Below are 576,716 nucleotides of genomic sequence, written 5' to 3'. Positions count from 1 at the left end.
TGCTGTACCAGACACTCTGCTCATGAGTTCTCTTCTCCCTGGCCTGACACATTTTTCCCCCTGCTGCCTTCTTAACACACCCATTGCTATAGCCAGAACTTACATTTTGAAAAGTAAAGCTAAGGCAAGCTCTGGCTGTTTTGTCCCACCCACTGACAAAATTTTGTCTTCCCAGGTAAATTTCGCAAAAGGCAAGTCCTGTTAATGTGCTGTAGCAAAATAAAACTACCTTCCTTTTTTCCCCTCAATTCTTTCTCACTGTTCTCCTCCCCTTAAGTGAACAAGTCCCCTTAATTTACAGTTACAGTTCTTTGAGGGGGTTACAGTTCTTTGAGGGAGTGAACAAACATGTGGACAAAGGGGACCCAATAGATGTTGTTTACCTTGACTTCCAGAAAGCTTTTGATAAAGTTCCTCATCAAAGGCTCCTTAGTAAGCTCGAGAGTCATGGAGTAAAAGGACAGGTCCTCTTGTGGATCAAAAACTGGCTGAGTAATAGGAAGCAGAGAGTGAGTATAAATGGGCAGTCTTCGCAGTGGAGGACGATAAGCAGTGGGGTGCCAAAGTGCTCAGTACTGGGTCCCATGCTCTTTAACTTGTTCATTAATGATTTGGAGTTGGGAGTAAGCAGTGAAGTCGCCAAGTTTGCAGATGACACTAAATTGTTCAGGGTGGTGAGAACCAGAGAGGATTGTGAGGCACTCCAAAGGGATCTGTTGAGGCTGGGTGAGTAGGCATCAACATGACCGATGAGGTTCAATGTGGCCAAGTGCAAAGTAATGCACATTGAGGCCAAGAATCCCAGCTACAAATACAAGTTGATGGGTTGTGAACTGGCAGAGACTGACCAAGAGAGAGATCTTGGGGTCGTGGTAGATCTCACTGAAAATGTCAAGACAGTGTGCGATTGCAATAAAAAAGGCTAACGCCATGCTGGAAATTATTAGGAAGGGAACTGAAAACAAATCAGCCAGTATCATAATGCCCCTGTATAAATGGACGGTGCGGTCTCATTTGGAATACTGTGTGCAATTCTGGTCAACGCACCTCAAAAAAGATATTATAGCACTGGGAAAAGTGCAGAAAAGGGCAACTGGAATAATTAAAGGTTTGGAACACTTTCCCTATGAAGAAAGGTTTAAACGCTTGGGGCTCTTTAGCTTGGGGAAGCGTCGACTGCGAGGTGACATGATAGAGGTTTACAAGATTATGCATGGGATGGAGAAAGCAGTGAAAAAAGTCCTTTTCTCCCTTTCTCACAATACAAGAACTCATGGGCATTCAATGAAATTGCTGAGCAGTCAGGTTAAAATGGATAAAAGGAAGTACTTCTTCACCCAAAGGGTGATTAACATGTGGAATTCACTGCCACAGGAGGTGGTGGTGGCTACAAGCATAGCCAGTTTCAAGAAGGGATTGGATAAAAATATGGAGCAGAGGTCCATCAGTGGCTATTAGCCACAGTATGTGTGTGTGTGTGTGTGTGTGTATTGGCCACTGTGTGACACAGACTGGATGGGCCATTGGCCTGATCCAACATGGCTTCTCTTATGTTCTTAATTTCCTAAACTAGTAAAAGAATCCTCCCCCACCCTTCCACCCTTTACATGTATGGTAATGAAATGTTCATCTGTTTTAGTGGAACAGGAGTTAGAATCTCTTTTCTCCCCATTATTAGGAGTAATTTAATTATATTTTGAATACTGTTCAAGGAATGGGCTGCTGTTGTTATTACAGTATTGGTGGAATAGCTAATATCCCTTTGTAAATCTTACTTTGCTATAACAAATGACACAACCTTTTTTCTTTTTTTAAAAAAAAACCTATGCCAGCGAAATCAATCCCAATAATCCCATTCCTTTTCATCCAGTGCCACTGCATAACCCATTTTGCCTGTGTTTATAAATTATCTTTATAATGACTATCACAACTCACCTTTCTCCCCAGTGGGGTCCTAAGCTGGTTCCTCCCATCCTCCATTTTATCCTCACAACAACCTGTGAGGATGGAATGGCTAAGAGTGTATGACTGGCAGACTGGAAATCTGAACCTTAGAGACATTAGATTTAAAAGCTGTCTTTTTACTGGTGCGTGCCTGGTATGGAGATGACCTAGTCCAGGAGATTTCGAGACCCTCCAGCTTTGGCATGGCAGCTCCCATCATCATCCTGAGGTTGATAGTGAATTTTTAAACACCTAGCTGTATTTTCTGAGGAGTTATGCGTGACATAGCCAGAAGACCTTACATTCCATTGCAAATAGCATTCAGGGGTTCTGGAAGTAACCTGGGCCAGGATATTCTTTAATTTCCTTAATTTTTTGGCACTCACACAATCACTCTAGAGTTGGCAGCCAATTTTTAGATTCTTAGCTTTATTTTCTGATGAATTCTCACAGATGGACAGTCATACAGATGTGAGGATTCTTGTATTATTGATTATAGCAAGCCAGGTGATTTGTTTTATTATAGCATTTTGTTTTGATTACCGTCATATGGGGGCTCCCAGATTGATTCTTTGTCTGGGGTTTCATGGTGGCTTTCAGGAGCTCTGGGAACATCAATTAAATGTTGGAATTACTGATGTGTTCTTCTTATACTATTTTGCTCAGCTTACTTTACAGTCTTAAATTGAAAAGTGTAAAAGGTTGAGGTAAAGGTAGTCCCCTGTGCAAGCACTGGGTTGTTACCAACCCATAGGGTGACATCACAGTAGAAAGTTTTCTTGGCAAACTTTTATAGGTTGGATTGCCATTATTTATTTATTTATTTATTTTAATTCAATTTATATCCTACCCCTCCCACTGAGGCAGCCTCAGGGCAGCTCACATGGTCATGCGTATGCATGAATATACACATACAATAAAACAGTAAAACAATAAAAACAATTTAAAACTTAGAAATTAACATTTCATTGCCTTCCCCAGTCATCTACACTTTACCTCCAGCAAGCTGGGTACTCATTTTACCAACCTCAGAAAGATGGAACACTGAGTCAACCTTGAGCCAGCTACCTGAGCCCAGCTTCCTCTGGGATCGAACTCAGGTCATGAGCAGAGAGCTCAGACTGCAGTACTGTAGCTTACCACTTTACTCCACAGATTTTATGAAAAGTGTACCATTATTGAAATCATTAATAAATCTTTAAAAGGAATCAGTTCCTTTTTCTGTTTCCCAAGCTCAAGTGGTATCAGCACACCTGGACATACCATGTAGTACACAGGGATCACATTCAGGCTGTTTAGTAACCAAGTCGGTAAGTGTATTCTACCTAATGGAATCCAAAGCAGAAAATAGCAAAGTTGGCCTACCATCCAGTTTCCTGGAAGATTGTTGTATCATATGACACTAGGCTAGATGATGCAGCAGAGACTGATAACGGTAGGCAAAGAAACAAACAAACAAAAAAAACTGAAATAAATCTCCTTTTGTTTTTAGTATTTTTGAATTATATTTAACAAGCTTTCAAGGTGCGGCTTTGCAGAATGATGCACTGCTTTACAAACCAATAGGTCTCAATCCATCTAATATGACCAAGACTATTGAAACCAGGTTATATCTTAATTATATCCAGGTGGGCAGCCATGTTGGTCTGAAGCAGCAGAACAACGTTAAAGTTAAAGGTGCCACTGAACTCTAACTTTGTTCTATATATCTTAGTTGTATCTAGGGATGTCAGGCCCTTCAGCAGGGGCAGGGGTCAACTGGTTTCAGGCACTGCTCTCCACCACTGCCCAACTGGCTGTCAGGGGGAATTACCCCCCCCCACCCAACAGCAAGAAGCTGGAAATAAATATGACATGCCTTCATTACCTGAAAGTGATGTAGGCATATTGGTGATGTGGGGAGACCACTCTAGTTTTGGGGCAAAACTCTATGACTGAAGCTAATTCTACAATAGGGATTTTGCCTACAAACCAGAGCATCATCCTTAACATCCCTGATATGCCTATGTGACTTCTGATTGATGTAGGCAGATCATATTTATTTCCAGCTTCTTACCTCCCCACTCCCGGTAAGTTCACCCCCATTCCCCACCAGCTAGTCTGACAGGCTTGGCAACCTTATATGTTTTATTTATTTATTTATTTATTATTGAGATCCAGTTCTCAAAATCTGCTAACAATCCCTGGGACAAGAGAGGCCAGACTGAGGACTACCAGGGAGCAAGCCTTCTCCGTAATGGCCCCTCGATGGTGGAACCATCTTCCAGAGATGGTGCGAGCCCTGCGGGACCTGAACCAATTCCGCAGGGCTTGCAAAACATTTCTTTTCCAGCTTGCCTTTGAAACAGAACCCGGCTAAACTGACGTGTAGTTACCTAGCCATCTTGTGGATATTATAACTTATAGTATTTATAGCACCTATTTTATCTATTTTATCTATTTTATTTAATTATTTATGTAACTGATTAGATTTAAATTGTTGTGTATATTGTTTTATTTGAATCATGGAATGCCATGTCTTTAAGCCGCCCTGAGCCCGCCTTTGGCGGGGGAGGGCGGGATATAAAAATAAACTTATTATTATTGTTGTTGTTGTTGTTGTTATTATTATTATTATTATTATTATTATTATTATTATTATTATTATTATTATTATTATTATTATTATTATTTTCCAACAAGGTTAAATAAAGCTGAGTCATAACTAACTTCTGCTGTATTTGGACAATTGTTGTTATTTCTGGAGAGCCAGTTTGGTGTAGTGGTTAAGTGTGCGGACTCTTATCTGGGAGAACCAGGTTTGATTCCCCACTTCTCCACTTGCACCTGCTGGCATAGCCTTGGGTCAGCCATAGCTCTGGCAGAGGTTGTCCTTGAAAGGGCAGCTGCTGTGAGAGCCCTCTCCAGCCCCACCCACCTCACAGGGTGTCTGTTGTGGGGGAGGAAGGTAAAGGAGATTGTAGGCTACTCTGAGCCTCTGTCCTTGAAAGGGCAGCTGCTGTGAGAGCCCTCTCCAGCCCCACCCACCTCACAGGGTGTCTGTTGTGGGGGAGGAAGGTAAAGGAGATTGTGAGCTGCTCTGAGACTCTTCGGAGTGGAGGGCAGGATATAAATCCAATATCTTCTATCTTCTTCTGTATATTTTAATCGTATTTACCAACACACCAATTCATATTTCATTAAATGTATATCGTTCATGCTTCTTTTTATTAATCCAGCAACCTTTATTCCCATATTTGCTTTGTTTTCCTCATTCCCTGTCGGTAGTTCATGATATCATTTTTAGAAGTAAATAGTAAAATCAATTCTGTTATAACTAAGGTAACCTAATTCAGGACTAACATACAGCTCTAATCTTTATGTTTAAAAGTGTTACCTTGGATCTAAAGATCCATGGTTGCAGACTTTTCTACAAAAAAAGCCCAAGAAGACTTTTCTTAGACCAAGAAAGTTCATTCCCAGGGTTGTGGGAGCCACATGACTTGAAGAGGCTGCAGTGGGCGAAGAAAGGGAACAAAACAATTCCTTTCTTTTTTCTTCCATCAATGGAGCTGTGCTGATAGATGAAGCAGGACAGGCAGCTTTCCCTCTCTTCCTCCCCAGTACAGCCTCCCAACCCAAATGTAGATCCCATGATAACATCAGGAATAAACTTTCCTGACTTGAAAAGAACTGCTGGAGGGAGGACTGCATGGGTAAGACCCATGATTTTGAACAGTGTCCTGTACTTAATACTCCAGCCTTAATCCAGAGACTTGACAAGGAATTCTTTTGTGGTTTTCTTTTACTGTTTTAAACTTGCTTCCATCCTCTGTCTTGCATTATATCTGTTCCCCAAAAGTAAATAGTCACTTGATCCTAAAGACATAGGAGAGCAGGACAGAAATGGCTGTTGGTCAGAAAGACGGCCCTTTTACAATTGTGTGAGGTTCTTATCACAAGAAATGAGACTTGCTAGATGAACACACGAAACTGCCTTATATTGTATCAAACCATTGGTCCTTCAAGACCAGTACTGTCTATTCATGGTCTAAGGCAGAATGTTTCTCATCACCCACCATGTGATCCTTTTAGCTGAAGATGCCGGGAATTGAACCTTGAACATTTTGCATGCCTAGCAAATGCTCTTCCAGTTAGCCACAGCCTATGAATGATAGGATCACACAGATAATGTTAATGCAGGAGGAAAACAAGTGATGGCTTATTGTGTATGTGTAATAGAATGGGAAATTATTAAAATATCATTAACAATTAGGCTTAGCTCCATCTATCACATCTATTGAAGTACACATTCCAGCAACAAACTATTTGGAAAGCTGGGGAGAATGCATCTTCTATACTGCTTGCACAAAATGCCTTGAGAGTAAACTCATGAATTCATTTTCACTGAATTCTCTTGAATTTCTCAGATAGTAATTGGAGTTTGGGTTCTTCTAGTGCTAGCCCTTAACAAAAATTGCACTTCAGAGAAGACTGGAATCCTAGCTGTAGCACTTCACTTGGAAATAAACTTCCTTAAAATGACTTATAACTCTGTGTCCTAAAAACTACTATAGTACATAAAAAAACAAAAATAGAAAGCAAAAAATAGGCTGAATATTATCATCAGGTTAATATGAAAAATGTAAAAATTGCAATAATAACATATAGGTTCCATAAATCATTTTACACTTCACTGAATCAGTATCCAACAGAATAAGAACTGCAGTATAAAGATGAAAAAAAGTGATCTTTTCCTTTGAGGAGTCATCTCTCTGTCCATGTTGCTAGCTCCAGATGAGGGAAAACATGAAGTGGGCATCTGGAATGTTTTCAGGTCCCACAGACAACATAAACAGACTGATTTAATAAGATCTTTCATGTATACTATTGCAATGAACTGTAGATGTTAAAAGGAATAAACAGTAACCTTAACACATATTCTTAAAATATAATCAATATTTAATTTTATTTAACTGAAACTTTTGTGTATATATATATTTAAAAGACTTTTTACCATTGCTATGGATTTTTGCTTCCTCCCTACCATCCCAAATGTAAAAAGGCACCGCTGGCCATTTCCATGAGGAAAAGAGAATGTCTGCCAAAAATAAAGGTGGATTATTATTCACCTTCTGAGAGGATATTTAAAACTGCTGATGCAGACAGTTTATGAATATCAAAAATAACTGGGGACCAATAGGTTGCCAAGACTGGTTTGAAGGGGAGCAAAAGAAAGGACAATTTGCAGCTATCTTGGGAACATAGCTCTATTAGCTCATTCATCCCTGGTTTCTGGCCAGATCTAGTGCTAATCTTAGCAGGGCATTTGATATTGAACTAGATGAACTGTTGTTCTTAACCTGTTTGTCAACATTTGTGTTCCAAGACAATGAGATTCGCCAAAGCATAAAGCAATAAAATATTGCAATAAATGAACAAGAGGCTCCAATAAGGAATTGTTTTTAAAATATGTTTGCCCAGTATGTATTTCTTTTTCCTTCCAGTTAAAATAAAATATTTGATGCCATGCAGTGGTGAGCTACCACCAAGACATGGTGGTGCAAGGTGCTGTCAAGTTATAGCTGACTTCTGGTGATCTTGTAGGGTTTTCCAGGCAAGAGACAAACAGAAGTGGTTTGCCATTGCCTGCTTTTGTGTAGCAACCCTGGATGTCCTTGGTGATCTCCCATCTAACCAGGGCTGACCCTGCGTAGCTTTTGCGATTTGACAAGATCAGGCTTGCATGGTCCATCTGGGTCAGGGCACCCAAGAGTGCCCATGATAATTTCTTCAGTAATATAGATAAGCATGAACCTGCAATGATTTGTGGGGGACACCTCATTTCCCCTTCTTCCACTACTTACTCTTTCCCTTCCCTAAGAGTCCCCCATAATCTCTCCTCTTTTCCTGCTTCCTTCTGTCCTTCCCACCGAGCAGCCAACCTACCTTTATCTGCCCATATCTTCAGCTCTGCCCCCCAGTAGCCTCTGCCTCAGAAAACTATGGCTCAGTTGTGTGCTGCTGGCTGCTGGGCTAGGCTCACTTGCATAGTAGTGAACCCTCAAGGACTTGTGGGGTGACAAATCCCTTTCCCCTGTATCCCCCTCTCCACACTAATCCCCTCTTTCCCTCCTCCTGGCAACCTCATATGCTCTCACCTTTCCCTACCTCATTCTCTCCTTCTCAGCCATTCACCAACCTATATTTTATTTGCCTCCTATCTTCAGCTGTATTTATCATATTTTTACTTCATTCATACCCCTCCTTTTTCCACAGTGGGGGCCAAAGCAGCATATATTCTTTTCCTCTTCTCCTTTTTATCACCAGAATAACCCTATGAGTTAATGTAGGCTGAAAGTATGTGATTAGCCTAGCATCACTTACTGAGCTTCTACTGCAGATTGGTGATTTGAACTTGGATCTCCCAGACCCTATTCTGAAGCTTTAACTGCTACACCAGACTGGCTTTCATAGACAGGGTCCAGACTGGCAGCTCAGGGTGGCAGACTCCTGTCCCAGGAGAAATCCAGCAGAAGGGAAAATGCCCTGGAGGTGGTCAGACCATGTGTGGCCCACTGTCAGAACAGGGACAGGTTGTGTGCACTTTGGAGAAGTGGTCAGACTTCTCAAGCAGCCCTTCAGATGGCCAGGAAAGGGGGCAGGAAAGTGCTGTGGAGATTTGCTACCACTTAGGAAGGGCTAGCTTTTTAAGCTACTTTAAAGACACTGGAGGACGGGGTAAGTATGGAGGATGGGGAGCAGGATGGTTGCCAGATGTGCACATTTGAATGTTCTTTTTAAATCTGTCTGGGGGCCATCCCTGAGTTGCCTCAAATTGGCCATATGGACCCAACCATAGAGTGGCTGCTATTCAACAGTACCAAGCAGCCAGGCCTAGGTGAATCATGAGGCAAGTGGTATCAAATCACCCAATGGCTGCTGCCAGGCTTGGCCCCTCGAAGTCCAAAACTGTCCTGAAAAGGGTCCTGCCCGTTATCTCTGCCTTTTACTGGCAGAAAGCAAGCCTAGAATACTGTGATTGCCTAGCAAAGGCCAATAAGGTCTTCCATTTCTTAAAGTTACAGGATCTTTTATTGTTTTTTAGAGGGGTTTTTTTAATGCTCCCAATGCATTCTTTTAGAGTTCAGATTTTTCTGCACATCTGGGACACTTTTTACATTTGTAGAAAGATCTGTCTTGTCCAGTATGGCTCAATAATGGAGTTTAAGTATCCTCAGATCTGGCCAATTTGATATTAGAATATAAAAGTGGGAGACTCACAAGGACTTGCAAGGGGCATCTTATTTTCCACTCCCTTACTACAACCTCTTTCCCTTGCCTGAAAGCCCCCATAGCCTCTCCCCTTTTCCTGCTTCATTCTTTCCTTAACTATCCATCAGCCAAGCTACCTTTATCTGCTCCTCTGTTTTCAGCTTTCCTTCCTTCTCTCTCCTGGCAATCTCTCCCAGGGAAAATTATTGTCCAGTTGCATGGTGCCAGCTGAGCTGGAACAATTGCATTGGGGGAGGGACCTAGCAGGCTTGTGGGGGGGCAACTTGTTTTATCGCACAGGTGGCCAAACTGCATCTTAGGAGCCACATGTGGCTCTTTCACACATATTGTGTGGCTCTCAAAGCCCCCGCTGCTCTGTTGGCCGGCTTGAAAAGGGCATTTCTCTCTTTAAATCACTTATCCAAGCCAAGCCAGTCAGTGGCTTGGGGAATGCATTTAAAGTTGTTTTTCACCTCTCCCTCCCCTCATCTATTTTCCGTCCTTCCTCCCTTCCTTCTCTCAAACAACAGATGTTTATTCTATGTGGCTCTTACATAAGCAAGTTTGGCCACCCCTGTTTTATCCAGTATCGCCTCCCCACAGTATTTCCTCTTTCTCTCATCCTAGCAGCTCCTTTATTCTCACTTTTCTTGGCTTCCTTCTGTCCTTCACACTCACCCACCAATCAAACTTTTAACTACTTCCTCCCATCTCATTTATTTACTTAATTTATATGCTTCCTTTTCTTCACAATGGGGACGCATTGCAGCTTACATCATTCTCCTCTCCTCCATTTTATCCTCACAACAACCCAGTGAGGTAGGTTAGGCTGAGAATATGCAGCTGGCCTAAGGTCAGCCTGTGAGTTTCCATAGGAGAATGGGGATTTGAGGTGCTGATCTGAAACTCTACAACTACACTGTTTTTCTGGGTGGCTGCTGTTACACAGTAGCAAGCAGCCATGCTCAGTGAGTCATGTAGTTCAGGTGGTATCAGATTTCTTGGTGGTTGCTGCCAGCCCTGGCCCAATGAATCCTCCCTCAAAGGCCAAAGCAGCCCTGGAAAGGGCCTGCATGCCCACCAATTACTGAAAAAAACCAAGCCTAGAATGCTGGCTAACTGTTGCCTAGCAACAGCCACTTAAGGCATCTGTTCATTAAAGCTACAGGCACTCCTTTTTGTCGTTTGGGGAGTTTTAACCTCCTCCTCCTTTTGTGTGTGTTTGGTTTCAGATTTTTCTGCAAATCTGAGGCATTTTTCAGGTTTTCAAAAGATACCCTTACTGTGGTTTTCAAGAACTGAGGAACCCCCCCCCCCCCCACACACACACTTACTTTTCTGTTTGAATTTCTGTAAACCTGGGGAATCCCTCAATTTTGTGTGTGTGTGGGGGGGAATCTTCTTTCCATGTGAATGGGTTCAATATGCCAATTTAAATATTCACAGATTGGGCTCCCCTCACTATTAAATATATAGTTATTGTCACATTCAGGGCAGGATCTGGTGGTGTTATTTCTTTTTTTTTTCCATTTTATAATGTTTATTGTTTTAAACTACAAAAGAAAGAAGCATTGCAGAGAATACATAAAAAGAGGGAGAAAAGGGGGGGAGGGCATTAACAGAGTGAGGAAAACAGAAACCAGTACAAATATATCAATTATAATTCTATCTCCTAATAAAATACTCAAATCATTCTACCTACAAGTATAAAAATCTCCATAAATTTTACCTTCCTTTCTTCCATTACCAGGAAACAAAAAACATAAAAACTTATTTTAATAAACTAGTAATAGCAATGTAAATCTAAACGTTTCTTCTTAAACACAAATAGGTATAACAAATTAAAAAGGACAAAAAAAATTTCAAATCTCTCTCAACGCCAAATTTTATCTAATTTACCTTAAGCCTATTATAAACACAAATTAGATTATTGGTTTAACAAGATCCTTATTAAAACAAGCACATAGGAATCATTTCTTTATTCTTAGTAAATTTCATAAGATACAACTAAATAATTTGTCTATCTCAGTCTATAACATTTCTCCAAATAAGATATTAAAAACAAATCTACCAAGTTACCAAACCTACCAGATTACACAGCAATTATGCTATCTGCCTTTTCAACACTTAATCCAACTCTTACACCATTATAAGCAATTTCACTAAGTAGGCATAGATCTTTTTCACACAGCCTAAGTATTCCGGTATGCCAGCTGGTCAGTTACTGAACAGTAACGGGTTTCTGCTGGCATTTCAGACAGACCCGATTCAGTAACTGGCTGCTACCGGAATACTCTCACCTTTTCACACAGTCCCGCGGCTGTCCCGGTAGTGAGGCATGCCTGAGTCGTTACTAACAAAGAGCAGCTTCTTCCACTTTTCAACCCCTTCTTCCGGGTTGAAATCGCTATGGGGTGCTGTGTGAAATGTCCAGTATCTAACCCGGGAGCAGTTTTCGCGCCCTTTTTCGCCCGCCGGCGCGCGCGATCGGCAGCTTTTTTTTTTAATGTCTGTCTAAGATCGCTATAGCGCTATAGCGACGTATCACAACAGCATCACCATAGGGATGCCTGGGCTCCATTAAGATGCCAGATATCGCCGTCGCTGAAACCTGGTAACTTATCTCAATAGAGCCTAGCCATCTCTATAGTGTTGCTGTTATGATACGTCGCTATAGCGCTATAGCACTATAGCAATCTTTGCCCGATGTTCCCCCCCCAAAATAAGCTGGAGATCGCGAGCAGACAAGCAAAAATGGCTGGCGCTGGTGGAAGCGAGATAAGAGCGGAACAGTGTGAAATGGCTCGCTTCAATCACGGAACCCTACCGGGGAAAAAAAATGTGTCTGAAAACTCCCATCCCTGTCTCGGATTACTGCAAGGCAGCACAATACCGACTCCCTTCCGGCTTCCACTGGTAAGTGTGAAAAGGGCCATACTGTAAATACATCTATTATATAGAGAAATATGTTATCTGCACTTATTAACATTAATCCCAAATGACTATATATTTAATTACAATTTTACCAACTCTCTACTTCTTCAAAATCTCCCATGTTCTTTTAAAATTGAACATATGTTCATTAGTAATGATTACATGTTTATTTATCCACCAGGAAAAAAAGAAACCTTTTTCTGAAAAGCTTTCCATATCTTGATTTGTTGATTGGAGTGCAACCTTTCTCTTCTCAACATGGCCTGCCCCTTCAACCACGGGAGGAAGAATTCAACACCATTTTTCCCTCTCAGCCTAATTCCACTGGGTCTTGATTTCCGACAGGGTTTTAAAACTGCGACACAGGAGACCATCTTGATTTTCCTTTGTTTATTTCTAATCGTATCACTTTCCCCTTCCAATTTCCGAGCCATCAGTACACTCTCTTTAGCATTCAGCCCCTGTAGATTTGCAATTTCATTAGCTGTCAGCATAAAAACACTCATTTGGTTTTAAAGGAGCTTCATAAATGAGACAAGATCTTATTTCAGAGAAACGAGATTTGAACAGATATCTTTTCCATGAGACATTTCACTAGGCAGTTCCATTTTTCTCTGATAACAAAACTCAGTCTCTTAGATCAGCTTGTAAAATAGCTTCAAGCTCCTGCTAATCCACATTCCACGACAGCTCCATCTGAAGCTTTAAATGCCATTCTTTCAAATACAGTCAGGCGATAGAGAGAGATCTCTCTAAAATATATCTCCTTTGTGTTCAGATTGTATTGCGACCTCTTAATAACCTCTTTAGTATGTGTCCAATTATAATCCGGGTTGATTTTAGTAAATGTATTCAATCCAATTTAAATAGTTAAGACTGCTCATGGCATTCCGAGGCCTCTTGTTCTTCTTTTGAGCTAGTCTCTCGTTGTTATATAGAATGACCCATCAGGGAGTAGAATTAGAAAAACACCTACTTGTTAAGTAGAATTATTGCTTTAGGAGTAGAAGAATGCTACTTCAAAGACGTACTGGAGGAAACGAAAGCAAGAAAATGGTTGGGCATTCTTCTTTTTCTGCTGACATGCCAGCTTTCATGGCCACAGAGCTTCAGGACATACAGGGAACACAGAGGCAGCTGCCGCTGAGCCCCTCTCTCCCCATGAAAAACCCATGCCTAAGAAAAAGCCTCTCCGGGCTTTTTCTATGGAGGCATCACTTCTGTGACACCCCTCCAACAGTCAGACTCAGAGTTGCCGCAGAGAGACAATGTGCAAGCCGCTCTGAAGCCAAGATGATGGAGCCCAGAAGTCTGGTGTTGTTACTTCACATGAGGTTTCCAAAATGCATAAAGACAATTATAATCAATCACTGCAAATGTCCAGTTCAGGGCTAAGCCTGATGCTTTTACTCTACCCCATGTCTCCAGCAGGCACAAACACAATCACTATCAATCAGGGCAAGAGATAAGAGCAAGGTCAACAAGCAAGCACAGAATCAGGGAACTGAAGGTTCAGTATACAGGTCAGAGGGAAGGTCTGGAGTCCAAGGTTCAAAGCTTGGAAGCCAAGGCAGGGGATGGGGTCTGGGTTTCTAGCTAGAAAAGCAAGCACAAGTTAGCAGGACAGGCAGTTATCTGTTTGCTGAGTAGGTCAGCTCACAGAGGAGGTGGCAATCAAGGTAGCTTCTACATCAAGCCTTGTTCAACATGTTTCTTTTATCTGCCTCACTAGCTGACTCATCCCTCAAAGCCCAGGTGTTGCTACTTACCAGCTTGTCAATCCTGCTCCTGTAATGACTCTGTTCCAGGCATTAGCACTGATCACTTTTGTGCTATTCTTCACCTCTCTTGGTCTGTGAATCACTCTCTCTGTCTTCTACACTCTGCTGGCTCAGAAGAAGCTAGTGGTGACTGACTGTCTAAGCTCTGTCCTATTTCTTTTGTCTACTGCCGAAGTGAGTGACTCTCACTTCCTGATGCTTTTTTCACTGGATCAGCTTTTTAACTCAGATGCTCAGGCAGGCATTCCATTGGTGCAGGGCCTGGTTCTTACATTTTCTCAGAGGAGGAGGCAGCTGACTGACCCATGACAATTATTTTATATGACTATAGGAACCAAGAGAAAATTTGTTTCTGCTACCATATTGAAGACTACTTCTAATGTCTGACAGATGAATTTTGCATCCATAGCTGTTGCCAGAATTGTGACCAGCTTTGGTACTGGCAATCCAATCTTAGGTACACTTAACCCCTAGAGAAAGCCTCTTTGAATATAGAGGGAATTATTTCTCAATAATCCTGCATATGATTGTGCTGTTAGTACCTTGACGTACCGTTTGAAATTAGCATGTAAAATCAAGGAATGAGGAATCATGTGTTAAGAAAGTCAGTGGCAATGCAGTGAAAAGCTTAAATAATTTCCATCTCAGATTGTTTATCCAATGATTAACCTCTTTCTCAAGCTTCTTAATTTTACTATCATACTAAATTGAAGGCATGCTGCTGTTAACACTTCAGACATTTTTCTACACACAGTCACGTGCTTTTGCCCCCATTAATCATCTCAGTGTATATATTCTTTAATGTTACAATACCTGTCATCTGCCAACACAACAGATGGCTTTGTGTTTTGTAACCATATCATGAAGATGTAGAGATGCTGTCATATACTCAGTAGCCTTGCCCATTGCTTTTTAAAATGCGTTCAGTGCCCAGTGAGTAATTAAAACAAAGTGGAGGATTATTTTGCTAATTAAAACAAAGTTTTAATAGCAAAACAAAATTATTTTGCTAATTAAAACAAAGTTTGAATAGCAAAATAATCCTCCAAAAATCATAAGTTACCAAAAAAAAATGCAAAGCCACCATATGCAGTATATTTCTGGAGACTACAACTCTGCTTGAAAGGGTCTTCCAATGTTTTTAGTGTGGTTTGTTCTAGTGTGGTGTTTTGACAATCCTCAGGATATCAGGGTTGCCAATTTTGGATTAGGAAATATCTGTATATTTCAGGGTGGAGCTGGGGAGGAGAGGGATCGCAGTGGATATAATGCCATAGAGGCCACCCTCCAAAGCAGCCATTTTCTCCATGGGAATTGATCTCTGTAGTCTGGAGACCAGTTGTAATTCTAGGAGATTTCCTGTCCCCACCTGGAAAATCACAAATTGGCAGGGCTTTTTTTGTAGAAAAAGTCCAGCAGGAACTCATTTACCTGTTAGGTTACACCCCTGATGTTAGCATTGTTTCACATGGGACTTTTTGGGTAGAAAAAGCCCAGCAGGAATTTGTTTGCATATTAGGCCATGCCCCCTGACACCAAGCCAGCTGGAATTGTGTTCTTGCACATTCCTGCTCAAAAAAAGCCCTGCAAATCGATATCCAAACTACATGGATCTGTCAAGGTTCCATTGAAATGAGTTCATAGTATTTTTCTTCCCTGATCTTCACAATTCCATAAGCACTGTCTGCTTTGTAGGATTTGTGTGTGTGTGTGTGTGTGTACATATCTGTTTTCTGTGGTTTATATAGAGTGTTTGTGTTCTAGGCAGGATGCCACTCTCTGAAATCAGAAAGGTCTGACTTTTATGTAAGCACTGGGCAATGACAAATAGAGGAATGCTGCCAATTACAAGGGTGATGAATATGATCAGATGTTTCATTTGTCACACCTGGCCTTTTAATAGAAGTCCCACAGATTTCAGTGCAGCTTGCCATGATGTGATGTTTTGAATCCTGAAATGGTTGTCTCACTGGAAGTTCACAAAGTCTATCTTTAGAAATATTTATGCAAGTTAACATGTAGTGACAATATCTAAACAGCTCCTGTCAAGATAGCTCGAACAGAACCATTCTTCTGTGCTGTATGTACAACTATTTTTGATGCTGAATTAACATATTTCAGCCATGTAGACTCAGTTCTAGCCCTGACCTGGGCTACCCCAAACTTGTCAGTTTTCACTCACTAATCAGTGTTGGCCCTGGTCAGTATTTGGAAGAGACACCACCAAGGAATACCAAGGTTCATGGAGGCAAGCAATGGCAAACCATCTCTGAACATCTCTTGCCTTGAAAACCCCACAGGAGCACCATAAATCAGCTGTGACTTGGAAGAAGAAAAGTCATAGTTCAGTTACACTGAGGGAATTCATGAATAATATTCTTCTTGTTGATTCATTGAAATTCAGAGGAACTGATACTGGTACCCTTCCAGTAGAACTGAGAATAGTTCACTGTGTCAAGGCAAGCATTGAGAGACCTAAAGAGAAAAGTAGTTTGCTCTAAGGGCACCATAAGCTTGTTGTAGCCTGGGATTGTGCTGGGGGGGATATGAAAACAGCAATAAATCCCTACATGTGGTCATGGCAAAGAGATTAAAAAGTGCCAGCTATGCAATCAGGATTTGCAAATGGTGTCCAGGGAAGAGATGGGGCTCTATATGTCTGTGAGGAACCAGTCAGATTCAGCTTGGGAGGGTGTCCACTATGAATTTTTCCTGTCACCTCCACCCAGTACCTCAGGCACATCAAAGAAAACTGTCAGAAAAATAAACTAGTCACCAAACATTTTTAAATTTAAAACCAAAAGATATTTATTGGATCACAAAAAGGCAAGGAAGAGAGTAAAATAATATTAATTGGTTATAACCATATCAGTTAGCAGGCAGGAGTTCAACTGAAAAGACAATCTCCAAACACCAGAGATCTGGCAGGCTGAGATAGTTTAGAAATATAAACACTGGCAGTCTTAATAAAATCCCTCAGAACCTTGAAAAGGCAGACAGTGCTTACTTGGCGCTAGAAACACAATGCAGAGATGGAATTATCCCCTAAGCATGGGCTTCTTAAATCATAAAAATAATAAATGGTCACACACTCTTTGCCATACACACTGAGGACTTCTGACTTGGGCCAGATAAATATTCCCTCACAGACTCACTCAGTAGCATATAGGACTCACACCTTTTGAGTGCTATTACCAGCCCCTCAATTCTGTATGTCACATCCAGCTAGAATCCTAGTCTGACTCTTGGGAGTCCTTCCTAACCACAAGAATCCAGTCTTTCTTTCAGTGTGTTTTAAATTAAATTAAATAAGTAGTTCTAAATTGGACCAGTAGTTCTAAATTGCGGAATGCTGGCCTGGATGAAGCAGAAGCCGGAATTAAGATTGCCAGGAAAAACATCAACAACCTCAGATATGCAGTTACCACTCTAATGGCAGAAAGTGAGGAGGACAGAGGGTGAAAGAGGAGAGCACAAAAGTAAACTTGAAACTCAACATCAAAAAAACTAAGATCATGGTATCCGGCCCCATCACATCATGGCAAATAGAAGGGGAAGACATGGAAGTAGTGACAGACTTCACATTTCTGGGATCCAAGATCACTGCAGATGGTGACTGTAGCCATGAAATTAAAAGACGTTTGCTCCTTGGGAGGACAGCTATGGTGAACGTGGGCAGTATAAGAAAAAGTAGAGACATCACCCTGCCAACAAAAGTCCATATAGTTAAAGTGACGGTATTCCCAGTAGTAATGTATGACTGTGAGAGCTGGACCAAAAGGAATGCCAAGCGCAGAAGAATAGATGCTTTTGGGATGTGGTGCTGGAAAAGAATCTTGAGAGTCCCTTGGACTGCGAAGATCAAATCAGTCAGTCCTAAGGGAAATCAACTCAGACTGTTCCCTGGAAGGTCGGATTCTGAAGCTGAAGTTCAAATACTCTGGCCACCAAATGAGAAGGGAGCACTCACTGGAGAAGATCCTGATGCTAGGAAAGACAGAAGACAAAAGAAGGGGACGGCAAAAGGTGAAATGGCTGGGCAGCGTTACTGATGTAACAAACACGAATTTTGGAGAATGGTGGAAGACAGGAGGGCCTGGCGTGACTTTGTCCATGGGGTCACAAAGAGTCGGACTTGACCGTGCGACTGAACAACAACAAATTGGACCAGGAGTCTGCCCTGATGTGCTGACATAAGAACATAAGAGAAGCCATGTTGGATCAGGCCAATGGCCCATCCAGTCCAATACTCTGTGTCACACAGTGGCCAAAAAAAAGGAGGTTCACAAGTGGGGCTAGAAGCCCTTCCACTTTGCCCCCCCCCCCAAGCACCAAGAATACAGAACATCACTGCCCCAGACAGTTCCAATAATATGCTGTTGCTTATAGCCACGGATGGACCTCTGCTCCATATTTTTATCCAAACCCCTCTTGAAGCTGGCTATGCTTGTAGCCGCCACCATGTCCTGTGGCAGTGAATTCCACATGTTAATCACCCTTTGGGTGAAGAAGTACTTGCTTTTATCCGTTCTAACCCTACTGCTCAGCTAGTTCTTCTATTGTGAGAAAGGGAGAAAAGTACTTCTTTCTTTACTTTCTCCATCCCATGAATAATCTTGTAAACCGCTATCATGTCACCTTGCAGTCAACGTTTCTCCAAGCTAAAGAGTCCCAAGCGTTTTAACCTTTCTTCATAGGGAAAGTGTTCCAAACCATTAATCATTCTAGTTGCCCTTTTCTGGAATTTTTCCAATGCTATAATATCCTTTTTGAGGTGCGGTGACCAGAATTGTACACAGTATTCCAAATGAGACCGTGCCATCGATTTATCTGCTCAGAGAGTTTTTACTCACAGAAGGTGCCTGGTTTTGCCCCCTTCTTCCAAATAACTCTCTAACAGACAGAAACTTTAGCTCCATTCTGTCTCCCAAGGAACTCAGCCCACAGGCTGTTCTCTGCTCCTTCCCAGTTGCTCTCACAACTGAACAGCTTTAGTACCAAGACTGAACTCCAGCATTCAGAATGAACTCCTCCAGTACTCAGACTGAACTGAACTGCTCCAATACTAAAGCCCAACTGAATAAGGCATTTTTCCCCTGCAAGCCTTTTTGCAATTCGATACATTCTCATAACCATGGCTGCAGCCTAGCCAATTGGTTCAACGTTCCCAGCTTCTAGGCTAACTGCCTGAGTCCATTACATCTATAACACAAGGCCTTATAAAAAGGTTCATATTTATTGTCATGGAAGCCAGTTGCAAGGTGAATGGGATTAAGTCACAGCTTCTTTGTTAGGGCCCCATTGTTAAGATAGGTTAATAATCAGCATCATAAATAGGTTTAGCTGTTCAAGGATAACTGGGAGCCACTGAAGGATGGAGAAAATGGAGAAGACTCACCTCTGGAAATCATTTATATTTGCATAATGTCTGACCCTTATGTTTGGCCAGCAGAAGGGGACTTACACATGTGGATGAGGAATGATTTCTGCCAGTGCCCCCTTTTTACTTCATATCCTCCACTAGGCTGCTGTGGCTTGTTGGGGTCTCCAGAACTCTGTGTGGCTGCATTTTAGGGAATGCACATGGCTGCAATAAAGGGAAGAAGGAGAAAAGCCATTCTATGAGTGCAGTTTTACTTGTAACAATTTGGACTCAATTCAGAGAAATCCTAAGCTATCAAATGCTGAACAAAGAAAAGTTGTAGTAGACATTCTTCTCACTCTGGGGAATAAATCCTTTGAGAGGGTTCTGGCCCCAGTTCATTTCTGATGACAGCAGGTGTAACTCATCATGGATTGTGTTAAACTTTACACACGTACGCCTATTTAGCCTGCAAGTGCTTTACGAAGCCATCTCACTTGCTCTTGTCTTTTACATCCACAGTTTGTGGCTGTTGTGACAGATGCTTGGCAATACTTTTAGTGTCTGCTGCAGCATTTATTTGATGACAAACTCTTCAAAAGAGATTTACTGTTATTGGCCTGTGTTTTCCCTTTTGGTTCCTTTGTATAGGGAGTCATTTGAACAGTGCCAGTGTGGAGGACTCATGGGAACTCAGTTCATGGATATAAATGGGAAATAACCCAGAAAGATAGGAATGGAATTATAAATCTTGGGAATTCACTTGAAGCGATTCTACCAGTTTCCTGACCAAACATTATAATGTATCAATTCCACCAGGGATTTTCTCTTCCCTTCACCCCCCATAAAACCCCCCACTAATAAATCTGGTACTGGGTTTGCCAGGCCTGAAGCCTATAAGACCTATACATGTTTGTTTAGAAGTAAATCTCTTTAAGTTCAAAGGGACTCACTGTTGTGTAAATTACAGCCCTAGTTTGTTTGGATAATCTCTAATCTCTATTAAAATCCAGTGCGGTATTATGGTTGTCAGATCAGGACCTGGGAGATCCTGATTTGAGTCCCCACACCAGTGGCGTAGCTAGGGCTTTGGGGGCCCGGGGCCCAAGATTTATGTGGGCCCCCCATGTGTGTGCACGCCTCCAGAAACAGGATATGATGTCACTTCCGGTGATGTCACTTTCGCAAGATGGCCACCACTTGCGAGGGAGCCCTGCTGGAAACAGGAAGTGATGTAACTTCCCCAAAATGGCCACCACTTGGGGGGGGAACAGGAAGTGGTGTCACTTTGGGGGCGGCACCCCCCGATGGCACTGCTGGTGCAATCTAGGTCATGTGATTGATAACCTGATTACCCCACCACACCATGTGACAGGGAGAAATGCCACAAGCAGCCTGCTGGCCCAGCTGTTCCCCTTGTGCCCTGAACTTGTGGGACTTCTATATTAAGCAAGCTTACAAGGAAAACAAGGAAAACAAAAACAGGCATACTGATGTGGTTTTCAACAAGCAAAGCTATAAGGAGGTCCCCATGGAACGTCTAATCACTTAGATTTTCTCCCAAGCTAGGATTTCCCTTGCCTTTATGCTAGTTGCTACTATCAGATCTTTCCAGGGATCCCTGGATGTCCCATAAGTAAGAATAAGCCAGTCAGCTATTTGTTAAATGCAGTTCTTTATCTATAACTTATAAACATATAGATACACACAATGCAGGTTAAGATGTAACACATTACTGTTTCAGATGTTATGGAATAAGAATCAATTAAGGGGCTATCTGAGGGCAGAGTTCCCAGTCACCCAATCCAGGGACTGAGCTTTTGCTGCTGTCATGGAGAAAACCTGACAGGCAGAAAGAGAAAAAAACCAGATGGAGTGTTTGGATTCTGCTTGTGAATAAAGTGCAATCTCAAGTTTGGCCTTCTTGAAAAATCAAAATCAAGACGGCATCTCGCCTCCCAGACTGAATGCACAGGCTTCTACACCTCCCAAGAAAAATCTTTAAAATATTTCTGGCTGCCTATGAACTCAAGGTAGCTGGGGATTCCCACAGACATCTACCTGCACCCTCCCCTTTCTGTTGAGCCAACGGCCTTGCTGAACTCCATGGGCCAAGCGCAAGAAAGAACTCTACTGGGACTTGATGCTCGGAGTGACCGTCCAACCAGTCCATCTCCCTCTGCAGTCCTGCCCTCTTCGTTACACTGATGCATCTCATCTCACAAAACCTGATGCCCCCCTTCCTTATTTCAGTCAGAAGGGGGCCTAGAACGTTTTGTGAATGGGAAGTCAAAGCCTCAGCCACACAACAGAGCAACTACCCCTTCGGAGCACTCCAGAAGTTGCTCAAGACTTGTGCTGCTGAGGCCGGTTCCTGACCGTCAAGGGGAAAGCAGCTGATGCTAGATGAGATCAACTGGACCAGGCACATCTGCATACTAAGAAACCTCCAGAGGCTTCTTCTAAGCAAGCTCTTCCTTCTTGTTTACAGAACCGGGGTTTGCAAAGCCTAGAAGCGACTTTCTCAGAGGCCTTGACCAAAGCCGTAAGCGGCAAGGCAGGAAACGAGCTGGGGGTAAGAGGGCCGGAAACCAGCAGCAACTGGGCTGTGCCGATGGCTAAAACAAGGAGCTAAAAGAGAATGTCGAAGTATGAAATACTTAGGGGAGGGACGGTGGCTCAGTGGTAGAGCATCTGCTTGGTAAGCAGAAGGTCGCAGGTTCAATCCCCGGCATCTCCAACTAAAAAGGGTCCAGGTAAGTAGGCATGGAAAACCTCAGCCTGAGACCCTGGAGAGCCGCTGCCAGTCTGAGAAGACAAGACTGACTTTGATGGACCGAGGGGGAGTCTGATTCAGTATAAGGCAGCTTCATATGTTCATATATGTTCAAACAGGAAACGTTCAGTTCAAATCTTCAGTGGCTCCTTAACATTGAACCGAGAAACCCTGAAACCTCTTCACCTCCTTTCTATATGACCGGCAGCACAATTGTAAGCAGAGTTTCCCCCGCACCCCCATCTCTCACCGGGGGAAGTCTCCCGGGAGGGAGGTCTCCCGGCCGGAGCCCCGGCGGCAGCTTGGAGGGTCCCGCCAGGCCAGCCTCCCCCTTTCCCCCGGCTGATGCCACCCGAACCAGCCCCAGCAGCGCCTCCCCCGGCCCAGGCGGCAGCCCCCAGCCCCAAGGACAAGACCCTCCCCCCGCCACGGGAGAAGCCCGAGGAGGCTGGTGCGCATGCTGCCGCATGCGCACCTTCTGAGGCGAGGGAGCGACGACTCCGAGCGAGAGAGGAGAAAAGCGATGGACGCGGCGCGCCGCCGCCTTTCCCGCGCTTTGCTTTCAATTGTGTGAGTGACTGAGGGGGAAAAAAGGGGGAGGGGGGAAGGGAAGGGAACGAGGAGCCCTGCGTGCACGCGCCGCTCCCCACCCCCTTCTTCCGCCGTGCGCGCGCGCTCCCCCTCGCGCTGTCGGGCGCCGCGGGCGCCTCCATTCTTTTTCTCCCCCCCTTTCAGCGCAGGCGCAGCAACGTCACGGCCATTGTTTTGGGGGCCCCCTTGCCAACGCGGGGACCCCCAGACCTGGGGCGAGCCGCCCTCCCCGCCCCCCCCCCCCTCCCTACGCGTCTGCCCCACACTGCCATGGAAGCTTACCAGATGATCATGAGCCAGTCACGTACTCTCACCCTAACCTACCTCTTGGACTTATGATGAGGATAAAATGGGAGGAGAGGAGCCACTTTGGTTACCCATTAGCAAGAAAGGTGAGCTATAAATGAAAAAAAATAACAATTCAGACAAGTTTTACAGAGTATTGCTATTACTACTGCTGCTGCTGCTATATAGCGATGCTGTGATCTTTCCATAAAATGTCCTCAAAAATTAAAATTTCACTACTTTCAAAAGTCTGTTTCTGGTCAACTGCTTTCCTCATAATTTCCAGCTTCTGCTTTTACCTATTTGTAGCTGGTGCCATTCATTTTTCATCATCATACTAGGTAGCTAGCTCATAACTGCTATTTGTGTATCCTCCAAATCTTGGCACAAGTCATCACGATGCATGCCTGAGCACTGCCTATTTGTCTTGGCAACATAATGCTTTTCCCTGCAGATGTACTATAGTCTCCATATGGCTGCCTGTGATCAAACTATTTGTGATCAAATCTGAATCACTTAATAAAGACTAGTCCTCCCCCAAGGACTGAAGCAGGAAAGATGAGAAAGCCAAGCAACCACCACAGAAGAACAATGCATCTGCTTTGTATTTTTTCCCCCTAGGATCTTCTCAGTGGTTTGGGTAGGCAGAAGAAAAGCTGCAAATTGGGACAGTTGCCTTCCCCCATTTCAAATATGAAAGGCAGTTCCGAAATGCAAAGTATTTTGAATCTAGTTTAGGAGAGAGAAAGCATTTGAACACATATGAAGTTGCCTTATACTGAATCACACCATTCATCCATCAAGGTCAGTATTGTCTACTCAAACTGATAGTGGCTCTCCAAGGTCTCAAGCAGAAGTCTTTCACATCACCTACTGTCTGGTCCTTTTTTCTAGAGATTCCAGGGATTGCACCTGGGACCTTCCGCTTGCCAAGCAAATATTCTACCACTGAGTCACAGCCCCTCCCCTATTTGATTTAAAAAAAAAAAAAACCAAGCTTTTCTGTTCGTGTTTGATGATGCCACTCACAATTTGTGATCAAATTATTAGCTGAACAGAAGAATGTTTGTCTAGCAATATTTGCGTACTGGGCCTGAATGAATACGAAGCTACATTTACACAGAATTATGCTTGAAATAGATATTTGAAAAATAGTTGACATTTTTCAAATGTAATACAATTTCATTATGAGAAGTTACTATCCAGATTTCTTTTAAATTGGAATGGAAATTGAGAGGCTGCAAAGAACCACATGTAAGTAGAGCAGGATGGCTTAAGAGATCTATTCTAACATTCGTTTAAAAGGTTTTGTGTTTTCAAAATGCAGTTGTTAGGACTGCAATTTTAAGGGTGATAGCAGTATGCGCAGTGTGTGTGGTTGTGTGGAATGGTACAGATCTCACAAGCTAAGCAACGTTAGTACTTGGGCAGAACACCAAGGGAGACTTTGCAGGGAAAGGCAATGGCAAGTCACCTCTGCTTAATCACTTGCCTCGAAAACCCCACAGGGCTGCCAGAAGTCAATAGTGACCTAAGGGCACTTTACACACAATAGTGTGGGAGCAAGGAGAAAAGATTCTCATTCCTTTCTTTGCGCTGTTTTTCAACTGGAAAATGTCCCTCTTCCTCGGAACTGTCTCTTTACTCTTGCTAAGAAAAATTTAATGACAGCTACATTTTATTTAAAATGTCCTAAAAAGAAACATGCAATGACTATGGATCCTTTAGTTTCGCCCTCAATACATCAGAGACAAAGGTTCTATCCCAGCCTAAAATATTTAATATACCATCTGTAATGTGGAGTAGTACAATCATATAGCAGATATAATTTTGGGGGAGGGGGGTGTTAGATGATAGACCTAGAATTAAAAGCAACAACACTATTCAACATATTCTCATTCTATCATAGGTGTTGGAATTATCCAAATACACTTTTTTGGAAACAAATACAGGAGGAAATAAAAATTATTACTGGCATAGCGATTCCACTAAACCCTAAAATAATTCTACTTAACATATGGGATGATACTGATATTCTGAAAACGAGGAAGGATTTAATTTCAATTATGTTTGCAGTTGCTAAGACATTTTCTTGTTAATGGAAAAGTGAAGGCTTACTGTCAATAAAGCAATGGTTGATTAAATTATGGGAATTCCTTATTATGGGAAAAAAAATAACTGACTGTATACAATATGCTGATAACCCAATTCATCAATCAGGGTTGTTTATGAAAAATTGTTTCCGTTTCTGAATTATATAAAAAGTGATGTACAGATGCAACAGAAGATTCCTAAGAAGCTTAAAGTTATACTTTTATTGTAATATTTCAATCAATAGCTCTGGCAGAGGTTGTCCTTGAAAGGGCAGCTGCTGTGAGAGCCCTCTCCAGCCCCACCCACCTCACAGGGTGACTGTTGTGGGGGAGGAAGGTAAAGGAGATTGTGAGCCACTCTGAGACTCTTCGGAGTGGAGGGCGGGATATAAATCCAATATCTTCATCTTCTTAAAGTTATACTTTTATTTTAATATTTCAATCAATGATATTGCTATCTATTACTGCTGCATTGTTCTTGTGGGTCAGGAGCTTGCTGCAGCTGATGCTGATGCCCGGCCGGCTGAGCCTGTTACCACCCCTGTCAGTGACTCAGAGGCAGTAGAAACTGGTCCTTGGGCACCAGTTGCTGCAGCTGCTAAGGACAGTGTGGACCCTAGTCCTGTGGGCACTGAGACCAAAGAGGAAGCAACCTCGACAGGCAGTGAGCCAACAACCCAGGATTCAGGAAAGGTTGCCTTTTCTCCCCTTTCCCCAGAGCCAGGGGAATGCAGGAGGCAATGGGCTAACTTGGAGCTCCTTGAGAGGAGATGGAGTGTGTGCCTTGAGAGGAGATGGAGTGTGTGCCTTGAGAGGAGATGGAGTGTGTGCCGGCACAGCACTTACCTAGTCAGGAGGAGCACCTGGGACTAATGAGCCAAATGGATGGCTCCCCCTACAAGTTCAATGAGACCCAGCTGTGAACTATGCAAAAAACATGGGACAGCTCAGGTATGGGAGCAACTCGTCAACATTCCAGAGATGACACAACCACAGCACCTGACCCTGATACCTCTTGCGATTTCTGAACTCCAGGCTTTGACCCACGGACCTGCTCAACTGTGCCTCTTGGACCTGCTTGGACCTTGTTCCCTGGATTCCTGACTGGCCTCCATTGTGCATGACTTTTGGACTGACTTTCTGGATACACGAACTTGGTTAGTATCCCTGCATTGTCACCCTTAGTTTCTACTGCCTGACCCTGCTCTGCTCTGGGACAATTTTATTGTTCAAAGATTATTGTTTGATGTTCACTGTTCGTTTATTGTTCATGCTATTACCAATTTTAAAATAAAAAGTTTTAAAAATACCCCTGACAAACATTTTTGTAAAAGTGGGTTGAACTGCTTATAGCAATTTATCAAACACAATGACCTTAAAAATAATTACATTCAGAAGGCTCATCATGGCATCCTGTGAAACAGAACTATTTTTCTACCAGATATATTAGCAGGGCTTTTTAAATAGAAAAGGCCCAGCAGAAACTCATTTGCATATGAGGCCACATCCCCTGACACCAAGCCAGTTGGAACTGCGTTCCTGTTCAAAAAACCCCCTGTATATTAGTGAACTTTTTATATATAAATGGACAAGTCCTGGTTTGTTTTTCTTCAGATTTATTCCTTGTCCTAGAATTGACTGTAAAGACTCATCTGAAAACCAACACCAACGTATGAAGAATTACAGAGAACATTATTTTTATCTTCATGTTTGCTGACTGAGCAAAGAACTCTAAATGAATTGGGTAAAGTGAAGCCAAAATTTACCTACCAAAGACACCTCCTTCTGCTCCATTTTCTAATTTCCAGAACCTCCTGCTCACACTTCCCATGTAAACCCAGAAATGATGTCATCAAGTTGGTGTGATGCTCCAGGATATCCCCCAAACCAAATGATATGTTAATACCATAGAGTTACGGGAGGGGGAATCTTAGAACATACTTATACCAAGTTGTGGGTCCACACTGAAAGTATGCTGTAGCATCAGTGTTGATGCCTGTCTCCTTCAAGCTCCTGCTGGGTACCAGGGTGCTCCTGTCAAAACTCTGGGGATCTCTGCCTCTCTGCCCTTCAGAAAATGCCTTTGGAGACTTGAGAGGCACTATGGATGTAGGGAAGAGTCTTACCTTGCTTTGAGTGTATGGCTGGGGGAGGTCTGCTCAGGTGAAGTTTCCCTGTGAGTTTGGTGTCACTGCCTTGTTCCTGAGCTGTTCCATAGACTCTTGTAATGGCAGCTGTCTTTTCCAGAGAGAGCACTGGGGAAACCTTTTATGATTGTTCATAACTGGAACCCCAGAAATGTAATCTACCCCAAACTTGGAGTGATTGTAGGGGACAGGGTGGCAGGTGAGGTTCCCTGTGCATTTGATATGCATGAGAAGATTTATCCAGGTTCAAAGCTTGGAGTGATAGGAAACCATCTTCCTTTTTTCCCTTGTATGTGCATTAAACCATGCTACAAGATGCTAGACCTCAACACCCTTCTGTGCTGATCAGCATGGGAATTCAGATGATGATGCCCAATATCAAGAAAGTTCCCTAACCAAGCCCTTGAGTGAGTCTGGTGGACAAAAGAGGCAGTGCAGACAAAAAAGGCAGCATGGCCTTGCTCCGACCTCCATGGAGGGGTGGAGGGGTGGGGGTGGGAGTGGCCTGGATTGGCAAAACCCCCAGCGCTGCCCCTGGGTGGTGGTGTTGACTTTTAAAGCCCTATGTAATTTGGAACTAGCATATCTGAAGGACCACCTACTCCCTTCCAAACCTACCTAACCACTACGATCATCTTCCAAAGACCTGTTTTGGGTGCCTCCACCTTGTGAGATAAGGCAAGTGGTAACCTGGGAGAGGCTTTCTCAGTCATGGCACCAAAACTGTGAAACTTTCTCGAAAGAGAAACTTATTACCTGTCTCCTATTGACATATTCTGCTAACAGGCAGGAGTTCCTGCTACATAAGAAGCCCTGCTAACAGGTGAAGACTTGTTTTGTTTAACATTTCCTCAGTGATTGCTCCTTCTAGCCCCATATTTTCATGGTCTTTGTGTATACATTTTTATTGTACTGTATGTATATTTAAGCTTGGTTTTAATAGTGCATTTCTGTTTGGTTTTAATTTTTTTAGATGTGTTTTTATTATGTACCTGAAAGGTACCTTGGTGGCCCTGATGAGAGTAAAATGGCACAATATAAATTCTGAAAGTAAATAATGAATAACCTCAGTAATTAATTGACTCTCCATGCATTCATGCTACAAAAATAATGCCACAGTGCTAATTATCAGAAATATTTGCATATGAGAGATTTTTTTAAAATCACCTTCAAGCTACCACACTAATTATTGTCAAATCTCCTAGTATTCCCAGGTTTTTTTAAAAGACAATCATGTCATGTTTACACTGTGGCAGGATAAATCCCCTTCCTTCATACTATTTTTACAATAAAATGATTATATAAATAAGTCACAGTAAATAATTAATAGGACATAAAGGTGCTAGATTCAGGATAATGCATTCAAAATATAATTTAAATAATTATCTAGATGATTTCTTTAGCATAAAGAAAAACACCATTTAACATTTCCATGCATTTAAATACTGGCAAATTTTTAAAAGATTGATTTTTTTTTCTGGGTGGCTACGGAATTCTATACCAGAATAATAGTCCAATCCTGTGGTCATATAGTTAAAAGTTTTATTGTGTTTAATGGCATTTACTCCCAAGTAAGTAATAGGACTTCACACTTATCAGAAATTAAGCCTTATTTAGCAAAATAGACTCACTTTTGAGTCAGTATACACATCTATGAATAAAAGATTTTAAGAGAGTAGATTTCAAAAAGAAATTCACATTATGTCCTGGAAAAGTGCCAGGCATGGTCAATGTTGCTTCTGAGTTACTTTCACCAATTGTAAATGAACAGTGAGAATTGTCTCAACTTGAATGAGGCCCTGCTCCATACATTGGAGATTTACACCAATGAAAATATGAGGCAATGCCATGGTCCCTTCCATCCCTTGGCCACACCATGCAGGCATTGGTAAAAAGCCCTGGCTGCTGTACATAATCTCGAGAAAGCAGAACAGCATAATAAAGCAAATTTTCTTAATAGGAACAACTAGTGCCATAAAACTCTCTGTATCTTAGGCTAATTAATGTAAGAAATCATTGTCCTCAGTTGGAATGCTTTAAATCTACTCATTTCCTGGAGAACGATGCGCTGCCTTATGCTAGTTGATTCACCTTGCATGTGTCTTGGGTTTGAGACTACCAATCCTTTTCCGGAATACTTAAAGCCTTTTGCAATGTGAGATGTAGCTTCCAGCTGTAGGAGAATTTTGCTTTTATGTACCTTTAAAAGAAAAGCTATTTAGAGAACATTTAGAATCTGCCGAAACAGGAGCTTCTTCCCAAGCTCAACCTCCCGGAGGGGCTTGTTTTTATACTCTATTGGACGATATCAAAGGCAGCATTGTAAAGTACATAATGATTGCCTTTTCATGTCAGTTTTTAGATTCCAGTGTAGAGTATTTATTATTCATATCAATCTGTCTTTTAGATCATCTTGCACAGACACTCCAGATTAGATTTTCTTCATTATCATTACAGAACTAGATGAATAAGTGGCACATCTGTTCATGAAGTAGTTTATTATCTGTCCTGATGAGGTTTGGGTTGAATGCGGGGAAAGATTTAAATACAGACCAGAGAGATGTGCTCAGGTTTATGCGCACTCTCAGATTCTTAATCAGTTGCACTAACTTGATATATTACCAGGTAGGGTAATGATTAACAAATAATACGGGCCAATTAATGTTGAGGAAAGACATCAGGCGAAACTGAGAGAAGACAAAGACTGGCAAACGAAGCAAAACTGATAAGGTCCCCACATTGCTTCTCTTTCCATCAAGGAAAGCTACTTGCAGGATTTTATAAATACTTCATAAATATGTGTTTAAAAAAATAAAAAAAAATAAACTACACACATCTAAATTGTAGCCTTAAATTTGTTTAATCTGGAACCTGAATACATTAGTCACTTTATGTATCTCTTTTATAGATGTGAGTGCTGCCACTTCATTACTATAGTGCCACCACTTATCAAGCTAATATTACAGAAGTGGTTTGCAAATTAATAATAATGCTTCCAGACAATTTCAAAGTATATGTTTAGGTATTGTTAAGGAATGGCTGTACAAACAAGCTTCCTGGCTTAATCCTCTAGAGGGGCACATACATATGCACCTTATTGAGCATATCTATTGATGTGGATGGGGAATCCTTGAGAGCAGAGTAGTTTGATATTCATATTACTGCTTCTGCACTCACAATGAACTCTGTACATCAGGTTGTGCTTGCAGAATGTATGTTGGTAAATTTGTACCGTGATATGTTCCTTTAGTGAATTTCACCTCTTTGGATGCTATTTTGCATTTCACATCAAAACCTTTTTTAAACAAAGAAAAAGAAAAGAAGAAGATAGAAGATATTGGATTTATATCCCGCCCTCCACTCCGAAGAGTCTCAGAGCGGCTCACAATCTCCTTTACCTTCCTCCCCCACAACAGACACCCTGTGAGGTAGATGAAGATATTGGATTTATATCCCGTCCTCCACTCCGAAGAGTCTCAGAGCGGCTCACAATCTCCTTTACCTTCCTCCCCCACAACAGACACCCTGTGAGGTGGGTGGGGCTGGAGAGGGCTCTCACAGCAGCTGCCCTTTCAAGGACAACCTCTGCCAGAGCTATGGCGGACCCAAGGCCATGCTAGCAGGTGCAAGTGGAGGAGTGGGGAATCAAACCCGGTTCTCCCAGATAAGAGTCCGCACACTTAACCACTACACCAAACTAGATCTCTAATTTTTGATCTCTAAAAAATTTAATTTTTAGAGATCTCTAATTTAATCTCTAATTTAGATCTCTAAAAAATTAGAAAACTCTAATTTTTGAAAGTTTTATAAATGTCTATCAATGACAGCATTGTACTGATGCTGCATTGCCTGGCCACCACTGAACAGCAATCTAGTCTGTGGGGTATTGTTGTTGGTACTGCTACCGGACAGTATCGGAGACACAGTACACAATATAGAGGCTACTGTATAGATTTACACACATGCTTGGGGTTATTTATTTATTTCTACGGCTGCGGGGTCCAAAGCACAACGCCATACCAGGCGGGGCAGCATGGCTGACCACACTATGATGGTCCCCGGCCATCGCTCCCAAATGTGCAAAAAAGGCAGCAGGCCCGCCCATTGAAGGCCACGGCGCCCCTGCCGGGCGGGGCAGCATGGCTGACCACACTATGATGGTCCCCGGCCATCGCTCCCGAATGTGCAAAAAAGGCTGCAGGCCCGCCCATTGAAGGCCACGGCGCCCCTGCCGGGCGGGGCAGCATGGCTGACCACACTATGATGGTCCCCGGCCATCGCTCCTGAATGTGCAAAAAGGCAGCAGGCCCGCCCATTGAAGGCCACGGCATCCCTGTCACTCAATAACAGTGTGCTGGCTGAATCCCAGCTGAGAGCCCACCGCAGTTCTCTGTGCTTGCAGAGTGGCCCAAAACATGTGGCTATGGCCGCAGATGAGAACTCGGCTCCAGCTCTTCTGGCCAGAAACAGCAGCATCTAAACAGAAAAAACAGTTAAACACCAGCCGAACAAACATTCCCAAAACCCAACTCATACACAACCTAAGCAAAGGCCGCACATAGGCCTTATATGCCAATGAATGCCCTATAACCTAGCGCCTTGCAGGACCTCTACCTGAAAGTTCTCAAACTGCCGCACAGCCCGTTCATAAGACTTCCAAGTACTAGGCGCAATGGCTAGACCTATCGCTCTGCACGCCTTGGCTCTCCAATCAGCCATAGCTCCTGGGGCATAGCAACCGGCTCTCTGTCGGCCTCCGGGGCCAGCTGATGAAACCTCTCCGTTTGTTTACGAGATAGAGCATCAGCCACCCCGTTACTCACACCCGGAACATGCTTGGCTAAAAACAAAATGTCAAGCCGCAAACCACGCAGAGTGACGGCCCTCACCAACCGCATAACCCGCCCGGATTTGGATGTAAGGGAATTAATGACGTGGACAACTGCCATATTATCACACGAAAAATGCACTGTGTGATTGGCCATATCCTTCCCCACAGCCAAACCGCAACTAAAATGGGAAAGAACTCAAGATACGTGAGATCTCGGTTCACACCCATCAGAGCCCAAGATTGAGGCCAACTATCCGCGCACCAATGTCCACGAAAGTAGACCCCAAAACCTAACGATCCCGCAGCATCAGACATGACCTGGAGCTCAGCTTCAAGCCTCAAATCGTCCCTCCAAAAAGAGACTCCATTAAAGGACTCCAAAAATTCCTGCTAAACCTCCAAATCATCCCTCATGCTGCGTGTGACCCTAGTTCTATGCTGAGGCAAGTGTAAGACTGCCATAGCATCGCACAACCTTCTAAGAAAAGCCCTACCAGGAGCAACCACCTTGCAAGCAAAGTTAAGGTGCCCAACCAGCTGCTGCAGCTCCAACAATGTAACTTTCTTCTTAAGAAGAAATGTAGAAATCCTAGCCCTTAGCTCCACTATTTTCTGCAAGGGCACCCTCAACAACTGTGCAACAGTGTCAATCTCAATCCCCAAAAAGGTGAACCTCTGGGTTGATCCCTCAGTCTTCTCAGGCGCTAGTGGAACCCTCAGCTCCTCAGCCAGCTCAACAAAGCCATACAGCAGCTGAGCACAACGCCCCGATCCTAAAGGACCCACAAAGAGGTAGTCGCCCAGATAATGAACGACATCCTGCAAACCCACTTTCGCCCGCACAGCCCATTCTAAAAATGTGCTGAAACGTTCAAAAGCCGAACATGATACAGAGCAGCCCATTGGCAATGCTCTGCCCATGCAAAATTGCCCTTCAAAACGAAACCCCAAGAGCTCAAAATCAGCAGGGTGAACAGGCAAAAGGCTAAAGGCTGACTTAATGTCACATTTCACCATTTCAGCCCCAACCCCACAACGCCGCACCACGGCAATGGCCTAGTCAAAGCTGGTATACCTAACCGAGCATAAGTGCTCGGGGATCCCATCATTCACAGATGCTCCTTTCGGAAAAGACAAGTGGTGAATCAAATGAAATTCACCAGGCATCTTCTTGGGTACCACACCCAGAGGAGAGACTCTAAGAGTACTCACTAGAGGACATGAAAAGGGACCCAACACCCTGCCTTCACCTAGCTCCTTAGCAATTTTATCCCTAACCATGTGCTCTAAACCCAGCACAGACTTAAGATTACCAGAAAGAAACAGAACTCTAGGCCCATGAAACGGGATCCTAAAACCAAACTTAAAACCATCCAACAAATACAAACCATCGGCCCTTCTGGGATACTCTGCCAGCCACCGTTCAAGAGGTCCCACCCTTATCGGGCTGGGGCCCTTTTTTAGCTGGAAAGGCACCTCCACCTCCCCCCGGCTTTTTTGGGTTCTTACGTCCCCTGGCTCTGGGGCAGCTGTCAAAGGAATGCGAGCCCCCACACAAGGGGCATTCGTGCCTAAACTGGCACGCTTTCCTGTTGCAAACCCCGAGGGAACCGAACTCCCAGCAGAGCAAGCGGGGTTGAACCGCCTGCCCCGCAGTGCTGTGGGGAGAGCCTGACGAAGCCGACACAGTGGAGGACCTATTTACCAAATGACCACTGTCAGAGCGGTCACCCAGATTAGGCCTAGCAGGGGACATAACCTGCAGCCAAAGCTGCTGGTGGATCCTGTCCCACGGAAGAGACAGATAAAGGGCAGCCCTCATCCGAAACTCTTGGTCATACTGCAGCCATGCTGGGCCACTAAAGGCCGTATAGCCCTTATATATAATATCTAAATACTGAAAAAGGGCTGCAGCCCTCCAAGGCTGGGCCTGGGCGATCACCCCTGCATATATACAGAACCCTGGAAGCCAATTGGCCCAGGTTCTGTCCACCTTACGCTTCTTCAATTTTTCCTTCTCTTTTTCGTCTAAATCCTCCTTATCTTTTTTCTCCAATTCCCTAAAGAGCAAGGAAAATATATCTACATACTCCTCTTTTAATATTTTCTCTCGTATTGCGGGGAGCAGGTGGTCGCCCAGTGGTAGAGCAACATCTCCAAAGGGCAAAGAAGCAAAAGGCACCATCCCATAAAGGGAAGGTGCCCCACTGAAGGGGCTGGCCATACCCAGTTGACCAGCACCCGCACAAGCCCCGCAAGGCCCCCCTTGACCGCTAAACCCAGGCCAGGTAACAGGGAACCCAAACCCAGAGGCAGAAGGCATGCCCAAACCAGACGAGAGGCACCCTTGTCCAGCCAACGCGGTGGGGCCACAAGGACCCCATGGCCAAGCCTGACCACTACCCACCTGTAAATTTCCGGTCAACTTACCAGCCCATCCAGGAGGAACAACTGCCATCCCCAGACCAAACGCTCCAGCAGCTGCTGCCGCATCTGCCCCGCTGGACCCAGCATCCATAGATGCACCAGCAGACCTGCCCTCAAGGAGAGAAAGCCTAGTTAAAATATTAGCTTGGCGACCCCTTCTGGATGTCCCAGGACCGTCTAGCCCCCCAGGACAAGGCAGACCTGACACTTGCTCCAGCGCCCTCAGTCTGCTCATAATACTAGCCTCCACCACCCCGTCACCTTCCTCATCAGACGAAGATGCAGGAGGCGGAGGTCTCTTAGGCGGTTCCCTAGGTGCCTTGGGCGCCGGCTTCTTGCCCTTAGACTTCCCAGACCCCTTACCACCAGCCATAATGACAACACAAAAACTCTTAAGAACTTTACAAACCCTTCTAATGTATGAGCCCCAAAATGGCCGATGCCTTGTTACCGGGCAAATTGGAGCCTAAAATGGCCGACAGCCCTGTTACCGGGCAAAACAGCAACTTAAAATGGCTGCTGCCACCCCCACTGCTGAATAAGCCCAAGATGGCTGACAGACCAGTTGCTGGGCAAAATGCTGCCTAAAATGGCCGCTGCCGCCCCTTCAGTTGAATAGACCCAAGATGGTGGCCATCCCTGTTACTGGGCAGAAAATAGGGAAAGGTTGTTTTATCTTACTACAACACTCTAACTACTGATTTGGAAAATCTGGCTGAGCTGGGTGCAAGGAATTGGGTGCCTGCAGCTGGCTCCCAGAGGCTCAGCGTGCGGGAACTGTTGCCCACGGCTGGGTAAGTGCAACCATGCACCAGCACTGTCCTCCCCCTCTCCTCGCTCAAGACTGGGTGGTGTGCAAGCATCTCCGGCACTTGAACCAGGCAGGGGGCTTTTGCTGGCCCCGCTCCCCTGTGCTGCTGCCTGCTCCCTTCCTTTGGTCTGTCCTCTACCATGTCGCACCCCTGGCATGGGGGGGGGGTGTCTGGCAGCTGCTGAGATGCGGGGAGGTGGGTCAGAGACTGTCCCTTTAAGAGAGATGATGTCATGGCCATTTTTTCTGATGCTGACCAAGTGGGTCCGTGGATAGATTGGATTAACAGTATTCATCCATCTATTCAGTTTAGTCATAAGGCTGAAAATCAATCTTTGGCCTTTTTGGATACAGTAGTTTTTACATTATAGAACAATACTTTAGCTGTTAGACCATATTGCAAATCTATTGATAGATTTCTTCCATTAATATTTGATAGTTGTCATTCTACCCATTTGAAAAAGAGCTTGCCCATTTCGCAACTCAAAAGGGCCAAACACAATTCTACAAACAGGGTAGACTATGAGATGGAGAAGACCCAGATCTATACTCAATTTGTCTCATGCGGATACCCCAAACATATAGTCAACTCAGCTTGCAAGCGGGTTGATAATATGTCTAGACGTACTATGTTTTCTAAACAAAATGGTAAGATAGAACAGACAGGGAGAGTAAAAAACAGACTGACGTGCTTTAAATTTTCCCCTTTAGCTTATTCTATCCAAAATGTTCTCAAAAAATTTTGATTTTTAGTGAGAGACCTTCCTAGGTGTGTTAACTTTCCCAAAATAGGTTATAGGAGAACTAGAAATTTGTCAGATGCTCTGATTCGATCTGATTTTAAGAAATTATCAGTGGTTAAAGGCACTGGAGGACATCATAAATGCAGGGTTTGCTCCGCTTGCCTTTTATCTTTGAATTTAAAAGGCTTTGGAATTAAAAGACACTACAGGCTTTAAGGTCACTTTGCATGATACCATCACTTGTTCTACTAAAACTTGTGTTTATATCATTTTGTGTCCTTGTTTAAAAATTTATTGTGGCAGTACCAGACATGCTGGCAGGACACATGTTTTGGAACACAAGTCTTGTGTAAAAAATTTAATTTCAGAGGCTCCTCTCACTAAGCATTTTCGCCAATTTGCACATGATCCTAATGTTTTGGGAAAATTTCCTACACGACTTCAGGGTAAGGTAGATCTCCATAAATCATTGCTCAGGCAGGAAATGCATTGGATTTTCAAATTGAATTCCTTAACACTCAATGGATTGAACAATGATTGGGATCTTTCATGTTTTTTGTAGTGCTGATTTTTATTGACAATGATTTTTATAATGCATTTATAATGCATTTGCATGTAAGTTCTATTGTGGATCTCTGTGGATATTATGTCTGATTTTTTTTTTATTTAAAGAGTGTAGAATGTAACTGTAACTCTAAGGATTTAGGTAATGTGTGACACCTGTTCATATATATTCTGTGAGGTGTGGCCCTGTGGTGCCACTTTAATCTGCAGAAAAGAAGTTTAGCTATAGCTTTGTATGAATGTTTCATGATTAGTGAAGGTTTGTATGTATGCTTCTTTGTCACATTCTTTCATTGTGTTTTTTAGCTTAATATGTTGTGTTCTGTCCTCCCTGGTAGTTTTCTAGGTATTGATGGTGGCCCACATCACCATGTGTTAGCTGGCTGTCTCCATATTATTGAATTATTTATTTCATTTATACTCTGTAGGGGTGTCTCCAAGGAAAAGAGTTTAAATTTTGGATCAATGATTCCAGGAGGATAAATTTACATTTATTTCTGATTTTTCGGTAGGGCAGTACTGGTTCAGTATTCAGATCTGGAGGGGGCGCGGGTTGGACAAGCAGAATGGACAAAGCAGTTCAGTTTTGTAGAACTCCAAAGTAGATGCCCTCTGCTACACTTCTTTCCACTCCTTCCAGGAGAAAAGGCAATGGTATTTTTTTAAAAAAAATTGGGTGCATCCAGTTTCTTGCATACTCTTAAAAGGACTGACAATACTATTTTTTAACCTTTCCACTGAAAATTCTGCATTTGCCATCCTCCTTGTTGAGGTCCATTGTCCCCTTTCACAAAGTGAGAAAGGCTTTCTTTGCACACCATTCCCCATGTGCCATCACTACAATCTTTGAAAATACTTCATTTCCCCTCCCCAAAAAACATTGAATGCATGTGTGTGCATATGCAGGTCTCCGATTCAGCGGGAGCTCACAGGAGCGCAGCTACTGAACCTTTCTGGCAGTTCTACCTCCTCCTTCCCACCTTGTCCATTGAATAGTAGGTGCAGCTGCTAATGATGGTAAACCAATGAACATGAAAAACAATATGGATTTTTTTTGGTGGGGAGACTACTTTTCATAATGCCCCAGAACCCCGAATGGTGTCTAATATTTTAGAAATCACAGTAATGACCTCAAACACCAATTTTCATCTATGTTTTCAGTTGGGAATTTGGAGATGCAAATCCCAATACTCTAACTTTCTCCTCTTTGGGGACACAGAACAGCTTACATCATTCTCCTCTCCTCCACTTTAACATCACAACAATCCTGTGAGATAGGTTAGGCTGAGAGTGTGTGACTGCCCCGAGATCACCATCAAATTCTTATGGCAAAGTGTGAATTTAAATCTGGGTATCCCATGTCCTTTTCCAACTCTAACCTAATTTGACTAGCTGGAAGTTCTGACCTGAACACATGCCTGGAGATGGTAATGGGATGGATAAGGGACACCAAACTGAAGCTCAGTCCAGACAAGACTGAGGTTCTGATGGTCAATGGAAAAGCTACTGAAGAACTGAAGAGTCAGACTGCCCTGGAGTGGGCTGCATCCCCCCCTGAAAGAATAGGTTAATAGTTTGGTGGTACTGCTGAATCTTGGCCCACAGATGAGGCTCAGATCTCCTCTGTAGTATATAGTGCCTTTTATCAACTTCAGTTGATATGGCAACTATGATGGTTCCTTGAAAAGCATGATTTAGCCATGGTGATTCATGTTCTGATTATATCTTTGTTAAATTACTGTAATAAGACTAATTTGAAGCTTCCTTTAACAGTGGTCCAGAAACATTAGCTCTTGCAAAATGTCAGTCCTAAGGGAAATCAATCCTGACTGTTCCCTGGAAGGTCAGATGCTGAAGCTGAAGCTCAAATACTTTGGCCATCAAATGAGAAGGGAGCACTCACTGGAGAAGATCCTGATGCTGGGAAAGACAGAAGGCAAAAGAAGAAAGGGCGGCAAAAGATGAGATGATTGGACAGCGTTACTGATGTAACTAACATGAATTTGAGCAGACTTTGGAGGATGGTGGAAAACAGGAGGGCCTGGCATGACTTGGTCCATGAGGTCTCAAAGAGACGGACATGACTGAACAACAACGAACAGCATCACCCTAGTGCTGAAAGATCTGCTCTGGCTGCTTATTTGTTTCTTAGCACAACACGAGGTGCTGATTCTTACCTTTAAAGATGTAAATTGTTTGGGGCCATGGTACTTGAAGGACTGCTTCCTTCCCTATTGTCCAGCTCACTTCTTATGATCTGTCTCACAAGTTCAGATCTGTCCTGCTTTCTCTATGCTCCCACCTTCATAGGTAAGGTGGGTATCAACCAGAGACAGTGTTTTTTCAGTAGTGTGTCTCCTTGTTTATAGAATGCCTTTCCCTTTAGGGCTTGCCTGGCACCTGTGTTGCTTTCTTTTAGACTCTATGCCAAAAAGTATTTTGTTCACCCCAGCTTTTAATTTGTGGGGTTAATCTTTTAACGCTATTTTAGTCTGAAAACTATTATTTTAAGATGCCAATGATCTGCTTTTATGGTCGAAGTTTTTATGCCAGGGTGAGTCTTTAATGCTGGATCTTAATTAATTCAATTTTATTTTATTTATTTTTTTAAAAACATGTAAGCTATCTCAGGCATGTTCCTGGAGAAGTGGCATAAAGTTTTGGTAAATAAATAAATAACCACCACTCCATCATAATACCATTCCTTTTCAGCAGAGAGGAAATAGGATACTCACTAGCAGAACTGTCGTTAGGGTTTTAGGACTGGGCTGCCATTGAACATGATAGGTTTTAGTTCCAGATAGACATGCACAACTTTGAGATGCATGTCAGCTCTGTTTGCATGCTTTAAAAAACACATTTCAGTGAAGTCTTGTCAATTGAATTCTAAATTAGAATTCAGACATTCTGTTAATTCCAAACTTGAGTTTATATAAATTAATAATCCTGTTTTGTTACAATAGTGGCAAAGTCCTTCTACCTTAATAGAACCTAAAGCATTAATATACCAGTAAGTCTAAAATATGTGATCTTTCCACTCCCTTTGCTAAAGCACAATTTCCACTTCGTTATATTACTTATTCCATGCATCCCCCCAAATTCACTCTTGCATAACTTCTAATCTTAATTACTAGCTTTGCAGTTGAGCCCCATGAATGGCAGTAGCTGTTCATGATTTTCTTTAAAGAAACTGTGTCCTGTCAGAATAACATGATGAAGTGTTGCTGCCTTTCCAAAATTTGTACTGAACAGTCTAGTCCTTCAGTCCCCTTCCCAGACTTTCTGATGGCACCTTATTACCATAATAACAGATAAACAAGCATGTAGTACAAAGCTATAATTTCATTGATTGTTCCCAGCAACACTGAATGCAGTGACAGCTCATGTTGTCCAAGTGATTTGTCACCACCAGCATCTCAAAAGAGAACGTTCCCATAGCACATTCTTTCCTTTTTTCCTTTTCGTTGTTTTCTTTAAAATATATTTATGAAACAAATTAAAAATCCCACACTGAGGCTGGAGCTATTAGCTGATCAGTCTTTCTCTGTCTCAATAATCATATAAAATACAGTCGGGAATGAGTTTCACCATCTTTGTAGGCCACGGTGTCACATATGCTTAATTTCTTAACCCCCATTCCTGATCTTCTTCACTCCAGCCCATTAAAGAAGAACAATAAAAATAAAAAGGCAATATGTGTGCCAAGAGTATATTACACCACACATGGCTTTGCATGGTAAGGCATCTGTGTATCCTAGAAACCACCTCTGTCTGTATAATCTAGGTTGACAGTTATGATCTCAGTCAGTGGAGCTTTACTAGCTGAGATTTTCTAAAACTTCCATTTAGAGTCCAGAATGTCCTGGATCTCAAGATGAATCTGACCCCGAACCAAGATCGGGGAGGGAGCCGACATCATTGAGTGCCAGGGTGACAGAGATGCACATGTTTAAGCACTTTAGGGAAAGCCAGTTCAACAGTCACCTTATTAATCACTCTCTTGGTGGTAAAGGGACCCAAATACTTGAGACCTTGAGAGCCAGTTTGGTGTAGTGGTTAAGTGTGTGGACTCTTATCCGGGAGAACCGGGTTTGATTCCCCACTCCTCCACTTGCACCTGCTAGCATGGCCTTGGGTCAGCCATAGCTCTGGCAGAAGTTGTCCTTGAAAGGGCAGCTGCTGTGAGAGCCCTCTCCAGCCCCACCCACCTCACAGGGTGTCTGTTGTGGGGGAGGAAGGTAAAGGAGATTGTGAGCCGCTCTGAGACTCTTCGGAGTGGAGGGCGGGATATAAATCCAATATCTTCTTCTTCTTCTTGGATGTCTGAGAGTTCGGGAGGTTCTTGGTAGAAATATACACCCTGTCCCTCACTTTAAAGTCCCAAAGCTTTCCGTGGTTCTTATCATACTGCTGTTTGTTAGAGTCTTTGACTTTTTCCAATTGGATAGTCTGGATAGTTCCTCACCTTCGGGAAATAGTCCCCCACCAGTCTGAGAATTTGGGAGAAGCTGCTAAGGCCGGGCCTCCTGACAACTCCAGAAATGGCTTCCCCTTATAGCAATTCACAATTATTAAAGGGTTGGCATTTGTGGATTTGTGTATGCCATTATTGTAAGCAGGGGTTATCTTGTAGAAAAATAGGTGGTGGAGCTCATCCAGGGATTGTTATGCAGCTATACTTACTATTCAATGGACAAGGAGGTGAAACTCTCAGAAAGGTTCAGGAGCCGTGCTCCTGTGAGCTCCCATTGAATCTGAGGTCTGATTGTAAGCATATTAGGCAAATGGAAGGAGAGACACCCAATTTTCCTGTTGATAAGACACGTATCAGTGGAGAAACTGTTCCAACACCCCATTGGTGCATTCTGTCTGGCCATCTGTTTGTGAGTGGTAGGCTGAGTGAAGTCCTTGCTCGATGCCTGTTAGCGAGCAGAAGAAGAAGAAGAAGATATTGGATTTATATCCCACCCTCCACTCCGAAGAGTCTCAGAGCGGCTCGCAATCTCCTTTACCTTCCTCCCCCACAACAGAGCTCCCCACAGAATTTAGCAACAAACTGCGCCCCCCCTGTTGGAAATTACCTTGGAGGGGAATGAATGGAGCCTAACCACATGTTGTAGAAACAACTCTACCAGTTTCTTTGTAGTTGGTAGCTCTTTGCAGGGGATGAAGTGGGCTTGTTCAGTGAATGTGTCTACCACAGCCCAAATCACTGATTTCCCTTGAAAGGGGGATTTGTAGCTATTTCCAGGTCTTGGGTGGGGGTGGGGGGTGTCCCATCTACTACTGCCTGGACTTTGGCCAGATCCATTCCCAAACCTCCCACTGACACTCTGTAGCCCATGAAGTCCAATTTGGTTTTGTGGAACTTGCACTTTGATAGTTTGGCAAACAGTTTGTTATCATAGAGAGTCTTTAACACTTCTTGCACAAGTTCCACATGGCAGGGCAGGTCCTCCAAAAAAATTAATACGTCATCCAAATAACAGACCACGCCCTTAAAAAAGTTTACCTCTCATATAGCCTTTACTTGCTTCCCAAATTGATGTCATTGATTCTTCTTCTAAAGTGTTTAGTTTTATAAATTCTGCTAGGTCATTCTTACATTTCTCATTTATATCCTTTTGATGTAAAAGGTCATCATTTAGTTTCCATCTTCTTGCAGCTCTTTTTCCTCCTTGCCATGCTATCCATAATGGATTATGATCCATGCATATTTTACATTGAATCTCCACATTTTTAAAATTCATGGTTAAAGTTTTAGATATCCAGCATATGTCAATTCTTGAATAAGTTTGATGTCTGTCATAGTAAAAAGTATAGCTTTTAGATTTGGGATTAATGGCTCTCCAAACATCAAACAAATGCAACAGTTCCATATACCAAATAACATTCTTTGGTGTTTCAAGAGAAGGGATTCAGGAAGAAGAAAAAGAAGAGGAGGAGGAGGAGGAAGAGATTGGGTTTATATCCCACCCTTCAATTGGAGTCTCAGAGATGTTTATAATCTCCTTCCCTTCCTCTCCTCACAACAGATATCAGCACAACAGAGCAGCTCTTTCATGAATTATGACTGACCCGAGGTCTCTCAGCAGGTGCATGTGGATAAGAGGGGAATCAAACCTGGATCTCCCAGTTTAAGATCCACAAACTTAAACACTACACCAAATTGGCTCTCTAGCCTTCTGGAAAACAAAGTAGTCAGAGAATATTCAAAGAAAGTGTACTGGAATGTTTAGGAAAACACTAGAACAGAAGTTTTTAAGTTAACTGTGGAACCTAAGAACTAAAGTCTATGCATGTACTATTTTTACTTCAGAGTTGTCTATATTGAAAATTCAAAAATTTCAGTCCCTGATTTCACCTGATCTTTCCCTTCTATGTTGAATAAAATATTTTGTTAATTTTGAATTTCAAAATGTCTCAAGTATCATTTTCAGTTGCTTAAGCTAAAGGGTGATCCTAACCCTTCCCTCAGGTTCCTGGACTGAGCCAGCAGTAAAATATCACATTGAGACAGGGTGAGACAGCCAGAGTTCTTCAGGAAAGAAGAAAAGAGACTACTAGGACTGCTCAGTCAGAAAGGCAAATAGAAATGGAGGGAAAATCCTGCCTCTGAGGGAGGAAAGCAGATGAGGGCATCATCATAGCCTCAGACAAACTGAGATTAAGCTTTACTACTGCAGCAATAATTGTGTTTGATATTTGCAGTAACTGATTGGACAGCACCTGTGTCAGAAAGCACACAACTGCTTTTCCAACAGGAACTGTGGGCTTTTGCCTATTTTCAACAAAAGCCAGTGTTTGTCTGAAGTCATAAATGTGTTGCTATAGAAAGCACAATTGCAAATGCAGCTGTTTATGCATTCTTTCATAGTATCTTAAGTTTGTGAAGTAATGCTTCATGAAGTGCTGAATCCATCTTTTCTATTTTGCATAGGCTGTTTTATTTATATATAACTGTTTCATTAAAAGAAGAGGATTTTAAAGAGAACATTAACAGTTTAGGGAGGAGTAAAATGTACTACACACACAAATAATTCATGTGGGATGCTGCTGATCATCTTCTTACAGGTTCAGGATGACAAAAACATATTACATATTATACCAGTTCTTCAGACAAATGCATCAGACCTAGTTCAAAGTGCTGGTTCTTATTAAATCCTTCACAACTCAGAGGCCAAATACCTGAAGGAGCTTCTTCTCTGTTGGATCCTAGGTGTCAGGTTAGCTCTTCTGAGCATCTTTATCCAGATGGTTCACGTGTCCTTAGTGCAATTTCAAAGTTTTTCTGTTATAATCCCACCATTTTGTACTGGCTGACTGTCTGAGGACATGTATAGTTCGTTCTTTACTTGTCTTGCACTGAACCTGTACAGCAGTTTTATTTTCAGAAGCATTTTGGTGGATAGTGCTGTTGTTGTTTGTTAAGCTGTCAAGTTAGTTTCTGCATGTTTATGACATCAACATTTTGCTGTTGTGCTTTTAAGACTGAGTATATTGACTACTTTTTATAGGCTACTGAGCTGTTTTATGGAAATGTATTGGTTAAATCTCCATCTGTGCTACCAGGAACAGTGGGTGATCAAAAGTCTTTTTCCATTTATGTAAATTGAGATTTCCTTAAGGAGGAATGTCTTTTGTTGTTCCCTTAATGTTTTTCCATCCTCCAAATCTGAACGTGTCCTGCTTTAAGTTGTTTGTTCCAACTCTCACTGAGGCTTTACAGATTGTTTAAGTGCCCTATGATGTGAAAACTGTTCAAAGGTCCTTCCTTTTTTCCATAAACGTTTTGCTTCTCTAAACATATCATGGCTACCAGAACAGTTGACACTTCTTTTTCTTGCCTTCTGTAAACAAAAAAAACCAGCCACATATCCACACTCTAGTTTCTTTGCTTACTCATTATCAAAAAAAAATTGAGCATGGGTTCGTATCAGCTGCCTTGAATTACTAGGAGAGGAGTAATATAAAGCTAAGTCTTTAGGAGAGGAGTGATATAATACTAAGAGGGAGGGAGAGGGAAAGAGAGAGAGAGAGAGAGAGAGATGAAAAAGTAACATTTATAAAGAAAGAAAGAGATAGGCTGTGATCAGGCTTTGCATGGCATGCCCTCTATTTTATCAGCTGTTATTTGTTTCGGATGTCTTTGCCCAAACATGCCATCCTTAACCTGCCTTGCTGCATGCTCACTCCATGGTTGACTGTTCAGATTATTGCTGCATGGTAAGTTAGTAACCACAGAGTGTGTGGGTAGACAGCATCCTTTGTGTGCATGTGTGTGCCTTTCATACATGTGCATAAGTGCATAGCTGAAACACTGATTCTTTTTTTGAAAGCTCCTCAATCCCTCCACCAAGTACTGCAACCTCTCCCAGCCTCCTTTGCTGTGCCTCTCTTCTTTGGAATACATGGAGGAGACTGTAACCATCATACAGATTTATGTGAGAGTACTACTATTGACTCCCATACATTTACTCTTGTGTTAATCATGGGATGCTCTCAAACAGCAATTCTGAAGCAGAAAAAAATATGGGAGCCTTACTAGGACTATTTCCACAGCTTTCCAACCCCAAGAAATATAACAGAGAGGTTTGGGGGAGATTTTTTGCTCAAAAACCACTCCCCAGGGATCTCCCCAGGGAGTTTTGGGGTGCAGAAATGCACAAGCAGTGATTCAAAACCCTGGGGCGAAGATCCATTTATGTGTACATCTTTAACTGAATGTTTTGTGTTTAAAACAATTTTATTGGTAACATATGGTAGTAAATATATATCTTACATCTTTTTTAAAAAAGCTTCTTTTATCTACCCCATATATTACTTTCTACCCACCCCTCCCCCCATTACTTGACCCCCTCCAGTGTTATTTACTTAAAATGCAAATATTTAAAGGTACCCTTAACTATTAAAACAAAAATTTATATTCTTCTTCTTTTTAAAACTTAATCATTATCAAAGATTGTCCAATGTCCTTTTATTTTCCACTCTTTTTCTACATATCTTCTAAACTTTTTCCATTCCGTCTTAAAAACTTCTAAATCATAGTCTCTTAATATTCTTGTTAATTTGTCCATTTCACTCCATGTCATAACTTTTATAATCCAATCCCATTTCTCTGGTATTTTTTCTTGCTTCCACAACTGCACATACAATGTCCTAGCAGCTGAGAGCACGTACCAGATTAAAGTTCTATCTTCTTTTGGAAATGTTTCCATTTGTAGTCCCAACAGAAAAGTCTCTGTAACTTTGTTAAACTCATATCCCAAGATCTTAGAAATCTCTTGCTGAATCATCTGCCAAAACATTTAAGCTCTTTCACAAGTCCACCACATATGGTAGAAAGAACCTTCATGCTTTTTACATTTCCAACATCTGTCTGGCATCTTATTATTCATCTTTGCCATTTTTTTAGGAGTTATCTACCATCTATACATCATCTTAAAACAGTTTTCTTTAATACCTTGACATGTTGAAAGTTTCATAGAGTTCTTCCACAAATATTCCCAAGTTTTCATCTGTATGTTATTTACATTAATTGCCCATTTAATCATTTGCGATTTCACTACTTCATCTTCTGTAGACCATTGTAGAAGTAATTTATATACTTTTGAAATTAATTTATCATTGTCTCCAAGCAGAACTTTTTCCAATTCTGTTTGCTCTTTCCTTATTCCTTCAGTTTTAATATCATTCTCCACCAAGCTCTTTATTTGTTGCATTTGAAACCAATCATATTTATGATTCAACTCTTCAGCAGTTTTCAGTTCTATTTTGCCACTTTGTATTTTTAATAATTGATTATATGACAACCACTTTTCTTCGCCTATCTCAGACCTTATTGTTATTACTTCAGCTGGCGCTATCCATAATAGTCTTCTCTCATCTCCATATTTCTTGTATTTAATCCATGTATTTAGCAAATTATTTCTTATATAATGGTGAGAGAAAAAACCGTCCATCTTCTTTTTTCCATAATACAAATACACGTGCCAGCCAAATTTATTTCCGTGACCTTCCAACACTAAAAATTTTTTGTTTAACAACGTTATCCATTCTTTCATCCACACTAAACAAACTGCTTCCTGATATAATTTTAAATTCGGCAGTTGAAACCCACCTCTTTCTTTTGCATCTGTCAAAATTTTCATTTTAATCCTTGGTTTCTTCCCAGCCCACACAAATTCTGAGATTTTCTTTTGCCATTTATCAAATTGTTTGCCATCCTTCGCAACAGGAATAGTTTGAAACAAATACATTATTCTTGGTAAGATATTCATTTTGATTGCAGCTATTCTACCCAACAATGACAAGCTTATTCCATTTTAACATGTCTTCATCCATTTTACGCCATAACTTCTCATAATTATTTTTAAACAGATCAATATTCTTCATTGTTATCTCCACCCCTAGGTATTTTACCTTAGAGGTGACTTCACAGCCTGTTAGTCTCTGTAATTCTTGTTGCTTGTTCACCCGCATATTTTTACACAAAATTTTTGATTTTTCTCTATTAATACAAAGTCCCGCCAACTCCCCATACTCTTGTATTTTAGCCAGCAGCAAAGGTGTAACTTGTATGGAGTTTTCATTTATAAACATTATATCATCAGCAAAAGCTCTATATTTGTAAGTAAATCCTTTTATTCTTAATCCTTCTATTTCTTTTTCTTCTTGGATCTGCATCAATAATATTTCAAGAGTCATTATAAACAACAATGGTGAAAGCGGACAGCCTTGTCTAGTACCTTTGCTAATTTTCATATCTTCTGTAAGAACCTTGCACTTTGTTCAGAATATATTGATTTTATCATTCTTATAAAGTTTTCACCCAGCTCCATTTTTTCCCTTACTGCAAACATAAAGTCCCAATTTAAATTATCAAATACTTTCTCTGCATCTGCAAAGAATAATGCTACTTCTTTTTCTGGATGTCTTTCATAATATTCTACAATATTTACAACAATTCTAATATTGTCTCTTATTTGTCTTTTGGGAAGAAACCCTGCTTGATCTTCCTTTATAAAGTTTATCAAATGTTGTTTAAGCCGTTCTGCCAAGATTCTTGTAAATATTTTATAGTGATTATTTCATAGCGAAATTGGTCTGTAATTTTTTACGTTCATGACATCTCTATCTTCCTTAGGTATCAACGAAATAACAGCTTCTTTCCATGTGTTTGGTACTTTCCCTTTTATTTGTATTCATCAACTTCTGCAATTTTGGTATTAACTCATCTTTAAAAGTTTTAAAATATTTAGCTGTATATCCATCAGGCCCAGGTGCTTTTCCATTCTTCATTGTGTTAATTGCTGCTTCAATTTCTATTTTTTCAATTGGATCATTCAAAACTTTTCGCATATTTTCAGTTAAGGGCTCTATTTTTATCTTTTGTAAATACTCATCCATCTTCCATTAAAGAACTCATCCATTAAAGAATTCTTTAAAAACATTGTTTTTATTTTGACCTCCCAGCAATGGCCGCTGATGTTTCTCAATGGTAGTAAATTCCTAGAGTAGGTTTTTTTCCCGCTACTTCCTGCTTTTGTTGCCACAAAGTCTCATTCACACTGGTAAGGAGATCTCACGATACTTGACGTACTTCCTGTCTTGCTTGAATATGCTGCAGATCTGTGATGATGGTGCTCTTTTTTCAAAACCACAAGTAGACTAAACAATAAATTCCTTTCCACTTTTTAGCACTTTTTAACATTGTCTTTTATATTTATAAAGTCCAAATTTCACCTCTTCCTCCCCTCTTCTTCCAGACTTTCTAGATTTTCCTTTCCCACCTTTTAAATTTATTCCATTAAGCTGTAAATAGTTCCGGAATGAAAGATAGTAATTTGTACCTTCTCTTCCAATTATCCAAGTTCCCACCGGTCTTGCAAAGCTTTAAATGTTTAGCAATGTCCAAGAAGGTTAGGAGCCTGTCGAGCTTATGTCAAATAAATGACTCTGAATGAGTCAGCCCTGAGTCCGCTTGTGGAGAGGGCGGGATATAAATTGAAAGTAATAAATAAATAAATAAAACTTCTGCAGATGATGAAAATGCAACTCTTTCCGGAGACCCCTCAAAGGAGCCCCCCCCTTGGGTCTCCCTTTTAGCCAAGGTAAATCTCCTCAAAGTTTCCTGTGCATATCTTGGACTAATCTCTGACTGAGAAAAGTAGGCAGTAGGCATTAAATTGCCTTCCACTACCCTGAACAGAAGTTCCAGCCTGCTCCCGTTATGAGAAGCAGCTCAGCTCGACATTTTCACAGCCTCTCCACAGCCTCTCCCATTCTTCTAACATGATATTATGTCCCATCATCTTGCATCTTCATCTGTAATAAGTATGCATATAGTTTAGAGATTAGCTTTTCTTGAGGACCTAGAAAGATTTTATCAAATGGATATTGCTCTGTGTTAAAGCCTGTTATTTTGTCTTTGGCATACCTGGATTCAACTTGCATTCTCAACCACCAACTCATTTTAATATCCATGTTTTCTAGCTTTTCTCTGGTTTTCAGTTGATTATCTTTTTCCAGCAGGTCATCATATCTGTAACTCTGATTAGGTTTTAAAAGATTTGGAGGGGTGAATGCTTCCACTGGGGATACCCATCTTGGAATTTTCTGGTAAATTCTCATTTTTAACCATGACCATGTGTGGTACAAAGATTTCCGAAGCCAATGATTCTTAAAATAAGAATGTCCTTCAAGTCTTTGATACCATAAATATGCATGCCAACCCAAAATAAGGTTGTGTCCCTCTAGCAGCAATTGTCTCTTATCATTCAATAGTATCCAGTCTCTTACCCACAGGAGCACAGAAGCTTTATAATACAATTGCCAATCTGGAAGGCCCATACCTGCTCTCAATTTAGAGTTGTAGTATGTTTAGTTTGATTCTTGTTTTTTTTTGCCTTGTCAAATATATTTAGAAACCATCTTGTTCAATTCTTGAAAGAACCCACTATTTAAGAGTACTGGGACAGTGTGAAATAGAAATAACAGTCTTGGCAAAATGTTCATCTTTATTGAGGCTATTCTTCCCATTAAGGATAAATTCAAATCATGCCATTTTTCCAAATCTTTTCTAATTTCGTTGAGTAGTTTATAATAGTCCATTTTTAAACTACTGCATTTGTTTGAGATGAGTACACCTAAATATTTGATTCTTTTCTCATATAGAAACCCTGTTTTTTGTTGGAGAAGTTGGATTTGTTCTATTCGTCATATTCTTCGTCAGGAATTTTGTTTTATGATAGTTGATCTTCAGTCCTGCCCAGTAACCAAATTGATTGATCTTATTTATAGGACAGTCAATTGAATCTATTGACTGCTCTAGTATAAAGACCAGGTCATCCGCAAAGGTTCTTAATTTGTATTGTTCACCTTTTACCACTGCTCCTTTAATACTTGTATCTTCTCTTATTTGGTTATTCAATATCTCTAACCACAAGATAAAAAGGAATGGTGACAGTGGGCAACCTTGTCTTGTACCCTTTTGAATATCAGTTGTTTCTGTTAATTCACCATTCACCATCACCCTTACCCTTTGGGAGGAATATATTGATTCTATTGCTTTCAAGAAATTTTCACCACATTCAAATCCCTTCAGTTGTTGCAGCATAAATTAACAACGGACATTATCAGAGGCCTTCTCTGCATCCAGACAGATTAATGCCAAGTGTTTCTCTGGGTGACTCTCATAGTATTCCATTATATTACAAACTGTTCTAACCTTGTCTTTCAGATGTCTTCTAGGAAGAAATCCAGCCTGTTCTTGATGTATTCTGGACTATAAAACTTTCTTCAAACATTGTGCCAGTATTGCTGTAAAAATTTTATCGTTCACATTTAGAAGAGAGATTTGCTGATAGTTTTTTATATCTTTCAAATCTGCACCTTCTTTTGGAATTAAGAATATTGTAGCTTCTTGCCATGAAGCTGGTATTTGGGCTTCCTCTTGAATCCTTTCAAGGAGATGTTTGAAAGGTAACAGTAAGGACTCCTCATAAGCTTTATAAAACTCCACAGGTAATCCATCTGGACCCGGGGCTTTACCATTCTTTTGAGATGGCATTGCATCTCCCACTTTCTTTATTGTTGTTCTTCAGTAAATTTATTAAGATTATTTTGGCTAATGTATTCTAAATCTGCCTTTTGAACTTGTTTGTCTACATATAATTTTTTATAAAATTGTTCCATGATTTGGCATATCTCCTGTCTTTGAACTTTCTCTTTGTTATTCTTGTCTTTCAAAACCGGTATTATTCTTTTGGCATTCTCTTTTCTCATTCTGTAGGTCAACTACCTTCCAGGTTTATTAGCATGTTCAAAAAAGTTTTGTCTAGCAAATCTCAATTTTATCTCCATCTTTTCTATAAGTAGTAAATTAAGTTGATGCTGTGTTTCTTTAACCTTATTTTGGAACTCCTGTCTTGTCAGTTGTACTTTTAAATTCTTTTCAGCTTCTCCTGCTTGCAACATTAATTTTTGAAAATTTTCAGTTCTTTCTTTCTTCTTTTTTGCACTATATCTGATTGCAAGGCCCCTGAAATATGCTTTAACAGTGTTCCAACTACTTGCATCTTTAGATCTTGAGTTATGTTCTATCTAAAAAAAGATTCCATTTCTGCCTTGGATTCTTTAAGAAAGTCTTTGTCTTTTAAAATAGAAGTATTTAACCTTCACAATCTTTTTATTCGTGTGCCTTTGAGATTTACCATTACAGGACTATGGTCTGATATGACTCTTGTTTGGATTTCTGTCTCAACTAAATCTTTAACCAAATTTATAGAGAGCCAACAAATATCAATTCTTGACCACGTTTGATGACTGGCCGAATAATATGTAAAATCTTTCGAATTTGGATATCTTGTTCTCCATACATCAACCAAGTCCAATTCTTCTAATAGCTTCCAAAAACTTGTTGGTAATTGAAGACTTTTAATTTTACTATGTTTATGTATTTTTTTTATCAAATTGTCTGTCAGAAACTGCATTAAAATCTTCTACTATGCAGTATTCTGCATATTCCAGATTTGACAAATTGAGATGTAAGTCTTGGAAAAAAATTCTCTTGGTGATCATTCGGGGCATAAATATTTGCCAGTAGGATTTTTTTATTGTCCACCATGACTTCCACTAGAAGAATTCTTCCATCTTCAGAAGCATACTGTAATTGTGGGTTAAATTTATCCTTAACATAAATTGCCAGACCCCTTTTCTTTTTGTTCATGTCTGTTGCTGTAAACAAACTGCCAAGTTTCTTATTTTTCAAAAGGTGTTGATCTTTAACTAAAATATGGGTTTCTTGTAAACAAATTATATCCATTTCCAATTTTGTCAGGTATCTAAAGGTCTTCCTTCTTTTAACAGGAGAATTAAGTCCATTCACATTAATAGAGATTATTGATGCCATTATGGATTTTTCTTATCACTATCTTTTTTATCTTGTTTAGTCTGCAATCTTGTTGGATATTTCCGTGGTTTGTTTGGATCCTCTTCATCAGAGCTTTCTTCTTCCTCTTCATCTTCCTTCTTTTCCTTCCCCTCTTTTTCCTTCATTTTATCCAGAAAACTCTGAGCTTTAAAGATTGAATTTATCCTATATCTGTTCTCCTTATAAGTAAAAAGCAAACCTTCCGGCATTAGCCATGTGTAGGGTATTTCTCTTTCTCTCCGAAAACTTGTCAAGGTTTGATATTCTCTCATCTTTTGTCTCACTGGCCATGGTACCTCTCTCAAGGTTTTCACCATATTTCCTGCTATCATCACTGATTTGTCTCTTGCTTGCTTCAAAATATCATCTCTGGTCTTCTTTCTTATAAGTTTCAGATGAATTTCGATGGGCAATTTATTCTGTCTCGTAAAGCGTGATGGTACTCGCTTAACTTGATCAAACTCTTCTACCATCCTTTCAGAGGTCACCTGTAGAATTTCTGCCAAGGTCTCACTTAATATTTTCTGTAAATCTTCAGTTTTTTCTTCTGGTACATTTTGAAACCTCAGCATATAGGCTGCTATATCTATTTCTAGCTGTAGAAGTCTGATATCATGTATATTCTGTTCTTTTCCTAATTGTTCCATCTTTTGTATATTGTCCGTCACTTGTGCATCCAGTACCTTTAAAGCTTTGTTGGTCTCTGCTGCCTGTTTTCTGTTCTCTAGGAGCTTGTGTTTGATCTCTGCCATCTGCTCTCCTATATTATGTACTTTACTAGTAAACTGCGCTATGGCAGTTAGTAAAGTATTTTGCATCTCTTTCATATCTCCCTGCATGGCCGTAAATTTCTCTGGGCCAGACGAAGAGCTAGGTGAAGGGATTGGTGGTTTACCTTCTCGATTATCTTTTTTTTAATTGTTTCTTTAAAGCCAGTTGCAGCTTTATTTTCCATCCTTATTAATATATTTGCACTCATAACCACAAGATCTGTACACTGCCTCTTGAAAATCTGTTTTGGAACTCAAAGTTCCTGTTTGTATTAGATAAGCTATTATCTGTCAAACAATACCAATACAACATCTTTAGTGCCACCTAGCCAACACAGTTCGACTCACTGAGTTCACTGAAACAGAAACAGTTCACTGTGACATTTTTTCTAATGATGATAGCTCAATAAAATCCAAGTCGTAACAAACTCATTCAACTGCTCTAGGTTATGAATTGTAATCCAGGGCTGGATGCCCCATTTGTAATCCACAGGTGAAATCAGAAGTTAAAAATTAAACAAACAGCCCAAAAGAAGAAAGAATAGAATAAACCAGAAGAAATTAATCCTGATATTCCCAAAATAAAAACTAAAAAAAATTGAAAAACTCCAAATATGATATGGGAAAAAGGGAAAAAATGAATATATAAAAATAAAAAGCCAAGAATAATCCACTTTGAAGGTAGGCACAGGTATTCTTCCTTCAGCCAACAATCTAGCTATATTTTATTATCCAGTATACAAAGCCCACAAGAATTTAAATGTCTATTTAAAGCTCACATAAATTTGTTCAGAGCACTTCATCATAAACTTCAAATTGCTTCTTGTACCAGCTGTCCTTCTCATCCATATATACTTGCAAACAACTTTCCCAAAGCCAAGTCTTTCTCCAGAAAGAAGTTTAAAACAAGTCACTTCAATTCAGTCATCAAGTCTTTTCTACATTTAAAAACTGGTGTTTAGAAACATATTTCTTATGCAAGGATTGTAAAAGTCACCAGGTCAGGCAAGAACTTTTGGAAGCCTCAGAAGAAAAAGAGAGAGTCCCCCCCCCCCTTTCTCAGCCTTTGCCTCTGACTATGTTCCACTTCAATCCCAGCTCTCCACTTCCCCTGCTTGAAAGAGCAATTCTTCAGGACTCGATATTAAAAAGAAAGAGAACTTACAGTCTTCAAAACAATGATGTAGCTTGGCCAGCTCATGCAGAATCGCTAAGTGAAGAAAAGAAGTCCAGCAGTCAACCCCAATGCCATTTAAAAATGGCGATTGGAGCAGCAAGGCTCACAGAGAGCTGGGATCGGGAGGCAGTCACCGCTGTGACCCCCGTTCTGCAGCTCAAGCCATCTGCCTTCCAGTACCTTTCCTGGGTCCCAGGGTCGAGTCTCCCGATGGGGTAGACCCCTCCACTGCCCGATTAAGGAGTGGCTCTGGACGCGGTGGTCCGAGTCACTCCTAACAACGGGTCACCGAAACCAGAATCTTCAGTAAGGCTTTTGATAAGGTTCCACATACGATCCTTGCTGAGAAGTTGGTAAAATGTGGTTTGGATCATGTTACCGTTAGGTCGATCTGTAACTGCTTGACAGATCGCACCCAAAGAGTGCTTGTGAATGGTTCCTCATCCTCTTGGAGAGGAGTGACAAGTGGAGTGCCTCAAGGATCTGTCCTGGGACCTGTTTTGTTCAACATCTTTATCAATGATTTGGATGAAGTAATAAAGGGAATGCTTATTAAATTTGCCGATGATAGTAAATTGGGAGAGGTTGCAAATACAGTAGAAGACAGAAACAGGATGCAGGATTACCTTGACAGGCTAGAAAACTGGGCTAAAATCAATAAAATGAATTTTAACAGGGATAAATGTAAAGTTTTGCATTTAGGTAGGAAAAATCCAATGCATGGTTATAGGATGGGGGAGACTTGTCTTAGCAGTAGTATGTGCAAAAAGGATCTAGGGGTCTTACTGGATCATACGCTGAACATGAGTCAACAGTGTGATGCCGTGGCTAAAAAGGCAAATGCAATTTGGGGCTGTATCAACAGAAGTATAGTTTCCAGACCACGTGATGTGATCGTATCATTTTGCTCTGGTAACACCTCACCTGGAGTATTGTGTTCAGTTTTGGGCACCACATTTTAAGGATATAGACAAGCTGGAATGGGTCCAGAGGAGGGCGACGAAGATGGTGAGGGGTCTAGAGATGAAGTCCTATGAGGAAAGGTTGAAGGAGCTGGGGATGTTTAGCCTGGAGAGGAAGCGGCTGAGAGGTGATATGATCACTATCTTCAAGTACTTGAAGGGCTGTCATATAGAGGATGATGTGGAATTGTTTTCTGTGGCCCCTGAAGGTACGACCAGAACCAATGGGTTGAAATTAAATCAAAAGTGTTTCCGGCTCAACATTAGGAAGAACTTCCTGACCGTTAGAGTGATTCCTCAGTGGAATAGGCTTCCTCGGGAGGTGGTGGGTTCTCCTTCCTTGGAGGTTTTTAAACAGAGGCTAGATGGCAATCTGACAGCAATGAAGATCCTGTGAATTTAGGGGGAGGTGTTTGTGAGTTTCCTGCATTGTGCAGAGGGTTTGATTAGATGACTCTGGAGGGCCCTTCCAACTCTATGATTCTATGAATGATTTGTTCAGTATTTAAAATAAAAAAGGATGTTGAATAGTGTTGCTTCTAAGCAATTGGCAACATTTAGCATGGTGGCTGGTCAGGTAGCCAGCACAGACTTATGTTCACAATTTGCTGCCTTACTTGGCTTATGTGTACTTCAGGGGCATTGCAGACTAGTCAAGCAGTATTGACAATCAGCTTTTCTGGATTCCTAGTTGGAGGCAATCATTAATCAGCATCATACCTCATTCTTCATGTTGACATATAATCCAAATTTACTGTATTGAACTACAATGTCTAGGTGACTGTGTGAGACTGGTGCAAAGGATTTGTGATCCACTTTAACAGACTCAGTGGGAACACCCAGTTTTAGAATCCAGGCAGGCAAAATGGAAAAGGCTGAATTAATAGAAATAAAAGCTCTGCATCTTTTGCTCCTCCCACTCTGACATTGAAAGATGTTCAAATAAAGCACTTTTACTTGTAAAGTTATTTATTTGTTGAATTCATATCCCTCCCTTCCTGCAAACAGGCTCAGGGTAGGTAACAACAGAGTTATAAAACATTAAAAATCAATTATAATAAGGACAAAACAGTTAAAAGATGGTGAAATCTGTTTCACATGATAACCCTAACTGCAGGGTAGATGGTAAACAGGAGTCATAGCAAATTAATGATACCAGTGCTCCACATGGGCAGATGTAGTAGGGTGACTTTCTGCAGGGAAGTCAAATAATTTGACATCTATCACCTCAACCAAAGGCCTGGCAGAACAGCTCCATTTTACAGGCCCTATGGAACTGTAATAAGTCTCACAGGGCCCTGGTCTCAGGCAGGAGCATGTCCCACCAGGTGGGACCAGGACAGAGAAGGCCCTGGCCCTGGTCAAGGCCAAATAGACATCCTTTGGCCCAGGGATAGCCAGTAGATGTTGGTTGGAGGAGTGCAAGGTTCTTTGGGGGGATAATATGGGGAGAGATAATCCTTTAGATATGTCTGTCCCAGGCTGTTCAGGGCTTTAAAAGTTAGTACCATCACCTTGAAAATGGACCTGGTACTCAATTGGTTTCCAGTGAAACTGGTAGAGCATCAGCTGAATGTGTGCCCACATAGTCGAGCCACTGCATTTTGCATCAGTTTCTGGATCAGATTCAAGAGTAAGTCCAAGGTTGCGGACAGAGGGTGGTGCTCAGGGGCAAACTATCCCAGTGGCACCCATTACAATGTGGTGTGCAATTATTTCCCCAGTGTTATTTAACATCTATATGTGCCCCCTTGCCCAGATTATCTGAAGATGTGGGTTGCGGTGTCATCAATATACAGATGACACCCAACTTTATTTGCTGATGGATGGTCACCCAGATTTGGCCATGGAGGAACTGGGTAGGGCATTGCAAACTGTGGCTGGTTGGTTGCAACAGTGCTGGCTGAAACTGAATCCATTGAAGATGGAGGTCCTGTGTCTAGGTTACAGGGGGCTGGGATCAGAGATCAGACTCCCATCCTTTGATGGGGCTCCACTGGTGCCCACATCGGGGGTGAAGAGCTTGGGGGTACTCCTGGATGTCTCTCTGACTATGGAGGTCCTGGCTTCTGTCTGATGGAATGAGCTCCCCTTGGAGGTCTAGGCCCTGCAGGACCTATTCAATTCCACAGGGCCTGTAAAACAGAGCTTTTTCACCAGGTCTTCAGCTGAGGCAGCGGACATCACTTGTTATTGGCCTACCCCCTTTTTATTTAGGGTTGCCAAGTCCAATTCAAGAAATATCTGGGGACTTTGGGGGTGGAGCCAGGAGACTTTGGGGGTGGAGCCAGGAGACATTGGGGCGGAGCCAGGAACAAGAGTGTGACAAGCATAATTGAACTCCAAGAGAGTTCTGGCCATCACATTTAAAGGGACAGCACACCTTTTTAAATGTCTTCCTTCCATAGGAAATAATGAAGGATAAGGGCACCTTCTTTTGGGGCTCATAGAATTGGACCCCCTGGTCCAATCGTTTTGAAATTTGGGGGATACTTTGGGGAGAGGCACTAGATACTATATTGAAAATTTGGTGCCTCTACCTCAAAAAACAGCTCCCCCAGAGCCCCCGAAACCTCCAGATCAATTCCCCATTATACCCTATGAGAAGACGTTTCCCTCTCCACCCCCCTCCACCCCCGCCCCACCCCCTTTCTGGGAAATCTGATGCAGGAGACAGAACTCACTCACCTCCGGAGGTGCAAAGGCACATGGTCCTTTGGGGGCGTGGCTGGGCTCCCCTCCCTTCACCGGCCAGCTGACTGGGGGCGGGAAGCAGCCTGAGAACACGGAAGAGCTCTGGCTGCTGCGATCGGGGCTGGGTGGGAAGGGCTGCCGTTCTCCCCCTCCCCCCCCCGCTTTCCCTTTTATGGCCAGCAGGAGGAGGAGGCTCCAAATCAAGGGTCTCCAGGCCTAGCGGAGGATTTGGGACCCCTATTTTTATTCCATCTCAGTGCTATAGGACCTTCTGGAAGGACAATAGGTCATGCTTGTGAAGCAGAATTTGTCATTTTAGTTCCCACTGTTTAGTCTGTAATTTTAGATCTTATATATTTTAATTGGTTTTAACTGTTGATTGTCTTCTTTTATGATATAACCCACCCTGAGCCTGTTCTATGGGGAAGGGCGGGCTAAAAATCTAATAAAATAAAAAATAAATAAAATAAAGTGAGTTCCAGTAATCTAACCTGGAAGTGACCATTACATGGGTTACTGTGGCTAGTTGTTGGGTGGAGAGATAAGAAACCAGTTGCCTGATCTGCCAAAGGTGATAAAAGGTAGATCTGGCAACAGTGGTGATCTGGTCCTCCATAGAGAGGATCACCCCTAGGCTCCTAACCCTCAGTGCCAACACCAACAGTGCCCCGTCAAGTTTAATCTTGTGTATCCAACCAGCATGAAAGGCACATGAAGTTTTCTGTGTCCATCTCCATTCCTACAGCCCCTTCTGACCACAAGAAAGTTCATTTCTAAGGTTGCAGAGAAACAGTCATGCAAAAAAACAGTCATGCAGGTTGATGGTTCAGAGTGAGGAGGGACAAGCAGATGGAATTGACTGTTTCCTTCAACAGAGTTGCATTTCCAAAAGAGGAAGGAGAAGTGATTTCATCTCCTGGTCCTTCCTCACTATAGCCCCCCCCCCCCCAACATTGTGGCTATTCTTACCCAGCTATTACTTTGTGTGGGTCCTACAACCCTGGGAAGTATCTTCCTGGGGATTGGAAAGGGCTGCACAGAGGGGAACTGAAGAAAACTCTTTTTTCCATGCACAGAGAGGTAAGATACACTGCCAATATAATTTTTGTTTGGTAAACAGTTTTGTAACTGTTCAAGGGAGGCTTGCAATTAATGATCCATTTACCATTTAAATGGAGGAATGTTTGCTCATCTTTACGACAGTCTTTCTTTTCAACATGTCACATCCCAGTTTCAGTCAAGGTCCTAACTGGTTGTAATTTAACATTTAAAGCATGATGGGATCTCCAATTACCAAATCTGGTTTGACTGCTAATTATTAATGAAAAAAGATTTTTTTAAAAAACACACACACATAATACCAAGATGAGTAGCTTTCCCACAATGATCTTGTAGTGCTCTTGTTAATTCAAAGCAGGGCGAAGTGAAATGGACTGATGAAATAACTCACAGCCGTGTAAACCTAACTGCTCAGCTGTGACCCTGCACTGCTCAGCTGTTAGGTTTAAATGGCCCCAAACAACCAAACCAGAACAAAGTCCAGTAAATGTTTGGGGAAGGTACCTTCCTAGAACATCACTTCAGGGATTCTGAACTGGCCCAAGTTTGTGCCTAAGTGGCTCATGAGCCGGTTTGTCCCCATCCCTAGTTGGTGCACCTTAATTGTCAGGCGACAGCTCTCTGCGCTGTGCAAAACCTCCTGTGCATATTGAACAAAGGGTGGTTAGTTAGGTGCTGAGGTGAATGTGGGTTGCTATCAGTGGTAAAATATCTCCGGTAACTGGCATTACAACTTATGACACACATGGCTTGGCCTGACAAAGTGACATTTATGTCAGATCTGACCCTTGTAACAAATTAGTTTTGACACCTCTGGATTAGAGGAATTCCCATATACACACTATTACAAATCATATTTGGAGTTTCACAGAAAGGAAGTGTGATTTCAGGGTCATCAGAAAGCGGGGGGGGGGGGAGATGTCAGCTGGGCACTCCATTATTCTCTAAGGAGACTGATTCCCATAGGGTATAATGGAGAATTTTTCTGTGGGTTTCTGGGGCTCTGTGAGGGGGGGGGGCTATTTTTTGAGATATTGAGAGCCAGTTTGGTGTAGTAAAGTGTGCAGACTCTTATCTTGGAGAACCGGGTTTGATTCCCCACTGTTCCACTTGCAGCTGCTGGAATGGCCTTGGGTCAGCCATAGCTCTCATAGGAATTGTCCTTGAAAGGGCAGCTGCTGTGAGAGCTCTCTCAGCCTTACCTACCTCACAGGGTGTCTGTTGTGGGGGGTGGAAAGGTAAAAGAGATTGTGACCACTCTGAGATTCAGAGTATAGGACGGGATATAAATCCAATACCATCTTCTTCTAATACCAAAATGCACAACAGCTGGTAAAGTAAAGGGGCAAAGATATACATGCAATAACTAAGAGATGGAGCACTGTTCTATTATTGTAGCTATTGCCATATTACATTATAAAAAATGAAATGTCATGGGGATGGAACTTCTTTCTTTGTAATTTCATTCCAAACCTATCCAAATCTCTCCCTCTCTCCCTCCCTCCCCCCTCTCTCTTGCACACAGATTAACTAACTTGTACTAGTACTACTACTAATTAATTATGAAAAAATAAGGTAAACTTTAGGACTAATTATGCATCAATAATTATGCAAATATTTTTTCTGTGAACTTACTACCATCATATGAAAATTTACTGTATGGCTATTAGATACATAAAAAAATATGTGGATTATAAAAATGAAGATCATTATCTTTAAGGAGCTTGGAGAATTTCCTACTATTATTTAAATGCATGATCTGGGAACATTTTTAGAGCATTTAACCTGGAAGAAATTATTAGTTTCATAATGGAGCTTTAAAATGAAATTGGGTTCAGCTAAAGGAATGGTTACAAGTATACTATCTCATATACTTTTTTTCTTTTACTGGGATTCTTAAAATCCTGGAAGGAAGATTAGGCATTTACACAGATAACGTTTACAGAATAATATTTATTGCTCCAGCATGTGGTTGTAAAAAGTTATAAAGTACACCAAGGTTCATTCACTGGGGTATAAATTAGATATAAAAGGAAGATATTTTCTCTTTGTATGTAAAATGATTATATGAATGAATATTTTATTCTTAATCTATTAGGTATATCAGATGTATCAGGTACAGACTGTCACAGATGTTTGTCTAGGGATTTTTCTGTGTGGAAGAATTTATTTTAAAAAGTTTGTGAACATGAATGTGCAATTCACTTACATTTGCTGTTATTGAACACCAGGTCAGACAGCCCTAAGAGAAACAAGGAGGAAGGCACATAAGAGACACTTATCACATATTTGGTTTCAATGGGGGAATGGACTAGATGACTCTGGAGGTTCCCTTCCAACTCTATGTTTCTAACTAGGAATGTGCATAATGAAATTCCTGAGTCAAAAGATGTACACGAAAACCACTGTTTTATTTTGCGTAATGGCATTAGCAATTCAGGATACTGATAAACTGAAACTTCCCACCCTGTAAAAAACCATGTTGTTTTCAGGTTTGGGTAAGTGGAGCTGAGAGAGCTCTTACAGCAGCTGCCCTTTCAAGGATTTATTTTATTTATTTATTTATTTGGGATTTATATCCCGCCCTTCCCACGAATGGCTCAGGGCGGCTTCCAACAATAAAATTTAAACAATTTCAAGTATAAACAGTTAAATATTTAAACAGTTAAAAACATTAAAAACAGATAACTCTGTGAGAGCTAAGTACTAATGGTGGAACTGAGAGAGTTGGGAGAGAACTGTGACTGGCCCAAGGTTGCTAAGCAGGATTTCTGTTGGGGGTGGGGAATCAAACCAATTTCTCCATATTAGCATCCAGCTAATAACTTGTTGTTAGCACCATGTGCTTTTCATGCTGTTCTTTGATTTCACTGTTTTCCTTGGCAATGGTATCCTTCTTTCCAATTGGCTCCTTGTAAGCAAGGTCAGCTCTGCCACTAGGCAAACAAGGCAATTGCCTAGGGCGCCAGCCTTCTGGAGGTGCAAAACTGGGTGCCCCCCATAGGATAGAATGGAGCAATTGGGTTGCCACTGTGCCACAACACTACAGAAGGGGTTTTAAGCTTTAAACCCCTTCTCTGGGGTCACACTGCAGTGGCAGTCCAATCTCTCCATTCTATCCTATGGACCCATAGGATAAAATGAAAATATCTGTTTGCTGTGACCCCAGAGAAGTGGGGGGGTGTGTGCAAGTAGTTAGACTTGCCTAGGCTGCCAAAGGGTCCAGGGCCAGCCCTGTTTGCAAGGGAGGAGCACAAAGCACTTTATTTTCAAAGACTGCTGCCCCAGACCCTGGAATTGGCTGTCCTTCTAAAAGAGTGGTGTCTGCAGTGATCTGCGTGGAATCTGCCTACTTTAGGATCCAGTAAAATTCAGCCTCTTCCTTGTATGTGCTTGAAATTCAGGAGGTCATGAGAGAAGAAGCACAAGTGCATTCAAAGCAATTTTGGTGGTGTTATCTTTGATGACTACTGCCCCAGACCTAATGGTCCTAATAATTCAGAACCTAAAAACACAAGATGGGCCTATGGACCTATAATCCAAATCAGTAATGACCTACCCTAAACGAAACAATCCTGGTAACCCCCTCTCCCCACCTCAAAGAGCAAGTTTGGTGTAGTGGTTAAGTGTGCGGACTCTTATCTGGGAGAACCGGGTTTGATTCCCCACTCCTCCACTTGCACCTGCTAGCATGGCCTTGGGTCAGCCATAGCTCTGGCAGAGGTTGTCCTTGAAAGGGCAGCTGCTGTGAGAGCTCTCTCAGCCCCACCCACCTCACAGGGTGTCTGTCATGGGGGAGGAAGGGAAAGGAGATTGTGAGCCGCTCTGAGACTCTTCGGAGTGGGGGGTGGGATGTAAATCCAATATCTTCATCTACCTCACAGGGTGTCTGTTGTGGGGGAGGAAGGTAAAAAAGATTGTGAGCCGCTCTGAGACTCTTCGGAGTGGAGGGCGGGATATAAATCCAATATCTATCTTCTTCAAAGTCTGGATCTGAAACTGCAACAATTTTTTTCTCAGCACATATTTCTATTTCCAACTTTAAATTGTGTTGTCTAGGTTTGAGTTTTGTGGCCATGGAAGCAGAATCAGTGCTTAAAAAGATGCTGGGGTTTTGGTCTGGGGTTTAATCTGCCGCAGTTTTAATCCGCACGCCCTCAGTGTATTAGCCTGAACTCAATGCGCCATATGGTTAGTCCCAAACTTCATAAGGTAGATGTGTCATAGGTTCTAAAATTCCTGAATTATTGTATGTTTCGTTGTTTACTGTTTGAAACAGAACAAACCATGAAAAAGATAGTACATATTTTACGGATATAATTGAAGATGCAGTTGTGCTGTCCTTCAAAAAATTTTTCTATTTTAATATTATGGAAACATATTATTTACATTGTATATTATAATAAAATAGCACATTCCAGGGCCATAAAAACAGAATCTTATTTGTAATGAACGAGAACATTTTAATAAGAAATAAACAGCAGTGGTCCAAAGGCAACATTGCAAAGCAATTCAACGAATATTACATTTCCTACAAACACAGCTATTTTGGGTCTCAGAGAGAATGTGAATGAGCTTCCTTAATAACAAGTACTGCTCAGTCTAAATTCTTGGTAGAATATACATAAATAGGGAGAACTGGTTTGTTTTCTTTAGCAAAAAAACCCCAATAGGTCAGTTACTGCATACAGATTATCAATGCTTGCATGTGATTGTTCATCTTTTGTTCTAATTTATCTTAATTTGGTCACAATTTATGAAAGAAATGTAAATATTAATAATAGAAATCATCAGTTATCTTTCAAATCAACATGGGTCTCAGGTAAATTCTCTAAAATAAAAGCCTAGCATCATCTGTCTCATTTTTACTGCTTAACTGATGGGACAAATACGTTCTGTTATTTTTTCAATGCTTAAACCAAGAATGTCAAACATGGAGCCCGGGCTCCTATTAGGCCTCCGAGCAACTGGCTGTCATCTGGTTCCTTTTTCCTCTATCTTGCTTCCTTGTGCATAACAGCTTGCTTTGCAAGGCTTGATCAATTGCACAGGAGCTACAGAGCAAAACCTCTATTTTCTCCATTGGCTGAGGCTCCTTCCTTGGGGAGGAAAGAAAGGAGGCAGAGTTTGCTTTGTCAGTCTCTTACCCACCTACCTGCATCAGGGCAGCTGCCAGACCCCTCCCCCCAGTGCCCTGCCAAGAATGAGACCATGCTAGAGGACAGACCAAGAGAAGGGAGCTGGCGGCAGCACAGGGGAGTGGGGTCAGAAAGCACCTTCTGCCTGAGCCCACTGCCTGGTCAAGTGCCAGAGATGCTTGCACACCACCCGGTTTTGAGCAAGGAGAGGGGGAGAACAGTGGGGGTTACAGTTGCACTTACCCAGCCATGGGCAACCATCCTTGCATGCTGAGCCTCCGGGAGGCATGAACCTGTGGAGACAAGAGCAGTTAGCCCCAGGGGAGAGACCTCACAAGTCAAAGATACTATCTAAGCAGTCGCACAGTGCAGTGCTCATCACCAATATGCCTGTCCCTCGCTCTAAGTCCGCATGGCAGGGAGCTCCCCAGCAGAGCCCCTTGCCATGCACGGCTGTCCCTAACAACGGAGTTGTGTGAGGCCAGAGTGGAAGTATTTCTAGGAGGGGGGGAAGGCGATTGGGTGTTGGGGAGGGGGCTTGCCCAGCCAGGGGTGCAAGGGGATTGGTGAGGCAATTACACTGCTCCCTAAGGGGTTTGCGAGCTCCCACGGCAGCGGGGCCAATCTTTCTTTTTGGGCTCAACAAGTGCCTATGGGATACACCATCATTTCCATGGACGTAACTTTACGCCTCTCTAGAGCATGTTATGGCCCAATGTCCTTAGGGAGCCACCTAAGCTTGGCCGCACCCTGACTCCACCCCTCCTGCACCAGAACAGCTCACTCCACTGCTCTTCCACCAAAGCTTGGGCACAGACCTCAGGCACTGCTGCTCTCAGCCGGGGCGGTGCTCTGGCAGCCCCACGGCCACATAAGTCCCCTCCACCATGGCGCAACTGGACTTACATGGGTGCAAATGCTACTTGCACCACCATAGGGGATCATCTGCTCCCAAAGCACTTTCCGCCCCCCCCCCCCCCATAGGATTGTGCTCCTAGTCACTAACCAGTGTTAGTGTTTAGGATTACACCTCAAATATCCATAGTATGGTAATGAGATTTGCTCATAAGCAAGTCCTATGGATTTTGGTGAAACACACTGAACTGGTGATATTTGCAAAATGAAATGCAAGCTGGATCAAGTCTTGTTAGTCTATCTGTAGCTGTTAGTCTATCTGTAGCAGCAGAAAAGAACAAGAATCCAGTAGCACTTTAAAGACTAACAAAAATATGTGTCAGGGTGTGAGCTTGTGTGAGTCATTGCTCACTTTTTCAAAAATGCAACCTATTTTAGTGTCATTAATCTTGATTAGGGAAGTATAAATATGTAAGTTCCTGTTTCCATTTGTTTCTTTTACTGTACTGTATAACATTTTATGCCTTTTTATATTATACAACACAACTGACACACAAACATGCTTCAGTTAAAAAAAATTCCCCTCAAATTACTTAATAGGATTGGGAAAAAATGAGAACCAGTTTTATCCCAAGTGTGGAGAAACCATAAAAAGAAACTTCAACATTTGACCTGAAATAATATCCCTAATCATGATTAAGTATTTTGATTTTAAAATGTATAGAATTTAGAATGTAGGGTTATTTTAAGTGCGGTGTGATGATCATTTTGCTTTACAGATCCATTTTAGTGGACAGCCTGGGGCATGATGATGAAAAGATTGTCAGAACTTGTAACTGTGATTTCTTGGCTTAGCAAAACCGCCTCCATGTTGTAACTTAGAAAGCTGACAGCGGTCATTGACCCGGGCCTCTCTGCTATGCTAAATATTTAGGGCAGTAAGACAGGCGGCAGAGAGTCTCTGCTTAACATCCACAGGTGCCCTTTGAAGCCGGGCCATTTGGCCTTCACAATAGGGGGGCATCCTCCTTTGCTGATAACGAAGGCTGGGAAGGAGAGACAGCCGCTGGGACCGTGTGAATTATTGTTTTATTATGCTTTGCTGTGGGCATAAAATGTAACCAACTGCCCTGAATCGCCATTACTGTTATTTCGTTACTATAGTACTGTAGTTCTTCTAATAAAGATTCCTAACTTGCAACAAGTATTGGACTCTTCTGAAGTTCATCCAAGTTCTGACATTATAACAGTAATCCTTTTGTTTGGGCTTATCGGAACTGGCAACCTGGCCCCATGGCGGCACCGGCACCAGACAACGGAGAGCCCAATATCCCACCAGATGAGGAACCCCTCGACCCAAAGGTAACCGGCGCGAGGAGGAAGATTAAAGTCCCCGTGCCGTTCTCCGTCGACGCCTTCCCCTCACGAACCTGGAGCCCGAGGAAATCTACGGCCGCGATGGAGGCCGCGGAGCAACGCTACCGACTCATCGCCACGGGCGGGGGAGAAGGGGACGAGGACGAGCCCAGAGATGAAGGGCTCGGGACTTATGGTGGAGGGGACCCGATCCGAACGCTGCGCAACGAGCTGTTCGATTGGGTGAGAGAGATCCACGACGAGGTTCATGCCTCCAGGACCCTGATGGCAGAGGAGATGCAACAGAACCTGGGAGCGGTCTGCAATCAAATCCGCACGCTCCAAGGGGTCGTGGCAGCAGGACAAACCCCAGGGGGAGGACCAGTAGGTCCGCCGGCAGGCGCGCCGGCTGGACCCCCGGCAGGGGCACCCGCGGGGCCGGCGGCTGGCCCTCCAGCGGGACTGCCGGCCGGCCCCCCAGCAGGACCCCCCGTGGGGCTGCCAGCTGGGCCCCCAGCAGGACCCCCGGTCGGGCCTCCGGCCGGTCCTCCAGTAGTTCCCCCGGCCGGGCAGCCCGCAGGACCGCCAGCAGGCCCTCCGGTGGGACCGCCGGCCCCGCCACCCGGTGGACCGGTGGCACCAGTGGTTCCGGTGGCTCCCGCTCCCGTCGCCCCGGCCGGAGGGAACGGGGGAGGACACCGGCAACTGAAAATTACCTTCGACGGAGACGGGGAAGTGGTGGAATACTTCACGATCCAGTGCAACACGTTTTTCACGCACTGGGGAGCGGGGTACCCCACGGAAGCAAGCCGCGTAGCCCACATCGCCTCCAGGCTGAGAGGACCGGCCCAGAAATGGTACGTGGGGCTCTACACGGGGCGGAAACCCGAGCTAGCCACCGTGGCCGACTTTCTACAGGCGATGCTCCGTCAATAAGGAGACCCCCTGTGAGAGGAGAAAGCCGTCGCGGCCCTACAAAGGATCGAGCAAGGCAACCGCACTACCCGAGAGTACGCCACCGAGTTCATGGGCTACTGCGCGGCAGCCAGGGGGTGGAATGAAGTTATGAAATACACCGCGTTCAAGAACGGCCTGAACGCGAACATCCTAGAGCGGTGCTACCACCAGGGAAGGCCAGATACCCTGGTAGGATGGATCCAACTGGCCGGGGAGGTAGAGACCGACCTCCAGCACGTCGGGATGCGACGCCAGCAACAGAGCAAGAAAGGAGGGAGATTGAGCCCCTCGCCGAGCAAGACGGAAGGGAAGCGGGGCCCCGCAACCTCAACCCCCTCGACAGTGGCGCGGAAGTGCTTCAGGTGCGGGGACCCGAATCACCTGGCCGCAAACTGCCCCGGGAAGCCGACCCCAACTCCGACGCAACCCAAGCCGACGCCCACCGCACAGAAGAAGAAAGGCGGACGAGCGAAGGAGCCCAGTCGGGGCACCGTCGCCACTTCCTTGGTGATTGACGAGGATATTACCACCATAGAAGAATCCAGCGAGGAGTCCTGGGACCAGGAGTCGGCGGGAAACGACAGCGACCTGCTTTAACCAGTGCCGCGAGGCAGGTCGACAAAACGCCGGCACTACTGACGGTGAGAGTTACCGGGGGGTTATTGTTCATGGCGGTCACCCTTTTGAACCCCAACTTGGAAAGATTTATGCACGCCCGGGCCCTAATTGACTCTGGGTGCACGCGGGACATCATCACCCCCCGCTTAGTGGAAGCGCTGGGGTTAGCCACATCCCCCCTTCCCCACCCCATCCAATTCGAGCAAATGGACGGGACACCAATGAGGGGGGAACCGTGCACCCTAGAGACCCAGGCCATCCCCGTGGGAACTGAAGAACACTGGGGGGTAGAAGCTTTTGTCATAGCCCCTTCCTGCTCCTTCGATGTGGTGGTGGGATCAGGATGGCTAGCAAGACGCCAACCGGACATTCGATGGGCCGAGCAAATAGTGCGGTTCCCGGATTGGCGGTGCGAGCACCACCACTGGAGACCCGAGTGGGGCCCGAAAGCAGCCCCGCAGAATGAAAGACTCTGCCTCACCCTCGAGGAGATAGGATCGATCCCCAAAGAGTACAGGGACTTGAGGAAAGCCTTTAGCAAGAGGGAGGCGGACGAACTCCCCCCTCACCGCCCCACAGACTGTGCCATCGAACTCATTCCTGGGCAAACGCTACCAAAGGCAAAACTGTACTCTATGGGCTGGGCAGAGAAAGCGGAGCTGAGAAAATTCATTGACAAAAATTTGAAACGGGGCTTCATTCGACCAGCTACAGCCCCCCATGCAGCCCCCGTACTATTCCGCAAGAAAAAGGATGGGGGGCTTAGACTTTGCACAGATTTTCGTGGGATAAACGGGATTTCTATGTCCAATGCTTACCCGATCCCGTTGATAAGAGACCTTTTGAAAACAGTGGCCGAGGGCAAGATCTTCACTAAGCTCGATCTCAGAGACGCGTACTTTCGCGTGCGGATTAAGGAAGGAGACGAGTGGAAGACTGCGTTCAACACGGCTATGGGACAGTTTGAGTATCTAGTGATGCCATTTGGGCTTCAGGGTGCACCAGGGGTCTTTATGAACTTTATAAATGAAGTGTTGAGAGAATTTCTGTTTAAGGGGGTGGTGGTGTACCTTGATGACATCATTATCTACTCGAAAGATCTTGAATCTCATGTGCCCCTTGTGCGAAAAGTACTGGCCACCCTCTGTAAGAACAAGCTGTATGCTAAACTGTCTAAATGTGAGTTCCACAAGACGGAACTAGACTACCTGGGGTTCCAAGTGTCGGGGGAGGGACTAGCGATGGACCCCGCAAAGATTCAAGCTGTTCTAGATTGGGAGCCGCCACGAACCCGACGGCAGTTACAATCTTTCATCGGGTTCGCAAATTTCTACCGCGGATTCATTAAGGGGTTCGCCCGGGTGATGCTCCCCCTCACGGAGCTCCTAAAAACGAAGGGGAAAGGGGAAGCGGCGAAAAAACCCGGGGCGCACCTAGCCTGGACGCCAGAATGCCACCGTGCGTTCCGAGAACTTAAGCAACTCTTCACCTCTGAACCGATACTGGCTCACCCCAATGAATTAAAACCCTTTGTGGTGCAATGCGACGCCTCCGACGTCGCCGTAGGAGCCATATTGATGCAGAGGAACGAAGAGGGGGAACTGCGTCCCTGCGCCTACATTTCACACAAATTTTCAAACGAGCAAAGAAACTGGTCGGTGTGGGACAAAGAGGCTTTTGCTGTAATGTTTGCCTTGAAAACTTGGAGATCCTGGTTAGAGGGAGCTCGAGTACCCTTTGAAATCTGGACCGATCACAAAAATTTGGAGGCTCTCACGGGCCGCCGCAAAGTGACCGCTAAACAAATTCGGTGGGCGGGATTCTTTGCAAAATTTGATTTTGTGCTGAAACACATTCCAGGCACTAAAAACTTTTTGGCCGATGCGCTATCGCGCATGCCCCAACATGAAAGCCAGAGAGAGGAAGTGATCGACTCCCTCATCCCCCCATCAGCAGTCGCGGGAGGGGTCACCACCCGTTCAGGGAAAACAACCGGGCCCCCGGAATTGCCACAAAAGGAACGCTTTGCGTCAGAAGCGGACTTAGAAGGAGCAGAGCGCCCCGACGGGCTAGAACAAGGGGAGGGTGGGCTTTGGCTCCACAAAGGAAAAATTTATGTACCTAAGTCTATGAGGAAAGAAGTCCTAGAACAGAGCCACTCCAACCGCCTGGCCGGTCACTTTGGGTATGTGAAAACACTCCACCTCATCACTCGACAATTTTGGTGGCCAAAACTAAAAAAGAGATGTTTCTGAATTCGTGTTAGCATGCCCTACATGTATTATGTCCAAACGCAGAGGAGGGAAACCCCCCGGCCACCTTGTCCCTCTCCCCACGGCTAGCCGACCCTGGGCTGTGGTGTCGATGGATTTTATAGTGGAATTGCCCCCATCCCAGGGGAAAACGGTGATATTGGTGGTGGTTGACACTTTTTCAAAGCAAGCCCACTTCATCCCTTGCAAGAAATTACCCACCGCTAAAAAATTGGCCCAACTTTTCTTTAATCACGTGGTCCGCCTACACTCATTCCCTGAGAAGGTCATTAGCGACCGCGGGCCACAGTTCGTTGCCAACTTCTGGCGGGAGTTCTGCAAGCTAGCTGGCATCGAACAAGGACTTAGCTCAGCCTACCACCCGCAAACGGACGGACAGACGGAGAGAGTAAATGGGCTTCTCGAACAATACTTAAGGTGTTACATCAACTACCAACAAACAAACTGGGTGGAGCTGCTGCCATTTGCAGAATATGGATACAATAACAGCCTCCATAGTTCCACCAAAACCTCCCCTTTCCAAATCGTCAACGGCTATGAAGGGAAGCCTTTCCCAAACCTCCCCCTTCCGGCAGGACCAAAAGAACCCACTTCTTGCCTTCAATGGTGGGAGGGAATAAGGGGAGGGTGGAAGGTGATTCAAGAAAACCTGGAAGAGGCAAAAAGGGAGTACAAACGATACTTTGACAAGAAGCATGCCCCGCAGTGGGATATGAAGGAGGGGGACACAGTGTTCTTATCTACAAAAAACTTGCCCCTTCCGCAAGGGTGCCGCAAACTCGCCCTCAAGTATCTGGGACCATTTAAAATAAAGAAGGTTATCAATAAAGTGACTGTCGAACTAGAGTTACCCAAATCCCTTAGTAAGATCCACCCTGTTTTTCATTGCAGCCTTCTTCGCAAGGATCCTGGAGCTACACCATTCCATCCCCGCCCCCCGGAACCGCCTCCAACATTAGTGAAGGGTCAGAGTCACCATGAGGTGTTAGATATCTTAGACTCTAAGGTCCGGAGGGGGGCGCTGTACTATCTCATTAGATGGAAGTACTTTCCCCCTAGCTGTGATGAATGGGTAAAAGCTACTGATGTATCTGCACCGCAATTGCTAAAAAAGTTTCACCTACTGTACCCACACAAGCCCAAGCCGAAGAGCTTAGGGGGGGCAGTATGTCAGAACTTGTAACTGTGATTTCTTGGCTTAGCAAAACCGCCTCCATGTTGTAACTTAGAAAGCTGACAGCGGTCATTGACCCGGGCCTCTCTGCTATGCTAAATATTTAGGGCAGTAAGACAGGCGGCAGAGAGTCTCTGCTTAACATCCACAGGTGCCCTTTGAAGCCGGGCCGTTTGGCCTTCACAATAGGGGGGCATCCTCCTTTGCTGATAACGAAGGCTGGGAAGGAGAGACAGCCGCTGGGACCATGTGAATTATTGTTTTATTATGCTTTGCTGTGGGCATAAAATGTAACCAACTGCCCTGAATCGCCATTACTGTTATTTCGTTACTATAGTACTGTAGTTCTTCTAATAAAGATTCCTAACTTGCAACAAGTATTGGACTCTTCTGAAGTTCATCCAAGTTCTGACAAAGATGGAGATAGATTGCTGATCCCACAGCTGCCATGCCATCGCTTGGGCTCTGGACATACAGCAGCATCTGGCAGCAGCCACTAGGTGGGCTCCTTTGGTTCTTATGGCTTTCACCATGTCACTCTGTACTGCGTTGCAGTACTAGTAAAGTCTTTTAATGCTTGTTATTTTAAATGTTAACTGCTGTGACAACCATTGTTACCATATATATTCCCTTCCATATGTATCCTTAGATATGTGTGGAGTCTCTAACTTGGGTTCAGGACACTAACCCAGAACCATAACCAATTTGAGGGAATTAAGCTCAGTGTCAGAGGGAAACCTCTTCCTGCTTCTACAGCCTATCTAGCTTGGAAAACTGACACACTCACCAATTAAGGGGAGCAGAACATGTGATTTAGAAACTTTTACCTGGATACTATGCAAGCAAGCTTAAAGTGCCTCTAATAGGATACTGTAACCACAAAACAACCAGCTTTTTTCCAAAGTAAGGTTTAGAATTAATAGAGAGAAATATAGGGGCACAGGAATTGAAAAAGTACTCAAGCATTAACAGTGAAATTGTTGTGTTCATAAGGATGTTCATATGAAGAGTTATGTGAGGGGAGAGAAAAAGAAAGTGAAAGAGAGCCATGCCTCTAGTTGAATGGAAATTCTGAACTAGGGAATGGGCACAAGAAGTAAGAAGAGAGGAATTTAAAGAAGGGGAAAGAAAGAGGGGGAGGGTTAAGCAAAAAAGGAATAAATAGAGAAGGGGTTTACTTATCCTCATTTTGCTGCCCTGGGCGCTCCCAGAAGAAAAGAATGGACCCACCTAGTTCTATCAATATTCTATCAACATTGATAGAATTAGCTGGGTATGTGTGGTGCTCCACCTCCCCTTCTCCCTCAGCTGTTCCTGCCCACTACTCCAAATGGAGCCCACCTCCCCTTCTCCCTCAGCTGTTCCTGCCCACTACTCCAAATGGAGCCCTGCCCCTGCCAAAACTGCCCAGCGTGCACTGGGGAAACCGTTGCACCTGGTTCCAGAAAGATAAAGTCTGTGCTGTGCCCTCCTTTGTCTCTCCTGCACATTCCCTGCCTCCCCCCGCCACTCTGTCAGTGGCCTCTCCAAGGGAATGCCTGGGAGGGTGGGCACACTTGGTTCTTGGACTGGGGGGTGGGGAGAGGGCTATGAGCCTCCATGCTGCCTCTGCCGCCATGCTGCCCTCACATGGCTGGACAGGGGAGGGGGGTTGCTGCCCCTCAGCCTGGCCAGGCTGACAGCCTACCTTACCCCATAGGGCTGTTGTGCGCAGGGCACAAAGGGGGCCCTGATGAAGTGGATGCATGCCCAGTGGCTCGCACTCTGAATTCTGCGACCCCCGGTCTTTGGGTTGGGGGGGGGAGTGTCTGTTGGACTTGCTGATCTGCTCATTCCCATACATGCATTCCAGCCACAGTCTATGGCAGTGAACTCCTGCACTTTGTGCTTCCTTTTTGTCTGCACATGCTTCTGCCCATCTGCCTGCCATTGACAGAGTCTCTGACAGTGGGAGGGTAGGAGGGGATTGACAGCTTCTCAGGCACAGGCTTTCCACCTCCTCTCCCAGTCACATGCGATGGGCTGGCCAATCCCATGGTCCTGCGCGACCCTGTCCCTCCCCCACTTCCACCTCGACAATGGGTCAACGGCGTGGGCATGGGCGGAATCACCATGGCGATGGCTTCTGTCTTGCTCGTCCGCTCGCACTCCCCCTCCCCCCTGGCATAACGACTCCCCTTTGGAAGCCGACTGCAGCTGCCCATGCTAGTTATACACTCAAGCGCAGCTACATAGCAGTTCTCAGGACCGGGCTGCCCGTCACAATGAACAAATAGAGGCTACTTGTGTATACACAGAAGATCAAGCAATTAATTTACAGCAATCTCTTCCCATATATTACTATGAACAGTATTGTCCTTTACTAATGTAAAATTTATAACACAGGTTGAATGTTTAGAGCATGAATATTTCCAATTCCTTTAATCAATTTTTGATGTTATCATTTTTCACAGACTTCTCAGGAGGTCTAACTATCATAGTAGAAGCTAAATTGACCGATATTTCATTTGGTCCAATTAGTGTTTTAAGATGTTAAATATGCAGATGAATACGTACCAGTGATTTGTGTAGGCAGAGTGATGGTTCAATAACATCCCTGTAAAACTTGTTGGAATCCTCTGATGCGTTAGATACAACAGTGACAATAAACCTAGAGACTACACCCTTACCGCTACTGAATCAGCTGATGTGACTTCTTAAAATTTTATTTCCACTAAATTAAATTAAATTTCCATTAAATTTCTGGCATTATCATCTTCAAGCTAAGTAGATCCATGTTCACACACCACACAAATATCCCACAGGTTGTGCAGCATAAAACAAGTGTTGTTTTAAAAAGGCATTCTTTCCCCCCATGTCCTAACTGATAACAGCATATTTAATAAATACTACCTACCCCTTCATCAGCTGTACCCTTTCCCATTGCCAGCTTATCCTCTTCTTCTCATTTTCCTATGCTTCCTCAAATACTACTTTGCTTATGCCATATTAGAATACAAAGAGATTGTGATGTTGAGCAGCCATTTAATTAACCAGTTAAACCCATCTATGGTTGTCCTGTGTCTTACTTGGGAGAGTTGTCAGAGATATTTTTTATTATTATTCAGGGACTATAACAGAACACACACAAAAATTAAGGTCAATATAAACGTGACACTGTTGCAGGTGAAATGATTAGGTGATTTAGTCTCTCCTGGCACCATTTCTAAGCAAAACTATCTGCTCCAGCTGCTATTTATTGGGTATATGTAATTAATGTAGCAAAATTGCACAGTCAGGAAAACATGCAGTGAATTCTCTTCAAGTCAGTGAATTCTCTTCAAGTGAAAATAGAACTTTTGTGTGTGCTAAGTGCCATCATATTGTTTCTGACTTACAGCAACCTATGAAGTAATGTCCCCCCAAGCATCATATCATTAACTGCCTTGCTCTGGTCTGAGGGCTGTGTTTCCTTCTTAATCCATCTCATGTCGGGCCTTCCTCTTTTCTTGTTGCTTTCAACTTTTCATAGCATTATTGTCTTTTCCAGTGACTTGTTTTTCCATAATGTGACCAAAGTGCGATGGCCTCAGTTTAGCCATTTTAGCTTTTAGGGAGAGTTCAGGTTTGCTTTGATTTAGAACCCACATATTAATCTTTTTGGCAGTCCATGGTAGCCGTAAAACTGTCTTCCAACACCACTTTTCAAATGTATCAACTTTTTTTCCCTGTCAGCTTTCTTCATTGTCCAGCTTTCACACCTAAGCATAGTAATAGGAAATACTACAGCATTAATTTAAATTACCTTAGTTGCTACTAACATATCGTTACACTTAAGAATCTTTTTTGGCTCCTTCATGGCTGCCCTTCCCAGTCTCAACCTCCTTCTGAATTCTTAGGTGCAGTCTTTTGGTTGAAGATGAAGGCAAGGATTAGAAATTCTTGAACAATTTCAATTTCTTCATTGTCAGCTTTAAAGCTGTGTAATTCCCCAGTGGTCATGACTTTTGTCTTCTTGATGTTCAGCTATAATCTTGCTTTGGTACTTTCTGCTTTAACTTTCATAAATAGTCATTTCAAGTCTTCACTTCATTTCAAGTCTGTCAGTAATGTGGTGTCATGTGCATATTTCAAATTCTATGTTCTTTCCATCAGTTTTCACTTAACTTTCATTTAAATCGAATCCATCTTTCCTTATGTTCTGCATATAGGTTGAAGAAATACAGAGATATAATACATCCTTGTCAGATTCCTTTGCCAACTGGAAACCGTTCTGTGTCTCCATATTCGGTCCTAACAGTAGTAGAAGAAACAGAAGCCTAATCTAAATAATAATATTCCCTATTATGCCCAGCTATTCCACTTGCATGTGCATGGAAAACTGTGATCATGGGTGAGCTCTAGGGTTGCTGTCTAAGGCAATTCCTGGAGATTAAGAGATGGTGGCTGGAGAGGGCAGCTTTTGCAGAGAGAGCTTAGCCATTTGCTTCAGGGAAACCTCTCTGAAATTTGGAGGTCAGCCAAAATCCTGAGAGAACTCTAGGCCCGATCTGGAGGTTGACAATCATAGTGTGCCCCATGTTGCTTACACAGGAGAGATTTGCAGAAGGTCCTTGCCTCCTGCAGAACCACAAGGAAAGAGATCTGTTGTGTATGTAGACTCATGCTTACGTTCCTTTATCAGTGTTCCTGTCTGGCTCATTGGAGCCTTGAGGACTGAGCTTAGGGACTCTAGAACAATGGGCAGTAGGATACAAATCCCTATTGCCCTGGCCCAATCATAAGCTCCCTGCTGGTTCAAATGATCCAATGGCGTTCTAGCATGGGAACCAAGACTGTATATAGTTGACCCCTTTGGCTCAGTTAGTCAGTCTTCTTTAGCTACTAGTTACTATAGCTCAATAAAGAGCTATGATCACTGCAACCGCGTCTCCTCTATGCATTGAATCCACTATATTATAAGATCAAAGGCACAGAAAGAGGAAGAGGAATCAGAGTGAAGCTTCCAGCATAGACAAAGAGAGGCATTGCACATATGCACCGTCTGGCTCTAGTACAAAGGGATATATTGCACTTCCTGGTCTCCGGGCATGCTGAGTCACCTTTACTCCAACACTAATAACCTCAAAAAAGTATTGAAAAAAATTGGCAACTTTGTTTAAGTTAATGAATCTATAAGGCCAAACAATGTGTCATGGCCAGATCTTGGTATTTTTTATGGAAAGGAAGTGGACTGTGGATCGCTTTCTAAAGAAAACTGGAGCTGGTAGTGAATGGGAGCTAAAGTCTGCTCCTTCCTGTGCCTTACCTCACTTTGCTCCATTCATTTCAGCATATTTCTCCCAGGTCAATTCCAATTAGAATTAGAGCCATACAGTGAAAACATGCTGAAAAGGTATGGTTACAGTAAGGTTAAGTACAGGAGGTAATAAGCTTTAGTGTTTCTTGCCCACATTTTATGTTTTCATTTTAAAATGCGTCTCCTAACTCCCCCCCCCTCCATTTTAGGGATACTTAAGAAGACCCCTTGATAGCCCAGTCTCATCAGATTTTGGAAGCTAAGCAGGGCCAGCCCTGGCTAGTATTTGGATGGGACACAGCCAAGAAATACTTGGGTCATGAGGTGCAGGCAGGCAATGGCAAACCACCTCCGAATTTCTCTTGCCTTGAAAACTCTATAGCAGGGGTGTCAAACTCATATATTACGACGGCTAGATCTAACATAAATGAGACATTGTGGGGCCAGGCCATGTGTATCATGAAATGTAATGCCAGGTAGTAGAGATCTAAACTTTATAAAGGATACAGAGAAACACAGTTAAATAATATTTTTATTTAAAAATACAAACAGGCTTAAAACTCTTGCAATGTTTTGTTTAAAATGGAAAGATGGGAAATAGTGGGATTTGGCAATGCAATTTTTAAAAAAATGAAACAGAAAAAAAAGCACAAGGATCACAGCAGAAAATAAGAACATAAACCAAAAATATAAAATGCTCTGCGTTTAGGAAAACATGAGACGGCTAGGCATTGCAAGCTTCTCCCCCTGCCCCCAGGTCTACTCAGATTGGCAATGTCTCTTCAGTGTATTATCTTCCTTTGGCTGTGGGTTCCCAGGTTAGAGTACTCGCTAGGCATCAGTTCGAAGATCCATTCAGCAGAGACATGCTGGCTCAAAGCATCAACCCTTTATTTGCAAGGTAACACAACTCCAGCAAGCAACAGCTTCTAACTGGTCACACAAACAAGTGAAACTGAGCTCCACTCCACTAAAATACATTGCAGCACGCACACACACACAAAAAAACTGCAAGGAAGACACAAAATGAATTTTCTATCAAGATCTGTATCCAGACAGACTACTCCGGGAGTAGTTTATCTGGGCACAGAGACCTTAATGGAAAGTCCATTCTGCATTTTATTTGCAGCTTTGCAAACCCATAAATGCTTCCTGCTTCAGTCTGCAAAGACAAGAAAGAAGGAGCTGGGAACTTTGGCTGCCTCTGAGGTTCAAAGGATGAGGACAGGAGGGTTGTGGGAGAAAATGCATGTTTACCTGGAAAGCATGCTCTCCACAAACTTCTCAGCACATCTAATTTCAAGTTCATAAAACTTGTCAACAGTATCCCTATAAGGGTATTTTGTGCATATCAATGCTATCAAAAGAAGATGTACTTTATATTTGCAAAACTGTAAAAACTGTAGATAAAAGGCACAACAAGGTTAAGATTTTAGAGTGCCGTAGGCATATTATTTCATGTAGATCGTCTTCATTTGAAGAAGCTGTGAAAGTTCATGTATATGCCCCCAATGCCTCCTTGCATGACAACAACTCCACATCCTGAAGGGCAGCAGGCAAGTGTATCCAAGGTGTTCCTGTCTATCTGTTGCTATAGAAAATAATGTGCAGCTGCACATCCTGTTGCATAAATGCTTTCATTTTAATCTCATCAGTTGATGGGATCTTCTCCTAACTTCTTCCACCGCTTGACTATTATTTTGGTTGGAAAATTGTCTCTATTTTTTTAGCTCCCTCCTTTACAAGTATGCTCTCATTACCTCTTTCTGCTGACCTTTGTACCACACAGAAGGAGTGTATTTACATCTTTCAAGGGATTTCACTCTGTAACCTTGCAACCCACCTCCATTGCTTGTCAAGCTTGCATCTTTCACTATTTCATTTCTGGTTGGCTGGCAGAAATTCAATTTGTTGCATGCCATCTAAAAGCAGTCCAAGAAACCCCTAAGTGAAGAACTACAGAGGAGTTTTTGTTTCAGGGACACACAGCTTGACATATGGTGACTTTGTTGGTGGCAGTTTCAAAAAAAAGGAGGGAAAGAAATAAATTACGACAAAAAAGCTTTCTCTTGCAAAGAGATGAGGAGACTCATGGTGAACAGTGCTACACATTTTAAGTGAAATGAGAAGGCTTCGTTCACCACTGGATATTTCAGTGGTTTTATTTTCCATTGTCTTCGTAAGCCACCTTGAGCAGTTTCTCAGTCAGCCAGTGTACACATTTTCTAAGTCAATAAACAGATTGCCACTTAATTAAAGGCAGAGGGAAACTGAGGTGAATATGGAAGTTTCTTCCAATACAGAATGTCAGAGAAATTTCAAGGGAGACATCAGATTTTCCGAGAAGATCAAAAAAATGTCTTAGGGAAGTTTTGTACCTCCTCGTGTGTTAATTTAAGTGGAGCAGGCACTCAGATTCAAGAATGAGTCTGAAACCTGAGTTGTGCAATACTGCTGCGCTACAGAAGCTAGTTATCTAAGGTTGTATTCCACAGTTCCTAGAAATGCTGACATAGGAAGAAACCAAGTCTGCCAAAATTATTCTTCTATATAGATGTGACATCATGGAAATGGAACACAAAGTAAGAGAGACCCAAACTTCTGCTGGCAGTTTATGGCCCTGTTCACAGTGTATTGAGTCCATGTTAAACTGACCCAGTTCTGTTCCAAATATCTTTGTTCCAGATATTATCAATCAGACTGCCATATTGCAATTCAAATCACTCCACGGTGAAACCATCTTCTGCCTTCCACACGACAGCATCATGCAGTTCTTTTTTTGGTTTCCTCCACCATTAGGCGCATAAGAGCATAATGTGAATGCATACATTATGCGCACATGCACACATGCCCATGCACATAGGTAAAAACATTATGTGGTTATATACATATCGCTAAGTAGTAAAAAAAATTGGTGACCATAAACCAGATGTCTGAGGCTCCTTTTGCTCTGGGACAGCCTTCAGACATCCAGAAGTTGGTTAATATCACAGCAGAACTATCCCGTCGGAGAAAACTATGAGGTGAAACCAGACAACTCAAAAAACACCACAAAAGAGCAGGTAACAAAATAATCCGGTTTGCAGAAGGATTGGAGGGGGGCGACAATGACTGACTACCGGGAGGCAGATGTTGCTGTCAGATCAGCCACTTTTAATCCGGTAGAAAACAGCAGCCACAACTGATTAAACTGTTCGTCTGAACAGGCCTTATGAATCAGGGCTCATGTGACAAGATGATTAATTGTAGTTGAGTCTGAGTAATGTAATAGAGGACACACAAGAATAGTAACTTTTCAGAAGTTCTTTCCCTGCTCTTCAACAAGTGGAAGCAATTCAATTTTTAAATACAGTGCCAAACTTCTACTGGGCCATGGTCTCAGGCTGTTAATCCTCATGGAACCCAGCCAACTGACTGAGGGTTTTTGAGGGGCCATTTAAGGCAGTTCCACTGAACCCTGAATTTAGGATCCAGGAACACTCACCCCATAACCAAATCAGAACTTGACGAAGGAATTAAAAGCTCAGGATTTCCCCCCCAAGTCGGAATGAAGAGTTGGACACAAGGTATTGGTATAACTGAGGGCCACTTTATTAAGTATAATAATAAATGGCAAGGGTAACAAGAACTGCGGCCTGGTCAGGGCCAGGGGTCTCAACAGACTGCTCCCCTGCCATTAGAGGGTGAGAGACCCAGCCCCCCAGCCGGAGCTGTGTGGCACAGCTCCTGACAGGCCAGCTCAGCAAGGAGGCAAGCCTCAGAGGGCCCAACCACCAGACGCACATCTCAATGGAAGGCACCCTCCAATCGAGCCACCACAGGTTATCAAACCTTAAGGCTGATCCTGCCAGACCCCTAACTCCCCAAAAGAGGGATGCTTTCTTGTCCTCCCCTAGCCGCATAGAACCATAAACCCATTAACAACCTGCCACTACTAAGGCCAAGTACATAGGACTTAGCACCCACCAGGAGGCTCAAGGCCATCCACAGCCCTTGCTGGAGATCTCTCAAGAAAAGCATGTTATCTTTTTCAGAGAGATGCACCCCATCCCCTCTGTAGAGGTCAGAAAATTTCGTAGAAATATTCGAGTGGGGCAGAAAGTGGCCCAACCCCCTTCCAATGCCTTCTTAATTTCTTTGTTAGCTTTATAACGGGCCCTCTCTATACCTGCAGGGTCCAAGCACTATGCCAAACAAGGCGGAAGATCATGGCTGACCAAATTATAGTGGTCCTGGGCCATCTCTTCCTAATGTACCAAAAATCCTCACGGGCCTGCAAGACCAAAGCCTTGCCTTTCACTGGCCCTAGATCATTCCCTCCCAGGTGGATGATTAAAATCTCAGGAGGAGGGCCCACATTCCCATGAAATAACAATGGCAGCAGGCCAGGCCACTGAAGACCCCGGCGGCCATGCCATTCGACAGTAACATATTGGCTGAGTCCCAGATGAGAGTCGACTGAAGTGGGGTGGGGTATAAATCTGCGGTCTTCTTCTTGTGTACTGCGCTGCTTGCAAGGAGTGCGCTGTGGAAGCACCACCCCCCTGGCCACGGGTCCACTCAGGAGAGAGAGTGGGCACCCAGTGGTGCCCCTCAGGTGGGGTGGTGCCCAAGGCAGCTGCCTACCCTGCCTACTGCCATGTGCCAACTCTGAAAGTATGATTGTCTTGGACAAGGTGATATCAGAACATGTACAGAAAAGACAGTTGTAAGGAGATGAATTTTTGACTCATTGAAGAATTTTTCTTTTTAAAAATGACCATCAAGCAAACAGAAGCTCACAGCAATCCAGGGAAAGAACTCCAGGGAGAAAGATACCCTCCCAAGAAGCCAAGATTGTTTCTGTGCTCTCCAGATACATCCGGAGCAAAGCTAGACATGACTGTGGGTGTTAGCTTTCATCTTGCCTTCCTTCCTGCCTCCATCCCATCGCTGGGAAGACCAGGTGTGCTCTCTACCTCTGAAGTGCTGGCCACCCCATAGCTTCAGTTGATAATTCCCACGGATGAGGTATTGTGAGGTATTTTGGGTGTGATCATACATGCTGTTTGAGCTGATGTCATTGCTGCTTCCCTTCAGATTTAAAATGCACTATCAGACAGTATCATCCCTATCCTGTCCTGCAGTCATTGACACACACACACACACCCCAATTCTCACCCCTCTCTGATTTTGGGTTTTTTTTACAAGGGTGAAAGTCTGGGGTTATGGATTTATCTGGTTTTAATGAACATTTCCAGATGTCTGAACTCTGTTGTGATATCAAGCCTTTTGGGAAGTCTGAACCTTCCCTTCCATTTTCACTCCCTTTAAAAAAAATCAGTTAGCCATATGTACATAAGCAGATCTCCACTGCAGGGTCATGAGGCACCACTTGCATGTTTATGCACCTCAACCCAAGGGGGTTGTTTTTGAGTGACAAATTCAAGAAAAATAACACTTTCTGCCATTTCTTGGGGTAGGACAGTGCTGGAAATAGCCCTTATTTAGCCTCCCATATTGGTGGCCCGGATTCCACCCTAGAACTTTGCTCCAAGCCAAATCATAATATTGTTCTGGCGGGAAAGCTCCATGGGAGAGAAAAAAGGAAAATTTCCCTATAAAATTGGTGGGAAAGGGAGTAACACCAGGCGGCATAGAGAGTGATTTCTGGTGGAACCAGTGATCACAGAGGGATTGTGGAGCTGTTGAAAGGAGCTAGAGCTTCGGATACACACTTACATGCATGCATAAAAAACAAACAAGCAGGCTGCCACCTCATTGACTGCTCTATGGTTACTGCAAACCAATAATATGAATGGTCAATCATGGTGTGAAGACATAGAACATTGGGTTAAAGGTGGATGTTTAAACAAAATTCTCTAGCACAAAAAATTAAGGATCAAATTAGAGGCACAGCAAAACCACCCTAAGCCTGTCATCTGACTGCACCCTAAGTCTATTTTTACTTGATCATTCACAGTTGCTAGTGTAGTATGCTATTGTGTTTAACAGATGGCTTGATTAATAAATCTAATCAGTTGTGTACACAGGGCTTTTTTTTTGCATATTAGGCCACACAGCCCTGATGTAGCCAATCCTCCAAGAGCTTACATGACTCTTAGTACAGAACCTACTGTAAGCTCTTGGAGGGTTGGCTACATCAGGGTGTGTGGCCGAATATGCAAATGAATTCCTACTACAAAAAAAAGTCCTGTGTGTATGCATGGTTTTACCAGCATGGTAAAGTGGTTAAGACTGGCAGATTCTAATCTGAAGAACAGGGTTTGATTCTCCACTCCTCCACATGAAGCCTGCTGGGTGACCCTGGGCCAGTCACAGTTCTCTCAGAACTCTCTCAGCCCCACCTGCCTCACAAAGTGCCTGTTTTGGGGAGGGAAAAGGAAAGGTGATTGAAAGCCACTTTGTGACTCCTAAGTAGAGAAAGGAAAGGAAAAGTTCCATGTGAAAGCACCAGTCATTTCCAACTCTGGGGTGACGTTGCTTTCACAATATTTTCATGGCAGACTTTTTATGGGGTAGTTTGCCATTGCCTTCCCCAGTCATCTACACTTTCCCCCCAGCAAGCTGGGTACTCATTTTACTGACCTCGGAAGGATGGAAGGGTGAGTCAACCTCGAGCTGGCTACCTGAAAACCCAGCTACCGCCAGGGATTGAACTCAGGTCGTGAGCAGAGCTTAGGACTGCAGTACTGCAGCTTTAGCACTCTGCGCCAGAAAAGTTGGGTATAAAAATCAACTCTTCTTCTGCTTCTTCTGGTCTTGCTTTGAGTAGAATTTTGGAAAGATCTTGCAGCATTGTGGTCTATTCAGCAGAGCTGAGCTTAGTACAACACCATCTTGTTTGCTGAAACGTGCAACTCATTTTGTGTAGTGAGAAATTTAACTGGACCCCTGATGGTGTTGAGCAGAATTGGTGGTGGGGGGTGGGGTGGCTTTCTTACCTGCTTTGCATTGTTCAGTAGGTGGGGATGAATTATAATTAGTCTTGGTCTTTTATTGCTTAGACTATAACTAGACTTGGCAGGAACGATGGGGTGGCCATTCCCAAGATTGTCTATCATTGGCTTCAATAGCTAGATATATTGGGGTAGGGATGCCCTTTGTGCTGAGCTGCACAACCACGTCTTTAACTGATTGTATGACATTTGGGAAGAAACAGATGAAGCTTAGCACTCCTTGGTACAGTTTTCTTGTCTAGCCCTCAATAAATGAAGCTAACAGTAACACTGGCCAATTTGGGAGCTACTGTGGATTTTCCCACAGTGCTGATAGAGGTTGCAGAAATCCAGTAGGCAATGCTTTAAAATGAGAGCCATTGTGGTGTAGGGGTTAAGAGTGGCAGACACTAATCTGAAGAACCAGGTTTGATTCCCTGCTGCATGATGTTGGGCCAGTCACAGTTCTCTCAGAACTCTCTCAGCCTCACATACCTCACAAGCTGTCTGTTGTGGGGAGAGAAAGGGAAGGGAATTGTAAGCTGCTCTGAGACAAGGTAGAGAAAAGCAGGGGATAAAACCCAACTGTACTACTTCTACTAGATCAGCAAAGATTAAAAACTAGCCGTAAGAGCTACCCCAGTCTTTCTATTCATGATCCATGCTGAAGTGATTTCAACGATGATAGGAGATCATAAAGCCTAAGTTTTCAAACAGAATTTATTGTACGCTGGAAGTTAGTCATCCTTCTGGGCAAAGCTACTCTCTTGTATACCAATATTTATTCAAGGACTGTTCATTCCAGTTGTTCAGCTCAGCTTCCGTAATACCATTGTGTATTTCACAGGCACACACATGCATGCTTGAGAAAAAAACAATTCAGTTTTGCTCATATCATTTTTCAGCTATAGTCATTTTCAGCTTTAGCCCTTGACCTCTCTTTGTAGAATGCTCAAAATTAATACTCAAGTTATCCCTATATATATATATATATATATAAGACATGCTTCAGCAACAGCAGATCAAGGTGCATAATCTTCATCCTTCAAACAATCTTAATCCTATTTTTAATAGTACAACAAAACCCAAAAGAAACATTTGCATTAAATATTGATATCATATATGCTGCCAAGTAGATATTTGCTATATTAAAGATATCACTGCCTTTTCCATGGTCAGCCATGTGGAAACCCATGTATTTTAGCAGTGCCTGGAATATTGCTATTAACTCACTTTTCCCTCTATTTCGAGTAGCCCATGGGGGATCCAAAATATGAAAGGGAACACAACACATGGCATAATCACTATACTATCCAAGCTTTCACTAGAACAATTGCACCTCGCTGTTCTGCAGTTCTGCAGCTTTACAGAATTGGTTATCTAGTCACTTTTCTGTCCCCAATTTGTTGGGGAGGGGAATGCATTGTTGGCTAGTTTTATTATGTTCTGATTTACAGCCTTTTCCCTGAGTGTGGTTAGGTTTACTTTGTTTTGCTTCACTCAATGGTTTTACTGCTCCTTTGGGGTCCTCCCCCCCCTCCCCCCAGCTTTTTTGCACATATAGGCTGCAAGCACCTTTTAATCAGTGAGTCTTTGGAGTAGTTCTGGTTGTTGCAGTTCCTTGTGTTTTAATTAATGTTATTCTTAAAAACAGAAACCACCATGTGAGTATTCACTAATGGGGCAGGAGGAGGGAGGAAGGAAGGAAGATAAATTCTGGAATGGTAACACTGACTGATCTTCCCCAGTTGTTTGGGTTTCAAGTAATCACAGATAGGGATATTTTTTAGAAGACACCCTTTATTTATTTTATTTGTTTTTCATTGTGCATAAGAAGCATCAGCACCAAGACCACACTCATTTCCAGTTTGGAGCCTTTAGTCCTTGTACATTTATTGCAGTTTTATTGAGCTTTTAGACAGCTCTAAGCATTGACTTTTATCCTTCTCCTGCCTGCATGCCATGGCCTGTGTCACTTCCTAATAACAGGGAGTGCAGAAAGCAACAGAAGTATTAACCTTCTTCCAGTCAGAGGCCTCCATCTCCATATAATAGATGTTCTGACAGCTTTTCATTGTCAAGGTCAGGGATGTGCAACATCTCAAGAGAGGTCTCTAATCCTGTGACAAAGATTGGAACAAGTGGCTGGAGGTTACTATTCTAGTCACACAGCTCCAATTACCAGCATAGTCTTTAATGTTCTATTTGACAGATTTATGCCTGTTTAAAAATATTTTTTTTAAAAAAAACTTGGCCTCACATTATCAACCTTTTTTAAAACATTAAACCATCTAGAAAAAAAATGTGAGTGAATGAAAAGTCATGTCAAATCCAGAGACTGAACAAAGACCATATGGAGTTTCCAGTTATCTATAGATTTTATGATCATATGGATCTGCATGCATATTGGTTTGGGAGAAGAACAGAAAGGCTCTGATATGCTGTGATTCAGCCCTAGCCTGTCATTTCTGCAGAATGGATTGGCAACAAACTGAGCAGATGCTAAAATGACATCACGGTGCAGCTGTGAAAATTCAAGATGCTGGATTCAGCCAAAGAGCAGGTGCTGTGTAGGTTTCATATCATATGAATTGAGGCTTCATCTTCAGACATCTGCAAAAAGACAGTGACATATAAAATTATTCTTCTGAGCACATGAAAAGCGCCTGCTAGGTAACAAACAAAAAACCTGGTTATTTTACATAATTCGGAAATTGCTCTAGGAAAAGAAAATATCCCGCCTGCCCCCCCCCCTCCAAAGTAAGAAATCTGACAGGTTTCCTGCAGGGACACCCAAGGAGTTGGATCTAACCAGCTTTTCAGTGGTGAAAAAAGGAGGAAGAGCTTTCCTATGACTATCAGTAAGGTTTTGCTGTGAGTCATGTGTCCTGTATGGATACAAACTGCATTGGATGAGGGTTGTAGTAAAGAGAGGGATTAGGTGAGATTGAGCAAAAAAACTGGCTGGATTCAATGCATGGTATTGCTGCATGGTAGGCATACAATTTGTTGCCCACTGAGTTAAATGCAGTCTACCATTTAATACTGAGGCTTTGTGGTCACTTGACAACCTCCCTGTTTTTGCAGTCACAGGAATGTTTACTAACTTCTACTGATAGTTTATGAGGCTGAATGCAGCAGCAAAGGTCATTAATTGCCATAGATCAGGGGTGGCCAATGGTAGCTCTCCAGATGTTTTTTGCCTACAACTCCAATCAGCCCCAGCCAGCATGGCCAATGGCTGGGGCTGATGGGAGTTGTAGGCAAAAACATCTGGAGAGCTACCATTGGCCACCCCTGCCATAGATAATTCCATATTATAAATTTACTCCTTTGATAGTTTCTCTGTCAGTTTAGTGAACTGTGAGGTAGCACTGGAGATGATTCACACAGCCAGAAGTGAAACATAAACAAAAAAGGTGATATATTCTTGGGCCAAAAGATGTCAATTTAACATTCATAACCCAGAGGAATCAGACTAGTATAGAAACATTATCCTATACTATTCAATACCATTGGTCTATCAAGCTTAGCGTTGTCTGCTCTGAGTGGTCATGAATTTCTAGGAACTCAGCCAGAAAAGCGGCATTTCCCAAGATTTGTTGTGTGCAGTCTTTTAACTAGACGGGGCAATGATTAAATAGGAACTTCCTGAGTGCAAAACATCTGTTTCACTACTGAGCTATTCTGCCTGCAACCCAAGATTCCACTGCAGTATTTCAATCACTCTGAATGCAAATTCACTTTGTGCAAATTCATTGCTGACAGGAAAGAGGGAAGTGGGGGATTTTATTTTTTTATTTATTTGATTTGATTTATATCCCACCCTCCCTGTCAAAGCAGGCTCAGGGCAGCTCACAACATAAAATCCTACAAACAATTAATAAGTATTAAAATTACACATTCGGTAATAAAATAGATATACAATGATTAAAACAGTTAAAACAGAAAAACAGAATATTGAGTTGGTGCTATTCTGGTGGCGAATGCCTTCTTCCACTTCTCTTAAGTATTGGTGCCAAGTCAATTGAATGCCAGCCGGAAGAGGACAGTCTTGCAGGCCTTGCGGAACTGCACAAAGTTCCACAAGGCCCTCACTTCATCTGGCAGTTGGTTCCACTAGCAGGGCGCTATGATTGAGAAGGCCCTGTCTCTAGTTTATTTCAATCGGGCCTCCTTCGGCCCAGGAATTACTAATAGATTTTGTGATCCCGATCTAAGTACTCTCTGGGGAACATGTGGGGAGAGATTGTCCCTAAGGTAGGCAGGTCCTAGGCCATATAGGGCTTTAAAGGTAATAACCAGCACCTTGTAACAAATCTGGTATACTATTGGCAGCCAGTGCAGTTCCCGTAGTCCTGGCTGAATGTGCTCCCACCTGGGAAGCCCCAATAACAGCCGGGCAGCCGTGTTCTGAACTAGCTGAAACTTCTGGGTTCAGCACATGGGCAGCCCCATGTAGAGGGCATTATAGTAGTCCAGTCTCAAGGTGACCGTTGCATGGATCACTGTTGGCTAGGTCGCCGTGCTCCAAGAAGGGGACCAACTGCCTTGCCCGCATAAGATGGAAAAATGTGGATTTAGCTGTGGCTGCTATCTGGGCCTCCATTGTCAAAGCAGGCTCCAGTAGCACCCCCCAAGCTGTTGACCTTATGCGCCATTGCCAGTGGTGCACCGTCAAAAGCCAGTAGGCAGATTTCCCTTCCTGGACCACCACGACTCAAGCAAAGGACCTCTGCCTTTGTTGGATTGAGCTTCAATCTACTCAGCCTAAGCCATCCATCCACAACTTTTAGCTCCCAGTCCAAATTTTCTGGAACACAGTCAGGCTGTCCGCCCATCAGTAGATAGAGCTGGGTGTCATCAGCATACTAGTGCCAACCCAACCCATACCTCCAAGCAATCTAAGCAAGGGGATGCATGTAGATGTTGAACAACATTGGGGAGAGCACCGCCCCCTGAGGCACCCCGCAGTCAAGCGCATGTCTCTGGGACAGTTCACTCCCAATCGCCACCCTTTGTTCCTGACCATCAAGGAAAGAGGAAAGCCATTACAAGGCCAACCCCTGAATCCCTGCATCGGCGAGACGGCGGGTCAGCAACCAATGGTCGACTGTATTGAACACTGCTGATAGGTCCAACAACATCAGTACCACCGAGCCACCTCGATCCAGATGTCACTGGAGGTCATCTACCAGGGCCACCAGCACTGTCTCCATCCCATGACCTGGGCGGAAGCCGAACTGGTGAGAGTCTAGGACAGAAGTGTCATCCAGAAAGCTCTGTAACTGTAGCGCTACTGCCCTCTCAATAATTTTATCCAAAAAGGGTAAATTCAAGACTGGTCAGTAATGTGCCAATTTGGCCAGGTCTAATGTCAATTTTTTCAGGAGAGGGCAGACCACAGCCTCTTTAAGAGATGTTGGAAAATGCCCTCCCGCAAGGGATCTATTTACCATATCCCGTATAGGATATCTGAGCTCCCTCTGGCAAGCTTTAATTAGTCAGGAGGGGCAAGGGTCCAGATCACAAGTTGTGGGGCGTACAGTAGAGAGGATCCTGTCAACTTCCTCTAGGCTGAGTATATCGAAGCAATCCAGAACAGGACCAGAATACAGGCACGGGGCCTCAAGTTCACATATTGTCTCCAATGTGACGGGGAGGTCATGGCGGAGCGATGAGATCTTATCTGCAAAAAAGTTCGCAAAAGCCTCACAGCCGATCTCCAATTCCCTAGAATTTGGCCTGCCTTGTCGCAGTGTTGTAAGGGTCCAAATTGTGTTAAACAATTGTGCCAGGTGAAAATTGCAAACGCAATCTTGGCCCCAAAGTAAGTTTTCTTTGTGGCTTTGACTGCCATCTCATAGGACCTCATAAACTCTCTATAAGATGTCCTAGTTGCTTCATCTCGAGTACGCCGCCATTGCCTCTCTAGCCGTCTGAGTCCTCATTTCATTTGCCGCAACTCCAGGTTGTACCATGGTGCTAGCTTAGAGTGAGGGCGCCGAGGGCGCCGAGGTGCAATCTCATTGATGGCACTGGAGAGTCTGTCATACCAAGACTCAGTCAGGTCATCCAGGGAATCGCCAGGGGGCCAGGAACCCCATAGAGCCATTTAGAACTGTTCCAGGTCCATCTGGTTCTGCGGGTGAGCTAAAATATGCTCACCACCTAAACGGGCTTGGGGTGGGACATCCACATGAACCTTGAGGTCAAAGTGGTCCAACCATTGCACTGCTTCAGCAGTAATACCATCCACTAAAACTCCCACCGCAAAGATCAAATCTAGCATGTGACTTGCCTGGTGACTGGGCGTTGTAAAAGTTGGGAGAGTCCCAGTGTCGCCATGGATGACACTAGATCCATCGCCTGACTGGAGGTCACATCATCAGCATGAACATTGAAGTCACCCAGGATCAAAAGCCTTGGATACTCCAATGCCCAGCCTGTTACGGCCTCCAGTAAAGACGGTAAGGTGCCAGCTGGTGCATTAGGTGGACGGTACACCAGCCAGATCGCCAACCCCTCCCGAACGTCCCACACCAGACTGTCACATTCAATGCCATTAATCTCTGGGGCTGGGAGAGCCCGGAAGGAGTAAGCCTCTCGTATGAATAGAGCCACCCCTCCCCCCTGCCCGCTAGTCCGTGACTGGTGAAAGACTGAGTATCCTGAGGGAGCCATCTGGGAAACAGCTACAGTCTCCCCATCTTGCACCCAGGTCTCAGCCACGTAAGCCAGGTCCACATGCTGCTCCAGCAAGAACTCCCGAAGGATTGAGGTCTTATTATTTATGAACCTGACATTACATAACACCAATGACGGAGGCAAGTAATTCAACCTGACCCCTCTACCTGCCACCATTGGGATGGGACGCAGACTGGAAGGGGGCCGAGCACTATCATGTCTCGGACTCCTTCCCTTATAATTCTGTCTGTTCCCACCGTCATACCTTCTCCTCCCCAGGAGTACTGGAATCCCCAGGCTGGTCATCTCCTGCTGGTCTCCACCACAGCCTCAGACCAGTTGTGAATAAGATGAGCCATCATGCTCCAAGCACAGGGTACTTGGGTGCTTACCTATGTTACTGGTATTCTCCTGGTATAACCCCCAAAGAGCATAATGCACTGAAGATAAGAACTTACTTATGGTTCTTAACAAGAGATATCTGTCTGTCTTCAACCAGGGCCAGGACTTTTAGTGACCTGGCCTCAACCTGGTGGAGCTCTCTGCCGAATAAATTTGTGCCCTGCAGGGCATTTTCTTTTTTTTTTGCCATAAGCAAGATTGTTATTGAATCTAAAGAACAGGATGCAATGAAGATCCCTAAACATAACATAAGCTACATTAAAATGGATAAAACCCATTAATACATCAATCAAAATGATCTCCAAACTTAAAAGTAAATAATTAAATACCATTAGACCTCATAATATATAAAGTACCATCCAACATTAACACAAATCACCATTTGCATTAGCTAAATAACCATAAAACAAAGATCAACGGTGATCGAAATAATAGTAATCAGAAATATAGCATTCTTTTATAAATATAGTTATTTGGTATAACCTCATTTATAGTAAGACAGTTCCATGGGGCTTGTAAGGCAGATATGTTCCACTTCCACCAGGTGTTTGGTTGAAGGCAGCCATCTTGCTGGCACTTCTACCTCTTGCCTCCCCCCTGTGAGGCAGTGGTACAACTGTTAGTGTTTGACCTTCATCTGATCAAGCTGATTAATTTATTATAATTATAATGTTTTGATTTTAAATTAATATACAAATGGTTATCTTTATCATTGTACACCACCCTGAGCCCAGTTTACAGGGAAGGGCAGTATAACAATCAAATTAAATAAATTTAAAAATGGCTTGGGACAAAGTTAGACAATGGTTTACCACCTCATGTCTGCTGTAATGTCACCTGTAGAGACTGCTAAGAGCCAGAGGCTAGATAGTAAACTCTTCCTCATAATGCAGGAGAAAAAAACAGACTATGCCTCCACACTATTTATGTCTTTGGAATGATGTTATAAGTACCCTCTCTACCCCGGCTAAAGATGGTTCAAGACACATTTCTCAGCACAACTGTGGTCATCTGTTATCTCTCCAGCCAGAGACATTAACTTTCACTTTTGCAGAGAGCAGGCTTGATCTGGTGGGAGGGGGGGGAGTATCTGTCTGGGAATACCTTTTCACAAGAGTTGTTTTGTAGAAAAATAGGTGGTGAAGCTCATCCAGGGATTGTTATGCAGCTGCAATACTATACAATGGACAAGGAAGTGGACCTCTCAGAAGAAGGAGGTGGAACTCTCAGAAAGGTTCAGGAGCTGCGCTCCTGTGAGCTCCCACTGAATCTGAGGCCTACCTTTTCAATGGTCATCCCGGTGCTTGCTTTGTGCCTCGTTGATTACGAGGTTAATGGTTTTAGCAAGATATAAATGTATTGTTCGGCCCTGAGAGGTCAGTTCTATCAAAGAACATCTTGACTGTGAAGCATTTGAATTTTATCAGAGGTTGAGTTCATGAGAACTGTGCAGAACTTGACATTCCTAATATTTGAATTCTCTAGGTTTGATTTCTAGAAATACGTCACACCTATTTGGTCTTGCTGTCTGAAGTGCAGTAATGGGGAGGGGCAGAGAATAAGCTCACCATTCCTGGACCATGAGTACTTGACATCACAAAGTTATAATAAATAGGAACATATATTCCCAATTCCCACACCACAAATATACAAGAAAACAGCTGTTTTGGGTCAGTATCGTGATTTTCTGGGACAGTTACATGAATCTGAGATTCTTAGGCATTATGAAAAATACACATTTCTTCCTCCCCCCCCCCCAAAAAAAAAACCCTGTGGTTTTTCATGCTTAGAGTGCTTACTATTCGCAGCAGCAGGTATCATGTTTTTCTTTGAATCTCCAAATTTCCCAGGCAGTGACCTAGGAGAGATAGGCACAAGACAGGTGCAGGGCCTGGCAAAGCTTCCATTCTAGGCTGTTCCTTCTTCCCTCCCTGTGTTATGGGGTTGGAGCCCTTTTTTCACTGCAACTAGAATACCAGGGATCCCTTTTGAGAGGGACTCTTGGAGTAATTCACTTGAAAGTTGGATGATCTTAAGTGGACACGTAGCACTAGATTCTCTTTAATTTTGATGTCATTTTGGTTGAAAAAGAGCCACTCCACACACCTCCATCCATAATAGCATAACGGACATTCTCCTTTCCTTCCTCATTCCTCACTTTGCAAAAATAAACAAACAACAGACCACAACAAGCAAGGGTGGCAAATGTAGGTTTTTCATCAGAAAATTGTCAGTCTGTTACTGAAAGAGTAGGAAAATGAAATGAATGCAGACAGATTTTGCTGTTTTTTTATGACAGAGGCCAGCATCATTTTCCTAATAAGAATCAACAGAGAGAAATGTATCTGAGAGCCAGTTTTGCGTAGTGGTTAAGTGTGCAGACTCTTATCTGGGAGAACCAGGTTTGAGTCCCCACTCCTCCACTTGCAGCTGCTGGAATGGCTGACCCAAGCTTTCGCAGGAGTTGTCCTTGAAAGGGCAGCTTCTCTGAGAGCTCTCTCAGCCCCACCTACCTCACAGGGTGTTTGTTGTGGGGAAGGAAGGAAGGGTTAACTGTCAAGGGTTAACTACTTTGGGGGGGGGGCGGTCTGTAAAAATCAAACACTTTTGTTCAATATGCTTGAAAATTACAGATTTTTTAAAGAGGGAGGACTATGATCTGTCCAAATCTGATGTCATTATCTTTAAACACAGGTGCCTCAGGTTTTCAACTTGATTCCCCTTGAAAATACTAGCCTTAAAAATCTAGAACCTGAAAAACCACATGGATTTCAATCCTGAAAGGGTAATGTCCTACCCTCAAACCAGCTATCATGGTAATCTGCCCCTAAATCCTTACAACAAAAATTCTTGGAGCACTCCCCAAGTGATAGATTGTAACATTGTACTAACTTGTAGGAGTGAAGCAGGTGTGTGGAGGGAAGCAACTGAGTGGAGCACTAAATGGCAACACTGGCACAGAATGCTAGATGTGGGACGTTATTTAGCAGGAGATAATCTCAGAGTCACTAGCGGCAGCATTTGTTACCTGGTTTATTTTTCCCTGGGAAGCAAGGGAAAGTGGCATTTCACAGCATAGATTTGGGAAGGCTGTGGGTATTCTCAACCCACAGGAATAGGAATGTTTGTGAGTTTGTTCCTTCACAGAGTCAGCTATACTAATTTGGTTATGAAAAATGCCTGAGGAAGCCTGAGTACATCAACCTTAAAGAAACTGTTCTCAAAATGGATAAATAAAATGAAATATCATCCCCAATTTATTAGATTATATATATATACACACACACACATAGGTATGGGATAGGTTAGTTGTATGGCTTAGGGCAAAAAAACAATGCCACAAAAGAGATACTTATTTTATGCTAGATTTCCAATCACATTTCATAGATAGCTAGTGGTCTGTGCACTAGATAAAACCTAGGTTCAGATTCACATTCTGGCATGACATTCAGTGGGTAACCATGAGCTATCACTCCATCAGTATAACCTACCTCACAAAAACTAAACTTAAAAAATCAAAGGGGAGTGCGGTCTTACGTTTCTCGGAGAAAGGACATCCATGTTTTACTTGCTAATCTTTCCTCTGCCTTTCAGACTAACTTGGTGGTTCCAGATTAGTGGACTCTGCCAAGGGATATTCCGTCTCAAAGGCAGCCTAGATGGCAGTCATGATGTCCCTGCTGTATTACTTGGGAACAGAATGGTTTAGGTAAGTTTAGTATAGTAAAAAAAAAAATGAAGAAATAAATGTGTGGACTCCTCCAGAATCCCTTTCCATTTAGTGACCATTAAACAAATACTGTTCTTCTGTCCCTAATCAGAGGAATGAATTGCAGCACTGTCAGCTCAGATTCCAATCATCACTAACTGCATGAACTCCAAGTCTATTTTTAAAGACTTTATGGCACTATTGTGGGCAAGATGCTGAGAAATGCATCATTCTAAATTTTTGCTTTTTGGTACATATTTTCAAGCAAATTGGTATGCTGATAATCCCACTAAAAGGGAAGAATGTAGCCCAGGTCATTTTATAGTGAGATTCACATCTTCAGCTTCTATTATTCTTCAACTACAGTAAATCCTACTATTACGGTAAAATCATCTTAGTGATATTACCCCTACTATGGATCATCCTGTTTGCCAGATTTTTAGATTTTTTTTTTCAAAAAATCAGATATATTGTCCTTTGCACAGGCATTTTCTTCTTTAACATCCATTTGTTTTGGTTTGGGGAGACAATTACACTAATGGACTACATTTTGTATTCATTGTGAAGAGACACCTGTTTAGTTCCTTTTATTCTGGAAGAAAATAAAAGTTCTTTCACTTCCCAGATCCATTGTAGTTTTTCTTTGCAGAGCTAATATATCACCTTCCTTCACAAGCCCCTCATTTTGACCTATATCTCATCATTAATCTTCTAGCTGGACTGATCTAGTGAGACATTTCTGAGATGCGATAAAACCTTTTGCAATATTCACCCAATGTTTTATAACAGTGGTGGTGCCTAAATTTCAGAAGCCAGGAAGTTTCAAGTCAGTTTAATGTCTGGTTTTCAGAAGAACGTAAGTAATAACACCCCAGAAGGGGTTTTTTTCTTTATTAAAGGGAAAATTTCAAGTGCCAAAAACTGCTATCTGAGCTTTAATATTAAACTAACATTAAATCTGTTCATCTACATCTATATAAAGCAATGTTTTCTCAGTGTACAGGCATCATGGGGGTTTTTTGGAAAAGAAAATGACTTTATGGCCCTTTGGATACTGAAGATATGTATTTCCCTCTGGTTTAGCTTCCATTACAGGGGAAATAGTTTTGTCAGGCTTCAAGTCACAAGTTGTAGATGCTGACAAAATGCTATTCCCTTGCTGCTGTTGGAGTGTGTGTGATTGTCACAGGTTTGCACAAAAAAGGTAACCAAAAAGGTTCCCCCTGATTTTTGAAATCCTGGCTACAGTTCTGTGGACAACACCAGAGAGTGAGATAAAGTTGAGATATTTCAGATGCCAGGGAGACATTTCAGTAGAAAATGATCCTCCTCAGGAATATCCAACAGAGCAGAATGCCGCTATCCTAAAATATCTAGTCCAATGACCACCAAGGGATGGAGAGCTGAAATTACAGGTCTCTAATCTAGTGCAAAGCCCAAATGTGGGAAGAAGAGTTCCAGAGCAATATCTGCAATACAGTGTCAGCTTGCTAACTTGCACAGCTTGGTGAAATCTATATATTTGTGTTTGGGGAATTGAATAGATTATTAGTGGGCTGTCTGGAGTATGTGCCCTCTGGGCAAAGTGAGCATGTTCAAACTGAGATATGAATTGCTGGCATCTGTCATATTTTGGTCTGTTCACTGTTCTTTGCCATCAATACATTTTGTTAGTCTTTAATCACTGAGTGGTAATAGATCTGCCAAAGGAGAAGTAAGGGGAAAAGAAAGTAAGGGGAAAGAAGAAGGTTAGATCCATGCTGCCTAGGCAGCCTGAGAGCCTGATCAGCCTCAAAGGGCTTGGGGTAAGGTGACAAGCAGAAGTTAGCTGAAGCCCCTGCTTGTAAGGTTACCCCAGATCAGTTCCAGACAGTTTCTGGGCTTTCATTGCTGTCACTCCCATATGGCTGGCTCATAGAAAAGCAGTTCAAATACATGACTATGGCAATATTTAAAATGGTCTCGAGTTTCTCTTGCTTAGAGTTAGAAATGTGTGTTGGGAAGGAAAAACTGCATGTAAACTCAGAAGTTGTGTCTTGGAGCAGGGATGCCAACACTTTGGGGCAAAAAGGTTTCAGTAGGCAAACATTGCATGTTTGTCAATTATTTGATGCTTGCAGCCTGCAGCAACGCTGACAGGCTGCATTTGCAGGCTTTGCCCCCCTGGAGGGAAGAGAGGATCGGCGGCCCATTTGGGTGCATATTGCAGGGGGCGGGGCCAGGCCGTTGTAATGGCCAGACCTCCGCTCCCTGCTTCAGTCCTGGAGAAGATTGGTCTGGGCGAGGAGCGTGTGTTTGGCAGCGCGTTTTTCCGCGCTGGAGAGGAAGCCTTGTTTCGTGGAGTCGGTGTCGGCACGTCTCTGCATGCGGCAGTGGCTGTATCAGAGGCGGGGGTCTTCTTGTAGGGGAGCTGGGGGCTCCCTGGCTCATCTGTGGATAAGTCGAACGTACTCCTGGGGTTGGCAGTGGCGGCTTGAGGGAGCTTTTCATAGGGCTGTTATTGCCTTTTATTTCTCCTTTGCCTGGGGTGGCCTCCCTTCTCCTTCCTTTTTAACAGGGAAGGGGATTTTTTGTTGGGGGCTGGGACTCCCGGGGGAGTTAAGGGGAGTGTTGCCTTAACTGGGTCAGCCATTTTTTGCTTCCCTGTAATTGTCTGGGGTGTCGGCCAGCCACCCTGAGCCTGCTCCGGCGGGGGAGGGCGGGATACAAATAAAATTTTACATTACATTACATTTTTACATTATTGGGTCCCCTTTCTTCTTTAGGGGAGGGTGGCCATTTTAGGAGACTCTGGTTTGGAAGCCATTTTGAGGTGCTGCCTTAGGATATCAAGATGTCTGGTGGAAAGGGGTCTGGTAGGTCTAAGGGAAAAAAGCCGGCACCTAAGGGCCCTAAGGCTCCTGCCAAGTGACCTCCACCCCCGTTGTCATCGTCTGATGAAGAAGGTGATGTGGCTGTCAATGCCAATATTATGCAAAGGCTGTGGGCTCTGGAACAGGAGACAGGTATTCCTTCTTCAGATCTGGTGCACTCATCGCTGCCAGTGCCTTGGGTCCCGGTGGTCCGGATGTGGGATCGGGGTCATCTTCAGGAAACGCTGGAGTTGGATGGACGCTGGTTCCTGCTGGATTTGTGGGTAAGGCTGGGGACAGCTGGCAGGCTTATGCCGGGCAGGCTTAGCCATGGGGACTTTGGGGTCCTGCCTCGTCGGCTGGGCAGGGCATCCCTGCTGTGAGTTCTGGGTTGGCTGCCCCCTCGGGGTCGGGCTCATTCTCAAATTGGGCTTGGCCAAGTGGACAATGTGGCCCTTGTGGGGCGTGGCCGTGTGTGGGGCAGCATGGTATGGCAGGCTCTTTTACGGGATGGTTCCTTTTACCGCATTGCCCTTCGGGGATGTAGCCTTGCCTTTAGGGAACCATTTGCTACCCGCAACTAGGGCAAAAATCTTGAAGGGAGAGTACGTGGACATTTTTTCCCTCCTTTTCCGGGAGTTGGAAAAAAAAGATAAAGAGGAGTTAGATGAAAAGGAAAAGTTAAAAAAGCGTAAAGTGGATCGGACCTGGGCTAATTGGCTTCCTGGGTTTTTTATTTAGGCTGGGGTGATTGCTCAGGCACAGCCTTGGAGGTCAGTTGCCCTTATCCAATATTTGGACATAATTTACAAGGGGTACACAACCTTTAGCGGCCCCGCCTGAATGCAGTATGACAAGGAGTTTGGGTTTGTTTGATTAAGTTTATTTCTGAAGTGAGTCAGTTCTACTTGGTTTTGCTTTCACTGGTAATATGACATAGCTTGAATGTCTGACTACAAAATTTAAAACAAGTGTAGTAGTTTAGAAAACAGTAAACTTCAAAACCAGCATGGCGAAAAGCTTGTTGTTGTTGTTCTACTTACTGCTTCTCAAGAACCCACTAAATTATTTCTTTGATCAATCAAATTCTGCTACAAATGCCCTTGAACTTGTAGATTTTACCCTGATTTTCCCTCATCAGCCACCCTCGCTCTGCTCCTTGTCATGCTCAGTGTGCCAAAATTCTTCAGAAGTAGGCAATGTGAGCTTCAGTGGCCCACATAATTTACTCATCTGTGGAGTAAATTACATGGGCCTTATTTACAGAGTCAGTCCAAATATATTTGTGGACAAATATAAGTAGGAATGAACAGAGACCATTTCACAGAAATTAGACCATTTTCAGTTAATCCACCAGAGCCTACCTAATCTCTCTCTCTCGGCTTGGCTTCGCGAACGAAGATTTAAAAAGGGTGCAATAGTCTACGTCTGCTGCAGGCTCGCTGGTGGCTGACAAGACCAATGCGGGACAGGCAGGTCCGGCCACAGTGGCTGCAGGGAAAAGTCTGATTTAGGGTTGGTGCTGTAGCAGTGCGATTCTTCCTCAATCTCCTTTTGTCCTCAAGACCAGCTATGCGTGCGTTCTCAAAGGAAGAGACAGCCTGGTGGATGGTGTGCCTCCATGCTTTGCGATCTGAGGCTAGGTCAGACCACTGGTGATGGTTGATGCGACAGGTGCCAAGAGATTTCTTCAAGGAGTCCTTGTACCTCTTCTTTGGTGCCCCTCTATTTCGATGGCCGGTGGAGAGTTCGCCATACAGGGCAATCTTGGGAAGGCGGTGGTTTTCCATCCTAGAAATATGCCCTGCCCAGCGCAGCTGCATCTTCAGCAGCAGTGCCTCGATGCTTGTAACCTCTGCCCGCTTGAGGACTTCAGTGTTGGTCACAAAGTCACTCCAGTGGATGTTGAGGATGGTGCGAAGGCGGCGCTGATGAAAGCGCTCGAGGAGTCGCAGGTGATGATGGTATAAAACCCACGATTCGGAGCCGTAGATGAGGGTTGTCATCACAACCGCTTTGTAAACACTGATCTTTGTGCCTTTTTTCAGATGCTTGTTGCTCCACACTCTTTTGTGCAGTCGGCCAAATGCACGGTTTGCCTTTGCCAGCCTGTTGTCAATCTCCTTGTCGATCTTGGCATCTGAGGAGATGATGCACCCCAGGTAGCTGAACTGCTGGACTGTCTTCAGAACTGATTCACCCACAGTGATGCAGGGAGGGTGATAATCTTCCTGGGGTGCAGGCTGGTGGAGAACTTCTGTCTTCTTCAGACTAACTTCTAGGCCGAATAGCTTGGCAGCCTCTGCAAAGCAGGACGTCATATGCTGCAGAGCTGATACCGAGTGGGAGACGAGTGCAGCATCATCAGCAAACAGTAACTCTCGGATGAGTTTTTCCATTGTCTTGGAGTGGGCCTTTAGTCGCCTCAGGTTGAAAAGGCTGCCATTGGTGCGATAGCGGATGTAGACACCATCGTCATCATCTAGATCTACTGCGGCTCTTTGAAGCATCATGCTAAAGAAGATCATAAAGAGAGTTGGCGTGAGAACGCAGCCTTGCTTTACACTTGTGCCTATTGGGAAGGGCTCCGAGAGGTCGTTGCAGTGTCTGACTTGGCCTCACTGGTCTTCGTGTAGCTGGATGATCATGCTGAGGAACCTTGGGGGACATCCTAAACGTTCCAAGATTTGCCACAGGCCTTTCCTGCTAACGGTATCGAAAGCTTTGGTAAGGTCGACAAAAGTCACATACAGAGCCTTGTTCTGTTCCCTGCATTTCTCTTGGAGCTGCCTGAGAACAAATACCATGTCGGTGGAGCTCCTGTTAGCTCTGAAGCCGCACTGGCTCTCTGGGAGGAGTTCTTCTGCAATGGTGGGCACCAGTCTGTTCAGGAGTATTCTGGCAAGGATTTTGCCTGCGATGGAGATCAGGGTTATCCCCCGGTAGTTGGAGCAGTCTGACTTTTCCCCTTTGTTCTTGTATAGGGTGATGATGATTGCATCGTGAAAGTCCTGTGGTAATTTGCCTTGTTCCCAGCAGGTGACAAGTACTTTGTGAAGTGAGCTATGTAGTACTGTGCCCCCATGCTTCCAGATCTCTGGTGGAATTCCATCAACACCTGCTGCCTTGCCACTTTTCAGTTGCTTGATGGCTTTAACAGTCTCTTCTAGGGTGGGGATCTCATCCAACTCTGTTTTCACTGGTTGAAGTGGGGTGAGGTGGATTGCTGAATCTTGAACTACGCGGTTGGCACTGAAGAGAACCTGAAAATACTCCGACCACCGGTTCAGTATGGATGCCTTGTCTGTGAGGAGCACTTGGACGTCTGCACTACGCAAGGGACTCTGAGCCTGATATGATGGACCATATACTGCCTTCAGGGCTTCGTAGAACCCTCTTAAATCACCAGTGTCTGCACACAGCTGAGTTCTCTCTGCAAGCTTGGTCCACCAATCATTCTGAATGTCTCGAAGCTTGCGCTGGAGGTTGCTACATGCAGCGCAAAAGGTTGCTTTTTTCCCAGGACAGGAGGGCTGAGCAAGATGTGCTTGGTAGGCAGATCTCTTTTTCGCCAGTAAATCTTGGATCTCTTGATTGTTCTCATCAAACCAGTCCTTGTTCTTCCTTGTGGAGAACCCGAGGACTTCTTCAGAGATCTGCAGGATGGTAGTTTTTAGGTGTTCCCAGAGTGCTTCTGAAGAAGGGTCTGTGGGGCAACTGGGGTCCTCAATTCTTGACTGGAGTTTTGCCTGGAAGGCAGCTTTAACTTCGGCTAACTGGAGACTGCCAACCTGAAACTTCCTCCGAGGGATACCTCCTCTCCTGGGTGTGGATTTAAAGTGAAGACGGAGATTGCAGCGTACAAGACGATGATCCATATGACATTCTGCACTGGGCATTACTCGGGTGTGTAAGACATCTCGAAGGTCTCTCTGGCGCACCAGAATGTAGTCGATAAGGTGCCAGTGCTTGGACTGTGGGTGCATCCAGGTTGTCTTCAGACTGTTCTTCTGCTGGAAGATAGTGTTGGTGATGGTGAGCTGGTGCTCCATGCAGAATTCTAGCAGGAGGCGCCCGTTGTCATTGCAGTTGCCAATGCCGTGTTTGCCAAGTACTCCTTTCCAGGCTTCCGAGTCTTTACCTACTCTGGCATTGAAGTCGCCAAGGATGATCACCTTGTCCTCTGTAGGGGTCTTCCGTACGAGGTTGTGTAGATCAGCATAGAACTTGTTCTTTTCTGCAGGATCTGCTTGAAGGGTTGGGGCATACACACTGAAGAGTGTTGCATGCTGCTTGTTTTGAAGTGGGAGGCGCATGGACATGATGCGATCTGAGTGACCTGTTGGCAGGTTTTCGAGTTTGGAGGCGATGGAGTTCCTGACCATGAAGCCAATGCCAGAAAGGCAGCTCTCAGCCTTTGACTTACCTGACCAGTAGAGCGTATAGCCAGCACCGTGTTCTTGAAGACTACCTTCCTCAGGGAAACGGACCTCACTGAGAGCTGCTATGTCTATATTCAACCTGAGAAGTTCGTGGGCAACTAGAGCAGAGCGTCGTTCAGGGCGACCACTTTCTACTGTGTCAAGCATGGTTCTGATGTTCCAACACGCAAGCTTTAGTCTTTGCACACTTTGTGAGGCAGGTGCATGCCTTTTCTTTGTTGTTATTTTTTGACCGCAAGTAAGGATGCCCGTTGACCGCGGCTAGCCAACTGGGGGGGAGGAGATGAGCTTTGTTTAGGCCACCTTTTCTAGGCCCCTCTCTGTGTGGAGCAAGCAGTGCTGTCCCTAGATAAGGCTGCTTGGTCGTTCAGGGTGCTGCCGAAAAATGCTTTCGTCTCCGGGTTAGCATCAGGCGACCAATACCCTGAACTGCCTACATGCAGGATCGGGACTGCGGCTTCCAGTGGCACCTTCCACCTGCCGTTTCGCCCTTTGCCCATCGCTGCAGGACTTGATGCATTGTGGGTTGTGTATGTGGATATGCCGTTCAGGCCTGCGCAGAGGAATTTTTTAGGTGAAGTGCCGTATGCGTGGTACTGGCTCCACCCTTTCACCTGGGGGTCATCTGCCATGGCCCAGTAAGCCAGGACGCCGGCAGCGAGTCCTCCAGGTGGTAGGTGTTACATTAACGAGCTCTATCTGCCCGGGTTTGATGTTAGAGTTTTCCTTCTCTTAGGCTGGCGAGGTTGGTAGGCCCAGCCTGCCCATCCAGTTATACCGCCGGACATTCGGTCGCACCATGACGTAGCAAACTCTGTGAAAAACGGGGGGGACCAGTGAGAAGGTGTTGCTACGGATGCAGTAATGCAGGAGAGGCCATTGCAGTGACCATCTGCCAGGCATAGCCAGACAGTGACCACGCGGCGTTCACTACACCGGGAGAGGAGAGGCTATGTATTGCGCATACACTTTCCCTGGGGGGGTAGGATACCCAGAGGGAGCCCACCCACCCCGCCCCCCCCCCCGCCTACCTAATAAAGGAGGAACATTGATACACCTCTTAGTTTCTATGAGGCTTAACAGCTGACAAAGGAAAACACAGTTCCTAGTTCATGGGTGGCCAAACTGTGGCTTCAGAGTCACATGTAACTCTTTCACAAATATTGTGTGGCTCTCAATGCCCCCCAACGCCCCTCCCCCCCCCAATCATCCAGCTTGGAAAATGCATTTGTCTTGAGGCTCTCAAATGTTCATGTCTTGTGGCTCTCAAACATCTGACATTCATGTCTTGTGGCTCCCAAATATCTGATGTTTATTCTATGTGGATCTTACATTATGAAGAGTTTGGCCACTCCTGCCTCCCCATCCAACAAGTGACTCTGCCTCCGCGCTACTGCCCCCCCCTGAACCAGACAGCCTCAGCTGCAGGCCGCTTCAAAAATGCCGCCGCGTGCGTGACCAGTCCCGACCCGAGCCACTGAGAATGCCCCGAGCCACCTAGCAGGCTGCCCGGGGTATACCCCTCACCAGTTCTGACAACCACTGCTTCACACCGCCTAAGGCTCTGGCTCGGTCCAGGAGACTCCTCAAATGCGGCTCTCCTCACAGAGAGCCACAAAAGAACTGCGCAGTGTTGGGCGGGGCTGGGGCTTTTATAGCCCTGACACCACGCCCATTGGCAGTTTCCCAGATGCCCAGGACAACGAGGCCAGCCTTCCTTCCTTCCGGGATGGCAACAGCAGCCCCCAGCCTATCGCTGCCATTGCCAGCCCGGCTGGGAGGGGCCGATTTTTTCCTCCTTGCTATTGATACACAATAAAAGGATCTCCGGATTACCTCATTTAGACTTCTGGCTGTTGAGTCTATTCAACTGGGCTGGGGACTCAACTCTTGGCACTAATGGTTTGTTCAACAATATGGTAGCCAGTATCATAGTCAGTCTGAGCACTATTAAGTCATCACAATAATGTTGTGTTAGAATCATCATAGCTCAAGAACAAGAGAATATTTGGCCAAACTCCAGTAACACTGAAGTTCCATCACGGGAATACTAAAAATGATCGTTGGCCCTAAGAGAGCTGCAGAGAAGGATCTGCACTGAACTCACAATGCTGGGGAACAGAGGGGCATTGAATCTTCTCTGTTGTACTGCTTTAAAGCTTTAAGTAGCAATAGGGGAAAAATACAATGTTCAGGGCCAGATAAATGCCAACTGATGCCCTAAACATAGCCTAACGATAGTGTCCCTTGGCCCTTCCATTGCTTAATTAACAAGATATTAAGATTCAATAAGTGCTGAAGGTGAAATAAGAGCTTGAAATTTCAGTTTTCTTCCAGGCCAGACCCCACAATTATATTTTAAAATATTATTTATTCAATACTAAATAGCAGTAAGCAATATAACAAAAAATACTGTCTGTTGTGCCCCCTTACCTTGGTGCTCTAAGCATGTGTTTATTTTGCTTAATGGTTAATCCGGAGCTGCCTGCATTATCCACATCATGTGTCTTTTCTCCCTATGGGATTTAAAGCAGCATGGGAGAAGCCTTTTTTCATGATAATGCAGGATGAAAAACTGGGGTGGGGAATTGGGAATTCCAGCTCTACAGGTCCAATGCTGATTCAGCACCCCATTGCTGCCTTTTGTTGGCAATTCCAGTCATGGATCTCCAATATTATGTGTACTTTCCTCCCAACAAAGATGCTAAGAATGTTGGAACTCTTGACATATTAAACAAACAAACAAAAAAAAGGCTGAATGAGATGGAAACATATATTTCAGTAACTTAAAACATGTTCTGAAAAAGAGAAGAAAGTAAAACTGTTTAGCAAGAGCAATAGGTCTATAAGGTAAATTTTCTAGGTTCATATTGGAGTCCAGCAACTGTAGGAGTTACAGAGCAATGAAATAAGTTTTTTTTTTCAGTGCTGTCATGGTAATTTTTTTTTTTCCTCATGGAAAAACATAAAGAACTTAAAGAAATACCTTAAGTGGCCTGATAAGCCTGGTCAGCCTTTGCTGTTTTATAGTGATAAATATTGAACATTTATTAATGTTACTTCTTGATGTTGTGCAATCTGGTTGTGTAATCCTATAGATCAGGGGTGGCCAACGGTAGCTTTCCAGATGTTTTTTACCTACAACTCCCATTAGCCCCAGCCATTGGCCATGCTGGCTGGGGCTGATGGGAGTTGTAGGCAAAAAACATCTGGAGAGCTATCGTTGGACACCCCTGCTATAGATATAAAATGCAAACTGCCTTGCCAACAATTCACCTACTATCCCATTGGCTGAGCTGCATATCGCTCTGTCTCCATGGAGAGCAAACCCACTTTCTAACCCTAAGACAGATGAGGACTGGGCCACTGAGAAGGTGGGGAGTCAATCAGCATGCATGGAACCTACAGCTGAGTGATCAAGGAGCAGGGTTGGGCTGCATGCAGAATGATCCCCCCACACTCCTCTCCCCTCCCCTCCCCTTCCCCTCAGGCAACCTGTGTGGCAGGTGAGTGGACAGGCCAGATTCCCTCAGCAGAGATCCTCAGAGCTGCCAGTGCACTCAGAAGCCCACCTCCCAGTTGCAGCAGTCAGCCAGCCAGGGAGGGTGACAGCTGCTGTTGCTTGCCACCCTCCATCTCCTGCACTCCCTTCCCTTCCGCTATCTGGGTCTGTGCTGCCTCACCTGCTGGTCCTGTGAGGCAAGCCAGGCCATCAACACTGGGCAAGCTGACCCACTCAGCCTCACCACTGCCAGGACCTGAGCAAGCAGGAGGGACATACACCACCAGCAAGGAAGGTTGCTGCTGGCTGCGGGCAGGACTGGGCAGCCATTGTCTTGGCAGTTGGCTGGGCCAGTGTAGCTCCACTGGGCTCACCCCCATACCTGGTGATCAGATGACTGAGCTGCAAAGGTGCAAGAGAAGAAGTTCACCCAGCCCAGGATTAGAGAGGAAAGGTGAGCTGGAGCCTTTCCTGCCCAGGGGAGATGCTTCACCATCAGGTGCTTGGTCAGTGCTGCCTGCTGGGAGGGAGACTTCCTAGATTGGTCAGCAGCAGCAGCTGAATCCCCTGCTGAAGGCTATCTCCAGCCAGGCTGTGCACTCCCTCCCTTGGCATTCACTCACCCCCTTCTCAATTAAATAAAAGGTTGGCGGGGTAGGAAGACAGCAAGGGGAGGACTGTATCCCAAGGTTTTGGAGGTGGGTGGGAAGACAGTAGAATGGGGGGAATAGTGCAGTGCCAAAGGTGCAGGGATAGTTGAGAGGCAGAGGGAAGGAACTTGAGTTAAAGGGGACTGCTTCACCTTCTTCCTCTTTCTTTATCAATCTTCCCTCTTTTTCTTTGCTTTCTGTTATCTTTCAATCTATCCCATCTCTTTTGCTAACCATTCCTTCTCTGTCATCTACCCCCTTCTCTGAAAACTTACCCTCCCATTCTCCCCTTTCTCCCATTCCCTTCCCAACATCTCCCCTTTCTCCTATTTCCTTCCCAACAGCTGCCTTCTAAACATATCTTGTCTTCCTCTAACTTTCACTTCCCTTCCCAGCCCCCCTAACCAAGGCCAGGTCATGCGCCCATAATAGAGCCTGTTGTATTTTTCTCCACAATGGGCCTTATTCCTAGTTTTTTTAAATTTGATATGAGCATTAAATGCTTCTTAATATGTGATGTCTTTGATGTGTGACATTTCCAATGTAGGATGAATTATTCTACAGAATTCAGCCTTGCAGTTTAGGGCAGAGGTGTCAAATTCATTTACTACAAGGGCCATATCTGACACAAATGGGATTTTGTGGGGCCGGCAGGGCCACTGGGCAAACTAGGCATTTTCCTAGGATGCTGCGAGGGGGCCACCAAATTGGGCCCCCCTCCCAGTGCCCAAAACAAATGCCTAATTTTGCCTCCCCCCACTGCCACCACCACCACTGCCGCCACCACCGTCACCACCACCCTCCCACTCCGTGATCAGTGGAGCATGCCACGGAGAGGCTTGGCCCTACCCACTTCGACATGGCCGGCATCTGATAGTTCTTTGAAGAACGCGCTGGAGGAGGCTTCATTTCCCCCTCACTTCTGGTTCCAGAAAGGAGGGGGAAAAGCCTTCTCCAGCACTCTCTTCAAAGAATGATCAGATGCTGACCATATTGAAGCAGGTAGGGCTGAGCCTCATTGCGGCACTCCTCTGATCAATCAAGTGTGGGGGGGAGGGCGCTGTGTTGCAGCACTGCAGAGGGAGGGAAGGGGGAGAGGGCAGCAGGCAAGGAGCCTGCCTGGGACACCATGTGCCCTAGGGCCAGTACTGGGGGCCAGGCCATGTGTGTCAGAAAATGTAATGCCAGGTAGCAGAGATATAAACTTACAGAAAATATATGTTTTTACGTTAAAATACAAACATGCTTAAAACTCTAGCAATATTTTGTTTAAAATGGAAAAATGGGGGGGATAGTGGGATTTGGCAATGCACAAGGATCACAGCAGAAATTAAAAATATAAAATACTCTGAACCAGGGAAAATTTGAAATGGCTGGGCATTGCAAGCTTCTCTCCTCCCCGCCCTCCCCCCCCCCCCGCCAAAACCTACTTAGAGTCATAGTGGTTCTCCAGTGTAATGTCCCCCTTTCGCTGTGGGTTCCCAGGCTAGAGTACTCACTCAGGCACATGTTCTCAAGTCCATTCATCAGAGACAAGCTGGCTCAGAGCATCAGCCATTTATTTGCAAGAAGACAACTCTAGCAAGCAACAGCTTCAGCTAGCATACAAACACTAGAAAGTGAAACTGCTTGAGCTCCACTCTATTGAAAGACATTGCAGCTCAAAGTTGGAACAATGCAGAATGGATTTCCTATTAGGATACCTGGGCCCAGTCCCACTCTGGGACTGAAATGACAGTGCCCAAAGTGGGATTCCATTCCCAGAATGCTGCTGCTCCTCTCAGGGGCTGTCATTCCACTCTGTGCCCTGTCATTCCAGTCCCAGAGCACTGTCTCTATTGCTAGAAACAGTCCCAGAGTAGTCTACCTAGGTGCAGATACCTTAATGAAATATCCATTCTGCATTTTCTTTGCAACTTTGCAAGTCCAGAAGGGCTTCCTGCTGAAGCAGGCAAATACAAGGCCAAGAGAGCTGGGAACTTCAGTAGCTTGGAACTTCAGAGAATGAAGACAGGTGGGAAGGAGCAGGAGAAAAGAGCTGTGGGATAGGTTAAAGTCCTAGGTAGGCTGATTCCATCCCATGGGCTGTAAGTTTGAGAATATGAACACATGAAGCTGCCTTATACTGAATTAGAGCATTGGTCCACCAAAGTACTGTCAATTTAAAATGGCAGCAGATCTCCAGGGTCTCATGTTGAGGCCTTTCACATCACCTATTACCTTTTGACTGGATATGTTGGGGATTGAACCTGGGATCTCCTGTATGCTCAATTCCTTGAGGTTTCTTGTGCTGTCAAATATATGTTTGTTGGAAAACTCAGGGTTATCGAATAATGAGTTTACATGTATGTGAGGAAATATGTGTCATGAACCCTTTAGACTAGCCCAGTGATTCAGATTTACAGTCCTCAGTAGAAGAGCCCAAGGCTAGTGGCCAAGGAGGACCACAGTGACCAGACAGAGCAGACAGTGTTCCAGCAGAGCCAGAGGCCACTTTGCCAAAACCTGCAAGAGAGACCTTGACACCAGCCCTGGCCTCCACGTGGCAGGAAGTGAACCTATAGCCCTCAGGACCCACTCCTACTCTGCAGTAACAGCACTGGCCGGAGGCCCGGGTTAAGGTAGCACAGAATGCTAGCTTGGCTGTGTGGATCTAGAGCAGTACTCTGAGAATAATACTTCCTCACAGGATTCTGATCAGAACACAGCACAGCCTCTGAAGCTCCATCACCTGCCAGAAGTGCAGGCAGGCTCACTTAGCTCCTAGCTTGTATAAACTGAATCCTGGGGAAATTGCCTTGCTGGATCAACTGACACTTTAAAGGCCATGTAGACACATTAGCTTCCTCATTACAGCTCACAGATCCAACATGGCTATTACTCAACTTTGATGTTTTTCCCAGGGTCAGAAAGGATTGTTGAAGGAAAGGAAAGCAGAGAAGACCAGCAACTACCAGCAGCTTCCATCCACTGATGGATTGCTGGATCCAACTCTATGTCACTCTTTCTTTAAATCTGAAACTTCCACTGTATAGATGGGATCTCAGCTTCTTCATTTTTGCATTCCTTTTGGCTTTGATTTTTACTGTGAGTGGGTCTATTTCCACAGTGCATGTTCATGTACTGATAAAGAAAAAAACCTTTTTATTCTACCTATGTGTAGTAATCTTTGTTTATTAAATTATGTTTTATCTCTTACGGAAGAGGAAATGTGCCCTTCCTTCAGGATGCTTAAACTAGAAATGCATTGTGAGTTTTCAATAATAAGCATATTTAATTAAATGCAACTGTTTAATTGATCAATTAAAAGGCAGCTGATTAATCTACTAAAAATCTGTAATCACTTGACATCCCTAGTGGAATATAACATGTATTGAGGGCAAGTAAAAATATTCTTTTTGTCTCAGATTGTAGTGCTATTTCCTGTGTTGTGCTATTTCCTGTGTAGTGCTATTTCCTGTGTTGTGCTATTTCCTGTGTTGTTCCCTTCGCTTCCTTGAAGTGCTCAGTACATTTCTCTTCTTTGTAGTTCATTTAATGTCTTAAACTTTGTGTTCAGAAGAATTTTAAAAATCATGCTCCCAGTCTTCAGAAATGTTTCCTCACCTATGTTTCTGCACTTTCAGCAATTATATTCAATTCCCCCTTAAAAATAACACAGAGGGAGGTAGTCTACCTCCTGTAAACCATGCTGGAATTTGCAATAAGAGTGTTTCTGTAATAAATAATAATGTTGGCATTCAAACTGTATCTTCAGAGTCATTGTTGGTCATTCTGCCTTTCAGCTTTACTGAGCCCTTTACAATCACAATGAAAATATTGCCTTCTGGATAACAATCTAGCAATCCAGTCAGAGAAGCAAAATCCTTGGACAAAGCCTCCATGTTTAATTAAAATAAAACTGAAATGTTTATACTCTGCAAATTTGCATCCAAATCCTATGCATCAAGTCCCATGGATTTCAGTGGCAATCAGTTTCTAGGAAATGTGCATTGGATTGCAGCATTAATGTCAGTTCATGTAACCAATAAGCTGTATGAATATATTTGAAGTGAGCCTGGATGCCTGGTGAAGCAGGATTGGCTTCATTGCATGCCCAAGTTCCTGCTGACAAGACAGGCAGCTATCTGGCTTGGTCACCATTGGCCAAAGTGCTTTTCCACTGGGTTGAGTGAATGAACTTGAGTCAGGGCATTTATTTGGAGGTAAGTTCCACTGAAAGGAGCAGAATTTACGTCTATAATGGCATGGTTAGAATCAGAATGTTAATGAACTTAAAACCTATCACTTGAACCCAAGAAAGGTTGTAACTTAGGCTGCAAGGTATGTTTGGATAGTGTCAAGAATGCTGAACTGTATGTTCCAACAAAATCTATGATCTCCTCTTCAAACAGTCAAATGATTGAATGATTCATTATGATAAGTCTTCTCACAAAGTGCATGAAATGAATTTTTTAATGGTGAGACAAAACGATAGTTGCAGATTTGCAGCCATGTAGTAGTTTCACAATACTGATAACCATATGCTTTCATTAGACTACCATAGAGGGAGTTAGAACAGAATAGTGTAGCTTTTAATTTCTAATTTGTTTGTGAGTGATGCTGCGTTTTGCTCCCCCACCTGCCTCACCAGAAGTACATCTATGGCAGAATGGCAATAGATTTACGGCTTTAAAATCACTGTGCTGTATAAACAGGAAGTTAATCAAATGAATGAACTGGTAGGTATCACTCTAAGCAGTTCACTCCAGTTCACTCTAATGTGCTTTGGGAGAACAGTTTTGGTCAGGATCTTGTCCATAACAGGGAAATACAGCAAGCTAAAAGCTACATATATGTTTTGTTTTTACATAGTACAGTAAAAAAAAACAATTACTGAGTTATATTTGTCAGAGTCACAGTAGATTTTTTTTTATGTATATTTGCTATTCACACACTGCAGAATATTGCCAAGTAACCTCACTGGTGGGGACTGACAACATGGAGATACATGCATTCATGTGAGACCATATTCAATTATTTCTATACTGAATTAAGCACATTCATTTTTTAAACACCTTCCAGTAAAATTGATTCATTTTTAATATGTTTCTTCTTTTTTTTCCCCTTTTCTCATTGTCATTTTTGAGTTAAATTGGCTTTTCTTTAAAATCCACAAGTACGCACAAAATAAACTGTAAACAATTTTGACGTTACACGTATGTACAAAGTGAAAAGTCAAAGAGGTAATTCAGTGGGTGCCACTTGATCTACGTCAAAGTGCAACAGACTGACTCAGCCCCAGCAAAGTCATGAATCGAAGTGCTTACATATGAGGTCAGCAAAAACAACATGAGCAAGGCCCCTGTATAAGTCACAATATCACAGAAGTCACAAAAGAAACACCAAATCCCGTGTCCATTGTGAAAATTTTGCATTGTATGCATTTACTTGTTCGCTTGTGGATATGTATATAGGAAATCTAATAGCCAAGTATATAGTTGGATAATCCTCCAAACTGGGGGTGGGGGGGGGATGGGGAAGGAAATTTCTTGCTGTTTCATCTACTTTGTAAAAAGTTCCTATCATTTTTTGTAAATGAGCGGCTTATCCAGCAGCATTTCAAAACAACCACCAGGAGAATAATAGTAGGATTCAGTCCTGCTTCTGTTAAGATTGAGCATTACCATTATAACAATTAGTCATGAACAAAATTAGCCTTTGTTATTGGAGCCAAGAGATCAATAATCTTAAAGTATTTAATAACTTTCCTTGTAAACTTCAAAGTTCACAGTTTTGATAAAGAAACAGTCAAAGAAACTACCAATGTTTTTCTTTCAAGATGTGTGATAAGAATATATATGAAAAATGTCTAAATTAACAGTCCAAATGGTAGCCATGATACTTGGAAGGAAGTCCTATTGATTTCAATAGGACTAATTCCAAAGTTAGGCATCTGCAGAATCCCACCATCTAAGAAATTCCATCTGTGCTTTTTTACTGAAATTCCTCTGATGCTTCTCCTGAGTAGGAACTTTCAACTTCACCTTGAAATTTCATAATGACCTTCAACAACCCAGGTGTTATTGATGCTTCCTACTGTACAAAGAGTTCCTTCACCCATCCTAGGTACCCACTATGGTATCCAGTGGGAGATAATATGTACTCTACTGGTCCCAAGTAGGAATTCACAGATCATTTATGTAAAATGTCTGTAATATGAACTAATTCTGTTTCTTAATATGGTTCAGATGTTTCAATAAGAAACTCTGAAGTCAACTCAAAAGTTCATCTTTGTTGGAATTTACTACCAATGACTTGGATCCAACAGCGGATTTTCACAGACAGAAGGGGAGGTGATTTTTGCAGATTGTCGTCTCCTGGTGCAGACCTGTGGCACACTCTTACGATGTTCCTGCTAGTTCACTGTTCCCCAAGGCCAGCATTTTGAGTGCATTTTTGCATGCAGAGTGAGGGGGCGGGGAGGCAAGAAAGTCAAGATCTGCAGACAGAAATCCCTTCTGTTTGTGGAAATTATCAGTGGATTCAGGCTAACGTCACAAAAATATGCTTAAGATAAATCCACAAGAACATGTATATAGTTGAGGAATAGAGAATAGTTGGAGAAGTAAACAAAGAGATTTGACTACATTCTGGTCATAGGCCAAAGCACTTGATTTATTTCCATTTTCTGCTTGTATCTTTCTTTACTCAAAACAAAAACAAAAACAAAAACCCTATCAAATGGGCTTTTCAGGAAAGCAATTAAAATTTTATTCTGTCCTGAATTTTCCTTCAACAATAATAAAATAAAAAATCGCCCAGTAAAAAATTCTGGAAAACATTTAAATAAACAGAACATATTGCACTTGTAGATAATAGCTCTGGTCCTCAGAGCAGCTGGGTATGGGTAGGAAACTGCATGCCCAATGAGTGTGGTGGTTTCGATTCTACTTCTTGATTCCACAGTTGGAATTGCATAGCCCTTTAAAAATAGTATCCCCAGTTATCAGCTGTTTTGTAGGAACGGGAGAGTGGGCAGGACTCCATCCATCCATCCACAGCTATCTCATCTCTCATGAATAGTCAATCAACCAATTCTGTCTTTTTAAAAAAGGACTGTGCATGTTTGACCCCCCAGCTGTTGGAACAGCCTGGAGAATTGCACACACTCCATTTATTTGTGCATATAATTTTCTATCCAGCAAGGGAAATACATGCAAAAGCCTGCTTCTGCATGTCTATAGTCCCTAGGTCGATCATGGCAAACACATATAAGAAGGCCTCATGGGAGTTCCATTAGGAACCTATAAAAGCTGTTAGATTTTTGTTACTTCAGTCAAGTGGGCTTCTTTCTTACAACAGGGGTGATTTAAACAAAAAGAAGCCTTCAAAGACAGCAAATTAATTAAAGATATATCAGGACTGCAAAGAATGTTCTACTTCAACAAAATGGAGTATTGGCTTGTTCAGTCTGGCAGAGTCACACCTCCTCACTCCAACAGGCTCACTAAGCTCAACATAATTGGCTACACATCACAATTATCTGTGATGGTGTTTCAAGGTGTATTTGTGCATCTTTTTTGTACAGATATTTACAACGGACTTTCTGAAATTGTTTTTGTAAAGGTTTAGTAAAATTGGCAATTGTTCCAAAAAGACTACAAAATTTAAAAAAGTAAAAAAAAAAAATATGAGTAGCCATAACAAAGAAGAGATATTTTTCTAGACCAATGAAGAGAGTGATAAATCGTTAAAAAAGTGATGAATTTGCACCACAAAAGTGTTTTCCCCTCTATTCAGAAATACATAAACAAGTTTCTCTCCATCAGAATTGCTAATCCCACTTGGTCAATGAAAGCTTTTATACTCGTTTATAAAGAACTAATTAAATATCAGGAAGATAAATAAGTGAATAAGTAAACTAGCCATTTGAATGGATTTACCTAGCATCATTTTGAGACTGTAGCCATGATATAGGTAAAAACTGAAAATGGCACCAAAGCTTTGAAGGCATGTTTACTCTGTTATGGAATTTTCCCACAAAACTTTCAGCTTCACATTGTTTAATTGTAATGCAAGGGCTCATTCAGTCAGACACTTTGTTTCATACATTCTCACAAGACTATTACTTAAAATGTCTCTTAGATCACTCTTTCAAATCTCAATATCTAGCATTCAGGTCTATTTAAATTATCTTATGAATCTTGCTGTAGCCATACATGGCTTCCAAAGCAAACACCACCTAACTACATGTCCTGTGTTTTGTTTAAATTGTCATTTTTTTAGAGACTAAAGATTATTTATCTTTAGGGCAAGTTTAATAAGAATGAAAAAAATATATATACCATGAATTACTAGTGTTTCTGGCAGAGGTGGCCCCTTCTTCCAACAAATGTCACCAATAAGGCTACTGAGAAACTTGAGGGAGGGAGGGAGAACAGTCTGGTGAACTGGCCATCCAGCTTCCAGTGATTCTCATCAAGGCAGCCTCTCCCTCAAGGACCTGCTATTACAGGATTGCTTAAATGTAATTTTAAATTATTTTATTCTCTCATTACAAAAAAACCCAACCTCATTACAAAAAAACCACCTTGAATGCTTTTTAAAAACAGAAAGGTGATATATACATATCCTAAATGAATGAATAAATTTATGGAAAGGTTCCAAGAGTTCAGAGAGCTTGCTGATGAGATAAACCCTTTGCAGAAGAACAAATGTATGGAACTCTTAATGCAAGAATAATGAGCAATATTATTTTGTTGGAGGCTAGCCAAAGATTATTCTATGTGTACAGGCTCCATAAGGACAGCTAATATAAGGGTAATTTGTTTTCTGACCCTTTCTCTGCTTTAGAATTAGTTGCCTTTTTCTTGTAGTTTTACAGTCAAGATTCAAAATGCCTTTGTGCATAGACAATGAAGTTGCTGAGCTATCTTTCTGGCTGCATCTTCTTACCTGACAAATTTTTAAGGATCCTCCAATTTTCAGGTGTTTTTTTTTTTTTTGTGCCGGGGAGGATGTGGCAGAAAGGCAAGATGACTGAGAACAGCAACTTAGAAGACAACATTTCTGGGACTCTGATCATCCTAGAGGCACACTGAGCCTGATGGATCATGTGGCTTACTTGCAGATATTTGGTTTGGGTTCGGATAGTATGTGAGGCAGGTCCAAGGGAGGATCTTTGTTTAGTGACCCATTGTGCTTTCACTTGTCCGGCATACAATCTCCTATAATGCTAAACAGCTTCCTAAGTGGATAGATTCAGATCAGTAGTCATGTTGGTCCGAATCAATACAACAAAGTTTGAGTCCGGTGGCACCTTTAAGATCAACAAAGTTTAATTCCGGGTAAATTTTCATGACAGCTTTTTTCTTGAAAGCTTTGTCCTAGGTGGAGCCCTTCTTAGATACTATTACTTTTTTTCCAGTTGTGTGTTACATTTTGTAACCTGGGCAATGTCCATATATGCTTCATTGCTCCAAACAGCAATTGAAAAATTTCCATAGATTATCAGTGAGGCCCCTGTGCTGCATTCTCAGGTTCTCAACCCAGGTTTCCTGACCTTAAAGGCTCAGAGTAGTTTAGGGTTGCCAAGTCCAATTCAAGAAATATCTGGGGACTTTGGGGGTGGAGCCAGGAGACATTAGGGGTGGAGCCAAGATCAAGGCTGTGACAAGCATAATTGAACTCCAAAGGGAGTTCTGGCCATCACATTTAAAGGGACGGCACACCTTTTCAATTCCTTCCTTCCATAGGAAATGAAGGATAGGGGCACCTTCTTTTGGGGTTCATAGAATTGGACCCCCTGGTCCAATCCTTTTGAAAATTGGGGGGTATTTTGGGGAGAGGCACTAGATGCTATACTGAAAATTTGGTGCCTCTACCCCAAAAAACAGCCCCCTCCAGAGCCCCAGATACCCGCGGATCAATTCTCTATGATTTTCTATGGGAATAAATCTCCATAGGGATTAACAGAGTTCCCAGCAGACATTTCCCTCCCCTCACCCCGCTTTCTGACAAACCTGAAGTGGGGAGAGGGTCTCCAAACCGGGGGATCCCCTGCCCCCACCTGGGGATTGACAACCCTAGAGTAGTTATTCAGGTGTGGGGCTCCAAAGACAGGGTGAGGTGGGGAAAGATCCATTATGATGTGGATCTTTGGTTATAGCCTATCAATATTAAATAAATGTTTAAAGGGAGAATTTAGTCCTACTGAGAGATGGCATAATTTGAGGATGGAATTGTTATGGAATTACCTGTCGTCATGCAGCATCTAATCCACATACAGGATTATTTAGATTGTTGCACATTTACAACAATAAGCATGAACAAGCATTAGCAGTCTCTATTAAGTCTGAGGCAGAACATATTGTAATCCTATGACTGTGATCAAGTTTTATAAATGTGTTTATATGTAACCACTATTTGAAGATGGTAATGAAATTACTGGAAAATGAAGAATAGTAGGCCAAATATGGTTCTGCATCTTAGCTGTCACTATCTAATTATTCCACAGTTTAGGATTTATATTTTCTTCCCCTGTTTTTGTTTTAGTAACATTAGAGGCAGCATGAACTTCATGCCAAGTTTAGATACTTGCTTTATTTGGATTTTCCTTTCAGCATGAAATGCAGTGTAAAAGAAACAATTTTTTTATACTGCTTGCACTCTTGTATCAATCTGTAATATTTTGCTTAAAGATTGAAATATATCTAAGGTTGTCTGTGCTAAGAAAAGAATTTCAGAACTTCTAAGGTGACCAGTACTGCTATTTCCTTTGTATCTGGGCTATTTTAAGACACAGCCGCTATGCAGTTAATGAAACAGCACCCCAGAATTTTCATCATCTGAATTAGGTTTACCTAGAATATAATTGTGACTCTTACAGATAAAAAGTTAAACTAAGGAAGTTGGTCAATATGTTCCTAACAGATTGATCCAGGTGGACAGCCATGTTGGTCTGAAGCAGTTGAACAAAGCAGGAGTCAAGTTGCACCTTTAAGACCAACCAAGTTTTATTTAGAACGTAAGCTTTCGTGTGCTCTCTAAGCACACTTCATCAGACAAGGGGATCAGGTATTGTGGCTTGAATACATGCAGTTTGCTGATTAAGAGGGCAAACTAACTGATCACATGGTCACATAAAACAGTGTGGACTACAACTAAGATATATATGTCCTTTTGTGATTTACCTAGATTTGCAGAAACACCATTTGGCAGGGAATTTTATTACCTTTTATGGCTATCCAGACCAAATGCCACGCTGTTTTATGTGACCATGTGATCAGTTAGTTTGCCCTCTTAATCAATAAACTGCATGTATTCCAGCCACAATACCTGATCCCCTCGTCTGATGAAGTGTGCTTAGAGAGCACACAAAAGCTTACGTTCTAAATAAAACTTAGTTGGTCTTAAAGGTGAAACTTGACTCCTGCTTTGTTTCTTAACAGATTGTTATTGTTGGTTGTTTAATTTTAATCTAAGTATTCAGGGCAAGTTCCAGAAAAAGTCAAAGAAAGAAATAAGAATATAATTAAATCATGAAATCAATGAGGTTTGCTGGATTAGATCCTATCATATCTTTCGCTTCTATTAAGACTACACCATCACAAAAGCTCTGGCCACTGAACCCAGTTTGCCAGTTTTTGCACACATCACTTTTTTTCAGCTTTTATGTATTTTCAATGAGGCCTTTAATTCTAGCTGTTTTAACAAGGATTTTGCAAGGGAAATCTTATTACCTCAGTCCCGGTCATGTAGAAGCCTGTCTGCAAGGATTTTCCCTTTCAATTCTATGGATTAAGTAGATACCCCATTTGCAGTCCCTTGTTCCCTCCACTAACTAAACAGAAGAGATCATACACAAGTGCTCTGCCTGCTCAAGACTGGAGCATATGGAGTTGTATACTGAGTTTTGTATATAAATAGGGTTTTTTTACTGTTGGACACATACACATATGCACATGTGTGATACTGGTCATTACATTTTAAGACCCTTGTTTCAGCTGTGATACCAGGCAATAATTATTTAATCTAAAGCTGGGAAATAAAAGCCACATAAATCAAACCTATTCTGACTCACTTTGTATGGTCTGTTTTGTTTTCTGAAGATATTAATCACAATACCATTTTGTGGAAATGGAAGCCTGTTATATTCAATCTCAGAAGAAATAAAAAATTCTTCTTTCCTGTTGGGTAATACTTTGAGTTACAATATACCATGAGGATTCTTGCCTCTTTTTAATAATGATAAAAAAGTGGCTATAGCTGAAATTGCAGGGTTTCAACCAAACAAAGTTTCCACTGAAAAGAAAAGAAATAGTCTGTGCCTCATTGTCAATCCAACACGTAAAATGCAAGAGAAATCCCTGCTGGAGAGCTATTGGGTAAATGAGCCTCACATTCATTTCTCTATAATTTGCTATTAAGATTAGTTAATGCTAAAATGTCTTTTTTGTGACTCGCATTGAGGAGAACTGAACACACGATGATCCTGGGAAATGGCTAATTCTTATCAAGAATGTATAATAATGAGGAAGACTAATTTCCTATGGACCTGGCTACTACTGACTGGATGCGATGGAGAACAGTCTCCAAAGCCCTAAAAGCATCGAGGACAGCATTGTTAGTGGGGATACTGCAGAAACCATATTATTTAAGAAAAATTCGTATATTTCTGGAGCCCGCCTTGACTGTGGGGAAAATGCCACAAATATGTTTAATGCAATAATGGTAAAAATTAGAAAAATAAAACTCCTCCCCCCCTAAAAAAAAGCTAAAGGCAAGACAGAAAATATATATAATCAGGCTGAATCTAAAGATAATTTTCTGCTAGAAAAAGGAAGGTTTTTTCCTATCAATTCTCCCATCCCAGTATGTCACCAGGGGTATGTAGAAGGGGCCTAAAGCAGCCTTCAATTTAAAATACCAGGTCTAATTTTAAATACCAGATGTGTATGTAAAGCCAGAATTTGTAGCCTAAGTCTGCTATACCTGAATTTCACATGCAAAAAGAGATACTATGTTTCTCTGAAAGTAAGGCTTACTTAGACTCACTTAGAACTACTTCTCCAAAATATTTGGTTGTAGAACTACAGTCCATTATCTGCACCAAGTAGGGGAACCTAAAGTGCTCCCCTAAACATAAATCAATGTTCTTAGAATATAACTTTGTTTTGGATTGCCCTGTAAATTTCACCTTGTTGAAGATTCACTCTGTGCATTCTAATGCTGTGATCATAAATACGCTTTTCTGGGAGTAAGGACAATTGAGCAACTTGGGACCTATTTTTGTGTAGACCTCTTTAGGCTTGCTCCCTGGATGTGTAGGAAGTGCATACTCCAGAATACTTTTTTTTTTTTTAACTGTTGAGAAATATAGTAGAAAGGATTAATTACCATATGTAACCACAAGGTTTTGCAGGATGATTAACCAACCAGTTGCTTCAAAATTTTTAGATTTAAACCAGTTTACACCTATTAATTAATCAGCATTAATCCAAGTCTTATGGTGTAAATAGACAGTTAAAATGCCACCAGTGCTAATCAGAATTTGGAAGTACAGGCTTATTTATGTCTCCGTTGTGTTATTCCACTACAATTGAAAGGTTCATGCTTTGGACCCACAGTGCCCAACTCTTTCATCTCATTACAGCAAACAGAAACATACTCAAGGCCTGTTTTCTGCTAGGCTCATTGGAATTCATCAGCAACTATTTGCTAACCATTTTTACGGTTTGACCCTGAAGCCTCATGAAATAGACCAGTGCTTGTGAACAGGAACAGAGTTATTTTCTCTAAGAACTGACTACACAGAGTCTCCATGGATCAAAGTTTAGGGTGCAGCACCTCCAGATCATATGGTGATGTTTTTACATAGACGGATACCCAATACCTCTTTCTTTCCTTACAAGTTCAGCACTAGAAAGGCTAAACTGTTTTTTCTACCGGTAGCTTTTAAAAGTCCTACTGTTTGTCCTGACAAGCAAATCTTCAGCAATTTAGTATCTTTTATAACTGTTAGTGGATATTTTTTAGAACTTCCTGTACAATTTCACACTGAACATTCTTTTTTTCCTGTTAGCATTGTTCAATATTCTGCATCCCCATACTAAACACACTAACTGAAGTCCTATTAATGGCAATAGACTCTCATAGCTGTATTCATTACTGGAAATGTTGTTTCCACAGAATAACCACTTCTTGTCTTCTAAGCAATTCAGTTTATTTGATGACCAGAAGAGACAGATTCTGTGTAAGTGCATAGTGGTCACACACCTCTTTTCTTTGTGGAGGTAAGAATGTATCTTTCCTATCCATTTCTACAAAAAAACCAAGTATCTTTCATACCTTCCACTCATTCGTGGAATATTATGGGTATGGATGCTAGTAAGTGAAGCAGCTTCCCACAAAGGGGATTTCTTGTGTGCTGAGAAGGCTGTTTCCATTAGCTGAGTGCATTTGGAGTCTTTTCAATTTTTAATTTCATTTTTCAATGCATGCAGCCTGAGTGGCATGTTGCCTGTCACTTGAACAATCAATTTCCTGCAAGTCGGAGTGCAAGATGCATCTTGTTAGGCCTATAATTTCTTCTAATTGCATCTGTGTTGAAAGGGGATAGGAATCTGCTCTCCCCATTTGCTTGGGTCAAAGTAAACTTGGCAACTGTGCCTGGCAAGCTCCCATAAATCAACAATATAGCGGTTAGATCCACCAATGCACTTACTCTACAAGAAAAGGGCATTTCCCTTTTCAATTTCTGTCTTTTATTGTAATCTTTTACCTCCTGGACCCTTGGATGTATGAGTGTCTATGGTATGATGAAGTGGCAAAGGTAGACAAGCTGTCCTGTATTACATAGAGGTACAGGAAAATAAAAGAAGCACTTCACACATGGCTAGAATTGCAACTGAACACTTTTGTTGTTGTTCCCGTTGATAGAAGATAAAGAGACAGGCAGTCTCCTGCTATTGAAAACAATGAGAATTGCCAACTTTTAAAAAGAATGTCTTGCTTCTGTGCATTTAACAGGCATGTCAAAAACCAGGAAAATGAGTCTTTTCTCAGTATTGAGTTAAATTTATTTGCCTGCTTAATTGCTGCAGGGATATCACAGCGCTAATAAAGGCAGAGAAGCAGAATCCCTACAAAAAGTTGACAATCGTAGCAACATTGCCAAGTATCTATACTTACATGCACACTCAAGTTCTTTTACAAATCACCTTTACAGAATCACCAACCTATGTTATAAGCTCCCCCATGAACAAGGAAAACCATTGAAAAGGTTGGTGCCAGAAGAGATGAGGAAAAACTCAGGTGTGAATGCACAGGAGCATATCATTTGTGCATGTCACTGTGCTAGAGTGTAGCCATTGACTTCTCAGATCTTTCAGTTAAGCTGAGAGCAGTCTGTGGTCCATAAACATTCATGATGTGCAAACAGAGAAAACAGAACAAGTTTAAAGATCCAGCTCAACCCCTGATATCAGATTAGTTCACAAACATACACACACACATACCAAGAAAAAAAGAAAGAGGAGAAAATGCTTATTCTATACCTAACTCTAAAAGGGGAAATAGATTGCAGGATGAAACAGACAAATATTTTATGTGGCACACAGACATATATACACTCTCTCCTAGTGTAAACTGGCATGACTTAAGTCTTCCCTTTAAAATCATAGGCACCTGCCCATCCCAGCCTTCCTCATTTCTTTGGATGAGCCTGCCTCATCCAAAGAAATGATAGTAAAAGAGAATTAAAAAAAAAAAAAGACATGCAGCTTAGAAAAATCACCGTCCACTACAAGCTCTGCCCAATCATATGAGATGGGTTTTTCTCCATCAGTGGTGCCGCGATTATATTGCACGTGTTTTGTTGGCTGATGAGTTTGTTCTGCCTGTAGCATTGCAAGCATTCAGCTTGTGTTGAGTCTAACAGATAGATGTTCTATTAATCCTACCACAGGGAGATAATATAACTATATATATAACTCTCTCTCTATATATATATATAGTTATATATATAATTTTGTTGTGCCCTAACAAATCATCATCATTTATTTCTTTGCCTGTGGAATCTCTTTCAGTAAATTGTAACTTAAGCTGATTTTCCTGACCCCTGCCCAACTCCTATAGATGATACTTCCGTAAGAGTTCAGATTGCCAGGGGTGTTTCCTTTCTGGAAACCTGTCTGGGATTTTGATTTTTAGGAAATCCTGGATGCATTTTTCTAATTCTTCCTCAATGGAGAGCTTTTCTTTCACTGCTTTTTTTTTACTAGAGTTGGATTCCCTAGAGCCAGAAGTTAGAGTTCGGAGCAGGTCACTTTTCCTCCGGATTTCAGACTGTTGAAGTAGCTGCACAGGGCCTTTCTTGACTGGCCGATCCAGAGTCTGTATATTGGACTGGCGGGTGACTGGGCCACAGATAACAGTCTCTTGTGGGGAGCTGGCTTCTGATTGGCTGTCACAGCTAGAGGTGGATAGTTCATTGCAGGATGTCCCGCTTTCGCCTTCTTTATCTCCTTTGCCATTTTTGCAGCAACAGTCACAGTGTGATGAAGACCATCTTGAAGGCTCACCTGAAAGAACAAAGGACATTGTAAATGTTGTAAGGTGACATTAGTATACCTCTGTCATGAATCACCAGAAAGACATGCTGTATAGCTTTCATTCATATGCTAACAGATAAGGATTACTTCCCAATTGGCATTATTGACAGAATGAATGAAGTATACAAATGAGTACTAAGGCTCTGCTAGAAAGAAAGGAAAAATCACTGGTCTTTTTAATCAGGCAGCTGGAAACATTCTGCCATTTAAAAACCCTGCTTCTGACAGCAATTCTCTGACCAGTTGCTTGCATTTAGGTTGCATGGCAATCAATACAACTTAAGTGTGCATAAGTGGATACGATATCGAAGCCTAAATATGCTCTAATTGGTTTTGTGATTCATATTTCTTTTAATGCTTAGCTGAAGATCTGCCCAAAGTAATAATCCACAACTAGGAGAAAGAACCAGAACAGATTAAGGAAAAGCCCTTCTCTCTCTGAATGAATTGCTGAGCTAATCGTGGATTTAAATGTCATTTGGAAGCATCTGTCTTCCTGTAAAACATAATTATCACATCCAACCTGTGGGGACCAAAACTATCATTCAGACGACGATAAATATCATCCAGTTTGCTGAGTAGTAACTTTATATTAGCAGCACACATGAAATCAGGACACTGTTTCCACAGATAAAAATCAAGTAAGGTGTTATTTGTTTAGTTTTACATTGAAGGCATTTCCCAACATTCTGGCGTGCCATCTGGAACATGATCAAGAAATAGGATACAGGATGAGGTTATGCAGAGAGAAGCAGCTTGATTGCTAAACTGCAGTAGTGGAGTGGCTAAGAAATTGAGCTGAGAGGTCACCAGTTCAAACCTCAATTAAACTCCCTAATCATTAGATGGCTTTCAGCAAGGCATTCTCTATCTCTCTTCTTTCTCAGAAGATCCTTACTTTAACCGAAGCATTTCTTCTTTTTTAAAGATTGCCGGTTGTGAGAAAGAGTTTTCTCGGTCTGATAACCTTGATAGACACTCCCAATCATAGGAGACAATCCTGAACTAGAAGGAAGAATGATAAGGTAATGTCAGCTGCTTATATATACAAAGTATCTCAGCACATTCTGGGGAAAATCCCAGAAGGCTTCACCCACCAGAAGGGCCTGTGCTAGGCTTCTTTGGTGCCCTAGGCGAGCGACCCACTAATGCCCTCCCCCCCCCCAATTAAAGAACAGAATTTTAGGAAACATGAAGAGTGTCAAACTTGAAACTTTTTACATTTTTAATTTTCAAGGAGTTTTATTTATATTTTAAGCTTTTTTTAAAAAAATGTGAGATTAAGCAATAAAAATTGTGAGAATAAGTAAATTTTTTAAAAATAGAACATTTTTTTTAAAGAATATAGTCAAGGGTAGTGAAGTCTGGTTGTATACCAGTTGAAAAAACTGAGATAAGTTTCTTAAACAAGCACATGATATGAAGTTGAGCCAGCACTGAGAGGAGGAGAAGGCCAGACCGGGGGAAAGGACAGAATAAGTGCAATATTTCAAGATCAAGTATTACATTTCATTACTTCTTGGCTTTTTGGCTAAGATCAAATGTAGTGTGAAGTATTAAATTTCCAGACCTACAAACTTGGATTGCAGCATATCCAAGTCCAAAAGACACAGCTGCACAGTTCCAAATCAAATAAACCAGAATGATTCACAAACCATGCACACAGTTCCGTTTGCTCACAGAAAACTATTTGATAGGAAACTTTCGATCCTTGCCATCCCATAATGAAACCAAACTTGACTTCAGACCCCCAGTCACCTTTGCTAACTCACAAACCAGATGGCTCCAGCAAGCAGGCCTGCTATCTTAATATGTATTTCAGTGCATTCTCACAAAAAACTTTCGCAATATCATATATGGACACAAGAATGATCACTTGAAGAATGCATTTAAAGTTGCTGTCTTTCCATCTCTCCCTCCCTTCCCATCTATTTGCCTTCCTGCCTGCCTCCCTGTCTTTCAGCTCTCAAACATCTAACATTCATGTCTTAGGGTTCTCCACATCTGACGTTTATTCTGTGTGGCTCCTACATTAAGCAAGTTTGACCACCCTGCTCTTGCCCAGGAAAGTTTATGCTGGGATACATTCTGATTAGTCTTCAAAATGCCACAAGTCTCCTGTTTATTTTTGCTGCTGTAGACCAATTTATTAACTTTATTTAGATCCCATCCTTTTCCCTACTGGGGACCCAAAGTGACTTACATTGTTGTCTCCTCCACCTTATCCTGACAATGACCCTGTGAGGTAGGACAGGCAGACCTATGGTCACCCAGCAAGCTAGTTATTAGAAGTATGCACTGCAGTGTGCTTTGCTTTAAAAGCAATGTTATGCTTCCCTGCTTTCCCAGGCAGGCAATGGCAAACCACCTCTGAATGTCTCTTGCCTTGAAAACCATAGAGGTCATCATAAGCGCTCCTGCCTGCTTTCAGCAAACATCTCCAAGCATGCTGCTGTTGCACTTCGCTAACAAGGGGGAGGGGGTAATAATCTTTATCTCGTAACAAAAAAAATAAAAAAATAACTCACAGTCTCTCTCTCTCTCACTCACACACACACAGAAATACCCTAGCCTTCAGCAGACTTCTGCTAGGGATGGTTCCTGGTTTGTGGAGCGGCTGGAGCGAAGGAGACACAGCGGCTGCAAGCAGCAGCAGAGCCTGAAGAGTAGGAGTCTGCTCACCCCCACATCGCACAAAAAGCGAGGCAAGCGCCACAAGGACTGTCTCGCTGTCTCTGACTGGCTCTCCTGCTCTCTGTCTGGGACCGGCTTGCTAAGCTGCATCTTGCTTTCACTGATAGACAGTGGTTCATTGCCCAACTAAATGGAGCTTAGGATGGAGGGCTGGAAAATCACCTTTTCCTGGGGGGGGGGGGGGGAGGCAAGGTTAGGAAGGCAGCTGAAGGCCTCCAAGCGGGAACAGGAATTAAAGGTTCCACTTAGGCTGATTCCGCATTAGCCTTGGATCCAGCCTCGGTGCTTTGTTTCCCCCAGGGCAGACGTTGGTTTCCGCATTTCTTGACCCAGAGCAGCAGTTTGATCCACCTTTAAAGCGGTGTCACCCCACATCTAGATGATTGTCATTTTGCGAGAAGTTTATTTTTGATGCCGTTTTGGGGCTCGAAATTTATGTGCGGAACTCACGCCAATGCGCTGTCAAACTTCTCGCATCCACATAACTCCATGCCCGTGATTCCACCCAGTTATTTCGTCATACTTCCATAATTTTACTCCCTTTGAAAATTATCCAATATTTTCCTGAAATAAAGTAATTTTTTTAAACAAATCACGTTTCGCTCGTTACAACGCGAAAAATATATAATGATGTGACACGATTTTCTTTTACTGAATACATCCCTTGCTTCCACCCACCCCCACTCTTTATGGTATTCCACGTGATTTTGATGATGTGTCATTGCATTGTGATTACTTTCTTCCCCTCTCCGATTAAAATCACTCTTATTATAATTTTTTTTCCAAATAAGAACGTTACAATGCAACTAAATAAATAGCGATGTTATGGGAACTACTTTAAAGATGCACGATTGCCACCTTTATTGATTCTCCCCCCCCCTCCCGGTATGGCCTCAAACGGAAATGGGAATTTGATTATGTTTATAGGTTGAGTAAATTATCTCCTTCCAACCCTCTGCTGATGGGATGCGGACATTATTAGGGGAAATTCGGTTGGGGAAACTTTCTTCCTTAACCTCTCAGCATAAATCTCCCTCCCGCCCCCTTCATGCATCTGTTTGTAATTTGTTATAGTTTTTAATGGAAAACTGCATGCTTAACATTCAGTATGTGTGGATAAAAATGGTGGATCGCCAACTCAGATTTCCCAGGGTTTAGATAACCTGCCAATGGCAGGGTGAAAGGAAAACACGCGACTTTGCTAGTATTATGCCTCTGGCATTACATTGTAATGCAAACAAAGACGATCGCGTTGTAACATGAACACGCATGCGTATTAAAAAAAAAAAAGGGAAATGTATGCTTGAGTGAGGAGGGAGGGGGAAATTGCTCCGATTGTGGGGGAAACTCTGGGAGCAGCAGTAATGTGGAATCAGAACACATGGAACAGATTGGGAATTTAATCCAGGAGAAATCCTTGGGAAATCACACCCACATGGAACAACTCCGGAGCGAAAGGGAGGCAAATGCCAAATGCGGAATCAGCCTTATGCTGCTCAGTAGCAGAGTCTCTTCCCCAACCATGTGCCCAATGAGAAGCTATTCTTAAAGCCTATGAATGCTTGCCAATTTTCTCTTTTTATATGCTAGCAATCTGCTATCCCTAAATAGGGCCTAACTGGTCTCTAATTGCCAGGTCTAATTGTTTAGCACCCAGCCTTAATAAAGAATGTAGAGCAGACGAAATTTAAAAAATAATATTTTTTGCCTAAACTGACCTGAAAGGAACCCCAACAAATCCTGATCATCTCCACAATAGTCAGTTAATTCTGCATTATTCACCATAGACCAATGTGGCAAACAGCCTGTGGCCAGGTGATGAAACAGATTTAAGTAATCACTGCTAGCCTCCCTGATGCCATATGAAACCCCTGGTCTGAATCTGTCCTCCCAGAAATTTGTACTCCATTTCCCATGAGGAAAAATGTCCTCTGCTTCAATGGGACAAGCCTCCTCTTACCAATAAAGCTGATGTTCATAAACATTACTATGGATAAGAAGTTCTGGCCTATGAAGTTTTTCTTGGGATATCTGGGGTTTCTTGCTACCTATTTGCGAGGGTTACCAGCCCCGGGTCAGAAAATACCTTGAGATTTTGGGGATGGAGCCTTAGGAAGGATAGGTTTGGGAACGGGATGGACTTCAATGAGGTATAATGCTATAGAGTCCAACCTCAAGGCAGCCATTTTCTCCAAGTAACCCAATCTCTGTTGCCCAGAGATCAGTTGTAATAGCAGGAGATTCCCAGCGACTACTGGGAGGTTAATGCCAAAAATATCTGCTCACCAGTGCTCTGCATCAGTCTATAAGGAATGGACTTTACCTAAAGAAGCGATTGGAGCTAAGATATTCATATGAACATTGGGAGCAAGAAAAAGTGATCTTGGTTTAGCTCCTTTCATGCAAACTTGGGCTGTAGAACTTTTAAAGAGCCCGAGCCAGCATGGAATCCCAAAACAGTAGATATTGTAAATGGATATAAATGATCATTAAACTGTATTTTGGATGATACTTGTTAATTTTGAATATGTATGTGGTAGTATTTTTCACTTTAATTAATTGTAGTAAATAGTGGTGGTCATTTTAAACCACTTTTCTTCTCTGATTTTTCCAGTCTTCCACACTCCCAGCCATGAAGCATTATTAATTTTTTTTCTTTTGGAGACTTCTCTATGTAACTTCTTTATCTGTTAGCTACTTGTAGCCCAAGAAAAGTTCCTATTCTGTCTTTTCCCTATGAGGAAAGCCAAGCCGTGTGTGTGCACGTGTGCAGGGGGAATAGAAAAAAAAAAATGATTTTGCAAAGTCCTTGATTGTTCGTGCATTTTTTTAAAAAAATACGCACCACTCTCTTTGATTCCATTTTGCCACCTCTCCAGCAGCTGTTAACAAAACACACACCATTTACGGAAGCGGTTTAGAAAACAGCCTCTCCCCCCACCTTGCTACTTGTTCTTCCCTGTTCATGATGAAGGAGCCTGACAGTTGGTGAGCTATGTGGCTAATTTAATTTATAGACTTGCTTTGAGAGTCCTCCTGTATCTCGTCTGGAAAAAGTCAATAATAACTAAATTGAATTTTTTTAAAAAAAATATAAAATTTTCTCAGCTTTGGAAGAGCCATTACACACCAAGGCTTAGTAAAAACTAATCATGTGAACTTTTGAAAGAAAGGGGGAGAACACTTCTATGAGCCTTATCGATTTACAAGTCTTTAGTCTGCCGTTGACATTTTTAACACAATGGTAATTTTCCACTGCTGGAACTACCTATTGTTTCTTTGCCAAAAGGGAGCAGATTTAGAGTGACCATATTCCATGATCGCAAAATTATTTATTCCAACAACCACTTGCCAACTTTCAAACAGCCCTCCAAAATCATTGAGGAGTAAAGAAATAGAGATGGATGAGACTGAGATTTTGACAGCACAGACATAAATCTTCCTTGTTTTTCTCCTAGACACACCAAAATCACAGGCAGGAAAGAAATTTCAGAGGTTCTGATCTATCATTTCTTCTGCTCAGAATGCAGTGCTAGAGAATTCCATACAGTTCTTTCACTTCACCAGATTTCTTTGAGACAATTTTACAAGGACAGAATAACGTTTCCTGGAATCAGTCAGTTCAGGACAGATAGAAAATTATTGCTCCTCCACATTGGAAGCTTCCATATCTAAAGAAATAGCAGGTTAGGGACAAGTCTAGCCTGCATTCACCACTGGCAAGTTAAGTCATCACCAGCACCCATGTAGGGCTCTGCTATCCATTCAGTATCCCTTACGAACAGAGACAGTGCAGATGTGGTAGAGAACTTGACTCTATACGAACAGAGACAGTGCAGATGTTCCCTGTCTACTAGATCGCCCGTTACTTTCCCAGCACTGACGGTGCCTGATCAAACTTCTCCTCTTAACCCCCAACTTGGTGACAAGCAAAAGGATAGAGGTTTTGTTGGCTGACAAATGTCCCTCAATTACTGAGCAGGTTGCAGAATTTCTGGCCCTAGCAGTGAATGAGAAAGAAATTAAAAACAGAGTCAGGTAGGGAAATACCTTGCCCCACTTTTCTCAGCTAAGTTTTGCATGTAACCTTGTATTCCCATGCTGGTTGGGCTTGCAAATTACTGTGGTTTGTATGTCCCATTTTGAAATTCCTTTGAACCTTGTTTTTCTTTTCTGTTATGCCAATAAAGGTCATGTCTGTCTGTCAGTAGTGATTAGTAGTAGGAGGCATTGTAGAAATCTTCCTTCTGATTGTGTGAGCAGCAGCTGGCCTACCTATATATGACAGGTAGGAAAATTCCATCCCTACAATCAGGAATGGTCAGGAATGTTCTCAATAATGGGAAGGGGGTATACACAAGTATAGCTTGTACTGTTCTGCACCCAGTGTTCTTGGTCATAATTGATGACAATATGTTTATTCCTCTATGAACTTTGGCCATGTTCACAACTCTATCATGTGTAGAAGGCTAGTGACTTTAATCTAGGACGGTAACCCTGTAAAATTGAAGCTGTTACAGGGTAAGCTTAACAAGCACACACGGTTGCCTTCCTGATCTGTAGCAACACATGAATCACTTGATCTGTGGACCATTTCTAAGAAACCCAGCCCAGTGACTAGGGACTGTCAGATGTTCTTCATGTGTGTATAAAATATACCAAAATGTTTCCACTTGGAGCTTTTTTAAAATTAAACGACTTATAAAGATATCTCACTTGTAGTCAATCAATTGCTCTGAACATTCTATCCCAAATTGTTTCCATGCATTTCACAAACTGAAGCCATATGCTTCAGAATAAAAGTATTATTTGGTGATAAAAATGACTGGCAATGAAATGCTACAGTTTCCAAATACAGAAAGTGAGAAAAATATATATTTAATCTCTGGAAGAAATTGTGTGGACCTTCCCAGAGGCAGGAAAGGAAAAGAAAGGCTACACATCCAATAGAAGATGCAGAACCCAAAACAATTATTGAGTGTCCTTGTTCTGATTTTCCATGACTCATAGTGAAATCCCATTATGAGTCTGCAAAACAAGGATAAAATCTTTCTTCTGCTCTCTGAGTATAACCAGTTTAGCTTAATTTGTCTTTTTATAGCTAGGATTGCCAACCCCCAGGTTGTGCCTGGAGATCTGCTATTACAGTTGATCTCCAGACAATCAAGATCCAATCCCTTGGAGAACATGGCTGCTTTGAAGGATGGACTCTATGGCATTATATCCTTCTCAGGCCCCTCCCCTTTCAAACCCCACCCTCCCCATGCTGCACCCCAAAATCTCCAGGTATTTCTCAACCCAGAGCTGGCAACCCTATCTATAGCTATAGTTCTTGTGCCCTTTTATCACACATACCATATTCAAGTTTTTTTTTTTTAAATGTATTCCCTTTATTCCACTAAACTGGCTATTTAATAGGAATCAACTACACCCCAGATGTCATTAGGAGCTTTTTATTTAATTCTTACTGGCCGTTATATGGTTGTCAGCTGTTCACATGGTAATAGCTTTTCTCCATTTAGATGGCTAAAGATCTTTACCTTAAAAACTCTATCTGGCAAACAATGTTTTTTTTTTTAAACTTAAGAATGCTTTATTGAGTTAAGAAGTGCGATACAGATATAACAAACGAAAACCATGAGTATGCATCAAATATCAAATATCAAAACATGACACCATGAAACATTACAGAGTGCAGTTACGAAAGTAATTGACAGGACATCAATATAGTGTGGTATGAGGCATTGGGGATTCTATTATCAGCATAAACTTTATCAATGAAAGGTCGCCATTTTTCTATAAAATTTGAGGAAGCAATTTGTTGGGAACGATGAGGGCCTAAGTCATAAGTGAGCTTATCCAGTGCAAAATAATCTTACAATTTTAACCACCAAGTTTGTTGTGAGGGGGGAGAGTGTTGTTTCCAAACTAGAGCTATTGCAAATTTAGCAGTCACAAACATGAGTGAGATCAATTCCTCTGCAGATTCGGGGATATTTGAGTTATCTAGAAGATTTAAAAGGGCAAATTCGGGCGTAAATGGAGGAGAGTATGATGTGAGTTCTTGTACTTCTTGATAGATTTGTCTCCAAAAGCTATTTATGATTGGGCAGTGCCACCAGGAGTGGAGAAAAGTGCCCCTCTGTCCACAGTTCTTGAAACAGAGGGGTGAGATGGAAGACGAGTGCGCTAGCTGCACTGGGGTACGGTACCATCGTGTGAGGACTAAGGGCTTGAAGTTGGACATTCATTGCTTTCGTTTTATATATGGAAGAACCCCAGATGGCTCGCCATTGCTCCTCAGTTAGTTCTATCTGCAAATCTCGAGCCCAGGCACTTTGATAGGAGTGCGGCTTTGCATTAAGGGGGCTGAGTAGCAATTGATATATTTTTGATATCAGTCCTTTGATCGGGATTGAATCACCAAATAGGATCTTTTCAAAGCCAGCAAGGTGGACGCGCAGAGGGGGACTGAAGGAATGTGTATCTAATAAATGTTTAAGTTGAAGGTATTCGAACCAGGGTAGTCGAAGGTCAGAGTCAGCCTCCAGAGTCACTTTATCTTTCAGTACCCCCTTAAGAAGAACATCAGCAAATCGGGTCAGTCCTAGACGTTTCCATTGCATAAACGAGTCTTTACTCAGCGCCGGAGCGAACCAGGGCTGTCTAACAAAAGTGGTTAAGGAGGAGGTCGGGGGAGCTAACTTATTACGGTGTTTACGCCAAACCTGCAGCATGGAGGCCAAAAAAGGGTTCGTAGAAGAAGAAGTTTTGACGCGCTTAGACACACACCAGAGTTCCTCCTGGAAAGAGGGGGCTCTGAGATAAAAATCCTCGATCGACTTCCAGTCCGCCACGTAGGAGGACCTATAATATTTCACCAAATTAGTGAGGATAATAGCATCATGGTAGTTTGAAATATCTGGGACAGCTAATCCACCCAGCGAAATAGGCCGTCTACTTGAGGCAAAGTTGAGCCTTGGCTTCCGATGCTGCCACACAAATTCATTTATTTGGGATTGCCATTTATGCAGCAGAGAGGCTGGAACACACAGAGGGACCGCCCGTAAATAGAACACAATCTTAGGTAGAATTAATGATTTAATTAGATAGATACGCTCCAAAAGGGTGAAAAATTTTTTCCCCGAGTGGGATAGGAGAGAATTGATAGATTTGGAAATTTCTGTCTGGTTAACGGTTGGGAGAGTAGTGAAGTCTAACGGGATGTGAACACCAAGGTGTTTCCAAGATTTTCTAACCCATTTGTATCGGTAGTGCTTGCTGATAGAAGAAATAGAGGTAGAAGATAGGGTAATGGGGTGCAAGAGAGATTTATCAAAGTTTATGGTGAGGCCTGAGGCGATAGCGAAGTCTGAAAGATGAGAGTGAGTTGCTGGAAGTGACGAGGAAGGGTTGGTAAGATACAAGGTTATATCATCTGTGAAGAGACTGACTTTAAAAGCTTCGGTCCCCACGAGAATACCATGGATGTGAGCATCGTTCCTGATTTTGATGGCCAACGGCTCAATTGCAAGAGCGAATAGTAGGGGCGAGAGAGGGCAGCCTTGCCGTGTGCCTCTAGACGTGCCTCTACTGAACAGCGAGCTAAGCTATGTGTTAATTCAGATTTAACGGAGCAAATGGTTATCAGCAAAGGTACAAGACAAGACTTAATAGCCTCCTAGAGTTCTATTTCATCAATTGGATGATTAAGATAATGTTTATGAGTATCCGAAATGGAGGGGAGGGAAGAAATTGAGTTAAGAAATTCTGCAATTGCTTCAGGGGAAGGACAGTCAGAACGATATAACTTTGAATAAAATTGTTTGCAAACATTTAGAATTGATTTAGAAGAAGTGTGCAATTTGCCCCTAGGGTCTTTAATGCCCTTTACGTGCATGTCCGTAGTCCATTGTTTTACTTTCCAGGCCAAAAGGTGTTGAAATTTAGGACTGTGGAAACAATAGGCTTGTTTTGTAAATAATAAATTTTGTTTGATTTTGTAAATTTCTAGAGCTTCCAGTTTTTTTCTTTCCTCTAAAAGTTGCTTATATATTCTTTTATTGCATGTGCATTTACGTTGGAGCTCCAGATCTTTAATCTTTGAGGTAAGTGTTCGGACTAAAATTTGTTTTTGTTTTTTGTACACTGAAAATAGGGAGATGGCTTTACCTCTCAGAACTGCTTTATGAGCATCTCAAATAGTATGGAGGGGGATGTCTTCAGTTAGATTGGTCTTGAAAAAATCAATAATTTCTTTTCCAAGTTATGAAAATTCTCCATGCTTAAGTAGAGTATTGTTTAATCTCCAAGAGAAACTGTGATCGGATTGTTCTTTACTGCGCAGGGTACAGAGTACAGGTGCATGATCTGAACAAAGGTTTTGTGGTGAGAGTGATTAGTTCTTCATTGAGCATTCCTTTTATAAAAAGGTATCCTTTTATAAAAAGGTATCATCTTTTTCTATGGCTTAGCATGAAAAACGAATGGAGCGTGAAAGAAAAATGGCTACTCCTCTGGAATGTGAGGAACCAAGAGCATTGTGGGAAAATATGATTGAAACATGATATTGTTATCGTTTCTGAGATGAGTCTCCTGAAGGAAAACAATATCATTAGATTGTTGTTTTAAATTATTGTAGATACATTTGGAATTGATCTTACTATTAAGCCCACTTCAATTAAAAGTAAGGATTCTTAGATCGTGAGCCATTGGGTGGCATTAAAGAAGATTGCACTCGGGACCCAATAAGAAGTTGACAAGATGGGCAACCAAAGCAAAGACAAATAATTTAAGCATTCAAAAGGATCACAAGAAATATCTGAATACCATCTTTTGAAATTTGTATGGGAGCATTGTGCAAGTCTTGCTAATAACATGCCTAAGCCTGAGACTGTGAAAGTTAAAAAACCAGCAATATCTGCTATACCTAAACATCGATAACATAACCCAGCCTTGAAAATCAGGTGATAAACAGTATATGTTTGGCGAAATACTGCCAATTGCAATCGCATTAACAAAGAAAACAAAGTTAAGAGCATAGTAGCTCACCGTTTGCAATTATTGAATATAAAATATTGGGTCTTATAACGAGCGCCCGTCAAAGTACATAAAATAGCTGTCCAAACACTGGATAACAAATTATGAGTGAGTTCCAAAAAAACGACCAGCCAAATAAATCAAGGATGACACATACATGTTAACTGCATATAAACCATTGTAACTGTCAACAAAGTGAAGTTGGTGCCCGTGGGGCAAGAAAACGTCATAGTAACGATTACAACTAGTAACATAAGAAAAAAACCCCTGTTTTCCCCCCTCCCCACTTTCAAATCAGAAAACACTGATAACCAACCATGGTTACTCGAAAGGGAGGAGCCCCTCCCCTTGAAGCTAGAGATGATAAGAACAATAGTAACCAAGGAAAACAGAGGACAAACCTGTGGGTCCCGGAAAGCCTCCCGAGACAGGGCATCTCTGGCCCTACCAACCCGCCATCCCATAACCATGGGAAGCTGAAAAACAAGACTCTATACCTCCTTTCCCTCCCCCCTCCCTGACTTATTATTAAGGCATGGAAATTTCAAAAAAAGTTATAAATCATGACATGGACTTAAGCAGATTTTTCAGATTCAAGTTGCTGCGCTTGCTGGAGATCAGGTTGTGGAACTGAATCGGGGAGGCGCACCGAAATCTTGCAGTCTTTGAACAGAGACATGAAAGCCAGTTTGTGCTTCTGAGACTTGCAGTCAAGTTCCATTGGGACTTCCGAATTGAGTGACTGCAGTAGAAATAGGCCAGCATCAGGCTCTTCAATTGTTCAGCTCTTGCCCTGATTGAGGGAGACCATCTATAGCAGATGTTTACGGCTGCCAATTTTGGGGTGATAGGTTTAAGAAGATGTCTGTTTTGTAGGGTTTCGGCCAATAGGTTGGTGCAGGGTAAAATTCGCTTGTCCTTGAAAGGAAGACCATTTTGGATGTGTGCTGTCTTTAGGAGCTTCTTTTTTACACGGATGTCAGCAAGTTCTATAATTATATCTCTTGAGTCTCGGGTTCTGTTAGATGCTTGGGAGCCTAGTCTGTAAGCATGGATGATGTGGGGAGCAATGTTAGCTTCTAGTTGAAGCACCAAGGCCAACCAGGACGCAATGAAACTAGCAAGGTTAGTAGTGCCTTCCTCCTTCTTGTCAAACCTGCAAAGCTTAATATGCCTTTCCCATGCTTTATTATCGAATGTTAGTATTTTTTCTGTTGCCCAACGCTTGTGTCTCTGGAGGTATTTAATCCCTTCTTGGTTAGCAAGGCCCATCTCCATTGCTGAATTCGCTGTAGTGGCTACGTCTTGAAGCATGGTTTGTATCGCATTAATTTGCTCAGTTATAGGCTTTAGAATGTTAGCAATATTATCCAGCATCTTTTGCAGTCCAAGGTTTTGTGAAAAAACTTAACAGTGAGCAAGTCAGACTGAGGTGATGATTCGTTCGCACCAGCCGCCATTTTGGATGCCTTTTGCATCGCTGACGGTGAGCAGTTAGGGAGTGTTTTGGGGTTTAAAAAATCTTTAAGGATCTTAGAACTGACTAATTCTGACTTACTTTTATGCCCAGACGATTTGTCCATTCTCTGAAGGGCAGTTCAGATGGGGAGTCCATGTCTGTGAGGGAAGAATAGCAGAGCCAGGGGGAGAGCTCGGCTCTCATGCGTCTGCCGCCATTCGCGCTGATGCCACACACCCCCTCCTCTGAGTTAAATTCACCCATTCCCATCCATTTTAGGTCACTGATTCTCAAGATGTCCATGTTCCATCTTGCCATCTCTTGTTTGACTACATCCAGCTTACCTTGATTCATAGATCTTACATTCCATGTTCCAATGCAGTATTGTTCTTTGCAGCATCGGACTGTTCTTTCACCATCAGACACATCCACAGCTAAGTGTCCTTTCGGCTTTGGCCCAGCCGCTTCACTCTTTCTGTGGTTACTTGGACTTGCCTTCTGCTCTTCCCCAGTAGCATCTTGGGCACCTTCTGACTTAGGGGCTCATCTTCCAGCACCATATCTTTTAGCCTTTTGTTACTGTCCATGGGGTTTTCTTGGCAAGGATACTGGAGTGGTTTGCCATTTCTTTCTCCATTGGATCACATTTTGTCTGGGTTCTCAGCTGTGGCCTGTCCATCTTGGGTGACCCTGCATGGCAGAGCCCACAGCCTCATTGAACCACGCAAGCCCTCTCGCAATGTCAAGGCAGCAATCTATGAGAGGGACTGTTAACAAAACTAACAAACACAGACCCCAATCTGTGATTCTTTTAATTTGCTAAAAACATTCCCATGACTCTACATACCAACTCGTTGCCCACTTTCTCTATATTTAACGATGGCTTGCCACTCCGATTTTGTTTGATGAAGTCTGCTTAGAGCATACAAAAGCTTACATTCTGAATAAAACTTAGTTGGTCTTAAAGGTGCCTCTTGTCTACTGCTTTGTTCTATCGCTTCAGACCAACACGGCTGCCCACTTGGATCTAACTCGTGGATAAAGTTCTCCACAGACAGGGAATTTTACTAAGAATGCCCATTAGGGATTAACATGCCTGGATACATAAAAGACCTACTCTTTGCAAGTATTATTTTAAATATACAATTAATGTGAATTTTTTTTGTTAATGTGATTATGTAAATAGAAGCTACTACTAAATGATGCAGCTGCAGAGAATAAATGAAGCTGGTTTTGATTTTAACAACTATCATAGTGCTATACGTCTGGCCTGTAGGGTGGATTATGAAGAGAAGCTATTTAAAACTATCAAAATGGATGAGTTTGTTGCTCATGGCATTTTTCATTCTAATTTTGTAAGGTTATCCATTTTCTAGTTATACAATGCAAGGATTAATTAAGGTGGTGTGACTGTTCAAATTAGTATTAAATTGTTTTGTATTTACCATATTTGAAATATAAATTCTGAGAATGTATTTTACTTGAGTCACTATTAAATTTCACACATGGAAATGTTGGGTGTGAAAGAACTTCATATTACAAATCTCCCATTACTGTCTGTTCACAGCTGCATCATTCTGTTATTGTTAATGAACTTTTCCAGAGGTGATCTCAGCCAATTAGGGATTATGCAGGCAACATGTTGGCATTCTGACATTATGCAGTCATGATGAAATTATGCATTACAGAGAAAATAGCTGGGTTCAGGGTCCCCACTCCTTATCCTGTGTAATAGTCATACGTAAGTTTTGGACTCTTCTCAATTTCCATGTGACAGTACCCATCTGGGATCATAATTGTGGTACGTAAGGAGAAGGAATTTAAGCTTTTCTCTTTTTGCCATTTTCCTGACCATCAATGGTCCTGGGGGTGCATTTGGCCCATTGGGGAAAAACACATGTACACATGTAGGGGTTGCCACACTTGCAATCCAAATCAGGAGCAGTATGTGAGGGAACTGAGCAGAAACAAAACATATGGATGTTATACTGCAGGTTTCAGAACCTCGGACACAACTTGTGTTCTCTTCAACATGTGAATCAACTGATTAGCTACATGATTTTATGGAGTCATTTTAGAATAAAGACAACAAATACTATGGTCACCCTAAGTAGGCATTATGTGATATCACATTATCAGATGAAATATGCAAATGGAAACATCCCAAAGTCAAATCAGAGTAAATGTACTGGCTTCCCAAGATTGCTCTGTATGGCGAACTTTCCACCGGCCATCGAAATAGAGGGGCACCAAAGAAGAGGTACAAGGACTCCTTGAAGAAATCCCTTGGCACCTGTCGCATCAACCATCACCAGTGGTCTGACCTAGCCTCAGATCGCAAAGCATGGAGGCACACCATCCACCAGGCTGTCTCTTCCTTTGAGAACGCACACATAGCTAGTCTTGAGGACAAAAGGAGATTGAGGAAGAATCGCACTGCTACAGCACCAACCCCAAATCAGGCTTTTCCCTGCAGCCACTGCGGCCGGATCTGCCTGTCCCGCATTGGTCTTGTCAGCCACCAGCGAGCCTGCAGCAGACGTGGACTACTGCACCCTTCTTAAATCTTCGTTCGCGAAGTCAAGTCGAGAGAGACTGGCTTCACTCTGAATTGATGAACTTTGTACAGAATGCTTTTTAAAAAAAAATCACTCAGCATCAGGAAGAATATATGTTTATCACATATAACCTATTTGAGTTAGCCTTTTCTCTGAATGAGCAGATTTTGATTTTATCTGTTTCAAAGATAGGACTGGAGATGGCCAATAATGAGTTTCTGCCAGCTTTTACAGTTTCTGTGCTGGGATTGACAGTTACAATGCAAACCCAAAGTTTTAAACAGCTCCATGTTCACTGACTTCAATGAGTTTAAAAGGTCTGTTTAGGACTATGCTGTTAGTATTTGATTCTATGTAGCTTCCAGTCATACATATGAGCAACATTTGGACTATCACAGGCATTAGGGCACTAGCTTTTTTACTCAGTTTAAACTCATAACCTTAGTGGTATCTATCAGCAATGAGTGCAACAACCCCACTCATCATAAGAAAAATTTATAAGAATAAAAGAATGCTGCCCTTTTAATATTCTTTCTAGGAGAAAGGCCACTGAGTTGTCTTTATTCTTCTGAATTATTCATGCAGGTAATGCAGAATCAAACATTTATGTTCCTTCACATAGACAGCACAGGGGAACAACTAGTTACATTTCTGATATTAATAAGTATTTTTCAGAGTTTCCAGCTCATGCCTGAAATGATAATGATGTTAAGAATATAACAATAATATATTTTATGAAACAGTTACACTAAGACATTTGCAGGTCCCATGAATGTACTACCAAGAGAAACAATGAAAACACTGAACAGCACATAGAAATATTACCAGCACAGAGGAATGGAAAAGAAGGTAAAGTGACAACCTCTGCTTGGCATCCATGCTGCTTCTCATGTCTTGCTTAGAGATCTTGCTCAGAATCAGGGGTAGAATTCTAGCAGGAGCTCCTTTGCATATTATGCCACATCCCCTGATGTTGCCAATCCTCCAAGAGCTTACAAGGCTCTTTTTTGTAAGCTGTTGGAGGACTGGCTACATCCGGGGTGTGTGGCCTAATATGCAAAGGAGCTCTTGCTAGAATTCCACCCTGCTCAGAATGATCCAGCCCAGAGTTTGATGGATTTGGCTGATTAGTTCAAATTAATCTAGAATTTATTGTCTTTCATGTGTAAACTAGAACATGCATGGGAAGATCTTTGAATGGACTTGTTAATGTGATTATGCAAAAGGCTACTTGAATGACACAGCAGCAGGGAATAAATGAATATTGGTAAATAGCAACCAGAGAGGACTCAAGCATAACCATGGCTACTTGCAGTGAGCGGAATGATGTTACTTCTTCCCCCTGTGCCACTTTCCCACCTGTGGTAGCAGTCTATATGTAGTCCCAGTGAGACACATTGCAGCTTGGGGAAAAGGTACCTTTGATGGGCAAGGATTAACCCCAGGGCTTTTTTTGTAGCAGAAACTCCTTTGCATATTGGGCTACACCCCCCTAATGTAGCCAATCCTCCAAGAGCTTACAGTAGACCCTGCAATAAGAGCCCTGTAAACTCTTGGAGAATTGGCTACATCAGGGTGTGTGGCCCAATATGCAAAGGAGTTTCTGCTGTTAAAAAACTCCTGATTAACCCTATCCAGTGCAGGAAAAGGAAGATGGTGTCAAGATTAAAACCTTGGCTGTGACTTTCCACAAGTTAACTGCATTTTATCTTATTTGATTATCTTGGTTGCTTTTAGGGTTGCCAATCCCTAGGTGGGGGCAGGGATTCCCCCAGTTTGGAGGCTCTCTCCTTTCTTGAGGGTCATCAGAAAGTGAGGGGGAGGGAGGGAAATGCCTGCTGGCACTCCATTATTCCCTATGGAGACCGATTCCTATAGGGTATAGTGGAAAATCGATCAGCGGGTATCTGGGGCTTTTTGAGATACAGGCACCAAATTTGCAGCATAACATCCAATGCCTCTCCCCAAAATACCTTCCAAGTTTCAAAAGGATTGGACCAGGGGGTCTAATTCTATGAGTCTCCAAAAAAGGTGTCCCTATCCTTCATTATTTCCAATGGAGGGAAGGCATCCCTATAAATGTGATGGCCAGAACTCCCTTTCGAGTTCAATTATGCTTGTCACAACTTTGCTCCTGGCTCCACCCCTAATGTCTCCTGGTTCCACCTCCAAAGTCTCCTAACTCCACCCCCAAAGTCCCCAGATATTTCTTGAATTGGACCTGGCAACCCTAGTTGTTTTTATTTTTTTCTCCATTCCTGAAATTGGTACTTGCCTCATAACTTTCCTTGTTAGAAACTAAAGGGAAGTATCTGCTATCTTATTATAAATAAGCAATGGGGCTACCTTGAATTTTCCCACTGTGATAAACCAGGGAAGCTGAGCCGCAGCTGTAATTAATTATCTTCTAGAGTCAGTCCTTCATTTTTCTACTGATTCTTGCAAAATATAATGCCAGAGAGCTTCAAAGTTTAAAAAGACATATTAGAAAAGACCTAAGCATTAAGCTCCTGGCTAAGAATATGGGTCTCAGTAAAAGAGCATGTGTCCTAGAGGATCAAGCCATACCCCCTGTTTGTAAACAGAAAGAATAGAAGACTATTTTACTGCAAAAGAGACTATAATCCTCAGCATACCAATTGCTAACTGCTGTGCTCCTCTAACTGACTTCTCAAATCCAGGGGCAACTCTAACTGCAGAAATTGGCAATCCACCACAAGACTTACTACAAGGAGCAAGAAGCACAGAGAAAGCCAGAAGCACAGAAGTACCTACCAATGTACTATAAGAGCTTTCCCTTCTGTTAGTCAAAACTGTTGATCTTATCTTTAAAACTGTGAGGAACCAGTCAAGGTCAGCTTGGGAGGGTGGCTGCTATAAATTTTTCCCTATCACCTTCACCCAATACCTCAGGCACACATACAAAAAAAACTGTCAGAAAAATAAACTAGACACCAAACGTTTTCAGATTCAAAACCACAAAGAATATTTATTGGTTCACAAAAAGGCAAGGGTGAGAGTAAAATAATAATAATTTGTTATTTAAAGACAAATCAGTTGGCAGGTAGGCATTTAACAAAATAATCAGTTTCTAAACACCAGACATTGGCAGGCGGAGATAATTTAAAAAATACAAAACACTGGCAGACTTAATAAAATCTCTAAGAACCTTGAATGCAGCCAGTGCTTACTTGGCACTAGGAACACTATGCAGAGATGGAATTATCCCCTAAGCTTGGGCTTCTTAAATCATAAAAATTAAATGGTCACACACTCCTTGCCATACACACTGAGGACTTCTGACTTGTGCCAGATAAATATTCCCTCACAGATTCACTCACTAGCATCCAGGACTCACACCTTTTGAGTGCTATTATCAGCCCCTCAATCCTGTGTGTTCCACCCAGCTAGAATCCTAGTCTGACTCTTGGGATTCCTTCCTAGCCACAAGAATCCAGTCTTTCTTTCAGTATGTTTGAGTGTTGTAAATTGGACCAGGAATCTGCCCTGATTTGCTCACAGAAGGTGCCTGGTTTTGCCCCCTTCTTCTCAGTAACTTTCTCACAGACAGAAACTTTAACTCCTTTCTGTCTCCCAAGGAACTCATCCCACAGGCTGTGCTCAGCTCCTTCCTAGTTGCTCTCACAACTGAATAGCTTCAGTACCAAGACTGAACTCCTACAGCACTCAGATTGAACTGAACTCTGAGGTGTTTTTTCCCTGAAAGCCTCTTCGCAATTTGATACATTCTTGTAACCATGGCTGCAGCCCAGCCAATCAGTGCAAGCTATTCCCAGCTACTGGGAACTCAAGAAGAAACTCTGACAGAAAACAGTTAAACCTCTTCAATGGGCAGAAAAAGAATGTTCCATCACAGCGGGGGAGGGAGGGAGGAAAGGGAAGTTCAGCAGCAGCAGAAACAGACTCTATTCTGACTCTGTATCACCTTTCCACGTGCAAATAGTATTCACTCTGTCTATTCAAATTAGGCTTTGAATAGACTGCTTGAAGAGGCAGGAAGCCATTTGAAGGCTCCCTTTTGCTCCCCCACCAGCACCTGCAACTGAGACGGGGTGAAAGGCAGGCTTCTAATGGCTGCCTACCTTCCTGCCTACTTGCCTGTCTTCCTGTCATTTCTCTGTCTCCTTGTCTTCATTCCTTTCTTTCTTCCTTTTTATTTTATTCCTTTCTCCCAAACTGTGCCATAACTCTCATTTCATTCATTCCTCTCATTCTTTCTCTGTCTTTGTCTTTTTCTTTCATTCTATCTTCCTTCTCCTTTTTATTTCTCTCACAGGCCTCATTTTGGGCAGGAGCTCGCAGGAGTGGAGTTCCAGAACCTCTAAATTTTATTTCACTGTTTCTTCCTTAACCCCCCCGCCCCTCCAAAAAAAATTGCTCCATTGTTCAAACCGCCTGTGAGAATTTTGCTGAACTCTAAGATCTGACAAACTTTCTAATATTTTTCCCCACAAAAAAATGGGGAAATAACCAAAACATATAAAGCAGACTCCTATGAGCCAGCAAGAAGTCCATATATTAGTTACAATTCCAATCACATATACAACACAGATGGAAATCTTCATCATGCCACTGTGGCCACATAGGAGATAGTAATTTTAAAAATGTGATGGGAGTGACAAATATAATTCAAGAAACATATTAAAGTAGATGCTGAGCTGATATAAGTTAGTACATCTTCCAGAGATGTCAGGGGTGTGTGGCATATGGAAAGAGTTATGCAAATGAGTTGTGCTAATGAGCTCTGGCATCTTTTCTTCTACAAAATGATCGCTGCTCTCACTCCTCCCCCCCCCCTCATTTTTCTACCTCCCTTCTGTTCTTTCTCTCATTCTTTCTTTCTCTCTCTGTCTGTCTTTTTATTTCATTCTGGCTGCCATCACGCATGCTAGGTGCGCTGCTCAGAGGTGCCTCGATGCATGCTCTCCTCCAAGCAGGGCTTCCCTCACAAGAAAAGCCCAGCTCGGATAAGAATGTGCCCCACCCAGCTGCTCTTGCCTTCAAGGCAAAGGAAGCTGGGCGGGGCGTCAGTGCAGCTTCTCCAAGTCAGGCTTCCCTCGCAAGGGAGACCCAATTCAGAGGAGAACACAGCCAGCTGGGGCATCAGCATGGTTTCTCTGAGCATGATTCAGAGGAGAACACTTCCGCAGTTTGCTCACAGAGGTGCTTTGCGCCTCTGAGAGAGCACTATGCAGGCCCAGCTTGGCCAGAGCCTGCCCACCCTTCCTTTCACACCACTGGGCCTGCTCCCCCCATGGGTAGGGGTGCTGTGGCAGGGCAGGCACAGGTGGGGGGCACAGGACTGGTACCTGAGGCACCTGAGGCCCTAGCACTGGGCCTGCCAGGGTCCCAGGCAGGCAAAAGAGGTGGTGGCAAAGGAAGGAAGTCTCTAAGTGGTGGAGAGGTGCCCTCCTACCCCCTTCAGCTGTCTGGGTCCCAGGCAGATGAAAGAGGCAGTGCACGCAGTAATGTGCACACTGCCATGCAGGGGACTAGAATTTTTGCCTAAGGCTTCCTTCTTTTTAAATATAGAAGTAAAACTCCACAAAAGGTGAGGAGCATATTTTTAAATGTAGAAACATTTTGAATGATGCGAGTTTGTAGCGGGTGGATTCAGTGCTCAGTAGTTCTGGAGCAAAGCTGAATGGAGAAAGGGCCTTTCTCTCACTCTTTTCTCTCCATTTTCCCCTTTCTTTCTTTCTTTCTTTCTTTCTTTCTTTCTTTCTTTCTTTCTTTCTTTCTTTCTTTCTTTCTTTCTTTCTTTTTGTCTATCTTCCTTCCTTCCTGCCACCTACACATTCATCACTCCCTCCCAAATATTTTTTCTTGTATTTCTTCCGACAACAGGCTTTACTGCTAGTTTAGTATAATCTGCAAATTTAATAAGCATTCCCTCTATTAATCCAAATAATTTATAAAGAAATTAAACAAAACAGGTCTCAGCACAGATCCCTGAGGCATTCCACTTGTCACTCCTCTCCAAGAGGATGAGAAACCATTGACGAGCACTCTTTGGGTGTGATCTGTCAACCAGTCACAGATCATCCTAACAGTAACAGGATCCAAATCACATTTTCCCAACTTGTCATCAAGAATATTAAGTAAAACTTTATCAAAAGTCTTACTTAAATCAATGTCTACAGCATATCCTTGATTCAGCAAGGTAGTAAATTTCTCAAAAAAGAGATAAGGTTAGTCTGACATAATTTGTTGTTAGTAATCACAGCCATCTTTTCTAAATGTTCAAGGACTGACTGACTGATTATTTGTTCTAGGTATAGATGTCAAGCTCATGGGTCGGTAGTTACCCATACCATCCTTTCCCCACTTCTTGAAGATGAGGACAACATTTGCCTTCCTCCTGTCTTCCAGCACCTCACCTGTTCACCAAAAATTCTCAAAAAAATGGCCAGAGCTCAGAAATTATGTCCACAAGTTCTTTTAGTACCCCTGGATGCAGTTCATCTGGCCCTGAGGAGTTCATTTCATTTGAAGAAACCCTCATGCTGATCCTAGGCTGCAACAACCTTCCCTCAACATGTGTTCTGTTTTTGTCATGTTGAGCACCTTTCCCCTCGCAATAGAAAAGACGCTTGTTCCACGGTATAACCATAAAGAAAGATTATCCTAGAGCTTCCTATTTGGTCAAATTAACAGTCTCTAATTTAAGAATAGCATTTACAGTGTCACACCTTCAAACAATACCAACTGAGTTACTAAAAGGTCACTACATCAACATTCCAATTGACCAGCATATTTGTCTGCGTGGCAGTTCAGTGGAAGATTTGTTTTGCCCTCTATATTCAGATCCTAGGAATAAATTCCTGGCTAAAATTCTGGTTGATCTTCAGTTTTTCTCAAATTCTGAAAAACTAGCTTTTATGCTGTCTGATATGGAGTCTTACATCTCCTGCAGACTGGTTCTTTTTGCACTGGCAGCTAGGAAGATTAGAGCAAATAGTGGCTTTTAGGATATCTCCAATTGGAATGTAAGGCTGGAATCAGGGGAGGTTGGAGTAAGGAATGGGAACGACCTTGGGGGAAGGGGTATAATACTATAGCTTCCACCCGCTAAAGTTGCCAGTTTCTCCAAGGAAACTGATCTCTGCAGTCTGGGATGAGATGTAATTGTGGGAGAACTCCAGGCTCAGCCTGGAAGTTGGCACCCTCTTGGTGATAGAAGAAACTATACCAAGCATAATTTCTCTCTTTTTTGGTAAATTTTAAAAGGTACAATGGTTCTTAACCTCTGAAGTTAGCAAGGTCATTCTCTTGAACCTGTGTACTACATTATCTTGCCTGTTTATTCTTTTGCTGCAAAGGAAATCCCTCAAGAGCCAGTTTGATATAGTGGTTAAGTGTGCAGACTCTTATCTGGGAAAACCGAGTTTGATTTCCCATTCCTCCATTTGCAGCTGCTGGAATGGCATTGGGTCAGCCAATTGCTATTCCTATTGCAGAGCTGTCCTTGAAAGGGCAGCTTCTTTGAGAGCTCTCTCAGCCCCACCTACCTCACAGGGTGTTTGTTGTGTACGGGAAAGGAAAAGGAGATTGTAAGGCACTCTGAAACTCTGAGAGTGTTTTCGCACTGACCTTACTCGGGAGTTACGTCCCTCCCGAGTAACCTTACTCGGAAGAGCCGCAAAGTCCCGAGGCTTTTGTGTCACAAATGTAAACTGGCTTTTGGCCAGTTTACATTTGCGGCGCAAAAGCCGCGGGACTTTGCGGCTCTTCTGGGTTCTGCGGAGCAATTAGTGCGAAATCCGTGCAGACGCTGCGCGGTGAAGAGGGACGTCGCTCCCGAGTAAGGTCAGTGCGAAAACAATCTGAGATTCGGAGTGTAGGATGGGGTATAAATCCAATATCTTCTTTCTTTCTTTCTTTCTTTCTTTCTTTCTTTCTTTCTTTCTTTCTTTCTTTCTTTCTTTCTTTCTTTCTTTCTTTCTTTCTTTCTTTCTTTCTTTCTCTCTCTCTCTTTCTTTCTTTCTTTCTTTCTTTCTTTCTTTCTTTCTTTCTTTCTTTCTTTCTTTCTTCCTTCCTTCCTTCCTTCCTTCCTTCCTTCCTTCCTTCCTTCCTTCCTTCCTTCCTTTCCTTTCCTTTCCTTTCCTTTCCTTTCCTTTCCTTTCCTTTCCTTTCCTTTCCTTTCCTTCTTCTTCCCTGCCAAAGTTGGTTTATGCATGTGTATATATGCATACACGCACACTTCATTTATACCTCACCTTTCTCCCCATCACTGTCCTCTCCTCAAGTTCATCTTCACAACAACCTTGCAAGATAAATCAGGCTGATAGTGTGTGACTTGGTAAAGGTCACCCAGCAAAGCTTCCACGACAGAGTGGCAATTTGAACTTGGAATCTTCTCTTTCTTTTTGATTTTATCAGATTCCTGGTCATCCATGAAGAGGACTGGTTCACCTTGAGTTAATTACAATCTCTCTTCTTGACTTATATTTAAGGATTGTTGCAAGAACATAATGGGGGAAGAACTTGAAGCCTATATACACTGTCTAAGCTCCCTGGGGAAAGGCAGAATAAACAGAGGGAGAGAGAAAGAGAATTCTTACCTCAGAGGGTTGATTTCTAAGTCAATATAATTGTTGTGAATAGATTTTATGAGAATGGTTGTCAGATTCAACTGAATACCATCCCCCACTAACATTCTTAGGAAGGAAAGCCTGCATGGTTGATTTCAAAACACTGAAATGAAATGGAACATCATTGCAGGTTTGGAAATCCCTAGATTTCTAGTGGGATTTATTTAATAGGAAACAAGATAAGAACAGAGAGTGCGGATTATTCTGGTTTGGATCCACAAGCCATGACCACAAGGTGCTTGAGGAAGCAGGTGTTCTCCATATTCTCCTTCCCCCAGCAGCCCCTGTGCCCCCCAAGGCATTCCTAACGTTTGGAAGAACACTAGTGGACAAAATGACATACAGCGCAGAGGATTGCAGTGAAGGGAGAAGGTTGGGTAAAATTGCCCCCACCTCTCTTTTCTACTAGTGCAGCCTTTTATGACACCAGAAGCTCCATTGGTGGAATCAGGAGGCGGAACAATTTCACTCAGTTACCCATCAGCATCAGTTACTGGAATACTGTATGCCGTAGAGCTTTTTCCACAAGACTCTCACAATCCCCAACAGTTCCTGTTAAGGAAGGAAAAGTGGTGAAGATTCATTTCAATGAGCACTGTGCACCTGCAGTTTGTAAGATCCAAATTTCTGTGAGTTTTTGTTTGCCAGTGGTACATGCATAACAATTTCTGATTTTATATATAATTTTGATATGTTTGCTAAAGCACTACGATGTCACACATTTCTATGTATATGCCATTCTGATTTAAAATAGGCATGACCCTACAGATTCTGTCCTTGCTTCCCATTTATTATGATGTTAATTGTATCAGAATTTTAGCCTCAGGTTTCTAGATGACCTGAATTGCAAGTAAGTGTTATTCTCCACCCCCCTTTTCCTTGCAATAGCTATGTGAACGTCATGATTTATGCTGAAACCCCATGGCATAATCATTATAAGTGAACCTACCAGCCTAACTAGGTCCTTGCACTTGAGAAACTTCATACAAGAGGAAAAAGCAAAAAGAATTAAGCAATAATGTATGAAGAGTACTCTTTTGCCAATCAGTATCAAGTTAATTACTATCCAATGTAACCGAGGTTTCAAATGGCAATTAAATGAATACTACTCTGCACATTCCCAATACAAATCCCAGTGTTAAAATAATTTTGTATTGATAAGGGATGAGTATGAACCAGGAAAATGTGGTTCAGTTCATGATTCACAGCGTGCCCAGTTCATGAACTACGGACTGTTATGGACTTTTAGTGGCTAAACAAACCATATCAGTTCATGTCATAGGGGTGAAGTGCCATGGGAATGTGTAAGCTCAAGACATTAAAGCTGACTCTTCTCTACCTGCCCTCCAAGTTAGATAAGGATGTCATTTTCTCAGAAAGCATTTTCCCTGGGGGCACCTCCTTTGGGGGGCTGTAGCTCAGACCCCTATTCTCACCAAACCTGGCAGGCTGGTAGAACAGAGTTAGCCAGAGATCTCCTGTGAATTTAATGTCTCTAGCTTGCACAGGACCCATTCTATGCACTCCTAAACCTGCACCTGTCAAAATGATCACCTGTCATTAATAGGTGGTCATTTTGACAGGTGTAGTTTCAGGAGTGTATAGAACGGATCCTGTGCAAGCTAGAGACATTAAAATCACAGGGGATCTCCCTCAGATGCTCATCTACATGTCCTCCATGTTATGTTGCCTTGAAGTTTGGTAAACATTTTGATTGAGCAGAAACAGCCTGTCTGAAAATATATCTGTTCACAAACCACCGTGAACAGCTGGAAAGTTTGTGGACCTGTCATGAACTTCACTTTGTGAGCCACAAACTATCCAAAATCCACCACAAACTTTTGTTTGTGAGCTGGTTCATACCCATCCCTATTGATAACTATTCCAAATGCATCTCAAACATGTGAACATATGAACACATGAAGCTACCTTATACTGGATGAGACCCTTGATCCATCAAGGTCAGAATTTTCTACTCACACTGGAAGCAGTTCTCCATGGTCTCAGTTGGATGCCATTCACATCACCTGCTACTTGATCCTTCTAACTGGAGATATTGAAGATTGAACTTGGTACCTTCTACATGCCAAGCAGACGCACTACTGCTGAGCCATAGCCCCTCCTGCCTTGCCCCCCCCAGTCGGAATAAAGAAGCAGACACAAGTGTTGGGTTTAAAACCGGGCCGCTTTATTAAAACATTAACTAACTGCAACTGGCAGGGGGGGTGAAAACCTGACCAGACAAGCCCTGGGGTCAACCCCGGACCCCGCCTTGTCCAAAGGGCGAGCCACCCTGCCCCCAGCACAAGCCCGCCATATTCGGGTTGTAGCTGAGCGGCCAGGCCTCAAGCCACCACCATCCGGGCCGGCATCAATCCCCGTGGAAAGATCCGCCCAGGTGAGGCTCCCTGTGATCTGCAATCCCCGCACTGAGCCGTGTAGCCCATCTACGGTTCATACAGACCACCGCACCCACGATGCTAGGCCATAGGTGCTCCCCTGGAAAACCCTGTGGCCAACCTCCTCTAGCCTGCGACCAAAACAATTACCGCTAAGAATTCCTAACCTACAAGGCAGTACAAGGTAGGCGAAAAACACCCCCACATAAGCCAATTGTGTGGAAGCGAAAAAATTCCTACCTGGCCCCAAATAAGGCGACCGACAACGCCTGTACTGCCAAAGGGAGGGTGGGTGGGCAGAGAGCCAAAACAAACTGCGTGGTAGGAGGGCGGGAGCCGGGGCTTATAAAGCCCCAACTCCCCGCCCCAGCAAACACCCGTATGTCGGGTGATGCTGCTTCTCCCTCCTTCCGGGAGGGGCAAAGACGGCCCCCAGCCTATGCTTCTGCAAGCAGGCTCGGCTGGGTAGGGGCCGGACCTACTAGTAATGAAAAGGGATTTTTGAAAATAATGAAAATCATGAACACATGCATGTATGAACACATGCATGCATACACGCACATACACATCTTTTAAAAAGTCAAACTGAAGCCTTTAGCAGGCCCTTAACAACAGATGGATGGATGGATGGATGGATGGATGGATGGATGGATGGATGGATGGATGGATGGATAGATAGATAGATAGATAGATAGATAGATAGATAGATAGATAGATAGATAGATAGATAGATAGATAGATAGATAGATAGATAGATAGATAGATAGATAGATGGATGGATGGATGGATGGATGGATGGATGGATGGATGGATGGATGGATGGATGGATGGATGGATGGATGGATAGATAGATAGATAGATAGATAGATAGATAGATAGATAGATAGATAGATAGATAGATAGATAGATAGATAGATAGATAGATAGATAGATAGATAGATAGATGGATGGATGGATGGATGGATGGATGGATGGATGGATGGATGGATGGATGGATGGATGGATGGATGGATGGATGGATGGATGGATAGATAGATAGATAGATAGATAGATAGATAGATAGATAGATAGATAGATAGATAGATAGATAGATAGATAATGTGTGTGTTGTTGTTGTTGTTGTTTGCTTTCAAGACACAGCTGACTTATACCGACCCCACAGGGTTTTCAAGTCAAGAGACATTCAAAGGTAATTTGCCCTTGGTTTTGGGAAGTCTCCCATCCAAATACTAGCCAGGGCCAACGCTGCTTAACTTCTGCAATCTGAGACTGATCCAAGTGGGCAGCTGTGTTGGTCTGAAGCAATAGAACAAAGCAGTAGACAAGAGTCACCTTTAAGACCAACTAAGTTTTATTCAGAATGTAAGCTTCCGTATGCTCTATGCAGACTTCATCAGACAAAACTGGAAAGGCAAGCCATCTTTAATTATAGAGAAAGTGGGCAGTGAGTTGGTATGCAGAGTCATGGGAATGTTTTTAGCAGATTAAAAGAATCGCAGATTGGGGTCTGTGTTTGTTAGTATTGTTGACTGGGCTGTAACAACAGTGGAGGGTGATAAAAAGCAGACATGTCATAGGTGTGAAGTGCCATAAATCTGGGTGTCATTCTGAATACTTACATTCTGAATAAAACTTAGTTGGTCTTAAAGGTGAATCTTGTCTACTACTTTAATCTGAGACTGAGTTAGCCTAGGCTATGCAGGTCAGGGCATACATGCATATGCACACACACAAACACACACACACAAGCCTTGTTTTAAGTATTTGTATGGAACTATGCATCCCCACCCATTTTTCTTTTTGGGGTGGGGGTGGGGAGAGGGAATTTTCTGCAGAAGTGGACTTTTAGTCTGAGGCCTTTTGAAGTCATTCTAGAGGGGGCGAACGTATGAGAGACCAGAAGCACCCCATTCTGGCCAGTAGAAACCACACAGCAATGGCCATGCTGCATTACAAAGGACTAGTAGTTTCTAAAGATTGCAAGCTTTACAGTCAGTGGATCTCACATAAGCACACAGTATCATGAGCCAACTGGGAGAACTCAGCTGCCAGTAACAACAATCCTATGTGCATTTACATTGGGGAAAGCCCTATCGAACTCACCTACTTCTGAGGAGTGACTCCTCAGAATCCAACTCAAAGCAGTGTCAAATGTTTTACAGAAGTATTGCCAACCCTACACAGAATGGCTTCCACATCCAGCTGGCAATGCTTCACTCTGATGTCTGCAGGGAAACTTGAACAGCTTCCCATATAGTCAGATGTACAAACTGACTACAAATCAGTAGTTTATAAGTTTAAAAATTCTCTTTTGGACATGATGAAGGAATGTCACCATCCAAATGCTGGCCATAAGCTAAGCCATATATTCATTGGATCTCTTTTCTGTTGAATGGACCTAGCCATTAGAGCTGCAGGTTGGTAATAATGATAATCTTTTTGTTCAGGTTGATATATTTCAGGCTGGTTGACAATACCGTTCCTACAACTGTATTGGAGGACTCTGCTTAATCAGATTGGGCTGTCTGTTCCTGAGCAGCTGCTGAGCCTTGCTAGATTGATTCTGTAGCCTAGGTGTCTGGAGCCTAATTCTACAATCAGGATTCATTAGGCTGTTTGTAAACAGTGACAGCCTATGATAGATATGCAGTTCAGTTAATAGCCATCTTCTCACATGCTAGAACCATTTGTATCAGAATGCTGCATTCTCAGCACCTGATCTTGCCATCCTGAGCCGGAATAGAGCTCACTGCATCTAGTAGCTTCCCATCTTTATTTATTTAGGCCACTAACATCCAACACACCTTTCTATCAGTACACAATGTTTTGGTGAAATGTTTAGAACAAGAACAATTACAGTAAGTCTAAATAAAAATAAACACTTGAGAATAGGACCTGCAGCAGTGAGGACATAAAAGCCTTGCTAGATCAGACCAGGACACAGCCCATTTGTGTTTCATACCCTGGCCAATGAGTTGCCCTGGAGGATGTAAAAACAGCACAGTCCAAGGCCTTCTCCTGATGTTTCTTCCTGGAATGCGCACCCAGATGTTTGCTCACTGTATATGAAGGAAGTAGCTAGTACTGATTGATGTCCTCAATGAATCTGCCTAATCCTCTTGTAAAGCCTATTCTACTATTACACTTCTATGCTGCTATTACAGCCACACTGCTGATAAGAATATATGTTCATTGAGTTCAGAATCCTATCTCACACACTGGCCAGCCATTGATAGACCCATCATCCATGAATCTATCTAATCTTTTAAAGCTATATGTGCCTCTTGACTATATCCTCTGGCAATTAATTACACATTTTAATCAATCATTTATAAAGAAGCATTTTCCTATTGTCCATCCTGACTATACTATTCAACATCTTCATTGGATGCTCTTGAGTTTATTATTTTAGAAGAGCAAAAAAAAAAAAAAAAAAAAATCTGTTCACTCTCTCAACCCCATTCATAATATTTATAAACCTCTATTAATCATCTCTTTTCTAAACTGAAAAACCCTAGGCTCCTCAGCCTTCCCTCCTAAGGAAGGTGCTCCAGTCACCTAATCATCTTGGTTGTGTAGCAGGACAGCCTGCTGACTGGTGGATCAGGCAGAGGCCAGGCCACAGGCAGATCAGGAAAACAGCCAAAGTTTATTTTAACGTGCACGGCCCCCCAGAGGACAAGCATCCTGAAAGATCTGGGAGTGCCGATCCAAAGAGGGCTACAGGTTTTATACCCCAGATAATTAATTACAGTAAATGACCGCACAGTTACCGTAAAGGACACTCCTATTTCTCATACGTAATTATAAGCATTAATTTAGAAGAAGAAGAAGACATTGGATTTATATCCCGCCCTCCACTCCGAAGAGTCTCAGAGCGGCTCACAATCTCCTTTACCTTCCTCCCCCACAACAGACACCCTGTGAGGTGGGTGGGGCTGGAGAGAGCTCTCTCAGCAGCTGCCCTTTCAAGGACAACCTCTGCCAGAGCTATGGCTGACCCAAGGCCATGCTAGCAGGTGCAAGTGGAGGAGTGGGGAATCAAACCCGGTTCTCCCAGATAAGAATCCGCACACTTAACCATTACACCAAACTGGCTCTCACTGTTCTGCTTACTAAAGGAACTAGGAGGAGACAAGGAGGGCCTGTCCATACATGGCAATACTGCTGGAAATACTCTTATAGCAATTTCCGTTATCAATACTTTTTGCAGCAATATCCTTTCTTATAAACATGCTTGCGCTTTTGCACTTTTAACTTGTTCTTGAGACATTTTTCCTAAATGCTTATACCAGCAAATGTAGCTGGTTCTAGTTTCTCTTTTCACTAGCTGCTACTCAGCAAGCCAAATTCCTCTTTTTCCTGGTTCACTCTACTGCCACTTGGAAGTGGGAGCGAAGCATGGGAGAGGCCAACTTCCCCTTCCTTAGCATCAAGATTTCACATATTTTATATCACTTTAATCCTGGCCCATTTCAGGTCCACTACAGTTGCCCTCCTCTGTACTTTTTCCAGCTCTGCAATGTCCTTTTCAAGATATGGTGACCAGAACTGCACACAGTATTCCAAATGAGGTGGCATCATAGATCTATACAGGAGAATTATTTGGTTGTTTTCCTTTCAGTCCCTTTCCTAATAATCCCCATCACCGAGTTTCTGGCTGCTGCAGCTGGGAGCCATCTTTGCCCCTTCCAGAAGGAGGTAGAGGTGTAACATGCTGCATGCAGCACCTGGATAATGGGTTGGGGCGGAGTTAGCTGGTTAATAGGAGTGGCTCTGTCCCTGCCTTTACCCGTCTTCACCAAATGCTTGCCCCACCCTCCCACCCTGTTTTTAATGCAGGAATTCAGCTGGTCACCCATTCAGGGGTGGGGTAAGAATTTTTTGCCCTTCACTTATTGGCTGCTTGGAGGAGGTGTTTTTGCCTATTCAGCACTGTTGTCAGGGGATTTGGGGTAATTGGATTGGTTGGTGCTGATTAAATAGGTTTGGCCACTTGGTAGGATAGCCTGGCTGAAGGATAAGCAGAACAGTGAGCAATTCTTGGCACCCCCAACTTTTGGGGGAAAGGGGTCTGTTAAGATCATCCTTTGGGTTGTGTGGCTCAGGGATGTGAATGTGGACTGCCTGTGAAACCGCCTCCCAAGTTGTGTGGCTTGGGGGGGCCTGTGACTCCTCGGTGGTAACCTGCTTGCTATGCCGGTTGGGTGCAAGCCACACAAGCATGGAGTCAGGGGCAAGATGGCTTGCCCAAAGGTGGCAAGGATGGATCTGGGCTTGCCCCTATTCTGAATTGTTTGTCGACCCTTACCAATAGTACCATGTAAATAATAAAGTGGCCCTTTAGTTATTCCAACTCTGTTGTCTGTCTCTTTCTTCTGACTGGGAGGGAGCAATAATTTCTATTGATTTCCCCCATCCTTGTGCTGCATCCCACTCTGTTCCAAGTATTTCTGAACCTCAGAAGTCTTGTGGAGGGGTAAAGGCAGCTGAAGGTGGAAGTTAAAAAGAGGAAAGATGCAATCTATTAAATCCTTCTTTTCGCAATCCATAGGCTCCAAGTAATAATTTCCAGCAACTTCAGCAACAGATGTCAGCAATCAGGGACAGAGTTTCTTCCCAAGCTACCATTTTTAAAGTAGTACAAACCAATTCTCTTCCATGCTATGTGACACTGCTACAAAATCAGAAGGGTGGCAGAGTGACAAAAGTCCCAATCCCAGCTCACAGATTGCTTTGCTGCTGCCGTGGGTCATTAGAGCTGCAGTAATCATGGGGAACAGCCTATCCCTGATAAAGATCATATGGTCATGGCATCATTCTATAAGTTCTCCCTCTGTTCTCTTTCTTCACACCTCTCTGTGAAACTGCTCCTCTTTCTGGCTCAAGTTTGCCACTTTTCACCTTGCTCTTCCACACTGTTGTTGCAGAAGATCAGAGAGTTTTTCAGTATATGATTAGCCTCACTGCAAAGGTCAGTCGTGGGTGGTGATAGTTTGGAGTAGAATACAGACTGTAATAAAATGAAGATTCTCTGAAAGGTGTTAAGTGATGTGTCAAGGATCACAAAGCTAACTAGGTTTCCAAGCAGAGATGAATGGCATCCATTAATCACAAAAGATTTTTGGAAAGAATAACTCTAAAAATATTTAAAGATCAGCACTAGAATAGATGCAGGTATCGGTGATAATTGCTGGAATCCATCAAAAAGGAAAATTAGTACATTTATAATGTGATTCATCGTTCCATATGAATTCTGAAAGGAGAAATTCCACCGTTCATACACTAACCTGCCGGATTGCCTGAGCTGTCTCATGGATTAAACGGCACACGTGAGCAGACCATTAATAGGAGCAACACTCCTGCCAATTTGGGGTAATTATTAAACACTTGTAAGATTTAACTTCATACTTTATTTTCTTCATGCAAATATCTGCTTGGAAATAATACACAACTACAACCTATGAAACTGAATTTTACAACTGTAGAATATGCTGAGATGCTGGAAAAGAATAGAGGCGGCAAGAGTGCAAATTAGTATTATTATGTCTGGTTGAATCACCTGTATTCAGAAACACATTTGGCAAAGTGGCATTTCACACCTCCTTTAGAATAGGAGGTAGTGTTTTTTCAGTGGCAGCTCTGCCAGGGCAAATTTAAACAGCCAAATTCTAAAAGCCCAACCTATATATTTATCAGTAAAAAACTCATTCAGCACTTAAATGAATTCACCCAGTGAAGCATGGAGGGAGAATGACTGCATGCAAAAGCCTAGCAATTTATGACATTCCTATTGAGGAAAAGTCTATGTGAAGCTGGTTCCATTGTAATCCTGTTCTGTATTGTAGCCTGAGAGTCTGATTCTAATAATACTCAGGACTATAAGGTAACTGCATTTATTTAAAATAGCTTTACTTGAGATCCTTTAGGATCAGAATAAGGCACAGAGTATTTGGAAGATGGAAAGATTCGACAGCGCCAGGAACAGTTATGTTTTATTTTTAAAATCCCACACAGTGTTCTCTTTCAAGCTTAAATGCCAGAATGTCATAATGTAACAGAGAATGCCATGAAGTTTTTATGTCTGCATCAGGTGAGAATATCAATAAACTGGCTGATACCCAAATATGAGTGTCAAGGAAATTCAGAAGAAATAATTTGATCCCTGAAGAGAAAATGTCCATGGCTTCTGCCCTAGAAAGAAGGCATAGTTAAATTTGGTCACAGATTTATGAAGGATCCTCAGGGCGCAAGAGTATTAACTGCTCATCTAATCCAACAGTGCAGCCGAACTAAGGCTATGAAGACAGTGGATAGGCCTGGAAAACAGTGGATAGCTACCCTGGAAAACTTTTGGCCTCATCCAGTCACCAGCATCATTTCTATAAAGAACTGTCAAGGAGTGGAGTATGTGTGTGATGTCGAAACTAGCCCTTCATGGGATTCAGACAGCAAGTGGGGTGACCAAGAGAAGCAGAAGAGAAATTAATATATATAAAAAACTAAGATAAAGATTGAATATAATAAAGATGAATAAAGTTTATGAAAGTGAAAGAAAAATGAAGACCCACACCAACAGACTGATAATGTGGGTCTTCATTTTTGTTTCACTTTCATAAATGTTATTCATGTTTATTATATTCACACTATATCTTAGTCATTTTATTTTTTCCTCTGCTTCTTCCGGTCACCCCACTTGCTGTCTGAATATTAATGCATAATACCAAATGTCTTTTTTTGTTTAGTTACTTGGCTTGCTAGTATCCAAATGTACAAACTTGGCTAATACACTTGCTTTACATAGTGTGTATAAATGGTTCCTGTAACAACATTCGAGTCAAGACAAGTTAGCCTTTATTGGCATAAAAACAACATTCAAACTAACTCAAACAGCTACTTACAAAGTCGTCTAGAAGTAGATCAGGTTACGATACAGTACATTTTTTGGTAAAAATATGTTGTTCAGTTAGATATGTCACCATTGGGTACCATAAGTCTATAATCTTTCCATATAATGTTGGGGGCATGTCTTTGTTTAGGTAAACCAGCTTGCTGAGAATAAAATAGTCCCAAATCCTGTTTCTCCATATCTTTACAGTTGGAATATTGCGGGAATTACAGTTGTACACTAAAAGAGTTCTTGCAATTGCTAAAAGGATTGATATGATTTCCCTTTTTCTTGTAGGTATCGTGGAATGAGTCCAGTTTTCCAAGAGGATCACTTTAGGGTTATAAGGTAAGTGCACATTCAATATGCTATTAATTTCAGTAACAATCAATTCCCAGTCATGTTGTATAGAGGGACAGGACCACCATAGATGCATATAATTTAAGAACATAAGAACATAAGAGAAGCCATGTTGGATCAGGCCAACGGCCCATCCAGTCCAACACTCTGTGTCACACAGTGGAAAAACTTTTATATATACACACACACTGTGGCTAATAGCCACTGATGGACCTGTGCTCCATATTTTTATCTAAACCCCTCTTGAAGGTGGCTATACTTGTGGCCGCTACCACCTCCTGTGGCAGTGAATTCCACATGTTAATCACCCTTTGGGTGAAGAAGTACTTCCTTTTATCCGTTTTAACCTGTCTGCTCAGCAATTTCATCGAATGCCCACAAGTTCTTGTATTGTGAGAAAGGGAGAAAAGTACTTCTTTCTCTACTTTCTCCATCCCATGCATTATCTTGTCAACCTTTATCATATAATTTGCTATCTGTCCACAATTTTGGGGGCAATTTAGATTATTTGATGCTTTAAATCTATATAACAATAAAGGTGTTAGGTACCATCTCACCATGACATTGAAAGTTTGCAGTTTGACCGTAAAATACTAGAAGTGTTTCCCGGCGAGGACCAAATGTTTTCCCATTCCTCATTAGTAATAGCTCTATTTAAATCTATGGCTTTTGATACAACGTCCGATCTTCCTCCTCAACATTATTTAATAAATTATAAAGAAACTTAGTTAATCCTTTCTGATGTTCTTTTCCTGCATATAACAGTGATTCCAGCGGTTAGGTCCCTAGTGAGAGCTTGTTTAATTTGCTTAGTCTCCAAACAGTGGCTCATTTGCAAATACTGATACCACTATAAAACAGTTCCAATAAATCAGAGCAGCATATTCAGAAGAGACAGATACTATTTCTGGCATAAGTAATAGACATATAGCAGCATGTATGGCCAGTAGCTGTCATTTTATTTACTACATCTTTTACCTCACCCTAGGAGCTCAGGATGGCATACATTATTTTCGCTTCCTCCATTTATGTAGTTTCAATGTAGCTGGTTTCTTAAAAAGACATCTCTCTAGATTTTGATGATGTTTCAATTATTTCTTCAGTTTAACAGCTCAATTATTTAGGAACCCCAATCTACATTCTCTAATCACAGCATCAAGCTTCTCATTTCAGTGTGAACCTTGGGCTCAAAAAGAAAGCAGCGACATTGAAACTACATTCCCCAGGAGCGCCCACCTTGTGAATCTCATTTGGAATATTTCCAAGTTTGAACTTATATCTATTCATTTTGGGATGGGGGATTTTGGCCCCTTGGGGCTTCAGTCACTTTAAAAGGTCCTAGTACCGCCGACCTTTATCAGTATTGTATCACTTATTTTGTGTTGTACACAATTCTTGTAATATATTTTTGCAAAATTAAAGATGCTGTATGACTTGGTGGCTTAGATCAATCTACTAATTAAACCAAATGCCCTTCAAGCAGCAGCTCTCTTCCTTCTATTGGCTGAGGCTCCTCCCCCTCCTGGTCTTCTGAGGAAGGAAGGAAAGAGCCAGAGCATCCTTTGTCCGGCTTCCTGGATCCCATGGGAGAGATACAAAGAAAGCACCTTTAAGACCAACAAGTACTAATGTTTTAAGCAGCTTTTATTTTAAGGGTTTTTTAAAAAAATCTTTGTGTGTGTCTGTGACCTTTATAAAGTTTATATCTCTTACCTAATCTTAAATAGGTACACATACAGCCTGGCTTGACATGGCTCAGCCCAACAAAGTCTCATTTATGTCAGATCCGGCCCTCATAACAAAAGAGTTCAACACCCCTGCCCTACTCATCTACTCGTGCCAGCTCTTCAAGGACTTCGTCAGCCAGCCCCTCCATACACTGGTCCATGAGGGCAGCCTCATTCCAGGCCAGGTTTAATGGAGAATTGATCTGTGGGTATCTGGGGCTCTGGAGGGGCTGTTTTTTGAGGCAGATGCACCACATTTGCAGCATAACATCCAATGCATCTCCCCAAAATATCTTCCAAGTTTCAAAAGGATTAAATCAGGGGTTCCAATTCTATGAGCCCCCAAATAAGGTGCCCCTTGTCACGTTCTCAGGGTGCAGGCAGGCAGGAATCCAAAGCCAGTCCAAAGTCCAGGAAGTCAAGCAGGAGCCAAGTTACCAATGCAGAATCACAAACCGGAATCAGAAGTCAATGTCCAAAAGCCAAAGGGTCAGGGTGCCAAGGAAATCAAGCAGGTCAGGATCAGGAATCAGGAAGGAGCGTGGATGCAAGCCAGAGAATAGACCTGTTGCTTCCACAAGGTTACCAGGTCCTGGGTGGGAGCTATATGGGAGCCTCAATCAGCTTGCTCCCTGTATGGCAGTGACTCTGCTAGAACTCAGGGCTGAGAGATCTGAAGCATCGGCGGGCCTCTTGTCTTCACTTTGAAAGTTCTTTCCAGAGCCTGCTTCGAACTCTTGAGATGGGAGAGCTTGGAGGAGATTGATCGTCAACAGCTGACACCAGTGCCTGGAGAGTGATTGATCAACCAGCTGCTGTTTGTTCAGCTGAGGAACTGACTGGCAACTCTTCCACGTCTTGTTAACCCTTCCAGCTCCTCCTCATCAGGGCTCATGACACTCCTATCCTTCATTATTTCCAATGGAGGGAAGACATTTGAAAGGTGTGCAATCCCTTTAAATGTGATGGCCAGAACTCCCTTTGGAATTCAATTATGCTTGTCACAACCTTGTTCCTGACTCCACCCCCAATGTCTCCTGGCTCTACCCCCAGATATTTCTTGAATCGGACCTGGCAACCCTAGTTGCTTTCAATTTCTCTGGAATTGGCACTTGCCCCATAACTTTCCTAGTTAGAAACTAAAGGGAAGTATCTGCTGTCTTATTATAAATAATTTACGGGGGTTACCTTGAATTTCCCCACTGTGATAAGCCAGGGAAACTGAGCCGCAGCTGTAATTAATTATCTTATAGGGTCAATCCTTCATTTGTCTACTGATTGTTGCCTGGCTCCACCCCAATGTCTCCTGGCTCCACCCCAAAAGTCCCCAGATATTTCTTGAATTGGATTTGGCAACCCTATCCAAAAAATAAAGCTAGGAAACTCAAAATTCATCACTAGCTTCAGTCAATAATGGGAGTTTCAGGGTGGTGATGGGCCAAATATGAATGGAATCAGAACATACTTGCCTGTGTTATCTGCATAACGATTCCTACCACCATCACACTGTTTGCAATGGAATCTAAAGTACACTGATTGTGGCAGGCATAAATGACCAGAAAATAAAGGAAGAATCTCAAAACTGGCTGCCACCTGAAGATGACAGTGAGATTTGCATTGGAGAGCCAAACATGCAAACATTCAGAAGATCCTGGTTTGCATGATCCCCCTGCTTTTTTGCATTAGAAGCTATGGTTGTTAGTGGCATAACTCATTCAAAACTTGCATTAGTTTCAGGATGGTGATGGGAGTTGCAGTGCCAAAAATGAAGGGAACTAGAAATTTCTAGCTTGGGTTATCTGCCACAAAAAGTTATTGGGCTGGCAGACTGGGCCAGTCACACCTCTCAGCCTCACCTTCGTAACAGAGTTGTAAAGATGAAATGAAGGACAAGAGAATGATGTAAGTGATTTTGAGTGCCTTTTGTAGGAGAAAAGTCAAGTATGACATTTGTTATAAATTGAATATTGCCTACAGCTTGCGAGCAAAAGATGGTGGCTTTTGCTGTTGCTTCATCTGGTGTAACTCTTTCATCTGGTGTAACTCTTTCATCTGTTGCTTCATCTGGTGTAACTGCTGTAACTCTTTCAGCAGGAGGCAAAGCTGCTCATTCAAGTATTCCAGATCTTTCCTAGACAAACTTATCACATCACAGGAAATAGTAGATACAATTAAACAGTTTAAACCAAACAAAGTTCCAGGGAAAGACAGTTTCATTTCAGAATTTTACAAAATATTTCAGGCAGATATTATAAAACCCTTAACTACTCTCTTCAACTTTATATTGCTTAATGAGAAAATGCCACCAGCATGATCCGAGGCATTAATAATTACTATTCCAAAAGACAACAAATACCCAAATGAACCTTCTTCTTATAGACCAATTTTGCTTCTAAATGTAAAACTGTTTTCTAAAACTTTAGCAAACGGGCTCCAGAAATTACTTCCGGATCTTATAAATGATGATCAAACCAGCTTAATACCACAATGTTCTATTACTGATAACATCAGAAACCTATTAAATGAAATATATGTCTGAGGATCCAGTCACAGATCTCCAACTTCACATGTGATAATGCATTACCATCGGCCATCCTCTCCGGAAGATACCACAGAATCCCCCGCAATCTTAGACGATGCCCTTGTAGCCAAGGAGTCATCGAAACGGTCCCTCATGTTCTTCTGGACTGCCCTTTCTATAGCAGTCCACGAGCAAGATACCTAGATGCTCTGCTCTCTGACCATCAAGGCCTTTCTGACAATGCCAAGGTTCGCTTTTTACTCCACGGGAAACACAACTTTGTCACTACTCACGTTGCTTGCTTTTTACAGGTTGCGATCCAAATCAGAGAGGCTTTTACTCATGCATAGCCCACAGCTATTTTATGTCATTTAACTTTTGCTGGGTTTTTTTAAGGTTTCATTATATTCTATAGTGTTACTGTTGGTTTTAAAGTATACTGTATTCTTATATCAATGCCAATAAAGGTCTATGGTAACAAAGCAAGCATCAAGTTGTACCTAGTCTGTGCACCAAACAAATATGCATTCAAGACCATAGAATATCCAGACTACAGTTATGGGGGGAGATGAAAGGGGTTTGCAATAACCTTATAATGATGCAATAGTCATTTTGCCCTTTGCTCCTATTTTTGCGAGAGAAAAGAGAAGAAGAGATTGGATTTATACCCCACCCTTCACTTGGAGTCTCAGAGTGGTTTACAATCTCCTTTCCCTTCCTCTCCCCACAACAGACACCCTGTGAGGTAGGTGGGGCTGAGTGAGCTCTTTCAAAAACTGCTCTTGAGAGAGCAGCTCTTTCAAGACTCAAGGTCACTCAGAAGTTCCATGTGAAGGAGTGGGGAATCAAACCCGGCCTCCCAGATTAGAGTCTGCACACTTAACCACTACACCAAACTGGCTCTCAAAGGTGCAGTCAATCATAAAATAGAGGAAAATGGACAACTTTCAAAAATCAACTAAACAATGAAGTGCCATTTTTCAGCATAGTGACAAATATTAAAGGTACTCCAACACCTGGTGGAAATCATTGAAATAGTCTACTATACAGAACTGGGATGAGGAATCTCAACAATTTATCTTAGAGCACTTGAACAAAGCAGTCTATCTCAAAAGTGCTTAGCTTACTCCAAAATCGCACTTCATCTTGGCTTTGCCATATCTTTATGACAGGGGTGGGAAACCCTTTTTCTGCCAAGGGCCATTTGGATATTTATAACGTCATTTGTGGACCATACAAAATTATCAACTTAAAAAACAGTGCTCCACTGAGGGAGAATAATTCAGGCCAGCAAACTTAATGCAAATAATTGGGTTTTTTATTTGAAATCATGTTAATAAAAGAAAATACAGAAATGGGGGGAAGAAAGGGAAATAAACTGGGAATAATAAAGGGAAATAAACTGGGAGGAAGAAAGGGGAATAAAGGGAAATAAAGAAATGGAGAAAGAAAGGGGAATAAAAATGGGGGAAGAAATGGAAAGGAAGGAAAACAAAGAAATGGGGGAAGAAATGGAAAGAAAGGGAAAGAAAGAAATGGAGGAAGAAATGGAAAGAAAGGGGAGAAGAAAGGGAAATAAAGAAATGGAGAAGAAAGGGAAGTAAAGAAATGTGGGGAAGAAATGGAAAGGAAGGGAAATAAAGAAATGGGGGGAAGAAAGGATAATAAAGAAAAATAAAGAAGGGGGGAAGAAAGAGAAATAAAGAAATGGAGGGGAAGAAATGGAAAGAAAGAGAAATAAAGAAATGAGGGGGAAACTTACGTAAACTGTAAGTGATTTTCCAGGCCCTGCAGCGATCCTAGCCAGCCAGCCAGGCCCCAGGGAGGCTGCTGCATAGCACGTCTGGGACCTGTGATCCCTACCAGCCAGCTGGGCCCCTGGGAGGCCGCTGCACAGTGCGGCTGGGCCCCATGATCCTCACCGGCCAGCTGGGCCCCAGGGAGGCTGCCACGTGGCTTGTCTGGCCCGAGGGCCGTAAATGGCCCTCAGGCCAGACGTTCCCCATCCCTGCTTTACAACATCAATGTTGTGGCACAAATGTTTATTATGACACGGAATTATAATTAATGGAGAGTTAAGGATCTCCAGCAGCTCTTTATATGTCTGGAGCAACACAGACTGTTTTCATGCAGCAACCATGATTTGTTCACTGTTTAGTCATGCTTCTCAGTCCTTTTTATTTTCATTCTAGCATTTTAACATAAGCAGCAATGAAAAGAAAGGCAGGCAACTATCTTCCAGTGAATGCCAGAATGTGATATCCCTTCAAGTGCAGGATCTATATTATCCATGAAAATTCTGCGGAGAAGATCAGAAATCAGACTCATGGGCCTTGATCCCATGCCCAATTAATGAATAGCAGTTTGCTGAGCTGTGGCACTGGCTAACTGTTTAGAATAGACAGAAACACCAAAAGTGCTGAGCCGTGAATGTTCAGATGAAAATAGAAAGAACATGCTGGAAGAGCAGGTGCAAAAGACTTCCCAAAGGATGATTGTTTATACAAGGTTTTAGTGCCACATCTTGAGAATCTTTTTTGCTTGTTTGTTTGAACCTGTTGTAACTATATTGTCTTCAACTGTATTGCTGCCCAGTGCTATTTAGTTTTCATGCTCTATGTGTTATTATTTTAAAATAAAATGTAAATGGATCCATAATCCTGTTATCACACAAGTGTTTCTTCACACATGACAGATGCTTACTATGCAATAGTGTAAACAGCACATATTGAGTAATTCCTTTGTATTTTTACATTTGTCTTACTGCACTGCAGATCATGACAGCAAATCAAAGCTATAATATAGCCTATTAGAATAAACTAAACATACATCTTCCAAGCTGCAAATGATTTCCTTCTGCATCATTTGCAATTCATTTAAATGCTTCACTTTCACATTCAATGAAATTCTGCAGCCTAAATATATCTGATGTATGTTATCCCCTATCGATGATATGATGAACTCTGCCAGTGATGTGTGGTATATAAAGGATAGATACTGTCGAAAGAAGGCCAGCAAAGATATATTTTCTACAGTAGAGGAACAAAACTATATACTTTATAAAAAGAGTCTGCTTCACTTACATGGCCAATTTACTCTTTCAGGCTTTATTGTACTATAGAATTTTAGGAATAAATTAATTGCCACAGAAGAATGATCTCCATAAGCATTGGGCCAGATCAGCGATAGTCTTGTTTCACTGTAGAAAGCAATTAACTTTCATTGCATTAGAAAATGGAAAACAATTTCACAGATTAGTAGAGCTTAGTGCTGCCCATTGATGATGGTAGCAAGCCAAACAAATAAATACACACATACATACATATTCTCCACATTGAAAGGCTGCTGTAATTCATGTCCTTAATATAAAACAATGTGAACAACCTTGCTGTAACTTGTAGCAATCCATACCCGTGAGCATGCACAGAAAGCCTTGCATTCACCAATGAATAAACACTTATAAAGCTCTTGTCCATCTCCCCCCCTCGCCATGTGGTATTACACATGATTATGACTGCTCAGAGATATCATGTGGTTCATACTATCAGGTCTGTGGAAGCAATACTATTAATACAAACTATCCGATGTGATATAACCAGACCCCACCTCATGACATAATTGGGTCACACCCACTGAGTATCCTTTCTGATATTTAGTCTTTATGGCTCCTGGATGCAGCCCATGATTTCATCAGTAACTGTCTCATAAGCACTGGAATGGTCTTCATTCTTCTCTCTATATACGGCAATCCAAGTTATCTTGTCTCCTTCTCCTGCTTTTCCCCTGTCTATCATTGTCATCCTTGTTTGCAGCTTTGCAAAATAAGTCTTCTTTCAAATGTGGAAACTTATAGTACTACTTTTTTTAAAATAAAATAAAATCAAACATTATTCCTACAATAAATAAAAAAAAAATGATTACCTGCAGGTCTGGAAGGAAGGTAATGTTAGTAGAGTGACTTTGATTTAGATCACTCATTCATGCATGCACAAAGCATCGAGCAGCTTTTTGCATCCACATGTGAATTAAACAGCTGATGACTGATGACAGAGCAAGATCTAATTGGTGTTTTAATAAATACACTGTGACTTGATAATATAGCTAGATTTATCAGAAGAAAATGCCTCTGTCTTAGTAAAATGATTAAGATATAGTACAAGAACAGTGACAAATATCGTGGAAGTAATTGGCTGTAGTATCAGTGCTAGCAGTAAATGAGCACAGTATAGATTTATTTGCTTTTTAGGTACCCAAATCTAAGAGACAAACAAGAGTAAGGGACAACTCGACAATACTTCCATTTGTTTCACCTGGACCATATTCACAGGCAACAAAGACATCGGCGGGGGTGGGGGGGGATTGTTCTGAGAAAATAAAACACTTCTGTCACAGTTACCAGCACAAAACCATGTATTTCTACTTTGGCAAAACTTTCTACGAGTCACCTGAATATAACAGCAGCTTACAAAACTGAAGTCACTCCCACCTTCCCCCACCACCACAGTCCAACATGTTACATAAAAACAACTGAAATTGGATCTAATATGATAGGATGTATCGGATCAGTCAAAAACCCTAGGACCATTGTTTTCCAACTATTACCTGGTAATGCACGTGGCCTCATAAAATATGTTCTACTGATTATAAGAACAACTGAGTTTTCTGCATGCAGTTGGAAAGCACTGCAATTTATGTCACTGCTGTTTAATCAAAAACAAGGATTCTTGAACTATGTCTTAGAAAACAAAAGAATAGTTCATTGCTACTACTGCTTATTCTCAGTCAGACCCTGAAGTTAGTTGGGCTAAAATTAACTACAACATCTCATAAAGTTGTAACCTATTTGAAAGCAACCATTTCTTTTAAAATAGAAAATATATTGTTTCAGACAGATTCTCAGATTTGAACTAAGGTCCTGTGTGTGGCACTGGCACTGCCACAGTGTCACTTGTTCTGCTGGGCACATAGCACTGCTATGCTCCTTGCAAGCAAGCATCCTCACTACAGTTGACTGTCCACTGCAGAGACTCTCTAGGAGAAAATGACTGCTGCCTGTGTTTGCAAGTTTTTCCCATCATAGGAGACAATGGAGGAGTCCCAGCTGGGAGCAGTGGCCACCGTGACTTGGGAAGCTTTCCAGAGCTCCATTCAGGGCCTTCTCCACTTCCTGAAACTTTGCAAAAGAAAGGAGGAAAGAAAACCAGTTCTGATTGCCTGAGTCTCAGGGTGGGGGGAGGCTGGCCCAGTGGTTTGGGAGCCCCAAACTCTGCGTTTTGTTCAATTTGTTTATTTATTTTTACTCAAAAATTGGTTATCAGTGTTGGGGGGGGGGGGCACCAGATATTAGCCTTGCCTAGGGCGCCATAAACTCTAGCTCTCTTCATTCTAATTTAGGTAGAAGCAGTACTTGTCAACCTCTAGGTTGGGCCTGTGGATTTCTTGGAATTACAACTGGTCTCAAGAATACAGAGATAGTTCTCCTGAAGAAAATGGCTGCTTTGGAAGGTAGACTCTATGGCATCACATTAGGGTTGCCAGGTCCAACTCAGAAAACACCAGGGGACTTTGGGGGTGGAGCCAGGAGACTTTCCCATTCCCTAATATATATATATATATATATATATACACACACACACACACACAGTAGTGTAATTCCCCTAGATAGTCTTCATTTCCTCAGCCCCTAGCAGCTGGCTGCACTTCTACTCCTACTAAATAAAAGTGAACACACCCACACACTCAGAAAGCAGCTAAAATAAATGCAGTTTGCAAACGCACACTTTGTGTTCTAACTGAGGTAATTTACTCATAGGAGTTGCTGAATGTAACCATCTGCTGTATTTCCACCAACTTCTTCAGGATAACAAAAAGGTTTAAAATTCCCAGCTTCTTGTTGGGGGTAGAGATTCTCCTGGTTTTGGGGCCACCAACCCGCTGGCATGGAGGTGGCTGACAGGGAATCCCCACCTCCGAAGAGCTCCATTGGTGCCCAATGTGCCCAGTGCAGTAACATGATGTCATCATATTGGGATGTTGTGCAGGGAACACTCTAGCATTTGAGTGGCACCATAGAGTTTTTTACACAAATGTTAGAGTGCTGTCCATGTGACATACCTGGTGCAATGATGTCACTCCAGATAATGTCATCACACCACATGCACTTTGTGCAAAAAAGAAGTCTCTCCCACCAGCAGCCAAGTAAGACCTGCCAATCCTAGAAAGGTTCTAGTTTACTCTTTACTATGCAAAAGACTTCTGAAAGGAATGTAAAACAAATGGAGGGACTGTGCTGGCTTCTCTTCCTTTCTCACAGCTTTACAGAGTCACTGAAAACAGCCACATAGCATTGACAGATTGCCCCACTCCCATTCAGCCTCACTCCTACTGAGATTTAAAGGCATACACACCTTCCAAATTTTCACACTTCTTCTATGGCTTCCTAGGTGGAAAGGCACATGATGGCTGTTGGGGCAAGGCTTCCTAGTTGACTGGCAGTAGGGAAGAGCCTGCAAAACAAGGGGATCCTCTGCAGGGACTTGGGGACTGGCAAACCTACATCACATCCCTGCTGAGGTTCTTCCCAAACCCCACCATTTCCAGGCTCTACCCCCAAATCTTCATCAATTCACCAGTCCAGAGCTGGAAACAAGTTTCTCCCCAATGTTATTTATTTAATTTTCAGATTTCTATTTCGCCTTCCCCAAGTTTGTTCAGGGTGGACCACAACAACAACAATAACATTTAATTTATATCCCGCCCTCCCCGCCGAAGCAGGCTCAGGGTGACTCACAACATAATATAAAATACAAAGATTACATAATAAAACAACAATTTACAACATTATCCTTAAAATTCCCTTAAAACCAATATCTACATGTGCCCTCTTGCCCAGCTCGTCAGGAGTTTTGAGCCAGGGAGTCATCAATATGCAGATGACACTCAGCTATATCTATTAATGGATAAGCAACTGGATACCATCCCAGGAGATTTGGCCAGTTTCCTGGAGGTTGTAGTGGGATAGTTAAAAAAGACTGTCTGAAACTAATCAAAAATGGAGGACCTGTGGCTAGGCTGACAGGGTCCAGATTGGGGAATTCAGCTTCTCACCCTTGATGAAGTACAATTGATGCCAACTCCCTTTGTCAAAAGTCTGGGCACGATCCTAGATGTCTCTCTTACATTTGTGGCACAGGTTTAAGATTTGGTACTTATCTTCAAGGCCCTCAATGGTATGAGACCATTGTATCTACAGGAGCACCTCTCCCTATATATGCCCCAGAGAGCATTGCACTTGTCTGGCACCAACTTGCTGGTAATCCCTGGCCGCAGAGCGATCCAACCTTCCTTCACCAGTCCCAGGGCATTTTTGGCCCTGACCCCAACCTGGTGAAACTGTCTCTCTAGTGAGACCCAGACACTGTGGGACCTGACTTAGTCTCACAGGGCCTGTAAAATGGAGATGTTCCATGGGGCATATGGTTGAGGACAGCGACAGTTAGAGTGATCAGTTGGCCTCCCTCTCTCCTTCCCCCCTTCTCCCCTCTTTTCCCCTTCCTTTTTTACCCCATCCCTATCTTGATGCTGTCCTCCTTTCTTATTGCTGTTAAACAGAATTTTTTATTGACTGCCCTATCTGTTACTGATAGACTGTAGCACCATCTATTATAAAAGATTAATTGTTAGGCTAGGGACTATCAGGTTTTATAGTATTCATTAATGCTGTGCATGATTTTAAATTGTATTATATTTATGTGATGTATGAATTGTCGGAATCCACCCAGAGCCCTTCTTGAGGGGATGGGAGAGGGATACAAATTGAATAAAATAAATAAACCCTAGCACTGGTAGACCAGGAGGTTAGAATGAGTTCAGCCACATCTCCAGGCTATTTCCACCCTACCAAGAGCAGTCTGGTTTTGAGAGTTGTTGTTGATATTGTTTTCTTGAGGACTTCAGAAGTTTATAGCATAGTTTGTGTGTATGCACGTGTGTGCATTTTGGTTTTCTTCTGTTCGTTTCCCAGCGGATCAGTCTCCATTTCCAATTCCACAGATGTCACTGAGATCTATTTAACACTCTGCTCGTGTAGATTTGAGATTTCGCTAGCTTTCAACATAAAAGCTCCCATTTGCTTTTTAATCATCTCTATTAATGAACCAAGCTCTTGCTTTAGAGAAGTTATGGTACCCATTATATATTTTTTATAAAACGTTTTGCTTGGTAGTGCCATTTTTCTCTACCAAATAACTCAGTCTATTAATCCAAGTTGAAAAGTAACTCAGAGACCCAGTTAGTATGCCTCTCCAAAACTCCTCCAGCCGTGTGTTTTGATGTTGCCATTTCAGTTGTATTCAGACGACAAAGACAAATCTCTCTAAAATATATCTCGTTTTTGTTCAGACCATATTATAGCTAGATAATAGTCTCTTTAACACATATTCAGTTATGCGTTAAACTGAAACAACTATTTTAAGTCTGTATCTTAGTTATCTTTGCAATAACCTCAGTATCCATTGCCAGGTCACCCAAGGATCCATGCTGATTTGAATCCATGCATACTTGTGTACTTAACAGATGGCTGGTAGAGTCTGCTGAGATAGCACAGATCACCTGCTGCATGTGCAAACTGAATTCAGTCACTACCACCACCACTTCATTCTCATCTACCCTCTCCAACATATGATAATTAAAATACCTTATTTGGATCTGAAAGCCAAGGCTTTTAAAAACATTATGTTCAAATAACAGATATCCAACATCCATACTTCTGCATATGCATACATGTAAACTCCCAGGCAATACATAATTTAGCCCAGCAGGGGTGGGGTTGATGAATGGAAACTAGCAGCAGAGGGAGATTCTGTTTATTGAAGAGCCATATACAGTTATGTGTATTATGGCAGAACCATCTTGCTCCAACTTGCAGACCCTATTCTACCATGCCCTCCAAGGGCTTTCCAATATCTAGAGGGGTTTTTTCTCTCTCTCTTTTTCACCTGCCACCAACACCTGGCCTTAGTAGGAATTGCTCACTGAAAGGGCCAGGACTCCCAGCTTCCCTTTTAAGTTCTGAGGCCTTTCCACTGTGTCTCTTGCTATCCAGTATCTGGTTATCACAGGAATCTGTTATCTTGGACTTGATTCAAACCAACAGGGAAGAACTGATTCACAAGGTGAAAGGAACTGGCAACCTGGGTAGTAGTGACCATGTAATTTTGGAATTTACAAATTTGGGGAAGGGAAAAGCTGTATGAAGTCAGACAGGTTGGACTTCAGAAAAGCAAATTTTGACAAATTTAAAGTTATGCTGAGTAGTATTCCATGGTCAGAAATACTTAAGGAAAAGGGGTTCAAGAGGCATGGGTGTTTCTTAAAAGCAAAATATTAAAGGCACAATAAGAAGTGATTCCCATGAGAAGGAAAAATGAGAGGAGCCTGAAGAAACCAAGGTAGTTCCATAAACAGCTTTCTAAAGACTTGAGAAATAAAAAAGACTCATTTAGGAAATGGAAGGAGGGCCTTATAATAAAGAATGAATATAAATAAATACCCAGTGTGTACAGAGAGAGAATTAGGAAGGCTAAAGCTCAGTATGAGCTTAGGCTACTGAGAGATGCTACAAACCACAAAAAAGGGTTGTTGTTTTTTTTCTTATGTTCAAAGTAAGAAAAAAAGCAAGGACATGGTAGATCCATTACGGGGACAGGAAAGTGAAATTGTAACAAGTGATGAAGAGAGGGCAGAACTGCTCAGTTCCTATTTTTCTTCAGTCTTCTCTTGTGAGGGAAACAGTGCTCAACATGGCAAAAGCAGAACACACGATGGAAGGGAGTTGGGATTGACATAGGGATAGTACATAAACACCTAGTTCCTTTAAATGAAACTAAGTTCTCAGGGCCAGATGAACTATGCCTCAAGGATCTGTCCATAGACTTGTTTTGTTCAATATCTTTATAAATTATTTGGATGAAGGAATACAGGGAATGCTTATTAAATTTGCTTATGATACTAAATTGGAAGGGGTAGCAGATACAGCAGAATACAAGGCCAGGATACAGGATGATCTTGACAAGTTGATAAACTGGGTTAAAACTAATAAAATGAATTTTAATGGAGATAAATGTAAAGTTCTGCATTTAGGTAGGAAAAATCAAATGCACCATTATAGGATAAGGGAGTTGTCCTTGGCAGTGTAAAAAGGATCTAGGGGTTTTAGTGGACCATACACTGAACATGGGTCAGCATCATAATGTGGTAGCTAAACGGTAAATGTGATTTTGGGCTGTATCAACAGAATCCGGCCCCTTCCCGCCTGCGCCGACTTCAGGCGGCTTTAGGGTGGGGGCCGAGTTTGCCTCCCCGGATGGAGTGAGGCAACGGCCTCTTCATCCGGGGATGCTGCGGGCGTGGTCTTCTGGGGCTTTATAAGCCCAACCACGCCCGAGGCCACACACTTCTGCTGGCCGTTTTGGCCCACCTTCCTACCCTGCAATAGTACAGGCTTATCCAGTCGCCGGTTTTTCGGGGCCAGGTAGGAATTTTTTCATCTCAACTAATTGGCCTGAGTTGGAATGTTTTTCGCCTGCCATGTACTGCTGCTTTGAGGTTGGGTTATTGTTAGGTAACTTTATTTGGTGGGACTTGAAGTCAGGTTTGTTTTGGTGGGCACCCATGGTTTTCCCGGTTTAAGGGAAGTAGCGGGGAACGGACGGCAGCTGGGCTCTACGGCTCTCTGCTGTCTTTCCCGCTACAGGGTTACCTCATCTGGCGAGCCGTTCCTGGGTGGGCGGCAGGGCCATTTTGAGGGGATACCCGACCGCTGCCGGCCTGGCAGCAGCTGGTTTTAACCGGCTGCTGCTGGGGGCTGGGTGGCTCGCCCCATCCAGACAGGGAAGGGTTTGGATTTCCCGTTGCCTGTCCGGTTAGTTGTTAGGTTGCCCCAGACTGTTGGTTCAATAAAGTTGCCCTGTTTTATATCCATATACTGTGTTGTCTCGTTCTTCCGCATGGGGGGGGGGGAATTATAGTGTCCAGATCATGTGAAGTGATGGTATCACTTTACTCTACTCTGGTTAGAACTCATCAAGAGTATTGTGTTCAGTTTTGGGCACCACAATTTAAGAAGGATATAGACAAGTTGGCACATGTCCAGAGAAGGTCAATGGAGATGGTGAGGGGTCTGGAGACCAAGTTCTATGAGGAAAGACTGAAGAAGCTGGATATGTTTAGCCTGGAGAGGAGACAACTTAGAGGTGATATAATCACTATCTTCAAGCACTTGAAGGGTTGTCATAAAAGGATGATGCAGAATTGTTTTCTGTGGCCCCAGAAGGTAGGACCAGAACTAACAGGTTGAAATTAAATCAAAAGAGTTTCCAGCTAAGCATTAGGTAGAACTTCCTGAGAGTTAGAGCGGTTCCTCAGTGGAACAGGCTTCCTCAGCAGGTGGTGGGCTGTCCTTCTTTGGAAGTTTCAAACAGAAGCTAGATAGCCATCAGAAAGCAATACTGATTCTGTGAAGTTGGGCAGATCATGAGAGGGAGGGCAGGAAGGGTTGCATCAATTCTTAGTGCTCATGGTCCTTTCTTACATGCCCAGGGAAATGCTGATTGCTACTTTGGGGTCAGGAGGATTTTTTTTTTTTTTTGCCATCTTCTAGACGTGGAACAGGAGGCACTGGAGGTGTGGGAGGGTGGTATTTGTGAATTTCCTGTATTGTGCAGGAGGTTAGACAAGATGACCCTAGAGATCCCTTCAAACTCTATAGTTCTATTCTGGACATGGAACAGGGGTCACTGGGAGTGTGGGAGGGAGGTATTTGTAAATTTCCTGCATTGTTCAGGAGGTTGGACAAGAAACCCCTTCAAACGCTAAAGTTCTATGATTCCAACACAATATACAGCTACAGGCATTTCATCAGTGAAAGGTGTATTCCCACTGTACACACTAGATTCCACCAATGCAAGATCCTTCTGCGTAAATGTACCTAGCAACCACAGATAACACTTTGTTCCAATGAAACATACCACTCTTAAATGTGTGCAGTGGCAGGCTACAACTAATAACATTAATAATTCCAGAGTCCTAGCCATGTTAGTCAGTTGCCACAAAATTGCAATTCCACAAACTGCCACAAGTACAATAATATATAGAAGTAAATTAAACATATATATTATAGTAATGCTTTTAACCACTGACTAATAATGGTTTCATATTGTGATGTAAAGCATCCTGACATTTTGAACTGTTTAGTGAAATGAACATTGCTGTTTTCAAAGGCCTCAAAAGTTACTGAAGAGGGAACTCCTCTTTACCTAGGGTTACTGCTAGCTCTGGGGATGAGAAATACCTGGAGATTTTGGGGGTGGGGTGGGGTCAGGGGAGGGCAGGGTTTGGGAAGGGGCCTCAGCAGGTATAATGCCATAGTTCAATCTTCAAATCAGCAATTTTCTCCAGAACTGATCTTGGTTGTCTGGAGATCAATTGTAACAATGGGAGTCTTCACCACCTATGAAAAGTTCACAGATAGGGAGGTCAACTTTAACCAAAGTCATCCTAACTTTCAGCTTTATTGCTGTGGTTGTTTTTCATGATTTATCATGTGTCATTGACTTCTGTTCATTCGTCTTCTGCATATTTTTGTCCAGCTAAAATAACAGTTTTCTCTTCCACCTCCCCAGTCTCCTGAATATTCTATTTTCTTCTTTCAGTGCTTTCCTAAAGTCTTACTTCTTTCTGGCCATTTGACACACTGATTTTCTCACAGCACCATCTCATTTTCATGAGGTCTGTCACTCAGAGGAGACCTAAGAGCTGATGCAAAGTGTTCCTCTCCTTTTTTGTATCATTGATTGTCTGTGATTAGCATGCTTTCTACTTCATGGCTGCTTTTCATTAAAGAACAGCTAACCTTTCTGTGATTAGTTCAGTCAAATGTGATGCCCATCATTCCAGTCCATTCTTTTTCATTATTCCCTTTTTCAATAAATTAAACTGATATTCTGCATATCTGTCTATTACCCATACGCTATTAATTTATTTTGGTAATTTCTTTTGGAGAGGAAGGGAGGATTTCTTTCCTTGCCATGTGCCAGAATATTTCACAGTCCCATGCAGATGGCTCAAATATCATTTCGTGTTTGGAGGACTACATCAAAGCTACTGCTGAATGCATTAGGATTTCCTATCACCTACATGTGAAGCTGCCTTATACCACATCAGACCACTGGCCTACTCTGTCTGGCAGCAACTTTATACAGTCTCGAGCAGAAGTCTTTCTTATTACCTTCTACTTGTTCTTTAAAAAAACCCTCAAGCCATAACAAGAGATTGGTATGAACCAGAAAAATGTAGGCCAAACCACGAACCAAACCAGAAGGTTTATTTGCAAACCAAACTGGTTCATGGCTCTGCAAACCCTATTGAAAGGGACCACACTTCCTTTAAATGGGGTTTGGGAAAGCCCAAAAAAACAGCTGAGTGATGGGAAACAGCCTGCTCCCCACCACTCAGCTGTTTCAGGCTATTTGAAAGGCCGAGAGCCAGTTCGGTGTAGTGGTTAAGTGTGCGGACTCTTATCTGGGTGAACCGGGTTTGATTCCCCACTCCTCCACTTGCACCTGCTGAGATGGCCTTGGGTCAGCCATAGCTTTCATAGAAGCTGTCCTTGAAAGGGCAGCTGCTGTAAAAGCACTCTCAGCCCCACCTACCTCACAGGGTGTTTGTTGTGGGGGGCAGGGAAGGTAGAGGAGATTGTGACCGCTCTGAGACTCTGAGATTCAGAGTATAGGACGGGATATAAATCCAAAATCTTCTTCTTGTACACTTCCTTTAAGTTACTGCACAAAAGAGCCTGAAAAACAGTCTGAAAAAATAATTCCACACGCTCAGCTGTTTTTGCAGTTTTTGTGGAGAACAGAAAGCAAGCATTTAAAGGGACTCAGAATCCCTTTAAACCCTTGCTTTCTGCTCCATCCATGGACCACTAAAACCACCATGAACTGCTTTAAAAGTCTGTTGAAGTTTGTGATGGTAGAACTGTCATGAACTTCAGCTTGCAATCCATAAACAGAGTTAAAATCCATGCTGAATTTTGCTTAGTGGTCTGGTTCATGCTCATCCCTAGCCACAGCCTCTACTTAGTGTAAATGGGAGTATGGGTGATGAAGTATTATATGCTGAGCAAAGGACTATTACATTGGAGTTCAAAATTCTACCAGGAGAAGAATAACCAGCAAGAGAGGAAGGAGTGCAAAAACACATAGGCATCTCCTTTGACAGGAGGGATGGACTTCGTTGGAAGATGTAATGTCCCTATGTCTCCAGAAGCAAGTGACCACAGAGTAGCAGGTAGTTAGGCAAACACTAAGCATCTTCCTGTTTTCTTCCTACTGTCACTCAATCCCTTTGAAGCATAGATCAAAACTCCCTAGAGAAAGGATGGGGTCCAGGATACTTCTCTCTGCTTACACTCCCATCTGTTAACTACGGAGCATAGGCACTGTCCCTATCTCTCTACTCTGAACTGTCATACATGTATTTCTAGAATAAAGTAGATATTATATTCAACTGAAACTTTGCTCTGAGTAACTTTGTAAACTTGCAAGCACATGGTTAGGTCCGTTATGAGCACTGCTGCATTAAAGCCTTGCGCACTCTGCTAATGAAAGAAGGATCCGGACCACTAGAACCAGCACCCCTTCCTACAGTCTTAAGGACACACATTTTAAGGTAACTTTCAAGTAACCATCTCCAGCTTTATCATATAATAATTTTATAATAATGTTACATATCTCCTTAGAACAACTCTCCAGTTTTTTCTAAATCCATAATGCAGAGCACTGAGTGGCTGAAGCTGAGAAATAGCTGCTTGCTAGACAAACTAGAGAGTTCATGGCAGAAACAAGATTTGAGGCAGGGACTTCCAGTCCTTACCTCATACCCTGAGCCCCTGCAGCCCAATGAACAGTGGTGGTGTAGTGGTTTCAATGGCCAGGTGAAGCTTGCAACCTGTCAAAAGAAGTGGCACAAAGATATACAAGAAAGGATAAAAGAAGAAGATTAGCAACAAGTCTGAAGCACCCCAGGTTATATGTCCAAAATATTCAATATTAAATTTCAGTCAATAAAAATGGCCTCTAAATGGTATTATACACCATCACAGCTGTACAAAATGAAGTGGTCACCATCCCCTCATTGCTGGAAAGAGTGTGGAAAGATTGGGGATTTCATACATACTTGGTGGTCTTGTCCCACAGTTAATAAATTCTGGAGAGATATCATTCAGGAAATTAACACAATAACTGAAGACTCACTCCCATTGTTGCCTGAAGCCATTCTCCTAGGTTGGTGGCCAGAAAAGCCACAAAACAAAATCTCAATGGAAAGGTTTGCACTATTATTAACAGTGGCAAGGTTGGCTCTTGCAAACATTGGACGAACCGTACAATGCCCTCTGTCAATGATTGGAGAATCCAGCTCTGGGACTATTTTATATCTGAAAAAATATCCTCTTACAGTTCTCTAGCACACTCACCCAACTCCCAGGAAGCCTTTGTGAAGCTATGGTTTCCTGTTGTTACATACCTCTCTGACCTTGACATTCTACCAAAAAACAAATTTTATCATAATCTGATATTTTTCTAAAAGCAGTGACACGCCTTTACTATTGCATTTTGGCTTTATTGTGTGTATGGGTTCCTCTCCCCCCCCCCCTTTCCCCTTCACCTTCCTTTTCTGGGAAGTTAGTTCACCCTGTGCATTCTATAAGCGGAGCTCTTTTGAATTCTGCCAGTGTGTATTCTCTGTGTAGGGAGTTATTATGCAGCTTTTTAAAAAAATCATATTCTCTTGTTGTATCTACTTCTTGAACTTCACCTGTTTGAATATGATCCAAGGATAATGGTATAGATGTATTATTATAGGCTTTTGTCTGGGGGGGATTTAAAGGGTTAAGTATTTTGTGAATATTTGCACTTCTTGTATATTGCTTTTAAAAGTTTAATTTAAAAAAAAATTGTAAAAAATGCAAGCCAATCCATTTATTAAGCATGTGCAATGAAGCAGAAGACACCCCTGCCACAGGAAATTCAATTTATCCTACCTTTGGAGACAAAATCTGCTGCCACTTTGCCCCCTCCACCACTGATCTTCTTCTGTTCTTTGACAGAGTTCTTTGCCAGAATTCATGGGACATTTCCTAGAATCAGGTAAGTGTATCTTGACTCCTCTAAACACATTGCCTTAAGGCAGTGATGATTAACCTCTCAACTTGGGAATTAGTATGAGCACAAATCTGTTTTTATTAGGGTTTGTAGAATCTTTCAGGCTCAAGTGCCGTGTTCTACTGTAGAACACGGCACTTGAGCCTGAAAGATTCTACAAACCCTAATAATGTTACCAGCCGTGAAAACCTGAAATCTTTGAAAATCTGTTTTTCTTTAAATAAGGAACTCCTGCAATACCTGGTTAATCTGAGAGATGCAGTAGCACTGCTCCATCACACCATGCAGGATATGTTCATGCTTGGGAAACAGAAGTTATATATGTACAAAGGAAAACTGTGGTTTGTTATCTGCCCATTTAGGCCTGGGGCTTCCCACATTACCTGGCAATGTGGAAAATGGTGTCTACACTGAAGTTGTTGAAGTAAAAAAGAAACCAGTCCTAACTGATAAATGGACACTTAACTTCTGTAAGCCCTTGTACCATGGGCATTGTCTGCTGCTATAAAATCATTTCAGGATATTACTGATTGTTCATATCTGCATACATTGATTATCCAGCCTACTTCTACCCAAGAGATTGGGCAAAAATTCTTTTTACCCTAAATGAAATGTATTTATCAGTGTTAAAATAAACCCCTACATTTCCATCTTCAATTTCAGCTACTAAAGCAAGACCACCTTTTTAAAGTTTGTCATCACATCCAAAGGATACTTAGCTTGTCTTTGGCTTTAATACCAGCTAAGGAAAAATTCGGAAGGATGGAGCAGTAACTAAAAGTTTTCCTTTATGTACTTTTTTTTTAGCTTGCTGCAGGGAAGGTATCTTCAGGAAGCATTTTTCATTGATAAGTTACCATATGAGACGTTTAAGGATGCAGTTTTTCCCACCCTATGTTCCACAACACAAAGGGCCTGTTCAGATGCACAGTTTAATCAGTTGTCACTGCTGTTTCTCATTGAATTAAAATTGGATGATCAGACAGCAACATCTGCCTCCCTGTAGTCAATCGTTATGCCCCCCCCCCCATCCTTCTCCGAACCAGATTGTTTTGTTACCTGTTCCTTTGCGGTGTTTTCTTAGTTGTCCAGTTTCACATCATATTTTTCTCTGTCTGAATAGTTCTGGCATGATATTAACCAACTTCCAGATGTATGTAGGCCTTCCCGGAGCAAATGGAGCCTAAGACATCCGGTTTACAGTCGCCATTTTTTTTTACTGTTTAGCGATATGCACATAAGCGCAAAACTGCATAAGTGCCATAACAAGAAGGGCAAAGGGAGACATTTTTCTGACCTATGTGCATGTGCGGAGGTAGCATTTATGCACTTATGCACATAAAAGTGGGGAAAGCAAAAAAAAAAAAAAAGGAATTGCATGGTGCCGTCATGTGGAAGGCAGAGAATGATTTCACCCTGGAGTGATGCAAATTGCAGTATAGCAGTCTGATCACTAATATCCGGAACAAAGATATTCGGGAAAGAACTGGGTCAGTTTAACACAGACTCAACACGCTGTGTGACCAAGCCCAAATGGTTATTCATCAGGATTCTGGTTACAATGTACCTTTTAAAAAAACCATAATAATCCTGTTAAAATTCTCTGTTGGTTTGCAATTTAATCATGAATAGGCCTTTGAATCTTGCTGTGAATTCTGCTCACCATTAATAATTTCTCCACCTAGAACTCCTGTTGATCAACCTTTCTTCAATTAATGATATTATCACTTTACTAAGATGAAAAAAATAGCTTGGTGTTACTTCTGGGATGATCAAGTAGAGAAGGCTCTGTCTCTGTGGAAGACCATCCAGTTAGGTTCCAGGTTCAATCCCCAGCATATCCTGTTTAAAGGATCAGATAATAGGTGATGTGAAAAAATCTCCACCTGACAGTCTGGAAACCCACCACTTTTTAATTATTCTTTTATTATTATTTCAAGTATAGTCAATCTGAACAGTTCCAACAATAATGATGCATCATATCCATGTAATAAGCACCATTCAACAAAACTGTTACCATAGACCTAAATCATTTACTTGTTTAGGAATGTCTCCAACTTCAATTAGATATTCTAAGATAGGTAACCTCACTGGAGTGAAATTGGTTTGAACATTGCAGTTTTCTAAATATTTGATGTAATCAGTAACTTTAGCTAACGTACATAACCCACAATTTCCCATGCCACTGTGCTAGTGTTAGTGGTGTTTTATTCTTCCAGTGTTTAGCAATTATAAATTTTGCTGCATAAAGTAATTCAGAGCCTCTTTCTATTTTTGCCACTAATCTGAAGAAACAATACTGACTTTGAGGGACCAATGGTCTTATTCAGTATAAGGCACCTTGATATGTTCAATCTTCATATGTTCATGTGTTCAAACTAAGGTGTTGCTTGCCTTGTTTCTGTCATGTCTTTGACAACAACAACAACAACAACAACATTGAGTTTTTCCTTTATTCTCCTTTATAAAATACAGTACTCTTGTTGATGGAGAAATTACAGCCTCATAGAAGCCTGCAAAAGGAGAATGTTTTACATTGGAGCTGTACCTAGTGTGATTTCCTTTTTATATAACTCTTAGATGAGGCCCACACAACAGGTTCATGACTAATTACAGATACAGGGGTTAGTTTGAAACATGAGTAAAGGGACAACTAAACAAGCATAGTGGAGCCATGGTTAAGGATAGATATGGGATTACTTTTTGTTAGACAAGACTACAAATTGGATAACACAACACAACTCACAGTTACATCTAAAAGTAATATGTGTAAATGATCTGCTTGGGTTGCTTTTTCATCATATTTTGATGTTTCAGCAGACCACTTGAAAGGAAAACCTTTAATTAGTTCCCAATCCTTATATCTTATCACTAAATGTTAGAAATGTCTACCTATGAATTCCACCTGGCATTAGTAAAATAAGCCCTAAAGGTAGTTTCTTTACAACCTTACTGATTATTTTGTAGCTGTAATGCATTGTATTTTATTCTGTTATTCAATAAACAGTCTGATGGAGGGAGAGATAGGAGAAGGATCTCAGGACCTGAGGTTAAAAAAAAAACAAAAACACATAGCTGTGGTGCTCTTCAGGTGACCCTGTCCACGAGATAATTTCTGTCAAACCTACCTCATAGGATTGTTGTGATAATAAAGTGGGGGAAAGAGAACTATGTATGCCGCCTTGAGCTTCTCAGAATAGGGAATAAAATATATGTGCCTAGTTTTATACAAATTTTATAGTTTTATAAAATTATAAGAAATAATAGCTTTTAATATAGCCTTATTTACAAGTATGTACTCAGGTTACTGAGCTACAGCCTCTTCTGCCTGGATCACCCTGCTCTATTTGCAGTTGATGTTGTTAAATGAAGGCATGGCCACTGTTGGCAACCCTACAGGAAACAGGTGTGTCCTTGATTATCAGCAGTGCTATGATGTATGTTGTTATTATTAAATGAGATGAACCATAACTTCTACATCTGGATGGTGCTTCAATAATGGAAAAGAATTCTCAAATACAGCAGATCAGGTAGCAAGACGTCATGCTTAAGAAAAGATCCTTAGGAACATTTCGTAGAAGAAGCAGAAATGTTAAATGTTTCTCTAGCTTTATATAAACCAAGGGTAGGCAATATAAAACTGCAGGCCACAACAGACATTCTATGGCTTTACCATCATCAGATCTGCTATGGCTTTGCTTCCATAATGTCCACCTCATGAGTATGTTATTACGTGATGTCCGCTCTGGACTGTAGATAGAGCTCCTTGACTTGTCTGCTGAAGCCACCTAAAAGGTCGGGTTGACACTGCTGCCTCAGCAAATGCTGGGAGACTTCAAGGTCAGCCTGGGAAGGATCAAGTTTAGGGAAGATGTGACATCATTTCCAGGCAATGTTATAGGAATTTCCTTTGGTCAATATGGTAAAGATGATAGAGGCAAGGAGAAAATATTGAGCATTGTTATGGAGGCCACTTTTTCATCCCACTCTTCAGTTCCTTGAGGGCAGGGGTTTGCCAGTCATGGATAAGCAAATGGCAAGCCTATTTTATAATTTTATAAAAATTATAAGAAATAATAGCTTTTAATATAGTCAGTTTGGTGTAGTGGTTAAGTGTGCGGACTCTTATCTGGGAGAACCGGGTTTGATTCCCCACTCCTCCACTTGCACCTGCTGGAATGGCCTTGGGTCAGCCATAGCTCTGGCAGAGGTTGTCCTTGAAAGGGCAGCTGCTCTGAGAGCCCTCTCAGCCCCACCCACCTCACAGGGTGTCTGTTGTGGGGGAGGAAGGGAAAAGAGATTGTGAGCCGCTCTGAGACTCTTCGGAGTGGAGGGCAGGATATAAATCCAATATCTTCTTCTTCTTCTTCTTCTATTCAAGAGCCTGTTTCTTTAATCTATCAGGTACTCACTACATGCATGAGAAACAAAGGGATTTTCAGAATTGTTTTCAGTTTTCTATTTTTAAATTCCTCTGACTATACTTGGGGTCCATCAGAAATATTTCTATTACTTAATTTTTGTTTACTTGCCTTTCTTCTTTTAAACTGTGGTATTAAATGATGTTCTGTTCCTTGTGCCAATAACTGTTTGTTTGTTTCAGCACATGCTTAGTACATCAATATTGCCCCCCGCCCCATCACATGCTAACCCATCCATGAGCCCTATCTGGAGCAGTGACTGATTTCGACTATTATCATCTGTCTTTATTTGCTCAGCCAGGGACTAGGTTTTGAAATGGTCGCCATCTGAACCTTTTAATTAGCAAATTGATCTGTTTGGTTTTATGTTTTAGTTTATTGTTTTAGGATATATGTAATTGTTTTATTCCTCATGTGCCACGCCTGAGCCTGTTTTGGGAAAGATAGGACAGAAATTTGGAAAACAAACAAAAAAATTACTGTTTGTTTGTTTGTTTTTCAGATTTCTGTCCCATCCTTCCCAAAACAGGCTCAAGTGGGGCACATGAGGAATAAAACAATTTGTTAGACCAGAACTTTTCATTTCACTAGCATTTCTATGTTAAACTCTTCATGGGAGTTTCTGCTACAGAACTTACATTTTAAATATTGTTTATTATTTGAAAATGTGAATTTAGAGTTCACTAGTATTTCTCCTTAGTAACACACCACACCATAAGGATCTAAGTACTTAGGTTCTATGGAACAGTGTTCCCTCTAAGCTGATTTAGTGAGAGCTAGCTCACAGCTGGCTCACGCATTTTTGTCTTAGCTCAGGAAAAATGGTCCCAGAACAAAGTAATTTATACAGTAGCTCACAATTTTATTGCCACTAGCTCACAACTTTATTTCAATAGCTCACAAAGCAGAATTTTTGCTCACAAGACTCCACAGCTTAGAGGGAACACTGCTATGGACATGAAACTCCAATTAAAAGAGGACTATCTGGTGAGAATAAGCATCATGAACCAGCTGTTCTACACACAGATCTTAAACCAACCCACTCTTGCTTGCCTCAGACTGCAATAAAGGGCAAATACCACTGACCTACTATCCTAGTATGTGGTAAAAATTAATATGATACTGTACATGATTTGAACACTTGAAATGCACCATTAGAAATGCACAGTACTGTTAGTAAAAACCTAAGAGTATAGCTGTTGCTATGATGTCTGTATTATCTGTACACAAATCTCTCTGCATATTACTTTCCTAATCTGTCATTTTTTAACATCTTTTTGATGCATCCTTGAGTAGTGACATGAATTATTTCTATAGTTATGAGGAGTTATCATGGCTTCAGAAATGAAATTTACTCGGCTACATAGCTAGCCTTGTTTGTCACCATATACTTGCCATTCACGTCTCCACACAATCCTTTGTGGTATTTCATGCTGACAATAGGCGGTAATGCCCTTTTCAGAAGAGGCTTATTCCTTTTTAATAGAAGAAGAATTGCAGATTTATACCCCGCCCTTCTCTCTGAATCAGAGACTCAGAGCGGCTTACAATCTTCTTTATCTTCTCCCCCCACAACAGACACCCTGTGAGGTGGGTGGGGCTGAGAGGCTTCTCACAGCAGCTGCCCTTTCAAGGACAACTCCTGCAATAGCTATGGCTAACCCAAGGCCATTCCAGCAGGTGCAAGTGGAGGAGTGGGGCATCAAACCCGGTTCACCCAGATAACAATCCGCACACTCAACCACGACACCAAACTGCCTCTCAATAGAATTGGACCAAGCTGCTTTTTTTCCCCCCCATAAGCAATTCCCTAAAAAAAATATTGCACATGGCTTTCCTTTATAGCCAGTGCTGACTGGCATCAGGTGCACAGTGTCTGGGGTGATGGGGGAAAAAACTATCACCAAGGAGGCCATCCTTTATGATGCACCTGGAGCCTAGCTTGCACTTGCCATATATTTCAGATCAACTGTATCTAGGTAACCATTCTAATTGCAATGAAATTCCAAACATGAGAAGCTATTGTATAAGATATTCTATTCAGAACAAGTACAGAAAGGCATACTGATTGCTAAAAATGTTTGGAATACATCAGAGGACACATAAATATATCACAGATTTACTTTCGTTTTATACCACAACTGCCCAAGAATCTGGGTGTTCCAGGCTGGGCCTCTGATCACAGTAGCTCAGTCTGGGGGTGTGTGTGTGTGTGTGTTAAGTGCCATCAAGACACTTCTGTCTTAGGGAGTTCAGCAAGATGGCACAGTGACACGGAACGAAGTCCCATAGCTGGTGGGAACGTTCTGAATTTGCAAGCCTCAGAGGAGACCTCCTTTTGTGGGTACCCCTTAAAGGAGTGTCGGAAGATACACCGCAGCCAGGAGAGCTGGTGGAAATTTGAGGGGAGCAGCGGAGGCTTCTCCTCACGTCTTCAACCCTTCTCTAAGCAGAGGCTGCAAGTGCTTCTAGCACTAACTGGGCTGCTGGAAAAGGAGCGTGCAGGACCAAGCGAAGTTCTATCAAATCATTTCAAGGTCTGACATTTATTCAAAATATGGGCAGCAGAAAGGAATAGAAATACTTACTTACTGGCAGCTGACAGAGAAGCTGGTGTGGTGGAGAGACGAATGGCGGCGGAGAATAGGAGGAAGATGGAGACGGAGACGACCAGAATGGTGGCGTGGTGAGTGAGAGAGAGACGGAATGACAAAGAAAACACAGAAAATTGTGGCGAGCTTGGAGAAAGTGAATGAAGAGGTGGAGAGTCCAGAGGTGCACTTTGATATCACTTTGATATCCATAGATAACCCACCCCATAATGGGACAGAACACAAGCAAAGGCATCAACAGTGTTCTTTTTTTTTTTTTACACACAGCAAGACATGTCCCCTCTTCCCCTTTAACAATGATTTGGTCCAACACCCATCAGACATTGGAAAAGAGGACCAATCAGTTGGGAGAAGGGGACATGTCTTGCTGTGTGTAACCCCCCCCCCCCCACACACACACACACACTGTTGATGCCTTTGCTTGTGTTCTGTCTATTTCTAAATAACTTTTCATTACTTAGGGAAGTAGTGCTGGGAACTGCAGTTCAGAGAAGTGCTGATAGTTCTCGGGAATTGTAACTTGGGTATCTGCTGTTAATCCCTATTGCCTTACAGTTCCCATATCTCCCAGGAAGAAGGAATGAGGTATTTCCCCAACACTCTCCAACTCAAGCAATCTAATGCTGATCCTAATACCAACTTGACATTCCGATCACAATTCAAATTGGCAAACCTCCACTCAGCAGGTTACTGTGTTCCAGATTCAACCAACATCACTACCACAAATCATTCATGTGTACTCAATGAAATCGCACTCATGAAGTCATAATTGCAACGCTCCATCAAAGATGATGACATGTGTGGAGACAAGTTTCAGTGTCCAAAATACCTTGATCTATTCCAACAAAAAAGGGCTGCAGATGGTGAAAATAAATTGATGCCAGATTCTGGGGCTGCATAGGTGCATCTGTGCCATGTTCACACTGCCAAAGAGAATCAGCATGATCATGCCTGGCTCCCTGCCTTTCAGTGCCCTTTCCTTTTTTCTTTTTTTTTTACACAATCAACAGGTGGTGAAGACTGCCAGAGTGTATCATCTAATCATCTAATCATTGTAGAAGTAAGTTGAGTGTGGCTCAAACGCAACTGCAGGAACACAGCCTGTTACCATGCATAAATTGGGGCCAATGTTTCCCATTAACCCATTCGTTCTAGTTTCTAATACTAGAGATTTGGTATCTATGAGTACTTAGGGAGATGCTGCACATAAGGTTGCCAGTTCCGTGTTGGGAAATACCTGGAGATTTTAGGGGTAGAGCCTGAGGATGGTGGGGTCTGGGGAGGGGAGGACTTCAATGGGATATAATGCCATACAGTCCACTTTCCAAAGGGGTCTTTTTCTCCAGGTGAACTGTTGCCTGGAGATCAATTGTAATCCCAGGAGTCTCCAGCTGTAACCTCAGTTTCCTCCTTATAATTTTCTACATAAAAAGAATTCCCAATATGATCTCTGCTTACATGCTTGAAGAAGTGAGTGTGGCTCATGAAAGCATAGCATTCCACAATTAAGGATACATCTGCCCATCAGTTTCCAATTTTGAAATACTTATTTTCTTCACTATGGCTGATTCTGCCCTCACCTTTCTCTGGGGCAGGCTTCCGTTTCTGGCTGGAGCAAACTGGTGATTTTGCACCAGTTGCTCCACACTGGCATTTTGCACGGGGCAAACCCGTGATTTGCCCCGCCACAGTGTAAACCTGTTTTTTCATGTTTACACTGCAGCAGGGCAAATCGTGGGTTGGCCCAGTTCAAAATGCCGGCACGGAGCAACTGGTGCAAAATCGCCAGTTTGCTCCATCCAGAAATGGAAGCCTGCCCCGGAGAAAGGTGAGTGCGGAATCAGCCTATGTTCTCCCTCCCAGAATTAAATCTGAACAAATGGTAACCATAAATTAAGCTTATTATTCCTGTCTAGTCCTTGAATCTGTTAAACATCTTCATTATGCTGTATGCTAATTTACTGCTCACCTTCTTTCTATGTATATGAATTGATAATTTCCATTTTATTGAATCTGAAGAAGTGTCCACACACACAAAAGCTTATATCTTGACTAAAACTTGGTTGTTCTTAAGGGTGCCATTGGATATTTGTTCTGCTACTTCAGACCAACATGGCTACTCACCAGAAATAAATGTTGCTAGTGTTTAAAGTGCTACTGGACTTTATTTTTATTTTACCCAATAGTTAGCCATTATGTCTGAAATGAGCCACAATAATAATCAAGGATAAAGGATACAATAGCGTATTTATTTTTAAAACTCTATAAGAGATGGGCATGAACCATCTAACAAACTGAAGTTCATGGTTAGTTTTCCTCAGTTCGTGCTTCACAAAGCAAAGTATGCCACAGGGAGACTGACATGAACTTTCCATGTACTTTCAAGCTGTTTGTAGTAGTTTGAGAATGACTGCATTTTCAGACAGTCTCCACTCAATTAATATGTTTAGCAAACTACAAAGCAAAGGGGAAATTCTTCAGCTTTGAAAACACCAATAGGGGCCCTCCAAAACTTAATGGACACTACTGGCTGCTAATAACAGAGTTTCCATTCTGCTTTATATAGCCATCTGGATAGACATCCCACTGAATATAGCACCTTTAATTTACTATGGTTTTATAATTTTTATGTAACCCAAATCATAGGGATGCCAGCCACCAGGTGGGACCTGAGGGTCCCCCAGAATCACCAACTCATGAACTGTATCAGTTCATTTGGCACCTAAAGTTTTGTGATGATTCATGGTTTGCAAACCAGGCACACTATAAAACACAAACTGAACCACATTTTCCTGGTTTGTGCCCACTCCTATCCTGTAAAACATGTGACCTGACACATAGGAAGCATTTAGAACAGCCATGATTCTATATTCTGAGGTAGATTCTTATGCTGATTCTAATAACTACAACAAAAAGCAACCTAGAATGCACTGCTTTCCAGCAACCAAAAAAGAGTGCATTTTGTTTTTCTGAAGAACCAAAGTATTGTTGTTTTTTCTATAGGACTTATAAGTGTTTTGTCATGCACACATCATCGCCATTTACATGAGGACTGAAAGGAGTGGGAGTGTTTTTCTCCCCTTATAAAACCTTTATTGAACTTAAAACAACAACTAGGTTATCAACTTAAACTTCTACAGCAGCACAAGTCTTCTCATAAGCCTACGCAATTGGGAAGATGAATTCATTAATGAGGAAAAAGAGAGCATTATTAAGTTGGGCAGGAAATACAGCAGCAGTTGCCAGAACAATTAAAGGACATACCGGCCAAGCAATTTTTTCCCAAACATTTCTGACATAATTTATTTTACAAAGAACGAGACACTACTGAGGGTATGTTCCCAGTGTCCTTGCTACTGAAGAAGGGACTGTTTTAAGATAAGTTGTGTGAAGCCCTGTTTATTCCCTCTCAAACAAGCAATCCTTTCTGTCAACCAAGGGTCCCCAACACCTGGGCCATGGACCAGTTCTGGTCCCTGGCCTGTTAGCAACCGGGCCATGAGTTGTATAATTATTTCATTATATATTACAATGTAGTAATAATAATAATAATAAGACAATGACATTGGATTTATATCCTGCCCTCCACTCCAAATGTCAGAGCAGCTCACAATCTCCTTTATCTTCTCCCCCCCACACACACACAACAGACACCTCGTGAGGTAGGTTGGGCTGAGAGAGCTCTCCCAGAAGCTTACCTCTGCGAGAGCTATGGCTAACCCAAGACTATTCCAGCAGTTGCATGTGCAGGAGTGGGGAATCAAACCCAGTTTTCCCAGATAAGAGTCCATGCACTTAACCACCACATCAAAATAAAGTGCACAGTTGTATCATCCCAAAACCATCCCCGCCCCCCCCCCCCCCACCCAGTCCAAGGAAAAATTGCCTTCCACAAAACTGGTCCCTGGTGCCAAAAAAGGTTGGGAACCACAGCTGTAGACCATACCCATATACCTTCACAAAGGGCAATGAAGTTGAATAAAAGAGTATCCTTGCTAACATGGAGAAATTATGTTTCCTTATTGTACTGGGGGAAATGCATGCAGCAAACTGAGACAACAGACGCCACATTCTGCAAAGAACCCACTGTGTTCAAGAGGCAAGGAAGAGTCTGGCCCTACCTAGAAAAAATTGAAACCATTTGTGGCAACATTGTATCAAAGCAGATATAATTAAGAGGTGGGGAGGAGGAAACTGCTCATACTTGAAGCAGATGAAGTAATACCTTAAAGCAGCAAGAGCGAACTTAACATGATGGATGTAGGGACTATTTTCCTGCCATGAATGATGTAGTGGGGCATTGAGGAAATTCTTTTGCTAATATTCACTTATCAAAGAAGAGCATTCACATCTCTGTGAATGAAATACGCCAATAATATATTTCATTTTAAATGCATAGACAGATTGCTGCAGAATGAGTGAGGCATGACCACTCATTGTACTTAGCTGACCTGGCCCATCCTTGCTTTCACTGCTTACCAAAACTAGATGAATTGTTTATTAGGGATATCACAAATGCCATGGCAAATGTCTCCAAGAGCCAAACTGGCAGTATTGAACAGAAATGATGAAGTCTGTTCAATTCAGCAATGCATCACTCAAATCGTACGGATGCCAGCCACCAGGTGCGACTTGAGGGTTCCCCAGAATCAAATCTCATCTCCAGACTACAGAGATCAGTTCCCCTGGAGAAAATTGATGCTTTGGAGGTAAGCTGCATGATATTATACTCCACTGAGGACCCTGTCTTCCCCAGGATCCAAATCTCCAGGAGTTTCCCAGCCTAGATCTGGAACCCTACTCCCCCCATCCTCCACCAGTGGCTGGGGTGGGGCTGGCAACCCAACTCAAATGTCTTTTATCAAAAAGAAACCCACAAAAACCTGGGAAACATGTGAAAATGCTACCAATCCAACTAGGTCTGCAGATATTACTTTCACTGGTGACACCTTAAATGAATACCTAACAGCAGTTTAAAAAAATAAACAAAACAAGTAACGTTACTGATTTATATAATGCATTGGAGATGACAGGAGAACAATTGGACTGTGTGAGAATGTACATGCATAAAAAGCCAATTGCATTGTAAAGCACATTAGGAAGGAATTATAGTAAAGCAGTCTGCCAAACAGCCATGATTGGGACTAGGGTTTTTTATTTTTTAGCAGGAATGCATAGGTTTTGAGGTTTCCAAACAGAAACTAACAGGGCCATAGCCAGGATTTTAAAAGTCAGAAGGCTTTTTAAAGAGTCAGGGGGCACCCTTTCCCATCCACTGTGGGGCTTGCCAGTTCTCACAAGTTTAGGGTTGCCAAGTCCAATTCAAGAAATATCTGGGGACTTCGGGGGTGGAGCCAGGAGACTTTGGGGGTGGAGCTAAGAGACATTGGGGCAGAGCCAGGAACAAGGGTGTGACAAGCAAAATTGAACTCCAAGAGAGTTCTGGCCATCACATTTAAAGGGACAGCACACCTTTTAAAATGTCTTCCTTCCATAGGAAATAATGAAGGATGGGGCACCTTCTTTTGGGGCTCATAGAATTTTGAAACTTGGGGAGCACTTTGGGGAGAGGTGCCTCTACCTCAAAAAACAGTTCCCCAAGAGCCCCCGAAACCTCCAGATCAATTCCCCATTATATCCTATGAGAATCGATCTCCACATAGGGAATAATGAAGTGCTCAGCAGACGTTTCCCTCCCCCCCCCCCCGTTTCTGGCAACTCTGAAGGGGGATTGGCCTCTCTTCTCACAAGTTGCTGCCAACTTCTTCACAGCAACACAGACACCCCATCCCAAGAGGAAGCCTTTCAATGGGAGACTGAAGCCTCCAGAGGTGCAAAGGCACATGGTCCTCTGGAAGCGGGGCAGGGCTTCCCCCTGCTGGCCAGCTGACTGGGGGTGGGAAGGAGCCTGGGAAAGCGGAAGAACCCCCGCTGGGACCTGGGGATTGGCAAGCCTACACAAGTTATCTGAGGTAGGGGCAAAAGCTGGAGGCTCTGAATGTGGCCAACTTGAGGCCATCTTTGGAGTCAAGAAGGGAAAGGGGGGCTTTCTTCCACCTCCCTCTCCCCCAGCATCTCCATCCATCCCCCGTCCCCAGCCCATTCCACGCAGCTTCCTCCTCCCCCCCTCCTCTGCCTCCCTTCTCTCCACCTGCTGCTTTTGCTCCTGCAGTACACTGTGCCCTGCTCAGCTCTCCTGGCTCTGGCTGCCGCTGATGATGCTTCACTGGCTCAGCCCTGGCAAAAAGAAAAAGGGGAAAGCAGGCTGCATCCTAGAGGGACCCTTGGAAGTCGGGGGGGGGGGATCTGGAAGACAAGGGGCAGTAGCTCCACATGCCCCCCTGTGGCTATGGGCCTGGAGGCTAGATGGCCATTTGACAGCAATGCTGATTCTATAAACGTTGGTAAATCATGAGAGGGAGGGCAAGAAGAGTTTTATCAGTGCTTAGCTCTTGTGGCCCTTTCTTATGTGCCCAGGGAAATATTGATTACCGCTTTTGGGCTCAGGAAGCAATTTTTCTCCAGGCCAGCTTGGCAAGGGATCCTGGATGTTTGTTTGGTTTTGCCACCTTCTGGATATGGAAGAAGGGTCACTGGGGATGTGTGGGGGGTATTTGTGAATTTCCTTCATTGTACAGGAGGTTGGACAAGATTACCTTGGATGTCCCTTCCAACTCTTTGATTCTATGAGTGGTGAACAGGATGTGAAATAAATGAGTGAGTGTTTGAGTTTCCCTGCATTTTACAGGCTAAGGCCCCGGCCAGGTTGAACATGCTCTCCCTTGGGATCAGGGCCCTGCCAGATCTTTTACTGTTTCTCAGGGCCCACAAAACAGAGCTATTCCACCAGGCTGTTAGCTGAGGCTGTGGGTGTCCAGATCAAATTGGCCTCCCTTGCTGCAGACTTGCTGCAGCTGTTTTCTTTACTTGGCCCAGACTTCTGAAGTTCTTATTGCCTGGTGGCTGTGGTCCTAGTGCCAGTGTATCTTTAGCTGGTTGTTTGTTTTATATTTGTTTTAACTGTTTTTAATTCACTATGTATTGCATTTTATCTAATGTGATCCACCCTGAGTCTGCTTGTGGGGAGGGTCGAATATAAATAAAAAAATAAAATAAAAATAAAATTAAAATTAAAAAATATGAGCTCAGACCCTATTGTAAATGTATTCAAATTTCTGAGGTCTCAATTCCAGCCAGAACTAATAATGTAGTCTACGGATTCCTCGATCACTGCAAACAGTTATGTGCATGCAAACAGGTCCCTCCTAAAATGGCATATGATTATGATGATATTGGATTTATATCCCAACCCTCCACTCCGAATCTCAGAGTCTCAGAGCGGCTCACAATCTCCTTTCTCCCCCACAACAGACACCCTGTGAAGTGGGGGGAGCTGAGACTGCTCTCAAAGCAGCTGCTCTTTCAAGGACAACCTCTGCTAGAGCTATGGCTGACTCAAGGCCATTCCAGCAGCTGCAAGTGGGGAATCCAACTAGGGTTGCCAATCCCCAGGTGGGGGCAGGGGATCCCCCAGTTTGGAGGCCCTCCCCCCGCTTCAGGGTCACCAGAAAGCGGGGGGCGGCGAGGGAAATGTCTGCTGGGAACTCTATTATTCCCTATGCAGACTTATTCCCATAGAAAATAATGGAGAATTGATCCGCGGGTATCTGGGGGGGCTGTTTTTTGGGGTAGAGGCACCAAATTTACAGTATAGCATCTAGTGCCTCTCCTCAAAATATCCCCCAGGTTTCAAAAAGATTAGACAAGGGAGTCCAATTCTATGAACCCCAAAAGAAGGTGCCCCTATCCTTCATTATTTCCTATGGAAGGAAGGAATTGAAAAGGTGTGCAGTCCCTTTAAATGTGATGGCCAGAACTCCCTTTGAAGTTCAATTATGCTTGTCACAGCCTTGATCTTGGCTCCACCCCTAATGTCTCCTGGCTCCACCCCCAAAGTCCCCAGATATTTCTTGAATTGGACTTGGCAACCCTAAATCCAACTCAGTTCTCCCAGATAAGAGTCCACACACTTAACCACTACACCAAACTGGCTCTCACATGAGAAACAATCATTAACCATCAGCTCTGCCTAGATTGTGAATGAGGATGCAATTGGAGCAGCAGACAGCCTCAGAAATGTGATGGGTATAACAGGACATTTGACCAGCTTTTATCTTGACTGCTCTTGGGGAGGTAGGCTCTTTTCCCATTTAGGGTCCTTTGTATTTCCCAGCATTTGTGCCCTACATTCATCAAGGGGCTCTGCATCCATCAAGAGCACACCCCATATTATGAGAACCACAGGGTTAATATGTCTGCATATTAAATAACAGTTTGCTTTTATTGCACTGGTGTATATATAGGGTAAGTGCAAATGAAAGAGCTGGTCTTTTGCTCATTAAATTCTCATGAAGATGTACTTTGCACAGCTCAGCTGCCTCTCATAGCTTTTTTTAATTTTCAATGTGCCAAAGCAAAATCAGTCTACTAGAACAATTAGACAATACATCGTTGCACTAATGCATCAATAAATCTCCATGGTACTTGCAGCATCTAGACAAATTTTCAAAAGCTATATATTAAAAAGTAAAATATCACTCAGTGTATTTATTTTCTGAAATAAGAACATAAAAAGAGCCCCACTGGATCACAACAAGCCTCTAGTCTATCAATTTATTTCCAACAATGGAAAGCCACTTCCTCAACCAGAGTCCTAAGAAACTGGGTTGATCAGGTAACACATTGCAACAGAAAATGGCCACCATTTGTTTTGCAGGTTGGGCCCAACCAATATAATCCTTTACCACAAAATTCAGGTGTACATGGGGAACAGAGCTAAATTATCCATACTCCATTATCAGACTATGCTGGTATCCAAAATGTTTGGAGAACTGGAGAATAATAAGCATGCTATTAAGAGCTATGATAATAGACATTAACCAAAGAACAGAGGGAGGGAGGGAGGGAGGGAGGAAGGTGTCCCTAGTATGAATATGGCTGCGTGAGAGGAAGCAACTATGTACCTAGTAAAGGGAAGATTGTGCATGCTGCTGTATAGATGAGGGGGGGGGGAGGGGGGAGGAGTGGTGTTTTCATACTACACAGGGGGAAAGGAAGTGTCCTGGGAAATGGTGAGCACATCTCCCCACTCTTGCAGGTTATCTCCACATTGTAAAATGCTGTGTGGGTGAAACATCAAATTGTGTTAAGTATCAACCTGGTCTTCCACCCTACTTCACCTCTTGGAGTTATGAGTACATCTACCTTCTTCTAGGAATTTCACCAAGTTGATGATACCATATCAACTGTAAGTCTTACCATGTTACCTTTATTTCCCACCAGTTCTACACAGAACACGGCTTACAATTAAAAAAAAAAATTAAACATCAATAATACACATCAACATAAACTACAAACAATTAAAACAGTAAAGTATGATGAAACATAAAAACCTAAAAAGCATAAGTAAAATGCAAGGTCTTTAAAGTTTCCTTTGAAAGCAAATAGGTTGGGGAGAATAGCCACGGTCAAGATGAACATTCTTCCAAGAATTTTATTCTTATTCCAGATGATTCCAATTGAATTACCTAGATCCTTTTTCCAAAAACTTAACAAAGTAGTTATGGCTTTTATTTGGCAAAACAAGAAGCCAAGGATTAAATTAAAAGTGCTACAAGAGAATAAGTTAAGAGGCGGTATGGCCCTACCGGACTGGAGTTTGTACTATAAAGCATCTTGTTTAGCCTGGGTTAGAGACTGGCTTTTACTGGAAAATAAAAGACTGTTAGTACTGGAAGGGGCAGGGCTGGCTATGGGCTGGCATACATATACTTGGTATCAAACCCCTCTTAGAAATAGTAATTTTCTGAATCACGAAATCCGAAGGGCAATTTATAAGGTATAGATTGAAACTAAAAGCAAAACCTATAAGTACACTCCACTTTGGGTATCACCAGTAGAGGCAGCCATGCATCCGAACTTATATGAATGGGGAAACTCCTATAACTATGCTACATTGTTAGATGCGGAAAATAATCTAAAATTGGAAGGAAATATAACAACGGATTGGTGGGTTAAATGCCAAGTTAAGTCTAAGTATCAATCCGATAAAGGTTTAGGTTTCCCCAAAGACTCAGAATTAAATGAGTTCGATACATTAATTTATGACCCCAAAAAACTTATTTCTAAAATTTATAATTGGCTACTAAAGGTTAAAATGCAAAGTGAAGCGGTAAAAGAAAGCTGGATAAGATGGTTACAAGATTTTGGCTATTCTATTGAACTAGAGGAATGGGAAAAAATCTGGAAACAAAATATTAAATTGACGAAATCAGCAGTCTTCAAAGAAAACTTGTATAAAATGATGTACCGATGGTATCTGACCCCTGAGAGATTAGCCAAAATGAATCCAAATTATAACAACAAGTGTTGGAAATGCAAAAAAGTTAAAGGGACGCTCTTCCACATTTGGTGGAAGTGTGAATTTGCTAAAAAGTTTTGGATACAAATTAATATATGGATTCAAAAAGTCTTTTAAAAAAGGGTTAAACATTCTCCTGAACTCTATCTACTGAGTATATGTAAAGAACATCTATCCCTAGCGGGAAAAAAAATGCTAATGTATATGATTACCGCTGCTAGGATACTTTATGTGAAATATTGGAAAACTCCCCAAATCCCTGACAAGGAAGAATTTTTATTCAAGTTATTAGACTCTGCCGAAATGGATATTCTGACCACAAGATTGAGGGACGGTAATTGGCAGGAGTGTACAAAGACCTGGAAACCAGTGTATGTATGGGCAAAAAGTATTGGGTTTGTGATGAGATAATAGAACTGTTATAGTGTAAAGCCCTCAAACTCCATATATGTGTGGGATGGGTAGGTGGTGGGAGAGTGACGGTGTGTGGGTTTTCTTCGTTTTTTCTATGTCAGTATTGTATCCTTTCTTATGTGTTTTTTTTTGTTATATTTTTGTTTCTGTATGTTCTTGGTTCTCAATAAATCATCTTGAGTTAAAAAAAAAAAGAAGAAGAAGAAAGCAAATAGGTTTCTAGGAAAGCAATTCGTCCAAAACTCTACAACAGATTGAACAAGTAGCAAAAAGACTTTGACAATGTAACATTCCTTCTCTGTTGAACATATGAAGCTGCCTTATACTGAATCAGACCCTCGGTCCATCAAAGTCAGTATTGTCTACTCAGACTGGCAGCGGCTCTCCAGGGTCTCAAGCTGAGGTTTTTCTCACCTATTTGCCTGGACCCTTTTAGTTGGAGATGCCGGGAACTGAACCTGGGACCTTCTGCTTACCAAGCAGATGCTCTCCCACTGTCCCTCCCCTAAATTGTTGAATTCTAATTCTTTCTTATAGCCTTTTGGCTATAGAAAGAGTGGACTGTAAGAAGAATGTGCCATCAAGTTGCAAGTAACTCATGGCAATCTCATCCACAGGGCATTTCAGGCAAGAAATAAGCAGAGATAGTTTGTCATTGCCTTCCTCTGCATAGCAACCAGTGTTTCTTGATGGTCTCCCATTCAAGCACTTACTGTGGCCACCCCTGCTTAGCTCCTAAACTGTGATAAGCCTGGGATAAACTGGACTGTTTCAGCTACTCAGATTATAACAGAAACATTTTATTTTGAATTACTTTAATTCAATCCTACCTTCTGCAATGTCCAAGGCAGCTTACTAAATATGAATATAACCAGCAAAAAACGTAGGTAACATACATAAAACAATGCATATCAAGTTAACTGCAGCTCCTGTAACATATATCACCAGCAGACGCCTATCAGAAACATTCATTGGATACTTCCATTAAAGGTGTGTGGGAATCATTCCACTTTGCACCTTTTACAAAAGACACGATGGGTATTTTCCCACAGAGCTTACCTCGGAGCGACGTCCCTCTTCACCGCGCAGCGTCTGCGCGGATTTCCCACCAACTGCTCCACATAACCAGGAAGTGCCGGATCTTTTGCGTCGCAGATGTAAACTGCTAAAAACCAGTTTACGTAAGCAACGCAAAAGCTGCGGCTCTTCCTGGTTATGTGGAGCAGTTGGTGCGAAATCTGCGCAGACGCTGCGCGGTGAAGAGGGACGTCGCTCCGAGGTAAGCTCTGTGGGAAAACGCCCTGAGTGTGGGAGCTCCTTGTACCCTACCCAGCAAGCCATTCCAAATTATGTATGTGGCCACTGAGAATGAGCAAGCATGAGCATGACCTCCCAAATAGAGAGAACTTCCAAAAGGGAGGCACCTGATGACCCCAGTTGGTGCACACTGTATGTTAGGAAAAGCAGTCTACTAGATATGTGGGTCCCAGGCTGTTGAAGGGCTTTGCAAGTAACAGCCAGCACCTTGAATTGAACCTGTAAACAAAGAGGTAACCAATGAAGCTTCCAAAGTGTGGTGTAACATAATCATACCAGCATAAGCATATTGGTAATCTAGGCATAGCATTCTGTACCAATTGAAGTTTCCAAGCAGTTTTTATATACTGCATTTCAACAATTCAGCCTCAGGGACACAGTAGCATGGATCAACATGACAATGTCAACATAATCAAGTCAGGGGGCCGGTTGATACAGTTAATACAAATAATAGAAACTGCTCCTAGCCACTTCCTTGCCTTGCTTTTCTAAAGGTAACACTACATCTAATTTTAGTACCACCAGAATAGCAGTGAGTTGCTATCTATGATGAACATATATGTGAAACACACAACAAAATTCTGGAAAAGAAGGTAACTTCCCTGGAGTCTTTCCATTTTGGGGCAGAGTGTTACAGAATTTTTAAATCTTCCAGTAAAATTCATTCCCCTCCCCCACACCCCGCTTTAAGATTTTTGCATCAATCTACCTGGGCAGTGGGAATGCTTCTGTACCTGTCTTCCCGTTGCCATGGAAAGTGCAACTCAAATGAAGTAAATGATTTACTTATTCCAGCAATTCACATATTAACACTTGGAGGGCTTATAGTGTTCTCATGGGTCATTATTATTTCCTATCTGCTTTGGAGAGATCTTCCATGATTGTGAAATGACTCATACATATAGCCTCCTGCCACCCATCCAAAAGAGTATTACAAATTACTTTCTCATAGAATGGGGGGGGGGGGGGGGAGGGAGAAAGAATGTTTGTGTGTGTGAAAGGTATCCCTTTCAGCCACCTCTCTAGAAGTCATCAGTCATGTATTTACCAATGCCAGGTATTTTATGTAATTTTACCAGTTCAACCTGCAACCAAAAGGATATAAAAGGGAATGTAGTGACATATTGCCTGACATTGTCATGATCTGTGAGTGGCAGAAAATAGATACTCTACAAACAGGCAGCCTTCCATCTGGCTTTAACAAGTGCCACTATAAAATGACAGATAGTAACAGAAAGTAGAAAGTCAGACTGGAAAATTAGCTTTCTTCATTTCACATCTGCACAATAGGGGCAGCTGCCAATCATTGTCTCTTATCTGGGCTTATCTAGGTTCCCGACCGCGTGCAAAGTCATGTTTCTCCAAGTTAAAAAACAACAACAACAACAACACAAAAATGAATCATTCTGTTATGGAGCTTTAAACAAATGTGAGGATAAGAAGCAAGCTGTTGCAAATTGGCACAGGCAATGTAGAATATTACTATGAAGTGAAACGCTGCATTTTCCAATAAAATAAAGACATGCATTAACTCTCCCTTCCTCAAAGCACTTTGCAGTCCTGGGAAAAAAAACCTACAAAAGTTGCTGATAATTATAGATGACTGGGGGGAGGGGCAAGAGAGAGAAGAGAGATGGCAAGGATTTGCTGGAAGATTTCATTTTCCCCTCCCCTACTATTTCCTCCTTCCCTGAAAACCCCCATAGCCTCTCCTCTTTCCTGCTTCATTCTCTCCTTCCCACCCACCAGTCAACCTACATTTAGCTGCCCTACTGTCTTCAGTTTCAATCCTTCCATCTCCTTGGCAGACTCTACCCAGGAAAATTATAGCTCAGTTGCGTTATGCTGGCCATCAAGCCAGGTCCAGTTGTACACGGGGGAACTTTCAGGGGGCACTTCACTTTCTCCATTCCCTATTTCCTCTTCCTCTCCTTTTATCTGCCCCCCATCTTCAGCTATATTTATTATTCCATGTATACCACACTGTTCTCTATAATGAACACCTAAAGCAGTTTACATCCTCCTATCCTCCATTTTATCTTCACAACAAGCCATGTGAGGTAAGTCAACCTGAAAATGTGTAACTGGCCCAAGGTCACCCAGTGAACTTCCACAGTAGAGTGGTATCCAAAGCTGGATTTCCCTGATCCCAGCCTGAGACTCTAACCCAGGGTGGGGAATGTCCAGCCAAAAAGCCATTTTCAGACCAAGATCACCCTCAGGGATTGCTGGGCCAAGCCAAACCATGTGGCAGCCTCCCTGGGACCTGACTTGCTGGCAAGGATCATGGGGCCCAGCCATGTTGTGCAGCAGCCTTCCTCGGGCCCAGTTGGCTGGCAGGGATTGTGGGGTCCAGCTACGCTGTGCGGCGGCCTCCCTGGGGCCTGGTTGGCTGGCCGGCTGGCCAGGATTGCTGCAGGGCCTGGAAAAATCACTGTCACAGTTCAGGTAAGTTTCCCCCCTCATTTCTTTATTTTCCTTTCTTTCTCTTTCCTCTGTTTCTTTGTTTCCCTTAATTCCTCTTTCTTCCCCCTTTCTTTCTTTCTCTTTCTTTTTATTTCTTCCCTCCATTTCTTTATTTCATTTATTCTTCTTTCTCCCCTCATTTATTTATTTATTTATTTATTTCCATTTTCCCCCTTTCTTTATTTTCCTTTCTTTACATTTCTTTTCCACATTTCTTTCAATTTTTCTCCTTTATTTTCCTCTTCCCATTTCTTCCCCCCATTTCTTTATTTCCCTTTCTTCCTTTCCTTTCATTTCCCTTTCTTCCCTCATTTCTTTATTTTCCTTTATTATCCTTTCTTCCCTCCATTTCATTTCTTTTTCTTCCACCCATTTCATTATTTCCCTTTATTTCCCTCTTTTCCCCCTCTCTCTGTGGAGCCTGAGTGGTGGGCATTGTGAAGGACTGCTGCTGGGGTATGTGAGTGCCTTTAAAGGTCTGCTGAAAGCAGCTGCAGTTTTTGCATAAAGTGAGGGAGGGATGGCAGGGGTGGGGATGAGAGCCAGCTACCACCAGTTGAATTTGCACTTGGTTATCCCAGATGGTATGACCTAATATGCTAATATTAGGGGGTGTGGTCTAATATGCTAATGCGTTCCTGCTGGGCTTTTTCTACAAAAAAAGCCCTGGACCTAGGCATTTGCCTAGTGTGGCAGGCCAGGGTGTGTGTGATTTTCACATTCCCTAAAATAAATAAGTAAAAATACAGCAGTGCTGTGTCCCAGAACACAGTGTACATTTCCTCATTCCCCAGCAGCTGCACATCTTTTGTACTCTCTCTCTCTCTCTCTCTCACACACACACCCCTCCCCCCCAAAAAAATAAACAGTTTGCAATCCCACACTTGTGTGGTCTCACTGTTGCAATTTGCTCACGAGTTGCTGAAGCTCTTCAGACTATCACAGGGAAACCAAAGGTTCTAGTTTATCCTTTACTATGAAAGGATTGTAAAACAAACAGAGGGTCTGGGTTGCTTTTCTTCTGCCTTTCTTATAGTTTCACAGGTCACTGCAAGCAGCCATGTGGTTCTGATGGCTCACCCTGCCTCCATTCAGCCTGAGTTTCTATTTTAACCTAAGGCAGCATTGTGTAATCAATGAACCATTCTGCAGCAGATTTTGTAGTTTTATTAAGGGAAAAATTTTCTTGAGAATTTAACACTGTTTTGCAGATTCACTATCACTACCATATGATTACTCTGCTAACTGAACATTTCCATAACCTCCTTAGTTTATGTCTTCATAGAGTTAAGCTTTTTATTGTAGACTGCCTGGGGGGTGCTCCTAGATCTAGTCTTGTTAACAGATAAGCAGGTCAGTGTTATTTTACTTATACCTGATTTGTAATTTGGCCCCGTTTCTAGATTCTGCTATTTTGGCTATGCTGATCCAGTAATCGGAAAAAAGCCCAAAGGAAAAAAGTCCAAAGGAAAAAGCCCACGGTCATAAATGCTCACAGGAAAACAAAAACCCATGGAAACATGCCCACATGGAAAGAAGCCCATACTGAAAGAAGCCCCTGTGGAAAAATATGTAAAGCACCATAGATATTTATAATTGTGGATAACCATTAATAATATTTTGTTGTTATTTTAGGATTAAAATAAGTCAATATTCACATGCAACAAAAGTGACGATTTTGTTATTTTTATATTGTTATTTTAGGATTAAAATATGTCGTATTCACATGTAACAAGAAGTGACCATTTTGTTATCAATGAACTTTATTCAGAAGAAAAAACAATAATAACAGAAATTAAACTCAACATAGAAATATTTATTTAAATAAAATTAAATACTTTTAACTTTATTAATTTACAATTTGTCAAACTTTTTAATGCTAATACATTGTGCTACACCCAGTGACCATGACAAAAGACTATCTAACCCTAATAGCGAAAGCAATAATTATTTAACAACAATAATAACTCAGATATAATTCTTCATTGCAAATTAGCCAATCTCTTTAAGCAACTAAGTTTATCTTCCACCTGCTCATATTGTTGCATAGAAGTATCCAAGGTGCCATCTCCATAGATGGTATCTTTGTTTAATTAAAGCATAAGATCTCTATCACCTAAAACCAGAATTCTGTCTGGATTTTTCCACACCAGAATTGTGAAGTATCAGCTGCCTATACTTTTCAGGAATGTCAAAATGTATGGTTTGGGGGTTAGGCAAACTACTGCCTGCTCTATGATAGCTTCTCTTTCTTAAATAGCAGAACTAGTTAAGGCCTCATAGATCTAAGAAGCTAAGCAGGACTGACTCTGGCAAGTATCTGTAAGGAAGAAATTAATAAACATAGTTGGAAATAATTTTTAAAAATGATATAATGGAACATTAATCCACTGGTATCTTGGACTCTGGGGGAGCTGTTTTTTGAGGTAGATGCACTAAATGTGCAGCATAGCACCCAGTGTTTCTCCCCAAAATACCCTCCAAGGTTCAAAAGGATTGGACCAGGGGGTCCAATTCTATGAGCTCCAAAAGAAGGTGCCCCTATCCTTCATTATTTCCTATGGAGGGAAGGTATTTAAAAGGAACGTGGTCCCTTTAGATGTGATGGCCAGAACTCTCTTTGGAGTTCAATTGTGCTTGTCACAACCATGCTTCTGGCTCCACTCCTGAAGTTCCCAGATATTTCTTGAATTGGACTTGGCAACCCCATTCCATGGCAACCCTATTCCACAATTATAAACATCTATGGTGCTTTACATATTTTTCCATGGGTGCTTTTTTCCATGTGGGCTTCTTTCCATGTGGGTTTATTTTCATGTGGGAATTTTTCCATGTGGGCATGTTTCCATGGGGGCTTTTTTCCTGTGAGCACTTATGTCTGTGGGGTTTTTTTCTTTGGGCTTTTTTCCTTTGTGCTTTTTTCCCTAGAACCGCTGATCCATACTCATATAACTTCCAGATTGGGCTATTTCAATGGGAGTGCTTTTGAGCTACTAAAGATGTCTTGGAAGTTCTAATTCAACTCAAACTGGCTTAAAATGTAAAACAAAAATAAACTACATAAAAAGCACTAGTGAAGATCAATAATTTCTGTGTACTTGCTGCTCTTCTTCCCATTACACCTTTCTCACTTTCTTCTCCCCTCCCCTCCCTTCCTTCTATTTCCTTCCTGTGTTGAAAAAAATTACACACTCTATAGCAGGGGTCCTCAAACTACGGCCCGCGGGCCAGATGCGGCCCGCTGAGGACGTTTATGCGGCCCGCTGGGTTATGGCAAAATCAGACCGGAAGTGACATTCGACCTAAACTCACGTTAGCAATGCACACTTCCGGCACTGGGCTGAGGCGGCGGAGACAAAGTGTGAGGTGATACCGAGGTGAGGTGAGTTCCCAAGCCGGGGTGTGTGGTGTGGGGAAGGGAGAGAGATGCAGAAGACGGAGAACTGACGGCCCGCGGCCTTGCACAGTAACAGCAGTCTGGCCCTCCAACAGTCTGAGGGACAGTGAACTGGCCCCCTATTTAAAAAGTTTGAGGACCCCTGCTCTATAGGATGGGGACTTCTTTTTTTTCCTTACATTTCTCTGTTATGTGTCATGTACACTAATGTCTTTTATAAACACAAAATAGATAAATTATGTGTTGAATTGATTTGCCAAGTCTTGAAAAGATATATGGGCTCTGAATGGTCTGGAGCAGCTGTTCTCCATGAGCACAAGAGAAGGTATAACAGAGCAGGAAGTAAAGAAATAAAAGAGAAGGACATGTAACAAAAGTTTTCACTGAAACCACTTTTGACAGTGACTTAGCTTAATGAAAGAAGGATGCTGTGACAAGATAAATAAATGAATCATCAGATACAAAAAGTCAAGCACCTCATAAATGTGACCTTTTCATCAGTCTGCACTGTGATTGGCTGGTCATTTTAATTTTCTCATTGGAGATAACTTGAGAAGAAAAGAAACAGCCATCTAGTCCAATTACAAAGATACCAAAAAGGTCAAGGTGGCATATAGATTATTATTATCTTTCATTGAACTGATATGACACAAACCTTCTTCCAAGTTATTACTCAAGTCAACAAACAGCAGTGATTCAAACAATTTACATTAGTTAGAATTGGACAATAGTCCTATACACACCAAGAACGCATGTACAAAGTCAACAGACAAAGAAGAGAAGTGGGCCAAGCACACAGGCCCTGTTCCCCATCATGTGACCAAGTGTGCTGGTCCACAGATATGTACACACTTCCTTCTCCCATGGCACCACAGCTACACATGTATACAAAGGCAGCCGGGAGAGCAGTAAAGCTGCAATCAACAAACAAACCAGACTGAGCCAGAAAAGATAATGGAGCAGAGACACAAGCTTTAAAAAAATCTATTCCTCAAAACAAAAATAACCTAAACAAATTACATATTCTTTAATAAATGAAAAACATATCCATCACCTGTGGGAACACTGGGACACATCTTTGTCAGTGGTCCCTTTACAAAATTTTATCAATTGAAAGATATGCAACCCCCCCATTTATAATTACAATTCATAAAGAGATAAAATGTCAAACTTGCAGGTAATTTATTAATATTGTATTAAAACTTCCACAGCCATTCATTCTTCACAATTTCCATTTAAAGACAAGTCAGCTAGATTATTGGTAAAAACACATACATTCTTGTATATATCTTTGTATAGTTATATTATATATCATTGGCATTTTTCTTAGAAAACAATAAAATGTATTGAATGGGGGGGGGGGGAATTACCTCTAGATTTATAAGAATTTCAAGTTTCTTTTAAAAGCCTGATTTGTGATTTCTCAAGGCAATGTCATGCTTCAGCTTGCATAAACTACCTTTTTTAAAAAGCAGCATACAGGCTCCTATTTTATAAAGGAATAATTGTATTTATAAAGTTTTGCAGAAGGACCATTGATAAAGTCATCATGTGAGAACTCCACTTTCCCCTACAGTCTCTGCTTCCCACCTCTTATTTTAGGGAAATCAGCTATGGACCATGCTAGGCTGACTGCCCCAATGTCTGCCTAGGGAGGTGAAGCCTGTGGTATTTTCATGGTCCTTCAGGATTGCTTCTAAATCACAGCTGTTCCAGAGGGCTTTTCAATGACTGTTCATTTTGCTGATCTCTCTGATTTTTCTACAGATATGTTTTAAGATTTGAAATGAATTCTATAACCAATTGTATGTGTTTCTTGCCTGGAAACTATTTTAAGCAGTATACCGTTGTTTTAAATAACTACATTAAAATGTTCTGCCATTTACATGAACTGCATTTATTTTAATAAATAAAGCTTATCAGTGAGAACCATGCTTAACCATACGTTAGTTACACAGAACTTCTTCACATGTCCTTAACCCTTATGCAGAATTACATGCCTGCAGCATCAAGTGACATACATGTCATGTATGTGTGAACAAGGCCATAAGTATCGAGATTGACACTACAGATTTGTTCAGAAACAATTTTATAAATCAATGTTGTTAGCACTATGAGACCTGCTCTCTGCCTACTGTCAATGTACTGTCCATTGTTTCTCCAGGCTCTTACCTTATCTTTTTTTAGGGGAACTTTGGCTCTTGGACCACTAGAGGCCACCGGTGCTTACCAATCACTCCTAGCAGAATGTCCACCTCAAATTCAATCAGATAGATCAGCCTCTGTCAGAGATTTTCTTTATTAATTCCCCCCCCCTCATTTTGTGAAGGGTTTTTTTAAAAGTTAAACTAATTAGCAGATTGCTCAAGGAAAAAAGATCCAGTTGTTTCCATCCTTACAGAAAAATCCAGACTTAAACATTTGTCTTTGCAACTTTGTCACTTTGATTTCATTCCCAAAATATATTGGTTATAATATTTCACATTATTAGTGTGTGCCTTAAGCAAAGCCAGCCAAGAGAAGAAAGATCACTGTCCTTGCAGCTACTTTAGAAGTCTACCTTGTTAACATTCTGCAGAGTCAATGCTTGCATCTCTGTTTTGGTTTTAGCACTAGAGAAATAATTTCATCTCATTGCAGAATCAGAAAATACATACCAAGTTTCTCATTAATCATACTTCTTATGCAATTTTCTTTTATGGTGCAAACATCCTTCTACCATAGTCATCTGGGTAGAAGGGTAGGGGGAAATGCCAGTATGTATTTCATACATGTCTTCAGGTTAGATTGTTCTGTTCTAGTAAAAACTACACCCAGAATTTCTCTCCGATTGGATTACTCTGGCAGGAGCTTCCCAGTTCAAAGACTAACAATGAACAATGCCTTTGCAAGCACACTGAAAATAGGATGAGGTGATATCACTGTATCCAGCTCTTTTATATGCATATGAGCCTACACATTTTTCATTATTACAGAACTAAAGAAATCTGTACAGGTGGTGCTGTGTATAGCTTCGGATTTCTCACTACATCTTGTATTTTAAAAAGACTGATATTATGTGTGTGTGCTTGAATGGACACATACACACACACTGAAGCTATCACTTTGAAATTTACTCTGAAAAACATCATGTGTCCTTCTTTAGGGGGAAAGAGATGGTTTGCCAAATTAGAGCTGCTGTGACACCTGCTTTGAGTTCTCTTTTTATGTTTAGACAAAGCATTGTGTTATGAGTATTAATGTGATAACTTTTTACTTTAAAAGGCTGTAGAAAGCAGAGGGGGTTCTAGAAATGCAAAAGAGAAAGGAGACTTCATTTTAGTTAACGAACTGAGATAACAGCAATTAGCGGTTTTCCAGTGCAATCCTAAACAGAGTTATACCCTTTGAAACCCATTGATTTCTAGGGATTTCAGGGGACTCTGCTTAGGAGGATAGCACTGCTAGAGGCCTCTGAAGTCCTTTATTGTGTGCCCCCAACAATATCAACGAGTTCACTTCTCCATAACTGCAAGAAGGACAAGCTGGAAGAGGCCCAGAGGAGGGTGACGAGGATGGTGAGGGGTCTGGAGACTGTCCTATGAAGAAAGGTTGAAAGAACTGGGCATTTTTAGCCTGGAGAGGAGATGGCTGAGAGGTGATATGATCACCAAGTACTTGAAGGTCTGTCATATAGAAGACAGTGCAGAATTGTTTTCTGTGGCCCCAGAAGGTAGGACCAGAACCAACAGGTTGAAATTAAATCAAAAGAGTTTCCAGTTCAACATTAGGAAGAATTTCCTAACAGAGTGGTTCCTCAGTGGAACAGGCTTCCTCAGCAGGTGGTGGGCTCTCCTTCCTTGGAGGTTTTTAAACAGAAATTAGATAGCCATCTGACAGCAATGCAGATCCTGTGATTTTAAGGGGAGGTATTTGTGAATTTCCTGCATTGTGCATGGGGTTGGACTAGATGACTCTGGAGGTACCTTCCAACTCTATGATTCTATGAATCTTATCTATCTGATTGGTTGACCCACATTGAAGAGCAAATCACATCAATGGGGTTTAGCATTGATGATCTGTCCCTTTTTTCAGAGAAGCATGCTTTTGTCACAATTAAACAGAGATTAATTGACATGGAGATTCAAGACCTTAGAAGCCTTGCTTCTGGGTGTTGCTCTCCCATGCAATGAGGGATTCCTTTTAGTGGTTCACTTACAGAGTATTTTTCTTGTTTGATTGACCCCCATATTCGAAGGGTGTTTATGTTAGCCTGTTTTAATGTGCTTCCCTCTGCCGTGCTATATGGGAGGTTTAAAAAAATACTATTCCTTGATAGGCTATGTCCTTGTGGGCTGAAGGAAACTGAAGGAACAGACCATGTACTTTTATTGTGTAGATTCTACTGTGATTTACATGCATCCTATCTGGATCCTATATTGCAATCCCTGAAGGGTAAATCTGATGAAAATAAGATAATAAGCTTACTAGCCTCAAATAAGGCTGAAACCATCAAAGTGGTGGCAAACTTCCTTTACTGTGCTTATAAGAGGAGAAGTCTGTTTAGAATGTTTAATTAACCACCTTTTCCCCCCTGCTTCCTTGATTTGATACTGTTGTTGTTACGCCAATAAAGGTTCTGTGACTGTGATTCTATAATCCTTTTTCATTGCCCTGCTTTCCAGCTTAGAGGAATCACCGGACTCTGGAGATAAAAGCAGTAGTTGGCTTATGACCACAGAAGACAACCATGCCAACCTTTGGGTCTTTCACATTACCTTAAAATTTCACATGCAACAACAACAACAACAATTTTTATTTATATCCCGCCCTCCCCGCCGAAGCAGGCTCAGGGCAGCTAACAACATAAATTAGTTATACAAAATATTTAAACAACTACATTAACAGTTTAATTAAAAAGAGTAATTGCATCACACTTCAGAATATGGGCCAAAATTCTGGTAATGGATGCAAGGTATATATTAGAACCAATAAGCAAATATTTTAATAAATGGAAAAATAGCAGAAGCAATTCCAATTGAAAAAGAAACACACTAGGGCTGTCCTCTGTCATTCAATGATTTCACCCTACCATCAACCTGACAATGAACCAGTCTATGCAAGAAATACATTTTCTGGACACCACTGTAAAAATACATAATGGACGCATAGACACTTCCTTGTACTGGAAACCTACTGACCGACAAACATACCTGCAGGCCTCCAGCTACCATTCCAAACATATCAAACAATCCATTGTATACAGTCAGGTACTACACTACAGCTGCATTTGCTCCAATCTTACTGACAGAGATTCTCACCTGAGGGAGAATCTACGACAAACCTTTTTTGAACTAAAGTTCCCACCTGATGAAGTCAGGAAACAGATCGACAAAGCCAGAATATACCTAGAGAAAACCTGTTACAAGACAGACCCCAAAAAGACAACAACAGAACACCACTAGTGGTCACACACAACTCTCAACTGAAAACAGTTCAATGTATCATCAATGATTTACAACCTCTATTGGACAGTGACAACTGTCTTTCAAAAGTACTGGGGGGAGAAAACCTTTTCTTTCACACAGACAGTCCCCTAATCTCAAACAACTCCTCACATACAACAATACAACATCTCACTTGAGCATGGACACCAGTACCAGAGCTTGCAATAAACTCAAGTGCCAACTTTGCTGCCACATACATCCAGACAACACAATCACAGGACCTAACAGCATTAACTACACCATCTCAGGCTCATTCACTTATTCATCTTCCAACATTATATATGCCATTAAATGCCAAGAATGCCCTTCAGATCTCTACATAGGGCAAACAGGGCAAACATTATGACAAAGAATAAATGGACACAAATCTGACATTAGGAATCACAAAACTGAGAACCCCATAGGAGAATATTTTAACCTTCCAGAACATTCAATGGGTGACCTAAAAGTTGTTGTTTTGCTGCAAAAGAACTTCAAGAACGGAATGGAGAGGGAAATTGCTGAATTACAAATTATTATGCAATTTAGAACAAACACCTCTCCTGGACTGAACAGGGATATTGTTTTATTTATCTCATTACATATACTAAACCCACTTTCCCCAAGTATAGCTGTATATCGACAGTATTCCAATATATTTCTCTTTTAGAACAGTGTATCAGAATAATGTTTTTTTGTATTGACATAGTCAAATAAGGAATATTGGCTGTTTATTACATATACAAACCCATCTTCCACTATATTTTAATGTATTATTTTTTCTAATGGCAAACTATAATTATGTTTATATGTGTGTTACATGTTTAAATTAAACCTCTGAGAAACTCATGCCCTCATTTTAACCCAGAGCCAACATTACAACAGACTCTCATTTATTGCACTTCACACCCCAAATACTTAATGACATAGACATCAATCTGCTATTCTGGTTTATATTACCCTTTGTTGTTTTTTCAGCCCAGTCAACACAAAGTAACAAACACCAGACCCAAACTTGTGATTCTTTTAATTTGCTTAAAAATCAACAAATAAATTCCATGACTTTGCATACTAACTCACTGCCCACTTTCTCTATAGGACTGCTTGCCATTCCATACTATTGTCTGATGAAGTCTGCTTTTAGCACACAAAAGCTTACATTCTGAATAAAACTTTGTTGTTCCTGCTTTGTTCTACTGCTTCAGACCAACACGGCTGCCCGTCTGGATCTATCTGTCACCTCTATTACTTATTTTAGCAATGGAGATTTTAGCAGTAAAGATCAGTATTCAATATCCCCAGCACTAATAGGTTTTCAGCTCTAGTTGAATTACCTGATCTAGAGACTACCTGTACCGATACTCTTCTTCATGTACATGATGCTCCGCTAGAAAAACAGCTGATTAACCCCGCACTGAGTGGGATTTCTATTGGTATACAGGCGGGGGGGGGGGGGTGAAGGGATTGACATGAATGATGTAATTGTGGAACTTTCTTGTCTGACAGCATAAACAGTGAATTTTGTTTTGGGGCAGTTGAAATTAATTCTTACTAAGTTAAACCAGTTTACTGATGTAGTAGTCAAAATCTAGTCATAATAAGCTTGTAACAGACAAGCTACTAGAACCATCACATTGTACCTTAAATGAGCAGCAGGTTCAACCTTCAAAGGTATTAAATAATAGCCAACTGGTGTTGCAGACCCGTCAGATTTGCCTTACTGTTCTATTGAATGGTTGGCCCCTCCATTAAAGTCTAAATTTGATGTAGTCCAGTTCTTAAAAATGCAGTTAAGGATTAAAGGGCCAGCTATTAATTTGAGATCATTTGAAAATTTAAATAACTCATTTAGAACAAGATGACTATTGTTATCATTTGATGACCCAACTATCCCAACTCTGATTATGCAAAGAAAAACTTGCTGAACTCTTGGGGTATTTTCCCTTCGAGAGCTTTTAACAATACCTTATGTATCCCCCTTTTTGGGACAGCGTGTTGAGTTGAAAAGACTAAGCTCTTATCCAAGGATAAATCCCAAGGCTTTGATAGTTGTACGGAGTGTGATCTTATCAACTTGAAGGATCAGAAGGATCATATGGAATCTAGACTAGGTGATTCACCAATGACACATGCACTGGAGTCAGATTTAATTAATTCATATAGGGCACTTCCAGCATTAGTGAAAAAGTCAATTACTGACAGGTTTGAGCATGTAAAAAAAGTCTGCCATGAAAACATTGTGAAGGCAACGTCACCCCAGAGTCGGAAATGACTGGTGCTTGCAAAGGGGACTTTTCCTTTCATATGAACATATGAAGCTGCCTAATACTGAATCAGACCTTTGGTCCATCAAAGTCAGTAATGTCTTCTCAGACTGGCAGTGGCTCTCCAGGGTCTCAAGCTGAGGTTTTTCACACCTATTTGCCTGGACCCTTTTTTGGAGATGCCAGGGATTGAACTTGGGACCTTCTGCTTTCCAAGCAGATGCTCTACCACTGAGCCTTCCCGTCCTTTCCTTGAGCACTTGAAGAATAGATTATTGGAATTAGATTATCATCCTCAGAAGCTTGTACCATTTTCTCCAACTGTTATTCCAGCTCATTTAGAAGTACCATACCAGATGCAATTAGCAGCAGAATCTGACAAATCAATGGATACTCCCTTTAGTAGTGATATGTTGACTTTGAACACAGATTATATCCCCCCCCCCATACAAAATTAAATCTGGCCCTTTGACTGGGGAACTTTTAAACTATTATTTAGAGGAGCATGAGATTGGTACAACTGGCCCTCTTCCTGTTGGCCCTGTCAAGGCTTCTAAATTAATATCAGCTCATATATATAGGAATGGGTCAATTTTAGTGAATTCAAAGGAACTGGATAAATTAGAGACGTTAGATTGACAATTTGAAACCCAGAGAGAACATTATTTAAAGTATATTTCAAAGAATGTGTCAAGTTGGTTTAAGAAAATTCAAGACCCTATGTTTCTGCAATTTACAAAAGGGTATGATATAATCTTTCTCCAAGAGTCCTGGTTAACATCAAAACTGATGCTAAATTAGTTTCTGATCTATTCACTTTATGCCACACCTTCAGTTGCTAAAGGTCGCCCTAGTGGTGGTCTGATATGTTTGATTTCAACTTCACTGAATTGTGATGTGACATCTCTTCCCTTCTTTGAAATCTCTAGCAATTGCTTGCCTTTTGAAATTTAAAGAACAGACTATTTTGGCAGTAAATGTTTATATTCCTCCTTATTCTTCACTTTACTGTTATGAGAATTGCTGGCTAGACTTGGAAAAATTATATATGTGACCCTGAAGATACTTACCCTAAGGCACAACTACTTTTATTAGGAGATTTTAATCCCCATATCAGCAATAGTTTTGATGGTGAATTTTATAATGGTAGGAGGAAGACAAAAGACCTTGTCAACAGACATGGATTGAATTTCAACCATTTGGTCAATAAATTAGGTCTCATCATATCCAATGGTACCTTTGAAGGGGATAAATATGGATAATATACTTATTTTAGCCATAATGGAGCTAGTGTGATTATCTATTAATTTCCCCATCTTTTTGTAGTAAAATATTACATTTTGAAGTTGGGTCACTCCTTGGTAGTGATCATTAACCTCTGTTATTTTATATTTTGGCTCAGGATTCAGTATGTGCCTGCGAGGCAAAGTTCCCTCAAATTGAAATTATAAATAATATTCAATTGAGATGGACGGATGTACTCCAGAATGAATTACAGCAGGTGCTTTATAGTGATTCACTTTTGGAAATCAAAGAAAACTTATTGGCAACAAAGGATCCTGAGATTATTTTGTCATTCTATGGAGAACTAATTTTATTGTTCAAACCTTTCTTGGTCAAGAGTGGTAAATAATCAAGTGGGAGGCAGCAAATAACAATAGATGGTTTGATAGCGAGTGTATCATCATGAAAAACAGCTCAAGTGTTCTGTTAAGGCATATAAAGAAAAGAAAGTAAATTTTCTACCTAAATCTTTTTTTGATCTTCATAATAATTATAAACATTTAATTAGGAGAAAAAAATTAACTTCAATAAGAGAATCTTGGCAAGAACTTGCCTTGGCTTTAAATCAGAGGGATATGTCAAAGTTTTGGAGAATTCTTGCAGTCTCAGAAGGGGGGGTTCAGTTTGAATCAGATTCTTATATTTTCAAACAACAATGGGAAGAACACCTTTTAAAGTTATTCAATGATCAACCCCATGACAGCATTGCAATTAATTATCCATCCACTTCCTTACTGACTAGTTTGCCTGAATGGCCTCCTGTAACTGTGAGTGAAATAAAATTCCTAATTTCCTCAATGAGGAGTGATAAAGCCCCAGATGAAGATTTTATACCACCAGATATACTTAAGACTTTTCAAGACTGGTGGATACCTGTTTTAGCCACTCTCTTCATTAATATTGACAGGACTGGCAAATTTCCTAAAGAATGGACCTCCTCTATTGTGGTCCCAATTTATAAGAAAGGTGATCATACCAACCCTGCAAACTATAGGCCAATAAGTTGGGACGTAGTTGGGAAACTGTATGCTAGACATCTTTTATCTAAATTGGAAATATGGGTATCTGAGAATAATTTGGTAGTACCACATCAAATAGGATTCAGACAGCGCCACTCCACTCTCAACCACTTATTAGTAAATATACAACTCGACCTTTCAAAAAAACTGTATGTGCCATTTGTTGATCTTAAAGCTGCATTTGATTTGATCTCAAGGATTAAAAGAATAAAAGTGGGTGACATAGAATTTAAAATGAAAAGTTAAGCAGACAATGCAGTCCTAACAATTTTGATTCTACAAAATAGTTACAGTATGTAATATAACATATTGAAGAATTTAGATCCCTTTTGGGATTCAAAATCAACAAGAAGAAGATAAAAATGATAATGAAATCTTTAACACAACAAGAAGATATCATAAAGAATATAGAATGTACAGTAGCCACTTATTGGGGATTAACATGATTGAACAAACTTGGAAACCAATACAAAAAGATATATCCAGATGGGAAAAAATTAAAAATATTGTGGTTGGGAAAAATTTCAGCAATGAAAATGAATGTATTGCCAAAATTAAATTTTCTATTCCAAATGCTACCTATACGAATAAAAGAAATAATATTGACAGAGTGGCAACGACAGATAAATTCATTTGGAATGCCAAGAAACCAATAATCATTTTTAAAATGCTTAAAGATGAGGAAAAGAGAGGATGATTAGCCATTCCAAATATAAAATTATATTAACAAGAGGCAGATTTGGTATGGATTGCAGACTGGATTAAAAATACAGGACAACGAATAGTAAAACTTGTATCAGTAGACTAAGATGAAGGTATACATTAAAGAAACCAACCAAAATTATGTTAAGAATATGTTATTAGGAATACTGCCTAATAAATTACCAAAAGTTTTGGAAGAGATATTTGAATATATGGTAACAGTAGCTAGAATAATTTGTACAGCAAAATGGAAATCTGTCCAAGATTAGATGAATTGGAAAATAAACTTGCTGATTATGCACAAGTGGCAAAATGAACACCTTATCTGAGAAATATATCAATTTCAATATCTGAGGAAACATTAAATGTCTAGTATGTAAGCAGGAGATAAATTTAGAATGAGAAAGAGTTCAAAATTTAGAATTAGAAACAATTTAAAATTGTATATAAATGTACAGCAATGCAAATACATCATTATAATGTAGAAGCAGAATGAGAATTATCTTTGAATATAAAAGCATAAGAAACTGATTTTTGAACAAAAATACTTCCTATTTTTCAGAACTGGAAACTATGTTCTATTCATTTCTAAACTGTCTTCTTTCTTGTTGAAATTGTGTTTATGTTTGTGGATATCAAAAGGTTTAAAAATGAATAGGGCATGCTTTCCAGTCCTGAAAAACACAAAATGCTCAAAAGCTTACAACTGCACTACAGAGAAGATTAGAATCCCAACAGCCATTCCATATGCAAAGAACCTCCTCAGGAAAGCTCCATATACAAAATAACCTCCTCAGGAAAACTCCTTCATTAACATGTCACAGCCTGGGAAATTCCTACAAGATAATGATTCAGCCCTACCCCACCTTCCTGAATAAATATAAATTCCTACCATTTCTTTTTTCCTTACCTCTGACACGGAGAGAACTCTATCTTTCTGTATTATACCTCTGAGGATGCCTGTCACAGCTGTTGGTGAAACATCAGGTACTACTATGCCAAGACCACAGCCATACAGCCCAGAAAATCTACAGCAACTAATAAAATATTGAATGACTCATCAAAATAATCATCTGACCAAATTGGTGTATATAATGTTATTTCTGATGGGCGAATTTTGGCATGGAAGTCAGAGCATGTCAAGGTCATGACAATGAACCAAGATTCACAGGCAGCAACAACAACAGCCAACAACAATGCCCCAGACTTTTGGTAACCCTGTTATTCAAAAGCCACTGGGAAATTTACCAGACTTTTCAGACTTGTGTTCAACAGGAGAAGGCAGAAAAGCCAGCTGGAACTAGGTAACATTTGAAATCAGCCCAGAGCATTTTATGTTAATAGGATTTTAAACTTTTGATGAATGCAGTTATTACACCTTTACAATGATAGATTTCCAGTCTCCAGCTGACTGCAAAATATCCACATTAGAGCCATGCAGGCAACCTTATTGTAAAAATCTCCTGAGAACATAAACAACATTTTCGTGAGACTGGGTTTTCAGCTATTGTAATCATTCTAATTACTTGAGAATGTTTCTCTTTTTCCTTTGGTGCCTCTGGGGCCTTTTTGCCTTCCAATCAGCCATAGAAACTAAGTACTTTAGCAAAGTTCAAAAAAAAAATAAAGCCAACTTATTAGCGCATGATACAGTTCAGCAGAACAAGCAAAACAAGGGCATACCCCTCCCTTGATGCATTTCTTGAAAACAAGGGAAAGTGGACATTTCCTAGGGTTTGTTCTGAGTAACTCAACATATCTAGGGGGAAAAGAATGATCTGGGGAAGGAGCTTTACAGGTGAATGAATGCAATGCTACGACTCAAGAGGAAGGAAGGAAGTCAACCATTTCTCCAGAGAGGACACACAGCCATAGCAGATAATTTTGTACATTCCTAGTCTAACAATTAAGAGAGCGCTCAGAAGGCTTTTCTTATTTTATTGTTCCAATGATGGTGGCTTGTTATGTTGCTAGGCACCACTGAACATGGGAATATTCTAGCTGTGAAGAAGGCAGTGCGCAAGATACAAGTTGTGAATACTAAATGTAAACAAGAGTCATTATCTTTCTCTGCTGTTACGGGACCCATTTTCCAAAAATAACCTTTTATTCCATTGTGCTGGCATCCGATATATGAGCACAAGGGTTGCCAGTTTCCAGATGAGGCCTGGGGGTCTCCTGAAATTACAATTGATCTCCAGGGTACAGAGAACAGTTCCCTGGAGAAAATGGCTTCTATGGCATCACACCCTGCTGAAGTCCCTCTCCTTCTCCAGGGATCTCCCAACCTGGAGTTGGCAACTGTGTGAATATTTCAAATTAGATGGGGTCTCATATGTAAAGTAATGGTAGTAGGAATACATAGGGATTAAAAAGTTTAACAACACTTGAAATCTTGATAAGAGGCAAGATTTATCAGTGCGTAACTCAAAATTCTGTTATTTAGGTTCACCCCTGATTAGCGATGTGAAAGGGGGGAAAAAATCAGATTTTTTTTTTTTATTTGGGGTTTTGGGACCCTTAAAAATTCATTATTGCCTTGAAAACTGAATTCCAGTACTGGGATTGTATTGGAATTCGGGTAAAATTCAGGAACCCTGAATTTTATACTCTGTTATACTCTATGAGGCCATTCTAGTTAATGGCAAATCTCCTACGGTATATTTAGTGGGGGGGAGGGAGATTGAGGCAGAGGCACCAAATTTTCAATGTAGGTGCTGGAGCCTCTTCTCAAAATAACCCCCGAGTTTTAAAAAGATTGGGCCAGGGGGTTTAATTCTATGGGTACCCAAAGAGGGTGCCCCCATCCTCCATTATTTCCAATGGGGAAAAATAGCAAGCAATACAAGCCTGGCACAATGTCCCAGAGAATCTCTGCAATTGAAAGTGAGGGGGGGGGAGCACTTCTGCAAGGTCCACAGCAGAATCAGTGCAATGTGCCCAGCAGAACCAGAAAGTTAGACTTGTCCATTTCTTGCATTATTAATTATAATAATTATGAAAATGGGGGTGTTTAATACAAAAAGGCAATAAATTTCCCATCTAAACAGTCAATAACAAACTTCACCCAGCATGATTTTCTTTCATTTTGTTCTGGTTTCTTTCATTATTGCAGTCTCTGCTTCTCATGGTTCCACATTAATAAGACAGGCAGCATCCTCCTAATAAAAGTCATAAAAGAGAGAGAGCACAGAGATTCTAAGGGGAAGCGGGGGGAAGGCTTTGGGCTTTCGTGATTGACTGCAAACTGTAGTCACTAGGAGTGTGTGTGTGAGAGAGAGGGGGTGCAGGGTATTCCAATCCTAAAGGATATGTGGTAAAGCTATGCCTTCCTCTCTCCATTGGATTTTAACTTAGTACCATTTTGCATTCTAAACCACTGCTCACCAGCTATATGTAGTTCTACTCACTGTACCTCATTCCTTGTCTGAAGAAGTATGCATGCATACGAAAGCTTACATTCTGAATAAAACTTTGTTGGTCTTAAAGATGCTGCTGGACTCCTATTCCTCTCTCCTCTTAATGCCTGTCCTGCTGCATCAAATGTTCCCTTGTAGTCTATACTCCCCTTCTTGCCTGCTGTTCTCCAAACTGTACTCTTTTAAGAAAATCTACCTCAAGGTCCTCATCCTGTAGCGTACGTGCTCAGATGCCTTATACTCCATGTGTCATCAAATGCCCTTGCCTTGTCACTCTGCCTCTTCTTCACACTACTGTTCTTCAAGCTAAATAGCTACAGTGCTGTCTATGTTACTGTTTGGAATCTTTCCTACTAATTTTGCACAGACTTTTTGTTGCCCCGAAACAGGAATCCCTTTATTCTCTCTTTCTGGAATTTGGCAGTGTGAGTGTCCTGAGGACATGCTATATAGTCCCTTTGAGTTTTGTCCAATTTGTAAATCATGATGAGACAGACCTGAAAAGGGGGCATCTTTCATTGAAATCAATAGGAAATAATAACAAAATAGAATTATGAAAGAAACAATAATGAAACAAAACCATATGAAACAACCAAAAAACAGAGCAGTCCCTTTTGGAATTAAAAAGAAATGGAATAAACTCACAGGCACCTCTAGAGAAAGCCCTACAGTTTTTGCAAGTCCTTATACGACAGCATTATTGCAACATCATAAGCCTATTGACATACTTTGAAGACATATCTGTTCCAGAGAGTCTTTGAGGGACCTTCACTTTTATAACTGGGGTTTTAAATTATCTAAATAATTTTATTTTTTTCTTCTATATTGTTTTTCATCCTTATTGTAGTTCTTGTTTTACTACTTGTAAGCTGCCTGGGAGTTTAAAATGTAAAGGTAACATGAAAATCTGCTACCTGCGTGAACATTCTGCTACCTGCGAGACCCGGCCCAATTGGCACACTATCGGCCGGTCTCGAATTTGCCCTTTTTGGGCAAACTTATCGAGAGGGCAGTGGCGTTGCAGCTACAGACTTTCCTGGATGACGCTTCCGTCCTTGATCCCCTTCAGTTCGGCTTCCGCCCGGGCCATGGGACGGAGACGGTGCTGGTCGCCCTAGTAGATGACCTGCAACGGCATCTGGATCGAAGCGGCTCGGCGGTACTGATGTTGTTGGACCTATCGGCAGCGTTCGATACGGTCGACCATCGGTTGCTGGCCCGCCGCCTCGCCGACGTGGGGATTCAGGGGTTAGCCTTGCAATGACTTTCCTCTTTCCTTGAAGGTCGGGGACAGAGGGTCGCTATTGGGGACGAGCTGTCCCGTAGGCACACGCTCGATTGCGGGGTGCCTCAGGGTGCGGTTCTTTCCCCGATGTTATTTAACATCTATATGCGTCCCCTCGCCCAGATTGCCCAAAGGTACGGGCTGGGTTGTCACCAGTATGCTGATGACACCCAGCTTTATCTGCTTATGGACGACCGGCCGGTCTGCGCCTCACAAAATCTGGACAGGGCATTACAGGCTGTGGCTGGGTGGTTCAAGCAGAGCGGGCTGAGGCTAAATCCGGCGAAGACAGAGGTCCTTTGCTTGGGCTGTCGGGGTCCGGGAAGGGAAATACCCCTTCCGGTTTTTGACGGTGCGCCGCTGAAGGCGGCACATAGGGTCAGGAGCCTGGGGGTACTTCTGGAGCCTTCCTTAACAATGGAGGCCCAGATAGCAGCCACTGCCAAGTCCGCATTTTTCTATCTTAGGCGGGCAAGGCAGCTGGCTCCCTTCCTGGAGTGCGACGATCTAGCAATGGTGATCCATGCTACGGTCACCTTGAGGTTGGACTACTGCAATGCCCTCTACATGGGGCTGCCCCTGTGCCAAACCCGGAAATTGCAGCTGGTGCAGAACACCGCCGCCCGGTTGTTATTAGGGCTCCCAAGGTGGGAGCACATTCAGCCGGGACTTCGGGCTCTGCACTGGCTGCCAATATCTTACCGAGTTCGATACAAGGTGCTGGTCATTACCTTTAAAGCCCTATATGGCCTAGGACCTGCCTACCTGAGGGACCGTCTCTTCCCACACATTCCCCAGCGAGCACTAAGATCAGGAACCCAAAACCTCCTGGTTGTCCCCGGGCCAAAGGAAGCCCGCTTGAAAGTTACAAGAGACCGGGCCTTCTCCGTAATGGCTCCATCTTGGTGGAACCAGTTGCCGGAAGAGGTAAGGGCCCTGCGAGACCTTACCCAATTCCGCAGGGCCTGTAAGACATCCCTCTTCCGGCTGGCCCACAACTAATTGGCACTGAGCACTGAGTACTGAACATCGAATACTGAACATCAAATACTGAACTTGTAACCGATGAGTGTAGCTGTAGGACCGCCGTTTGATTTTAAAGTGTATGTATATAACAAATGTTTAGATTTTTAACTGTAAATTATGAAATGTTAATTTTAATGCTTAATCTTAGATTTTATGTTAGTTTTATATGTTGTAAGCCGCCCTGAGCCACCTAGTGGGAAGGGCGGGATATAAATCTTAGATAAATAAATAAATAAATAAATAAATAAATAAATAAATAAATAAATAAATAAATAAATAAATAAATAAAACAAGTATCACCAATAATGAACAGTGTCTTAAGAACTCTCTTACCTAATTAGTGAGGGATAACTTTTTAAAAAAGGATTTTAATCAAAAATTCTAACTTATACACCAAATAGCACAGTCCTGAAAATGAATCATTAGAGAAAAGAAAAAAAAAAACAATCAAAATACTGCAGGTGCAGTGAGGTTGCAGCCATTTCTGGGCTTCAATGTATTTCAGCCATTTCTGGGCTTCAATGTATTTCAATGAAGCCCATGCAAGTCAATGGACAATCTTCTCTCCCATTATATCTTATGGACCATCCAGGCTCTGCAATTGTTTCCTATGGACAATCTTGTTATTCGTTTTAGTACATCCCCTCAACACGTTGTGTTTGCATGAAGGGAGGCATGTCTTGCCAGCAGCAACAGCCTTTGTTTGTAGGCAGGTCACAGAAGCCAGTCAGCCTTTGATTGGAGGAAGTCTTGCTGGAGCCGCTTGTTGATTGGATAACCTCCCTCCCTCCCTGCATGCTTTGCAAACAGGAAGAAAGTGCTGCTGAATGTGAGCAGCAGCAACAGAATTGGGCAAAATTTGCTCAGCATGACGCTACGAGGCAGAAGAAATGCACGGTGGTGAGCAGGACTGAATGGAGGGGCCACATAGTTGGAGGGGGGATTGAAAGGTGGGGCCGTGCCCCTCCCAGGCCCCACCGTGGCTACGGCTATGGGTTCCTCCCCTCCCACCAAATGCATACACATTCAGTTATTCTGCACTAAGCAATAGTACATGTTTCCAGGGACCATTATGATTAAAAATTCTGGCTCAACAGCAATATTAGAGGTACAGTGGTATGTTTTATGTGATATATAGGCCTTTTTCTTCTTTTAAGGGAATTACAGTAAGGTGCTGCAGACATGCTACATGGGGAGTGCATGATATCTTATACATATAAAAGCCTAATGTCCTGTCATTTTCCAGCTCTCCCATTGGCTGTGGTACATATCACATCAGCCATTGGCCCATAAACCGCCAGTCAAGACAACTTGTGTGCCATTGGCTGGGTTTGCTCCTCTCTCCTGCCCACTGCCAGCCCCAGGACAGATGAGAATTGGGCCACTGGGAAAACTGCTAGGCAGCAGATGTTGCAAGGCAACCAAGTTTGCTTCTGTCAGTAAAATGCAACCAACCTTGGTCATCTCACTACAAGGCGTTGAGGGGAGACCCTTGCTAGGCCTCTTTTGGCCTTTGAGGGAGAACTCATTGGGCTCAGTCCTGACTAGGGTTGCCAGTTCCCGGTGGTAGGGGAAACTGGGTAGTGGCGGCAGGGAAGGGGGAGGAGATGGAAAGCTAAAGTCAGATCAGTTCCCCTACAGAAAATGACCACCTTGAATGGGTGGGAAGACACCAAGGTTGGAAGCAGTGAATGCCTCCACTTTAGTGAGTGGCTGGGAAGACAGCAAGGGTGATGGGCACCCACCCACAGCCGCTTACTAGAGCCCATTGCATTTCCATTCACAAGCCTTATTCCTAGTTTCAAATAAAGAAATAAGCAGAACAGAAATGCTATATAATGAATCACTGATAGTGATCACCATTTTCAGACAATTGCTTTATTACCTAGTGCAGGGTCATCGATCTCATTATGTGATTTATTGAGCTCACAAACATGATGTGATGAATGTCAAGAGCAGGGATGGAATTCTAGCAGGAGCTCCTTTGCATATTAGGCCACACACTCCGATGTAGCTGATCCTCCAAGAGCTCACAAAAAAGAGCTCTTGGAGGATTGGCTGCATCAGGGGTGTGTGGTCTAATATGCAAAGGCGCTCCTGCTAGAATTCTACCCCTGGTCAAAAGACAAAGTGTGTGTCTGCTTGCTTGAGACTGTATGGTTAGGGTTGCCAAGTCCAACTCAAAAAATACCTGGGGACTTTGGGGTTAGAGCTAGTAGACTTTCCCATTCCCTAAAATTAATAAAAATACAATACTGCAATTCCCCTGAATAGTCCTCATTTCTTTGTTCCCCAGCAGCTACAATTCCAGCAAATGAAAGTGAACACACACTAACAAAGCAGCCAAAATACACAGAGTTTGCAAGCATACATTTTGTGACCTCACTGGGGCTTTATGCACAGGGGCTGCTGTATTTCCTACCAACTTCTTCAGACTAAAAGGCAAATGAAAACAGAGAGAGGTGAAGTTTTCCTCCATTCCATAAACAGGTTCCTATATAAAGATGTCTGAAATGAATCCAAAACAAGCACAGAGACTGTGCTCTCGCTCACTTGCTCTCTCTGACCGATTTCACCCTAGGCTTGTTCTGAGCCCCTTTGCTCCCAGTGCTTCTCTTGGTTTTTGCACAAGCTGCCCCGGAGCTGCTTGTTGGCACACTGCTTTTCCACAGCAAGTGAGATCCTCTTACAAGCAGTTTCTGCTTTGCCGCAGAAAAGTGGCATGCCAACTCACACCTCCGGGGCAGCTTGTGCAAAACCAGAGAGAAGCACAAGGGGCAAAGGGGCTCTACACCTGGAACAAGACCTAGTGTGAAACCGGTCTCTCTCTCTCACACACTCTTACTGGCTCTGGTTCCTACACAAAGACGTCTGAAAAAAGCAAAGTAAACAGAGGGACTCTGCTCTCTCTCACACACATACAAACATGTGGCTCTGCTGCTGGCCCCTCCTGATGAAGCGTTCACTTCCTGCTCAAATTTAAAGGCTCACACACATTTTAAAACAAAAGGTGTCTGCAGGATTCTAAACCTGCGGAGATCTAAAGGAATAAGGTAGCTGTGTGATGGGGCTTCCCCTCACCAGCCAGCTGACTGTGGGTGGGGTGGAGTCTGAAAAACTGTGGGTTCTCTCACTGGGACCGGAGGATTGGGAAGCCTATATATGGTGTCTGAGTTGTTTTAGAGTGTCTTTTTGAAAATCTCCTTTAACATTTTGACATGTGCTCCAGTAGCCCATTGTCTCTCTGGAAGGTACTTCTGCTGAGTGAGGAAAGTCAGCTGACTGCTATTGCCTAATTCCTGTGGAGGGGAGCCACAGTTCATAGCTGTAAATTAGAGTTCATTACAGGCCAGACTCTGTAAGAAGGCACACATTTCCTGGGGGCGCACATCTCCAGGCTTGCATCTAGAGCTTTTGAACAGGGGAGCAGAGCTTTAAAGTTCACAGAGGGAAGCTGAAGGGTACAAGAAAGAACCACTTCAGTATGAGTTTCCTGGAAAAATAAGACAAAAGATCTATATCAAAAAGGAAGGTGGTATCCTTCCTGCTAAAGAAATCTACACAGCTTCAAGTAAGCACCTCATTTCAATCCTAAACGACCTATTAACAAACAAACCAATTATAAAGGTAGAAAGCCAGCAGGGGAGTGGGGGCTATTCAGGGATCTGGAGGGAGTGCCCCAGGTGTGTTTATGTGCCCCCTGAGCAGAAACATCTTCATCATCAACTTACAGCCCACCTTCCCCTAACTCAGCAGAAGCCCCTGCCAGAGAGACAATAGGCTACCCACCCTCCAGTAAGGCTCAGGGTGGTCACAACATACAACATTGGCATGCAATTAACTACAAATCCACTATTTTCAGAAAGGGAGTCTGAAAAATTGAGTCAAATTAAGGTAATGAAATATGAAGTTCTAGACCTAATTGGGGAAATCTGATGGCACACATCCAGGGTTCTTAGGGAAATCTAAGACTTCTGATCTACTACCCAGTATAAGTAACTGGTCACTAAAAGCAGTCACTGTGCAGAAGCAGTGAAAATGTAAAGTTGAGGATGGGAGTTATTAGGGAAGCTACTAAAAATAAAACAGCCAATATTACAATGCTCCTGTATTGATCTATATTTCAGCCTCATTTGGAGTGCAATGTGCAATTCCACTCACCATATTTCAAAAAGGACATTGCAGAGCTGGGGAAAGGACAGAGGCAGTAAACCTCTGAATATCAATGTCAGGAAGCAATGTCAGGGGGATGGCCTTGTTGTTGACCATTGTGTGAGACATGATACCGGACTAGACAATGAAATAGATAGACACTGGACTAGATAGACCACTAGTCTGATCCAATGTGACTGTTAGTGATAGAATATTAATTACAGCAGAATTTATATATTACTGCTCTACAGTAAAGTTATGTATCACTGCTTTCTATTTGAATTAATTTCCTGCCACATCCCAAGGTGATCCATCTAATCACAAGCAATATTCTATAATGTAAACTTCAGCGGTGACAACAGTTAAACAGGCCATTCTCATGTGATAACACGTGTCACAATAATGGCATTACTGTACTGATCTCAGCCGGTACTCCTGAAGGAAATAATGACTGGCTGTCATTAGGAGCACTACAGCTGTCACAAGTTTTAGTGGGAGATTGGAGGCAAGCACAGGATGGGATTTCAAATTAATCTATGTCCATTCATACTAGAAGCCAAGTTATAATTCAAAGCAGCACAAAATATCATTAAATGAAATGGCAGAAGGTCAGTTATGGTTCAGAATTTAAGACTATTCCATGTTCAAAGCACTTTACGAACAGATAAACAAATGAATTATTGCAGTATTCTCATGAAACTATTATTCTCATTTTAAATTGAAGAAGGAACTCAGCTGAAGTTACACATTGACGGCATTTGCTTGGGGAGCTGAGCCATGACTTCATATTGGAATATTTGCCTCGCACATGGAAAGTTCCAGGTTCAAGCCCCATTATCTCCTATTAAAAGGATTCTGAGACAGTGGCAAATTAGTTTAGAACCAATGGGCAGGTCCTGCATACTTTTAAACTAATATGTTTACCTCTGTATGAATTCAGTTTGGAAGTTTGCCAGTGAGATTGTTAGCACCTTAGCAAATTATCATTCTCAGAATTCATACTTTGTGAGATATAATGAGATCCGGCTATATCATGAAGGCTTATCTCCTGCTTGGACCTTAGAGTGGTATAAGTATATAAGAACATAAGAGAAGCCATGTTGGATCAGGCCAATGGCCCATCCAGTCCAAAACTTTTTGTCACACAGTGGCCAAAAAAACCTCAGGTGCCATCAGGAGGTCCATCAGTGTGGCCAGGACACTAGAAGCCCTCCCACTGTGCCCCCCCCCAAGCACAAAGAATATAGAGTATCACTGCCCCAGACAGAGAGTTCCAACAATACGCTGTGGCTAATAGCCACTGATGAACCTCTACTCCATATGTTTCTCCAATCCCCTCTTGTAGCTGGCTATGCTTGCAGCTGCTGCCACCTACTGTGTTCCATGTGTTAATTACCCTTTGGGTGAAGAAGTACTTCCTTTTATCCATTCTAACCTGACTGCTCAGCAATTTCATTGAATGTCCACGAGTTCTCATATTGAGAGAAAGGGAGAAAAGTACTTCTTTCTCTACCTTCTCTATCCCATGCATAATCTTGTAAACCTCTATGATGTCACCCCTCAGTCAACGTTTCTCCAAGCTAAAGAGCCCCAAGCGTTTCAACCTTTTTTCATAGGGAAAGTATTCCAACCCTTTAATAATTCCAGTTGCCCTATTCTGCACTTTTTCCAGTGCTGTAATATCTTTTTTGAGGTGCAGTGAACACAATTGTACAGAGTATTCCAAATGAGGCTGCACCATCGATTTATACAGGGGCATTATGATACTGGTTGATTTGTTTTCAATTCCCTTTCTAATAATTCCTAGCATAGAGTTAGCTTTTTTACTGCAGTCACACTGTCTCGACATTTTCAGCGAGTTATCTACCACAACCCCAAGATCTCTCTCTTGGTCTGTTTGCACTAGTTCACACCCCATCAACTTGTATTTATAGTTAGAATTTTTGACCCAATGTGCATTATTTTGCACTTGGTCACATTGAACCTCATTTGCCATGTTGATGCCCACTTGCCCAGCCTCGACAGATCCCTTTGGAGTGCTTCACAATCTTCTCTAGTTCTCACCACCCTGAACAACTTAGTGTCATTCACAAACTTAGTCACTTCACTGCTCACTCCCAACTCCAAATAATTAATGAACAAGTTAAAAAGCATTGGACCCAGTACTGAGCCCTGCGGCATCCCACTGCTTACCATTAGGGATGTGCAAAATAAAATTAAAAAAAAATCGGTAGTACATGGATTCGGAAATATACCGGGTGGGGGGGGATACGGAATCCCGTATATTTCTGAATTCCATAGTCGGAATAGCCGCATATACAGTAGATGTGCGGCTATTTCCGAATATATGGCCCCATTATACCCTATGGGCCATTGAAATCAATGGCAAATAGGGTATATTTGAAGCCGCCTGGAGGGGAGGGGGTTTGAGGGAAAGCCCCCAAATTTGTAGGGAACCTGCAGGGGACTCTCCCCTACAAACCCCCCAAGTCCCAAAAAGATTGGGCCAGGGGGTCCAATTCCTGGGGCACCCAAAGCCAAAACTAACTTCACACCAGAGAATCTCTACAGGACCCAAATGCACCATATACATCTATCTACTCTATGAACCCTGCCACACAAAACACAATCTGCTCAAGGTCTGCTCTGCAGACCTGGCTGCAGCAAACCCAGATGCCAGCTCCCCAGCCCTGCCCCAAACAACACGGGGAGAGCTGGCCAAGCACAACAAGCATGCTGGCTCTGGGTCTCTCACCCAGGTGCCAGCTTCCCTGCCACAGAACACACAATCTACAGATGCCAGCTCTCCAGCCCTGCCCCAAACAACACAGGGAGAGCTGGCCAAGCACAACAAGCATGCTGGCTCTGGGTCTCTCACCCAGGTGCCAGCTTCCCTGCCACAGAACACACAATCTACAGATGCCAGCTCTCCAGCCCTGCCCCAAACAACACGGGGAGAGCTGGCCAAGCACAACAAGCCTGCTGGCTCTGGGTCTCTCACCCAGGTGCCAGCTTCCCTGCCACAGAACACACAATCTACAGATGCCAGCTCTCCAGCCCTGCCCCAAACAACATGGGGAGAGCTGGCCAAGAACAACAAGCCTGCTGCTTCTGGGTCTCTCACCCAGGTGCCAGCTTCCCCCCCCCAAAAAAAACCAGAACCAGGAAAAGGGACAACAGGAGAAGGCCAAGAAACTCAACTGTTAAAAAAGTGGCCTTTTAAACAATGAAAATTAGGACAAACAGCCCTCCCCCCAAGAACCAGAAGAGAAAAGGAACAACAGCAGCACAGCAGCAACAAATCAAACACAGAATCCTTTTAAAACACTAAAAAACTTAACTTTTAACAATACAGGAACTTTACCAACCCCCCCCCCAAAAAAAAACCCTTCACCCTAACCTCAAGAAATCCAAGCTACCCAAATCAGGAAAAGTAAAAGGACACTGCACTTTTAAAAGTCCTCTCACTAAAGTAAGATATGGGCAAATTGGCAAAAAAAAAAACCCCACCCCAGGCCCCCTCCCCCAGCAGAACCCTCTAACCCCAAATTAGCTACCCACCATCCAAATCTGGATAAGTAAAGGGGCTCTGATTCTTAAAAAATTCTTTTACCAAGTAAAATAAAAACAAGAACCCCAAGTCTGTCTTACCTTAGATGTCTTCTCTACTCCAGGCAAGTCAGTAAGGCTGAGAGAGAGCAGCAACAGCTGAGGCCAAGGGCCAGCACAGCACAATCTCTCTCACACACCAACACACACCAACACAGCAGCAATGGAGGAGTCTAGCCAGGCAGACTCCTTAAAAAGGTTCTCTGGCCCTACAGAGTGCAGTTTCAAAAAATAGCACTGCTCTATGATTGGCCAGACAACAGTGCTTACTTGGATACCCAAGTAAGCAAAAGATCAAAAGAACAACAATGCTGCTGATGGCTGGGGAATCAGCTACACAACAGCCCTGCAAAGCATGCATTGGCAATGCATTTTGCAAATGCATGCTTTGGATTGGCTGCTGGGGCTCCTCTTCCCCCTCCCCCCCCTCCCTGATCTCAGGGAGGCTATGGGAGAGGTGGGAAAAGGCTACCAAAGGCGGGAGAGGAGGCAAGCAGCTCCCCTGAGGCTGCAGAAGCCCCTTTCCTGCCTTTTCCATGGATTTCCATATACTTTTGAATATCTATACGGAAGGATACGGGGAGCCATACTTGGCTCCTGCATAATGGGCCCCAATTGGATTCAGCTGTATGCGATTCCGTATACAGCTGAATCAGCGGTTGATTCGGTTCGACTGAACCGAATGCACACCCCTACTTACAATCCTCCACTGAGAAAATTGCCCATTTATACTCACTCTCTGCTTCCTATAAATTAGCCAGTTTTTGATCCACAAGAGAACTTGTCCTTTTACCCCATGACTCTTGAGCTTACTTAGGAGTCTTTGATGAGAAACTTTATCAAAAGCTTTCTGGAAGTCAAGGTAAACAACATCTATTGGGTCCCCTTTGTCCACATGTTTGTTCACCCCCTCAGAGAAAGAGTTCTCTGAGGTTAGTGAGACAGGTTAGTGAGACAAGGTCTTCCCTTACAGAACCCATGCTGAGTCTTCCTCAATAACTTTTGTTCATCAATGTGCCTACTAATTCTCTCTTTAATAATGGTTTCCACCAACTTTCCTGGTATTCCACCAACTTTCTGGTATTCAAGTCAGGGTAACTGGCCTGTAATTTCCTGGATCTCCTCTGGAACCCTTTCTAAAGATGGGGGTGACATTTGCTACCTTCCAGTCCTCAGGAACAGAGGCAGATTTCAATGAAAGATTACATATTTTTGTCAGGAGATCCACAGGTTCACCTTTGAGTTCTTTCAGAACTCTTGGATGTATGCCATTTGGGCCTGGTAACTTATCAGTTTTTAAATTGTCTATCAGTCATAGGACCTCCTCTCTCATCACCTTAATCTGACTCAGGTCTCCCAAAATCAGCGGTTCTGGAGTGGGCAAACACTTCTCATCTTCCACAGAGGCAAAAAATTCATTCAGCTTCTCAGCCATTTCCCAATCCTCCAGAAATCCTTCTACCCCTTGGTCATCCAAGGGCCCCACTGCTTCTCTAGCTGGTTTCCTACTTCTAATGTATCTGAAGAAATGTTTATTGTTGGTATTGATGTTTTTTGCAATATGCTTCTCATAGTCCCTTTTTGCCTGCCTGATCACAGACTTGCATTTTATTTGCCACAGCCTGTGTTCCCTTTTATTAATCTCACTTGGACTAGCTTTCCACCACTTAAAGGAATCCTTCTTACCTTTATAAAACCAATATGATGCATGGACAGAGACACATGCCTTATACAACTGGGAGAAAATAACACCACTGTAGCAATGCTGGTCCTGCATTCTAAGATTCAACTGATATGAGTAAGCATGCTATATTTCTCTTGGTAAACCACAGGGCTTTTTTTGAGCAGAAACACACAGGAACACAGTTCTGGCTGGCTTGACATTGGGGTGTGGCAGCCACTGTGTCCTAATATGCAAATGAGTCCCTGCTGGGCTTTTTCTACAAAAAAGCCCTGTGTGGAACAATGATGACACCAGGTGGTGTGGCCTAATATGCAAATGAGTTCCTGCTGGAATTTTTTCACAAAAATCCCTGGTAAACCACAATGGGGGAGGAAAGCAGACATGGTATAGCCTGATCTCGTCAGATCTCAGAATCTAAGGGAAGCTGGTAAAACATAGTGTGGGGAGGGAAGGAGGCATGGTATAACCCAATCGCAGAACCTAAGAATGTTGGTACTTGTAAGAGAGACCACCAGGGAAGATTCTGCAGGGGAAGGCCATGGCAAAACACCTCTGCTTCTCATGTGCCTTGAAAGGTCCTTGCTTGGGTCACCATAAATCAGCTGCAACTTGATGACACTTTCCCCCCCCCCCCAACTACAGTGGTCATCAAAGAAGAAAAAAGGGTAGGTTGCTGCTAGTCACAAGGTAACATAAACTCATGTGACTATTTAACAAAAGAGAGAGCTACCATGGAAAGAAAAGTAGTGAAGCTGAGGACAGATAAGGGTAGGGGCACATAAAGATAGATTTACTGGTGGCTGGGAAAGAGAGAAAGAATCAGGAACAGGGCAGAAGTTATGGAGACTTTTCTTTCAGGGAAGGAAAAAAAGAAATAGTAGAGGAAAAATGAGAGGCCCCTGAAAGTATGTGCAGGTCCTCTGCTTGCAGTTTCCAAGCTGTCTTCAAGAACAATCTCAGATAATGTTTTACAATCCAGACTTGAATTACCATTGGTTATCTTGTCCCTTTCTACCCATCTTATTTTATCTAGAGCTATGTCTACAATTAAAGTTTTGCCAAGCCCTTCATAATGTTTGAATATAGTCAGTATGAAACATTTTTTTACTACAAAACGTAACTATTCATCTCATTTAAAGGAGATGAAAAAGGCATCTATTATGTGTTTATCAACAAGCATATTAGACTTGGCAGTAATATATGTATCATCAAAGGATTAATACTGTATTTCTGGCCCTCACACTTCTGCAGGAATATATAGAAGCCTTGAAAAGGTGATCAATCTCTTCATACAAAATATTTAATTAATAAAGTGATTTTTTTATTGCATGGCTGCTTGCATCCCTGGTATAAGTGTTAGCGGATGATCACTACATTATCCAATGCTGCCTAAGACAATAGCAATCATTTGTCTATTTTGCAGTCAAGCATACCAAATAGCCAAATACCATTTCTACACAGCCCTGTAATGTTTGATGCATTAGTCTTCCCATGAATAATTTACAACTACAGGGCCCATCTTATTGCCTTTATCAATGGAAAAAAAGTTTGCTCTTGTTACAGTCTCATTGAGAGACAATGCAGACTCTTGACATTCTAGTCAATGTTATTAGTATTTTATTTGGAGACCTTGCAGCATTACACAAATAGCAAAAAAAGAAAAGTATTTGCAGAGTGTGGAGAGCAGAAAAGTGAATCTATACATGATTTATTTTACCCTTTTTGAAGCTATCCTACTTAGAACATTTTCCCCCTAACAATAAAAAAGCATTTGTACCTTTTTGCATGCAAAATGACACATGGGGGATGAGGAGACAATGAAATCAATCCGAACAAACATTATTTCTCTACATGTTGTTTAAAATTGGTTCAGCTGTGGATCCCTGGGACCTAGTTGGTTATTAAGTCAAGAACTCTCTGTGTGTGTGTGTGTGTGTGAGAGAGAGAGAGAGAGAGAGCTCCCTGGTTCCATAAGAATAACATAAGAACATAAGAGAAGCCATGTTGGATCAGGCACCATCAGGAGATCCATCAGTGGGGCCAGGACACTAGAAGCCCTCCCACTGTGCCTCCACACCCAAGCACCAAGAAACAGATAATCCTGTCTGAATACATTTTGACCACAGATATAGCTTGAGAAAGGAGAACTATACAAAAATAGTTTACATATCAATTAAACTCAAATTATTAACTAGTGTTTAAAAAGCAACTGACAGGTACCACAGCATTTAGTTTTTTTTTCACAGCTATGTGCATTTTTGCTTGTCTGACCACATTCTGTGATACACATTTTCTCCATAACTTAATCACGAAGGAAAATGAACATGTCATTCAAAAGCCAAGGAAACACACACAGAGCATGTTATTTAATGTGTTCATAATCTTCCCTAATAATGATTGGCAATCAAAATCATCCTAAACCTTTTTAACATACACCAAACCTTGTTAATCTAGAAATCTTTGATTATAGTGTCATAAAGGGTCAGAGCTGGAAAGAACCTTGAAGGTCATCAAGGTTATCAGTGCAGGAACATGCAACTATAACATTTTGCCAGGTGGTCATCCAGCCTCTGACCAAAGACTTCGAGTGAAAGACAGTCCACCACTTTCCCCAGACAATCTATTCCCGTTTTATACCTCTGTTAGGGAAGTTTTCCTAATATTTAACTTCATTGCATTCATTCATAATATTTAACTTCATTGTAGTCATTCCTACCCCTGTCATCTGAAACAAGAGAGAACAAAACTGTTGACAACTTTCAGATATTGTGTCCTGTGTGTGACAACTTTCAGATATTGGAAGACAAGAGTTATAATCCCTCCCCCTTAGTCTCCTCTTTTCCGAACTAAATATACCTAGCTTTTTCAACCTTTTCTAATAGGACTTATCAGCCTCCTGCCACCCTTTTTGTCACCATCCTTTGAATAAGCGCTGAGGTTTTCAGTGAACTTCTGAAAAGATGATGCCCAGAAATGGATACATGATCCAAAATAGGACTGATCAATGCAGAGTGACTTGAACTATTACTTCCCATTATAAGCCACACTGGTGGCTCACATTTAGATTGTTATCAGCCCAAATGCCTAGATAATTTTCACATGCATTACCAACAAGCTTGGTCTCTCCCATCCTATACTTGTGCTTCTTTTTTTCTTTTCCTTCCTTCCTTCCTTCCTTCCTTCCTTCCTTCCTTCCTTCCTTCCTTCCTTCCTTCCTTCCTTCCTTCCTTCCTTCCTTCCTCCTCCTCCTCCTCCTCTTTCTTCTTCTTTACTTAAATGTAAAGCTTTACATTTGTTCCTGTTCAAATTCAGCTTCTTGATCTTGGCCCAGTGTTCTATAATAATCCTAAATTGAAAGCAGAATTGTTCTTCAAACAATAATTGCCAGAAGAAATGCTCTTTACATAGGGATTGATGTTACTGGTTGTTTCTCAAAACAACTCTTTCCTTTTCCTAAAAAGTTTATCTGGAGCCATTGCTCAAATTATACAGCCATTCAGAAGCTTCCAGTATGTATGCAGCATCCATCTTGACCAAGGTTTTGTAGCTAGAATTTGTCCAGTTCTCTTAAATAAGCATCCTTAAAGACCAAGAATAAGCAAAAAGCCAGTGGCAGCACAGTGAGAGTGAGGAAAGAAAAACAACTGTGCCCACAAAACAGACCTTGTCATTGACTAGGAAAATATTTCTATTAAATAAGCATAACAGCATTTAAAAAACATTCCTATAGTTTCATAGCAAATTCACTCCTCATGAAAATTCCTTCTCCTTTCCCAAAGGCTCCAAAATTCAAGGCACCAGGAGGAGTCAGTGGATAAGTTTCCTTCACGTGGTTGCCAGCGAGAAGATCCACATTCCGCTATACAAAGCTTTTTTGCAAGTCGAATAACGTTTACAAATTTTTTTAGATACGGTGATCAATATTTCTTGTAAAAGAAGGGCATGGCGACGGGCAGCGCGTTTGCGCCATCCATTGCATGCCTATTTATGGCATTTTTGGAATCTGAATGTTTTTTGCAATGAAAATAGAAATCCTTTCTTTAGTGAGATACTTTTTTATGTTCATTTTGTGAACATCTTTACAGTGACTCAACAAGCGGATAATTTAAATGACGTGGTGGAATGGATGAAATCTTGTCATCCAAGCATTAAACTATCCTCTAAAAGTGATCCAGATGTGATAGTTTTTTTGGACACTGTGGTTTTTCATTCTGATACCAACAAAATAGCCATTAAGAAACCTGTGGCTAAAAACAGCTATTTACATTTTTCCTCTTTTCACCCACCCCACTTGCGTAATAATTTGCCATATGGCCAATTTTTGCATGTGAAAAGGAATAGCACCCAGGAGAAGGATTTTCTTAAGGAAAGCAATGATCTTACAACACAATTCGGAGAACGGGGTTATCCGGAACAAGTGAATAGACAAGCTAAACCAAGGGCACATAGGAAGAACAGGGCTGAGATGTTACAAGGTAGAAGAGAAGATGGGAAGGACCATAGATTTTCCTGTTCTTTCCAGTACACCCCACGGGCCCTTGAGATTTAGAAAATCATCTTACGACATTGGAATATTGTCCCTGACATTGCAGGTTGTGCCTGTCCTCCTTTAATACATTTTTGTAGGCCTTTAAATATAAAAGACATGTTGGTTAAATCTGATTTGCCAGAGGAAAGTGTTCCTCCGCGTATGCCTGTTGGGCATTTCTGGCGTGGGGGTTGCAAAGCCTGTGGATTTGCATTAAAATTACTTCATACCATGACCCAAGATCAAATGTGAATATTGATCTGACTTCCTTAGCAAACTGCAACTCTAAAAATGTGATGCATGCTTTAATATGTGGGGATTGTTCTAAAATATATGTGGGTTGTTCAAAGAGGACTATAAAGACACGTGTCTTGGAACATATCTCCCGGGTTCATTACCGTGTACCGGGAGTACCGCTTTTTCAACACTTTGCTGAGACTAATAATAACATTGAGTCTTTGAGGTTTTTTGTGATACAAAAAATAGAGAGGTCTGAATGCAAAGGAGGTGGTCCATATAGGTTTCTCTTGAAGAAAGAAGCTCAATGGGTTCATTGCCTCAGCTCAATAGAGCCGTTTGACTTGAATCAATTGAATGATCTTTTTTGTTATATTTGAGTTATTTCCAGGGTATGTGTTTGTTTTTGTAACTTACTGGATTTGTTTGTTAATTGTATGGTCTCTTTAAGATTGTTAACTTGAAACAGCTGTGGTTGGTTTTTATACTGCTAACAAGCATGTGCAATCCAAGCCATCTGTTGAAGAAATGTTTTGAGAAGTGGGTGTATAGAAATGATGCTTTGAGAGGTATTGTTGATGATTTGCCCTGTATTGCTTCCCTTTTCTCTTTTGTTATGCAATATAGCCTGTTTGGTAACTTTTGTGTACATTTTAACCTTCCACAGCAATTTGTAAACATTGTTATTCGGCTTGCGAAAAAGCTTTGTATAGCGGAACGTGGATCTTCTAGCTGGCAAGCCGCCCTGAGTCGGCTTGCGGAGAAAGCGAGATAAAAGTCTAATGTAAATAAATAAATAAATAAACCACATGAAGGAAACTTATCCTTTGGAGCCAAATCCTGCACATTGACTCCTCATGGTGCCTTGAATTTTGGAGCCTTTGGGAAAGGAGAAATAATTTTCATGAGGAATCACCAAGGAAGAACTTATTCATTGTTGCTTTAAGAGACACTGGACTTTGTGAATTTGCTATGAAACTATAGGAATGTTTTTAAATGCTGTTATGCTTATTTAATAGAAATATTTTCCTAGTCAATGACAAGGTCTGTTTTGTGGGCACAGTTGTTTTTCTTTCCTTAAAGACCAAGAAGGCAGATTCAATAGATTGAGAGGGTCAATCAGAATGGAATCTGGACTGTGACAGTCTGTCTTTGTGTGAGATCCGTGAGGTAGGAGAGACTACAAATAGGGCCTGGCAGATTATAGTACACAATGCCAAATATCAAAAGAAAAGATAAATAAATAAAACAAATTTTTGTGTATTGGCTGTTTTGACTGCTGTTTTGTTATGCCTATTAGTTGATCTTGAAGTATAGTTCATGCCTTCTTTAGAACCAGCCAATCAGGATGTGAGGCATTTCTCTCAGGAAATGCAAATGAAGGATCCTGGAGAGACCAATAGGGTGGATTGCTGCCCACATAAGGGGGCATGTTTAACTCAAGCCAAATGGACATAAGGAGTTGCCTGTTTGTGTTCAGTTCAGTTCTTGTTCAATAAACATTCTTGCTTACTCAAGCTGGCTGAACTCACTATAGAATATAAATAAAGCTGCTGCAAAATGTCCAAAATGGAGAAACCCTTTTGTCCAATACTTTTCAAGGACTTTGATCACTTAAGTGTCTAAGTGAAATCCATTTTGGATTCAAAAGAGTTGAGGTAGTACTAATGTAACTTGAACAATGCAGAACACCCCTGTCAAAAGGATGACAAACCAGCAACCATCAGAAACACAATGCCAAAAGAAAGAGATCTCAAAAACTGACCAGCAGAGAGGGCAAGTACCAGCAAATTAAATAAAAGGAAATTTACTGTCTTTTTGGATAACTGTAAGTGCCAAATCTCTTTAAAATTGTACATATCTGGTATTAAAATACATTAAATCCATCAATATATACATTCATGGTTTTTAAATGAAGACTAAAATTGGCCCTTTTTTTTGGAAAAGTCCCCTTTGGAGCTTCTCTACTTCCAGTAGAATTCCTTTTGGAAAGCACTGCTTGAGGCAATGCTTTCTCTAAGCTGTGGAGTCTTGTGAGCAAAACTTTTACTTCATGAGCAACTGGCATTAAGGTTGTAAGCGAGCAATTTGGCTATTGCATAAATTAGTTTGCTCTGGGCCCATCCTTCCTGAGCTAGGACAAAAATGTGTGAGCCAGAGGCTAAAAAACTGTGAGCTAGCTCACACTAACTCAACATAGAGGGAACTCTGCTCGGGGGTTCCTTGGACAAAGGTGCTCTTTCATCGCTCCTTGTGGGGCTACTGCAAAAAAAAAAAATTACTATAAATGTGATTGAGATGTTGTAAGGTAGTGGTCAGTCATGATCATCCAACCTGGTCAGTTAATGCCAAAAAAAGCCATAAATTCCTGCTGAATAGGTTTACATCAAGTTCTTGCAAAACAGTGCATGTGCAAAAACCAATTGGCATCCATTAGCATCACAGCAGGTGCACTGTTTTGTTTTGCCTAATATACCTCCAATGATAGTTACTGGCCCTGCTTCTGGTGAAGAAGAAGAAGATGAAGATATTGGATTTATAGTCTGCCCTCCACTCCGAAGAGTCTCAGAGCGGCTCACAATCTCCTTTACCTTCCTCCCCCACAACAGACACCCTGTGAGGTAGATGAAGATATTGGATTTATATCCCGCCCTCCACTCCGAAGAATCTCAGAGTGGCTCACAATCTCCATTACCTTCCTCCCCCACAACAGACACCCTGTGAGGTAGAAGAAGATATTGGATTTATATCCTGCCCTCCACTCCAAAGAGTCTCAGAGCGGCTCACAATGTCATTTCCCTTCCTTCCCCACAACAGACACCCTGTGAGGTGGGTGGGGCTGGAGAGGGCTCTCACAGCAGCTGCCCTTTCAAGGACAACCTCTGCCAGAGCTATGGCTGACCTAAGGCCATTCCAGCAGGTGCAAGTGGAGGAGTGGGGAATCAAACCCGGTTCTCTCAGATAAGAGTCCGCACACTTAACAACTACACCAAACTGGCTCTCTGGTGTTGTTTTTCTATGTGTTTTTAATTGTACCTTTTAATTTTAAGTGTATTCTTAATTGCTCAAATGTTTTAATTTTATGTTTATCACTTATACCAGTAAAAAATGTTTTAAATAAATAAATAGAACAAACACTTAGTTGAACAGTTATGCAGAAAAATATGGGAGGATATCAGAACTCATTAGAGCTGTGTGTGAAGGCACATGCACAAAAAAAGCGAATTGCATCACACTGCAATCTTAAGAAGGAATTCAGGGAAGCAATATGAGCAGTTACCTAAACAACTGACCTGACCATAAAAAACCCCACCTCCTTCTTCATGACTGGCAAACAGGATGCAAGTCCATCCAGTGGGTGTTTGAGCACCATACCTTTTCCCCATTATCTCTATGCTGTCAGGACTGGATTCTCCCAAGGCTGCCTGCTCTGTATCAATCCTGTTTCTACAATCAATCAATCAAGCGTTCAAACCATTTCAGCTGTCAGGGATGGAGTTTTTGTTATCCAGCAACTGGTTTGTTCCATCTCAGACTTTACATGGATAACTCAAAATGAGATTAGTTTAAATATTCCACTTACTCCTCAAAAGCAGTCACTTTTTTTTAGCAAAGAAACAAACAAACAAAAGGAAGATGAATGGCAATTCTGAAGCAGCTATGCAAAAAGAATATAACAGGTAGTGCAGTTTAGATTTTTTTTTGTCAAAATAAACACAGTAAATTGTTAGAATTGCCCTTCAAAATGCTGAACCGGTGTCTCTTATTGTCTTCCTGCAGTCTGCATAATTTTCTTTTTCCACCTTACAATTTGAGGCAATCTGATTGGATCAAATCAGCCACCATTGGGCTCCTTCTAGTTTGCATCCTGCAGGTGGCATTCTAAATCAGAGCTTTTTAAGCATGCCTGTCCTTATTCCTTCCACCCAGGTTCAGAGTTCCAACTCAACCAATTATACCAGAATATGTAGACAAGGGAATGGTAATAGGAAGACAAAGAAAATATTTCTACAGCTTGTTACAGCCCATTAGCAGCGCAAAGCTGCACTCTTCTCAGTACATTGAAGTCTGTGGATTTGATAGTGGAAAGTGCTGTCAAGTTGCAGCTGATTTATGGAAACCCATAAATTGGTTTTCAAGGCAAAAGGCCAACAGAGGTGGTTTGCCACTGTCTGTCTGTGCTGCAGTCCTGGACTTCCTTGACAGTCTCCCAGCCAAGTACGGATCCAGGCCAATCCTATATAGCTTCTGAGATCTGATGAGATCAGGCTAGCCTGGGCTAGACTTTGAATGGCATAATTCTGTTTAGGATGGTGCAGTGTGCTCATTTTATGATCCCAGATTACACCCAGCCCTGAATGATTCAGAAAGGGTACAATATATCCAGGGCCAGATTTAGGGCAGGTGGCTAGGGTTGCCAAGTCCAATCCAAAAAATATCTGGGGACTTTGGGGGTAGAGCCAGGAGACTTTGGGGGTGGAGCTAGGAGCAAGGTTGTGACAAGCATAATTGAACTCCAAAGGGAGTGCTGGCCATCACATTTAAAGGGACCACACACCTTATAAATGCCTTCCCTCCATTGGAAATAATGGATAGGGGCTCATAGAATTAGACCCCCTGGTCCAATCTTTTTGAAATATGGAGAGTATTTTAGGAGATGCTATACTGGATGCTATACTGAAAATTTGGTGCCTCTACCTCAAAAAACAGCCCCTCCAGAGCCCCAGATACCTGCAGATCAATTCTCCATTATACTCTATGGGAATTGGTCACCATAAGGAATAATGGAATGCCCAGCAGACTTTTCCTCCCCCCCATTTCTGATGACCCTGAAGTGGGGGTAGGGCCTCCAAGCTGAGGGATCCCCTGCCCCCACCTGGGGATTGGCAACCGTACAGGTGACTTGGGTGACGGCCTGAGGGCAACAGGCTTTGGGGCAACTGGCACAGGTTATTTGCTCAGCCACTGAAATGAATAGTGGCATCAGTTCCCCAAGTAGGGGTTATGCTTTGGGTTTTATTCACAAGAAAATGTGCAGCCTGAATCGCTATTCAGCTAACAGTATGTATGAATGTCTGAGGAAATCACTGACATCAGACAAATTATCAAAACATCAGGAGATTAGTAAATATCAAACCCCCCAAAAATGTGGGAGGGGTGTTACTCATATATGACATGAATAACGCAAACATTTGCATCAAATACCTGATTGTTTTCATATGAGACACCATTATAGTTTGGGGTAGGGTTGCCAGGTCCAGCTCAAGAAATATTTGGGGACTTTTGGGTGGAGCCAGGAGCAAGGTTGTGAGAATCACAATTGAACTCTGAAGGGAATTCTGCCCATCATATTTAAAGGGGCCGTGCTCCTTGGAGATAATGGAGGATAGTGGCACCATCTTTGGGGGCTCGTAGAATTGAACCCCCTGGTCCAATCTTCTCGAAACTTGGGAGGGAGGGTTTAAGGAGAGGCTCTAAATGCTATGGTAAAAATTTGATGCATCTACTTCAAAAAAACAGCCCCCCCCCCCCCGGAGCCCTCAGTTCTCCATTATATCCTGTGGGTATTTGTGTTTGTAATATTGTAATCTCCCTCATAATTTTCTTTTTCCCTGGCCTTTTTCTCAATTCCCCTTCTTTTTTCTTTATTTCATTTTGAATGTCCAGCATCTGTTTTTCTTTTGCCCTCTTGTCTCTATTATTCAATGTAATCAATATTCCTCTCATTACTGCTTTATAAACATCCCACATTGTCTGAAATTCTATATCTTCTTTATTGTTTATTTGGAAGAAAGCTTTAGTTTCATTTTCTAGAGATATCACTATTTCTTTATTCTGTAGTAAATCTTCATTCAATCTCCATCTTCTCGATTTTTTAGACAATTTTGTAATCCACATTATTGGGTTATGATCAGCCCCTATTTTAAGTAAAATCTCTATTTTCTTTGTTATAAGGCCTAAATCTTTAGTACCCCACAACATGTCAATTCTGGAAAAAGTTTTGTCTTGCTGAAAAAAGGGTATAGTACTGCACTTCAGGATTAAATTTCCTCCATATATCCTCCAAGTTTTCTTGTATGACCAATTCAAAAAAAGACTTTGGCAATTTTCCTTCCTTATTTTTTTCCCCCAGACCTATCCAGTGTGTTCCTAATTGTTCCATTAAAGTCCCCCATTATCAAAACTTGATCATATGTCACTTCATCAAATTGTTGTATAATGTCTTTTTAAAAAGCATCCTTTGCTCCATTTGGTGCATACAGTCCCAGTAACAACTTTTTTTTGGATTTAATATTATTTCTGCCACTACAAATCTTCCATCTTTATCTTTAAACACTAGTTTCGGGTCCAATTCTTGTTTAATATAAAAAAATCACTCCCCTTTTCTTCTGTTCAGCCAATGAATGAAATTCTAGTCCAAATTGTTTATTCCATACAAAAATGGTAATCCTTTTGTTTGATATGTACTTCTTGTAAACAAACTATATTACAATTTTCCTTTTTAATCCAATGAAACGTTGCCTTTCTTTTTTGTGGTGAATTTAGTCTGGGGTAAATCTTCATTCAATCTCCATCTTCTGTGGTGAATTTAGTCTCAGGTTGTCTGGGGTGTGGTTTGGCACCCACTCCTTTAGAATTGGGGCAGCCTCTACAGCTGCTGCCCTGGGATATCCTTCCTCCTCTATTCAGAGCCTGGGCTGTTGGCGCTCATCAGCCTACAAATCTTATGTTCAACCTTTGTTCAGTTCCTAGCTTCATTTGTTTGGTTGAAATGTTACCAGTTCTTGTGCTAGTTTGACTGTTTTTTTTCTTTTTAGATGCTATTGTTCCTGGCCAGAGCAGCCAAGTTCTCATCTGTGGACACAGCTATGTGTTTTGGGCCGCTAATCAGGCTCGGAGAACTTTGGTCGGCTCTCAGCTGGGACTCAGCCAATATGTTTCTATCGAGTAGCAGGAGCGACGGGGTCTTCAGTGGCCTGGCTTGCTGCCTTTGTTATTTCAGGGGATTGTGGGCCCTCCTCCGCAGGTTTTAATCATTCACCTGGGAGGGAATGATCTCGGGCTGGTAAAAGGCAAGGCGTTAGTCTTGCAGGCTCATGAGGATTTTCGGCACATTCGGGACAGATGGCCTGGGACCACCATAATTTGGTCAGCCATGATTCCCCGCTTTGTGTGGCGTAGTGCTTGGGACCCTGCAGGTATAGAGAGGGCCTGTTATAAAGCCAACAAAGAAATTAGGAAGGCATTGGAAGGGGGGTTGGGTCACTATCTGCCCCATCTGGATATTTCTACAAAATTTCCTGACCTTTACAGGGGGGATGGAGTGCATCTCTCTGAAAAGGGTAACATGATTTTCTTGAGAGATCTCCGGCAAGGACTGCAGGTAGCCTTGGGCATCCCGGTGGGTGCTAAGCCCTAAGTAGAGACTTGGCCTTAATACTGGCAGGTTTTACTGGGTTTATGGTACTATGCGGCTAGGGGAGGACCATGAAGCATCCCCCTTTTGGGGAGTTAGGGGTCTGGCAGAATCAACCTTTGGGTTTGATGGCCCAGGGTGGGAGAATACAGACCGTCCTGGTGGCTCAACTAGAGGGTGCCTTCCATTGAGACGTGCATCTGGTGGTTGGGCCCTCTGGGGCATGCATCCTTGCTGGGCCAGCCTGGAGGGAGCTGTGTCACATGGCTCCAGCTGGGGGGCTGGGTCTCTCACCCGTGAATGGCAGGGGAGCAGTCTGTTGAGACCCCTGGCCCTGACCAGGCCGCAGTTTTAGGTGTCCTTGCCGTTTTTATTAACATGCTTAATAAAGTGGCCCATAGTTATACCAACATCTTGTGTTCGACTCTTTAATGATGAAAAATCCACCGCCACACTGGAAAGCTTTACAGCAGTCATTCATGTTTTATGGTGGACCAGCAAACAGATTGGAGGTTCAGTTTATGAGTGATTGCGAATGTCAAACATGGCATGGTTGCTCATCAAACATGTCTGCAGTGAAGTTTACAGCATGCCCAACTACAACTAGGTCTCTGTTCTTATAAGGCTTATTAGCAATCAAGAACAGTGGCCTCTAATAACAGATAACATCACTAAACCAAACTGATAATTGCATAAGACTCTCGTGTGTGTGTTCAGGGTTGTTTCATATGTGGACATCTCTTAAAAACTATAGCATAACGCCATGACTTACATGTCTGAGAACTGCATTTTTCATGTCACCTTATATTTGCTTCCAAATTGTACAAATGCATAAACCAAAAGAAAGCTCATTCTTAGCGATGATGGATATCCTATGACATCTTCATCTGAAGTTTCTCCACCTTTTGCATATTTTACAATTTGCTCATGATTCAAGACTGGCTAGATATGTTTTACCCATTTTCAGCTCAGATGGAAGTCTGGATACCTTTGTGATATATGTAGCTTTAAGTTCCAGCTGCTAGGTTTGATTTGATTTCCAACAAACAGGAGTGGGTTAAGAGTCTGGTGAGCTTCATGTGTACCTTTGATGCCACTTGCTGCCTTTCACCAAGAGGACTCATGCAGGCATTCAGCACAGAAGATGTAACTTGGTGTAAATTGGTTTTGGCAAATAACGCAAAGAAATGAGTTTACATTTTCTAGCAGGCTGGAACAGCTCCCTTAGCTACCTCCCATCATTTCCATTAAGGCTATGAAACTGACATTTTTAGGAAAAATAGTAACAGAGTTTCAAAACATTTGGGAAAACCCATTAAGTGATTTATCATGCATCTTGATGAACACATAATTTAACACTGAGGCTCTAAACAGAATTAAAGCAAGCCCCATGTGTTCATATTAACAGTAAAATATTTGACACTGAAAGTTATTGAAACAGCAAACAGTGTTGTTCTCTGATTATGGTAATGCAATAGATCACCATTTGGGCAATCATCCCAGCAGGAATCCCTTTGCATGCATATTTTGAGGATATTTTATATCACTGCTAAATGCTTGTTACTGAGTGCTGGGTATGCAAAAGGCAATACTCCCATGAGTTAGATCAACCCTGTCTGAACCCAGAACAAACATTTAATCCCCTACAACCTTTTCTCTTTGATGGCTTGTAGTATCAGCACCAAGTGAACGCAGAAAAACTTCATTAGGTTGCCTATTTAAAGCTTACAATGACACATCCATGAAGCACGCAGGAAAGAACTCAAATTATTCCTAGCAAATTATTAGTGCAGGCAAGCACTGAATATTCTGCTTAATAGCTGAATTCATAAAGGTAGTATTGATCGGATCAATCAAACAATAATTCAATATGGTCATGCAGGAGCAGAATAACACATACATTAACAGAGTCATAAGAACTGTATGTTACATATTGAGGTCTCTGTCTACCCTTTGCCCCTCTATTTGTGCAAATCTGTGATATGGAGTGGGAGGCAGGGGTGTAAACAACAGGGGAGGAGGGCAGTGGGGCTCAAGCCCCCCCTCCAGTTTTCCAGAGGGGGCATCCCTCTACTGGGATGCCAGGTAGCCTCATGAAGGTACTCAGGCTCTCAGATTCTCAAATGCAGTCAACCCTGTTTGTCTTTGCAGCAGCTTTACAATTTCCTAGGAGGCTGAGGGCTGGGTCAGTTGGTTGATTCTTGTAAAAGATAAGAGGAGGCAGGGACCTTCAGTGTCTTTGTGTGTCTGCACATACATGGAAGATAAAGCTGACTCCCCAAATGTGGAAAGTGAAGTGATTCTGCTGTCCTGGATCCTATTTCACCAAAACAAATGTTCCCATATTTTCAGATCACTTCACTGTCAGGGTGAAGTAAGGGTTAGGGTGTCTGACTGTAAAGCCATTATTTACTGAGTATTTTTAAATGCATTTGGAAATTCATACCAAATATGTGAATGGTGTAGTTTTTAGAGTGTTGGTCTAAAACTGGTGAGACCTGTGGCCGGCATGGGCCTGAGAGCACATTGTGCCCTAGGCAGACTGGTGGCCTGCCGCCCCCCTCCACAGTGTCCCCGCACCTCCCCTCTGTGGTGCCATGCCCCCACCTCCTCTTCCCTCCCTTCCCCACCCTAGTTCTATTTCAATGCCCAGAAGGGCAATTGAGCACCTCCAGGGCTATCTAAAGACCCCCTCACAATCAGCTGATCGGCAGGTAAAACTGCGCTGCTGCCGCTGCTCCCTCCTCTCTACTTCCTGAATGGGAAGGAAGTGGGGAGGAGTCAGTGGCGGCAGCGCCCTTTTGGGATGCGGTTTGTTCATGCTGCTCCTGGCCTGCCTGGCTGCTCAGTGAGCGTGCAGCGTGGTTTTACCTGCCAATCAGCTGATCGTCGGTGGAGGGCACCTTTAGACAGCCTGGGAGCAGCGCTTGATCGCCCTTCTGGGTATTGAAATAGACCTGGGGTGGGGAAAGGAGGGAGGAGGAGGCTGGGAAGCAGGCAAACTAGGCTTTTGCCTAGGGGGCAGGGGAGAAGGCTGAATTCAGCACCTCCATCCTGCTAGCACCCTAGGCAACTGCCTTGTTTGCCTAGTGGGCGAGCTGGCCTTGCCTGTGGCTGCAGACCAACAACATTTTATTCCTGGTATAAATTTTCATGTGCAAGCACACTTCTTCAGAGAGGGGGTGAGGGGAAGGGGAGGGAAACAGCCAGAGAGAGAAAGAGAGAGACAGAAAGCTTTCAACTTCTTACAGATGGGGTGGGGAAGAAACCTAACAGTACAGTTTGCATTCGCTATTAGTGGAAGAGAACAAGAGTCCAGCAGCACCTTAATGACTAACAAAATTAGCGGCAGGGCATGCGCTTTCATGAGTCACTTCTCACTTCTTCAGATACAGCTAGATTAGAATGCGAGTCTATCCTTATATCTTGGAGAGTGAAGTGATTTCAAACACCAAAAGACAATAGCAGGCGTTGGTAATAAAAGGAGAAATTTAAGTTTCAGTTCAGTCCAGGAGGACTGAGTTTCATTATCAGTTGCAATTCAGCAGTCTGTCTTTCTAATCTCCCTCAGAAATCCCTTTTTAAGAGAACTGCTACTCTCGGTCAGCAGTTGAATGCCTTGGAAGGTTAAAATGCCCCCCCACACACACTGGTTTTTGAATTTTGTGGTTTCTAATAGCAGTAGAAAAGAGCAAGAGTCTAGTAGCACCTTGAAGATTGACAAAATTTGTGGTAGGGTATGTTCTTTTCTGAGTCAATTCTCACATCAGTGATTCCCAACCAGGGTACTCTGGGGTACCCCGAACACTTCCTAGGGGTACCACTAGATGTAGATGTACCATGATGCCGTTCAATCCCCCCTGCCACCTCCCTCCAACCAGGCTGGCCAGGTGCAGGGCGACTCCAAAAAGCGCGCACACACACACAAGGCTGGCAGCGCTGCTATATGCTCGCGCAAGGAGGTTCTGCCTGGCTCCACCTCCTCGGTATACTCCTTTTTTGCATGCACTGTGCCCCTCAGCAGCAGGCAGCTAGCAAGGCAGTACGTGTCTTCCGTTGCTACTGCTGCTGATGCCCGACACCTCTGCCCCTTTTTCGCCGAGCCATCAGGCAGATCACCCAGCTGCTTTCCTCCTCCTCTGTCCCCCGGGCTGATGGCTGGGTGCCGCAGCCGGCCCTAGTATTGAGTTGACAGCAGACTGGTAACCAGCAAGTTCAGCAATATGCTGTGCCAAAAGGAGGGTGTGTGGGGGGAAAGTTGGCTGGGTGGGGCTTAGGAGCCAGAGCTCTTGAGGTTGCTGTGCGCAATTCCACTTGCACAGAGGGAGCGGGAGGCAGCAAGGCAAGGCAAGTGCACAGAGCTGGAACTACTGGGAGATAAGTGGGTTGAGGGGATGGGCAGGTGAAGCAGAGAGCAGACGCCGTGTGGGTGGCCTCATTGGTGATAGCAAGAGCTCTGCCCCTCTTCTCTAAGGCCCCTAAAATGGCGGGTGCTGAACTGGTGCAAAATGGACCCTCTCTCTCACAGGTGTGAGGAGAGATCCTCCCATCAATCGCACTATGTTGCAGCACAACTCTCCCAGGCAGGTCACCTCCTCAGCTCCTGTTTACTTTGAATGATCTGAAAGAATAGCACAGAGTATTTAGACATGTTTTCTATTTAGGCTTATTTTGGAGTAGCCACTCTTGGATGAATGGCTGCAAAGTTGCAGTGCACCCAATCAAGGGCTAACCATACTGCGTTTAGCAGAGTCACACCCTAAACCCACTGGCATCGATGAATTTAGAAGGATGAAATTCCATTTGGGATTGTTAACCTGTTTTTTCCCTACATGCTACTCATATTGATTTTAAGAACTCACATTGGAACTTTGAATGTAAAGACTACACTGGCTAGAAGAAACATTCCGTTAAAAATGTGCATTCTTCTGCTGCAAGTCATATTTGAATGAACCCATACCATTAATGAAGTGTGCTTTTAGCATACAAAAGCTTACATTCACAACTTGCTCATTCCAGGCTAGCATCAGTTCTGACACTGAAATTTTTTGTGTTGCAGTTTGGTGGACATTTAGTGGCTGTTTATAAATTGCATTCAAAACAGTTTCTTAACATTACTGTTGGGACTCGTGTCTGTTGTGTGCTTGGAGGAATTTTAAAATATCACACTATTCTGTCTTAATTTAATTATTTTATGTCTTAATTTAATTGTTTTAAATTACATTCATTTTCACATCATTAATTAATGAATAAACAGAAACTTAACTGCAATAAACTATTATGTATCTCATGTAACTAGAAAGTAAATCATTTTTTTTTTTAACAAGGGTGTTTTTCTCAAGGATACAGCGAGATATGAAGAGCAAGATCAAGGGTACAGCTACATCAAAAAGGTTGGGAAATACTGCCTCACTTCTTTGGACTTATTTCCATTTATTCTTTGTGTCCTCCTGGACTGAATCATCTTGTACCAAACTGAGACTTAGGTTTCCTGTCTGATTACCAATGCTGATATCTCCATGCCTACTACCTCTCTGCATATCACACCTAATCCAATTAAGGTTCTCCAGGGTCTCAAGTTGAGGTTTTCAATGCCTATTTACCTGGACTCTTTTTCGTTGGATATGCTAGAGATTGAACCTGGGACCTTCTGCTTACCAAACAGATGCTCTACCACTGAGCCACCATCCCTCCCTTGAACAATGGCCATTCCAGTCCAAGACCACCTCAGCTCCATCAAGTAGAGAATTGGGGAATATGGGAGTGGTGCTGTGTGCCTCCACATTTGAGCCCACTCCAGCGGCCCCCTCGCCTGCTCCACCACTCACAGAGGTGGTTCAGGAGTGTCCTCAACAATGGATATCTCAAACCTCTTCACCACTATCAGGTGCTTTGTCCCTTTAAGTGGGGGGGGGGGCATTCTTGAAAACAAGTGGAACTCCTGTGGCCCACCCCTCTCTGCCCCCTGCCTGAGATGGATGCTGGACTCCACCCCCTTGTCACATGGCCCTGGATTGGTTCTGGCAGCCCTGTCCATCATAGTGCCATTGCTGCCACACAACACCTCCACTGACTGCCATGATATGGTTGCCTATAGACACTAACCAGTTATAATCAGAAAACACTGCAAACCCACCGACTGTCTGCTGGCCACTGTATAATTTATGTGCATAGGTTATAGATTAGCACCACCATTGTCATGAGGTGGATGACCACCATTGCACAGGCATGGCACAGGATTGCTCTGTCCATCTAGTTTTATGCATACTCAGGCCTTGCAAGCTTCAGTATATAAAGTGGAATTCCAATACATTTGTGTCTCCTGAAGAAGAGGTGCCTATAACTCTTCAAGATTATGGAATATTCCATCCACACAGTGGGAAAATGTGTAAGCAGCACATTTCAGCTTGGAAAAGAAGGCAGTGCAACCAATTATATGGAACCTACAGCTATAAATAGCCCTGGGACATAATGGGCTTGTGCAGTCAGGAGCACCAAAATGACTCCTTGATCTCTGCTTATGCTAAGTGAAAGTGATTGTATGCCCAAGATATAGCACAAGGTATTTCTTTTTATGCAATTTCAAAATCAGATTAAATAAAATCATGTGAACCATCTGTTGTACATTCTACTTGTTCCATATGCACATTGTTATTTTGTTAAAAATTATGTTAAAACACTGTATGTTGCTTCCGTTGCTGCTCTACTACTTGTACAAGAGGACCTGAATTAAGTACATTTTCCTTTCTTCTCGCACAGTGCTGGTTCAAAGTCCATGTTTGTCTCCCATATGTGGGCCTGTAAATACATTAAAAGTGGGATTCATTTTATCCATTTCATCATATAGCAGAAAAGCAGATGTATTAGTGATCTGCATGTTTCCCTTTGAAGGAAGATGTGTGGGTTTCCCCATGCATTCTCTGCAAAAAGCAGAGGTGAAGTTCTTACCAAAAATAATTTTTACCCAGGATCTAGTGGCCTATCTCATTTATTTTATCCCCATCTTATTCAGTGTCATGTTCATATTAGTAATGCTTCCAGCAACAATTAAATAAGAACATAAGAACATAAGAGAAGCCATGTTAGATCAGGCCAATGGCCCATCCAGTCCAACATTCTGTGTCACACAGCGGCCAAATAAAATAATACTGTCCTAAAGATCACCCTGTAAGGTCCTTCAAGTTTCCATTTTGTTGTAAATCAGTTGATTAAACAAAATCCCACACAAGTGTGAAGTAAACTATTCAAACTTGCTTTTTTAAAAAGGATCAAATGAGATCAAAAGTTTCTGGCAAAAGCCATAGGAAGGGGCATGTGATAAAAACTGATTATTTCATCAGAATCAATTCAAGGAAAGCTTAAAAGCTTAGTGCTTCTCCCCATTCCCCTTCAATATCCAGGATAAATATGCTCCTGGAGCTATTACTCAGTCAAAGATCTTGAGGTCATTGTTCTGCAACAAAATGGTTCTGGTCCTTTCAGTGCAAAATCTGATGTCTGTCATTCAGTCTTTCTTCCCTCAACCTTTTTCAATTCCATTATTAACTAGTCATTTGTGTATAAAAGGGCTTGCCACAATACAGAAGTACCACTTTGGTTATTTTGACAAGTTAAATTCTGTGTTGCATTTTCTTGATCTTGAGTTTGAATACAAAACTTTGAGTGGAACACAATTTCAGCTTTCAGTTCTTTATGAACTGTGGGATGAATGTTCACAGTGTCACTTATGAAAAGGCCTTTTGTTTTCATACCGCTACAGGGTGGGGACTGTGTTACCTTTGTTTCATGGCAATTGCTTCTGCTTGAACAGCTCTAAACTGCACCATTAAACCTTTGAAATGGTATGCCAAAAAGGTAGGTGGATGATGTGAAGTATGTGTGTTCGGGGAGAGGAGGGGGAGTCAGAGTCAGATTCATGGCACCTGTCACTTTAAGCACTTGTCAGCTACTTTTAACACTGGAACTAAATACCAGGATTAAGAACTTAATCAGGTAATAGCTTCAATTAGTTTCAGTGTCCTGGTATAATTTCTCTTAGGTACACAATTGGGATGACTTTCTTCAGAATTCTGCCCCTCATTCAAGGGTCCTTTCTTCTGAAGAAGTGTGCAGCTCATACCTGCCACAAATTTTATTAGTCTGCAAGATCCTACTGCACTCTTTCGTTTTTCTACTACTTTTTCCCAAATGTTAAACAGGCAACAGAAAGTGTCCCTTTTCTATAGGTAATTAACATTGTTACACAGCAAGCAGATGGTATAGGTGAATAGACTTAAGTGAAAATTCCGCTCCTTTCTACAATCTTTTTTTTTAAAATTAAATTGTCATTAATTTTAAAAGGAGACAATCCTCATGGTCCTATCAGGGCTTTAAAAAAACACAAAGGTCGTTTTCGCACTCACCTTCCGCCGGCGCGACCCCCCTCTTCAACGCGCAGGATCTGCGCGGATTTCGCACTAAACGCTGCGGAGCAGCCAGAAAAGCCGGAAGCTCCCGTCGCAAAAGCCGCGCAAATGCCAAACTGCTTTTTGGCGGTTTCAGTTTGAGCGGCTTTTGCGCCGGGAGCTTCCAGCTTTTCTGGCTGCTCCGCAGCGTTTAGTGCGAAATCCGCGCAGATCCTGCGCGGTGAAGAGGGGGGTCGCGCGGCGGAAGGTGAGTGCGAAAACGACCAAAGAAACGCAAATTGACCTCCAAGAGTGAGCTCAGCCCAACTCAGCTGAACTCCCAGAGCAGACCTTCAGAGCTCACTCTCAGACCTCAGTTGGGCTGGCCTAACCCAGAGGTGGGCTCCGGAATGGGGCTGAACTCCCGAACGGATGAACCATGAACCAGTTCATCCAATGGAGGTGTTCATTGGAGGTTTGTGGTTTGGGGTTCATGAAAATCCCAACCACAAACCTTCAGCGAACCTCCAATTTCTGGGTTCATGCTTAGTGTGAACCCAGACAGGAAAGAAGTTGCCTCTGTGGTACGAAGCCAACGGGTGGAGGGAAGCCAGTGGCCGCCTGCTTTTCTTCTCTGCCTCCTTCTGTTGGGACAGGGCTGTGGGTGGGGAAGGCAGGCCAGGCAAGCAGACCCTGACTGCCAGAGCCACTGATTTTATGGTATAGCTGAGTGGCAGCACTGGGGCAGGTGGCACAATGCAGAACTAACATATGCCATGGCTAACCATGCCCCAGCTGGGATTTGCCTTTAATAACTATTAGTAATTCCCTTGCCCTGGTGCCCTAGGCAACAACCAAAGTTCACCTAGTGGATGGGTCAGTTCTTGCAAAAATAACAGAGAGATCTCAAATCTGATTTAGTAGTTCTCTTTTACAAACAGACAATGTGGTCATTTAAGTTCCATGATCTCTCACACTTTCCTTGTGCATTTGTGCATGTGTTTTCTCGTTGGCTTTTTTTGGTGGGGGTGGGGTGAGACTTAAGCCTTGGCATCTATCACGTTTAAGCTGAAGAGTCAGATCTGTCCTATCCACCAAAGCTTTTGTGTCTTTTTCTTGTTATAGCCACGCTGCCATTATGGGGAAGGAGTCCAATATGAGTTTAGGCAAAGTGTCTGCCCCTATCTCCTTACCCACTGTGCCTTACAGTGTGTGCCAATGAAGCCTTTGCCCCAGCCTAACAGACACAGTCCCAGAAAACAAAACGACTTGCACAAACGAGACCCAAGGTTATATAGAACCAGAAAGCCCTCCTAAGAAGACTGAGCACTGAGGAGATGAAATACTGTGCTTGTGGATGAACAATCCTCTGTGAGACCTAAAACTGCTCACAATCTTCCAAGTACCCCTGCTGAATACTCAACAGTGTTTGATGGGCACTTACAGATGCTTGATGAGATGCTTGCAAAATGTGTACGCATTCACAATACCCCTGTCTTTTCTTGCCAGGCCTTCCACTCTTGCAAGTCCAATTCAAGAAATATCTGGGGACTTTGGGGGTGGAGCCAGGAGACATTGGGGCGGAGCCAGGAACAAGGGTGTGACAAGCATAATTGAACTCCAAGGGAGTTCTGGCCATCACATTTAAAGGGACAGCACACCTTTTAAAATGTCTTCCTTCCATAGGAAATAATGAAGGATAGGGGTGCCTTATTTTGGGGCTCATAAAATTGGACCCACTGGTCCAATCATTTTGAAACTTGGGGGGTACTTTGGGGAGAGGCACTAGATACTATATTGAAAATTTGGTGTCTCTACCTCAAAAAACAGCTCCCCCAGAGCCACCGAAACCTCCAGATCAATTCCTCATTATATCCTATGAGAATAGGGAATAATGAAGTGCTCAGCAGACGTTTCCCTCCTTCCCCCCACCCCACCCCCCGTTTCTGGCGACTCTGAAGCCAGGGATTGGCCTCTCTACTCACGAGTTGCTGCCAACTTTTTCAAAGTAACACAGACACACACCATCCCAAGAGGAAGCCTTTCAATTGGAGACTGAAGCCTCCGGAGGTGGAAAGGCACATGGTCCTCTGGGGGTGGGACTTCCCCCTGCTTGCCAGCTGACTGGGGGCGGGAAGGAGCCTGGGAAAGCAGAAGAACCCCCCCCCCCCCCCGCTGGGACCTGGGGATTGACAAGCCTACACTCTTGCCAGGTTACTTCATCACCAAACCTTACTTTTCTGAAATGGATGACTCTTGAAACAAATAATAGCTCCAGGTGGAAGTTATATTTCTTCTGAATTACTCTTCTCCATCTTTTCCAAAATGGCTTCAGACTGGAATATTTATTATTTATGTATTTAACTTCATTTTCATGTCAGCTTTCTCCCCAATGGGGACCCAAAGTAGCATGTCATTCTCCATTTTATCCTCACAACAATCCTATAGTATGACTGGCCCCAGGTCACCCAATAAACTTCTATGGCAGAGTGGAGATCCCAGGATGGATCTCCCAGATCCTAATCTGACACTCTAGCCACTATATCACACTGGCTACAGGAATTATGATTTTCATGGCCTGCCAAATTGAACTAGAAATACAAGAAAATTAAAATTGTCACCAACCACTGCTGTCTATTGCATTCTGAGGATTCACGAACAGCAGTTACTGACTTTTTGCCCAAGCAGATTAGTCTAATAAACCTCAAACTGCACATCTGTAATCATCTTTCTAAACATGTGATACCCCTACTTCAAATCTTGTTGGCTTTCTGTCTCCACTCAGATCCAGCACACGCTTGATGATGGCCTTCGTCTCATCTCTCTCTTTTGTTTCATATTCCAGTCGATGCCTGCTTCTCACTTCTGTCCTCCAGCTCCACCACCCTCAACCATCCAAAAGTCTCCTTTGTCAAATGACTGTGCCATCTCCTTTGCTGCTTGCCAGAATATCCATGTTATGTTCTCTCTTTCTTCCATTATCAAATCTCTTCTCTACTATGAAGCCCCAGCACAAGCCCTTTGCTGAAGTCCCTAACCTTGTCTCTCATATTTCAGACTGTAATCTTTTGGGGGCTGGGATCTTTGTGTGCTCTATAAAGCTTGTGCATATTGACTGATGTTATAGCAATCAATCACTATCTGTTTGTTCTATATGGTCTCTCCATTTAAAATGCCGCTATGACACTAGATGCTAATGTCATAGAGAAATGCAAAGGGAAGATAGGCTTTCTCCTTGGTATTATTGATAGTCAATATCCATTTTTTCCCAGAACAAAACCCAAACAGATTGGATGGCTCCACAAAGCACCAAAGAATACTGGTGAAGGATTTCATATAGAACCATATACTGGAGGACACTGAAGGTTTATCTGCATTTCTAGTCACATTCATGGAATGAACTACTTTCTCCAAATAATTATAAGGCAATTTCTTGTTGCTTTGTGTTTCATTGGTTCTTACTCTTACTCAAGGCATGCCAGTTACTGCCTAATTACAGGGCATGGTTTTGTGAGCACTCCAAACTCTTCCAACAAGCAATAAATTATAGAGCTGCTGTTACCCCATTTATGTAATCAGCCAGGCATAAATATGCAATGAAAATGTAATTACATATTAATAAATGCCATAATACTTGCTTCATCTTCAGAAAAGAAAAACAGACTTCCCTGTACTTGGTCATGTTTTTGGAGGTAATATTTGCTTGAATTACATAGGTCCATACTAAAAGAGAAGATGGAGATTCAACGGTTACTTTTTATCTCTTCAGGGAAGCAATAGCATGATTTTCAGGCCCCTCAAAGAACTTTTAATTGGCCTCAGAAAAAGTAATCTAAATTCTTTAAAATAAAATTGATTGATTTTCACTGAATAGCAGAGACTTTAAAATAGCAAATCAAGCAGCAAAAGCTTTCATTCAAGTCTTGCAGCTGGGCACAGAAGAAGTCATTTTTTTTCTGTTATACAACCTCCACATTATTACAAAATTAATCAGACTGGTCTACAAAAGAAAAGATCAAAATGGATTCTTAATTTCGTCTTGCACATTTAGAAGGGCTTTTTTTCTAGGCTATTATAAAAAACAGTTCTGAATCCTGTAACTTTCCTCCTTTGAAAACTGGTCGCTGGCTGCTGTGCTTTGGGGTTGGATACCCTCTTGTTCTAGCACCAGTACAAGTTGCTTAACAGACAGCTGTATGACCAGCAGAGTTGTCTCCTGCATGAGCATGCAGTGACAGGCATAACCTGTCACTGCATAACCCTACTTGTGATTCTGCAGTCTTCCCAGCAGCTTTCAAAAGCACAAGAACTTTGCTGGGACAAGTGAATTGTCAACGCCTCTCCTCTGCCTTGCTTGCTGGAGAGCCAGTTTGGTGTAGTGGTTAAGTGTGCGGACTCTTATCTGGGAGAACCGGGTTTGATTCCCCACTCCTCCATTTGCACCAGCTGGAATGGCCTTGGGTCAGCCATAGCTCTGGCAGAGGTTGTCCTTGAAAGGGCAGCTGCTGTGAGAGGCCTCTCCAACCCCACCCACCTCACAGGGTGTCCGTTGTGGGGGAGGAAGGTAAAGGAGATTGTGAGCCGCTCTGAGACTCTTCGGAGTGGAGGGCAGGAGTGGAGGATGATCCAATATCATCTTCTTCTTCTTCTTCTTCTTCTTCTTCTTCTTCTTCTTCTTCTTCTTCTTCTTCTTCTTCTTCTTCTTCTTCTTCTTCTTCCATATCTGAAAAGCCTGATACTTTTCAATCAATATGTGAACTATGTCACAGCTGTGTCTCTGTTTACTCAGAGCTGGATCTATAGGGGTCTATTCACACACCCTGTTTGTTATTAAATTTAGATGTCTTCAGCACGAGACTCATTTGCCAAGGGAAATGGGGTGGTGTCATTCAAGGACTATACAAGTACACTCTTGGAAAAGGAAGCAGCAGGCTCCACAGTTTGTGTGATCCCTCTAATCACTGCTGCTGATGGTGGAATGTGCCCTCAAGTCACCCCTGACTTATAGCGATCTCATAAGGTTTTTAAGGCAAGAGACATTCAGAGGTGATTTGTCATTGCCTCTGTATAGCAACCACGGACTTCTTTGGTGCTCTCCCATGCAACTACTAACCAGGGCTGACCACGTTACCTTCTAAGATCCAGACTGGCCTGGGTCATCCAAGTACGGGCTGATCACTGCTGGCATTTTATAAGGCCAGCATGATGGGGTGGGTTGAATCCACAATAGTGGTTGAGATAAATGACAAGATAGATGGTACAAGGTTGTACCATGGCACCAATCAGTCCTGTCTAGGAGGTGCATGGGAGCTTGCTGATAAGACTCGTTAGTGTGATCAGTATGGGGTTATTGCATTGTTGCGCCTTTCTAGGGCACATCACACTGCAGTGAATGGATGCTGTGATCCTTCCCCCCCCCCCTCGTTATTTGTATTTTTAATCCTTAAACCAAGTTATGGACTGCAGTTCTACATCTGAGCATACAGAACAATAATGGGTAGCCAGATGCTTCTTGGGAACTAAACTAGGTGGACCTTTGATATGATACAACATAGCTATTTTTAGAGAGAAAAGCACCTGAGAAGGAGTCATTACCAGTTTTTAGCAAACGCACCCCACGAGATGATGAAATATTTCACAAGTGGATAAAGACAGGCGAAAGAATAGTCAGTCATATTCCTTTCAATGAGGCATTTAGTTTCCATTCTTCAGTTTTACATTTGGTTGAGACACTCTCCAGCAAACTGGTTCAGTCAGAATGGTGTACATGCAGAGATGGCATCTAGTTCACAGTCCCATCACTATAAATACTATATGCCACTGAGAGACACAGCCACTCAAGCTCCACGGTCAGTACCAAAATCAATTACTTACTCTCTTTGATCTTACTTTAAAATGGAATCAGGGACAAAAGGGCTTTATTTTGATGGTGTATTTGCTTCTTGGAAATAGGTGCTTGAAAGAAACAACAATTCCTACATCCTCCCTATAGTCCCCATTATTTAAACAATATGACAAGAATTTGACTCAATATATCATTATTGTTGGTAAAGAAGGCAACTGAAGGACAACTTTAAAATCTAGTGATGCTAAATAAAATTTTAGGTAACCCAAGATCCATTCCTTGATACAGTCACCAAGAAGCAATCCTACACAAGTCTACTTAAGAAAATCCCATTTTATTCTGTGGGATTGAATCCTACATCCTAAATGTTTTCAGGATTGAAGGTTCATACTTTGAATAGCCTGTGCTGAAGCACACCAGATTATATGCAACATAGCCAAAGATAAAATGTTTATCCGCATCAATATTACCCATCCTCTATCTTCCACAAGGATTACTGGAGGGACAATTCTGTCCCCTTCATCCTCCTCAGTACAATGCCCGTCACCCCCAGCCTCATTCTCCAAGCTAGCATATAATCAAGAAGGCTTAATTCCCCATCTATATGTGCATGAGATGTCCCAATCTCCTTTGAGAAAAGTCTTTCCTCTCCAAACCCCCATCCAAGGCTTTGGAGTCCCTCTTCACAGAATCTGCCACCATTCAAGGGCCTCCTAAATCCTGTTCCTCCCCCTAGTTCTTTGAGTCACCAGAAAAAGCGGGGGGGGGGGGGGGGCTGTGGATGGCCAGGCATGTTGGTAAGGGAGTCGTCAGACCACATTAGAAGAACTAATATAGATCCTACAAACAGCCAACACAGATACATGAGCATTCATCAGAACACAGCTGGAGATGCTGCAGAGCACTAGAAATGAACTTAAAAAGAGAATAACTGGCTACCCTAGCCGGATCTTCACTTTACCACAACATTCCTCTTCCAAGATATGGGCTTAAAGGTGGCAGGAATGTCATAAAGACCTTGGCAAAGTTTCAGGCTTTGGTCTCCCAATTTCTCTTTGCCCTTTGGCACACATTTCCCAAGCAAGCTGATCATTTTAACCTCTCACATCTGCCGGCACCTTCAGCTCATGAACTCGGTATAATTTACTACAATATTCAGTGGGAAATTAAGAGAAGGAAGATGAAGAAAGTGAACAGTGTTCAGGTAATAGCATTAAAGTTTGTTCACCTCTAAGTAGGGTGGCCAGGTCCCTCTTGGAAACTGGTGGGGGTAGGGGGACTTTCTGGGAGCAGCAGGGAGGCCCAGCCATCATACAGTGAAATATCTATGTCAGAGGTGTCAAACATGCAGCTGAATCAGGCCCCCAGAGGGCTCCTATCAGGCCCCTGAGCAACTGGCTTCCTTCTCCCTCTCTCTTGCTTCTTTCCTTGCTTTGCAAGGCTTGCTCAATCGCACAGGAGCTACAGAGTAAAACCTCTATTTTCCCCATTGGCTGAGGCTTCTCTCTTGGGGAGGAGTGAGAGCTTGCTTCGCCAGGCTCTCTCAATCACACAGCAGAGCTACTGAGCCAAGCCTCTCTTCCTTCTGTTGGCTGAGGTTCCTCTCCATCCTGGTCCCCTGGGGAAGGAAGGAAAGAGCCAGAGCTTCCATTGCCCAGTTCCCTGGATCCCACAGGAGAAATAAAGAGAAAGCACCTTTAAGATCAACGAGTGCTAATGTTTTAAGTTTAAAAAAAAATTAATTGTGTTGTCTGTCTCCTTTGTAAAGTTTGTATCTCTGCTACCTAATCTTAAATAGGTATACATATGGCCCGGCCAAACATGGTCTGGCCCAACAAGGTCTCATTTATGTCTGATCCAGCCCTCAGAACAAATGAGTTTGACTCCCCTGGTCTATGTCATTGCCAATGTGACATAGAAAGTGGCATCAGCACTTCTGGTATTTGGGCAAAAACTCTGATAAATTTGGCTATATATATAGTTTTTGCCCAAATACCAGAGTGTTCCTCTCAATGTCCTGAAAGTTATAATGTCACTTCCAGGTCATGTAGGTAATGATGCTGGATCTCTCTCTTTTTCTGGTTGAGTCCCCCCCACCAGCCAACCAGCTGATCAGTGGTAAGGAGGTCAGGCCTGGGAATGGGAAAGTTCCACCTTCACCAGGGGATCTAGCAACCCTTACCTCTAAGTGATATTAACTGAATATACATTAGCTGTTTTGTTGCACCATCAGAATCTGGTTTTGACAATTGATAATGAAGTTGTACTTCACGTTCTGTTTGTTTATCTATTTGTTCAACTGTTTTAAGAAATCCAAGTTCATATGTGATTGGTACATTCAGTAAAATGCTTGAACTAATAAAACTTTAATAACATAGGGAGATTAGCCAATAAAACAAACCATCCATAGCTTTTAACAATCAACCATGAAAATGAAAGAAATAAATATCAAAGATTGTATTAAATTAATACATACCAGATAGAATGAATAAATCTTTTGGCACATGCTAACAGTAAGGTTACAAGCCTATACATAAATTGTTAGATATGCTGGTGTGTTTTGCAAACTGAACAATAGGAAGTGATTTTTTTTTCCTAATTAAAAAAAGAAAGTAAAACTGCAAACCTGCTATGATTAGGCTTGCCAATCCCCAGGTCCCAGCAGGGGTTCTTCTGCTTTCCCAGGCTCCTTCCCACCCCCAGTAAGCTGGCCAGTGGGGGGAAGCCCCGCCCCCAAAGCCACCATGTGACTTTCCCCCTCTGGAGGCTCCAGTCTCTGATTGGAAAGGCTTCCTCTTGGGATGGTGCATCTGTGTTACTTGGAAGAAGTTGGCTGAAACCAGTGGCGTAGGGAGGGGGGGGCGGGGGTGGCGGATCGCGCCAGGTCTGGGGGGGTCTGGGGGGCCCCTTGGGGGCCCCTCAGAAGCCGGCTGCACTCGCCGGCGCCGCCTTCCCCGCCCGCGCGCGGGGCCCGGCGGCGGCCGGGAAGCGGCGGAGAGGCCAAGGGGCCCCTCAGAAGCCGGCTGCACTCGCCGGCGGCGGTGGAGGCCGGGAAGCGGCGGAGGTCGCTGGAGGGCCTCCAGCGACCAGCGCCGTCCTCTCCGACGCCTCCCCGGCCTCTCCGCTGCCGCCGCCAGCTTCTCCGCCGCCCTGGAAGCAGGTAAGGAGGGCAGGCAGGGAGGGAAGGGGCCGAAAGCGGGGGGGGGGCCGCTGGCGGGAGGGGGCGGCCTTCCTTCCTTCCCTCCTTCCTTCCTTTCTTCCCTCCTCCCTTCCTTCCTTCCTCCCTCCTTCCTTTCTTCCTTCCTCCCTCCTTCCTTCCCTCCCTCCTCTTTGCAAATCTGCTTTGTGGGGATGGGAGGCGATCAGGACGGCTGCTCTATCCCAGCAAGCACACAATTCAAAGAGGCATCAGAACGAAGCAGGGCTAGCTGGCTGAGTTCCAGCTTTTCCAAAACTGCTTGGTGGGGAGGGGAAGAGGCCAGGCAGCTGCTTTACCTCGGCGATTCAAAGAAGCGCCAGGATGACGTGGACTCCGTGGACTGAGCTCCTTCCTGCCTTTGCAAAATTGATTGGTGGGAAGGGGAAGAGACCAGGGAGGCTGCTCTGCTTGAACAGGCGTGAGATCGAAGAGGCACCGGAACAAGGAACAACGCAGGGCTAGCGGGCTCAGTCAACGGAACTCCTGCCTTTGCAAAGCTGCTTGGAGGGGAGGGGAAGAGGCCAGATGGCTCCTCTACTCTAACAAGCGCAGAATTTAAAGAGCCCACAGAATGACGTGGAGGCTGGCCACAATGGTCGAGTGAGTTCCTGCCTTTGCAGAACTGTTTGATGGAGAGGAGAGAGGCCCCCCGCGGGACGGATGTTTGACACCCCTGTTCTAGAGCAAAAGAGCCATCTGGACTTCTCCAGTCAACCTTATTCATATACTAGAAGGCTCAAGGGAGAGTCAGGGTCTTACTACATTTGTACTGCGTTTTTGAAAATGAATCAGTGGGAGAACAAAAAAGAGCCCACCTCCTTCCAAAACCTCTGGCAAAAGGTGAGGTTTTAGCTCATTTATGCTGCTACGAAGAACAAGAAGAAATTGGATTTATATCCCACCCTATTTAAAGAGCCCTGTGGCGCAGAGTGGTAAAGCTGCAGTACTGCAGTCCTAAGCTCTGCTGATGACCTGAGTTCGATCCCGGCGGAAGCTGGGTTCAGGTAGCCGGTTCGAGGTTGACTCAGCTTTCCATCCTTCTGAGGTCGGTAAAATGAGTACTCAGCTTTCTGGGGGGAAAGTGTAGATGACTTGGGAAGGCAATGACAAACCACCCCATAAAAAGTCTGCCATGAAAAAGTGAAAGCAATGTCACCCCAGAGTCAGAAATGACCAGTGCTTGCACAGAATGTTTTTTTTAATATTCTGAATCTCAGAGTGGTCACAATCTTCTTTACTTCCCCCACCCCAACAGACACCCTGGTAGGTAGGTGGGGCTGAGAGAGCGCTTACAGCAGCTGCCCTTTCAAGGACAACCTCTGCTGACCCAATACCATTCCAGCAGCTGCTAGTGGAGGAGTGGGAAATCAAACCTTGCTCTCCCAGATAAGAGTCCGCGCACTTAACTACTACGCCAGACTGGCTCTAAGATGCACCAAGGAGACTCCCAGCACAAGCACAGATCAAAGGACTAAAGGTGTTGAGCACAGATTCAGACTGGTTAATAAGCCAAGCCAATTTTGTGAACCCCTGGCTATTTCATATTTGGACAGCACTATTAATTTCAGTCAATCAATCCACCTTTGTTGTGATCATAGATCAACCATGATTGGCACACAGAAAGAGTCATCAGTACATCTATATGCAGTAAAATTTCAGAAAATTAGTAAAAAGTCCTAACCGGCTGTTTCCTAAAAATGTGTCCACCTTATAGGTGGTTTCGTTAGAATGGTCTGAGAGGAGGGAAAATATAAAATTAATCAGGTCTGCCTGGAAAAAAAGTAGAGTTATTTATAGAGACCAAATGTCCCTATAAAAAGGACAATACAGTGGCACACTGATTCAGCCATGTGCAGTTGGCAAGGGCAAACATTTTGACAGTAAGGAATAAATGTATATCTCCCTTCCAGAGGAACTGATAGTAACACTTTAAAGCAAGTGAAGATGACAGTCCTTTGGGAATTCTAAAGCACAGAAACGGTCTGCCAGAGCCAAGCTTTTACCATGATTCCCTACCACTGGATAACACTGTGCCTGCACTCTGTCTACTTGAAGAGTTATAGCCCTGACTTACCCTAATTACATCTAATGAATCCAAGATGGCATAGGGCGGGGGGCATATAAATGTAGTTTCACCAGCTCTCACCCAGCACGATTGGAAATTTTTTGAAAGAATTACTGAAATTAATCCAGAAGGGCTAAAATTTAATTTAAGCCAAAAGGAAATCTTCCGGCAGGTGGCGCGGGGGGAAATGATGTCACAGGAAGTGATGTCACTTCCCGTTTCCGGCAGGTTGCACGGGGGAAATGATGTCACAGGAAGTGATGTCACTTCCTGTTTCCAGCGGTGGCATGATGTCACCGGAAGTGACGTTGCCGGAAGTGACGTCACTTCCTGTTTCTGGTGGTGTGCACACACGTAGGGGGGCCCACATAAATCTTGGGCCCCGGGCCCCCAAAGCCCTAGCTACGCCCCTGGCTGAAACTCGTGAATAGAGAGGCCAACCCCTCGCTTCAGAGTCACCAGAAACCAATGGGGGGGACGTCTGCTGAGCACTTCATTATTCCCTATATGGAGATCAATTTTCATAGGTTATAATGGGGAATTGATCTGGAGGTTTCAAGGGCTCTGGGGGAGCTGTTTTTTGAGGTAGAGGCACCAAATTTTCAGAATAGTATCTAGTGCCTCTTCCCAAAGTACCCCCCCCCCAAGTTTCAAAATGATTGGACCAGGGGGTCCAATTCTATGAGCCCCAAAATAAAGTGCCCCTATCTTTCATTATTTCATATGGAAGAAAGGCATTTAAAAAGGTGTGCTGTCCCTTTAAATGTGATGGCCAGAACTCCCTTGGAGTTCAATTATGCTTATCACACCCTTGTTCCTGGCTCTGCCCCAATGTCTCCTGCCTCCACCCCCAAAGTCTCCTGGCTCCATCCTCAAAGTCCCCAGATATTTCTTGAATTGGACTTGGCAACCCTAACTATTATAAGTGCACAGTGAAATCTGAATATTCCTTTCAGTGCTAACAAATGTTTCTCTAGAGGTTGAGCATATATTGAGACACATGGAATGTCAACCAATTTTTCCAACTTCTGGTCTATCAAAAGAAGAGATAGAGGGAAATAATTTTTCAGTAGCCCCACCATCTCTCAATGTGCTTCTTATTCAGTTCCACTGTACTTCAGTGTACCCTGGTTCATTTCATTTTATATGCAAAAGCAGGAAGAAAGAAAAGGATGCTGGATAATAATATGCAATTAGATTGGACTCATTTAATGCAATAGCGCAGCGGTCCCCAACCTTTTTGACACCAGGAACCGGTTTTACGGAAGACAATTTTTCCACAACTGGGGAGGGGGGGGGAGCGATGGTTTTGGGATGATACAATTTTGAACTTTATTTTGGTGTGGTGGTTAAGTGTGCGGACTCTTATCTGGGAGAACTGGGTTTGATTCCCCACTCCTCCACTTGCAGCTGCTGGAATGGCCTTGGCTCAGCCATAGCTCTCGCAGAGTTGTCCTTGAAAGGGAAGCTGCTGTGAGAACTCTTTCAGCCCCACCCACCTCACAGGGTGTCTGTTGTGGGGGAGGAAGATAAAGGAAATTGTAAGCGGGTCTGAGACTCTGAGTTTCAGAGTGGAAGGCAGCATATAAATCCAATGTCTTATTATTACTACATTGTAATATATAATGAAATAATTATACAACTCATGAAACAGGCCACGTATCGGTACAGGTCCATGGATTGGGGGTTGGGGACCGCTGCAATAGAAGATAACTCACAACGACAACATATATAAGCCACTGGGATGCATCACAGACACTCCAGAACAATAAATGTATATATTTGTTATCTATTGTTGTACATTGCCCAGAGCCCGGCACTAGCTGGGATAGGGTGATTCATTAAGTTGAATCAATCAATCAACCAATAAATTAATGTAGTACTACTTTAAATGCTGAAATGCCTCCAGAATATCCCAGAACAGGCTTGTTTCATGCCTGTTCCGGCCCGTTCCGGGATGTTCTGGAGGTATTTCGGCCTGGAATGGGCTCATAAAGATGTTTGAGTTCCAGTTTTTCTTTTCTGGAATCTTGTTCTTCAGTGATGCATCCCAGTGTTTTTTGTGGCAACCTAGGTTGTTTGATGCTGGTTCCAGCCAGTACCAGGGTGTTCTGGAGGCATTTTGGCCTGGAACGGGGTGATAAGGACGTGTGAGTTCTACTTTTTCTGTTCTAGAATATTGTTCTCAAGTGTCTGTGATTCATCCCAGTATTTTTGGATGACTTAATGAATCACCCTATCCCAGCTAGTGCCGGGCTCTGGGCAATGTACAACAATAGATAACAAATATGTACATTTAGAATTGATACAGTTATTCCATTGTCACTGAAAAAGCCAAAGAACAAATAATTCATTAGTTTGTTGTTTCATTTCCTCTGGAGTTGTTTATTATATATCTATATTTTAAAAATTGATCATATACGTATATACAAAGAAAAAAATATAAGGGGCACCATTTTTTACTTCCCCACCCCCACCCCCTCAAAAAACATGTAGATCCAGCCCTGACAGTGGCAAAAGAAGATGGGAATGAAATGGCTTATAAACTAATGTAGGGGCATTGCATAAGCTTGAAGTGGGAAATGCATCCATTTCACCTAGCAACAGATTGCTTTCTAATTCACAGAATGCAACTGCAGATGCTACCCTTGGATTGTCACCATATTCTTGTACTCCGTGTGCTGTTTGAAAAGACCAAGATTTTACACAGTTACCATCAAAAGAAAAATAATGCTCTAAATATCTTGTTCTGGTTTTTTTGTGTGGTGATATCTAATTTTATACATGTGTGTGTCTAAAATGCCATCAAGTCACAGCCAATATATGGCAACCCCATAGGGCTTTCATGGCAAGTGATTAAGCAAAGGTGGTTTACCACTTCTTTCCTCTAGAAAGGCTTCCTTGTTAGTCTCCCATCCAAGTATTGACCCTGCTTAGCTTCCAAGATCTGATGACATCCCGCATCCCAGCTCTATATGCATACAGTGTTGTATGTGTGTGTGTTTGTTTTAAGTAGCAGAAGTCATATACAAGGTTGTACCAATTTCCACCAATTCCCCCCTCAGGACCTGAGACAGTCTCTTCCCCAAAGCTGCCAGTACTCAGTAGTGGTAAGTAGAGGTGTGTGAACACACACAACAAAAATCAATATTTTTCAGGTTCAGGTATATTAAACCCCAAAAATATCAGTATTTCCCAATATTCCTAAATCCCACTATCAGTATGGTATTGAGCTTTGAAAAATATTCAGGATTGTCAATTTTCTTACTCCATTATACCCTATAGGGACCGTTACAGTCAACTAGGAATAAGGCCTGTTGTAGAAATAAATACAATGAGCTCCAGAAAGAGGCTCTGGGCAAGTGCCCCGGCCTTGGACACTCAGTGTCAATTTTCTGTGGCATCACCATGATGACAATCATGAGATGCTGAAGCTCAGCATTCCTTTCATCGGCAGGTTATAGCTGCATATGGTCTGCAGTGTTATAGTTGCATATGGTCTTGCAGCTGTTAGCATCAGCATGTACTTGGGGTGCGATCTGTCTTTTATGACCTGGCATGGTAGTGTTATGGTATACCATGGAGTATGTGCTTCAAGGTGACCATTTTCTGTAGGGGAAGTGATCTGACTTCAGCTTTCAATCTCCTCCCCACTCCCAGCAGCCTCTACCTAGGAAAAGTACAGTGGGGATCCACAGTGGGGATCAAAGTAGAAGAGAAGCAACATCATCAGGGTATACTGACACAGAGTCCACCATTTTTTCCCATGGGAGTTGATCTCTGCCTACTGGAGAGCAGCTGTAATTCTGAGTGACCTCCAGCAACAGGAGATTGGCAACAATGGTTTTCCAGGAGGAAATGGCTGATTTGGAGGGTGGAGTCTATGACACTGTACCTATCTGAGGTCCCACCCCTCCTCACACCCCACACTCTCCAGGCTTCACCCCTCAAATCTCTAGGAATTTCCCATCCTGGACTTGGCAACCCTATCTCCTTTCCAGCCAACCATCAACCTACCTTTATCTGCCCCTCTGACTTCAGCTTTCCATCTCCTCCCTCCTCTCTGCAACCTCTACCAAGGAAAAGGTCAGTATTTCTTTACAGTGAGTATCAAAGCAGCTGACATCATTCTCCTCTCTTCCTTTTGATCTGAACAGCAACCCTGTGAGGTGGGTTAGGTGAAAGTCTGTGAGTGGTTCAAAATCACCCAGTCAGCTTCCACAGCAAGAACCTGGGTCTGGCAGACCTACTCTGAAGCTCTAACTGCTATGCCATACTGGCTATCATAGGGGGGCTGCTGCTGAACAGTAGCAAGTGTCACGGCCCGAGTCTCTGACACGAAGCTGCGGCTGCTATCGTCCTGGCAACGAGCCAGGACCTCTCGCAGACAGCCCAGGCGAAGCACAGGGAGTGGTCGTAAAACAGTCCAGTTGATTGATAACGTAAACAGGCAGGCTGGAGGGTGAGACGGAAGCTTGGTCAGGGAAGCCGAGAGTCAGAAGCCGGGGAGCCGAGCCGAAAGTCAGAAGCCGGGAAACAGAGCCGAGAGTCAGAAGCCGGGAAGCAAAGCCGAGATCAAACGATACCTAAGCCAGTCCGATAAGCAAAGCCAGAGTCCAGAATACCAGTCTATGGGTCAGGCCGGGTCAGGAATGCACAGGTTCTTTCCGAAGCAAGGGGTGCGAGACGCAGACACATCCAAGGGTGTTCGCTTGTTGCCAGCACAGTTTGGCCTGAGGCCAGGATCCCAGATATACTGCTGGCTAATTGGCTCGTTAGAACTCCGGGCTCAGATCTCTTCTAGCCCGCATGCGCGCCTCTCTACGCCTGTTCCTGAATTCCAGGCGTCTCCTCTCGCGCAGGCGGGCCCCAGGTGTTGGTGAGTCTGGGGGAGATGAGCTAGTACCTGGTGTGGCCAGATTGGTTTCAGGTGGCCCCTGCTGCTGGCTGGCTCCTTCAGGACTTACGTCCTCTGTTGCTGAAGGCATCTGCACAGCAGGGGCGGGGTCAGAAGCAGGCACCTGCTCTGAGTCAGCAGGGGCAGGCATGACACTATCCCCCCCCTCAGGCCCCCCCTCATCCAAGCCGCCTGGCTTATCTGGGTAGGCCTCATGAAACTGCCGGAGCAGGTCAGGGGTATGCAGGTGGGCAGCCGGTTCCCAGGAGCGATCCTCGGGAGGGTAGCCTTCCCAGTCCACCAGGTACTGGAGTTGACCTCGGTGCAGCCGGGAGTCTAGGATCTGGTGGACTTCAAACTCTTCCTCATCGTCCACCAGCACCGGTGGCGGAGGCGGTGGTGGAACGTCCCTGTTTGGGTCCGGCGCTGCCGCTGGTTGGAGGAGGGAGCGGTGGAATACGGGGTGTATCCGGAGGTGGGCCGGAAGGCGTAGGCGGAATGCCACGGGGTTGACTTGCGCCTCTATGGGGAAGGGCCCGATGAACCGATCGGTTAGCTTGGAGGACCGGCCAGGAGTCCGGAGGTACCGGGTCGAGAGCCAGACAGAATCTCCGACCTTGAGGGGGGCTCCGTCCTGGTGATGTCGGTCCGCGGCCAGTTTGTAAGCGTCCTTGGCGCGCTGGAGCTGAGTGCGCAGGAGGGCGTGGAGCGCGTGGAGTTCCTCAAGTCGGTCGGTGGCTGCGGGAACGTTGGCGGAGGGGCCGAGCGGAGGGAAGAATCGGGGGTGCAGTCCATAGTTGGCGGCAAACGGCGTGGTCCGCGTAGAGCTGTGGACTGCGTTGTTATACGCGAACTCTGCCAGGGGTAGCAGAGTGGCCCAGTTGTCTTGCTGATAGCTGGTATAGCAGCGCAAGTACTGCTCCAAGGTGGCGTTGGTCCGCTCGGTCTGCCCGTCGGTCTGGGGATGGTAGGCGGAAGACAGGTGTAGTTCTGTCCCCAAACCGTGCTGGAAGGCCTGCCAAAAGCGGGATGTGAATTGTGGGCCCCGATCCGAGATGACCTGCGTGGGTAACCCGTGCAGGCGGAAGACGTGGTTTAGGTACAGCTGGGCAGTCTCCGGCCCGGATGGTACTCTGGCACAGGGGACGAAGTGGGCCATTTTGGTGAACAGGTCCACCACAACGAAAATGCAGGTGTGGCCCTGGGATCGTGGCAGGTCTACGATAAAGTCCATGGACACCACGTCCCAGGGACCGGCGGGAGTCGGCAGGGGTTGCAGGAGACCGGAGGGCTTGGCCGGTACGTTCTTGGCTCGGCGGCAGACCTCGCAAGAAGCCACGTAGCGACTAACGTCCGCTCGGACGCGAGGCCACCAGAAGTCCCGGGTCAACAGATGGGCGGTCTTGTGCTGCCCGAAGTGCCCAGCCGGGGGGGCATCGTGGGCCAGCCGGAGGATGCGGGATCGGAGAGGCCCGGGAGGGACGTACAACTGCTCCCGATGGTAGAGCAGCCCATCCCGGGTGGATAGTTCTCCGGCAGGGTCTTGCTGCGGTTCCTGCAGGTGTTTCTGCGCCCACGGGTCGGTGTCTTGGCTGGCCTGTATCTCGGCCACCAGGGCGGGTGCGGTCAGAGTGGCGGCAAAGACCGAGGGTGGCAGAATACTAGCCCTGGGGGCTTCGGTGGCACTAGAGGTGTTATAGTCCGGCCGGCGGGACAGAGCGTCGGCTCTCTGGTTCTGGGAGTGCGGGACGTAGGTGATGGTAAAGTCAAATCGTGAGAAGAACAGGGACCACCGGATCTGCCGCTGGTTCAGCCGGCGGGTGGTCTGCAAATGTTCCAGGTTACGATGGTCGGTGAAGACTTGGACCGGATGCCTGGCCCCCTCAAGGTGGTGGCGCCAGACCTCAAAGGCCACCTTGATAGCCAGGAGCTCTCTCTCCCAAATGGTGTAATTGCGTTCGGCAGCCGAGAGCTGCCGGGAGTAGTAGGCGCAGGGCTGCCATGGCTGGCTAGGCTCGTCCCGCTGGGAGAGCACGGCTCCGAGGGCCACATTGGAGGCGTCCGCTTCCACCATGAAGGGCAAGCTCGGGTCAGGGTACCGCAGAAGGGGACTGGAGGAAAAACTCTGCTTGAGCTGGCGGAAGGCCCGGTCGGCTTCGGGGGTCCACTGAAAGGGCTCCTTCGGTCGGAGGAGTCTGGTCAAGGGCTTGGTGAGGTCGGCGTAGCCCGCGATGAATTGCCTGTAATAATTGGCGAAGCCCAGGAGGCGCTGGATGTCCTTCCGACTTCGAGGGGCCTGCCATTGAAGGATGGCGTCGACCTTCCGCGGATCCATCTGGGTTCCCTGGGGGGAAATGATGTGCCCCAGGAACTCAACGGACTGGAGGTGGAAAGCACATTTCTCCAGCTTGGCATACAGGCGATTGGCTCGGAGTCGCTGTAGCACCTGGCGGACGTGGTGGATGTGCTCCTGTTCGGATGCAGAGTAGACCAAAATGTCATCTAAATAAATGATCAGGAACCGGTCTAGCAGGTCACGGAAAACGTCATTCATAAAATGTTGGAAGACGGCGGGGGCATTGGTGAGCCCAAAGGGCATGACCAGATGTTCGTATTGGCCATACCTGGTGCCAAAAGCGGTCTTCCACTCATCCCCGGCTTTGATACGAACCAAGTTGTAGGCCCCGCGAAGGTCGAGCTTGGTGTAGATCGTGGCCCCTTTGACGCGGTCGAGGAGCTCAGGGATCAGTGGGAGCGGGTAGCGGTTCCGAATGGTAATCTTATTGAGGGCCCGGTAGTCGTTGCAGAGTCGCAGGTCCCCGGTCTTCTTCTTAACGAACAGGACAGGTGAAGACAGGGGCGAGGTGGAGGGTCTAATGAACCCTCGGGCCAAGTTCTCGTCCAAGTACTCCCGGAGGGCAGCCAGTTCCGGGTCTGCCATGGGGTACAGGCGGCCTGCGGGTAGCGGAGCGCCGGGCACCAGGTCGATGGCGCAATCGTAGGGCCGATGTGGGGGAAGCTGGTCTGCTTCCTTCTCATTGAAGACGTCCGCGAACTCCTGGTAGGGAGTTGGGAGTGTGGTGGCGGCCCCCAGGAGGCTGGTGGTGCGTGGGGAACCGGGTTGGTTGACAGGCGGCACCTGAGTCGAGTCGGGTGGTAGCGGGGAACAGGGTGCGAGGGTACTCGAAAAGCTCAGTTCACGTTGCACCCAGTCCACATGGGGGTTGTGGGCTTGCAGCCAGGACAGGCCCAAGATAACAGGGAAGCGTGGCATGCGGGCCAAATCGAAGGTCTGCTTCCCTTGGCGCTGTTGGACCCACAAAACGAGTGGTAGAGTTTCGTGGCGGACCGGCCCCGAGCGCAGCAGACGACCATCCACTGCCTCGACCAGTGTAGGAGTTCCCTTTTCCCGAACGGGGACGCCATGCTCCTTGGCAAAGTGGCTGTCCATGTAGCAGCAGGCAGCCCCTGAGTCCAACATGGCATGGACGAAGATCCACCGGTCGTCGGGAAGCTGCAGGCGGATCGGGACCAGGAACGGGGTGGGTGGTGGATGGACGGAGCTAGAGGACCTCAAGGAGTGCCCCAGGCCAGGAGATCCGGCTAGACCTGGGGCTGGCCTTTTACCGAGGCAGCGGAGCTCGGGGTGCGCTTTGATTTGGCCGGGCAGGAGCTTGCAAAATGCCCGTCCCCTCCACAATACAGGCACAGGTTGTGGGTGCGCCGTCGGTTCTTCTCCTCAGGGGTCAGGCGAGGGCGGGCGCCGCCCAGCTGCATGGGTTCTACAGCCGGCGGTAAAGCTGGGGTACCTGGAACGGGAGCCGCCGGGGGGGGCCTTGTTGGAGTAGTGCCCCTCTTCTGCCTCTGGCGCCGACCTTGCAGTCGCCCATCAATGCGTAGACACAGCAGGATCAGGTCCTGGAGGGCGGCTGGGCGGTCGGTGCGTGCCAGTTCGTCCAGGACGGCATCGGAGAGGCCTTCAGTGTACTGGTCCACCAAGGCAGCTTCATTCCAGGCCAGGTCTTGAGCCAGCAGCTGGAACTCTGTGGTATACTGAGACACAGAGTTCTGGCCTTGGTGCAGAGCCCGTATCTTGCGATTAGCTGTCTCAGCACGCACAGGGTTGGCATAGGCGGCCTGGAAGTGTGCCTTGAACCGTGTGTAGTCTGCTAGCAGCGGCGAGGGCTCTAGCAGCAGAGGAGTGGCCCACTTGGCCGCTGGCCCTTTAAGCAGGCTCAGGATAAAACAGACTTTTGTTTTGTCTGTAGGGAAGTCGCCCTGCCTTATCTCCATGTATAGTTCACACTGGGCGAGGAAGGCAGGGAACTCTTCCAAGTTTCCTGCGAATTTCTCAGGAATGCTCACCGGGCAGCGAGAGCGGGGAGCAGCGGCGGCAGCCAAGGCCACGGCATTGGACGCAGTCTGCTGCTGCAGAGTAATCACCGCTTGGGTTAATTGCTGCACCTGGTCTAGGAGCCCCGGCAAGGGGTCCATGCCTCCTGCCGCTTGGTCCGTCATGAGCGTGCCTGGTGAGTTTTGGTGTGCTGGCAAGCTGTCACGGCCCGAGTCTCTGACACGAAGCTGCGGCTGCTATCGTCCTGGCAACGAGCCAGGACCTCTCGCAGACAGCCCAGGCGAAGCACAGGGAGTGGTCGTAAAACAGTCCAGTTGATTGATAACGTAAACAGGCAGGCTGGAGGGTGAGACGGAAGCTTGGTCAGGGAAGCCGAGAGTCAGAAGCCGGGGAGCCGAGCCGAAAGTCAGAAGCCGGGAAACAGAGCCGAGAGTCAGAAGCCGGGAAGCAAAGCCGAGATCAAACGATACCTAAGCCAGTCCGATAAGCAAAGCCAGAGTCCAGAATACCAGTCTATGGGTCAGGCCGGGTCAGGAATGCACAGGTTCTTTCCGAAGCAAGGGGTGCGAGACGCAGACACATCCAAGGGTGTTCGCTTGTTGCCAGCACAGTTTGGCCTGAGGCCAGGATCCCAGATATACTGCTGGCTAATTGGCTCGTTAGAACTCCGGGCTCAGATCTCTTCTAGCCCGCATGCGCGCCTCTCTACGCCTGTTCCTGAATTCCAGGCGTCTCCTCTCGCGCAGGCGGGCCCCAGGTGTTGGTGAGTCTGGGGGAGATGAGCTAGTACCTGGTGTGGCCAGATTGGTTTCAGGTGGCCCCTGCTGCTGGCTGGCTCCTTCAGGACTTACGTCCTCTGTTGCTGAAGGCATCTGCACAGCAGGGGCGGGGTCAGAAGCAGGCACCTGCTCTGAGTCAGCAGGGGCAGGCATGACAGCAAGCAGCCAGGCCTAGTTAAGTCATACCAGTCAGGTGGCATCAAGTCAACCAAAGGATGCTGACAGGCCTGAGGTAGCCAACCTCCAGATGGAGCCTGAAGATCTCCTGGTATCACAACTAAACTGCAGACAGCAGATCTCTCTCCCCCTGGAGAAAATAACTGCTTTGGAGGGTGAAGTCTATGGCATTATATTTAGCTCCCCAATTCTGGCTTCCATAGACTCCACCATAAAATATCCAGGAATTTCCCACCAACCTGGAGCTGGCAACCCTAGTCAGGACTGGCCTCAATGAGTACTCCCTCAAAGGCAAAGTAGGCCCAGAAAGAGCCTCCTCCCCCTGCCTTTTTACTGACAGAAACAAGGTTGGAGTACTATTGTTGCCTAGCAACAGCCACTGAGGGAAAATGGAGGACCTGACAGGACAGGTCAATAGGATGCAAAGGCAGCTCTCCCAGTGGGCCAATCCTCATCTGTCCTGGGGCTGGAGAGATTAAATGACATGCGAAGGTAGGTGAGTCATCATCAGTAAAGCTTGTCATTTATATCTATAGGATGGTCTCCATAGGCTACAATGAAGAATCAATCTGCAGGAATCTGGGGCTCTGGGAGCTGCTTTTTGAGGCAGAGGCACCAAATTTGCAGAATAGTTGCTGATGCATCTCCTCAAAAACCTGTCCAAGTTTCAAAAAGATTGAACCAAGGAGTCCAATTCTATGGACCCCAGAAGAAGGTACCACATTCTCCATTGTTTCTAATGGACAGGGAAAGGCCTTTAAAGGGACACAATCTCTTTTAATGCCTTCTTCAAGTGGCAGCACAACTTGTGCTGTAACAAATGAACATTTAAGTGGACTGAGAGTCCTTTAAATGCTTTGTAACTGCAGTTATCCGGTGGCCCCAAAAAGTCCTGAATATTTTTGGGGGGTTGGGTGTGGTCAGTTTTCAGATAGTTGAATAACCAGTCTCCGGTATTTATCAGGCATTTTTGGGCTCAATTTATTCCAACACCCCTAATGGTAAATACCACCACAAAAAAGCCAGTGTGATTCTCATGCACCCACAGGTGGAAGACTTGTAAGGATTTCAAGAAGGCAACTCATTCACCTTGCCACTTACTATGTCCTGACAAAAAACACCACTTCACTCCATTTCCTGCCTCCTTCTCTCCATTCTATCCACAACACAACCTACCTTTATGTATTCCCTTATCTTCAGTTTTTTTTCTTTTTCCCTACCCCTAAAGCCTCCATTTGGGATAGAGTTGCCAGCTATGGGTTGCAAAATACCTGTAGTTTGTGGGGAGGGGGTTGGAGGCTGCAGAGAGTGGGGTTTGGGAAGGGGACAGGGGAGGGACTTCAGCAGGGTATACCACCATATACCTCAACCTCCAATGTGATAATTTTCTCCAGGGGAACTAATCTTGGTCATCTGGAGATCAACTGTAGTAGTGGAAAATCTCCAGGGGCCACCTGGAGGTTGGCAGTCCTAACTGGGAATTATCTGGTAGAGTTGTACAGCCCCAGCCACTAGGCTGAGCCCAGTTGCATGGTGGGAGAACCTGCATAGACTTCTACAGATTACCTCTTTCCCCCTGTGTCCTCCTACCCATGTTTCTTCTTCTTTGCCTCTTCTTGGCACCCTCATATCCTCATATTTCCCTGCTTCCACCACTCTTTCCCACTCACCAAGCGACTTAACTTTTATCTGCTCCCATCTTCAGCTTTAATATTTATTTATTTAATTTATGCCCGCCATTCTCCACAATGTGGACCCAAAGCAGCTTATATCATTCTTCACAACAACCTTGTAAAATAAGTTAGGCTGAGAGTATGTGACTGGCCCAAGGTCACCTAGCAAGCTTTCATTATGGTAGAGTGAGGATCTGAACCTGGATGTCTAACCATTACACCACACTGACTTTTGTGAATTTGCTGCTATTGAACAGAGATGAGAAACTGGGCCTGAGTGAGTCATGGAACTGGTGTGGTGTCAAGTTGCTTTTGATTGCTGTGAGGCCTGGCCCCATGAATCCTTCCTCAGAGATCAAAACAGCCCTGGAAAAGGCCCTACCCTTCACCTACCCTTTGACAGAAATCAAGGCTTCAGATTGTAATGTTGTTGTGGTTGTACAGCAATGGGTATAGAGGGGATCTTATTCTTAAACATATAGGCACTGCTATTATTGGGAGGGGAATTAACCCCCCCCCCCATGCATTTTCGAGCAAATCTGGGGCTTTTCCCTGAGTTTGTAGAAAAATCTGACTTATCTGTTCACAGTCCCACTCTCTAGATTTAAGTATCCAAAGTTTTGGCCACATAGAAAGTTAGTTGTATTGATTAGCCAAAGAATATAAATATTGCCCAACTAACCACAAAATCATATAGCTACATTAGAAACTTGTGACTAGAGTCTCTTTCTATTTTGGGGGAAAGAACTTAAAAATGAAAAACCTGTAGCACATATTCAGGGTTTGCTGTGTCTATACCAAACACTGTGCTTATCAAACTAGGTGTCACAGATCAATTATTTTCTACTGTTGGTACACCGCAGTTGCTACAAGATAACCTTTCCTCTCTATTTCCATTTAATAAATATCCTCTTATGAATTGCTCTCAGAAGAGTAGCAATCTATTGCTTCAAAGAGAATTGTAGTCCTGCCAGGAGGAACTTCTGGAGTTTGAACCAGCAAACTTTGGAGCTTGAATTTTGCAACTTTAATCATCCATAGAGAGGCTATAAAGAGCTGTGAGAATGCAGAGAGGTTTCAGTTCAGGCAGACCATTGGCAGTCTGAAGCCAGAAGCAGCAAGTCCCAAGAAAAGCTGTGGATTCCTGGCTAGTCAATGCTGATCCTGGCATGTCAATCTTTTCCCCATTTTCCTGATTCCTGATCCTTGACTGATCCTGTCAATGATTTGATGCATTTGGAGTTTATGCTTTCCCGCTGCTGAACTCTGAATTTCCTGATCTCTTTTGCTTCTGTTCAGATCCTTGGATTATGGTTTCTGCTATGACAATGTCAACTCTTGCATCTAACCTGGACTTTAATTTTAAAAATATAACCAGTTTTTCTTGTCAATCAGTTCCAAGGCCAGAGCTGCCTTTTTTAAGTTTCCTGCCCTTAAAATAAGTAGACCAATAATAGCTAAAAATAATGTGGCATTAATTTGTTCTTGCTAGAAGCTTCCATAAGCATTCTCTTCTGCATTACATACCTTTAAATATAGTGCTTTTACGAATTTCCTTGTTCTTAACTAAGTGGCATGGAAAATTTTCCATATAAGAAGAATATTGTTTTCTCATTAGCTTCCTCAGTTTGCTTCCCTATCATCTCCAAGAGCTTCATTTCTAAAGCAGTGTAAAGCAGGGAATAAAGCAGTGTAAAGCAGTGTAAAGCATTTCTAAAGCAGTGTAAAGCAGGGAATACTGCATGGGTTGCCAACTTCCAGATGATAGCTGGAGATTTTCTGGTCTTGCAGTTTATCTCTGGGCACAGAGATCAGTTCACCTGGAGAAAATGCCAACTTTGGAAGGTAGACAGTATGGCATTATACTCCACTGCAGTCCCTCCCCTCCCCAAACCCCACTTGTGCTCCACCACTAAAATCTCCAGGTGTTTCGCTAGGAACTGGCAACTCTATAATGTTTTCTCTCAATACACATAAATTATATCCAGCAACACAGTTCTAAGAGAACAAAAAAATGGGTGTGGATCTGGACATAAATTAATTGAACTATGAACCAAAATGTTAAGCAAAATGTGAACCACATTACTTGTATTTAATATAGCTGATATATAGTACCACATATGGCTGCAAAAAACAACCATTGTAATCTCTGGAATTTTGGAGAAATTACTATTATTTTCATACTTTCAGCAGCATGAAGTAAGAGAAACAGAATGAGAGGCAGCAAGGGAAGAGTGACTCAGAAAATAATCTGATTGGTGTTATCCAGCCGCATACATTAACAGATCTTCCCATCCAAATAGGAATTTCTGCCACTCATTTATTTATTTTATTTATTTTATTTGTAGTCTGCTTTTCTTGCTGAGACTCAAGGTGAATTACAAAAATCCCAGAATGCAACAGGACTAGGATTGCATTACTAGAAAACAATGAAAACAACTCAGGTTGCCAAGTCCAATTCAAGAAATATCTGGGGACTTTGGGGGTGGAGACAGGAGACTTTGGGGGTGGGGCCAGGAGACCTTGGGGGTGGAGTCATGAGCAAGGTTAGAATAAGTACAATTGAACTCCAAAGGGAGTTCTGGCCATCACACTGAAAGGGATTGCACACCTTTTCAATGCCTTTCCTCCATTAGAAATGATGAAGGATAGGGGCACCTTATTTGGGGGCTCATAGAATTGCCCCCCTGGTCGAATCCTTTTGAAACTTGGAGGGTGTTTTGAGAAAAGGCATCAGATGCTATGCTGCAAATTCGGTGCCTTTACCTCAATGAACATCCCCCCCCAGAGCCCCAGATACCCGCAGATCAATTCCCCATTATTCCCTATTGTGCCCAGTAGACATTTCCCTCCCCCCCTTTTAAAGCTTTCTAAAGTGGGGGCAGGGCCTCCAAACCAGGGAATCTCCTGCCCCCTCCATCTCTCTCTATCTCACACACACACACTTACTTCATCTGGTTCCTCCACAACTTTACTTGCTCTGAAAACAAAAGCAAAAACAAACTGAGGGCCTTCCCCATGAAGCGCTTCTTGTTTCCTGCTCAACTTTAGAGGCACACATTTTAAAAATGGACTTGTTTGCAGGTTTCTAAACCTGCCGGAGCTCTAGAGATACATGGTGATTGTGGGGGCGAGGCTTCCCCCCCGACGGCCAGCTGGCTGGGAGCAGGGGGAAGCTTGTAAAACCGGGGGATCCCCTGCTGGGACATGGGGATTGGGAAGTCTACAAACAACAAACTGTTGAAGATAAGGTATACTGTAAACAATGTAATAATTGGAATTGCAAAGAAAGAAGACAATACAGGAAAAGCAGAATAATACAATAATTTGGGGAGAACTTTCTTCTCTGTATACAAGCACCAGGGGATTCTATTCTTCTGCAGTTTCATTCTGTTGTGTCTCAGTGCTAGATAATGGGGCAAATGTTTTTGCCTATACTCTCTGCAATTTAAGCAACCACAGACCGAAAACTCGGTTTAATGGATTACTCACTTGTCTACAACTATTTCAGGTATATCCATGTACATTATTACAAACCACTTTCACACACTGCCACCAGCACCTAACACCCATCTCCCACTGCCACCTCCAATGTTAAAGGGCAAATAGGTTTTTGAAGTGTCAGAATTTAAAAACTGAGACTTTGCCATCTTTGTGTGCCCTGCCTTCTGACAGTACTGTTCAGTGTCTGCCCTTGAATCCGTGACTAATCTTGATCAGTCTAGACTGTGGAGGTGTGAAAAGAACGTATGAGATCTTTGATAGGGTCACGGAAAGGATGAATCTTACAGTGCATGCACAAAGAAGGAGGGGATTGCAAGCAGGGGTAGAATTCTAGCAGGAGCTCCTTGTCATATTAGGCCAAACACTTCTGATGTAGCCAATCCTCCAAGAGCTTACAAGGTTCAGCTCTTTTTTGTAAGCTCTTGGAGCATTGGCTACATCAGGGGTGTGTGACCTTATGTGCAGAGGCGCTCCTGCTAGAATTCCATCCCTGATTGCAAGTGATTGTGTGCTGGATAAATAGGTCACTTTAATGACCCAATATGATCCCCAAAAGACACGTTCCTTTTCCAGTGATCAAGAGAATATAGTTCACAGACTGTGGGATTACAAAAGCAGCCATAAACTGCTATGTTACTTAGACATAACCAAGCCCTCCCCCTGTAGCACAATTGGCTACTACAGAGGTGTAAAGCTGTTTGGATTAGAGCTCAAGATGAACTATCAATAAAAACAGCAAGAAAAGCCCATCAGGAATTTGCCTGATGTATAAGTTTAATCAAGGCAGGCTTGTCTAATGATCACATTTCTACTGAACTTATCACCATCTCTATCCAAATGAAGAAGTTACACTGTATTGGGCTAACTGTTGATAAGAATACTCTAGCTATGACCATAATGGTTTCAATTTTAATTGTTTAAAAAATATCAGCTATTAGTCCTCCCTGGTTCACAATCTGCAGTCATCTGAGAAGCGTAGTTTTTAAACTCAACAGAGCTGAGATACTAAACCTATTTCTGGACTGTACTACTTCACACTGCAGTTAGGATTCATGTTTAGGGATGGGCACATACAAACCATGAAGCAAAATTCGTCACAAATTTTGCCTTGTTCGGGTTCACAAACCAAAGTTCATGGCAAGTCTACCATCACAAACTTGCACAAACTTAAAGCAGTTCATGGTAGTTTGTGGACAGAACAAAAAGCAGGTGTTTAAAGGGATCCTAAGTCCTTTAAACCCCTGCTTTCTGTTCCCCATGAAAGCCGCAAAAACAGCTGAGTGGCAAGGCTTTCTTGCATAGTCCTTTTAAAGGGACTGCACAAGAAAACTGAAGTGACTGAGGAGTTCAGAGCACCTCTCCTCCTCTTAGCTGTTTTTTTTCTTTTCTTTTTTTTTTTGGGGGGGGGGGGTGCTTTCTGCAAATTGCATTAAATGGACTACAATCCCTTTCAATGGAGTTTACAGGGCCATAAACAGTTTTGATTTGTGAATGAATTTCCCAGTTCAGTTCAGCTCAATGTTCATCCACAAACCGCAAACTGATATGAGCTACATTTTTCTGGTTGCCCATCCCTGCTCATGTTACTGATTGCTCTTCCTTATAGAAATCCCACAATGGAAAACTGGTGTGTCATGGAGAATGGTTTTAAGATGATGTTTTCCCTGATAACCAGTGCAATATTTTTATCTGGATGATCATTCAAACATATGAACTCCCACTTGCAGTATCAAATGGTACAGCCCAGATATATCACTTCAGTGTTCTATGAAAAATGTCTGTCATTTTTACACAACAGTGTAACAATAGATTATAATTGGAACATTTCTTTTAAAAGAATTGTGCACAGTTTCATTAATAAATACTTTCTATCTTTTTCATAAAGAAGACTGTGTCTTCAATCCACTACAGAATATCATTCTCAAATTACAGGGCTATATCTGAGAGAAGAGAGTAGAATAAACTGTTATCCATTCTTCCCAAACTCTCAGATAAACCTCTTTGATCCAGTAGAACCCAGGTGTTACAGAGCATGGAGATTGGTCCCTGACATTGAATTCTTACATTTTATTAGCCTGACCAATGCACTGATCTCATTTTTGGCCTAGTAATTTAAAGCTAGCTTCTCTTGTACTGCCAATCAGAATTTATGGTCAAAATATCACAAAAAAGATGACAGTAAAAAAACATGATGTCCAGACTTTCATCTCTCAGGGTTAGCATTAAATTTCTTAGCATTTATGCATTAGTCTTATTTAGACCCTGTATCCAAGGGATATAAATCTATCAGTGGCAAAGCACAAAGTGTTTACTGCTTTTTGTAATCTTTGCAAGTCACGGGTAGGCCAGTGAAGACTGCAGTCCCCTTATCGCCACTTATGTGATTTTCCCAGAAGAAAATTACAAGGTAACCCCATGGTTTGCCACCCGATCAAAAAACAGCAGCAACAAAATATAATGTATGAAATGTATCTTAATAGCTGAAATATGTCACATTTTTACTGATACAGCTGTCTAAACTATCCTTTGGGCCCCAATGAATACAAATTTTGCACCAATGTGCCAAGAATGACTCCCAGAAGGCAAACATCTTTAAGTAGCATGGAGGTCTTCTTTAGTGTCTCACCATGAAGGCTGGGAATTTTATGGGTTTTTTTTTTTTTTAAATAGTGTTATGGGGGGAGACCCCTGAGCCGCATGATAAATCTGGTGTATTAAGATGCAGGTCAAAAATCTTGAGAGATTGGAGGGAGCTGTTACCATGTCAAAGATAGCCCGGTATGATATCTTTATATGCTGTGAGCCGCCCTGAGCCTGCATGCGGGAAGGGCGGGATACAAATAAAAAGTTGTTGTTGTTGTTGTTATTATTATTATCATCATCATCTTATAACAGCCATGATGTCTTAGCCACTTTGGTTTCTGGACTTTAAAACTTTTCATTCATAATGTGACAACCTCATTCAGCATTCTTGGAAGCACAGATTCTTCCCCTATTCTGGTAGACCAAGGCTGGCAAGCATAGGGAACCAGTTAGCTTTGGTGGCTTCCTTGGTCCCTGCCTGACTAGACTCCCTGAAGGGACATCTGTGACAACCAATCCTTGATGAAGTGATGCTATCATTGGCTGAGTATGTAAAAATCCTCACTCGCTATAATTTCAGTTTCTAGAGAGTTTTATCAGTGCTTCTTAGTGATATTAGTTAAATTTTCTTACAATTCTGTCTGTTTTTTTCCCCCTATATTAGTCACATTTCTTGTACTTCAATACATTTTTGTTTATCTGTACCCCATGACAGGATGGAACCTCTGATCTCTTTTATGCATAACTAGTGGCAAATACTAGAAGATTTTGGGGGTGATGCCTAGGAGGTAAGGTTACCATTTCCACGCTGAGAAATTCTTAGAGCTTTGGGGTTGGAGGCTGGGGAAAGGCAGGGTATGAGGGGTATAATGCTATATAGTCTATGCTCCAAAGGAGCCATCAGTTTCTAAGGGTGGGGATGGGCACAAACTGGGAAAATGCAATTTGGTTCATACTTTGTGAACAGACTATGAACCAAACTGCAACCAAACCAGGAGGTTTGTTCACAAACGGAGCCAGTTCATAGTCTATGGTCCTGCAATCCCCATTGAAAGGGATTGAAGTCCCCTTAAACAGGGTTTGTAGAAAGTCTAAAAAAACAAAAACCCAAACCTGAGTGGTGAGAAGCAGCCTGAAAAACAGCAGCAATGTAGGGAGGTATTCCCTGCTACTCATAGGGTGACCATAATGTCTGAAGGCCAGCCAGGGACACTGGGGGGGGGGGGGTGCGCGCGCAAAGCGCTGCGCGCCGCCGGAAACAGGAAGTGACGTCACTTCCGGTGACGTCATGCCACCACCGGAAACAGGAAGTGGCATCACTTCCTGTGACATCATTTCCCCCGCGTCACCTGCCGGAAACAGGAAGTGACTTCACAGCACTTCCTGTGACGTCCCCAAAAATCCCCCAAATATCACCGCCGGAAACAATTTTGTTCTCAAATCCTGTATATACTTCATCAGTATATGGGATAAGGCACTTTCTCAACTGTGCTGCATAATGCAGCCTATTTATTTTGTCCTGTTGGCTCTGTTGGCTCTATCTGCGCCACCTTCATCACTTTCGGGGTGTGGATCCCCCAGTGGGGTGGTCTCCCGACTCCCCTCCGCTGACTGTTTCTGATAGCCCCTGCGCCCCCTCTTTCATTTGATATGTGTCCCGTGCGGGTGCCACCCTCCCGCCGGGAGATGCCGCAAAATGAGCCCCCTTGAGGCTTATGGCGGCAGGGCTCGGGGGAAGCGAGCTAGACTGCTGTTCTTTTGAGGGGTTATAGAGTGTTTCGAGCCCGTCCCTGTGGCATCGGTCCCATCGTTGTGGGACCAAGGGGGCCGGCGCAGCGGCACGCCGAAGCAGCCTGTCACTAATAACACCGGTCAAGATGCAGGACAGGAACCTGGAAGTGACCGACAGGCTGCTTCAGCGTGCCGCTGCGCCGGCCCCCTGGGTCCCACAATGATGGGACCGATGCCACAGGGATGGGCTCGAAACACTCTATAACCCCTCAAAAGAACAGCAGTCTAGCTCGCTTCCCCCGAGCCCTGCCGCCATAAGCCTCAAGGGGGCTCATTTTGCGGCATCTCCCGGCGGGAGGGTGGCACCCGCACGGGACACATATCAAATGAAAGAGGGGGCGCAGGGCTATCAGAAACAGCCGGCGGAGGGAGTCGGGAGACCACTCCACTGGGGGATCCACACCCCGAAAGTGATGAAGGTGGCGCAGATAGAGCCAACAGAGCCAACAGGACAAAATAAATAGGCTGCATTATGCAGCACAGTTGAGAAAGTGCCTTATCCCATATACTGATGAAGTAAATACAGGATCTGAGAACAAAATTGCACTAGAAGACACAAACACAAAGCTCCCTTACACTGAATCAGTGCTTGGGTCCACCAAAGTCAGTATTGTCACATAAGAGAAGCCCTGTTGGATCAGGCCAGTGGCCCCTCCAGTCCAACACTCTGCGTCACATAATAACATAAGAGAAGCCCTGTTGGATCAGACCAGTGGCCCATCCAGTCCAACACTCTGCATCACATAACAACATAAGAGAAGCCCTGTTGGATCAGGCCAGTGGCCCATCCAGTCCAACACTCTGCGTCACATAAGAACATAAGAGAAGCCCTGTTGGATCAGGCCAGTGGCCCATCCAGTCCAACACTCTGCATCACATAACAACATAAGAGAAGCCCTGTTGGATCAGGCCAGTGGCCCATCCAGTCCAACACTCTGCGTCACATAAGAACATAAGAGAAGCCCTGTTGGATCAGGCCAGTGGCCCATCCAGTCCAACACTCTGCGTCACATAAGAACATAAGAGAAGCCCTGTTGGATCAGGCCAGTGGCCCATCCAGTCCAACACTCTGCGTCACATAAGAACATAAGAGAAGCCCTGTTGGATCAGGCCAGTGGCCCATCCAGTCCAACACTCTGCGTCACATAAGAACATAAGAGAAGCCCTGTTGGATCAGGCCAGTGGCCCATCCAGTCCAACACTCTGCATCACATAACAACATAAGGAGGGAGGGAGGGAAGGAAGGAAGGAAGGGAGAAAGGGAGGAAGGGAAGAAGGGAAGAAAGGAAGAAGGGAGGGAGGGAAGGAAGGAAGGAAGGAAGGGAGGGAAGGGAGGAAGGAAGGAAGGGAGGGAAGGAAGGAAGGAAGGAAGGGAGGGAGGGAAGGAAGGAAGGAAGGAAGGAAGGAAGGAAGGAAGGAAGGAAGGAAGGAAGGAAGGGGGAGGGAGGGAAGGAAGGAAGGAAGGGGGAGGGAGGGAGGGAAGGAAGGAAGGGGGGAGGGAGGGAAGGAAGGAAGGAAGGAAGGAAGGAAGGAAGGAAGGAAGGAAGGAAGGGAGGAGGGAGGGAGGGAAGGAAGGAAGGCAAGGAAGGAAGAAAGGAAGGGAGGGAGGAGGGAGGGAAGGAAGGAAGGGAAGGGAGTGAGGGAAGGAACGAAGAAAGGAAGAAAGGGAGGAGGGAAGGAAGGAAGGAAGGGAAGGGAGTGAGGGAAGGAAGGAAGGAAGGAAGGAAGAAAGGAAGGAAGGAAGGGAGGGAGGGAGGAGGGAGGGAAGAAAGGAAGGCCGCCCCCCGCCCCCCCCCCCGCTTTCGGCCCCCTTACCTTATTCCAGGGCGGCGGATCCAGCGGCGGCGGGGAGTCCTCCGGCGGCGGCCTCGCGGCGAGGGAGGGAGGGAGCTGCCGGGGCTGGCCTCTGGAGGCCTCCAGGGACCAGCGCCGGGCCTCTCCGCTACCGGCGCTGGCCTCTGGAGGCCTCCAGGGACCAGCGCCGGCTGCTCCGCGGCTTCCCCGCGGCCTCCGCTGGTCCCTGGAGGCGCTTCAGAGACTCTGGAGGGCCTCCAGGGACCAGCGGAGGCCGCGGGGAAGCCTTCGCTGGCCGGCGCTGGTCCCGGAAGGCCTTCCAGAGCCTCTGGAAGGCCTTCCGGGACCAGCGCCGGGTGCCCCGCGGCTTCCCCGCGGCCTCCGCTGGTCCCTGGAGGCCCTCCAGAGACTCTGGAGGGCCTCCAGGGACCAGCGGAGGCCGCGGGGAAGCCTTCGCTGGCCGGCGCTGGTCCCCGAAGGCCTTCCAGAGGCTCTGGAAGGCCTTCCAGGACCAGCGCCGGGTGCCCCGCGGCTTCCCCGCGGCCTCCGCTGGTCCCTGGAGGCCCTCCAGAGACTCTGGAGGGCCTCCAGGGACCAGCGGAGGCCGCGGGGAAGCCTTCGCTGGCCGGCGCTGGTCCCGGAAGGCCTTCCAGAGGCTCTGGAAGGCCTTCCGGGACCAGCGCCGGGTGCCCCGCGGCTTCCCCGCGGCCTCCGCTGGTCCCTGGAGGCCCTCCAGAGACTCTGGAGGGCCTCCAGGGACCAGCGGAGGCCGCGGGGAAGCCTTCGCTGGCCAGCGCTGGTCCCCGAAGGCCTTCCAGAGGCTCTGGAAGGCCTTCCGGGACCAGCGCCAGGTGCCCCGCGGCTTCCCCGCGGCCTCCGCTGGTCCCTGGAGGCCCTCCAGAGACTCTGGAGGGCCTCCAGGGACCAGCGGAGGCCGCGGGGAAGCCTTCGCTGGCCGGCGCTGGTCCCGGAAGGCCTTCCAGAGCCTCTGGAAGGCCTTCCGGGACCAGCGCCGGGTGCCCCGCGGCTTCCCCGCGGCCTCCGCTGGTCCCTGGAGGCCCTCCAGAGACTCTGGAGGGCCTCCAGGGACCAGCGGAGGCCGCGGGGAAGCCTTTGCTGGCCGGCGCTGGTCCCCGAAGGCCTTCCAGAGGATCTGGAAGGCCTTCTGGGACCAGCGCCGGGTGCCCCGCGGCCTCTCCGCGGCCTCCGCTGGTCGCTGGAGGCCCTCCAGAGTCTCTGGAGGGCTTCCAGCGACCAGCGGAGGCCACGGAGAGGCCTCCACCACTGCCGCCGGGCCCCGCACGCGGGCGGGGAAGGCGGGGAGTGAGGGTGGGAGCGTCCCTGCGCGTGCGCAGGGGCCCTGCGCAGGCGCAGGGACGCTCCCTCCCTCACTCCCCGCCTTCCCCGCCCGCGCCCGCGGCCCACCGGCTCCGGGGCTGCCTAAACCGGGACCTTTAATGGTCCCGGTATAGGCAGCCCGGGATCCGGGATTGGGTGGCCAGATCCGGGAATGTCCCGGGAGACCGGGACGGTCTGGCCACCCTAGCTACTCAGCTGTTTCAGGCTGTCTTCTGCAGTCCCCTTAAACTTTAACTTTGTGGTGGTTTGTGGGTGGAGCAGAAAGCAGGGGGTTAAAGGGACTCCAAGTTCCTTTAAACTCCTGCTTTCTGTTCCATCCATGAACCACCATGAACTGCCATGAACTGTTTTAAAAGCTCATGACAGTAGACCTGTCGTGAATTTCGGTTTGTGAACTAATAATAGGGCAAAATGTATGATGATTTTTGCTTTTGTGGTTCAGTTCATGTCTATCCCTGTCCAAGGGAACTGACTTTGTAGTCTAGAGATCAATTGTAATTCCAGGAGATCTCCAGAGTCTGCCTGGAGGTTGGCAACCCTACTTGAAGAGTGAAGTTTCAGGGATGCTCAAGGAATTCCCCTTTATCTCTGTTTTGTTATTTTTTAAGGTGCCACAGGACTTCTGCTTTATATTGCTACAACAGACTAACAAGGCTACCCTTCAGAAATACTAGAAGTCAACTCACACAGATATAACCTTTATTGGCAAACCAGAAAAGAAATACAAGTTCCAAAGGAACTTCAAAATAGGACAGACAAACCACAGTACTAGAAGTCAATAGATCGCCATCTTCTGTCTGTTGCACTTCAAGTCCAGCTTCTGCTTCAGACCTAATTCTGCTTTTGGTTATGCCCTAGCACAGGGATGACCAAACTGTGGCTTGGGAGCCACATGCAGCTCTTTTGCACATATTGTGTAGCTCTTGAAGGTCAAGGAGGAACTTAATGCAGGCTTGCTCTCAAGTAACCATGCTTAGCATCAGGGCCTCAGTCAGTCTCTGAGTGCTGAGCCATAGGTAGGCAGCTATTTCCACTAGGTGTGAAGTGGGGAAGGAGGGGGAAATAGGCAGGTTTGCAAGCTCTTCTCCTCCACCAGAGATGTCACCTTGAGACCTAGAATGGGGAAAGAGAGAGCAAGAACCTAGGGAGCTACTGGAAGGAATTAAAGAGGGTGGTGCAGGGTCCCCCCTTAGTTTTATAGCTCTTGTAGAAGCTGTACTTACTAACTTTGGTTTCAAGACAAAGAGAGATGCATAATTATGCAAATAGTGCTCAATGATTTATATGGTGCATATATGTTTCTTTCTCCTATTGGTGCAGAAAAATATATATATCCCTAACCTTTCCCTATGCTGGTTTTACAGGGACTGTTATTCTCGGTTTTTGAATCTTAAAAAGTTTCCTTCTGCCATAGTCATGTTGTAAAGTGTATACATATGTATTTTATCCTTCTGTGCAAAGAAAGTATTATAAAGACGTGTGTGTAATATTTGTACATGTCTTGTGGCTCTCGAACATCTGACGTTTATTCTATGTGGCTCTTACGTTAAACAAGTATAGCCACCCCTGCCCTAGCTGCTTCAGTTGGTCCAGAATCTGGAGAGGAGAACACACAAACCAGACCTGAATTGGGCTTCGGCTCTTCTGGGCCCTAGTCTTGTCCCAAGAGGCAAACATTTCTATGTCATATGGCAAACATATAGTGGCTTAGTAGCCACAGAAATAAAATAATTTGTTTGTGGCTTTCACAGCTAAAGTGGCTTTATAGGACTGAAATTCTACTATGTCTGTGGGGGAAAACCCTTCCTATTCTTTTGTAAAGCTTTCCATTTTTGTTGGACTTAAATGTATTCAAAATTAACCTCCAACCTTTGGGAGAACATGTTCAAACTGAGCTGACCTTTTTAATTATCTAAAATTCATTTTTATATCCCTAATTAATGCCAAGGGGAAACTGTATTTCTTCCTTTTCAAAATGCTAGGGTAGTTGGTGGATTGAAAAAAAAAAATTACACAGATGCTCCAAGAATGGATTTCCAGCTTTGCTGCTAATTTTAATGTGCAGTTTGAGGCAAGTACCTTCAATTCTTTGTGTGAAATCCTGTGGATTCAGTTAAAATCTTTGGCTTTTCAGTTGTTGTTTCCCATCCTCCTCATATAGGGACCATAATTTTAATGTATCTCAAGGGGAAGATTATTATAATTATAAAATAACACCAACTAAAGAAACCCCCCACACGGCGCACACACACACCAATTCCTATTCCACATGGCCTGTGAGTGATACTAATGAGAGACAAACAAAATCACTGGTCTGGAGTTAGGAGATGTTTTATAGCAAGAATATTGGCCTATCTCAACTATTGTGACAAAAGACTGGATCTCAGGGAAGAAAGCAAGGATTCTAAATCAAAAGGAGAAGCTCCTAATAGGAACATCTCTCCACATATATGTACAAGAACCATATGTGCAGCTGAAGTTGTCTTTGAAGTTCTGACTGCAGGTGCTCACACAGCCAATCAGGCTAGCTGTTGTTAAGCTGACAAGTGGAATCTTCAAAAGACACCTTGGCTGCATGTGTGGCTGTTGCACATATGTTTGCATAGCAGTGTAGAATCACACAGCCAAAGTTCAAGGGTGGGTTTTTTTTAATGACACTCCATAGTTATTTTTCCTCTCTTTATTTGCTATATTCTTACTTTTGGCCTGCATTGACACTGAAAAAAATGTTACCAATGAAAGCAACAATTTGCACAGTATATTCATAATCAGTGTAATATTATGACCCAAGTCTGCATCATTCCCATTCTCCAAAAACACTTGAGGCACTGTGAATTACCTTACCAAGGACAATGCAGTGTTAGGAAGCTCTGGAAATGCTGTGTTAGGAAGTATAAATGAATATTAATACCTAGGCTTCCAGAAAACAGTCTGACGGAGACTATTTTGCATGGATTCGTAAGAGTTATTTAAATGCCCATGTTTTATGGTTGGATGATAGTTCCAGTTTACTCTACTAGCCTGAATTACAAACACCGCCAGGAATATTTAATAAGGTACATACGAAATGATCTGCAACAAGTTCAAAATACACTTATGAAAGAAGACAAAAATTCCATGCCAATTGATATACAGACAAATTATGTCTTTTTACTTTTTTCTCTCTCTCTCTATGATTAGCTTCGATAGATAGTAATAGATGTATTAGATTAGGTAAGGTAAGGTAAGGTAAGGTAAATTTATTTTTGTATCCCGCCCTCCCCCGCCAAAGGCAGGCTCAGGGCGGCTCACAGACATGGGACAACCATGATTTCAATAAATACAATCAGGACAAAAGCAGATTAAAATACAATTAGATTACCGTTATAGATTAGTTAAAATAGATAAAACAGCTATTATAGATTAAAATTAATAGTTAAGGTGCTACAGTTCACAGTCATGTATAGGATGGCTAGGTGGCTACAAGTCAATTTCAATTTAGCCGGGTTCTATCTTAAAAGCATGCTGAAAGAGGATGGTTTTGCAAGCCCTGTGGAACTGATTCAAGTCCTGCAGGGCTCGCACCACCTCTGGAAGTTGATTCCACCATCGGGGGGCCATTGCTGAAAAGGCTTGCTCCCTCGTTGTTTTCAATCTAGCCTCTCTTGGCCCAGGGATTTTTAAAAGGTTTTGAGAACTAGATCTAAGGTTGATATGATTATTTTATATAATTCTGTATTTTTTCTTCTTTTTTCTAACTATTTTATAATGTTGTTACTTGGAATTCATCTTAATAAAATTAAAAATAATAATTTAAAAAAAAGACAGAAATCAAAGCTTGTGTTGCATAAAAATGCTTGACCTATATTGACTATTACACAATGGCATTCAAGCAGCGGCACGTATGGGCGTGGTGTCTCTTCCGCTTGACTGCTGCGCTATCTTACTTTCTACTACGGCACAATTTAATATAAATAGCAGATCATTTCATTATGCATCTTGCATGGTTGACCAGGTATTACCCGGAATCTGGGCACTGCAAGTTAGTTCATTAGCTGGCCTGGATTCCAGCATTCATTAAAAAAAAAAAAGTCTCAAGACTTTCTAAAGATAGAAAAAAAAATGTGAAGACTGCATTTCATTTACTTTATAGGTCTATATTAGGGATGGGCACAATTTGGGAAAATGAAATTCAGTTTGTGGTTTCTGACTGAACCACAAACCAAACTGGGAGTCTTACGAATGGACTGAACCGATTCATGCAGTTCATGGCCTTACAAACCCTGTTGAAACGGACAACAGTTCCTTTCAACAGGGTTGGCAGAAAGCCTGAAAAACAGCTGTGTGGCAGAGAGCTGTGGCCAGCACTTCAGTCCCTCCTTTCTGCTGGCCACTGCTTCCCCTGGATGAAAAGAGCCTGAAGCTAGGCTGAGGGGAGGCTTCTCCCTGAAGCCCTTCCTTCCTGTTGGCCATGGCTTTCCTTGACAAAAGACTCTGAAGCTAGGCTGGGGGGAGACTGCACTACAAAGCCCACAGCTGGGCCAGTGGGGAGAGTTCTTCCTGCAGGCTCAGCTGTCTTGGACTCCCTTCTGCAGCCCCTTTAAACCCAGCTGCATGGTGAAGCCAACAACTGGGCCAGCGGGAAGAGTTCTGTTCATGGGCTTAGCAGCCTTGGGCTCCCTCCTGCAGCCCCTTTAAACCTGGCTGCATGTTCAGGGCTGGATCTTCCACTAGGTGACTTTAGGCAGTCACCCAGAGCACAGTGTCAGGGGGCTCAGAAGCAGGGCTCCTGCTAAAGTGCATCAGCCTATGCTAGCTTTTCCCCGCTCAGCCAGCACACAGCTTTTCAGATCTGTGTGAGCACTGTGGTTGGGAGTTTGGGGGGAGGAAGGAATTCCCTTTGGCTCATGGGGAGAGGGTGGGGTGGAGGGAAGACCACCATGCACACAAGTTTCCTGGAGAAGCCAAGGTAGGCAGCCAGGATCGCCCTTGCAACCCAGCTGGCCTGAATTGGAAACCTGCATGGTTTTCTAACCTGTTGAGTGGGGACGGGGATGTACCCACAGGCATCAGAGCTGGGCTGGTGGGGAAATCACCCCCCTTGCCCACCCCCTGCACAGTGTGTCAAGCTGCTTAACTGACAGCCTCTGAACTGGTGAGGAAGGAAGTCAAGACTGCAGAAGAAGGGGATGAGCAGAATGGCCCTTTGCCTTGGGTGAGTAAAACTTGGGAAACATTTTGTTAAAAACACACTAATACTTCTTTTTCTTGCTATTGTCTCTTCAAAAATCCTATCCTCAGTTGGCTTGCTCAGTAGTAAGCATTCTGTTTTGAGTGGAGCATGCTCGCAGATAAGTGTGCCTTGGTCAAAGACACTGGTTGCAATTCGGCATGCTGATTGGGGAGTGAGCCCGTTGAAATCAGTCAGCTTGCTCCCGAGTATGGAAGGGAGTGGATGGCTGGTCTTCAAAGTTTGGGAAGCCTTGTGGCCTTGGGAGGGGGGGTGCTCCTCTGCACAAACACCTGTTGAAATGTGTAGGAGAGCTCTCCAAGTTTCCTGTCATTTCTGTGTAGGAAGGCTTGCCTCTAGACTGTGACTCCAGTCCCAGTGTCTTAATCTTGATCATGGGCCACTTCTTGGTATTCTGAAGTGAATGGGAAGAAAGCCCCATTCGAGATGCTTGGCTTCTCCCTTGAAAGTGGTGTGAATATTGAACCTTAGGGAAGAGGCTCTGTCTTCCTCTAATTGTGTGACTGACACTGCCTCCCCCACCCCCATCACCTTGTTTCTCTTTTGTGTCTTTGTACCCATCATCCTGGTTTTTGTAGCTAGTTAAACATATATGCCACCTGGCAATTCATTGTTTCTTTCTCTTGCTGGGTGTCAGATACATTGATCTGGAGAGGATGGAGAAGGGAGGGTGGAGAGGAGGGCAAAAAGAGGAAGAAAGTGGGCTTCTGAATTTGTTTGCTGAGCGAGATCTGCAAATTGAGCAGTTGAGTCATTATGTCATTTGCTGCTAGAGAAAGTTTAGGTGGGACAAGAAGAAGAAGAAGATGATGATATTGGATTTATATCCCGCCCTCCACTCCAAAGAGTCTCAGAGCGGCTCACAATCTCCTTTCCCTTCCTCCCCCACACCAGACACCCTGTGAGGTGGGTGGGGCTGGAGAGGCCTCTCACAGCAGCTGCCCTTTCAAGGACAACCTCTGCCAGAGCTATGGCGGACCCAAGGCCATGCTAGCAGGTACAAGTGGAGGAGTGGGGAATCAAACCCGGTTCTCCCAGATAAGAGTCCTCACACTTAACCACTACACCAAACTGGCTCTCCAGAGGAAGAGCTCGTAATTGCAGGCTCTTCTGGAACTGCTGTGGTGAGGGTACAAGCACCCAGCAGGCACATACCTGATTGGAAGAGGATTCCTCATCATCTAAGCTGCCTGATAACTGGGAGGTCTTAGACTGTGCGCATAAACCAAACTATAGCTTTCTCCATGTTGTAGAAGAATCCAAGCTTGATACTCCCATCAGCAATTTCTGGCAATTTAATCAGTTATATTGAAGAAAGGAGGTCATGCTGGGGTATTGCTTGGGTTGCGGGCTAAATGTGACCCAGATGGTACAGAGCAGATATTACTGTCTTTTGAGATTAGTGAGGGTTTGTGTTCTGAAGACTTTAGATCTAATTTCATTGTGAACACACGTGAAGCTGCCTTCAGTTAGGTCAGAACATTAGTCTATCAAGGTCAATATTGTCTGCTCTGATAGTTAATGGCTCTCTAGGGCAATTTCAAGTTTTGTACTTTTCATTTTTTCCACAATTCATCTTTCTTTGAACATTGGTTATCAGTGCAGGAGGGGCACAAGTAGTTAACTTTGCCTAAGGTGCAAAAAAGTCTGGGTCTGGTCCTGTGCATGAGGGAACCAGCAGCTGGGCTGGCAGGGAAGGTTCATCCCACAGCTGTTGGTTTAAATAGCTTGTAGACATTTAAACCTTCTGCTCCCTGTGAAAAGCCATGGAGCAGGGACAGACATGTCAACATCACACTGTCACCATGATGTCACTTCCACTGAAAACTGGAAATGATATAATGATGTTGGGGGGTCACTCTAGAATTTGCAAAAACATTTTCCCATATTTTCTTTCCACCTGCATTTCAGAGGCCAATAGGCAACAACTGGATTTGATGGGAGACAACCCTATGCATGTTCCATCATCCCTATTCTAACCAATGAGTAAAATCATGACTTTTATTGACAGATATAGGAACTGTGAGGGAATACTTTCCTTCTCTTTTGCCAGGAGGGCCTCCAGAAGCAATTAGTAGCTTCATCTGTTTTCTGCTCTTCCATTTCAACTGGGTTTTAAAAGTGAGTAATTTTCAGGGAAGTATTTCATGCTTTTCAAATTATTCCATTCCCCCAAACAATAACATAATAAAAATGAAATCTCATTCTCTTAAAAAATATAAAATGGCACTTCCTATCAATCCCATTCCCAACTCATTCTATAAAGTTGACAATAGCTGAAAAAAGTGATCTTTATGGTTTCAGAACTGGAGATTTGTTTTAGACAAAGATCTAATTTGTCTCTTAGTCCAGTGCAGGAACTTGATGGGATAAGCAGGAGCAATCTTGTTTTTTTCCCTTCAAATGACATTCGATATAGTATAACATTCAAACAGAAATAATGATTTTATTAACAGGCAGGAATTGAATAGGTGTAGTCAGGGGTTGGAAATGCTGAGGTAAAAATTGTTGTTTACAAATTATACTTCTTTTAACAATCAAAATATTGTTGTTGAAGCTAATTTTCATATACTCTTGGATCTTAACAGTGAGAGGCATTTGACTATTTTAGTTAGTTACAATGTTTCTTCATATAGTTTCCTATGACTCTTCTGGTTTTCTGGAGACAGTCTCTTTATTTATGCACCTAAACTCTCCCCCTTTTGGAAACCATAGTTTATTTTAATATCTTGAGGCATCTAAATCTGATTATCTTCACAACAGACCAGGGGTCTCCTCAGAGCAAAACCCCGTGTGTGACAGGGCAGGAATTCTTTTCCTCAGATGTAATCCTTTTCATTTGGTCTGAATGGAAGTTTCAGCATACTACCCAAATTGCCCTTGCCAGAATCTCAATCCCAGTTCTAGTGTCTGTGTAAAATGAACTTCAGCTTAGGCTGACTCTTAGAAATTCAGTTCCAATATTGAATTCTTTTTCAGAACTGCTAGAAAACAGTTAAAGCAAGGAGTTGTTTCTCTTCACTCCAAAGGTGAACCTGTTTCACCGGCTCTGTCAGATTCACTGGCTCCAACCAATTCTGTCAGAAGGCAACTGACTGATTGTCTGACTTCCTAAAGAACAACTGGCCCAAAAACTCCAAAAAAGACAAGACCATGACCTCAGCACTCAGCTAATCATATAATTCTTCTCAGCTTGCACTGGTGAATCAGATTAAGAGGGGGAGCAGCCTGTCAAGCTCTCCATTCCAGTTCTCTGAAATTGCTGCACTAGGAAACCTTTTGTTAAGGACAGTCTATCACAGACGGCATTTAAGGTGCTTTCCCACATACTAAATAGTGCAGTTTCAATCCCCTTCAGTGATTATTTGCCAGTGGATTTTGCCATTTCATACAGTAAAATCCAGTTGCAAAGTGCAATGAAAGTGAATTATTTAGTGTGTGTGAAAGCTCTGCTAGGTCCGGCCCCTTCCCAGCCGAGCCTGCTTGCAGGCTATAGGCTGGGGGCCGTTTTTGCACCCCCGGAAGGAGGGAGGGGCAGCAGGATCACCCGACATACGGGTGTTTTGCTGAGCACGGGGGTGGGGCTTTATAAGCCCCGGCTCCCGCCTCGTTGCGCAGTTTGGGTTTTGGCTCTCTGTGGAGAGCCACGTCCGTTGGTGCTGCTGCTGGGCTAGGCCTAGGCAGCTTCGGGTGGAGCTCACGCAGAGCGGCGCGGCGAGCTTCCGGCGGATCAGCTGTTCGGCGCTGGATTCCTGAGCGGCGAGGCGCGCTTGCGGCGGCTGTGTCAGGAGCCGGTGTTCTTGCTTGGTGGATCAGCTGTTTGGCGCGGCGGGGAGGCGTCGCTGCGGGAGACGCGCTTGCGGCGGCTAAGTAGCGCTGCGAGGGGCCCAGTAGCCTCGGAGGGTTTGCTGGGAAGGCGGTGGGAAGCTGTCCCTAGAAAGGGAATGAGGTCTGCGGGTTGCACATCAAGGCGGTCCCTTCTCGGAGGCTTTGCTTTGGAGGGCGAGCCGGGTTCCTTTGCTCTAAACGCCCCCCCCCCCCGGCTTCCCTTTACCTGAGGGCCTGGCGCTGGGGCTTGGTCCTTGAGAAACCTTTCCCCTCTCATCATCCTTTCTTACCCACGTGGGGGGGAAGGTCCAAGGGTCAGTGAGAGTCCCTGCCTTGCGTGCAGAAGACCCCTGTTCCAATCCTGCCATTGTCAGTAAAGTTTTGGTGCCTGTTGGGGGCTGTGGGCTGGTAGTTGGGCTACCTTTTTGGCAAGGGTGTATTTATCTTCTCCTTGAAAAAAGGGGGTGGTGGAGTAGGGGGCCTTTGGCTGACCTGCATAGCCTTAGCCTTGTTTCATTGCTGGTCCCTTGTAAAGGATGCCTCCAAAAAAGGGACAGGGTAAGTCCAAGGGCAAGCAGCCCGCTCGCCCACCCCGTGGGCGGGGGCAGCAAGGAGCCCCAGTTGAAGATCAGGGCCAGAGTGAGCGGGTTCGTCTCGCCATTATCAATCAATTGGAGGCCCTGGAACAGGAACATGTAGCCAGGGGTGCGCCCATTTGGGAGGGCCGTCGCCGTGCCACCGGCAGGTCGGCGCGGCTGACTTTTGAAACGGAATTACTTGCAAGGCTGTCTGCTTTACAGGGTGGGCAGTCGGAGCCTGAGGCGCCGTCGGAACCTGACCAAGAGGAGGATCCAGGGGAAGGCCCTTCGGGCATGCCATCGGGCGAGGGGGCATCTGGAAGCGGTGGGCCGCAGCCCCCTGGAGGTTCGGGCGTCTTTCCTGGTGATGGTGGTAAGCCCATTAATCTGCCAGTTCAGGGCTGGCCTTGGGGCCCCGCCCCGCCAACCCCTCATCTGCTGGGGCCGAGTGGGGTGGGATGGGGGCTCGGGTGGTTAGGTGCCAGTGAGCAGTTGGGCCCCGCTCATCCATGGGCTTGGGGCCTGCATACCCCCAGTTTGGTGTCCAACGCAGTTCCTGCCCCTATTGTTCAACAGGGGGGTGCTGTGGTGCCGCCCTCTGCCCCCCCCGCACTGCCCACACCGGGCCTTCTGCCTTGGGGTGGGCAGCAGGGGGCGCAATTGCAAGGTGCATGGCCTGCAACTCAAGTGGGGGGGTGGTTCTACCCCCCGAACCCATATAGCAGTATCCCCTTTCATGCTCTCCCTTACGGCGACACTTCCTTGCCGTTGGGGGATCATCTGACGTCGGCCACGCGTGAGAAAATCCTCCGCGGGGAGTACGTTGATGTCTTTAGTCTCCTGTTTAGAGAGCTCGAGAAGAAAAGTAAGGATGAGCTCGACGACAGGGACAAGGAAAAGTTGAAGCGGAGGAAGATTGATAGGGCCTGGGCAAACTGGTTGCCCGGCTTCATGATCTATGCCGGGGTCATTGCAAGAGCACAGCCGGCTAGGGCGGCTGCCCTCTTCCAATATATAGACATAATTTATAGGGCTTATACGGACTTCGCCGGTGCAGCCTGGCTGCAGTATGACGAAGCCTTTCGGATGCGGGCTGCCGTCAATCCGGGAATGCCGTGGGACCAAATTAACCAACAGCTGTGGTTGCAGCTGATGGCTCCAGCAAAACCTAATGCTGGGGATAGGTCCGACAGCGGCCATTTGGTGCAGAGATCACAGCAACAGCAGAATACCCCAGCGGCTCGCGTTTCCGCGGGCCAGCCGGTTCAAACCCGGTTGTTGTGCTGGGAGTTCGCTTCCAAGGGGGTCTGTCCCAGGAAGCCCTGCAAATTCCTGTCACGAATGTCCACTGTGCAGTGGGCCCCACGCGTTGTCGGCCTGCAGTAGGTCAAGGCCTGGAGCGGGCGGCAAGCGCCCCGGAGGCGGCGGCGGTGGGTCACAGCCACCTGGTAAAGGGGCCCAGCCCCATCCGCCTGCCGGCTCTCAGTAAGTTATTGGCAACATATCCGTGTAAGGCTGATGTTAGCTATTTATGGGAAGGTTTTACTCTGGGGTTTCGGATCCCGTATAGGGGGCCTAGGGCCCCCTTTTTAGCCCCCAACCTTAGATCGGTGGTTGGACTTGAACATGTGGTGCGGGAAAAAATCGCTAAAGAATGTCGGGAAGGCAGGGTCCTCGGACCCTTCGATGCACCGCCGGTTCCCGCATTGAGGGTCTCCCCGTTGGGGGTGGTGCCCAAGAAGGCAGCAGGGGAGTATAGGATTATACATCACCTGTCTTATCCTAAGGGAGCTTCGGTGAACGATGCTATCCCTGAGGAACTTTGCTCGGTGCGCTACACTTCCTTTGACCAGGCGGTCAAAGTAGTTCGTGGCTGCGGGGTGGGCGCGGAGTTGGCGAAATGCGACATTAAGTCTGCATTTCGCCTCTTGCCGGTCCACCCTGATGATTTTGAGTTATTGGGGTTTTCCTTCGAAGGGAAATTCTACATGGACCGGGCTTTGCCGATGGGATGCTCCATTTCTTGTGCAGCGTTCGAGCGCTTCAGTTCCTTTTTGGAATGGGCGCTCAGGGTTCGGACGGGGGTTAACGACACGGCGCATTACCTGGACGACTACCTTTTCGTAGGTCCAGCAGGATCTGGTCAATGCGCCTGGTTGTTACGCTCCTTCCAGGAGCTAGCCCTCGAGCTGGGTGTGCCATTGGCACAGGAAAAAACCGAGGGCCCCAGCCCGGTCCTTACTTTTTTAGGTATTGAGTTGGATACTCTACAACAGTCATCCCGTTTACCGGAAAGTAAGGTCTCTGACCTCAAGAGGCGGTTGGCCGCCTTGAAGGGGCAACGTAAAGTCTCCCTTTTGGAATTGCAGCAGGTGGTGGGCCACCTCAACTTTGCTTGCAAAGTGGTGGCCCCAGGCAGAGCCTTTTTGCGACGCTTTTGCGACGCCATGGGCCGGCTGCGCCTCCCCCACCATAGGGTCCGTGTCAATGCTGGAATGAGAGCGGACTTGGAGGTGTGGGAGGAGTTCCTTGAGTCCTTCAATGGAGTTTCTTTCTGGAGGGAGGACCTGAAGATTGAAGCGGAGCTTCAGATTTCTTCGGACGCTTCCGGTGCTAGTGGTTTTGGGGTGTATTTTAGGGGCCATTGGTGTGCCGAGCAATGGCCGTCTGATTGGTTGGACAGCGGGCTCTGTAGAGACCTTACGTTTCTGGAATTTTTCCCCATCTTGGTGGCCGTTTGCCTATGGGGGGAGCAGCTTGCCAACCATTCAGTCCTGTTTTGGTGCGATAACATGGCTGTGGTACATGTTATCAATTCCTTGACTTCTAAATCGGTGGCTGTTATGAACCTGGTTAGGTTTTTTACCCTGCGTTGCCTCCGGTTGAATGTTTTATTCCTGGCTAGGCACGTACCGGGGGTATGCAATGGTGTGGCGGATGCTCTGTCTCGCCAACAGATGGAGCGTTTCCGGCAGTTGGCCCCAGAGGCAGATTCATGTCCGGCGGAAATGCCCGCGGAGCTCTGGAGGCTTGGGAACAGGAAGCCAGTAGGGCCATTCAGTTGGCACTAGCCCCTAGTACAAGGAGGGCATATGCCAGAGCGTCTGCTCAGTTTGGTGAGTTTAGGGGGGCTGTCGCACTCCCGGATTCATGGCCGATTCCCGTGGCGCACATCATACAATTTTGCGTGCACCAAAAGGAAAGAGGCTTGGGGTTAAAAACCATAAGGGGTCAATTGGCAGCATTGGCCTTTGAAAGCAAGGCCCGTGGCCTCACGGAATCCACTGGAGACTTCAGAGTTAAGAAGATGCTGGAGGGCTGGGCCCGTGAGCGGGTCAGGCAGGCGGACGACAGACAGCCCATATCCCCGTCAGTCCTCCGCGGATTGTTTGGGGGTTGGCCTAGTGTCTGCTCTTCCCCATTCGAGTCAGCGTTATTTCACGCTGCCTCGCTGTTGGCCTTCTTTGGGGCCCTGCGCGTAAGCGAGCTGGTAGTGCAGTCGAAGGCTGACACTTCCGGGAGGGCGCTCCAATCCGGAGACGTAAAAATTACCAATAGTCAGCTGGTTCTGACGATTCGCAGGTCCAAGACTGATCAGAGGCAGAGGGGAGCCGTCATCACGATCGGCATGTGTGCTTCGCAGGAATTGTGTCCGGTCAGGGCCGTTCGCCGCTACGCCCAGCTCAGGGGCGCGGCCCAAGGTCCTTTTCTTAGGCATGATGACGGCTCTCCTCTTACCAAATATCAGTTTTGGTCGGTCACAAGCAAGGCCCTGGTTCGATTGGGTCTAAATGGCGTCAAATTTGGGACGCATTCTTTCCGGATTGGGGCGGCTTCCACAGCTGCTGCTATGGGCTACACGCCCTCCGCCATTCAGCATATCGGCCGATGGCGCTCGGCGGCCTATAAGTCTTATGTGCGCCCCCTGGTCACCTAGTGGTAGGCGGGGGGTTGGTTAATTGTTTGCGCATCTTTCTGACTGTTGTTTGTTTTTTCAGGTGCTGTGGCTCGGGGTGAGAGAAGGCGAGTTCTCATCTGCGGGCACAGCATGGTTTTTTGGGCTGCCCATTTCGCCAGACGGTCTCCTGTGGGCACCCAGCTTGGTCTCAGTGCGTGGGCTACTGTTGAATGGCTGGGTCGTCGGGGGCTGCGCTGGCCCGGGATCATGCCATTGTTGTTCCGGGAGCGGAAGGGGTTACCTCCTCACATACTGGTCGTTCACCTGGGGGGGAACGACTTGGGGTTGCTGCGTGGGAAGGCTCTTTCCCAGCAGGCGTTGGCCGACCTCCGCGAAATTCGCCGCAGGTGGCCTTGGGTTATATTGGTGTGGTCGGCAATTTTGCCGCGCATTGTGTGGAGGCATGCCTTTTCGCCGGGTGGTATTGAACGGGCCAGACGTAAGGCCAACAGGGCCATTCAGAAGGCCATGGAGGAGGGACTTGGAATTTTCCTCCCTCATCCGGCCATACGGGTCAACCAAGGTGACCTGTATCGGCCGGATGGCGTTCATTTATCCGACTCGGGCAACCGGGCCTTTTTGGACGACATTCGGCAGGGGGTGCGGCTGGCTCTGGGCCACCCGTTGGGGCGCTAATGCCAAAGCAGAGGCTTGGCATTGGCGGTGGCTGGATGAGGTTTGGCCACAGGGGTTTTTCCAGGGGAGCACCTATGGCCTAGCACCATTGGTGCGGTGGTCTGCAGGAACCGTAGATGGGCTAAACGGCTCAGTACGGTGATGCAGAACACAGGGAGCCTCACCTGGGTGGATCTTTCCATGGGGATTGTTCCAGCCCGGTTGGTGATGGCTGGAGGCCTGGCCGCTCAGTTACAACCCGATTACGGCGGGTTTGTGCTGGGGGCAGGGTGGCTCGCCCTTTGGACAAGGTGGGGTCCAGGTGTTGACCCCAGGGCTTGTCTGGTCTGTTTTCTCCCCCCCTGCCAGTTATATGTGTTAATTTTAATAAAGCGGCCCGGTTAAAACCCAACATTTGTGTCTGCCTCTTCTTTCCGACTGGGGGGGCAAGGTCCGGCCCCTTCCCAGCCGAGCCTGCTTGCAGGCTATAGGCTGGGGGCCGTTTTTGCACCCCCGGAAGGAGGGAGGGGCAGCAGGATCACCCGACATACGGGTGTTTTGCTGAGCGCGGGGGTGGGGCTTTATAAGCCCCGGCTCCCGCCTCGTTGCGCAGTTTGGGTTTTGGCTCTCTGCCCGCCCGCCCTCCCATCGGCAGTACAGGTTTATACCGGTCGCCTTTTGGGGCCAGGTAGGAATTTTTTCACCCCCGCACAATTGGCCTATGTGGGGGTGTTTTTCGCCTACCTTGTACTGCCTAGTAGGTTAGGTTTGTTGAGTTTTCGTCGGTCGCAGGCTGGATGAGGTTTGGCCACAGGGGTTTTTCCAGGGGAGCACCTATGGCCTAGCACCATTGGTGCGGTGGTCTGCAGGAACCGTAGATGGGCTAAACGGCTCAGTACGGTGATGCAGAACACAGGGAGCCTCACCTGGGTGGATCTTTCCATGGGGATTGTTCCAGCCCGGTTGGTGATGGCTGGAGGCCTGGCCGCTCAGTTACAACCCGATTACGGCGGGTTTGTGCTGGGGGCAGGGTGGCTCGCCCTTTGGACAAGGCGGGGTCCAGGTGTTGACCCCAGGGCTTGTCTGGTCTGTTTTCTCCCCCCCCTGCCAGTTATATGTGTTAATTTTAATAAAGCGGCCCGGTTAAAACCCAACATTTGTGTCTGCCTCTTCTTTCCGACTGGGGGGGCAAATTAGCCCACTCTTTTGGGTGCCTTTGCTTTGGGAGCTATGGCTACTGGAGAGAATTTGGTTTGTCTAAAAATCTAAATAAAGATGTTTGGCTTATTATTATATAGCTCAGTCTGAAGCAGGAATCAATAACATTCATAAAACTTTGTAATTCATACTAACCTTGCAGTACACACTGGATATGCAAGTAAAAAGTATATTCAAAATCTGCAAATTTGGGGCAAGAATGGAACAGCAATTCAGGCTGCTGCCAGCAAAGAATCTAACGGGTTTTGGAGTTGGGTGCAGAAGCTTATATTCAGTATTATTTTGTGTGGTTATATCTGAGATGTTCCTTTCTCAATAACAAAAGAAAAGGCAAAATTATGAGCCTGCTGCTGTTTTCATGTGTAAATCCATATCCTCTTATTTTCCATAGTAATATCACACAGCCAGTTATTTAGGACATCCTAAATCAAGCACCTTCATTGACTGATCTATAGTTTTAATGGTTTTAACTATTTGTTGTTGAATTGTTTTAATGGTTTTTATATGTTGTACTCTGCCCTAAGCTCATTCATGGGAAAGGGCAGAATATAAATTAAATAAATAAATCCAATAAATTAAGATGTCCTAAAGAATCAAGATCCAATTAATGTTCCTAGCCAGGGTGTCAAACACCCAGCCTATGGGCTGCACCCAGCCTGTGGAGGGCTCAAATCCATCCCCCAAGCAACCTCCTTTTCCTGCTTTCTTTCCAGGGCTGCTGCTGCAGCCGCACCATAACTTGCTTCCCTCCCAGCTCCCTCTGTGGCTCTTTGCCTCCTGTTTCCTGCCTCTTGATTCTCTCCCTTCTCCCTTGCTCACTTTCTCTCACACAGAGGCATAAAAAGAGCTCCATGGCTGCTTTGTGCAGGAGAGTGTTATCCTAAGGGGTTTTGAGGATCTCCTGAGTTTGTTGGGGGAATTAGCTAGGATACCCAGGCAAGCGAGAGGGGGGTAACAAGCAGGATCTTAAACTTATGTTTACGGGGATTTCCCCCCCAGTAGAACTCTCAAAGGAACCAGGCCTTAATTAATGAAATTATTTTAATAAAAGTTAAAGAAATAAAAATAAAAACTTATCAGTTGAAGATCACTCTAAACTCACATACAAGTTCAGAAAATAAAGCAAGTAGTTTAGAGAGACAAAAAGAAATTTCTTCCATGGGACTATGTTACCTGTCCAGAGAACACAGATTCAAGTAGAAGGATGAGCAAAATGAACCAGTGTTCCACTCAGTGTTCCACCTTGTGGCTGGGGGTGTAAGCCAGTGGACGTCCAAACACACACACACACACAGTCACTCAGTCACAACAAGAGAGCCCACTCAAGAAAGAAACATCATCATATATAGTTATTGCTCACAGACCATTTAGTCATAAGCAAAAAGCAACGAAATACAAAATTCATCAATAATACAGACGTTACAGATTTTGCAAAGTAAACATTTAGAATCAGGAAAGTGCACAATATAAAGTATCATTTCTCATTTTCTTAAAATCCTCCTTGTGTCTCTTAAATCTAAACACTCCCAGAAGAAATTTTGCAACTGGGATTGTGATCATCGGAGTAAACAACAAAGGGGGGGCGGCTCAGGGGCTCAAGCCCCCTCTGAATTTTTTCAGTGGGGGCTGAGGCCCCTCCCCGGGCAATCAGTACAGGACTTGAGGCCTCAGCAACCAATGCCAGGCATAGTGACAAACTCCTTTGAGTTTATATTTTCAAGAAGGAGAGATAATAATCTTCAAAGGCATGTGAAACAATAAAGCTTCCCCTTCTGTGTGTTTTTTCCTCTGGGCTGCAAAGAAGGAAGTCAGAGGTGTAATGATCTTTTTCACCTTCTTACAAATGCTAATTGAGCTACAGAGCAGACAATGGATATATAAATAAACATCCCCCTTCTCTCCCTTCCCAGGAAACATATAAGTGAAGAAGACTATCTCTGGAGACAGGAAAAGCTGTTTTGACCTGAACAGACCTGGGTCAAGGGGGTGGGGAAAGAACTTTGATAATGTTTCTGGGTAATGGCAAGAGAAGCTCTTTTGCTGCTTGATTATCAGGAGGGACAGATCTCTCATCTGAGATCTACGAAAGGTGGCAATTTTGTCCATTCATCTGGCCGGGCTAGAGGGCTGAAGCCGAAATTTACTGAAGAGCCGAAATTTACCATGCACAGGAATGCAGTCATTTCCCATAAATTGAATCATGTGATTTTCATTAATGATTTGTTCTGAATATCTGTGTTTTTAAGGTGGAATTTCTAAGCGGTGTTGTAAGAAGGCAAGGTATATAAAATCCTATGTGGTATGGGGCCATGGGCCATGGGCACTGTTCTGAATTGCCTCAAAATGTACTTGTACTCACTTTGTAGGGTATGAGTTTGAAGTGAGAACATTGCCACTAACTCTGAACTTTGTACATTGTTCAGAAATCAAATGCCCAGAAACTGTTTTACATTCTGAGACCCATGAATTTATCAAACAAATGAACCTGTGATGCCATAATTTTGTCAATTTCAGTACAATCATACTTTATTAGTGAGGCAGAAACAAGACACCTGTAAGTGAACATCCAGGGAAACTTATAAAATGTTCCCCTAAATCTTTTCTGTATTGCCTTTTACTGTCAAATTTGTGGCCATTGGTTTTTCCTATGCACATGATATGTATATTTGCAGATCTTAAAGCGACTATTGTAAAAGTGAATTTCAAAAACAGGACACAGCAAGAGACCTCTGCGATACCACTATAACCACTGGCCAACTCCCACCTTTTCCTGGGTTTGGCCTGGTCCATGGGCATTGTTGGGGGGTGCACCCTAAATTTATGGGGAGGGAGCTGCTCCATAAATTCATAGGTAGTGATAATGGAGGCCCCTCCCTGTGATATCACTGGCTCCTCCCTATGATGTCACTGGATCAAATATCTCCGGCTGGGGCCCAGCCCCCCTCCCTCCGGGAAATTGAAAAGTCTACGCCCCTAACTGTGATGGTTAGATCAAAGCCACCAAGCAAGAGCAGGAGCTTATTTGCCACAGGCAGATCAATATCAATAATTAATGAGTTGCTAAACTGTTTTCTTCAATAGTTATACCTTTGGCAAACAAAAACCACATGTGCTACAGTTTCAACAGAGCCGGATCTACAGCCACATAATCTTTCAGAATAGGGCTTTCTCTTGTAGCACCCGCTAAGAACAGGAGTAGGCAGCACATTAAGCCTGGCTAAAAAGAAGGTGTTTCTGAAGGCTGGGATGGTCAGAAAATCTATATAGGGACAATAGGACTTGAAATATGTGAAGCCAAAGAAAGAACCAGAGTGTGTATGGATACAGCCTTTGAGCTATGACATGATTGTTCCTAGAACAATGCTGTGATGGTGTGAATGAAACAATGCATTTGAATCAGGGAAGCTGCATAGCTTTCCCATAGGTTGTGAATGCAATGTAACGTTCATATGAAAATATCTATTGTGTTTGGTGACCTCTAATAGACATGACTAGAAAACTATTACTGAGGGGTGTTATGGGATTAAAATGGTTTTGACTGTAGACTCATATAGGATGAACCAGGTAAGGGTAAATCAGGCAAGGTAGGAGAATTAGTTAGTTGTACTGCCTTTTCTGGAAATTAATGTTTGGCATTGATGGATTTAAAAGAGGGAAGAGAACTGTCAAAAGCCAGACCTTTGCACCTTTAGGATCACTTTTCCCAGACAAGCCTCTGGCCAGTATATGATGACACACATTCCATGTGATTGTAGGACCTATTTTGGTCCTATTTGCAGACCAGGTAAAAGTCTAGGGGACCCTGTGAGATGTTGAGAAAGAAAGTTGCCTGTGTCACCTTGTCCAAGGTTCCAGACTAGTCCTTTGAGGGAGGGGTCCAAGCATAACAAGAGATACAAAGACAAGCCTTCCTCTGCCTCTCTCTATTTCTCTCTCTGCCTCTTTCTTTGCCTCTCTCCCTGTCTCTCTCTGTCCGCCTCTCTATTAGATACATTTATTTGCTCATCCTTAGAAATACAATTCTCGTTGTTCTGTGGAGAAAGAATGACTATTAAGTCTTTTAAAACTGGCTAGGTTACCTTTGCCTTCTCTTCACTCCTTATGCAGAATATAGCAGTAATACAAACAGGGCATAAGAACGTAGTTCTGGCTGGCTTGGCATCAGGGGGTGCGGCCTAATATGCAAATGAATTCCTGCTGGGCTTTTTCTACAAAAAAGCCCTGAATACAAATATACAAAAAGCCATGCATTTTCATTGGATAATGTTTACTAGGCTCACAATGGGGTAAACGATCAGGTGATAGAGTGGGATATGGAAGGAAAGCACTCATTGTCATTCTGAGGACAAAGAATAATTAGAACAAGTTCTGAAACTGTTCCTCAAGCCAAGAAAGAATAGCTCCATGGATTTTTTTTTTTAAAAAACTGTATTTTGAGTTTAGCTGAGACTAAATGTAACCAGTTTTCTTCCATAAAGAAAAAAAAAAAACCACAGTAGCATACATCACCACAGTGAACACCAGATGAGACATTAACCCACTTCCTGGTATCATAAATTTTTTAATCTCCACTTCTCACATTTTATAGGAACACTACATATATATATATATATATATATATATATATATATATATATATATATATATATATATATATATATATATATATATATATATATATATATATATATATATATATATAGTATTGTATAAAGATTTAATTATAATCAGCTAATGAAACCACTTCAAGTTAATAAAAAATCCAGAACAAGCACATGCAGATGCAAGAAAGAACAATTTTGCATATAAATGAAATGCAAAGACAATGTATATAACTCTAGGTAAAATGCTGAATGCCTTTTAAACTAAATTCATGCTGTTAATTAACTCCTACTCAAACAATTATTAAAATTTCTTGCGTTTTAAATTGAGCTTAGAGGTTGCAGAGCAAGTGAACTGGTTTCGTTTCCTGCAGCCAGTCATTTTCTTTTTGTCCCCCCCCCCCAAAAAAAAAACCCCTCCACCAAGTACTTCCAAAGCAAACTTGCATTTCTAATAGGGTTGGCAACTCCAGGTTGGGAAATACCTGGAGATTTTTGGATGGAGCCCGGGGGATGGGGTTTGCACAGGAGTGGGACTTCAGTGGGATATAACACCATACAGTCCACTTTCCAAAGCAGTCCTTTTCTTCAGGTGAACATATCTGTGTAATCTGGAGGTCAGTTGCAATAACAGGAGATCTCCAGCCACCATCTGCAGGCTGGTAATCCTAATTGGTCACAATCTCCTAAATGGGAAATTTACTTCTAACAAGGTTGCTTAGTTCTAGATATGAGTAAATAATTCCCAACATTGAAACTACATAAGCATTTAGATTTTTTAATGAAACAACCTATCCCTAAATTCACGTGCATACTACTTTATTGGACTTTCAGTTTTATTGAACCTCAAGCCTTGGCATGAGTTCCCATCCAGTATGGACACTTTACTCTGTGTGAAACAAAGCAACAAGCTTTTCCAGCCAGGCTTCAGTCAGTTCCTTGCCTGTTCCTGCTATTGGTGTGACTGTTTGAGCTTCTTCTGCAAAGAAGGACTCCAGATCACACTTCCCAAGAGAGCTGCCAGCCCTGCAGACTGCAACTGCATTCCTGTCATCAGAAGACAATGCCAAGAAGCAGTCCTTACAGAAGCCGTGTTCCTGTGATGTCCTAAAACAACAACTCTAGTTCCTGCCCATCATCATGAAGGTGGGACGAGAGCCCCACATACTCCAGACATGCTATGAAGAAGCCAACGGTCAACAAAAGACTTGCTGTCAGGTCTTCACACCTAACAAAAGACTGCTCCTGCCAACCATCTAGGCAAATGTCTGACACAATGCAACATCCAGAAAGACGATTGTTGTTGTTGTTCAGTTGCACAGTCGAGTCCGACTCTTGGCGACCCCATGGACAAAGTCATGCCAGGCCCTCCTGTCTTCCACCATCCTACGAAGACTGCTCAAATTCATGTTTGTTACATCAGTAACACTGTCCAGCCATCTCATCTTTTGCCGTCCCCTTCTTCTTTTGCCTTCTGTCTTTCCCATCATCAGGGTCTTCTCCAGGGAGTGCTCCCTTCTCATTTGGTGGCCAAAGCATTTGAGCTTCAGCTTCAGCATCTGACCTTCCAGGGAACAGTCTGGATTGATTTTCCTTAGGACTGACTGATTTGATCTTCTTGCAGTCCAAAGGACTCTCAAGATTCTTCTCCAGCACCACATCTCAAAAGCATCTATTCTTCTGCGCTCGGCCTTCCTTATGGTCCAGCTCTCACAGCCATACATTACTACTGGGAATACCATCACTTTGACCATATGGACTTTTGTTGGCAGGCTGATGTCTCTACTTTTTATTATACTGCCCAGGTTCACCATAGCTGTCCTCCCAAGGAGCAAACGTCTTTTAATTTCATGGCTACAGTCACCATCTGCAGTGATCTTGGATCCCAGAAATGTGAAGTCTGTCACGACTTCCATGTCTTTCCCTTCTATTTGCCAAGGTGTGATGGGGCCGGATGCCATGATCTTAGTTTTTTTGATGTTGAATTTCAAGCCTACTTTAGTGCTCTCCTCTTTCACCCTCAACAAGAGGTTCTTTAGGTCCTCCTCACTTTTAGCCATTAGAGTGGTATCATCTGCATATCTGAGGTTGTTGATGCTTTTCCTGGCAATCTTAATTCCAGTTTGTGCTTCATCCAGGCCAGCATTTTGCATGATGTACTCTGCATATAAATTAAATAAGCAGGGTGACAATATACATCCTTGTCAAACTCCTTTTCCTATTCTAAACCAATCAGTTGTTCCATATCCTGTTCTGACAGTTGATAATAGTTACTGAGGACTTAATCCTGTCATGTAGACCTCTCCCATTGTGTTAGCTTTGATGACACAATAGATAGTAATTTCGGCACTAAATTGTCCCATCATATTTCTTTGTTTTAGTAATGGTTTGTAATAGGTAAAACCATCAACTCTTATTCCTTTGCAATAGGTAAAACCATCAACACCCATTAATCCTTTTTTCATTTTCCTGGGAGCCATCACCTGACACAGCTTCAGGACATGAATTTGGCTATAAGAAGACTGGATTTTGGCCATTCTGGTGTGTCTGTTGCGGTACCCCCACGTTTGCTGCTTGAGTCACCCCCACATAACTGATCAGTTTTGGGCCCATTATTTGTGAGATATGCTGGTCATTTCTTGCTCCCCCTTCCCTTGTCATCATCACTTTTGGACCGTTCTTCTGGATTCTTCAAGATTGGTAAAGTATTTCCCTGAGTGTCATCCAAATATGTTTTCCTATCCAATTTTCCTGCTATTTTTCTTAGGACTGTGTGATTGTGTGATTTATTTACCTTGTATGTGTGAACTATTTTTCCAATAAAAGCCCTTTCAGTTTATCACAAATCTCCTTGCTATTACAAGAAAGGCTCCTGGGTAAACCAACTCCAGTATACATAGGTTACTGACCCCACGCATTTGCCATCTTTGCTCACCTAATAAATTCCCCTATAACTCACTCGAGGGCAATTTGGCTAACAATAAAGATTCATAAATGGTATTCCATTAGATCCTCAGGGGAGTAATAAATTTTAAAATGTTTTAAATATTTCATTCATATATCATTGAAGGAGATGGTGCTGCAATTATTTAGTAAATGTAAGAAACAGAACCCAGTTCATCTCTTAAAATTATCATATTAAAGTACATTTAACTTGAAGTATTACATATGGTTTCAGCCCACAATAACTTTGATCAGTGTTGTACTGTGTCTTATACCTTTAAGAACAAACAGCTGCATGGAGTTACCTAGAATAGTTTTCTTTAAGTAGTTAGTTTTCAAGCTTTTCGTAGAAAGCATTTTGCCAGCAAAATTCAGGTGACTTTTGCTCCTAATATGCAGAGAACATTTAACCAGCAAAATCCAGAAAGCTTTAGCATATGGTTAGAGAAGAAGTTCAGGATTGGCTTGCTCCTAAATTAATACATGAATCAAGAGCATTTTGTCAGCAAAATTCAGAAGACTTTTGCATCTGGTTAGAGAAGTCAGGACAGACTTGCTCCTAATCTTTATATATAATTCCCCTTTCACGGTGGCAAATTCCAGCTCCTACATTGGTTGGTGGGTATCAGCTATTGGCTAATGTAGCATCTGTCACTGTCTCTGTCCTCCCATTGGCTGACTCCCTTGCTTCCATCTACTCCAGACCCGGGAATGTTGAACAAAACACCAAAACAGTCTTACCTCAGAGGCAGACACATCTATGATACTTCTCTCTGTCTTCTCTGTCAAGGCCTACCACTCTACTGCAGCTTCACAAAAGGCATCAAGGCCACCAGCAGCAACAGACATCTGCCACTCTATTAACAGTCCACACAGCCTCCCAGCACGTGCAGCCTCCAAAGGTCACTGAAATAGCCAAGACCCCTGGGAGTCTTTCCTCAGAGGGAATGGCTGTCATAAGAACATAATAGAAGCAATGTTGGATCAGGCCAATGGTTCATCCAGTCCAACACTCTGTGTCACACAGTGGCCAAAAAAACCAAGTGCCATCAAGAGGTCCACCCGTGGGGCTAGAAGCCCTTCCATTGTGCCACCCCCAAGCACAAGAATACAGAGCATCACTGCCCCAGACAAAGAGTTCCAACAATAAGCTGTGGCTAATAGCCACTGATGGACCTCTGCTCCATATGCATATCCATTCCTCTCTTGAAGCTGTCTATGTTTGTAGCCGCCGCCACCTCCTGTAGCAGTGAATTCCACATGTTAATCACCCTTTGGGTGAAGAAGTACTTCCTTTTATCCATTCTAACCCTACCGCTCAGCAATTTCATTGAATGTCCACGAGTTCTCGTATTGTGAGAAAGGGAGAAAAGTACTTCTTTCTCTACCTTCTTTACCTCATGCATAATCTTGTAAACCTCTATCATGTCACCCCGCAGTCGATGTTTCTCCAAGTTAAAGAGCCTCAAGCATTTTAACCTTTCTTCATAGGGAAAGTGTTTCAACCCTTTAATCATTCTAGTTGCCCTTTTCTGCATTTTTTTTCCAATGCTATAATAGCTTTTTTGAGGTGTGGTGACCAGAATTGTACACAGTACTCCAAATGAGGCCGCATCATTGATTTATACAGGGGCATTATGATACTGGCTGATTTGTTTTCAATTTCCTTCCTAATAATTCCCAGCATTGCTGTCCCACCTTTACTGTCTTTCTTCCTCTTTCCTATCACTCCCTCTCTCCCTCCTCCTCACAGCCTCACCCCAGGATGGTTGACTGAGAAGGAGATAGGGTTGCCAACTCCAGGTTGGGAACTTCCTGGAGATATGAGTGGTGGAGCCTGGAGAGATGCGAAGGGTGAGGTTGAGAAGGGGTGGGACCTCAGACAGGTACAATGCCATAGACTCCAAACGGACAATTTCATCCTGGGGAACTATTGTTGCCAATCTCCAGGTGAGGGCTGGAGATCACTCATTATTACAGCTAATCTCTAGATGGCAGAGATAATTTCCCCTGGAGAAAATGGCTGCTTTGCAGGGTGGACAGATAAACAGGGTGCTTAAGATCAACAATGTTATCCAAGACAGACTGTTGGTCTGAAAATTATCACTAAAGGTTTTTGAGGCAGCTCACTGGGGCCAGTCCTGACTGGTGGGAAATTCCTGGAGATTTTGTGGTAGAGTTTGAGGAAGGCATAGGAGTTAAGGGCTTCAAAGTGGGGTCTGCCAGACCCAGGTTCTTGCTGTGGAAGCTGACTGGGTGATTTTGGACCAGTCACAGACTTCCAGCCTAACTGCCTCAAAGGCTGTCATTCAGATCAAAGGGAGGAGAATGATGTAAGCTACTTTGGTCCCCCCACCACCCAGAGCCGGATTAACCAATGGCAAACTAGGCGCTTGCCTATGGGCCCCTGGTCTTTATGGTCCCTGAGCCAGCTCCCCCCTCCCCCCAGTTTTCATAGCCAGGGTGTTCCTCCCACCTCTTTCTCCAGCCAAGCAGAGCTCCTTGCCGCCCCTGCAACAGTGCCCGCTGGCCTCCTTCACTCGGTGCGTGCATTCCTCTGCGTGTGTGAGAGAGAGGAGGGGGAGGCGGACTGGGCACTTGTTTGGAAAGGTGTAGAGAGATGGAGAGATATTGGAGGAGCACTTGACTCCTGCTTTGTTCAACTGCTTCAGACCAACACAGCTGCCCATTTGGTTCTGTTAATACAGCCCACTATTGCATTTGCCTTTTTAGCCACCGGTGCCTGCAGGCTGCAACGGGGGCCACGGACAGTGGGGTGGGTGCTCCAGCTCTTGAGATAATTTGCAAGGGGGCTCCCAAGATTTCAACTGCCTAGGGGCCTCCACGGGGTTTAATCTGGCCCTGCCACCACCACTGTGGAGAAAGTCTGTGCTTTTCCTAGGTAGAGGCTGCAGGGAGGAAGAAAGTGATGGAAAGTTGCAGTCAGAGGTGCAGATGAAGGGAAGAAGATAGGGTTGCCAACTCCAGGTTAGAAAATTCCTGGAGATTTAAGGAGTGGGGCATGAATAGCATGGGGTTTGAGGAGGAATGGGACTTCAGACATTTCCTCCTGGGGAACCACTGTTTCCAATCTCCAGGTGAGGGCTGATGATCACTCAGAATTATAACTGCTCTCCAGATGGCAGAGATCAGCTCCCATGGAGGTGAAGGGAATGAATGCATTCACTTGAGTGGGTGGAAAGACAGCAAGGGTGGGGGGCACTCATCCAGGGCCTTTTTCTATAGCCCCATTGTATTTTTCTCCACAACAGGCCTTATTCCTTGTATAAATATAAACACTTAAGTGGTATTGAGAGGCAAGTTCTTAATAATAATCAATAATATATATATATATATATATATATATATATATATATATATATATATATATATATATATATATATTAAATTATTCATTTAATTTTTTTAAAAAAATATTCACTTCCATTCAGCTTTGTGTTATATCTCTTTATAATTGCCATAGTTTGAGGGTTCCGGAAAGATGGCGGAGTGACGCGGGGCTCCTTTCCTTGCTCTAGGAGGGAATCCTGTTTGGGAGGTAACTGAGGGGGTTTCCCGGCTGGGGGACACCTCTTAAGGAGCTGTCAGGGGACGCTCCGAAGCCTGGGGGGCTTTCTGGGCGTGGGCGGGGAACGTAGGTCCCCCGTTCAGACCCAGCTTTCCTCCTGGCCGCTACCTTCCCAACACCTTTGGTGCCTAACTGTGCCGCCAGAAAGGGAGCCTGGAGAGGCACTGTAATCTCCTCTCAAGTAGACCCTGAAACGTCTTACCTTGGTGGGGGTCCTTACGTCTGGAATTGTGGAAGAAGAATGCTGTTGCTGTGATGTGCGGGCGAGCAGTTTGTTTGGAGTGATCTCTGGCGCGGCTCGGGGAGATTCATGGAGGGAGAAGCGGCAGGAAGCGATTAGAAGCGGTGGAAAGGCGATCGCGTTTGTGAGAGCCAGGAAATATTCGACCTGCAGAGCCGGACGGATTGTGTTGAAGAGGGGGAGTGAAGGGGTAAGAGATACTTTTTATTGTGCCCCTGAAGTCTTCGGCAGCTGTCGAACTGCTTCGGGGGGGTTAGAAACTGGCGTGGCTCGGAGCGGAGCTTTCTAGTAATGGCGGACGCGACTTGAAGCCCCTTTTTCCCTTTGCAAGCGGAGCGTAGGAGCTGTGAAAGCGTCTGGGCGTTTGGAACTTAAGCGGCTGATCCCCCCCCCCCCTCTCTTCATTTCTTTTTAGGTTTCCTGACGTCTGTTTTTGGTTTACTTTTATCTTGTTGAAGGGGTTTTGTTTTGTTTTGTTTTGCTTTGTAATTCCATTATTTCCGGGATACCTTGGATTAATCTAAAGAGCAGAGTTGCAGTTCTGAGCAGTTTTTCTGCGGCGGCGCTCTGCTGAAGCTCCTGGGTCCTAGTGCTACTATAAATAACAGAAGCTGAGACAGAGACAGAGACACTAACAAAGCCAGCTACAGACCTTATTGGATATATGACTTTACCTATGGATCTTATAGTGACCTTTTAAGATTTTTTCTTTAGAAGACAAGAAGACCTGAGAAGGCTAGACCATTGGAAGTACCAGGATTAATCTGGACATTATATTAATGAACAGTCCCTATGAACTTTATTGCCACTCTACTCATGAACTCTGTTGCCAGTTACTAGAACATTAATATTAGATTTTGGGAGGAAGAGTCTGGGGAAAGAAGAGAGAAGAAGACAGAAGAAAGAATATACAAGATAAGATAAGACTGTATTTATAACTTACTGATCACTGTTTTTCCTTCAAAATTGGATCCTTTTGCCTAGTGGGTATGGTACCTATTTGATTAGTTATTTCAGTCTGTTTTACCGCCTTGCCTTGTCTTTTTTGTTTCCAGGGAGGGTGTGATCCTTGGGATTGTTAAACTAGCTCATTTCTTTATTATACTGTCTGTGAATATTATTATTATTGGAGTATTTTGCTGAGGCTTGAGTCACCTTGCTTCTCAACAACTGTTAAGAGGGTTAAGGTATTGCCCTGGGGCAGTAGATTGCCATGACGGAAACTAAGATTAAAAAATTCTTACAGGGTACCCCCCCGGCTGGGGGAGGTAAAGTAACTCCAGGCTCTGGCAACCAAGATGCCATAGAAAAATTACAGAATACTGTCACTGCTGGCTTTAAAAAGAATCAAGAAGCTCTTGATGAGATGAAAACGGATCTGATGCACCAGATCAAGAGAACTAATGACCAACTGGCAGAATTTCAAAAACAATTGTTAGCTAACACCCAACAGGTGCACGGGCTAACTGCTAAAGTTGAGAGAATGGAAGATCGGGATAGGCAAACAAGTAATATGCTCAGAGAAAACCAAACAGAATTATCAGACTTGGAAGATCGTGTTATGAGACTTGAAATGGAAAAGGCGGCAACCATTCTCCGATTTCAAAATGTACCAGAAGAGAAGGAAGAAGATCTAACTAGTAAGATCACAGAGATTTTAAAAGTCGATGAGGAAGAATTACTGGAAGAAGGTCCAAGAGATATTCTCTGGGCCAAAAGAGTATCTTCAAGTTATATAAGGAAATTTAAACTTCCTAGGGAGGTCCAGGTAAAATTTGTCCGTCCTGAAACTGCGGAAAGGGTCTTGAGGAAAACAAGAGAGTCCGATATGAACTGGAAAGGATCAAGTATAAAAATTTTGAAAGAAGTACCTTGGAGTGTTCGGCAGCGACGATTTAAATTTAAGAAATTGTCCAATTGGTTAATTCGGCACGATATACAGTTTAGATGGCTTATCCCTCAAGGGCTGTTTTTTACATATCAAACCAAGCGGTACAACATTACTACTGAGGCGAAGATGGAAGAATTCTGGGATGAGTGTGTTAAGAGAGATGGTTCTGAATCAGGAGAAGATCAGGATGGTGCCAGGAAATCCACGGATGAGGATTCCCCCAAGAAGAAGCGAGAGAAGGTTAGAACCATACTCCAAACTAAGAAAGACTCGGCCAAAATACCTGGTAGTATCGACTCAGCAAAATGAACTCCAAATTAAGTACTAAAATACTCTCTTTAAATGTCAACGGCTTGAACGAACCTGGAAAGAGAAAGAGAATTTTTCAACAATTGAAAAAATCGGGTGCGCAAATTACATGTCTGCAAGAGACCCATATTAGAAGAGACAACGTCAAGTTTTTGGAAAACAAGAAATTAGGTTCTTTATATTCATCATGTGACTCTCAAAAAAAAAAGAAGGGGGTTGCCATATTCGTATCTCATCATATTAAGTCGAGTTGTTTATATTCGGATGAACAAGGGAGAATCATAATAGTTGAAGTGGAACTAAACGGGCTTAAAACAGTTCTTGGAAACATATATGCCCCTAATGAAAACCAAGAGAAATTTTATCAAGCTTTATACCTTAAACTCAGGGAATTCGATTTAGATAGATACTGTATCGTTGGAGACTTCAATGCGATATTTGATATTAAAATGGACAAAAAATATGATGACCCGCGGAAAAAGAAGAAAAATCGGAACTTACTACCTCCTTCCTTTTTGAGAATGGCAGAAGAATTAAGTTTGCTGGATGCCTGGAGAACTAAAAACCCGACCACAACGGACTTCACTTTTTATTCCCATGCACATAAATCGTGGTCAAGAATAGATATGTCCTGGATATCTATGAGTATGATATTGTCGGTCAACCAAGCGGATATTCTTCCTCAGTCTTATGCAGATCATAACCCAATTGTGTTGATATTGCAAGAACAGCCAAGAAGTCTTCGATGGTCTCTGAACCTACAAATTTTAAAAGAGGCTCAATTTTTGGATCAAGCCAAGAAAGAGATTCAGGAGTTTTTTAAACTTAACTTGAAAAAAGATACGAAGATTCCAATTATTTGGGATGCATTTAAAGCCTTTTTCAGAGGAATCGCGATTAGATATTCATCGAAGAGGAAGAGAGACCAAAGGAAGGCTTATAATGAACTGATAACAAAACTGAAGTACTTTGAGGGACAACAGAAGGCGGGTAACCTTAGGGAGCTACAGGCCAAAATTACCTTCACACAGCATCAAATAAACACACTTTTGGCGGAAGAAATTGAGAAAAAACTGAAATGGACAAGACAAAATTACTTTGAAAATGCTAACAAAGTGAGTAGATGGTTGGCTTATAAACTGCGAAAGGAGAAGGAGAAGAAGATAATAAAAATGCTGAAGAATGAAGCTAAGGAAGAAGTATTCCAAAATTCTCAAATGAAAGAAATCATTCAAAACTTCTATTGAAATTTATATAAAAAGCAGAAGATTGAATTATCTAAACAAGAAGAGTATATAAAAGGGGTTGAGATGAAACAATTAACAAAAGAACAACAAGCAAATTTGGAGAATCCCATTTCATTACAAGAGATAGTTGATGTAATTAGAACCCAAAAAAGTAACAAGACACCAGGTCCAGACGGACTTCCGATTGAATTTTTTAGAGCCTTCGAAGACTTACTATTGTTGCCTTTCAAGGAAGTAGTGGAGAATGCTTATAATACAGCTGAGATTCCGGACTCCTGGAAAGATGCTTTAATCACACTCATTCACAAGGAAGGAACTGACCCTTCAGAAATTAAAAACTATAGACCAATTTCGCTCTTGAATAGTGACTATAAGATCTACGCAGCTATATTAGCTAACAGATTGAAGAAAGTAGTTGCGAGCTTAATCCATGAAGATCAAACTGGATTTGTCCCAGGTAGATTAATGAACCAGAACGTAAGATTGTTATTAAATGCACTTGAATACTACAAAGAACATTCCGATAAAGAATTTGCGGCCATTTTCGTAGACGCAGAAAAGGCCTTCGACAACGTGAACTGGCACTTTATTAAAGCGATATTGATGGCAATTGGCTGTGGTGAAAGATACTCCAGAATGATTGAAGCGATTTATTCTAAGCAGACAGCAAAAGTGAGCTTTAATGGAGTATTGTCTGACCCAATAGAAATTGAACAAGGTACCAGACAGGGGTGCCCATTATCCCTCTTACTTTTTATTCTGACGTTGGAACCGTTAATCAAGAAGATTAGGGAAGATACCCAAATTCAGGGGACCAAAATCAACAACATAGAGTTTAAGATTATGGCGTTCGCAGATGATCTTGTAATTACTTTGGAACACCCCTCCTCATCGATTGTTCCTTTAAAGCAGCGATTAAGTGAGTTTGGAGGAGTATCCGGATTTAGATTGAATGTTGTTAAGACCAAAATTTTAACGAAAAATATGGACAAAAACCAAATTGAAGTATTAGAGCATCTCTCAGGGTTTAAGCATGAAAAGAAGATAAAGTACTTGGGAATCTATTTTACGAGTGATTTAAAGTCATTATATAGAGATAACTATGGAAAAATATTGAAGGAAGTTCGTAATGACTTAACTAACTGGAAAGATCTTCAAATCTCACTTTTAGGTAGAATTGCTACAATTAAAATGAATACTCTTCCGAGGGTCTTATTCCTGTTTCAAACAATTCCAATTACCTTACCTAAATCCTTTTTCCAACAACTCAACTCTATGATTAAGACTTTTATCTGGCAAGGCAAAAAACCTAGAATCAAACTGAAAGTTTTACAAGATAGTAAACTAAGGGGTGGCCTAGCCCTACCAGATTGGAATTTGTATTACAAGGCTTCCTGTATTGCTTGGTTGAGAGTTTGGTGCAAGTTGGATAATAGAAAATTACTGACTATTGAAGGAGCCGGCCTGGGTGAAGGCTGGCATAGCTATATGTGGTCTCGTGCTCCAGTTAAAACTGGCCTTTTCTTTAGACATGAAATAAGAAGATCTCTGTACAAGGTTTGGAATGAAATTAAAGATCAATACACTTATACTCCCAAGTGGCTTTCTCCGATAGAAGCTCTGACTCATCCAAACTTGTATAATTGGGGCAATTTACAAGATTACACTTATTTGTTGAATGACCAGAATGAACTGATTGAGGAGGAGCTTCCTAAGCTAAGTTGGTGGCTTCAGTGTCAAATTAAGTCAAGATTTCGTAAGGACAAGGAAAAAGGCTTCACGAATAAGCCGATGGAATTAGACCTTATTTTGGATTCCAAACAGAAGATAATTTCCAAAGTTTATGATTGGTTATTGCAAACTAAGATGCAAGATGAGGTGGTGAAAGAAGCATGGATACGTTGGTTGAAAGATTTTGGTTACAGTATAGATTTGGAAGAATGGGAAAAATTATGGAAACAGAACCTAAAGTTGATTAAGCCAGCAGAATTGAAAGAAAACTTATATAAAATGGTTTATAGATGGTACCTTACACCAGACAGGTTGGCTAGAATTTACCCCATGTACTCTGATAAATGTTGGAAATGTCATGAAGCTAAAGGGTCTCTGTTTCATATATGGTGGCAATGTAAAAAGGCTAAAAAATACTGGTCACAGGTTAATATATGGATTCAAAAAATTTTGGAAGTACAAATTAATCATGTACCGGAACTTTACTTGTTAAATATTTGTAGACAAAACTTACCTCTGTCTAAATTGAAACTGTTGTTGTATATAGTTACTACTGCCAGAATAGTTTATGCTAAATATTGGAAAAGTGATAAAACCTCCACTAGGGATGAATTTATTAATAAGTTGCTGGGCGCTGCAGAATCTGATCTAATGTCCGCAAGATTAAGAAATGGTAATGTACAAAAATGTCAAGAGGTTTGGGATCCTGTTTATAAATGGGTTAAAAGTAGTGGCTTTACATTGGAGTAATCATGTTTGGGTTTTGCTTTTGATATTTAAACCTCTCCACCTCCCAGTGGTATGGCTGGGCTTAGTTGCCAATGCTAATTGTTTGTATGTAGATGTTTTGATGTGATTTGTTAGGAACGTATGATTGTTTCTTTTTTGTTTTGTATGTCATGTCTTTTATTCCTTTTTTTTTTGTATGTCTATTTTCTTAATAAAAAAAAAATTCTCATTATAATTGCCATAGTTTATTCTAGGAGGATAAATTTTGAAGCAATTAAAAGACATTGCAGAGAGCATTTTGACAGCCAAAGTCAGAAGGCTTTTGCATCTGTTTAGAGTAGAAGTTACCTTCTTCACATGCAGAATTCTCCCTCTGTTAATTCCTGTCTGGTTGAGCAGCCCTTTTATCTACTTTCTTCTTATTTGATGGCTGACCTACCCTGTCTGGTTATTATATTTTGATGCTGGCTCAGTCCAGGGACTTTAGGGAAGAGACAAAGTAACATCCTGAAAATTGAACAAAATAGGCTTTAGAAAGTTTAAAAGTAAACACAAATTTTATTCAATGTAGAGTGGGAAAGATCAGATGGAATCAAAGGTAAGATGTCTGAGGTGAATCAATAATTACTCTGAGGTAGCTTTGTAAATTCACAAACTTCAGTGAAGAAGGAGAGCCTCCTTTGCCCAGTTCCCTCAATCCCACAGGAGAGTTACGAAAAAACATCTTTAAAACCAACCAAGTTTTATTCAAGGTATGAGCTTTTTGCTGAGAGTGTGAGTGTATGTGTTAGTTGTTGTTGGCTTATTATGCCAAGGTTCTCCTGGGTGCAATTGGGTTTGCCTCCCCCCTTTCACTGTATTCATGCCTTCATGATCCAGGCTTTCTCAATAGGAAAGCAATGAGAACAATCTGGGTGAAGAATAACAACAAGCTAATGAGCTGGATTAGGCTGAGAGTGTGTGTCCAGACCAAGTTCACCCAGCACATTTCCTTTGCAAACTGGGCTTCCCAGACACGTAGGCTGATACTTACCACTTTACACTGTATTCTTGCACTACCTTGTGGGAGTTGTAGTTATTTATCTGGGGAAGACTAAAGTTTTGTAGACAAACACATAGTTCTCAGTCTGTGTCATGATGCCTTCACAAGTTCTTGACCAGCACATGAAGCAACTTATGTACAAAAGCTCTCAATATCTAACCATTTAATGTTTTCCTCTGGGTCTTAGGCTCAAAGCATGGACCATGAGAGTTCTGTAATGAATGTCAATAAATCAAAAGTAGATTTACAACTTAAAGATACACACCTGAACAACATACTCAAGATTGCTGCAGCACAGACATTGTCTCCAGATTTTGATGCAATAATTCAGAGCAAGAGGTGCTAGTTATATTGCAAGAGTGCTAATATTTTAAGCATGTTTGTATTTTAAATTTAAATCCAATATCATCAAAATAATATTTTAATTGTGTTTGTGTTCTTTATGAAGTTTATATCTCCACTACCTGGCATTACATTTTATGACATACATGACCCAACTCGACAAGATCTCATTTATGTCAGATCTGGTTGTCATAAGTTGAGTTCAACACCCCTGCTTTAGAGCTATTTCCCTTCTCAGCCGAGCAGGGCATCACGTAACTGGATCTATCCCTTTTCCTGGCCCAAATGGGGGGCTTCAGCAATAGTAATTAATAGTAATTATGATTTTGATTAATTTATTTATACTGATATTTCTGTGACCTGTAACCCACCTTGATCCCACTTGCAGGGATGGCAGGATAAAAATAGAAAATAAATAAATAAATCCTCCTGCTCCTCCTTGCCAACCTTCCCAGTCCTTAGTGTTAAACTCATTTCTCCTCAGCAGTCAGTTCCCATGTCTTTCTGCTCAACTGATGCTAACCAATCAAATCCCTTTGAGCAGCCTATCTCTCAAGGCTTTCTGGCTCTGTAAGGGGTAAGTCCTTTATAGTTTTTCACATGTTTACACAGCCCTTATGAGCTTTTAAAGTGCAGTTCATCACAACTCCCCTTCCTAGATCACCAATCTGTCTGTATTTATATTGCACAGGCTAGGCCTACTGATATTGTATATGACTGCCATCTTTCACTCCGGATAAGCTCTCCATTACTATGAGCAATTTCAAAGCTATGAATATTCAAGTATTGCATGCAGACCCAGAATAAAGAGCCAACACTTTCTGTTGGGTAATAAAAAAGCCAATGTTATTTATTTGTTGACATTAATCAAAGGGGATCTTCAGTGTCAATAGGCCAAAACCCCATTCCAAACCCAGCCACAGTGTGGGACGTTGGTGGGATGCAAAAGAGTCAGGCTCCTCTTGTTTGCACATCCTTGGATTTATAGGTGAGACCACCCTGGCTTTGAGCCATGGGTCATCATATATGTATGTAGGGTTGCCAAGTCCAATTAAAGAAATATCTGGGGACTTTGGGGATGGAGCCAGGAGACTTTGGGGGTGGAGCCGGGAGACATTAGGGGTGGAGCCAGGAGGCATTGTGGGTGGAGCAAAGATCAAGGCTGTGACAAGCATAATTGAACTCCAAAGAGAGTTTTGGCCATCACATTTAAAGGGACGGCACACCTTTTCAATTCCTTCCTTCCATAGGAAATAATGAAGGATAGGGGCACCTTCTATAGGGGCTCATAGAATTGGACCCCCTGGTCCAATCTTTTTGAAACTTGGGGGGTATTTTGGGGAGAGGTGCTAGATGCTATGCTGAAAATTTGGTTCCTCTACCCTAAACCCCTCACCCGGAGTCCCAGATACTCGCGGATCAATTCTCCATGATTTTCTATGGGAATAAATCTCCATAGGGAATAATAGAGTTCCCAGCAGACATTTCCCTCCCCTCCTCCCGCTTTCTGACGACCCTGAAGCGGGGGGAGGGCCTCCAAACCGGGGGATCCCCTGCCCCCACCTGGGGATTGGCAACCCTATATGTATGGATCAGGCTCTTCCTTGCCAAACCTTAAAGATGCTTGAGGGAGGTGTCCTAGGGATGTCAACCTCCAGGTAGGACCTGAGGATCCCCTGGAATTACAGCTCATCATCGAACTTCGGAGCTCAGTTCCCCTGGATGCTTTGGAAGGTGGGCTCTATGGCACTATACCCCACGGAGGTCCCTGTTCTCTCCAGGCTCCATCCCTTCATCTCTAGGAGTTTCTCAACCTCAATCTGGCAACCCTTCCCCTGTCATAGAAGAAGAAGACTGCAGATTTATACCCCACCCTTCTCTCTGAATCAGAGACTCAGAGCAGCTTACAATCTCCTATATCTTCTCCCCTCACAACAGACACCCTGTGAGGTGGGTGGGGCTAAGAGGGCTCTCACGGAAGCTGCCCTTTCAAGGACAACTCCTGCAACAGCTATGGCTAACCCAAGGCCATTCCAGCAGCTGCAAGTGGAAGAGTGGGGAATCAATCCCGGTTCTCCCAGATAAGAGTTCACACACTTAACCACTACACCAAACTGGCTCTGTCATCTCCCACCAGTGGCCAGGGAGGATCTGGCAAACCTAGATGTGCTACTTCCTGACTTCCTAGCCATAGGATCTATGGGTTAAGGATAATGACACCATTTAAGGGCTGGGTCTGAGGGCTTGCCTTCCACCATCCAATGATGCCCCAGGGTGCTCACCTAAGCTTTACTGCATACCATTAAATCAACTTCACCTGCACAGCTACCACCAACTTAGAATAGGCATCACCAAAGCCAGTGGGTGACCTGTTGCCCTTTTCAAAATAGAGTAGGTGAAAAGCCCACCCAGGCTAGTGCCAATGCACCAGATGGGGAAAAAATCCTGCACAGCCCTCCAATGGGTGACCAGCTAATGATCACTCTAAATTAAAGAGTGGGAGGATGGTTGATGGTCCAAAAGAGTAGGGAGTGGGGCATATACCATCCCTTATATGGCTTTCCCCTACCCCCAAATGCATCACAAGGAGGTAGAATCAAATCCTCGATTTTCCCTTCTGCCTCTTATGCAAATTTAGTTCCTTACACACTCTTCCTGCATTGAGAGTTCAGGAACTTACTTATGAGCAGCTTGTTATACCTGAATTTTTTAATTATTTGAACCTGAATATCTGTTCTTAAAATGGATTGGAATGATATTAAGTTAGAGTTGGGGTTAGGAAATATCTAGAAATCTGGGGGATGGAGTATAGGGAGGGTGGGATTTGGGCAAAGGAAGGACCTCAGCACAGTATAATGTCATAGAATCCATCCTCCAGTGCAGACATTTTCTCCAGGAGAATTGATGTTGGTCAACTGTAATAGCAGAAGATCCCCAGGTGCCCCCTGGGAGTGGCAACCTTACTGAAGTGTAGGAAGATGGAACCAAACGGAAAAATTATCCTTTTCAAATGATGGTTAAAATATCTGTTTTTAATCAGAGCTCCCTTTTTTCCAGAAGTAAAATCAAAACTGGCTACTCAGAGACAAAGATAAACAAACCACTCTGTGTGTGGCAAAAATTTTGGCAGCTGTTTGTTAAGTTACACAATAACTAACTTTAAGTTCCCCTCCCATGGGATGAGGGTTGCTGTTTATGACCAAGGATGTAAAAACAATAAGAAATACAAGTAAAGTAAAATGTTCTGCTATCTCTTCCAGGATATGAACTGTGCACTTGGTTTCAGTCAAACTATGCAGGATTCTGGGACATTTGTGGTGTGATTCTGCCACAGGCAGTAATGCAAAACAACCAAAGTATTCTGGCATCATGTCTGACATATAAAGTAATGTCCTAAGCACACTTATTTGGATTGAAATCAATGTAACTGTTAAATCAATATGTTTGGGATCAGTCTGAAAATCTGTTTCCCTTACGGTGAGAAAATTATTTTCTAAGCTTGATTGCCAGGCATGTTTCCAGAAAATGATGCTTATCTCATAGCTGCTTTTACAATTATGCCTGACTGATAATAATTAAAATATCAGGAAATAGTAAATGTTTGGTCCTTTATTGGACTACTGCTTGCTCTCATTGTTGGATGTGGACAGGGTTCTGAGAACTGAAAAAGGTACAACCTGACCCTTGGTTCCCTGCCCATTATGGTTGGTAAAATCTTCCTGGATGTGGTAAGAGGTCCCCTGAAGGGAATTATAAATCTCTCTCTCTCTCTTTCTCTTTCTCTTTCTCTCTCAGGATAGCTTCCCTAGTCCCTTTAAGGAAGCCATTGTTAGATCTCTCTCAAAGAAGCCTTCCTTAGACAAAGAGGAGCTAGCCAATTACCTCCCGGTCAATACTCCCTCTAAACTGTGGAGTTTTGTGAGCAAAAATTCTACTTTGTGAGCCACATAAATTCATTTGCTCTGGGGGCATTTTTTCTGAGCTAAGACAAAAATGTGTGAGCTGGAGGCTAAAAACCTGTGAGCTAGCTTACACTAACTTAGCTTAGAGGGAACACTGCTCCCGGTATCAAATTTACCTTTCCTGGGAAACATAATAGAGAGAGAGGTCGTTGAGTAGCTCCAGGGCTTCTTGGATGAGAAATCTACATTTTATCTATTCTAATCTGGGTCTGGTACCAAGATAGCCTTGTAGCCTGGTCTGATCTAGCAGCTGATCATTTGATCCTGGTCAGCCACCTAGCCCCCCTGAGGGTGAGGGGCATTGTCTTATATTGGTTTGCCTTGTTCCTCCAAGGACACACTCAGAGAGTAGCTACTGGAACAGGACTTTGAACAGGCATCCACTAAACTGTTCCACAGGGTTTGATCCTATCTCAAATGTTAATACTTACATGCATCCTCTAGCAGAGCTCATCAGGAGGTTTGGTATGGAATGCCATCAGTATGCAAATGACATCCAGCTCATTTGGTGATACTTTGCCATCAATTTGTCCATTTGAATGCAACGAGAGTGAGGGCCTTTCCCACTGTAGCCCCCGTCTGGTGGAATGCTCTGTCTGAAGAGACAGAGGACTTGTCTGCATTCCACAGGGCATGTAAGAGTTATTCCACCAGGTGTTCCAACAATGTGATTCTGGTGGACTCTACTAAAAAAACAGCATGGCTTTTTATGCCAAAAGATGTGTGTTGAATTTTAATTGGATTTTTATTAGAATGATGGTTTTATTATTTTTACTGTATTATCATGTTGTTTGATGCCCACAGCCCTGTTCTGGGGGAGGGGGCAGAATAAAAAATCTAATTAAAATATAAATAAATATATTTTGTAGTTAATTCACATATTTTATTTAAATTTAATTATTTAAAAAATAGATTCGCTATGGAGCCTTTATTATTCAGAGTCAGCTGTGCAATTCAATTGCATTTAGTCAGAATCAAGGCCCACTGAGCTTTTAGAAATCATGCTGCTATTTGGTCAGGTGACATACTTCAGATAAAGTCACTATCTGCATTACAACATAAATATCAAAATTTCAAAAAGCCCCACCTGGCCCAGCTCACTTCCTAAAAACACTTGGGCACTGGGAAGGGAGCTGGTGAGCACTGAACATCACATTGAGGACCCCAGTTCTAGAATGCTTGGGGAAATCCAAAGAACTTACTGGGCAACAAATAAGGAAGCATATTTTCCTGGGATGAACCCCATTGCATAGCATGTGGCTTAATTCTGAGCAGTATTCCCTCTAAGCTGTGTTAGTGTGAGCTAACTCACAGTTTCTTAGCCTCTGGCTCACACATTTTTGTCTTAACTGAGGAAGGATGGTCCCAGAGCAAACTAATTTATACAGTAGCCAATCACTCGCTCACAACTGTAATGCAAGTAGCTCATGAAGCAGAATTTTTGCTTAGAGGGAGCATTGATTCTGAGTAGACCTGCTTAGGATTGTTCTCTAAGATGAGCTTCTATTCCTTGGGAGCAGTATGAGAAATAGGGGTGTGCTAAGGTGTAGGGGGCCCTGCATGAAGTGACTGTGCCCCAGAGGACTCTGTGTTGTTCTTGCCATTGATATGCTCCAAATGTTCACTGTTCATTGGTTAACTACTGATGACCAATGTTCCCTCTAAGCCAGGGGTGTCAAACATGCAGCCCAGGGGCCGAATCAGGCCCCTGGAGGGCTCCTATCAGGTCCTCAAGCAACTGGCTGTTGTCTGCTTCCTTCTCCCTCTCTCTTGCTTCCTTCTGCATCACAGCTTGCTCAATCACACAGGAGCTACAGAGCAAAACCTCGATTTTCTCCATTGGTTGAGGTTCCTCCCCCTCCTCATCCTCTGGGGAGGGAGGGAAAGAGTCAGAGCTTCCTTTGCCCAGTTTCCTGGATCCCATGGGAAAAATACAAAGAAAGCACCTTTAAGACCAACAAGTGCTAAAGTTTTCAGCAAGTTTTATTTTAAGGTGTTAAAAAAATAAAAATCTTTAGTCATGTTTGTCTGTGTCCTTTAAAAAGTTTATATTGCTGCTGCCTTATCTTAAATAGGTACACACATGGCCTGGCCCAACATGGCCCAGCCCAACACAGCCCGGCCCGGCCCGGCCCAACAAGGTCTCATTTATGTCAGAGCCAGCCCTCGTAACAGATGAGTTCCACACCCCTGCTCTAAGCTGTGGAGACTTGTGAGCAAAAATTCTACTTTATGAGTTACTGGCATTAAAGTTGTGAGCAAATAATTTGGCTACTGCATAAGTTAAGTTTGCTCTGGGATCATCCTTCCTGATCTAAGACAAAAATGTCTGAGCCAGAGGCTAAAAAACTTTGAGCTAGCTCACGCTAACTCAGCTTAGAGGGAACACTGCTGCTAACTTTATAAGGTACCTTCAATATATCATAGAAGATCTTGCTTCAGAAGTCTGAAGAAATATCAATGAGTTTTAATTTTCAGCGAGTTTCTTTTCCATGTTCAATGACCCCATCTTTAAAACAGAGCAATAAAACAGAGCAACTGTCTTGGCAACTCCAGGCCAGAATTCTACATAGTGTCATGTCAGTGCAGAACTGTACAGACCTTTTCTACTAGGATTGCCAGGTCCAACTCAGAAAATATCTGGGGACTTTGGAGGGTGGAACCATGAACAAGGTTGTGACAAGCATGATTAAACATCAAAGGGAATCCTGCTCATCACATTTAAAGGACCACATCCCTTTTAAGTGCCTTTCTTCTACTGGAAGCAAAGGAGGAGGAGGGCATCTTCTTTTGGGGCTCATAGACTTGGACCCCCCGGTCCAATCTTTTTGAGACTTGGGGGTTTTTTTGAGGAGAGGCACCATATGCTATGCTGAAAATTTGGTGCCTCTACCTCAAAGAACAGCCCCCCTGAGCCCCAGGTACCTACGGATTGATTCTCCATTATACCCTATGGGGACCGGTCTCCCTAGGGTATAATAGAGTGCACAGCAAACATTTCTTCCCCTCCCCTGCTTTCTGATAACTCTGAAGTAGGGGGAGGCCCTCCAAACCAGTGAATCCCCTGCCTGTAAGTGGGGATTGGCAATCCTATCTACACACAATTTTATTGATTCTATGATTGCGATCATAGTATACTATGATCTGATGTAAGCTGCCCTGAGCCCGCCTCGGCAGGGAGGATGGGGTATAAATAAAAAAAAAAAACATAAACATTATTACAGACATTTATAATCCTGAGAGTTCATTGATTTCACAGAGCTAATATCTGCCACCTAATTAGATTATGCTCTGTATTTTTTATCATCAACAAAGGAAAGCTACATCCTGTCAAAAAATTATCTAGAGACTTAGTCCTGAAATTTGAAATATGGACTAAAATTATTTATGAACAAACAGATTGATGAATCTATATTTATTGTTGTTGCAACACTCAAGACTCAAAACTTAGTTGTTTTTTTTCCTAAATAAAACTGGCAATCTCAAGAGCCTAGCTCAGTGTTTGAGTCATATATTGTTCCTTCTGGAACCAGAATATTAAAATAACAATAATTATGGCAGAAGTGAAATAAAAATAGGGTGTTATATTTCCCATACTGCTGGAAGGCTAGATTTGTCACACTAAAAAAAAATATCAAAAGATGAACGGGGATAATCAGCTAGATGAACATTTGAAATCTCTCCAAAAGCCGACACGCAAATCTCAAGGTATGTAGTAGGCCTCATAACTCTTCTGGATAAAATATGACCTTGGGGGGAATAACTTTAATGGAGGTTAAGCAAGCAGAGACAACAGAAAGAACAGGCTTAATGAGTCTGGGAATAGAAGCAAATAAGATGATTACCACCCCTTAACAAATGAGGATGGCCATAGCCTCTCAAGAATCCCATTATGTTCACTAAACATACTCATATTTTTATAGAATAAATGAACTTTTCTGGGAAAGAGATGCATCTTTTCAGCATCGTTTAGCCCTCAGATAAATATCATAAAGCTACTTTAATTTGCAGCATTTTCCACAGACAAACTGATGCATATGTCCTTCACATTTCTTAATGGTAACACGTGTTGAAAGAGATATCTGTGCATGTATATATATCCAGCACTGCCGATTTCCAAATAAAACCACTGATTAATGCATATATTTGTCTTCCATCACTGCACATAGAGGGAGACAATATAATGTTATCTTGGAGGAAACCTTAATGAGAACTCCACACTGGAATTAAAAAAATAAAAAGAACTCAGAGAGGATCTAAATTTGTTTAATTTTTGTAATGTGTATTTTTGCTAGCATGGTACAAATGACTATACAAGTAGGAAAACAGTTTTGAGCACAAATCAATAAAACATATAGAGGGTATGGATGCCAACCCAATATGTTAACATAACAAACTACAACAGGTTTTGGGTTTTTTTTTCATGTTACCTTCTGGTTTGCTGCTAACTATGCAAACAAAACTACTTTTCATATAATCATGCTATTTCTCTGATAAAATTTTATTGGGGAGTGGTTGTATTTGGTTGCCCCAGTTCTTTGGTCTGGACCTTACAGGTCAGAGGCAGCTGTCTGGTCTATATCATTTTGGAATCCTAACTTTGTAAACTTTTGACAATTCAATCTACTTTCCTGGGCTTTCCAAATACACACCATGTTTCCAATGCTTAAAAATACCATCGCCCACAAACTACTAAGATTTGAGGTGGGGCCTGGGGAGGATGGAGTCTGAGGAAAGGAAGGAATTCAACAACAATACAGTAATATTGTCACTGAAGACAGTACAAGCTGAAAGAAGACATTTATTCTAAGCTAGCTGTCCATGTATTTCAGTAGAATATGGTAGGTTGGCTTCATTCATCTCTTATTTTATGTAAAGGGTAGGGTTGCCCGGTCTTAACTGGCTGCTAGTGGGAGTTTTGTTCTGTTCCCTGTAGTTTTTGGTGCACACACTGCAATGACATCACCCAAAAATGATGCCATTATACCAGAAATGTTGCACAAGGGACACTCTGTCATTGGGGGAACTTTATGGTGACCACAGAGCTTTTCCCAAATGATCATAGCATCCCTTGTGTCATGCCCAGTGTGATGACATCACTTCTGGCACATCAGGCATGATGGAGCTCTTCTGAGGGCAGGGCTTCCCCCACCAGCCAGCTCTGTGCCAGTGAATTGCAGGACCCAAAAGAGGGGTAACCCCTGCCCCCAGTTACCCCCTAGAAAAAGACCTTGCACCTGACAAGACTGAAGGAACCCTCCATATCAAGAGATGGCAAACTTCTAAATCCCAGTTCTGGGAGACAGCAGGAGGGAAGGCCCCAGCCTCTATGACTTTTTGTCCTCCAGGTAAACTAGATGGCCTCTGTGGATAACCACAGGTCTGATCCAGCAGGCTCCACTTATGTTCTTATGATTACAGTTATATATATCTAATAAATTTTTTGGGGGGAGGGACCCAGATCCTGCACTGATGTTGATAGTGGGTACAATCTATTGAATGTTATGGTATTTCACGATGTGAATGGTTGCTGAATTGTCATGTGACAAATGAATGGAATGTCTTCTGTTGACAGTAGAAAAAGTTAAGTTTACTTATTTGTATATGTAGTATTTTACTGGGGAAGGAAGCAAGCAAGTTTGGTCCTTATTTTAACTCCAGTGTCAGAGTGAGCCACACAAATTTAGTCCTGTTCATCCACAATAAAGGACTTTCAGATTTAAGCAACTACATATCAGTAATTACTGCCATTTTAAATTAACAGAACAATCTTCAAATAATGCAGCAAATACCATTACTGAGCAGCATGCTCAAAACAACATTCAGCCCATAATTTACACAATCTTTTAATCAAATCCAATTTTATCTTTTGCTTCATTAAAATAGATTTAAATTGAGGTCATCTTGCGTTTAATCAGCTATCAGGATGGAGTGGTTTATTCGTCCGTATCTAATTTTTTGCCAAATGAGGTCGCAAATCTCAAGTTTTGTAATCTGGAACAGACCTACTGAAATCACTGAATTCAGTGTAAAATGGGAAAGCTAGTTTTCTTTTAATAAAATCATTCTATATATTCAAACAGCCTAACTCAGAGATTAACAGCAATGCTGGACAGGAGGCATTTGACTCTTTAAACTATGAAGTTGGTGGGGGTGCACATCCATGTGCTTTGAGAGGAGTTCACTGCGTGAGCCCAAGAGACTTCTATGGCATGCCCTAAAACATCAGGAATGATTTCTGGATACACAGATGAACTCACAAGAATCTGATTGGCGCTGCTCATTTATAACAAGTTTACTTCCAAATTCACTGCTGAATCTGATTCTGTACAAATGTTACCATCATCTCTCCAGTAGTCAATGTCTGGGCTTTAGTTATTTATTTGAAATTATTTTATTTGGCTCTAATAACCAAATGCTTTTAAAGGCAGCTCATAACTCAAATAAATCAATAAAGACAAGTAAAATAGCATAGAAATAGACTAACAGCAATGTAAGGTAAGAGCCAATATAGGAACTAAAATATTATCCAATCAGCCCTCACTGCAATAATCAAATTCTAATAAAATATAGGACTCTTCTTCACCATTGCTAAAATGCACAAGAATTGGACCTAGCCAAAAAGATACAGGGAAAGAGTTTCATAAGTGACACACCATGATGCAAGAGGCTTACTTCTGATAGCTGCTCCCAACTTCTGTGCTCCTTTGTAAACAAAATGCCAAGGAGGAGGTAGATACAAGGATGGCACTCATCCTAATCTACTCCCCGTGATAAATTTCTCAGCAAATAGGCTTTCTTCTACTACCCTGAAAACTTGCGTAATTGTGCCTAACTGAAAATATAACATTTCATAACTTACATATTTCTTTATTATTTGTAATTTTATTGACATGACCATTGAAGCTTATTTTTATATATATATCCAGGTTCTCAAGGGCTCGTATCACCTTGGTCAGTAGGTAAAAACAGATTGACCACCCCTGGGCCAAAAGAAGTTAAACTTCGGACTACCTATGCACGGGCCTTCTCTACTGCGGCCCCATGCTTGTGGAATCAACTCCCAGAAGAGGTGCGGGCCCTGCGGAACCTTGATCAGTTCCGCAGGGCCTGCAAGACCACCCTTTTCAAACAGGCATTCATGAACGGCTGACCAAGTCCACAAAGAAACATCAAAATGGTCCAATCTGGAGATCCGCCATCATTCACAAACTGACAGGCATAGCGTCGATCAATAACGGTATTGCCAGATTTAACTTAATGTTTTTAGACTTAGTAACTGTTTTAACTAATGGATTAATCGGTTTGGGGTTAATTTAATGTTTTGTTAAATGTATTGTTATTTTGCTGTTGTTAGCCGCCCTGAGCCTGCTTGGCGGGGGAGGGCGGGATATAAAAAAAAAAAAATTACTTACTTACTTACCACAGTCTTCATACATTCATCACTGAAAATTGCCTGTCTAATATGTTTCTCCAAACCTGCTTCTTGATCATTTCCCCCCAGAGCATACAAAACAGAATTAGATAATGTTGCAAAGCACTGAATAGTGTTATTGGTACAGGATACAAAATGCATTTGTCCGTTATTATCTAGGTCATGATGCGTGGGCAGGGTGGTTTTTGTTAAAGATGTGTCTTCACTGAACCAATATGGAAATGAGCTTAGTGATGAAAAAGAGAAATCTAGGATTTTCTTTTCACTAGAAATATCTAATTCTAGTTCTGCTGGTTGGACTGGTTGTGTATTAACAAGGAAGCAGGATGGCAAATGGATATTCCCTGTCTCCAATAGACCCATGAGGAAAAGGAAACACAAAGGATGTCAGGAGAGCACGAACTATTTGCAGTTTCACTGTAGGAACTAAAATAAACATATTCACAGCAGATAGGTGATTACCACTCAAAAGAAGAAAGAATGAAAAGAGGCAGATAATAAGCAGTTTGAAGAGAAAAATGTATACCTGGGCACTGTAAGCTCACTGCCTTGATATTCAGCTTCCTAAAAATCTTTAAGGGGTTTCTACCTTGAAGACTCACTGACAAAACATCAACAGATAAGGGTGTTCCATATATAGATAAAGATGATAACTATTCATCATATTGCCCTTGAACTATACAAAATGCTTTATAAAACTTTTCAGAAAACCTCTTTTATGATAACCGGTATGCATTTATTTGGCTTGATTTATAGCCTACTAATCCCCAACAGAGTCCAAGCATTATTTTGCTGAGCCTTATGCAAACTTGCTCTCATTCCTAACCCCTGTCCATACATATAATGTCATGAACCTTTTGAAGGTTTTAAAAGAGACCATCTTATGATTATAGGGTTGCATTCTAGAATGAGCTACCATAGGCCCCAGTAAAGTATACCTGTTCCTCTCACCCATGCTGAGGCCCTGACCCCTAAGAGCCTGAGCAGCAAATTAAATGCAATGTTTAAATACATAACTTAAAAACATTTTCAAAAAATATTCTATGAACATCTGCAGAACAGCTTATTGCCCTATGGCAGTGACTCTGAGAACAGCTGGGTGTTGCTACAGATGGATGTTGAGGGTGACTTAGGCCATTGACTTAGTTCTGCTTCATGTGTTACTGCCCAGAGATAAATGAGTAGACAGGGCCAGGACTCACCAACATGAAGAAAAGTTCTCACAGAGTACAGGGAATTGGCTTTGAAAGAATGAAGCTTCCAGCCAGCTGGAGCTGGTCATCCAGAAGTGGTAAGTAACAGGTTATGACTTCAGCTCAGACATAGAAAAAATGCTTCTCTTACTCCAGGTATGAAGATAAACAGTCACTGATGAAGTGGCCACCAAAATGATGCTGCCATAGCAATGCTTGACCATCCAGGACTGGGAATCATACAAGAGGAAGCCAGAGGTTTACAGATGTGTTGAGGGTATAGGGAAATAGTTAAGCCTCAAAAAGGCTCAGCTGAGGAAGATTCATCCAGTGAAGACTCCACAAGGAAGAGAAGCAAGAAAAGAATTGAGATTGAATCTTTCCCCTATACTCTCGATGCCTTGTCTGATGATGCTAATGCCCAAGGCAAGAGTGGAACAGAGATAGTGGTCAAAAGCTCAGGAGTACACTCAGATATACATGCACCAAAAATAAACTGGAACTTTGCAGTTTTGGGTGGCTCAGGGATATCCAAAGTGTCCCCAAATGATCCCAAATACCTGGAGTATATATATTAAAAAATCCCCTGTAATTTGGGGAGTTTTTTGGCTATAGGACACCAGGAGTCAAATGTGAGAGAGAAGTCAGTCTGCCAAAGAGCTGTTAGTTGGTGCCTCCAGTCCCTTTAAAATTTTAAGGGCCATTATGTTTAGTTTAGTTTAATTTATTACAGTCTCAAGACCAAAATACAGTGTAAACGGCCATTATGTTTTATGGAAGATCTAGCCTTCAAAATTGTAGACCATGTCTTCCCTCATAGAAAACAATGACCCTTTATCATTTAAATAGACTGGAGACATCACTAACAGCAAGTCAGGTAGACCTTCTCTGGAAGGCTAGGCTACCATGTGTATAGGAAATAATGGAGTCATTATTGCCTATGGGTAGTAAAGAGGCAAAGAGGAAATAATAATTGGCCTCTTTCTTCCCATAGGAACTAATGGGCCCAGTATTTCCTATGGGTAGTAGACCTGAGAGTCCAGATCTATCAAATAAGCTGTTACTCATCATCTCCAGTCCCCTTAAATGTTAAAGGGCTGTTATTTTCTATGGGGCCCCAGTTTCAGACCAACTTCCTGTCTTTTACTTCCTCACTCCCTGCTCCTGCTGCATCAGGAGTAGGGTTGCCAAGTCTTACTCAGGAAATATCTGGGGACTTTGGGAGTAGAGCCAGGAGACTTTGGAGGGGAGTCAGGAGACTTTGGGGGTGGAACAAGGAGCAAGGTTGTGATAAGCACTATTAAACTCCGTAAGGAGTTCTGGCCATCACATTTAAAGAGACCACACTCCTCTTAAATACCTTCCCTGGATTGGAAATAATAGAGGATAGGAGCACTTTTTGGGGGGGGGGCGCATAGAATTGGATCCCCTGGGTCCAATCTTTTTGAAACTTGGAGGGGGTTGAGGAGAGGCACTAGATGCTATGCTGAAAATTTAGTGCTTCTGCCTCAAAAAACAGCCCCTGCCAGAGTACCAGATACTGATGGATAAATTCTCCATTATATCTTATGGGGATCGGTCTCCATAGGGTATAATGGAGTGCCCAGTGTGCATTCAACCCCCCCCCCTTTCTGATAAGTGGGGGGAGGGTCTCCAAACCAGAGGATCCCCTGCCCCCAACTGGGGATTGGCAACCCTTCTCAGGAGGAGGAGGTGAGGGAATGGAGGGGGGGAATTGTTAAAATGTTCTTGAATGTTTGGAAACCCTTTCCAAATTCACACTGAAGTCATGATAACAAAAACCTTTTCTTTAAATCTGGAAATAAAATTAATCCCAAAATGTTTGATATGAAATCAGGGGCAGCAACACTCATTTACATTTTATAAAGAACTGATTCTTCAGTACAAAATATAGATACATTGAATCATTTATGAAGACCCACTACATATATAAATTGTAAATTTTGCTTGGGAAAAAAATACAGATAAAGGAAGCCAGTCTTTTCCAGCTCACTGCATTCATGCAATTTATATTTAAAAGCAGTGGTTCACACATGGCTACCTTTCATGTATAATGCTATGCATCATGCATTTTGCGCTTGGAATCTTGTCCTCAACTATATAACAATATAACAAGTAGAAAGTAAAAAAAAATGTACTGTGGTTAAGCTCCTGAACACAGGATCCTCTGTGATTGCAAATCTCATTCTGTCTAGAAGAAATAAGACAACTAGCATTATATTCCCTCAGAAATTTCCCTCCAGCAAAAGCCTCCAAAGTTACCTAAAATTCCAATTCAGATGAAGTTTGGTGGGAACTGTATTTTGTGACTTTAATTTTCTTTGTCCTTTTGAGAATTCCAGCAAGAATGAGGAAGCATACAGCAGCTGCCAGTCAATTACACACTGTATATTGGCAGATAAGACACCCTGGTTTAGATTGAAACAGAGACAAGGATAAATCAAGAAATTCTGGTACCTGAAGCAAAAAAAATCAAATCTCACCAGTCCAGTGGTAAAAACAGAACAATAAGCTCTGAATTCCTTTGGGGCAAAGGATTTGCATTTGGAAAATCTATTGTAAATTGCTGTCCAGCATCATTTATAAAAAAAGTGAACAAGCTGGTGTTGTTGTGTGCTAGCTAAACTGAGCTACAGTTCAAAGTTCACTTTGCTCTTAACTCACAGGCAAGCCATTCTCTCTCAGCATCAGTCTCTCCATCCAGAATGTGAAGATAGTAATACTGAACTGGGATATGGGTTACTATGGTATCTTCCAGTTTTGGAAGCTAAGCAGGGTCAGTACTTGGATGGGAAACCACCTCTGCTTCTCACTTGAAAGTTGCCTGCTGGGGTCACAATAAGCCAGCTGTGATTTGAGAAAGTGACTACCTTGCTGGATCAGGGGAAGGCTGTAGACATCACTTATCTTGATTTCAGTAAGGCTTTTGATAAGGTTCCACATACTTTCCTTGTTGACAAGTTGGTAAAATGTGGTTTGGATCCTGTTACCGTTAGATGGATCTGTAACTGGTTGACAGATCGCACCCAAAGAGTGCTTGTGAATGGTTCCTCATCCTCTTGGAGAGGAGTGACAAGTGGAGTGCCTCAAGGATCTGCCCTGGGACCTGTTTTGTTCAACATCTTTATCAATGATTTGGATTAAGGAATAGAGGGAATGCTTATTAAATTTGCAGATGATACTAAATTGGGAGGGGTTGCAAACACAGAAGAAGACAGAAACAGGATACAGGATGACCTTGACAGGCTGGAAAACTGGGCTAAATAAAATGAATTTTAACAGAGATAAATGTAAAGTTCTGCATTTAGGTAGGAAAAATCCAATGCATGGTTATAGGATGTGGGAGACTTGTCTTAGCAGTAGTATGTGCGAAAAGGATCTAGGGGTCTTAGTGGATCATACGCTGAATGTGACACAACCGTGTGATGAGGTGGCTAAAAAGGAAAATCCAATTTTGGGCTGTATCAACAGAAGTACAGTGTCCAGATCACGTGATATGATGGTATCACTTTACTCTGCTCTGGTAAGATCTCACCTGGAGTATTGTGTTCATTTTTGGGCACCACATTTTAGGAAGGATATAGACAAGCTGGAACGGGTCCAGAGGAGGGCAACGAAGATGGTGAGGGGTCTGGAGACCGAGTCCTATGAGGAAAGGTTGAAGGAGCTGGGAATGTTTAGCCTGGAGAGGAGGCGGCTGAGAGGTGATATGATCACCATCTTCAAGTATCTGAAGGGCTGTCATATAGAGGATGATGCGGAATGGTTTTCTGTGGCCCTGGAAGGTAGGACCAGAACCAATGGGTTGAAATTAAATCAAAAGAGTTTCCGGCTCAACATTAGGAAGAACTTCCTGACTGTTAGAGCATTTCCTCAATGGAACAGGCTTCCTCGGGAGGTGGTGGGCTCTCCTTCCTTGGAGGTTTTTAAACAGAGGCTAGATGGCCATCTGACAGCAATGAAGATCCTGTGAATTTAGGGGGAGGTGTTTGTGAGTTTCCTGCATTGTGCAGGGGTTGGACTAGATGACCCTAGAAGTCCCTTCCAGCTTTATGATTCTATGTGACAGCACTTATATATAATTCTGAAGTACCTTACAATTCTGAAGTATAGATTGCTGTAAATATTAGACATTAATATGGTCAGAACTATATCTGTGTAGTGTAGTGACTAGTGTCAGACTAGGACCCCAGAGAGACTTGGGCTCAAATCCCCACAGCAGTCAAACTATGATCTGTTAAGGCAGTCACATTCTGTCAGCTGTTCTCCCACATAGATTGCTGCATAGAGAAAATGAAAAGGAGAGAATAATGTATGCTGCTCCCAAGTTCCTAGGAAGAATGGTGCCAGAATTATTATTATTATTATTATTATTATTATTATTATTATTATTATTATTAAATAGTGGAACATTTTCTGTCCTTCTGCTCAACATTCTGCCACTTGATGACTGTTAGGGGAAGCTGCTGATTAAATGAGGGGTGGTTGATTAGGAACTTACGTCCCATTCTTTGGGATCAGAAGTTCACTTAAGAAAGCTGTTAAAGCCAATAATAAACAATTATTGCAAATGTAAGCATTAACATTACAATTATTGTTCATTCTAAAAGATCCTGGTTGTGGTTGTGATATATAGCGCAGTGACATCCTGGAAGTGTTCTAACTGGGGATGCCAGCCTCCCCAGTTAGATTCCCCCAGAATTATGACTCATCTCCAGACTATAGAGATCAGTTTCCCTAGAGAAAATGGATGCTTTGGAGAGTGGATTCCATGGCATTGTACCCCACTGAGGTCCCTGTCCTGCCTAGGTTCCAACCCCAACATTTCCATGAGTTTCCCAACCTGGATCTGGAATCCCTACCCCCCCCTCCCATTTCCCTATGGTGGTCGGGGTGGGGGGATCCTGGCAACCCTAGTTGTAATACCATTAACTCAATAAATTTAAAAGGCTATAACTCTGTTTAGGATGACACTGTTGTCTTTTTTTCCAGGAGTCATTTTCCCACTGAAAATCTTCCTGATTGCCAGCACTTAATTGCACCAAGATCATCTGGTCCAAAAAATCTGAATCCATCTATGCACATATTGTTGAAGGATGTGTAATCTGGTTCTATAACTCTTACTCCAGAGTATCACTGAGTCCAACTGGGTTTTCATTTATTGAATTAATTTAAGTAATCCCATCCGGATTCAAAGCAGAATTTACTGCCATATAACTGTGCAGAAAATTATCATCCATAAGAACCCAAAGCAGCCATTGTTTTATGCTGGAGGAGAGGAAGCATGGTTCAAACAATTTTAAAACGATAGTTAAAATAAGCAAAAAACTTTCAGTGCAATCCTAAACAGACCTACACTCTTCCGAGTTCAGTTAACAGGTTTAGAAGACTCTGCTTAGATTTCTCCCATTTATGTACCTGAGATATGTTTGTGTCCTAACAAGGACATCACTTGTATTGCTCATTTGTATTGCTGGAGTTAAAAAAATAAGGCCAACTGTAATCCTGCTGATCTTTTACTCTTTCTGAAGAACTACTACAAGCACGTATAATCCATATAATGTGTATATTTGATTTTTTTTTTTCTTTATACATGCATTGAGTAATTCTCAAGTTACATTCAAGGCATGTACAGCCGCACATGTGACTGAAACTCTGGCTTTATCCAGGTGCTGGTCCCTGGTTTCATTTGTAAAGTGATTGCTTGTTGGCTCTGCCTTAAAAACAGATGTATGTACTAACATTCAGGACATATGTGTGCTGACTGCATCTTGTGAACAGGGTTATTACGAAGACAGGTTGTACAAAAATAAAACGAACAATAGCACTTTTTAAATTGTGCATCTCTTGGGGGATGTGGGAAAAGATCCGGGTTCTCATTCTGAATTCTCATGCTTTTATCTACTTATGTTGTTGTTGTTCAGTCACACAGTCGAGTCAGACTCTTTGCGACCCCATGGACAAAGTCACGCCAGGCCCTCCTGTCTTCCACCGTCCTCCGAAGTCTGCTCAAATTCGTGTTTGTTGCATCAGTAACGCTGTCCAGCCATCTCATCTTTTGCTGTCCCCTTCTTCTTTTGCCTTCTGTCTTTCCCAGCATTAGGATCTTCTCCAGTGAGTGCTCCCTTCTCATTTGGTGGACAGTGTTTGAGCTTCACCATCTGACTTTCCAGGGAACAGTCTAGGTTGATTTCCCTTAGGACTGACTGATTTGATCTTGCAGTCCAAGGGACTCTCAAAATTCTTCTCCAGTACCACAGCTCAAAAGCATCTATTCTTCTGCGCTTGCCCTTCCTTATGATCCAGCTCTCACAGCCATACATAAATAAATAACAAATAATAAATAAATAAATTTTATTTTTATATCCCGCCCTCCCCCACCAAAAGGCGGGCTCAGGGCGGCTCACAGACATGACTACGTCATGATTCAATTAAAAGCAGATAAACATTATGAATACAATACAATTACATATATAGATTAAAATACATAAAAATAGGTGCTATAATTTCTGATGTCACAATTACATATTATCAGTTTCAGTTACAACATAAGATGGTTAGAGTTAGAATGATTTTATCAAGTTAGTCTGGTCCTAATTCAAATGCGAGTTGGAAAAGAGAGGTTTTGCAAGCCCTGCGGAACTGGTTCAGGTCCCGCAGGGCTCGCACCCCCTCTGGGAGTTGATTCCACCAGCGCGGGGCCACTAATGAGAAGGCTTGCTCCCGAGTTATCTTCATTCTAGCCTCTCTTGGCCCAGGGATTTGTAGGAGGTTTTGGGAGCTAGATCTTAACGCTCTCCTGGGGATATATGGGGAGAGGCGGTCCCTGAGGTAGGCAGGTCCTCGGCCATATAGGGCTTTAAAGGTAATAACCAGCACCTTATACCGAACGCGGTAGACGACCGGTAGCCAATGCAGATCCCGCAGCACCGGCCGCACATGTTCCCACCTAGGTAGTCCCATCAACAGCCTGGCCGCTGCGTTCTGCACTACCTGAAGTCTTCGCGTTCGGCACAAGGGCAGCCCCATGTAGAGGGCATTGCAGTAGTCTAGTCTTGAGGTGACCGTTGCGTGGATCACAGTTGCTAGGTCGTCGCGTTCCAGGAAGGGAGCCAACTGCCTCGCCCTCTTGAGATAGAAGAAGGCGGATCTTGCGGTGGTAGCTATCTGGGCCTCCATTGATAGCGAGGATTCCAGTAGCACCCCCAGGCTCTTGACCCTGCGCACTGGTGTCAGTGGCGCACCGTCAAAAGCTGGCAGAGTAATCTCCCCCCCCCGGTCCGTCCCGACCCACGCAAAGGACCTCAGTCTTCGTTGGATTCAACTTCAGCCCGCTCAGCCTGAGCCAGTCAGCCACGGCCTGTAACGCCCGGTCCAAATTTGTAGGGACATCACCAGTCCGGCCTTCCATCAATAGATAGAGCTGGGTATCATCAGCGTACTGATGACAACCAAGCCCATACCTCCGGGCAAGCTGGGCAAGGGGGCGCATAAAGATGTTAAACAATGTCGGGGAGAGAACTGCCCCCTGAGGCACCCCACAATGAAGCGGGTGTCTCTGAGACAGCTTCCCCCCAATTGCCACCCTTTGTCCCCGATTTTCAAGGAAGGAGGAGAGCCATTGTAAGGCTAGCCCCCGAATTCCTGCGTCGGCGAGGCGGCGGGTCAGCAGCCGGTGGTCGACCATGTCGAACGCCGCCGACAGGTCGAGCAGCAGCAATACCGCCGAGCCGCCCCAATCCAGTTGCCGCCGGAGGTCATCCATGAGGGCGACCAAGACTGTTTCCGTCCCATGGCCCGGGCGAAAGCCGGACTGGCATGGGTCCAAGGTGGAAGCGTCTTCCAGAAAATCCTGTAACTGCAACGCCACAGCCCTCTCTATAATTTTGCCCAAAAAGGGCAAATTTGAGACCGGCCGATAATGTGCCAATACGGCCGGGTCTGATGTAGCTTTTTTCAAGAGAGGGCGGACCACTGCCTCTTTCAGAGATGTTGGGAAAACACCCTCCGAAAGAGATCGATTTATAATGTCCCGTATAGGACATTTCAATTCCTCCTGGCAGGCCTTAATTAACCAGGAGGGACATGGGTCCAGATCACAAGTTGTGGATCGTGCAGTGCCAAGAATTCTGTCAACTTCCTCCAAGCTGAGCGGGTCGAAGCAGTCCAAGGTTACATCCGAAGACACGCATTGGGCCTCAAGTTCACTTACTGCGTCTAAATTGGCGGGGCAGTCGTGGCGGAGCGATTGGACCTTATCTGCAAAAAACTTCGCAAAAGCCTCGCAGCCTATCTCCAATTCCTTAGCTTTTGGGTTGCCCTGTGGCAGTGAAGTAAGGTTCCGAATTATTCTAAACAATTGAGCTGGGCGCGAATTTGCAGATGCAAATTACTACTCAGATGCAAATTACTACTCAGAATACCATCGCTTTGACCATAAAGACTTTTGTTGGCAGGCTGATGTCTCTACTTTTTATTATACTGCCCAGGTTCACCATAGCTGTCCTCCCAAGGAGCAAACGTCTTTTAATTGCATGGCTGCAGTCACTATCTGCAGTGATCTTGGACCCCAGAAATGTGAAGTCTGGAGAAGGAAATGGCAACCCACTCCAGTATCCTTGCCAAGAAAACCTCATGGACAATCTATTTATGTTATTCTTCCTTTATTAAGAATTAAGGGAATGCAAAGGGGCATTTCCTCCCAGAACACAGTATCCCCCAGAACACAGATCCTTTCTATACTGAGCAAGGAAGAGTAAGAAATATGAAATCTTACTTCAAATTATACAGCTCCCATTCCAGATTACTCATTCTACAAAGTCACTGAAGCCAACCCAAGTCAGACTTTAAATCAGGGGTGTCAAACATGCAGCCCCGGGGCCAAATCTGTCCCCCGAGCAACTGGCTGTCATCTGCTTCATTCTCCTTATCTCTTCCTACCTTCTGCATAACAGCTTGCTTTGCAAGGCTTGCTCAATTGCACAGGAGCTACAGAGCAAAAAAAAAAAATTGGCTGAGGCTCCACCCTTGGGGAGGAAGGGGGACAGGCAGAGCTTGTTTTTCCAAGCTCTCTCAATCGCACAGCAGAGCTACTGAGCCAAGCCTCTCTTCCTTCCCCCTCCTGGTCTCCTGGGGAAGGAAGGAAGGAAAGAGCCAGAGCTTCCTTTGCCCAGTTCCCTGGATCCCATGGGAGAGATACAAAGAAGCACCCATAATGCCAACAATTGCTAACGTTTTAAGCATGTTTTAAGGTGTTTTTTTAAAAAATATTCCATTGTGTTTGTGTCCTTTATAAAGTTTATATCTCTGCTACCTAATCATATACATGGCCTGGCCTGACATGGCCCAGCCCAACAAGGTCTCATTTGTATCAGATCCAGCCCTCATAATAAATGAGTTTGACACCCCTGCTTTAAATCTTAATTATAATCAAATATTTCCTTTCACATCCCCATTATGGATCAATATTGTCTAAACAGTCTGTATTTAGAAACATCTTTGAAACTAATTCTAAGACTTGTGGTTATGTGTATATTAAGGTGCTTTTATGTGGCAAACCTTACACTGTTCATTATTGCATATGATAAGGGAGAGAGCCCGTGTTAATTATTTACAAACTAGAAGGATTTAATTAACACTGTTTGAATATCCTTATGAGATTCATAGAAACATGGTTGAGGTTATTGACATATTACATTAATACAGTACAGCTGAAAATGAGCATGGAGTTAGGAGTTTCTTTCTGGGCTTATTGACCATATTACAATAATAATTAGCATTTACATAATACATTTTAAGTGTTCAGTGTTCACATACATTTCAATAATCCTAGTATCATCCCTGTTTGGAGCTTTCATTTAGAGGCAGGACTGAAGCAGAGAACCAAGGCTTGACTGTTAAAACAATTTATTATAATGTAATATATTGTAATGGTATGTTATCATTTGTCATTAAATGTTAACACACATATATACACATACACATATATCACATTTTCTCCACCCCACCCCCCTTTTTGGTGACCCCCAGCAGTGCCTTCCCCCTTAACAAACATCTCCATATTACTGTTTAATTTAGTTTGTTATAAGGTAATATACTCTATCTATTAAAGAATCTTTCTCTAAAAAGCCCAAAGGTTATAATTGTAGTCCATCTTCATAATATTTCTTCTTAGTCGTTAGCAAGTAAACGAAAAAGTTAGAATCCAATAATTTTTTTTAAAAAAACCGTAATCTATATATAGTTTCTTTAAAGATTAATCATTGTCAAAGATCACCAAATGTCCTTTAACATTCCATTGTTTTTGATTATTCCCCACTCACTTTTAAACTTCTCTAGATCTTATTCTTTTAAGATTCTTGTAAATTTGTCCATTTCACTCCAATGCATGACCTTCAAAGTCCATTCCCACTTTTCTGGTATTTTATCTTGCTTCCACATTTGTGCATATAATGTCCGTGCAGCTGAAAGCATATACCAAATTATTGTTCTATCTTGCTTTTGAAATTTTTCCATTTGTAATCCCAACAAAAAGATATCTGGTGCCTTCTTAATATTATATCCCAAAACTTTCAAAATCTCTTGCTGAATCATTTGCCAAAATTGTTTCGCCTTTTTGCAAGTCCACCACATATGGTAGAAAGATCCTTCATGACATTTACATTTCCAACATCTATCCAACACCTGATTGTTCATTTTTGCCAATTTCTTAGGTGTCATGTGTCATAATAAACTTCTTTTGAAATTAAAAAAAAAAAAAAACATTTTGAAGCAATTTTCTTTTATGTTATAACACGTAGATATTTTCATAGAGTTCTTCCATAAGTATTCCCATGACTCCATCTGTATTTCCTTATTTATATTTATCACCCATTTTATCATTTCTGATTTAACTACTTCATCTTCCATAGACCATTTCAATAATAGTTTATATGTCTTTGAAATTGGCTTTTCATTTTGTCCAAAGAGCATTCAGTTCTGTTTGTTCTTGTCTTATTCCATAGTTCTTAATGTCCTGTTCAAGCAACTCTTTATGTGTTGCAATTGAAATCAATTATATTTATATTGTATTTCTTCAGCCGATTTTAATTCCACCTTTCTTCCTTGAATTTTTAAAAGTTCTTTATATGTTAACCACTTCTCTTCTTTAATATCTGAATACAATTTTATTACTTCTGTTGGAATGATCCAGAGCGGTTTCCTTTCATCACCATATCTTTTATATTTTGACCAAGTATTTAACAGATTACTTCTGATATAGTGATGTGAGAAGAAACTGTCTATCTTATTTTTTCCATAGTACATATAAGCATGCCATCCAAAGACATTTCCATGTCCTTCTAATGCTAATAACTTTCTGTTTGATCCATTCCTTAATCCACACCAGGCACACTGCATCATGATACAACTTTAAATTAGGCAGTTGAAATCCGCCTCTTTCTTTCGCATCCATCAGAATTTTTATTTTAATTCTTGGTTTTTTCCCGGCCCATATGAATTCTGAAAGTTTCCTTTGCCATCTATTAAAATGTTTATTGTCTTTCACTATTGGAATTGTTTGAAACAGGAACATAATTCTCGGAAAGACATTCATCTTAATTGCAGAAATTCTGCCCAGATTCAATTTGTTCCATTTTGTCATATCTCCATCTATCTTACACCAGAGTTTCTCATAATTGTTTTTATAAAGATCAATATTTTTCGTTGTTATTTCTACACCTAAGTATTTTACTTTTGAGGTAATTTCACACTCTGTTAATCTCTGTAGTTCTTCCTGTTTACTCTTTAACATATTTTTACCCAAAATTTTCGATTTTTCTTTATTAATATAAAAGCCTGCCAATTCTCCATATTCTTGTATCTTATGAAGCAACAATGGTGTTACATGAGTGGGATTTTCATTTATAAACATCACGTCATCTGCAAATGCTCTGTATTTATAAGAAAACCCTTTCATTTTTAGTCCCTCTATCTCTTTATCTTCTTGAATTTGAATTAACAAAACCTCTAAAGTCATTATAAATATCAATGGAGATAGAGGGCAACCTTGTCTTGTTCCTTTATTTATTATCATTTTTTCCGTTAAGTCTGCATTAATACAGAGCCTTGCTGATTGTTCAGAATATATCGTCTTTACCATTCTAATAAAATCTTCTCCAAATCTCAATTTCTCCATCGCTGCAAACATAAAATCCCAATACACATTATCAAATGCTTTCTCTGCATCTGCAAAAAATAATGCTACTTCTTTTTCAGGATGCTTATCATAATATTCGATAATGTTTATGACTGTTCTAATGTTGTCTCCAATTTGTCTCTTGGGAAGAAATCCTGCTTGTTCTTCTTTAATAAAACTGTTCAAATGCTGTTTAAGACGTTCTGCTAAAATTCTTGCATATATTTTATAGTCATTGTTTAGTAGTGAAATTGGTCTATAGTTTTTCACATTTGTGGTGTCTCTGTCTTCTTTTGGTATCAAAGAAATTACTGCTTCTTTCCATGTACTAGGAATTTTTCCATCTACTCTTATAATGTTCATCAATTTCTGAAGTTTTGGTAATAGCGTCTCCACTAAAACTTTATAAAATTTTGCCGTAAAGCCATCTGGATCAGGTGCTTTTCCTAGTTTCATTAATCGCCTCCTCTATTTCTTCTTTCTCATTTATTCAACATATTCTCCATACTTTTTGTTAATGAATTAACCTTAATTTTCTGTAGATACACTTCAATTCTTTTCCTATCTATACTTTGGCTTTTAAACAACTTGGCATAGTATTTATAAAATTCCCTTTTAATGCCTTCATGGTCAACAATGTCTTTTTCTCCTGACACAATTTTGTTAATTACTTTATTCTCCCTTCTTTTTTTCATTTGCCATGTAAGGTATTTTCCTGGTTTATTCGCACCTTCAAAAGATTTCTGCTGCATTCTTTTTAAATTCCATCCCAATTCTTTATTCAGAAAATGACTCAGTTGGCTTTGTAGTATTGTAATTTCTCTTATGATCTTCTTTTTCCCAGGGTCATTTTTTAAGCTCTTTCTCTTTTTTTGCCAATTTCTTTCTGAATGTCCATCATTTATTTTTTGCTCGTTATCTTTATTGTTCAATGTAATCAAAATGCCCCTCATTACTGCTTTATAAGCATCCCACACGATTCGAAATTGAGTATCTTCATTTTCACTTATTTGGAAGAAGCTTTTAGTTTCCTTTTCCAGAGACACCACTATTTCCTGTTTCTGTAGCAAGTCCTCATTTATCTGCCACCTTAGAGTCTTTTTCCTGATCTTGCAGACCACAGTATTGGATTGTGGTCTGCTCTTATTTTAGGAAGTATCTCTATTTTTTTTCATTAAAAGTCCAAGATCTTTTGTGGTCCAAATCATATCAATTCTCGAAAAAGAGTTGTGCCTTGCCGAAAAGTAAGTATAATCACGTTTTTTGGGGTTTAATTCCCTCCATATGTCCTCTAAACTCTCTTGTTTTACCATTTCAAAGAATGATTTTGGTAGTTTCCCTTCATTATTTTTTCCCCCCAGTTCTGTCCAGGGTATTTTTCACTGTTCCGTTAAAGTCTCCCATTATCATAATTTGTTCATGAACAACTTGGTCTAATTGTTGCATTATATCTTTTTTAAAAAGAGTCTTTTGCTCCATTTGGAGCATATATTCCCAGCAATAAAGTTATTTTGTAATTCAATGTCACTTCTACCGCAATATATCTGCCATCATCATCTTTAAAAATTAATTCCGGGTCTAATTCTTGTTTGATATAAAAAACTACTCCCCTTTTTTCCTCTTTGACCAGTGAAAAAAATCCATGCCAAGTTGTTTGCTCCATAAAAATTTGTAATCCGTTTGTTTGATATGTACTCCTTGCAGACAAATTATGTTACATTTTTGTTTCCCAATCCAGTGAAAAGTTGCCCTTCTTTTTTGTGGTGAATTAAGTCCATTTATATTCCAAGATATTAATTTGTAATCCATAATGATTTTTATTCTTGATCTGTATCCCCAAAGTCTTTATGGTCACTCAAAAAGTTTGTCATTTGCTGAGTAGTTGTGATGGTAAATCTACGTCCTTTAAATTCAAAGCTCAAACCCTCTGGAAGTTCCCATCTGTATCTTATTTCTTTTTCTCTCAGTTTTTCTGTCAACTTTTTGTAGAGTCTCCTGTCATAAATGACTTTCCTTGGCAGTTCTTTCATAATTCTTACTCTACTGCCATCCACCTCCAATGTGCTCTTATATTGTTTACTACAAATCTTTCCCACAATGTCTCTTGTCACAATCTCACCACCACATCTTTTGGTAATTTTTTTTTTTTTTGCATATTCTGAATTTACCCTATATATGTAGTCATACTAATAGTCAGTTTCATCTGGGTCTTCTTCTAAAAATTCAACAATAATTTTAATTATATATGTCCTTAAGTCAGTAGTAGTAGACTCTGGCACCCCTCTTAACCGTATTTGAATCTCCATTAATTTACAGTCAGCTAATAATGCTTTCTCCTGCATTTTTTGCATAGTGGAATCTACTTTATCCATTCTTGTACGTAGGTCTTTCACCTTTTTCTCCAGCTTCTGCACTTTCTGTAGAGATGCTTGTGTGTCTTTTCTGAAATCTTCATTGTCTTTTTTTAACTTCTTCTGCACTGGACTCAATATCTTTTTTTAGTTCTCTCTTTAGTTCTGTTTTCATTTCTCTAGTTATCTTTGCCAATCTTGCTTCTATAGCATCCATTGCTTCTTGCCATCCTGGTTTCTCAGCCCTGTCAACCTTTACTTTGGCCATTTTTACTTCTTCTAGTGACCCAGCCCTGCTTTGCTGCTAATCTTTGCTCCGACATCACTGTTTACCTATGGCTTTAAATAGATCCAAAACTTGACCTCTCAGATTCAGATTTTAAATACACAGTCCTGTAGATTAAATCATGCCCTTTTACATAAGCCCAAAATCGCCATTCTCTGATGTTCCTAGGTCAAGATATTAATTTTTTTTAAAAAACAAAATTTACTCAAAATGGCCACCGTGGTTTTTCTGTCCTTTTAAAAAGTTTTTTTTCCCTTTTTTTTCTCCAAAACAGTACCAAAGTTGATTCTAAGTATATATCCAATAGATTTAACCTTTTAATGACAATATCTGCCGGCTCTGTTCTTTTTCAATGTCCAATTTTCTTTTAATTAATTTTTAAAATTTTGACCTTCTTATAATGGCTGCTGATACTTCTCTATGATTTTGAGTCCTAGAGAGGGCTGGGAGGCTTGTTATTTTTCCCTTCTCCTAATGGCTCCTTCCTTTACCTTCCTTCCTTTCTCGACACGAAGTCTCATTTTCAGTGGTTATGAAGTCTCATGTTGTTTCAATGACGGCATTTCCTGTATTATAATCACCAGCTCAGCAAATCTTCTCGGAGGGGTTGTCTATTTCAGACCACAGGTATTCCAAACCAAGGCTTGACTGAAGCTGCTGAGTGGGCATGTGACTGAGGTAAGATTTGAACTGCAAGTTTAATCTAAAGACACTTTAACACATGCTAAATAATGCAGCTTCAATTCACTTCAGCAACCATTTGTAAGTGGATATTGCCATTTCATACAGTAAAATCCAGTTGCAAAGTGGACTGAAAGTGTGTTATTTAGTGTTTGTGAAAGCACCCTAAATGAAGGCTGGAATCATGTGGCGGATTTGATCCACCATAACCATCCCCACCCCGGGATTTAATGTGCACATTCACATGTGTAGATCTGCTCCCCAGAGCCTGCCTGTCCTTACCCCATTGTAGGATGGGCTAGGATCAGAACAAATAGCCAGTGGGAATTTCCCAGTAGCAAACTCCTTGGCATGGCTCCCTTGTGCATTTCTGGCCATCTGAATGGCTGGGGTGTGTGATGGAGGTGCCGCGCAAGTTCAGGAGCTGTGTGAATGCCCTTCTAAGTGCATGCACAGTCCATGCCTATCATGGGCACAGTGTGATTGCTGTGCTGCATCTCTTTCTGGAGCAGCTTTTTCAAAATTGAGATACTGCCACAGCAAATTCCAAGTGTGATAGCACCCAAAGTTTCACATTTTAAGTTTGAAAAAATAATGATGCTTCTTTTGTTAAAAAAACATGAACAGGTCCCACACTCCTAAGGTCATTGTATTTAAATCCCATTGAAATTAATGAAGCTTAAATAAGTTACACATCTAGTGTTCCATAGATTTTAATGGCAGTAAACTACAACAGCATTCTTTAGATTAGATCCACAGAATTATGGTTTGTTACCTTGATTTGGAAATTTTAAACAACTAAATAAAGCTAAATAAAGGCATGCATAGCTCCTAAAGCCCCAGAGTATTTGCAGCAAGCCTACATAGAATATAAGATTCCTTGGTGAGAAAATGATTTTGTTTTCCTTTACTGGTGAGATCTGAAATGTCAGAAACACATCAGTTATTAGTAAGAAATGATATGGGAAATCAAAGGAGAATGGAGCATAGTAATCAATATTTGATCCATGGGGAAAATATAGCTTAATTTTTTAAAAAACTAGATTTGTAAAATATATGTTGCTAAAAATATTCAAAATTGATTCAGAGCTATTCATGACATTATGTCAATCATTATTTGTGGCTATAATCTTTCCCACCTTTTATCACATAAAGCATACTAAAAAAAAAAATCTCTTTTCCCCATTTGCAAAGTGTCAGTCATCATTTTTTTATTCTCCTGTCAGAAATTTTATCAACTAGTGAACTGAGACAAGAAACGGGGGCAGATTTTGCTGTTGAGTTTTGCTGTAGAAAGCACAGGTTCAAGTTCCTACTTCGCCACAAAGTGCCATGAATGTCCTAGGTCAAGTCAGTTTCTCATAGTTTATCCTACTTCACAGGGTCCTAGTGAAGGTATACAAAAATAACTACATGAACTCTGCTCAGAACACTGCCTTGGAGAAAGAAAAAATACAAACACGAGGTCAGTTTGCACAAAAGCCTGTGAAGTGGGTTCTGCATGTAGAAAATAGGCAGGGGTGTAGGATTTTAAAAGTTGAGGGGCTTTTTAAAAAGTGGGGGCATCCTTTCCCATCCACTGTGGGGCTTGCCATTTCTCATAAGCTCTCTTCTGACAAAAAAAGAGGGAAAAAACAGGCTGCCTGGAAGTCAGGGGCAGTGCCCCCACAGGCCCCTCTGTGGCTATGGGCCTGAGAATTGGGTTGCTAAGCACTGCCAAAAGGGGGTTTGGGGGCCTCATGTACTTACTGGAAATCCTTATCAGAAGTGACAATGGTAGCTCTAAGAATCCCAGAACTACCTTGGAAGCAATGAATGGTAGCTCTAGGAATCACTGTAAACCACAGAGTTTCCTAGAGCTACCCTTTATCACTTCTGGTAAGAATTTCCATAAGGTAAATGAGATTGCATTAAAAAAAAATTCTCCCAACTGAATCTGAGAGTGCAGGATTCCACACCCCCACTAGAGTTTTGGCAGCTCAAGTATAGAAGCCTCTACCTGTAGCAGGTATCATTTCTGACAGCAATAGTCCTATCTTTTCAGTAGCAGCACTGATGAAACTGCTCTATGCAGCCTCCTCAGCAGTGTCCTTAGGCAGTCAACAGAAAGAACAAGAAAGCCAAAGAGAAAGTACAACGATTTCCTTGATCCTCTTTTTTGCCGACACAGGTCCTCTTCTGGCTGGAAGCAACTGTCAGAGCTGTGGTCTATAATAGGCAGCTGGGGGGTTTTGTATACAAGGGAACTGTTTCATAGGTTTCTGTGTGAACTGATCCAAATCAGCCCTGAAACCAACACTCAGTTTTTTCAACTGTCAAAGCTTCAAGGTAGAGATTCTATGTAAAATCTAGCATATCATCTTAGTGGTGTGATAGTGTTAGCTAGCCATATTAATCAGTGATTATGAATAATGACTGAAGTCAAAGAAACCAGGAATAGTTTGCCGATGACTGCATCCATCATATTTAGAAGGTCTGTCAAACATTACACAGCAGCCCTAAAGTAAACAGTATATTCATCCTTCTGTCCAGGCTTTCCTACAACACGGTGTTAAATCTTTACCCAAATTTATATTGTGGCCTCCTTCTCTCTCTCTTTTTACAAATTGTGTCATGTAGGTGCCTTCCCTTACTATGCTGAGCAGGGCTTTTGTTTTGTTTTGTTTTGTTTGTAAGAAAAGCCCAGCAGGAACTCATTTGTATATCAGGCCACACTTCCTGATGCCACTGGAAGTGATGTTACCCATTCAGTAAGTTACTTTCCACATATTGACACAGAACAGTACAATGCCATCAGCTGCATTTCATGGATGCGAGTTCTCACAATGAGAGAGCTTGTTCCTCCCCCCCCCCCCCCAGACACACACATGGTTGGAGAGAGAGACACACATGTGATGGAGCAGGCAGTGGCAGGTCCAGCTTCTCCCAGGATGGGGCACTTGTGGGCGGCTCCACATATTTCACTCTCTTCACAAGCCATTGGAAGCTGGAAGCAGAAGAAAGGATGGAGTGTGTGGTCTGAGAGTGCGTGGCTGCCTAGTGCCTTCCCTCTGCTGGAGACTTTTTTTGAGCTGGAGCCCTGGCCAAGGCAGCCGGAACTGCTTAAATGTACGGTCCTGCTCAAAAAAAGCCCTAATGCTGAGTACTTGGCTGTTTGAACTAATATTTCCATTCTAACATGTTATCAATGTGATAATTTTGAGTGTTCCTGGAATGTGTGCAACAGTGTGACTTCAACAGGCTGGTATGATTATTTTGTTCTCAATCACAAGGTTTCCCTGTATCTCCTTTTTTGGCTGAGAAGCACCTTTTTCCTTTTCTGAGGGGAGAGACAAAATCCTTCTTATGTTTAGGTCTGATAATGGCACATGAGAGGCTGATGGTAGTTCAAAAATAATAAATTTGTATTTAACTTTGAAGGGAAATGGTCAGATAGGTATCAGTTATAGGCCTTATGGGGGGAACAGACAACAGGAATTAGGTAATTAGGTAATTTTGTATAAAAATAAATGCCAGGTACTTTGTTACAAACAAGTAACTGTTTCTGCTATTCAGAAGCTTTTTAAAACTTGAGGAGAGAGATCTCTGTGCAGTCTCTGCTTACATAAACAAGCATAAGCTTCTTGGAATCACATGCACTAAAGTTGATGAAGGCAAAAATGTTCAAACAGGTTCCACTTTCCCTTCTTAACCACTTAATAGGGATCGCTTCCCCCTCCTTTAGGAACTATTTCCTTCAGACTGGATAGGGATCACCTTCCTTTTCAAGCAGGGCCGGCTCGGCTCCTAGGCAAACTAGGCAGTTGCCTAGGGTGCCAGGAGGGTGTGTGTGCCAAATTAGGCTCCCCACCCCCTCCCGGTGCCCCTGGCTACCACCTAGTTTGCCTGCCTCCTCCGCCCGCTGGTTGCTACTGCTGCCTGCCACCACCACTGTCACCGCCTGCCCACCATTCCCTTCCCTTCACCTCCTCCCCATGCCTCCCCCTTCCCCACTGTGTCTCCTTCCGCTCCTCCCGGGGAGAAGTTGCGGGGGACGCAGAGCCGTGGGGGGAAGCAGAAAGTCTGCCTAGGGCACCATGGGGCATCAGGACATCCCTGTTTTCAAGGAGCTATTTCCCTCAGAGTTGAATGAGGATCCTTCTTGATCATCTCACTCCCATGGCCTGCCTTCCAGTCAACTGTCAGCTTTTAACTCCCACTTCTAACTGACACTCTTACCTGAAGAATTCCATTTGAATCCCTATCACTCAAGGTTCTCAGTCCGGATTACAGCATTAACAATTCACTGTCTATGACAGTTGAGAAACAGACAAATGGGTAATGATGTGTTTCCCATTAAACCAATGTAAAGGTCATCAAAAGGCAGTAATAACTCACTATGTGCAATCTAAACATGTTAATGAAGGAAATAAGCCATATCTGAATAATATTTCTGTATACATCTGTACTTACTAAAGAATGTGTAGGTTTTCAATCTCAATAAGCTCAGTGATACAGTGACAATAATAGTGGTAACTAAAATCTATTTAGATTGGTCCTCTAAATTTTACATTGTGAAGATTAATATGCTGTCCTTGATTTTCTATTGTATAAGTTCTGACATTACCTTGGCAAACATAGCAACTATAATTATTGCTAATCCTTTTGATGGAAAACTTGGCTATGGATTTTCTACAATACCCGATATTATTTGTTTCTATTTTTTTACCTCTTAAATGTTGTATTCATTCTGGACAGTTATGTTACCAAAATATAGCTTAGATGTGAATACATATAAGCATCGGTAGAAGCATCAGCAAAATGTCAAGTAACAGCAAGCTTAATGTGTTTTGATCACAATTTCAGTTATTTAAAAAAAAATAAAATTTGCTCCTGCTTGCCTAGATGACTTGCAAAATCAAAACCCAGTAGTACCAAGAAAATGTTATTTCATGCTGGCTCACCCCAGGGAAAAATTATATCACATTATGCATGAAATCCAAATTAATTTATTTATGATTCTCACACTAGATTAATACATAATCAGTATGTCTTCTTCATTTTGAAATTGACCAAGGAATAAAATTAAGCCCTGTTAGAGATGTCAGTCCATTGTATTTCCACTAATGGACTAGCTTTGTGACATTGGGGATCCATTCTGAGATTCAATATTTCTAATTCTCAACACGGTCAAATAGGTGGATACTTAAATTTGGAGACTTGAGCCATTAATAGAGCCATTAATAGAATTGTAGATTCTTCTACAAACCTGAAAAAAAACCCTGAAAAATAATTTGCAGAAAAATCTAAAATGGGAGGAGGAGCATTTGTGGATGTTAATAGCCCACGCTAAAAAATGAACACCCAGCATGTCAGCTGTTAAGCCACCAGCCACAACAAACTTCTAGGCTTTGTAAAAGGCAGTAAAAAAGCCAAGACTCACATCAATTACTGGGTGACTTGATACCTCCTGATGTGCATGACTCACCTACCTTGGGCTGCTTGTTACTGTTCAAAAGCAGCCACTCCATGAAAACCCAATGTGGTGTAGTAGTTACAGTTTCAAACTAGGATCTGGGAGATCCAAGTTCAAATCCCTAGTCTGCCATGAAGGTTCACTGGGTTAACTTGGGCCACTTACACACATTTAGCCTAACCTATCTTTTAGGATTATTGTGAAGATGAAGTGAGAATGATGTAAGCATGTACAAACTTTTGAGTCCCTACTGTGGTATACCTGTGGTGGGGTATACATGGATGAATAATAAATTTACCGGAGGAGGGGGACAGAAAAAAGGTAGGTTGGTGGATAGGTCAGAAGCATGAAAAGGGGAGAGTATGTGAGTTGCCAGAAGGAAGAAAACAGGAAATAGTGTGGGGAGTTGGATCCAAGGGCCAATGAGGTGCTGCCCACAAGTCCCAACACACTTCGCATTGTGCAGCTGGGGCCTGGGCCCACCCCATAATTATCACTGCATAACTGGGCTATCGTTGTTGTTTCTTCCTTCCTGGATAGAGGCTGCCAATGGGAGGGAAGGAGGGAAGCTACAGATGGCAGTTGGCTGGTAGATGGGAATGGGGAAATGAAGCAGGAAAAGGGAAAAGGTATGGAGACTTTCAGGGAAGGGAAAGGGAAAATAATGAGGAATGGAAAATAAGATGCCTATCACAAATCCTTGTGGCTCCCCCCCTTGTTTATTTAGTAATATACAACTTTTATATATTAAATATATTTAAGCTTTATGTGTTTGCATTTGCTTTCCTACTTTTTTTTCAGAGGCATTCAGGAAAACTAGCATATTAAATTAAATATAAAATACATTAGTACAAATTAAAATATCAAAATAAAATCAATAAGAAGCAAAGTATACTTAGCACCAGAACAGAACTCATTTTCCTTCCTCTCTTTTCTCTGCATACATTAACTAGCTGCTGAAATGACAGAACGGAGTGTGTGATGTGAACCTCCCTGGAGACAGAATGTCAAAACTTCAAGGTCACCACTGAAAGGGTTTGGTCTCCAGTCCCATGGTGGGAGACTCCATGGCTGCTGTTAGTAGTCATAGCAGAAAGGCAAGTTTATATCAATTTATTTATTTATCTGTGCCTCTTCAGAATAATGCCATTTTAGCCATTTACCAGTCCTTTACCAGGAAATGCTTATTAAATTTGCAGATGATACTAAATTGGGAGCAGTGCTGGAGGACCTGTGGAGGACCTTAGGCAGTCAAAATCTCAGGATCCCCTCATAAATTATCTCAGAGTCAGAGTGCCCGCCCGCCACCCATGGCCTGCTGCAGCCTGTAGGCACCTTCTCAAAAGTCCCTTTGACAAAGCTGCAGGGGAGAGGCAGAGAGAGGCAAATTTGGCAACAACGCCAGCAGCATCCACACCAGGCAAGTCGGGCAAAGAACAGCTCAGTTGCTGGCACATGCAGGCTGGAACGGCTGCAAGCAGAGGGAGAACCAGAGGCTTGGGGGCCCATAGGCCAGTGCCCACTTGGCCTAAATGTAAATCCGGCCCTGATTGGGAGGGGTAGCAAATGCAGTAGAAGACTAGGATACAGGATGATCTTGATAGGCTGGAAAACTGGGGTAAGACAAATTGTAATGGGGTTCAAGGTAAAGTTCTACATTTAGGTAGGAAAAATCAAATGCCTCTATAGGATGGGGGAGACTTGTCTTGGTAGTAGTATGTGTGAAATGGATCTAGGGGTCTTAGTGGACCATAACCTGAACATGAGTCAGCAGTCTGATGTGGTGACTTAAAAGGCAAATTCAGTTTTGGGCTGTTATCAAGAGAAGTATGGTGTCCAGATCATGTAGAATGATGTTATTGCTTTGCTCTGGTTAGACCTCACCTAGAATATTGTGTTCAGTTTGGTGTACCACAATTTAAGAAGGATATAGACAAGCTGGAAAATGTTCAGAGGAGGGCAACTAAGATGATAATGGGTCTGGAGATCAATTCCTATGAGGAAAGGTTGAAGGAGCTAGGTATGTTTAGCCTGGAGAGGAGACAACTGAGAGGTGATATGATCACCATCTTCATGTACTTGAAGGGCTGTCATATAGAGCAGTGGTCCCCAACCTTTTAACCTCAGGGACCGGCCCCAGGCCCGGACTGCTGATGATGGCCCCAGGGCCAGCAGGATGCGGGACCCAATTCAGACTCCCCCTGCCCCCCGTGGCATTTCTTTTTCCCTCCTTTGCCCCCCGCGCAGCCTCACTGCCTCCTCCTCCCGTTTTCCTCCCCGTTTCCTCCTCCCTGCTTCGCCCCCTGCACAGCCTCGCCGCCCTCCCTCCTGTTTTCACCATTTTAAAACCGGGGAAGGGGCCATGAAATGCATCCCAGGCTGACCCCTCCCCGCTGATCAGCTGATGGGCTGGAAAACTACCACTGCTGCAGCAAGCGACACTGTCCTTGCCTCCTTCCCTTCCCCGGTCTTAATATGGTGAAAACGGGGAAGAGGAGGTGCCGCCGGGGGGGGGGCAGCGAGCCTGCACTGCGGCCCGGTACCGATCCCTGGCCCAGGGGTTGGGGACCCCTGATATAGAGGATGCTGCAGAATTGTTTTTTTCCAGGTCAGACCAGAACCAATGGGTTGAAATTAAATCAAGACTTTCCAGATCAACATTAGGAAGAACTTCCCAACAGTCAGAGCAGTTCCTCGGTGCAACAGGCTTCCTCAGGAGGCGATGGGCTCTCCTTCTTTGGAGGTTTTCAAACAGAGGCTAGATGGCCACCTGGCAGCAATGCTGATTCTGTGAACTTGGGCCAATCATGAGAGGGAGGGCAGTAGTGTTGCATCAGTGCTTAGTTCTTGTGGCCCTTTCTTACATGCTCAGGGAAATGCTAATCACCACTTTGGGGTCAGGCAGCAATTTTTCTCCAGGCCAGTTTAGCCAGGGATCCTGGAGGGTTTTTGCCACCTTCTGGGCATGAAACAGGGGGCACTGGGGGTGGAGGTATATATGAATTCCCTGCATTGTGCAGGGGGTTGAACTAGATGACCCTGGAGGTCCCAACTCTATGATTCTATGATTCTTAGGGCTGCCCGGTCTTGCCTGGCCCTGGCAGGGGATGTTCCTTTTGCTTGCAAAGCACATGTGGCATGATGGCATCACCCGGAAGTGATGTCTTCACACTGGGCATGTCATGTGAGGATGCTCTAGCACTTGGGTTAAAAACTCTATGGTGCCAACAGAGCTCTTTGGGGGCGGGGATCCCCCTTCCAGCAATCTCTGTGCTGGTGAGTTGGAGGCCTCCAAACCAGGGGAACCCTAGCCCCCAGTGGGAGGCTAGGAACTCTAATGATTCTACCAAGTATTAAGTTCTTTTAATTGAGGGAATCAGATAGCTCTACAACACGTGCTATGATAATAAAGAAAAGTATGCCATTATCACATGACTTAAAAGTATAACTATCCAACACACATATATGTCTGATCATATGGCATATATCATTATAATACATATGATGGGGGCAGAAAGCTACCTAAAGTAAAGGCCACTAATACACCCTCCTTAGTTCTACACAAAACAAATCACCTGCCAACACTCTCATTTCTGTAGAACTTGACCTTTTGACATACAAGAGTTTTGTTTTTCATTAACAGTTCACCCCCATTTAGCTTATGCATCAGTGTCAAGAGAGGCCAAAGAGGCCCCATGCTAAGCATCTTCCTACACACTGCTAAAATTGTCTACTGGTTTTACTGAAATGTATAACACACTCCCATCGAAGTCTTCAGCATGTGGATCAAAATAACTGCATGGCTTTTAATATTGAGGCTACATTTCAGTGATTTGCATTTAAATGTGTTGTCAGAGAACTTACAGAAATCTTTAATAAAGCCACCAAATTGCATTTTAATGCTCACTTTAAAAAATTCTCAAGAACTCTTTTAATGTGACTACAGTGTTATCAGTGCTATGTTCACATTTTGAAAGAAAATGAGAACTGTCGATCTACTGAGAAGAACAATTCAAACAAAATTAGCTTTCGGAGATACCACAGAATTATTGGATTGTGTTTTTTTTTTTTAAAAAAACAAACCTCTAAGTACTACAGTGAAGCTGCAAGTTTTGAGAAAAAAGGAAAGACATCACAAATATATTAGGGCTCTGAGGCCACTCTATCCAAGGATTCAGAGTGGATAATAACAATACTTTCCCTAAAATCTTACTAAAATACAAATCATATTAAAAAGGCTTCTGACCCACCAAATTGGTCTCACTACCCCCCCCCCCCCGCCCCCGATAGTATTTTTCAAAAATATAAATTCCATAGCTGCAGAGCAGTGACTACGAATATCCTAGGAGTTCTTGTAATACTATTCCCAGACATAATATGATCAGGAGCATGCTCCTAGTTCATTTGAAAATTTACAGAATTATATGGGAAAGGGGTTGGGAATCTCTGAGATACAATTGTTCAAAGCCATTTAGGATTTTTTGACTATTTACAGTGTGATGAAGAAAACAGAGCGGTGATGTTCTGTGTTTTTAGTCAGTCAAAACACTGTGCTCAAGCTGGAGACTTCAAACAGTATTCAAGGTAAACCAATAAGTTGCCACTGCACTGTCAGTGTTAAGAAACCATTAACTTAGCAACCCATCCTCTGATAAAGTTGGCTATAGAAAATTCAGTATAGGCATATTAAATAGTCTAGGAGATACACCTAGGTACTGGCTGCTGTGACCATAGGAAGCAGAACAAAATATCCCAGTGTCTTAACTCCCACCTCAAGACCTGCCAGCCGTCATTATTTCAGTTTTTTTTGGATTCAGCTTCAATTAGCTCACTTGTATGCTGTCCCAAACTATAGCCAGATGGCAGGGAGCAATAAACTTGGAAACTACCAGCATATTGATGGTACCTGATTAATTCTTCAACTGCTTGTCCAGGGACAGCAGGGCCCCAACAGGGAAGGTCCTAGTGAAATGACATCAGCAAACAGAGTACCAAAAATCTCCAGAGAAACATACATGGGTATATTTTAATGCTCCATCTAATTAGAACATTTTCCATGCTGTTCTCATTAATCTTCAATAATTGCAGGAAGTCCTCTGTATCTTGGCTTTGTGCAATTATTAAAGCTATGTGCAGGAACTGAATCCTGCTTGAATGATCCTTTTTGTGTTTTATTTCCTTGTTATGAAGGTGCAGACATTGCTATCTCTAATAGAAAAAAAAGAAAAGAAAAATCTGAAAAAATCCTTTTTTGTGTTTTATTTCCTTATTATAAAGGTGTGTACATTGGTACCTCTAACAGAAAAAAGAAAAAAAATGTTTCCCTGTGGTTAGGATTCTATGGTGTAGCATTATGCATACCTTGCTGTTGTGTGTACCTCCTACGGGACCCCAAAGCCCTCAGAGAGATGCAGTACTGGTGTGGGAATAAGCATGCAATCCGAAGAGCCAATATTATTATCACAACTCATATAATTTGCCACATGTTGTGGAGCATGAGCACAAGGAAAGGGTATATTAGTAACAATAATGACACACTCATGAATTGCAACTAAACCAAACTTGAGGTATGCCACTGCACCATCATGTATCAGTCAAGAAAACACTCTCCCCATAGATCCTCTCTTCTGTTCCATCCCTTCTGTTCTGCTTAGAATCAACACAAAGACAGTTCAGAACAGCATCGCTTTTTTGAACTTCTCATCTTTGATGGAGAGATAACAGGCAGAAGCACGCTGGGAAGATATAAACACAATGTAGTTTTATGTCTGCTACTACAAAACCACCTTCCTCTTTAGTAACAATTGTCCTCTTTAGTAACAATTGTTATTCAGCGTAGTCAAGTTGCTGCCATGTCCCTAAATGAAGAGGATAATTTTTTTAACTGTGGAAAGTTGTCAAAACTAACAGTATCTGAAGCTTTAACTCTTAGAATTTACAACCTGGAGATTTTATTGTTTTTAGGGTGCTACTGGACTAGGCTTCCCAATCCCCAGGTCCCAGTGGGGGATCCCCTGGTTCTCCAGGCTTCCCCCCAACCTCAGCCAGCTGGCCGGTGGGGGGAAGCCACACCCCCACAGCCTCTGTGTTGGTCTTAAGCACAAGACTTCAATCTCTCCCTGTGTCTTGCTTCCCCCCACCCCCTCTCTCTATATATATCTGGTCTGTTGCTACAGGATGTCACCCCCCCCCCCTTTCCCAGAGGATAGGAAGGAGTTCTCAGCTAATCAAGGGAAGCCTTTCCCTAGCTGTTTCTTTCCTCCTCCCTCCCTCAGCCAGAGAGAAGGGGTTTTTTTCTCCACTCTGTGAATCTGTGTGACAGGCAGCTCAGCCAATGGGAGAATAGGGAGAGCCAGTAACTGCCAGAACTGAGGTTGGTTGCCTTTTACTGACAGAATCAGCTTTGCTGGCTAGTAACAGCCACTCAAGCAGGAGAGGAGAACAGACTTAACCAATGATACACAGGTGCTCTTGATTTATAGTTTGACAGGCCAAAGGCTGATGCAGCACAGTCCCACCCAGTCCCAACAAATTATGTTGCTCGGTTTTGCCAAGACAAAAGAACTTTTATATTACAGATGTCCTTTCTAACGATATGCAGAATATCACATTTGTACATTTTATCAAGAAGATAATGTGGATTCTATCAATGCCTCCCCAACAGAAAATAGTTTTTATTTGGCAAAACTACCAGTCATCAATGATAGTTTGTCATTCTTGAGCCCTGTATTCTGTAGTTGCCTCAAGGGATGACTGGAATATCTAAGAAAGGATAAATATGCTTTAACAATAACACTGAATTTTTGGTTGGAAATGGGATCCTCAAGTTATATTCCAGAATGAGCCCAACATTTTTATACCTGGGAAGTGGCTGAATCACCAGGCCAAATATCACCATTTGGACTAGGCTATCTATTGTCCTGATAAAGCATTACTTTCTCTTTCATATGGGGGTGAACAAAACTTCTTTAGTCTGTAGTTTTTAAGTGATAGGTCAAGAGTTATCTTGGACAGAAATTTGAATCTGTACTCCAAGTTCTAAATGGCTCACATTGAATGTTCACAGTTATCTATGCTTTCTGACATGTGAGATTAATAAAGGTTCCCCCCCCCCATCAGTGATTTATGGCTTTTATTGGGACCAACTCGGAAAATCTCTCCCATTTCACTTAAAGGTGATCAGATTCATTTTATAAGGTAGTCAGTGCTGAAGGGACAGTTCTGTGTGTGGGGAGGGAGGCATAAAAGAATCATACCGTAGAATCATAGAGTTGAAAGGGACTTCCAGGAAAGGAAGGGAGCAAGTCACAGATCCAGTAGAATTCTCAAATGATTCCTCTGCCAGTGACAGTTATAGGAGAGTGTCCCTAGAAAGTGGACAGAGGGGTTGTTGTTGTTGTTAGGTGTTTTGTTTTTAACACTTGGCCAACTCAGCAGAGATGAGGCCTCAGTCCAGAAAGAGTGAGACTGGTGGCTAATCGTATCCCACTGCTAGGAAGGTCTGGGAAATACACAGATGATGAAAATCTGCAGGTACACTGATAGGACAAGAGCTCAGTTTGTAGTGGGAGCTCCTTTGTATATTAGGCCACACACGCTGATGTAGCCAGTCCTCCAAAAGCTTACTGGTCTCGTCTTACAGGGCCTGCTGTAAGCTCTTGGAGGATAGGCTACACCAGGGGTGTGTGGCCTAATATGCAAAGAAGCTCCTGCTTCAAAGTGAACCCAGGGTAGGATATTAATAGGGATGGGCACAAACTGAACCATGAAGCACAATTCATCACAAATTTTGCCATTTGTGGTTGCAAACTGAAGTTTGAGACAGGTCTACCACCATAAACTTCCATGAACTTTTAAAGCAGTTTGTGGCACTTCACAGCAGCTCATGGATAGAGCAGAAAGCCACAAAAACAGCAGAGCTGCACAAAGCAGTCTGCTTGCTGCAACTCAGTTGTTTTGGGCTTCCTTGTGCAGTCTCTTTAATGTTTAGGGGACTGTGCAAGAAAGATTGATACAGCCAGGGCTGGCTCACTCACTAGGCAAACTAGGCAGTTGCCTACGGCGCCAGGAGAAAGGGGCACCAAATTGGGCTCCCCCCTCCCTGTGTCCATGACAACTGCCTAGTTTGCCAGCCTGCTTCCCCTGCTGCTGCCCCCTGCCACCACCCTCCCTCCGCAGCACTGCAACACAGTGCCGCACTTCATTGCCCCCCATCAGAGCGTGCCGTGCCACAGCTGGGCCCTACTGATTTGTATGCTGGTGGCGCACCATCTAATCCTTTGAAGCGCACAGGGGATAAGGCTTCACTCCCCCTCACTTCCGCATCCAGGAAGGAGGGGGGGGGGAAAGCCTTCTTCCATGCACACTTCAGAGGATTAGATGGTGCGCTACCTGCATCGAAGCTGGTAGGGCCTAGCCACAGTGCAATGCGGCATGCTCTGATGGGGGGGATGAAGTGCAGTGCTGTGTTGCAGTGCTGTGGAGGGCAGGTGGCAGCAGCAGCGGGGGATGGTGGGCAGGGAGCCTGCCTGGGGTGCCACATGCCCTAGAGCCGGCACTGGATACAGCTGAGCAGCAGGGAGTAGGCTGTCCCCCACCACTCAGCTGTTTTTCAGGCTTTCTGCAAACTCAATTTAATGGGACTGAAGTTCTTTTCAGTGGGATTTGCAGGGCCATGAAACAGTTCAGTTTGCCAACAAACCACAAACTGCATTTTGCCAGTTCATGTTCATCTCTTGTCTTTAATCCCTGTCCAGCTGATATACTCCATTACAAATCCAAGAAATAGGACATACACAGAGTTAGTTTACACTGATTTCAAAATATGTGGAAGTGCCATAAGTGTTTGCTCACAGTGAGATCTCCCTTGAGCACCACAGCTGCTTGAAATTAACTCTGAAACATGAACAAACATTACTTTTTTTGTTTGCTGCATCATCCTCTAGAATTGTAGCTATGTGAAGGCTCACTATCTTTTTAGTTCATCTAACAGGACAGAAAGCATGGGATAAAATTGTGTACTCATTTGAAATATGGCAAACATTTCAAATAGTCACCTGATGTTCCGCTAAAACTCTAAGCTATAGGAATGTTAAAATATTGGTATGAAAACTGGCTGGCAAGAAGCAACAGCAAGAAATGGTTCTTTCTTTTAGAGAATCAAACAACTGTTATAAGTAGGCTTCCCAATCCCCAGGTCCCAGCAGGGGATCCCCCGTTTTTACAGGCTTCTCCCCGCCCCCAGCTAGCTGGCCGGCGGGGGAAGCCCCGCTCCCCACAATCACCATGTAGTTTTAGAGCTCCTGCAGGTCCCTTTTTAAAATATGTACCTTTAAGGCTGAGCAGGAAGCAGGAAACAGGAAGGGCTTCGGAGAACGGCCCCTCCCTTTGTTTTGCTTTTGTTTTCAGAGCAAGTAAAGTTCTGCAGGAACAAGACCCGGTAAGTATTTGTGTGAGAGAGGGAGGGGGCAGGGGATTCCCTGGTTTGGAGGCCCTCCCCCCTTTGCATTAGAAAGTGGGGGGGGGGAGGGAAATGTCTACTGGGCACTCTATTATTCCCTATGGAGAACGATTCCCATAGGGAATAATGGGGAATGATCTGCGGGTATTGGGGGCTCTGGGGGGGCTATGTTTTGAGGTAGAGGCACCATATTTTTAGTATAGCATCTAGTGCCTCTCCCCAAAATACCCCCCATGTTTCAAAACGATTGGACCAGGGGGTCCAATTCTATGAGCCCCAAAAGATGGTGCTCCTATCCTTCATTATTTCCCATGGAAGAAAGGCATTTAAGAAGGTGTGCTGTCCTTTTAAACGTGATGGTCAGAACTCCCTTGGAGTTCAATTATGCTTGTCACACCCTTGTTCCTAGCTCCACCCCCAATGTCTCCTGGCTCCACCCCCAAAGTCCCCAGATATTTCTTGAATTGGACTTGGCAACCCTAGTTATAAGAAGGGTGAAGGAATGGACTGTAATTAATTACCTACTACCTGATGATGATACCTAATGAGGAGACTCCAAATTCTATGACTAAAACCTGTGACCCTTAATAGTCTGTTATTGTATAACATCCTCTTATCAACCTTGTACAGTATTTATTTCAACCTAATGCAGCAAAAAATGAGAAACATTAAAAGAAGCTTTAAAACTCTAACACACAAACAGTATAGAGACAGGATGGCCTTTCTACAAACCTAAGAAATGCTCCAGGTTTCCAGAAAAATTTGAAATCTGAAACAATAGGATATTTAAAAAAAAAAAAACTATAAAAGGAGTTCCTGTAGCTTTAAGAAACATGCTGTCTGGGGCAGTTGCTAGGCAACCACAAGGTCCAGTAAAAGAGGCAGAGTCCACTTGAGCTTGGTGTGAGGCCAGGGAAGTGATGGCAAATAGCTTGGCCCACCCAAGCCCCGTGAGAAGTGAAGGAGACAGATCTTGGCCTACCTGAGTCCTCTGCAAAACCAGCAAAGCATTTCCTAGCCGTCCCTCCAAGTCTTATGTGAGGAGAGGAAAGTGGTGCATGGTCAACTGAGTAATCAGGTTGCCTTTGCCTCCCTCCCCACTTTAGGAGGGCAGTGTAGGATCAGGCAGATTGCCTCTTCTTCCCTCATTTGGGAATGTGAGGCCACGGAGGGCTGGGGGAGGGGCCTTTTCCCAGAGTTTTTCACCCCTGGTTAGCTGCTCACAGGTTTGTTCTGAAGAGAGGAAAATGATGTTAGTGGGTGGATGGGAGGTGATAAGGAAGCAGAGAAGGGTGAGGATGTGGGGTTGCGGAATAGTATGAGGGAATAGTATGGGGATGGGGATATTGGAAAAAGGAGGTTCTCCTCTCAAGTTCCTCACTGTGCAACTGGACCTGTGCCAGCAACTGGTGCTTTGCAACTGAGCCATAACTTTCTTTGGTAGAGAGGGAGCAAAGAAGAGAAAACTAAAGATAGGAAGGAGATAAAGTTAGGTTGGTTAGTGGGTAGAAAGAAGAGAAGGATGCAGGAAAAGAGGAGAGGCTGCGAGAGCTTTCAGGGAAGGGAAAGGGAAGAGAGGAAAATGAGATACCCTCTGCAAATCCTTGTGGGTTTCTGTGTGTGTGTGCGCGCGTGCATGCACATATATAAAACAATTCCACAAGCACATAAACATAATAGTAGGGGATTATTTTAAATGAAATACCCAAAGTATATGTTATACTAATTGTGGAAGGCATTTTTAAGAGGGTTCTACAAAACAGAAATTGGGGGCAGATGCTATCACAGGTGCTGCTGTCATCTCAATGAGATCAATTCCTGTAGACTTCAAGAAGTGACTTGAAAGACAACGCCAGGGGGATGTAGGACACAGGATGGATGTCTCTTGCTACTAGACAAATGTGAGACAAAGCTGAGGCATTTATCAAAAATAAATGATGAGAGGAAGCCAAGGTGCTTATTTTTAGAAAATGTTCCTTCCTAACAATGTTCCTTTCCCTTCACACTGCATCGTCTACACCAGCTGATTCGTGTAGTTTGATTTCCAATCATCCCTGCCTTTGACTGACATCAGCAGTCTAGAATGACAGCTAGTGGCTGCATCTATGGTTACTGGTCTGTTGTGTTCCTTTTTGATAGAGTCTGTTATATTTGGAGCTCATAGTTTCACAAGCGAGAATTAACTCTATAATACCAGCCATGCAAGCTACTAAATTGTTTTCAAGGTGCATTCTAAACATGAAATTACTGCTAAGAAATGTGTAACCTTTTAGAACCTGATGATTCCAAAATACACCACAACAAAATACCCCCAAACGTGCCTCTGTACTTCAAATATTGTTTTCTGTTTGTAAATGACAGTTTCTTTGCTTGTTTCATATGAGTTGCCTTGATAAATGCCAGCAATATCATGCTAACAGAAGAAAAAATTGCAAACACCATTGCATTTAATGCGGTGACTCTACCAAATATCCAAAAATGTAAATCCAGCAGTAAATTGTTTAAACAGATAATTGTCATATAAATTAGTAATAAATAAGTGTTTTAGTAAAATACTACTCATCAATTCATCTGAAGTAGATGATGCTAATGGCTACTGACTGGTTTGAAGTGGTGATGTCTTTGCATATACACAGTTCTGGAATATACTGAAGAATACCTGTTTGGCAGGCTTCAAGACAATTGGGCATGAATTAACAGGCTCACATCTGACTGACACCTTCAAAAATGATAAATTCCACTATCAAACAAGTTCATGGTGAAATTCACAGCAATCCTATTGAGGATAGCAATCCTACCCAGGCAATTCTCAATTACTGCCAAAATGGCATTCAAGACACCAGAAGGAAGAATGAGGAGGCAGAAGGAAAGAGAAACTGGCTCTTTTCAATCCTCCCCATCTGTCTGAAGGAGGGGAAATAGGGGCAGGCTGATGAAAAGAGAGAGGCACTCTGTGTTCCCTCATCCTAACCAACTGGTTGATTTGTACTATCACTACAGCAATTGCAACACTAGCTACCCTAGCAAGACAGGTTAGAGATACTGGTCGTTTTCGCACTTAGCGTTTGCTCCCCTTATTCCACGGCGCAATTATGTCCGGCTCATTTTCCTCGTTTTCGCACATGGACTCATTTGCGGAGTCGCTTTCCATGAAGCCCCGGCTCAAATCGTTTTCCCACTGGCATCGACTTGAGTTCGATGCCCTGTCAATCATTTTTTTTTAAGCGCAAGTCTGGTTGCGTAAGGACGTAATAACGTAACATCGAGCAGTCACAGCTGTTCCTTCCCCTTCTTTTCATGGACAAACCGCATCACGTGTGCTGCTTCTGCTCATGGATTGGCTGTAGCTGTAGGATCCTCCACAGCCCTTTATGTATTAACAGAAGCATTCACAGTGGAGAATCCTAGCACTAGATTCCCCCCCCAAATTCTGAAGTTGCGAAATATCGCAATAACGAAGAGAGAGAAATCGAGGGGTTTGTGTGTGTGTGCGTGTGTGTGTGTGTGTGTGGCAGCTTCTTCCTTTCCCAGCCTCGCTCCCTCCCGGGTGGCGAAGCTGGGATTTCCTCTGCGCTCTTTCCCCTCCCTGGCTGGCGCTTGCAACGGGGACCTGACTGATTCCTGCCGCCAGAGCTCCCCCCCCCGCCCCATTCTCTCCTTCCCCTTCTGTGGCGCGTGTGAAGAGCGAGCTCGCGTCTATTTTCTAACCGAGTGGAATGTAGCCAGGGAGAAGAATGCAGGACTCCAACTTCCCATTTTATACATGGCGATTTTGTGCAGGTCCAGAAATCCTGGTGGCACAGCTGAGGGAGGCATTGCCTTTTTAAAACACACACACATGAACGCTTTGGCCCACGCCGGCACTAGATTTCTTCCCCCCCCCCAACAATGTATAATGTAGTTGCGAGATAACGCAACAGCGAAATAACGCAGGAGGATTTTTTTTTTTGTTAATTTCAAAATATCGCTATTACGCAAGAAATATGAAGTTTTTTTAAAAAAAATGGCCGTGCGGGCACTTTTGGGAAGCGCCGCGAACGGCTGATGATTGGCCAAGAGGGTGGATGGGGTGGGAGGACGGAAAGGGAGAGGGTGACGCCCACAAAGCAGTCGATCCGGCGTGGATGGATTTCCCACAGCAAACTCCGAGGAGTGGATCCGGTGTGGATCCGGAGGTTTTCAAAAACTCCGGAAGGAGGTGGATCTAGATACTCCGGCGTGAAACCCCTGCAGCACCGGAGCAAGACGCAGCGCCGGAGCAACAGGTGCGAAAACCAGGAAAAGATCCGGAGGTAAATGGGGTGCTACGCCGGAGTAAACGCTAGTGCGAAAACGGCCACTGTGACTGTAGAAAATAATAGTGGTTCAATAGCAGAGCTCAGCAAACTCTATGCATTATAGGATGTTTAGAACTACTAAACAAAGGTCCCTTGCCCCTGAATATTCCTGTCATCATAATTTTCTGGACTCATTTGAATTCAAGCATGGAGAAATCTAAACATCTTTAATTGCACCATGGAAGTTGCTATCATCTGTTTTGCACACACTGGTCAGCCCCTCCCAGCTGGACTGGCAATGGCAGCTAGAGGCTGGGGGCCGCTGTTGCCAACCCGGAAGGATGGGAGGCTGGCCTGCCATCCTGGGCATCCGGGGAACTGCTGGGGGACATGGAGCTGGAGCTATAAGAGCCCTGGCCTCGCCCAGTGCCACACAGTTCTTTTTGGCTCTCGGAAAAGAGAGCAGCATTCGGGCAAGTCCCCTGTGGTGGGGCTGGAGCCTGGGCGTGCACATGCAGCAAGGGAAGGCGCGGGTGAGCAGCATACTCCAGGCAGGCTTGTGAGCTGCGCGGGGCACTCACAAGCGGCATGGCGAGGGACATTTGGTTGCACATGGTGGCAGGAAGCGGCCCACAGTGGAGTCCGGCTGTTGGGGCAGCGCGGAGTTCGGAGAAGCGGGGCCAGCTATTGGGACAGCGAGGAGTGCAGGGAAGGGGACTGCTGGACGTGGGGTTAGGCTGGACAGCTCCCCCCCCCATTTTTTTTTGTCCAGGGTGGGCAGCTTAGAGAACGTTGGGTTCCTCAATAGGGAGGTGTACGGTTGTGTTGCTGTGGCTGCCATCTCCCCACCACCACCCACCATTTCTTCTCTTTTAGGGCAGTTAGCCCACAAGTTGGGTAGGCTAGGTTAGCCTCTGGGCCTTTAAAGGGGGCTGCCACATAATTGAGGATATGGCACCCAAGAAGGGTCAGGGCCCCTCAAAAGGGAAGCAGCCCGCTAGGCCCGCAAGGAAGCGAGGCCAGTAACCTAATTCCCTGGCAACTTGGGTGAGGAGGCCCAGTTAAGGCAGAGGTTTTGGAGCAATGGTCAATTAGAGGTTTTGGAGCAACAGAGGGGTGCTGCAGGGACTCCTACATGGGATGGGCGCCACAGGGTGACCGACTGGTCAGCCAGGTTAACTTTTGAGAAAGAGGTTCTGGCTCGCCTTTCTGCTTTACAGGGCAGGGCTGTCAGTGCAGACAGGAAGCATGAACTGGACCAGGAGGACGGCGCTGATACAGGAGAGGTGCCTGGCGGGGAGCCTGTGGCCCATGGATCAGTGGGGGAAGTTGTGCAGCTGGCCCCAGCTGTGGCAGTAGCGGTCACCCCCTCGGGGGGAGTGGGTAAGTCCCCAATGCAACACCAGCCTCAGACTTGGTCTTGGAGTCCTTGGGGCCACTCTCAATCGATGGTGCCCCTAAGTACATCAGTTTTGACAGTGCCAACGCCAGGGCAGGTTGGGCCGTCATGGGCTTGGGGTGCACCTTTTGCATTGCCGCAAGGCCAGAGTTTTGTAGGTTCTGCCACACAGGCCTCTTTGCAATCAGCTACCGCAGCATCTTCGGAAGACGCCTCTGCTTCACAGTCAGCACGTGGGAGGGCAACAACAGTTGCTGCAGCAAGGGGCATGGTCGGGTTATTAGTGGGGCATGTGGAGCTATCCCCCAAATCCTTATGGGTCCATACCTGTCCAAGTCCTTCCATATGGTGACACTGGATTGCCCTTGGGTGATCACCTTTCAGTGGCAATCTGGGATAAGATTTTGAGGGGTGAATACTTTAGAGAGCTTGAAAAGAAGGGTAAGGAGGACCTAGATGATAAGGAAAAGGAGAAGCTGAAAAGTAGAAAGGTAGACAGGACCTGGGCCAATTGGATGCAAGGTTTCTTGATCTATGCTGGGGTAATAGCAAGGGACTAAATTCACCTCAAAAAAGAAAAGCAACATTTCAGTGGATTACAAAACAAAAATGCAACATAATTTGTCTAAAAGAAGTTCACATTAAACAATTGGACTATACATTTTTATGGAATAAGCAATTGGGTTTGGAATTTCATTCATTGGCTAAACAAAAAAAGAGAGGTGTACTTTTTTATATTAAACAAAAATTGGAGCCAAAAGAAATTTTTAAAGACTATGATGGGAGATATTTAGCAGTGAAAGTAACATTAAATGCAAAAAAAAAAAAAAAAACATTGCTGCTGGGACTATATGCACCACATGGTGTGAAAGACTTTCTTTAAAGAAATAATGCAACAGCTTGACCAAGTGTCATATGAACAAATTATGATAATGGGAGATTTTAATGGTACAATTAAAATACATTGGCTAGATCGGGGGAAAAAAAAATAATAAAGAAGGGAAACTGCCAAAATCTTTCTTTGAATTAGTCAAACAAGAAAACTTGGAGGATTTATGGAGGAAGTTCAACTCTGAGGTACGGGACTATACCTTTTTCTCAGCAAGACATAACACTTTTTCAAGAATTGATATGATATGGTGTACAAAAGACTCAGGACTTATAACTAAAAAAATAGAGATTCTTCCTAAAGTAAGAGCAGACCACAACCCATTAATGTGGTCAACAAAGTTGATTAAAAAAAACAGAAGGTGGAGGTTAAATGAAGATCTACTACAAAACAAAGAAATAGTGACATCTCTAGAAAAAGAAACTAAAGCTTTTTTTCAAATAAATGAAACTGAGGACATGGACTTTTTAACGGTATGGGAAGCATATAAAGCAGTGATGAGAGGTATTTTAATTACATTGAATAATAAAGATTAAAAAAAAGAAAAACAAATGTTAGACATTCAAAATGAAATAAAGAAAAAGGAAATGGAATTAAGGAAAAGACCTGGGAAGAAAAAAATTATTAGGGAGATTATAGTGCTACAGACACAATTGGGACATCTGTTAAACAAAGAAGTAGAGTGGAACTTGAAAAGACTGCAACAGAAATCTTTTGAAGGAGCAAATAAACCTAGTAAATATTTGGCTTGGCAATTGAAAAAAAAGAGAGAGAAGTTAAAATTATAAGCAAAATAAAGGTTGGTGGAAAAGAAATTGTAGATCAAGAAGGAATAAAAAGGGAATTTTTTAAATACTACGCCAAATTGTTTAAAAAATCGAAAATAAGTAAAGAGAAGTTGGAGGTATATTTGCAAAGAATTAATGTGACTCCACTGACAGAAAACATGGGAAAAGTTTTAAATGATCCAATAGAAAAAATGGAATTTGAAGCAGCAATAAATGTAATGAAAATGGGGAAAGCACCTGGTCCAGATGGATTTACAGCATAATTTTATAAAATCCTCAGAGAAGGGTTAACACCCAAACTGCATAAATGGATGAATATTATAAGAATGGAGGGGAAAGTACCAAATACGTGGAAAGAAGCGGTAATTTCTTTGATTCCAAAGGAAGATAGAGATGTCATTGATGTAAAAAATTATAGACCAATTTCATTGTTAAATATGGATTATAAAATATATAAGAGAATACTAGCAGAAAGACTTAAACCATTTTTGATGAAGTTTATTAAAGAAGAGCAAGCAGAATTTCTTCCAAGGAGACAAATAAGAGATAATATTAGAACTGTTGTAAATATTGTAGAATATTATGAAAGACATCCTGAAAAAGAAGTGGTGCCATTCTTTGTGAATGCAGAGAAATGAAAACCCATTAAAAGTAACACCACTGCTCTTAGTAAAATACAAGAATATGGAGAATTGGCTGGATTTTATATAAATAAAGAGAAATCAAAAATTTTGTGTAAAAATATGAGAATTGAAAAACAGAAAGAATTACAGAGCTCAACGGAGTGTGAAGTTATGTCTAAAGTAAAATATCTAGGTGTGGAAATTACCATGAAAAATATTGACTTGTATAAAAATAATTATGAAAAGTTATGGCACAAAGTGGAAGAAGATATGTTAAAATGGAATAGACTCAATTTGTCGTTATTGGGAAGAATAGCCGCAATAAAAATGCATATTTTACTGAGAATAATGTACTTCTTTCAAACTATTCCGATGGTGAAGGACAATAAACAATTTAGTAAATGGCAAAGGAAGATTTCGGAATTTGTGTGGGCTGGGAAGAAACCAAGAATTAAAATGAAAGTGTTAACAGATACTAAAGAAAGAGGTGTATTTCAACTACCAGATTTAAAACTATATCATGAGGTGGTGTGCTTGGTGTGGATAAAAGAATGGATAATGTTGTTAAATAAAAAACTTTTAGCATTAGAAGGACATGGAAACAAATTTGGGTGACATGCATATATGTATTATGGTAAAAGTAAAATGGACGGCTTCTTCTCACACCATTATATAAGGAGAAATCTGTTAAATACGTGGATAAAATATAAAAAAATATGGAGATGAGAGAAAGCCGTTGTGGATAGTGCCAACAGAAGTTATAAAAATATATGCTGAAGGTAAAGGAAAGTGGCTATCATATGGTCACATATTGAAAATCCAAGGTGGTAAAATCAAATTAAAGATGGAAGAATTAAGTAACAAATATCATTGGTTTCAAATTCAACAAATTAAGAACTTGGTGGAAAGTGACATTAAAAGTGAAGGAATAAGAAAAGAGCAAATTGAATTGGAAAAAGTTCTGCTTGGAGACAATGAAAAGTTGATTTCAAAACTATATAAACTATTACTGAAATGGTCTACTGAAGATGAAGTAGTAAAATCTCAAATGATAAAATAGGCAATTAATGTTTGGGGATTTGGGGAGGGACGGTGGCTCAGTGGTAGAGCATCTGCTTGGGAAGCAGAAGGTCCCAGGTTCAATCCCTGGCATCTCCAAAAAAGGGTCCAGGTGTCACGGCTGGGGCCGGGTCAGGCAAAGTCCAGAGGCAGTCCGAGGTCTGTAGCCAGTAAGCAGGAGGGTCCGAGGCGCCAAATCCGAATCACTGTAGAAGTATCGCAGGTCTGAGGTCCAGAAGCCGAGGTCAGGGAGTCCAGAAGTCCAAAGCCAAAGTCAGGGAGTCAGGAACCAAAGTCAAGCCGGAGTGGATGCTAGAATGTCAGGGAGATGACTAGTTGCTTCCACAAAGCTTCCTCCCAAAGCCCACAGCTATATAGCCCTCTGCTGGCTGTTGCCCGTTTGGGCTAATTGCTGGCTCAGGGAGGCAGCCAGGATCCTGTTACCACTCAAGCATCCTTGCTCTTAGAAGGGCCAGAATCCTCTCAGAACTCAGGGCTCAGGGAGCGTCTTGCTTGTGAGCGTGCCGCCCTCCTCCGATCCCTGAGGTCCTGCCGGAGGCGGTCACGCACACGAGCCACCCGAGAGGGCGAGGCAGGGGGGCTGGGATCTTCTCCAGCAGGAGGCAGGGGCACCGGTGCAGGTGGCAGGGGCACAGTTTCCTCATCAGACTCAACTTCCTCTGAAGGGTCCCCAGCACCCATGACACTATCCCCCCCCCAGGGCCCCCCTCCGTCGAGGGACCTGGAAGGTCGGGGTGGTCGTTGTGGAACTGGTGCACCAAGTCCGGGGCATGAAGATTGTCCTCGGGCTCCCAAGACCGGTCTTCTGGGCCGTATCCCTCCCAGTCCACCAGGTACTGGAGGCCTCCACGATGGTACCGGGAGTCCAGGATCTGGCGCACCTCATATTCTTCCTCGTCATCCACCAACACTGGTGGTGGCGGCGGTGGGGAAGGAGTCCGAGCTGGGTCAGGGGGTGCAGCCGGAACAAGGAGGGAGCGATGAAACACGGGGTGAATGCGGAGGTGGGGTGGCAACTGGAGCCTGAAGGCGACGGGGTTTATTTGTTCAACGACGGGGTAGGGTCCAATGAACCGTGCATCCAGCTTGTGAGATTGACCAGGCCGGCGCAGGTAGCGAGTTGAGAGCCACACCTGATCCCCCGGCTGCACTGGAGGGCCTTCTTGCCTCTTTCGGTCCGCAGCCCGTTTATATGCCTCCTTGGCTTGCTGTAGCTGCTCTCGGAGCAAGTCTTGGCTGGCACGGAGTTCTTGCAGGTAGGCATCGACGGCGGGGACATTCGTGGGTGGTAGGATCGCTGGGAAGAACCGAGGGTGGTACCCGTAGGTTGCAGCAAACGGGGTCATTTGGGTGGATGAATGGACCGCGTTGTTGTATGCAAACTCCGCTAGGGGCAATAGAGTGGTCCAGTCATCCTGCTGGTAACAGGTGTAACAGCGGAGATATTGCTGTAGCGTGGCATTGGTGCGCTCTGTCTGGCCATCTGTCTGTGGGTGGTAGGCCGAGGACAGGTGCACTCGAGTACCCAGGCTGGAATGGAGGGCTTGCCAGAACCGAGAGGAGAACTGAGGGCCCCGATCGGAGATCAGATGGGCTGGGAGTCCATGCAGACGAAAGATGTGTTGCAGGTAAAGCTGGGCCGTCTCCTGAGCTGTGGGGAGTTTCGGGCACGGAACAAAGTGGGCCATCTTGGTAAATAGGTCGACGACCACCCAGATACAAGTCTGACCCTTGGAGCGTGGAAGTTCCGTGATGAAGTCCATCGAGATGGTATCCCAGGGTCCTGAAGATGTGGGCAAGGGCTGCAGCAACCCTGAGGGTTTGGCTGGGATGTCTTTGGCCCGTCGGCAGACGTCACAGGAGCTGACATAGCGGGCAACATCAGCGCGAACTCGTGGCCACCAGAATTCCCTTGTCAGCAAGTGGGTGGTCTTATGCTGTCCAAAGTGCCCGGCGGGTAACGAGTCGTGGGTCAGGCGTAGCACTTCTGCCCGCAAGGGCCCGGGCGGCACATAGAGGCGTTCGCGGTGTAGCAAGAGGCCGCCTCGAGTCGTGAACTCCCCTGTTGGGTCATCTTGGAGAGCCTGGAGGTGTTGCTGGACCCAGGGATCATTGGCCTGGCTAGCCCGAATGTCCTCCACGAGTGCTGGTGAAGTGGAGGTGGCTGCAAATACTGAGGGCGGCAGGATTGGAGCAGCGGGCGCGGTCTCAGTTGAGGCAGGGGCGTATTCCGGTTTCCGGGAGAGCGCGTCTGCTTTCCGGTTCTGGGTATGGGGGATGTAGGAGATCCGGAAGTCGAAGCGAGAGAAGAATAGGGACCACCGGATCTGGCGCTGGTTGAGACGGCGGGTGGTCTGGAGGTGTTCCAAGTTCCGGTGATCGGTGAGCACTTGAACAGGGTGGCGAGCCCCTTCGAGGTAATGTCGCCAAACCTCAAACGCCGCCTTGATCGCGAGCAACTCCCTCTCCCAGATGGTATAGTTCCTCTCTGCAGCAGTGAGCTGCCGCGAGTAATAGGCGCAGGGCTGTAGTGGCTGGGACGGCTCCTCGCGCTGGGACAGCACTGCTCCCAGGGCCACGTTGGAGGCATCAGCTTCCACCGTAAAGGGAAGCTGGGAGTCGGGGTATCTCAGGAGTGGCCCGGTGGCAAAGCGAGTCTTCAGGGTGGAGAAGGCGTTATCGGCCTCTGGGGACCAGTGGAAGGGTTCTTTGGGGCGGAGTAGTTGAGTCAGGGGTGTGGTCAGGGATGCGTAGGCCGGGATGAATTGCCGATAGTAGTTGGCAAAACCGAGGAACCGCTGCAGGTCTTTGCGATTCTGAGGAGCCTGCCAGGTCAGGACCGCTTCTACTTTTTTCGGGTCCATGAGGATCCCCTGCGGTGACACGATGTGCCCAAGGAACTCGACGGAGCGCAGGTCGAAGTCGCACTTCTCCAGCTTGGCGTAGAGACCATGGGCTCGTAGGCGCTGCAGGACCTGGCGGACGTGCTCGGCATGCTGGGCAGGATTGCGGGAGTAAATTAGGATGTCATCCAGGTATATGATCGCGAAGCGGTCGAGCAGGACCCGGAATATGTCATTCATGAACCTCTGGAAGACAGCGGGGGCATTGGTCAGTCCGAAGGGCATTACCAGGTGCTCGTACTGCCCGTATCGGGTCCCAAACGCGGTCTTCCATTCGTCTCCGGGCCGTATGCGCACCAAATTGTACGCTCCACGGAGGTCCAGCTTGGTGTAGATTTGGGCCCCCTTTAGGCGATCCAAGAGTTCAGGGATCAGTGGTAGAGGGTACCGGTCGCGGATGGTGATCTTGTTCAGGGCCCGGTAGTCATTGCACAGCCGGAGCTCCCCACTTTTCTTCTTCACGAAGAGCACTGGAGCAGATAGGGGTGAGGTTGAGGGTCGGATGAATCCGCGTTTCAGGTTCTTGTCCAGGAAGTCTCGCAGAGCTGCCAACTCCGGCTCCGACATTGGGTACAGACGCCCCACCGGGAGTGGTGCCCCAGGTACCAAATCAATGGCACAGTCGTAGGGCCGGTGAGGGGGAAGCTGATCAGCTCCTGTCTCTTCGAAGACATCAGCAAAGTCCACATACTTCTGAGGGAGCTGAGGACCACCACTCGGGATGCCAGCTGCTAGAGTGGTGGGAGGAGTCAGATGGGGGCATGGGTCTCGGAAGCGTAGTTCCTGCTGGGCCCAGTCCACGATGGGGTTGTGCAGCTTCAGCCAGGAAAGGCCTAGAATCAGCGGGAAGCGAGGCATGCGGGCGACATCAAACCGCAGCTGTTCTTGGTGCTGCTGGACGTGGAAGGTGATGGGACAGGTCTCCTGGGTGACGGGGCCAGAACGGAGGAGGCGCCCGTCAATAGCCTCCACCAGCGACGGAATCCCTTTTGTCTGCACAGGGATCTGGTGCTGCTTCACAAAGGCGGCATCTATAAAACAGTGGGCCGCTCCCGAGTCCAGCATGGCATACACGAACAGCCAGCGTTCGTCAGGCAGACGGAGTTTGACTGGTAGCAGGAATGGCCCTGGGGTATCAGCCCGCTGTTCGGAGGACCCAGCTAGTCGCCCCAGGCTGGGGGGTCCACTTACGCCTGGGGCTGCTCTTTTGGCGGCGGTGGCAGCGAAGGTCCAGGTATCCGATGCTTAGCAGGGCAGCCAGAGGCATAGTGGCCTGCCGTGCCGCAGTAGAGGCACAGATTCTGCGTGCGGCGTCTGGTCTTTTCCTCTGGGGTCAGGCGGGGTCGAGCAGCTCCAAGCTGCATAGGCTCATCCTTGGTGCTGGTACTAGCTGGGGACGGGCGAGGAGCCAGGTAGCACGGCGCAGGGAGCTGGCGCCCTCTGGTCTTGGCTTGGCGGCGACTTTCCAGGCGGCCATCGATGCGGAGGCAGAGGGTGATAAGTTCTTGGAGCGTGGGTGGCTGCTCCACCCTGGCCAGTTCATCCAGGACCTCCTCTGCCAACCCCTCAGTAAACTGGTCCATCTGGGCAGCCTCATTCCACGCCAAGTCCTGGGTCAGGAGCTTGAATTCAGTGGCATATTGAGCCACCGAGGAGTTGCCTTGTTTCAGTGCCCTGATCTTCCGGTTGGCTGTGGCTGCTTGGACTGGGTTTGAGAAAGCAGCAGACAGGTGGGCCTCAAACCCCTGGTAATCAGTCAGTAGGGGAGAGGACGCGACCAGTAAGGGTGTGGCCCATTTGGCCGCCTGCCCCTTTAACAGACTGATGACGAAACACACCTTGGTTTTGTCATTGAGGAAGTCCCGTGCTCTCAGTTCAAAGTACAGCCGACACTGTGCTAGGAAGGCAGGAAATTCTTCCACGGCACCCCCAAATCTGTCAGGTGGGGGAACTGGGCACTTGGCTGGAGCACTGGCCGCAGGTTGTTGCTGCAAGTGCACTACTGCCTGTGTTAGCTGCTGTACCTGGGCTTGGAGCGCAGCCAGTAGTTCTGTGGTTTCACTTGCTTCAGCATCCATCCTGTGGAGTGGGTGTTTGTCGGTGGAAGCAATCTGTCACGGCTGGGGCCGGGTCAGGCAAAGTCCAGAGGCAGTCCGAGGTCTGTAGCCAGTAAGCAGGAGGGTCCGAGGCGCCAAATCCGAATCACTGTAGAAGTATCGCAGGTCTGAGGTCCAGAAGCCGAGGTCAGGGAGTCCAGAAGTCCAAAGCCAAAGTCAGGGAGTCAGGAACCAAAGTCAAGCCGGAGTGGATGCTAGAATGTCAGGGAGATGACTAGTTGCTTCCACAAAGCTTCCTCCCAAAGCCCACAGCTATATAGCCCTCTGCTGGCTGTTGCCCGTTTGGGCTAATTGCTGGCTCAGGGAGGCAGCCAGGATCCTGTTACCACTCAAGCATCCTTGCTCTTAGAAGGGCCAGAATCCTCTCAGAACTCAGGGCTCAGGGAGCATCTTGCTTGTGAGCGTGCCGCCCTCCTCCGATCCCTGAGGTCCTGCCGGAGGCGGTCACGCACACGAGCCACCCGAGAGGGCGAGGCAGGGGGGCTGGGATCTTCTCCAGCAGGAGGCAGGGGCACCGGTGCAGGTGGCAGGGGCACAGTTTCCTCATCAGACTCAACTTCCTCTGAAGGGTCCCCAGCACCCATGACACCAGGCAAATAGGTGTGAAAAACCTCAGCTTGAGACCCTGGAGAGCCGCTGCCAGTCTGAGAAGACAATACTGACTTTGATGGACCAAGGGTCTGATTCAGTATAAGGCAGCTTCATATGTTCATATGTTCAATGTTAATAAAGAAATGCAGATGGAAACATGGGAATATTTGTGGAAGAACTCTATGAAAATGTCGACATGTTATAGTATCAAAGAAAACTATTATAGAATGATGTACAGGTGGTATATGACTCCTAAAAAGCTAGCAAAAATGAACTATAAGATGCCAGATAGATGTTGGAAATGTAAAGAGCATGAAGGTTCTTTCTACCATATGTGGTGGACTTGTGGAAAAGCGAAACCGTTTTGGCAAATGATTCAACAAGAAATTTCTAGAAGCTTGGGATATGAATTTAAGAGAACTCCAGAGACTTTCCTATTGGGATTACAAATGGAGAAATTTCCAAAAGAAGATAGAACTGTTATTTGGTACTTGCTTTCAGCTGCTAGGACATTATATGCGCAGTTATGGAAGCAAGATAAAATACCAGAAAAATGGGACTGGATTGTAAAAGTTATGTCATGGAGTGAAATGGACAAACTGACAAGAATCTTGAGAGACTATGAGTTAGAGGGATTTAAAAGAGATTGGGATAAATTTAGAAAGTACATAGAAAAAGAATGGAAAATAAAAGGACACTGGGTGATTTTTGAGAATACCACTTAGGTTTTCAGAAGAAGAAAGAAGATGAATTATAACAACTGGGTGGGACTTTATAAAGAATAAGAAACGATGTTTTTTAATTTCTTTGCAAAATGATATATATATATATATATATTCTTTTTATTTCTTATTATTAAGGTTCTTTTAAAGTTAAAGATACCTTTTGATATTAGAAGCTTAGGTAACTGACACCAGCGGAAGTCAAGATTTGGGAGGAGGGGAAAGTGTAATGTATGGGGAAGGTAGTAAGTGTTAATATTTTATTAGAATTGGATATAATTACCATATATTACCAAATAAAATTGTGTTTAAAATCAACTGAAAGAAACAGTGCAATCCTAAACACGTCCATCTAAATCCACTGAAGCCTGATTAGAATTGCACTGAAAGTCAGCCAGGTTGACATGCCCAGCAGGAGAATTGGTCATAGCCTTTTCCCATTAAGGACTAATTTTTCAGTTTCCAGCAATATATTAGACTTTGTTTGCACTCAAATGGATGTGCACTGAACAGGTCAGTGGAAGACACCAAACACTTGAAAAGCTTTTGGCAAGCATGTCTTTGTGAATTTCCCAAGCTTGATGCCTCTTTGAGATGATGTTGTGTCACTAGAGGTTAAAGACAGTGCATTAGATTATGCAATATGTTATGACAGGCCAACATACAGAGGACTGTCTCAGATTGTAGCTTGAATACCTGCTTGCATGTTCTTCTTTAATACAGACAAAGGAACATATTTTGGGAATTTTGTTTCTACTTTTTTATTGCACAAACAATATTTGTTGCATCCAATAGCTACATACGACCAATGTTCCCTCTAAGCTATGGAGTCATGTGAGCGAAAATTCTACTTTGTGAGCTACCAGCAGTAAAGTCAAGAACGACTGCATAAATTAGTTTCCTCTGGGGGCATTTATCCTGAGCTAGGACAAAAATGTGTGAGCCAGAGGCTAAAAAACCCTGACTAGCTCACACTAACTCAGTTTAGAGGGAATACTGCATACAACTGGTGTCAAAAAACTCTAAATCATTATTATAAAGCCTGTACATTTTCCAAATATCCTACTCAAACAATGATTAGTGAAAATAATCCTTACTTTGGACCTCAATTATTGTATTATATTTGCAAGGTATCCAGATAGTCCATGTTAATTAGTCAAGAATATTTACTACCTACTGTTATAATATGATGGATATTAGGTGCAGATTAAAATCCTCACATCATGTAGTGAAAGGATGGGACAAAACTAGTTGCCAGTCCTGTGCTGGCAATCCTGGGAGATATTTGGGTTGATATCTGGGGAGGGTGGAATTTCAGGGGATGTGATGTCTCTTCTAGGTGATACTAAAGAAATCCTTCCCATTTCTATGACTTTTACCATAGAGATTGGGGAAATTCCTAGAGCACCGCCACTGATGCCACCCCCCTTTTTTTCTCTTACTCTTCAAATTATCAATATCAGAGAGATTGAGGGGGATGATTTCCTGCTGTTAGTGAGCAAATGGTGAGCCTAGACAAAACTGATATGATCAGTGCAATTTAACCATGATGACATCAGGTGATTCCGCCTCAAGCCTCCTTTGTTACGGTCACCTGCCTTAATTACTAGAGCGGGCTCTTCCTGCTACAATTTCAAGAGGCTTTAAGAAAACTTTTTTGAATGAACCTTTGTTTGTGCTTTTCTGTCAGGCTATTCACTGAACTCTTTTTAACGTCTAATCAGTGATTATATTTCCAACTCTGCATTTCTGTAAGGAATTATTTCACCATTCTTAGCAGTTTTCTTCAGTAATGGAATATATATAGCCATCATGCATTGAACAAATAAGCATACAGATCTGATGTAAAAATACAAACAAACCTTCAACTTTATCTGTAGGGATGTGCAGTTTGGGAGGAAAAAATCAGCATTTTATAGATCCAGATGTCAGGGAGCTGAAAAATATTAGTATTCCTGGTTTTTCAGGTTCCAAATACCAATTTGGTATTCAGATCTGTGGGTTTTTTGGAATTTCAATATTATTCAGCTTCATTATTCCCTATGAGGAATCTTTCCAGAAGGCTGGAGTAGCTGTTTTAAAAAAAATTGTCTTTACCAAATTCCATCAAAATGGTAGCAGAGCTGTTGGTGCTGTCCTTTGAACCCCCCACCCCCCCCCCCAATTTCAAGTGAATTGAAACAAAAGGTCCAATTGTATGGACTCCTAAAAAAGGCCCCAACCCATCTTCTGTTGTTTGAAATGGGGAGTGAGTGGGTGGGGATTCCATGTTTGCTCCAGAGCAAAGAATAGCCAGAGAAACAAGAGCAAGCAAAGCACCCTCTGGCTAAAAGCCTCTCAAAGCAGACAGAACCAACAAACCCAAAGAACCAGAGAATTCTGGTAGAACCATGAGAAAATGTGGCAAGCCTCACACAACAAATGTACAATTTGAGAATTCAACCCAATATCAAACCAGAGAATTGTCCAAACTAACCTAACAGGAATGTTGTTGCAAGCCTAACAAATGTAAAACCGGGAAGCTACACACCAATGTACAACCCTAGATTAAAAGGTAATGTTGAACCTGCAAATCTACCAGAAACTCAACACAAACCAACCTAGGAAGACACAGGCACAAAGAAAAAGGAAGGAAGGAAGGAAGGAAGGAAGGAAGGAAGGAAGGAAGGAAGGAAGGAAGGAAGGAAGGAAGGAAGGAAGGAAGGAAGGAAGGAAGGAAGGAAGGAAGGAAGGAAGGAAGGAAGGAAGGAAGGTGTCAAGCATGGCATTTCTATACGTTATTCATAATGGCAGTCTATGGACAAGCCAGATACAAAACAGAACACTCTTCATGCTCTCTTCCCTTCCCCCCCCCCTGCACTTTCTTTTTTAACCAAAGGGTGCATAATAAATCCATCTGGACCCAGGATGTTTAGAATAGAATAACCTTGTGTTAATGGTGTAGAGTGCCTCTCCCCCATATTCAAACAGCAGGTCTTATCAGTTCCCAGAGAATGTGTGAGAAAGGGAGATGTTTTTATTAGCTGACATTCCTTAGGTACAAAGAGATACTAATGAGTAGCTTTGAACCCTCAACTCAATTTGCATCTTTATGTTATCCTTTTGAAGTCATCTGTAACCTTTCCCTTTGAAGCATGCCTATAAGCTACTATGCAATGCTATGTGTGTCATTACTTCCAAGGAGTCCGTCCTTGGCAAGCTATGGAGTTTCAACAATAAAAGCTACTTTTGATTGAAGAACACAAGTCTGATAATTGCAAAATATCAATGCTTAACATTAGGAAGGAAGGAAGTTAGGTAGGTAGGTCCTGGGTGCCTTTAAGTGCTGGCTCCTGATAGTCATAGGTAATCCTGAATATCTCCAGGATTTTTCAGGACCAATTTTCCCGTGTCCCAGAAAATTCAATATACTATCAGGAAACCTGAATATATCTGGAAAATACCAATACCAATAAGGTATTTTTCAGATACCTATATATTCATACTGCATATATCCAAATGCACATCCCTAGTATGATCCGATGAACTACAGTGGAAAATATGGCAGTCCCTTAACAGACTTTTTTTTTTTTGTAATTATCTATCGGCCAGAGATTTTCTGACAATAACATCAAATACTTCTATGCAAACCACACAGAGCCTCTTGAAAAAAAATCTGAAATATATATGGTACAAATGAAATAGCCATCTGGCTAATGTTCAGTGGATCCACTTCCAGCTTCAAACCTGAAGGCTAAAAGTGTTTGCATTCCAGCACTGACAGTTCCCATGCCAGCACCACCAATGCATGTGTGCTCTTTCCTGTCTGCAAAAAATTGGCTTTTTCTGAATCTAGGCAATCATGTTTAGAGTCAGGCTGCCAATCATACACATCTTGTAGTTTATAAAATCACAGACTTCTGTAGAAAATATTATTTCCCTGAAAAGCTGTAACAGAGTTTATGCTTTCTGGTTTATTAACAATACCCTTAATATGCTCTTTTCAATCATTTCATCTATTGGGAAGAAGCATATTCAAACAATCAAGTTTGAAAGAAAATGATTTTATATTCACATTACCAGCTGCTTAAAAAATGCTTCCCATATCAAAGAAGGAACTACAGAATAATTTCAAACCTAATCTTAGATCACGTATTTAAAATAATAATATAATAATAATAATTTTTTATTTCTATCCCGCCCTCCCCGCCGGAGCAGGCTCAGGGCGGCTCACAACAGAAAACACACATTACATCAATTATACTTATAAAACATGGTTAAAACAATTACAAATTATTAAAATTAACTTAATATGGTGTTATAAACAGGTTTCAGTAAATTTCAGAGAGTAAAAGCATTTCAAGAATAAAAGCATTTCCAGCAGCATACCTAGTTTGTCACTAGTTTTCCACTAGTTGAAGGCCATCTTGAAGAGGTGGGTCTTGCAGGCCCTACGGAATCCATCTAAACATCGTAGGGCCCTCACCTCCTCAGGGAGTTGATTCCACAGTAATGGAGCGGTAATAGAGAAGGCCCGGTCCCGGGTGGCCTTCAGTCTGGCCTCCCTTGGCCCAGGGATATTCAACTGGTTTTTCCCAGATGACCTCAGTGCCCTCTGGGGCTCATAAGGGGAGAGACGGTCCCTTAGGTAGGTAGGTCCTCGGCCATATAGGGCTTTAAAGGTAATAACCAGCACCTTGTAGCAAACTCGGTATGCCACTGGCAACCAGTGCAGCCCGCGCAGCCCCGGCTGTATGTGCTCCCACCTTGGGAGCCCCAGCAACAGTCTAGCCGCCGCGTTCTGCACCAGCTGCAGCCGCCGAATTCGGCACAAGGGCAGCCCCATGTAGAGGGCGTTGCAGTAGTCCAGTCTCGAGGTGACCGTAGCATGGATCACCGTTGCTAGGTCGCGGCGCTCCAGGAAGGGGGCCAACTGCTTCGCCCGTCGAAGATGAAAGAACGCGGACTTAGCAGCGGCCGCTATCTGTGCCTCCATTGATAATGAAGGCTCCAGAAGAACCCCCAGGCTCTTGACCTTGTGTGCCGCTTTAAGCTGCACACCGTCAAGAACTGGCAAGGGGATTTCCCCTCCCAGGGCACCGCGACCCAAGCACAGGACCTCTGTCTTCATTGGATTCAGCTTCAGCCCACTTAGTCTGAGCCAGCCTGCCACGGCTTGCAATGCTAGGTCCAGGCTTTCTGGGACGGAGCCAGGCCAGCCATCCATTAGTAGATAGAGTTGGGTGTCATCAGCGTATTGCTGGCACCCAAGCCCAAACCTCCGGGCAATCTGGGCAAGGGGGCGCATATAGATGTTAAACAACATCGGGGATAGAACTGCCCCTTGTGGCACCCCGCATGCTAGTGGGTACCTCCGGGACCGTTCCCCCCCAGTGGCCACCCTTTGTCCCCGTCCTTCGAGGAAGGAGGAAAGCCACTGTAAGGCCAATCCCCCAATCCCCGCGTCGGCGAGCCGGCGGGCCATAAATCAGCTTTATGCTCAGATTTAGCTAAATCTTGGTAACTACACCTAGGGCAAGACATTTAAAGCATTATTTTATATTTAAAAATACCCCTCTCTTCAAAAAGGAAAGAATTTTCCAAATAGCACCTCATGTTGTGCATCTGAGAATAGAAAGAATGAGAGAAATGTACAGGTGACATGCATTAAGAGCAGTATATTTAGTGTCAGGTAATAAACATGGAAATATAATGGGCTTCCCAAATATTTGGTGGATTTTCCAATAATTGTTCTTTTTTTGTAGAAAATTAATAATATGCATAATAAAGCTAATATCAGAAAGAATTACTAGCCAAAGGTGAGATTCAAGACAATGTGAGAATTTCAACTCAGATATTCCAAGATGAGTCCAGAACTGGAACTAATATATTGCACTAGTTCTATACAATATGTTAAATATGGCAAGAACGGAAATTGTATCTAAATGGAAAACAACACTTCTATCTATTGAGAAGTGGTTAAGGAAAACATACAAACTTTAACCAGTGCTAAATTGAGAAAGAAAGAAAGAAAGAAAGAAAGAAAGAAAGAAAGAAAGAAAGAAAGAAAGAAAGAAAGAAAGAAAGAAAGAAAGAAAGAAAGAAAGAAAGAAAGAAAGAAAGAAAGAAAGAAAGAATTTTGATATTTTTATTTTAATTTCTGCAAACAGAAATATGGTCAAAGGTATTGAAGGGAATTTTTATGCATTAAAACAGTGATTTGTATTCATTATATTAATTTATTCTTTATATTTATAAAGCAACTTCTGCTTTGGTTTGTATTAATGGTAAACTACAAATACAAAGATTTACAAAATAAAAAGCAAGCAATGGGGTACAACTGTAGGATTTCTTAAAACAGAAGATTAATATTAACAACAGAACAATTTCCAGCTTTATGTTTCTCTAGTTTTAATGAGTTTCAAAGTTTTTAGTCAAGCACTTTTGATGAGAGAAATTCACAGATGGGTAATTTAGGCCTCACTGAATTTTGTGAGTGTGTGTATATACACACACACACACCCACACACACACAAACCAGTGTATATAAAATATATACAGAAAGAGAGTCACATAACATTTTCATTAGGTTTCTGCTGAATTGATTTTTTTTTTAAGGCTAGGTAAAGTAAGTGCCTCAGGTCAGTCCCATTTATGCACTGTAATTTCACAACTGAGTAATGATCAAATTTAAAAGTCACATTCAGATGCTCGAACACTGACCTGCCCAGAGATACAACAGATGTACAGATCAGATGAGAAGCAAAAGGCTGAAGAAATGCATGCACTTTCTCCTCATGGTAACTGAACTCACCAGCTGTTCAGAGAAGCCGCCCTTGTGGACGTCTATAGGCTTGACTGATGGCAGCAAACATTTATGGTGAATACTTAAACTCGTCATTATTAAGCATCTGAAGTGAAAAATAGCCAAGAGAGATGATGCAAGATCAGAAAGTTTTATTCATGGTAAGGCAAACAGACGCCAATGCACAGCGCAGGCTATTCAGGTGGATATATAGCAATATCACAATATCAGGTAGGCAGTAAAATGTCCTGACAGTGATGAGGGTAAGGCCAAAATGGTCATGGCCTGGCAGTTTACAGAAGCAACAGAGTATAGAAGCACAATCCACAGGCAATGTTGTTTGCCTGAGCACTGTCTAACTAAAAGAGAGCTGCTCGTGAGCAAAGTCTATGTTCTGTATAACTATCATTCAATTAAATTGGGTTTGCACAGAAGTCATTCTGTTTGGCTTATGGAACCATTACACTGATCTATGTTTAATCCATGTCTGTTCCTATCAGTAAACAGTAAACAATAAAATGCTTTTATAGCACAGAGCTGGAAAATAGAGTTGTGATCATAACCAGAGAAGTTTTCTCCTCTTTTTGCTTCTTTTTATGAAAAAAAAAGTAGAACAAGCACATGGGCTAGTTAATGCCAGCTCTCCATGAAGATCTGGGATGGGATACATTAACTGAATGAATCAGTGACTTCTTCTCATATAAACTTTTGTAATGATCAGTAACTGATCATATATCTGTCAGTTGTTTTATAGACTTTTTTTAATATTTTAGGTGTTCTAAAAAATGTTGTTATATAAAAAGTGGACTTGGCTCTATAGAACTCATGGATCATCTCCTTTCCTATTTCACATTGTATTTGGTAAGAACACCTCAGTGTGTTATGAATCATGGAGCCACCTGACAAAATATATTAACTCTATATTATTTTACTGTTGTTGCCAGCCCTCCCTACCATCTAAACATCCTGAATATTGGTCAACATACTGAGAATATTCCTGTCCTTACAGAATAAAAATTTCTAGAGGTTTTGTTGTTCAGTCACACAGCTGAGTCTGACTCTTCGCGACCCCATGGACCAAGTCACGCCAGGCCCTCCTTCCACCATCCTCCACTCAATTTAATGTTAGTTACATCAGCAATGCTGTCCAGCCATTTCATCTTCTGCTGTCCCCTTCTTCTTTTGCCTTCTGTCTTTCCCAGCATCAGGGTCTTCTCCAGGGATTGCTCCCTTCTCATTTGGTGGCCAAAGTATTTGAGCTTCAGCATCTTACTGTCCAGAGAACAGCCATGGTTGATTTCCCTTAGGATTGATTGATTTGATCTTCTTGCAGTCCAAGGGACTCTCAAGAGTCTTCTCCAGCACCACAATTTGAAAGCATCTATTCTTCTGCGCTTGGCCTTCCTTATGGTCCAACTCTCACAGCCATACATTACTACTGGGAATACCATCGCTTTGACAATACGAACTTTTGTTGGCAGGGTGATGTCTCTGCTTTTTATTATACTGCCTAGGTTTGCCATAGCTGTCCTCCCAAGGAGCAAATGTCTTAATTTCATTGCTACAGTCACTATCTGCAGAGAATCTTTCCTTGTGTTATTAGTGTAGGCTTCAGCTACATGTGAATGTTTGAGGTGATTCCCATACAAACATAAGTTCTTGTTTATAAGATTACAAACTCTTTGGAGCCTGCTTTGGTTCCACTCCCAAAGTGATAACAATTACAATTATTAAGATTGTAAGCTCTTTAGAGTCCAGGCTAAAGGTCCCATTTAAAAGTGATACCAAGACTATATATTTATTCATTCATCTTGAACCTGATGAAGATTTGAAACGGTGCACTTTTGGATCAACCCACCATAATCCATATATATATTTATTTATTTATTCGGGATTTATATCCCGCCCTTCCCACAAGTGGCTCAGAGCGGCTTCCAACAATTAATCAAGCATAAAATTTAAACAATTTTAAGTATAAAACAATTAGATACTTAAACATTTAAAACCTTAAAAACCAGTAACATTCAATTTCATAAAAACAATTAAACCTTAAAAACCAGTAACATTTCATTTCATATAAACAGATGCCTGGCCAGTTACATCAAGTTTTCATCCCAGCTAGGTGTAAGCTAGCCGGAAGAGGGTCGTCTTACAGGCCCTGCGGAACTGAACCAGGTCACGCAGGGCCCTCACCTCTTCCGGCAGCTGATTCCACCATGTGGGGGCCATAACAGAGAAAGCCCTTTCTCTGGTGACTTTCAAATGGGCTTCTTTTGGCCCGGGGATAGAGAGGAGATTTTGTGTTCCTGACCTCAGTGCTCTCTAGGGAACATGTGGGGAGAGACGGTCCTTCAGGTAGGCAGGTCCCAGGCCATATAGGGCTTTAAAGGTAATAACCAGCACCTTGTACTGGACTCGGTACATCACTGGAAGCCAGTGCAGAGTCTGAAGACCTGGCCGAATGTGTCCCCACTTTGGGAGACCTAATAACAGCCGGGCCGTGGCATTCTGCACCAGCTGCAATTTCCGAGTCCGGGACAGGGGCAGCCCCATGTAGAGGGCATTGCAGTAGTCCAACCTCGAGGTGACCGTAGTATGGATCACTGTTGCTAGGTCGTCATGCTCCAGGAAGGGGGCCAGCTTCCTTGCCCGCCTAAGATGAAAAAATGCGGACTTGGCAGCGGCTGCTATCTGAGCCTCCATCTTTAAGGAAGGCTCCAACAGCACCCCCAAGCTCCTGACTCTGTCCGCCGCCGTCAGCGGCGCACCGTCAAAAGCTGGCAGGAGGATCCCCCCCCCCGGGCTGAGGCGACCCAAGCAAAGGACCTCTGTCTTCGTAGGATTTAGCTTCAGCCCACTCAGTCTGAGCCACTCAGCCACGGCCCGTAATGCCCGGTCAAGATTTTCCAGGGCGCAGACCGGCCGGCCGTCCATCAGTAGATAGAGCTGGGTGTCATCAGCATACTGATGACACCCCAGCCCATACCTTCGGGCAATCTGGGCAAGAGGCCGCATGTAGATGTTGAATAACATCGGGGAGAGAACCGCCCCTTGGGGCACACCACAGTCGAGTGTGCGCCTCCGGGATAGCTCCCCCCCCAATTGCGACCCTTTGTCCCCGATCTTTCAGGAAAGAGGAAAGCCACTGTAAGGCCAACCCCTGAATCCCCGCGTCGGCGAGGCGGCACGTCAGTAGCCGATGGTCGACCGTGTCGAACGCAGCCGACAGGTCTAACAACATCAGCACCGCCGAGCCACCCCGATCCAGATGCCGTTGAAGGTCATCCACTAGGGCAACCAACACTGTCTCCGTCCCGTGTCCTGGGCGAAAGCCGGACTGAAATGGGTCAAGGACGGAAGCGTCCTCCAGGAAAGTCTGTAATTGCATCGCCACTGCCCTGGAATTTCTGGAATTTGTGTAAAAATTGTGTATGACTGGCTATCACTAAAATATTCTTATTGTTATGTTGTTGTGCCTGTAACCAGTGTATTTTTTATTTGGATTTGCATATCTGAGATTATTGATGTTTTTCCTAGCAATCTTAATTCCAACATGATTCATCCAGGCGAGCATTCTGCATGATGTACTCTATATGTAAATTAAATAAATACATCCTTGCCGAACTCCTTCTCCTATTCTAAACCAATCAGTTGTTCCATATCCTGTTCTGACAGTTGCTTCTTGACCCTTATACAGGTTTCTCAGGAGACATGTGAGGTGGTCTGGTACGCCCATCTCTTTAAGGACTTGCCACAGTTTGTTGTGATCCACACAATCAAAGGCTTTAGCGTAGTCAATGAAGCAGAAATAGATGTTTTTCTGCTACTCCTGTGCTTTCTCCACAATCCAGTGAACATTGGCAATTTGATCTCTAGTTCCTCTACCTCTCAAAAACCCAGTTTGAACTTCTGGTAGCTCCTGAGCCACATACTGCTGAATCGTAGCTTGTAGGATCTTTAACATGACCTTGCTGGCATGTGAAATGAGTGCAATGGCGCGATAGTTTGAACATACTTTGGCATGTTTGGTGTAGTGGTTAAGTGTGCGGACTCTTATCTGGGAGAACCAGGTTTGAATCCCCACTCCTCCACTTGCACCTGCTAGCATGGCCTTGGGTCAGCCATAAATCTGGCAGAGGTTGTCCTTGAAAGGGCAGCTGCTGTGAGAGCCCTCTCCAGCCCCACCCACCTCACAGGGTGTCTGTTGTGGGGGAGGAAGGTAGAGGAGATTGTGAGCTGCTCTGAGACTCCAATATTTTCTTCTTCTACCCTTCTTTGGGATTGGAATATAAACTGATCTTTTCCAATCCTGTGGCCACTGTTGCATTTTCCAAATTTGTTGACATAATGAGTGCATCACTTTAACAGCATCGACTTTTAGGACTTTGAATAGCTCAACTGGGATACTGTCATCTCTGCTTGCTTTGTTGTTAGTAATGCTTTCTCTTTTTTTAAGTTTAAATTTTTATTAGTTTTTCAAAGAGTAAAGGGAACAAGGGAAAGGGGAAATAGAAAAATAGATATAATCATCTATAATAATATAGTTTAGCCTGTATAGAAATACTTCCTTAAATTCACACCTTATCAAGTATTGTTATCACTTTACACTATATCAACATATTCATAGTAAAATATTTCAATGATTGTAAGCCTGTGGCTAAGTTATCCACAGCTGTAGATTTTGAATATATATCCCATTATACTATAGATTACAGGCAAAGGGGGCAAAAGTTCACACCATGGAATCTTAAGTATCTAACCACACATATAGCTTCACCCAAAGTTTACTTGCTTCTTTTCCGGCAAGTAACTGGGAAAAACAGTCCATCTCAGCTGTTTCCAGTATTTTCTCCATCAAGTCCGATCTCATGGGAATTTCTTGGAGTTTCCATTTCTGTGCCAAAAGAATTCTAGCTGCTGTATTAATATGCACCAATAAATGCCTCATCTCTTTCGTATAGTCATCAGGATATATGTTCAGTAAAAATAATTCTGGTTTAAATTGAATCTGAGTTTTCAGGATTTTCTCTAATAACTCATGCACCATCTTTCAATAGTCTTTCACCACCTCACAAGACCACCACATATGATAAAAGGACCCAACATGCTTAGTACATTTCCAGCACTTATTTGACATATTAGAATTACATTTTAGAGAGTTTTTGCAGGGTTACATACCATCTATAAAACATCTTATACAAATTTTCTTTAAAAGCTACTGACTTAGTTAATTTGATATTACGTTTGCATAACTTCTCCCATTCCTCTAATATGATATTATGACCCACATTCTTTGCCCATTGAACCATGCATTCTTTTAAAGTCTTGTCTTGCATCTTCATCTGTAATAAATATGAATATAACTTGGAAATTAGCTTTTCTTGAGGCCCCAGGGAAATTTTATCAAATGGGTATTGCTCCCTATTAAAATCTACTATCTTATCTTTAGCATACCTGGACTCTACTTGTGTTCTCAACCACCAACTCATTTTAATATCTATGTTTTCCAGTTCTTCCTTGGTTTTCAATTGGTAATCTTTTTTCAGCAATTCTTCAGATCTATAACTCTGGTTTGGTTTTATAAGATTTGGGGGTGTAAATGCTTCCACAGGAGAAACCCATCTTGGAATTTTCTGATAGATTCTTGGTTTTAATCAAGTCCACATATGGTACAGGGATTTCCTGAAGCAATGATTCTTGAAATACGAATGTCCTTCTAATCTTTGGTACCATAAATACGCATGCCGACCCAAAGTAAGATCATGGCCCTCTAACGTCAACTGTCTTTTATCATTCAAAAGAACCCAGTCTTCAAATCTCTTACCCAGGTCAGCACCAAAGCTCTGTAATATAATTGCCAGTCAGGTAGACCCAAGTCCATTCTTGTTTTAGAGTCCTGTAATGTCTTCAGTTTAATTCTTGGTTTTTTCTTTCGCCAAATAAATTCAGAGACCATTTTGTTCAATTCCCAAAAGAATACATTAGTTAAAAGCACTGGTATAGTTTGGAAGAGAAATAGCAATCTTGGCAAAATGTTCATTTTTACTGAAGCTATTATTCCCATTAAGGATGGAGAGCCAGTTTGATGTAGTGGTTAAGTGTGTGGACTCTTATCTGGGAGAACCGGGTTTGATTCCCCACTCCTCCATTTGTACCTGCTAGCATGGCCTTGGGTCAGCCATAGCTCTGGCAGAGGTTGTCCTTGAAAGAGCAGCTCCTGTGACAGCCCTCTCCAGCCCCACCCACCTTACAGGGTGTCTATTGTGGGGGAGGAAGGTAAAGGAGATTGTGAGCTGCTCTGAGACTCTTTGGAGTGGAGGGCGGGATATAAATCCAATTTCTTCTTCTTCTTCTCAATTCAAATCTTGCCATTTCTCAAGGTCTTTTTTAAATCTCTTTAATCAGTTTATCACAATTGTCGACCTTTAAATCACTGCATTTATTTGTAATATGAATGCCCAGATACTTAACTCTTTTCTCATAAGAGAATCCTGACTTTTGTTGAAGTCATTGGGATTGTTTTGTTGTCATATTCTTAGTTTAAAATGTTGTTTTGTGATAGTTTATTTTCAATCCAGCCCAACGGCCAAATTGATTAATCTTGTTCAGCAAATATTCAATAGAGTCTATTGGTTGTTCTAGTATAAAAACCAAGTCATCTGCAAAGGCCCTCAATTTGTATTGTTCACCCTTGATCAACCTTCCTTTAATACTTGAATCTTTTCTTATTTGATTATTCAATATCTCTAGACACAAAATAAACAAAAGTTGTGACAGTGGACAGCCTTGTCTTGTATCCTTTTGAATAGCAATTGCTTCAGATGATTCACATTCACCATTCACCAACACCTTTGCCCTTTGTGAAGAATATATTGATTGCATTGATCTCAAGAAGTTCTCACCATCCTCCATATCCTTCAATTGTTGTAACACAAATTGCCAATGAATGTTGTCGAAGGCCTTCTCTGCAGCCAAACAAATTAATGTTAATTGCTTCTCTGGATGGTTCTCATAATATTCCATTATATTGCATATTGTTCTGACATTATCTTTCAGATATCTTCTGGGAAGAAATCCTGCATGATCTTGATGAATCATGCTCAATAATACTTTCTTTAGACGTTGTGCCAGTATTGAGGCAAAAATTTTGTAATCTGCATTTAAGAGAGAGATTGGCCAAAAATTCTTTATATCTTTCAAGTCTGTACCCTCTTTAGGAATTAAAGATATTGTGGCTTCTTGCCACGAAGCTGGGAATTGGGCTTCAATTTGGATCTTTTCAATAAGAGATTTAAATGGTAACAACAGATAATCTTTGAAAGCTTTATAGAACTTTGCAGGCAAACCATCTAGTCCTGAGGACTTACCATTCTTTGAGATGCAATTGCCTCTCCAATTTCCCTTATTGTTACTGGCTCATTTAAAGTTTTCCGTTGCTCCTCCGTAAATTTATTAAGATTGTTCTGTTTGAAATATTCTACCAGATCTTCCTTTTGGACTTGTTTGGCTTCATATAATCTTTTGTAGAATCGCTCCACAATTTGGCATATCTCCTGTCTTTGGAATTTCTCTTTATTATCCCAAACCACTTGCATCTTCACATCTTGAGTTTTATTCTGTTTGAAAAAAATTCCATTTCTATCTTGGTTTCGTGAAGAAAATCTTTATCTTTCAGAATTGAGGTATTTAGCCTCCAAGATCTTTTCCGGTGGGCTCCCTTGAGTTTTATCATTACATGATTGTGGTCTGATATAACTCTTGGTTGAATTTCAGTCTCCACTAGATCTTTAACCAGGTCAGTAGACAGCCAAGAAATATCAATTCTTGACCATGACTGGTGGCTAGCAGAATATGTAAAGTCTCTAGATTTTGGGTATCTTGTTCTCCATGCATCGACTAAATCCAGTTCTTCTGTGAGTTTCCAAAAGTTGATGGTAATTGAAATCCTTAGTTTTACTAGGTATATGTGTTTTTTTGTCCAATTGTCTATCACAAATGGCATTAAAATCTCCTACTATTCTGCATATTCCAGGTTTGTAAGCTTAAGGTGTAGACCTTTAAAGAATTTTTCCTGACGTTCATTCAGTGCATAAATGTTTGCCAGTAAAAAAATTTTCCCATCTACAACGATTTCTACTAATAAGATCCTTCCGTCTTCTGAAGCATACTGCAACTGTGGATTAAATTTGTCTTTTATATAAATTGCTAAAACCCTTTTTTATTATTTGAGTCCTTTGCTATGAATAAATTGCCAAGTTTCTTATTTCTCAATAAGTGTTGATCTTTTGCCAAAATATGAGTTTTTTGTAAGCAAATTATGTCCATTCCCAATTTTGCCAAATATTTAAAGGTATTCCTCCTTTTTATAGGGGAGAGGAGTCCATTTACATTAATAAAAACAATTGAAGCCATAATGAATTTTTCTTATCACTATTTTTTTTTATCTTTTTTAGTCTGAAGTCTTGTTGGGTATTTCCTTGCTCCACTTGGGTCCTCTTCATCTGAGATTTCCTCTTCCTCTTCCTCCTCTTCATCTTCTTTCTTTTTCTTCCCTTCTTTCTTCTCAATTTTCTCTAAGAAATTCTTGGCTTTAAAGGTAAAGTTAATCCTATACCTATTTTCTTCATAAGTAAAAAGAAGACCTTCTGGCATTAGCCACGTATATGGTATCTCTCTTCCCCTCAAAAAGTTTGCCAAGCCTTGATATTCTCTCCTCTTTTGTCTAATTGACCATGGTACCTCTCTCAAAATCTTCACTGTGTTTCCTGCAATCATCACTGGTTTGTCTCTTGTTCGTTTCAAAATGTCTTTGGTCACCTTCCTTGTCAGCTTCAAATGGATTTCACTACGTAATTTATTTCTTCTCGTGAAACTTGAAGGTACCCGCCTCACCTGGTCAAACTCTTCTTCCATTTTATCAGGAATCACTTGTAAGAGTTCTGAAAGAGCTTCGCTTAATACTTTCTGTAAGTCTTCAGATTTTTCTTGTGGTACATTTTGAAACCACAGCATATAAGCTGCTCTGTCCATTTCCAATTGAAGACATCTACTTTCATAAACTTTCTGCTCTTTTTCCAGTTGTTCCACCTTTTGAGTGTTATCAGACACTTGTGTATCTAAGACCTTCAAAGCTTTATTAGTCTCTGCCATTTGCTTTCTATTCTCTTGAAGTTCTAGTTTGATCTCTGCCATCTGTTCACCTATATTGTCTACCTTACCTGTCAGTTGTGCTATAGCCGTTAAAAGGGTATTTTGCATCTCCTTCATATCCTCCTGCATAGCTGCAGGTGTGAACTTTCCAGGGCTAGATGCCAAGCTAGGTGAAGGGGTCAAAGGTCGATCTTCTTGGTTCTCTCTTTTCCTTTGTGGCTCCTTAAGCCCAGTAGATGCTTTATTGTCCATCTCCTTTAGCAAGTTGGTCCCCAGACGTAAGCCACTTCAGATATTTTCACTTCAGCAACCTGTTTTGGAACACAATGTTCCTATTTGTATCAACAAATTCACAATTCAACAAGAGATGTCAGTGTTATGAAAAAAAAGTGGTTTGTTTGGGAACAGAACCTTCTCGTTTAAAACAACAATTTAACCAACCCCAAACAATACTAAGCAAAATGTTAAACAAAACCTTTTGGGCCAAACCAGCCTCCCAAGCATTCTAACTCACAATAAGAATTTACTAAAATACATTCTCCAGCTAGAAAGGTCCAACCTCACTGTTCCTTTAAAAGTCCCTTCAGGTATTCCAAAGTAGAGGGATATAGAGATCTTAACAATTATAATCCAGGGCTAGATGTCCAAAAAACACAAAAAAACCCCCAAAAGGACAAAAACTAAACTCAAGGGAAAAATTGAGAGTGATGCAAGGATCCCCTTCAGCCAGTCAGCTTTTTATAATCCAACAAAATCCATTTAAAAAAACAGGGAAAAGATGCTAATAGCCAAGAGCCTCCAGTATTTTTATAATCCATTTAAAGGCTTGGGAACTTCACAGTTAATCTTTTCAAAGTCAACCAGATAGTTATTTTGGTAATCCACTGAAGATACCGGATAGATCCACAGGTATATAATTAAGACCAACCAAGATTTATTCAGGATGGGTGCCTTCCTTTCATCACAGCCGTGGCAAATCTTTATATCTTAAGACCAGAGAAGTTTTATTCCAAAGCTAAGTCCTCAAATCGATACAGAGCAACTCCCAAAGTCATTCTCTGGAATCATAGATTTAAATCAAAAGCTATACAGCCCAGTATGCTTGTCAGACTTTTAAACTCCTTATGCATCCACCGCAGCCCCACACACACCAGAAAATGAGAGGTTGTGTGGAGAAGCAAGACAAATCAGGTCCACGTAAGCCAGTTAGACAGTATACAAGCTAAGGTTACTAATAAGTAGCAAGATCGTTAAGGCACAGAGTCATAAACACAAGCTCCAACTTCTAGGCAAGTCTTTGGGAGGCCTCAAAAGCAGGGGAGAGGGAGCTGGGGGATTCCCCCCCCTTCTCCCTTAACCATCGCCTATTCTCTTTGCCTCATAAGTTGCCCATTCTCTGAATCCCAACACCGCAGCGATCCAACTTGAAAAGTAAATAAAAATGTAGAAAGGCACTTACAATCCGCTTGTTGAAGAGAAGTAGATCAAACAGGCATTTAAAGTTGAAGTTGAAAGAAAAGAAGAAAGCCGGTGTTCAACCCCAATGCCATTTAAAATGGCAATCGGGGCAGCAAGGCTTGCAGCGACAGTGGGCTCAAAAAACAGCCGCCACTGTTATTCCCGCTCCATGCCGTCAAGCCGCCAGCCTTCCCGGACCCTCCCTGGATCCAGGAATCGATCACCCCAACACTGAGGAGCCCCTCTGCTGCCCGATTGGTGAGCGATTCTCAGAAGCCTTCCTGGATCATTCACCACCTTGGGTCACCGAAACCGGAAGTTCAGTAATGCTTTCTAAGGCCCATTTGGCTCCACACACCAGGGAGGTCAGCGATTTCACCATCGTGGTTGTCAAGGACATTGAGATCCTTCTTGTATAATTCTTCTGTGTATTATTGCCACCACTTCCTAATCTCTTCTGCTTCTGTTAGGTCCCTACCATTTTTGTCCTTTATCATGGCCATCTTTGCACAAAACGTTCCATTGATTTCTCCAATTTTCTTGAAGACGTCTCTTGTCCATCCCATTCTATTATTTTCCTCTATTGCTTTGCATTGTCCTTTCAGGAAGGCCTCCTTATCTCTCCTTGCTGTTAAATATCTTAGTATGCAGTGTACAATATGCACATAGTGATAAATCCATCATGTAGTACTCCTGTATTGGCATTCCACCTAAGGGGCTGTTGAAGGCAGAGTCATGAAGTAAATTGGGAGCAAGGAAAATTATTTTATTTAAATAGATATCTCTTTTTTGGAAACTAACGTAGCATCCCTTGAAATGGATGACCTGGGCTAGCCCAATCTCATTAGGTTACCTAAACAGGGTTGGGCCTGGTTAGTACTTGGATGGGAGAGTACCAAAGAAGACAATGGCAAACCACCTCTGTTTGTCTCTTGCCTTGAAAACCCTATGCGGTTGCCATAAATCAGCTGTGTTTTGAGGGCACTTTCCACCACCAATGTAACATACTAGCTAGAAGGAGGTATCTGGTTCAAATGTTGCTTATTTCAAAAACATACCAGGTGGCCATCAACAAGCCACTCTATCTTCGAGCTCCCCTACAACACACATACACAATAGGGAATAATAATACTAGCTGTCATATGGATTGCAGCAATTTAATGCATATAAACAATCATGAACTTTAATAGTTGTATATGAAGCATAATTAGGTAAGAAATAATACAGGATTAATTTAGCTCTATCTACAATTCATTTCAAAACACTTTTGGCATTCTTTACATTTTTAAAAAACTGCAGCACATCACCCCCGATCCCTAAATTTTAAAATAAGTTTTTAAAAATCTAAATCAAATCATGAAATATTAAGGTTGGAATAGAAGGGCACTTTTGAAATGATGTATAAATGAAGCAGAAGCTTTCACTTTCTTCCAAGTGTAGATTTCCCACTGATTGCATCTCCTGGATATCTGAAAAATAAATCAGTCTTGTGCCAGGAGCCCTTTAAATGACATTTTACTGCTGGATTGCTACTTGCCATAGTTCAGGTTAGTAGTTTCAGGAGGTTTTTCATTGCTGCCTATTGATTCAATGTCTGCTGCAGGAACAAGCAACAATAATACAGTTTTCCCATCAATAGAGTGGATTTAATATTTCAACAGAAGTGTGCGTGTGTGTGTGTGTTTATAAGAAAAAAAAACAAAGAAAATCCCCTGTGGGTTGTAAAAACTAGTTTATCAAGTGGTTTATCAAGTGGTGAAGATTGTATTAGTCCACAGAAGAATCTCTTTTAATTAGTAAACAGATATTTTTAATACCACTTAATGAAGTAAGAAGTGTCCATAATGCACTCAGCTACCAGTTCACTCACAAACTTTGAGCTGGCTGTGATGACTGCATTTGAGCTGGAAAAATCACCACAAGATGATGTTAGAAGCCCCATTCCATCACCCTGTCCCAGTGCAATTTCTTTATATTGTTTTTATAGCCTGCCATTCTCACGGAGACTCAGGGTGGATTACACAATGGAAGTCAATACAACCAACAGGATGGGACATTCAATAAGGAGTGGGATAATATTAAGATTGCAGAAATCTGAGACAAATCTGAAACAAAGGATAAGTAGTAACAAGACATGTTAAAAGAGGCAGATATTACACAGTAGGATAATACATATAGCAGCAGATAGTATGTACTATACACAGTGTATAATGTGCATCCAATTTTCCTTCTTTAAAGCAGCTTCCTATTGCCATTGTAAAAATGCCCTTCTGAATAATTCAGTTTTGCATAGTCTATGGAATGCCAGGAGAGTGGGAGGCTTCCTGATTTTATTAGGCAGGCAATTTCATAATGTGGGGGCCGTAACAGAGATTGCACATGTACCAGAAGTTGTTGATTATGACCATTTGCAGGGTGGTACTTGCAGAAGTGAGTAGAATGGGAATAATATCCATGCTCTGACTACCTCCTGATAATAGCCAAGAGGTGGTATTCTGGACTAGGAATGGGCACAAACTGACTTAGTTTATGATGAATTTTGGCTGGTTCATAGTTAAAAAACCTGAAGTTTGTGGCAGATCAACTGGCATGAACTTTCCACAAACTTTCAAGCTGTTTGTAGGGGCTAATGCCGGTTTGTGAATTGATACATATCCAGATTGTCTCTTCTCAAACAAAATGTTTATCAAACTTCAAATCAATGGGGGAGGGGTGAGATTCTTTGGCCTTGGAAACACTGTTATCAGTTTCAAACTAGTCATGTCAGTTTCAAGAGGGGTTCCTCCTCTTTGCCTGCATTCCTTTGTGTTCACTTCCCACTTTCTTGCACAGTGCTTGCAAAATCCCAACCCCTTTCCTTGGATTTGTGACTCTGTGTTTTGAGATCAGTCCTTTTAAGCTTGCAATGCCAATGGCACTGGACACCCTAGTTACTGGTTATGATAGGCTTTCAAAAATGCCCCTCCCACACTGGGATGTGATTGAGCTGGCATTGGAACATTGGCACTGGGTTCTGCTGGGAACTAGTACATTGCACTGGTTCTGCTGGGCTTTGGAAATGCACCCCTCCCCGCTTGGAGTGTGTTTCTGTGCTGGAAACGCGCACACACACACACACACCCCCGCTTGGAGTGTGTTTCTGTGCTAGGCGTCAATCCTGTTGAGCTGGTATTGTCACAATGACACCGGGTTCTGCTGGGCACACTGCACTGATTCAGCTGGGTTTGCAAAAATGCCCCCCACACACACACCTTCAGTGTCCACTGCAGAGATTCTCTGGGACTTTGATTGTGTTCTGTTCATCTTCTATTGCTCTTGTTTTAATTGCTGTTTTTTTCTCCATTGGAGAATGGGGGCATTTCTTTGGGGGGCTGTAACTCAGACCTAATAAATCCAATCCCACCAAACTTGGAGGGCAGGTAGAGGACAGTCAGCCAGAGTTCCACTGCCAGCATGATGTCTCTAGCATTCCAAGGGGCTATTCTGCTGCATCACAAACCTCACAAATGGAACCAGCTCATTTAGCCCTTAAAAGTTCATGGCAATTCATGGCTCACAAACCAGACATGTCACCAATCACAAACCAAAGCAAATTGCATTTTCCTGGTTCATGCCCATCCCTATTCTGCACCAATTGATGTCTCCAAGTTGACTTCACAGGGAAACCTATGCAGAGTGCATTACTGTAGTATAGTCTCAATGTCACCATGATGTGGATCATTTCACCTCCTTGTGGACTACCTGGAGTGGCACAAGTCCTTCTTACACAATACAGAGAACCTACATTGAAAGAGAATTAAAACACACAATGGGCATAACGATCATTTAAACTGCTTCAGGAATGATAGATTATATGATGTCTACCAGCCACCCAATGATTGCACTTCCTCTCTTTTCCTCTACAGCAGGGCCGGATCCAGGGGGGGCAGAGGGGGATGCTTGCCCCAGTGCCAACAAAGGGGGGGCGCCAAATTGGGTATGGAGTCCATTGTATGCTATGGGACCATAACATAGAATGGCCGATAAGGGGGTGCCATTTTTTTAATTTTACCCCCCCTAAAAAAAACATGTAGATCTAGTCCTGCTCTACAGCTTCTTACAGTTGCACCATTCTCAGTATGCAAGTCTATGTCAGTCATTGTCAAAATCTATGGTAATATACATTATTCCATTATGAAAGAACTGTTATCTGGCCATAAAAAATAAAGAACAAACAAAATAGAGGAGAAATATGAGGAGATAATGAGAGCTAGCAGCAGCAGAGTAACATCCTGCTGAATGTGTTACCTCTCTCTGCTTAAGACGTGGGCATGCTCAGAGAGGTGAACATTTGAACTTGAGCCAAAGAGGTCCAGGCTTTAGCCTGAGATTTGCAGCCTCAAATTGGGTAGAAGATAAGGTAAGCATTCAAAAGATTTCTCACCCTTTTTTTCTCTTTTCTCACTCCTTCTATAGTATTAGCTGCTTTAGGTCTTCCTTGGAAGATAAGCAAGATATAAATAAGCAAACTGCTATAAGCTCAAAGTATCCAACCCATAAAGGAAACTACTAGCTGCATCTCTGAATGATTCTGTGTTCCGGTCTCACCCTCTTCCAATCAGATCAGTTGGAGATGAATAATTCTGTAACATCTCTGGCTCAAGCAGTCATTCTTACCTAAACAAGACTTTTACCATTAGAGAAATCATGCCCAGGACTTGTACAAAAAATATAAGGAAAAGGTTCCTCTGAGGGAGATCTTGTTCACTTTGAAAGCCAGCCTTAATTTAGGGGGGAAATCCCTTAGCTCTCAGAATTCTGGGAAGAACAACTTCCAATTTTCATAAGGACATATTCTCAAGACCACCAGATGAAAACTGAGGAAACAGTCATAAAGAAAGTAACATTAATTGACAAGGACAAGTTTAACATACCATATCTTTAGCAGTAATATCCAGGGCTTACTCCTCAAATGTCAAACTAAACTGTATCTTCAGTTGATAAAGTTTTGATGGGCATAGTTCAATTTGACACGTGTTTAGTGGGAGGAAGTGGCACATGTCTACACCATCCATAAATCACACCAGAAAAAAATGTGTTACTAATGAGAGATGCCAATAGCATTCTTTTGAATTGCCTGCCTTGTTAGCTTTGCACCAAGGAGAACCAGTGATATCACTGAAAAAAGGAGTGAAGTGATCTTCCAGATGGTTCATCTGCTTGCTTTTCTCAATCACACTGCCCCCTTCATTTAGTAGTTTCCATCAAACACAAGCTAAATACTTTTTGTCTTTTGGTACCTCACTTGAGAAGAAATGCCACTGTCACATGATTAAGAACTGAAGAAGCTGCAGAAAAAAAAATGACCCAGAAGGTGAAATTTATTATTATACTGAAATGAAAGTAACATGCTTTTTGACAAGTTTGACAAGCTTACAAGCTGGTTACTGTGATTTTTTTCAGAGGCACACAGCACCTTAACACAACCTATCTTGTAACCTGCAGAGAAGGGAAAGCATGGAGCATGCAGCTTCAAAAGTAGCGACCAGCTGAGCAATTAACCTGTGGAGATAGCACAGCATTGCAGAGCAGAATGCAATTAGTACCTCTTATCAATTCAAGGGAACTCTCACAACTCTTCCAGTTCTCTATAGGAACTTTCCTAACTCTCTGTTAGGAAAAAAGGAAATGGATGTGGAACCAAATAAACATTGGTGACTTATTTGAGACAATGGGATGTTCATGACGACAGTGGGAAATGTCCATGTTATCCTTCAGCTTTTAGATCTGAAAACTGGGGTAGTGGAAGATTTTATGACATTTTATGATACAGAATTAGTTAAAAGAAAATCTGTTAAAGTTGATTCCATATGTCACATTTTTGTCTGTCTGTCTATCAATCATCATCATCACCATCACCATTATCTATCCTCCACATATTTAGGAGTAAGGCCTACTGAACTCCCAGGAACTGAACAAACATGCACACAATCAGGCTGCATACTGTTTATAGCTCAAAGCAAACTTGCACTTGAAATGCAGACGAATATAAGGCACATCTGCCTTATAAACAATACTGTGCTATTGAGGAAAAAGTAAACATTATGTGATGAATGGAGCACCTGGTCACTTTGAAGCAATGTTTAAAACCAAGACTGCCCCAGGGATATCTGCTTTCAAAGCCTTCCTCCTCTTCCCTGCACCTGCTTCTGCTGTGTATGCCTCCTGTTACATGGCCTCATGTTGCTGCTTCTTTGCTCACCTGCCCCCCCCCCCCAAGGGCTCTCCTGCTTTGCTGCACATTGTCTCTAAGTGTAAAGCTTGATTTTATTTCTGCTTCATGGTCACTTGCTTCCTCCCACTCTGTTAGGCTGAAGCATTTATGGGTTCAAATAAGAGGAAGCGATGGCTGCACTCTATAGCTGCTGAAGCCCAATGGAAATGATGGAGGGCTCTATGTGAGAAAAAAATATATCGATGACAAGTTTTGTACAATACTCTGGGCCAAAACAAACACTGTGGTGGAGAATAACTATCGGGAGTGGTCAACAAATTGCTATCATGCTAGTTATTTTCAACCAGAATGCTGCCTAGTTGAAAAAGACGAAGAATTCCTGAGCTGTACCAATTAATTGAGTGCCTGCCGTCTGCAATCTCATCCAGGACCTTTCTAGGATAGCTCGAAGCTGCCAAGCAACATTCATGCAAAATAAAATTTAAGATGAACATTTAGTGGTCCTCTTCCTTCCTTCAATGAAACTGTTTTAAATAAGGAGGAATAATACAAGACAATTTTGTCTATGTAGAATACATAGAGCATTAAAAAAAAAAAGAATTGTCACAAGGTGGGGGAGTTGGAATTTCTTAAAATCCAACAGATAATCTGCTTGCAGGCTCCTGCCAAAAGAAAACAAAGGAGATAATCTCAATTTTCAAAAAGACAGAAATGATAAACGCATACATTATGCTATAGAGTGAAAATTAAACTAAAAGAACCCAATACTATATTTCTCTAAACTAGGGAAAGGCTGTGTTTTCATTCAGCCCAATAGGATTACAACTTACTGCTGCCATATCCTCTTTTTATACTAACTGAGAACCTGTCACTCCCAAAATCTGGTTCTTGTACACAAAATACCCTGGCTAATCATCAGAAAGCCAGTCTTAGTAAAATGCCTACTACCAGTGAGATCCTATGTAGAGTTGCAATGGACTTGGACTGGGGTGATTCTTCATAGGGTTACACTGTAAGTCACTTATTTGTTGAATAAGTATTATACATATGTGAACAAAATTCCAGTTTACTTCTTATTCATGCACTGCTTCCCTTTAAAGGACTGAGCTGGGGTGGAAGCCTGCCTGCTCTTCCTCTTCTTTCCCTTTCCATATAGGGTTGTGGCTATGTAGGTGGTCTGCCCCCCTTCCAGCCTGGAATAAGACCACCTCCAACAATTTACCATGTATTTTTCTATCCTTCACTCTCTTCTTTTCAAGGGAGGGAAGAAAGTAGTCAAGTTCCATAGGAATCAATTTTGGAACTATTACTATTTAATTTGTTTATAAATGATCTTTGTATTGCCCCCCCCCCAATACTCAGAATACCCAAAACACCCACTTATTTGACTCCCTAGCCATCAACAATGCAAAGAGGTAGGATGCACATCTTTGAAATAAAAATTTTTAAAAATGTTATGTTTGGCTTAAGCCCATTACGAATGTCAATTAGCCGCTCTGAGACTCTTCGGAGTGGAGAGCGGGATATAAATCCAATATCATCATCATCATCTTCTTCTTCAATTGTTTTGTTTGTTTGTTTGTTTTTTTAGAAAATCCACTAGGTGACTTAGATCTGTCAAAAAGGAAAAATAGACCTGGGTTTCATCAATATACTGATGATAATTCACTTCAAACCTCTGGGTTATTTCAACTGGTGACTTCATATAAATGTTAAATGGGGAGGAGACTAAACTAGTCATCTAGTACAACAGTTTTATCCAATAACCAAAAGAGACTAATAAAGGTCTAAGTACTTCACCATCTGTCATTTTAATAAAACTTTAAAAAGATAGCCCCCTGTGCAAGCACCAGTTGTTTTCAACTCTGGGGTGACGTTGCTTTCACAACATTTTCATGACAGACTTTTTACGGGGTGGTTTGCCACTGCCTTCCCCAGTCATCTACACTTTCCCCTTAGCAAGCTGAGTACTCATTTTACCAACCTCAGAAGGATGGAAGGCTGAGTCAACCTCGAGCCGGCTACCTGAACCAGCTTTCTCTGGGATCAAACTCAGGTCATGAGCAGAGGGCTCCGACTCAGTACTGTAGCTTTACCACTCTGCACTACGGGGCTCTTAATAAAACTTTAGGAGGATGTTTATACCAGACATCCAAGCACACTTGATACACTGCACCCACTGACTGAGGGAAATAGGTTTAGAAGGGTGTAAATGATTAGGCTAGCACTATACAGGAGATATCACCACTGATCTCAGTAACCATGCAAGTATAATTCCAGTGGATTCTTCAGGGAAGCCATGTCAAACTGGTTTAGGGTGACTGCATAGATTGCTCATCCATAGATTTTTGCAGCCTGTGGGGCAAAGAAAGACCCACACAGGAAGAATATTTTCTCCCTTTATTACAGCAGGCTGCCAAGTGTTGAACCAAATTGTTTTTTAAAAGATGGTTTTCCTGTTTCACAGAACAATGTGTTTCATTTCTGTAGGTACTTTCCCCTCTCCTAGCATAATGCATAAGAATTAATATTTCATAGCTTCTTAATCCATTCATTCAGAAACAGAAATGCAGACTTTCAAATATTTATGCTTCAGAGTCAAGACATGGCACATTGAATTAGTGCACTGTGCTTTATCCTCTGCCACTGATTTATGATCAGTCTAGATCAGGTAACTTTTTTTTTTAAGTGTTCAACAAGGAGATGGTACTGAGATGATGATATACACTGCATTTAAATGCTGAATTTTATCCAAAGAAAGTATCTCATTATATGCTCATTCCAATAATATTTATTTAATTTTTTTAAAAAAAAAATGTTAAAAGATTTTGAGGTGTACTGCCAGTAGGAGAAACTAGAGCAGACTATTTAGCAGGATGTCCACAAAAGGCATGAAATGTGAACTCAGCAATAGTCAGTCTATTTTTGAGAGTAATCTGCCTGTGGCATTAAATAATACTGTAACCTTTAATACAGACATTCAGTTATTGAGAGAAGACTGAACAGGCCACGTTTCCTGTGCACAGGACAGGCTGTACTACTAGACATACTACTGGATGGGAAATCTTCTGAGATATAAATACCTTCCTTTTGACCCAGGCTTAATACAATATAGTCATTAACAGACATGCTCACATTTTGACATATTACTGTTTTATTGCTTTTGCATGCTCATGCTACTCAGATCAAAGGTTTGCTCAATTTGTTAATTTTACTATTCTGCCATTGAATCATAAATTTGTACCATTTTGCATTCTAAACCACTCCCTATCAGATAATTTTACTATACTGTCATTGGATCTTAAATTTGTACCAGTTTGCATTCTGAGCCACTGACTACCAGCTATGTGTGGCTTTGCTCACTGTACCGGATTCCTCGTCTGATGAAGTGTGCTTACACAGCACATGAAAGCTTACGTTCTGAATAAAATTAAGTTGGTCTTAAAGATGCCACTTGACTCCTGTTTTGTTCTACTAGACATACTGTCATTTCTAAAAGACTACGCAATCACTACTGGCGAACAGCAAAATTTGAGGGACTCTTATTATGATGTACGTTTGCAATTTCTAAAGCAATCAAGATTGATGGATGATGGGGAAATACAAAGGTAAGCCTTACTTCCATTTAGTCCATTACTGTCAATCGCATTCTGTAGGAGATCTCAGAATTAACTTCCTGAGGTGTTCAGAAGAAATTTCTACGAAACCTTCCCTCTGAGATTTTCTGAAGCATGCATTCTAGCAGTATCAAAAAAAAAAAAGTGTCTTCAATGGATCTAGCCCACTCCCTCAGCCAGAAGCTGCCACGTGTGTGTTTGTGTGTAGGTAAAGTGCTGACTTAAGGCAACCCTTTAGGGTTTTCAAGGCAAAAGGCATTCAGAGGTGGTTTACCATTGCTTGTCTCTGCATAGCAGCCATGGATTTCCATGGTAGTTTTCCATCCAAGTACTAACCAGGGCTGACCCTGCTTAGTTTGAAAGATTTGACAAGATGGGGCTAGCCTGGGCCATCCAGGGCAGAGCTGCCATAAAGACCTTCAACACCACAGAACTGTGCACTTACATTCACTAAGCAACAGCAGCTGATAGTGGCAGAACAAGCAGGAGATGGGCTGGGAAGAAAGAACTTGCCTGAAATGACATGTGACCCATTGTTTCCTTTTTGCCCTCACTGTGATTCTATCATCACCAGGATAATTGGTACTGAATGTCTTGTTAGTTTCATTTCTCCCTGATGAGAGAAAAGGTGCATCAGGGGTCATAAGTGAGAAGCCAGAGGATAGCTTCCAAAGCGCTGTAAGCACACTGACTAGGTAACCGCTTTATCACTTTACTTGTTTTGTATGTGTTTATATGGTAGATAATGGCTTTTATTACTATACCATCCATGTAAGAGTGAACATGGTATAGTGGTTAGGTGAATTAGGATCTGTAAGACCCTGGTTCAAATCCCCACTTGCCCTGAAGCTTACTGAGTGATCTTGGGTCATTCTCTCTCAGTCTAACCTACCTCACAGGATTGCTATGAAGATAAAATGAAGACAAATAGAATGAGGCACACAACCCGAGATCCTTGGTGGGAGGGCTAAATATAGATGAAGAAATAAATGAAGATACACTTTACCTAAACTAATGGAGGTATAAGATCTGGTGTTAAAAGACTCCAACGCTTTTGGTCCCAGGTGACTGCAACATCTCTACCATTGTTCTCTTAACTGATATGGCTCAGAATTTCATGGTTTCTATAGTGCTATACCAGACAATCATAGAACCTGTGCACATTTTAGATCTCCCTTTGCATTCTAGAATGAATAGATAAATGCTAATTTGTTGACTCGGTTATTTCACTTTTGAGCACACTGATGTTGCCTAAAATTGCAAGACTCTGATGATTGAGAAAGCTGCTTCCTTGTAATGGCTGTGTTTGATTTGAGAAGACCTTGATTCAAATTTCACACCCCTGTGAATTCACAAGCTACTTATTGTTTCACACATGCAGAATGGTGATGATACTCAGTTGCTGAATATCCCATGAAACATAGCTGTGCTGTTCAAGAACTAATGAGAGAAGGGGTGGCAATACTGCCTTGCTTGTGCTAACAAATCAACTTGAAATTATCCTGGATGGGGTTAGGAGTTGAAGGAACTGAATTCCAGTGTAGATTGATTCCAGAAGGTGATGTGGGAGGAGGGGGGAACTACTGTTCTGTGCCATGATATTCCTATTATTGTGTCCAGTGTGCTTGTACCTTTAAAATCCCTACAAAATCTCTGACTAGGATATTTGAAGGACTTCCCTCTCTTGTTCTCATCAGTTAAAAATAACGCTGAAAACTACCCCAGTCTTCAGAGCATGTATCTATCGGAGACAAAGCCCTCTCTATGGATATGCCCCTCTTGTGGAGCTTTCTGTAGAGAAACATCTGCCTGGTGTCATCTTTTAGGCACCAAGCAATGGTTGTCCTATTTATATATTCTTTTGCATGTGTGGTTGTGAGTCTGGTTTATGGTGGTGGTGTTTTTTTTCCTGGGCCCTGTAATTTTGTAAACTGGACTCTTCAAAGTTGCACTTTTGATTATTAATGTGACTTTATATTAAACTAAGAAAAAGGCCAATCGAGAGAAAAAAATACAATGGGGTCTAGAAAGAGGCATGGTTATATTATGGTATACTATAGAGTATGCGCCTCAAGGTGGCCATTTTCTGTAGGGGAACTGATCTGACTTCAGCTTTCCATTCCCTCCCTACAACCTCTATCTAAGAAAGGACAGTCTTTCTCCACAGTGTGGACCAAAGAAGGAGGGAAGCAACCTCAGCAGGGTATAATAACACAGAGTCCGCCCTGAAAGGCAACCATTTTCTTCAGGGGAAATGATCTCTGCCATCTGGAGAGCAGTTGAAAGTACTCTGCAGAGCAGTGATCTCCAGACCTCACCTGGAGACTGGCAACAATAGCTCCCCAAGAAGAAATGGCTGGTTTGGAGGTTGGAGTCTATGGCATTGCACCTGTCTAAAGGTCCCACCACTCCTCAAACCCCACCCTGTCCAGGCTCTACCCCTCAAAGTTCCAGGAATTTCCCAACCTGGAGTTGGCAAACCTATCTCCTTGTCAACCAACCCTTAGTTTACCTTTATCTGCTCCTCTGACTTCGGCTTTCCATCGCCTCCCCCTTTCCTGAAGCCTCTACCAAGGAAAAGTATAGTCTTTCTCCACAATGGGGACGAAAACAGCTTTCATCATTCTCCTCTCTCCCTTTTGATATGCAAAACAATCCTGTGAGGTAGATTAGGCTGAAAGCCTGTGACTGATCCAAAATCACCCTGTCAGCTTCTACAGCAAGAACCTGGTCTGGCAGACCCTGTTCTGAAGTGCTGACTGCCACATCACACTAGCTGTCATGGGGGACTGCTGCTGAACAGGAGCAAATAATGCACAGTATAAAAACACCGTGTAAACATAATAAGATTACTCAGCAAACAATCACCATCTGGTTATTATTATAATGTAATAATATGAACTAACTTCTGCACAGTCTTATCACTATACACCAGATATGGAGTTTGCTACTCAAGATACAATAACAACATTAAAGGGCTCAATCTCGAATCACCACAATTATGTCAATGATGAGAATCATAGTATTGCCAAATCCTCTTGATTTGTAGTGAGGCTTGAATAACTAGCAAGGCTTGAATGATGACATGCATTCCTAGGTTATTTAATTCTGCATGTTTCAATGAGACATCTTCTGGTCAACCTTTTCTATATTGGAACCACTGCTCATTCAATCTATTGCTTGGTAAAGACCCAGTCACACTTTAATTTTGGCAGTATAGTTCTCATAGGGTCTGGGGTAGGCAACCTCCAGGTGGAGCCTGAAGATCTCCTGGAATCACAATGGAATTCCAGACAACAGGTGTCTCTCCTCCCGAAGAAAATAACTGCTTTGGAGGGTGGACTCTATGGCATTATATTCAGCTGAGGCTTCTTCCATTCCCAAACTCCGGCTTCCATAGAATCCACCACAAAATCTCTTGTAATTTCCCACCAACCTGGAGCTGGCAACCCTAGTCAGGACTGGCCCCAATGAGTTTTCCCTCAAAGGCCAAGATAGGCCCAGAAAGGGCCTTCTCCCCTCATGTTTTACTGACAGAATCAAGCCTGGTTGCTAGCAACATCCACTGAGGGAAAATGAGTGCAGTGTAAGAATGAAAGAGCTGGCAGGATGGGCCAATAGGATGTGAAGGCAGCTTCCCCAGTGATCCAATCATCGTCTGTCCTGGGGCTTGAAGATATGGTTGCTTTTTGAGTGACATGTGGCTCAGCCAAAGGGATGGTAGGTGAGTAATCCCCAACATGGTTAGGGAGGGATGGAGGGATGGGGGGATAGATAGATAGATAGATAGATAGATAGATAGATAGATAGATAGATAGATAGATAGATAGATAGATAGATAGATAGATAGATAGATAGATAGATAGATAGGATTTGCTTTTATATTTTGTAAACTGCCAGGAGCCTCTTGAGACAGAAAAGTAGCTTTAACATTTTTTTTTTTTTTAAAAAAATACCACTAAGCTGCTAGTCCTAAATTAGGTGCAAGGTTCCTTCTGGCCACCAGTGAGGGATGAGGAGGTAGGATTGCCAGATCCAGGTTGAAAAACTACTGGAGATTTGGGGATGGAGCCTGAGGGGGGGCAGGAACCTCAGTAGGGTCCAATATCATAGGATCTCACCCTCCAAAGCTTCAGTTTTCTCCAGGGGAATTGATCTCCATAGTCTGGAGATGAGCTATAATTCCAAGGGATCCCCAGGTCCCAACTGGAAGCTGACATCCCTACCTAAACTAAGTTTTTATACCCTAACTATTCTATGCTAATGAAATATGTCACCTAGAACATTACAGCTGCATAGGCTGGGAGATAGTAAACATCTGAGGAACAATTTATTTTAATCCTGTCTTTTGTTCCTCCCTTTGCCTTTACATATCACATCAGGCTCTGGCCATACAAACAGTGGGGCTGATTAAATGACATATATTTTCCTATTCACCATCATTTTCAACACATCAAGCTGTCAAATTAGAATACTCTGTAATGGCTGCTCCGACCACAGAATTCTCCCTGGAGTATTCTTAACAGTGACAACACTCAGAATCAGCCCAAACTTTTCTTTATTTAAATGCATTGCTTACCTAATTGCCTATGATGTCAAATGAATAAAAAGGCAGAAGATTCTCATTTACAAAAAAAAAAATCAAATAAAAAAGCTTTCATTAGCATGTAAATAGATACTTGGGAGCTTTTTAAAATTCTGATTATTTACTCTGTTGGCCTTAACAGGCCATTAACAATGCAAATCCATAGCAAGGGGATGTTAGTTGGTCTTTAACCCAAAAGATACTGCTGATGTCATTCAAGTTCAGAACATTTTATCATATGAATAAGAATTTAGAGAGGGCAGGAGAAGTAATTCAGCATGAAGATGCTTATCATTTGTATTGAAATTGAAATCAGAAGCCATCATTCTATGTGTTTTGACTCTTCAGTGGAAGAATACATATGCTTAAAATTATTTAATGGTTTGGATTGTTATCACTGTATCAAGAACTTTATGGATATGATATAAATAAACAAATTAATATGTACATGAAGCACTCCTACACAAAGCAACAGGGTCAGGGCCTTAGAGCTACTTTTTTCTAATGTAATAGAAGGTACACACCACACAAACAGGCAATATAGGGGTACACACCACATACATATAGGCAAAACATTTAGTGGGGTGTACTATCTTGCCTAGTAGTGCTTTGGCACACACAAATGTGTTCAGAAATATTATCCAACATAACTAAAACCGAACAAAAATTAAAGAACATAATACAGAATTCTGAGATAGATAACTATACACACATTGAAAAATGGCAATAAATTTACCTTTAAAGTATAAGCCAACATATGTGATATCTATGTGAACCAGCTCACAAAGTAAAGTTCATCGGGAATTTTGGCTGGTTCGTGGTTCATGAAGCAATATTCATGGAAGGGTACTGACATGAACATTTCATGAACTTTGGTGCTGTTTGTGGTGGTTCATGGCTGTTCATGAATGATTACATTTCCAGACAGACTGCCTCCACTCAATTAGACTGCTTAAAAAATGCCAAGGAAATGGGGGGCTCAGAATTCTCCAGCCTTAGAAACACCAGTTGGAGTCCTCTAAAGCTTAACGAACACTGCTGGCTGCCAATAACTGAGTTCCATTCTGTTCTATGGAATTAGAATGCTATATATACACTCAGCTCAGTTCCCCACCCTCTCCTCTGTCAGCTGTTCACAGTTATACAGAGAGGCAGGGAACTTGTTAAAAGCACACTAGAAGAGCATATTCCCTCCTGATTGTGAACTCCTCTCTCCTGCTGAGGTTTGGGGGTGTTAGGTGGACTTGGGACGCTGAGTTGCCCTCTCTCTCTGTCCACACCAAGCAGAGGGACTTAGCTAGCGGGTTCCCTGGCTGAGGGCCCACATTTTGATTGTGATTCCACTCCCCTGCTGGGATTTGGGGGTCTTAGGTGGATTCATTTCTTTTCTCATGCTGAGCAGAAGGGCTTAGCTACTGGGTGCCATTTTATACCCTCCCAATCCTCCTGTTTGTGAACCCCTCTGTGCCATGAGGGTGAAAGTGGTTGCAAAGGGGTTTGGCATGAGGGGAAGACTCATTGGTTTCATAACACCAAACAATCACAATAAGCTGATGTTCATAGCTCCAATTTTGAGCTTGGTCATATTAGTGAAAGCTACAAGCATATAACTCTAGAATTACATTAATACAACTGATGGTATCATTGTGCTGGACAATTACTATTTGTGTCCTCCTGAAACTAATGCTGGATGTTGAGTTTGCATCACACTAATAGTAATTCAAAATTTGATTGCAACTGGAACATAGATATATAATAATTCCCCAGGATGCTTGAAACTGACAGTGAAAATAGTTCTGGAGCAGACTGTTACTAATTTGTTTTTGTGTGTGCAAGAACTCTGTGTTGTAAAAGGCAGACTCTTCCATTCCCTACACTTAGACATAGGATGAACACTACTTTTTCCCTAACACTAAAGACAAAAACAGGGATTAACAGTTTTAATATGTTCACTGCGAACTGTACAAAAGTAAATACTGCTAACATTACTGTTAAAATAAATGTGCTACTGTTTGAAAAAGGAAGTCAGAATGAATCTTGAACTTCTCTGTGTGTGTTAAGTGCCTCAAGTTGCCTCTGACTTATGATGACCCTATGAATTAATGACATCCAAAACATTCTATCATTAACAGCTTCACTCGGGTCTTTGCACACTGAGGGCCATGGCTTCCTTGATTGAGTCAATCCATGTCATTCCTCTTTTCCTGCTACCTTCAGCTTCTCCTAGCATTATTGGTTCCCCCCCCCCCCCAGTGACTCTTGTATTCTAATAATGTGACTAAAGCATGATAGCCTCAGTTTAATCATGTTAGTTTCAAGGGAGTTCAGGTTTGATTATATCAAGAACCCATTTATTTGTCTCTTTGGGTGTCCACAGTATTTGTAAAACTCTCCTCCAACTCCACATTTCAAATAAATCAACTTTGTTCCTGTCAGCTTTCTTAATTGTCCAACTTTCACACCCATATATAGAAATGGAGAATATTATTGCATTAATTATCTCGATCTTGGTTGCCATCCTAACACTTAAGAAACTGAACTCATAAGGGTGACTTTTCATAAATCTATCAGAGGGAAGGCTTGAGAACAGTCATGGACTTCATCAGTCATTTTTGAGAAAAAGGTTGTTTTGTGGTTCTCAGATTTGCTCTGGCCTGGAAATATAGGCATGGGACTACATCCAGGCTGTCAAACATTACATGGGCAACAGCTCTTAATTACCAGTCTTTCCATTTTGCACCATCCCATTCTTCATATCCTTTTTCTGGGTTGCCGTGTCAAGAAAATTTTTCAGAATGTCTGGCAAGTGATTTGTTCTTCTTAGTGACAAAGAGGGGGCAATTCCCCCCAGGAGGAAAACTGAACACACAACAGTGTGACACTTCTGAAGAGAGAAGCAACTGTAATTGTACTTGGCAGGTTCTCTTCAGCAGCTATCACTGTAAGGGCTTCAAGGGAAAAGATATTGCAAAAGAAACAGCCAAGATGCAGTGGGATGTGGGGTAAAGAGAAAATGAAACGCAAGTGCATGTATTTGGGACAAAATCTCGCATTACCAAATTATAGGGGAGAAATTGTGGAAGTGCTTGCCATAAATTGACAAGGACAGCAACAATAACAATAATCATAACATAATTTCTGCCTAACCTGCTTGAAATAAAAATAACAAGTACAAAAGTTCAGAACTTAGGCCTGCTGCATCTCATAGCATTAAGCTTAAATCCTGATACCATCTGTTCCACTGAAATTTCATACTATATGCAATATGCCAGATCACAATTATGCTCCCAATGATAGCAGCTTCCTCATTTGCAAAATAACTTGCTACCCTGTTTGAATGAAATGAGGACTAAAGGGTGGCCAACCTGCAGCATAACTTGGCAAATTTACTGCTAGTGCTGTTATGACATAAGCAGAAGACATGCTGTTGGTGGCACCTAGGTGATAGGCACCCTCAGAGTAAGAATGTATAATTGTCAATTGGTATAGCAAGTCATGAAGATCAAATAACTGAGATTCTGTGATTAAAACTGCAGCTTATTTTGCGCATTGAACATGTACCTAACACTGGTGGGAGGAGTGTGGGGAACAATTTCCCCTCTGAAGCAAAGTAGAAGGAAAATGCCCCCTCCCAGATGGGTTTCCTCCCTGTGCCAAGTTCCATCTTTTATAGATATGTGCAATGTCATAGAACCATGAAGGTCTTGTCATTGCAGCTAGAAGCAAGAGTAGGGTCTTTCTTTCTCATGGGAGAGCACCAATGTGGCAGAGAAATGTCAGCCCTGTTGTATTTACACTCCCAAACATGAACAAGCAGATTAGAATGTAATCATAGGGTGTGTTCACACTACACTAAATAATGCATTTTGCAACTGCATTTTTGCTATTCTTACATAGCAAAAATCTAGTTGCAAAATGTATTATTTAGTGTCGTGTGAACACACGCATAGACTGCATCAAGTTGCCCATTAGTTCTTATAAATGAGCACAGATGTCATGTTGGCAATGTTGTCTTTCTTCTTCAGGCAGTGATGATGCACACAAACTAAAGGAAACAGCAGCAAAAGTGTCCAGTTTGATGAACGAGCTCCACCCACTGGCTTCTTAGACCACCCAGGAGCTACAAGTTTCTTGAGAAAATGGAAGAAACAAAGGTAGAGTTCCCAGATCAGACTAATCCCCCAAAGGTTGTGGTGGACCAGGCTCAGCCTCTTCCTTGATAGCAGCAGACTGCTTGGGGGAGAAACAATTGACCAGTCAACAGATGACAGAATGTCTAGCTGCAGAGAAGATAGTTTGATTACGTTTTCCCAAACATGGTATTACTAACACCATGAATGATGGAGTTGCCAGGACAACTGTTCTACAATTGCCAGTCCCTGTTTTCATGAACTAGAAATCATTTTATAGGTAATTTTCTAACTGCATAGTTTGCTCGCTAAGGCTATGGGTCTATCTGTCCAGGCCAACATCATCCCAAGGTCTACTTTAGCTTGTGAATTCTCCCCTGTAGCAACTCATCAGAAATTGCTGTCAACTTCAATCCTGGTGCCATACTCCATGTGTTCCTTCATTCTGAGTTTACTATCTTCTATAACTCCTAATGTCCAGCACCCACTAGTCACAATTCATTAAAGGTCCATTTGTAACATTACCTTTAGTACCATTGGAATGTCTCTTATTCCCACATCATAAATAACAGCAAAAAGAAGAGTGTGTCATTGAGTCACACCCAACTTATGACAACTCCATCCATTAGGCATTCCAGGTAAGAAACACGCATGCCTGATTTACCATTGCCTTTTTCTGCATAGCAAACCAAATCACAGCAACCCAAATCAAGTACTGGCTGAGACTGACCCTGCTTAGTTACCAATAAGTATGGGTTAAACTGGGCTATTCAGACTGCTCGACACTGGAAGCCCACAGTTAACTGGGTGGAATATAGATTACAGATCCTCCTCTTTCCAGTACCAGCCTTTACAGAAATGAAAGAGGTGCTGACATGGAAAGCAGCCGTTATGTGAACTGTGAACTTCCCCTGTTGTTCAACAGAATATGAAGAAACTACTCTTGAACAGTTTTTATGCTGCTAAGCATAAGGATAAGCATAACAATGATAAGAACTTAAACTCTATATTTGATAAAGGACTTCTTTAATTTACAAAATGCAACAAATTGAGATAATTCACTAATGATATAGCTCACTGTAGTAAGGTATAACTGATTCCCCCCTAAGTAATTCTTAAAATGTGAAGAAATGTTTGCTTCCATTCTATAACCAGGGCCCAATGGATTAAGCATAGCAGGATACATATGGTCTTGCACCCTGCTTTTACATTGAATTACCAGCTCTATGATTGGATTATAAGTGATCTAAACGCAGATTTGTTTCAACAATGAAATCATTTCAGTGACAAAAACGTACAGGTGCAATAATTACATACCAGGGAAATAATTTTAAGTAAGGCTTTTAATTTTAATTTCTATTCTAATTTCTGCTTAAGGTTATAGCTGTATAAGCAATACTAGATAGATACAATGATTTTTTTTAAAAGGCATTACATTGGCACTACAGCAGGGGTGGCCAAACTTGCTTAACGTAAAAGCCACATAGAATAAACATCAGAAGTCTGAGAGCCATAAGACATGAATGTCAGATGTTTGAGAGCTGGAAGGAAGGCAGGAAAATAGATGGGGAGGGAGAGGTAGAAAGAAACAACTTTGACTATAATTTCATCCTCCAAACTGCTGATGGGCTTGACTTGGAGAAGTGATTTAAAGATAGAAATGTCTTCTCCAAGCTGGCCAACAGGGTTGGTGGGGGCTTTGATAGCCACACGATATGTGAGAAAGAGCTGCACATGGCTCCTGAGCCACCGTTTCGCCACCCCTGTACTACAGTGTCTTGAGCAAATTCATGGCAACATCTCATACTAAAATGATGGAATTTTAAGCCCAGCAAAACTGTATAGTTACTGCTCACAAAGCAATCATGCATGAAAAAAACAAAGATTAGTATTAATCCTGGCAGTTCCCCAATTAGACCCTCTTTCCCACACCTTTCCAATGGGCCAGGTCTAGCTGTTGTTGTTCTAAGCTTTTCATTATATTTTAGTTGTGTATAGTACCAGTCCTTGAGTTCAGCAAGAGCTCACAGGAGCATAGCTCCTGAACCTTTCTGACGCCCCCCCTCCTCCTCCTCCCCCTCCCCACCTACCTACCTTGTCCATTAAATAGTAGGTGTAGCTGCATAATAATCCCTGGATTAGGAGAGTGGGCAGCCAGCCAGCCACCAGGTGCTTTGCCACACCCCCAGCAGCCCTCTTTAACCCCTGAAGAAGCCCAAGCCATCCTTTCTCCACTTCTTATGTGATTTTGGGTGGCAGGTGGCTTGCTAGCCTTTTGACTGGGGGTGTGACCAAGGAGAGTCCCAGGTGAGCAAGGCCTGCTTGGGCTGGCTGGATCTCTAGTCAGCCCAAGCAGGCCTTGCTCACTCAGGGCTCTCCTTTCTTGTGTCAGGTTGCTTTTGGCTGGTTGGGGAGGTGGCATATAATAATGAGTTATACTAATGAGCTCCGCCATCTATTTTTCTACAAAACGACCCCTGTATAGTATACTTTATAAAGAACAATAAAAGCCCCAATAGTTTAAAATTGGTTCAAATTTTAAATCTGAATAATACAACAAGAGATGATAAGCAAAGGAACATGGAATTAAGATAGAGCAAGGACTAATGTTTCTGTTTAGTGTCATATACAGTATGACCATTTTCGCACACAGCTCACAATCCTGTTTCGCAGTCACAATCCTGTTCCCTCCGCAGCATCTGGTCAGATTTCCCACCATCTGCGTCGAAGTTACAGGAAGTGCCGCAGCTTTTGCGTAGCAAACGTAAACCGCTAAAACCCAGTTTACGTTTGCTACGCAAAAGCCGCGGCACTTCCTGTAACTCCGGCGCAAATGGTGGGAAATCTGACAGACGCTGCGAAGGGTCAGGATTGTGACTGCGAGGTAAGCTGTGTGCAAAAAAGGTTTAATTTCCTCTATAACAGCGTTTTCTTCCTGTAAGCAACCATATTTCCTGGTGTGTGAAAAGGTCAAGGTTATGATCAATAACTTTTATTATTATTATTAATAATAATAATAGTTTATTTATATTCCACCCATTCCCCTGTGGGACCTTGTCACAACCCCTGAGGCAAAGCAGAGGGTCAGAGGATCATGCATACACATCCATATCTGTGTAAGGTCAGAGACGTGTCACTGGAACATACAAATAACAGCCCTTCCATTTGAGTGGCATAGATTATTAGGTGAATAAAGCTCTAAAATATCCCTGCAAGGGCATTTATTAAGATTATTGGAAGTGTATAAACAAGCTCTAATTTAAATTCACTGCCTTAAGGAAACTGATGTATATATTTCTCGGTATTTATTTACTTACTTCTCATCAGGCAGTATTTTCATCCTGCGGAGTGACAAGTGGTTCCTAAATTTTCACATTCATTTATTCAGACAAAGTAATAAAGCAAACAGCTTTATGAAGTTTGGTCCCCTCAAGAGCTGTTCTTGTCACTCTTTTTAAGAAAAAAATCTATATTTTGAAAAATGTGCTAGATTAAAAATCTATTTAAATATGTTCACATTGATTTCAGACCTAATGACCAACGACAACAAAACTTCTCCCATTGCCTCTGGTAGCAATAAACACCATGAATTCTGGCATATGGGCTTTAGGGAGGCTTAGAGTGGAAGGCCCCACTGGCAGCATAAAAAAGGATTTTCATCACCATCCATTTATGCCTAATATATCACTGTTCCATGGGCCACTTTTTTGGGAAACATTCCTGGAGTCTGAAAATGTCTGTCTGAATAACTGCCTCCCCCATCTCATACACAGGCTCAAGTTATATGTGAACTGAAGTTCAGAGCCCATTGGTTGCCATTTGTTCTCAAATAGAGGCAGTATGTAAAATCACTCAACTTGCCACCAAACTGTCCACATTTCAAAATTCAAGAAGAATACATAGTAGAAAAATTTTCTTAAAGTTCCATCTGCATTTACAAAAATATTGACTGTTTTTCACAACATGTGGGAAGCAACATTCAAGTAGAAGACAGAAGCAAACATAAAACAACCCCATAGTTATGTGATACACCTGATAGGAAGGCTGCTAAACATGCACACATCCTGCCTGTACCCCTGCAAAATGCATGATTAATATTGTATGCTTGAAAACAATTCCTGGCATCTTTTGTTCTAGTGTTTCATTGAGAAATGTGCATGTGTGTTAGGGTTGTCAACATCCCCCTGGCCACCAGTCAGGGATGGGTGGAGTAAGATTTATTCATTGACTTATTAACTTTGGATTTATACCCCACTCTCTCCACGAACGGACTCAGGGCAGATAACAATCAACCAAAAATCACAGTATTAAAATAATTAAATAATATTAAAATCAATTAAAACAACATTGTGGTGCTACTCAGAAGAAATTAGATAGGCAGGATCACAGCTTTCTTCAGCAGACAATTTAGTTTGTATTGGTTTCATAGTTACTTTTATCTGATAGCCAGATCTAGGTTGGGAAACTCTAGGAGATTTAGGGGTGGACCCTGAGAAGAACAGGGGCAAATTGGGGCACAATGTCATACAGTCCACTCTCCAAAGTATCCATTTTCTCCGGAGTACTGATCTCTGTAGTCTATAATTCCAGGGGATCCCCAGGTCCCACCTAGAGGCTGGCATCCCTAGCTGAAATGAAAGTGGGCAATAATTCTTAGCCCACTTACTTGCATATCCAACTTCAAGCAGATGTATTAGGGTGGTTTCCAACATGTGTTTATTAAAGCTTAGAATGCCACAAGTTGGAGAACCAATTTTGCCACTTAACTGCTACAAAACATATGATAATCTCTCCTTAAAAGCAATGTTGGCCTTTTGATGGGCATTGATTTGGATTCCCCCTGTTATGAACTTTCTTACAAGGATTTTACACAGCTCTAAAATTTATATCTTCTACTGAAACAACTCAGGTAGTTTAGTTGGGGGAGAGTGCACATGGTGAACTGTGTTACAAACTGCAACTACTACACAATTACTAAGAAGTTTCCTCTGTGCTTACTCCTACTTGTGTGCATGTATAAAGGCTAACATATGTTATGCAAAGGTGATTTTTTTAGGGTCAAAACTATATTCAAGTATTCTTGCCCATCAACTGTTGCTTGCTAATGGAGCTGTATCACTGCTGGTGGTGAATAATCCCAAATGATAAATAATAAACATCATGCAATTATATTTGCATGACAATGACGGAAACGAATAGGTATTTTACTAAAGTTTTCAGAACACTTCAGTTGCCAGGTCCAAAATCAAGATATGTCTATAAAGAGAAATACAATAGATTACAAAGTGATCTCTAGTATTTATAATTTGATGGCACACCATCATTTATTTATTTATTTATTTATATTTATATTTCGATTTATATCCCGCCCTTCCCACCGAAGTGGCTCAGGGCAGCTCACAACATATGAACTTACATAAGTTTGGCTTAAAAACAATTACATAATAACAGTTAAAACAATAAATTAATAAAACATAGAACATAAAAACCAGCGATCTGTCAAATGCGTTCTAGCTCCATCCAGGAATTCTCAGTGTCAGTTAGTTGTTGTAGGCCAGCCGGAAGAGGACTATCTTACAGGCCCTGCGGAACTGCCCTAGGTTCCGCAGGGCCCTAACCTCTTCTGGCAGCTGGTTCCACCAGTAAGGCGCCGTTACCGAGAAGGCCCGATCCCTGGTGGATTTCAGACGGGCCTCCTTTGGCCCGGGGATTACTAGCAGGTTTTGTGAGCCCGATCTTAGTACTCTCTGGGGAACGTGTGGGGAGAGACGGTCCCTAAGGTAGGCATCATCATCATCATCATTGATTATTGCAAAGTAACTACCCAACATGACACTTCCAGGTTGTCATGATCCCTGAGGCTGTGGAGTGGAACAACCTGTAGGCCTCAAGACAGCCTTTCCCTCATGCACAGACCTTAGGCATGACTGCCAGTTACCCTGCAGGCCTACACCTGGTTGCACCTAGAGGCTGTCAACCTCTGGGTGCAGCTTGGAGATTTCCCAGAATTACAACTGATCTTCAGACGATAGAGATCAGTTTCCCTGTGGAAAATCACTGCTTCAGACGGTGGATTCAATATCATTATATCCAGCTAAGGTCCCTCCCCTCTCAAATTCCACTCTCCACAGGCTCCAGCCTCAAAACCTCCAGGTATTTCCCAACCCACTGCTGGCAACACTTGGCATCCACCAAACTACTTGATGAAAATGGAGGGTCAATAGTGTGGTATACTTCAAAATTGGAGGCCTCAACTCTATTATCTTCTTTTTAGGGATCACAAGAGGCATATCTATCTAGGACATATCTGTACTACAGATAAATTGGTTTAATAGTGTGTTGTTTTTTAAAGGAACTCTGGGAGTGGAAGTTCTTTATTTTTTAACACTCAATATCCTTGCCAAATTACAGTTCAAATAATTCTTTAGGGAACACCATAAGAGATGAAATGTATAAATAAGTCATTTTGTAGAAAAATAGGTGGTGGAGCTCATCCAGGGATTGTTATGCAACTGCACATACTATTCAATGGACAAGGAGGTGGAACTCTCAGGAGGAAGTGGAACTCCCAGAAAGGTTCAGGAGCTGTGCTCCTGTGAGCTCCCACTGAATCTGAGGCCTCATTATAGCACAGATAGGTCAATAGTTAGACAAAATAGAAGAATGTGTCTTTTTCCAAAGCACTGAAATGATTTGGTTGCTAACTGACCACGGTTGATGTTAGCATAAAAAAAATGTTGAGTTTGCTGGCGTTTTCTCAGTGATCTGTTTGGATCTATTCTCTGTTGCTGCTGGTTTTCCATCCTCCTGCCCTGTTGTCCCTTTTCCTGGTTCTGTTTTTTTTTTTGGGGGGGGGGGGGGGGTTTAAAAGTTAAGTTTCTTTCTGTCACATTTTGTTTTTTTTAAATTACCTCTGGTAAATGCCGGTAACTGAGGAGGAGGGGGGTGGAAGCAGCTCATCTGCCACTTCCACTGCTGTTCATCCCCAACCTCCTCGGCTAGGCAGTGTTTCCCACCAGACTCACACCACGAAGAGTCCTGAGATGACACTCATCGGGCGGCTCATTGGCCCCTCTGGGAGCGGTAGGCCCCTGAGAGTGGAGACAGGTGCTGTGATGGTGAGGGCCCAACGAGTCGCAGGAAACGCCTCCTTTGGACTACTGGGTCGTGAAGGAGGGGGTCTGGCCGGCCCTCTCCTCCGTGTCCAAGGCGTTCCTCTCATGCCCACCGATGAGCGTGCAGAGCAAGCGCGTCTTTTCGCATATGGGCGACATTGTCTGCCCACATCGCAATCGCCTGCAGCCATGGACAACTGAGCAGTTGGTCTTCCTGAAGGTCAAATTGCCTCTGTTTGGCTCCCCAAACATAGACTTTGAGAATGAATGAAGTGAGCACCTACTTGTGCCTGCATCCTCTCTTGGCCTGCGCTTGGAAGGTGGTTGTGAAACGCTCTCCCACTAAAAATAGACTAGAGTCCAAAGACACCCCAAAAACTCACAAATTGATTGGCAGTGCACCCGACCCCCACCCCTCATCCATCCCCAAACCAAAATTGAATGCTGGTTTAAAATCTGCAAAGCAATCCAAATTTTCCCAGTCCCCATCCACACATGCCTAATAATACTGAAAGGGCCATTGCAGCCCCCAACTGTAACTGACAGCACCAACAGGCCCAGCCAGGATAACCCAGGTTTTTTTTTTCAGGGGCAGGAGGAAGAAAGAAGGAGATGTCAGTGATGATGACAGGCAGCCAGCAGCCATACCAATGCTGAGGTCCCTCTAATGGGACAGTGATGCTGGTGTGTTGCTGCTGAGCTGAGAGAGAAGGAATGGTTCCCTTCCTCTCACACAATCTGAGGCCCTCCTAGTGATCTTCCTCATTTGGGGTGCAACTCTGGCTCGCCTCCTCGTGGTGCACCCTGGGTAAGGCAAAAGACCCCGGACCAGCCAACCATCCATTACTCAAGGTAAGTCAAAATGCTTCTTGCTTTGTGTCAGATACAGAATGATGTGGAGCTAGGTGTGGTCCACTGCTTCTCTTGTTTGAAAGTTGTGTTGTTTAGGGCAGGGCTGGAGAGCTGGCATCTATAGATTGTGTGTTCTGTGGCAGGGAAGCTGGCACCTGGGTGAGAGACCCAGAACCAGCATGCTTGTTGTGCTTGGCCAGCTCTCCCTGTGTTGTTTGGGGCAGGGCTGGAGATCTGGCATCTGGGTTTGCTGCAGCCAGGTCTGCAGAGCAGACCTTGAGCAGATTGTGTTTTGTGTGGCAGTGACATTGGCATTGGCAACTGGGTTTATATTGGTTCCAGGCCAGCAGGGTTCATAGAATAGATAGATGGATGTAGTGCATTTGGGTCCTATAGAGATTTTCTGGTGTGAAGTTAGGTTTGGCTTTGGTTGCCCCAGGAATTGGACCCCCTGGCCCAATCTTTTTGGGACTTGGGGCTTTTATAGGTAAGAGTCCCCTGCGGGTTCCCTGCAGTTTTGGGGGCTCTCCCTCAAACCCCCTGCCCCCCAGTAGCCTCTAATTATTCCCTATGTCGCCATTGATTTAAATGGCCCATAGGGTATAATGGTGGGATAGGGCACCCTCTTTGGGTGCCCCTGGAATTGGACCCCCTGGCCCAATCTTTTTGGGACTTGGGGAGTTTGTAGGGAAGAGCCCCCTGCAGGTCCCCTGCAAATTTCGGGGCTCTCCCTCAAACCTCCTCCCCTCCAGGTGGCTTCCAATATACCCTATTTTGCCATTGATTTCAATTGCCATAGGGTATAATGGGGCCGTATTTTTGGAAATAGCCGCACATCTACTATATATGCGGCTATTCTGAGTACCTGTATTTGGAAATATACGGTATTCTGAATTTTTTGGCCCTGTATATTTCCGAATCCGATTAATTCCGAATTTTTTTTTTTGCACACCCCTATTAGGAAGTCTCTGTCAGTGTAATCTTCTCTTGTTATTAAAGTTGGTCTCCCGTGTATGCTTTTGTCACAAGCCAATCAAACCACTCAGAGCAATTCCATACTTAGATTATCTCCCTTCAGTTTACAAAGAACTCCAAAAGCATTTCATATGCACTACACATGTATTTTGTGAGAATATCAGATGCTAATAATAAAGGCCCTTTTCAAACTGTCATTGTATTCCATTTTAGTAATTGGTTGCTAATGGATTTTCCCCCTGTTATTTCAAACATACCCATTTTAGTAACCATCTGCTAGTGTAATTTATTCGTTCATACCAGGGGTCGTTTTGTAGAAAAAAAGGTCGCGGAGCTCATCCAGGGATTGTTATGCAGCTGCACCTACTATTAAATGGACAAGGTGGGAAGAAGGAGGTGGAACTGAAGAAGAAGAAGAAGAAAACTGCAGATTAATACTCTGCCCTTCTCTCTGAAACAGAGACTCAGAGCGACTTATAATCTCCTGTATCTTCTCCCCCCACAACAGACACCTTGTGAGGTGGGTGGGGCTGAGAGGGCTCTCACAGCAGTTTCCCTTTCAAGGATAACTCCTGCGATAGCTATGGCTGACCCATGGCCATTCCAGCAGCTGTAAGTGGAGAAGTGGGGAATCAAACCCGGTTCTCTCAGATAAGAGTCCATATAACTACACCAAACTGTCAGAAAGGTTCAGGAGCTGCCCTCCTGTGAGTGCAGGAGGTTCAGGAGCTGCACTCCGCTGAGTCTGAGGCCTGGTTCATACAAACATGCCTGCATTGAGTTTCAAAGTATGGTTGAGCCACTTTCGAGGGAAACTGCTTTCCTCTGTTTTCTACCTCTTTGTTGCACTTTTGAATTGCTATGGTTGCTGTTTAAAATGTCTATAGTGCTTCCTACAATACTGCTTCCCCCCCACACACACACACATACATAAAAAGGCAAAAAAGAAAAAAAATCACAGAGAATTGAATTAAGAAAAAACATAAGATAAAGAAAAAAAGGAAGTATATTTCAATTTTAATCTATGACTGATACATTTGGACTGATACAACTTACTTTCTCTATTCATGCTCTCTATATCTACATAAAATACCTCTATCTATAATAGATTTTTTTCTCCTCTTAATCTTCAAAACCGTAAATGATCATTTATTTCCATTTCATGCAAAAGTCTATAAGGAGTTTCCAGTTAGCAATAAATGTAGTTAATGTCTTTTGCCTTATCAAGGAGGTAGTTTGCCACTAATTGCAAGTTCCACCATCTTCACCAGCCATTCTATTATTGGTAATATTGGAGATTTCAGTTTCTGGGCATATAATAATCTTGCCACTGTTATCATTTACAAAAATAATGTTCCGTGCGTTTTTATTGTTTATCCATTAACCCCACACACAAAAAAAAAGCCTCTAGTTCCAGTTGTGTGTTAGTGTTTAAAATCTTCTGAATGACAAACATGTATTTGTATCTGAAAATATTTTGGCTTTAGAACATATCTACCACAGGTGATAGAATGTCCCTTCTTGTTGCCCACATTTCCAACATTTTTTTGAATATTTTTATATATTTTAGCCAATTTTTCTGGAGACATATACCATCAATACATTATTTTATCAAAATTCTCTTTCAAAATAGTACTTTTCAGCAATGGCCTGCCGATGGTGGAATCAACTCCCAGAGGTAGTGTGAGCCCTGCGGGACTTGAATCAGTTCCGCAGGGCTTGCAAAACCATCCTCTTTCAGCTTGCTTTTAAGATAGAACCCGGCTAAATTGACTTGTAGCCACCTAGCCATCTTATACATGACCGTGAACTGTAGCACCTTAACTATTAACTTTTAACTTATAACAGCTGTTTTATCTATTTTAATTTAATCTATAACGGTAACTTAATTGTATTTTAATCTGCTTTTGTCTCAATTGTATTTTATTGAAATCATGGTTGTCCCATGTCTGTGCGCCGCCCTGAGCCTGCCTTTGGCGGGGGAGGGCGGGATACAAAAATAAATTTACCTTACCTTACCTTACCTTACCTTACTTAATGTAAATGCAAGACCCTTTGACCACATATTGTTCCAATTGTATGCTATATCCAAAGTTCTTGGTCCATTTTATCATAGAATCTTTGACATGTTCTTCCTCTGCCTCAAATCTCAACAGAAATGTATACATTTTTGCAATAACATACTCATTATTCTTACATTTCTATTTCAAATTCCATAATTAGTTGTTCAAAACCGTAAGATCTCTTATCTGTTTTAAATCATTCTAGCAATTGTACATAAAAGGACCTTTGACAATTATATCTTTGTGTCATTAGGTCCTTCTCTTGATTTCATTTTACAGTCTCCTTAGTGTAAACTCGAATATAAAATCTAATATATCACAACATGTTAACCACTTGTACTTAGTCACCATCTTACTCTAAAAAAATGCTTACAGTCACAAATCTGTTTTCTGGCAAAGCCTAAGCTAATATTTATTTATTCCATATTCTCAGAATGGTTCATCTAATATGATGGTTTTGAAAATAAACATTATCTTTCACCTTATCATACCATAGATAAATTATAAGTATTACAAGTTTCACTGGAAACTGACCAGAAGGCAGGGGGCTGGGAAGAGTGGAACTGCTTCTTCTAGTCCATTTCACCCCCCACCAAGCTTCATGGGGGTGAAATGGACCAGAAGTTTTAGGATGGCTTCCCTTTCTTTTCCCAGCTTGACATACTCTTAGGAGAGCAGTTTACTGGGGGCACCTGCTTTGGGGGGCTGTAGCTTGCCCCCCCCCCTTCAGAATCCATTTTGCACCAAACTTGGAAAGTAAGTAGAGGAGAATCCGCCACAAGTTTGGCATCAGGGGGTGTGGCCTAATATGCAAATGTGATCTTGTTGGGCTTTTTCTATTAAAAAGCCCTGTGTTAAATAATGGTGTCCTCAGGGTGTGTGGCCTAATATGCAAATGAGCTCCTGCTGGGCTTCTTCTACCAAAAAAGCCCTGCTTAAAACATAGAGTTTACCTAAGATACAGTCAAAGGACAATGTTACAACTGTATTTGCCATTTTGGAATATTTGGAAAAGCATAATGTTTGAAAGTCAAGACCACACCCTCTAATTTGCTCCATCGAAATCCTAATCTTTTATCTTTTCAGTTAAGAACATATAGTCTATTCTCTTACGCAAAATCCTCAAAGGGAGCTACTTCGTAACAATTATGTCTGTCATTCATTTTCATCTTTGTTCTAAAATGCTGTTGTAAAATTTGCTCTCTTGTTTCCCCCCCCCCCCCCCCGCAACAAAAGGTACCAAAGTATCCCTTGGAACCTTTTTCATAGTGGCAGATCTAATATTTATTCTATACATTTGATCAATTTCTGAGATTTTTCTCATTCTTTGTCGGTCACCTCTGATTTGCATTCTAGTGTTTCCACTCTGTCAGAAATCAGCTTTACTTGTCCAGAAATTTACATTAAAGAGCTGTCTAATTTTTAGTATCTTGTGTTAATTTATTGCCCCTCTTTGACAATCTATCCTCTAAATGCTTTTCAACTGTATCTAGTTTATTAATAATGAAGAAATTCAGATGTAACTGGCTTTCCAAGAGGTAAATCTAGTAAACCAGATCTTGTCTTGGGAGTTACCATTATAAATAAAACTCCCAATTTCTCCAAAACAAACAAACAAACAAGCAACAAACCAAACCAGTCTCCAAACAGTCCCCTCCAGAAAGACTAGATAAAAAAGGAACACAGGTCTGTGTTTACATTCCTCTAGCTGTGTAGATCACCATGGCAACAGCACGTCAGCAATTAAATCATTAATTTGTAAATGTCCATCAGTTAAAACACTGGATGCCATGTAGTTCCATCCCAGTCTCATCCAACTTTTTTAGTTATCAGACTTTATCCAAATGCAGATTTGTCAAAGAAAATAAATACATATCCAAATGCACACCGTTAATACACACACATTTGCAGCAAGAGACTCCGCAAAAAAGTTTTTATGATTCTTCTGAATGTATCAACTGGCATCCTTCCAAGTCTATTAAAGTTAGTGTGCTTAGAAGTGTGCAACTTGGTTTAGGATTGTATTTTAAGTCACTAGATTCCTTTTTTTTTTTTAGTATACGAAAGCCATCTTGTGATATCTGTCAGCCAGAAAAGTTCAGTACAACAGCCTAGAATTTTCAGACTGTGTTCTGGGGAACTCTGAGTATCTTGGAAGTAAATCAGGGATTCATTTGAGCAAGGAGGGGGGAATCAGTAGCAGCAGACGAGCATCTTGAATGGAGATTACATAAGAAGAGAGGGGAAGGAAAGATAAAAAATGATGCAGAAAGTGATCTTGTCAGCAATGTTGTTTAGCATCTATATGCACTGCCCAGTTAGTGAGGAGGTATTGATTGGGTTGACATCAATATGCTGATGATACCCAGCTCTGTCTGTTGATGGATGGCCACCCAGTCTCTGCCCCAGAAAACCTTGGGCTATGCGCTGGAGGCTGTGGCAGGGTGGTTGCAACAGAGCTGATTGAAACTAAATCCAGGACTTTTTTGAGCAAGAATGCACAGGAATGCAGTTCCAGCTGGCTTGGCATTGGGGATGTGACCTAACATGCAAATGAGTTCCTGCTGTTTTTTTCCTACAAAAAAAGCCTTGTTCGAAGCAATTGTGGTGTCAGGGTGTGTGGCCTAATATGCAAATGAGTTCCTGCTGAGCTTTTTCTAAAAAAGGGGGGGAGAAGCCCTAACTAAATCCATCAGAGGTCCTGTGTCTGGCCCAAGGTGGGACAGGTATGAGAATAAGGCTCCTGACCATTAGTGGGGCACTATTGTTGCCAGCATTGAAGGTCCAACACCTTGGAGTGATCCTGGATGCCTCGCTTTCCATGGAGGCTCAGGTCACTGTGGTAGCCAGGTCTGCCTTTTACTATCTACGGCAGGCAAAATAGCTGGCTTCCGACCTTTCTGTCCAGGATCTGGCCACGGTGATCCATAGGCTAGATTACTGCAATTCACTCTATGCAGGCTTGCCCTTGAATCTGAACCAGAAAATCTAGTTGGTGCAGAATGCAGTGGCACAGTGGCACATTTGCTTGCTGCAGTGCCTATACATTCATGTATGTAGCCAGTGCTCTGCCAGCTGCACTGGATACCAGTTGAGTACCAGATCCAGTGCAAGGTTTTAGTTTTGACCTTTAAAGCACTGAACGGCCTGGGACCAGAATATCTGCAGGAGCGCCTCTTCCAATATACTCCCTGGAGAGCTTTACGTTCCATGGATCAACATTTGCTGGTAATCCCTGGCCCCCAAAAAAGTCCACTTAGCCACAACCTGGGCCAGGGTGTTTCCTGTCCTGGACCCTACCTGGTGGAACAAGCTCCCATTGTAGATTAGAGCCATGCGGGGACTGCTGCAGTTCCACCGGGCCTGTAAAACAGAGCTGTTCCACCGGGCCTTCAACTGAGGCAGTGGATGTTTTACCAATTGGTGGTCTCCCTGCTGCAGCAGCCCTACTGAAATCATTATTTTGAGTTAACCCACTACCTTGGGGTTATTCATCTGTTTATACCAGCTGGGGGAAGTATGGAAGGAGTCGATGTAATTTTATATTGCCACCTGCAGAATTTAAGTTTTATATGAAGTAATCTTAACTCTGTATATTTATGGATTGTTGCTGCCCGGAGCCTGTTGAGGGAAGGGTGGGTTATAAATTGAAAATAATAATAAAGAGCAATATTTATTTATTTAGAAGATTTACATGCCACTTTTCCCCTGGCACACAGGACCTGAAGTAGCTTACAAATATGGAAATCATAAACAAATAGTATGATAACTCAAAATCCAAATGCATCAGGACATCTATTTCTGATGTCTCCATTATTACAAGACTCCAACTGACATTCAGTCCTTCTTGACTTCACTCACACCTTCAAAGCTTCCTTCAACAATTACCAAAAAAGGAAAATAGAGCAGAAATTAGAGCAGAAATTGATTTTGGAAGACATTACAATATCAACAAAATATACCTAATGGCATATTTTAGAGCAAGGGTGGGGAACCTTTTTTCTGCCAAGGGTCATATGGATATTTATAACATCATTCGCGGGCCATAAAAAATTATCAACTTAAAAAACAGTGCTCCGCCAAGGGAGAATGATTTAGGCCAGCAAAATTAATGCAAATAATTGTTTTTTCTATGTGAAGTCATGTGGGGAGAGCCTAATCTGGTACACACACACACACACACCCGGCCCGCTGCCCTAGGCAAATGCATAGGTCCAGAGCTTTTTTGTAGAAAAAGCCCAGCAGGAACTCAATAGTATATTAGACCACATCCCCTAATATTAGCATATTAGGTCACACACACATTAGCATATTAGGCCACACCATCTGGGATAATCAAGTGCAAACTGAACTGTGATAGTAACTTTTCCAGGCCCTGCAGCAATTCTGGCCGGCCAGCCAGGCCCCAGGGAGGCTGCCACACAGTACATCTGGGCCCTGTGATCCCTGCCGGACCCTGGGGAGGCTGCTGCACAGCACATCTGGGCCCCACGATCCTTGCTGGCCAGCCAGACCCTGAGAGGCTGCCACTTGGCTTGGTTCGGTCCAGCAATCCCCGAGGGCCACACCAAGTAACCTCGAGGGCCATATACAGCCCTCGGGACAGAGGTTCCCCAACCCCGTTTTAGAGGAAGAAAAAAGCAGCCTCTCTCTTCCCAGTCCTGCGTAGCAAGTCTTTACATTATTTTTAGGCACAAAGCAGAACTGCAGCTCTGCAGATGGAGTTAGGAGCTAGCAATCTGCAGGCCGAAGTAGGTTCATTTATATATGCATTCAGTAGGAAAGAGGGGCTGTGCCAAAGAAATCATACAAAAGGTAGAATTTGAGAAAGAGTTTGATGGAAATGAGAGAGTAGGCACTACACAGATGTTCTGGGAGGCAGCTCAAGTCAATAGGGGCAGCGAGGATGAAATGTGCATTTAAGTCACACAGAGAAGGTCCTTGGCTGTGGTAGTGGCTGCTGTCAAAACAACATTTTAAAAAATTGAACAATCAAATTTCCAGTAGGGAATCACTGAGCAAAAGTCTCAACTGCCCTGCCTACATTCTAATAGCACTTGGCATGCACAAGGAAAGGTATTGGTGGGTGCACTGGTACCCATGGGCACCAGGTTGGGGAACATATGAACATATGAAGCTGCCTTAAACTGAATCAGACCCTTGGTCCATCAAAGTCAGTATTGTCTTCTCAGACTGGCAGCGGCTCTCCAGGGTCTCAAGCTGAGGTTTTTTACACCTATTTGCCTGGACCCTTTTTTGGAGATGCCCGGGATTGAACCTGGGACCTTCTGCTTCCCAAGCAGATGCTCTACCACTGAGCCACTGTCCCTCCCCAGAGCCCTGGGCTTATAGGCTATGCTGGATCTGGGAACATACAATAAACCAGGGTAGGGGTTTTAACCAGGGGTGTGATGATCTTTCATGTGAGCCTGCCATTAATCATTTAACTAAATATAAACCCTAAAAACATGCCACATAGAAACCCAGGAGGACAAGTCAATGAAGAAAGCATTCCTTGATTATACAAAGTTTGAAAACTGTTCAGCTAATTGGCTATCGCTAGTGTGCATCTAAAAATATGTCAATTAAAGAATGGATTTTTTAAAAAAGACGAAACAAGCTGTGAAAGTAGCCGGACTGAAATAGTGTGTACATGTGAAGGATGGAAGATAGTGTAAACCAATGTTTGTTATTATTTGATATAATTCTGGCCGTCCACATTTAATTCCCAGGTTGACATTTGTCATTGCAGTTCTCTCTCTTTTTTACATTTGAAACTTTGCTGTTTGTGTGTAATTTTTAAAACACATAAAAAGAACAGGAAAAAAAGTTTGAAAACAGCTGCTTTAGACTGACATGCTGATTTAGAGCCACAGGGGCTCTTGCCTTTCATGTCCTAGCTACACTGCTACATAAAAAATGAATGTGTTCCCAGCATCACATTAAAAAACATGCAACAGAGAACACGTAATGGCTGGTTTTTCACACATACATATCGGCTTGTTGGTTTTGATCCATTTCGACTCTAATGAAAATCACAAACAAAAAAAGAGCTCTTTGGGTAGGGATTTGAAGCCTTAGACATGACCCACTGCAGCCAATCAGGCTCCCGTTGACTTTATTGCAGCAATTATGCGGTTGCGCAGCTTCATAAATCCAGAAACTTCATGTTTAATTTAACACCTCAGTGCCAGTCCTTGAATTGATAGTCACTCACAAAAGCAGCAAGCAAAAGAATAAGAAGGCAGTGGATGCTGCAAACTGTCCCACAAGATGCATTCAAATACATATACGTAGGAAAACCATGCGTATATCACAATATGAGAGGAATCTTTATGTCTGTTTTGGATGTGCAGCTTCATTTGGGGGGGAAAACACACTGTGAATCGGAAAGTGCATGTTTTATCACATATTAAATGCTCTACACTACAGTAGAGCATGTAACAAAATGAGCATGTCATTTTCAGCTCTAGAAACTGAAAGCAAGTAAAGAAATAACGATCAGTGTGGGATGCCTACTATTTTGTACATGGAGTTATATGCTTTTTAACAAATACAGTTTCTTCATAGTTTGAAAATACCACCCAAAAATATTACAGTCTTTTCATCCCTGGTTCAAGGATCCTTTACAAAGCTATTCTTGAAAAGTTCACACAGCAAGACAAAAATCTGCCAATCTTTGATAAGGAATAGAGCCTACATGCATTCCAGATCTGAACATTTTATCACAAACAGTATTTTGGTTATTATGAATTGCTTAAGAAAGGACAGTATAATCTCAAAAAAGTCACCTATCATTTCAAATGCTCTGCTTGATCTTACACTGGCCTTTCAAAATCGTGGGCCAAGCTGCTTACTACAGAGCTGTTAGAAAATGAATCTGTTCCCTATGGCATGTTTCTGATGAATGTTGGCTTCATTCACTGTTCATCAAAGTTCTCTCGCTCATCCCATTGGTCATGGCTTTATGCATGAACAAAATTCTCACATAAAAAGTCTATCAGTTTCCTCTATTTCTGTGCACTGCTACTCAGACTAATTGCAGTCAAATACTAGATACCTATTGAACAGATGGAAGGGCCATTAGTCCTGGAACCTAAAACATTGAATGAGGTGGGCTTGTCATCCCGGTAGTGTCCTATAGGTACAGGATTATAATGTTGATACCAGTATGGAGGAGATTCCTAGGCAGTTAGTGGACTATGGAACTAAACATTAAATGAGTTGATACAGAATTGGAAGAGTACAGAGCTGGTCTTCTTCACATCTCTTCTACTAAATAGGAATAGTCATAATTAAATGCACAAAAGATCCTTGCATTTTAGTTTGATTTGAATCCAGTAGCATCTTAGACCAACAACATTTCCAGGGTATAAGCTTTAGTGCAGGGGGGTCACTCATTTGTTATGAGGGCCGGATCTGACACAAATGGGACTTTGTGGGGCCAGGCCTTGTGTGTCATAAAATGTGAGGTAGCAGAGATATAAACTGTATAAAGGATACAGGCAAATACAAGTAAAGATATTATGTTTTAACTTAAAATACAAATATGCTTAAAACTCTTGCAAGATTTTGTTTAAAATGGAAAGGTTGAGAAACAGTAGGATTTGACAATGTAATTTTTAAAATAAAACATCAAGAAAAAGCACAAGGATCACAGCAGAAATTAAAAATATAAAATGCTCTGAGACTGGGAAAACAATGAAAAGGCATTGCATGCTTCTCCCCTCCACCACCCCACCCAGCATGGGTCTACTCATATTGGAAATGACTCTCTAGTGTAATATCTCCCTTCGTATGTGGGTTCTCAGGTTAGAGTACTCATTAGATCAGGTCCATTCAGCAGAGACAAGCTGTCTCAAAGCATCAACCCTTTATTTGCAAGGACACAACTCCAGAAAGCATGAGCTTCAGCTGGCTATAGGAATGCTGAAAGTGAAACTGATCTCCACTCCACTGAAACACATTGCAACACAGACAAAACTGCAAGGAAAACATGGAATGGATTTTCCACTTAGGTCTCTGGGCCCTATCTATCTGGGCACAGAGACTTTAATGGAAAATCCATTTCATGTTTTCCTTGCAGCTTTGCTTCTGCTGCAGCCAACAAAGACAAGACAAAAAGAGCAGGGAACTTCAGCAGCCTCTGAGCTTCAAAGGGTAAGGACAGGAGGGGGAGGAGGGGAGAGAAAATAACTCCACAGGCCTAATTAAAGCCTTGGCAGGCCAGTTCTGGTCTATGGGCTGGATATTTGAGCCCTGTTTTAGAGATTCAAAAATCCCTTTGTCATATTTCCTATCTAATTTTTAATCTCCACTTCAGGGTGCATAAGTATTGTACAGTTTTTTATTGGTTTAGTAGACCCCTTCCCTTTTTTTTAGTATTTATCTGTTTATAATTCCTTCTGCCCTCTCATGGATTGCTGCCTTGTTGTGGTGAGAGGGCTTGCGCGGTTCAATGAGGTTGTGGGCTATGCCATGCAGAGCCAACAAAGATGGACAGGCCACAGCTGAGAACCCAGACAGAATGTGATCCACTGGAGAAGGAAATGGCAAACCACTCCAGTATCCTTGCCAAGAAAACCCCATGAACAGAAACAAAAGGCCAAAAGATATGGCGCTGGAAGATGAGCCCCTCAGGTCAGAAGGTGCCCAGTATGCTATTGGGGAAGAGCGTTCAGGTAACCACAGAAAGAGTGAAGCAGCTGAGCCAAAGCCAAAAGGATGCTCAGCTATGGATGTGTCTGATGGTGAAAGAACAGTCCGATGCTCCAAAGAACAATACTGCATTGGAACATGGAATGTAAGATCTATGAATCAAGCTAAGCTAGATGTGGTCAAACAAGAGATGGCAAGACTGAACATCGACATCTTGGGAATCAGTGAACTAAAATGGATGGGAATGGGTGAATTTAACTCAGAGGATCACTACATCTATTATTGTGGGCAAGAGTCCCATAGAAGAAATGGTATGGCCTTTATACTTAACAAGAGAGTGAGGAAGGCAATAATGGGATACAATCTCAAAAATGACAGAATTATCTCAGTCCGTATCCAAGGCAAACCATTCAATATCACAAGTCTGTGCCCCAACCACTGATGCAGAAGAGGTCGAAGTGGACCAGTTCTATGAAGATCTACAACACTTTCTAGAATTAACACCAAAAAAAAGATGTCCTCCTCATCATAGGGGACTGGAATGCCAAAGTGGGAAATCAAAAGGTGACCAGAACAACTGACAAGTTTGGCCTTGGAGAACAAAATGAAGCTGGGCAAAGGCTAATAGAGTTTTGTCAAGAGAACACCCTCTTCCAACAACCTAAAAGGCAATTCTACACATGAACATCACCTGATGGGCAACACAGAAATCAGATTGATTATATACTCTGCAGTCAAAGATGGAGAACCTCCTTACAGTCAGCAAAAACAAGACCTGGAGCTGACTGCAGCTCAGATCATGAGCTACTCATTGCAAAATTCAGGCTTAAACTGAAGAAAACTGGGAAAGCCATTAGGCCATTCAGGCTTGACCTTGATCACATCCCTTATGAATATACAGTGGAGGTGAAGAATAAATTTAAGGAACTAGAGTTGGTAGACAGAGTGCCTGAAGAACTATGGACGGAGGTTCATGACATTGTACAGAAGGCAGCAATCAGCACCATCCCAAAGAAAAAGAAATGCAAGAAAGCAAAGTGGCTGTCTGATGAGGCTTTACAAATAGCTGAGGAAAGAAGGAAAGCGAAAGGCAAAGGTGAAAAGGAAAGATTAACCCAACCGAATGCGGATTTCCAGAGAACAGTAAGGAGAGATAAGGAGGCCTTCCTGAAGGAACAATGCAAAGCAATAGAGGAAAATAGTAGAATGGGAAGAACAAAAGATCTCTTCAAGAAAATTGGAGAAATCAAGGCAACATTTTGTGCAAAGATGGCCATGATAAAGGACAAAAATGGTAGAGACTTAACAGAAGCAGAAGAGATCAGGAAGAGGTGGCAAGAATGCACAGAAGAATTATACAAGAAGGATCTCAATGTCACGGACAACCATGACAGTGAAAACGATGACCTTGAGCCAGACATCCTGGAGTGTGAAGTCAAATGAGCTTAAGAAAGCATTACTAACATCAAAGAGAGTGGAGATGATGGTATTCCAGTTGAGCTATTCAAAGTCTTAAAAGATTATGCTGTTAAAGTGATGCACACATTATGTCAACAAATATGGAAAACACAACAGTGGCCACAGGATTGGAAAAGATCAGTTTATATTCCAATGCCAAAGAAGGGTAATGCCAAAAAATGTTCAAACTACCGCACCATTGCAGTCATTTCACATGCCAGCAAGATCATGTTTAAGATCCTACAAGCTATGCTTCAGCAGTATGTGGATCAGGAGCTACCAGAAGTTCAAGCTGGGTTTTTGAGAGATAGAGGAACTAGAGATAAAATTGCCAACATTCACTGGATTATGGAAAAAGCACGGGAGTAGCAGAAAAATATCTATTTCTGTTTCATTGACTACGCTAAAGCCTTCGATTGTGTGGATCACAACAAACTGTGGCAAGTCCTTAAAGAGATGGGCGTACCAGACCACTTCACATGTTCCTTTTATCATAATCTCCATAAAGATTTATTTTGCAAGCTTTCTTTCTCTCCAGATTTGTCTATTCTGCCACCCTGTTATTATTTATTGACTGATACTGAGGGGGAGGTTAGCGAGGCTGTGGCAAAAAATTTTGCTGACATCCTTAAATTTAAATCTGTCCATGTATGTATGCATCTCTAAGTTCGGTTTCATTTTATCTTCAATGTTTAAATTTTTATATTCTGTGTATTTTTATTTGCAACTGTTATGCCATTAAAGGTTAGATATGGTATGTTAAAGATCCTACAATTTAGGATTCAGCAGTGTGTCGATCGGGAACTACCAGAAGTTCAAGCTGGGTTATTGAGAGGTAGAGGAACTAGAGATCAAATTGCCAACATTCGATGGATTATGGAGCAAGCACGGGAGTATCAGAAAAACGTCTATTTCTACTTCATTGACTATGCTAAAGCCTTTGATTGTGTGGATCACAACAAACTGTGACAAGTCCATAAAGAGATGGGAGTACCAGACCACCTCACATGTCTCCTGAGAAACCTGTATAAGGGTCAAGAAGCAACTGTCAGAACGGGATATGGAACAACTGATTGGTTTAGAATAGGAAAAGAAGTTCAACAAGGATATATATTGTCATCCTGCTTATTTAATTTATATGCAGAGTACATCATGAGGAATGCTGGTCTGGAGGAAACAGAAGCCGGAATTAAGATTGCCGGGAAAAACATCAACATCCTCAGATATGCAGATGACACTACTCTAATGGCAGAAAGTGAGGACCTAAAAAACCTCTTGTTGAGGGTGAAAGAGGAGAGCACTAAAGTAGACTTGAAACTCAACATCGAAAAAACTAAGATCACGGCATCCAGCCCCATCACACCTTGGCAAATAGAAGGGGAAGACATGGAAGTAGTGACAGACTTCATATTTCTGGAATCCAAGATCATTGCAGATGACTGTAGCCATGAAATTAAAAGACATTTGCTCCTTGGGAGGACAGCTATGGCAAACCTGGGCAGTATAATAAAAAGTAGAGACATCACCCTGCCAACAAAAGTCCGTATAGTCAAAGCGATGGTATTCCCAGTAGTAATGTATGACTGTGAGAGCTGGACCATAAGGAAGGCCGAGCGCAGAAGAATAGATGCTTTTGAGATGTGGTGCTGGAGAAGACTCTTGAGAGTCCCTTGGACTGCAAGAAGATCAAATCAGTCAGTCCTAAGGCAAATCAACCCAGACTGTTCCCCGGAAGGTCAGATGCTAAAGCTCAAATACTTTGGCCACCAAATGAGAAGGGAGCCCTCACTGGAGAAGATCCTGATGCTGGGAAAGACAGAAGGCAAAAGAAGAAGGGGATGGCAAAAGATGAGATGGCTGGACAGTGTTACTGATGTAACAAACATGAATTTGAAGAGACTTCGGATGATGGTGGAAGACAGGAGGGCCTGCTGTGACTTTGTCCATGGGGTTGCAAAGAGTCGGACTCGACTGTGCGACTGAACAACAACAACAACAATACCTTCTGATCTGGCTTCATCTTCTAACATTATTAGAATCCTGTTAGCTATATTTTAATGTTTAGAACGCTGCATTATACTTATCTCTTTTTAAGACTTTTCATTTTAGAGTCTGATATTGTACTATACACTATAAAATGCATACTTGCTGTTTCAGAAGATTTAATAAAAGTTATAATTTTTGAGGGGGGGGGTGGAGAGATACAGAAGGGATCTGTAGGGTTTTGTCAAAGGGGAGTTTTGAGTCTCGAAAGCTTGTACCCTGGAAATCTTGCTGGTCTTTAAGGTGCTACAGGACTTGAACCTTGCTCTTCTGCAAACCAGCATGGCTGCCCACTAACTATGTTTTAGCTCAGCATTGCATGAAAATGAACTGACTATTCCTCCGTATATGTATTTAATTATTATTCTACTTCTCCTCTCAGAAGCTCCTAATGACAAGAGCTCTTTCTTCATTCTAACACAATAACAGCCCTGTAATGTAGGCTACCCTGAAAGAGAATGGATGGTGCAAGGTAATCCAATGTAATTCATAGCCCAAGTGGACTTTTAAACCCAGATGGCCCCAGTCCTAGTCCAAAACTTTAATAATCACTCTAGACCACACTGTAGAGAGTGAAAGCTGTTCCAAATAATAAGGCTTGCATTATCAACTTTAACTATAAACTGGCAAATTGAAGGTAAAGAAAATTAATTAAGATGGCTACACATTCTGCAATAATAAATATAGCTCCTAGTGACTTTTGCCTTTAAAAATGCTATTTAACTAACTAGCTAATAAGAGCAGTGACAATATTTTCACTTATGTTATAAAAGAACACAATGGTTTAAAATCAAAGAGGAAGCAAAAATGCTGCTACTTTTGTTTGGGTCATGGGGGGGAGTCACCCTGCTGATTTTATTTATATTCCATGGTGCCTCAGTGATAGATAGTGGACAATTTTCAACTGAAATCCCCTTTAAATGGAAGCAGAAAATGTGCGCCTGAAATGAGCGTACACATTTCCATCTGCTCGATCACATCAAGGTGCCATTTGTTATGACTTCGCTGTGAGACTCTTGCTTTTAAGGCTTAGATGTATCTTGTAGTGCTAAGTGCTTTCTCCTCAGGAATGTCTAGGAAGAGATGCAAAGCCGTCTATACACTTCCTACATGGAACAAAGGCCGAGTGAGCGCACAGTTACAGCCTATTACAAAAGGGTCTCAGATGCCTGAAGGAAGCTTATTCTGCACATTTATTTATTTTATTTACTTTATAATTGGAGTTGTATTTGAGTCATTTTTCTAAGGGCTTTGTGCTGAATAGATCCATTAGTACTGCCACCACCCCCATACATAATTTATTTATTTGATTTATAAAGAATCAGCCTTCCAGCCAAAAAAAAAACTTAGCCACCACCACAGTTAATGAGTCAACACCTAAAAATTGCCATTCACTTTGTGTGATGGCACATTCAGCAGAAGCCTTGAGAATCTGGAGGCATTAGTAATTTATGAACCATCTTCCTCAGGCTGTTTGTCTATTACAGCTGTGCAGTTTCAAATCAACATCAGGTTTACACATGAAAAGCCACTTATATGAGTAACATTCATTGGGAAATTTACAAGCAGGATGGATAAGGCACTCCAAAAGAATGATTTATATTCATAGGTTATCTCAGCTGTTCACTATAAACCATCAGCTGAAATATAAACATTTAAATCTTTTAGATGATTAGTTACCTTTTAAAATATAAAAGAAGAAGGGGATGGCAAAAGATGAAATGGCTGGACAGCGTTACTGATGTAACAAACATGAATTTGAGCAGGCTTCAGAGGATGGTGGAAGACAGGAGGACCTGGCGTGACTTTGTCCATGGGGTCGCAAAGCGTCAGACTTGACTGTGCGACTGAACAACAACAGCAAAATGCTAATGTAACTGTTCTGTTGCTGGACAATCAGAATCCACTCTGTTCAAATGCCAAAACCTGTCCATTTTGCTTCCTGCCTTTATTAGTATTGAGGTATCTGGAATTGTAAAGAAAAAAACTGAAGCACTTGCTATAGTACATTTCTAGATTCAAGCTCACAATAGACTTTGGAAATGATAAGGGAAAATTCATTTTGGGTATCAGTAGCCAAAGAAGGAACCTGTCAAAACTACAAAAACCCTCTTGGATGTCATTGGTCAAAATAGGATGTCCACCACCGCCCCCCCCCCACAAAAAACCCCCTTCAGTTCCACTTTTTCTTGCAGTCTCAGCTGCCAATCAAGCAAACTGATTCTTAGAACAGAAAGTCAAACTGGGTTCTTCATGGCAGATCCTAAATATCAATACCAACATTTTTTACCATTCTTCCTAGAAGCATGATGAGGAAAACAGGGTTAACTTTTGTAAATCAGGGCAGTACTCCATATATATAAGGCTTATTCCTGCCCTTCAAAAACGAACCATGCTTCAAACCAGTGTAAACCTACACTAGTGTGTAGTCTAATATACATGGTCAGCCCATATATGAAATCACTTGCTTTTAAGTTAACTAAAGTGGCAATTAAATGATAGCCATATATAGTTACCACCTGATTGCATTTAAATTGCCTGAACAAGTGTTTTGTTAGGAGATGGTTGCTTCCTAATAAATGTTCTCTTTTACTAACCCTGTTCCATAATGTGTAATTTCAAATTCACCTGTAATTTATTACGCATCCAGATGAACTCAGGGTACAATGGAGAATTGTTCTGTGGATATCTGGGGCTCTAGCAGGCTGTTTTTTTGAGATTGAGGCACCAAACTTTCAGCATAGCATTCAGTGCCTCTCCCCAAAATACCCTCCAAGATGCCTGAGAAGTGCTAGCCAGAGGCTGTTGTTAGGCTGCTTTTGTCAGAAAAGCGAGGCCTCAAGTGCATAAAATGGCAGATAGTCCATCCTCCAAAGCAGTTATTTACTCCAGAATGGGGGGAGAGATCTGTTGTCTGCAGTTCAGCTCCACCTGGGGGCTGGCTACCCAGCCTACGCCTGGCTTGCTACTGTTCAGCTACTGTTTGCTACTGTTCAGCAGCAGGCCGCCTCCCCAGGATAGCCTGTGTGGCATAGGAATTAGGGCTTCAGAGTGGGTCTGACAGACCCAGGTTCTTGCTATGGAAGCTGACTGATTTAAGCCAGTCACAGACTTTCAGTGTAACCTACCTCACAGGGTTGTTGTACGGATCAAAGGAGGGAGAGGAGAATGATGAAAGCTGCTTTGGTTCCCCCCCCCCCCCTTTGTGGAGAAAACTGTCCTTTTCCCTTGCAGAGGCTGCAAGGAGGGGGAAGGCGATGGAAAGCTGAAGTCAGAGGGGCAGATAAAGGGAAGGAGATAGGGTTGACAACTCCAGGTTAGGAAATTCCTGGAGATTTAAGGGGTGGGGCCTGAAGAGGATGGGATTTGAGGAGGGATGGGTCCTCAGACAGATACAATGGCATTTCCTCCTGCGAACCACTGTAGCCAATCTGCAAGACAGGCCTGAAGATCACGCAGAATTACAACTGCTCTCCAGATGGCAGAATTCAGCTCCTCTTGAGGTGGGGGGGGGAGTGAATGCCTTCACTTGGGTGGGTGGGAAGACAGCAAGGGTGGGGAGCACACCCACCTAGAGCCTCTCTCTAGAGCCTATTGTATTTTTCTTCACAGCAGACCATATTACTAGTTTTTTGATAAAGCAATGTCTAGACGAGATCTGTTTGAAACAGGATTTGCATGCACAATATTATCATACATGTATCATATCCAAGGCTTTTTTTCAGGGGGAATGTGGCATAACAGAGTTCTGGAACCTCTTAATGAAAACAAAATTATCAAAAATGTTTAAAAGTTCATGAGGAGCACCTGTGTGTTTCTTCTTTATTTCCCTCTTGAGAGTTCCAGCACCTCTTTTTCTAGAAAGAAAAAAAAAGCCCTGATTCTATCCATTGCTCAAAGGGACTCAAGGTAGCATGAACTGAATAATCCCCTTTCCCCCTCATAATAGGTAGCAACTTGCCCAACAGCATACATGAAAAGGAATTTGAAACCAGGTCTTCCTGAGTAAAATCCTCATCTGACACACCACCTGATTCTCTTTCTGTGCTTAAAGTCACAGAATTAGAAAATCCCCAAAGGCTATGCATTTATCTTCAGTCATCTCCTACAAATCGTTCCACACAGTTCACATTACAATGGAGTGGTTTATAACCATTCTGTAATGGACCAACCATGCACTTGGTAAAAGGTAAAGGTAGTCCCTTGTGCAAGCATCAGTCATTTTCGACTCTGGGGTGACGTTGCTTTCACAACGTTTTTACAGCAGACTTTTTACGAGGTGGTTTGCTATTGCCTTCCCCAGTCATCTACACTCCCCCCACCCAGCAAGCTCAGTACTCCTTTTGCTGAACTCTGAAGGATGGAAGGCTGAGTCAACCTGGAGCCGACTACCTGAACCAGCTTCTGCTGGGATCAAACTCAGGTCGTGAGCAGAGGGTTCCGACTGCAGTACTGCAGCTTTGCCACTCTGCGCCACAGGGCCCTTTTGCACTTGGTGGGGATGCATAAATGCTTATATGCCACCCAGTCTGTCTAAAAAGTAATACATGGTGCAGGCTGCAAGTACATAGCAATTACATGATCCTACCCCCGCAAAAAAGGAGGGGTGAGGGAAGGTGTACAGCACACAAATGTTTAAAATGTTTGTATGCTATGTTGTATGCATGGTTAAAATTCATAAGCATTCATGCTTTCTCACCATGCACATGGAGGGCCAGTTTCAGTAAGTTTGTGAACTGCCTTTGTGTTCTGAAGAGGGAAACCATAAGTAGATCAACTCCAGAGTAAATCTCATTTTGTTCAATGGGACTTACTCACAGGAACGTGTTCTTAGGAATGCAGTCACAAGCAATAAACAGTGGTACTGGAAAAAATAGCAAACATATAAGTCCAGAAATCAGTATCACAAGTCAATGGGGAAGCTAACTGAGCAATATGATCTGAGGGAACATCTATTTTTAACAGCCCAATGCATCTGTTGGTAAGAACATAAGCAAAATCTATCCACGGAGCTTTTGCAAGGAAAGTTTCATCTCTGCTTAAGAGAATATGTGCCCTCTGGAAGAGGACACTGTTTGGATTCCAATCACTTCCATCCTGTTCGCAGTCTATCTTGCACTCTGGCACTGCACAAATCAACAGCATCTGAATTTCCTCCCTCCCACTCTTCCTCTCACCCACTCTGCACACTTTAGAAATCTCACTCTCATGAGAGATCATTAAATTTCAGAACAATCAGCAGTTCATTTTATATCTTCCTTTGCACTGCAGTGTAACTTTTAAAATGTGCCTATCCATTAAATAATACTGGGAGGTATTAAGGAAGTGAGGATTTTAAGCTGCTTCTATCAGGGCTCTAACAATGCAGCAGTGAACTTCCCCTCAAGACAGAGAGGGAGTTCTTTTGTCAAGAGTTCACATAAAATTGAACATCTGGTAACTAACATATTAGGCTGGATCCTAATGATTTCCTTTCACAGAGTTAAAAGCCTTGTTCTCGAATAGGATAAGGACCACAGAATCCACCCTCCAAAGCATCCATTTTCTTCAAGGGAACTGATTTCTGTAGTCTAGAGGTGAGCTGTAATTCCAGGAAATCTCCAGGTCCTACCTGGAGACTGACATCTCTAGGATGTTCCCAGGGCCAGCCTTAGATCAAATAGCACTACAGATAGCGATGCCCCCCACACCTCCATTTACTCAGCTTTTGAATACTTTATTCTTATTGCACTTGTAGCCGATTTCATTACTTTATGATTTGCTTGGTGGTTCTTTTTGTATTATTGCTTGGATTATTGTTCAGATTATTTATCGCTTGGTTTGCTTGGATTATTTATCCTAACATTGAAATGATAAATGTACATCCTAATATCTGAAAATAGGCACTTTCTAATTTACAAGAATAACCGGGATACACTAACATCAAGCAACTGAGCAGGGGCCCGTAATAATAATACAAGAGTCCTGTTCGAGATAATACAAGAGCTCTGTCCACAAGTTACAGCAAATGGGGAGGGACGGTGGCTCAGTGGTAGAGCATCTGCTTGGGAAGCAGAAGGTCCCAGGTTCAATCCCTGGCATCTCCAAAAAAGGGTCCAGGCAAATAGGTGTGAAAAACTTCAGCTTGAGACCCTGGAGAGCAGGGGAGGGACAGTGGCTCAGTGGTAGAGCATCTGCTTGGGAAGCAGAAGGTACCAGGTTCAATCCCTGGCATCTCCAAAAAGGGTCCAGGCAAATAGGTGTGAAAAACCTCAGCTTGAGACCCTGGAGAGCAGGGGAGGGACAGTGGCTCAGTGGTAGAGCATCTGCTTGGGAAGCAGACGGTCCCAGGTTCAATCCCTGGCATCTCCAAAAAAGGGTCCAGGCAAATAGGTGTGAAAAACCTCAGCTTGACACCCTGGAGAGCCACTGCCAGTCTGTGAAAACAATACTGACTTTGATGGACCAAAGGTCTGATTCAGTATAAGGCAGCTTCATATGTTCAAATACATATGCAATCATTGCATGCTGTATACTTTTTTAAAATAGGAATGAAGTAACTCTGTATAATTATAAAACAATAAATAGTTTGTCACAATAAAGTTGCTGGGAGGGTGTTTATGCAGACTGGTCTCTAAAACTGGAGAGCGATCTCTTGGCAGTCACTCCTTAAAGAATAAGGTGGAGGGGGAGCATAAACATTTTTTATCTCAAAATTTCTTAAGTCAGTGAAGACAGGAACACACCTACAGTTTTCTTCTTTACCACTTGACAGGGATCACCTCCTCACCTTTACCAGGAGCTGTTTCCCTCAGGGCAGGATGACTTGTCCTACTTCCTTAATTTATGTCAATAGGATACAGTCACACTAAGGTTACCCGGTCTGCCGCTCTTAACCGTCACACCAAACTGGCTCCAGAGCTCAAGTGCAAAAACTCCATATAATATAAGCAGTTCTGGTCATAAAGGGGATCCACCACAGGTACCATGAAGCCAAACAGAACAGAAATCTGTACTGAATCCCACTGATGTCAATAGGATACAGTTACGCTACGGTTGTTGGGTCTGTCAGACCTGCCAGTAGGGGAAGGGGTAAACTTAACAGGAGTGGGGAGAAAAGAAGCTGGATATAAACATCATGTGTAGGGTTGCCAAGTCCAATTCAAGAAATATCTGGGGACTTTGGGGGTAAAGCCAGGAGACTTTGGGGGTGGAGCCAGGAGACATTAGGGGTGGAGCCAAGATCAAGGCTGCGACAAGCATAATTGAACTTCAAAGGGAGTTCTGGCCATCACATTTAAAGGGACGGCACACCTTTTCAATGCCTTCCTTCCATAGGAAATAATGAAGGATAGGGGCACCTTCTTTTGGGGCCCATAGAATTGAACCCCCTAGTCCAATCTTTTTGAAACTTGGGGGGTATTTTGGGGAGAGGCACTAGATGCTATACTGAAAATTTGGTGCCTCTACCCCAAAAAACGCCCCCCCCCAGATACTCACGGATCAATTCTCCATGATTTTCTATGGGAATAAATCTTCATAGGGAATAATAGAGTTCCCAGCAGACATTTCCCTCCCCTCCCCCCCTCTTTCTGATCACCCTGAAGCAGGGGGAAGGCCTCCAAACCAGGGGATCCCCTGCCCCCACCTGGGGATTGGCAACCCTAATCACGTGCCTTCTACAATTAACTTCTACCACAGAGTTTTGCCCAAAAACCAGAATGTGCCCTCCCCCACATCACCAACATGCCTATACCACTTCTGGGTGACGTAGGCACATTGCATTTATTTCCAGCTTCTTGCCTTTTGGGGAATAATTCTCCTCTGCTAGCCAGTTGGCTAGTGATGGAGAGGAGCACTCAAAACTGGGGGACTCCCACCTCTATTGGGGGGTCTGGCATCCCTAAGTCACACCGAGCTCATGCTAAATACTGTGTCCTGAGTGAAGGCCTGCAGAACATACAGCCTGCAGGAATGACTGCAATCCTTGGAGGAAATTTAAACTTTCCCTAGTTTTGTAGCTCAGCTGTCCTGGGCTCTTTTTTGTCTCTGTAAATTGCAAACTGCCCAGAGCTCAAATGCAAGTCACACAGTGCACTTTAGCTTAGCATTGCAAGGCATGCAAGCAAAGATACTTCAGAGACAGTTAAAAGCAATAGAAAAAAAGAGAGAAACCACACAAGGCCTTATTGATTTGTTCAGCCTGTCTTGCAAAATTAGCAGCACAAAATGTGCAAACCATATAGCAGTGAGCTTGTTGGCTTGTTTATCCACCGCCTGTTGAAGTGGTAACGAAAGCAGAAGCAGAGGGGCTTGAGAGAAGAGAGCTGGTTCCAGTGTGGACTGTGAGGCAAGGGCAGATCTTCATATTACAGTGTCCTCTCTTATGTTGAGGGCAACATGAGCACTTTTGTGCCATGCAGATGCCTGACAGATGTTTACCATGATGTGCAGGGAGAAGTAGCTTCAGTTTCCCCTCTCCATGCCATTTTCACATCCTCAAACCACCCTATGAAGACAACATGAGCTCCTTGCAATAATTTCATTACTTATGAGGCTTCACATCATTTTTGTAATGGAGCTGGCAGTGGCTCCATGAGAAGTGTGAGGACAGAAAACATTGGGGGAAGAAGCTGAAACTGCTTTCCCCCATATGCCATGGTCACAAAATTAATACAAAACTCCTATTGTACAAACTCACCAACTCTTCATGTTATTTGTCAACAAATATGAGGGCTTTATAATGGGCTTTCGTTTCAGGCAGGATCATTTTAAATAAGAAAGCAGCATCACTTTCTGTCTGTATGTATATTTTTATTTGGTCCCTTCTCTAAGGAACTTAAGGTTTTTCCCTCATTTATTTTAACCTCAAAACACTGCTGAGGTAGGTTAGGCTGCAAGACTGATTCAAGATAACCCTGTCAAATCCATGGCAGAGTGAGAATTTAAAGCCTGTTCTCCTTAGTCCAGTTCTTTAATTACTAAGGAGATCAGGTATCATATCCTCTCCCACCCTTTTTTTTTTTTTGCCCACTAGTCTGCTGAAGGCCAGCAGGAAAATTGTTTTCAAAATGGTAGCCATGCTGGCAGTGCAACTTCACTTCTGGTGAATACTCAGACATAACAAAAGATTACTGACATGATAATGAAATGATGCTCTATGATTTGAGAAAAACTCCTATAGCATCGGTTAGCATCATGTAGGGTTGCCAAGTCCAATTCAAGGGGTAGAGCCAGGAGTCTTTGGGGGCGGAGCCAGGAGCAAGGGTGTGATAAACAGAATTGAACTCCAAGGGAGTTCTGGCCATCACATTTAAAGGGACAGCACACCTTTTAAAATGCCTTCCTTCCATAGAAAATAATGAAAGATAGGGGCACCTTCTTTTGGGGCTCGTAGAATTGGACCCCTTGGTCCAATCCTTTTAAAACTTGGGGGGTACTTTGGGGAGAGGCACTAGATGCTATACTGAAAATTTGGCGCCTCTACCTCAAAAAACAGCCCCTCCAGAGCCCCCGATACTCGCAGATCAATTCCCCATCATTCCCTATGGGAATTGTTCATGGAGGTGCATAATGGCTGTGGGGGAGGGGCTTCCCCCGCCGGCCAGCTGGCTGGGGGAGGGGGGAAGCCTGTAAAACCAGGGGATCCCCCACTGGGACTTGGGGATTGGGAAGCCTAGCATCATGTTGGCACTGGAAGTGGCATCACACTGCCAGCACAGCACCATTCCTCCATTCTCACCCCTCTCCCTCCGGTTGCCATTGGCTAGCAACCATAGCTATCACTTTGGCAGGCATGCCATGAGGGAAAAATTAGGCTATCCAGTCCCTTTGATCTTCTCCATTAAAAAAGAAAAACAAAACACCTCTCTTATTTTGCTGTCTGTTTGGATAAGGTTTATCCATCAAGGACTGCAATCCTACAGGCTACACCCAGTTTTCTGGGCATATGTCCCAATTAATTAAATCAGAATTATTTCCAAGTATGTATCCAACCACAAAAAGCAACACATATTTTCAACAATGGTGGTGATGAGATCTGGGTGGTGGTGAGTAAGGGGAGAGAGGAAAGCACTGCATCAGAAAATACTCAGTTATGCTTGCTAAATCATTCCGAAATTACCTCTTTCTTTGATGTAGAAACGCCACTGTGAAAAAGCTTGTATAATATTGCCAGAGAGCAATTTTAAATCTTGACATTTTTCATAAACAGCAAGATTTTGTTCAGGAAGCCTTGTTCAACCTCATTATAGCTGCAGTCTGCAATATACCCACAAGCAAAGGGTTTTTTTGAGCAGGAACACAGTTCCAGCTGGCTTGCCATCAGGGGGGTGTGGTCTAATAGGCAAATGAATTCCTGCTGGGCATTTTCTACAAAAAAAGCCTTATGTGAAACAATGGCGATGTCAGGGGTATGGGCTAATATGCAAAGGAGTTGCTGCTGGGCTTTTTCAACATGAGTATGTTCCAATGGAAGCAAATCCAGAAGGATTTATTTTTTGAGAAAATTGTACAGGATTGGGTTGCCCATGCGATGGTGGAAAGTGCTATCAAGTCGCAGCTGACTTAGGGTTTTCAAAGCAAAAGACGAGCAGAGGTGGTTTGCCATTGCCTCCCTCTATGGAGCAACCCTAGACTTTCTTGATGATTTCCTGGCCGTTTTCCCACTGAGCTTACCTCAGAGCGACGTCCCTCTTCACCGCGCAGCGTCTGCGCGGATTTCCCACCAACTGCTCCGAGGCTGCTCTGAGGAACCAGGAAGTTCCCGACCTTTTGCGTCGCAAATGGAAACCGCTAAAAACCAGTTTACGTTAGCAACGCAAAAGCCGCGACTCTACTTGGTTACTCGGAGCAGCCTCGGAGCAGTTGGTGGGACACTGCGCGGTGACGAGGGACGTCGCTCCGAGGTAAGCTCAGTGGGGAAACGGCCCCTGTCTAAGCACTAACCAAAGCCAGCCCTGCTTAGCGTCCAAAATCTGATGAGATTGGGCTAGCATGGGTCATCCAGGTTACCCATGTACTCAACAACAACCATGAGAGGGGGAGAAATGCCTTTTTGCAATTAACACAAAAGTGTGCCTACATGAGTTAATCCCAGTGTAAAAGGGGATCATCAGAGATGTTTTATTCTATTTATTTATTTAAAGATTTATATCCTGCCCTTCCCATAAAGCTCAGGACAGCTTACCATACAGGGAAATAAAATCTGGTTTCCAGAGGGGGAAAAAAACAGAAACCACTCAGCAGATTTACCAGCAGAACATGTAAATTGTGCACTCCTCCCTAAGTGTGCTAATGGGAATAGGACATTGTTGGAAGGTTGAATTATGTATTATACATCTTGCATTTTATTTGCCCTTTAGCCTCACAGAGGCTGTGATCACGTGCTAAATAATGCAGTTTAAATGCACTTTCAAACTGGATTTTGCCAGTTCACACAGTAAAATCCAGTTGGAAAGTGAATTGAAAGCAGATTGAAACTGCATTATCTAGCATGTGTGATCACAGTCTGACTGTACAATCTGCACTCCACTTATGTGTATACACTTCGTGCAGCTGATGCTAATCTTCAGCCTACATGCCACAGCACATTTGCCAGCCGTTTGGATGCCATAGGACTCTTCATCATATCAATTCACCAACATTACACCATTGCTATAGCAACACTGTGATGGTATAACAACAAAACAAAGTCTACCTCAGCAAGCGTTTACTGCTGGCTAGTTTTCTGCTTTGTGATTCCAGTTACACTGTGCGTATGTAAATGCAAATACACTTACTAATTAAACGTTGCCTCAAACTTTGTACCAAGAAAAACGTGACACATTGTGGTTGGTTAAATTAGTCTTAGGTAAAGTATGTCATCAGAAACCTCTTGGGATTTCTCTTGCATTTGTTGCTAAAGGTCATACATCAGAATTCTGAGTAGACACCAATTATTGTGCACATTTTCCCAAATATTGCCACCCAACAGCATGCACTCATTTAACTGCAAATAATTTGATGAGGACCTTACAACTATCTCTTAATATTCATAACTGACTTTAACAGTAGAGTGAATAAACCAAACAGCGGTTTTGTTGAAAGGGTAAGGTGAAAACAGGACCACAATCCACATGGCTGGTATAATAAGTGGAAGCAGCAGCTGTCTTGAAGGCACACAAAGCCTGTCAATTAATTTTCTGCCTAGAGTCATTTTGCCAAGGATGTCTTAAAAGTTTCCTTTGAACATTACAGCTACTCAAGATATTTTAACTGTATGGTTATGAAGACAAGGCAAGGCAAGCCTTAAGGAAATGTGTATAATACTCTCCCTCCACCCTTTTAAAAAGAGAAACTTTCACACTTTGTCAGAGTTTGGAAAATGCCTCTAACAATAACATATACATTGATTTCCATATATCTGTGAACTCATTATGTGAACAGTGACTAGCAGCCCCATCAGTTCCCCTTTCATGATGCCATTTTTTTTACACTTCCTCTCATTTCTGTCTGTCCTTTTTCTTCCCTTTTCCTGAGTACAGTGACTTCCTGATAGCCTAAAGAAAGTTTCCTATGGAAGGGAAAAAGTATTTGAGACTTGGGGCCTATAGTCACCTTAAAGTGCTTCCTTACGTGAAGAACAATTCATATGGATTCATTCATATCTCTCAAACTTTCTTTCACACTACCACATAGAGCCAGCTCCAGTTCAGTTCAGGCCACAGATTTATACTGTTTACAGAAAATAACAGAAAGCTATCCCTCAAACCTTGATTTTAGCTATCAGCTCCTGAGCCAACCTTTGGTTTTCAGCCCACGTTATTAGAAGAAAGCAACTTCCAGTGGTGTTCTGTACATTTCCAGTCATTCTTAAAAGGACAAATGTCTCCTGAGAAAAACTGTCCCTTTCATTGGCCTTCATTAATTGCTAGTCATTCAATCAAGAGTCCACAGAGGAAAAGACCATTGTCACCTCAGCAACCCACAGATCTTTTTCCCCTCTACACCAGCAGTCTCTGCTTAACACCCAGTAGAATTTCTTTGCTACATGCTGTCTTTATATAACATTTCCTTAATCCCCAAGGAACAAAAACTGATATTTTTCTTGAGTGTTTACATATGTTACTTAGTATGAGTAAAGACATACATGATATTCTCCATTGCTTAGTGCTGTGGGTCAGCTGAACAAAATAGCTTTGCACAAGTGGGAAAAAGAGATGACAAGACCACCATCCCAAAAAAATTTTTTCCAGGAAGGGAATAATTCTGAAATGACATAATTTTCTGGACAAACATAAGAACTACTTACAGTCAAAGCAGAAGCCAAGATATGTGTTGTTATAGGGTCAGTAGCCTTGGGCTGGGAAATTCCAGGAGATTTGGGAAGGGAGCCTGGAGAGGACTAGGGTTGCCAAGTCCAATTTAAGAAATATCTGGGGACTTTGGGGGTGGAGCCAGGAGACTTTGGGGGAGGAGCCAGGAGACCTCAGGGTGGAGCCAAGATCAAGGCTGTGACAAGCATAAGTGAACTCCAAAGGGAGTTCTGGCCATCACATTTAAAGGGATGGTACACCTTTTCCATGCCTTCCTTCCCTAGGAAATAATGAAAGATAGGGGCACCTTCTTTGGGGGCTCATAGAATTGGACCCCCTGGTCCAATCGTTTTGAAACTTGGGGGATATTTTGGGGAGAGGCGCTAGATGCTGTACTGAAAATTTGGTGCCTCTATCTCAGAAAACAGCTGCCCCAGAGCCCCAGATACCCGCAATCAATTCTCCATGATTTTCTATGGGAATAAATCTCTATAGGGAATAACAGAGTTCCCAGCAGACATTTCCCTCCCCTCCCCCCCTTCTGACGATCCTGAAGCGGGGGGAGGGCCTCCAAACCGGGGGATCCCCTGCCCCCACCTGGGGATTGGCAACCCTAGAGAGGGCAGGGTTTGGGAAGGGGAAGGACCTCAGCAGGGAATGATGCAACAGACTCCACCATCCAAAGCAGCCATTTTCTCCAGGAAAACTGGTTTCTGTCATCTGGAAATCAGTTGTAATTTCAGGAGATCTCCATGTCTAGCATCACTACTCTAGCCTCAGTCCATCATTGTCCAATTTGTATACTGTAAGCCTAGGAAGAAGTCTTATGGGAAAACTGTCCTTGTGAAATATATGCAAAAGGCTGTTCTCATGTAAAAAAAAAATGATTAAATGACTAAGGATTACGCTTGGGACAAAAGACTGTTGTGTTACAAAGAATGGAAAGGGTATGAAAAGGAAAGAAGAGAGAGAATGCAGTACAGTAGAAATGAGGCACATTCTGGTCTTCCAAACTACACCCCTGAAATTAAGCTGGGGTATATGAAAAAAAAAACAGATAGAGTGCAAAGGATCAAAAGATAGCTGGAGCCTATGATCCATCATGAATGGGAACTCATCCTCTGGAGTGAGCAGTCTTTTATTCAGACACCCACCATGGAAATCACCTAGAATCCCTGAATCATTTAAATATAATGGACCCAATTTACACATAGGCACAGCCTGCCTCCCAATTCCCCCTTGTACTGGCCTAGTTTAAAGCTGGAACACAGCCCAGCTGCACTGAACCTGCTCACTGCATTGTCATTCCTTGTGTCTTGCCCTGTATCCCCACTCACTTAGCAATGCAGAAACGATTTTGCAACCCTGACTTCTGTCTGTGGCTTCTGCAAGTAAGAAGTGAATACAAATTCCCCAATAGAATTTTGGATGCTTGCATATATCAGCCACAAAGAAACGCAGCCTCTATGCTAGACTATTCATCTATGAAATTCTCCTGCCATTACACTTTGAGGAATGCCCACCTTTATCCTCATATTTTCCTTTAAATCCATCTGGAAACGTTTGAACAGATGCAATATTTTTATGCTTTGTCTCAGGATCTGAAACATAAATTTCAACAGACTGTCTCATTACCTTTTAAAAACATCAGTGCTTTCGACCACATTCCCAAGCTCCTTCTGCATTTGAACAGAAGGTAGTTAAGCTGATCAGCAAAGAATATCTTTGCTTGTCGCTAACTAGTTGCTTTAGAATACCTCCCACTGTTTCAGCCCATTAACCCCAGCACAACAGCTTGATGAATTAATGCTTATATAGGCACAGTTGGCAGCTTCTAATTAAATAATTATGGCCATGCAGCTGCAAAGAAGCTGGAATGTCCCGCCGGAAAACCAGATGTCAGTTTTATTGGTCCTAAGAGTTTCTGAAACAGGAATTTTGGAAATTTGATGTGACAGGGCTCTGACCATTCTCAATATGGATTTCTTTACATCAGAATTCTCAATAGGTGATTACATATAAACATTCAAATCATCACTGTATTTTAACAAAGATTTAAACTGCAACATTACTTGTATGTATGGTTGCCAGCTTCCAGGTGGAGCCTGGAGATCTCCCAGAATTACATTTGATCTCCAGCTTGCAGGGATCAATTCCCCTAGAGAAAATGACTGGTTTTAGGGTTCCAGGTCCCCACCAGCTACCATGTAACTGAGAGGCGTTGCCTGTTAATACGGAGCACCCCAATAGCTAGAGAGAGAGTGGGGATCCTATTTCTGGAAACAAAATGGAGTCTGACCAGAAACAGGCCAAGAAATACTTCATACAAAATGGAGTAGAGCAGAGAGCTTGTTCTAGTTCCACCCAAAGACTCCCTCTGGAAATGGCCCTCTCCCCTCCGCCCAAACAGGATGCATAATAACAATGGGGACTGCTGGTAAGTATCACTCACGCCCTAATCCTTAGCTACTGATTAATCAGCCATCTCCCTGGCTTTTTGCAGCAATTCAGTTTCTTTTGTCTAATGCTATGCCTAGGCAAATTCTTAGTGTTCCATGCTTGCCTCTCCCCAGAGGTATCTTTGCTGAACCACCCAAACCATTAACACATATCCTGATTTTTTGTAACCTATTGAGTGGACATTACTAAATCAGCCCCACTATTGTTACCTGAAGATCCATCCAGGTGACCAGAGTCAGTTCTGCTCATTGGCTTAAGGTGAGCAACCAATCAGGTACCCAGGAAAGAGGCATCACTGCCCACTGCAAGTCACCCCCTTTTCTGGGAGGGCCTCACCCCCTCCTAAAATTATATACATGAGAGCAAGCCATGCTCTCTCTCTCTCTCTGCCTGAGCAACATGTAACGAGATTGCACCCCCCCCCCAGGACTCTATGTAATGGGGGCCCTCAGACATGGCATATGGTAATGCATGTCTGCATCTTCAAGCTGTAGCTGGACCTCACCACATCTGGAACAGGTGAATATCACCCTCTTCAACAACCCCTCAATTCCTCTATTGATAACCTCTATCCTTCCTAGCTTCTTGATTGCCTGTATTGTGTATTTGTGTGTGTGAATGTACCCTTTTACATATTTTAAGTAAACATTATAAAATATATGTTTGCCTGGCGTATTCTTGCTTGAAAACCCAACCTCCGTATTATTGAAGACAAGATCCTTCACTCTACCAAGTCTCTTAGCTAATTTCCCCATTAAAAATAAGAGACTCAAAGCATTTCCGGTAACAACTAGCAGGGGGTGGGGGCATAGGGTTGCCAGCTCTAAACTGGGAAATCCCTGGAGATTTGGGGTTGGAGCCTGGGGAGGACAGGAATCTCAGTGGGGTACAATGCCATAACCTCCACCCTCCAAAGCATCTATTTTCTCCAGGGAAACTGATTTTTGTAGTCTGGAGATGAGCTATAATTCCAGGAGATCCCCAGATCCCACCTGGAGGCTGGTGTCCCTAGCTGATTTGGAGGGTGGTCTGTATGGCATTACCCTGCTGAAGTCCTTCCCCTCCTCAACCCCCCTTCTCAGGCTCCATTCCAAAATCTAGGGTAGGAATTTTCTAATCCTAGATGACAACTATACTTGAATGTATGATGTAAATTTATTACAATTCCTACAGGAAATGCTTGAACCACATGCTTTGGTTCAGATTTCAGATTTATTAATTAATTAATAATAAAAATCAACATTCTTAAGATACTCCTTTGTAACAGAAGGTATGGGCACTCAATGGCTAATGAATTTCATAGCCAGCATCACATGGCTTTCATTCACCAGCTTTACTCCATTCACAAACATTAACTTGAATTATTGCCAACCTTTTATTTCAGAGTTAATCCTGAACCTGGGATAGCAGATGTGGGTTTCATTTGTGTGCCAGTGCTTAGCATTAGTCAAAGAAGCCAGACCACAACCTGAATGAATTGTCTTGAAGACTATAATACTTACAAGCATGTTACAACACGGAAAGGACAGAACGGATCATTTGTAAATTCCATGACAGTTATGAAAGCTTTCAGGTCAGGCCTGCTTTTTTTGTCTAAGACACTACATTTCCTGTTCCCCTTCACAGTTTTGCCTTATCAAACCTTTCCCTTGTTGTGTCCTTTACTTGCATTCCCATGATTATCCTTGAATGGACTTGTTCCTTCAACCTGTCCCATTTACTTGGTAAGGTCTGCCAGCTAACCACAAACCGTGTAAAGAGGAAACAGTCAAATGGGATCTGGTATGCCAGGCATGAGGAACAAAAAGGCCCCTTCCTAATTTTAGCAATATCATAAAGATGCAAATCACAACAGATTTCAGACACTGAGTGGAAAGGGGTATCTCTGTGTAGTCAATTTCAGATATTAGTCTATGGCCACAAAAAAAAAAAAGAGGGGTCCAGCCAGCGCCTTAAAAATCAACAAAAAAAAATATTTCTCATAAGTTTGCATGAGTCAAAGGTCAGACATCTGATGAAGTGAGCTCTAACTCACAGTATTAATGCTAGAATGAAGTTTGTTCATAGTATTAATGCTAGAATGAAGTTTGGAATTTGATCGCTCACACGTCTCACTATAGTATTTCTGAAATCTTTCAGACGAAATGGGCTTTCCCCTTACATGTGGAAAAGCCATGCGTAATTAGATACCATCAAATATTTTTTCAGTTCATCATACAGATCAAATACTCCAGTAAAATAATGTTCACTATTTCAAGGTCTGAGAACATTCTTTAAAAAGCAATTCCTTCAGAAACAAATAAAGAAATGTGGTGAGCTATCACACACATCCAGGTCCACTACAAAATACCTACCAGGTAAAAGTCCCATACATATTAAATACGTCAAATTGTCAAGTGAGCAAATGCATGCAGGATAGCAAAGGAGAGAACTATGGAATTAGTCGCAAAGTATGGTTCAGCAAAAAATGTTGGTTCTTAACCCAGCCATAACACAAGAGAGTTGTATCACCATCAATAACAACATGATAGCGGATAAATCAATATAAGCATAATCCCCATCTTTATTTTGTCTGTAACTCTGCTTGTAACACAACTGGAACTAGAAGAATTAATGGCCTGGCTGATTCACTTCAACAGGAGCTTCTGTCTAATCTTGCAGGAACAGCCTCAGTCTGTGTTAAGAAGCCACAAGCCAGTGATACTCTGTTCTCAAATCAGGAGCATTTGTGCTGCCACTATGAGTCAGAGAAGCACCAGCAAGTTTGTTTGCACAGCAGTGACCTGGCCCATTCCTTGTGTTCAGAGATGGCTAGAGTCTGCTAAGCCTTCAGTGCTGGAAATCTTGGCGAGGAGGGAATTTTGTAACACAGCAAAGCACCTGAGTGGATCATACGTTGAATGCCAAGATGCTGAGCTTTACCACTTCTTTCTGTAGTGTGTGTGTGTGTGTGTACACAGGGCTTTTTTTAAAGCAGGAACACAGTTCCAGTTGGCTTGGTGTCAGGGGGTATGGCCTAATATGCAAATGAATTCCTGCTGGGCTTTTTCTACAAAAAAAGCCCTGTGCAAAAAATGGTGATATCGGGGGGGGGAGGTAAGGCCTAATATGCAAATGAGTTCCTGCTGGGCTTTTTCTACAAAAAAAGCCTTGTGGGTACATATGGAAACAAATATATACGTATGTCAGAGACAGAGGATAGAACGCAACAAAACACTGATGGGTACTTCAGAGTAAGAGGGAAAGAGCCATTAATACATTTATTAGCAGTCATGAGAACTGTATCACCAGGACAGTTTTATCACCAGTTCCACCAATTTTATGACCTATGATCATAGAAGGGAAGGAAGAGGGGGGGGGGGGGACTAACAGAAGTTTGCATTTTTTTTAAATACAGGATATCCCTTTTTCCAACTTTGAAAAGTGTTGTCTTCCTTAACAACAAAAAATATAGTCCAAAGAAAAGTGAAAAACGAATCCTTTGCTTTAATACAGGTGGCATTAAACACAAGACTAATGCGCACGCACATACACACACACACACGCACAAAACCAACTAAAACTACAGGAGCTTTCTGGATCTTTTCTTCCCACAGGTAAACAGACACATGGATCATTTACATTAGATAACTAGTGTGTGATCCTAAATAGAGTTATGTCCTAAATCCACTGATGTCAATTCACCTAGAATGGTACAACTCTGCTTAAGACTGCACTGTTAAGACATAGCTGGTACTTTCCTATTTCCCCCATTGCTTTCTGTATCAGACAGATCAGTGTGATTAGTTTTGAAATTAAATTATAGGCATATAGAAAAATCATTGACATCAAAGGCACTTCTGTAGGCTTCTAAAACAAGTGCCTTAAGAGACTGGACTCCCACTGAAAACATTCCTTTTAAGCAGGCACCACTTTTCAAATTCTGCAGACTTTCAGATCAAACAACTATCACCCACGCATTTAAACAGTGAGGTATAGTGCACTAAGTCAGTAAGATAAGAAGCAGGTATCTCACATTAGCCTTCATCACAAAACAGTATATTTAAATAACATAATTCATACTTGATTGTACTAATAGACTAATTTATCTTTCCCCCTTGGAAGTAAACTCAGGATAAAATGCTTCAGCCCACATCCTGAAGATCGAGTTCTGCTGTGGAATAATGGAAATCTAACTCTCCTGGTGTTACCATTGTCTCAATCACCAGCCTCCCAGATAATGCAAAGCTTAGAAAGTTAACAAGGCTGCTGAAGCGATCAGCTGGAAAATTCGTTCAAAAGCAGTAGGTCACCTGATGCAATTGCAACCAGCTGAGAAAATGTGTTGAGTTAGGAGGAGCATTTATATCACCATAGCAAAAATAACGTAGATTCATTCCTAGATATAAACGGAGTGTTTTATGCAAGACCTTGTTTATGAAAACCACCCTTGATGGAAAGCAGCCAGAGTGAGTAGATTTCCCTTTCCTTTCTCTGCATGTAAGAATTTCAGCTTTGTTGACAGATAGCTCGGCTGACTGTGCATGATTATTTTTGAGTATCTATTACCTTTGTAAACTGAACCTCATTTGAAGATCTCCTATAATTAAATCAGCAGTGTCTTGGTAGGGTTTACATTACATTGAAAGAGCACTCCAAAAATGCACAAGGTAATCAGATAGTTAACAAAGGTGTGATCACAGCTTCACTGTATGTTTGTAAGAGTATGTACTAACAGTCAATGAAACGGGGGAGTTTTGGCAGTCTGTGCTGCCACCTAGCCAAGACCACACCACTAAGTTCACGGTCAATGTCTTCACAAAAGACTTAAGCCAAACAGACTGATTTGGTTCCTGTTCTTCCATGTGAAGCTACATTTAGCAGCAAGAACTTTGACACTCATTCAAGCTAAAGAAGCAGAAAACAACTTTTCTCCTGCACCCAAACCCTTGCCGCAGCAGTGTCTCCTTGTACTTACGGTAGAAGACGTATTCCGTGTAGCTGGACCAAACCTTGTCATCAGTGTATTGATTGACAAAAGAAGCTGTCACCGAGGAATTACATGCTACCATGTGGAATCCACATTCTGACAACATGTCAAAAGCCCTTTCCAGGTGCCTAAATTTCAGATAAAATCTGGAGGTGTATCTATCTGGAGCCCGGTCTGGGTCTCTGCTCTCATTCAAACTTTCTCCAAAAACTTCTTTGACTAAAGCAATCCTTCCACAAACCAAAATCCTTGGGACTCTCCTGAACTTGGCATCTGCTTGGGTCTCCCTGCCCATGGTGCATGACCCTCTGTAGCCAATGGTAATGAAGCCCCACTTTCGATCCGAAGGTAAGAGTGACGATGGGGCACTTATCCTTGTGTCACTGCTTTGGGAAACCTCCTCATAGTCACTATGGCAATAGTCATCAGGGCTTTGCTTGATCTCATCAGGAGTCAGAAGTTTGACCAAGTCTAGGAGCTGAAAGTACTCCGCTTCCCTCTTGAGCCTTCCTCTTTCTGGAAAGTGGTCAGGCAAGACCACCTGCTTGTCCCTGAGATAGTCCAGAATGTAGCGGAAGAGGAAGCCATCTCTGTCGATGAAAATCCTTCCCTTGGAATCTTTTGCTAGGTCATTGACTGTCTCTCTCTTGGAGGTGAACATTTTCCAAAGCAGGGAGTGGGGAATGCCTATTAAAGTTGAGTAGCGAGTGAAATAAACCTGGCCACCCACATTCAGTTCTATTACCTCTGGGAAAGAATGCACAACTGTCCCTTGTTCTCTAGGAGGGAGGTAAGTTCTGCAGTTTCCACTCAAGGCCATGGTACTTTGAAAAAAAAAACCAACCACAAGTTGAGGCAGAACTCTCAGTCACATCCAAGGTTTCAATCAGGATCCTATACCTGTTTCCCCAAGGGCCTCCCAAGCCCTAACATGTAAGGTATTGGAACTGGGGATGGGGTGGAGCATGAAAAGAAGGTTGTGGGGTTTATTTTTTTTTTCAATTGTCCAAAAATAACTATCACAAGAACTGGCACAGTGGCTTTATTCTTAAATAGTAGATGATGAATGTTCACGAAATGCAGTTAAATAATCAGATCTTCCAGCAAAGCCCAAAACAGCAGGATCAAGCCAACTTTACAATGTCTCACAAGCCTATTGAAGACAGGGGAAAGATAAGACAGAATTATTTCCCTCTGCATGAGAAAAGAATAAAGAGTTAAAAGCAGTTGAGTTTTGAACACTCTGAGTAACATTAATTTGGGAATATTTACCTTATTTAATTTTTTTTTTAAAGATTTCTTTTTTGGTCAATTAAAGCAGTGACTGAAAGAGTTAACAAGGCACCACACATTTCAGTTTGCACAAGCATCTAATTTAGAATATGTAAATGAGGGGAGCAGAGCCCCGAGTCTTACCTTAGTTACAGCTGATCTATCATTCCTGCAAAGGGAAGCAGCATTTTTTCTAAGCAACCCCAAAATCAGCACAGAGGCAGGCTGGATCTGGTGAGCAGCAAATCCAGAGCAGGAAAAGGTCTGAAACAGTAAGCTGAGTCCATTTGACAATATCCACCATGCAGAAGTTACAAGTTAAACCCAAGCATCGGAAAGTTAAGCAGAAGGGCAATGAAGAGCTGGGGAGCTCGGCAGCAGTAGCTGAGACAGAAGAGGGGAAAAGGCAAGAAGAGCATAAATCCAGTTAGGATCCTTTGGGATGAGACAGAATTTCAGGAGGAGGACCTTGGTTTAGATGTCTTGCAAAGAGCCCAGATTCCAAGATAAACCCTGGCACGTTTCAGTGGCATCCCACAGTGATACCCTCTCCATCAGTAAGCGCAGAGAGCCTCCCATGTTCCCAGTCAGGTCCAGAGAATAACAAGCCTGTAGCAGTTTGAAAGGATGCCCAGGGAAGCTGCCTGCTCTGCTTTCACTACACAAGCTGCTCCTCTGGTTGCTGAGCTGGGTGGTTCCACAGTTCCCAGTGCAGTTCAGATGCTGTTGTTTCAGCAGTGCAGGAAAGAAACCATCCAGGGAGATGACTATTACATCATCTTAAAGGAATATGGCTTTGAGAAAGCCAAGCAACCTGGAGGGGGTGGGACTCGACTTCAATTCCCCCTTCTTCGTTTTTTAACGAGTTGCAGAGAGCAGAAGTGCAGCATGAAGCTGCCACAAACAGCTATTCCCAAACCAAGCAGCAATTCTCCAGGAAAGCTTCTCGCGCTTAATCTGCTAGATGAAAGGATTCAGCTCTTACACATTTCTATCTCCAAGCCTGCCTTGAAGTTCTTTGTAGTACTGAACAGAGATCTTTCCTGTTGCATGAGCCATTTTTTTTACTGCATTGATAAATTGTATCTTTCTGTAATATTGTGCAAAAATGGAACTGTGTGGTTTTTACTGTCCTCCAAAGACGCACTGAATAAATGAAACTACATAAACATGTAAATTCAGTTCCCTATCCACACACAAGAAAATGTCACCCTTTTCACACCAAATTAACTCATAATGACTTGTCAAGTTCATGAAATAAAATCAGCCAGGGGAAAGGGGCAGGAAGGGAACAACTACGAAATGGAAGAAACAGAGTCTTTTTACTCTGATGGTGAATGTTTTTTGCAAAGTTAGGATGGGAAAGTAACTATGTCTCTGAAATAAAGAATCGTGCCAAGTTTCATTTATAAGAAATGCTTTGTTCTTATATAGAACTTTAAGAGCAGCAAAAACTGCACTGATTCAAGAATCTGGAATCAACAAGAATAACCAGAGTTTCATATTGTTCAATGGCCAGGGCAGAATCCATACTACTACTGCCTCTGCTGATAAAAACTACAAAGGTTAGATTAAACTGCTAATTAAATCAGATAACAAAACATGCTTCTTAGTCCTCTGGCTCTGACAGTAGAGCAACCAAAAGAAGCTAAGGCCGTTTAAATGCTTCACCATTTAAACTGAAGTCTCTTCAGATCCTCCAATGTGCTTTAAGATGAGGCACACACACATGGACTTTTCCACTTTGTTCCATAATATGTACTTAACATACGTCTGAAAATCAAGGCAAATTATCTGTGGATGAGACACCACAGTATTTCTAGGTGCTCCAGCAAATAATATCAACCAGGAGTTTGGTGGGTCCTTTGGTGGGTCCTTCAGTCTGAATGTTTCTTTTCATCATATTCAGCTCAGAATCCTAATCTTTACTGTCTTAATAGTTTTCTAAGACTAAGCCTTCTATATGACCATTCAGCTGAAACTGATCATCATATGGCCAAAAGTCTCCCAGTCATTGTTCATATTTAATAGACCAATAAACTGGGGGAGGGGGGGGGATGAAAACTTGTATTTAACTTAGTTCATGTTTTTGCTAACACTTACCTGTTGTGGCCTCAATAGTTTTCCAACAACAAAAGCCAAGCCTATGGCTGGTGTTATTTTTCATGCTTATAGCACCACCTAATGGCTCTAAAATATTCTGCTAGAGCTAGTAAGAACACACTGGAAGTCATTTTCACAAAAAAGCAATCATCTTACATACATAACTATGTAGGAGGGGGGAAAGGATGCTCACGGTTGCCAATTACAGGTTGGAGAGTTCCTTGGGATTTGGATGTGCTGCCTGGATGGTGGAAATTTGGGGAGGGAAGAGAACTCAGATGGGATGGGATCTGATGCCATGGAGTGTGCCATTTTCACTAGGGATATAAATCTCATCAGCGTGGAGATCAGTTGTAATGCTGAGAAAATTCCAGGTTCTGCCAAGATGATGGCAACCCTTTTCTTCACTATCATCACTCCTCCATGGAATTCAGGCCAGCATATAAGGTCTCCCCTCCCATTTTATCTTCAAAGCCACACTGCGAAGGTCAGACTGAAATAGAGTAACTTGCCCAGTGAGAATAATGGCAGAATGCAATGCCAAACCAGGTCTCACCAATTTTAATCTAACCACTCTGTCACACTGGTGTCTATAATCAACCAATGTGTTCGTTTAGCCAAAGGTGCACATAACTAGAAGTTTTGCGCTGTGCCCAGGTGGGAAAACAGAGTCATGCATCACAGCACACACAGATTTTCCTACACTGGAATAAAATCGATTTTTCACAATGTCATATGTTAAGTGGCCCTTACCTTTGACTTGCTTTCAGAAATCATTCAGGAAAGGATGCCACTTTTGAAAAGGCAGGGTCAGAATTTTAAGTGTGCGTGGGCTTCACTCGTTGCAATTTAATTAGAACAATGATGTCATAATTTATTTATTTATTATTTATTTATTTTTCGATTTATATCCCGCCCTACCCCACCGAAGCGGGCTCAGGGCGGCTTACAACACAGAGGTTCTAACAATAAAATTTGAATTTTAAATACAATAACAATTTATATAATTAAGACATTAAAAAACATTAAAAAAACATTAAAATCAGTACATCAATCCAACAGTATGCTATCTATAAACTTCCTTCAGTATTTTGGTAGTTTTGGTGCCGGTCAGTTATAGGCCAACCGGAAGAGGACTGTCTTACAGGCCCTGCGGAATTGTCCAATGTCCCGCAGGGCCCTGACCTCTTCCGGTAACTGGTTCCACCATCAAGGGGCTGTTATTGAGAAGGCCCTGTCCCTGATTGACTTCAACCGGGCCTCCTTTGACCCAGGGATTACGAGCAGATTTTGGGAGCCAGATCGCAGTACTCTCTGGGCAACATATAGGAAGAGACGGTCCCTAAGGTAGGCAGGTCCTAGACTGTTGTGGTAGTTGTGGTATCCCATAATAGTTGTGGTAACACTCCTGCTCTTAACCAGAAACAATATGGCCATTAACGTTCATGAGCTAGAGACAAGTGCAAACTGTACTGCAAATATTCAGCAACATGAGCAGGGGGGAAATGGCCACTAACCTACTGAGGAAGTTCCCAGCAGACCATTTTATGGGGAGAGGTGGGGAACTGGTAGTTCCTGTGGGGCTGGCAGTGTTAGCAGTCAGCCCTGCCCTGTGGATGGGTAGAGTTTGGCATCGAAAGAGAAAAGAATGCCATTCACTTATCATACCATATCACTCCAAATATCATGAGTGCAACATACTGCCTGGTGCAGAAATGACCTCAAAAGGGGTGCCAGTCAGAAGATCAGTCTGGGAAACTATTTGGAAGTGAACCAAAAGGCTAATTTGTAAATAAGTCTCTCCCATCCTAAAATAATGCATAGTTAACAGCAATGGATTTCTCAGGAAAATAGCACCTCACTTTGAATCAACCTCATTCAACCCCAATTGTGCTTCTCCCTTTGGCACATGTAGCATATCTGTATCACCTAGAAGTGTCACCCATCCAACGCTTCAGAGGTCATCAATGAATATTAACACCCACATCCCATCCCCAGGAGAGTCATCAAGCTTTGTCCAAGTCTTTGGGAAAATTCCTGTAAACACATCAAGTTTTTGACTTTGGGCATACCCGCCATTGTGCCCTGGGGACATTTTTTGTATAAATACAAGCATTCAGCTCTAATGTGTGTTCGTGTGTGTGTGTGTTCTCAGCATCAATATTGCATCCCCATTTGTGTGTGAGACAATACCCCCTAACAAAATGCTGGTCTTTTCACTCTTTCATGGACCAGGACCTCCTAGACTTTTAAATATCACCCTTGAAACTCCCTCACTTTTTCCCACTCCTTCCTTTATTTTTCTCATAGCTAGCTTGTGTTTTTCCCATGTGCTTTGTGTGTATGTTTTATTCATTTATTATTTTTCAATAAAACCTTACCGGTTGAACATCTGACTGGTTTGTTCTCAGAGTTAAGGGAATAATTCTGGTATACAAAGATGGAGATAATCAGTTACCCCTTCATGCTGTGTTGATATCCAGAAAGACACCCCTGGACTGATACCCAAACAATGCACTCCTGGAATGTGATATTGCAATGTAACACTAGAATATGAATATTGCACAGCAATGCCCATCTGAACTGGGATGGTCTCCTTTCCACAGAAGAGAGGCAAACTCAGTCCAGTTTTTAGGCCCCTAGGCAGGCTGGCATGATATTGTCTGGTTCACAGGCTTGGCAGACATTTTGGCTGTGCTGAAAGGCTAAAGAAACAACCATTTTCTGATCCTGAAATGGAGAGACCCAGAGAACGACATATAGTGGGCAAAGCTGTAAAAAAATTTCCTTCACCCCTTTTGGCAACCTCTTTCAAGTCCTGTTCTCAAAACGTAAAACCTGCAACACATAAACAAATCATCCATATGTATGGTCTGCTATTCTGCAGGAAAGACAGCAGAAATGCAAAGGTTAAAGGCTAAGTGCAATATTGTTGTGTGAATGTGTGGTATATCTGTATTCTGGTTTCACATTTCTGCCAGGGAATCTGAGTTCTATAGAATCTCTATTTTTCTTTAATTACTACTAAAGGCTATCAAAGTTAAGCTATCTCCTGAATTTGTTATTAATGGACATCCATTCTGACATGTAGAGAGAGATCTATCACCTCTTGTGAGGTTCAAAGAACCAGCCTCAGCAATAATGGGGCCATAAACCCATTTGGCCAAACTAATTAAGATTCCTCTTTTGGGGTTTGCGCATATTACACCCTGGTTTCTCATTGGATATGACACCCTGTTTTCTCATTGGATATTTGGTTTTTGACACTCTGTTTTCTTATTGGACACTTGGACCTCTTGATGTGATGTAACTTACCCTAGGAAGCAGGCCACCCTACCTGTCAAGAATATCCTCCTGTATAATGGATGCTAAAGAGAGAGGAGGATTTCAGCTTCCAGATTTAAGATTATATCATGATGCAGTCTGTTTGGCATGGATAAAGGATTGGGTGATGTTGTTAAATAAAAAAACTCTTAATGTTAGAAGCTCATGGAAATAAATTTGGCTGGCATGCTTATATGTATTATGGGGGGGAAAAGATGGATGGTTTTTTTTCCCTCACCATTATATCAGAAATAATTTGTTGAATACATGGATAAAGTACAAGAAATATGGTGACGAAAGAAAGCCATTATGGATAGTACCAGCAGAAGTAATAAAAATAACGGCTGAATCTGATGAAGAGAGAGGCTTGTCATATAATCAATTATTAAAGATTCAAGGTGATAAAACTGAATTAAAATCTGCTGAAGAGCTGAGTAATAAGTATGATTGGTTTCAAATGCAACAAATAAAAAGTTTGATGGATAACGACATTAAATCTGAAGGAATTAGACGTGAACAAACAGAAATGGAAAAGGTTCTGCTCGGAGATAACGAAAAATTAATATCAAAAAATATATAAGTTATTGTTGAAATGGTCTACAGAAGAAGAAGTAAAACCTCAAATGATTAAATGGGCAATTAATGTAAATAAGGAAATACAGATGGATACATGGGAATATCTTTGGAAGAACTCTATGAGAATATCAACATGTCAAAGTATTAAAGAGAATTGTTTCAAGATGATGTATAGGTGGTATATGACTCCTAAAAGTTGGCAAAGATGAGTAAGAAGATATCAGATAGATGTTGGAAATGTAAAAAACATGAAGGTTCTTTTTATCATTTGTGGTGGACATGTGGAAAAGCGAAAAAGTTTTGGCAAATGATACAACAAGAAATATCTAAGATTCTGGGATATGACTTTTAAAAAGTAGCAGAGACTTACCTGTTGGGATTACAAATGGAAAAATTTCCAAAAGAAGATAGCACTTTAATTTGGCACTTGCTCTCAGCTGCTAGGACTTTGTATGCGCAGTTGTGGAAGCAAGAAATAATACCAGAGAAATGGGACTGGATTTTGAAAGTTTTATCATGGAGTGAGATGGATAAATTAACAAGAACACTAAGAGACTATGATATGGAAGTGTTTAAAAATGAATGGAAGAAATTTAGAAGTTATGTAGAGAAAGAATGGAATATAAAAAGACATTGGACAATTTTTTTAATAATAAGTATTAGGGAAAGTTAGAATATGAATTTTGATTTTGATAGTTAAGGGTACCTTTATAAGTTAACTTTAAGTATATAGCTTCAGCGGGAGTCTAGTAATGGAGGGAGGGGGGTATAGAAAATATCATATGGGATAGGGATAGAGGTGATATAAATAGATATTGTTACCATATGTTATCAATAAAATTGTTTAACAAGAGTATCCTCCTGTGTATCTTTCTATCCTCCCATCCTTCCCTCCATCCTTGCATCCTTCCCTCCATCCATCCCTTCCTGCCCTCATTCCCCTCCCCCCTTTCTCAGGAGAAATCTCTCTCTAGAGGTCTCTGGACTTCTCTGACCAGCCTACTCTGCAAGAACGAGGTAATTGTATCACCTCCCCAACCCACTTATTCAGCTAACCTCTGTAATTCCTCTTGTATGCTTGAAAATTATTTGATTGGGATGTAACCATTTGAAAATCATTTCCTATAATAAAATCCATTATTTTAACCAAAGGATTTCAATGGTCTATCTCCGTAAACACTGACAGAGATCCTGCTTACCTCACCTCTCATAGGCTTGCCATTTTGAGCTAAGAAAAATTAATATTCACCAATAAAAAGCTGGTTGAGGTAACAGTGTCTCCAATTAAGTTAATTCCCCCAGTTTAGCAGCAGACTACCAATTTAGGTAACAGAAGTGCCACAAGGGTCACTTGGTTTGGACCTGGGCTGTGACAAGGCTGTGGCTAACTGGACTTCCTGAAGGGTCATACTAGGGAGGAACTCATTTAAGCAGCTGCTGAAGAACTGTCCCATTTTGAAACACAAGCAGCCAGTGGCAGGTTGAGATAAGATGTTGAGGCAATCAGTTTGGCACCCAACCTCCTATGTGGATTGGTCTCCTGACAGCCCCAACTGGTCATCACTGAAGCCTTGCCATTGTCAGCAGCACCCTGGTGGCCACTCCATCCCAATGGAAATGCCTGCCATCCCTAGGCTATCTCAGCTGATCTGATGTGTGGTGGGGGGCCTACAAGCATGGCAGTGGTGGTATGTGTCAGCCTTGTAAGGGCCTAATGAACAGGAAGGATAAATTGGTGCTGTATTCAAAGCACTTCAGAGTTTTCCTGGCAAGCCGGATGCAGGACCTGCAGAGTTGGCATGGAAAACTGCATGGAGCTGCATGCTACAAGCAAGTGTCAGAGCAGAGAAAAGGAAGCCTCTCTGCCTTGCCCCTTGTAGCCCAGACAGGCCCTTTTGTCCAAGAAGCAGCACCTCTGAGAAACAGCAGCCCAACCATGCTAGTGTACTTGCAATGGAAGAAAAGCCCTGTCCTAGCACACTGCTCCCATCTCTTTGTTCTGGCGCCCCCCCACCCCCCAGCTCCATGAAGATCTTCATGCCACCTTCTCAAACCACACATGTGAGAGCCATGAAGCACTTGGCGTGCTACATCAACTTGTCCTTCCTTCATAATTGAGCTCTTCCTCTTGGTGTTGCTACTTTTGCTGCTCCATCTCTGCCTACAATACCAACCTGGCCAGCACTACCACCAAGCCCATCATGCTCATGTCAAGTGCTGACCATCACCACAAAAGCCAGGTTCTTTACCATTGAAAGTGCTAACCTTACTGGCATGGGCTTGCACAACCCTGCGCAGAAAACAGAATAGCAGCACACCAAAACATTATCCCACAAAAAAGTACTTCGTACAATGCCATTTGGGAACCTAGCACCATAGGACTTTGAGCACACCATGAAGAAGGCACCAACAATGAATGGAACAGCTATAGGGTTTGTTTGTTGAGTCTGTGCTTACATCTAAGCCAAGTGGCCTCTTGTGATGATGCCAGTTCTCCATGGCTCCACTTAATTCAAGGCCATTGTAATGTCCTATTTTATCCCTTGGACATAGTTGAGGAATCACATATGTCGGGGAGGGACGGTGGCTCAGTGGGAGAACATCTGCTTGGGAAGCAGAAGGTCCCAGGTTCAATCCCTGGCATCTCCAAAAAAGGGTCCAGGCAAATAGGTGTGAAAAACCTCAGCTTGAGACTCTGGAGAGCCACTGCCAGTCTGAGAAGACAATACTGACTTTGATGGACCAAGGGTCTGATTCAGTATAAGGCAGCTTCATATGTTCATATATGTTCAAACTTAGTTCCTTTTTGCTCATATTCATTTTTACTTATATTTCACTTTACCAACAAAACTTTGGATATTCCTGAGGTACCTCTTTGAGGTGTTACACCTTTCAACTCTTGCAGCTGGGGGATGTGGAAAAGAAATTTACAACTATGAGGCCTACTGCTAGTACCCTTGGTCCATGTCTTTCTTTGCTCATATGCTCTTGCACTAGAGAAAAGAAATACAAAAAAAAAAAAAAGAAAAGAAATATAAAAAAAACCTGAAAGCATTACCCAGAGACCATACTGGCATGGTGGACACTCATCGATCATGGAATAGCATGCCAATGAAGACTGTGATATGCTCAGGAAGAGTGCAATTCCTACCATACTTCTGAAATCTCTGCAGATCATGGTGAGCACAAGAGAATGCTCAACATTTAGCTCTTATTCATAAAGTGTGTGTGGGGGGGGGGGGTGGTTCCAGCCAGTCTTTGAAATCAAAAGTAAATCCAGCTAAGGAAAAAATAGGTAGTGGAATACTAGTAGGGAAAAATCACTACCACAGGAAGGTCAAAACAGCCCTCCCTCATCTCTATAAACTTTGTATTGTAAGTTTTCCTCCATACTTCAGAAAATGTAGAATTGGTACCACATATTTAACAAGGTGACCTAAATTTTGGTCCTCAAGTACTGAGAATGTGATTCCTCTGGCATGCCCCAGTCATTGGTGGTACCAGAACCCTGAACAGACCCTGGGGCTAATAGCAAACCAGCAAAAGCTATTTATTTACAATATTTAAATTGGCTTCCTGTTCATTTCCCTATGAAGAAAGGTTAAAACGCTTGGGGCTCTTTAGCTTAGAGAAACGTCGACTGCGGGGTGACATGATAGAGGTTTACAAGATTATGCATGGGATGGAGAAAGTAGAGAAAGAAGTCCTTTTCTCCCTTTCTCACAATACAAGAACTCGTGGGCATTCGATGAAATTGCTGAGCAGTTGGGTTAGAACGGATAAAAGGAGGTACTTCTTCACCCAAAGGGTGATTAACATGTCGAATTCACTGCCACAGGAGGTGGTGGCGGCTACAGGCATAGCCAGCTTCAAGAGGGGGTTAGATAAAAATATGGAGCAGAGGTCCATCAGTGGCTATTAGCCACAGTGTGTGTGTGTGTGTGTGTGTGTATATATATAAATTTTTGGCCACTCTGTGATACAGAGTGTTGGACTGGATGGGTCATTGGCCTAATCCAACATGGCTTCTCTTATGTTCTTATGTACTCCACTTCCATCAGAAAATGAGGCAACAAAATTCTGCTGCTAAGTAATAGACTTCAGTGGATTCAGAAAGGTGCACAACATTGCTCTGTGAACCTTCCAACCAATCTTCAAGGCAGCATTCTACAAACAAAATCCTATACATCAATCCCAAAGGCTACCTGGATATGGATAACAGTAGGCAAGTCCTCCAGTAATACTTCAGTAGCCCTTGAATAATGTTTCAATAAGGCCAGAAAGATTCAGGCAGAATAATGTGTTCGTTATGAGAATCGTAGCCATGCAACTGAGTGCATTAGAAAGCTGATCTCAAACTGACTTTCCCTCTTCTGCACAGTATTACTCTTTAAAGTCTGGTGCAAGTGAAGAGACGCTTCCTTTAAAAAAAAATGGATTGAACATTTGAATACTCAAGATTCACATGCATAACCACAGCTAATTTTTTTAAAAAAATGATTTAGCTGTTTAATTATCTGTCTTAGGCACCTGAGTGTGGTTTGTTTTCAGAAGCCATATCTAATTTTGCTCTGCAAAGGAGGTAGCATGCTTGCTGCAAGGAGGGAGATCAAGAGGACTACTCTTCAGCTTTTGGGCTGTTTGCTACAAGCAAAACTGCAAGGCTAAGGAGGAGTAATTGGATGAGGCTACAATTTCTGCCCCTTCACCAACCCCATCTCCTGCCAGTAAGTACAAACAAGCAAACAAACTCTTGTGATCATATTAATGTAATGCCCAATAGATGATACGGTTCAGTCAAGCAATGCCCCTGTTTGTATAGGCTGAGAGCCCTATCCTTATCTAATGAGCAAGCAATATTGATTCAAACTTTTAAAAAGAGCTCTAAGGGAAAACTTTTGATTTTCTGCAGAACGGAAATAAGGGGGTTTTTTTCCCCCATAAGAAAGGAATTCAGGTTTCTATAAAGGTCCTCATGACCAGACAGCTGATGGTGGAGATCGAACAGCAAAATGGGAAAAGAAAGTTTTGTCCCTGGCCCACAACAAGACTGGTTAAGCTCTGCTCTGAAGTTGTCATGGTTCTTTACCACAAGTTAAGACAGAAATGGAGGGAACACTGCGTCATACTAATTGATGTTTAAAGGCCAAAGAAAATATCATATGGGAGACCCCTTGAAATTATTATTTTCCCTTCGTCACAGGAAGACTCCAAATTTGATGAGAGTACCTATGAAGGTGAGGAGGTTTCATCTGTGCTGTTTTTACAGTCTAAACCGTCTCTCTTGCAAAATAGGCTTCCCAATCCCCAGGTCCCAGAAGGGGATCCCCTGGTTTTTCAGGCTTCCCCCCTCCCCCAGCCAGCTGGCCGGCGGGGGAAGCCCCTCCCCCAGAGCCATCATGCACCTCCATGAACGATTCCCACAGGGAATGATGAGGAATTGATCTGTGGATATCGGGGGCTCTGGGGGGCCTGTTTTTTGAGATAGAGACACCAAATTTTCAGTATAGCATCTAGTGCCTCTCCCCAAAATACCTTCCAGGTTTCAAAGAGATTGGGCCAGGGGGTCCGATTCTATGAGCCCCAAAAAAGGTGCCCCTATCCTTCATTATTTCCTATGGAAGGAAGGCATTTAAAAGGTGTTCAGTCCCTTGAAATGTGATGGCCAGAACTCCCTTGGAGTTCAATTGTGCTTGTCACAACCTTGCTCCTGGCTCCACCCCAATGTCTCCTGGCTCCACCCCCAAAGTCCCCAGATATTTCTTGAATTGGATTTGGCAACCCTATTGCAAAGGTACAAGGGGAAAGTACCTATATTATTTTCCCCAGGTTAGGATGGGTTAAATCTGGGAAGGGTTAAATATCTCTGCCTCAGTACTGGTATCAGTATACCCTGAGATGGGGGGCAGTTGCTGGGGCCCAGGGCACACTGCAGCCAAACCACCCTCACACCAGTGCACCTTCCCTTCCTGTGCACCCCTTCTACACCCACTTGCTTGTGAACACTCTGGTAACCTTACCCATGGCTGCACATGCTACCCAGCACTGTCAAGTAATTTCTGGGAGTCACCACAGTGGAATTCCCTATCAGGTATGTTGGTGGTTTTGAGCATAGAACAATGGGATGGCTGGTGAGTGGTCTGGGATAAGACACACAGACAGGTGGGGGGTGGGAAGGGAAGTGTGAGCAGGAGTTCTGGTGTTAGACAAAGGAGGAAGGTTCCTGAGAGCTTGGGAGGGGGACCTGGAACTGGCTCTGTCTGCTTCAATCAAATGCAAAGCCCTTACAGATGTTTTTTTAGGCAGGAGAGCCAATCAAAAATCTCCTGCATACATGAAATAAGCTGCCTGGAACTGTTTTAATTTTTTTTTGTTCAAATCTGACTTCTTATTACTCAACATTTTTTGCATTCCTGAAAGAGCTTTGGAAAGTGGCAAAGAACAACTCACAGCTCTTAAAGTCTGACAAGTCAGGGTATAAGAAATCTGCTGAAACAACAGACTGCCCATTGACATTGTGGTATGAATTACAAGTGGTAAAAGCTCATCTTCTTACATGCAGCCACCCATATAAATGAGAAATCCTAATAGAACAATTTTTTTCACATCACTTAAAGGCAGGCTTTAGCTCTGAACAGGCACTTACCAATGAAACAGCTTGAGTGCCATAAAATGTAATCCATTTTAACAACATGTAGTGTGGTGTTATGTAATTTTGTCCCCAAATCCTTTATTAAAAAAAAAAACAGGTAAAGGTAGTCCCCAGTGCAAGCACCGGTTGTTTCCGACTCTGGGGTGACACTGCTTTCACAACGTTTTCACAGCAGACTTTTTATGGGGTGGTTTGCCATTGCCTTCCCCAGTCATCTACACTTTCCCCACAGCAAGCTGGGTACTCATTTTACTGACCTCAGAAAGATGGAAGGCTGAGTCAACCTGAGCCGGCTACCTGAAACCAGCTTCCGCCGGGATCGAACTCAGGTCGTGAGCAGAGAGAGTTCAGACTGCAGTACTGCAGCTTTACCACTCTGCGCACTAGGTCATAATGCTTGTCTCATTCAAAGGAAAGAATGACTTCCATAATTACTCAGCATGTAGGGAAAGGGCAAAAAGAAGTAAAAAATTCCAACACAGGATGATAAGAAAAACAATGGTGCTAGAGCATTTTCACAGTGCCACGTAGAAGATATATGTGTGGTTTCTGCTGAGAAAATTGCATACTTTCAGTGTTTTATCAACTGCAATTGTAAAAGCGAATGTCCTACACAAAAATCCAGATTTGCAAAACAGGCGCATCATAGACATATTGTGCGTCAGGTTGATGTTTTAAGCAGCAATGGGATGCATCGTACATTGGTAAAACTAGTAAGCCATTCTGGAGCCTGCAAGTTTGATAAACAAATGCTCTGAGGAATATGGAGGACAGAAATAGTACAACTCTACACACTTTGAGCTGAAGAGGAATTAAGGCCCATCATTGAGCTTCTCAATTACCCTCTGTGACAGAATGGCCCTGCTCTGGCCTGCAGGCCCTGTTTCACCCTGCCCTCCTGGGTTTTCCCAGTACCTGGAGAGGGGTTTTTTTTTCTCTCTCTGTTCAACTGCCACTGCCATCTGATCTTTGTAGGAATTGTCCACTGGGTCAGGAATCCCAGCCTCCTTTCCATGTTCTGAGGCTTTGCCTTTGTGTCTCTCTGTCATGCCTGCCCCAGACCCAGCCCCTGCTAACTCTGAGCAGGTGCCTGCCCCTGGCCCAGCCCCTGCTAACTCAGAGCAGGAGCCACCTGAAATTGATCAGGCCACACCGGGCCCTAGCTCATCCCCTCCTGAATCTCCACCACCTGTGAGCCGGCTCCGTGAAAAGAGACGGCAGGAGTTTAGAATCAGACGGAGAGAAGCACGGATGTGTGGGAGGAGAGATCTAAGCCCGGAGTACTAACAAGTTAACAAGCCAAGCACAGTATATCTGTAACCCTGGCCTTAGGGCAAACTGTGCTGGCAACGAACGATCCTACTCGGACGTGACCTCGCCCCGCACCCTCTTGCCTGCTGAGAGAACCCGTGTGCTCCTGACCCGGCTTGAACCTTGGACTTGGAACTGGACTCTGATTTTGCTCTGTGGACTGACCTAGGTACTTTGACTATATTCGGCTTGCTTCCTCTGGCTTTTGACCCTCTGCATTCCTGTGACGACGCGCTCTGTTTCTCCCTTCGGCCCGACTGATTTATGGTGTTGACTAATTAGGACTGAAAGATAACGTTTGTGCTGCTCCTTGAAAGAGCCCCAGCCGGCTGCAAACGCTCTGGCCGACTGCCAGGACATCAGCAGCCGTCCGTCTCTACCTGAAGGTCCGAGTCGTGACACTCTCTCTCCCCAAAGCCTAGTTACCACTGGGACCACTTACTGTCTCGTGCACAGCTGGGGGAGTAGCCACTTGCCAACTGACTGCCCTCCCCTTCCTCATGGCGCTCCTCTTAAAATAGTGTGTCCATAATGGTGGAAGACTATGTGGTACAGAGAACCACTACCAGGATCAAAAATTATAAAGCATTTATTAAAAAAAAAATGTTCACAAGCATACTTTTAACACAGCACCATATTGTTCTTCCCTTCATACATGCCCTATCCGATGTTAAATATAAGGCAGGCTCCTTAGCTTAGTTTATTTATTTATTTTATTTATTTTATGACTTCTATCCCGCCCTTCCCAACAAGTTGCTCAGGGCGGCTTACAACACAAGAATATAACATAAATAGAAGTTAAAGATAAAACATTTAGATTTAAGTATTAAACCATTAAAACATTAAAAACGTTTAAAACATTTGGCATTTAAACATTTAAAACATCGGGGCAGCGGACATCCAGTATAGCTACACTCACTTTCTTGTACCAGCTAGTCATAGGCCAGCCGGAAGAGGGTTGTCTTACAGGCCCTGCGGAACTGGGCTAAGTCCCGCAGGGCCCTCACCTCTTCCGGCAGCTGATTCCACCAGGAGGGGGCCATAATAGAAAAGGCCCGGTCCCTCGTCGATTTTAAGCGGGCTTCCTTTGGCCCGGGGATAACTAGGAGATTTTGTGTTCCTGATCTCAGTACTCTCTGGGGAACATGCAGGGAGAGACGGTCCTTCAGGTAGGCAGGTCCTAGGCCATATAGGGCTTTAAAGGTAATAACCAGCACTTTGTACCGGACTCGGTAAGCTATCGGCAGCCAGTGCAGGTCCCGGAGCCCCGGCCGGATGTGCTCCCTTCTTGGGAGCCCTAACAGCAGCTGGGCCGCTTCATCACCTTCAAGCCTCCTTCAGGTGTACAAGCCAGCACATGGGAATGGCCACCTCCTCCAGATCTCAGTTGAGTACTGTCTGCTTTGATGGACCTTCTTCCTTGCTCCCAGGAGTTTTTTCTTCTCTCTTTCTCCTCCCACTGCCCAGGTCAGGCCAGGTCAAAAAAAACTTTTCCTGAAATCTCCAGGAGTTTCTTCCTGAAGTCCTTCTAATCTTAATTCTTCCCAATCTTTGCTTTCTGTTTGGGGGAGGGGAGAGACAGGACCATCCTATTGTCTCTAGCTAGACTAATTAGCAAAACTGCATTTCTTGACACCTTCCTATTCCTTATTTTCTACATCATATTTCAAAAATAGCATGGGAATCTGCTCCATCTTTCCTGCATTTTGTATACCTTTATAATAATTTGTGATCGTTGACAATACTTCGGGGATTATGAGCCAGTCCCTAACATCATCGTCTATTCCGTTCCTACGTCCTGATCCACAGCAATAACAGAAATCTCATGTATATGAATGAGTAGAATACTACATATTACCTCCTGTTGGGGCAGGTTATGATGCTTTCCTGATGAGCACCTTTGTAGCACCTCTTGGCTATGACAGCTTTGATTACCCAGGCCTTCTGCTAGTACCACCTTGTAAAGGGCAAAATCAGTAATTGCCCATTTACATGCAGTCTCTGTTGGGGGCCATACATTATCGAATGATCTTCCTGAGAAACTCAGGAAAGCTCCCACTCTCCTGGCATTCCACAAAACTGAATTCTTCAGACAGGGGTATTTTTACAAAAGTAATAGGTGATATTAGAAGAGAATGGTTGCCTTTAATAAAAGGAAAGGGTGTCAGCTCTGGGACTATCCTCAAGAAGGTTTCCAGTGTGATCAGAAAGCTGGCTTTATTGATAGATAGAACAGTTTGTTGTTGTTCAGTCGCACAGTCGAGTCCGACTCTTTGCAACCCCATGGACAAAGTCACGCCAGGCCCTCCTGTCTTCCATCATCCTCCGAAGTCTGCTCAAATTCGTGTTTGTTACATTAGTAACACTGTCCAGCCATCTCATCTTTTGCCATCCCCTTCTTCTTTTGCCTTCTGTCTTTCCTAGCATCAGGATCTTCTCCAGTGAGTGCTCCCTTCTCATTTGGTGGCCAAAGTATTTGAGCTTCAGCTTCAGCATCTGACCTTCCAGGGAACAGTCTGGGTTGATTTCCCTTAGGATTGACTGTTTTGATCTTCTTGCAGTCCAAGGGACTCTCAAGAGTCTTCTCCAGCACCACATCTCAAAAGCATCTATTCTTCTGCGCTTGGCTTTCCTTATGGTCCAGCTCTCACAGCCATACATTATTATTGGGAATACCATAGCTTTGACTACAAGAACTTTTGTTAGCAGGGTGATGTCTCTACTTTTTATTATACTGCCCAGGTTCGCCATAGCTGTCCTCCCAAGGAGCAAATGTCTTTTAATTTCATCTGCCTGATAGAACAGTAGTAATACACAAAAGTGTCAAAACTGGCTCACCTGGGAGGTGACCAGTCTTATATACCCTATCTTGGACCATTAAGCAGCCCACCAAAATTACAGTGCAAAAATTTTACAGTGCATAATAATACAAAATTATACTGTACAGTATAATATACTGTACAATGTATAATAATACAAAATAAATTTATGCAGTGTATAATAATACAAATCGTTTTCCACCAACACCTTTCTCACACCAGACAGTGGGAAGCTGAGCTGTCTCTGCCAAAGATCAAACAGCCTTGAAAATCCAGCTTTCACTCACTTTTGCAGGGCATAAACGAATACATATGAATGTTACATGGTAAAAGGCAAAGGACAGGCAAAGCAGGCACAGTGCACCCATCCATCCCCCATACATTTAACAGACAGAAATAGCAAAATGGCAAGGACCCCCTGACAAAGGAACCGTGGACTATAACAACATGTATAGCCTGTATTATCTGTTGGTGTGTGTGTTTTACTACTAGTAGCAACAAGGCCCATTGTGAGGAGAAATAAAATGGATGCTAGAAATCTGTGGTGGGTGAGTGTCATGGCCTTGGCCAGGGGAGCTACGGAGGGAAGGGAAAGATAGAGGGAGGCAAGGTATGTCAAGAAGGCAGCAATTCTTCAGATAGGGGTATTTTTACAAAAGTAATAGGTGATATTAGAAGAGAATGGTTGCCTTTAATAAAGGGAAAGGGTGTCAGGGAGTTAGTGTCTTCTTTCCAGATCTTGGTATTGACTTGCAAGGTTAGTTTGCCTTGGGTTCTCTGGTTTGAAATGGTTTGCTGGTGTTGCAACAGAGTTCCCTGCTTAAGTATATTTGTCTCGGATTTTCTGGTTTGAGCTTAGTTCTTTTGGACTTGCAACCATGTGCCTTGCTTCAGTTGGTTTGGTTTGGTTTGGGTTGTCCGGTTTGACATTGGTTGTGTTGGGGCTCATTGATTCTGTTTGCGTTAGGCGGCTTTAGGCCAGTGGTTGCTTGCTCTTGGGCTTCATTGTAAACTTCTTTGTCCTGTAGAAAGCATGGAATTTTTCCCCACAGGAAACAATGGAGATAAGTAGGATGGCTGGGGTCACATTGTTTCAGGGACCCATAGATTTGGACCCCTTGAGTTTGGTGTCATTTACTTGAAAAATAGTTACTCCAGCCCTCTGGAAAGATTCCCATAGGAAATAATAGATCTGGGAGGGGAATCAGAACACCCCCCCCCCCAAAAAAAAAACAACAACCCTGAATCCAAATACTGAAGTGGAAACAGTGATCCAAATAATCCAGAATACTGGTATTTATACCCTCCTGAAATCCAAATCCAAAATATACCAAATTATTTTCAGGTGTACATCCCTACCTGGAGAGCCACTGATGATCAGAGCTGAAAATACTAAGCTTGAAAGACCAGGACAGTTTCATTTTTCTTAGATGTGTTTTCATTGTATCTGAAGAAGTGTGCATGCATGCAAAAGCCTACACCATGAATAAGACTTTGTTGGCCTTAAAGAGGCCACTGGTGTTCTTTTATATACCACATTCTTTCAGATACATTCATGACCACATAATCTTGTTTGTTCTAATCATGAGAGTCAGATGTAGCTTCACTGTAATGTAGGACCATCTTCCTATCTCCTTCCATGCTCCCAAGGACTCTGGTGCTCTGCCAGGTTCACTGCATCCCTGCCGGATTATTAACTTCTGGTACCCTCTCATGCTTCATCTAGATCTTTTAGTGATGTGCTCTACCAAGTCCTACATAACAGGATGCTCACAACAGAGTGGGAATAATGCTTCATGCTGGGATCTTGAAAAGAGTAAGTCATGGAATAATTCAAGCTCAGCTATTGGGGAAATGAATGCTTTGTCTATGATGCACAGCATTAGGCACAAGAGCTGTGTGCAGAGGCACTATGGGGAAGAAAAGGAAGGCTTTACTAGATGCCAATGGAGTAGGGTTGCCAAGTCCAATTCAAGAAATATCTGGGGACTTTGGGGGTGGAGCCAGGAGACTTTGGGGGGGGAGCCAGGAGACATTGGGGCGGAGCCAGGAACAAGAGTGTGACAAGCATAATTGAACTCCAAGAGAGTTCTGGCCATCACATTTAAAGGGACAGCACACCTTTTTAAATGTCTTCCTTCCATAGGAAATAATGAAGGATAAGGGCACCTTCTTTTGGGGCTCATAGAATTGGACCCCCTGGTCCAATCGTTTTGAAATTTGGGGGATATTTTGGGGTGGGGCACTAGATACTATATTGAAAATTTGGTGCCTCTACCTCAAAAAACAGCTCCCCCAGAGCCCCCGAAACCTCCAAATCAATTCCCCATTATACCCTATGAGAATCGATCTTCACATAGGGAATAATGAAGACGTTTCCCTCTTCACCCCCCTTCCCCCTCCGCCCCCCCCCACGGTTTCTGGCAAATCTGATGCAGGGGACTGGCCTCTACTCACGAGTTGCTGCCAGCTTTTCACAGCAACACAGGCACACCAGCTGGGCACTTTATGGCATGGAATAGGAAGCCGGCAGAACTCACTCACCTCCGGAGGTGCAAAGGCACATGATCCTTTGGAGGCGGGGCTGGGCTCCCCTCCCTTCACCGGCCAGCTGACTGGGGACAGGAAGCAGCCTGAGAAAATGGAAGAGCTCTGGCTGCTGCGATCGGGGCTGGGTGGGAAGGGCTGCCATTCTCTCCCCCTCCCGCTTTCCCTTTTTTGCCGCGCGGGGGGAGGAGGCTCCAAATCGGGGGTCTCCAGGCCAAGCGGGGGATTTGGGAAGCCTACAATGGAGTACAAAGCACTCTTTGCCATGGGTGAACAGGATTCTGCCTAGAACGTTTCCCATTTCCATACTAACAGAAAATTCATTTTCTAAGCTGAAAAGCAAATGTACACCTCAGTTTTATGTTTCTTGTGTTATGTCTGGTGAAAGCTTCTTCCATGCTGTATGATTTTGAGCTGCCATATGGTGTAAATCATTCACTGAAGGTCATTTAATTCGGTTCTGTGTTTATCACAAAGATGTCAGATATTTATTTTATAGACATCTGAGGGATTAAATTTTCTGACCGTCACAAACTTCCAGTTTCATGCTATTTACAGATAGGAGACAGATTTTGGCATCAAACTTTTAAGCATTTTCTATTATTTAATCCCATTGAAGTAACTAGATCTATTGATAACTGCTCAGAAATATGTTATCTTTAACATACATACCAGACCAAAACCATTACCTTTGCTTCCACCATGCATTCATAATGAGCAATACAGCAAAAGTTCTGGAGAAGCTAAGACAGGGTGGTGTGTGCCAAGAAAAATTTCATTATGATTTCATTATGATTTCAGATCTGGGCTACAGTGTCTCAGAGATGGCCAAGGTCATCTCCATCTGATTATGCTCGCACCTGCAAGGGGCTTGGGAAAGAACTATGGGGAGAGGGATTGTTGCAGCTTTTTATGGGATTAAAAAGAGAGTGGACTTTGTACTGTGAATCTGGGGATCAATTACCTACTATGAATTTGTGGAAATGGACTATGGACTTTGTATGAATGTCTACTGAATTGTTCAATCAATTGGAGTGGTGGAGTACAATTGGAATGGATTTATGTATATTTTTTCATATATTTCTTATGCATAAATTCATTGTATGCCTGTTCTAAACATTTGCAAGATTTTAATTCATAGTAATTTTGGGTCACAGTAGCTTTTTTTTTTACATTTGGTACAGTTGCAATCTCTAGATGGGGGCTGAAGATCACTCAGAATTACAACTGCTCTTCAGATGACAGAGATCAGTTCCCCTGGAGCGAATAGCTGCTTTGAGGCTAGATTGTAAAGCAGGGGTGGGGAACCTTTTTTCTGCCAAGGGCCATACGGTTATTTATAACATCATTCGTGGGCCGTAAAAAATTATCAACTTAAAAAACAGTGCTCCCCCAATGGAGAATGATTCAGGCCAGCAAAATTAATGCAAATAATTGTTTTTTCTATTTGAAGTCATGTGGGGAGAGCCTAATCTGGCACACACACACACATACCTGGCCCACCGCCATAGGCAAATACATAGGTCCATGGCTTTTTTGCAGAAAAAGCTTAGCAGGAACTCAGTAGCATATTAGACCACATCCCCTAATATTAGCATATTAGGTCACACACTCATTAGCATATTAGGCCACACCATCTGGGATAATCAAGTGCAAACTGAACTGACAGTAACTTTTCCAGGCCCCGCAGCAATTCTAGCCAGCCAGCCAGGCCAGGAAGGCTGCCGCACAGTACATTTGGGCCCTGTGATCCCTTTCTGGCCCTGGGGAGGCTGCTGCACAGCACAGCTGGACCCCATGATCCTTGCTGGCCAGCCAGGCCCCAGGGAGGCTGCCACATGGCTCGGTTCGGCCCAGCAATACCCAAGGGTCACACCAAATGACCTCGAGGGCCGTATATGGCCCTTGGGATGGAGGTTCCCCACCCCTGCTGTGGAGCATCATACCCTGCCAAGATTGCCTCCCTCCTCAACCTTCCCTTCTCAAAGCTCCACCCCCAAATTTCCAGGAATTCCCCAACCTGGAGCTGGGAGCTTTCCCTAAAGGGGAAGTGATCTCTGTAGTTGTGAGACCTATTATGATTCTGAGATCTCCAGGCTCCACCTTCAGGTTGGCAACCCTAGAAGGACAGAAGAAAGCAGGAAAAGGGGAGAGGCTACTGGGACTATTATGATAGGGGGAAAGGAAGTAGTGGGGAAATGAGATGCCTCCCACAAGTCCTTGCAGGTTCCCATGTGTTTTCCATAATATTCACTCATCCTGAAAGTGTCAATACACAGATGCTGAAGTTCCAAAACAAAGTTTTACAATAAATGTAATATTTCATCAATGGACAAAATGTGTGGCTCCAGACAAAGTACTATTATATCGTTATCGACAGGCTGGCGTATAAAAAGGAACAAGAGACAGGTGATTTGATTTCACTAGATACATAAATCCTGGCAAGCAGGAATTCAAAACTCATCTTTTGACAGACAAAGGAAGATTTAAACATAACAGTAAAACCAAGTAAGACATATTGATCAAAGGATACCTTGCAATACCCATCATCTTCTATAATAAAAGACTCGGTCCGTCCATCAGTGTATCTGTGGCAGCCATAACTCATCCACAAATAAAGGTACATGCCTCAAAATTGGCTTGAGTATGATCACGGGAGTTGCAGTGACAAACATGAAAGCAATTGGAACATTCTGGCCCATGCAATTCCCAGACACCCCCCCCCCCTCCACATCTCCCTACTTTTTGCATTGGAAGCAATGGTCTGTGGTGGACACAACGTAACCAAAACTAAAGCTAAGAGCTTCATGATTCACCCCTGGCTTTAAGATAATCATGGGATGATTCTGGATGATGATGGGAGTTGCTGTGTCTAGAATATCCTCACCCAGGTGATCTGTTATCAGATGGCCTTGGGCCAGTCTGACACACTCGTCTTAATGTATTTCACAAACATATGAACATATGAAGCTGCCTTATACTGAATCAGACCTTTGGTCCATCAAAGTCAGTATTGTCTTCTCAGACTGGCAGCGGCTCTCCAGGGTCTCAAGCTGAGGTTTTTCACACCTATTTGCCTGGACCCTTTTTTGGAGATGCCAGGGATTGAACCTGGGACCTTCTGCTTCCCAAGCAGATGCTCTACCACTGAGCCACCGTCCCTCCCCAAAGTAGTAGTTGTGAGAATAAAACAACAAAGTAGTAGTTGTGAGAATAAAACAGAGGACAGGAGACTAGTATAAACTACTTTGGGTCCACATTGGGGAGAAAGGAACGGCATAAATGAATTAAATCTGTAATAATAAAGGGATGGATCTCTTGATTTGCAAAACTCTTAACTCTGCACACAGGCAACTTTCCTTTCTTTCAGGCTCCTTTGATCCAATGAAAAGGAAAAGCCGCTCTGAGACTCTGAGATTTAGAGTGAAGGGTGGGATACAAATCCAATATTTCTTGAGCAATGAAAAAGGAGCCTTTGTTTCTTTAAGGAAAATATGGTGGAGAGATACTTGGCCACATTCAGTGTAATCCTTGGATCTCTACCCACCAACTGATAAGGGACTATGTTATCTTTTGATAAGGTAGAAGGTCATTTTGTTAAAATAGGGGCAATCCATAACTCATGACAGAGATTATAATAAAGGCATTCCAGTATCATGTGGGGCAAAGAGTCAGCCTTTTCCAGGCCACATTAGCAAAGCCTGTACAAATAGGGCAGATTACATTATCTCCCACATAGGGCAGCTGAAGGAGCAGCATTCAAACATACTAGCATAAATTCTGTACAGTAACAAGGGACTGTTAGAAATTTTATATAGGCTGGGGTGGTTAGTGATGGAGAAATGCATCCCCCCCAAAAGAAAAAATGGGTCGAGCATGCTCTGCAAGCTCATTTGAGTCCAGTGGCACCTTTAATTCAACCTTATTCAAGGTATGAGCTTTGGTGTGCATGCACACTGCCTCAGATACCTATTCATCTGAGGAAGTGTGTGTGCAACGTAAGAAAGATGCTACTGGACTCAAACTTTGTTCAGGCCAACAAGGCTGCCCACCTGGATCTATCTCTGAGCTCATGTAACTGAACTAAAGTGATCTCGATCCTTTATACGTTTCTTAATAGTTAATAGTAAAGATTGACTTTTCCCAAAGCTCAATATGTCATCCTTTTCTAGGCCAGATTAAATAATTTCTTGTCTATTTCTTGCATCCAGTGACAATAGAGCTAGTCTTGATTGAGCTCATATAGGAAACCAACCTCCTTTGAGGAGAAAATGACCTTTATCCTGTGTTTAAATGCATGCAGCCATGCTTTGGCATCAATAGATGATGATGAAGAAGAAGATATTGGATTTATATCCCGCCCTCCACTCCGAAGAGTCTCAGAGCGGCTCACAATCTCCTTTACCTTCCTCCCCCACAAGACACCCTGTGAGGTGGGTAAGGCTGGAGAGGGCTCTCACACCAGCTGCCCTTTCAAGGACAACCTCTGCCAGAGCTATGGCTTACCCAAGGCCATAACAGCAGGTGCGAGTGGAGGAGTGGGGAATCAAACCCGGTTCTCCCAGATAAGAGTCTGCACACTTAACCACTACACCAAACAATAGAGCCCTGGCCCAATTCTTATCTTAAAGGTATGCCAGCTGCACATCTTGGAGTTCCACTAATATGCCACAAAAAAGGCAAAGAAAATGATCTTAGCTGGCAATCCCATTTTAAATTTGTAACAAGATTAAACCCTTTGTGGTAGTGACTGAGAGCTAGCTTGGTGTAGTGGTTAAGTGTGCAGACTCTTATCTGGGAGAACTGGGTTTGATTCCCTACTCCTCCACTTGTACCTGCTGGAATGGCCTTGGGGTCAGCCATAGCTCTTGCAGTTGTCCTTGAAAGGGAAGCTTCTGAGAGAGTTCTCTCAGCCCCACCTACCTCACAGGGTGTCTGTTGTGGAGGAGGAAGGAAAAGGAGATTGTGAGCCGCTCTGAGACTCTGAGATTCAGAGTGAGGGGTGGGATATAATTCCAATATCTTCTTATTCTTCTGTATTCTCACTAATGCAGACAATCCACATGAAGGCTCCATGGAGGAGTTGTGAGTAATTTACAAATTGAACACACGCAACCCCCCTGGAATATATTGACCTCCCTTACAGAAAAATAAGTGTTCAGTCACTGCCACTGTTGTTTATGTGATCAGAAATGTGTATGTTTAATGGTGTTCTTGCCTGGCTGATTGGAGCCTGCAAGACTGAGCTCGGGGACTCAAGGAAGAGTCTGCTCACCGCTACTGAAGCCGCATCCGCTCCTCTACTCACTCCAGCGCTCAGGCAGTCCACGCAGAAGCATTGCAAGTCGCCTATCTAAGGGACTATGTCTGTTAGACTTGCGAACTTGGGGGGGAGGGATGTTGTAGATGTGATCAGAAATGTGTATGATTAATGGTGTTCTTGCCTGGCTCATTGGAGCCTGCAGGACTGAGCTTCGGGACTCGGAAGCAATGGGACAGTAGGATCCAAATCCCTGCTGCCCTGCTCCAATCACGGGACTTCTGCTGGTTTGAATGGTCCAATAGAATGCTAATGCGGCAACCTTGAGTGTATATAAGTTGGCCCTGTTGGCCCAGTCTCAGAGTGCAGCCCTATACTATGCTGGGCTGAATAAAAAGAGCTATGTTCACTACTACCTTGTCTCTTCGTTGCACTGAACCCCACTATATTACAGGCACAAAGGGTTTAATCCAAGCTTGTCCAACCTGCGGTCCAAGGGCCACATCCAGCCCAGGATGGCTTTGAATGCGGCCCCAACACAAACCCATAAACTTTCTTAAAACAGCACCTGGAACTGTGTGCTTCAGTGGCAGCAGATCCTGGGACTGAGGCGACATCTGATTGCTTTTTCCTTCTGCTTGATTTCCCACGCCCTACCACCAAAAAGGGCACCAGAGCTGACTCAGAGCATGTGTGTGTGAGTGCTCTTCCTTTGCTCCTGGGTGCTCTTCGGTTCTTCTTTCTTCCTACTGCGGCGCCTCTGGATCTCCCATCCAGGACAAAGAACTTGTGGTGGGGCTTGCTGGTTCTTGTTTGCTTCTGGGAGGCACCATATTGGCACATTTTCTCATGTTAATGCTTTTTTTTCCTTTTATTGTTGGGGTGGGTGACTGAGGTAGCCCGGTGGTCTGCTGCTGGCTACTGCCTAGTGCCTTCCCCAGGCTAGACCTTTCGCAGTCTTACTCCTGGCTTAGTGCATTGCCTGGCCTGGTTCCTGTTTCAGCTCTGGGCCACCTGCAGCAGGACTTGGAAGCAGAAAGGACATTAAGGCCCTGTGTTTCTGGGAGGGATGGGATGATTCCCCCCCCTTCGTTGTGTTTTATTGTGGGCCACTAGTTTTATGTTGCCCTCTTTTCTTCTGGCGGGCACCATATTGGCACAATTTCTGATGTTATGCTTTCTTTTTTTCTTTTATAGTTGGGGTGGGTGACTGAGGTAGCTAGTTCTATGTTGCCCTCTTTTCTTTTACTTTTATAATAAATAATGAAGTTTTATTACCTAGATATGTACATTTTCTATATCAGTGATCGCAAATTTGGGACCTGCTTGACGACTTTTAAAAACCCTCCAAATGGGGCGGTGCATAATTAGGATTATTACGCAAGAGCTTTTCTGCTTATATGTGGTGGCGGATATAATGAAAATTATGCATGGACTTTTTTAGCTCATCATCGGCTGTCATTAGTGTTTGTGTGTTTTATGCGCAGCCCAAAACAATTTTTCTTCCTCCAGTGTAGCCCAGAGAAGCCAAAAGGTTGGTTATGCATGGACCTTTTGTAGCTCATCATCAGCTATCATTAGTGTTTGTGTGTTTTATGTGTGGCCCAAAACAATTTTTCTTCCTCCAATGTGGCCCAGGGAAGTCAAAAGGTTGGACACCGCTGGACTTTAATCCACAGGGCAGACTAAATGCTAAGAAATTGGTCTTACAGTAGCTTTCCTCTTTTCTCCAGGGTCAGGGACAAAGGGTGGTGATAGGGGAGAAACTATCTCGACAACACCCACTTACATGCGAAGCGCCACAAGGGGCAGTTCTCTCCCCAATGTTGTTTAACATCTACATGCCCTTGCCCAGATTGCCTGGAGATGGGCTGAGATGCCATTAGTACGCTTATTTGTTGGTGGGAGGTTGGTCTGACTGCACCCTGGAAAATCTGGCCTAGGTTTTACAAGCCATGGCAGGGTGGCTCAGGCTGAGTTGACTGAAATTGAATCTGACGAAGACGGAGGTCCTGTATCTAAATTGTGGCAGTCCGCGAGTGGAGATTCCAGTACCAACTTTCGATGGGGCATTGTTTACATTGGTGCCAAAGGTTAAGAGCTTAGAGGTGCTCCTGGATCCCTCTTTAACAATGGAGGCCCAGGTAGCAGCCACCGCCAAATTGGCCTTTTATTATCTCTGGCTGATAAGGCAGTTGGTTCCCTTCCTCAAGCACAATGACTTAGCGACAGTGATCTGTCCTATGGTCACCTCAAGACTGGATTACTGTACTGCCTTGGGGCTCAAACCTGGAAGCCACAACTGGCGCAGAACATATGAACATATGAAGCTGCCTTATACTGAGTCAGACCCTTGGTCCATCAAAGTCTGTATTGTCTTCTCAGACTGGCAGCAGCTCTCCAGGGTCTCAAGCTGAGGTTTTTCACACCTATTTGCCTGGACCCTTTTTTGGAGATGCCGGGGATTGAACTTGGGACCTTCTGCTTTCCAAGCAGATGCTCTACCACTAAGCCACCGTCCCTCCCCAAATGCTGCAGCCAGGTTGTTACTGGGGCTTCCCTTGTTGGAGCACATTCAGCCTGTGCTGAAAGCACTGCATCATATACTGGATTCATTACAAGGTGCTGGATCTTACCTTTAAAGCCCTATATGGCCAGGGACCTGTCTACCTTTGGAACCGCCTTTCCCCATGTGTTTCCCAGACAGTACTATGATCAGGGTCCCAAAACCTGCTCTCAATCCCTGGCCTTAAGGAGGCCAGGCTCAAGATGTTTTCAATGTCCTACATTTGTCTCTGTTTTAAATTGATTTTATGTAATATTTTATGGATATGTAAGTCGCCCTGAGCCTGTTTCGGCAGGGAGGGTGGGATACAGGTAAAAAAATAAATCAATCAATCTTGTTACAAATTTTTAATGGATTGACAGTTAAGATTAGAATCAGAAAGTGCACCCATGTATGGAAATTTATTCTAATTGAGCACCATCAGTTCTCTAGACTAGACCAAAGGAATAATTTTCTTGGCCTTAAAATATAGCGTAACTATTGACTTTGAATGATTGATCTGAGTTCTTCAGATATGCAATATTTTGAAAAACAACTGGTGGTCTCTGGCCCAAGAGACATCTGGCTGGTTCCAACCAGATGGAATAACACCTGTGCCCTGAGGGACTTAATGCAGTTCTGTGGGGTCTGTAAGGCAGAGGTGTTCTGCCAGGCATTTGGTTGAGGACAGTGATGGTTCCATTTGACTGGCACTCCTGTCTTTCATCTGCCCTTGAATGGCTGGCACTCTTTTCTTTGCCTCCCTCATGAAGCAGTTGTACAACTGAAGTTTAGCACCATCCAAATAGTTTAACTAATGTCCCAACTGCTTTTAAGTACTGTATTTATTGCTTTTAAAAACGAAATTATGTATGAAGTTTGTTTCACTGCTGTACACAGCCTTGAGCCCTGTCCACAAGGGAGCACAATCTAGAAACTGAATTTCATAAATGAAAAAGACTTTGTTTAGGCTGCTCAAAAGTAAGAGTTGGAAGAAAACTATTTATTTTAGTTACTTATGACAGTATAATCAGTGTTGAACCTAACAAATCTTAGCAACCTGTCACAACCAGGTTCACTCTCACCCTGAGAAAGAAGGGGGAGTAGCTAATGTGGCACAGGTTGGAGTATCCTGACCCTGAAAGAAAAACAGCAGCATGGTCTGGCACATTGCAGAGTATCATAACCCCAGGGAAACAGTGAGACCGATTTCGCACTCACCCTACGCTGCTCTGACTTTCCTCTTTTCAGCGCGGCGTCCTTCCAATTTCCCACTATCTGCCCTGGGGCTTCAGCCTGCATCACTGTTTTTGCACGGCAAAGAAAAACTGCTAAAAAACATTTTCTCTTTGCCGCGCAAAAACGGCAACAAAGGCTGAAGCCCCAGGACAGATAATGGGAAATCGGAAGGATGCCACGCTGAAAAGAGGAACGTCAGAGCGGTGTAGGGTGAGTGTGAAATCAGTCTGATACTAATGCAGAGCAGAAGCAAGAGCAAGACAAGTCTGTAGTTGTAGCTAAGGAGCAGACATAGAGACTGATAGCCAGTACTAGCTCCCTGTGGAAGCAAGGCTTCTTCTTCTATAGAGGTAGCCTTGGGATAAAGGGTCCCAGTTAAGGGAGGCAAGAATTGAAGTGGCCAAGGGGAGGGAGATAAAAGACTCAAGCAGGAGGAAGTGGTTGAGTGGTACAGCAAGGAAAGTAGAGCAGCCAGTAAGCCTGGGAGTCTTTGCATCTTGAAGGAACTACAATCTCAGTGACACCTGGAAGACAGTATGTCCAGATATACAACAGGTAGCACCTCCTGATAGTCCAGCCATCTCAATGCTCAGTTCTGCAAGAAGAGTGAAGCAGCCTGACACTGTGATTAAAAGAACCTCAGGAAGGGTCCAGGCCTAAAGCTGGCCTAGACTGTCTTCTTCTTGCTGGAGCATGCCTCTTAATGGCATGAATTTGCCAATATATGTGAATGAGTAGTTAAATCACAGTAATTCCTATGTTTTTGTGCAAGAGATAGAGGAGGATAGATCATCTGATAGGTAGTAGCCCATAGCCCATAGCCCTACGATATTTTTAGCACTAATATTTTGCCTTTTTATTTCTACAGATAATTTTTTATTAATATTTATAATTTAATAATGTTAGTTATTATGATTCGCTACAAGATATGTGCAAATATATAAAATGGCTATTGTTATGTAGGCTGTTAAACTGAATTGTTACGTAAAATTCTACACCAAAATGTATAACATCTCAACTAATTAACTTACATGTTGCTAAATGCAGGTATTTTAATTGTCATTCTTCTAGTATGGTTTGCATGTCTGGGAGACCCATGTTCAAATCCACACTCGGCTATAAAGCTTCCTGGGAGACCTTAGCTACTCAGCCTGCCCTATCTCACGTTTACTAACCTCCTTAACCCTACCCCTCACTCCGTTCAGCTCTACGCATGCTCAGACGGCAAAAGAAGCACGGTCACCGGAGAAAGTTATTACACATGCGCGCTTCGCCTTTAGCCTGGGATAACTTCGGCGCATGCTCGATGGCGACCATAGAGATAAACCAACGAGAGGCTTAGGCCGGTGCGCGCATGTTCTGTAGTGTTTCTTGATCCGGAAGTGGTTTGCTGCGGGGAGTTGACACGTAGCGTCCGAGCAAGCCGAACGGTGGGGTTGTAGGGGTGCTACAGGGCTCGCGTCCGCGGACTACGCGGGGAAGTTAGGGTCTTGTTACGGAGGCGCTGCAGGTGGGTCACCGAGGGCGGGAGCCTCTGATTGTGGCGCGCGCTGCTTTTCTGTCTGCAGCGGCGTCCAGAACGTGGGCAGGGCGGGGAAGGCAAGGAAGAGAAGAGCCCCATGCAGCCTTTCCCAGCCCTGTCCTCGTTGGAAGGCTTCGTATTTTCCAGCCAGCTCTTCGTTGTGGCTTCTCTGGTTTTGGCAGGCCGTTTCATACGGGAAGGGTGTGTGGGTGTGGGTGTTGTTTCGCTGGTTGAAAAATGGGAGCGTTGAAAAGGTGGCAAATTGTGACACCCTCTTCCTTCCAACGCGCGCAGCCTTGTTGCTAGGGTCATATCTTAGCTGTCTGTTCATAAAAGGTGGGTGATTTGAAACAGCAGTATTCTGGCTGCTATGGTTTGAGCTGTGAAAGAACTAGTATGCGAGTACTATTAAAATAGGTAGTTTCTTTGATAAGTTATAGGTGACAAGTAAGTGTGGTCCTCAGCTGTCTCCAGGTTCTGGGCAGTAGGCCCTCAATAGGCCCTTGACATTTCATTTGTTTTGAGTTTGGCATGCCTATCTCTCTGTTCTCTTACTTAACGCATATGTATGAACTAATATTGGTTATGATCGGGATAGTGTCCTGCCCTGTACACTTTTTCTGGGAAGGTGAGCAATGAATGGATAAACTGTTCAGTGCAGTGATGGAATAATAGTTCTATGCTACCACTGGTTCTAGGCTATGGTTCTCAGCCACACCGGTATTCTACGATGTCCAAACAATTCATATAAAATAGTGTAAAATGTGTGTGTGTGTGTGGGGGGGGGTTCTTAGTGGTAAAGCACCTACTGGACATTCAGAAGTTCCTAGGATAAATTTCTAGCCTGTAGAGTTAAAAGGAGCTCAAATGGCTGGGTTGACACTCTAGAGCAGGGGTATCAAACATGCAGACCGGGGGCCGAATCAGGCCCCTACAGGGCTCCTTTCAGGCCCCTGAGCAACTGGCTGTCATCCGCTTCCTTCTCCCTCTCTCTGCTTCCTTCTGTGTCACAGGTTGCTTTGCAAGGCTTGCGCGATCGGACAGGAGCTACAGAGCAAAACCTCTATTTTCCCCATTGGCTGAGGCTCCTCCCTTGGGGAGGAAGGGGGGGGAGGGAGAGCTTGCTTCACCAGGCTCCCTCAATAGCACAGCAGAGCTACTGACCCAAACCTTTCTCCATCCCGGTCCCTTGGGGAAGGAAGAAAAGATCCAGAGCTTTCTTTGCCCAGTTCCCTGGATCCCATGGGAGGAAAATAAAGAAAGCACCCTTAAGATCAATGAGTGCTACCGTTTTAAGCATGTTTTTTTTAGGGTGTTTTTTTTAAAAAAAAATTTTAATTGTGTTTGTGTCTTATATAAACTTTGTGTCTCTGCTACCCAGGCCTCAGATTCAGCAGGAGCTCACAGGAGCACAGCTTTTGAACCTTTCTGAGGGTTCCCCTGCCGCCTCCCCATCTTCCTTGTCCATTGAATAGTAGGTGCAGCTGCGTAACAATCCCTGGATTAGGAGAGCGGGCAGCCAGCCACCAGGGGTTTTGCCACGCCCCCCAGCAGCCCTCATTAACCCCTGGAAAAGCCCGCACCACCCTTTTTCCTTTTCTTATGTGATTTTGGATGGTGGGTGTCTTGCTGGCCTTTTGACTGGAGGGGTGGCCCAGGAGAGCCCCAGGCGAGCAAGGCCTGCTTGGGCTGGTTGGATCTCTAGCCAGTCCAAGCAGGCCTCACTCACCTGGGGTTCTCCCTTCTTACATCGGGTTGCTTTTGGCTGGGAGGGGTGACACATGCTAATGAGCTCCACCACCTATTTTTCTACAAAATGATCCCTGCTGCTACCTCATCTTATATAGGTACACACGTGGCCCGGCCCAACATGGCCTGGCCCAACAAGATCTCATTTATGTCTGATCCGGCCCTCATAACAAATGAGTTTGACACCGCTGCTCTAGAGAGTCATACCTAGCCAGAATACTGCTGGATTATTTGCACCAGTGGTTGGAATCAGATATTTATCTGCATGTTAATGTACCTTTTTAATATTTCATTGAAGTTTTTTTTTTTCAAAAGGTTTGCCAAGCTGATTGTTTGTTCGTTATTTGATTGCAGACGTTGTGTTCTTCTTAGTACTTAATATGGGGTTTTTAAATGCATTGCATTTCTTTGGCTGCAAGAGTGTATGTTTTTGTGTGATCAGGGTTTTTTTTTTTAATACCTGTTCTGCTACATGGATTCTCTTCTTTAAATTTGGGTGGGCAGGGGTATTAATATGTAGTAGCAGAATGAAGTTTGAGTTTGAAGTTCATTAACGTTTTCCAAGGTGTAAGCTTTTGTGAGACAAAACTCACTTAATGTGCTGCTAGACACAAATTTTGTTCTTTTAAAAGTTGTTATGCCTTCCCTGAAGGGCCTTATATATAAACATTGACTTTTGACATGGAAAGAACAGTAGATGTTTCATCAGTACCATTCTATGTTAAACTGTCCTTCCCTTCACAGAAAGATTACAATGTCTGGGTTTGACAACTTGAATACAGACTTCTACCAAACAAGTTACAGCATTGACGATCAGTCACAGTCATATGACTATGGAGGAGGAACATACAGCAAGTAACTTGAGTTTTCAAATTGTTTTAATACCAGAATATATTATAGTATCTCCTTGGTTTCAGCGCTGGAATAGTTTTCATTTCTTATAATTACAGTGTATGCCAGTTTTTTTTTCTTGTAAATGCTTGGATGTAAAACAAACACACACAACTGTATACTTGTAAGCTGTGCTATCAGTCCAAAGAACCACAGAGTTGCTAATGCTTCTTATAAATAAATGTGCAAAAGCTCACACAATGCTTTGATAAAGTTCTAATGATAATATAATGATTATTGTTAGGTTTGGACAGGAGAATACTGAATTCAAACCCACACTTAGCCATGAAGTTCAATGAAGGGAATTTGAGCTTCTTACTGCCTCTCAATCCATCCTAATTTTTAGGGTTGTTGTGAGGATACCATAAAGAAAGTGAGAATGTCATCTGAGAAAAAGATTTTAAAAATCTGATGAATTATGCATCTGGTTGGGCAAGTTGTTATGCAACTTTTTAAATTTAGTTTCAATTTTTGTGTAATATTCTAACACATGGTATGAAATTGTGCTTTTATAAGTAGAAGATGTTTCTGCACACATAAGGACATATTTGGATCCAACTCGTATATTTCATATTAAAAGTACAGTGGGTTAGCCTTTCTTCCTGTTTGTGTGTCTATGTATTTATATGTTTTAGTTGTTTGAAGTGTGTGTTAACATTGTTTCCATTCTTCATTGTTGTGTGGAACGCTTAAAGGAAAAGTGGCAAACAATGTTTTTTTTTAAAAAATACATACAATAATGTTCATTTTATATTTAACTGTAGTGGCTATTTGAATTAAAGTGTTCATTTAGCCTATCTAATACATACTTCACAATTTTAGTTGAGCATATGCAAAGAGCTCACATGTGTACTGCTAACTTGGTGTCGTGGTTAAGAGTGGCAGATTCTAATCTGGAGAACTGGGTTTGATTCCTCATTCCTCCATGTGAAGCCAATTGGGTGACCATTGGTCATTCACAGTTTTGTCAGAACTCTTTCAACCCCACCCACCTCACAGAATGTCTGTTAAAGTGCTTGTAAGCCATTCCAAGGCTTCTTTGGGTAGTGAAGAGTGGGGGATAAAACCAGCTGTTCTTCTACCCATCTGGAATTGGATCCTTATGTTTGTGTATTATGTTTCTCATTTTCATTCGTATAATAAAAACTATTTGGGTGTTGAGAAAATGCAAGCCTCTATAAAAAAAAAACCATAGAATAATTACTTTCTTTTGGATGCTTTTCTTACTATTGTGTGCTTATATAAATTTCTCTTAATGTAGTCTATATTTGTCAGAGACCTTCTAGGTAGTTTGCTTACAAGTAAAGAAATAAAGTATTAATGCTAGCAGTTTCCCATCCCAAGGGCCAGTTGTGCTGAATGTGTCATAATACATATGTGGTCACTGTAAATGTCACAGGTGTTAGAGCACATTCTAGTGTTGGCATTATGCTTCAAGCATTATAATAATAATAATAATAATAATACATTTTATTTATATCCCGCCCTCCCCGCCGAAGCAGGCTCAGAGCAGCTTACAACATATAAAATTACAATTTACAATATAAAACATCAATACAGTTCAATACATAATTCATAAATAAAACCCAACACAATTAAAACCATAGTTTGCAATTAAAATTAACATTTTCGGTGCTACATCTCGGATACTTTCCTCAGTGGGTGTGGCGGATGGATATAGTAGATTATATCTACTGCAGGTCTACATTAAGCCTTCATTTAGGCGAAGGCCATTTTAAAAAGAGTGGTCTTGCAGGCCCTACGGATTTGGTCAAGAAAGATGTAGCAATAACAGCTGTGGTAATGTGGGATTGGCTGGCAGGAAAGAAGATAAATGAGAACAGCTTAGTATTTTGGTCACTGTAGAAGTGATGGGTTTTAAAAACATTAACTGCTTTAAGGGGGCCAGTCTTGTTAAATAGTTGTAATAAAATGCAAACCCCTCCAACTTCAGGTAAATGTTAGCAGAGTTCTTTTTGTCTTTGTCCTGCTTCATTGTAGGGACTTACATCCTTCTCATTGTAGTCCTACATCCTTCTCCTGTGTCTGTATGGAGTGTTCCAGAAGACTACAAATGCAATTTTGTATATGTGCGGCAGCATGGAAAGATCTGTCCCTGGACAGAAATATCTGGGAGCTCAGGAAGCTTTTCCGTTTCTAAAACTAATATCCTGTATATTGTAAGGAAAGATGATGTGTTCACCTGACTAATGCGATTTTTGCTTTCTGCAGACCATATAGTGGCTATGAGTATTCTCAGCCAAGTGGATATGTCCCTCCAGAGATGATGCAGCAACAGCAGCCTTATACTGGTCAGATATTTCAGCCATCACCAACTTATACTCCATCCTCACCACAATCTTTCTATGGAAGCAATTTTGAAGATGAGCCACCCTTACTAGAAGGTTTGGAGTCATATTTGTTGCAAACTGTATGATCATTCAATACAAACTGTACCAAATAGAAAAGAGCAGTGACTGTTGAGTGTCAAGTATTTGTATGTTCTTACTGTCAGACCGTTTGAAAGAACAGCTACTGTTGTGTCTTTATATGGCCGAGGACCTGCCTACCTGAGGGACCGTCTCTCCCCATATGAGCCCCAAAGAGCACTGAGGTCAGCAGGGAAGAACATGCTGACTATCCCTGGGCCAAAGGAGGCAAAATTACAGAGTACCCGGGCACGGGCCTTCTCTGTTACAGCCCCGTGCCTCTGGAATCAGCTCCCAGAGGAGGTGCGGGCCCTGCCGAATTTGGACCAATTCCGCAGGGCCTGTAAGACCCTTTTCAAGCAGGCCTTTGTAGACCGCTGATAGGATGGCTGTTCAACCCACCAAACGATTTATCTAGTGATCTCTGCCATTATATAAATGCACAGAATAACATCAGGAATATCACCGCCGCTGTTAAATTATGGAATGGCTTAGACAACTGGAACTGGTTTTAGATATTGTTTTAAATTATTGTATAATTTAAATGCTGTTTTAAACTTATTATATATTGTATAATTTTATTGAACTTGTTGTTAGCCGCCCTGAGCCTGCCTAGGCGGGGAGGACGGGATACAAATAATTTTTTTATTATTATTATTATTATTATTATTATTATTATTATCAGTGTCTATAGATCACAATTTTCTGCTTGCTTAATAAGCTTCTTCCAACTGTTTGTAAAATAATTAAACTGCCACAAAATAAACCTACAAGGAGGGAAATGCAGTAGTTGCAATCAGCCGCTAAGCAAGTAGTTTGGAGTTTGTGGGTGCTTTGAACCCACGGAAGAGTTAGATTTCAAATTTATAGTGTTCCAGTAACGTCTGAATTAGTATTTTCCCACAGATGACATATTGGTAAAATATTGTTCTTTCTGTAGAACTAGGGATCAATTTTGACCATATTTGGCAGAAGACCCTCACAGTACTTCATCCTTTAAAAATAGCAGATGGCAGCATCATGAACGAAACGGACTTGGCAGGACCGATGGTGTTTTGCCTAGCCTTTGGTGCCACCTTATTGCTGGTAAGCCATCAGCAATTGTGTTTGTGTGTGAGAGTATGTGCATGCACTTGTGACCCCCACAGTTTAAAATGACAAAAACAAGTGGCTGTAAACTAAGAATTTTCTAAAAAGCATGTGTCAATACTTAGATAAAATTTCCAAAGAATGTGTTGTGTTAATGTGGTATGATAGGTATCCAGGGTCCCAAAAAATTATTTTAGGCATGCCCATAGGTATGGAAATTCAGATGCTTCTTCTTTTGAGCAACAGATGCCTATGTGTTATCATAAGTGGCTTTTGAAGTGTCCTTCCATTTCATAGGACAATTGCTAAGGCACAAAAGTTCTTATCTCCCTTGTGAATGCAGTACTAGCCTTACGGTTCTCTGGATTCAAGCCAAAGACATTTTAACCCCTGTGAAGATCAAACTTTTCTTTTGAATAAAAACTCACATTCTCATCTAGTTTATATGAACAATATCCCCCCACCCCCCACCACATTAAAGTTCTCTGTTAATGGGTGGGACAGCACCTGCTTGGAAAATTCTGTGTAAAGTTGGCTTTGCTTCCTGTGCTCACTTCTTTTTCAGGCACATAGTGTTACTCATTCCTTAATCACCTCTCTTGAATAACAGTACATATTAATGTAGTATTTGGATGTATTATAGAAATGTAAAGGCGTTTAAAAAAAGTTCTGACTCCTTCTGTGAGGAACCCCGGTCAGAGGCTTTACTCGGGAGGGTGACCACTTTAAATTTCTCCCCAGTCACCTTCCCTCAGTCCCTCAGTCACACTCACAGAAATCCTGTCAGAACTAATAATAATTGGCACCAGATGGTTTTAACATTAACAACCACAAAATACTTAATAGGTAACAAAAGGCAAGGAGAGGGATGAAATAATATTGATTATAACTGTTCAATATTAAAAGGCAAATCAGTTGGCAGCTGGTTGGCAGAATAAAATACCGTATTTTTTGCACCATAAGACTCACTTTCCCCCCCAAAAAAAGTGGAGGGAAAAGTGTGTGCGTCTTAAGGAGCGAATACTGCAAAAAATTCACACAAATGCCTCTAAATTCACACAAACAGCTCTAAAAACTAGGTGCGTCTTATGCTCAGGTGCGTCTTATGGAGCGAAAAATACGGTAATTAGAGTAGAGATTTTTCAGGCTGAGGTAAAAATATAACAAGACTTTGGCAGAATATCTTTAAAAGAAACAATAAACCAGGCAGGTTTCAGAGTCCCACTAGACTCTACTTCACACAGGCTGTCTGTGCCTTCTAGGCACTGTTTCTTCACATGTTTTACCCTAACTTAGGCAGCGCCAAATCATATAAATAACAAACTTAAATCACTCTTCCACAGACACACATAGAGAACTCCTGAGTGCTGTCAGTATTCTCCCTCACAGACCCTTTCACACTAGCTATCTTCCAGGACTCGCACACTTCAATTCCGATGCGTCTCAGCCCCCACAGCTAGTCCTCTGGTCTCAGTCTTGGGTACCTCTGCTGACCCCCAGAATCCAGTTCTCCCCTTAGTGTGTAATTGTGTGATCTAGTTTGTACTTGGAGATTGCCTGATGCGCTGGCAAAATCTTCCTCAGAGTTTCAAACCATCTGAAAACTCCCTTTTCCAGACATAGTTCACTCAGCTCTGTCTGCCACAAGGAGCTCAGCCATTCTGGCCGCTCTCAGCCCCTCGTCCAATTGGTTTTTCAACTGCCCGGCCTAAGCCCACTGTCTTCACTTCAGACTGGTATTCTGAAGACCTCTCGAAGACCCCCTGGCTAAGACTAAAAATCCTGAGGTAATTTTCTGCTGAGCATACCTCAAAAGGATACTTTTCCGTTGTTCGGGCAACGCTCCAGCCAATCGCTGCAAGCCTGTTTCTCAGCTACTCAGGCTAAGGGCCTGAGTCTGTCACACCTTCCTCTTAGAATTTCAGTGTTAAAAAGATAAGCTCAATAACATTTTTTTAAAGCTATCGCTCCCTTCCAAATAACTCAAGGCAGTGTGCAGATATAGTATAACATTCAGAACTCCCTATGAAAAAGTGTGTGTTGAACTTAAATGTGTCTGTTCTCTCTTCTAGGCTGGCAAAATTCAGTTTGGCTACGTGTATGGGATTAGTGCAATTGGGTGTTTAGGAATGTTCTGCCTCCTAAATTTAATGAGCATGACAGGTGTCTCATTTGGCTGTGTTGCCAGTGTCCTAGGATACTGTCTCCTTCCTATGATCGTACTTTCCAGCTTTGCAGTAGTATTTTCATTACAGTAAGTATGGTTATCAAAATCTTGTTATGTCATACTGTTACATTGTGCATTTTAATTAATACAGAGAAGTGTATTCAGCTAATACAGATAAGTGTATTTCATCTGTAGATTTCCAATGGTGGGTATTGCATACAAATGTGTAAGATGAAAAATAGTTTGTTATCACAACATTCTTAATATCTAACATTTCAAAACTATTTAACTGCATGTTTTTGTTTCTTCTTAGTGTATGAAGTATAATATTCTGAAAGACTTTCTAACTTGTGTGATAGAAGGTGTTTGGCTGTCTTACACTACAAAGTATCTCCCCCCGCCCCAGTGTAACCATTCTTTCTGTGTTCCTATAGACCTTCCCTTAAACATGCTTAGAGATCATTGCTACATAGGTTATAACTTTTTAATTTCCTGGTGATTAAGAGGAACTCTTGTTAATTAATCTGGGCTAATTCTCTTTTGGCGGTTATAGCTTCCTTTAGTAAATTCTAGATTTGGCAAAGGCAGGGGGATTTTAGTTGGCAGAGATTTTTAGTTGACTGCTGGCATACCTCTTTTGCCATTAGAGGCTCCTTGCCTTATCTGGCTTGAAGATCTCATTCTCTGACACATTCCTCTCTACGCCAGAGGCTGTAAAGGCTCAGTAACTTCGTGGATGGCCCAGGCTAGACTGATCCTGTCAAATCTTGGAAGCTAAGCAGGGTTGGTCCTGAGTAGTACTTATATGGGAGATCACTGAAGAAGTCCAGGTCTGCTACACAGAGACAGACAATGGCAAGCCATCTCTGTCCGTCTCTTGCCTTGAAAACCCTCCAGGGTTGCCGCAAGTTGGCTGTGACTTGTCTGCACTTTCCACCATCCCCACAAAAAGAAGTACTGAGCAATATACCTGCTTCTGTTCATGAGTTACAGTGCACACACATCCAATCAGCGTACACCATTTTTCTTTATAGATATATTGAGTAATTCTCATTACAGTCAGCACACATACAGTTCAGTGAATGATTGAAATCCCATGTGTATCCAGACGCTGGTCCCCAGTTTAATTTGTAAAACAAACACTTGTTGGCTGTTCCTTACAACAGATGTACACACACAGGTAAAACGTTCATGTGTTCGCTGTAACAGGTTAACGGGTTTATATCCTCTACCATTCTGGATGAGTAATTGAGGAGCAGGTTAATTGTTGCAGTTTATTAAAACAAAAAGACAAAACATGGTTTCCGCGTTGCAAGAGATGACCCTTTCAATATTGTTTAATGTTTAAGAATGATTACGTGAAAGCAAATAATTGTAATAAACTAGCATTTTTAACCATGTGTATTAAGGTGTGCTTTTAAAAAAGGTAAAAACATGCAATACAATCTAGAGACTGATAAATTGCCAAAAGTGATTATATTTGCAAATATTAGCAGGTGTGTTGGCCCAGGTATCAGTCTGTTTGTCCAAAAGCTATAATGTTTGAACAGCGCCCAGTAGCTTTGTTCAGCTTTAATTAGCTGTAAGCTTTAAGTAAATCTTGTTGCACTGAACTGAGTAAATTAAAAATCATTGAGTATATTGGTACAAAATCATCCCACCTCCCCCACCCCAACTTCCTGAAAAAGTGCACGTCAGGCCATAAAATCTGATAAATATAAAAGCAGTTGCACACAAAGATGTGAAACTGATACCTGATGTTTTAATTTTGTTTTTCAGAGGCATGATGGGAATAATTCTTGCTGCTGGAATTATCAGCTGGTGTAGTTTTTCAGCTTCCAAAATCTTCATTTCAGCCTTAGCAATGGAAGGACAGCAACTTTTAGTCGCCTATCCATGTGCTTTATTATATGGAGTCTTTGCCCTCATATCTGTGTTTTGAGTGTGGTATCTTTACTACTGGACTGAAATGGGCCAAACTGAAAAGCATCCACTTGGGACCCTTTGCTTGGGACTGGAAAGCAGCTGTTGGGTTGCTATCATGAAAGGTTATTGCTTAAATTGTCTGATGGAGCAACAGAAATGTGTTTTTTGTGTTCTTTTTTATAAGATTCTTGAATGCAGTTTTGAATCGAGCTGTAATCTATAGCTGTCATACAGGCTCATGCTTATACTGTATAAAATGTAAAGCCCCCCCCCCCCACTTCTGATCTCTGGCAAGATATACTTGATATGAAAACTTTTATAGTTTATAAGTTTTTATAGATAAGGATAAATGAAATGCTAAACATCGCTTTTGCTTCTTCCATGTTGCCACCCAACAACAGTTGTAAACAAAGGATACACATTCCATTTTTTGTACAGATTTAACAGACTGAAAAATTTATGTCAATATGAGTTCCATCATAAAGCAAAGCAGAATGGTCTAAATACACCTTCCCAAAGTTACAGCACCCCACTTAGATCATTCTGTTTACAGTGAGAATGGTTCACAGGGCTTTCCATGCTCAAAGGTTGATGATGTTTAAATGTTTCAGTTTTGATGTATTTTATATAAAGCCAAGAAGGTCTTGTTCTGATGCTATAAATCAGTTGTCGCTTTTTGATGAACTATTGAATACCAAGCTGTGTGGCAAATAACAAATTTGTCAATACTGCAGTCCAGGGGTGGCCAACGGTAGCTCTCCAGATGTTTTTTTTGCCTACAACTCCCATCAGCCCCAGCCATTGGCCATGCTGTCTGGGGCTGATCGGAGCTGTAGGCAAAAACATCTGGAGAGCTACCGTTGGCCGCCCCGCCGGTGTAGTCTAATACAGAATGCACAGATCAGATTTCCAGAACTGCTGAAAATCATTGACTCTTTAATACCCCAAAGTCCCTACATTGTGCCCAACATTGAATTGCCAAGGTTTTTTTAACTAAATGATACTGGACTTGGTTCCCATTGGAGCAGCATTACATTTAGTAGCATTTGCAAAGCTTCAAAATAAGTAGCATTTTTAACAACTTTGTTAAGTTCCATGTAAAAATTTTGTTTGTCAGAGTAATTATTCGCTCCCCTGGTTAAGCAAGTAAAATGGAGAAGCTAACCTTAAGGATTTTTGTTGCAGACTGGTAATACATACTGGCTTTTCCTATTGGACTATATACATGAACCAAGGTAACTTAATCTTCCGTCTGTTTTTCTCCCCTTGTACCTCTACATACTTCTCCACACAATATGTTGTCATGTTCCAAGCAGTTGCTGGCTAAAGTCTTCAGTAAACAATCTGCAGGAAATTCAGACAGCACATTCACATGTACGTCTTCACTAATTAAATGTCTTCTTCAGCCATCCTCTTGTCTTCCAGTGTAGTTTCAATATAGTTTCAGCACAATAAGGATCTCTATACTCTCTCCCTCCAGAACCTCCACTGCAGTGCTGATTCCAACTTCAGTAGTGGTTAAGTCTGTGGATTGTAATCTGGGATAACTGGGTTTTATTCCCCAGTCTTCCACCTGCACCTTCTTGTATGACCTTGGGTTACAGTAGGCATCATTTGAAATTGTTACAGCTCTTAAGGGCGGGGGGATAGCTTCTATACAGCAGATTTGTCTCTAATCCAGAGGGTTCCCTCAAGTTTGCAAAGCTCTACATTGTAGCTCTGAGTGTGTATTTTTCAGAAATCCACATTGGGGGTGGCATTCTTTTTAACTATTAGATTTTAAGACAATTATGAGGATTCACGCTTTTGATGCCATCTTGCAAGAAACTTGGCTGCTGCAGGTTCCACAGCTGGTGAGGCAGGCGAAGATTCATTTAGCAGTGCTTTGTCTTGCTAGCTCTGGAAAGTGCAGCAAGCAAACACCAGGGTGAAGGCCATTCCTGTACCTCCTTAACACACATCCTTAGATTTATGCCTGTGAAAAGAGAATCACATGGAGAACCATGATAAAACAGTACTGAAGATTAATACTGCTGAAGTGAGGTGTTGACACATCATATGAAGCTAATACCTTTCCAGTTTAAGAAACAGGCTCGAGCAGGTTGGATTACAATACGCTGTTTTCTAAAGTGACAGCTCTTTAAGGTCTAAGACCACCACCGCTACCACCCCTTTGGTTCTGAGAACATTTGAATGAGAATAAGATCACGGTGATTTCAATTAATCTGCCAACTTTAGGCAAATATTTTTAAATCCTATTTTAGAGTGCATGCAGCAATGTCCCCCCCCCCTTTGTTTCAGGTTCAAGTTCCTTACGTTTCAGTCATGAATTTGTCCTACTGTTGGATATTTGTTGGGTTCTGAAAGGGAAGCTCTGGTGGTTCCCCATGCCATCTTCCCATGCAGCCTCCAGACTCTGTTGGCAGGCATTAATCCAGTACTAAGTTCCGTGTACGTGAATTTCAGTAGTCCGTGAATATATATGATTACTCGATATTGTGGCTAGTAGACAACTTTGAAGATAGTAATGTTATGTTTACCACAACCCTTTGTTGTGTAAAAAGACCTTGCACTATACAGGGAAGCTTAAATGTCCTAAAAACCATTAATTTCAGCCTTTACCTATGTCTTATGTTGAAGGCTTTACATTGTAACTCTGATCCTCCTAGTCAAACTAAAATCTGCAAATGTGAAGAACAGGCTTCTAGCTGGAATCCATTTAAAAATACTTTTCACCTTTTATTTTGATTATCACAGTGCACCTGGCCTGGTGCGCGGGGTTCCTACTCGGTTTTAATGAAGAACATTATCTGCTCATGGATCACAATGTCCTGTTTTAGTTGCGCAAATTAAAATAATTACTTTTTCAAATGAGAACTAATTATTCAAAATTGTTCTAATAAATATGAAAGCTCAAATTCTTTCTTGAGCACGTTAGGTTCTAATAGACTTAGGATATTGTATTTTTGTGAGCTACACTAATCACTTGTACTTTGGGTCTTTTTCGGATAATTATCTTAACTTGCAGCTAACTTAGGGATGTTAAACTGAATGTTAAGAAACATAGTTTGAGGTGTTAACACTTCTACTGGCCAGAAATACTTGAAATCATGAATATTTGAACATATTGTTGCTGGGGTTAATTTGGCCCTGTGCAATCCTGTGTAGAGTTTCTCCAGTTTATTTCCCTTGATATCAGTTTTCAGGGTCGACAGTGGACTGAAGTACTGAGACTGCTGTGCAGTTAAAGAGGTTCATTAAAACCCATTTATTCAATGCAAATAAAACTGCATTCCTTTAGAAGCAAAAGGTACTCACAGCTGAATATCCTTAGTAAGGACTCTCTCTCGGCTTGACTTCGCAAACGAAGATTTAAGAAGGGTGCAGTAGTCCACGTTTGCTGCAGGCTCGCTGGTGGCTGACAAGACCAATGCGGGACAGGCAGATCCGGCCACAGTGGCTGCAGGGAAAAGTCTGATTTGGGGTTGGTGCTGTAGCAGTGCGATTCTTCCTCAATCTCCTTTTGTCCTTAAGACCAGCTATGCGTGCGTTCTCAAAGGAAGAGACAGCCTGATGGATGGTGTACCTCCATGCTTTGCGATCTGAGGCTAGGTCAGACCACTGGTGATGGTTGATGCGACAGGTGCCAAGGGATTTCTTCAAGGAGTCCTTGTACCTCTTCTTTGGTGCCCCTCTATTTCGATGGCCGGTGGAAAGTTCGCCATACAGAGCAATCTTGGGAAGGCGGTGGTTTTCCATCCTAGAAATATGCCCTGCCCAGCGCAGCTGCGTCTTCAACAGCAGTGCCTCGATGCTTGTAACCTCCGCCCTCTTGAGGACTTCAGTGTTGGTCACAAAGTCACTCCAGTGGATGTTGAGGATGGTGCGAAGGCGGCGCTGATGAAAGCGCTCAAGGAGTCGCAGGTGATGATGGTATAAAACCCACGATTCGGAGCCGTAGATGAGGATTATCATCACAACCGCTTTGTAAACACTGATCTTTGTGCCTTTTTTCAGATGCTTGTTGCTCCACACTCTTTTGTGCAGTCGGCCAAATGCATGGTTTGCCTTTGCCAGTCTATTGTCAATCTCCTTGTCGATCTTGGCATCTGAGGAGATGATGCACCGCAGGTAGCTGAACTGCTGGACTGTCTTCAGAACTGATTCACCCACAGTGATGCAGGGAGGGTGATAATCTTCCTGGGGTGCAGGCTGGTGGAGAACTTCTGTCTTCTTCAGACTAACTTCTAGGCCGAATAGCTTGGCAGCCTCTGCAAAGCAGGATGTCATATGCTGCAGAGCTGATACCGAGTGGGAGACGAGTGCAGCATCATCAGCAAACAGTAGTTCTCGGATAAGTTTTTCCATTGTCTTGGAGTGAGCCTTTAGTCGCCTCAGGTTGAACAGGCTGCCATCGGTGTGATAGTGGATGTAGACACCATCGTCATCATCTAGATCTACTGCGGCTCTTTGAAGCATCATGCTAAAGAAGATCATAAAGAGAGTTGGCGCAAGAATGCAGCCTTGCTTTACACCTGTGCCTATTGGGAAGGGCTCCGAGAGGGCGTTGCAGTGTCTAACTTGGCCTCGCTGGTCTTCATGTAGCTGGATGATCATGCTGAGGAACCTTTGCCACAGACCTTTCCTGCTAACGGTATCGAAAGCTTTGGTAAGGTCGACAAAAGTCACATATAGACCCTTGTTCTGTTCCCTGCATTTCTCTTGGAGCTGCCTGAGAACAAATACCATGTCGGTGGTGCCCCTGTTAGCTCTGAAGCCACACTGGCTCTCTGGGAGGAGTTCTTCTGCAATGGTGGGCACCAGTCTGTTCAGGAGTATTCTGGCAAGGGTTTTGCCTGCGATGGAGAGCAGGGTTATCCCCCGGTAGTTGGAGCAGTCTGACTTTTCCCCTTTGTTCTTGTGTAGAGTGATGATGATTGCATCGCGAAAGTCCTGTGGTAGTTTGCCTTGTTCCCAGCAGGTGACAAGTACTTTGTGAAGTGTGCTATGTAGTACTGTGCCCCCATGCTTCCAGATCTCTGGTGGGATTCCATCAACTCCCGCTGCCTTGCCACTTTTCAGTTGCTTGATGGCTTTAACAGTCTCTTCTAGGGTGGGGATCTCATCCAACTCTGTTTTCACTGGTTGAAGTGGGGTGAGGTGGATTGCTGAATCTTGAACTATGCGGTTGGCACTGAAGAGAACCTGAAAATACTCCGACCACCGGTTCAGTATGGATGCCTTGTCTGTGGGGAGCACTTGGCCGTCTGCACTATGCAAGGGACTCTGAGCCTGATATGATGGGCCATATACTGCCTTCAGGGCTTCGTAGAACCCTCTTAAATCACCCGTGTCTGCACACAGCTGGGTTCTCTCTGCAAGCTTGGTCCACCACTAATTCTGAATGTCTCGAAGCTTGCACTGGAGGTTGCTACATGCAGCGCGAAAGATTGCTTTTTTCCCGGGACAGGAGGGCTGAACAAGTTTATTTATTTATTTATTTATTACTTTACATTTATATCCCGCCCTCTCCGCAAGCGGACTCAGGGCGGCTTACAAGATGTGCTTGGTAGGCAGATCTCTTTTTCGCTAGTAATTCTTGGATCTTTTGATTGTTCTCGTCAAACCAGTCCTTGTTCTTCCTTGTGGAAAACCCGAGGACTTCTTCAGAGATCAACAGGATGGTAGTTTTTAGGTGTTCCCAGAGTGCTTCTGGAGAAGGGTCTGTGGGGCAACTGGGGTCCTCAATTCTTGACTGGAGTTTTGCCTGGAAGGCAGCTTTAACTTCGGCTGACTGAAGGCTGCCAACCTGAAGCTTCCTCTGAGGGATACCTCCTCTCCTGGGTGTGGGTTTAAAGTGAAGACAGAGATTGCAGCGTACAAGACGATGATCCATATGACATTCTGCACTGGGCATTACTCGGGTGTGTAAGACATCTCAAAGGTCTCTCTGGCGTACCAGAATGTAGTCGATAAGGTGCCAGTGCTTGGACCGTGGGTGCATCCAGGTTGTCTTCAGGCTGTTCTTCTGCTGAAAGATAGTGTTGGTGATGGTGATGGTGAGCTGGTGCTCCATGCAGAATTCTAGCAGGAGGCGCCCGTTATCATTGCAGTTGCCAGTGCCGTGTTTGCCAAGTACTCCTTTCCAGGCTTCCGAGTCTTCACCTACTCTGGCATTGAAGTCGCCAAGGATGATCACCTTGTCCTCTGTAGGGGTCTTCCGTACGAGGTTGCGTAGATCAGCATAGAACTTGTTCTTTTCTGCAGGATCTGCTTGAAGGGTTGGGGCATACACACTGAAGAGTGTTGCATGCTGCTTGTTTTGAAGTGGGAGGCGCATGGACATGATGCGATCTGAGTGACCTGTTGGCAGGTTTTCGAGTTTGGAGGCAATGGAGTTCCTGACCATGAAGCCAACGCCAGAAAGGTGGCTCTCAGCCTTTGACTTACCCGACCAGTGGAGGGTATAGCCAGCACCGTGTTCTCGAAGACTACCTTCCTCAGGGAAACGGACCTCACTGAGAGCTGCTATGTCAATATTCAACCTGAGAAGTTCGTGGGCAACTAGAGCAGAGCGTCGTTCAGGGCGACCACTGTCTACTGTGTCAAGCATGGTTCTGATGTTCCAACACGCAAGCTTTAGTCTTCGCACACTTTGTGAGGCAGGTGCATGCCTTTTCTTTGTTGTTATTTTTTGACCGCAAGTAAGGATGCCCGTTGACCGTGGCTAGCCAACTGTGGGGGGGGGGGAGACGAGCTTTGTTTAGGCCACCTTTTCTAGGCCCCTCTCCGTGCGGAGCAAGCAGTGCTGTCCCTAGATAAGGCTGCTTGGTCATTCAGGGTGCTGCCGAAAAATGCTTTCATCTCCGGGTCAGCATCAGGCGACCAATACCCTGAACCGCCTACATGCAGGATCGGGACTGCGGCTTCCAGTGGCATCTTCCACCTGCCATGTCGCCCCTTGCCCATCGCTGCAGGACTTGGTGTGTTGTGGGTTGTGGATGTGGATATGCCCTTCAGGCCTGCGCAGAGGAATTTTTAGGTGAAGCACAGTGTGCGCGGTACTGGCTCCACCCTTTCAACTTGGGGTCATCTGCCATGGCCCAGTAAGCCGGGACGCCGGCAGCGAGTCCTCCAGGTGGTAGGTGTTACATTAATGAGCTCTATCTGCCCGAGTTTGATGTTAGAGTTTTCCTTCTCTTGGCTGGCGAGGTTGGTGAGCCCAGCCTGCCCATCCGGTTATACCGCCGGACATTCGGTTGCACCATGACGTGGCAAACTCTGTGAGAAACGGGGGGGGGGGGGGAGGACCAGCGGGAAGGTGTTGCCACGGATGCAGTAATGCAGGAGAGACCATTGCAGTGACCATCTGCCAGGCATAGCTGGACAGTGACCACGCAGCGTTCACTACACCGGGAAAGGAGAGGCTATGTATTGCGCATACACTTTCCCGGGGGGGGGGCAGGATACCCAAGAGGGAGCCCACTCGCCTTCCCCCCTAGTAAGGGCTAAGTTTGCAAGAAAAGATATAGCAAAAGAACATTGGGAACTTAACCAGATAAATCAGATTCACCTAATGGGTGTAGGATTTGAACCAGGAGTTACGAATTGCAATGGAATAAACCTTCATATTAGCAAAAAATAGTAAGCATGCATTTTAACATTAGAATTATAGAATAGCTTGTAGTAAATCCTTACCGAGAGTAATCTCTAAATTAAGTTTGGTTGGTTAGAATTAGGGTCACTTTTGTGTAGAAAGAAAACCAGTTAGTCTTCAACACATGCTTAACACTCTCCTGTTGAAAATGATGTAATTTTAGCATTTTTATATTTGGTTGCTTCTCATACTTCATTCTTTTAAATATGTGTAGCCTTTCCATCAATTACAAGTGCTTTGGATGATGTAGAAAGCATAACGATCTAAAAAATTTGCACAGACTTTTCTATATTTTAGTTCCTTATTTGCAGAGTGCTTCCATTTCTGGCTAAGCACACTAATCTAAATTCTTGCTGTTTTGTCTTCCAGGCACATGGAACATGTAGGTGTCATTTGGGGTGGGGGGGCGGTTTCCTTGTATACCCTTAGCCAAATTAAAAAATTTATTATCAATTCTCTGAGGGGGGGGAAGTAAGGGAAAAAGGTGTAAACAAATAGCTTGCCATAGGGAAAAAAACCAGTAGCAGACAACCAAACAATGAATTGCTTAAAGCTAGATTCTACAACTGTACTCCACATTATAGGAGTTGATAAGAGGGCACTAAAGTTGTGAAGGTCCAAAACAGACAAATTGTGTGGAATTTCACCCATTGACCCATTTCGAGTAATAATTTTTGAAGGCCATATAAATAATTACTCGGATCCTAAACCTTTCTTCTTTTTCCATAGTGCCATGCAATCCAAAACTGCCGAGGCAGTGCACCACTGCAAAATATATTTGTCCAATACTAGCTGTTTTCAGCTCATGCAAGACCAGCACCGATGGATAGAGGAAATCACCACAATAAAGCACCACATCTCCAATGGAGGGCAGCGTTATAGAAATGAGGGAAAGGTTTTTGATCCAAGCTAGAAAAATCTGTAGCTGAGCTCAGTAGCTGGCAATGCCAAATAAAAATACCACAGCAAAGCCAAGTTAGAGGTTGTGGTTGTTTGAATAGTCAATGTGGAGGGGTGGCGATTCATTCCATGTCCTGGTTGCTGTTGAACTTGACATTTTGCTAGCTACAGTTGGAAATGGGATGTTGGACGAGATGGATCTATGACTGGATCTGGCAGGGCTCTTAGGTTCTTAAAATTGAACCTGAAGCAAAGAATGATACTTGAGACACAGGAAGGTCCTGGTGTATAGTGTATCAGGTCATAATGTAGGCACTATCCTATACTGGGACGTGTACAGCTCAAAATGACTTCTTATGCAGGCAATCTAGTCAGCTAATCAGGCAGGCAGAATAACAGCATCAGCACTAAAAGTGAGCTAGCAGAATCCCAGATGAATTACTTCCTGCTTGTCACTATAATACCGTTTGGGCTCATGTTTCATTTTGGAAAGAATTTCCTTGAAGATGTACATATTTTTGCATGTCCAGTTGTGCAATGACCTAAATCATCATCATAGCAGGGAAAGGGCCATGGCTCAGACGCAGAGCATTTGCTTGGTGTGCAGAAGGTCCCAGGTGCAATCACTGGCATCTCCATTCAAAAGGAAGAGGTAGTGTGTGATGTAAAAAGCCTCTCCCTGAGACCCTAGTGCAGGGGTGGGGAACTTCAGGCCCGAGGGCCATTTGTGGCCCTCGAGAGCACTTGGTCTGGCCCTCGGGGAGCCTGAGTGGTGGGCATTGTGAAGGACTGCTGCTGGGGTATGTGGGTTCCTTTAAGGGTCTGCTGGGAGCAGCTGCAGTTTCTGCATGAAGGGAGGGGTGGGGGGTGGGAGCCAGCTACCACCAGTTCAATTTGCACTTGATTATCCCAGATGATGTGGCCTAACATGCTAATATTAGGGGATGTGGACTAATATGCTAATGAGTTCCTGCTGGGCTTTTTCTACAAGAACTTTGGATCTAGGCATTTGCCTAGGGTGGCAGGCCAGGGAGGGGGGTGCGCCAAATTAGGCTTGCCCCACATGACTTCAAATAGAAAAACAATTATTTGCATTAATTTTGCCAGCCTGAATCGTTCTTCCTTGGCGGAGCACTGTTTTTTAAATTGATAGTTTGGTATGGCCCGTGAATGACGTTAGAAATATTCAAATGGCCCTTGGCAGAAAAAAGGTTCCCCACCCCTGCCCTAGTGATTCACTGTCAGTCTGGGTAGATAATACTGACCTTGACAGACCAAGGGTCTGATTCAGCATAAGGCAGCTTCATATGTGATGATGAAATTCAGAAATATTTTTTTCAATGCTCCATCAAGTATTTAAGTAAAATGTTTCAAACTATTATACTCCCCTCGGTAGTGATCCATTGATGGGCATTCTAGCTGCTTGCTCACCAGCAGTGGCAAGATTCTAATTAATGAGAGTTGAACGGACATAAAGATCAGTGACTATATATATTCCTATGAGGCACAGGCAATGCACACAAAATTACTGCATAAACACAAATGCAAAATAATTACATGTATTTCTTGCTTTTCCTGGTCACATTGCATAGTATCAAAGTGATGTCAAACAATGCAAAAACTGAATATATGGTATCCACCAATCCCCATATAACTGGACATTATGTGTTGCCTCCAGTGATCATTTACAGCCAATGAACAGGACTTCTGACTGGAAGAGAATTTCTCTGTGCTCCCTAAAATGCTGCTGGAGGCTCTCAGGTAAAGGATGGCTCTGTTGTAGGTGAGAGGATCAACAGCAATCACAGCGATAATACCGTAACACATTTCTCATTATAGAATAATCATCCCTACTGGTGCGCTACATAAAGACTAGGTGACAATACATCTAAAATCTGCTTTCATGCATCACGTGATTAGTACCACCTCCCACTGCTGTAAAACTACATTTGGATTCATCAATGCATGATATCTAATTCATATGCTTCAGTATCACTTGAATTGTATGCATATTTGACTGGGCAATATAGAAAATCCCATTTGAACACCTCCTTGATATTTCCATGTAAACATACATATCACCAATGTTTATTGGATGGTTTTCAGTCAGTTCATGCTAACCCCAAGCATACTCTGGATTCTCTGTATTAAAAATTGCCCCTTGAAATTACTGTGCTCTGTTGTGTATATTTCAGCATCTCCAAAATGTTTTCTGTCATTTATCAGATCGCTTACTATAGTAAAGTTTCTGCTGCATTATCCTATATCTTGAAGTGACTTTTCCCAAATTCCAAGTGAATCAGACTTTGCCTTTGGAAGTTCTAGGAAAAACAGGTAGCAGCATGAAGCACTAATGGTCAGGGAGGGAGAGCTATAGTGGGTACAGTTACATCAAGAATGACCAAATCTGATGTCCACTGTTGCTAAGATTGCGTCTCAATGGCAGCTTTCCAAAAGGCCAATTTAGCTCTGCTCTTCACCGCACAGACATGCATTCCAAAGTGGGTATCACATTTATTTTTAATAACACATTTCCATTATAGAACAAGCAACAAGCATCCCTGCTGATGTGCTACACAAAGGCCAGGTGACAAAAATAGATCTGGAATCTGTTTTCACACATGTATGAGTAGTAGCATCATCCAACAAATTTTTTTAAAGGATATGATATGCTGAAATACAGCGGTAGTAGTGGATTTATTCTTCAAAATGCAAATGGTCTATATAATGAGTTGACGTTTGCCTAATGACATGCCTAATGAAGGACCACTTCATCTTCCCCATCAAAAATATTTACAGACATTAATGTCTATTATCAATTAGATACCTGATTAGCTAGAATGCCAGTTCCAGCTAATCAAATAACCCATAGCTAAAGAGAAAACGTCACCTTTCAGTTTCGAAATATGGTGTAAGACTTAGCTCAACAAGAAGGATAAGACAATTTCCTGCTGATTCTTTATAAAGTGTTGCAGAATGTTTACTGACTTTCTCTTCTGAAAATCCCACTTGTATGGGTATGCAGAAAATGAAGCAATCACTTTCAGCCTTTTGACCCTAGCCCATAATATCTTAGGCCTCCTTTTGAATATAGTCTAAAGCAATTCTAGAGACATTGGGGCACTTAATAAACAACTGGATGAATTTTAGCTTTCCAAAATTTTGAAACTGTCGTCCAATTACAATAACTTCAAGCAAGTGACAAGGTAAACCTTTTGATATATCAAAGAAGACAAAGTCCTGCAGCCTAAGGTCCAAAGGAATACTTTAGGTGCATCTATGGCCTTGGTCATAAGAACATAAGAGAAGCCATGTTGGATCAGGCCAACGGCCCATCAAGTCCAACACTCTGTGTCACACAGTGGCAAAAAATTTTATATACACACATACACTGTGGCTAATAGCCACTGATGGACCTGTGCTCCATATTTTTATCTAAACCCTTCTTGAAGGTGGCTATACTTGTGGCCGCCACCACCTCCTGTGGCAGTGAATTCCACATGTTAATCACCCTTTGGGTGAAGAAGTACTTCCTTTTATCCGTTTTAACCTGTCTGCTCAGCAATTTCATCTTCTCAGGACACCAGACACACCTCACAAATTGCTCAGGAATTTCTCTCAGGTAGTTTAGAGTAGAAAAATTCCTCAGAGCTGTTGAAAAACCTTCCAGATCTAACAAAATCTGAGGGCAAACCATGAAAACTGGTACCCAGTCACTGCAAAAAGACAGGCAGGGGTGTCAAACTCATTTGTTAGGAGGGACAGATCTAACGTGGGATTTTGTGGGACCGAGCCATGCATGTCCTAAAATGTAATGCCAGAGAGGAGATATTAGGCTTCCCAACCCTCCCGCCCTGGTGGGGGACCCCAGGATTTCCACCCTCTTCCCCCGCTCCCCAAAAAAATGGAAGTGGGGGGAGGGGAAAACAGCACTGGGGAGCATGGCGAGCCACCCGATCCTGGAGTGGGCGAGGCCACCGTGTTGCCGCCCCCTCCCCGCCAACCGCAGCTGCTCCTCCGAGATGGGCCCAGGCTGAGCCCATCTCGGAGGAGCAGCCAAGAGGCGGCAGCAGCACAGGGGACGGTGAGGCAGGCCAGGAGCATGGCGAGCCGCGAATCCAGGCCCTTCTAGGACCCGGACTAGCAGCTCACCATGCCCCCGCCCTGCCTCCACCCCCCCTCTGATTCCACCCCAGAGACGGAGCAGGCGAGGCTGCCGTGACGCTGCTGCCCCCCCCGCCCCACTGCAGCTGCTCCTTCGAGATGGGCTCAGCCAGAACCCATCTTGGAGGAGCAGCCACGGCGAGCGGAGAATTGGCTGCAGCCGCGCAGCGGCATCACCCGCTCCGAGATGGCCGTTTCCCCCCCTTCCCCTAGCTCCACCCCAGTGTCTGCTGGCTCCACCCCCAAAGTCTCCTGGCTCCACCCCCAAAGTCCCCAGATATTTCTGGGATTGGACTTGGCAACCCTAGGAGATATACACTTTATAACAGACACAGGCAAACACAATTAAAGATATTATTTTTCACTTAAAATACAAACATGCTTAAAACTCTTGCAATATTTTGTTTAAAACAGAAAGGCAGGAGAATAATGGGATTTTGCAATGCAATTTTAAAAATAAAACAAGGGAAAGCACAAGGATCACACAGCAGAAAAATAAAAAAAAATGCTCTCAGCCTGGGAAAATATGAAATGGCAAGGCATTGCAGGCTTCCACACACACACACACACACACACACACACACACCCCCCAAGTGGGAGCACATTCAGCTGGGACTGCGGGAACTGCACTAGCTGCCAATAGTATACTGGATTCGTTACAAGGTGCTGGTTATTACCTTTAAAGCCCTATATGGCCTAGGACCTGCCTACCTTAGGGACTGTCTCTCCCCACATGTTCCCCAGAGAGTACTTAAATCGGGATCACAAAATCTATTAGTAATCCCTGGGCCGAAGGAGGCCCGATTGAAATCAACCAGAGATAGGGCCTTCTCAATTGTAGCCCCCTGCTGGTGGAACCAACTGCCAGATGAAGTGAGGGGCTTGCGGAACCTTGTGCTGTTCCGCAGGGCCTGCAAGACTGTTCTCTTCTGACTGGCATTCAATTGACTTGGCACCGGTATTTAAGAGAAGTGGAAGAAGGCCGTCGCCACCAGAATAGCACCAACTCAATATTCTGTTTTTTTCTATTTTTTCTATTTTAACTGTTTTAATCATTATATATATTTTATTATTGAATGTGTAATTTTAATACTCATTAATTTAATTGTTTTGGGGATTTTATGTTGTGAGCCGCCCTGAGCCTGCTTCGGAGAGGAGGGCGAGATATAAATCAAATTAAATAAATAAATACTCAGGTTAGCAATGGCTGTCAATATCCCCCTTTGGCTGTGGGTTTCTAAGTTAGAGTACTCATTAGACACTAGTTCTCACTCCATTTGAGAAGAGACAAAGCTGACTCAGAGCATCAAAGCTTGGTTTGCAAGGACACAACTCCAAAAAGCTTCAGCTGGCCATTGGAATGCTGGGAAGTTAAACCTCTCCATTGAAACAAAGTTGCAAGGAAAACATAGAGTGGATTCCCCATTCCAGTCAGTTTTGCGCATAGGCATGAATGGGAAATCCAGTCTGCATTTTCTTTGCAGCTTCGCTTTTGCTTTAGCTTCTGCAAAGAGAAGGCAGAAGGAGCTGGGAATGTTGGCAGCCTCAGAGCTTTGCAGGGTGAGGACGGGAGGGGGGAGGGGAAAGAAGAGAGCATGGCAGGCCTGATTGAAGCCCTGAGTGGCCCCTGGGTCACACATTTGACACCCCTGCACTAGTAGTTCAAATCAGGTAATGATCTATCTATGACAAGAGCACTATTGTCACAACCTCCATTTCGGAATAGAGTGAATTTCTGAATATATGTTTCAGCCAGTGCTTTGGGGATATCCCCATAGCTGTCATGGAAGCTATGAAAAGGCCTGCCAGAGGGGCCTGTGACAGGGCAACGCTTTATTTATCGCCCCACTAAAACAATCACCTTGTCATTCCTTCAGTTTTCTTTTTGTAATTCAGCAATCACTTGTTCCAGTCTGTTTCTGAAATGATATTGCAATAATACAGGTTGCTCAGCTTTGTGAATCTTGATTTCAGATTTGTGTCCATTCATCTTTTGGTATACCCAGGCCACAAGGGCACTGGGTTCAAGCAGCTTGGCAGCAGTTGGTAGGGTTGTGCCACTGGGCTGGTCACTATTAGGTTGGCACAGGGCTCTGACCAGTGCGTTCAATGACTGTTTCTATGTCACAGTCCTTGTAGAAAGCACACCGCCCTGCCCCCCTGCCCCCTGGTTTATAGTTCAGACAGATTCTCATATTTGAACTAAGGTCCTGTGCTTGGCACTGGCACTGCCACAGTGTCACTTGTTTTGCTGGGCACATCGCACTGTTATGCTCCTTGCAAACAAGCATCTTCACCACAGATGGCTTTCCACTGCAGAGATTCTCTAGGAGAATCTGCCATCATAGGAGACAATGGGGTAACCACTTTGGGCCCCATAGAATGGGAATCACTGGTCCAAATTTTTAGAACTTGGGGATTCCTTGTGGGAGAGACTCCTGCAGCTGCACTGCAAATTTGGTGCCTCTCCCTCAAACCCCTTCCTCCCCAGTGTCAATTTTCCCACCATGGGGAAATTGACAGCTTTTCCCCCTGCCATAGGAAAGCATGGGGAATGGGGGCACCCTTGTTGGGTGCCCCTAGAATTGGACCCCGTAGTCCAATCTTTTTGGAACTTGGGAGTTCTGTGGGGGAGAGACTCCTGTGCCGGCCTGCAATTTTGAGGCCTTTTCTTCCAACCACCTCCTCCCCAAACACCCATACATTATCCTATGTTTTGCCATTGACTTCAGTGGCCCACAGGAAACCATGGTGGGATGGGACACCCTCTTTGGATATCCCTAGAACTGGACTCCCTGATTCAATTTTTTTGAAACTTGGTGAATCTGTGTGTGGGGGGGGGGGGAGAGGCTCCTGCAGCTGCCTGCAGATCTGGAGCCTCTACCTCAAATCCCTCCCCCCCCCCCCCGCCACAATTCATTATACCCTATTTTGCCATTGACTTGAATGGCCCATAGGGTATAATTTGCTTTGTCCTGTGCCACTCTATGCAGGCAGCTTTAGTTGACCTCAGAGTATGCACCAGCCCCAACAGGAGCAGAGCCACAGGAAGATCAGCAGCGGCAACTGTAGCTACCCTGCTGGAGCTCATCCAAGCTGGTAAAGACGGGGCACACAGTCAGCTCTTCTGAACTTGTGTGGCAGCTGCTTCTTTCGGGAGCCACTGCTGCCATGTCAGATGGGGCACTGCACCTTAGGAAGAAAGGCAAAAATGATCCTACAAGCTAAGCCAGCCCCATGCTCAGCAGAAAAGATAAGGGAGAAAATAGGGTAGTGTATCACCGCTGAAGGGAAGGGAAAAAGTACTAGACTCAACAGGCTGCCTAAAGGGAGGCTCATCTGATTCAAAGGAGAAATAGATTTATATCTGTCTCGTATGTCACTCCCTAAGGCTAGCACTGTAGGATACTGCCTAGTTTACCTATATGTAGTTGGACCAGTTCTGCAGAAGATATTGGAAAATTCCCTTCTTTCACTGCAGACTCCTAGTTTAGCCTCATGCTGTTCCCCTGAGCCCACTGATTTTTTTTTTTTTTTTAGGTGGGGGGAGTCATTAGGCTGCAGCAGGAAGAATAAGCAGGCAATTTTGTTAATAAGAGAATTTCTTTACTTGTGCTTGCTAGGATATAACACTTGGCAGGATTCAGTTGTTCTGTGCAAGTGATGTTTTATAGGAGTAACACAGATCTATGCAAAAAGCACTATCTCCAGTCATAGGTGTAGTTTGCATTTGTTGACTCTGTCCATAGCTTCTGATGAATGTAAACTAAATTAACTTAAATGTACAGAGAGCAACAGCAGATACAACAGGTGGCGATCTCTCCCACACACACAAACACACATATGCATAATGTGCTTATATCCACAGACGTGTCACAAAACAAACTTAACTCTAAATAAGGAGCTCTTCCATAATGAGTTATAGAAAACACATTTTGTATTTAAAACAACAACAACCTAACAAATATTACTCCACTAGCGTCAGTTGTCATATTCCCATTCTCCACTGGGTGGGCCTATAGCATATCTAACAGAGCATGCTGTATAATATATACATTCACAAAATGAATCCAAAGCTCACAGCTGATACTAGAAAAAAATATTCTTTCATTCTATCAATAGGAATTTAGCAACTGAGCCGCTAAACTCACTACTTCAGCAATGCAGGGCTTCTGTTTCCAGCAAAACACAGGGGATCTGTTTTAATAATGGCCTTTCAAAGCAGCAGTGATGCTATTGAAAGCCTGAGTGAACCGAGTAACCCTGGTGATGGATAAGAAAGCCTTCCCACTTCGTGGTATCTGCTTAATGTGTCCGTTTTGCAGTCCAAGCATATATTCACCCTCTCTTATAAAATCAGTTCACTCTCTGGTATAAGAATAGATTGGAAAAAAATGAATTTTGCTGCCTCCTTCCATTCAATATTTTCTACCCATGCAATCCAAATTACCCTGGCTTCTCATTTCACTGCAAGAGGATTGTTTTTGTACTACTGTTTTTATGTATACATCGGCTCTTCCACAATGCTAACAGTTGCCACACAAAAATATTAAACCACCCAGTCTCCTGCCAAGCCAACCTCCCTGTTCCTATGGAAAGGCAGGTCTCCTCTCACTCATCCATGCCACTCCTTTCATCAATATCACATTCATCAGCAACTAAAAACAAAAACTTTGTCCCCATCTGCAAACTGATCTGTAAATATCTGAGACCCACAGCAACAGCAAAGTGCCCTTTAGAGCTGTTCATGTCAGACACCAAAGGGCACTAGTGATGCTACAGGAAGTCTTGCAAGTACTCAAGGGGAAGGGGAAATCCTATCTATCGGCTTCCACCTCTTCCTCTTTTGCTCTTCCTCCTCCCCAATCACCTCCATCAGGGAGGAGATGATTGATGCCAGTCAACTTGGTGGGCAGGAAGGCTTGGTACTAACATCATTTGCTATGTGCTCTACTCCCCCTTCCATCACCAGTCCATTTTTATATATTTTAGTTTTTCATTTTTGTTTTTGCAAACCTAAAGATTTCCCCAGATTTGCAGAAACATCTCTCCTTTTCCTGAGTAGCCCTCACAGGGACCAAGTTGGGAGTTAGATATAAGGCATTGTCTCTATCACTTGAACCAATCAATCACCTAATTTATAAGCAATGAATAATTTATAAGTAGGGTTGCTAGGTCCCCCCAGCTACTGATGGGGGGTGAGGAGTAGGGTTGCCAGATCCACGTTGGGAAATTCCTGGAGATTTGGGGACGGAGCCTGGGGAGGACAGGGATCTCAGTAGGATACAATGCCGTAAAGCCTGCCCTTCAAAGTATCCATTTTCTCCAGGGGAACTGATCTTTGCAGTCTGGAGATGAGCTATAATTCCAAGGGGTCCCCAGGTCTCACTTGGAGGCTGGCATCCCTATTTATAAGTAAGCCACTTTGGATCTCCATTGGGGAGAAAGGTGCGCTATAAGTGAAATGAATGAATGGAACCAGAAAAACAAATCATGATTTTTTTTAAATCCACAGGTTAAAAACTTCGGAAGTACTGGAAGATATTTTCTACATATGTATTTTCCTTTCTTTTAAAGTTTGGTTTTTTTCTCTATTGTTTTGTGATCATTACCTTCACAGCATTTCTCTCTCTCACCTACAGAATCCACATAGAAAAACAACACCAGAGAGCCAGTTTGGTGTAGTGGTTAAGTGTATGGACTCTTATCTGGGAGAACCGGGTTTGATTCCCCACTCCTCCACTTGCACCTGCTAGCATGGCCTTGGGTCAGCCATAGCTCTGGCAGAGGTTGTCCTTGAAAGACAGCTGCTGTGAGAGCCCTCTCCAGCCCCACCCACCTCACAGGGTGTCTGTTGTGGGGGAGGAAGGTAAAGGAGATTGTGAGCCGCTCTGAGACTCTTCGGAGTGGAGGGCAGGATATAAATCCAATATCTTCTTCATCATCTTCTACCCAGAACAACAGTGAGCTTGGCGTTCCTTGGCTGCGGCTGCACATACATTTTAGAGCCATTAGCAGTGAAAATCTCCCAAATTAACAGCAATTACTTCTGAAATGCACTTCTAAAGTGGATAGCCACTGAAAACATGTATCATGTGGAAATTATATCAAATCATTTTACCAATATGGGATTTTTAACTAATGTGCTGACCAAACTCCCTTGGACTTTGGCAGGCATATGTATTCTTTGGCAGGCACATAGATTTTCCACAGAGTACAAAGGGATGGTCTCCTTAATATGAGGGAAATGAAACTAGTTTGCTTTAATTCAAATCAGGCAAGCAAATGTAGCACTTTTTGTTTTATACATAAGGAAAATATTATGTCAAGTCTTTTGGTCATCATAAGATAATTAGGGATGCCATGAATTTTGCAGCAAACATGTCCAGCAGTCTTACCAAATTCAGCTGTGACAATCAGACATTAGTCAATCATGGGGTCTCCAAACAACTAAAACATCTGTCAGACAGTTTTGCATTGATTTCTTTCAAAACTGTATGTGAGCAAAAACACTGCTGATCCAAAGAGATCCAAACAGAAGAGCAGTCACTTACTCTCCCAAAGGACTACTTAGACAGACACCAGCATAGCATTATTTGTAACCAATTGATATGATGTGTGACTAATTTAGCGATCTGCTTAAACAATTGCTTGCTAAGCAGCACAGCAATTTTGGGGGGTGAGGGGGGGTGAGGTGAACTCAGTCTAGCTGCGTAAGAATTTACATGGGTGAATGCATTGCATTGTTAAGAAGAGACACAGTAAAGCAACCTGATGAACAGCCATAAACTGTTCATTGAACCGTCGATAAAAAAAAAAAACAGTTCCTTGTTCGTGACTACATAGGGCTACCTTTGCACCTGACCCAGAAACTCCAAGTGATCCAGAATGCAACAGCATGGGTCCTTATGGGGATTCCACATTCTGCACATATCCAACCTGTGCTCCGTGAGCTCCATGTACTCCATGGGCTTCTGGTGGAGTACTGGATCAGGTTTAAGACCCTAAAGTCTCAGGGACTCGCTTATCTTCAGGACTGCCTCTCCTAGTATATCCCCCAAAGAGCATTACATTCAACTAATAAGAACTTGCTGGTGGTCCCCAGTCTGAGAGATATCCAGCTGTTCTCAACCAGGGCCCGGGTGTTCTCTGCTCTGGCCCCAACCTCATGGAACTCTCTGCCAAGTAACATGCACGCCTTGCGGGACCTAATGCAGTTCTGCCGAGCAAGCAAGACAGAGATGTTCCACCAAGCATTTGCTTGAAGACAGCGATGGTTTTTCATCTGGCTGGCACTCCTGTTTCCCCTGCCTCGAGGCAGTGGTACACCTTGACGGTTCAATTGCCATTTTATTGGTAATCATGCTGTAGTATGATGATTTTTAACTTTTTAACTTCTAATTATAAGTATGTAGAGCATTTTAATGTAAATTGCCCTGAGCCCTATTTCAGGGGGGCAGCAATCTAAAAATTGAGTCAAATATATAAAGAATATGTGAGCCAAATGGAAGGGGATAGACAATGTACCACACAACCCATGGTCAAGTGTGCCCCCTGTCTCAAATGAGTAACACACTTGGAAGTCCTGTGAGTAGAAAAACAAAAATATGTTTACTAATAAACAGGCAGAGTGCTAGATACAGCAGGTAAAAGCCCTCAGGGAAGGAAGTAGGGAGGAGGCAAGGGCAGCGATGCTTTTTCAGTGAGTTGCTCGCTGCTGCTGTCGCAGTTTTCCCCACGGGGTCAGCCTTTAAAGAGCCCAGGAGGTGCTTCTTAGCCCCTTCCCAGGCCTTAAACTTGCAAAAATGGAGGGGGAGGAGGCACCGCGGGGGAAGGTGGGGTGGCAAGGCTGTAGGATGCTGTGGGGGGGCGGGGGGGAGGCTGAATTTGGTGCCCCCACCCTGCCAGCCCTGGCACCACGGTGGGCGGGCTGGCTCTGGGGCCGGTCCCTGGTGCCAAAAAGGTTGGGGGCCACTGCTCTAGAGCCATCAGCCATTTGGATCCATCTTGTTTTGGGATGGACTTCCCCACCCCTGCAAAGTCTTGGTATTCCTGCAAGTTTAAACCTGAACAAGTAGTGATTTGTCCATTACAAAATAACTGTTGTTGATCTCTCCAACCTCTGATCACATTCCTCCTGCTCAGAACTAAATATCAGAGATCACGACTGTGACCTGAATAACGTGTAAGACTACTTTAAATCCAAGAAAGGTCCACAGCGGTCACAGAGGCCACGAAACCCTGAGCCACTCCTGAGAAGACAACCTCGGCATGAATGTTGAAGTCAGTTGAGGTTAATGAAAGCGAGACTTTTTGTTTTGTTATTTCATTTTTTCCCCATTATTAAAACAAAACAATCATCTGATGGCGGTGGGATTCCTCTTAATATTGCCAGCCAGAGGAGGCAATGCAGTATTTGACTGCTGCAGCAGCTTTATTGGATCACAGCTGTAAAAATTGAAATTTAGTTTCATTTTCTTGTTCTGTGATACTTAACCTAACTGGAAATCCTTGGTTCAAACAAGGTTAGAAAAAGTAAAGTGTAGAACATTCACTTTTAGTCACAGCCAGTGACAGATGTTGTATTCTTCCCTTACGCATCAGAATGGCTGTCTTCCCAGATTCAATTTACAACATTTAGGCAAGCAGCTAATTTAGCTTCCATTCACAAGAGGTCCAAGCAGGTCCTAGAATCCTCCAAACATACTCTTCATTAGAAGATCTAAGCAAATAAGCTCATCCCATTATCCCTGGCCCTCTTGTACATCAAAATCTCTTTAGGATAATCAAGAAAATGAGAGATGGCAGAACAACCTTTTGCTATACATCAGTTCTTGTGAAACCAGAGAGCTCACGGGTATGAGTAAGGTATATAGCAGAACACTCTGTAAGAGCTTTAACTAATATATATCGAAAACAATATTTTAAATCACAATATTTCCACATTAATTTGAAATTATTTCACAGTCCCTTTTTCAATACACAATGTTTTTCTTCGTTTCCAGGGCTTCCTGAAGTCCAATTCACCAGTGCAGGTGTGATTGTAGTTCCCAAACTGGTGTGGCTGCAGCTGGACTGCTGCTTCCGTCCACTTTCAGAGAATTCTTGGTAGGCCCCTGAGAGCAGAGACGGGTGCTGCGATGGTGAGGGAGTATCTTTTGGAGCCCAACAAGACGCAGGAAATGTCTCCTTTGGACTACTGGGTCACAAAGGAGGGGGTCTGGCCGGCCCTCTCCTCCGTGGCCAAGGCGTTCCTCTCATGCTCACCGATGAGCGTGTAAAGCGAGTGCGTCTTTTCACATATGGGCAACATTGTCTGCCCACGTCGCAATCACCTGCAACCCTGGACGGTTGAGCAGTTGGTCTTCCTGAAGGTCAACTTGCCTCTGTTCAGCTCCCCAAATGTAGAGAGAATGAATGAAGTGAGCACCTACCTGTGCCTGTATCTTCTCTTGGCCCGCGCTTGGAAGGTGGTTGTAAAACGCTCTCCCACTAAACATAGACTAGAGTTCAAAGACAGCCCAAAAACTCACTCACAAATTGATTGGCAGTGCACCCCCCCCCTTTCATCCATCCCCAAACAAAAAGTGAATGCTGGCTTAATATCTGCAAAGCAATCCAAATTTCCCCAATTCCCATCCACACGTGCCTAATAATACTGAAAAGGGTCATTGCAGCCCCCAACTGTAACTGACAGCACCCACAGGCCCAGCCAAGATAACCCAGTTTTGTTTTTTTTCAGGGGCAGGAGGAAGAAAGAGGGAGGTGCCAGTGATGATGACAGGCAGCCAGCAGCCATACCAATGCTGAGGTTCCTCTAATGGGACAGTGATAGCTGGTGTGTTGCTGCTGAGCTGAGAGAGAAGGAATGGTTCCCTTCCTCTCACACAATCTGAGGCTCTCCCAGTGATCTTCCTCATTTGGGGTGCAACTCTGGCTCGCCTCCTCATGGTGCACCCTGGGTAACGCAAAAGAGCCTGGACCAACCAACCATCCATCACTCAAGGTAAGTCTAAATGCTTCTTGCTTTGTGTCAGATACAGAATGATGTGGAGCTAGGTGTAGCCCACCGCTTCTCTTGTTTGAGAGTTGTGTTGTTTGGGGCAGGGCTGGAGAGCTGGCATCTGTAGATTGCGTGTTCTGTGGCAGGGAAGCTAGCATCTAGGTGAGAGACCCAGAACCAGCATGCTTGTTGTGCTTGGCCTGCTCTCCCTGTGTTGTTTGGGGGCAGAGCTGGAGAGCTGGCATCTGGGTTTGCTGCAGCCAGATTGTGTTTTGTGGCAGTGACGTTGGCAACTGGGATTATATTGGTTCCAGGCCAGCAGGGTTCATAGAGTAGATAGATGGATGTAGTGCATTTGGGTCCTATAGAGATTCTCTGATGTGAAGTTAGGTTTGGGCTTTGGATGCCCCAGGAATTGGATCCCCTGGTCCAATTTATTTTTGGCCTTGTGGGTTTTGTGTGGGACAGTGCCTTGAAGCTGCACAGCAGTTTGGGGGGCTCTCCTCAAAACCCCCTGCTCCCCAGAGCCACTTTTCCCATGACAATTAAAGTGGGGGAAGTGGCTCTGTTTTTTTTTCTCACCATTGGGAACAGTGTTCCTTTTGGGGTGCCTATAGATGGGTGCAGTGTTTGTGGGCCAGGGGGGTTGCATGCGGGTGAGTCCCCTGAAGCTGCCCTGCAGTTTTGGGGCCTCTCCCTCAAACCCCCCTCTGGCCAGAGCCACTTTTCCCACAGCAATTACAGTGGAGGAAGTGGCTAATTGGGCTTTCCCCTCTTTGGGTGCCTCTGAAATGGGATCCCCTGGTCCAATCTTTTTGGGACATGGAGGGTTTGTAGGGGAGAGTCGCCTGCAGGTCTCCTGCAAATTTGGGGGCTTTCCCTCAAACCGCCTCCCCTCCAGGCGGCTTCCAATATACCCTATTTTGCCATTGATTTCAATGGCCTTAGGGTATAAAGGGGCCGTATATTTGGAAATAGAAGAAGAAGATGAAGATATTGGATTTATATCCCGCCATCCACTCCAAAGAGTCTCAGAGCGGCTCACAATCTCCTTTACCTTCCTCCCCCACAACAGGCACCCTGTGAGGTAGATGAAGATATTGGATTTATATCCCGCCCTCCACTCCAAAGAGAGCAGCTCACAGTCTCCTTTACCTTCCTCCCCCACAACAGATACCCTGTGAGGTGGGTGAGCCTGGAGAGGGCTCTCACAGCAGCTGCCTTTTCAAGGACCCCCTCTAGGGCTATGGCTGACCCAAGGCCATTCCAGCAGGTGCAAGTGGAGGAGTGGGGAATCAAACCCAGTTCTCCCAGATAAGAGTCTGTGCACTTAACCACTACACCAAACTGGCTCTCCATATATACAGCTATTTCGAATACCGGTATTTGGAAATATACGGTATTCTGAATTTTTTGGTCCCGTATATTTCCGAATCCAATTAATTCCGAATTATTTTATTTTTTTTTGTACACCCCTAATCTCTAGTGGACCTGGTTGAAGCTAGGTGGTTGTGTTTTATGCAGGGAATCACCAGTAAATACTAATCTAGTGAGCATAAGGTTCAATGGGACCCATATGAGGAGAGATGGTCCCACAGTTTAGTCCCTGGCCGCTCAAGGCCATAAAGGTTAATACCAACACCTTGAAATGGATTCAGAATTCTATCAGCAGCCTGTGCAGTTTGCGGATGATAATATTGTAGAATGTATTATAGAATGTATATTATAACTAGAATGTATTATAGAATTCCATTAGTGACAAATAATGAATGACTGAACCCTCCCTCCTTTCAGAGCTTGCAAGGAGGCTGCTGAGAGAGTTGCCAGAGAAGCACACATAGCAAATGAATTGCAGGTGACTACAACCTCTCACACAACTTTTTTCTCTGTCATTTCTTTTTCTCCAGTAATCTGATCCTAGCAATATCTCATAACGCTAGACTCATACTGCTTGTCATTTTTAAAAAAATAGAAAATAAGGGGGAGCTTGTTTACTGATGAAGGGGGGAGGATGGCAGAGTGGGCGGAACAACCATAACATGTGTGGGGGAATGGCCTTCAAAGGGCAGCAAATGAGTGTGGAAAATCCAAGGAACTCTGTATGCTTTTTTAATTACTTTCAGCTTGGGAGTGAAACAAGGAAAAGAATGGCACAAAAGAACTCTCAAAAAACCCAGGGAAACCACAACCAGGAAGCGAACTGAGTGCTGAAGGGAGAGAAATCAATGCAGAACACAAAAGAAAATCCAACTGACATGCACAGTGAGTGAGGGAAAACACCAGTGTGTAATAGGCCAAACTTTAATTCTGGGTATAATTCTGCAAGCACATGAGACCTCATACCCAGAATAAATTCCGTTGGTCTTGAAGGTGCCACTGGACTCAAGCTTTGTTCTCTTGTTTCAGACCAGCATGACTACTCACCTGAATCTATCCACATAACATTCAGTCATTCCTATAATACCTATACTACAATTTACATGAAATACTAATTAACAGTGATTTCATTTTTTGAGTCTAAGTAGACAAAGGAAGCAATCCTAAGGAAGTTTATTCAGTGATAAATCCCGTGCTACTCAATTGGACCTAGTCCCAGAAAAAGTATCCTTAAGATTGCACAGGTTCTTACCAGTAAATTTTCTCTCAATGTATTTTTATCACTTATGGGAAAAAAGGCAAAATGGTGTTTCCATCGTACCTACATATTGTTAAAATGTAAATGGAATTTACCAGATGTGCTCATAACCGCTATTGCATGCATATATTCACTTCTGCAGTACTTTTACTAGTAGTTATAGTTACATCTTGGTTTCTCTATAAATTCTAACATGAGATTTTTATGTGCATACAGTTCTAAAGAATGATGGCAGTAAGCATTTATATAAGCTATTAGATAAGAACATCACATTACAATAATCATAATGTTTTACATCCAGAAAGGAGGTCATCTGTGGAATGCTTTTTACATCTGACAAAGAAATGTATTTTAGATAACTAGTGGAACATTTTTCAGTGTTTTCACTGAGGAAGAGCTACCTATACAGTTGGCTGCCCCCAATGATCTCTGAGTGCATGTGAACATTTGTCATATTATCTTCCCCTGGCCATCCCTTCTGACTCCAGGGAAGTTGAATTTCAGAGTTGCAGAACTTACATGGACTAATAGTCAGGGGTTTCACTGAAGAGGAGGAGGAGAAGAAGAAGAAGAAATGTTTTTGTAACCCACTTTTCTCTATACTAAGGATTTTCTAAGTGACTGACAATCCCCTTCCCTTTGTTTTTCCACAACAACCTTGCGAAGTAGGTGGGGCTGAGAGTTCTGAGAGAACTGTGACTGTCCCAAGGTCACTCAGCAGATGGAGGTGTGGGGAATCAAACCCAGTTCTTCTGATTACAGTCTGCCACTCTTGGCCACTACACTATGCTGGCTCTCTACTCACCATGCTGGATAGTGAAGAGGACAAAGTTATCGCTTCTTCCCATTTTTGTCAGTGAAGCTGAACTTGCAGGGAAGGGAAGAGAGAGTGTTCTTGTCCCTTTCTGCTTTTCACTGCAGGTCCTGACCCGCAAGACTAGTAGATTATGCTGGTTTTACAGTCCTGGGAATCACCTTTCATAGAATTGGACGGGACTGCTGATAAAAAAGGGAATGCAGCAAATATCCATGCTCTTTACACCCATGGATTGTTGCATACAGCCCCTTGAGTTCCATGAAAAAATGTAACAGAACTCTTTCTCCACTTGTTGGAGGGATCATCTTTGGAGAGGTATCATTTTTCAGCACCATGCTTTCTTATACAGTTAAAGAGATTAGTGACACTGATGTTCAGAAGCTCCTTTGCTGGCCTCTGAGTTGTATGAAGCATAAAGGCTTTGAGGATCCATTCTGAACATCACAACAGAAAGATAATGCATTAAAATACAGGTTATTTTAATTCTTCCTAAGCATACTTGCAAGGATTCCTCACTGAACTCCATGGGGCTTACTTCTAAGTAATCATGCTTAGGATTGTGCTACATATGTAATAGGCTTTCTTGATGCCAGCAATTTACGATATTTACTAGCACACAGACTGGGAGGTAATGTACTGTAAATGGATTTTCAAATTACAGAAGCAGTTACATGGCATAAGAAACTGTCTTTTGTGCCTGAAACAAATAAATGCTTCAGAATGAGGATTACTGAAGATACAGGTAGTACAGGGAGCACTATTAGTTCAAGATTTTGAAGATAACACATTTACTTTATACACAGATTTATAAATCTCCTGGATGACATATTAAGAGAACTGTGACAGGATCTCCAATAATAACAACAGCCACAGCCACAGCTATGTCCACATCAGATTGATGAAAAGGTGTTTTGGGAGGAGGTGTTTCATTGATTACCCTAAAGACATTTTCACAGACTGAATTCTTCCATGAAGTAAGTGTTTGCCCCTACAGGTGCATTTTGCCGCTGAGGAAAACTTCAAACAGCAGTGGGGTAGTGGGATAGGGTTGGGTATGAACTGCATTTTTGTGGTTTGGCTTGTTTCATAATTTGGAACTGAACCATGAACCAGCTTAAACCAGGAGGTTGGTTCACAAACCAAACCAGTTCATATCAGTCTGTGACCCCCTGTTTTCTGCTCCCTGCTGCTTGTTACATAGTTACTATACAGAATAACTTCAAAGGGTATCATGCAGAAGGAGCTTGAGTCATGGGTTCAAAGGTTACTACATAGTATCTCTTTTATTACTAAGGAATTTAGGCTATTAAAAACATCTCCCTTTCTCACACTTTTCTGGGACCAGATAAGGACTGTCTGTGTGAATCTGGGGGAGAGGCACATCACAGCTTTACCAGCCAGGCTGCAGTGTAAACTTCCTTGGGCTAGATAGATTTATTACTTGCCTAAAGGTTGTAAAGGAGAAGGGGGGGGGGACTGGTGACCTGCTCTTTGTCTAAGGAACCATCATGGCACACAGAAATATGCATGCTTGTCAGTGTGATGGGGCCAGATGTCATGATCTTAGTTTTTTTGATGTTAAGTTTCAAGCCTACTTTTGTGCTCTCCTCTTTCACCCTCAACAAGAGGTTCTTTAGGTCATCCTCACTTTCTGCTATTAGAGTGGTATTGTCTGCATATCTGAGGTTGTTGGTGTTTTCCCCAGCAATCTTAATTCCAGCTTGTGCTCCATCCAGGCCAGCATTCCGCATGATGTACTCTGCATATAAATTAAATAAGCAGGGTGACAATATACATCCTTGTCGAACTCCTTTTCCTATTCTAAACCAATCAGTCGTTCCATATCCCGTTCTGACAGTTGCTTCTTGACCCTTCTACAGGTTTCTCAGGAGACATGTGAGGTGGTCTGGTACTCCCATCTCTTTAAGGACATGCCACAGTTTGTTGTGATCCACACAATCAAAGGCTTTAGCGTAGTCAACGAAGCAGAAATAGACGTTTTTCTGATACTCCCGTGCTTTCTCCATAATCCAGCGAATGTTGGCAATTAGATCTCTACCTCTTCAAAATCCAGCTTGAACTTCTGGTATTTCCCGATCGACATACTGCTGAAGCCTAGTTTGTAGGATCTTTAACATAGCCTTGCTGGCATATGTTGAGCAATACAGCTTTCTCCACAGCTGTATTGATCCAACCAAGGGGAAACAACATTTGACACAATAAAAATGTCAAAATGGGACATAAGTGTGCAAGAGTATATTTTCTAATTGTGGGAAAGTTAACTTTATGATGCCCATCTGCCTCCCCTCAAGTGTGAAGGTGACAATCATTACATGCTGTTCTAAATACTATACCAACATGTTGTTCTTACAGGTGCTGTCTGAAAAAAAATCTATTCCTATATATTGCATTCTATTACAAACAGTATTCCATTAGATTATTCAAAAGGGAAAGAGGGGTGGGGGAGGGAGGAGATGGGAATGCATATAAATACATTGGATGTATAGTCCTAATAGAGGATGTATAGCAAAGAGGGAGAGAGAGAAAGAGGAATGCATTAAAATACATTGGATGCATGTTCTTACAGAGGATGTGCGGTCCTTCCTAGTGAGAACAAGTTCAGCATATGTAATGAGATAAGAAATTAATATCCCTGTTAAGTCCTGGAGGGGAGTTTGTTCCAAGTTTTGGAATTCAGCAATTTCCCTTTTCATCCTGTTCTTGAAGTTCCTTTGCAACAAAACAACTACTTTGAGGTCACCTATTGTACGTTCTGGGAGCTTAAAGTGTTCTCCTACAGGTTTCTCAGTCTTATGATTCCTGATGTCATATTTGTGTCCATTTATCCTTTGGCATAGGGTTTGTCCAGTTTGTCCTATGTAGAGAGCTGAAGGGCATTGTTGGCATTTAATGGAATACACAATGTTAGAAGATGAGCAAGTGAATGAGGCTGAGATGGTGTAGTTGATGTTGTTAGGTCTAGTAATTGTTTTGTCTCTGTGTATGTGGCAGCAAAGTTGGCATCTGGGTTTATTGCAAGCTCTGGTACTGGTGTCCATGTTCAAATTAGATGTTGTGGGTGAGGAGTGGTTTGAGATTGGGGGGCTGTCTGTGTGGAAGAAAAGATCTGCCCCCCCCCAGTGCAGTGAACCCACATGGCCCCACAATATGCCAATATCTTTATGGCTGACTTGGAGCAATGCTTCCTAAACTCCTACTCACTCAGACCACTCCTATACTTTCATTTAATTGATGACATTTTTATTGTCCTGACACATGGAAAAGAAACCCTGGATTAATTCCACCAAGCATTCAATGATTTTCACCCTACCATCAACCTGACAATGAACCAATCTATGCAAGAAATACATTTTCTGGACACTACTGTGAAAATACACAAGGGATACATAGGCACCTTGTACTGCAAACCTAATGACTGACAAACATACATGCCTCCAGCCACCATCCTAAAAATATCAAACAATCCATTGTATACAACCAGGCTCTATGCTACAGCCGCATATGCTCCAATCCTACAAACAGAGATCCCTATTTGAAAGATCTGCAACAAAACTTTTTGGAATTAAAGTATCCATCTGATGAAGTCAGGAAACGCATTAAGAAGCCGGAATGGTCCCCAGAGAAAACCTGTTACACGACAGACCCAAAAAGACAATAATAGAACACCACTAGTGGTCACATACAGCTCTCAACTCAGAACAATTCAATGCATCATCGACAACTTACAACCTTTAGTGGATAATGACAGCTTTCTTTCAGAAGCACTGGCTTCTCCAGACCTGCTTGAGGTGGCTAAAATAGTAACACAACCAAATCTGCAATGAAAACAATAAAACAAATAAACACTTGATAAAACAATCCAGACAATAATAATAATAATAAACCATACCTATGAAAACTACCTCTAAAAGCAAGCCAAGGCATTCAAGCACACAAAACAGGGCAGTCTAAAATAGCATTAATACATTGACGAGCTAGGAGGAGACCATGAAAGATGAGGCTCAAGAGGAACAGCATTCAAAAGGCAATGTGCCACCACTGGAAAAGATGGGGGACTATGTCTGTTTGCCACCACTTCCAAAGATGGGGGGCACAGAGACCAGGACTTCAGTGAAGGATTTCAGCTGGAGGGCTGAACAATATGGGTGGAGGCGGTCCTTCAAGTACTCTGTTCACAATCTATTTAAGGCCTTCTGAGTAAGGACCAGGAAACTGTGCTTGGAAGCAAATAGGTTGCCAGTGTAGTTCTTTCAGGGAAGGGGTGATACAATCCCTAGAGTATGCCCCTGACAATAACTTGGCTTCTGTATGACATTTAAAATGAAGACCCACAAAGCAGTTTCACCTTGCACCCAGCCTCACCCCCTTTTCTTGCTCTTATACTTTGCTGCAAACTGTTACAACTTCAAGAAACATATGGGAAAAAGAGAACTGTTTGTATTTGTTCTTTCTTTTAAAAAAATACAGAAAATTCTCCAAGTTTCCTAATGAGGTAATTATTTCATAATGTCTAATCAATCAAAATACAAAAACAAAAGATGAAGAAAGAATAAAGTGAACAATAATTACATTATCTCACTAGGAGGTTGTGTTTACGCCAATAATGCATTTCAGGAGGGAATATATTTCCTTGACTACCCTGCTTATAGATAAATCACTATACTGCCTGAGGAATGAACCAAAGATGTGTCAGTAAATATATCCCCCAAAGGCATTTGTCCTTGGCAAATTCACTCATTCCTGCATTGTGGGATAGAAGCACATATGGTTTTTTCTCTCTCAAATTCAGCTATTCAACATGAATATTTAACTAAATGTCCCAGTATAAATAGTTAACCTCCCCCACACAAACAAAAAATCTACTTACGTTTAGGCATCTAAGCAGAGTTACACCCGTTTAAATAGGGTGCAATTCTCATTGCGGTGCAATCTGGATAACACTAAAGAGCTAGATCATCTGGCTGCCAGACAATTGTAGGATCTCCTGATTACTCTACACACATGGAAACAATCAACCATTCGAACAGTCTTTCTCAGGAGTACTTGATAAGGGGTATAGGAGACTGCATCTAAATCTGCCAAATGAATATTGAGGGTATATACAAGTCTAAATCCTAATAGTTCTTGAGAATCTTACTGGCCAATAAAACAGATTTAGCTCTTATTCAAGGAACTCATATTGATAACAAAAATCAAGCCTGTCACAGAGTGAAAATTGCAGGATATGAAATTATTGGCACCATATACCATTATACCAATCTAATGGTGACATATCTGAAGCAACATTGAAAATGTGAAGCTGGTATTGACCAACATCCACAATGACATCCACACGATCATAGTTAAAGTTGAGGAAGTACATGCTGTCAGTGCTTATAAACCTCCTACAGTTTCATGGCCAGCACATGTCCTATTAACCTACTCTCATCCTTCTGTATATGCTGATGACTTTAACATCCACCATGAAAATTGGAGATATAATTATAACAATGGTGAAGCATTTGTTGACTCGGCTGAAGAACATGACTTGCATCTCATTTTTGATGCTAAAGACAGAGGCACCTTTAGATCAGTAGCATGGAATAGTGAGTCCAACCCTGATTTAACATTTGTTTCATCTGACTTCAGAAGTCAGCCCTTGCCTACATCCAGGCATGTTCTTGAGGTTTTCCCACATAGCCAACATCAACCTGGAATCCTCAAGCAAGAAATCCAGATACCAGTTTTCAGATCTTTTCCAAGATCATGAAATTGGAAAGGTTTCAGTGAAGATCTGGGTAGGTGTCTTGGATGAGTCCTTCCAACACATAATAACTACTGCCAAATAATTGGAGCTGTTATATCTACAGCCAAAAGACACATTCCTCAAGGCTATTGGAAAGAATATATTCCAGGCTGGAACAATCATAGCAAGAGGCTGTATCAAAGTTTCCTCAACAATAAAGATCCAGAAGTAGCAGATGAACTACTCCATGAACTTGATGCTGAACATAGACAAAAATGAACAAAAGCAATTGTAAATTTGGATTTCAGGCATTCTAGTAGGAAAGCCTGGAGCCTTTTGAAGAAAATCTGGTGCAAGCCCATCTGTGCTCCAAGGAGATCTGGAGGTGACATCAAACCAGATAGCTGCCTAACTAGTATCCTTATCCAGAGCTCTGAAGAGTCAAGATTTTACAATCAGGATTAAAAAAAAGAAGAACTCCAGATTTTGAAATGTACCTGCGCTGAAGACTGCAAATTGTCAGGGGATTTCAGTGCTGATGAGATTTCAGAGGCAAGACAACAAGAATGGAAAGGCACCATGCTGGAAAGAATATATTCCAGGCTGGAACAATCATAGCAAAAGGCAAGAGTTCCTGATCAACAGTGGGATGTTCACTAAGAAGTGGCTTGCAAAATTTCTCACTGACATAATGAGAACAGGAAGACTCCCAGGGGAATTCAAGAAAGCAAAAGGTAGTTGCTATTCTGAAACCTGGAAAACCAAAACATCGGTGGAAAGTTACAGACCTATTTCCCTTCTGAGCTCCTATTATAAACTCCTCAAAAGGCAAATCCTGAACAGAATCAGTGACAGAATTAATGAACATGTCCCTATAGAGCAAACAGGATTATACCTGATGGTAGTTGCGAAAACCAAGTTCTCAGCTTAACAACTTTCACTGAAGTAGGGTATCAAAAGTGTCTTAAGACACCAGCAGTTTGAATCAATCTGACAGCTGCTTATGACACAGTCAAGAGGGATGGACTGCTGTACAAGGTTGTACAAGTTTTTCCCTACAGAACATTATTCCCTACAGAACATTATTTTGACTCCTAAATAACATGCTGAGTGATAGAACTTTCCAAGTAATTATGAGTCAGTGAATCAGCAAGCAGACGTGTTATAGTGGGTCCAACGCACTAAAGATGTGAGGTGGTAGTGATAATCAGCTCTTTATTAGATACAGCATGGTAGAAGGCTGCACTAAAAGATTGAAGAACTGGGCCAACGGGGATGACTATATACACTCAGAGTTCCCGCGCAAGCACGTTATTGGGTCATTCAAACCAACAGCTCCATTTGTATGGCTCCAAGAGCCAGACAGGGACACCCAATTCAGTCCTCACTTGAGTCCACATACATGAAAAGAAGAAACTAATTGATGGTCTATTCCAAGGCTCGGTCCTTGCTCCAGTTCTTTTCAATCTATACATCTCTGATGTTCCCGAAATGACAGCCAGGAAGTTTGCTAATGCTGGTGACATGGCAATTGTAGTAAGGCACAAATCAATTGAAAAGACTGAGGAAATACTGACTAGGGACCTCAAAATTTTGGCTGACTACTTTTGTGTGCATTCAAGGTATCAGCTTTTGTGTGCAGGCACACTTTTTCAGATACATGGGAGTTGCCAGTCCATACATATTTGTTGCTACTGGACTCAAACTTTGTTCTGCTGCTTCAAACTAACATGGTCACCCACCTGAATCTACCTCTTTTCTTGTTATTTTTGTTAAGATTCATCCAAGGACTCTTATTTCTGACACAATTTTTTTCACTACACTTTATTTGGTTTTGGGTACTACTTTCAACACTTTTCTGGAACTCACTTCAGCATTTCATTACATTCCTGTCTGACCTTTCCCCACACTAAAGTATCATCTATATAATATATTACACTATCAACACCTTCAAATATCTATTACCCCTGGTACACTACTGAAGCTGAAATGATATCAAATTGTACACCTGTGCCTGCCAAAAAGGTCTACTGAATGTACATAGCATGGAATTTGTGAGTGGTTTTCCTTACTAGCCATTTAGTCTGGGATAGCTGTTATTTGTTCACCACTTTTAATGGACAATCCATTGTTTGCAACTCACTGCATTCCATTATTTTTTGTGTTATTTTTCATTTCTGATTTGAGGTGATTTTTTTAAAAAAGCCTAAAAAACAATTTCAGTGCCAAGTGATTCCATGTGGACAGGCAAAGTGCTATTGAAATTTCTCTGGATTACTGTCCCTTTACATTTTCTTCCCTTCCTTGCTCTTCCCATTTCATTTATTGTTTCCTGCTTTTTTTCACATGAATCTGTAAATTATCAACTGTCATCTGAATAAAAAGCAAAGGTTTAAGTACCCCACCTCCCTTTTAGACAGTTCAAGCCACAACTAATTTAGTTAATTATGACTGGTATTTTGCAATTGCACAAAACTGGATTCATTAACAACATAATTAAGGTTAGTCATATTAAACAATTAATGTAACTTATTTCAAAGGGAAGCACTTTTCTGGCTGTAACTTCTGCTTCTACTTAGTTAGAACATTTGGGTATTGTATCCCTTATCCAAGGTGCTTCCCTCCAATATTTCAGGCAGGTAGGAGGAAGTGTCCCTGTTTTATAGACAATTTTGCAGAATGAAATCCTCAAACAAGGGGTAAGGAGTCTATTTTTAAATAAAAATGGGGCACATTGCCTCATTGTGCTCTGTGGTTTGAATAACATTTCCTCCCATCCAGGCTGCAGTATATGAACTTAGCTGGGTTCAAAAGAAATAGAGATCCATGAAGATGCAGGAAGAAAAAGAGAGAATCTAAGGCCTGTTCAAGCATCCCAGGAAAGGAGGGGCCAACATTCCATTCTTATGCCATCTCTATGCCTTCCTGTGTCTCCTCTGAAGAAAATAATATACTTGCCTTTCTAGGAGTGGAATGCTTTATCCTCTCTCTCTGAAATTTGGAGGTAGGATTCCTTGAGTAAAAGGTATGATCCCAAAGAATTTCATCCCAATTTGGAGTAAGTTATCTCATGAAACCCCACTTGGGTTATGTCAGTGTTAAGTTGCTTTAAGACAACTAAAAACTGCTGAATCATTTGTTATGTAACTAAGCTATACAGGAGTCACGAGAATCTCAGGTGCAGCTAATGAAAACAATCAGTGTTATGATTGGTGGGCTGTACTATATTAGTAAAAAGCCTTGCCCTGTGTGGGTGTGGTTGATGGTGTTGATGGAGAGAGAGAAGGAGCAGACGTTGTGTGAGAAGGAGGAACATCTTGCTTGCATACTGAAACTCTGAAGGATTGCTTAGCTACTGAATTTGATGTATGGACTGGATTTCTGACTTCTCTACCTGGACTAAGAATTGGTACTGTATATTGGACTGACTGACTTTAATGTGTATGACCCATTGGCTTGCTTGAGACTGCTTCTTACGTGTTAACCCAATACAACTGATTACTCGGCTGTCTTGGAGTTTTGTTTTTTCTTTACCACAGTGTTCTGGAGTTGCACTTTACTACCTACTCAACTGGGGCACTTCCCTACGCGTATCAAAACTCTGTCATCGGTTATGGGCCCAGTCTCCTGGAGAGTAAGAGCAACATAAGTGCCAACAGTCCTATGGTCTACTCATGAGTAACAGCCGTTTATTGGGCGTGGCAGTTTTTTTTGCACATAGGCACAATGGAGTCCTGTATCCAAGTCTCCGGTTTTCTTGTTAAGAGACTGAACGGAGATAATTACAGCACCTGGTCCGAGAAGGTCACTATGCTTCTAAAATACCACGGCTTGTGGGAGTATGTGACGAAACCACCCGACGTAGCCCGTTTAGACGCTGCTAATGATGCAGCCGAAATTGCTAAACACAAAAGCAACGAGGATAAGGCTTGTGCTTTAATTGGTCTCACTTTGGAAGACAGCCAGCTTATCCACATAAAATCCTTAAACAGTGCAAAAGCAAGTTGGGATGCCCTAAAGTCTCTTTATGTTAGTGACAGTGTGGGGTCCCATATATACCTAATGAAGAAACTCCTTACAGCAAAATATGAGGCTGGTGGGGACATGAATAGCCACCTAGAATTCATGAAAAGGAATTTGCAGCTGCTGCAAGAAAAAGAGGTGATTTTTTCTGAGCAACAGCAAGCTTACATAATCCTTTGCTCCCTGGACGCTAGTTATAATCAGTTTGTAGCCAACTTGGATATATTACCAAGAACTGAGATAACAGTGTCTAACATCACCCACCGTTTAATGAATGAGGACATGAGGAGGAGGAATGCAGCTATGTTTCAGCCATCTCCAGCTCATGCAGGCAAGTCTCCCGGATGGGAGGAATTTAAAGGGGCAGATAATCACGCAGCAAATGATAAAATTTTCTCAGTGAGGAGATGTTTTTTGTGTAACAGCTCAAAACACCTCAAGCACCAATGTAAACGCTTCAAAGAGAAACAGTCAACAGTAACTCCCAAGGGAGGAAAGCATGTGAACCTTGTTGTTAACAATTCTTCCTATAGCAACCAGTTCTTAATTGACAGTGGTGCGACTGTGAACATCATTAAGAACAAAAATCTCTTTGACACCTACACACCAGTTAAAGGTCAGTGTGTCAAATTAGCAGATGGGCTTTGTGCCCGGGTAGCAGGAAATGGTCTTGTTAAAATTCCTAGCCTTAAAAGAACACTTCAAATGCTTCATGTGCCAAGTTTAAAGTATAATATGATATCTGTATCTACTTTGACTGAGCAAAATTTTAAAGTCTCTTTTACAGCTGACAGCTGCCTGACTAATGCAGATGACATTTCTGTTGTGGCCAAAAGGAAAGACAATTTATATTTCCTAGAGAATGAAGATATGATCCACCATGTGAGTATGAATAAGCCTCCTCACGAGGAGTGCATTCACATGTGGCACAGACGATTGGGGCACATAAATTTCCATGCTGTTAAAAGAACTTTACAAGCAGCTGAAATTACCCCCAAGGCCTGCAATTGTTTTGTTGACTGTGAAATCTGCAAGGCAACAAAATCTAAAGCAGCACCAACTGTATCTCCATCAAAATTCAAGTCTGATGCAATACTGGACCTCGTTTTCCTAGATCTGATTGGACCCTTTCCAACCAGAAGTTTGGGCGGAGCTAAATTCTGTTTGCATATAGAGGATCATCATTCTCGCTATGGTTTTTGTTTTTTACTTAGATCAAAGGCTGAGACGTATCAAACTTTCAGCAATTGGCTTCGTTTCATCAAGAGGAAAACAGATAAGGTTCCACGCACTATCATTATTGATAATGGTACAGAATTTTGTAATGACAAAATGTTTTCCCTATGCAGGAGATATGGAATCAGTCATCAACGGACGGCACCGTACCGACCACAACATAATTCATTTTGTGAAAGGAGAAATCAAACCCTTTATAATATGTGCTTATCTATGTTGAGAGACAGCAACCTACCAATGTGTTATTGGGGGGAAAGTATAATGTGTGCTTCCCATGTTCTAAACTACTCATGGTCTTCTGCTACTGGCAAAATACCAGCTGAGATATGGTATGGCAGAAAGGTTACAATTAACCATATAAAGATATTTGGGATACCAGCTTATGTAAATATCCCAAAGCAGCTCCAGAGAAAGGGGCACAACAAGGCTGTTAAGTTGTTATTTCTTGGTTATGCAAATAATCACAAGGCTTACAGATTTTCCCAAGCAGGTGAAAAGAAGATAACAACTTCATGCTCTGCAAATTTTCTGGAAACCTCTGTGGGTTGGGAGAGAACGTCCTCTACAGTATTCCTGCCTGCAGCGGAGAAAACTGGTACGCCGACACCACCTAGAGGCGAGAGGCGGAGTCCTTCACCCAACAGCAGAGACATCAAGCCAGAACCTGTAACACCTCCATCTTCGGGAGCGGGAGTGTCACAGCAGCAGCCAGATGTCCAGCATAAAGCGCCAGATGAGGCAACAACACCGGTTCTACGACGATCTACGAGAGAGACACGTCCTCCAGATCGCTACAGTCCGGGACAAGCGTGCATCGTTCTTGCTGAACCTTCCAGCTATGAGAGCATCAAGCATCTAACGCAAGATGAGCAGACTGGATGGTCAGATGCCATGAATGCGGAACTTGAGTCGTTGAAAAGTCTGCAAGTGTATGAAGAGTCTGTAATACCACCCAACCAAAAACTCATTGGGTGTAGATGGGTTTTTAAGTTAAAATCTGGATCAGATGGGCAGGTGCAATACAAGGCTAGACTTGTGGCACAAGGGTACTTACAGTCAGCACTAGACTATGACGAAACTTCTTCACCTACACTCAAGGCCACATCAATCTATTGCGCATTATCTTATGCAGCAAAACACAAGTGTGTAATTAAACACCTTGATGTCAAAACCACTTACTTGCACGCACCTCTAGAACATACAATTTATATGAAATTGCCACCAGGTGTGTCTGGTGAAAATGGCAATGTAAATTCATGTTGGAAACTTAAAAAATCTTTGTACGGGTTAAAACAATCTGGGCATCAGTGGAATCAATATCTAACTGAATGTTTGAAAAAGCTTGGTTTCAAACAAGGTGTAGCTGACCAATGTATATTTGTCAAGGGAAAAGGGGAGCAGCAGTGCTTAATACTTGTCTTTGTAGACGACTTAGCTATAATTTGTAGAAATGCAAAAATGCTAAATACCATTGTTGAAACTCTAAAGAACCAGTTTACAGTGAGAGATCTGGGCAACATCAGACAATATGTTGGCTTAGACATAGAATGTGTAAATGGAGGGTACCAAGTCTCACAAAAGGGTAAAATAACTCAGTTATTGAAAAGTTACAAAATGGACCAAAGCAAGGGAGTTAAATGCCCTATGCTACAAAATTTTGACATTGATGACAATGAGAGTCCATTGTTTGACCAAAGTATTTATCAGTCCTTGATTGGCAGTCTTTTATATATAGCAAACTGGTCAAGGCCTGATATTGCAATGGCAACCAACCAATTGGCCAGGGCGGTGAAGCAGCCAAGACAGAGCCATTGGATTGCGGCGAAACACATCCTTAGGTACTTAAAACATACTATAGAATACAGTTTGTTTGTTACACCAACTAAAGACCTAAGAATATATGCATATGCAGATGCAAGTTTTGCCAGTGACCAAAACACCCGACAGTCCACTACCGGATTGGCAATTTTCTTTGGTGGTGCACTAATAGGATGGAAATCCTTGAAACAATGACATGTAGCCCTCTCATCATGCGAGGCAGAGTACACAGCACTTAGCACAGTATGTAGCGAACTTATTTGGTACAAGCAGCTATTATCTGACATTGGTTTGTTTTATGTAGAACCTATAACTGTGTACGAGGACAATCAAGCGGCTATCAAGCTAGCAAACAGTCTAGGAGTAAAATCCAGATCAAAACACACAGATGTAAGGTTTCACAACGTAAAACAATGCTTGGAAGACAAGCTAATCAATCTTGAGTACTGCGCTACAGCTGAAAATATTGCTGATATCTTTACAAAGTCTCAGACACCTGTTAAACACAAGGAGAACTGTCTGAAACTAGGTTTAAAGTAAAGGTGAAAAGGCTGGCAATACTACTGTATATAAACTATGAATGTTAATGTGACTGTATAGAATGTTTAGTTCCATAAGGGGAGGATGTCAGTGTTAAGTTGCTTTAAGACAACTAAAAACTGCTGAATCATTTGTTATGTAACTAAGCTATACAGGAGTCACGAGAATCTCAGGTGCAGCTAATGAAAACAATCAGTGTTATGATTGGTGGGCTGTACTATATTAGTAAAAAGCCTTGCCCTGTGTGGGTGTGGTTGATGGTGTTGATGGAGAGAGAGAAGGAGCAGACGTTGTGTGAGAAGGAGGAACATCTTGCTTGCATACTGAAACTCTGAAGGATTGCTTAGCTACTGAATTTGATGTATGGACTGGATTTCTGACTTCTCTACCTGGACTAAGAATTGGTACTGTATATTGGACTGACTGACTTTAATGTGTATGACCCATTGGCTTGCCTGAGACTGCTTCTTACGTGTTAACCCAATACAACTGATTACTCGGCTGTCTTGGAGTTTTGTTTTTTCTTTACCACAGTGTTCTGGAGTTGCACTTTACTACCTACTCAACTGGGGCACTTCCCTACGCGTATCAAAACTCTGTCAGGTTACCCAAGCGAAATTATCAGATTAATTTCCTAATACAAACTAGATTTAATTCTGATATAAAAGGTCATGATTCCTTTATGCGAATGGTTATAAAAAGGGACTTAATGTGTACTATACCTTTTGGAGGCTTAATCAGTCCATTTTTCCTTCCCCTTTTAGTTTCATTTTTCCTTTTGATAGCTTGCAATACTTTATACTGTAAACTCTATACAACTCTAATGTGACAAACTACTTTACAAGTCAGCTTTTACTGCAAATAATTCTTTAAAAAGCTACTACCTTACTTCTCAGTTCTCTGATGCTGTTCCCCAGAATTGCTTCTTTGCACCCACTCACAGAACACTGTTCCATAAGAACGTAAGAGAAGTCATGTTAGATCAGGGCAATGGCCCATCCAGTTCAACACTCTCTGTCACACCCAGGTGCCATTAGGAGGTCCATCAGTGGGGTCAGAACTCCAGAAGCCCTCCCACTGTTGCCCCCAAAGCACCAAGAATACGGAGCATCACTGCTCAATTTCACATTAGGGCGGCACAGCGGCCCGCTGAAGCAGCCTGTCGGTCACTTCCGGGTTCCTGTCCTGCATCTCAACCTGTGTTATTAGTGACAGGCTGCTTCGGCGTGCCGCTGCGCCGGCCCCCTGGGTCCCACAACGATGGGACCGATGCCACAGGGACGGGCTTGAAACACTCTATAACCCCTCAAAAGAACAGCAGGCTAGCTCGCTTCCCCCGAGCCCTGCCGCCATAAGCCTCAAGGGGGCTCATTTTGCGGCATCTCCCGGCGGGAGGGTGGCACCCGCACGGGACACATATCAAATGAAAGAGGGGGCGCAGGGCTATCAGAAACAGCCGGCGGAGGGAGTCGGGAGACCACCCCACTGGGGGATCCACACCCCGAAAGTGATGAAGTTGGCGCAGATAGAGCCAACAGAGCCAACAGGACAAAATAAATAGGCTGCATTATGCAGCACAGTCTCACTGGAATCTCACTGGAATCTGACTGGCTTCTCAGTGTGGAACCCGTTCTCTCTAGTCTTCTCACTTTGAAAAAAGTAAAAAAAGAGTTTTATTTAACTTTATTTCCCCCTTTCCCTCTCTATAAATAATCCTGGTGTTTCCGGCAGTGATATTTGGGGGATTTTTGGGGATGTCACAGGAAGTGCTGTGAAGTCACTTCCTGTTTCCGGCAGTGGCATTTGGGGGAAATGATGTCACAGGAAGTGATGTCACTTCCTGCTTCCGACAGGTGGCGCGGGGGAAATGATGTCACAGGAAGTGATGTCACTTCCTGTTTCCGGCGGCGCACACGCTCTGCGTGCGCACACACACATTCCTTCCCCCCTCAAGGTGTCCCTGGCTGGCCTGCAGAAATTATGGCCACCCTAAAGAGGAGTTACATTTAACCCTAAGGAGTTGAGTATAAGGAATATTAGATCTTAAATGTAAGGGATGAAATGAACCAAAATGCAGGTAAATATTTTTGTCAGAAGGTTTCTTAAAGGTACTGGTATCCAAACTACCTGAATTTGTTTTAAAAATTACTGTATCAAAATATTCTATTCTTTCCAAACTATGCTTCCAAGTTATAGAAATATTTGGGTCCATCATATTATACCATCCACAGAATTCTTCAACTGAGTCAGGATCCTTGTAAAAAACAAAACTATCACATTGTCAATAAAGTGATGATAAAAAAGTACATTTTGCAAAAAGGGGTTCCCCTCTATAAAAAAAAAATTAGTGTCTTCTAGATCAGACATGTATAAATTTGCCAAAGACGGTGCAGCCGCACAGCCCATCGCCACTCCTTTTGTCTGTAAAAAGAAATTCATTTTTAAACCTAATTTTTTTTTTTAGAAAGATTTCTAACAAACTCAAAAGAAATAAGTGGGAGGGAAGGGGTTTGTGCGCTTTTCCAAATTCTTTTTAGCTGCTTTCCTGGCCTTCTCGTGTGGAATACTAGTATATAGTGCCACAACATCCATAGTGAGCAACACTGTATTTTGAGGCACTGTAATGTCAGCAATAGCTTGTAAAAAGTCAGTGGTGTCCTTTTTTTTAGCCACTTCACTGCTTAGCCTCTGAATCATTAATGATAAAAAGCACTGGACCTAGTACTGAGGCCTGCAGTACCCCACCGCTTACCATTGCCCACTATGAAAACTGCCCATTTATATTTACTCTCTGTTTCCTGTTAATTGACTGGTTTTTAATTCACAGAGGACTTGTCCTCTAATCCCATGACTGCTGAATTCACTTAGCAGCCTTTGCTGAGGAACTTCATCAAATGCTTTTTGGAAGTCTAGGTAAACAACATCTACTGTCCACATGTTTGTTCACCCTCTCAAAGAACTCTAACGTGTTAGTGAAAGGGGTGCTTTCACATGGTGACTATTTGCAAGAGGATTTTGCCATTCTTACACAGTAAAAAATCCAGTTAGAAAGTGTGTTATTTAGTGTGTGTAAACACATCCAAGATCTTCCCTTCCAGAATCCATGCTGATTCTTCCCCAACAGCTTTTGTTCATCAATGTGCCCAGCCTACTAATTCTGTCTTTAATAATGGATTCCACCAATTTACCCAGTATTGATTTTCCTACTTTTTCCTATTGTCATTGCAATTGCTAACCTATGAAAGGTCCTGATAACCTTTCAGATGAGGCAAGTAAGTAAGTCAAGGCCCTTTCAACATAGGGGAGTCAGGTGACACAGGTGTGCATGCTAGGTGCTTATAATTTTCTTTTTTATTCCTTGGTACCTCCAGTTTAAATTCTCAGGATGTAGGACTAGGAAGAACCTGTACCATGTGTACAGGTGCCAAATGGCCTGGAGAAAAACGTCCTGTCCCTTTACTAGGAGCTTAATGGAATGTTATTTATCAGGTGGTTTTATTTACCTCCATGCCATGCAGGGCTTTTTTTTGTAGCAGGAACTCCTTTGCATATTAGGCTATACACCCTTGATGTAGCCAATCCTCCTGGAGCATACGGTAGGCCCTGTAAGAAGAGCCCTGTAAGCTCTTGGAGGATTGGCTACATCAGGGGTGTGTGGCCTAATATTCAAAAGAGTTCCTGCCACAAAAAAAGCCCTGATGTCAGGTAAAATATCACCATATATTAAGCTTCTATTTCAGGACATTTTTCTACAGGCCAAAAGGCAAACCATGTAAAGACTGATTCATACTTCATGGTAACAGGTGTAAATGTGCTGATGTTTTGCACAACTTACTCCTGCTTACGTTTTCAAGCCTGGTGAATGCTGAGTAAACACAGACAAACCCAGTTCCTTACTGTGTGTCCTCTGTATGTCCCTGAGTGTTTGGAAATGCATGCCTTCTCTTCCCACTTTAGATGTGTTCCCCAGTCCTGGCACAAAAGTAGTAATCCTCCCTATTGTGCTCAAATGGTCCCTTAGTGTGCCTCCTTGAAAACCTCACTAAGGCACAAGGCTAGCGCTGAACAGCATCCCTTCTGCTTGTTGCATTTCATTGCAATTTACTCTAAATGTCTTCTTTGTCTGCTGAAATCTCAAAATACTGTTCTTCGTTTTTAACTTCATGCAGTAAGAGAGCAGGAAGTAGGCTTTACAAGCATATTTTCCATGGAAACTGACAGCATAATTCTGCTTATAGCTCCTTCCATAATACATACAGAGTCAACGTCTGGATGTCAAGCAGCTGTGTTAGTTTGGTTGCTATGGTCATACTTCTTGCTCGTCTCCCAAGCTTTGATTAAAACAATGTCATTTAAGAAAAAAACATTTTGGCAAGTATGATTTTGGGGTCTGAAAATGCAGTAGGGAATACACTGGCTTGCTAATGACAGCCTTGTTTCAGACGAATGTTTGTTTCAGGCTGACACTTTGGAGCACATGCCATTTTGTAAACTTTTGCCTGCTGTGTATTCGTATTTGATTTGTGACAATACTGCTATTCCCAAATTGAGGAAGTTTCCATGAAAGAAGTCATGTAAATAGTTGATGCCTTGTAGTTGGGACTGGCTCTTCAGGACCCTTTGGAACTATTGCATTTATAGTAAAAGACTTTTGAATCAACACAGTGGATTTGAAAAGCCTTTTGTGATCCCAGCAGGGGCTTATGTCAATACCTTGTTGATTAGAATGGTTGAATACTATTGCACACTCACTGAAGGACATTGATACATTAATTGTTAGATATTATTGCTGTTTTGATACTACCATTGATAAATCTTTCATTATATTTTGAGCGTTCATAGTAATTTGGGGTTACGATACTGTATTGGCATATCCTTGCATGCTCTGTACGTACCTTTGTCCCCTGTTTTGTATAAAGCAGGTTTCATGCATTGAAAATATTGACAGTTTTGTCCCCTGCGCAAATGCCACTGTTGGAGTCTTATGTTTTTTGCAACTTACAGCAGAGATTCATAGTTTTTCCTTGGTACATACAATAATTTTAATAATTTTGTGGCCCTAAGATAGGGGGGGAAAGGCTTCTGTTCTGATTCCCCAAATATACTATGTGGTCCCAGCCTTGACTTTTAGAATGCTGTTTTCCACCTAGTAGGATAATTTTATTTATTTATTTGTTGTCCGTTTTTCTCACTTGGACTCATACCTTCCTGCTCATCACAAACTGCCATGAACTGCCTAAAATTTCATGAAAGTTTGTGGCAACACTTCATTCCATGAATTTGGCTTCACAAACCATGAACTGGCCAAATTTCATGACAAACTTTAGTGAGCCAGTTTGTGCCCATCCCTATTTCTGTTTTGCACATTCTACAAAATGATTGTGTGTAGGGGCCTTTTTTAGTTCTTCAGGCATGGTGGGAGCCACCACAAAAAATAAAAATGAACAAGCAGTTGCCGTTCTTAGCCATTTGCAAAGTGGCACCTTCTGAAGACTTTACTTGGATGAGCAAAGCTGTGATGTCAAAGTGTAATAAGACAGGTAGTTCTGTAAGTATGTGGGTCCAAGCCCACTGAGGACTTTGTAGGTTTAAACCACCAGCTTAAATTGAACCTGGAATAGGGTTACCAAGTCCAATTCAAGAAATATCTGGGGATTTTGGGGGTGGAGCCAGGATAATTTGGGGTGGAGCCAGGAGCAAGACTGTGACAAGCATAACTGAACTCCAAAGGAAGTTCTGGCCATCACATTTAAAGGGACTGCACACCTTTTAAATGCCTTCCTTCCATTGGAAATAATGAAGGATAGGGGCACCTTCTTCTGGAGCTCATAGAATTGGACCCCCTAGTCCACTCTTTTTGAAACTTGGAGGGTGTTTTGAGGAGAGGCATTGGATGCTATGCTGAAAATTTGGTGCTTCTACCTCAGAAAACAGCCCTCCCCAGAGTCCCAGATAACCGTGGATCAGTCTCCGTAGGGAATAACGGAATCAGTCTCCATAGGGAATAATGGAGTGCCCAGCAGACATTTTCCCACCACCACTTTCTGATGACCCTGAAGCAGGGGAAGGGCCTCCAAACGGGGAGATTCCCTGCCTCCACCTGGGGACTGGCAACCTTAACCTGGAAACCAACTTGACAAGGGGAAATGAGGCAAATCTGTACATTCATACAAAAGATAAGAATGAATGTCAAAAGATCCAGTATTTTAGAAAAAAAAAATATAACTACTTTCTATAATGCAGATGAAGTTCAACTAGCTCTTCTTCATATATCAGGTTGGAATATGAAAACAAAGGAAGACAGGCAGATTTGTTCTTAGAACATGCAGACTGTTCATGTGCATGACAGAATTAACATCCAATAAGGCCACAGACTGTTCTGCTGAACCACAGTCCCTACTTTACTTCTCTGTATCTAAAGAAAGGTGGCTGTGCCTGATAAGCAGAACTATTACATCATTATGAAAAGGAGAAAGTAACATCATATATAAATGTTGCCTGATCCACAATCCAATTAAGCCCAAGTCTTTGGCTTGAAACTGATTTAATGTACTAGTTTCAGTGCTTGCAGCTCAAAGTAGATATACTCAAAATTCATGCAGATATTCAAATCTGCAAAAACACTTGTGAAGAATCATTAATAACTAAAATAACATCCATAATCAAAAAGGTCTGACTCGTAGAACAAAGAGTATAGAGACATTCTTTACTGGAACTAATAAAATTCATTTTGACATTTTTAATGGGAATGTGGGGAAATGAGTTTTCTGCCAAACTTTCTCAAGTAAGAATGAAGAATGGGGAATGAGTTATGCCAACTTTTTCCCCATATAAGTTTCATTTAACTGAATTCAGTATTATTGTTGTGTTATATAGAAGCATGTGTTTTTACAGACAAGATCCAAAAGATGAAGTCCATTTGATAACCAGAGCAGATAAAAGGGAGCATTTTCTTAATATAATGAGTTCATGCTAGAAGTAACCTTGACACCTGCCAGATACACCAGAATAAAAAGAGAAGCTCATTCAAGGAACAGCAATGTGGTTTCCAAGAGAAGCTGGAGAGAGCTTTGATTTGGGAGCTTAAAGCTTAACTAAATATGGTTTTGTATGAGATTTTTAAAACTCCTGACCAGCACCTGGGAAAAGGGCTTGCAAATTTGTTGAGGCAGTGCAACTGGCTTTTATGCCCCCACAGAACTAATAGCAGCTTTTGGAGCAGAAGATTTAGATCTAGGTACAGCCTTCATTACTCCCCATCCCCACCCAAGTCATGGTGGCTGGGACCTTTTGCTAAAAAGTCTAGTCCTGATGGTGTCACTGGGCTAACGGAGCCTCTGGCAGCCCGCCGCATCGCGGCGTTGCTGCCGGGGAGATTTTGCCCCACCCGGAGGGAGAGCGGACTGTGAGGCGCGCTTTCAGCGTGTCTTGGAGGGGCGGGGCTTCCGCGCTTGCTCGGAAGCCTCCGCTTCTGCCCTTGCAGTCCTCTTCGGGTGCTTGGAGCAAGAAGGAGCGTGAGTCTGAGCTCCTGCTGGCACCTGAGGGGGATTGTGCTTGAGTGCGTCGGGTGAGGCCGTTTTTGGCTGCGTGCGGCTTGAGAGAGGCTTGAGAGCGGCGTGGGATCGGCATCTCACAGTCATTTGGTGGTATAAGGGCTGCTGGCCTCGTGCTTCAGCCCAGCAGAGTGCAGGGCTTGCCCAATTAGTAGGATTATTGGGATTATTGCGTCTCACAGTCATTTGGTGGTATAAGGGCTGCTGGCCTCGTGCTTCAGTCCAGCAGAGTGCAGGGCTTGCCCAATTAGGAGGATTATTGGGATTATTGCGTCTCACAGTCATTTGGTGGTATAAGGGCTGCTGGCCTCGTGCTTCAGCCCAGCAGAGTGCAGGGCTTGCCCAATTAGGAGGATTATTGGGATTATTGCGTCTCACAGTCATTTGGTGGTATAAGGGCTGCTGGCCTCGTGCTTCAGCCCAGCAGAGTGCAGGGCTTGCCCAATTAGGAGGATTATTGGGATTATTTAGATATTGATTGGTAGTGGGCTGGAGCGATTTTGGGTGAGGTTGCCTTGTTGATAAAGGGTGGCCATTGTCTCCCTTCTTGTCCTGCTTTTGGGGGTTGTGGGCTCCCCTGCAGTGGCAGGGTTCTCCATTGGGATATTTAGATTGCTGATTAGTGGGAGAGGCGGCCATCTTGTGGTGTCTGGGAGGTTGTCCTTTTGCCTGGGTCTGGGCGGCCATTTTTGGTGGGGTTCTTCTCCCTTCTTCTTGGTGGCCATTTTAGGCTAGGGAGGTGGTGGCCATTTTAAGTACAAGTGGGGCTGCGGCCATTTTAAGGAATTAGGCCCTCTCCACCCCCTCCTTTTCTGGTGTGATAATTGTGGGCTCTGGTGTGGTTTCTTCCTCTGGCAGCTCACCTTTGTGGGACAGAGTGATTGCTGGGGTTGCAGCAGTTCCTAGTTTCTCTTTAATTGAGATTTGGGCTGTGCTCTTTAGCGATCATATCTGGGCGTAAGGGTGGTGGTAAACCTAAGGGGAAGAAGCCTGCTCCTAGGGCCCCTAGACCGCCTCCAAAGCGTCCTCCGCCCCCCTTGTCACTGGATGAGGGGGTGGAGGATGAGGTGAATGCAGTCATTTTTCAGAGACTGCAGGCCTTGGAGCAGGCATCGGGGTTTCCACCTTCTCAGATGCCTGAGAAGGGGCAGGTCCCTAAGCGGGCTCTGCAAGCGGATATATTGACCCGTTTATCTATTTTGGAGAGCAGGTCGTCTGCATCTTCGACTGGAGGAGCTGTAGGGCTTGTTGGCTCTGATGTGGGAGCGGGTCCATTGTCTGGGGTACTCGGTGCCGGGTCTGCGTTTCTGCCAGCTCTGCCTCAGGGTAAGTCGGGGGATAACTCGCTGCCTTATACTGGGCCTGCATGGCCCTGGGGGGCCCTGGGATCTGCGGTTCCTAATGGGGTAGGAGCTACTCCTGGTAGTGCTGGGGCTCCTTCATCTTTAGGTTTGGGGCAGCAGGGCAACTGGATGTGGTCACAGGGCCAGTTTGGTCCATTCGGAAATTGGCCTGGGCTGGGCAGCAGGGGGCAGCAGCGGGGCTGTCGAGTGAATGGGGTTTCCCATCTTACCGGACAGTCCCTTTTGGGGCTATGCCTTTTGGTGAGGTGGCCTTGCCCTTGGGGGATCACTTGCTGCCGGCCACGAGGGAAAAAATCCTAAAAGGAGAATACGTAGATGTATTCTCCCTCTTATTTAGGGAATTGGAAAAGAAGGACAAGGAGGAGTTGGGTGATAAAGAGAAGGAGAAGCTGAGGAAAAGGAAGGTTGATAGGACCTGGGCCAATTGGCTTCCGGGTTTTTTCATATATGCGGGAGTGATAGCGCGTGCGCAGCCCTGGTGGGCCGCTGTACTGATTCAATATATGGACATCATATACAAGGGGTATACGATGTTCAGCGGCCCGGCCTGGATCCAATACGACCAGGAGTTCAGGATGAGGGCTGCTTTGTACCCTTCACTCCCTTGGGATCGGATTCACCAGCAGTTATGGCTGCAGGTGATGTCACCCACTCGGCCCAACTTGGGGGACCGATCCGACAGCGGTCACCTTGTATCCAAGGATTCCCCTTCTCCTTCCAGTGCGTCAGCATCCTCCAGCAGCGCTGCGGGGCAGGCGGCTCAGCACCGCTTGCTCTGCTGGGAGTTTGGGGCCCAGGGGGCGTGCAGTCGTAAAGCTTGCCAGTTCAAGCACGAATGCCCCCTGTGCGCTGGCCCACACTCTTTTAACAACTGCCTGAGAGTCCGGCCGCGCAAGGGTCAGAAAGGATCGGGGGGGGGCCCTTCTCAATCTGGAGAGGGGCCTCAGCCTGATGTAGGTGGGTCCTCTTGAGGTAGGGCTTCGCAGGTACCCACGCAAGGAGGAAAGTTTATATTTGCTAAAAAGTTTGGTTTTGGGTAAGGATGTTCAGGGGGTAAGGTAGCTCTGTGGTTGTGAAGGGTTGTTGTTCTGCCATTTGAGTGTAGCCCTCTGGCACGACATCAATTTTGGGGTTATGTGGAGTAAGGTTTGTATCCATTTCTTTGACTTGGCGTGGCATTTTCGGCTGCTGCCCAGGGTTCTCCTATTTTTCCATTCAGCCTTGGCCGGTGGCGGTCTCAGGCTTACAAAGTTTTATTCGCCCCCTTTGCTCCACTGGTAGTTTTTATTAGGAGCGGGGGGGTAGTGTAAGTTTGGGTTTTATAACTTGTCTGTTTTTTCCTTTTAGATGCTGTTGTGCCTGGCCGGAGGAGCAGAGTTCTCATCTGCGGGCACAGTCAAGCTCGGAGAACTGCTGTTGGCTCTCAGCTGGGGCTCAGCAAATTAAATATGTTACGGTGGTATGGCGGGCATGCAGGGGTCTTCAGTGGCCTGGCTGGCTCCCCCCCCCTTGTTATTTCATGAGTGTTTGGGCCCTCCTCCGCAGGTATTAATTGTTCACCTGGGAGGGAGAGGATTTCAAGTACTTAAGGAACAGATGGCCTGGTACCATTATGGTTTGGTCGGCCATGATTCCGCGCTTGTGTGGCGCAGTGCTTGGAATTCAGCTGTGTTAGTAAGGGCTCGTTACAGAGCGTATAAAGAGATTCGCAAGGTTTTGGAGGGTGGTTGGGCCACTATTTGCCCCATCCGGATATGGAATGTCCTGACCTCTACAGAGGGGACGGGGTACATCTCTCGGAAAAGGGTAATATGCCTTTCCGGAGGGATTTGCGGCAAGGGCTTGTGTTGGTGCAGGGCCTTTGGGTGGGTGCTAAGCCCTAAGTAGAGACTTGGCCTTAGTTGTGGCAGGTTTTACGGGGTTTATGGCACCATGCGGCCTGGGGAGGACCGGTTAGCCTCCCCCGTTTGGGGAGTTGGGGGTCTGGCAGGATCAACCTTTGGTGTGGCCCGAGGTGTGTGAATGCAGACTGTCCTGGAGACTTGATTGGATGGGTGCCTTTCGCTGAGACTCGCGTCTGGTGTTTGGGCCCTCCGGTGCGAGCCTCCCAGCTGGGCCTGCCTGACGGGAGCTGTGACACACAGCTCCGGCCGGGGGGCCGGGTCTCTCGCCCGCTGAAAAAGGCAGGGGAGCGGTCTGAGGAGACCCCTGGCCCTGACCTGGCCGCAGTTAGGTTGCCCTTGCCGTTTGCAGTGTTATTCAATAAAAGTGGCCCATATTTTCACCAATATAATTGTGTCCGCCTCTTTATTCCGGCTTGGGGGGCAAACACATGACATGCAAGCAAAAGGTTTAAAAGACCCTTTTGTGCCCTCTTTCTCATAAACTTAATATTCCCGTACTGTTTCTAATCCAGCAAGCAAAGATAGGGAGTCCTGATCATAGATCTGCAGGTCTAGCATGATTCTTAGGTAGCAGAAGCACCGTGTTATTCAGTGCAGGTTACTTCTAGGATTACAGCCCAAATCTTAGAAGAACTGCCTTCTCTCATATGAAGCTGCTTATCAACAAATTGACTCTAAAGAGATCCAACTGTACTTGTGGAATTATCTTCTCAGAGGAACTTGCTAGTACCTTTTGGACTGTTTTATTTATTTTATTTGATCTATATATTAATGGAGGGAAGGTTGTAGAAGTTAGGCAGGTGCTTTCACACCATTTTGCTGACACAAATTCAATAGTTGGAAACACTTTTCCCCACTTTCCTGTTACAAGTAAAGGGTGGTTGAAGCATTTTTAAAAACATGTTAGAACAGTGACATTTTGAAGAATATCCTGCCATTTGTCGCAGGATCAGTACCATTCAAGACTGGTATTGAGACTCATAGCCAGTTTTAACACAATATTATATAACATGATGAAAATTCAAGTGACCAGCAAGTTTAAGAGGAATGAGTGATTATTTGAATCCCATTCCTTTGTCTTCCTATCAATGTGCTAGAGTCTTTAAGAATGCATGATCTAGCTTACCTAGGTTGGGATCGGGCATAGTTCAGCCATAATGCACATACTTGATGTGCAGAAGGTTCCAAGTTTATTTCCTGACATTTTCAGTTAATAGGGTTGCAGGTAGCTGGTATTAAGAGAAACTTTCCTGCAGATGACCCTGGAGAGTCACACAAATCAGGATGGACTACATCAGAGATCCTGGAGAGTTAACAGCAGCTCTCTTGAGTTAGACAATATAGTCACCCTACACAAAAAATCACCACATTAGCTAGGCTTGTCAGCCTCCAGGTCCCAATAGGGGATCCCCCAGTTTTGCAGGCGCCTCCCTACCGCCAGCCAGCTAGCCAGCCAGCAGGGGGAAGCCCTGTCCCAATAGCCATGATGTGCCTTTAAATCTCAGCAGGCTTAAAAGAACCTGACAAGCTGCTTGTGTTTTGGACTGTTTGTGTGCCTTTAAATCTGCATGAGCCAGGTGAGGAAGCAGAGCCACATGGCTGTTCCTGATGAATGTATTAACCAAGTGAGAAAGGAAGAGAAGCTGATAACAGTCCCTCTGTTTTCCATTGGTTTCAGAAGTTGTGTATATAGTAAAATGGAGTTAACTAGAACCTGATTATGGGATGGAGGAAAACTCCACCCCCTATGCTGCTCTCCTTTCATTTTCCTGTTAGTCTGAGGAAGTTAGTTGAAATACAGCAGATGAATACATTCAGCAACTCCCATAAGTAATTTGCTCCAGTGAGATCACAAAAGTATGTGCTTGCAAACTGTTTATTTTGGCTGCTTTGTGAGTATGTGTGTGTGTGTTCACTCTCATTTAGTGGAAGTGCAGCTGCTTGAGGATGATGAAATGAGGACTGTATTCAGGGAAGCAACACTGCTGTATTTTAATTTATTTTAGGGAATGGGAAAGTCTCCTGGCTCCACCCCCAGAGTATCCAGGCTCCACTCCCAAAGTCCCCAGATATTTTCTGAGTTGGACCTGGCAATCCTAACACCAGCTAAAATGTATTTTAAAGCATTTTCCTTATTTTACTGCTGATTTTCTGTATTACATTAGGCTTTTCTGGAAATACCACATGCAGAAGTTTCAGTCAGCATAGAATTTCAGAGGATACACTGTTCTGAAAACATTAGCATCCCTTCCAGTGTGAAATTAGAATTCAAGCTCACATTGTGGTTCATTAATTATGTGATAAATTGTCAAGGTTTGCCATTTAGGCGCTAAATTTTATATTATTTATCATATGAAACAGCCAGTGAAAGTTATAATTATGTACATTTCTGAAGTAGTGCTTATTGTGTTCACAAAAATGAGTCAGGTTTTGTTTAGAGGTCAAAGAAATAAATCTTTAAATGTAACTTCCTTTCTGTTCTCTGTATCTCTCCAAATCAGGTCCCTAAATTACTTCATATATTACTCTTGTCTGTACCAAAACTTACATAGAAAAACATTTGTCGGGACATGTTGAATGATTTCTGTCAAGCACCACTAAAGATTCATCCCACATTATCCCTAAAGCAATTTACCACAGGCCTCGGTATAATCCCACCAATGAAGACAACTGACTTTTGTTGCTTTTGTCAGAGAAAAACTTCCATATGAAGCCTCTCCTTTCCATTTTATGATGAATGATACAATCAGAGGTAGGAGGGTGGCACTCCTTTCCAGGGTTTGAAGTGGGGATTGCTTGGAAAGTTGGCACAACTTAACCACAGTATTTTCAGTCGAATTAATTTAGCTGAGTAATTTGTAACTGAAATACCTCTGTTTTCAACTTATTTTCTTCATTGCTTCACAGGGCTTTTTTTGAGCAGGAACGCACAGGAATGCAGTTCCGGCTGGCTTGGTGCCGGGGTGTGGCTTAATATGCAAATGAGTTCCTGCTTGGCTTTTGCTACAAAAAACCTTATGTGAAACAATGGTGATGTCAGGGGTGTGGCCTAATATGCCAATGAGTTCTTGCTGTGCTTTTTCTACAAAAAATGTGACCGGCCTAAGGTCACCCTGCAAGTTTCCTTGGCAGAGTGAGGATCTGAACCTTGGTCTCCCAAATTCTACTACACCTCTGACTGTAAAGTCAATGTGAAATATATATGGAGAGTTTCCATTTCCAGCGGGCATCCTCATCTTATTATACCATCTAACTGGCCTTTCAGCAATGTTTGCACCTTGACTGGGACCAGTATTGCTGACATCTTTGGGCAATCTAAGTTGCCTACGATAATTATGCCTTATGTGCTTACACCATCCAGGCCAACCTAAATTAATTCTGATCTGTTGTTTTAATTGTTGTGATGTTTTATTGTTGGTTTTAATGGTTTTATTATGTTGGAATCTAACCTGATCCCATCAGGGGAAAGGGCAGAATATAAATTTACAGAACTAACTAAATAAATAAATAAATTACACAGCCAGAATTTTTAAATCGTACTGTTATTTTTCGTTAAAATTAATGAACTTTTTTTGGGGGTGGGGGGAGTCCTGGCTACCACCAAGTTTCATTATATTTCTTAGGAGTTTCAGAAAATCAAAACTACCACATCATGGAAGACCTGAATTTGAAACCACTGTTTTTTAAACTAGTTGCACATATCTGAGCTTTCCTGATAGAGCAGGGCTTTCAGAAAAAAACTCCACAAGCCTAACTCTCCAAATGCAACAGCTAATGTTGTTTGACCTATGTCTGAAGCAAAAGCTCGATATGGCTAAATTTCATTACATATCTCATCAGTAGCCAAGCTTTTGATTTCTGTGCAATATAAAACTAAACAAAATATTGAAAACTTAATGCAGAAACAATGTTCTTTGACTTTTGTGAAGAGACCAATAGCATCACCACTTTGGAAGAAAAATAAAAGCCTGAAGCTCTGTTGAAAAGCCCAACAGTGTATTCCTAAGAACACTTTCCTGGGAGTCAGTCCTATTAAATCAACTTCAGTAAGATTCTTAGAAGACCTGTTTAGGACTGTTTTCTACGTCAGTGTTTTCAAATGTTTTGAATATGCCCCCTTCTAATTTCACTCTGCCTTCTGCCCTCCCATCCACCACCAACTGTCTGTTCAATGAGTGGACATGTACATATCCTAGTGCAGAATAAAGTCATATATGAGTGAATGTGTGAACTGGGACATGAGTTCAACACTGACATTCAGAGATAACAGAAGCCTTGCTGCAATCATAACTGTGTTTATCCAACTGGAAAGAGTCAGTTTGGTGTAGTGCAGGGGTGGCCAACGGTAGCTCTCCAGATGTTTTTGCCTACAACTCCCATCATCCCCAGCCAGCATGACCAATGGCTGGGGCTGATGGGAGTTGTAGAGGAAAAACTTCTGGAGAGCTACCGTTGGCCACCCCAGTGTAGTGGTTAAGGGCATGGACACTAATATGGGAGAACTGGGTTTGATTCCCCACTCCACCATACTCAGCTGCTGGTTTGACCATGGGTCAATCACAAGTTCTCTCAGAGCTGTTCCCTCAAGAGCAGTTCTCAGGGAGCTTTCTTAGCCTCAACTGCTTCACCACATATCTGTTGTGGGAAGGGGAAGGGAAAGGATACTGTAAACCATTCTAAGACTATGAGCGAAAGGCAGGGTATTAATCAAATCTCCTCCTCCTTCTTCTCCTCAAATGCCTGACCACATTCCTCTCTTTACTACAGCCCCTCTCTCACGGGGATTTTGTTCACACAGATCCTATGATTCACAGCATCAGCTTTTTGGGTGATCAAAGGAAATGCTTTCTCCCTTTTTTATCAGCAAAATGTTATTTGGATCCATTCCAATACCATCTGAGAGATTTTAAATTCATTCTTCGGTATCTGATAGTTTGCTTGAACCTTCTTTTCTATTTCCTGAACCTCATGGAGAGGGAGTAATAGATTCCTGCAAGAAAGAATTTCAGTATACATATATCTGACTGCAACTGAATAAGAAATCATTTATGTAAACTGTGGCAAAACAAGTATTAAAGTCATGCTTTTTTTACAATTCAGAATTTACTCAGCTGCCCAGGTGTCAAGCTGCTAGACCTATGTGAGGAATTCTAGTTTTATCTCATCACCCCTTAACACATATAGGATTCCTTTTTGCTTCCCCCCAGCAGGCTGAGAATTAAAGGTACACTGGCCATGGGTATGTGCACCTGCTGTGAGGACATTGCAGTAGTTTTCGATACCATTGAGCAAATCTTCTGGAGTGGCTAACTAAATTGGGAAAGGGGACAATGTGCTCCAGTTATTCTACTCTTACTTGACAGATTCTAGAAGGTGGAGTTGGAAGATTGCTGTTTGGCCCTGTGACATTTTTGCTGTGGGATCCCCCATAGGGATCCATCTTGTCTACTGTTTAGCATATAAAGGAAACAAATAAACTGAAGCATGTCCATGAGGAGGTTGGAATTAGGTGCCACCAATATGCAAATGACACCAAGCTCTAATCTTCCTTAACAGCTGAGCCAGGTGGGTCTATTAAAGTCTGGAACAGGCTCTAGAGAAAAAGAACATGGTGGATGAGGGACATTAAACTAAAGGTCAATCCAGACTACATTGAGAAGCTACTTGTCAATAAAAAACCTATTTGAGGATTGAGGAGTCATCTTGTTTGGGTGTTGCATTCCCCCTGAAAGAGAAGGTTCATAGGCTGAGGTGCGGCTGGATCATGGTCTATGATTGGGGAAGACTCTCGGGGGCGTATTAGATGAGCCCCGCTCTGAACGTAGCAGCCCCGTTGCTGCCAGAGAGCGTGAGGGTCGAGAGGGAACAGGGCACCGTGCTGAGGATAAGGGGAATGCGCCCTCAGAAGGGACCTCTTCTTCGGTTGGTGAGCGGGAATCCTTTCGCGCCAAGGAACCATCCCTGAGCAGGGGGAGAGGGGGGGTATTGGTAGTTGGTGATTCGATCATTAGGCAAGTAGACAGCCGGGTGGCGAAACCGCATACTGACCGTATGGTGACTTGCCTGCCTGGTGCGAAGGTAGCGGACATTACGCGTGTAGTAGATAGACTGATAGACAGTGCTGGGGAGGAGCCTGTGGTCGTGGTGCATGTTGGCACCAACGATGTGGGGAAATGCAGTCGTGAGGTCCTGCAGGAAAAATTTAGGCTGCTAGGCAGGAGACTTAAGGCCAGGATCTCCAAGGTAGCCTTCTCGGAAGTGCTACCTGTTCCACGTGCAGGGCAGGAGAGACAGGCACAAATTAGAAGTCTCAATGTGTGGATGAGACGATGGTGTAAGGAGGAAGGGTTTAAGTTTGTTAGGCACTGGGATGCTTTCTGGAACAAGCAGGAGCTGTACAAAAGAGACGGTCTCCACTTGTCCCCGGATGGAACCAGGCTGCTGGCGCTTAAAATCAAAAAGGTGGCAGAGCAGTTTTTAAACTAAATCTTGGGGGAAAGCTGACAGGAGATGAAATGTCTCTGGTTCGGGAGGACTCGTCTCAAAGAGATGAAGGGTTAGCTGCTATTTTTCTACCGGGTAACGGACCGGAGTTGTCCACTGTGAAGGTGACAAACAATATGGACTGTCTGCCAGTGTCTCGAGGCGGCAGGAGGATGGTGGCGGGCCTAGCTCGCCTGGGAAATTATAGATGTTTGTATGCAAATGCTAGAAGTGTTCAAAGTAAAATTGGTGAATTGGAATGTTTAGTGTTGGGAGAAAACATAGACATTGTGGGAATTTCAGAAACTTGGTGGAATGAGGAGAATCAGTGGGACACGGTGATTCCTGGATATAAGCTATATCGGAAGGATAGGGAGGGAAGGGTTGGAGGTGGGGTGGCTCTGTATGTCAGAGACGATATACGGTCCAGTAAGACTGAGATCAGAGAATTAGATTCACTTTTAGAAATGCTTTGGGTTGAAATAGAGGGCCCAAAAGGAAATTTAACTATGGGAGTTTGTTATCGCACACCAAATCAAAAGAGAGAGGACGATTATAATATGATGGAAGGCTTAAAGATAGCGGCTAAACGTAAAAACTGTGTTGTAATAGGTGATTTTAACTACCCGCAGATTGATTGGGTCAATATGTGTTCTGGTCGAGAGAAAGAGATTGAGTTTCTTGATGCTCTCAATGACTGTGCTATGGAGCAGATGGTCTCAGAACCTACCAGGGGTGGGGCGATCCTGGATTTGGTCCTAAGTAATGCCCAAGACTTGGTGAGAGATGTAAAAGTGATTGCGCCGCTTGGGAGCAGTGACCATAATGTTATTGATTTCACCGTTTGTATAAATAGGGAGTTGTCCAAAAAGACCACCACAACCACGTTTAACTTTAAAAGGGGTAAATACACTGAGATGAGGAGGCATGTGAGGAAGAAACTGAAAGGAAAGGTACATACGGTCAAAACCCTTGGGGAAGCTTGGATGCTATTTAAAACTATAATCCTAGAAGCTCAGATAAAATACATACCACAAGTTAGGAAAGGCACAAACAGGCATAAGAAAAGGCCTGCGTGGTTAACAAACAAAGTAATGGAAGCTGTAAAAGGTAAGAAGGACTCCTTTAAGCGGTGGAAAACCAGTCCAAGTGAGATTAGTAAAAGGGAACACAGGCTGTGGCAAATCAAATGCAAGACTGTGATCAGGCAGGCAAAAAGGGACTATGAGGAGCATATTGCAAAAAACATAAAGACCAACAATAAAACTTTCTTCAAATATATTAGAAGTAGGAAACCAGCCAGGGAGGCAGTGGGGCCCTTGGATGACCATGGGGTAAAAGGATTACTGAAGGAGGACAGGGAAATGGCTGAGAAGCTAAATGAATTTTTTGCCTCCGTCTTCACTGTAGAAGACGAGAACTTTTTGCCCGCCCCAGAACCACTAATTTTGGAAGGGGTGTTGAAAGACCTGAGTCAGATTGAGGTGACAAATGAGGAGGTCCTACAACTGATAGATAAATTAAAAACTAATAAGTCACCGGGTCCGGATGGCATACATCCGAGAGTTCTGAAGGAACTCAAAGTTGAACTTGTGGATCTTCTAACAAAAATCTGTAATCTTTCATTGAAATCTGCCTCCATTCCTGAGGACTGGAAGATAGCAAATGTCACCCCATCTTTAAAAAAGGTTCCAGAGGAGATCCGGGAAATTACAGGCCAGTCAGTCTGACTTCAATACCGGGAAAGTTGGTAGAAACCATTATCAAGGACAGAATGAGTAGGCACATTGATGAACAGGGTTATTGAGGAAGACTCAGCATGGGTTCTGCAAGGGAAGATCTTGCCTCACTAACCTGTTGCATTTCTTTGAGGGGGTGAACAAACATGTGGACAAAGGAGACCCGATAGATGTTGTTTACCTTGACTTCCAGAAAGCTTTTGATAAAGTTCCTCATCAAAGGCTCCTTAGAAAGCTTGAGAATCATGGAGTAAAAGGACAGGTCCTCTTGTGGATCAAAAACTGGCTGAGTAATAGGAAGCAGAGAGTGAGTATAAATGGGCAGTCTTCGCAGTGGAGGACGGTAAGCAGTGGGGTGCCACAGGGCTCGGTACTGGGTCCCATGCTCTTTAACTTGTTCATAAATGATTTAGAGTTGGGAGTGAGCAGTGAAGTGGCCAAGTTTGCGGATGACACTAAATTGTTCAGGGTGGTGAGAACCAGAGAGGATTGTGAGGAACTCCAAAGGGATCTGTTGAGGCTGGGTGAGTGGGCGTCAACGTGGCAGATGCGGTTCAATGTGGCCAAGTGCAAAGTAATGCACATTGGGGCTAAGAATCCCAGCTACAAATACAAGTTGATGGGGTGTGAACTGGCAGAGACTGATCAAGAGAGAGATCTTGGGGTCTTGATAGATAACTCACTGAAAGTGTCAAGACAGTGTGCGTTTGCAATAAAAAAGGCCAATGCCATGCTGGGAATTATTAGGAAGGGAATTGAAAACAAATCAGCCAGTATCATAATGCCCCTGTATAAATCGATGGTGCGGTCTCATTTGGAGTACTGTGTGCAGTTCTGGTCGCCGCACCTCAAAAAGGATATTATAGCTTTAGAGAAGGTGCAGAGAAGGGCAACTAGAATGATTAAAGGGCTGGAGCACTTTCCCTATGAAGAAAGGTTGAAACGCTTGGGACTCTTTAGCTTGGAGAAACGTCGACTGCGGGGTGACATGATAGAGGTTTACAAGATAAAGCATGGAATGGAGAAAGTAGAGAAAGAAGTACTTTTCTCCCTTTCTCACAATACAAGAACTCGTGGGCATTCGATGAAATTGCTGAGCAGACAGGTTAAAACGGATAAAAGGAAGTACTTCTTCACCAAAAGGGTGATTAACATGTGGAATTCACTGCCACAGGAGGTGGTGGCGGCCACAAGTATAGCCACCTTCAAGAGGGGTTTAGATAAAAATATGGAGCAGAGGTCCATCAGTGGCTGTTAGCCACAGTGTATGTGTGTATATAACATTTTTTGCCACTGTGTGACACAGAGTGTTGGACTTGATGGGCCGTTGGCCTGATCCAACATGGCTTCTCTTATGTTCTTATGTTCTTATTGGAGGGCCAAGTTTCCTCTGGAGCACACAGTACCTTTCACCAGCTTCGGCTGATATGCCAGCTTCAGCCCTTACTTTAAAACATGATCTGGATGTGATAATCTGTCCTTTGTTTACATCTAGGTTAGATCATGTTAATGCACTTTACATGGGCTACCTATGAGCACTGTCCAGAAACTTCAATAGGTTGAAAATGTGGAAGTCAGGCCATTGTTGGAGGCTAGGTATGGAGCTAATTTCACTCCTATTGTGATAGTGCTCAATATGCTTGTCTATTTCTGGGCCCAAACCAAAGTGCTGGTTCTTGGGGTTGGTACATGTGAATGATGCCCATTGTCCAGCTCACTAATTATGATCTTCTCAACTATGGGTTAGGAAATTCCTGGAGATTTGGGGATAGAGCCTGGGGAGGGCAGAGTCTGGGGAGGGGGGGACTTCAACAGGGTATAATGCAAAGTCCTTCTTCCAGAGCAGACATTATCTCCTGGACAACTGATGCCCAGAGCTGTAATTCTGGAAGATCTCTAGGTCTCACTTGGAGGATGGCAACTGTATTTCCAAGGCCTACTTTACATGCTATTTTTTACAGAGGTGAGTTGGATGGCAACAGTGTAGGGTTGCCAAGTCCAATTCAAGAAATATCTGGAGAATTTGGGGGTGGAGCCAGGAGACATTAGGGATGGAGCCAAGATGAAGGCTGTGACAAGCATAATTGAACTCCAAGGGAGTTCTGGCCATCACATTTAAAGGGACAGCACACCTTTTAAAATGCCTTCCTTCCATAGAAAATAATGAAGGATAGGGGCACCTTCTTTTGATGCTCATAGAATTGGACCCCCTGGTCCGATACTTTTGAAACTTGGGAGGTGTTTTGGGGAGAGGCACTAGATGCTATACTGAAAATTTGGTGCCTCTACCTCAAAGTACGCCCCCCCAGAGCCCCCGATACCCGTGGATCAATTCCCCATCATTCCCTATGGGAATCATTAATGAAGGTGCATAATGGCTGTGGGGGCGGGGCTTCCCCCGCCGGCCAGCTGACTGGGGGAGGGGGGAAGCCTGTAAAACCGGGGGATCCCCCGCTGGGACCTGGGGATTGGGAAGCCTACAACAGTGACATGGTTTTATCAGTGGTGGTTCTTGCATTGGAAATGCTGTACCCCTGAAGGCTCACCTAAGCACCTGCTATACTCAGGGCCATAGCCAGGATTTCAAGTTTGGTGTGCAACATAACTAGGGTTTTTTGTTTAGGGGGCTGGGTGGGCACCATTTTGGTGACCCCAGTCAGGCTCTCAGTGCTGGGAGGCAGAGAAGTGGCCCCAACCAGCCATAACTGGAGATAGGGAGGGAGCCTGAAGAGAAGATGCTCCTGTGGCAGTAAAACCACCATGGACCAAGCCAGCATCTCCTGACATGGCTCACAATGACCCCCAACTCGACACGCCTTAGTCCAAACTGCCATGGCCCTGCCATCCTCGCAACAGTGGCTCCTTGCCTCTTGAGGCCTCACAGTGCCAGTATCATGGTTGGGAACAGGGCTGGCAGCTGGAAAGCCCAGGTAGAGATCCTGGATGGTGGCCAGGGGAACAGTGGGCCATGCATGACCTTGGGCCTGAGGGAAGCATTGGGAGAAGGAGATGATGAGAGAGAGAGCCCACCCTTCCCCTCTTGGCTTGAGCACTCAACATGGCCACTGGAGGGAGGCAGGAATGTCCAATGTCCCTATCCTTCTCCCTTTCTCTCCTGGCTGCAGCAAAAGTTTGAGGTGGTAAGTGGTGGGGCTAGGACCCTTGCCTTGGTGTTGAAGTGGTGGGGCCAGGACCTTAAAGGCCCTACCTTAGCTATGGGCTTGACTATACTCTCCTTCCACATGTCAGGCAAAAACATGTTTTTAACGGAGTGTTTCTGTCTTTTACAGCTGTATTCATGGTCTGCTTCTAGCTAGAAGACAGTTTTATTGGTATAGTTTTTAGGCTGCTAAATGTTTTATGCTATTTTATGGCCTGTTTTTGATGACTTATTTTAATAATGTTAGTTTTATGATTTTATTTTATTTTTTATTTTATGAGTTGCCTCAAGCAAGTCTCTGAGAGACAACATAGACATTACACACTAAATAAATACATACTTAAATAACAAACCATTATCCAGAGGGTTTGCATATATTTACTTTGTTTCCATAATTTATAATTTAAGCAAAATGTAGGATTTTTTAATTATCAGGTTACATTTTCATGACCTACTTTTAAATAAGCCAAGCAAAAGAAGCAAAGTGGAAAGGGGAAGATCATTTAATGACAAGAAACATTCTGCTTCTTAGTCATCAGATGCATTTTGAAGATATCCAAGGCTCATGAGAAACTTTACAAACCACATCACCAGTTTTGAGGACAGAAGCACAAAATAATACCTCAGCAGCCAGTTTAAATGATTCCTTGTCTGGGTCATATCTGTTGGTTAAACAGTTTTAACTTACATCAGTCTGGCTTGACAAGAACTTTTAGCAGCTTTCCCTCCCAGATGTATGTCATACTGATAGCATTAGATGAGAAAGAAATGAAATCCTGTCAGTACAATCTCTGACTACACAGATCTATCAAGTTATGTGTTGTAGCAAATGTTTTACAGGTGGGAGGTACAGTCAAGGTACTGGAACATTAAGATTCACTGAGGTAATGAAACCCAAGTTAGAGGAAACTGTCATCTTGATATCAGTTTACAACCTGCTCTTAGGCAATGCAGCTGCCACCCTCAAATTATATAGTTTCTACCTCAAAGTATCCTAAAAACCATTAAAACTCAACAAGAATAATTTTATATATCCTAGAGTTTTGCAGGCTATGGGAAATTTAGCAGCAAGAATACAATTTTCATAGAACATGTCAAGCATTGGAATATTCTTATTTCAGGATCTGGGGGCTGAGGAGCTTTGCCACAAATCTGTGGTTGAGTGTTCAGCTCAGTTTTATTATGTTCAGCAACCAGATCCACCTGACATGGTGGAGTGTTGAACAGAGGATTTTCCAGATCATGTTCTTACAGCACAATTCTAAAAAGGGCTATGCCACTCTAAGCCCACTAACATCGGTGGGTTTAGAAGCATTTAACTGTTTAAATTAACTCTGCTATTTGAGCAAACTCTATGGTTTTTTTCAGCCTCAAAACCATAGAACTTACCCAAATACTAAAGTATCCCTGTGTGACATCCCAGCACGACAATGTCATTTCTGGGTAACATCATCACATCTGGGGTATCGTGCAGCAATATCCCTGTTGTCCTGCGAAGAAGAAGAAGACGACGATGATATTGGATTTATATCCCACCCTATACTCTGAATCTCAGAGCAGTCACAATCTCCTTTACCTTCCCCCTCCCCACAACAGACACTTTGTGAAGTAGGTGGGGCTGAGAGAGCTCTTACAGCAGCTGCCCTTTCAAGGACAACCTCTGCAAGAGCTATGGCTATCCCAAGGCCATTCCAGCAGCTGCAAGTGGAGGAGTGAGAAATCAAACCCAGTTCTCCCAGATATGAGTCCACGCACTTAAATATTACACCAAACTGGCAGTAGGTTAAAATTAGGATTGACAAATACAATTCAAGAAAAATCTGGGGACTTTGGGGGTGGGGCCAGGAGACTTTGGGGATGGGGCCAGGAGACATTGGGGGTGGAATCTTGAACAAGATTGGAACAAGTACAATTGAACTCCAAAGGGAGTTCTGGCCATCACATTGAAAGGGACTGCACACCTTTTGAACACCTTCCCTCCATTAGAAATAATGAAGGATAGGGGCACCTTCTTTGGGGGCTCATAAAATTGCCACCTCTGGTCCAATCCTTTTGAAACTTGGCGGGTGTTTTGAGGAAAGGCATCAGATGCTATGCTGCAAATTTGGTGCCTCTACCTCAAAGATCATCCCCCCAGAGTCCCAGATACCCACAGATCAATTCCCCATTATTCCCTATGAGAATCATTCTCCATAGGGAATAATAGAGTGCCCAGTAGACATTTCCCTCCCCACCCCTTTCTAAAGCTTTCTAAAGCGGGGGGAGGGCATCCAAACAGGGGAATCCCCTGCCCCCTCCCTCCCTCTCTCGCACACACACACACACGATTCCTGGGTTTGGTTCCTCCACAACTTTACTTGCTCTGAAAATGAAAGGCAAACAAACGGAGGGTCTGTGCTCTGATGAAACTGCTGCTGACCCTTCCCCATGAAGCGCTTCCTGCTCAACTTTAGAGGCACACATTTTAAAAAAGAATCTGTTTGTAGATTTCTAAACCTGCCAGAGCTCTAGAGATACATGGTGACTGTGGGGGCAGGGCTTCCCTCCACTGGCCAGCTGGCTGGGGGCAGGGGGAAGCCTGTAAAACTGGGGGATCCCCCACTGGGACCTGAGAATTGGGAAGCCTAGTTAAAATGTCCCAAAATGGGGAGTTCTTGAGCACCACTGGTGGATGGCAACCCTAGATAGAAGCACCAACCATATCTACAAGAAATCCCCTACAGACATTAGAAAGCCATTCAGATCCATCAGGCTTTGAAGGGTGGATCATTTTAATAAATTGTTCCGCCCTCTGCAGAGTCTTAGTATCTCTGCAAATCTAAACCCAAGCAAACAGTGATGTGTTGATGACAAATTAACCATTATCAGTTCCTCCAGCCTCAGATTTCATTCCTCCATCCCAAACAAAATAGCAGATCATGAATGTGACCCATACAATGTGTAGGACTGAGACCGGCCAATGGTTTCATGGAGAGCATGAAATACTGAGCCACTTCTGACAAGACAGCCTTCACAAGGATGCTGAAAGCCCCCAGACAACCAGCCTCGAGATCCTCAACACCACTTCTAAGATCACCTCTGTCAGCTCAGGCAGGGACACACTGTTAGGCAGTATCATGAGCAGTACACCATCAGTATCCCAGTCCTGTTTCTCAGCCCAGCATTAAGAACATAGTCTTATTCATTATAATTACAAGTATGGAAGAAGGCAATTTCATCCCCTTCCCCTGTCTCAACACAATTTCTTTGACCTGTCCACACAGATCCTGAAACCCTACAAATTGACTGTGGGGGAGGGAATGAAAGAAAGATCTGCAGTCCCTGCACTCACAGTTAATCTGGAGTCAACCATCTATGATGAATGATTCTGAGAACTCATTTGTCATAAGCAGGAGTCATTAGATGCAGAGGTAATAATGTCCTCCCCAGTCAACAGCACATACTTTTATCTACAGATGTCCACATGGAAGTGTGACTTTCCTAATTTATCCTTCAGTTAATATAATGATTAAAATGACTAAATATCTTTTCAAATTGCAGTCTTACTCTGATGTATGAAGCAAACTTTGCTGAAGGGATAAGAATTTAGTCAGCAAGGTGGGTTCATTAATTTGCTTAATTACATTAATTGCTTAATTTCTCCCTTTGGTTTTTTTTTAACAGTGTGTGTGGGGGTCACAATACGAACTTTTATTATACACATTTTATTCTGGAGAACTGGAAAGGCCACTGAAGCTAGGACAACAATATACATAGCTGATTAAAATGAGTCATAATATTACCTAAACTAATTGGAAAGAATTTTGTAACTTAATGCAAGAATGCCATGCTTCATACCAATTTATTACCAGTCTCCTCAATCTTTCTTCAAATGACATTGTCCCTTTGACTGCTTTGTCTTTCCTAACTTCCTTCATTCCCCCCCCCCCCCCCAGTCTTGAAACTTCTGGGAACTTCTTGAAAATCTAGGAACTTCTGGCACTAGTCCAAAATATTATCCATCCATTCAGAGGTGATGACAAGTTCTGAATAAGCACTCAAGGCAATATGTCGTCTATTGCTCCTGTGAAAAAGCAAAGGAAACATTATGTGAGCTGTCTGCTAAAAATCCCTCAATCCTGAAGACATATGCGACTGGCCCATTCTACCTAGGAGCAGGAGGAGATCATGCATTTTGCCTGCCCAATCTCCTTGATCTTGATAGCAAGTTGTGAAAGCCAGTCCCCACACTCTCTAAAGAAGAGATGTCAAACATGCAGCCCGCAGAACAGATATGGCAGGAAGGAGAAGAAGAAATTGGATTTATGTCCCACCCTTCACTCAGAGTCTCAGAGAGGCTTACAATCTCCTTTTCCTCCCCCTTGCTGGAAATATGTATCTGTTTTGTATGTCCTTTGCAATGTTCTAAAGTTCCAGTCATTATAGGGTTATCAAAGATTTCAGGTTTTCAAGGCTGGTAACATCATTAGGGTTTGTAAAATCTTTCGGGATCAAGTGCCGTGTTCTACTGGAGAAAGTTTTCCTTCCAGACGTTTCGTTCTCAGCTGAGGAGAACATCCTCAGTGGCGTTGCAGCCGGAGCAGGCGCTCAGACCTTCTTGGCTGCTGTGCATTGAGCAATGCACAGCATTGCAATGGACAGCAGCCAAGAAGGTCTGAGGTTGTGGTTTCTTATAGCTGTAGAAAGAATAAGAGTCCAGTAACACCTTGAGGACTAACAAAAATTGTGGCAAGATATGAGCTTTTGTGAGTCACTGCTCACTTCATCCGACTTGTGTCTGTTTATTCTTTGGGTTCTCCTGGACTGAATCCTCTTGGACCAAATTGAGACCTAGTTTTCCTGTCTCATTACCAATGCTGGTATCTCTATGCCTACTATCCCTCTGCATATCATACCAAATCCAATCAAGCCTGTTGCCATTCAGCATCTGAAATAATCTTTATAAAGTTTATATCTCTGGTACCTCATATTACATTTTATGGCACACAGGTCTGGCCCGACAAAGTGACATGTTTGTCAGATCTGACCCTTGTAACAAATGAGTCCAATACCTCTGCTGTAAAGATTCATTCCTTGTAAGAATTCAGCCTTTATTCAATAATTTGGCTATTATATCTGGTTTCTGTGTTAACCAAAATGGTGGATAATCTCTCACAACCTTTGGATGATGAATCATACATAGCTTGCCATACTATTTTTAAAGACAGCAGGGATAATGAAAGACATCTCCTGTGCTGGGTGACAATAATATTGTAAGGCATGCATTTGTGAATGAGTAGCAAAATGATACTATACTGATATGGGTATCAAAATCAAGTCCAAAAGAGCCTGATATCAAGGAACTTAACAATGTTTTCCTGTATCAGCTTGCCCATAAACTGAGATCAAAGCCATAAACTTTGGTCTATAAGCCTCTCTGCCTTCTATAGTTAGATGCCAGGTTTTCTACAGTGGTACCTTGCTTCTCGGAATCACCTTCACATAGATATTTAGCTGTCACTGATGTCAAGTCAGCTGAATTCAATAACGAGTCTTTGGTTGAAACAAAGTAACTAGTTTATTGAAAGCAGAAATGAAGACCATGATAGAGATTGAAGGACTGGGGTACATGGACATTAACCAAGCATTTAAGGTATAGATCAAAGGATTCCTACGGGCGGGGCACTCTATGCAGTATATTTTCGCACAAGGATGTTACTCCCTCGTTCCCAAGCCAAGGCCTTGGCGCTTAACACTCCCACAGACACCCAGCTTGAGAAGGCTCCACAATCTTGCTCCCATATCAGCATTTCAAAGCAGACTACACAACAAAGGCATAGCTAAGAGGAGGAGGGGGGGAGGAGAGGTAGCTAGCAGCATTCAGTGTTCAGTAAGCACCCAGAATCCCTTGCTTCTGAACCAGAGTTGGACATCATGTTAATAACAATACAGCAGACTTGACATACTGCCCCCCCTAAGCCCCCCCTACGGCACGGGCTCGAGGTTGCTCCTGATTATGGCTCTGTGTTTCGGAACTGTGCTTCATTGACTCTGATTGGTGCTAAAGCTCTGATTGGGCTTCGATGAAGTAAGCTGCAATGAAATACAGGGTGGATTTTACCAAGAGCCGGAGGCAAATCTAATTCCACCGTTACTGGGTTAATTACCCGCTTGATCTTAAAGGGCCCCACGAATTTAAAAGCCAGCTTTCTAGATGGTTGGGAGAGGGGTAGATTTTTCGTTGACAGGTATACTGAGTCCCCAACTTTTAGTTCCCAGACTGGCACGTGAGACTTGTCGTATTGCCTCTTGTAAGCCTCTTTTGCTGTTTTTAAGTTTTCCTGGATAGCTGGCCAGCACTGGCTAGGACCCTGCCACCACTGCTCGAAGGCAGAGCCCGTCCCTGAATCTTCCCCCCCCCCCGGCAGCATCGGGATCGGTTTTCCCTCATACCCAAACACTGTGGAGAAGGGGGAGGCTTTAGTGAAACTGTGAGCACTGTTGTTATAGGCATATTCTGCAAACGGGAGGAGGTCTACCCAGTCAGACTGGCGTTGACTTACAAAGCATCTCAAATATTGTTCCAGCACCCCGTTCACTCTCTCCGTCTGTCCGTCCGTCTGGGGGTGGTATGCTGAGCTTAGCCTCTGCTCCATTCCTAACAGTTTGCAGAACTCCCGCCAAAAGGTGGCAACGAACTGAGGCCCCCGGTCACTAATAACCTTGTCTGGAATTGAGTGGAGTTTGGCCACGTGATCAAAGAATAGGGCGGCCAGTTTCTTGGCGGTGGGTAGTTGAGCACAGGGGATGAAATGAGCCTGCTTGGAAAACGTGTCTACTACCACTAAAATGACTGTCTTCCCCCGTAAAGAAGGAAGCTCTACTATAAAGTCCATAGATACAATGGCCCAGGGGCGTTTGGCTGTTTCTAGTGGTTGCAGCAGGCCGGGGGGCTTCCCCCCTCTCTTTTTTGCCATTATGCATATCGGGCAGCTGGTTACGAATTCTGACACGTCCTTCCTAAGGGACGGCCATCAAAACTGCCGGTTTACTAAGTGCAAGGTTTTTACATAGCCAAAGTGCCCGGCCAATTTAGATGAATGGCATAGTTGCAAGATTTCTTTTCTCAGGGTCATCGGGATGTATAGTTTCTCCCCCTTATACCACAGACCATCCTTTCCCTTCTGCACCCCCTCGGGCCGCCCACCTCCCTCCCTTTCGGTCTCCAAGGCGATGCGCTCACGGCTGAGCCCGTCCAGCTCTCTCCGTTTCTGCGAGCGGGTAGTGACCATGGCCGCCACTTGCGTGGGGGAGATTAACGAGTCAACCACCTCTTCCTTCTGGCTCTCATGCTGGGGGAGCCTGGACAGGGCATCGGCTAAGAAGTTCCGGGTCCCTGGGATGTGTTTCAGAGTGAAATCGAACTTGGAAAAGAACCCCGCCCACCTGATTTGTTTCTCACTTAGCTACCTTTTCCCAGTCAGGGCCTCGAGGTTTTTGTGGTCCGTCCATATCTCGAATGGCACTCTAGCCCCCTCTAGCCACGATCTCCAGGTTTTTAGAGCAAACATGACCGCGAAAGCCTCCTTGTCCCACACTGACCAATTTCTCTGCTCGTCTGAGAATTTTCTCGAGACATAGGCACAGGGTTGCAGCTTCCCTTCCCCATCCCTCTGCATGAGTATGGCTCCTACGGCGACATCGGAGGCGTCGCATTGGACCACGAAACCCTTGAGCTCGTCCGGGTGGCTCAGGACCGGCTCGCTAGTGAACAGTTGCTTGAGCCAGTCAAAAGCCACCTGGCAAGCGGGCATCCAGTTTAGCTTTGCCCCGGGTCGCTTCGCGTCCTCCCCTTTCCCTTTTGTCTTTAGGAGGTCTGTCAGGGGCAGGGCGATCTGGGCGAACCCCTCAATGAATCCTCTGTAAAAATTTGCGAATCCGATGAAAGATTGGAGCTGTTTACGTGTCCTCGGGGGGGCCCACTCTACGACCGCCTGCACTTTTGCGGGGTCCATGGCTAGTCCATCTTTAGACACTCGGAACCCGAGGTAGTCTAATTCAGTGCGGTGAAACTCGCATTTAGACAGTTTGGCATACAGTTGGTGCTCCAGCAGGGTGGTTAGCACCTCCCTCACCAATTTTACATGGGACTGCTCATCCTGTGAGTAAATAATGATGTCATCCAGGTACACCACCACCCCCTTATACAGAAATTTTCTCAACACATCACTTATAAAATTCATGAACACCCCAGGTGCCCCCTGCAAACCAAATGGCATGACTAAGTACTCAAATTGGCCCATCGGAGTATTAAACGCCGTCTTCCACTCATCCCCCTCTTTGATGCGCACTCGGAAGTACGCATCTCTCAAATCAAGCTTTGTGAAGATCTTCCCCCCCCGCCACCGTGCTCAGCAAGTCTTTGATCAGGGGGATGGGGTAGGCGTTGGACATTGATATCGCGTTTATCCTGCGAAAATCAGTGCAAAGTCTAAGTGTATTGTCCTTCTTCTTTCTAAATAGCACTGGGGCCGCATGGGGGGCCATGGCGGGCCTAATAAAGCCCCTCTCCAAGTTCAAGTCTAGGAACTTGCGCAGTTCTTTTTTCTCGGCCCACCCCATCTGGTAGAGCTTGGCCCGGGGTAGGCTTTCTCCGGGGATCAGTTCTATGGCACAGGCCGTGTTCCGGTGGGGGGGTAATTGGTTGGCTTCCCGTTCGCTAAACACTTCCATTAGGTCTCGGTATGCGCTCGGGACCTGGTGCACCTCCTCTACCAGGACGCATGCCCTCTCCCGGGCGGCAGGCGCTCGCGGCCCCCACGCCGGGTTCCATGAGTGCCCGCTACAGTCGGGGTCGGGGAATCGAATGGTTTGCGCTTTCCAGCAGATGAGGGGCTCGTGTTTCTTCAACCACCCCACTCCCAACACCACGGGGTAGCCGCAAGCCTGGGCGATGACAAAAGTTTCCATGTCCCAATGTCCCTCAACCCCCATGGGGCATGGTTCTGTCTCCTGTGTACAGGGCTCCCCCCCATCACTGACTCGTCCATCTGCTCGAACAACATGGGGTGGGGAAGCTGCGAGCGCTCTAGTCCCAGAGCCTCCACCACCTTGGGGGAGATTAGTTCTCGGTTACACCCCGAGTCTATGAGGGCTTGAATCTGTAGGAATCTTTTCAGTTTTGGGTTCAGCAGTTTCACCATCATAAAGTACAGCTTTCCCGTGGTTCTCACCGTGAGTGGTGCCTTCTCCCGATCGACCTGCTGGTTGGCACCGTTCAAAGCAGGTCGGAGTCGTTTCCCACCGGCTCCTCTTCCCACGCGAGGTCGACCAATTCGGCGGAAAGACGGACCTCTTCCTCCTGCAGCTCCTCCTGCACCATCAGCGCACTGCTTTTCGCCGCATCCTTAGGGCGGCCAGTGGGCTTCTTAGAACCCGGGGTGCTCTGCCTGGTCGACCCTGGCATCGGGGCGGCCCCCGCGGGTGGCTGAGGGCAGTTGGAGGCAAGGTGGTTTGGGTCGCCACACCAGAAGCAGCGGCGGGGCCCCGCCGGGGCGGCTGCCGGCGGTTTCTTGGCTTTGGGAGGCTCGACCTTCCCGGGGGTGGTCTTGGGTGCTCCTTTGCCCGCTGCCAGTGTTTGGCGCAGCATTGCCACTCTCTTCAGGTTGGTTTCCACCTCTCCTGCGAGCTGAATCCATCCCACTAGCGTATCTGGGCTGGCTTGGGTGAGCGCCCGGTCCAGAATGCTAGGGTTCAGCCCGTTGGTGAAGTGTTCAATCTTCATTACCTCGTTCCAATTCTGGGCTCGGGAAGCGTTTGCCTGGAAATCTGCGGCGTACTCCTGGATGGATCGGGCCCCCTGCTTCATGTTCCGCAGCGCCGATAGCGCCCGGGCCTCCTGCAGGGGGTCCTCGTACTGGGTCAGTAGAGCTTGCACGAACGTGTTCACGAAGTGCAGGATCGGGCTGTTGGTCTCACACAGGCTCACATACCACTTCTTAGCAGTGCCCCGCAGTTTTGACCCCAGATAGTCAACTCGGCTCATCTCATCAGGGAACAGGTCTCCCCAATAGTACATGTAGCTATTTGCTTGGATTGCAAAGTAGTTTACTTCCTCCGTGTCCCTGTCGAAAGTTGCATCCAGCTCCCGCCCCCCCCCCCAGGTCTCGTTGCCTGGCTGGGGCAGGGCCCGCCGGCGCTTGGGGTGCCGCAGGGGCAACGGGTGGAGGTTGGCTCAGGCGGCCCCGCAGCCCCGCCGGGCCTGGCTGTTGCTTGCAGGCCCCGGTTACCCCCAGTGCTCTCCCCAACTGCGCGGTTAGGGTCTGCATTTGGTCCTTGAGGTCCTTCATCACCCCGTCGACCTCGCGGCGGACCATCGATCGGAACATCTCGTAGTCCTCATTGTGCGGGTCCTTGGGCTTCGGCCCTCCGTCCTCCGCCCCACACTCCGCGCCTTCACTCCCGCTGCCAGGGGCTTGGGCCCCGGTCGCCTCGACTCCCTCACCCGACTCGCCCGGGTTGGTAGCCGTGGCTTCGGCCAGTTGAACCCGCTTGGTGTGGCGGGTCATGATCGCCTCTCGGCGGATCGGTGCCTGGTCCATTAACGTGGTCGAGGTCCTCGGCTGATATTGCCGGGGGGTGACCACCAGCTGGAACTGGGGAGGGGAGGCCGCGGTCCTTCTGGCAGTATGAATGTGCCAGGGTGTCTCGGCCCCCTCCGCTCTGGTTGGGAGTTCTCCATTGTCCGGAGGCTGGTCAGTCTTTTCAGTTGCCGGAAAGGTTGAACCCCAAGATAGGAAGTCCTTCAAAATGTCAAGTCAGCTGAATTCAATAACGAGTCTTTGGTTGAAACAAAGTAACTAGTTTATTGAAAGCAGAAATGAAGACCATGATAGAGATTGAAGGACTGGGGTACATGGACATTAACCAAGCATTTAAGGTATAGATCAAAGGATTCCTACGGGCGGGGCACTCTATGCAGTATATTTTCGCTCCCAAGCCAAGGCCTTGGCGCTTAACACTCCCACAGACACCCAGCTTGAGAAGGCTCCACAATCTTGCTCCCATATCAGCATTTCAAAGCAGACTACACAACAAAGGCATAGCTAAGAGGAGGAGGGGGGGAGGAGAGGTAGCTAGCAGCATTCGGTGTTCAGTAAGCGCCCAGAATCCCTTGCTTCTGAACCAGAGTTGGACATCATGTTAATAACAATACAGCAGACTTGACAACTGAGTCTGTTAAATTGTAAGCACCAAATAAATACATTCCTTTTCAAAAAATCTGGACCTTTTCTCGGGATTTTCCCCTCATTCTCTAACTTAGTGATTCTATTCTAATGCTGTTTAACCTGAGTTTAATGCTAATTGAGTTCTAATTTATTTATTACTGCTTTGAAATGGCTTTTGAATTATTTATATACTGCATATTTTAGGTCACTAGTTCATATTTAATGCAGCTGCCTTATTCTAGTACTTAGTTATTTAGTGCTGCAGTTCTGTGGGCTTTTGCCCAACCCATTCCTGACTCATTCTGACTTATCCACAGTGGTCCATACTTTGTTCTGCAAGTTCAGACCAACACAGCTGCCCACCTGAATCTTGGTTACATCTGGACTAGATTGTTGTGGTTGGTTCTACTTGGGGCTACCCTTGAAAAGTGTTCAGAGGCTTCATCTAGTGCAGAATACTTTTGGTTAGACCAGGGATGTAAAACATGTGACCCATGAGCCATATCCGGCTTGCAAGCAACTGATGTCCCCATCCCCTGCACCTCTCTGACTGTCCAAGAGGCATGGGCTGACTGGGCTTTCCTCCTGCTTCTGTAGCCTCAGTTGCCGAAGCAGGAAGAAGACTTCTCCCCACCTCTCTGACTGTCCTGTGCACGCACACGTCTTTAGAGGGGGTAAGGAGATTCTTCTGATAAACCCTACTGTGCTGTTTACATTGAGACCTGATCGTGCATATATGCTAAAAAAGGAAGGGGGGCAGGAAAGAGATGCATCTGGGATAAGGGGAATTAAAGGAAAATAATTTTGGCTTCTTCTGTACAGTTTTTTAAAGGAAAAAATTACCTGGGATTTTATTTTCTTTCCAAAAGACTCTGATCAGGAATTACGACACTTGGATTGGATTCCCTGGTTTATGACTGGAAGTAGATGGCTATGTATTTAAAAATACATTTATGTTTCCATATATTCCAGTTCAACACGCGGTCTTCTTTTTCCCTCCCACCTCATTGACTGCCTTTCTTCACATTAACCCCCCCCCTTGCTTTTTAAACTTTTTTCTTTTTATCGTCATCGCTAGCAGTGAGTGGATTTTGTCCAGTCTGAAAGCAGCACATCATTTCATTTGGAGAGGTCCCCCTTTCTAGTTCTAACAGATAAAAATGATGTTAATGAAATAAATTTAACAGCATAGCATCCAGTCTTTATTAGCGGAAGGGGGCAAGAGTCCAGTAGTACCTTAATGACTAAAAAAATTGTGGCAGAGCATTAGCTTTTATGAGTCACTGCTCACTTCTTCGGATACAGCTAGAATGTGAGTCCACCTGTCCTTATATCTTGGAGAGTAAAGCGATTTCAGATGCCAAATAACAATAACAGCCATTGGTGATGAAAGAAGAAACCTAGGTTCATCCCAGGCGGATGCATTGAGCTTCCTTATCAGTTGCAATTCAGCATTCTTTTCTAAACTCCCTTTGAAATTCCTTTCCCTGCTACTCTTAGGTCAGCGACTGAATGTCCCCCACTGGTTTCTGAATGTTGTGGTTTCTTATAGCTGTAGAAAGAGTAAGAGTCCGGTAGCACCTGGAAGACTAACAAAAATGTAATGTGTATCTAAATTAGAACATAAGAGAAGCCATGTTGGATCAGGCCAACGGCCCATCCAGTCCAACACTCTGTGTCACACAGTGGCCAAAATTTTTTATATATACACACACACTGTGGCTAATAGCCACTGATGGACCTCTGCTCCATATTTTTATCTAAACCCCTCTTGAAGGTGGCTATGCATTTCTCATCTATTTTTCTTCCCATTTGGATACTCAAAGGTACTGTTTCAAAGGTATGAGAACATATATTAAAAGCTGGAGTGTGTTGTGAACTGCAAATTGAAAACACTACTTGAACCCACAATATGAGAAAAATCAAAATACAGGGTTGCCGTGAGGATCAAATGGAAAGCGGGAGGAATGCTATAAACTTCCTTGTGCACCGGTGGGAGAAGGGGAAATGGTATCTATATAAATAAATAAAATAGTCATTGTCCACAATTAAATGGAGATCACACACTAAATGCCGCTAGCACCACACACACCAAAACAGTAGATCTGAGACAAGTCTGTAGTTTGCTGCATCATATTATCCAAAGAAGCCTTTTATCAATGGGTGGACAATCTTCTCTATGACAGTCTTGGGAAACACATGTTGTATTAATAAATGGCTCTCTTACCTTCACCTGACAAGGTTTTAGCAGCAGGAAGGTCAAAGATCAAACACATAAGTACTGTTGGTTACACTGTCGAATTTTCAATAGTATGAACATTCACATGTGCATTCCAGGGACAGAGGTCAGCTTGGCTGCTGATTTAAAATGTTTATGTTTAAAATGATTTAAAATGTTTCTATGCTCACCTGTCTCCTTACAGTACCCAAGGCTTAAGCAACACAGATGTGTTCACTCTTCCAGCCATATCTAGTCCCTTGTGTAAAGATTACAGAGGGGGGGGGGATCTCAAGTGGGGTTCATTTCACTGCAGTTGAAAGTGTTTGCAAAATACCCACCCACCCCCTCCAAATTTAAGCTTGGAATGATTGGAAGCTCTAAATGACTTATTTGTGAGTCTGTGACTTTTAAAAAATGCTGGATAACCATAGTGTAATGCATTTCAGGCCTGATAAAAGGTAAATTACTATAAGGAAGTATTTGAGTTAAGCTAATTACAAAAGTAGCTGCAAGTATTTTTAGGCAGGGATCTCAGAGTTATTATGACAATTTCTTGAATGGACTCCAAGGCTTTTAGAGTATAGAAAGACAGAAAGCAAAGGATAAATCCCACAGGCACTGTTACCACAAAAATGCTGGGCAAAATGGTTAAATTAAAGATAAATGCCAAAATATATTAGATTAATGGAGAAAGCTGGACTCACTAGAGAAATGGAAAATAAGTAATGTCTGGTTGTTAGGAAAGTAGCCATATATAAGTGCACTAATATTTGTGCTCAGCATTAGGTGCCAAAATGGAAGTTTAACTTAGACAGGGGTCATGGACTAGTCATTGCAATGGTGCACTTTGGGTTTGTCTGATGGTTTGCATTACTATAATGTAGAAAATGCTTTTTAAATTTTTTTTTAAAAAAGGCATGCTGTTGAATATCCTTGGTATTAACCATGCATTAACTGAATTCTGTCTCATCAACAATGATGCCACTTTTCTGTCCATTTAGCAATCAGATGTCAGCTCCTTTGATTTTTGTGACTACTTTTTGCTATGCTTACAAAAGAACTCCTGTTCTCTTATAACCTGATCTTTAACACCCACTGAGTTGCGCAACAGTTACTGAAGGTGTTTGTCTCTTAAAGCTATAGGAGCTGCCTCTGTTATTTGGAGGAAATTAAAATGTGTATTTTTATTTCAGATTTTCCTGAAAACTTGGGACATTTTTTCAGATTTATGCAAAGGTCTTGTCTGTTCATGGCTCCATTCTCCATATTTGCGAATCTATAGATGGGGCAATGTTGAGAGTACAGAATATCTAAAATTATATTTTGCTTTAGTCCTTTTCATTTTGTTTTAATGTTATTCATGTCAGGACATCCATGAGCTTCCCAAACATAAATATTTTTGGATGTGCATATTTCTGAAGTGGTATCTACAACTGTCATTGGAGAATCACACCTGGAAGGATCCCATGATGCTGTCAGCAGTTAACTCTTCCAGTTAATGGTATTTAGGCACAGAGAATTTTGATCAACATAGAGTAGACAGACCATATTAACATTTAACAGTTAATGCTTGAGCACAGCTTTGTAATGCTGCATATAGACCTTTTTTTTTTTTGGCTGTCAAATCTCAGCTGACTCATGGGAACCTTCTAGGGCAGGGGTGTCAAACATGCAGCCTGAAGGCCAAATCAGGCCCCTAGAGGGCTCCGATCAGGCCTCTGAGCAACTGGTTATCATCTGCTTCCTTCTCCCTCTCTTGCTTCCTTCTGCATAACAGCATGCTTTGCAAGGCTTGCTCAATTGCACAGGAGCTACAGAGCAAAACCTCTATTTTCTCCATTGGCTGAGGCTTCTCCCTTGGGGAGGAAGGAGCGGGGGGAAGGGAGAGCTTGCTTTGCCAGGCTGTCTCAGTTACCCAGCAGAGCTACTGAGCCAAGCCTCTCATCCTTCTACTGGCGGAAGCTCCTCCCCCTCCTGGTCACCTGAGGAAGGAAGGAAAGAGCCGGAGCTTCCTTTGCCCAGTTCCCTGGAGCCCTTGGGAGAAACACAAAGAAAGCACTTTTAAGTACGAGTGCTGTTTTAAGTATGTTTTTAAGTCTTTAAAAAAAAATTAATTGTGTTTGTCTGTGTCCTTTATAAAGTTTATTTCTCTGCTACCTCTAATCTTAAATAGGTACACACATGGCCCAGCCTGATACAGCCCAGCCCGACAAGGTGTCATTTATGTCAAATCTGGCCCTCATAACAAATGAATTCGACACTCCTGCTCCAGGGTTTTCAAAGCAAGAGCTATTCAGAGGTGGTTTGCTATTGCCTGCCTCTGTGTTGCAGCTCTGGTATTTCTTGAAGATCTCCCTTCCAAATACTAACCAGGGCTGACCTGCTTAGCTTTCAAGATCTGATGAGACAGGGATAACCTCTGCTATCCAAGTCAGGGCACATTTGGATAACAAGAGCTAAAACAGCAAAAGCAGTGCAAGTTTGAATGTTCAAACCACAGACCAGGAATTTTTTAGTTCATGTATGTTTCAGGCTGCTTACTGAGATCATATGTCTGGAGTCTCTGCTGCTAGTCTGCTAGTCTTGCTCCCATCAGGTTTTGGTTTTTTTAAAAAAGATATCACTCTGCAGGACAGAAAAAAGAAAGATTCTCTCCTCATCACTGGTGCTAGAGTGTGTTTTTGGAAAATGAATGCATGTATTCAGATATTTTTATGTATAATTTCCAGGTAGCTCCTTGTCTTCCAATCCAGCTCCATCAATAATTTGCAAAGTTTCATTGCAGAGACCCATACAGTCAGAAAAAAATAGATCACTCCCTTCAAACCTCATAAAACAATAAACTGCCTGTACTGCAATTACGGATTCAGATTTTACACCCTCAGCACATTTGTCCCATCCATATCTGTATGAAAAATGTATGCCTGGATACGGGAACCATTTAACTTGTGCAGTCTTATGCCTGGCTATGTTCCAGTTAACATCTGGGAAGAGAACACCTCCTCCTCCTCCCCTCAGCATGGCTTGCCCTGTGTCTTCATGCCCAGCTTTGCTCCTGATAATCCTGGAAGGAATTTGATATCTGTCTGAAACCTACATGAAGTGGAGGCAATACATCTTTGTGCCCAGAGTACATCAAGACACATTGTCTCTGCCATCTGTTACACAGGCATAAGAGTGTATGCACTCCCTAGATGGTGCACTGTTCTGACTGTCTAATGTGGTCAACAATACATAAAGAAACTCAGAGGAAGCCATGATCCACTGATTACAAATAATTACTCAGCCTGTAAACTGGGACTTCATTAACTGTGATTTTCAGTGCCGCTGTGAAATGGAAGCAGTATTCACTGGCAGCATATATTTATTCCCCAAACAATCTTTACAGCATTTTAAGAGAAGGGGTAAGGCTTCTGCTTCCTTATTTGATTCTGTTCCATTCCATATGAAGAGCAATATTTTTCATAACGTTTTCGAACTACTTGGCTGCTGTCATCTCAAGCATGAGTCCCACACTTTCTAATAAATGCCCATATATTTTTATTTTTAGGGAGGGCTGTTATGTGGTCCCTCATCTATACAGCATTCACTCTTTTATGCTTCTGATTTAGGTTCATATACCAGTATTGCCCCTTTTTACAGGTTCTTTGCTTAAATCCAGGTAACAGGTGTTTTGCTTAGCTCTCACTTCCATTATCCACTCCACTTAATTCCTCTGAGAGCAGTTCTATGTATATTAGGTCTTGACAGAAAGATTACAGTTAATTTTTTTCTATTACTAACAGCCTTGGGCACCTTGGAAATACTTTCATTTCATCCTACTACCAGACAGTTAAAACCCTTTGAAATCATTACACAGTAGAGCACCACAAGAGCTGAAAATGAGCACCACATGCTCCAGTATTGTATGTCCAAGTCATGTGCCATAACTACAGGCAGCGTTTCTCTAGCTCTCGGTATTTCAGCAGTGAAAGGAAAAGCAGGGCAGAAAGAAAGGATATACACAGACGTCACCAGACAGCAAACTAGCACAATTTTCTCTCTTTTATTATCACTGGCTCTGCAACTTCAGCTGTCTCTAGGGAATCAAACCAGAACATTTTTTAAAAAAAATTGTCTGTATTTTTAATGAGTTGTTTACTTTATTTTTCTTTTGCTTATAAACAGAGGGCTGGATCTTAAGGACACACATACACACAAACCCTCTGCTCTTCGTGAAATATGGTTGGAAGGGAAGATTCAATGCAGGACGCTCCAGTTTAAGAAACCTCATGTGCAGCTCCTGAATATGTGCAAAAGATCTAACTACTGACAGCCCTTATTGAAATAGCTTTTATTAAGGAACTTCCTGACATTAGTTCTCCCCCTGCAACAGTTGATTAGCATCTTCACATTCTTTGTAATTTCTTGAGTTTCTGATTGATCAATGGCGCATAGAAAAGCAACTATACAGCTAGAACACAACTTAAATAAGAGTGAAAGTTTATGAAGCAGCTTTGTCTAGGAGCTGCACCAGCATTTTCCTTGGGGGGGGGGGGCGGGATCTCATAAGCAATACCGAGAGGAAGGTTGGGAAGGAATAAAGAGAGGGAAATCTTTTCCAGCTACATAATGGAAATCTTTTCCAGCTTCATCTTTGATGAAGATTATGCTTTTCTTCCTGTCTCAGGTACCTCACAATGTTTGGGCATATCCAGAGGCAGTTCAACAGGAAAGGAGTTAAATGGGAGA

General features: G+C 43.1%; 2 protein-coding genes across 5 annotated transcripts; one reads left to right on the top strand and one right to left on the bottom strand.

Moving 5' to 3' along the window:
- Window positions 1-121,482: 121,482 nt before the first annotated feature.
- Window positions 121,483-457,408, bottom strand: KCTD16 (potassium channel tetramerization domain containing 16). Its single transcript, XM_060240536.1, has 3 exons — window positions 456,811-457,408; window positions 455,383-456,547; window positions 121,483-122,034 (listed from the first exon to the last, which is right to left on the bottom strand). Exons 2-3 carry the CDS (start codon window positions 456,212-456,214, stop codon window positions 121,583-121,585), a joined length of 1,284 nt encoding a protein of 427 aa, XP_060096519.1. The 5' UTR covers window positions 456,215-456,547; window positions 456,811-457,408; the 3' UTR covers window positions 121,483-121,582.
- On the top strand, window positions 173,000-498,037 carry YIPF5 (Yip1 domain family member 5). Of its 4 annotated transcripts, none has more exons than XM_060240541.1 (6): window positions 173,000-173,006; window positions 489,058-489,168; window positions 491,437-491,609; window positions 492,574-492,719; window positions 494,795-494,976; window positions 496,669-498,037. In XM_060240541.1, the coding sequence occupies exons 2-6, from the start codon at window positions 489,068-489,070 to the stop codon at window positions 496,829-496,831; spliced, it is 765 nt and encodes a 254-aa protein (XP_060096524.1). In that variant the 5' UTR covers window positions 173,000-173,006; window positions 489,058-489,067; the 3' UTR covers window positions 496,832-498,037. The 4 variants fall into 4 exon arrangements, with proteins under 4 accessions (XP_060096524.1, XP_060096521.1, XP_060096520.1 ...); XM_060240538.1 differs by lacking the exon at window positions 173,000-173,006 and adding an exon at window positions 486,326-486,552; XM_060240537.1 differs by lacking the exon at window positions 173,000-173,006 and adding an exon at window positions 486,419-486,556 and having other exon boundaries at window positions 489,062-489,168.
- Window positions 498,038-576,716: the final 78,679 nt, after the last annotated feature.

The sequence above is a fragment of the Heteronotia binoei genome, chromosome 5 (assembly GCF_032191835.1).
Source record: "Heteronotia binoei isolate CCM8104 ecotype False Entrance Well chromosome 5, APGP_CSIRO_Hbin_v1, whole genome shotgun sequence".
In the NCBI taxonomy this organism is placed as follows: domain Eukaryota; kingdom Metazoa; phylum Chordata; class Lepidosauria; order Squamata; family Gekkonidae; genus Heteronotia; species Heteronotia binoei.
The sequence above is the reverse complement of the archived record's forward strand: the minus strand, read 5'-3'. Positions and strand labels throughout refer to the sequence as shown.

Coding starts and splice junctions, on each gene's coding strand:
- KCTD16 (XM_060240536.1), bottom strand. CDS start 456,214: ATGGCCTTGAGTGGAAACTGCAGAACTTACCTCCCTCCTAGAGAACAA. Junction 122,035..455,382: donor CACGGAATACGTCTTCTACC/GTAAGTACAAGG, acceptor TTGTTCTTTCAG/GTGAGCCTTCAAGATGGTCT.
- YIPF5 (XM_060240541.1), top strand. CDS start 489,068: ATGTCTGGGTTTGACAACTTGAATACAGACTTCTACCAAACAAGTTAC. Junction 489,169..491,436: donor GGAGGAGGAACATACAGCAA/GTAACTTGAGTT, acceptor TGCTTTCTGCAG/ACCATATAGTGGCTATGAGT. Junction 491,610..492,573: donor TGAGCCACCCTTACTAGAAG/GTTTGGAGTCAT, acceptor TTCTTTCTGTAG/AACTAGGGATCAATTTTGAC.